This window comes from Pelodiscus sinensis, chromosome 13 (genome assembly GCF_052426305.1).
Source record: "Pelodiscus sinensis isolate ZL-2025 chromosome 13, ASM5242630v1, whole genome shotgun sequence".
NCBI lineage: Eukaryota > Metazoa > Chordata > Testudines > Trionychidae > Pelodiscus > Pelodiscus sinensis.
Window position 1 is genome coordinate 7,396,575 of NC_143064.1, and position 576,716 is coordinate 7,973,290.

The window sequence follows — 576,716 nt, forward strand, 5'->3', positions numbered from 1 at the left end:
GGAGGGCTAGCCTCCCACTAGTTCGAATTAAGGGGCTACACACCCCTTAATTCGAACTAGCTAGTTCGAACTAGGCTTAATCCTCGTAAAATGAGGTTTTCCTAGTTCGAACTAAGCGCTCCGTTAGTTCGAATTAAATTCGAACTAACGGAGCGCTAGTGTAGCGCCTATGAAAGTTAGTTCGAACTAACGTCCGTTAGTTCGAACTAACTTTGTAGTGTAGACATACCCTGGGTGAGGATGAAATGGTAGCTCCTCTGTCTCACCGGTTAGTTTTCCTGGTGACAGCAAGTTGTACTAATTGCTATTTTGGAATTCCAGAGGCGTTGTTGTGAGGAGTGAATTATTATGCTGTAGAGAAGGAAGGTTTGTTGTTTAGACAAGTGAAACTGAAGGCTATGTTTAGCTGACACTGAAATTAAGCCCTTTATCTGGTTTAGAGGAGAGGCTCTTAGGAGCCTTTTAATGGCCCCTTTCTTGCTGAGGACAGGCTAACTACCTGTTTCCATGGATTCCTCTTTTTTATCTTTTGCATATGTCTGATGGTTTTTTATGCCACAAGATCCCAGGTGACTGTGGACTTAACATAGTAAAAACAACAAGGAATCCTGCGGCACCTTAAAGACTAACAGATTTGTTAGGACATAAGCATTCCACGAGGCGTACAGATAGTTCGGATTAGAAGCCGCGCGGCACGGGGTTCGCACTAGCCGGCTTTTAAAAATGGCGGCGCCGGCTTTATGCTAATGAAGCCCGGGAAATTCAAATCCCGGGCTTCATTAGCGAGTTCGGTATGCATACATTACCCCCCTAGTTCGAACTAGGGGGGTAGTGTAGACATACCCTAACAGATTTGTTAGGACATAAGCGTTTATGGGTAAAATCAAAGGTGAAAGTACGTGGATGCACCCTGGTGCACAACTCCGGCAAGAGCTGGCTGAGCTGCAGCAAAAGCCAACAGGGAGCTATTTAAAGAGCAATCAGGGACTTGGGTGGCAATAGGACAGTACCTGTATGAAATGTAAGGGTATGTCTACACTACCCTCCTAGTTCGAACTAGGAGGGTAATGTAGGCATACCGCACTTGCTAATGAAGCCCGGGATTTGAATTTCCCGGGCTTCATTAGCATAAGCGGGGAGCCGCCATTTTTAAATCCCCGCTGCTTCGAACCCCGTGCAGCGCGGCTACACGGGGCTCGAACTAGGTAGTTCGGACTAGGGTGCCTATTCCGAACTACCGGTACACCTCGTTTCACGAGGAGTAATGGTAGTTCGGAATAGGAACCTAGTCCGAACTACCTAGTTCGAGCCCCGTGTAGCCGCGCTGCACGGGGTTCGAAGCAGCGGGGATTTAAAAATGGCGGCTCCCCGCTTATGCTAATGAAGCCCGGGAAATTCAAATCCCGGGCTTCATTAGCAAGTGCGGTATGCATACATTACCCCGCTAGTTCGAACTAGCAGGGTAGTGTAGACATACCCTTAGTTACTTTCACCGGTAGATAAAATTCACTTCATCAGACGAATTTGGAGTGGAAGTTACAGAGGCAGGAGTATATGTTAGGGATGTTAACTCACATGTATTTGTGTAAATGTGTAACTGCTGTATTTTTTTAGCAGTTACACATGTACATAGGGGAGGGCAGGCGGGAGCTGGCTTTTAAACTGGCTCTCTGGCAGCACAAAGCCGACTCCCTGCAAGCACTGGCTCCTGCCTGCTCCCACCCCTGCTGCCTCTGAGAGAGGCAGCAGTGCAGGGGACAAGAGGCTCCATGCGAGCTGCTATGCACAGGGAGCCGGTTAGAAAGCCGGTTTAAAACGTGTACCTGTTTCCGCCTGCCCCTCCCCATGCTGCTGCCTCTCTATCATAGGAAGCAGCATAGGGTTGGGGGCAGAGGCAGGTGGCTCTGCAGGGACCAGCACACGTGGGCAGCAGGCTCAAAAGCCAGTCCCCACAGGCACCAGGCTTAATTGGTTAATCATGTAAATGACTACACACTAATATCGCTGGTATATATAAGAACCACAAAAGAAAGAAGTTACCTGTGTTAATGAGGATAATCAAGTCAAGGTGAAAGTGGCTAATGTGGAGATGTGAATATCAAGAGAAGGGAAATTGCCTTTGTAGTGCGTTAACCAGTGAAGATCCTCACATTGTCACAGGACTGCACAGGTGACCAACATTACTCATGTACCTGGGGTTTGCAGGATTCAGTTTACAAACTGCGTTCAGAAATTCTCCCATGATGCAGTGCTGATGCAGCTCCACCAGTGCTGGCAACAGTCAGGGTATGTCTACACTAGCCACCCACGTTCGAACTAGGGTGGCTAATGTAGTCATTCGAACTTGCAAATGAAGCCCGGGATTTAAATATCCCAGCTTTATTTGCATGTTCCCAGGCGCCGCCATTTTTAAATGCCCTGTCGTTCGAACTCCCTGCCCGCGGCTACACACGGCATGGGCTAGGCAATTGGAATTAAAGCTCCTTACTTGAACTACCATTACTCCTCTTGCAATGAGGCAGTGTAGACATACTCTCAGAGAGGCAGCATAGACTGGTCTCAGGTGTAATTAACATGTCCTCAATCTGTGCACGTGATGCTAAAAGTTGTACTTGTGGGTCCAATCTGTACTAGTACCTGTTCAGAGTAGATTCAAACCAAAACTTTTCTCATGCTGCCTTTATATATCAAAACAGAAAAAATAAGATGAAGAAAACCCATTTTTTGAAAGATCCTTTGCTGTTCCTCTTTCACTTGCCTGTATTACACACTGGTAGTTTTGCATTTAAATGGCATTAGAATCAGTTATTATTAAAGAACTCAGTGGGATGGTTAACTCCACATAGGAAAATTGTCAGAAATAAGTAATATCCAAAGACTAACGAGCTAGCACTGTAATACAAATCTATCCTGAGACTTGCAAGCTCTTCAAATCTAATAATGCGGCTCAGAAATAATTGGAAAAAGTCAACCAGCTTTTTTATTAATTTTTGTTTTAAAGAACTTATTCCTGGGATGAGACCGTGTCAGATTTCAGCCCAAAGGAAGTTTCTACAGCTCATGTATGATGTCTTGATGCTACCTCAAAATAGGACTTCTTAAATATTATTTTAATAAAAACTGTGAACAGTGAGCTGTTAATTTACACAGCACATTATGAATATCAAATCTCAATCTTGCAATGGAATGTATCCTCACATTTAAGTCAATGGGTTTCCACGCAGCTGTTAATGTCTGCACTCTGCAGGAGAGGGAACCTAAATAAAACATATTCCCTGTCTATAAATAAAACAACACAATGAAAGAGAAGACACAGAGAAACGTATGGGTTAATAAGCCCACAATGTAGGGATGCAATAGTGTAGCCGGTTAAATTATAAACTGATAAGCTACTGGCTACATGCAACTCTCTCCACCCAGCCCCCCATGACTGTGCCAGTAAATTTTTTATTGAGCCGGCTGGCAGCCTGGGTCGGTCCCAGCTCGTGTCAGGACCGGGAGCTACCCCTGCGGTGACTCTGCAATAACATGCACTAGGCTCCCAGGACTGAGCCAGGCTGCCTGCCTGCTGGCTCTTAAATTACTTTTAGAGTTGCCAGATTCTTTCACAAATCCCGAACATGGTGGGGGGAAAAATTGGTTGAGCAAAAAAACCCGCGAGACCAAACATGTGGAGCAAAAAAAAAAAAGAAAGAAAAGGTCGCTGCACCTTTAAATCTCCATACAGCCATATTTTTACATGTCTGGGCCACAAATACCGGACTGTCCAGGCAAAAACCGGACACCTGGCAACCCTAATTGCTTTTCATGCAGAGCCACAGCAGGGATAGCTCTCAGACCAGGAACGAGTGTTTGCAGAGCTAACCCTTATCGATTAATCGTGTAGTCAACACAATTTTTGTCGACTTCACAATTAGCGAATTACCCGCTTCTTAACATCCCTACCACAAAGTTAAACCATAAAGTAGTAATCAAGCAAGCAGTTAATAAAAAGCATTGTTATTCACTCTCACAATTGATATTTGATATCAAGTTTTGTGATATTTGGTCTTTTTCTTAAGGCCGCAGCTCCTGGAAGCAAATGGTTCGGTAAGAACCTTGGCTTTCATATAAAACAAAAGTAGCTTTCTAGCCTTTATGTTCTGGAGAAAAGCTTGAAAACATGACCTGAGTGACCCAAAGGTTCAGGAACCATTTTTAAATTCTTTTGGGGGAGAGGAGAGGGGCAACCTCATGATTTTTGAATGTTTGTGATTGTCCACTGTGAAAAAGGAACTACCAAGACATGCGCCTAAGACTACCCCTTGTTTCTGTTTATTTTTGTCTGTCTGGCACATTTTTTTTTATTGTAAGCCCTTTGGAATAAAGATCACATCTTCGATGTTTATAGCGCTCCTAGATCAGGGGGTTCTAAGCTTCTTTAGAACTTTTGAATGCTACCTCAGTACAAATAAAAACCAGAAATAATTAATCATTCGAACCATTTGGGATGGGGAAGACATGGGATTATTAATACAAGATAAACATGGGAAGATTATCAAGATTTTGGCTATATTAAGACACAGTGTAAAGTTACTCATATAAAACTAGACAGTGTGAAGTTATAACTTGGAGACCTACCTCTCATGTAGAGCTAGCTTTCTAACAGAAAGGGATTCGGGACATTAGATGGTATAGAGTAGCATGTATATTGTAGTAAAGATAGTAGTAAAGATAAGCAAAATTTAATTCTTCAAACTGGGATCTGGACCAAGGAGTTACATAAGTATACGTGAGCTCCCAGTGTGACACTAGAGAAAGGAGTAATATGAATCTTAGTGTAAGGAGGAGTAGTGAGTAGGAGTGGAAAGGTGATGTTTGCCTCTGTATCCGGCAGTGCCTAGACCAGCATGGGAATACGGTTGTCCACATATTTAAAAAGAGCCACAAATGTGATTTGGGAACTGGAGAAAATGTCCTCTAACAAGAGATCTAGAGCTCCATCTGTTTAGCTTCTCAAACAAGAAGATGGAGAGGTGACATGATTTCCTGGGGAGGAAATGCCAGGTACTAGTGGGCTCTGTAACCTAGCGGAGAAAGGCATAATGTGAATCAGTGGCTGGAAGCTGAAACCAGTTCTACAAAATCAAAGATTAGGCGCAAACTTAATAACCAATAGTGAAGGAGGGTGATTAGCCTCTGAAACGAGCTACCACAGAAAATGCTAGAGTCTCCTCTCTTGCCATCTTCATATCAAGTCTGGATGTCTTTCGGGAAGATAAACTTTAGCCAAACAGAAGTTATTGGGAGCAATACAGGGGTGACATGGTGAAACCTTAATGATCTGTGATCTATAGAAGGTCAGAGTAGCTGATCTAATTCTCCCCTTCTGGCCTTAAACTTTAGCAACCTGGTCTGTCCTTGCAGTTCAAATGGCAGGATCACAGCCTGTCTTAGGGCAGGTATTCATGGTAGGGGAGTGTTAATGGCGATCAGTAGTCACAAGCCTGATTTTATATCTAATCCATACCCGGCAGCTGCAAACTAATGCTGTTCTGGGCCAGTGTCAGAGTGCCAGCTCAGAGGAATGAACGCCACCTCCCAAATCCTAGACATCACACCCACAACTAGAAGTTCCCATCCTTTCATGCATTTGCCTTGGGAGTTGCAATGTCATTTTTTAAATTTGGGTTTTGTCCGTGGAGCTACACCAGCTGAGGATGTGGTCGATAATCTAACGGCTTTTAGAGGGCTAGCATGCAGTCCTCCCAGATGTGATGCCCTTTTAGAAGGTGTCATGAGACAAACAGTTTTTAAAATTATTTTTATCCACTGTTTTTAGGTTCTCCTTTACTGTCAGCAAGTTACAACAGGGATTTCAAATTCTAAGTCTATTTTGTCCAGCCAATTTTTTCTCTAAATGCAAGGGAACAGAACGAATGCCTGTTATGATGCAGAAGTCGTTTCAGAAGTATCGACGAGATATTCCCAGAACAAGCATGGTGTTATGTGTTTTATATTAACAAATAGCAACACTAAGCACTAAGGGAGATGACAGCCATATTCTTCCTTGTCCCTCCCTCAGATACTGTCATCTGTGTTCATATGCTGTTCTCTTTTCCTTCTGACATCTCCCTTTCAACAAAAGGCTTGTTAGGAAATTCACTGGTGCAGTTTCAATGTCATTGTTTTGAGTCACTGTTCTAGAAACATTTGGCTTGATTCATCAGCCATCATTTACATGATGATGTAATCATTCAGTGGCAGGCAAATATAACAAAAGTATAATAAACGGGCCGCTGGTGCAATTCACTGCTTGCGTAACTAGTCTAAATCCCCTTAACCATGGGTAAGGGTCTAAATCCCCTTAACCAGACCTAATAATCCTGGAGGAATTCCTCCAGCGCCTCCCTGAAAGCAGACATGTGGGTCCAGAGGCATTAGCCAATGACTTCAAAGGAAGCAGTAAAACTGGCAGAGATGTTTGTGGACGTGGGATGGAAAATCCTGTGTAATTAGTTAACCAGTTAAATGTTACTTTTGACTGGTTAACTGATTGAATGGGGCTGGACGAGGGGGCTATTCCAGCCTGCTTGGCTGAAGAGATCCACCCCCAGCCGCCACGCCAGAGCTAGGCTAGAGTGGCCCTTTTACCACGGACAGTGGCTGCTCTGGCCTGGCTGTTTCTGACCCCACACTCGGCTGCTGGCTCCCTCCCCCCCCCCCCCCCTGCTGCCTCTTCCACCCCCCCTGTGAGGCTGCTCCTGGGTAACGGTTACCCATTCACATCCCTATCGTGGACGTGGACTTTCCTAAGCAAAAATTCCAGACCTTTGAGGGCCTGGGTGCAGGGGAGGAGGGAGGAGACTGGGCCACCCCCAAGATAACTGAAAAGAAAAAGGAGGCAATGAGGGGGACTCACTCAGAGAACCGGGGAGTGGTAGTGCAGGCAGTCCAGGCTGCGGGACTGTCCCGTGACGGAGCATGGGTTTGCCAGGGTCTGTGGGTGGACTAGAACCACGTGAAGTGGGCAGAGAAAGAAAACATCTACCATCCCGATAAAAGTGGAGAGGAGGTGCCAGAGGGGACAGGCGGATATGGCCAGAGGCCACACAGTCCAGCGGGCTTTGGTGAAGCCCCATTGAGTGCTACCAGGCGACCACCTGTTATTAGCATATGGTCACGGTGTGAAAAGGCTCTGACCTGTGGCAGGAATACTCCTAGAGGTCAAGGGGTGGTAGATGGGTTGCCCCATCCAGTTATTATGGAGACAAAACCAAAGGGTATGTCTACACTACCCCGCTAGTTCGAACTAGCGGGGTAATGTAGGCATACCGCACTTGCAAATGAAGCCCAGGATTTGAATTTCCCAGGCTTCATTTGCATAAGCGGGGAGCCGCCATTTTTAAAACCCCGCTGGTTTGAACCCCGTGCAGCGCGGCTACACGGGGCACGAACTAGGTAGTTCGAACTAGGCTTCCTAGTTCGAACTACCGTTACTCCTCGTGAAATGAGGCCCAGGAAATCCCGGGCTTCATTTGCAAGTGCGGTATGCCTACATTACCCTCCTAGTTCGAACTAGGAGGGTAGTGTAGACATACCCAAAGTCCCTTCCCTTATAAAGAGGAAAATGAGGGTCTAGAGTCCCTCATGGCAGGCAGCAAAATCAAAATGAAATGGGGCAAAGGAAGTAATGTAGGCAAACCAGTGACTCCTAGCCCTAAAGATACAAGTCAGCAGGAAGATGAGAGCTCCCTAGAGAAAGATAGGGTGGAAATTGACAGCCTCACGTAAAGGCCAGGGGTAAATAGTGCTCCTCGCTTGCCGGAAGAAAGCAGACCGTTCCAAGAAACCTTATTAGCAGCATGGTGGCAGGATGGATCCCGAGATGGGTCTATGGTGTCTGGGAACCCAAGCTCCCGGTGGAGCAGAAAAGGGAAATGCAGCAGCAGGCAGGAAAAGGCAGCCGGAGTGGGGCCCAGGGTGTGCAGACCAGTGGTGGAAACAGAGTTACGCCCCCCACCCCTCCCCTGGGCTTTCTTTAAAGCAGGGAGGGTGCGGAGGAAGAGACACTGGCACGTAGGCAAGGGGGGGAGGTGTGTGACGTGGTGCAGTGTGAGTCGGTGCGTCTTCACTGTCACATGGAGGCTAATTGGTGCTCCTGGAGAAGCTGATTGAAGGAAATGATGAACATTCATGGAGGTTGGGTCCATCAATGGCTATTAGCCAGGATGGGTGGGAATGGTGTCCCTAAGCCTCTGTTTGTCTGGAAATGGGTGACAGGGGAGGGATCATGTGAGGATTATCGGCATAATTTTAATGAGCCAGGTGTCCACTTTTCATGCGTGTGGCCAAGTTTCCCGTGGCCCCATGAAGTTTGTTTACAGCCACCAGTCCTGGCTCTCAGAGTTCTGTGCTGTGATTTAGCTCTAATTTACCCCTCAATGTCTTCTAAGAGCCCAGTCAGCAGTAGAAGTACTGGTAATGCTGCTAGACAATATAGACCTCCCATGGTCTGGCAAATTCTCTGGTTCAGCTCCAGTCAAGTCCAGAGGATGCTAGACTAGAGAGGTTCAACCTGTAAATAAATGCAATATCATAAATGTTAGCAGTTTAATGAACAGAGCTGCTAGTAAAATACATTTTAGAGCCATCAAAACACCTCCCCCCACTCCAAAAATAACAGACATAGAAGAAAATCCTCTTAAATTCAATATCAGATAAATGAACATACTTCCAGGGCACTGGAAGGTAAAATACAATAAAAAAGTGACCTGTTCAATGTTCGGCTCTAGCTCATAAAACACCAGAAACCTCTTAGACTAATACCTGTTAAGTGCTTTGCTTTGCTGCTGGTCTCTGCTTCAGTGGAGTTCTTTGAAGTGCTTGACATTTCATTTAAATCACAGTAGAATCCCCGTGCAGTAGCTGGTATGTGGGGCTGCAAAGGCAGTAGTAACGAAACGGTTAAAGACGAATAACGGTTACGGAAAGAATAAGTGTTTGGTTTCAGATGGGTATCCACGTGAAAGGCTTCTGCTGTATGGGAAAGTATCCTCCTGCTGTCTTCTCTTGTTCAAGTCACACTCAGGCATAACTGAAATTACAGAACGGTTTAATCACATTTAAAACGAGTATTAAGCAAGGTGCTAAAATAATGTGGTGATGGTTTCATGTAGAGAGCTAGACAGAACAGCTCATGGTGTCTGCAGTCATCTGGATTCATCAGCACAAAATGACACAACGGGCAATTTTAGGACCAAAAGTGAAGAATGTCATTTCCAGAGACCGCTAGCAGCTTATGGTGGGATTTCTGGTATTTTGAAAGCAAAATGTGTTACCATCTCGCGCCAGTGTCAACCACCAGCCATGAAGGCTGCCTTTGAAATATGAATGAGCAAAGATCCAGGCAGTGAACCACTGTCGCTGCAACACTCAAGAGCCATGGGTCACAGGAATAGTCAGAGGTTTGCAGAAGGGATGGCCGTGGGGAATACAAATGGCAGGAAAGCCATCTTTCCACCACTCCTTCTACTCTAGAAACATGCTTCTATTAAGTTAGGGTGCACTTTTGTTTAATTTCAGAGATAAAATAGTCATCAAACCATCAACTCTGTCTGCAGAGGAGGTTTTCTAGAGCAGTGTTTCTCAACTTTTTTTTTTTTATAAAGTACTCCTTTTTAAAAAAAATTATAAGTGCCCCTAGTACCTACAGTTTTCAGACAGACACATTTTTTTTTCTACCATTGCAACACATTTGTTTAAACAACTTAATTGTAGCCAAGCAGGTGATGATATTTTTGGGTGTAGAAAGTACAAAAATAATAAAACGCTATAAAACTTAACACAAAAATTCCGTTTTCTCCAAATTTCACTTGTGTTGATGTGCCCCCCAGACTCCTCTCGAGGGGTACTCATACCACTGGTTGAGAAATTCTGGTCTAGACGGGATTAATGGAGCAGCTGCTGCTTATCAGGGAGGGAAATCAATGACTTGGCACAGGGCAGAGGCCAGCTGCTCCAGTCACCACTGCCCACTGTAGTGTCATCGATTTCTCTCTCTGATAGGCACCAGCCTGCTCATTCATTCTGCAGAAAGCTCCTATTGCCGGCAAGTATCGCTGGTGAGAGTGGGGACTTAATTCCTGCTATTCCAGGAGGGAACCCACAATAAGCACAGCCGAGAACCTCAAAAAGGGTGTACGCTCGACTTCCCATGAGCCATTCCAAGTTCGTTTTGGTTTCTTCTGTGCTTTTCCCTAAACTGTTTTCTAAATCTGATTTGCAGGGAAAACAGGCCTCTCTCACAGGCCTTATCCTTCACTATGGCACAGTTAGGGTTGCCAGGTGTCTGGTATTGAACCGGACAGCCCAGTATTGGGGCCTCCCACCCGTAAAAAAATTCAGAAAATACCAGACATTTCACATATCCGGTATTTTCTGGTTTTCCTGGCTTGGGCGTCCGCCGGAACACGCGCAGCTCGGGCTGGGGGAGGATGGAGTGTCCTGGGCATGGCTTACTATAAAAGAATGCAGCGTACCGGTACCTTGGAGAACAGACTTCAAAATGGCTACCTTAAAAGGGCAAACTGGGTTTTGGGTTGTTGTTTTTTTTGGTCAGCTACTGTACGTTTTTTTTTTTTTTTGCTCAACAGAATTTTTTCTTGGTGTGTTTTTTTGTTTTTGTTTGGTTTTGGATGGGTATGTTTGGTATTTTTTGTTAACCCATCTGGCAACCCTAGGCAAAATGCCTCCCACTCCTATACACTGCTATTCAATAAGACCAACTCTACTGAATACTCATCACAAAAGAGACACTCTCCTTCCCCACAGTTAGAGGAAATGACACATGATGTCAGGAAACCAAAGCTGACAATACAGAAAGCAGTCTGCACCTCTGTGCAGTCGGCAGAGTCCCTCAAGGAAAAAGGTCTACACTTGCGATCCACCAGTCTAAGCTACTGCATTTCTGTGGATGCACATCCAGGCACGAAGAAGAGAAGTGAGCAGAAACCAGAGTTCAGTCCATTGCAAAAGGAGGCAGCTATTTTAGTGGATGTCCATTTTGCAACATGTATGAAAAACTGGCTCAGAGCAGCATTTTATGTGACCTGTAGCAGGGAGGTGAATATGTTTAGTTAAAGACCTGACCTCTTACAGAGGAAGCATTTCTAGGGCCCTCTCCTGGGATGCACCATAATAAGCCATGTGAACAAGAGCACAATGTAGAATTAGCCCCGCACCTCTAGAAAGACCCTTATCGATGCTGAAATCCAGGGAAATAGCCTTAGGCTCGTAAAGGGTTGGTTTCTATATCTCAAGCTAGGATTTGCCAATGCCCCAAGAGTATTGAACTGAGGAATATCAAAAATATTCGAAAACCATTCAGAGTTCCTGCTGTGTCTGGGAGCCACGCTGACTTCTGCTGCACGAAACAGCTGATCAGGGGAATAGACATGGTGTGGCTAGCCCCAGAATAGATTTGGCATGCATGCTTTTGAGAAGAATGTTTGCTAGGTGGGAGAACATGCTAAAGTCATGGTGTCCAACCTCACAGGCATCAGCTCCGGCTCCTCCACCCCTGGCTGCCTCTGATACAGCCCAGGCTTAATTGTTTTCTTGACTAACGCTAGCATCCCTAGTAAAACACACTCTGCCAGCTGTGGGCACTCTGCTTATCAGCTGGCTGGCGTCTGAATCTCTGCTGAGTGGCTGCCCAGGAACTCAGCTTACAGGGAACATGGAAGGTGCCCAACCTGAGACAAATAGGATGTCATTTTTCAGCAGATTTGGTTTTGTAGAGCACTTTGGCTGTGTCTAGACTGCATCCCTTTTTCGTAAAAGGTATGCAAATTAGACCTATCGCAATTGCTAATGAAGCGGGGATTTAAATCTCCCCCGCTTCATTAGCATAAAAATGGCTGCCGCTTTTATTTTAAGAGGGATAAGGGATCTTTCAGAAAAGGCTTTATTTTCCAAAAGATCTGCGTCTAGACTGGCGCTTTTTTCCGGCAAAGCTCCGTGCCGAAAAAAAGCGGCAGCCATTTTTATGCTAATGAAGTGGGGGAGATTTAAATCCCCGCTTCATTAGCAATTGCAATAGGTCTAATTTGCATCCCTTTTACGAAAAAGGGATGCAGTCTAGACACAACCTTTGTGTATTCAAAGCCCAACTCCTTTTGACTCTGGTTTTAGCTATGAGTGCTCAGGACTTCTGCAAATCTATTTGTCAAGTGAAACACAAACCTTCTGTAACGTAACCAAACCACTGAAAGGGGTCTTTCAGAAACTCTGGGTATCACCTGGGATTGTGAAACAGGCAACTAACAATGCTCCAAGCAGACACCTAAAAGAAATACTGGCTTTTACTACTGTTATGCCATCATTCCTTCCACGAAGCTTCTTGTGACTAATTCCTGCTGGAAAAAATCCTGCATACTTTCTTTTCATTTATATTTTAATACAGTTTATTGCACAAAAATGATCTTCATGCAGGGCTCAGTAGCTCAGAGTACTCAGAGTGATCAGCACAGCCCTGTGTATCTTCAGCTAGGGCAGGGCTACTCAACTTTGGGGGCCACAATGATACTCACGGCACAGGCCGAGGGCCGCAACGTAAGTGTGGTTGCATATATGTGCAAATAGAGATGCAAATATATGCAAATAGCTTCTTTCACACTGACAGACATGAATACAAAGATTGAGGCAAAACTATACAACACACAGGCCTCATTTAAGTCAGTTCTGCTGATATTAATGTAACCCTTCTGCCAGGTAGGCCTGGCAGTAACCAGGGCTGGGTTCAATATCTTTAGGTCCATCTCACAGAGAACCGGCTCGAGCCCCCACCCAGTAATCTGGGAAATTCACGCACCCCTGGGTGCCTCTGAGAGGCAATGCTTCCCCACTCGCAAGCACTGAGTCTGAGTGTAGGAAAGAAACATTTAATGAAACAGAGAGAGAAGTCATACGGCATTAACTTGGGAAAACACCACAAACAGAGTTCATAACCCAAACATGAACCAAGCCCCCCCCAGCCAAGAATCGCCCGAAGTCCAAAAAAGTCCGACACCCCAAAAGTCTCTGGTCCATGCCACCCAGAGTCCCAAAGTTCACCCGCAGGGTTTCACCTCCCAACCTGGGTAGAAATGGGGGTGGGGGGATAGATAGAGGGCACCTTATACGAAACTCCGCCACACTCCACCAGCTGTCTCGTTCCACGCCTCTGGACACTCCGCTGGGCACCTGCCACCGCTCGACGCCAAACCGCTGGCCGTCACTCCTCGCCTGCCGCCGCTCCACGCCACACCGCTGGCCGTCACTCCTCGCCTGCCGCCGCTCCAGGCCACGCCGCTGGCCGTCACTCCTCGCCTGCCGCCGCTCCACGCCACGCCGCTGGCCGTCACTCCTCGCCTGCCACCGCTCCACGCCACACCACTGGCCGTCACTCCTCGCCTGCCGCCGCTCCACGCCACACCGCTGGCCGTCACTCCTCGCCTGCCGCCGCTCCACGCCACACCGCTGGCCGTCACTCCTCGCCTGCCGCCGCTCCACGCCACACCGCTGGCCGTCACTCCTCGCCTGCCGCCGCTCCACGCCACACCGCTGGCCGTCACTCCTCGCCTGCCGCCGCTCCACGCCACACCGCTGGTCGTCACTCCTCGCCTGCCGCCGCTCCACGCCACACCGCTGGTCGTCACTCCTCGCCTGCCCCCGCTCCACGCCACGCCGCTGGTCGTCACTCCTCGCCTGCCGCCGCTCCACGCCACGCCGCTGGCCGTCACTCCTCGCCTGCCGCCGCTCCACGCCTCGCCGCTGGTCGTCACTCCTTGCCTGCCGCCGCTCCACGCCACGCCGCTGGTCGTCACTCCTTGCCTGCCGCCGCTCCACGCCACGCCGCTGGTCGTCACTCCTTGCCTGCCGCCGCTCCACACCACAGCACTGGTGGCCGCTCTTCACCTGCCACCGCTCCACACCACTGGTTGCTGCCACTTCACTGGCTGCAATAGGTCTGGCACTCAGCCAAACCAGTGATTTCAACTCTTTAGCCACCAGCTGGACTAGCAAAAGAAAAGACTCCTCAGGGAGTCTGCTTTAGGTCTGTCCTTAAAACAAAGGGGGAAAGGTGCAAGCTGGGCCAGTCTTATAGCTCACACCTGGCAGGTGTGCCACAGGCTGACTCAAACCTTTTAACCCTTCCCCCCAGCTCAGTTCACTCAACTCTGGAAGGGGGGAGGCTTGTTCTTCCGAGACCTCTTACCATGATGGTGGTGTCTCTCCTGCAAACACTGGTGGCATGTTTTACAGTTCCCACATTTAGGGGTAGCATGATTAGTGACCCCCACAACAGTCCCAAATTATTTACAATTCTCCACATTCCATTCCAACACTGACCTTCCATCAGCCCTGGCTGAATGGGATTTACATAGCCACACCTCGGATTCTCTCCTGAGCAGTATTTACATGTCAACAGTTAACAGTTAATTACCTTGCAGAGCTAAACAACTGTAGTGGGCACACCCACCCCTCCTTTTAGCTGGCTGACAGCAAGCAGCAGTTCAGCCCCTGCTTACATTCATAAAAAGCAATAGTTACCTGATTTCCACCCCTATGTCAGCACTTTTAATGAGCAATGACAGTCCAGGAATTTAATTACTAAAACACAGCTCAACAGAAGACCATTATACTGACTATTTTTTTGTTTTGGTTCCCAACCACGGGCTGCATGTCAAGCCCCACGTAAACCCAAACAACACTGCAGGCTGCAGTTGCCAGATGGTTTCAACAAAAATACCGGACACACTTGACATGACATCACAATCGACATTACATCTTATTTAGAAAATACTGGACACTTCTATTTTCTCATTTCTATTTTCTCAATTTGTCTCCCGAACAGAAAGCTCAAATACTGGACTGTCTGGTTCAAAACCAAACACCTGGCAACCCTAGCCACAAACAGACGGGCTGTGGGCGCATGCGGCCCATGGGTTGCGTGTTCAGTAGCCCTAAGCTAGGGCATCCAGGCAGCATGAAGAGAATGGGAAGTGAATGTATCAAATCAGAAAATCACTGAGCGTTAGTGTTAGCCTCAGTGTTGAGTTATTTATTAGTACTAGTGCCTACAGGCCAGGACCCCAGTGTGCAAAGATGTAACAGACACAAACCTATCATGACTATTTTACAGATTAAGTGTCAGGCTACTGGAGGATACAACAGGTTGGCATTGCTGCAGTCACGGTAGCTCAAAAGTCTCCTCACTCTCAGGCCATGCCTACATTACATGGAAAATCGATGCTCCAGAGGTCGATCTTCTGGCGTTCGATGTAGCAGATCAAATATGGACCTGTACATCGAATGCTGAGGGCAGGTCCAGCCGGCATCCAGCACTCCTCCTTTGGTGAGGAGTAAGGGAAGACCCTCCCACTGTGTGGACAGTGCGGAAATACGATTTAAGATACGTCGACTCCAGCTACGTAATGAGCCCAGCTGGAGTTGTGTATCTTAGTTCGTGCTTCCATTGAAGAGTCGACTAGGCCTTAGTGTGGGTTGTCTTATACTAGGAGTAAAATTTCCTACTCCTGGGCACTTAAAGTAAGATCAATAGTGCCTGGTTCTTGGGTGAACGCTCATGGGTCAAAGGCCAAAAGAGCCTCTCCTTCTGACCCCACACAGGCCAGCCACAATTCCCTGCTAGTATTCGTGGCCGGAAGTAGGAAGAGGTGGCAGGAATTTGGCCCTCTACAGGAGCCAGTTATAGAGGAGGCTTCATGTTGATCCGTCATGAGGAGTGATTAAGTGGACATTCCCTGTCCCCCTAAACTCTTCCCTCATGAGCTGGGATGCTCCAGTAGGCATCTTGCACTTGGATTTCCAGTCACTTTTGACCCCGTGCTAGCTAACGTAACTACATTCTAGTGCAGGTGCCGCAAAAACGTTTGTTACAGGACACAAACAACCATTTATTCCTAATAATTTAACCCAACGCAACTAGCAACCAGCTGTTGGCTCCTGCTCACGCTCTATGCCTCACTTGTGTTCATTATGATTGGTCAATATCTGTACCAAAACATGAGTAAAATTCAAGTGTTATTCACATCCAAAGGGAATTTGGGTGTGTGAATGGCACAAATTACATTTATCGGTCGATCAAATGATTGACCACACCCACCTGGGCACACACGTTGTGAGACATGAACACAGGCTCAGAAACCAGCCTGAATCTTGAGAGTAAAAATTCATCTCTCTTTTCTGTAGGGGCCTGGGTTGTTAGTAGGATGTTGTTAGTAGTCCTATGTTTACCAGTGCTTGGAATGTCCTTGACAGATACCGCTGACCACTGCAAGCAATGGCCACTGCTCTGCTGATGGGGTGAAAAGGCTTGTTCTTCATGAGCAAGTACTATCGTGCTATGAGGTCCTTTGATCTGATGGAACAGTAAAGCTAAGATGAGAAAATAAAATAATAACAGTTGATGCCAGTGCTACTTTGTGTAACCACAGTACTTTACCAACAGTAACTGATTAAACCTCAAAAAGAGTGCGGTGAGGTAGAAATTGTCCCCATTTTATGGCTAGGTAAACTGAGGCACATGGCGCCAGAATAACTTTGTTGTCTAAGTGTACCAGTCCGGGTCAGTGGGTGGCCCTGCTGACTCACTACTGGCAGCCACCCCTACAGCCTGTGACAGTTCAGGATGGCCACGGCCTGTGGTCAGGGCGGGCCGCAAATCTATACAAAGTCTATAGGAGTCTGATCGCACAGGCCTGGTTGCGTGCTGAGTTGAGGGTCGGCTCTCTTAGCTGAGCAGAGAACCAACAAGGGCAGGGGGGTTTCCCCTACAGGGGGAACCGGTCACCCCAAGGAACGGGGTGGCAGAGGGAGATGCGGGCTCTCCCTACTCCACCGCGTCCCGCCCCAGGGCGTGGGTAGTGGCAGCGCAGGCAGCCACTCGACTGGCAGGGATCCAAGCTGCAATCCGCTGACTGGGTCGGTGGGTCAGCGGGAGTCCCAGCTGCAACGCGCTGGCCCCCTGACCTCCATCTCATTGGCTGACGGGACGTTGGCTTTCCTCGGGCCACTTCCTAACTCCCCCTGGGGCTCTACCTGGCCCGCTGGCAGCATCTCGGGGTCCTCCAGTACTGGCAGCGTGTCCATGGGCTCAGGGCCTAGGTTTTGACGGGGTCCTGGCGATGCAGCCTGGCCCGAGCTGGGTGCTCGCTCCGGTCCACTCGGCCATGCCTCAGTGCTGGGAGGAATTCCGGGAGGCCTTGGTCTGTCCCCAGGTTCAGGCAGTGGTCTCGGAGGTCCTATCCAGTCGTCCCTGTGGGAGGCTGGCCATCGGCCCTCCCTTCTGGGGAGGCCGGGGAGAGCATCTGGCCTGCTCACGCACTGAGCTTCAACTGAGCTCTCCAGCTCTGTTCTTATAGTCCCAATCCCGCCCTTCCGCTTCCTGTGGGAGGGGCTGGGTATGTCAGGCTCCGCCCACCAAGGGTTCTTATGGAAGACTTCCCCTTCCGGGTCAGCGGGCAGCCATGCTGACTCACTACACTAAGCTTCAGGTGTAAACAGGCTGGAAACCCATAAGAGCTGTTCCTTCTTTTTTATACATACAAAGCAGAGAAACCCTTTGCCCACCTGCCATGTGGGAGGGTTCTAGAAGGAAACCATGAAAAATGAACCTCTTGCTGCTCTGAATGCCTACAACAGAGAACTTGCTCCAGTCTCCTTGGCCAAAATCCCCAACACTCCTGTTGCGTGTTGCTCACACGTCTTCTGACTATGACACTTCACCCCACGGGTGAATGCTGATCGGTGGGGTGGGCTGTCCAATTTTTGAAGTGATTTGGGACTAAACAGTGCACAGTTAATTAAGAGGCATTATGGTCCAGTGGGCAGGAGGTGAATCTGGAATTTAGGAGACCTGCATTCAGTGTCTAGCTCCACCTCAAGTTTCCTGTGAGACCAATGAGAGTTGGGCACCTAACCTGCTTGGGAATTTTGAAAAATTCACTAAACATCCATCTTCATCTTTAGGACCCTAAATACCTTAGTAATTCTGTGCCCCCGTTCCCCATCTGTAAAACAGGGCTCATAGCACTTCCCTGCCTCACAGGGCATGTTGGAAAGATTGTGAGGTGCTCAAATTCAACAAAGAGTCTGGTAGCACTTTAAAGATTAACGAAATATGTAGATGGTATCATGAGCACAGCCCACTTCTTCAGATGAGTGGAGTGCGGTTCTGGACATCCAACACTTCGGTCATCTGAAGAAGTGGGCTGTGCCCACGAAAGCTCATGATACCGTCTACATATTTTGTTAGGGTATGTCTATACTACATGGCTCTGTCGATGGAGCCATGTAGATGAGGGTTTAGACACAGCAAAATGAAGCGGTGATTTAAATAATCGCCGCTTCGTTTACATCAACATGGCTGCCGCGCTGTGCCAATCAGCTGTTTGTCGGCTCAGCGCGGGAGTCTGGACGCTCGGCAGTCAACATCAGAAGCCTTCGTCAACTGCCCCTTTATGCCTCATGGGATGAGGTTTACCGGGGCGGTCGACAAAGGCTTCTGATGTCGACTGCTGAGTATCCAGACTCCCATTCTGTGACGACAAACAGCTGATCGGCACAGCACGGCAGCCATTTTGATGTAAATGAAGTGGCAATTATTTAAATCGCTGCTTCATTTTGCTATGTCTACAACCCTCATCTACATGGCTCCGTCGATGGAGCCATGTAGTGTAGACATACCCTTAGTCTTTAAAGTGCTACCAGACTGTTGTTTTTCGAATTTTTCCTGTTATAGACTAGCGTGGCTACCCCCTGAAGCTTTCAATTCTGCAGTAATGGAGGCCACGTATGTATCATAGATAGCTACATAAAGATCCCTGAAGTGAGGAAGGGGAAACCCAGCACCAATTGTGCTCTCCCCCCCCCCCACACTTCCCACAGCCAATACAACAGTTCCCTCCACAGCCACTTGAGTGACAACGATACGAAGACCCACTGTTTGGCTACAGATCCGTAGTCTCAACCACATCAGCAAAAGAAACACAAAGCGTTCACAACTGTACACCATAGATACACCAGAGGGCTTGTCTGCCACAGGGAGGGAAAAGAAAAAATTACCTCCTTATCATTTTCTCCCATTGGCCTATGCCCCAGGGGCATCCCATCCACACACAGAAAGCAGCATAGCTCTATGCTGTGAAAAGCAAACAGGACCCAAACTTAAGTCCCCATCTGTCTTTGAAAAGGGGCCAAAATTCAAAAGGTAACATGATTCTCAAGAGACAGCCAATTTCAAATTGTATTTGGATGGAGTATTTTTTTTAATACTTGTCATTACATTGCAACCCCAGTCTCGGTAAAGGCAAAGCACACATGACGCAAAACACTCAGGGACATCTGATTGGTGCCTGGCTCTCTCACCTGTAAAACTTGCAGTGGGCTGCAAGACAAATCCTCACTGTAGCTGGGCATTGTTTTAAGTGACACACCGCTGGGCCATAGCACAGGCTAACAAAGGGCTGGAAACACCATTTCCAACCTCTAGGAAATGGCCAACGTTTCCTGCTTTTCAAGAGTAGAAACCCACCCAAACTGGTCCCTGCACTGCGACTATTTAAAAATGCAAGGAGGTCGCGTGTGTTTGGTTGCAGCAAAGAAAGAACCTGGCACAAGAGAGCGTGTCCTTGTTAGGCAACTGCCTGCCTTGGGCAAAGCAGGAAGGGAAGCCAACTGCAGGAAGAGACTTATCCCGCCCCCATGCAATGGGAAATGGAGACCGACCTGTGTAAAATGGCATATTCATTTTGAACAGTGTTACAAGAGCAGTTAAGTGAGGGGAGAAGGACACAGAGAAAACTGCTTTTTATTAAATGTCTCTTTTGCTTCAAACTGGCCCTTTTTACAAAGGAGCCTTTGCCAGAGTTGCTCAGTGTTACACCTTGCAGCTCTCTCGCCCAGAAGGAGCCTTACGTTTTTACTAGCTGCAGCAAATGACAAGCAATCCTTATGTTCTAGCTTTCCCGGGAGAGAGACTTATTGGTATAGAATGAACCTTTCTAGTCCCACACCCTTGGGATTTGACTAGTGCCAAACCAGACAATTTGCCAGCCCACAATATCAATATTGTCTAGCGGCTTTACCAACACTTCCACTGCTCACTCGGCTCTTAGAAGACATTGAGGGGAAAATCAGAGCTAAATAACAGCACAGCACACGGAGTGCCAGGACTGGTGGCTGTAGACAAACTTTACGGGTGTGATGCCGAGTCGGGGTTCCCCCTAATCATGCAGCCCCGTAGCAGCAAGAACAGACTCCTCCAGCCAGTAGAATAGAGGGGGTTTATTGCTTTTCCAGGATACAACACAGCACAGACGGGACGGGGCTACAGGGGTCTGGGCCAGGAGGCCTCAGACCTCTTGAGCTGGGATGCCTCAGCCCTTAAGACTCCCAGCCCCCCTCCTTCATGATTCCAGCCAGAAACTGCCTCCCTCCCAGATCCTGCCCCCAGTCAGGTGTTCGTCTCCGCCTCCCTTCCTTTGTCTCTCCCTCTGGGAAGAGCCTTGTTATCTGCTTAGGTTGGGACTAGGTGTGTGGGCCAATCCACACGTGGGTGAGTCAGTGGGAATCGCACCTCACAGTGCAGGGGGACCCCGGGTTACAGAGCAGACAGCCCTCCCCCCACTACGTCACAACTGGACCACGGGAAACGTGGCCACACCCATGATAAGTGGACATCTGGCTAACTAAAATGGTGCCGGACCATGGACATTGCTGTATCAGAGAGTGCCGGACTACAGAGGTTCAACCTGTATTGAAAACACACAATGCCCCCTCCACCTTCTTTTTATTTGCTTTGTAGAGTTGAATCAGGCTCTACATTGATATGAAGCACCAAATCCTGACCAGCCTGGCCATGAAGATGTACTTTAGGAAAAGTTCTCCCATAGGATACAGAATCACCCATATGTTTTAAGTGGAAGAGGAGGAGGAGGAGGAGGAGAGAGGATGACTGATACATAGATCCTCTGAACTCAGCTCTTGCCCACACCTTGCACATGTCCTGCTGTACAGGATGCTAATGCAGACCAGAGCGAGGGTTGCAGGGCTGTGGCATGCTCCCCAGAGCCTGGTGCAGCAGACTCACTCCCACTCCGCAGTACGGAGACAAATGCAGGAGTTGTACTGAGTGCTCAGTCTGGCTCTCACTATGCTAGAGATCAACATTGGAGCAATCAGTTCACTCACCATCAATTTATCATGTCTGCAAAGACACGACAAATCGATCTCTGAGCGCTCTCCTGTTGACCACGGTACTCCATCGTGATAAGAAGAATAGCCGGCATTGAGGGGAGAGCAGCCCTTGCCAACTTTACTGCATACGAGATACTGGAGTAAATACGTAGATTTCAGCTGCGATATTTGCATAGCTGATGTCATGATCAACGGTGGGAGTTAGCATAGACAAGGAACTGGGAGTAAGTCAGGAGAGTAACTCTTGGAGTCAGTTATTCCTGCTTTACAACATCCTTCACGAGGGCAGAACCTGACCTTAAGTTTCAACATCCCATGCCTTTGTTGGAAGCATTTTCAGCAAGAGCTGTAACAAATCTCAGAGAGCACAAAGCATTCTGTGTTTAGGCTGGAGTGCTTGGCAGCAGCATTTGGCTCACGATACCTGCTTGCACAAAGTTTGTAGTGGAATCTGTTGCTCCAGTATGTGTAATTTGCTAACGGTAAGGTCGCAATTCCCTGGCTGGTGGGGTTGGTTGACACTACAAAATTAGGACAGCTTCACTACATTGCCCAGGGCTGTGAAAAGTGTCACGCCTTGTGCGATGGAATGAAGCCCACGTAAGCCCCAGCACAGACACCACTAGGTGATGGAAGAATTCCATCGACCAAGTGTCCGACTTTCAGAGAGGTGGGTTTCTCTGAGCAACAGAGGGACCCCCTCCCGCGACTGTAGTGTGTCTCCATGGCTGCAGCTGTTGCGCTGTAGCGTTTCTAGTGCAGACGTGTAGTAGTCTCACACTACTTTTAATCCTGTATGGCGCCATTGCAACCTTCCCTGATTTTACAGCCATTTGAGGGCAGCATCAGGTGCCTGGTTTTCTGGAATCAAAGTCAGATGGATTACGGACAGAGGCGTTTGGTTGAACAAAAGACTCAGTTTATTTTGACAGAGACATTGTCAGTTACAGTCTGATCCCAACCCGAATTATTAAGCTAATGCTCCAATTGCTGAACACCCTGTATTCATCTCTGCACAGTTGGCCACTTAGTGAACGCTCCATTCACAGGCACTGTGAAGTCTGGATGGCAACTGGTGGGACAAGAGAGCCCGGCTATTTGAAAAGAACCCACATGGAGCAATTCTCATTACACATGGAAAAGCCCATTAGACATATTTGAAAGTTAGTGTTCATAAGCATACTCCATAGACGCCAGACAATAACACTTTTCATCTACCAAGCACTGAACAAGCGTTAGTCCTCACAACAACCCTGTGAGGTAGGAAGTTAACTCCATTTTACAGATGGGGAAACTGAGGTACAGCGATTTGAAAAGGGCACTGTCAGCTCATACCTGGCCTAACACTTAGAATGAAGACAAGTGTTTACATAGCCTGAGACCAAGAGAATGATTTTGCTTACATGCTAGTAGAAATGGTTGTTTTTTCCAGGCCCCTTCCCTCCTCCCACTGTGTTTGCAATTCGAACACTGCAGAGCTGAACAACTGGAAGGTAAAATGACATCTGTGATTTTAATCACCCCAGATGAGAGAGTTAAAAAAAGTCACAGAGAAAAATCATCTGATGTTAATATTAGTTTGATGTAAAATTCATCTACGTTGTCAGTAATGCACTGGAGGTCAAGACGTTTGCTGCACAGGGTTTGGCAGCTGAGACGGTCTCTAGGCGACACTGGGAATTGAGCTGGTGTCAGGACTGGGACCCAAGGGTGCCTGTGCTTTGAGCACACCTCTCATTAAAGGGAGCAACGGCCCTGACGTCCCATGGGACCCAGTGCCCCTTCACGGGCAGCGCACATTTCAGAACAGAAAAGCATCAGAAGTTTTGGCAATTCTCATAGCCAAGCAAACTCACTCAGGCCCTCGTTGGGCTGCTACCGAGGAGAGTTTGCCCCGCTCTGCTCGGGAGGTGATTCTGGGTTTACGCAGAAGGCGCTGTAGGCCTCTCCATCCGGCAGCCCAAGGAGCTGCACTTGGGGAGAGATGCGTGCATCATCCCCAGGTGTACGCCGCCAGGAAAACCATCCAGAACCAAGCAGGTGTGGCTGCATTCACCCTTCCTTGCCCCTGTTCCATAGATAATGGCTGGGAGCATTGGCCAGAGAGGGAAGTCATGGGAGCAGGGCTCTCTCACGCCATCCTTGGCAGGGAATGGAGAAGAGGCCAGAGAGCCTGCAGGGGGCAGTGTTCTAGGCATGTTCACGTGCCTCTGACAGATCGAGGGAATCTGTGGATCTGGAGGGGGGGGAATCCTACTTATTCAATAGCAGCTGCACACCCTACCTCCCCCCCGTGGAATCACTTGAGGAAGATTCCAGAATGGGGAGCACCAAGAGGTTTGAGCAACAAGGAGTCCTGTGGCACCTTATGGACTAACAGATGTATTGGCTCACACGTTTTCGTGGGCAAAGACCCACTTCGTCAGATGCATCACGAAAGCATATGTGGCAATACATCTGTTAGTCTATACGGTGCCACAGGACTCCTTGTCGCTTTTGTAGATCTAGACCAGTGGTCCCCAACACGGGGGGCATTTGTGTGTGCCCACCAAGTGCTCAGGGCTGGCCTGGCCCCGGGCACATGGCGCATGCGCGGTGCCGGAGCTGGCCCCGGGCGCATGGTGCACAGTGAGCGCCAGCCCCGGGAGCACCGCAGATTGGCCGCCCGCGCTCTGGGTGTGCGGCGCATGGGGAGAACGCTGGCCCCGGGCGCGCGGCGCTTGGGGGAGCGCCGGCCCTGGGCGCGTGGCGCTTGGGGCGGGGGAGCGCCGGCCCCGGGCACGCGATGCTTGGGGGTAGGCGCCTTGGGGGTGGGCCCTAGCCCCGGACGTGTGGCCCTTGGAGGGGGCCCCGGGCGCGCGGCTATGGGTGGGTCCCACTCCTGGGCATGCGGCTATGGGGGGGGGCCCGCCCCCGGGCGCGCAAGTGTCCCCGCCCTCTGGTGCCTGGCGGGAGAACGGCCACGCCCCCTGGCGCCCGTCAACCTCAAATGGTTGGGGACCACTGATCTAGACTAACACGGCGACCCCTCTGATACTTGACACCACAGGACTCCTTGTAGCTTTTGCAGATCCAGACTAACACGGCTACCCCTCTCATACGTGACACCAAGAGGCTTACTCATCTAGCCCGATTTCTTACAGGCTTTTTGGTAGGCAGGGTTATGAACAATCCCTCATCCCCACACAGAGATTACAAAATTCTTCTCCAACTGCATGATTTTATTGTCCCAAAAGATCTGCAGCCTTTTTGGATTTGGTTTAAATGGACCTGATTTAACTTTAGCTTCACTTGTATATTTTTAAGACCCATTTGGGATGGCCATTTTTTTTTAACATCCTCGCTCCCCCCCCCCCCCCAGAACAGGCAGTAGCTTTTTGCATCTCGAGCCCTCCCTTAAAGTCTTACATCTCTAAACTGAATGGGGTGGCTCAGCGTTGTTCCCCACAGGCACACACAAACGTTTCTAATACGAGATGATATGGTGTAGCTCTAACAAGACAGCACCTGGACAATTGCCCTGAATTGCTTTACACTGGACATGGCTTTACCTTGAAGTGGAACAGTTGCATTTTCCAGATAGACCAACAGGTATTTCAGGTAAAAATAAAGAGTTGTCAAAGTAATCATTCCAAAATCTAGAGTCATTTATATTTCTGGATAATAAGAAGTGTTGCCTAAATAATTATGGTAGTAGATGTTATATAAAAACAGATAGAGTTGTCTGGATTCATTTATAATTGCATTTGAAAGGATGGGTAAATCTGGCATAGGAAATCCCATTCAAAACTGAAATTCTCACCTGCTTAATTCAATTCCTCCTCTACCTCATTTCTTCTAGTAATAGCACATATATATATTTATACAAGGTATTCAAATGACGTCCTAACAGCCTGGAAAACAGTGACATAATTCAGATCAAATGTATGCGGCTACAAAATGCTGCTTCTATGAAATGAAAACATAAAATATATGCAATTTTCCCCCGGCAGTTTATTATGGTATGAAGAAAAAACATTCTGTGCTTGAAGCTGACGTTATATTACAAATGTATTGCAAGGTATGACATGACTATTAAAATATGATTACACAAAGTATGAACATTTTTAGAAGTTTACAGTACAGTGGATCTTTTATAAACAGACTTAAATATACATATAACAATAGTAGCTGACAAAAACATCAAAAAGTAACTATTAATGTTGCTAGACTTTTCTCCCCTGCAGAAAAAAAGTCTCACATTAAAAACAAAATTATGAAAAGCCTTGAAACCAGGAACAAATCACCTGTACACTACAAATATACATGGCAGAGGTATGCAAACCAGAAAAATCGCATCATTGGATGAAACCTCCAGAAGGGGGCTTTAACAATGTTTAGCTGATGTTTGCTCTTCGGGTGTTGCTCATGTCACACCATAACTCCTCAATCGGTTGTAATCTGTAGTCACATAATCTGTGTTAACAGTTATATTATTACGAGTATATACTCAGGGCGAGACAGTTAATGCATTCAACACTCTCATTAACATATGGAGAAGTATATCTCAACTGAAAACTTTGCCGCAATCCTGCAATCAGATATCTGTGGGTGAATACCTCCACGAAGCCATGATGGAATCCACTCACGAGGATCAGTTTGCAGGAAGGGTGCTAAGACCGAGTTGAGAGTTAAAAAAAAAATGCAACTCCTCCATCTTCTTTCTTGACTAGGGAAATAAATTACCACATTTGCTTCCTGTTTAACCAGTTTGCACAGACAACCCCAGCTCATGTGTTAAGTTATGTCAAAAACATAAGTATTTTATGCTGTAATACACAGTATTACTGAAACTAACAATATTATTTGCATATTTATAACAAGGTATAATGAAATTCCTATAATAAAACAAAAAATGTTTGCTATAGATTTATTTACAAACAGTTCAGCAAAGAAGTATAAATACTTCTATATTTAATGTTTAGGAAAACATAATTTACAAAATATTCAAATATATACAGTCATCTGAAAAACTGCCCATATTAAACTTTGATGCAGGCAACGAATTGGCCGCGTCCATTCGTTCGGCATTGAAAGAGGAGGCGATTTGTGTTGGTTTGTTTTTACTTTTCGAAGTCACACACAAGTTATTTACAAGCTAAGTCTGCTTCCTGATGAGCTAAACGTGCCCAGAGCTTTGAGCATGCTGTCCCAAAATGTCGTCTATCATTGTCAAATTGTTCAACCAGTCTTCATCGTTGTTGCTACTGTTCTTCATGAGGGAGTCGATGAAGTCAGTTTCGCTGCAGTTTCCTGGCAAGATCGAATTACTCTGTTGTGGCCCAAAGTCGTACTGCGGGAGCTCGGAGGCAGTGCTCATTCTGTTGAATGTTCCTGACAGCTGGCCTGCGGAGGGGTAACTTGGTGGGCAGAGTCCTTGAGCTGGATTGAGCTGGTTAAAACTGGACATGCCTTGTGGCATGGATTTCATAACATTCATAGCTGGCAATGGTCCTCTGGTTAAATTGTGTCTCAAGTTCTGATTATTCAGCGTGTTTAGGCTCTGGCCGGACTGCCCCAGGTTTAGTTTTTGCATCTGTCTGACCTGGACTCCTGGTGCAATCTGATTAGGAGGCGCTACAGCCTGGTGGGAAAACGGCTGACCTGGCATATTTGGTCTCACGTTCTGCTTGGAGACTAGAGGGTTACTGGAGAATGGCTGCATGCTGGTATCCATTTGGCTTTGATTTGGCATTCTTGAAACCCCAGTCGGTGTCCACATCTGGGCAGATGTGTTGGGATAGACGGTAGAAATTCTTGGCATAGTCGGCTGTCTTAAGTGTTGCTGAGCTGCTGAGTGATTTGTTAAGGAATTGGAGCTAAAGCTAGACAATGTCATTCCTGGCTGGACTGTGGCATGGCTGTGGACTGTTTGGCATCCTGAGCTCATGCCCAGCGAGGATTGGTTTGGTCGCAGAGGCATGTTAAAATCGGAATTCGGTGGGAAAATTCCTTGCTGTTTGCCAGGATTATGCGGAATCATGACCATTGCCCCACTGTTTTGGTTAACAGTGGTTGGAGTAATGCCGGAGCCCAAGCTGTTCTGAAGTAGTCCTGGATTGGAGGGCATCATGCGGTGGCTGAGTGGAGGAGCTGGCATGGCCTGCCCGCAGTCAGTAGGAACAGGCTGTGGCATTGCTGTATCGAAAAAGACGTATATGTTAATCATTAAGGGTGCGTTTATCCCCGACACACGGCAGAGCTTTAACACGATGCTCTGCTCAGATTCCTCTCTTTCCTTACACAGGCCTCTCCTTGTTTCCTGTCACAGAATTACTACTGAGGTGGCAACAGGCAAATCCCACGTGATGTGACAAAACGTGGACATAATGATATTTTGCATGGAAAGAAAAGTAAGAGCCCTGCCGGGAATGAGACCCCGGCTTTTAGGCGCGCGCGTTTTCACTCCTTACCCTGAAACTGACTCATCTGCTGGGGTGCAAAGGAAGCCCTCTGCTCAGACGCGGCTCCCAGCATGCTTTGTTTCTGCTTCTCCTGGAAAGCAAGAGAAAGGCTTGTCACGTGGCGACCCCTGGAGGAGCAGCGATAACGGCCGACCTCTGACGTCTGACCAGTTGGGCGCTAACAACCTGTCCAGCGACACACACAAGCTCTTCAGATGCGCCACCCTGTCAGGAACTTAATTCTTCACATGCCCCTTCTTGCAAAGGTGCCCTCTAAATAGCACAACCCAACTAGGGGCTGCCTGAGGCAAAAGTTGTGTAGCCAGGTCTAGGTCTACAGGGGATCTGGAATGACACTGGGGCCACTTTGTTCACCCCATTGGGGATGGGGGGCTCTACCCCCCCAACTCTCCTTGTTTCTGTTCCAGCGGGGCCTGAATCAAAGCCAGCCGAGCCACTGAGAGCCTTTCCATTATCCGCAGTGGATCAGGCTCTCTGTGTTGCAGGGAGATCCACAGGATCATTTTTCTGGGCACATCCTTTGACTCACCAGATTCTTGGGGGAGGAAATGAAAAGTGCTCCCAGCATGTGAACAAAACCCAAATGGGGCAGACTGACGGAGGAGAGTGCTGGGAAGATAGCCCCCCTCTCATGCCGAGCCAGATCCTTGTTTTAAACCAAACCTTACTATGGACCCACGGGGAGAACTCCTGGGAAACTCCCTCCTTTACCAGAATACTGGCGGCGCTGCCTAAACTGAGCTGACGTGTAGGCCGTGCACCTTTCCTTCTGCTTCAGGGACATCTTCTCCAGCCCAGCCTGCCTGTGCTACTGGGAGCTCTGACCACGTTCTTCCAAACGGCACTGGGCCGTCTGCCCTGCGATGGCATCTACAGTGCAGAGAGCACAGTACGGACTGGGATGTGTGGCCCACAATTCCAGCTATGGGGCCAGGCAAGGAGGGGGGGCATTTTGGTGCGAGAAGGAGGCAAAAGCAGAGCGAGGAGGCAGCCAGCCAGCAATGGGGACAGATTCTAGGGATGAAGAGGTCCTTGGGTCCCCCCTCCAGCGGCCAGGTGCAGGGCAGGCCCGGGGAGGAAATCTCCCGGTTGAGCGCTCCCGTCGCGCTGTCCTCCTGCAGGGAGTGGCGAGCTCAGTGCAAACGGGACTAGAAATGGAGCCGGACCATCTACACGGAGGAATCCTCATGGTGCAGGAGGAGGTGGGAATGAAGAGCATCCCCCCAACCCTGCCTCACTCACACTTCGAGGAGGACCCTCAGCCCCTGCCCTCTCTTCTCGCACAGACCCTGGACAGCAGCAGATGGAAACAGCGGCGTGGAGGTGGCCAAGTTCCTCTTCCACATAGCGTGTGTCTGTGTGTCTGGGTGTAAACACACATGCACACCCCAACACACACCCCCTCCTCCCACTGCAAATGTCATTCCCGCGGTAACGCAGCCCCCCCTCTCCCCCACACACATTACAGGAGCCGCGTTGGCACAGCAAGGCCCAACCTGCAATAGCTGCCGTCTCATGATCTGCTGCTTCAGCAAATGGTTCCTCATCGTGTATCCGTTGACTGTCGCTGGCGCAGGCCCCGAGCCTCCACTGGGCATAGTGCCTGGCTCCTGAAGTCTGGTAACAATGCCCGGATTCTGATCCTGCCACAAAAGATAAAAAAAGGAAAAAATCAGTCTCACCGGGGACATCATAACAGACGCCCACGGTCCCATCCACTGGGGCCGTCCCCCGCCAGCAGCCCAACTACTGTCCCATCCTGAACCGCCTCATCTGGGTGTCTACAGAGTCTGCACCACTGGATGGCTCACATCACGGCTGACGCAATGAGTAGCAGTGGCCTGTTCTGGCTTCAGAGTATCAACAAAGGAAAAATCTGCAGGATCAAAGGTTCACCCAAAGTTCTTTGTCCCGGCCCAAGGCCCCTGATTCACACTCACACAGTGTGTAACTGGCAGATGGGATGTGAATCAAGCCGCATGTTCTCCACTAATTCTCCAAGGTGATGCTAAGGCCAGGTCTACCCCACACCCGGCAGTTCAGCTTATGGTTCATGCAATGAGTCAGCTTATCTTAAGCCGAGCTTGGCGACATCCCCACAATGGGAGGTTGATGGGAGCAAATGCTCCTGTTGGCTTTTCTTACTCCTCTCAAAAGCAGGAGTACAGAACTCCAGCTGGGGGCACCCTCTGAGTTCGATTTAGCAAGTCTTAACTAGGCTCGCTGAATCGAACTCTGGAAGATCAATCACAGCAGCGGTGCTCTTCCATTTAGTGTAGACAAGGCCTTAACGACAAAGGAAGATGAGCTGGAATATACCCGGGGTTACATAAAGGGGAGAAAGGAGAAGCATGCGGCGAGGAACTTAGCCCTGGTCTATACTACATCAGACGGTTGACGTAAGATACACAACTCCAGCGGTGTAAATTACGTAGCTGGAGTCGATGTAGCTTACATTGTGTTTCCACGCCATCCATAGAGAGGGAGGCCAATGGGAACAAACACTCCCATCAGCTTCCCTTACTCCTTGTGAAAGCAGGGGTATTGTCACCGATGGGGGTGCCCTTTGAGTTCAATCTAGAGGGTCTATCCTACACCCACTAACTCAAACACGGGAAGATCGACTGCAGCAGCATTGATCTTCTGCATAGAGCAGACGTACCCACAGGGAAAGCAGAGGCACAATCATGCAGTGAATGGGGAATAGGGGAGACCAGTCTCAGAGGGGAAAGCTCCTGATAAAGATGATCTGGAAACAAGGGCGAGAATCTGAGTATGCAATGGAAAGAAAGAGGCAGATTTCCAACTGGCGCCAGTCAGCCTTACTGCACTGGGATCAATGAGCCAGATCCCCAGCTGGTAGGAACTGGCATTGCTCCCTTGTCGTCAATAACAGCAGCATCAATTCCCGCCACATGAGAATCTGTCCCAAAATGAACAGAAGAGAAGATTCTTACGGCTGTTAATCACAACAACACCCCAAAAATTATGGGAGCAGAACTTGAAAGGACGAGGAAGTCAGAAACACTTAAGCCAAAACATCTTGCAGAGGTAGCATGTAATCAGGGGAAGAGAAATTAAGTGAAAAAGCCACGTCTTCAATGGAGAGGCAGAAAAGCAGGGAAATGCTCCAGCAAACTCTATACCCCGACACGGTAACAACCAGTATATTTCCCATTTTAACATCCAGCTTTTACATTATTTATGATGTTTTGTTAGTATTGGCAGAGAAAATTATGTACATTATATGCAGCATTCTTAACGAGGCCATGTTTCCTTTGTTTTCAGAATGGAAGCCCACATCCTTTGTTTGAGAATCAATGCTATCAGAAGATAAGCCAGAAGAAAGTGATTGTTGCCTTTTGACATCTGACAACGAGCAAACAGGATGCGATCAATGGTTCGGAGTGACCAGAAGGAAACGTTGGAGGGTGTTTGTCAAAAGCCAGGCTGTCAGAGCTGGAACGCCTTTTGTGATGGCTTCGCTATAAGGGATTGCCCCGGTCATTTGGAGATATATACATTTTTTAAAAATAGGAGCGATTACCAAGAAGGTCACTGAAATTACTCACTTTTATGGTGCCTCCTTTTGTGGCAGCACTTAGGTCTATTATGCAAAACCACAATGGATGAAATGTAAATGCCTGTGAGATAATTCACCAAAAGACAAACCTGCAACTCATCACTGGTCTCATTATCATTCCTATTCAGGGGCAGTCTCACAAGACCAGACATTATTACCTCGGCTTTGCTTACAATCCTGCCGGACACTATTCCGTTTCTCTCCTCCCTCCCACGCAAGGAGAAGCTGGCGTGGGGGGAGTAAATATGATTTACTCCTGATGTAAAGACAAAAGTTCATGTAAAGCTAGTGTTCTGCTTTCATGTCAGATATTATTCCGTGGCCACAGTTAAGCTTTGAATAATATGGATTGCCTCTAGGGGAATATTTGAAAGAGCAGGGATTCGGTTTGTGTACTCGGCACATAAAAGACACTGAAATGTTCATAGCACTAAAATCCCTGCCACCTAGCCAATTTCCTCCGAACTTGTCTTGTTGCGTGCAGAGGGTCTGTGCTTACTGAAGCAAACGAGTTGAGCGCAAGCACAATCGTTCTGTTTCGCTCAGGGCTATTGAATTAACAAGTCATAACATTTAAAGTCTTTTTTTTTAAACGAATCGTGTCCACCTCATTCTAATTCCTCCTAAACCTCATTAGGAAAATAACGTTGGTTTTTCCGTATTATTAATGGGAAAGGAAGGGAAATCACATTACTAATTGCAGCTGCAGCAGAATGGCCTTGCGATACAGCAAGCTCTGTAACGATTTTGCTGCAAGAAAGACAATCAGACAAGTTTGTGTGCTAATACTTGGAACAGGTTGATATCTTTGGGAGAAGAGTTTAATTAGCCACAAAAGAAAAATAATACACATGCACACATTTTTGTTAGGGGAAAATTACAAAAAAAAGGGGTAGGGGAGGGACAGGGAAGGAATTCAGAGGCTTTCATTTTGCAGTTCACGTTTAGAATGAGCCAAAACAAAAACAAAACCAAAAAATCTCAATTTCCACCACTAGTGGGAACTACTGCATTCCGTTACAGTAGAAAAGAACCATGACTAAGAATAGCTCTTGCATGTGGTCTAAAGGATGCTGCTATCTGTACCAAAGGTTAATGAACTTTAAATATTTTTCCTTTTCATCACTACCCAAGAAAAATCACTTCCCCCGAAAAGGCCAAACAAGCCATACTCTGAGCTGGCCCATGCTTTGGGCTATCCCATTTTAAATTTCAGGAAGACAGCATGTGGGGCAGGACTTGAAATTCAAAGCCAGAGATCACAGCCCTGGGTGTTCACACATGGAGGGGCGCGTATCGTTACTTATGGTTACAGCCTGAGATATGAATGCCGGGTGCGCAGTCACAGAATTCCTCTGGTGTTTTTCATCATACATCACAACTTTGCGATCTCTCTCTCTCTCTCCCTCTCCCCCCAAAACTCAAATCAAAACATCAGCAGAATCTTTAACCACACAGCACACTCTAAGGAGCCTGAAAATGTTGAAAGCACGTGGTTCTGTTGCTAGGCAAACTGTCACTCAGCAGTTTCAGCGCTCACAGTACTCAGTGGGCTTTCCAAAGTGGCCGTTCCTGTTGGAGAAGGAGTAAGTGCAATGAGATGGTGGACAGAGACCCAGGACCATGGACTAGTGTTGGGAGCCAGGCAGGAAGAGTTAGAGGCAACAGGAATGGACTGTATGCTCTGTGTCTGTGCCCAGGTGTGACAGAGCACTTGCCCTGCACTGGCCCTTGAAGGGCAAACCCCAGCCCGGAGCAAGGGTTGGGAATAACGCCCCAGCTGATGCAGGCCTCATTAACTAGGGCCCAGCTGGGGCCTATAAAAGGAAGGACTCCTGGAAGGAGGAGGAAGATGGGCGGCTGCTCTGGGAGGGGAGCAGGCGACTCCCTGGAGTGAAAGCAGCGCTGGGGAAGCAAGGCAGGGCTCGGGCCGAGTAAGCTCCCTGGCCGCCGGGCCTGAAACACGGCCCGTGGAGTAACAACTACCCCTGGAAGGGGGCCCAGAGACTGATATGGGCACTGCTGGAGGGCAGTGTCCCAAAGAGGACGCCGTGACCGGGAGAAAGAGGGGAGACACCACCAGAAGGAAGGCACCCAGCTGGTAAGAAAGAGCGAATTCCCAGGACAGACGGCTGGTGGTGCTGCAGTGGTGAGTCGGCCCCCTCACACCAGGTACAACCATTACGTCTGTGGGGGAGGGGAAATGCCCCATGTCTTTGTGTACACCAGTCATGAGTCAGACACATCGCTGGCCATTCACAAGCAAAAATAACTAGAGCCCTGCGCAGATACAAAATTTATATCTGCAGCCGCGGCTATCCACAGCCGGACCCGCGCCTATCCACAGCCGGACCCGCGCCTATCCACAGCCGGACCCGCGCCTATCCACAGCCGGACCCGCGCCTATCCACAGCCGGACCCGTGGATGAGGATACCCGTGGACATAGAGCAGATATCGGCGGGTTTTGCAGGGCTTTAAAAATAGCGTGTGCAGTGACTCCCCATTAGAATGACATGTATGTACAAAACAGCACAGATGATTCCTGCGGCGGAGTGTCCAGTCACACCAATTGTAGCTCTGATCCAGCAAAACATTTACATGGGCGCTTAACTCAAAGGCCATGAATAAGCCCACTAGAGACAACAAGTATGCTGAAAACTAAGCCCATGCTTAAGTGCTATACTGGGCCTGCACCCACGTTTACAAGCCATGCACAGACATGTCTAAAAACCTGGCCTCCAGTCGCAGGAAAGGCACAAGCAGACTAAAAGTGTTAATTAGGTGACTAGGGATGTTAGCATATTGTTGTTTAAACAATCAACCGATAAGCCGGGGCTTAACGGTTAATCCTAACGACTACATGCACACACCCCCTCTTGCTGCCTCTGTATCAGAGGCAGCAAGGGATCGAGCAGGGGGAAGCAGGAACTTGTGTTCTGGAGGAAGCCAGCTCCCCACAAGCAGTGGCTCTGCGGAGCAACCCCCCCCCCATGCTGCTGTCTCTATGTCAGAGGCAGCAGCGTGGGGGAAGGGACACAGACGGGATGTTGGAGCAGCCTCTTCCAGTGGTCAGCTCAGGCTCCCTGTGGACAGGGCTGCTGCTGCCACATGGGAGCCAGTCTGCGTGGGGAGGTGATTTTTAAACCACCCTGCCCTGCTGCCTCTGATACAGAAGCAGCAGTCCGGGATGGCAGGTGGTTCCCCGGAAGGGGGGCTAGGAGCCAGTAGCACACGGGTGGCCAGTCCCATACCCAGGGAGTATTTTAGTAACTGTGTAACCGATAACATTTTTTTGTGGCTACACGATTACTAAAATGAAGATACCTAACACCCCTAAATGTGACCGCATCTCAGAAACACCAGCTCTCTGCTGCTTATCCAGTAATCGCACTCCTGTTCATCTGGGTGAGAATCTGGAACGTTACAGCCCTTAATTCTTCATGAATCTTGATTAATAAACAGCCTAACAGAAGTCTAAAAAAAGGCCTTCCCCAGTGTCATTTTGAGGGGCCTCGTCACTCTGGATGGACAGGCAAGACTCCCATTAATTTTAATCCAAAGTAGCCACTGTTTAAAAACAAAACACATTTGAAAGCACTCAGTTCATTCGCCATTCCCATATTTTCCTTTCTGCTCTCAAGGTAGAACTCTAAGTCCAGAGCTATTGAAGAGCTTCAGTATATTTCAATGAGGGCATGAAGGGACCAGCAAACTGTGGAATAAAGTCACTATCCATAGCTAGACGATAGTGATCTGCAGAAGAAGCAACAAGGAGTCCAGTGGCACTTGAAGAAGATGCCTAAAGAAGTGAGATGTCTCTCACAAAAGCTTACGCCCTAATACATTTGTTAGTCTTTAAGTGCCACCTGGCTCCGTGTTGTTTTTTCTGAAGCTAACTCATTCGGCTACCTCTCAGAAGGTAGAAGCCGTCAGGTAAGGCCGCCGATCAGTATATTATAGACCAGTGGTCTCCAACCTTTTAAAGCATAAGATCACTTTTTGAATTTAAGTGCAATGCAGGATCTACCTCAAACCCAAACACCCTTGCCCCATCTCCTTCCCACCCCTTCTCTGAGGCCTTCCCCCTGCTTACTCCATCCTCCCTTCCCCTCCTCACTCACTTTTATCAGGCTGGGGGCAGGGGTTTGGGGTGCAGGAGGGGTTCAGGACTGGGACCGGGGTTCGGAATGCAGGATCCAGCTGGGCACTGCTTACCACAGATGGCTTCTGGGTGGTGGTGCAGGGGGCTAAGGCAGGCTCACCCCTACCTCCCCGCAACACTCCCAAAAACAGCCAGCAAACGCTCTCCATACCTGCCCCTTCTGCTCTGTGGAGATGGGGTACAGGATGGAGGGAGGGGCACTCTGACATCAGCACCCCCTCCTCTTCTTCCCATGCCCTGCATAGCAAGCAGGGGGCACCCAGGGGTGAAGGGTACCTCCAAGGCAGAGGGCAGGAGCAGCATGGAAGTGCCGAGAGGGGCAGATGAAGGGCTAACACTTGACAGCCTCCCAGCCAAACCTCTCAGGATCACCTGTCAAAGGTTCCAAGATCTACCAGTAGATCCCGATCTACTGGTTGGTGACCACCGTTATAGACCCTCCCAATAAAGCCAGTCACGTGAATTGGAACAGTTCATCAACAGGCTAATCAGAACGGAATTATTTGTGGTTACCAGATAACCAACTCAGAGCAAAATTACTGTGAGAAATAAGAGTCAGCTTTGCAGAGAACCGTGACACTTTGCAGGGCTAACGAAAACTGTGCATCTCAAACGAAAGTAACCAGCAGTGGAAGAACTGAAGAGCATCTGATTCAAAATGCATACAGGGACTGAGCTTCGAAAGTCTCTTCTTTTGTGAAAGACACTGTTAGTTTGAGTAACAGCCCCTCTTCTTTAAGTGGGGCTCCCAGCTGACTCCAGTAATTTCAGCTCTCAAAACAGAAATAAACGGTGAAGTGCAACCACTGAACCAAAGACAAAATGCAAAGGTAAACAGGCAGCAGAGATCAGCATGTTCACTGTTAGTGTGGGGACAGTGGTGGTGCGGTAACAAAAAATTAAGTGCCAATGCCTAACAAGCTTTCTGAGCCAAAGACAATTAGCCCTAAAGTAGTTGCAAATGAGCTATATTCTAGCAAGCTTAAGAGATAGGGCAACAAAACTCCCAAACAGTTCTATTTCTGGCTCTGCTACTGACTCACAGCAAAGCTTGGGCTAGTCAGACAACCTCTACAGCTCTGCCTACACTGCAATTAGACACCCACGGCTGGCCTGTGCCAGTTGACTTGGGCTCCTGAGACTTGAGCTAAGGGGCTGTTTAACTGCAGGGGCCTGGAGCCCGAGCTCCAGCCTGAATTTCTAAACAGCCCCTTTGCCCGAACCCGAGTCAGCTGCCACAGGCTAGCCGAGGGTTTTTAACAACAGTGCAGACATAATCTAGGCCAGGGCCACGTCTCCACTTCCCAGAGGATCAACGCTCTGACGATCCATCTTCTGGGGTTTGATTTAGCGGGTCTAGTAAATAACTACTAAATCAAATGCTGAGGGAACTGCCCCATCGGCACTGATACTCCTCACTATTAATATGGAGACAGGGCCAAGCTTGGCTTCAGGAATGTCGACTCCAGCTATGTTCTTTATGTTGCGTTCCTTAAGCCGACCTCCCCCCCACAGTGTAGACCTGGTCTAAGTGCCCAGTTCACATGTCCGTAAAATTGGGAAGAACGAGATGGCTTTCCTTCCTGGCAGGGTGTCCTCAAGCTTCGTGGCGTCATTTCTGAACTGTGTTTGGAGGGGACGCAGAGACTTCACGATCAAAAGGCAGCGACTCTTTGTTCTGTCTACAGCTCCTAGCACAAAGGAACCCTGGTCTGTGATTGGGGGTCCTCAGTGCTCTGACAATGCAAATAATAGCTGTATCCGAAACATGCCCCTTCTATCGCTGTTCCATGCATCAAACTATAGGTTGAATCTCTCTAGTCTGACACTGTTTGGACCTGACTGATGCCAAACCAGAGAATTTGCCGAACCACAGATCAATATTGTCTAGCAGCATTACCAACTATTCCATTTCTTATCGGGCTGTTAGAAGACAGTTAGGGGTAAATGAGAGCTAAATAACAGCACAAAAGACTGCACCCTTAGCTTGAAATAAGCGACGCAATTTGAGCGACGCAAATTGTGTAGCTTATTTTGAGTTAATTTAGAAACATCTTATTTCATAATTTGGCGCTGTCTATGTAGCACCAAATTTTGAAGTAAAGTGCAATTCTGAAACATTCCTCAATCCTTGTGGAACGGGGTTTACAAGGCCGTTGGAGCAGCAAGCCCATTATATTTTGAAATAACGGGCTTGCTTAAAAAGACGTGGAATAGCTATTTCAGGATACCAGAATTATCCCCATGTAGCGCCACAGTGTAGACCAGGGCTACTCAACACGTGGCCTGTGGCCTGCGTGTGGCCCGTGGCCCATTTATTTGTGGCCTGTGGTGCAGTTTGGGTTTATGCAGGGCTCAACACGTGGCCTGCAGATGGGATCCTGTGAACATGGCCTCCACTGGAAACACGCTCCACAAAGGCTAAATGTCTCCCAGGCAGGGTGAGCATTCAAAGACACAAGTGGACGGGCTGGCTGGAACAGACGGGTACAGGGTGTTGACGTTTCTAGCCCCCAGGGAGGAGGTACCCGGAGAGCAGGGGCATTGTGTGAAAGAAGCTATTTGCATATATATATTTGCATGCACGTGCAACCACACTTAAGTTGTGGCCCTTTGGATGTGTCGTGAGTATCAATGTGGCCCCCAGGGCTTCCAAAGTTGAGTAGCCCTGGTGTAGATATACCCTGAGGGCCAGGACTGGGGACTATAAACAAACTTTATGGGACCATGGGAAACTTGGCCACACCCACGATAAGTGGACATCCGGCTAATTGAAATCATGCCAGACCACACATGTTGTTGGACGAGAGAGTGCTGGACTAGAGAGGTTCAGCCTATATAGCCGGTCCCCGAGTTACGAACAGTTGATTTACGACTGTTCGTACTTATGTCCAAACCTCCCATTAATTGTTCATAAAGGCGGTCCAGTCCCCGAGTTACGAACGCGATCCGTGCTTACGAACAGCGTGGACGCATATAAATGAATGGAGTCCGACTGACAAACACTTAGAGTTACGACCAAGTGTTTGGTACGTTACTCATTCGTAAGTTGGGGACTGGCTGTACTGCAGCAAGAGTTACTTGTTTGTCTCAATTGTAGGATCCATAAAGAATCCCTTTGCTTGGTATTCCTGAGAGACCTTCAGATGTTTAAAAGAGGAGAATCTTGGTGCAGCAAGGCTTTACTAAGCAGCTGCTACCAATGCTTCCTTACGTTTTAATCTAACTGGATATTAAAAGGCAAAAATATTTGGGTTGAGATAGGGCACCCTTTATACAAACAACCTCCTTTCTCCCCCCCTTCCAAACCCATCCCTACCCCATGCATTGGCAGAATATTCATGTTCCATGTCTTAAAACTGATTTAAGTCATGATGCCATGACTATTTACATTAAAGCAACATGCACAGATTATAGACCCTGTTTGTCGCCTTTAACATGACTTTACATTTGCTCTTTAGGGAAAGATTTTTTTTCCTTGCCTTCTCCCTCTTCTTCTGGCCCCCACCCCAGATTCTGCCTCCACTTCAAAGATGCACTTCAAGATAAAATTGACCCTTTTGGTCCAGACATCTTCTGAAGCTTTGTTTTCCCCCATTCCAGTTTGTTTGTTTTAACACAATATACAGGCATTGATAAAACAAACTGTGGGTCTTTTCTTTTTTCATCTTCCACCCGTTTACTTGATATATAACCATGTAAAATACTATCAGACTCAAATTTCTAGGCTTATCTCAGGGGTTGTCAGCCAGGAAAAAGCTTTTGTTTGAAGACTGTAAGTTATCCATGGGTATACGGTTTTGTTTAAAAAAAAAAAAAAAAAGAGAGAGAGAGCAAGAGAGAGAGAGAAAAGTTCTTTTAAGTTCTTTCTTCTGTTTGTATGGCACCGACATGCTGAGCCTCACACAAAGCTAACCCTCCTTCTTTGATAGAAGCAATGTCAAGATCACTCTACCTGGCTGGCAACTCCACCAGGGACGGTCTTGGCCAAGTAAAATAGAAAACACGCTCATCTCTTTCTAGCTGCTCTTATGTGGCCTGCTGCTCAAAAAGAAATATCCACAATTCTGTTTCGAAATGAACTCAGGCTTTGAACAGGAAGGGAACTCAGCTCCACTCCCCCTTCCAAAAACCACTAAAGAAATTAGTGAAAACTTCTGTGCAATGATTTTGCCACATTATTTTTTCCTCGGCTGGTTTTATTCAATAGAGAAGAAAAAAGGCATCTACAAGCTATGGCAAGTTATTGCACTGGTTGTTTTATTTCGTATGCATGCTCTATCAGGCCCATCTGAGGTCATGCTAATAGGGTGTTTTAATGAACATCATGCTGATAGCAGGAAGGAGCACAGGAGGCTGGTTCGGGAATATAATCAGCATTCCACTTATTAGACAGGTGGGACACTCCATGTAACATGGGGATGCATAAATCCGCAGGCACTGAATGCACTGCAGTGTACGCAAGCCTTTGGAGTAGGAGTGACTGACAATAATCGAAAGTGACTCCCTGCCTTCCAGGAGGGGCGGGAATAGGCTGCAGATCACACCCTTCGGGTAGGCATCCCCTACTGGAGGATTTCCAGAGCTTCGGTAATGACAACCTTGGAAGAGGACCTTCTGCGCTCCACCAGCCCAAGTGAGGGGCAGCGGCAGGCTCAGAGACGCGCTCCTACGGAAGCACCCAGGAAATCAGAATGGTAAGAAAGGCACACAGCACAGGTGTCCTCAGCACACGCACATATTGTTCCCCGCGGGCTGCTCCTTTTGAGCCCAGAATTCTATGTTTTATACCCATTTTGAGTAGGGTGTCTTGGTCACCACTGTTTCTAATACATTTATCATAGAACACTAGAACTGGAAGGGACCTCGAGAGGTCATCAAGTTCAGTCCCCTGCCCTCACAGCAGGACCCAGTACCGTCTAGACCAGGCCTACTCAACTTTGGAAGCCCCAGGGGCCACAATGATACTCACAGCACATGCCGGGGGCCACAACTTAAGTATGGCTGCATATACATGCAAATATATGCAATTAGCTTTTCAAACTGACACACATGAATACAAAGTTTAAGGCAAGAGTACACAACACACAGGCCCCATTTGAGTCAGTTCTGCTGACATTAATAAAATGCAATAGTTCCCCAATTTCTACCCATATGACAGCACTTTTAATGAGCAATGACCATCCAGAAATTTAACTATTAAAATGCATATAAACAGAAGACATTATATTGACTACTTTTTTGTTTTGGTTCCCACCCCTGGGCCGAGTGAGCCCCACGTAAGCCCAAACTGCTCCCCAGGCTGCAAGCAAATGGGCTGCAGGTCGCCCACGGGCCACGTGTTGAGTAGCTTTGGTCTAGACCATCCCAGATAGATGTCTATCTAACCTGCTCTTATCTTATCTGCCTTCACTTCCTACAGGTCTATATTCCATACAAAGTCCAAAGCTGAATTCTCTGTAAACACTAAAACATTTCTGTTTGGCTTGTTTTGGCACTCTGATTCCCACGGAGAGCAGCTCACCTATTAATTCAGTGAGATAAGCTAAATTGGCACTTACTTCACCCTATTTTGGCTCGTCGGCCTTTTCTGCTTCACTCTCGAGGGCTGCACTAGGCCCCAGTGACAGACTGCAATGGCTTGCATCTCTAAAGTACTGTTTGACTCAAGTAGTCCATGTTACGTCAAACCGTGCTCTCTAACGGACGTGTTGACGAGGTTCAGAGGAGTCAGTACATCTGAATGCAAGACAGAAGCAGCCACAGAGGAAAGCGACAGCTGGATGCTGAATATATATATTAAATTGCAAGGGGAAGGGATCGGATGTAGAACCGTGCAAGGACTGACTCAATCATGGACATTTAGAGTTAAGGGGGCAGTTTAGTCCTTCAGCTGACAAATTCTGGAGATCCCTGCCATTTGTATCTACTTGGACCAAATCGAGATGGAGAGGGGTAAAAAACGTGTTTGCATTGCTCCATTTTTGTGAGTTAATTGTTTTAAAATATAATATAGATTATGTACAGGAGCAGCAATCACTTTTTACTTAAATTTCCTACCTGTTTTCATCCCTTCCTGCCAAACTAAAACGCCCAGATCAAGTAATCAATCCAATCAGATTCCAAAAGCTCCTCAACTTTAAAAAACCAAACAATGATAGATGTTGGGCTAAAACAATGAATAACAAATAAGCTTTGACCTTTTATGCAAAGTCATAGCAAAGATGTTAACATTTAAAAATAGCAAAAATTATGTTATGGCAATCTTGATTATTAATATACATGGGGCCACTAATTAAAAAAAAAAATCAAGAGAAATATCCTGATGAAGACATCCAGAGCCGAAAAGCTTTAGTCAAGTCAACTCAAATCTCCCCTTCAAAATTCCTTTTCTCCTTCCATTCAGATTGTATTCACAAACTGGAGAGGGCTCATTTTTTTTCTTGTGTCATTTCATTATTACAGAGTTGAGATCACTCGCCATCTGCAGGCTTCATTTCATCAAGCTCTGATTTGTCCTTGGAGCAAGGTCATCTGGGACAAGAACATAAAATGCCGCTTTCCACAACTGACAGTTCTTTATGCCTTCCTGTAAATACCCCCACTAATTTTAAATAATGTTACCACTTTAGACGGGTCCCCCACCTCAGAACAGGCGGAGGTGCAAATACACGGAGGAGGATCTCATTACTTAACCACTGCGAGACACACTCTAAAAGCAATTAATGGTGTTTATTTGTAGATAACTGAAGCATTTCAAGCTCTAGCTCAGAAATCCTTGGGAGCTTGATGTGACATGTAGGATATTAGCTATGGGTCAGGAATTGGGACCCCCCCATTCAGCGTTAGCATATGCTTGGAGCACCTCCATACTCCATCAAGCAGGAACTCCCTCCCCACGCACACACAGTCAATGCACAAAAATTACCAGCTGCAAAATGTATCCTGATGGTGGGTGCAATGCTAATAAAGCATCACTGGGTGAATATGGAAATAAGGAGCCCAGGGAGGAAGGATTTTCAGATGCATAACAAAAAATTCCAAGCTAAAATTTAACAGGAATTAATATGGATTTTTTGGGGGGGTCAAATCAGATCAGATTTGCCCTCGGTTCTGAGGTGCCTTCTATGAACAAAGACAACAGCTCTCGATTGCCAAACCACCCAGGGCAAATTAATGTAAGAATCCTGATCAGTACAAATCGTAAAGCAACAGAGAGGAATTAAATAACTGGGGAAAACCAGCACTGGCTCTTGGGGTCATTCTGAGCTCCCGGTAGTGTAAACAGGCATCAAGCACACTGACCCCAGGTCCAGATTCTGATCTCACATTCACAGTGAGAATGGTTGTGCACCTGGAAAATTCAGCTACAGGGCTTGTGTCCTGGATTCTGAGATATGCTCTGATGTGCATAACAGTCTGGCTTAGAAAACTATTTTGATGCCTTTGCTGTCTGGCTTTCTATAACCAGTAGCTCTGCCTGTAAATACATGCATCCTAGGCAGGCGTGGTTTGAAACTTTCCCCTGCAATTGCACATGGGTGCAAGTACCACGGTTATGTGCACAACCGCTTTAACTTCTTTATTTGCATATGCAAATACCCTTCTGGATCCCCAAGTGCAGGATCTGCTGGTGGAAATGTATGCATGAGTGAACTCACACACCGTGTAACCCATACTCATGCATAATGTCGGCGGGAAAGTTTGAAAATTTAACTGCACACAGGCTGCAATTTTTCAACACTACCTAAGGGAGTTAGCTACTCAGGTGCCATTTTAATTCAGTGGGTGTTTGACTCTTGACTCCTTTATTTTCCAAGTCTAAGCACAGAGCAAACATCTCCTTACTTACACTGCTCCTGTGCTGCAAAAGGGACTTAAAGCTGCCCAAACAGGCAGCTAAGGATTCCACACGGGCAAGGGAATCCTCTCTGCAGTGGGCACATGGAGGGCATGGCAGTGGGCATACTAGGTGTGTGTCCCAGCCACGCTGCAGTCCAGTGACTGGCAGACAGGCTGTTACGTGTTGGAAGATGATTATCCCCTCTTTGGGGACACTGAAGAATGGAGAAATTAAGTGATCTGTCCAAAGTCACACAAGGAATCTGTGCCGCAGTTGGGAACGCCCGAGTCCTAGTTTAGATAAGGACCTACAAGGTCAGCATGGCTACAGAAAAGAAAGTGCCATGGACCAGACACTGAGCAAAGGAGCCTAAGAAGATACATTCACCTGCCTAACCTGGGGCATTTGGCTTGAAACTTAAGCTTCTGTTTGTCTACGTCCCTTCCTGCTCAACCCTCAATGTCTTGGTTCTTATGACTTTCACGTATGAAAATTGGCCTTCGGTGTCTCAGGCATGGGGGTGCCTTTGAAAATTTTACCCAAATGGTTTTGACGTTTTGTTTGTTTGTTTTTTTAATATATAAAGTGACACCGAAAATCCAGAGTCTCGGGAAGGCTGGTGAGATTTCCATCTTCCCATCTTTGAGGCATGGACATTGCAGAGCCATGACAAGCGCTTCTGTCACCAAAACGACCTTGCATGCCAACAGTTAACTTCCCTTTGTTCGTGTCCAAATGATTAAGGTTAGACGCTTGCCTGGTGAGATCACCGAAGTTTAAACATGCTGGATACAGTCCAGGGAACCAAAGTTATTGCTGACCCCATGGTTACTGATCGGCTCTGCAAGTAGCTGATGTCTGCTCTCCCTTTATGAATTATTTAATGGGTTAAAGATTGATCAGATCTTCTTTATGCAACGTACGGCTGTGCAGTGGGCAGAAGGACGTAAACATGCATTAACAAGGTTAAAGTCATATACTGTAACTACACTGCCTGTTTTCAGCTTGCAGCTTTATTGACTTAATCATACTGGCACTGCAGCCAACAAATCATTAAATCCATTTCATTCTTTTTCTGGTTACCAGCCACAAAAACAGAGGCAGGCAAATACTAAGCAAATCTTGAGAGGGGGTGGATGGGAGAGGTGGGTGGAGGCCGAGGGCGGGAGAGAAAGAACAGTGGGATTACTATGGAATTCTGGCCCGTCTCTGGAAGCACAAAGACGCCAAATCTGTCTTTCTGGACGAAGTGGTCTCATGGTTTAAAGTGACACACTCATTTGTTCCTGTTTTGCAATGATTAAAAAAAAAAAAAAAAGGCGAACTGAGCTTCCTAGCCTCTGTAAGGTTGGAGCTGTGCATGTGTATGTGACAGAGCGAGTATGTGCAAGCAGTTCACTTCTGTAAACAAATGTGAGGGTCAGAAAAGATCGTATCTGTGCACATGCCGTACGTCAAGAGATCTCAGAGCCCTGCGTCACACACACGGCTAATCTGCAGTGAAATGCAGGCCTCTATAAAAGTTCATCGTGCAAGAAAAATCCTGTGTCCATTTAAATAAGACCCGATCTCCCACTGCCCCCCCACCCCAGTTGCCTTCTGTGAGTAACAATGATCCCTGCAGGGAAAGAAAGAAAGAAAGTTCTTGAGTTGAGACTCCAGTCAGAACTGTAGCCCTGAAACTTGCAGTTAAAAGCCTAAATTTTCAAATGAGCATCCCTAGCTAAGCCAACCCCATGTTGAGGTGCTGAAGCATAAATGCCTTGATTTTCATAAGCGCTGAACACCCAGATGTGCCACTGAATCCAATGGGAGGGGCAGGTGCTCAGCTCTTGTGCAAATTCAGGCCACTTTTTAGGAACTTCATGGAAGGTACCGGGATGTAAAAATGTTGGCCTGAGACTCTAGCTTATTTTCTTAAGTCCCAAGGCATTTATTTGCTCTTACTGCCCTCTCAGTTCTCTTTTGGTGGTTGGAAAGTGTTTCCCTTTTCTAATAACATGAGTACAGACTGGTCGGCATCTCCCTGGGAGAATTAAACTGTTCCTACTAAGTGCTATGTCCACCACCCACGCACTCCAGCTCAGTCATGCATATCGCACTGTAATAACAAATGCACCCTATCATGATATGAAGAATCACAGAACTTTTTAAGGATCAGTCACCAATGATAATTTGTTTCTTAAAAAAACCCAACTCCAACAGGCTTCATCGCAGTTTGAGTTCATGCTTTGTCTCCCTGTTTACCAGGCTTCAGAGTAGAGCCCTGCAAATCCACAGATGTCCACGGATGTCTGCATCTACAGACATGGATGTGGATATCCGCGGCTCATTTTTGCAGAAACAGATGCGGATGAAGATACAAATTTTTTATTTAGAACCCTGCAAATTTGCAGATATCCACTTTATATCTGCAGAGATCCACATCTGCAGATATAGACGCGGATATCCGCGGCTCATTTTTGCAGATATAGATACACATTTTGTGTCCATGCAGGGCTCTGCTTCACAGCCTGTGTGGAACCCTATAATGCATGGAGACATCTAGTGGCTAAATAATAGATTGCGAATAAACAGATTATTACACTGCCCTCCAGTCAGCCACAATTCCTTCTGGGAAAACCAATTATATGATGGTCCCAACCTGTGACCCATTGACTAGCCTGTGCATATCCATGGCAAAACTTGCTGAGAGAGAAGCAGATTATGGTGCATATAACTAGTGTAACTGGATACTCCTTTGATTCTTGACTATGGCACGAGATACTACAATGATGCATGCGTTAGAAATATGGAGATAATCTTATTCAACAACATCATGTGACGGATGCTGTCTCTATGTTGCTGAGGGAGAGAGGTCCAGTAAGGGAGGAAGGCAGGAGATCCTCAAGTATCTATCTAAGGTACTTATGTATTCTCCCGTTACCACAGCATCTGAGTGCCTCACAGTCTTTAACGCATTTGAACGCACATCACTCCTGTGAAATGGGAAAGCGCTAACATCTCCATTTTACAGATGAGGAAGTGAGGCACAGAGAGGTTAAATGTCTCACCCAAAGTCATACAGAGAGTTTGTGGCAGAACAAGAAATTGAACCCAGGCTGTTAAAGTTCTGGCTCAGTGTCCTATCCACTGGCACATCCTGCTGCTGAAATGCAGCTCTGCAGTCTCTGCCTCCCGTCCTGTAATCAGTGCCTCGGAACTCTTTCTTCTCTAATAGGGGTGTAAAAAAGCTTTAAAAACAGTAACTGTTAAAAATCCTCGAGGTTACACCATTACCCGTTTTGGGGATGAATGGCTGGTGGGACTAGCGAGGGAAGGATGCACCCAGAGGCTCCTGGGGAGCTGGCTGCCACCCTGCGCTGGGGCTCTGCAGTATAAACGGGGGGCCAAGATCTAGACCGGCAGCTGGAGTATACTGGAGCCGGTGCAGAATTTAACCATAAGAGAAACCAATAAGCTGATGCTTATCGGTTAACTGGTTCAAATCTTACATCCCTGCTCTCTACAATTTAGTTTGGGCTTTGCTCAGTTTCATGGCCCTGGTATCACAGACCCCCACCCCCAGCTCTCATGCTACTGTTTTTGCCAGCTGACGCTGGGATGCCAGCTCTCTCTGTCCGATATGTACTGTGGCTCAAAGGGCACTCATACAGGTCCGAGCGCTCCAAGTAAGCACCTCTGAGCTGAATGCTTATGTCTTCAGGCACCTTTTAGCTCAACTGCGAACGTCATCACAAGAGCCAAATGCCGGCGAGGCCTCTGCGTGCCACGTTTATTAAGCAGACAGCCTGTTCCAAAGGTAAATGATGAACGCAATGCTGTCTTAGGAGCTACGCACGCAGGCAGGAGTAGCACACTGAGAGGGCTATTTATAATCCCCAATTCCAAAGCACTAACATAGCACTGCTTTTTATTGTTTTAATTTTTGGCAGACTTGTGTTTTGTGGATCTAAGCCACTCCAGCCACGGGGGTGGTCACTGACGTGGGCTGGGCAGTTCACAGAAAAGGCTCACCTCGCCACATAGGGTCTTTCATCTTGTGACCACAGTTAACCTCCGTGGTCAAGTTCCTGGGATAAAGTGAGGGATGAAGGTGGGACATCCACAGAGCCCTCTCTTCTCCGCAGATCTTCCTCCTTCCCCCCACTGCTGCTCCCACACTGCTGTGGTCAGTGCTCCCATATCCGTTTCCATCCAGAGCCAACGGACAAGCTCTTCCTAGGAATGTTAGCTGCCCTGAAATAGAATGCACAGGACACGGCCTGCCTGGACACGCCCTCAGGCTGAAATGCAGTGGAACACAGGGGCGGAGGGTATGACCGAGTGAGGGTGGGGCAGAGATGCTGAGTTAGGGATGTTAGGAGGTGAGTAATTAGTTAATCGTGTAGTTGACAGAATTTCTATTGACTACACAAACTAGTCAATAAGGGAGGAAGCCTCAGTCCCAGCTCGCACTGGGTCCGGGACCTATCCCCGCTGCGGCTCTGCAGTTTCAATTTAACTTTTAAGATGGTGCCCCGCAGCACCGACCCCTGCTCACTCTCCCCTGCTTCCTCTGATACAGAGGCAGCAAGGAGGGAATTGCGAGTAGTCAAGTAGTGTCAACTACTCCCTTACATCCCTAGGTTGAACTCCTTGAAATTACTCTGTGTGCATGCACCTGGGTGAGAGCGAACGGGGTACATCTAGACAACTCAGTTTTGAAAAACTGTTCTGCGTCCAGGGAATGCGTTTGCTCTTCCGCTTTTTTGTGTCTGTGGAAGAACAAACGTGCTCTTTCGGAAGCCCTGTCTTCCTCCTTCCACGAGGACTAAGGGGGCTTCCGAAAGAGGGTTTTTTCCAACATTTGGCCCAGTCTAGATGGGCCAAATGTTGGAAAAGCCTCTTTTGACAAAAGAATAGGAAAAAGAGATGTAGTCTAGTCGTAGCCTGAGAGACTAGAGAGAAGGGAACCCAGAGAGAGAGACAGAGAGGGGACAGGAATCAGAAAGAGTTAATGGATCTTTTTGTTTGTGTATCTTTAAGCAACGCACCAAAGTAGTCGCCACACGGAAGGAGTCAAACCAGTTTAGAAGTCCTGAAGTCAGAGCTTCTCCCACCCTCAAGGGCTAGCTCTCTGCACAACTTTCTGCCACCGTCGGCATTTCATTCGGCAGCTCCCATCAGTTATACCTTGTGTAAAGCAATTACGAAATATTCAGAGCAGGAGCGAGTCTCCGTGTGCAGCCAATGCCGAGGAAGGCTGGTTGTGCTGCAGTGTCACATCCTAAATCGTTACGCATTTTGTTTTAATCGCTGGGCTATTTTTAACGAGGAACTGCTTATTAACTCAGAACACATCAGGACCAACCACTCCCTGTCATTAAAAGGGCTACAGTGGGAGTCAAGAAGCTCATGGATGGCCCAATTTCAAGCGCCCTTCGTTCTGGCTGTGCAGACTGACACGCCAAGACAGCATTAAAGTGGGGCCCGATGTCAGCCTCACACAGCGAGGGGCTGGAGTAGGGGTGGGCAAAGGGCCCTCCGCGGGCCAGATCCGTGACGCTGACGCTCTCCCAACCCCAGGCCAATCAGGGGCTGGGGGCGGGAAGTGCACAAAGTCTCATGCGTCCTTTCCCCACCCTGCCAGGGGCGTGCAGCGGCTATAGAGACACGCCCCCCTGACTGGCCTGGGGACAGGGAGAGCACGCGAGGTGTCTTCCCGCGAGGCGCCTAGAGGGAACGCAGGCTGTTTTAAAACAGCTGGCATTTCTCTCTAGGGGGTGGGACGGCAGAAGGAGGAGGGAGACTTCTCACGCTCCCCCACCCCAGGCCAATGAAGGTGGCAGGGGAAGCACAAGAAGGCTCCTGGCCCCACCCCTTCCAGGGTGGCCCCCTTTTAAAAATTATTGCCCACCCCTGGGCAGGAGAGGTCTGCACAAGAAGGAGGGGTTCAGGTCTGGGAGTGTCTGTGCTATACTGTCCGGAGTTCAGCATTAGTGGATTCCTGACTCTGCCAAAAAATGACTCTGTCCACAGAGGACGTGGCACTGCAAGAACTCGGAGGTTTTTGGAGACACCATTGTGGGAGCGCCCCGATTGCTCTCCCTATCTCCTGCCCCCTTTCTCATAGGTTTCCATCCCCCCCTCTCCCTGACAAGAGCCACTGCAGAGCTGCGCATCGAAGAGATTAAACCCCCCCCCCCACGACTTTGCTGTGCTTCTACATAAACGTCCCGGCGCAGATCCTCCTGCCCACAACAGTACTTGCAACCCCACAAAGGCCTCCCTTGCCCGCTGTGCTCCTGTGGAGTAAGAGAAATGTACCAAAACAGGGAACCAGTGCCCACTTCAAGCCCTGGTTTATACTAATGCAGACATTATAAAAATAAACTCCCAGCAAGTATTTCCTATATAAACAGATTAGCATGCCTTAAACTCTTGATGGCTCCCACATCGCACGGCCATAGATTCACTGCACGTGGGTTCAGTTCACCCGGGTGTTCTCACTCCCTCAGGGTATGTCTACACTACCCCGCTAGTTCGAACTAGCGGGGTAATGTAGGCATACCGCACTTGCAAATGAAGCCCGGGATTTGAATTTCCCGGGCTTCATTTGCACAAGCGGGGAGCCGCCATTTTTAAATCCCCGCTGGTTCGAACCCCGTGCAGCGCGGCTACACGGGGCTCGAACTAGGTAGTTCGGACTAGGGTGCCTATTCCGAACTACCGGTACACCTCGTTTCATAGCTGAAGTCGACGAACTTACCACAGTGTCTCCCACACAGTAAGGTCGGTGGGGGCTGCTCTCTCATCGACTCTAGCTATTCTTCTCGTCTTGGTGGAGTACCAGAGTCAGAGTCGACGGGAGAAGGCTTGGAGATTGATTTATCACACCTGAGCAGAGGCAATAAATCGACCGCCGACAGATCGATCACTGCAGCGTCTAGCCACTGTGTATTGAAGACAAGGCTGAAGGCACTGAAGACCCAATGACCTGAAGGGGGATATCTAGGTGATCCAAGGGACCAGCCATGAGCAAATCTATGGACCACTATTGCAATAAACTGGGAGGTTCACTATGCTACTGGGACAAAAGATCAGTCTGGGAAAGGAAAAACACATCTACAATTGGCTTTATCAGTGGAATGCACCAGCCTCAAGTTATATCCTCCTTTCTCTTCCCTCCCCAACCCAGAAGGACCATCTGAATCAGTGGAATGGAAGAAAATATACACTAAATTTCATGGACACAGAAATTAAAGAGACATCCAGAAATGTCGCCTCTGGCACTTGATGCCAGCTGCAAAACTAGGTTAGCTTGACATTGCTGCTGGAGGTGAATGGGCCCAGATAGGCAGCCTTACCACTTGGATACCAGCAGAGCTAAAACCCTGTCTGCGAATCAGGACCCATCTTCCTGAGTGAACTAACAGAAAACTGCAGCCCCATCTACAGGGCAGTTCAGCAGGTCCTTATACCAGAAGCACCGGGAAGTAAGGAAACAAAGGAGCAGTTCCTCACTAGGTTTTGGCACCTGAGTGAGATGCGGCAAATGACATTTCAGAAGCTTTGTCTGAGCAGATCATGAAGGTGTGGCCCTTCAGGAATTCTCTAATGGATCAGACCATTATTCTGGTGATACTCAGCTCAAGACTACTGAGGCGCGAAACATCTTTCAGGAAAAAGAAACCCAATAATTTTTGCTTTGTGTAGTTCCCAGTCCTGGAGGTACCTTAAGTGGACACTGCAAACCATGCTGGTTCTGGAAGAGGAATCTCTCAGGGCCTCTCCTAGGCATTAGTTTAGGGAGCACTTTAGTGCACTTGAAAGAATTTAGAAGTTAATAACTATAGCATCCAGCAAGTGAGCTCTTCAGTAAAGAGCAGTCAGAGATGCCAAGATCCAGGATAGAACCAGGCTGCTTCACAAGACCAACCGATAGGACCCAGAGAATGGATGCAGAACTGATAATTACGCTGGAGCCGACAAATGCTCTGTTGCATCTTCCAGAGTCTTTTCTCTGGCACAAAGCAACTTGCTTTTATTTCCAATGGGTCAATTTCTGTGACAGGAGCTCTTTGGCTTAGTCACCTCGAACCCTGACTTAGAGGATACTATTAGAAGCCATGGAGCTTCTAGATGGACTTACAGCAGTGAAGGCACCTGCATTAAAAAGAAAGAGGAATTGCCACTCTTCTCCTCGTTCTGAAGAAGCCACCAAGACTGTCACAGTTTCCCCTAGGGTGAATTTCAGTCCCACATGGGTGCAGTACGCAGAGGTAGACTGCTAAAGGGTCAAAGGCCCCAGGAAGAAAGAGGAAAGCAATGGGATGGAGTGCATATGAGGCAAGCAATGTGTGTCATTTCCGCTTGGAAAGATCACAACCCATCTCCAATGCGGCTTGGAGAACGGAAAGGGCACAAGAATTAAACGAAAGCAAGGATGTGTGGAATTCCCATTGCATCCTTCCACCTCCAACACGCAAACTCGAGAATGAAGACTTAAGGCCAAATTTTTTAAAACTGACCAGTGACTTTAGGAGCCCAGTTGGAGATGCTAACTGAGCCTATTTTTCCTAGGGCGGTTTTTCAGCACTTTCTGAAAGTGAGACCCCTTAAAAAGGTTTCTGTCAACAGCACCCAAAAATCACTGATCCTTTGGCTGCAGATTGTGAATGACAATGAGACAAGACTGGCCTTCAGCAAAACACTTCAACAACATTATGTGCATTAAACACACACACACACACACACTCTTTCACTCAGGAGTGAACAAACACTTGAACTATCTTACCCATTATCAAGATAGCTTCCCCAATTATCACCTCTAATACCATTAACTCACAAACATCCCACTCTCCCCACCTCTAATATAATCAATTCACAGACACTTACCTTCCTTCCTTTCCCCCCTCCCCTGCATCCCCCTCCTGTCCTGAAATGTGATTTGTTCTTTTCATATGTGTTCATTTTTTTTAATTGTATCCTTTGGTATATATGGTTGTGACTATTTTCTTCCACTATTTGATCTGAGGAAGTGGGTCTGGCCCACGAAAGCTCATCATCTAATAAACCATCTTGTTAGTCTTTAAAGTGCTACATCGTCCTGCATTTTCTTTCACTCACTCTCTCTCTCTCTCTCTCTGCAACTAAAATGGGTTTTTTTGTTTGTTGTTTAAAAGGCTTTCCTTTCTGTCCCCATTTGTGGCTGCTCTTTAGGGAAAGGTATAAAAGCTGCTAAAAATTAGTCAGACAATTCAGATACTTCTTCCCAACTTGGCGAAGTTTCCGTTCTGCTGGAGTGAGGGTGGGTGTGAGGATTAGATAGGAGGAAAGGGCAGAGAGGAGGGGGGAGGGGGAAAATGAACAGCTGCAAACTAATTAAGCCTGACTCTCTGACTGACTGCTTTGGACAGTGAGGCAATCTAATTCAGCCTGGTGCCTCTCTTCCTTCAGCCGTCTGGTGCCTGCCTGCCTGGGATTCAGGAAAAGGGCTGTCTGCCTGCCCACTTCGTCTCGCAAGCCAAAGGGGCCCTTCCCAGCCACAGTTTCCAAAGGAAAGAGCTCTTGGCTGGCGGGGCCTCTTCTTTTCTGAGAAAAACACGCACTGGAGGTAGTGGCAGCAGCTTGCTAACCCTCTCCCGCCCTTCCTCCGCAACCAAACCCAAGTGGAGTTTGAACAAGAGGACAATCCGCCCGGCTCCTCCACTCTGCACTTGTCTCACCACACAATGAATCCATTAGCATCTGATCGTTACGGTGGTAACGGTGTCTTTCATGAACAAGGTTTCTGAGAGAGCTAGAATATGATGTTTTCAGCTCATTTTCTTCCCGTCATCCCAATCATGAACTGCTGTTAAAAATACGCGTTCAAGCTTGTAATGTATTTGCAAGCCTCTGTACTGGTTTCCCAGACAAGTAGCTGTTTGTTTTTTGAGCAGTAAAGGCGTGGAAGAACAAAGTTACAGGAGAAGATACAGTGTAAATGAGGGGAAGAAATGCACACCATGAATTTACAGGTCACTTACGTTTTTCACTTGTATTACTTTCATTCCTTCTTTTTTTGTGAAAGCTTTTAGGTTCCACCATGGGCATGGAAAGACTCCCTATATTTCCCTCAGAATCTGGATTTTCAGACACAAAGGCCTGGTTTGGCAAGGATTATTGTCAAAGTGAAGGTTTTAAAAATATCCGCTCCCACTTAGAGGGCAAAAACCAGCTGTGTATGCAAAGCAGGCTGCAAAGCAACTTTACTACCTTTTAGTTACACTTTACCTTTTAGTTACATTTTACCATTATCTAGAAAGCAATTATGTAACTGTCCCCAAAACATTTAATTACGAAAGAAACAGGCGCAAGAATTTCCACTCTAGAGGCAAGATCTTCTTGACAGTAGCATCTGGACAATGCCCCCCCACCAGGTCACCCTCAGTATTGGTCACTCTTGTACATAAGCAAGAACTCATGGAGAGTAGGGATATAAAATCCCGTTTAATCAGTTAACCATGATGTTTAACAGGTTAACCGTTTAAAAGGTGTATTGGTGGGGGGAGGGCTTCTCCAGTCCTGCTGGTCTTCCAGCCCACCTCTCCGTCTGCCCACAGAGGCTAGCTCGGAGTGGCCTCCAGTAAGGTTAACGGGAACCAGTAAGCATCACCCGTTAAAGTTAACCGGTTAACTGGTTAACTTTTCAAATCCCCAATGGAGAGAACTAAATTACTGCCCATAGTGTAACAACATGTATTTCTTTAAAAGAGTCCCTGTGGAATCTGGGAAGACCCAGCATGGTTTTCACACCATGGAAAGATAGATTGGGTAAAGCAGGCACAGGGCTGGCCTTATCATGAGGCGAACTGAGATGGCCACCTCAGGTGCCAGACTGGGGGGGGGGGGGGAGGAAAGGTGGGAGCGCCATTAAGACCCAGAAAATTGAGACCTTTCAAAGTTTTGGCCCAAGCGAGGGGGCATGGGGACGTCATTTGAGTGCCCCACCTCAGGTGCCAAAATGTTGTTGGCCGGCCCTGAGCAGGCACAGTCTGGGCTGTCCTTCTGACTTAATTTCACACAGGGACTCGAGTTCAGGACACTTGCTCATTTTTAAATGAAAACCCGAGCCTGATAGCACATATATCAGAAACGAGCTCTCACACGGGGCTGGTTGTGCAAAGGACTTTCCCAGCCCCACCCCCAAACAATTTTGATGAAAACAAAATTAAAATTTTTGTTTAAAGTGTTAGGGTAGGTCTACACTACCCCGCTAGTTTGAACTAGCGGGGGTAATGTAGTCATCCTCAGTTGCAAATGAAGCTGGCCGGCGCCATTTTTAAATGCCGGCTAGTTCGAACCCTGTGCCGCGCGGCTACACGCGGCATGGAGTAGCTAGTTTGGATTAGGAATACAGCTAGTTCGGATTAGGAAGCCTAATCCGAACTAGCTACTCCGTGCCGCGTGTAGCCGCACGGCACGGGGTTCGAACTAGCCGGCATTTAAAAATGGCGCCGGCCAGCTTCATTTGCAACTGAGGATGACTACATTACCCCCGCTAGTTCAAACTACCTTTAGGTTTTTCCAGAATCCTTCCCCTCCCCCCCAAAATAGAACATTTTCATTTGAAAATAGATTTGTCAGGATTTTGACAAAAAATGACCATTTTCAAGGAAAGCAGAAATTCCCCTTTTAAAATAAAGGAAATTAACAAAACAAGACATGGATAGAAAATTGTCAGTTGGCTGTACTCACATTTTTTCAGAACACCAGGCAGTACATAATGATAACATCACTTTCTCTCATGCTAATCTTAAGCACTCTTAAAGCATTAAATACACAATATTCCCCGATAACAGAATGCCATTCACATTTCAGCAACAATAGGTCAGCTCAATGATATGCAGATCTCTGTCGAGAGCAGGGAATGTATCTCTCTCTGTTGTTTGTAATATGTCGAACCTAGCACACTTTTAGGAGCTGTTTAATCATAAAACAATGATCAGATCAAGGGTCCCACACTGCAATCCTTGCACACTCAGAACTCCCAGTGACTTCAGTGGGACGTTGGGCTGCATGATGAAGACAAGATCAGACACCAAATTGCCAAGGACATTATATAATTTACTTACACCCACCCACACACACACGAGAAATCCAGAAGCACTTCTGGTATCAAGGCCTGATCTCAAAATAATGAGACATTAAAGTCAATTGCGTCCTTTAACTAAGCCATTAAATGATAAAGTAAGATTTTCACCAGAGACTTCAAGAAGTTTTCAATTTTTCCTTACACGTTTTAAAATGATTTCTTCGTCACTTGAACAATATGTAATAATCCAGTTATAGCAGCAGCAGATGAAAAAAGCGTGCTTACATAAAACACAGACATTTAATTATTTAACTTCAGTTTCTCCTAAGCTTTAGTTCAGTTAGCAGGTTCTATATGGGAATAAATAACGAGTTCTAAAGACAGACACGGACACCGAACTAACACTGAAAATTCACATGTAGGTTATGTAGCTTCACTAGCACCCTGACAGGGGTTCAGTTCTACAGATGCTGGAGAAATGCTGTTGTGAATCTCAAATCTGAATGGTTGGCCAGCTCATGTTTATTGCTCTGCCTTCAGGGCTGCTGCCCCTGGTGAGGACCGAGGCTGAAAAGAGCATGATTGTCAATAAACTGAAGAGGAAAAATACAGCAGGAAAATACAGCAGGAATAGCTTAATTCCAGATGTAAATGAGCTCAGCAGGGAATCTAAACAGTCAAGTCAATTGCAAGAATCCGCACTTTTCAACCTCATTCTGCTCCTTTGATCAGAATGAATTTTGAGCTGCAGCGATTAATGGAGTAATAGAGGAAGTCACGGGACATCTCTTGGGAAAAAGGGGCAAAAAAAAAAAAAAAGTAACTGATCCTTGTTATTCAATTTTTCTGTTGAACACAACATTTCCATACTGAAAACTGAATAAAGTTGTTTTAGAAAGGAGCATACGCTGATTTCTCAAAGAAAAGGATCACAAATACTGGCGTGTGAAATAAAAAAAGAACAGATTTACGATCGTTCATTGTTTAAAACAAACCCCTCTGTAGTCATGGTAGGCGCCTTGTAAATTACACTTCAATCCAAAGAGAGCAAGTGTATATACTTAATAGTGTCAACAAGAAATATTAGAATTCAACACACTGAGTATTCAAAGCAAGGCTTTCAAAAGTCCTCGGTCTTTAAGTACCAACTAAAATTGATTGGTTTATGTTGGGGATATTAATACCGTCCCCAGATAGTACATCCTAACTTTTCTGGAAATGGAATAAAAGTATTAACCTTAGGGGGCTGCAATTCCAGAAAGAGCTTTTTAAGGGTCTCTTATTTGCTGCTGTCACCATTGTGGGTGAAATGGCAGAGGAAGGTAATGTTCTCTTCCCCCTCCTCCCTGCAAGGGGCAGGTTTTGCTTCCTTTATTCCTGATTCTCCCTTAAACCCAACCCCCAAAGTATATAAATAACCAGTGAAACAAAATACATTGTGAATATGCTCCAAGTCACCAAAATGTACAGAATCATTATTACATTTGCAGGGGGAAAAAAAGACTATTAAAAGCCAAGTTGGCACTGCTGCTCATAGTTCATACTATCAAAAAAAAAATCATGGGACTAATAGGATATTAGCATTATTCTGCTGTTAGTCTCCGTCCCTTTTCTCTACCCTTTTGTGAGTTTAGGCCTTGATCCTGTAAAGACTTACATGTGTGATTCACTTTACACAACTAAGCAGTACGGTAGAAATCACAGGACTACTCCCAGGGTGTGAAGTTAAGCATGTTCTCACATCTTTGCAGGATCACACCCTTCAATTGTAAAGTCTTGAAACAGGGACCATCTTGTATACGCTCTTTGTACAAGTAGGGGCTGCCGATCCTGATGTGAGCCTCTTACGGAATACTACAGTGTAAACAATACAAATCAACACCTAACATCTAGTACGTAGTCAGGTTTTTCTCTGTCTTAAGGGTCTCACTCTCATTCATGGTAATTATTGGCACCAGAAAGTTTAAAGCATGGCACTGGATTTTAAATTCAACCCATTTTTTAAAATGTCCTGCACTTGAACAAGCCTAATTTTTTTTAAATGGCTGAAAGAGATTCTTAGAAAGACATAGCAATATGGTAATATGTTCCTCATGGATACAGCATAAAAAAAATTAAACTTCAGCATGTACATGTCCTAGAGTGATTAGCGTTCAAAGTCCTAAGAAGCTGCTATGTTTTGATCGTGAATTTCTATCAATAATGAGTGTAGGATACTTGAAAAAAAGCCTATGTACTTGAAACAGAAATAATGCAAAGCCAAACAGAGCCAGCTGATTTGCGTGCTAAATGGGCAGAATTTTTGAAGACAGCTCATAAGAATGCTTTGCTTTCAAACATTAATGTTAACAGCTTTGAAGGGACTGCTCCTAATTTGTATTTAAGGCCCTTTACCTTTTTCTTCAAGCCATTTTTATAGGCCAGCATTTGTTACAGGGCAAATTTGCCATTCAGTGCAGATCTGTAATGGCAGTTAATTTGCACCAGTTTGCTTGCTCCCGTCTTAATCAGCAAACTCTGAATCATCCCAGTGTTTCCAGATACACAGATGTATGAGACAAACCAATGAAGCCAGTTCAGTTCTCTCCCCATTCAGAAGCACAGACAATATCAGTTCCTGTTTACAAGCCACTTCTGTTTTCCCCCACCCACACACTGAAATTTCTCCAAAATGCCCAGAGAAAAAGAGAAAGAAACTGAGTTCATTTTACCAGGAAAGTTATTTCTAGGTATTGCATTTGAAACAGAACAGGTTTGCACTTTTGTTGTTGTTCTTGAGCACTTATTTTACCAAGGCTGAAAACTACAGAAGTACAGTAGTATAACCAGGAGCACCAAAAAGTTGACTGAATTTCCCCACCCTCCAATCCTGTCTTCATACTTTAGTCACACCGTTTATCACTCCTCAAAAATGATTCCCCCCACCCCGCCCCATTACATGACATCAACTTTAAATGTTTTTTGTCTTGTAAAATAGACACAGCTTTCTAATTCTGGAACATGATGTCAATATAAGATAATCAATACAACCCTGTAAGTGTTTTTAAAACACGTTGGGAAAGGATTTTCAAAAGGAACTAATGATTTTGAGTGCCCAGCATGAGATATACTGGAGTTTCCTGACAGTGAGGTCCCTTTAGGATGCCCCCATAATCACTAGTCACTTTTGGAAATTCTTTGCCTGAAAAACAACCACCTGCCAATGTGGCAAGAATGGGAGGCTGGAGTTATTGAAGTCAATGAGAATTTTCAGCGTGGGAGGAAAATGAAATCAGACCCACATTGGGGTCATGGAAAATACTTCTTAGCATTCATAAGTACAACACACACCTTTTTAATATGGGAGTTAGGGTTGTACGAACTTACAAGAGAAAACACAAGTAGCAGCCCTTGGGGCAATCGGCTAAATCACTATTCATGGTCTTTTTATAAATGAGACACAGGCAGATTGTGTATTCAGATAACTTCACTGCTATGCCCTCTAGGCACCAACTAATGAGAAAGGGTCCCTCTGTATTCTCATTTGAAACTCAGATTTTCAGGGTGTTTAAGTTCCTTCAAAGATAAGGGCACAGTCAGGAAAAAGTTACAAACCTTTGTTCGGTTGTTTACAAATGAACTGGCTAACAATAGGTCTCAAAATGGAATTGTAAAATGAGAAATCATTGCCCAGTGCCCATGCTTCTAGTGGGATCCCCTACAGATCTGTTTCTTGTTCTGTGCAAGTTAACAATTTTATCAATGATCCAGAAGAATAAAATGTGAAAAAATAAGTATGCAGGTGACGCAAGAATTGTGACAGTAGTAAATAATGAAGAGGACGGGTCATTCGTACAGAATGACCTGGTAAGCTAGATGCAAGTGAAAAATATGCATTTTGATACAGATAATGTAAACGTATATATCTAGGAACAATTCAGGCCATACTTACAGATTGAGGGAACTTACCCTGGGAAGAGAATTTGGAGGTCATGGGGGAAAATCAGTTGAATGTGAGTTCCCAATGTGATGCTGAAGTCAAAATAGCTAATGTGATCTCAGGAGGCATAATCAGGGGAATCTTGATTACAAGTAGAGAGGTTATTTTACCTCTGTATTTGGCACTAGTGAAGGAATATTGTGTCCACAATTCAAAAAGGATGTTGAAAAACTGGAGACGTTCTGGGAAGAGCTATAAGCATGATTAAAGGATTAGAAAACCTGCCTTGTAGTGATAGACTCAATCTATTTAGCCTGACAAAGAGAAGGTTAAAGGGTGACCACATCACAGTTTGTAAGTATCTACATGGGGAAAACAAAACATTCAAAAACAGGCTCTTCACCAGAGCAGAGAAAGGTATAAAAAAAGATCCCGTGAATGGAAGCGAAAGCTAGACACATTCACACTGGAAATAAGGTGTGCATTTTTATCAGCAAGGGCAATTAACCATTGGAACAATCTACTAGGGTCCATGGTGTGCCATCCCTGCCCATTTTAAAATGAAGAGTGATTTTTTTTAAAGATCTGCTCTAGGAACTATTTCAGGGAAGTTATGATCTGGGTTACACAGGAGGTGAGACTAGGCCACCACACGGTTCCTTTTGGCCTGGCATCTATGAACCTAGAAAAGGTGTCGACAATCAGATGCTTTCTGTGCCAATAAAAAAAATCAAAAGGCTTAAAATGGTTTTAAATGAAAATCAGTAGTTGAAGCTCAGCCCTGCCAACTCTTGTGTACAGCATCTCTTTACTTGCAAACATGCTACTGAACTTCAGTGCGGCTTACGGACGGAAAGTTTACTCATCCAGATTTACAGGATTGGGCTTCTAGTCCAAGAGTCATTGTGGTAAGAAATTTAAAAAAAAATCCCACATGCATGCTACACAGGGAAGACTGATACCGTTGCTTGAGGTGCATGACCACTAAAATCAATGGGGTATTGAAAGGGTAGCAGGATCTTACAGCTACTGAGAGACTTTTTAACATGATCAGGTCACTCTCTGTGCACATTTGAGAGAGGGTTTCCCCCTTCCCCCGGCCTCCCCTTCTACTACGGTTAAATAAAAGGAAACAAATGTGTGTTTGTTGCTTAAAGCTACATGAAGGGACTGACATAAAACCACAAATGCAAGATTTATTTCAGTGCTAAGCCAGAGAACTTTGCGGGACATGTAATGTCCTAGGCTCACCATGCAAGTACTGAGGTCTATGAACATTTGTGGTACAAAGTTGTAGTCTATCCCATGTGCTGCAATTCCTAGGCATTAGGAAGTTAATTAAAGACAGAGTGGTAGGGTAAAATCCCACGCTGGTTTCTGAATGTCTTTTGATTCCTGGCTAACACTCCCCCTGCGCGCCCGGAATCCATGCAGCACAGAATATGCTTTTCTTCCCCCCACCTCCAACAGCAAATTTAAAATACTACAGGTATGAATGTGCATACATTTTCCACATCATCATCTTGTCGTTGGGGAACAGGGGAAGAACGATATTTTGCATAATCTCCCCTGGCACCTCTCACTCTTTACTATAAACCCTAGGAGTCTTTTCTATTTCTGCAGCGTGAGCGAACACTCTCATTTATTTTTGTAGGATTGCGTGTGCCACAAGTACTGAACTATACTGCTGGCATGGACTTTTCCTGTACAGTGAAGGAGAAAATAAATTTAAGACGTCCAGAGCGTGATGGATCAAAGAAAGAGTTTTGACAGTTTCTTAGCAATTTTCCGGAAAAAAAAAGGGGGTGATCATGGGATAGGGTTGTAAAGTTAGTTTAGTTACTGATCTTCCATTTACAACAGGAGAGGGTTTATTGGTAACTACTTTCCTGCGCGGATTGTACTTCTGATACTGATGCAGTAGGAAGTTTTTTTCGATATTTCCAGACCCACAACCTGAAGAAGTTTAAAGATTTGACTGCAAAGGCTCATTTTACAATGCAGACACATCCCGAAATCCAGGAAACTCAGGAACAAGACAAGGGTGCCCACAATTCAAAGAAACAAAGGAAAATAATGATATAAAAATAAATCAGATTTGAATTCAAACTACTCTTTGTGATTTAATTCCTAACTCTGGTATTTCAAATTGTTGCATTATCTACGTGAAGTCTGCTCTCATGCACGTTAAGCGGCCAAGTCCACTACAACCGTTTAAGAGTCTATCCCTGAGTTTCTGAAACGTATTTAACATTTGCTTTGGGGAGGAGGGGAGACAAATCTACAACAGTTTCACGCTGACTCCTTTGAGACAGTTGAAAGAAGGAGAAAAAAAACCCCTATAAGCTTGAGGGGGAAAGAATTGCAATTGCACAAATAAATGTAAAAGCAGAAATGACCATTCAAGAAGATGTTTTCACATCTGTGGGGAAAGTATGTGGCGAGGTCAGACTCCAAGCTCAGACTTACGGCTTTCTGTAATCCTGATTCATCACCAGCATCCTTTATTCATCATTCAAAGGCACTTAATTAGCTGAAGGGCTTGTTGCTTTGCCTTCAGAAACTCTCCATTCCCTCAAAAGCCCCAGCTCCAGCATTGTGCTATCGCTAGCCATATCCTTTGAAATCAAATCTGTTTTTCTTCTCCACGGTATAAGTAAAAAAGTAATATTTTTTAAAAAAAAAGTTTTCTAACAGTAAAAACCAAAACAAACCTCCCCCAAAAAACCCCAATTGGAACTTCTTTCGCAGTGGCACTGAAGAAAATAAATCTGGCACATTTCAAAAATGTTAACAGAAGACATTAGATGAAATCTGACCTTCAGTTTTTGGTCTGATCAACTAAAGGTTTATTCATGCATGACAGCTTGGACGCTCTCTCTATGCCAGACATGTTTCCATGTAACATCTGGGCATTTAAAACACAGGGTATTTTCCCCCAAAGCACAATTTGGACGTACTTAGATTCAAGGAGCCTGATCCTCCACTGATCTTCTGAATGCTTATCCATTTACACCACAGCAGCTACCCAGGCAGAATAGTAGTATTTTGCACCCACTATCGGCTGACTTTCCACTGGTGTAACTGACCACAGATAGGGTGCAGGGTACCAGGAGAATCAGGTATTAGGTATTCAAATGTTTATGCCTCTATAGAGAAAGAGTAAATGTCTATAATCTGTAGCTCAAATGCACAAAGAAAAAGAAACGTTTAAAAATCTAGCTGAGATTTAATTTAATCTTGTATGCTATCTATCATTTACCCTGCCAACTCAGGCAATGTATTACTAGCTTTCCCCACAGCCTAAAGAAACACTGGCAAGCCCCGTTAAAATTTCCTCACTCTCCATTTCAGTCTGCTCCTCACTGTCTTACTCTTCACTGGGCACCACTCAGTAGCAAGATGTCTGACCATTAATCCTATAAATAGAACTTGTTTTCCTGCTGATTTTTGCTCCTTTCCATTCTTCCCTCCCAAAAGAGCTGAAGCCAAGATATCTTTTGTTGACTCCTCTTGGTACAGCTACCCCACATGTCAGCAGGAATGCACAGAGCTCTAGGAATAGCATGTTTGGTTGCTGTAGAGCAGGGGTGGCCAACCCGTTCTGGATGAAGTGTGGCATAAAGTTGTAGAGCAAAAAAAAAAAAAAAAGGACTGGCTCTTTAAGAAGGCTTTTTGGCCTTAGCAGGCTCCCGTCATCAGCTGGGAGGCATGGACCATATTCAGGGGACGCAGAGGCAGCTTTGTGAGTCTCGGGGGTGGCTTCACAAGCCGCACTGATGGGGGGAGGAGCCACATGCAACTCGCAAGCAGCGGGATGGCCACGCCTGCTGGATAGCAAGAGGAGCTTCGGAGAGTCCACTGTTGCACCCAAAGGATGGCTCTGGAATATTTATCTCCTCTGCAAAACAGCCAGAAAAATGGTATTTTGTTTTTAAGGTATTTACCCAACCCATCTGCCATTCTTTTACCGGGTTCTGAATAATTTTACTATGTCAAATTTGTGCCCTAGAAGACTGAAAGTGTCCCAACCGCTACTGATTTCAAAGTAGCTTAAATTCTGCCACTAGCATTGCAAGCTCACCTGCCCACCTTTAACCTTCAGGGGCCCTTTGCTTCCTTCCTCAAAGACCCAGTTCTCTTCTCATGCCAATAGGAATCAAGAGTCGTTCGGCTGAAGGCAATAGTACATGAGAAGGAGAATCAGGCACTTCATTCTTGATCTAGAAGAACAAACATTTGCAAATGCAAACTGCAGTGCATACACATCAGAGAGATGCAGGGCTGTGGCAAATGCAGTTGGCGCTCTGCTTTCCAACTTGCCACATGTCCAAAAACTGGCACCCCTTTTTCGCCACCAAATCTCCTAACTGTGGAAAAGGATGCATGGCATTTTTGGGAGCCGCTTTTGACAAATTTGGCCTTTTGTGTCTTTCTCGGCAGTTGTGGATTTGTGAATCCAAATCAGCGTGCGTAATTTCACTCTGCATTACATGAGCAAAATGAAAACTGGAATTTATCTACAAGACTGGCGCCGGCAGTAGCAGGCTTTCCCATTGCACACAATGCTAACTGTCAGTGGCTAAATCAATATCTGTCAATGCCCAGCAATGAAGACACAGTGCTTTAGATGGGAGAAGATTAGACATGATCAGATTTGCCAGTTGTCCAGGCACTATGATACTTTGAAAATAGCCTGGCTGATATATTTTATATCTCTGAAGTATAACAAACATATTGCTGCAAGACACTAGAAGGTTAGTCCAACTTTTGGAATGCAGAGTCTTCTCTTTAATGTGTTACAACAACAACAAAGCAGCTCAGGATTTGGGTCTATGTCACAGCTGCTGCTCCCTTCCCTTCTGCCTTGTGCAGAGATCAAGTTTCATGCTTTATTGTTCTTCCTCCAACTGGCCACCATCCACTTTCTTCTTCAGTACAAAGCTGCACCTCTTGCTCAAAAGGAGAGCATACTCTCTATGCCTTTTCTTCATACATTTTACACATACAAACACAAGTATGCATGGAGTAGAGGGATGGCTTCAAAACAACCAACATTCCAAGGTACTGTGTTAATTTCCTCTTCCCATATATTTTTGACCAGGGATAAAATATTGTTCTCCATCACCAGTTACTACTTCAAAAGACGGAGAAGTTATTCACCTCTCTCTTCTCCCCCAATCTTTTATTTCTTGTCCTTTAATGACACAATAGATCTATATGTGAATAGTTCTGTTTGTTACTGGTTTTGATGGAGAAGTGGTGGCAATAAGCCAAAAAGGGCCCAGTTCTGCTACATCAATGTTTTGGAGTAACTGCACTGAAATTCACTGAGCTACCCGGGCATAAGCCTGGGGTGAAATCAGGATCAAGACAAAATCTCAACATCCGTGCTTTTGACCCAACTAAGAAAATAATCATATACAAAACAGCAAAAGGTAAGTACTAATATTCACATAAATTTAACTATACTGGAATTTTGATGTTTCATGTGTCTAGAATAGTCTCTTGTTGTGGTATCTTTTTTTATAATTTTGCATGCAAGGGCCACTTTTTCATTAAAAACTGTCATAAAGTTATTAAAACCGAGGGCAAGTATCCTGATCTTCAACACCCACCATTGATCACAGGCAGCTTAACAAGCTATAACACCTGGAGAAGCTGTGGAGTTTCAATATAATTAATGTCATAAGTCTTTCCTTATAAAATCAGTGAGGCACTGTGACCTACCCTAACTGACGTGGACATGTGAAATGATCATCACCTGTAATCATTGCCTGAGCTGTCCTTGATCTTGACTGATAGCCCCCAAATTATACACTTTTGCTCACTCACTTGTAGGCAGGCATGGGCTAGAAATTCAGCACAGGCCGAGCATGAAGAAAGATGCCTGAAGAGGAGCCACTGACCAATTAAAGAGGGTCTCCAAAGGGGATCTTGGCCAATTTTTGTAGGCTAAAAGGATAAACCAACGATGTCAGAGCTCAAAAGTTGTGTGGCAATGCGAAGCAGGGATAACTGGTGCCCTGAGGAATTCTGCAGGGACAAGGCAATCCCAAACTCCCAGTGGGAAGAACGGGGGCTGGAGAAAAGCTCTTAGCCTATGATCCAGCAAACAACTTCAGTGCATGCTTTACTTTAAGAGGACGACTAGTCTCACTGAAGACAAAAGAATTGCTCAGATGGAGGGTGATCAGACAGCGAGTGTGAAAAATTGGGACAGCGGGTGGCGGCCAATCGGTGCCTATATATGACCAAGTCCAAATAACGGAATTGTCCCTATAAAATCAAGATGTTTGGCCACCCTACTCCCATGCTTAAATTACACATGTGCCTAAGTGCTTTGCTGGATCAGGGTTTTCCATCTGTAACCTGTGGTTTTTTTTTCTGTTTTAATGCCTAACCAACCCCTGAAGTGCCCAGTAGAATATGTTACGTATGTTTGTATAAGTAACCTCAGTGAGCTTGCTATCAGCCTGTTTGAAGTAGATGCACCATAATAAAGGGTGATGGGAGCACACCACAGATTGAACCTCTCACATCTGGCACCCTCGAGACCTGATTGGTGCTGAACCAGAGAATTTGCCAAACCACAGGAGGTCAATATTGTCTAGCAGCATCACCAACACTTCCACTGCTGACTGGGCTCTTGGAAGACACATAGGGGTCAATTAGAGCTAACCAACAGCACAGAACCCTGAGAGCCAGGACTGGTGTCTGTAAACAAACTTTATGGGGCCACGGGAAACTTGGCCACACCCAGAATAAGTGGACATCCAGCTAACTACAATCGCGCTAGACCATGGATGTTGCCAGACCAGAAAGTGACGGACTATAGAGGTTCAATTTGTAGTTGGAAAAGGGTGAGTTAGTCTTGAAATGGCCGCTGTACAAAGGAGCTACATTTAGTTACCATTCAGAAACTGACATTTATCACCTTATTTCTTATTCTTAGCACAGGAAAAGGTTGTGGTCGCTAAGATACTACATTGTGGGAACTGCTGGCACACTCTGTCTATCATTCCTCAGCTAAACCCACCAGCACCTTAGAGACCAACCTCTGCTCTTCTGAATGCTGGCCAATGATAAGCGATTAGACTCCACGCCAGTTGTTGTCTGGGCAGAGTCCACTGTAATCAATAACGCAGCCCGACAGATTCTGCTGCCAGAGTTTTGCTTCGGTTAGCTGAGAGGGTACGTTGTTATTGTAACCGCTTTGTTTCCCTAGCACCTGATCCCCCATTCCTCTGACTCTCCCTTTGTTAAAGACCCTACGTCACAAGGAACATCTCTCAGGTCAGGCAGGGTACAGATAGCACCTCTCCCAATAGGGGTTACACGAAAGAAATGAATAGCATTTCTCCTCCCTGATGGTGGCAGTCCCGTAGCCCCTCGACACATAGTCCAGATATACTGAGGGAAGGGCAGGCACTCACCGAAAGCCAGTCATTCTGGGGTGAGTTTTGGTAACAGGTATTTCACGTCTGCCTCTGGGCTACTCAAGTCCTGCAGTTTGATCTGTTAAACCAGAGGTAAGCAATAAGGCAGTAGTGGTTCACCAGGGTTAGCCCCTGGTAGGCTGCTGCCACCATATTTACCTGCGCCTCTGTGGGCACAGGCGACTGCTGCTCCCATTGACCACAGAGCACCATTCCTGGCCAATCTGAGCTGCGGGAAACAGCATGGACTGGGACAGCGCTTCCCGCAGCTCCCATTGGTCAGGAAGGGCAATCGGCGGCCAATGGGAGCAGCAATCACCTGCACCTGCAGAGGCACAAGTAAATATAGTGGCGGCCTGTCAGGGGCTAAGCCTGGGGAACTAGATTTGGCCCGTGGAGCGGTATTTGCCCATCCATTAAACACAGAGGGGCCACACTTTGGCTTTATTTTCCATGTCACTTGAACCTCCTTGGCTTCAGAGATGTAACTTGGGGTGGAATCTGCTTCAGAGCATGAAACTTTCTTTGAACAGAGCGCAACAAGGGATGGGAAATCCATTCTCCGAATATCTTCATGACTATCAAAATAAGCTAACTGGAGGAGCAAAACCATTCGCTTAAAAAGTGATGTAAGTGGTTTGAGACACTTGTAGAACAGTGTGAAACAGTCCATTCAGGTGAAACAAGTAGGATGTGTGCGATGGAATTACATAGTATTTGAAGTGAAGAAATAAATAAAATGACTCCCGAAAACCCCAGGGTATTGTTATCATTTTATCATAAAATCCTACAGCTGGAAGAGACCTCAGGAGTCATCGAGTCCAGCCCCCTGCCCAAAGCAGAACCAACCCCAACTAAATCATCCCAGCCAGGGCTTTGTCAAGCCGGGACTTAAAAACCTCTAGGGATGGAGATTCTACCACCTCCGTAAGTAACCCATTCCAGTGCTTCATCACCCTCCTAGGGAAATAGTTTTTCCTAATCTCCAACCTAGACCTCTCTGACTGCAACTTAAGATCATCGCTCCTTGTTCTGCCATCTGCCACCACTGAGAACATTCTCTCGCCATCCTCTTTGGAACCCCCTTTCAGGTAGCTGAAGGTTGCTCTCAAATCCCCCCTCACTCTTCTCTTCTGCAGACTAAACAAGCCCAAATCCCTCAGCCTCTCCCTGTAGGTCATGTGCTCCAGCCCCCTCATCATTTTTGTTGCCCTCTGCTGGATCCTCTCCAATGCATCCACATCCTTTCTGTAGAGAGGGGCTCAGAACTGGATGCAATACTCCAGATGTGGCCTCACTTATCTAGGCACATATCCATGGAGGGAGGAGACCAACAAAAACCACCAGTGTTTTCATGTAACCCATTTACTGTAGAAGAAAATGTACTAACCTGTCTGGGTTGAGACGGCAAAGCAGTCGGCTGCATGTGTCTCTGCATCCGAGGCGGTTGCATCAGTTGTCGAAGATGTTGCTCAATAAACTGGGTATTATTAGCCTGAGGAGACTGTTGTGTGGCCGGCGCTTGCTGCTGTGGCTGGAGATAGTGAATGAGGGATTGTTGCCCTGGACCGGCAGTCATGGTTGACATCTTTGGAGTAGTTGACTCCGATGCAAAATGAGACAGCGGTTTGGTGTTATTGAAAGAAAACTGGTCTTGGGCCACAGGATTGTCATTCTGCAAGCCATTTGACGGCTGTTGCATAATGATGTTCATGTTTTTGGGCTGGTTTGTAGTCATCAATTTGAAGAGAGAGCTTTGCATACTGGTGGGATTGCTGGTGGCAGTGAGGTTAGGAATTAATGTATTTTGGGGACTAAACGGCTGCTGGTGCAGAGCTGGGCTGGACAGTTTTTCTGGCCTGTATGGTGGGGAGGGCCCCGTCGTTGTGGAGGCCATGCTGGAAACCAAATTGTTCTGCGGACTTTTAATGTTGTTGGTCGGCAGGCTGGCTGAAGTCATATTGGAGAGCATGGGATTCTGGGGACTGAAAGGCGGCTGGTTAAGAGCAGGACTGGAAAGCTTCTCTGACCCGTATGGCGGAGAAGGCCCACTGGATGGGTTGGTACTGGACATGTTTGAAAGCAGAGTGTTTTGAGGACTTTGAATATTGTTTCCTGGTAAACTATTAGAAGCCATGCTGGACACCATGACATTCTGAGGGCTGAAAGGTTGATGGTGTGGCGATGATCCCGGCCTGTAAGGTGGAGAAAGACCTGGGGTGGCCATGGCTGGCCAGTTGGGAGCCTGCACTTGCTGTTTAGTAGTAGACACTTGTTTGTTTGCTGCTAGCTGCTTTAGTTGCTGTGCATGCCAGTTAGACCCAGGCATGTTGGACAAGGGTACGGGCAGAATAGGCTGGGCCTGGTTCTTACTCTGTGCTGCCGAAGAGATGGGAGATGCAACAGCAGATGAAGACCTCATTTGAGGTGATCCTCCACTCGTTGGATTGCAACCTGGAGAAAAGTCTTTGTTGACAATGTGGTTCTCCAAGTGAGAGGTCTGCGGAGAGGACTTTGGCGTGGTGGTGATGCTTGCCTGTGGGTGGCTCAGACCAAGTGTCTCTTCGGCCTTGCTTCCCAAGATCTTCTCAAGATCCAGCTCATTAGGAGAAGGATCAGGCATTTTTGTCAGCTCTTCTAACAGATCTTGCAGTTCCTGGTCCATGGATTGCATATTGTTTCCTTTTTCGTCATAGTGAACAACATTATTCTGCCCACCTATCGTCCCTTTCTGTCCTATCTCTGTGTTGGGTGGTACCGAAAACGGAGAACCAATGCCACTGCCATTCATGTGATTGTTTTCAAGTAGCACTGAATGACCAGCTACTCCCATGGAAGAAGCGCTGTGATTGGTGGAGAATGGCGAGTTCTGCATATCGGGACATGCCACATTGGGATTGGTATCTTGGCCCATAGATAGAGTTACATCATCAAGACAGAGTCTCTTGTTGTCGCTTGGGAAAATAACATCGGGCATGCCGCTGGAAGCAGGGGAGCTGTCATCTTCCAGTTTTCTCTTAATGGATCCCTGTAACTGCAAGAAAAGGACTTGTTATTGGCTATATACCACGTTGGTGAAATACTGACACACAGAAATACTAAATATTAAAAATATTATAAATATCAAATATAAAAATTTACAAATAAAATATTAAACATGTACAATAAAAATAATAGACCTATGAGGTCAGTGTCAGCCACGATTTAAGTAGATGCAACTGTACCGAAGTCAGCAAAGTACCAAATTTGACATGTTAGTCTTAGGCCGAATGTTAAAACTCTGTAAAATATTGTCTGTCTTGTGAATAATGGGACTTTTAAAAAAATTGCTTTTGGTACCATTTCAATGAAGACATTATGCTCCCTGCATAACACACATGCCAACATTTTTATGGAAACTGTTTTTTGTTTAAACAATGGTGGAGTTGAATAGAATCATGGATTAATGTTGGTTACCCACTGCCAATGACAGGTATTAAGTTCAGACCTGAGACAGCTAAACTGTTTTACATTCTCTAAAGACAAAGCATCTGAAATAATCAGCATACTTTCTAAACAAAGCAAAACCACCCTCAAGTTGCTAAACAAATTTTAAACTTGCAAGCTCCCCAGCCACAGATGTTTCAGACTTCAGACACACCAAGCAGCTACACATCTTAATTTCTGTTCCTTATAAATCCATGCTCGCCTCAATTTGGTGCATTTGAAGGACTGCTGCTCCTTCACAAAACCTACTGGCTGTGTCTACACTGGGCCACTTATTCCGGAAAATCAGCCGCTTTTCCGGAATAAGCTGCAAGCTGTCTACACTGGCCCTTGAATTTCCGGAAAAGCAACGATGCTCTACTGTACAAAATCAGCCGCTATTCCGGAAAAACTATTCTGCTCCCGCTCGGGCGTAAGTCCTTATTCCAGAACACTGTTCCGGAAAAGGGCCAGTGTAGACAGCCCAGTAGTCTTTTCCGGAAAAAAGCCCCGATCGCGAAAATGATGCTCGGGGCTCTTTTCCGGAAAAGCACGTCTACATTAGCCACGGACGCTTTTCCGGAAAAGAGGCTTTTCCGGAAAAGCTGCCTGCCAATGTAGACGCTCCTTTTCCGGAAATACTTATAACGAAATCTATTCTGTTTTAAGCATTTCCGGAAATTCATGCCAGTGTAGAACAGCCACTGTGTTTGCAAAATAAAAAAAGACACATGAAAAACTTGAGGCTCACTATATGTTGAATTACAAATCCAGTAACCCTGATCAATATGATCACACTTCTTACAGTGTTTTAAGAAAGTGAAGCTGAAAACAATAGCTCTTTAGTGCTCCATTGACATGACATGCCAGTCTTTTCTAAATGCAATTATCTGTGCTCCTCACTTTAATAACCAGGGACTGCGGGTCAGAGGATTAATCAGTCATTAACACTGCTGCTTCCAGTTAAAGGCATTACAATTGCGTTATTATTTACCAAGAGAGAAAGTGTACTGGTTGGAGTTTCTTGTTAGCTCTTGGGAGCTGACCAGTGCCAAATGAAGGGATTTGCTGGGCCAGGTGAAGTCCACTGCCACCAGCTCTGTAGTCCGCCACTCTTCAGGCCCTGACTGGTTATCTTGCCGCTGGCCCTGGCTTCCCTGCTAGGCTGCTGCGGCCCCGGCCTTCTTGCCACACTGCTGTGGCCCTGACTGCCATGTCGGGTGGCTGTCAGCACCACCAAGTAGGGCTTCTCGATGCTGGCCCTTCTGCTGCCTGACTCCTGGCTACAAGGGTCTCTGACTTGGGAACATCCATGGTCCTGGCCCACAAATGTGGCTGGACCAGAAAGTCCCAGTTCAGGGAGGTGCATCCTGTATTTGGAAGTTACTAAATACCACAAAAGGCAAAAAATAAAAAGCCATCATTTCTTGTAAGCCTCTCCCAGGCCTAGACATTAATGTCTGTCAAAACTGTGCGTCAGTGTGCACTAACAGGTCTGGGTATTGCAGAGCACGTCAGACTGGTGAGATCTAACAGCCCAGCATGCTTGTGGCTTTCACAGATTAAAAGGTAGCTAATTGGCACCAGCATTGACCACAGAGGGCAATTAGAATGCAACACTTCACATTGTGGTCAGACCCTTATAGTCTGCAATGCTGCACACTTTGCTGGCCTAGCTACGTTAGTTAGGAGCAAGCAAGTCAAACCACTAACCAATGCAGTTATACCAACAAAAGCTCTTCTGTAGACACCGTTATACTAGGCAAAGACTGCAATAGGCAGACCCTTTCTAGCATAGACAAGGCAGCAGAAACATGCAGTGGCATAGCATTATAAGCAAATATAGCTCTTCCTGTCATTCAGTGTGCAACACATGCAGAGCACTCAGACAGAAATAAGATGAACCTTTCACCTCTCCCTTGGTTGGAGAGCTAACAAAAAAAAAATCTGGTCTTCTCAATTATTCATGGTTATTAAAGCAATCTCATCACACTTTTGCAAGACTACGGGTGTTTCCCCCAGTGTCACAACCCAACACACCCAAGTTTATCAACAAAAAGTCCTCAATCTAGTTTACTTTAATTGTTATATCTGATTTGTATCATGGTGACACCTAGAGGCTCAAGCCAAGATCAAAATCCCCTATGGTAGACACTGCATCTCCATCAGTAAAAGAACTTAAGATCTTTTTAGGAAAAGAGCTCCACAAATTGCTTAAGATGCAAAAGAACGAAGTTAATCTTCACTTCCCCACCTAGAGCTGCTATGCCTATTACTGGTGCAGGTGCCTGCATATCCGCAGTAGACTAATGTTCCCCGTTATGCAGTATTAAACACACACAGCTGTGCCAGACAAATGTAGACTATCATCCACTGCAGCATCCCATGGCCCATCTCAGAAGCATGGTTCGAACTACAGAGTTGGTCCTGCTTCCTAAGAATTATGGTTTCTCCCCGGAGAAGCCATGCCAAAGAGAGGCTGCTTTGAAATGATCCTTATAAGTATACTCACAATTTTAACCTCAGCATTGAGCCCTACAACAGACCAGGGTGGATAAAAAGCAATGATTTAATTAAAAAAACCTGATATTTTAAAATTTAAATAGGATTTTTAAAATTTGTTTAAAAATCATCAGTACAATGCTACATTTCTTATTTAAAAGTACGTTACAATTAAGTCTCATCACAAACGTGCGATGCCTACACTTACAGTCTCAGAGTCGGTGCAGCCTAACAACCAGCCCTTGCTCCTTTAAAGTTCTGGGCTTTCAGTTCCTGTTAGCCTGCTGAGAAACATGTTCAAGGACAGACACAGGCGGGATAGGATTGTTGGTGGTGGCCCTGGGTCAAGCACAGCAGAGTTAGTTAAGACATTGCCTATAGACAGAGAGACAGTATATAGGAAAGGACTGAGGCAGCACAGAAAGGAACACCGGAGTGAACTGGAAGGGAAAGGGGAAGACAATATTCAGGATAGACACAGCTTCCTATATTCCCCTACAATTTTCCCACAGAAAATTTGTCATGGCCTCTGTGTATAAAATAAACCCTCTGTGGGTATGTCTACACTTGCACCCCAGTTTGAACTTGGGATGCTAATGTAGGCATTCAAAATAGTCAATGAAGCGGGGATTTAAATATCCTGTGCTTCATTAGCATGATCTCGCTGGCGTGTTACTCCGATTAATGGCTGTTTTGAAAGTGAAACTGCACACCGGGACGCATTAGTTCGAACCAAACCCCTTGGTTTGAACTAATGTTACTCCTAACCAAGGGGTTTGTTTCGAAGTAACGTGTTCCGGCGCGCACTTTCACTTTCGAAACAGCTGTTGATCGGAGTAACGTGCCGGCGAGATCATGCTAATGAAGCACAGGATATTTAAATCCCTGCTTCATTGACTATTTCAGATGTCTATATTTGCATCCCTAGTTCGAGCTAGGGTGCAAGTGTAGACATACTCTCTGGGAACAGTTGGAAGAAATACGTTCCCTGGGTAGAAAACATGTCAAGTTTAAGCAATGCAAGAAGAACATACAGGGCCTAGCTGCAAGACCAAAACATCTTAAGGAAAACTGCTTATTAGGAGAAAATGATGTGGAGGAAGATGTGGATGCATCTTAATAACAGTGTGGATCAACTCTGCAATCCATCATTCTTCAAGTCTCTCTCTATGCCTTTTACTACACATGTGATTTAACAAGTAAATTCCGAAGCTGTTTGCTATATTGGATGTCGCTAGAAAAAAAGTTTAGCTTAGCTTACTCCAAAACGAAGTGCATTCTAAGTAAGCACTGTCTCAGATTTCTAGTAATCTGGAATCACATCTGCATCAAATCGACAGGGGGAGTGGAGAAGATGAAAGCTAGTTGTAGAAGTTTTAAGCACACTGTACGTTTAGTGTTTTGAGGACTTTTCCGTTAGAGTTCATAAAATCGGAATTTTTTTTAAAAAAAGTTTAAGGACAGCCATACAGCTGGTAACTCAGGAGATGGTTTCAACTGCACATGTGAAACATTTATATAACAATTAAGATTTTTACACACATATATATATATATATACACACACAGGACTCGCCAAGCAGCGGTGAGCCCCACTTGCCAGCCGTGCGGTTTGGCACGCTGCGCATGTGCTTACTGCGCTGTGCGGCTGTGCCAGCTTGTAATCTACTCGCCCCAGGCGAGTAGATTACACTAATTGTTGAGCCCTGTATATATATAAGTACTATTGTGTTTCTGTGTGTGGTTTAGTTCTTACCATTCCTAACGTACTGCTGCTGACATAGGTAATGAGAATTCTGTACTATTTCCTAAAAAAAATTGAGTTGTCTAAAAAATTACGCAAAGTATACCCTCTTAGATGTTGTAAAATGCTGTACTGAGTTGTAAATTAACATGCTGTATCGCAATCAGATTTGCACTCTCGTTTGAAGAAATATGTGAAGAAGTCTCAGTGGGAAACGTGATTGAAATCAGTGATTTTCTGGTGATTTAAATCAATCCACCCAGCAACAGGCAAACAAGAGTCAGTGGTTAGGTGTCCCCTGAAGAATCTCTTAGATACATCAGCACCTTCTGCTATCCCTGACCATAATGCATGTTAACATGCATCAGGTCCCAAGCTCACTCAATAGTTTTTTGAGTTGCTTTTTTTCTCTCGGGCAAGACCTAGAGCAGGGCTACTCAACACGCGGCCTCCACGAGGAGTAATGGTAGTTCGAATTAGAGATCCTAATTTGAACTACCTACTCCGTGCTGCGTGTAGCCGCGGGCACGGAGTTCGGACTAAGGGGGAATTAAAAATGGTGGCGCCTGGGAACATGTAAATGAAGTCCGGGATATTTAAATCCTGGGCTTCATTTGCAACCCCAGTTGCCCTCATTTGCCTACCTAGCTCGAACTAATGAGGTAGTGTAGACATACCGTTGGGCTGTGTCTAGACTGCACCCCTTTTGCGGAAAAGGGACGCAGATTAGACACAGCGCAATTGCAAATGAAGCGGGGATTTAAATCTCCCCCGCTTCATTTGCATGAAAATGGCTGCCGCTTTTTTCCGGCTCGGGGCTTTGCCGGCAAAAAGCGCCAGTCTAGATGGGGATCTTTCGGAAAATAAAGCCTTTTCCGAAAGATCCCTTATTCCTGATTTTAAGAGGAATAAGGGATCTTTCGAAAAAGGCTTTATTTTCCGAAAGATCCCCATCTAGACTGGCGCTTTTTGCCGGCAAAGCCCCGAGCCGGAAAAAAGCGGCAGCCATGTTCATGCAAATGAAGCAGGGGAGATTTAAATCCCCGCTTCATTTGCAATTGCGCTGTGTCTAATCTGCGTCCCTTTTCCGCAAAAGGGGTGCAGTCTAGACACAGCCTTAGTGTCTAGATGTAAGCTTCTGCATTTTTTTAGCAGAGCAGGCTCAATGGAAGATTGTAGATTGCCATTTGCTTATTCCACTGAGTTGACACAGACTAAGTTTGGTGATAATTTGAGAACGGCATAAGTCCTAGGTCCTAGGTCTGATGATGCATGGGCTGGAGGGTGGGAGAAAAGTTGTTTGGTTTTTATTGATCTGAAATACTCCTTCTCTTGCTCTGATAAAAATGAGCTGAAGTTGTATGTTTAAAAAGATGTTGCTCATGCTGTCTGAGACGAGCCTGTAAGACACAACTGTGTACATCTAAGCACTCACATTTAGAGAGCTTTTAATGGCTTTCCTTTGTATCTCCAAAACAAGCACATTGTGATCCCAAGCAGAACCCCAGGAAATCTTGGGTGAATTACTGACATATCTGTACCGGTCAGCACTTCTTTTGCCTGGGATATTCCTTTGCTCTCAGTTTATCACACAGAATTTGGACTTTCAGAACATTTAAAAAAAGCAGCTTAACAGTTGCACTGGGGAGCAAATGAGACGGGAACAGGAAAACCCCATTACCACCTTGAATTACTAGAAGCCTGCATAGACTAAGGCCAGAATTTTCAAAAGGGCTCAACATCCACAGGGGATTTTTAAAACCACTCAGCATGCTGGGTGCTCAACTCTTATGGAAAATCCAGTGTAAGTGTTCCAATGGGATCTGCTGGATGTAGAGTTTGGCTGACAACCAAGACCTTATATAGATTCTTAAAGCAGAGCTGAGCTCATTTGAAAATCCATCCCCACTGAGTACTGAACCCTTAAAAATCTGCGTCTAAGTCTCAAGATACCCAGTAGCATATGAGCTTTTAAAACTGCTTTTTTTTTCGGATAATAAAATGTCTACAGTTTTTTCTTAAATAAGCAAAAGATCTTGGCATTTCACTGTCATGGGTGAGTATTTGCGGCTAGTGTCCAAAAAACACATGAGGCCAAATTCACCACTGGGGTAAGCGAGTGTAACTCCACTGAATTCAGCAGGGTTGAATTCGCCAATGTAGCTCCATATTTACAAAGTTAAAATGCCACCTTTGAAGCATTCCAAGTAAATGAAAAGATGGCAGTGCTGTACCAGGGATTTTTTTTATTAGTTATCAGCTAGGTGTGGACATCTCTTATTGATTTTATATTGTATTATATTATATAAAGGTATGCTTAAGTATTCCATGCTCAAGTATGCATGATTCATTACTCATTTACAATACACACTATGCTTCCTTGGTATCTTTATTATGAGCCTGCTAGATTTCTCTCCCCAACTCCCTAAATCCAATTTGAATGCTTTCACTGGAAAATACACTGCATTAGCATGCCGCTGTGGCAGTTCTGACAAGTACAGGGAAGAAAAATTCAGCTTCATGTTACAGAGGCACTTGCTAGTTTAGCTAATCTGATTGCAGTGCCGGCAGATCATCATGGCTGTGCTAGCACATCCATATCCAGGAACCTCTGGGTGAACAAAGTCAATCAGCTGCTCACTGCAGGCCCTTATCAATCACATTGTTAAGGAGCATCTCTAGACTAAGACTGCTTGCTGGTTCACATACGTCCTCTGCAGACTCGTTCTTCACTAGCTCTACTGCCAATTTCTCTCGCCTGGCATTGGCTCCTCCTAGGACAGTGGTGGACAACCTGATGCCCAGCGGCCACATGCGGCCCATTGGGGTTATATGTGGGTGGCCCGTGAGGCATTTACTTTACACTTGCCCACGCCCATCCAGCAAGGGCACGTGAATTGAGGTGCGGGCTGATTGCACACAACCTTGACTGTGGGAGCTGTGCACTCCCTGTGCGCCCAATCAAAGTGCCGCTACTGTTCGATCGGCACACCCTGCAAATTCCGTACCCACACGCAGTTAGCAGAACTAGTCTATCCTGGGAGACTGTCTTGGCTATAACAATCTTGCATCCCACCGAGACAAAGGAGGGCCACTCATGCGGTCCTCTCACTAGCCTTGGTTGCCCCTCGTTGTCCATGCGGGCGGGACTGTGTCACTACAGTTCTCTCCCACTTTCCTTTGCGATGCTTTTGAGATCACTTTTCAATATCTGGCAACAAATAAATGAGAACAGTGATCAACCCGTGTTCTGCCCCATTCTGTGCAGGCTATTATGCAGGGAGGCACTGTCTGGCAATGAATGCAAGTATATAAATAATTGCGCTGATTGACTACAGTACACGGCTAATTCTGTAAAAGCTTCATTCATACACACAAACAAGGACTAAATAGACAAGCAACCAATGTGCTCTCATGTGACCTTGTGAAAATTCATTAAAATGCATTAGCGCGCACATGATAGCCTCTTAAGAAATATTTGGGGAACAAAGGCAGCCCTTCTGATTTTTGCCAAATTAAACTATGAAGTCTCTATTATCGCTGGCCTGCTTTTAAAAAACGAGACTATGACACTGTTCCCGTTTTACTTTTATCTCAGAATGAGAAAGCTGCATTTCTGGGAAAGGCCGAAAGTTACAAACAAGTGGCACTGCTAGCTCATAATGGAAGTGTAACGAGAATAAATAATAACTGTTTATACGACTCCTTCCAAGGAAGCTTTAGAGCTGTGGTTATAAATATCTAATCTGTCACACACAAATGAAAGTGGAGAAACAATTCTCTGTGTGCGGGTGTAGGCACATGCTCCAGTCTCTGAGGCCCAAGGAATAAAGGGCAGACTCAGTGAGACAAAGCCAGACTTTCCCTGCACCAGCTCGACTTGAGCACCCGTCTTAGACGGGTTACCCCTAGTTTAAATGGAGATGGGGTAGAGCAAAGCTGTGGATACGGAGGTTGGCCATGCCAAGGTGGAGCGTTACCATTGTGAGATCCGCTGTCTCTTTGCACTGCACTTCCACAGATCACTAGCATTTTGATTATGATCATACCCAGGCACTTTCCAAACACACAGAGGAAGACCAGGGTCCCTGCCCTGCAGAGCTGAGTTTAGAGCAGAGACAGCTGAAGGGTGTAAGTGGTCAATACTGAAGCAGAACAAACAGACTGAGAAGAGAGACAGGTAGCATGATGCCATGTGTTACATCTAAGTGAATAACCCTTCCTCCCTTGCCTGATTGCCTAGTCATCCAGCTTCATTTCTTTCTCTGAAAATTGGAGCTATCCGTTCAAGCCAGCCTCTCCTTCCCCTGCTGCCAGCCTACATTAATTCTCCACCGCTTGCTCCTCTGCCCACCCAGACTCTGAAAGGAATGTGCTGCCATGGGCTAACAGGCAGGACTAAGTGGGGTTTCAGTTCTCCCAACCTGGCTGCCTTCAGACCCATCCTTCCATTAGAAACGCACCGAAGCTATAGCAACGACGAGACATTCTTAATTTAGGTCAACACTATGCAGAGATAATCATTAGGGAGAATAATGAAACTACTCAACCTACGGTTGAGTAAGACAGTTCTGCCCGGCTTTTGCAGCACATTACAGATTCAGGATTTATGGCAGCCATAGGACACGGATTGCGGGTCCCTGATCGTTGACTCCAGCAGGGCCTTCCCCCTCTTACCTTGATGCCCCCGCCAAAAAATTAAAAAAAAAAAAGGTTACTACTTAAAAAAAAAAAAACCTTCACCCTCCAAACAGTCTGGCATAAAATGCCAGAGGGAAGATGCAAACTGTCAATGCGACTGCATTTTTATACGAGCAACAATGAGAATAGCAGATGCATGGAGCATAATGAAGCAGGCCCGTGTATGAAAGGCTGAGCCTCTCTAGTTCAGCACTTTTTGGTCCTGCCACATCTGTGGTCTGGCATGATTGTAGTTAGCCAGATGTTTGCTTATCATGGATGTGGCCAAATTTCTTGTGGCCCCGTAAAGTTTGTTTGCAGCCACCAATCCTGGCTCGCCATGTTCTGTGCTGTTCTTTAGCTCTTATTTACCCCTCAATGTCTTCTCACAGCCCAGTCAGCAGTGGAAGGGTGTGTCTAGACTACAGAGTTTTGTCGACAAAAGTGGACTTTTGTCGACAAAACTATACCTGCGTCTACACTACCACTGAGTTCTGTCGACATAATGTCGACAGAACTCAGCAGTTTTGTCGACGCTGGTAAACCTCATTTTACGAGGCATAACGCCTTCTGTCGACAGAGTTCTGTCGACAGAAGGTGTTATTGCATGTAGGCTTGTGTCTAGACTACAGGGTTTTGTCGACAAAGCAGCTTGCTTTGTCGACAGAACTGAATGTAGTCTAGACGCTCTTTGTCGACAGAAGCTTTGTCGACAGTATCTGTCGACAAAACTTCTGTTGACAAAAGCCTGTCGTCTAGACGTACCCGAAGTGTTGGTGATGCCGCTAAGTGTAAACATGATTTTATTGCACTTATGACAGTAAACTTGTGTAACACCACTAACACTTTGTAATGAAGAGAGCTGATCGGGCTTAGCTAGGCGCAGACTTGTACAGGGTGTGTCAGTGCAGTTATGCTTTATAAAGCAGCACTGCAAGCAAAATAAAAATAAAAAGAGACCCACTCGCTACAATATTGACCTCCGAAATTCTCTGGTTCGGCACCCGTCAGGTCCTGAGGGTGCTGGACTGGAGAGGTTCGACTCGGTCTAAACATACTTCCCGGGGCATCGCTGCTAAACTCACTTGGGACACATCGGAAATATCTTGTCAAAGGCACTGCCCATTTGTTGCCTTCTGCAAGTGAATGATTCACCTGCGGTTAGATTTGTATTTGACCCAGGGCAGGTCTACACTTCAAAAGCTGCAGCAGCGCATGTGTTGCTGGTGTGCTATAGTGAGGAGGTTACTACGCCCTTGGCGGCATAGTTAATCCACCTCCCCGAGAGGTGCACTGCTAGGGACATAGAAGGGAGAAGCTCTCCCATCGACGCAGCAGTGTCTATAGTGGGAGATAGGTTGGCATGACTGCAGCAGTGGCGGTCTAGCCCACCTTGCACTCACAGCAGCTCTGCTTCCCACCGGTGAGTGCGGGGATGGTACCCAACCCCACCTCTTCCGAGTGACACGCCAGCAGAGCAGAGCAAGCTGGGGCCGCATTGCTCCGCTTCTCCTGCTCCTGTTGGTGTGTGTGGGGGGCCTATTCTCTGCTGCAAGCACCAGGCCCCCCCAGATGCCCGGAGATTCTGGACCCACCAGCTGCTGGCCCTCCCGCCCATTGCATTTGGGAGGCACATGCCCCCCGGTGCCTCCTGCACGTCACCCCTGATATTTCAACCGTCACCTCAGCCCAGCCCACACTGGACTCCTCTTTCGCAGTCATCTCATTCTTCTTCCATATCCCTTCCCTCTGCTCTCACCCTGAATGCTAGCCCCTCCTTTCTCAGCTGGAGAGCACGCCACATGGTAATCACACCGGTTGGGAGTTGCAAAGGGGCTGATGAGAATCAGTCACCTGGCTCTCACTTAAAGTCATTGCAAGTTGGGCCCTTTGAAAATCCCAGGTGCCAGGACATTTACGGCTGTTCCTTTGGTTAAAGGTAGGAGACAGGCCAGCGGTTAAAGTGGTGCTGACCACCAAGAAAGAAGCCAGACTTTCTAAGCAGCCATCAGCAGTCTCCAGAATTCGGGGAGCTTTAAACAAACACTCTCCAGACAGGATGAAGGTGTTTCAGAAAACTGGGGAATTCAGGTCACCAAGTAATGAGCTGTCGAAGATGTAACAGGTCTGAATAATGGTGAGGAGGAGTGTGCTTAACTTTTGAGAAGAAGGCTACGCAATGCAACCTTCTCCTCGGCTAAGCAGAATGGAACAGCTACACTGAACTGTGAACTGGCACTTCAAAGGCATGTCTTCACTACAGGCTGAATCGATGGTCAGCAATTGAGCCAGTGGGGGTTGATTTATCAGGTCTAATATAGACCAGTGCTCTTGGTGAGTTGTGCAGCCGCTCAGGCAAGATTCAAGTGCCACTCAGCTGATTAGCAGAGCGCCCAAAGCTATGGTTTTTGTTTCTCATGGTGCACATCCGCACATGCCTCAGTGCACATAAAATATTTATTCTGCACATGGATGGAAAAAAACCTGCACATGGATGGAAAAGATTAGAAGGAACTTGGGTTTAGACACAATAAATCAACCCTTGAGCACTTTCCCATTGATTCCAGTACTTTACCAGAAAGAGAAGAGTAAAGGGAGTTGACGGAGAGCATCAGCTGTCAGTTTATCATGGTGAAGACACTGTAATAAGTGGATCTAAGTATGTTGACTGCAGCTATATTATTCACAAAGCTGAAGTTGCATAACTCAGGTTGATGGCCCGCAGTAGTATAGATGAGGCCCAAGTTAAAGCAGCTGGAAGCACAGTTATTTCAAGTACCCCTTCAAACTGTGTGATGCTGGAGTCGGTTGGTTTGTTTTTGAAGCTAAAATAATAATCAGCAATTTACCTAACTGAAACTGAACTAACTGGAATATGCATCTTTTTTTTTTGCTTTCTCTCTAGTTTTTTTAAACGCTAAACACTGTCAAAACTAGAAGTGGTATGCATTTGCCAGCGGCAAACTGTTTGCAGCACTCAGCCATCAAAACTTCAGCCTCTGCGGCTTCAACAAACTGTGATGAGCTGTATCTGCACATCAGCCCAAAATGTTTCTATCTGTTCAGACAAAAGCAGCAGTGTAATGTGAAAAAGAGGCTAGGTCTAGACTGCGACATTGTTGCGGAAAAAGCTATGCCAATTTCGCTCTGCATTTTGCGTAGCTTTTTCCGATTTTTTTTTGTAAGAGGCTTTTCTGCCATTTGGCCCTGTCTAGACCCTTGTCTAGACAGGGCCAAATGGCGGGAAAGCCTCCTCTTTTGGCAGAGCTCTTAAGCCTCATGAAACAAGGTACACAGGGCTCCCCGAAACAGTGTGTTTGCTCTTCCGCGAAAAAACACCTCTGGTATCCCACAAAAACCCCGTAGTCTAGAGGGACGTAGCCTGGGGTGGCAATTTTCCATTTACACAGATAAACCTCATTGAATTCTTTACCTTGTTCTAAATTGGAAGGATCTGCACCTCAGCAATGACTGATGTAGTTTAATAATCTACTAATCTAGGAAGACTCTCCATTAAAAATAAAGAGAAGAATTCCACTGGGCATTTTATGACTAAGTATAATTACCGTGAAATGGATAAGTCTACATATTTACGTGTTTTAAAAAATGGCAACGGTGCACAGTCTGCAGGTGGAAGGTTGGCAGTCTTAGGATACATGGACAGTGAAAAAAACAGACAAGAAGCTCAATTGCAGATATGGTCAAGGAGCAGGTGCCCTAAGACAGTTGGGGAAGAACCTATCACCACATTAAGACATAAACATGTGTAGCATATTCCTGAATTTCTGTCCTATGGGCCTAATTGCAGTCTGGAGGCCAAATCTTTACAGGGCTATATTCAAGAAGAAATACCTCCTCCTGAACAGAGAATAATCTAAGAAGAACGGGGGCCATATCCACCCTAAGAAAAAAAGGTCTGTTTTGTTTTTAAGGCAGAATTGAAAGCAAACATTAACATGCTTCCCGCACACTGCATAAAAGATGAGTGACCATTTATAGCATTATTGATACTATTATAATTGCAACAGATCTTGTACAAGGTGTATATCATGTAAGGCATCAATGGGCAAGTTACAGTCTGTCAAAAATGATTATCCAGATTAAATCCACATCTCAGCCTCATATCTAAAGTTATGAATTTTGGCTTTGTGTTTGTATCTCGAATGTGTTTGTTCTTGGTATAACACCCACAAGAGAGTCTACATCCAGTTTCACCAGCCCATTGTGAATGGACTATTTAAGTTTGATGGGTCATACAGAAGAATTAAATCTCTTGAGAGCTCTTCTGCAGGGTGCTTCAGACAGCAACAACCCAGTGGTCACCTTTGTGATTCAGAAAAACATGTAAGGGCATGTGATCTGGGACTACATCTTTGTTAGTAACTTTCCATACACAGGCGGTTTGTTTGGGACAGTAAATTTCCATGAATATGGCAGAAGATACAAAATAAACCAGAAACATCTCCCTTTTGACTCATTTCTGCTCCAGTTCTCTGGACTCTTGATTCACAGCTAAAAGGAGTCTTTTGAACAATAGACTGAGGATCTTCCAGTCTTTTTGGAAGTTACCAGAGAAACGTTTGAAAGCCACTCTGACCCCTGCTATAATCCTGATCTATGAACAATGAAAATCACTTGTATGTACATGATTCTTTAATCATTCAGTAAGTCTTCCTTTTTCTTTTGTTAATAAAATCTTTAGTTAGTGCTAATGATTGACTGAAGATGGTGATATCTGAAATATATGTAAGATCTGAAATATATATTGACGGGGGTGGGGGAAGAGTCTGATCCTTTAGGACTGGAAGAACCTTAAGGATGGTGAATAGGGTTTTCAGTAACCTCTCACTATATTAGATCTGTTTGGAAGAGTGCTAGGGCTGGAATGCCTAATGTGGACTGTGTTTGGCTTCTGGTTAACCAATGTTGTGCTACAGAATCTCCTTTTTTACTGGTTTTGTGAATCTAAGTACAGAATAAGCTCTGTTTTGGGGGTTCGTCTGCCCTGTTTCTTATAGTCTGCCCTGAGTGTGGCATTCTCAGTGTGGTCCATCCCAGGCACCCAATCAAAACTACACAGCACATTACTTATTCAGTATCTGGTTACTATTCATAGAACCTGGCTGAAGGTTCTGGCTTGCTGAATGGATGGCCCTGTTTCTTTAAATGCACGAAAAAGAGTGACCACATTTCTAACTACTTACCCCCTTCTGGGCGCTTCTCTTGTGTACGTACTTGGTGTGAAAGCTTTTCAATTACAAGGATAGTCCACACTTTACTATGCCACAATCCGATAGGAGAGGCTTGTCTGTTTCTAATAATTCAAAGTCCAGCTGCTACCAAAAAAGAAATCAAATGTGTTCTTATAGTGTGATCTTTTGCTGAAGAAACGGGTAAACAGGGTTGGGGACATTTCTAGAAAGCCAGTGTTTTGCCATCAGATGAATCTCTCTAGTAATTTCCTCCTCAAAGCATCTCATTCTTGGACACTACAAACACATGCACAAGTATTTTTGTATCAGGGCAACCTGAACCATGACACGACATTAAGTGAGTGGCAGGATGTGCTGTTAAAATTCATATGGAAACACTGAAAAGACAAAGGGTGAGTCGTAAAGTGTTGAATAAGCCTATCAAAAGTGGGGTGAGCTCGCTTTCTCTAATTTGGTTAGTTGTAGTTTTATCCCATCCTCGCTAGGCAAAGTAAATTTAAGGGGAGGGCTTATCTTGCACACCTCGTTTGTGTTAAACACTCCAACTTGCCTTCTCTACACTGGGATTACACATTTTAAAAAACACTCCATTTCTCTTAGTGTAGACATAGAGAAAGCATTGGGATACAGACTGCTTTGAACTTCTTCAAGAAAAAAATCAGTGTGGACTAGCTTACTATTCATGTATTCCCAATTCGCAGGAGAGTGCTTCACTTTGCTAAAAGAAAATTTCAACTTCTCAATTAAGAAGCAACATAGCAAAGACGTCCTTTGGGATCTGCCAGATTTATCTGGAAAGATGGCTGACCCAATAGGGGCAGAGGGGCTTTTGAGGGAAGAAGACGGAGTATGAGGAAAATTAGAAGGATGGGGCTACATGGATTCATCAGGCACATGGAAATATCCACGTGGAGGGGAGTGCAGGGAGAAAGGCTGAAAATATATGTTTTACAGTGAAAGAATGTTAGTGATCAACTAGAGAGAGCACATTATACAGAGGTTTGCTTTTTGGGGCACACAACATATTACCCCTTGTTAGTTTACAATGGAAATGTGAACTTTACCATTTTCCAAACAAAATTATACAGGTATCGTCTAAGGAAGTTATATACAGTTTTTATATTCTCAGAATCCAACCTTGCACCCACTGAAATCAATGGCAACGATCCCATTTACTTCAGCGACATGGGATTAAACTCTTCTTCTCCCTGTTTTTAGCATTAGTCATTATATCCAGATGACTCACTCTGTAGATGAATCCTTGTCTGATCAAGTGTCAAATCACAGGGACCCATAACTGTATTAAAAAAAATCTGTTCTCTCTAAACTGTTTTATCAGCCACTAGTGTTGTCAATTGTATTGCTTTAAGTTTGCATTACAAAAACACAGTGACTATTAACACATGCTAAAAAAAAGTGCCTAAGCAGAAAATTTTTAAAACCAATGAATAGCCTCTAGAAGCACCTTACAGACTAAGAAAATATGTTGATGGTTTTGTTAGTCTCTAAGATGCTGCTAGACTATTGGTTGGGTTTTAAGTCTTTGTAGTTACAGACTAACATGGCGACCCGTGTAATGCTAATCAGAGTTACCTTTCCAACTCACAATCTGCTTGTACTGCACAACTTCAATCTGTGCTGATTTGACAGATGAAGGTTACATTGTGAACGCCTACAATGGGAAAGCTGCCCGTACCAAACACCGGGGAGGATCACAGCCTCCCTTAACAATTCAGAACGCACTGCCTCTTCCCTTTTAATTATGGATGCATTCTTACATTATGACTCCTTCTGTCACTTCCTCTATTCTAATTAATCTTCTGCCCCAAGTAACCCTGCAGCACAACATGTAATCCCAACTGAAAGTACCTAGAACTACAGGGTTCTGGGGGTAAATGCAAAAATTCAGCACATCATGGTTGCTGGAAACAAATATGTAGTCTCAGAACATATCCACCTAAATCAACTGGAAATTCAACATGTATTGCCAAGAAGCATCTTCTTTAGTAAAATGAGCTTTGCACTTTAACCTTAATAAGCTTCTGTTTATAAAAGCTTGACATCTTTACCAAAAATTAAAGGAAAATATAACACTAAGACACACCTAGGAAAGTGACTTGATTTTTTCAGGTTGACATTCATATGCAATCAGTCTCAGGAAGATGGATGAAGCGTTATAAAACTTTTATTAAAGCTTATGTTAAAATGTACATCTAGGTGTTGTGTTTAGATTATCCACAAAGACCAAGTTTATTAAAAGTAAAAAATACATAGAGTACACAATCAGCAATAACCCAAATTTACATGAATAAATTTAAGAAATCAGTTTAGCTATTCGCATCGTTATGTTTGGGTACATCATTCACGAAAAGATAGACGGAGAGTTAGTTGTGGAAAGACAATGTATCAATGAGTGAAAATTGTCCCTCAGTAATTGAGAATTTAGGATAGGTTGTCCATTAGAAAAGAAACTAACAGAAAGTATTTGAGTTATTTTCCCAACCGCACTATGCTATACCTTGTTTTCATTCTAGAGCTGTCATACAGGCTATTTGGAAAAGATGACAAGATTCTCCTCTCATTTACACCAGTGTAATATTAAGTGATCTCACCACAGAGAACAACAATTATGCCAATGTCCAAACAATGCAAGCGAGATGACAATCTCATCTAGTACATATCTACTTTTCCATCGTACGCTACGAGATACTAACAATCCTTATGTTTCTTTCCATGTGTGACCTGATATTACCCTCGAGGAAAGCAAAAGGGAATAAACCAATGTTGGCTCTGCTATTTGTCAGTGAGCTAATTTGAATGACCAGTCTCATGTTAAAGGGCACAGCTACGCCCACGAAGCGTAACAACTTTGCTGTATCAAGACTGGTGCACATCCTTTTCTAAGAGCCTGTCTACACTATGGAGAAGATCGACCCTCTGGAGGTTGATCTTCTAGTGTTCGATTTAGCGGGTCTAGTGTAGACCCTCCCACCCCAAATCGAATGCTGAGGGCAGCCCCTACTGGCATCCTGTACTCCTCATTATGCGAAGAGTAAGGGAAGCCAATGGGAGCACATGCTTCCATTGACCTCCCACAGTGTAGACACTGCAGTGGCTCAGCTTAAGGTAAGCCTATTCCAGCTACGCATTTTGTGTAGCAGAATGGCGAATCTTAAACCGACCTAGTGTAGATCAGGCTTAAGAGTTCAGCTACATTCTGTGCTAACTGAATTGGCTGTTAAACCAAATTTTCTTCATAAAAAATTGCATTTGACAAATGTATTTGGAAGAACGGGACACTGCCCCCTTACTCCTGTGTTGTTCTGCTAGCAGGAGATTCCTATACGGATGCCTCTTAATTAGTCATGTGAAGACTTAAGCAAACCACTTCATGCATACTGTTTAGCTGTAACTTTCACATTCCATTTAATGACAAGAGTTATCAACTAGACAGCTGAAGAAAGAAGCAGTTCTTTGCCTTTCTGGTTTTTAAGTTGGAATACAAGGGCAGCTCTTTCATAGCTGCTTGTAAATCAAACGTATCTCAGACTCAGCACTGTGCCATCACTCTTAGTTCATTGTACCCCACTTTTAATGCCTACAGTATTATTGTAATATATTTTATAGTCCATTAATTTCAAAGTCCTCTGGCACCTTTTGTAGTAATGCCTTAGTCTACATTAATTTCTTGTGGCAATAGCCAAGATGGTAAAGTGTAGATACGATCCACTGAACAAAAAGGGATGAATTTGCTATTTAGGCCAACTGAGATTTTAAACACACACTCTTTATATCTTCCTCTCTTTTAGCTTCTAATGATGGCACAGTTGTACACTGATCATAAGCTAACAAGAACTACTAGTGATACAGTGTACAAGTCCTTGAATCATGATCCTTCGCCATATGATCAACCATGTTCGCCATAGTTTTGCACTGGTTTCTGCTTCCGGTTACTTTTCTCTTTTAAATCCTGATGGTTAGAGACACACACAGACAGACTCAGGTTGTTTCATCAGGGTTGCATTTTGTCAAGGAAATATGATTAGGGATTAAGCAGCCTGGAGTGAAAGCCTTTGATTGTGTCAAACCTGTAACATGACTCTCCCCAAATTCTCAGCTCCCATCAGATTTCAGTGATAAGAAATACAGAAAATGAAGCATTTTTGGCTTAATCCTTAAAATATTGACACTCCCCTACAAAACAGAATCATGGCTCTAACCTTACCTTTGTTGCTCTTGAATGTTACATATTATATGGCCTAATACAGCATTAGTTCGTGGGCTCGTACACACTCGGTATGGGAAGGAACTAATGTATTCATGTAATCTAAGGTGAGTAAGGAGCAAAAATGTTCAGACATGCAGTTTGAAGGTCTCTCCCCATTTCAAAACTGAAGGCTTTCTAAAGATACTCCTAACTCTCTGAACCCTCTACTTGAGCAATTAAGCCCAAAATACAATCTCTTAGGGGTGCTGAATTGCTACATTTAACCTGCTCAAACCCAAAGCACTAAGGCCCAAGGAAAATGGGGTGGATGGGAGACAAAATTTGTGAAACTCCTTCCTCTCCCACATTCTCCATCACTTCACCCTAGGCCCATCTAATATATCTTCTGTGGGTTTGTGCCTTGACAGTCACCTGAAGTTTCTAAGTACAAACAACCCCAGAAACTGCAAGTGAAACCATGAATTCTGTCCATTTTTAAGGAAAATGCCATAAGACCAGCCCAAGTTAGAGTGAAAGAAGAGCAAGAAGAATGATTAAAGGTCTAGAGAACATGACCTATGAGGGAAGGCTGAAAGAACTGGGCTTGTTTAGTTTGGAAAGGAGAAGACTGAGAGGGGACATGATAGCGGTTTTCAGGTATCTAAAAGGACATCACAAGAAGAAGGGCGGAAAATTGTTCTCCTGGGCCTCTGAGGATAGGACAAGAAGCAATGGGTTTAAACTGCAGCAAGGGAGGTTTAGGTTGAACATTAGGAAAAACTTCCTGTCAGGGTGGTGAAACACTGGAATAAGTTGCCTAGGGAGGTTGTGGAATCCCTATTTCTGGAGATATTTAAGAGTAGGTTAGATACACATCTATTAGGGATGGTCTAGATCAGGGGTGGCCAACCCATTCTGGGCAAAAAGCCAAGATGTCAGTGGATCCAGCGCAAAGAGCCGGGGCAAAGTTGTTGAGCAAAAAAGACTGCCCCTTTAAGAAAACGCATTTAGAGGCTTTTTGGCCACATCGGGCTCCCGCCAGCCGGCACCATCTTTAAAACTCCACCTTTAATGGCCACGCTGGATGGCTCCCCTGCACCGGTGAGCACAGGAGGAGAGGGCCGTTTTCAGGTGCGCGGGGGTGGCTTTACGAGCTGCGCGGGGGGGGGGGGGGCTTCGAGAGCTGCACCCAGAGGGGCAGGGGAGGGGAGGAGAGCCGTTGGCCACGACTGGTCTAGATGGTACTGGGTCCTGCCATGGACTCAATGACCTCTCAAGGTCCCTTCCAGTCCTAATGTTCTATGATTGGCTCATGAGCCTTAGTAGATTCCTTGTTGAACCTCGCCTGAGTGGAAAATTGATAACAAGACAGGAAACAGTCATATTTGGGGAGGTTTTGGGTCTGGCTGTGAAAATGTTACTCAGCTCTAACTACCTCTTTTCATCCTACTAGTTTCATCCTTCCCCACAAAGCACTATCCTCTCCATGTATTAACTAGAACTGAATCAGAGGCTGGTTGTGCCTTTATTGATATCCTTTCACCTTCAACATCTGACCCTGAACCAACAGACACTTTCACATACTGTCTCCTCCCCATCCCCCAACCCTCTTTGAACAGTGGTTGTGGCTCCCTGATGCTGTACGCTAGCAGGAAACTCAAGATATATTTTTATTCTAGGGCTTCCAAAACACAGTGACATTAAAAACTGTGATGGAAGTCAAAAGGAATTTTTAACATAGACTGCAATGGGACCAGACAGGATTTCATCTAATCTTTTATTATTATGGACGAATGGAGTAAAACAAAAAATGTTCAGGATCTGGAGAAATATCCCCAAGAGATTATAACAATGTTAGCGTGACTCAGCCGCTGCTGAAATCTGTTTACAGAGAGATTCCCCTCCGTCCTATGGACTCAGTGTTCATCACACATTCATCATTGTAAATTGACAATGTAAATGCTGACACATACAAACGACATTAGAGAAAATGGTGTTCTAGCTACAGAAATGCATTTGCCATCCTTCCCCGCTTTCCATACTTCTAGATTTTATGTAAACCCTCATTTTTAAAGCCTTTGTTCACATTTAAAAGGCCACCTGGCTGAAAGCGTGAAGTGTAGCATGTGTTTCCACTGATTCTAAAGTACTCTTTACTAAATCTCACATGTAAGTGTATATAAGAAGATGTTTGCTACCGACTGTATTAAAAGATGATTTTATCAGCTAATGCAGGAAAAGTTTCAATATGCAGAATTTTTAAAAAACCTACTTTAATCCACTCAAAAACGATATTTTTCTCTTTTAAAGCAAGTATCTATATCGCTGAGATAATACTAATCCTCAGTCACACATCCTGGTACCTGTTTGAACAATTAAGCCCATGATCTTGCGAACTCTTAACTTTAAGCACTTGAGTGGTCTGTGCGGATTGAATCCTGGGTTCAAGCATTTTCAGAATTTAATTTATATGCCCAGATTGCATTGCTTTGTCTGTGTAGTACGGGGTGGGCCATAAACGGCCTGCGGGCCGGATGTGGTTTGCCGGGTTAGTCCGTGGCAGGCTGCTTGCAGCTTCCATTGGTTGCGGTTTGCCGTTCCTGGTCAATGGGAGCTGCAGGAAGCAGATTGGATCAGGACCCTGCTTCCTGCTGCTCCCATTGTCGGGGAACGGTGAATCATGGGAGCTGCAAGCAGCCATAGCTGTGGACATGCAGTGGCCTGTGGGCCAGCTATTGCCCATCCCGGGTGTAGTACCAAATACAGCAGTAACACTTCTACATAACCGCATAGCGAAGACAGCTTTTTTTAGCATCACTGTGGTGCTCTTTCCTCCTTAGATATTCATGTTAAAAACACTCCCCCACAACACAGTTTAGCCTGAGCAGATCAGTCTCATCACCATGGTTTCTTCCCTCTCCAAACATGGCCAGGGAAAGCAGACAAAATGACGAGCCATTTTAGGGGGTCACCTCCCCATGTGATGGAAATCAAAAGGAATTTTTAACATGGACTGCAGTGGGCTTTGGCTCTTACAAATCCCAGCATCCTCTTGAGCACAGCAGAAGGCTCCAAAGGATTGAGATGGTGCTCCTCTGGCACCTGTCTGTATTACAGAGGGCAACAGCAGAGTGGCATCCAGATTACAGTCGTAACACGACTCTAGGGGGAAGGGTTCTTCACATGGGACCAAAGCAGGATATAACTCTGGGGTGCACGGTAAGTTTTGAATGGCCACTTACCCCTTCTTCCCCACTCACACCCGTCCAATTATTATTCTTAAATCCAACTGCACCTTGTTTCCGCACAGATGCATGTTAACCAGCGAGCTATTTAACCGCTCTGATGCTCATGCAACAAAACCATGGACTAGCTCTTGAGTGCTGAGCATCAGGCTAGAGGGACAGCAGTCCAGTTACTGGTTTTGCTGCCAGACTAGAGTCGTCAATCATAACAGAAGTAGTTTAGAATGCCCCGTATAAAGCATGTGGCTCTGTTCAGGATTACACCAGAGGCTCTAGTTCCTCTTCTGAAATCCCCATAAAAGGAGCGGGACAGGGAGGAGAGAAAAGGGCTAGAAACTTAAAGCTGATTTTGTGCTCAGCAAAGTAAACCAAATCAGTGTCAGAGGAACTCTCTGAACGGACTGCGTGGCTGCCCACTTGTTTCCATTCTTTCCTCGTACGGGGGTGGCTTCGAAAATGACTCTAGCATTACTAACCACAGTCCGTAGCAATAACAGTCAGCGTGTGAGGAACATTTCAGCATCTGGTCTCTCAAGTATTTCAGAACTCCAGGTTTACCACAAAAGGAGAATAAATTCACCACAGGAGTGGCTGGGTTAATCAGACAACTGATATCTGCTCCTACATGCAGCCCAGAGTCTCTCCTCTCAGGACTGGATTGCATATGGAGACGACAGCCTGGCACTTTACTCCTGGAATCCGTCTGTCATTGTAATGGGTCAGGGAAGGGAATTATGAAAAGGAATAATTTGTATTCATTAAGATTCTTGGCTGGGATTTTCAAAGAGCCTAGGGGCATTTGGTGCTCAACCCCTGTTGAATTTCAATGGGACCTAATGCCCTTAGGCCTTGTTCACACTAAACGGAAGATTGTCGCTGCCACGACTGATTTTCTGGACTTCAATTTAGTGAGTCTAGTTAAGACTCACTAAATCAAACTCAGAGGGTGCCCCCTGCCAGCATCTGGTAGTCCTGCTTTTGCGAAGAGCAAGGGAAGCCAACGGGCACATTTGCTCCTGTCAGCCTCCTGCTGGGGGTGGGGGGGTGCCACCAAACTCAACTTAAGGTAAACTGACTCCAGCTATGTACTCTGCCTTAAGCTGAGCTAGTGCAGACCTGACCTTAGACTCCTTAGGAAATCCCACCCCATGTGAATTTTACAAATGGCATCATAGTCTCCCCATTGACAGGAGCTAAAAAGCTGGGTTAAGCATTCCACTTGTTTTCAATCCAATAACTAACTACTATTAATTATTTTGTTTAATTTTTGAAAGGTTAATGATTTGGAGACAGTCTTTACAAAGAAACAAACTTCTTCTAGTCATCAGGTTTCTCTTCCCTGACAACTTCCAGCTGCACAGTGATGTAATCTGACTGCTACACAGTGTGGAAAACCCAAACATTTGCAACTTATAGGTGGGGCACAGGGACGGGGGAGGGGAGGGAAAGGAGAAAGCTTCTACAGTGAGATCACCAATTTGGGGGTGGAGGAAAGGTGTCAGAACTGTGACAAGATGAATGTTAGTACAATCCTTGAGTTGCTGCCCTTATTGTGGATGAGGTGAACAGTGTATCTGAGGTTTTCTGGTTTACTGACATATTTTCCTTTTCAAATGCAGCACATGATCCATCAAGGATCTTAGTATTATTCATTTACTATATATTTGAGAGAGCTTGTCTGTGTGTTTCTTCAAGAACTCCTAAACAGTGAGCACTATGACCACTAAATTCAGTTCACAGCTTCCTCTTATCATAACTTAAAGCAATGGAAGGGTTTGGTTGTGCCAGGAAAATGGGATCTGCCTGGAATGGAATTGCTTCTCATATAACTCAACAGAAAAGAGACAGAATCACCAGGCAGGTGAAAGGGTCTCACTGGGGAGCCTCTCCATCTGAGACTGCCCCAGCCGCAAGCCACCCACCCCCAGGTGCCCTTGAGGGATGGCGGGAGTTGAAGTTCCCCTCCTCTGATTTGTACAGGGACCTTGCTGATTGTTCCCGTTTGTCAGGGAGCGAGGACAAAATGTAGTTTTCTGCATTCCTCACTCTGGCTGGGGAGTGCAAGGAGCAGACGGACCAGGACCTGCCGGGGAACATGCACCCCTTCCCCGGCTGTGCCCGCTGGAGCTGCAGCGGCCATGCACAGGTGCTTCTCACCTGGTGCCAAGCTGCTGCAGTGAGAGAGGGCTGGAATTGTTCTTTCTCCGCAGGGCAACTTGAACCCCTCATCCCCAGCCCCACCCCAGAGCAATGATTTAGATTAAGCATGGGCATTTTCCTTTTATTTGCCAAAAACCCCCACAAAATGTAATAGTTAAATACCCAAGCAATACTGGGTTCACCTGCCAGTATGATATATTCACAGTACGTAACAGCAGTGTCCGGGCTGGGGTAAGGAAGAGAAAAATGACAGGCGGTTTTGGCTTTCCAGAGTCTTCTTTCTACAAAACTTAAGTGTAATTAAATGAGAGGTTTCTTCCATACTTAAGACACGATATAGTGAAACACCAGGTTTGGTCCTCTCTTCGCACAATCGGTGCCAGGATTGAGCCCTTGTTTGAAAGAACTGAAAAGACACAGGTGCTCCTGAAATGCGCTGACTTCTTTTTGAGCATCACTGGCAAGGTACCCTCCCCTTTCCTAATACAGAGCTTATGCCATATGCGAGGCACAGACTGCTGAAAGGCCAGAAGATTTAAGAGCAGTGGTCACTAACCAGTCGCTCGGGATCTACCGGTAGATCTTGGAGCCTCTCACAAGTGATCCTGACTGGTTGGGCCAAGAGGTTATCAAGTCCAGCACTTCAGCTGCCTCCCCCGACCCTGACTGCTGTGCATCTCCTGCCCTCTGCCTTGGAGCTGACCCCTCAGAAGCCTCCTCCTTTCTGTGCAGGAGAGGGAGAGGAGGGTGCTTATGTCAAGGTGCCCCCTCTCCCACCATATTTCCTATCTTCACAGAGTAGAGAGGGGGCACAGCAGGACTTGGCATGGAGTTTGCTGGCTGCTTTTGGGAGTGGTGCTGGGCCAGGACAGGGGTGAACCTGCCTTAGCCCCCTGCACCATCATCCAGGAGCCACCAGAGGTAAGCAGTGCCCAGCTGGTGCTCACATCCCGAAACCCTACCCCAGGCATGAACCCCCTTCTACACCCCAAGCCCCTGCCCTAGACCCAAGCAGCCCTGCATCCAAATGCCATCCCAGAGCCTGCACCTAGAACCCCCTCCACCACCCCAACTGCCTGCCCCAAGCTCAGCTCAGAGCCCTTCTCGCACTCCAAATCCCTTAATCCAAGACTAGAGTCTGCACCCCAACCCGCTGCCCCAGACTGGTGAAAGTGGGGGAGGGAGGGAGGATGGAGTGAGCAGGGGTGGAGCCTTGAAAAAGGGGCACAAAGGAGGTGGGGCAAAGGTATTTGGGTTGAGGTAGAACTTGAATTGCACTTTAATTTGAAAAGTGATCTTGTGCTTAAAACAGCTGGAGACGACTGGCTTAGAATGAACAAACCAAATCAAAACTGCTCTTGCTTCTTAGTTAGGACATTTCAGTTTGCCCACTGGAATTGTTCTGCTCTCCATGAAAACTTTCCAGGCCAAGAGCACATTTTGCTGCTCACCGTGGAAAGCCACAACAGTAAAATACTAAAACATTTTTCTACATTAGCTTATGTTGGCTATCAACAGATCTGCCACTTCATCAAAAATACAGTAACTTCTTCAGAAGGGTCTTAACCTGCTGTCAGAAGTACATGTTGGGAACTGCCCTGTATCTTACGCGGGAAAGGGAGAGGGCAGGAAATCAAACAAATCTGTGTAGTAGCTACCTTTCAGAGAGTCACAGCCAAGGCATGTCACGTGTTGGAGGGCAGGACTGAACTTGAAGGCTCGGAAGAAATGTAACACCCTATAACATAGAAGGTATGCGGGAATTTCTCCTGTAAGGTCATGATTAGGTGGCCTAGTGAATTTATTATAAAGAACCAGAGCAAGACTGCTGAATTCTGATTGGACAATGACAAGATCTCAGAAAATCTGGGGCAAAAGTTTGAAATTCTCTGACATTTACTCTTCGTGCTTTAATCGAAAAAGTTGGCCAGACATAGGAAGCCAATTCTCTTATTTGTTTCCAAGTTAATCCAGATCACAGAGAGGAATTTAGCATTCCCCTAACACAGCTGAAAAGAATAAGATTCCACTTCCAGATGAATGTTTGAGCTCGTTTCTTCACCAGGTATTCTCATCCTTAGTTCAGACAAGATATTTGATCTCCCACCTGCAGCATGATGCGCTTACACCTCCTTAACTCAAGTCCTTAGCCAAGCTTCCCTGCTGAGCTAATGGGCCTCTCAAATTCCAATGTTTAAAATTGTTTCCTGAGCTCCTCACTTGGGATCATGGTCTGTTTTCAGGGGCACCCATGTAACCCAGAACCAATGTTCCCTGTAAACTCTGCAACTGAAAGGCCACCCAGGAGAGATTTAGAAATGTGGCAGAATGTGTTTGTACTGGTGGTGCCCGTCCACATAATTCTTGGTGCACATAACAAAATTTATTCTGCACATGGATGGAAAAGCTTAGAGGGAACATTGCCCAGAAGTAAGTAATTCATCAGAGTTACTCCAGATTCTCACCAGATCAGAATGTGACTCTTGGTGCATCCAGGCCAACAGTGTCTTGTTTTCACACAGATCCATCTTAACCAACGAGCTATTTAATCTGGCTGGCATGGTTGTCAGGGAAGGGAACATTCTTCAGCCACTCTTTTAAAAACAGAGCTGCCTGCAGTTGAAGCAACTCACAGTGGCTGGATATAAATTGTAGTTGGCACTCTCTGGTTCAGCCACTGGATGAGCCAGACATGATGTGGCATGATAGAGACAGGGAAGGTGATGTCACCCTGGCTAAACCTGAAATTTCCTCCCCCACCCCATGCTCAGTCAGAGAAATTTAGTAGGCTCGAGCCTTGTGGGTTTTGGTAGGAATGGACATTTAGTACTACCGGTTAGATTTATTTAATTCAACTTAAGTAAGAGCCCGTCACTGAGGTTCTTTCCTGAACATTTGGGATGCAGTATGGTAAAAAACCATTTTCAGACTGATTCACACGTAAAACAAAGATTTGAATATTCCACTTGGTTTTTTTGTAAATACATCGTTTTGCAGGACCTACCAAAACCAACACATTGTATGTTCCTTCTATTCCCTGTGCAGAAATACTATTCCCAGAGCACTGTATAAATATCAAAGGTGCTGGTGCACGAAGAAGCACATGAGTGAAGAGGTTTCAAGCGTTCTGCTTTCCCCCATTTTAAAAAAAGCCATCTTAATTTTGCTTCGATCCAAAACCCATTGTGTTTTCCTCCCCTGCAGGCTTGATTCTTCACTTCCTTGCCCCTTGTGCCATCATTTTGGACCTATGTGAAGTGACAGAAGGAAGTGGGAGTAAAACAGTGCATTTCTAATCTGGGAGCATTTTCATCCACTTTGCTCAGGTGTACATGACAACAGAAGGAGCAAGGCCATTGAATTCAGATGTGCATTACATGTAGTTCTCTAATGGAATCATCCTTCTTTTCCTGTCTTCCTCCCACATTGGAATAAGAAGTATTTATTTCTATTAATTTAAAACAAGTGAAGAAAAAAATAGAAAAGTAAACAAAAGAGAGGGATCAAATCAGTCCTTTGCATTTAAAATACACCGACATTTGATTTAAAGGGGGTGGAGGAAGGAATAAAAACATCTTGCTATTGGACTAAGAAATGTACAGTTTGTTACTAGGCAAAAGTATCCAGTAGCATTACTATATTTAACTTGTGCGTAAGAATGTATTAGTTCTTAACACTGAATCCATCTGGAAATATTTTGTAGTTCCACATTCATATAGATGTAAAAAGGAATGCATGGGAAAGAACTATGATGACATCATCGATGGACTCTTCCATTTAAAAAGTTCCTTCTTTCGGCATCTTGTTTTGTATTCCTTTCAAGGGCGTTTCCTTATTTTTGCATAGCAGTATATTCATTTTGCAATAGTAAAGAGACTAACTTTGAAGTGCCAGGATGAGTAAATCACCCAAATAACCTCCTTGCTCATTTACAACACAATATTTCTAATCTGGATAATCAAAACTGAACTACTGGGACAGGAGAGGAGATTGCAAATAAGCACATTAAGCATTCGCCCGAAGTGGTGCTAACCCCACAAAATGAGTTCTCATATACCATCGTTGCACCAGTAGCAAAGCACAGAGGCTAATTTTTAAGAGCCTGATCCAAAACAAGGGATGTTAACCATTCCCCGGGAGCAGTCCCTGCCTGCGGCCCATTGTGATGGTGAGGGCTGCTAACTCCCAGCGCGGGGCCGGAAATAGCTGGACTGGAGCAGTCCCTGCCTGTGGCACAAGGCTGCTTTAGCCCAGCGGGATGGAGATGCCCCTCCACCTGCCCCTGTTCAATCGGTTAACCAGTCAAACTTAGCATTTAACCAGTTAACTAATTAAACATGATTTTACATCCCTATCCAAAATAGGGATGTAATAGTGCAGTTGATTAACCAATTAACCAATAAACAAAAGCTTATCGGTTAATGCTTTAGACTACAGGCATTTTCCCCTCCTCCGGACAGTAAATATTTTAGCAGGCTGGCCAGCAGCCTGGCTCAGTCCTGGCTTGTGCTGGGTCTGAGACCCACCTCTGCTGCTGTTCTGCATTTAAAGTGTATTAGAAGCCAGATGGGCAGGCAGCCCAGCTCAGTTCTGGCTTGCGTCAGTTCCAGGAGCTCAGCCTCCCCTACCAGACAGGGACTGCTGCCACCCAACGCTGCTTCCTCTGTATCAGAGGCAGCAGCGTGGGGTGACAGGCAACTGGTCCAGGAGGGGAGCTGTTTTTTAATTGGCTCCACTCGTGGACTGGCTCTCGCCTGACACCTCACGCTGCTGCCTCTGATACAGAGGCTGCTGGCCTCACCCCTGGGGACTATAGAATAGTCGTGTAACTGATAAAAATTCATGAGGTTAATCGACTATTCATTCACCAATATTTACTCCAAAACCCACTGATGTCACTTGGAGTCTTTGCGTGGATTTCAATGAGTACTGCATCAGGACTCAAGTCCCTGGGACATTACGTCCTTCAATCAGGAAGGGATTAGGCGGGGTCTGATCCTGGCAGATGTGAAGCACTTTTCTCTTCCATTGGGAGCTGAGGACTCTGCAGCATGAAGGAGCAGGCTTCTGGTTTGTGCATAACCATGTGCAGGCATGCTCAGGATTCACACTCTGGTTTCAGAGGCTCTTTTGTGAATTTTTGACAAAGTTCATTATTCTAGGCATAGCACTAAAACCCAAACAATCTGGATTGCTTATTAATTATGCCAAAGTGGAATAATAAAAGAGGGCAGCATCTGGCTCTATCGCTGCCTGTGAGCGAGATGTGCAATTGTGTGTCTCTGGGAAAAAAAAAAAAAGATTTAACTCTTTTTGCAATCACTTGAGCTCTTTGACTGAGGGGGGGAAAATAACTTTTCTGCGGTCATGCATGTCCTTTACTATGGAATTGTCTACAGTTAAATCTCTAGATACTAATCAATGAACACAGAGGAATTTTTGCTCTTAAAAATATGTAAGCTCATCTCTATGTGAGATAGTGACAGCAAACCTAACCAGTATAAAGCGCATTCACAGCCCCTGCAGAACACCAAGGGCACACAGCTAAAGGCTGAACAGAAATGCAAACCATCGGCAGTGTAAACTGCAAATGCAATTTTTCCTGTGACAATGGTGACGACAGGAGTGTGACTTTATTCCAGTGGTGAATGAAACGCTAGTGGGAGTTCCTCTATAGATGTCAATGGGAGCTCGAAAAGGTGTGATTTGCATCCAACGTTTCTGCCTTTAACTATGTGAGAAGGCAAGAAACTGATCAGAAAGGAGGAGGCTAAGCCTGAAGCAAAAGCCCAGGCCTTACCTCTGAAGTGCCATGCTCGTATGACGTTATATGCTTTCTCCTGTCTTGACTTCCCATATTTAAAAAAAATCTTACTGAAAGATGAAAAAAATACCAATTTTAAAAATTTGCTAATTTAATCGAGCTAAAAGTAAACTCTGGAAGGAAATCTTTGGCTGAAAAGCTTTCTTCAGTTCTGATCCTTTCCTCCCACACTTACAGCCCAAACAACCAGCTACAAAAACAGATTTCCCTCTGATTTCCAATTAAAAGTGATTTTAAGTAAGTGATCTAATTGTTGACTTGATAGCCTATAACACCAACGCCGTCAGCAGGATTTCCAAAATGCAAAATATTGACAGGACAGGATAAACATATCAACGAGGGAGTTATTAAAATGCAAATTACCCGCCTTGCTGAACTGCTCTGTGTTGCTACATGGGACATCAGCGTCTGAATCCCGGTCTCAGCCTCTTGCTAACTGTGTCAGTGGGGGATGGCGGCAGGGGGGTGGAGTGCAACAGAGGACAATAATTGGGAACAGTACTGACTGGATGCAGAGAGCGTCCCTGTCTAACCCTCCGAGCCAGAATCCACTTGCATTAACACGGGGCCCACAGCGGAATAAGGGAATTTTTGTTTTGTTTTGTTTTTTTGGGGGGCGAATTAAATGGGCATATAACCAGGCCTTCAAGAAGGTGCTCACAGAAGCATTCCATTCTTACTGGATTTCAGACCCTACCAGAAAAGATCCTGCTGCTGAAACAAGCCACAATTAATACGTCAGACAACAGCTATGTGCGGCTAGGGGGGAAGGGGAATTTGCTCTGAAAATGAATGGCCAGAAATGGATTTTCTTTCCCTCCATTTTCGTGACATGGAGAATCACAGGGAATGCTAGAGAAATGTTGAATGAAGACTTACTCAAAACGGGGGCTCCGAAGAAGGGGGAGGGAAACCCTCCCCATCCCTCAGAAGATCTTAGTAGTGTTTTCTCTCACCACTCACCAAAAATCTGTCCTTTGTCAGGACATGAGCCCAGCAAGAGCTTGTGAGCCATATTTGGATTGGAGGCAGTCCTGGCTGAGAGATATATAACGAGGCATGTTTCTGCCACAATCCAAAAGCATTTAATTTTTCCCCATTCTCTTTTGAAATTCCACGCAGTGGGTTAAAATGTGGGAACAATCTGGTGATTATTTTAAAACACATTCTGATGATGCAAATCTGTCGGTAATGGGTGTTTGTGTGTATCCGCATGCATTTGCGGAAGACAGCGAGCAAAATAAATCCCACCCCGGCTGGTGTTGCATAACATAAGAAAGTATTTAAACCCAAATTATAATTTCCATTTTAACCTCATTGTCTTCAGGGAACGCCGATAAGCCCATGAGCTCATTTTAGTCATGTGAACGCTACTGCTACAATATCTAGAAATAATACCAATTTAGAGGTAACATCCACTTAACAGGCAAATTCTAACAGAGAGATTAGTTAATGGTACAATTAGGCTCAACAATGTAAAATTATAACTGTACATCATGCCAGCTTACATCTTAAACTGCAGCAATTCCACGTTTTGCCGCCATTCCTCCTTATCGTTTATTATTTGTGTTATCAAAGCATCTATGAGCCCCAGATATGGACCATGAGACCATGTGCTAGGGCCCGAACCAACACGGAACTAAAAGATGGCCCCTGCCCCAAAGCGCTTACATTACCTCAGAGGCTGAGATGGGAGATCTTTGAAGAACTTTGAGCCTAATCATACCGACACAGCACAAGATGTTGATCTGATGATTTAAAGGGCGCTTTTCTCTCTGAGTCAGTATGCCCTGCCATACTGTTACAAGGCACTCGGCTGCCAGAGCTACATCTCATCCAAAAGACAGTAGGGAATCACAGATTCATAGAACTGTACAATGGGAAGGAACCTCGAGAAGTCTTCAAGTCCAGTCCCCAGCACTTAAGGTAGGACTAAGTATTATCACGACAAAGGATAAATGGACACAAATCAGACATTAGAAGTAGTAACACACATAAACTTATAGAACTTGGGAACATTTTAACTTGCCCAGTCACTCAACCATGGATTTAAAAGTAGCTATTCTTCTACAAAGGAATTTCACTGACCAACTACAGAGAGACCGCAGAACTGACATTTATCTACAGATTGGACACTATTGCCCTGGGCTTGAATAAAGGCATTAACTGGGTGGCGCATTACAAAGCCAATTTCTCCTGCCTTTAACATCCACTTTTTCACATCAAAAGCTATACGAATGGGACACATCCAGATCACTAAATTAGCCTCATTAACATAGGTCCTCCAATTGTCCGGTACTACTTCTGCTGTTAATAAAAAGCAAGAGATATATGTATTTCCACTCCAACTCATCCGATGAAGTGGGTTTTACCCAGAAAAGCTCATGATACTATGTATTTTTGTAAGTCTCTAAGCTGCCACAGGCCAACTCATTGTTTTTAAAGACTAATCCAGCTACCCCTCTGAGGCTTTTTAGCTACGATTATGATTGCCTCTAGTTATTAGGGATCTCATAGTGTGTGTGGAGTGCTAACCTGGTCACAGGTCATTAAAAATCCCATTGACATTTCAAGTGCATCCATAATTTTTCCTCTATTATTTTCCAGCCTAAATTCTTGGTTGTAGTTGATGCATGCTGCTCCATTTCGCTTACAAACCAGCTGGATTCTGGTGGTAAGTGATGCGACTCACACACATTACTTACCCACCTTGCCAAGAATGAGACATAACTAGTCCCACTGTCTGAAAGCCTTTGCTATCATCAGATGAAAAGGCACCATGGTAATACAGTTTCCATTGAGTACTGTATGAACAGTCAATGTGGAATTAAGCAGGCAAAAAGTTGCCAAACCTCACTGATTGTCATTGAGCCATACTGATACAAAACCATTTCTTCATACAGTCTTTACAAAGAAAAAAAATCTGAACTAGATTGAGCTTAAACACATACTGATAACTGCAGAGATATGAAAACAAATTGAAAACTACCAAAGTGCACTTGAATCTGCTTGGCAGGACGGTGGTAATGCGCTATTGAATTTGCACAGAAATTAGATGCCTCGTTAACTGTGGCTAGATGCACAACTGCTAGAAATTTAAACTTCCTCTTTTCCCCAGATCACAACAGTCATTACAAATCATGCAGATGAATGAATGCCGAAAAGACACTCGCAGTTCTGCAATTTTACAATGATGAATCCAATAGTAAGTGAGGGAGGAGGGGTAGCAGGCGTAGTAATCTTTATAATCAAAAACACATTTTCTGCAAAGCATCTTGCTATTGTTCATATGTAAAGTACATTGTGCTGCTGTTCGGTACTGCACTGTTCTGCATTTTGTAGATAGGGAGTTGTTTTATTACACATTCCCTGATTTGTGACTCAGAAATACAAACAAACAACCCCTCGCTCCCAAATGGATGGGGTTTTTTTTCGCTTTTGAATGACCACTCAAGGAGCATGGCTGGATTATAGCGTGCTGCCCTGGTGGTTCAAGATGTAGCACTTTCAGTAGAACATTCCTACTGCATAACATTACCTCCGGGCGGGCCAGCCAACGGTGGAGGGGGCCCAGTGATTCAAAAGGGCCTCAGCCAGAGCCCTGAGCCCTTTTAAATCGTTGCCGCAGCCCCATGCAACGAGCAGCCTGGGGGAGCCTAGCCCCAGCCCCACACTTCTGCCTGAGGCCCCCGCTCCTTCTGAAGCCACATAGTCCCCTCCCCCTGCGCCCTATGGCCCAGCGAGACTGTCGACCCTGTTGCCCATAGAAATTACTAACTAGTTGTTAGAGGAACTGAAAGCTGGATGGAGTGTGTGATCCTGAAACATGCCAAGCACCTTTAGTTTGTCAATGGGAGTAGAGGGAGTACAGGATGGGCCCTTTTGGACGCATCAAAATGTCAAAAAATCTACTGTACCTCCTCCCAGGGCCTTCCTTCTTCCTCCCCGAGACAGTTTTCACAAACCGGAAGGTTTCTTGGCGAGCCAGACGTTTCTGTTCTCTCCCTCCATTTGTCTTTCTGACCGACAATGGTTAGGTGTGGCGCAAAACTGCGCTTTACTGTTTGAAGCAAAAGGTCTTCCTAACACTAAAAAAAGTTACTAATTGATGGGAGTAGCCAGGACCACGTGCAGGAAAACCTCGCCTGTTGCTTATCAGTTATGTTGGCCCCATTCCAAGAGTAACTATAAAAGGCCATTACAGTGTGGAAAAGGAGCTGCTGTATTAGAATATACTGAGTTAATTCTATTTACACTGACATTTTCCTGGGCTAATAGGCTAGCTGAAACTGCATTTATACCACTGTATAAATATAGTATGATGCACGACTGCAGACCGGTTTCTAGCATATGACACCGGGGCGACAACATTCAGGCAAAATTAAAATCTCTCAAATATAAAACCGGTGACAACTTTTGAGTGGTCACATAATGATGTTTACCAACACCATGTATGTGAGTTCAAATAAAATTCCCCACCACCATGGCAGGAAAAAATATTTAAAAGTCAAAAATTCCTGGCTCGCTACATTTACTGTAATTGTCCTTTATAAGAAGAGCCCTCTAGTTATGTGAAATGACATTACCTCACAGGCTCCCAATTCTATGAACAGGAAGGAAGCAGACACATCTCTTTAAAGAGCTGTTTCCTCTCTGCTTTATTAATTTCAGAGATTAAGCAAGCCACTCCTTTGTGGCATAATAGAGCAAGATAGAGCCATTGTGTTTGCACAGACTCCTGTTAACTGCTTTTTTTTCTTTTTGCATGGCAAGGGTGTGATAGCATTTTCTCCTCAGATGTAAAGACAAAACTTCTGCCAGCTTTAATTCCCCACCTCCTTTTAGTCACAACTACAGCACAATTGAAAAACACACAGTCAACTCCCATGTTCCCACCATGAGAATTTCAGTGCCTCACCGGTACAGTTCAGGAGGAAGAATCTACAGTCACATAAAAATGAGCTTATTTGGTTTTTTGGATCCCTAGATTGACAGGACTTATTTCAATCAGGAAACCTTTCTGGACACATGCATCTTGCCGTCCTGTCTTCAGCCACACTGATAAAGTGGAGACAGGAAATTTACTGCCTGCAATTCTGATTGTCACAGTCTCACTTAAAAAAGAAAAACAGTGTATTACCCTTTCTCCTTCACGGCAAAAAATTCCTTCAGCTCGTAAAGGATACCTGATAACCTTTGATAATACGGAGGCTACTGCTTCTCCTTTTCACCAGAGCACATTTGTGTTTTAGGCAGGAATGTTAGCACTACAGTCAGCCACCACCTCAGAAGACTGCCTGATCCATGAAGGTTTTTGGAAGTGGGGTGGGGAGTGACTGGAGGAGCGGAGAAAGCTTCACACAACTAAATAAATGTAGGAACCTCTGTTCTGAGTCTGGGTTTTCAGATTTCCATTCATACAGTCCAACAGATGACTGATCCTTCTTCTTAAGGTTCCAGAGTTCTTTTCAACCTGTTAGGCAAACTATCTTGAAAGCACAAGACCTTTTCGGAGTCAACTGACAGAGGAAATACTCCTTTGCGGGGGTGCACAAAACAGCAAAATACTTTAGACCAGTTCAATTTTTTTTCAGCAACTAAACAGAAATGTCATCAACAGTGAATGGATTTCTTTTGAGAAGGGAGGAATTAAAGAAATACATGGAAATGGGTTTGGATTTTAAGCATTAAAATTACAAAGAGAGATCTTCTGTTTGGGATAGCAATATCTGAACCAGGACACTGTTTTTACTGTACCTTTCTTGGAATACAGATGGTGGAATACAAAACCTATCTAGATAAAACAATTTGTCTATTCAGCAGCTTACTTTTCATGAGCTGTATCATCTTTTACAGGTTGCCTCCCCCCAACCCCATCTTCCTCCTTTCCAGGCCTCACGCAGACAAATAGAGAAAATATAAAGGGGTTCTGTAAACAAAGGCCTGATTCTCTAGAACAGGAGTGCAAACACCTAGTAACACAAATATGGCATTTTGGGTATGGCAGTGATGAGTTACTCTGCTAGTAGCTTTAAGGCTTTATTGCACAGGCATGGCTCAAGCATCCAGTCTTTGTAACAACCCAAAAGGAAATAATTCTAGACCATGAGTCTTCAAGAACAGTGTTTCTCTTTAATGAATTATTTTTTCCCTTTAACTTTCAAGCATGTTTCATGCAGGTGAAAGATGCCAGCTGGACATCAGTGGTCACACAGAGGACTCTGAACAGGTACAAAAGGGGTAGCATCCTTGCAAAGTTTGACTGATTCATGAGAGAGAGAGAGAAAGAGAGAGAGTAAAGTGGTTAGCAACAACATTTGGTTACTATTCATCTGGGCAGGATTTGAATCAGTAACATAGGGCCAGATGCTCTGTATTTCACTTCCAGTCCCCTAGTTCTCTAAATTAAAACTCAAATCTGTTGTTTTTTCTTGCAGTTGGTCCTAACGTAGCATGCTATTCTTCCCCTCTGCTGCAGCATCTTGCTGAGCCTTGCATCTTTTAAATGCTTATATGATTCAGAAGGCGTGTCTCAGTGGTCTTGATAGTTCCATTGGTGAACCGTATTCAAGCATAACTTGTGTTCAGCATCATCAGTATCACATCTTGACCTCAGCCTTTGAATTTGCTCTCCCAAATCCCCAGAATTTCATCTTGATGATAGAGCTTATGCTGTTTCTTTTATACCATCACCTGATCGTGGGTCCCCTCACTTTCTCTGCTTTGGGAAGACCGGCACAGAATCTACTGCACACGTGGCATCTTGAGTTTATTTTGTTGGCTGGAGCACTCCTCCTCTAACGGCTGGGAATAAGCAGCAGATTACTAACTATAAGTGGAACTACAAAGAAACACAGCTAAACTTATTCCGTATTGCGTGCCTGTGTGGGGTGCCAAAAATAGTAACTGTGTGAAGCTGAAAATATGAACTTTTGAAGCGGGGCAAGTAGTAGTGGCTCGGCTGGTTTAGTATTGGTGTCTAATTCTTAAATAAGAGCTCAGTCCTCTTAACCTTGCTATATTTGTTGTGAGACACCAAGTTTGGCTCTTCAAAAGACCTCTGACGTACCATCCCAGTTCCGAGTGGCTCCGAAGGAGCTGTGTTCAGACCTCCGTGGTCGGAGCAGGGGTGTTTATCTTTACATAGCAGAATGGAAACAATTCAGAAAGCTACCTGCGCAGTCTTGAGAAAAAGACTATCCAGGGACCAGGCAGGATTTATTACTTTTAATATCAAAGAAGATCTCCGAATCTACCCTGCCCATAAACTTGGAGCAAACTGGCTTCAAGTCAATGAAGAAAGAGACACAAGGGTTTAATTTGGGGGGCTCACAAAATCTGAGTATGTGACAATATTAAAATGATCACTCAAACCAACCCATCTCTCTGACACAAATCTTTGTTCCTTTCCTTTATTAGGACACATTTCTGCTCTCTGATCCACCTTTCAGAACACTGTCAAAGGGAACCAATGCGCCCTCAATGTCTGATACAGTCGGCCAATGAAAGGCGTAAGTTTTCTTCCTCCCCCTCCCCCAACACACAATATTGTGGGTGAAGTTCACTCCAGTCAAAAATGCCTGCATCAGACTGAATACAGTCTCACAGCATCACTGAATACAGTATCACAATATGAAATTAAGCAGGATGGGGAAGACCCTGTGCATCAGGACAAGTTTCACGCTCATTCTGTAAACATTTGGCTATGCGTAAAGGCTTCCAAATTCAGGAAGCCCCAAGGAATGTACCTAAAGCCTTGTCTATACAAGAATTTTCCCCCAGTTTAATGAAAAGTGTAAATTTAAGCTTTTTTCAATAAACAGGTACACACCCCTTACAGATGCTGTTATTTGGGTTTAAGGAGTGCCTTATTATGGTTTCACTTAAACTGATTACTAACTGACTTAAAATGAACCAAATAAACACATCCACACAGCTCTCTACACTATTTTGACTAAACTGTTGGTGGTGCGGGGGAAGTCATATTTAGTTAAACCAATATAACTTTTTCATTTAGTTAAGTCCCTCAAATGGTGTTCTGGATAACTGGATGTTCCTGACTTGAGATTCAGTGCGGAATCAGACATTCTGAGAGCGTTTAATCTCATCTCCTTTATACCAGTTAAAATAATTGCAGTAAATATGCAATTTGTGAACATTTGTACATATCTTTATAAGACGCCCAGTCCCTTTAAACAAAAATTGCAAAATAAATGCAGACAAATTGGATAGATCACAGCACGTTCAGGGTTCAGTAATTCATAATAAATTGCCAATCCTGTCGTGCATAAAGAAATCTTTTGCAGTGTTCTGCCAGACACAGAAATGCAGATAAATAATTACAGCAGAGAGCTAATAAATATTTCAGCTTAAAAAACAGGTTATTAAATTGAAGGAGGCCCAGGAAGAAACATAGTGAAAGCATTAGCTATAAATGAAGTTTCTTAACCTAATTGTCAAGGGTTGAGAACATGCAGGCCGAAAGCTGTACAACCTTTTTTGAGAAAATAAAGGTTTGAAATGTTCCTCCTCTAGCGTGACCGAATTCCTTTTGAATGTGACCCCAATGTGCCTTTCCTCTATCTTTATCTGCCGACACAGCAGAGGCGTTGACCTTTCACCAATGACCTGCGCAATCAATAAACAACCTACAAACTATCTCAACAGAGAAATGGTCCAAGCAATGGTTTGTCTTACATCTCCATGGCACCAACCACTGCTATTAATGAACCTTTTCCTAGGATCCATGGCAGAGTGTCAGCGTGAATCAGTGGACAATATTGGAGTCAGACACTGTTTTCTTGTACATCCCATACAGGCTTAAACTGGTTAGGTATCTGACTTGCTATTGGATGCCATCACAAAAACGGGCTTTGCACGTTACAAACCACAAATATGAATTCTGTAAATCTTCTTGATTATTTAAAGTAATTTCCCTGGTCAAGTCAAGTCAAGTCAAGTCAAGTCAATAAAATAAAATAAAATTAAAATAAAATCCAAGACCTATAGAAGCAGGCAAGATTTACTGAAATATCAGTACTATCTGAGCATTACCTGACTACCCTAATTATAAATAAAAAGTTACACCCTGTCACTCAAAACCACCTGGAATGAAAATGAAGTGACAATAGGTTAGAAAAGAAAATAAAACAGTAATCTTGTGACCATTCAACTGATATTGCCATTCAGTGGTATTGCCCTGTAAACCCTCCCCTCCTACATTATGTTACTTGAAAAACAATTAATGTAAAGTTTGTATGTTGTATTGCATAAAAAATGGCTTGGGTTTTCAAGAACACTTAAAAATAGAGGGGGATATTTGGATTCAAATTTGACCCACATTTAAAAATAACTTTTATAACACTGACGGCTAATAAAAAAGGTTTTCATAGATTTAAAGAAGTTACAGAAAGAGAGAGAAGCATTCTTTGTCATGCTTACAGCACAAACATTACATCATTGAACTAGTATAGAAAAAACTAAAGCTGTGAAAATTATTAGAGACCAAATATAAAAAGAAGTGAAACACATTATCCATTGACAAACTGAGTAAATACAAAAGAGAAACCATCAGCATAAGCAGTGAAAATTAACAGATTATCAAAGACGAAAGAATGTTAATCATATAAAGTGCCTATTCTCGTGACAAACAATACATCAGACGCAATAGACATGAAGATGGTTTGTTTAAATACATTTTTAAACTGATAGTGTTCCTGAAAAATGTTAAGGGATTTTCAGTGCAAAGTATTCCTCATCTCTAGCCCCACCAAAAAAAAAAAATAAAAAAAATCACAAAAACCTTGCTGATATGTGCCCTGAACACCCTTCTGATAAGCTACTCTACCTTTCATGAACCTATGATTCCAATGTATCATGACATCATATCTGCCCCCGCATCTCTAATAGCTTATAGCACTGTGCTGAGTTTTTCCAAGGGTGTGAAGGGTGTGCAGAGTAGCTCTAGAAAGAGGACCACACTAAACCAAACTCAAACAAGGGTGTAACCTGAAGTTATAAATATCTTGTCACTACAATTTACATACATGATCAAATAGGCACATGTTAATGATCTTGTTCCTTAAAAAAAGCAGTAATTTTTTTCAAAGAAAGTAAGCAAAATCAGTGACCAGCAATAGCTGTTAAAAAACAAAAGCTAGTGTACTACTGTCCCTTCACCAGTACAGAATCTAATAAAAAATCACAACTCCATTTTTTAAAAATAAGCCAACAGGAATGGTTCATGTCACAGGATCCTAGGCCAAGTCTTTACTTTTCGCGACAGAGATTGATCATCTGGCGTTCAATGTAGCAGGTCTAGTTAAGACCAACTAAATTAAACGCTGAGGGCAGTTCCGGTCAGTGTGGCACTCCTTGCAGTCACAAGGGGCAAGGGAAGCCAATGGAAGTGTTTGCTAAATATCAGTTAATTGAATAGTTGAGTAACCTTATGAATTCTTATCGGTTAGTTGACTATTCTATAGTCCCTAGGGGTGGAGCTGGCAGCCAGTGCACTCTGGCCCCGCTCCTGAGAAGTCCACTGCCACACCGTGCGGGTTGCCAGGCAGGCACTGGTCCGCAAGGAGAGCCAGTTTAAACCCCACTGATTTCAACAAGCACACCATCAACCAGCACTCTGAAATCAATAAGGGTTGAGGTGGGCACCAAGGCTAAACCCACCTGGACCAGCAAGCCAGATCAGAGTCTTGCATGCATCTTACACAGGAACTGCCTGAGAAGCCAAACGCTGGTGTTTCCAAGGCACCTGTTAATGATTTAGGAGAACAGAAAAATTACATACTCCTCCATGTTACAGTTATTTCTCAGAGTGAGACTAGAAGTCAGCTTCCTGTCCGGGATTGCAGTAGTAAGTATAAACTAGCACCAACTTCCAGTCAGGGGCCTGTACAGCCTGAGGACAAAAATAAATTGCAAAGAAAGCTTCTCTGCTGTCTAGTAGGGCATCAACGGCTAGGAGATAGGCGCCCACGGAAAGGCAGAATGGCTCAGTTAGATGAGACAGAGTTGGGAATGGGTGGGACTTGGGCTGGAGTAAGAAGCTCTTCAGTTCTAACCCACCTCCCCCTGCTGCTTCGCACTGAGCCCAAAGGCTCTCTGTGTCACAGGGCCAAATTGACTTCTGAAGGAAACACAATTACCAGTCCTAAAACCATGTAAAAAAGCCTGCCTCCTCATCCTCCTCTCTTGGAATCTGCTGAAACCTCCTTGCAGAAGAGGTACATGGGGGATGTTTGTTCCATTCTGCGCAAGGGATTCCATCAGACTAGAGCAGCGATGAGCAACCGGCAGCTCGCAGACTGAATGAGGTCCATTGGGGTTCTACGTGTGGCCCGTAAGACAATTTGGTTTCATTGCCCATGCGCAGGGTTGCCAGATTCTGCTGGTTTCTGTCCGCATCGTTTTTTTCCCTACCAATATTACTAAAGTGACAAACACATAAAGCAAGGGCCCGTGAAGTGAGGTGCGTGATGACTGCACACAACAAAGACTGTGAGTGCCGTGGGCTCCCTCTGCGTCCAATCAAAGTGCTGCTATGGTTCAGCTAGCACACACCAAAAAGTCTAGGTATGCAAGTGCAGCGAGCAAAACTACCCTGGGAAACCATCTTGGTTACGACAATCTTGCGGCCCACTGAGATGAAAGAAGACCACTCATGCGGCCCACTCACTAGCCTAGGTTGCTCATTACTTGACTAGAGAGATTTTCTTTTAAAAAAAGAAGCAAGTTTCGAGAAAGCGAATGTAAAGTGCTGCTTAAAAAGAAAATAAGAACAAATGTTAAGCTGAGAAGAGGAGCTCCACAAACAGAATTTACAGATGCGATGCGATTGAAATAGCAAATTTTCCTTTTCTGTATTTTTAAAACATTCTCAAAGGAACCAGAAATGTTTAGAATCAGATTTACACACACACACACACACACACACACACACACACACACACACACACACACACACACACACACACACACACACACGCCAACTAAGTGCATCTCTCTGGATCAGAACATTGTTTTTATGGCTTGAATAAATTCTTCCCTACCTACGAACACAATGCATTTTTACAGATATTGTCCGTATTATTCATAAATTAAAGAGAGTCATTTTTTAGCTGCTTCTAGCATCTTTGCAGGAAACACTTAAATTTTCCAAGCTATTTGTATGTTGACAGTTGGCAACGATGATTCCAGATTATAAAGGGAATGGGAAAATAGCTATGCATTTCTGAAATGCTTCCAGAAAATTTCCTTTGAGAACACAAACAGTGAAAAGTATACAAACAGGTTGTAAACATGAATGTAATTTAATAAACATCCAGTAAGCTATATAGTGTGACAAATAGGTAATAAGATTGTAATATGGGTATTTAGCTATCAGCTTCCAAAGGATCTTGAAGCTAAAACTAACAATAAGACTTTCATTAGACTCTCCTGCCTAGCATCAAGAACCAATTTCCACCTACTAATATGGACTTCTATTACCTGCCTTGTGAATACTGTTAACCCATTTATCAAGCAACACAAGCCATACCTTTGTGACTTATTACAAGTAAAGAGGAATCAGAAGGGTTGCTAACCCATAACATTAGAGCATCAGATTAAATTATTTGACCTAGAAGCTAAGAACACTCCACTTACATTTAAAATGGTAAAATTGCTCACATTAAGGCTAATAAGACCTTTTGCAGGATCAAATCTTTCCTTGCTGCATCAAATGGGGAAAAAATGTCACTGTCTGCAGACTAATTGTAAACTCAGTGCATGCGTAATTAAACATGCCTCATTGGTTCTCTTGATATGTCAATAGCAGTCGGAGGAGGTTGATTTAAGTGAAATGACTGAAGACTCAGCGAACATTGGCCCCTTTCTGCATCCTCTGAGCGAAGCTTTCTCTTAATGAAATATCCCCAGCCAAATTTAAGAAGCCCACAGTTAACTATTTATTATTCTGATGGCAGCAGTGCTTGACATATTCCTGAGACTTTCCAAAAGCAAAGGAGACTCAGGGCTTGATGAGGACTTCAAGGAAATTCAGATGCAGATTTATAGCAAAAGCAAAGACTGTCCCAGAGAGCATCAAAAAAAAAAAAAAAAAAAAAAAAAAAAAAGAGAGACACATTTCAGTGGGAAGGGACTAGGGATGTGAATGGTTAACCGATTACGGTTAACTGGAGGGCTGCTCCAGCCCTGCAGGGCCCACCATAATGTTTAAGAAGGGACATAGTATATACCCCAGCAACTGCAGTGATGACAATTTTTTTCTTTTAATTCAACAAGGAAATATTCGATCTTGCAATACATCTTCTTAGCCTTAATGTGGGGGAACCGGTTTCAATAAAAAAGAATCGGTTCCAAGAGGTGTCTTTTTGTTTGAAGTACCCGTGATTGCCAACCTTGGCAGTTTCCCTTTGTCTTGCACACACAGTTTGGTGGGGCCAAAAGGGCTCCAAAACATAAATACCTAAGTAGCAGCATCTCTACTTGTGTTAGACCATTCAGTGTATCACTGAACTGTACAAGATGTCAGAAACCAAATAAGCTGTTCATTATGTTCCTCAGTGAAGTTAAGGTACCATAAATCCATCTCAGTAGGGTAGATGGTTGAATCTCACTTGAACAATGTTTCATTCTTTCCAGAGATGAAGGGAGCCCTGCTGATTTGTGAAACAGATTTAGCAGAGAGAAGGTGGGTGAGGTAATATCTTTTATTGGACTAACTTCTGTGGATGAAAGAGACTTGCTTTTTGAGCTACCAGAGCCCTTCTTCAGATCTTCTTCCACTGCCAACCACAATGGAAGAACTGAATTAATACCAAGTAATTTCTCTGTTGTGTTTCACCTTTTGGTGCACGGCAGCAAGTTTTATTCTTTTGAACATTCTCTTGTTATTTGTCTGGGCCCTTAGTGTGTTTCTGTTCATGTTTTGGTTCAGTGCAAGGATGGGAACTGAGAAACAGATGCAGTCTTAAAAAGCATGTATGTGGGTATGACTATACATTCACAATGTAAAGGGGGGGGGCCAAGAATGTGAGAACACAGTGTTTCTGACAAGGCGAGAAGTAGGGTCTGTATTTGAAAGATCTATGTTATAGGCCAGGTCATGATACCACTGAATAGGACTTGTGCCAACTTCGACTTCAACAGACGAAGGGCTGAAATCTTATGCTGACAGAGATCTAATGTATCAATTCTCAAAATTAATACAGTACGGTATCTGAAACACTGGATCCTAACATGCACACTGATAAAAGCCCTATTGGTCTTTGTCCTCCATTAAATTTAGCACAATGAAGCCGTGCCAACCCGGTTCTTGATTAGTTTAGCACAGCCCGATTATACAATAACTTCAGTGGCCACCACTCAAGAGGACACGGCACTGCAGAAAGGAGGCATATTGTAAATTATGTCCTGTTAAATCAGCGGGGATTCAACCTACACATGCCATATTGATGCTTAGCTCACAAGAGAGCAAGAAAAGAAGCTGTAAAATTTTACCGTGTGAACTTGCACTACTTGATATAAAGATCCAAGTCTCAGTTCTCAAATTCAAGGAAAAGTGAAACCCAAAGACGTTAACCTTGCAGTAATAAACAGCTCTTCAGAAGAAGTATCCTTGATTCATTCCTCTTCCCCAAAAAACTGCATACGTTGTGACTTAAAACACCTTTTCTGCCGAACTTCTACACTGCTTGACTTTAATGAGGTCGTGCACCATTTGATTTTAATTACAGATATTTTTACACCCTAAATTTGACTAAAAATTATGTGATTTACAGAGCAAACAAGCCAGTTAAACAAAGCTAATTAAATTCACTTGAGACAGCCTCGCTTTTCCCCTCGGTGAGTGTTTATTTCAGCTCCCAATGCTCTGATAGCTCCTGACAGCTTGCTGGGACACAAGAAAGAAGTAGGTCAGGGTAAGCCGGAATCAGCAACAGAGGCTCCTATTAGACAGGCTTGTAGAGTAATACCAAGATCGAGGAAGTGTGTGATGTAGTGACAGTGTTAGAGACACATAACAAACAGCCTGGGGACAGCCTCCAGCAGAACCAGTACATGTATCTTCTCCATGTTATAATGACCCCTTATGTAGCTTATCCAGTTTGTGATGCCTAATACTGGGGATGCTGCAGAAACCTAATATTGCAGTTTGCAATGTTATGCAAAGCCAGAGGCAAGACTAGCACAGCGTCTCTTCCCACAGAGCCCTTACTTACCCTTCAGGATACAATGCACGCCAGTTTCTATAGGCATTCATCTATAAGCTGAATAGGTCCAGCCTCACACCAGCCTGCAATGCAGCTAGGTAGCCTACTTTGTACACAGATCATAGACACATTTCCCTTAACCCATTTTTAAAATCCTGCAAATATGATTATGTTTATACTGACCATATTGGAGAAACTATCCAGTGGTCAGTAACAAGAAAAGCTGTTATGGCAGCCAGTCAGCGTGGTGAAATTGTGCTATGATGCATAAAATAATGGCACTGTCTTCTGAAGGGGGGGAATAAAAAAAAAGCTATTGATTTCCTGGCTTATAAAAAAAAATCCTAAATGGGGTCTACGTTGGACAGTACAGATCACAGCACATGTAACGGTTTGGAAAGTGCATTAATTTTAGCACAGGACTGCTGGATTTGGGAGCAGTTATTGGTAGACAGGTCAAGCAAAGAAGCCTGTGGTTTTTACTCAGCTTCTCAGCGGGGGTTGCTGTGTTATGAAGAACCATCAGCAGGATTGGGGGAAGAGAACAATTTTTGTTTAAAATCTCAAACTTAAATACTACTGTCTCCCTTAAGTTTCTCATGACTTCTTTATGGAAGGAGATTTTTTTTTATTAGATACTCCCATATATCTGGACATTCATTTATGCAACTCTCCCCTCCTTGAAAAAGTGTCTTGGCCTGGAGAGCAGAAAACATAGTATCATAAAATCTACAGAATAATTGTTGGAGATAAGTGGAATAGTAGAGTCCTGACTCCTCTGGTTCTCATTACTACGACTCACACCATTAAAAGTTCAAAGTCTATCATTCAGTATCTGACAGCAGTCTGCACAAGCCAAACCATTTCAATTATAGGAGTCAATTTCGCTGGCTTACTTATAAAAAAGATATATATTTTCTTGAACTCAAAGCTATGTACTTGCCTTTTCTTTTTAAGAGTGATAGCTTGGCAAATAGGTAAGTTTGACAGAAGCAATTTAAACTGCCATAGGCATAAACAAAACGCAAATGGATAATGTTGTTTTATTTCGTTCTGAGCTCCATACGTTTCCTGTGCTTTGAGAGGTCTCAGATAACTACTCTGTTGTAAGAGCATGAAAGCTACTCAATTTCCAGAAATAGAGGCGTCTGGATGGACAAACAGCTTGCATTATTTTAAAAAAAAGTTTTATATTTACCACCCTGTCTTCGTATCTATTCATTAATAATATACCTTTCTAATCATCCCATATTATTAATCATTAGGAAGGCTCATCCCTGCAATTTTTACCCAAGTAAACAGTTCAACTAAGATGAGTCAGTTCTTGTTTGAATGAGGTCTGTTTGATAAGACCCTAAACATGTACATATAATTCCATAACTAATTAAATGCCTAAATAAACTATTATCTAAAGAAAATGTACTGCAAAATCAGAGCATTAAAAATGAGAAAAAATGATCAGAGCATTAATGCTTCGAAGGAAGGAAGGAAGGAAGGAAGCTTTTAACAGCACTAAAATATAAAATTGATTTGTACACATATTTGATAAAAATCAATACAATTAGCAGTAACTGAATACTAGAAAGGGAAATTGATTGCTCAGAGACCCAGAGGAATATCAGTCTATTCGTCTAGATCCTTGGCGCATAATAAAAATTTACTTTTTCATAATCCTGCCTAAATTCTCTCCCCAATGATAATACCATTAAATAGATAGTCTTTTATTCCTATTATCTGCAGTTCTATTTGAACCATATTTAAAAGTCATTTTAGAGAGGCATATTCTGGTCATTTTGCTATCTGCTGAACAAACCTCCAAGCAGGAGCACAGAAGAATACTGGCTAATGAGCGGGAGCAAAGAAATGCAAGAGAAGAGCTTATCAAATTAAAAACCAAAGTTTAAAACAAATGGATTGCCCCAGAACTCATTTGCTTCATCAGTTTAGTCCGTTTCTCTTGATCCCTCATTACTTTCTCAAAAGGAGAATGACAAGCTTGTCCAAACAAATACACAGTTTCAACCATGACCCAACAATGGCAGAGCAAAGCTGCTTCCTGTCCTTCGAATGATACCTCGCCCCACCAGAATGTTCAGGCTAGAAGTCGTGATTCCAAGAACAGCAAGAAGTTACTGAATTATGAGTCAAATCTAAACTATACAAAGTGGTTTCTGCTAGTTTCTCTCCAAAAGCTTGAGCCTGCAAGAGAAGTCATAGCAGATGCTTTGAACCCTACAGGATAAGGCTTCCAGCAGAAAGTGCAGGCAGATATAAAGCCCAAGTGTCAATCAGCGAGAGGCATTTATTTCTTCCTTATTCTGAATTTTGCATAGCAATAACGTGGGCAAAAATGAAAACAGAAACTAACTTGAAACAAAGAGTATTTTCTTTGAGTTACAGATTAATGCTCCCAGGACCAAAGGAAGGTTCCTAACCAGGGAAGAGAAACTGGTTTCAGCCCAGGACAATTTTCTCTTTCTGCACAGTGTGGATCTGGAGGGACTACGAATCAGTATTTCTCCAAATCAACTTCAGGCTTCACCTTGGAAGGTCTCCTTCCCCAAGAGAGGTTTCATGTTACATCCAACCAAGCTGCATAGTCAGGGTCTGTATGCTGGAGGTAGGGTGGAGGGAGGGGTGTGTGAAAGCACCCCCCTTTGGTCTCCCAAGTAAGCATGTTCTGGCCCGCCAGGGAAAGGCAGGACCAGAGTACGTCTGAGCCTCCCTCACCCATGCTCTGCCCAGCCGGGGAAAGGCGGGGGCTGATTTCCTTGCTTACTTGGGGGATTCTGGGGGATGCATCACACTCTTGCGGTCCACATTTACAAAAAGAGCACCTCCCTAAAGACAGAAATTCCTGCGTACAGGCCTGTAGTCTAACAAAAGTTGGACATCGTCTTGTCACTTTATGAAGGTCTGCAAAAGAAGTTTCTTCACTAAGATTCCTCCTTGGGATACAAATCCCCTCAGCTGTTAAGCTTTCTGAATTGATTCATACTGATAGGAAGTTCTCAAATCCACCAACTGCCCGCAGGCTTCCAACAAATCACCTACTGCTTGTAATTCAGTTCAATACCGCCCAACCTGTTCGTGAAAGGTCCTGAGCCAGCAATTTACTTTAAGCATGTAGTGAACTTCAAAAGCACATCGATAGTCCCAATGAAGTCAATGGGTACTGAACGGCCTTTCTGTAGTCAAAGCGATTACCCACATGTTTAAAGTTCAAGCAAGTGCTTAAACATATGCTAATCAAAGAACGAAGGAATAGCATCAAGAAATCACAGGCCAAAAGAAAAAGACAGGCTTACTTCAGAGCATGGGATCACCATGTTTACTTCCGAGGGAATTCCCGAATTATAACTCTCTCCATGCACTCATCCCTATCATTCCTTGATGATTTAGCTGAACGAGTACATCTGGATGAGAACATCAAATACCCAAGCAAAAGAACTCCCAAGTAGAGAAGTTCCATATGACTGAGTCAGAAATTGCAGTGTCAGTGGAGGAAAACACAGACTCTCAATTTTAAAACATGAAGAGAGTTGAACTCAAGGTACTTGGAGAAAAACCAGAAGAACAGTTTGAACCTGAACTAAGTTCTCTATGACTTGCCTCAAGACATTACTCCAAAGCACCTTACAGTTTCCTTCTCTCAAGGAAGAACTATTACCGTGCTACAGAAGTAGAACCAGGAACTCTTGAATTCTAAAGGCTTGTCTTCACATAACAGCACTACGGCTGTAACACTATCCCAAAAGCAGACCCTCCAACTGCGAAGTTAATCCACCTCACCAAGAGGCAGTAGCTATATCCACAGGAGAAGATCTCCATTCAACATATCATTGTTTAATATAGGGGTGGGCAATAATTTTAATGGGGAGGCACTCCAAGATTTGGTAAGTGGTCAAGGGATGAACATTTCTATGGAGGGATGCAGGGTTTGAGATGAGGTTGGGTGCAGAAGGTAGCCCGGGGTAGGGGCCTGGGGTTCAGGGAGAGGGAATGGGGTCGGAGAGGAAGTTAGGGTGAAGGAGGGAGTCGTGATGTGGAGCCGGGGTTTGGGATGCAGAGTCCAGGAGGGATATATGGGAGAGGAGAGGAGAGGATGCAGGAGGGGATTCTAACCTGGGGCAGGGAGTTAGAGGGGTGCAGAGTGTTTGGGTAATGACCATACACAGGAGTGGGTGATGACCTGGGGCAGGGTGTTGGGGCATGGGTGGGATGCCAGAGGCAGGCTCTGGCTGGGAGGTGCTGGCTAGGCGACTCCCAGCCAGCAGCCCAGCGGGACCTTCAAGCAGGCTCCCATATCTCAAAGTGGCTGGTTGCTCCATGTTCCTCTCTGCGCCATGCGGTGGGGAGGGGAGAAGCTTCATGCACAGCTCCCACCCCCAGCACAATATCTCAGCTCCCATTGGCTGCTCCTGCCCTCAGCACAATCTCTCAGCTCCCATTGGCCAGGATATGGTTGCAGGCTGGACTGAAAAGATTGGAGGGCTGCATCTAGCCCATGGGCCTTATCTTGCTTGCCCAGATCCATAACTATGTTACTCCAGTGTGGATTTTTCACACCATGAGTGATGTCATTATACCAATACATTTGGGGTGCGTCTAGACTGGCAAGATTTTCGCAAAAACTTGCCAGCTGTCTACATTGGCTGCTTGAATTTGCGCAAGAGCACTGACTTTGTAATGTACAAAATCAGTGCTTCTTGCGCAAATACTTTCACGCTCCCGCTCGGGAAAAAGCCCTCTTGTGCAAGACTACTTGAGCAAGAGGGCTAGTATAGACAGGGAAGAACTGTTTTGCGCAAAAAAGCCCTGATGGCTAAAATGGCGATCAGGGCTTTCTTGCGCAAAATCATGTCTAGACTGGCCAGAGATGCTTTTGCGCAAAAGCATCCCTGCCAATCTAGACGCGCTTTTGCGGAAATACTTTTAACGGAAAAACTTTTCCATTAAAAGTATTTCCGCAAAATCATGCCAGTCTAGACGCAGCCTTGTAGTGCAGATCTGGCCTAATTCTGGCTTCCTTTGCAGCCTTCGACACATCACTTCAGTCTCTTTGCCTTAGTTTCCCCATCCTCCTCTGTAAAATGGGAAGACCAATACTTATTTTTACCTCATTCACAGGTATAATGGGCGGATTTACTGGTTGATATCTGTGAGGTGTTCTGGAGATAAAAATAATCACTGGCGCATTAAATACAGTTATTACATCCGTACAAAGATCTCTAGGATATCCATTGGTCCAATACATGAGGACTCAGGCAGGAAATGCAAGTCCCTGTAGCCAGCCAACTTACAAACCATTTCTTCCTGGACCAGTGTACAAATAAATACTAATCAATAGTGTTTCAGTTTCCTGAACATAGAAAAGATAAATATTTCCATTCCAGAAACCACTATCATCTCAGACGGAATGCCACCTAAAGCTTGGTATTCTTAGTCATGTAGGAAACTGAAGTTCTACCCACATATTCACTTTGGCGCATTCATATTTATAGATCAGCTTTTATCTTCTAGTGACACCTAAGGAGATTCATTTCTATCCATATATGTAGAAAGTTTGTAGGGAGAACCTACGAACCTTTCTGAGGGTCCCTTCTGCTTTTTTACATTGAATTAATTACAGCTACTTCCTCTGAGGAGCAACATATGCCTCCAGTCCCGATATCAGGATGTATTGCTACATAATCTATCTTATAAAAAAGCCTACCTTCAAGGGAGAAGAACACCAATTCTCTGATCCACAGCATGATGGAGCCTCAAGACAGTCTATAACGCCCACGTCTTAGGCTGGAAAAGGACGGGCATCTATTTTTCCACCAAATTAGTGAATCAATTGTCTCAAAAACCTCGGCAGCAGATGGAGTTGTAGGCAGCAGTTTCATATGCAACTCACATAATCTTCAGAGTCATCTCAGTGGGCTTGCATTATAGTGAGACTTTCAGTCTACAACCAGCATAGGTTCAAAGCCAAACACTACATATTGCAGCTTTGCACTAATGTCTAAATTAATAGATGGCTGCTTTTGGTTAGTAATCTAACAGGTGGGCTTTAGATAGGTGGGAGAGCCAACTTTGCTTGCAGACAAATCTTAACCAATAAAGTTGAAATGTTTACAGAGCAATCTATGACAATTTTGCCAGCTGAGACAGACGGAAGAAAAGGTGCAAGCCCCCTTGCAGGTTATCTCTCTGTTTAATACCTGTCTCCACCATCTGACAAGGAAAAAAGGCACTGCACATGGACAGATGGACAGAGCACTTCTTATCTTCTGCTGAAGAAAGTCTTATTGCTGTTACAGAACAGAGATAAAATAAAAGGAGGAAAAACTGAAGAAACACAGTAAAGGATAAAGAAAACGTTCATCTATTAGTGCACTAAAACGTGGAGAAACAAAATAGCAGGTTTCCACACAAAAAATATGTACAGGTTAATTAGAATAAAGTTTACAATGGAAATCATAGCAGAAGCTTAAGCCCCGTGGACATGCAAGTTATACACAAACTATACCTGTAGACCACTAGCGAGCAATTTGCGGCCCATCAGGGTAATCCACTGGCAGGCTGCGAGACATTTTGCTGATGTAGACCATCTGCAGACATGGCCACCCACAGCTCCCAATGGCCGTGGTTCACTGTTCCCAGCCAATGGGAACTATGGGAAGTTGTGCAAGCCACAGGGACATGCTTGCCACTGCTTCCTGCATCTCCCCTTGGCCGGGATGGTGAGCTGTGGGTGGTCTTGTTTATGGATAGTGTCATAAGCAAAACATCTTGCGCCCTCACAATGGATTATCCTGATGGGCTGCATGCGGCCCACCGGCCCACGGGCTGCAGGTTGCCCTCACTGCTGTAGACACTTATCAGGCTTCTTAAAAACAAACAAACAAAAAAACCCAAAAAAACCGAGTAAAGCAGACGGTACTGGCTAGTTTTGGCGAGCTGCATTTTCTTAATCATGCACCCACACACTGAGAATATGTTTCCTTTGTAATTGTGTGTCAATGTGATAAAGTCATGTAACACTAGGGCAATTTAACGTAAGTGAACTCTTGGTTTCGTAAAAAAGTTGTGGCAGATGGTACGCCATTCAGTGGTACAACTTTCCACGATCCCAGTGTAAAGTTCTATATTTCTACTCACAATGTGACTACTAACAAAGGGGCTTTCTATGGGTGAGTCTGAAACTCTGTGGTGGGCATTTTAAATCATGAAATATTAGAAATGCAATTACAGATATAAGACACTTAGAAGGACTGGCCAGCTGCCAGTATCAGCCATTTACCCTGCAGTTTGCCACTGCTGCCATTCTTAGATATGATCAAATTAAAGCTATTGGCTTACGTAAGATTTGCAATAATTAATTCACACCCTAGCTTCACAAAGTAACAACATCTAAAAATCAGTTCCATGCCAGCAAGGGCTACGGGTTTCCTCACACAATAGCACTTGACTGTCCACATTACCACAGCTCGCAATATTTCTGTGCATGCTGCCTTTCTAAAGTGAATGCTGGCTGTATGTGGTTTGGGCATGTGATCATCAGAAAGGATTGAGAGTGGCTAATTTTGAATTCAGTGGAGACTCATTCCAAAGCAGTGTATCTTGTCAGCTTTGGGGAGGAGAAGAGAAGAAAGAGTTGGTAGGCGATATTCAGAACCACAAGGACTGAAGGCAAGCAGGACTGCCTGGAAGTCAAAACACTTTCCAGCTGGAAAACACGCATATAGAGAAGATTGAGAAGCAAAATGGAGTGCTTTCTAGTTCTATTTGTGTCTTTCAAGAACTTAATAAATCTATTGCTAATAGAAGCCAAACACTCCTCCTTCAAAACACAGTGCACTCACAGCATCCAATTAGTGGCATGATGTCTAATGAACATAATTATACTAATAGACTGTCCCAAAGTCATAGCTATCGCCACAATCTCCTAGAAGTAGCATTTCTGCAGTGAGCAGTGCAGAAATGCTTCACATTTATTAACTTGTTTGCTTTCTGATTGTTGGATCTATTTCCCATTCCCAAGGCACTTAGATTTATCTTTTTAGTTTAACACAACGAAGTACAGGCAGTCCCCGGGTTATGTACAAGATAGGGACTGTAGGTTTGTTCTTAAGTTGAATCTGTATGTAAGTCGGAACTGGTGTCCAGATTCAGCCGCAGCTGAAACTGCTCAGTTTCAACCGCGGCTGAATCTGGAAGCCAGTTCTGACTTACATACAGATTCAACTTAAGAAACCCAGGCATCCCCAAGTCAGCTGCTGCTGAAATTGATCAGCGGCTGATTCCAGGAAGCCTGGGGCAGAGCAACTCTGCCTCAGGCTTTCTGTAGTCAGCTGCTGGTCAGTTTCAGCAGCGGCTTACTTGGGGACTCCTGGGGCAGAGCAGCTGGGGTGCTGCTGGGTTGCTCCAGTAGCGCGGCTCCTCGGCGCTACTGGAGCAACCCAGCAGCACCCCAGCTGCTCTGCCCCAGGCGTCCTGATTCAGCCGCTGCTGAAACTGACCAGCAGCGGCTGAATCAGGACGCCTGGGGCAGAGCAGCTGGGGTGCTGCCGGGTTGGTCCGGAGCGGCGCTGCGGGACCAACCCGGCAGCCCCCAGCTGCTGTTCCCCAGGGGTAGGCAAGAAAAGCCTGGTCTGCTGGGGGGGGGGGGCACTAGCTGCACCCCCCCCAGCAGACCAGGGAGACAGGGTGGCGGGACCGCCCAAGTCCTCCACGGCTTTGCTCCGTCTCCCTGGTCTGCTGACCTGGGAGACGCGGAGCAAAGCCGCAGAGCACGCGGGCAGCGGGACAGTCCAAGGCTTTGCTCCCCATCTCCCTGCAGACCAGGGAGACGGGGAGCAAAGCCGTGGAGCACGCCCGCAGCGGGACAGCCCAAGCGCGCCACGGCTGTCCCACTGTGGGTGTGCTCCGAGGCTTTGCTCTCCATCTCCCTGGTCTGCCGGTCGGGAGACGGGGAGCAAAGCCGCGGAGCACGCCCGCAGGGGGACAGCTCAAGTGCACCCGGGCTGTCCTGCTGCGGGCGTGCTCCAAGGCTTTGCTCCCCATCTCCCTGCAGACCAGGGAGACGGGGAGCAGCTTTTCTCACCCCGGAGGACGGGGGCGGCGGACCGTGGCGCATCTGGGCGTCCCACCGCTCCTGTCCTCCAGGGCGAGAAAAGCCCCGTTCGTAACTGCGGATCCGACATAAGTCGGATCCGCGTAACTCGGGGACTGCCTGTAATCATATTATTCCATTACAGCTGACAAACTTTAGGACCCTTGAAAGAGTAAAAAAGAAAGCATCCCAGTTTTCATGTATATCCTTCACGCATATCCTAAACTTTACATTTCACGCGATCTACACACATGGAATTTGAGAATACTGAACTTTAAGTGACGTTCAACATTATTTGAAGATATAGGACTTTCACTTGAAATTAGGGCTGATCTACCTTCTGGGATCTGTGACCAAGATTCACTTCTGATAAAGACTGAAAGCCATTAATTCATGCCCTTTCTGTTTCAAGTCAAAGTCAAGTGTTCCTTCAACCACAAAAACATCTATCCACAGCTAGGTAAGGTTCAAGCCAACCATGCAGGAGATGCAACAAAAAGGATTTCAAACTTTATCTATTCTACAGATCTGATGGGGGAATATAAGGGAAGAAGAGATAAAAAGAAAAGGTTCAGAGAGTCAAGAAGAGTATAGATATTAAGCAAAGGACACTTCTTTGGGTGGATTTTGGCTGTCACTCAAGAACAGCTCACTGACAGTGCTATGTGATGAAACATTAGAAAATCTGCAACGTATAACACCATTGGTGGCAAAAGGCAGAAGAATCTTCCACATCAGACAAATGCCAACATTCCATTGTTACCTAATGCAATTATTTAAAAAAACACACCAGTGATTAAACAGACCCATGTGTATGAAAATAACTTAAACAATCCACAATTAAAGTACTTGAATGACCCCAATCATTATTAAAAAGCAATACATTTTATTTAAGTTGGAATATTTAGACTCAAATCTAGGTACTAAAATCACCCTTAAAACATAGTACTTTTAAAAAATCCCTAGTTGTGAAACAAATCTTAATGTGTCCTGTGACCAAATAATCTTGAAGAACTATGTCTTAGTTAATATATCAGCAATGTCAGGGATTTCAGAGCAGTAGCATCAAAACCAGATATTTGCTGCTTGTCGTGAATAACTCTTTGAAAAGGGAGAAACATTCTTGTCTAATGAGTCACCATGTGGCAGTGAGAGATCAAAACCTTCTGCCCGCATATCTAACTGCAGTACTGTACATAATTGGTTTTGCAGCCTGTGCGTTTTTTTTTTTTTAAATCAACAGAGTTAATTAAGAAAATAAGTATGGCTAGAGAAGCAGGCAAAACCCAAGTCCTTAAACATGATCTACTAATAGGGCTGTCAACAGCTAACCGGTTAACCGACTACCCACTAAGCATCACCAGCTCTGCCAGGCCCCTTGTGTGGAGCTGCCAGCTCCCAGCTCCCAGCCCACATGGGTTGGGAGCTGGCAGCCCTGTACCGGACTGGAAGTGGCCCCAGAAGTGGCAGTGGCTCTATTGGCTCCGGGGTGGGGCTGCTGCTTTCGGCCCCACACAGGGCCGGAAGCAAAGGGGCTGAAGCAGCCTCTGTCCATGGCGGGGGGCTGCCCCAACCCAGCCTGCGGCCCCACCCGCACCCACCCTCGTTTAATCAGTTAACTGGTTAAACTTAATGTTTAACTGGTTAACTAATTAAACAGGATTTTACATTCCTATCTACGAGGTTACTGAAATACCAGAAAAGTTCTAAGCTTATTTCCATATATAAATTCTGAGTTCTGAAAATTCTAGGACAAGCTGAAGCATCTGGCCACAGCAACATGAAATTACCGTCAGCATATATTTCGTCTCTCTCTGTTAACCAGGCCAGATGAGTATTTGATAGTTATTTTTGAAACTATTACCTGATTGTATTGAGAAAGGGCTTCTAGGCTTGAGTGGAACAGTACAAACTACCATATCCATTTAGCATGTTCACATAATCAATTGAAGCAAATATAACCTTGTGAAAACCTCAGCTGGTGAACAAACTATTATAACGTATTGCTGAAAGCATGTCCCATTTCCCAGTCCTTACAGAACTTTTTCTTCATTACTGCCTCCACCAAAGAGGAAGATACCTGTAAGCAATGTCCATATAAAAAGAACTACATTTGGTTTATTTGTGTCACTGGAGTAAAAAAGATGGGTGTAACTAGAACTTTTGTTGTTGTTGAAGGCTTCAGCTGTCTAACTTTATCTGAATGTTAAGTTTACCATAAAGAGGTTATTTTAAATAATGTCCATATTTATTTAATGGGCATTTAAAGGGATGTTAAATATCGGTTAATTGAATAGTAAAAGCATTACTCAGCCTCCGTGCTCATTCAGTCTTTGGCCTCTTTGCCAAGGTTGCACACAAAGGTACCAAATGTCACAGGAACATCTGTGACCACTAAGCTCTGGGATGGGACTGACAACTTGCTGCACATTAGCTATCGAACAGACATGGAAATGTAACTTTTGGTTACCAGAAGACTCCATATCTCATTACCAGCACATTGAACCATCCAGCCTTACACTGATTGATTTTAATTTAGTTTCAATTTACCCTCAAATGAGGGGTTATGGGAGTAAACGATTACAGTAACTGGTTGTACTTTGGGCTAGGAGAGGAAAATACAGAAGAATTCCTGCAAATAATCTGATTTCTCTTCAGGACAAAGATCCATCTCTTTCTTGTTCCTTATGGCAATCCTTTCACTCCTTCCCTAGTCCTCGGTGAAGAGTGTTTTACTTCAGTAAGGCCAGTTTCCGAGTAAAAAGCCTGGTTGTCTTTACCCTGTCCCTACTTAGGGGAAGCACCCTATCAAATTCAATTAGAGAGTTTTGCCTGAGCAAGGACCGCGGGATTGGGCTTTCCCTGCAAACCTCACATACATGACCCCAAAGCAAACAGTGACCTTTTGTTTCTGCTAGAAGTAAAACGGCAGTATGTGGCCAATTATTTTCCAGCCATATGTAATAAATTACACTTTCAAAGCAACTTCAGTAAGCCTGCTCCGAGGTGGTCAATGTTGGGAAGAAGAGATGCTTGAAAAAGATCTAGCAGGCAATACAGGTCTTTTCTCTGCCACGGCTAGAGAATTGCTGTGTTGCTGCTGAGATAGCTAGACCCTCCCAGCCTAACTGAAAAAAACCCCAAAACAGTTCAATGTAAACATTACTGAGCACAATACATGGAAAGAAGAGATTCATAAACATGATTCATCACAAAACCAGATTCACCACCTTCCTTTAGGCCCATACCCTGTTCTCAAAGCTCCTCTTTTGATGTCAGTGTAAGTTTAACATGCAGATTGAGAAGGCTGTACAGCCTTGTTCGTTGTTTCTAAGATTATCTATTAAAAAAAACAGTCTGGAAGAAACTCAAGCCATATTAAATGCTTGTTTGTTGCAATTAAGAAGACCTTTACAAATCACCCTTACAAAAGCCTGAAATTCACCCAAAAAAGACTGAATGGATTAAAGCAAGGCCATGCTCTTCTTATGGGGAAATATTTGCCGAAACAGTAATAATAATTTTTCATTAGAAGCAACAAGATTGGGTACCATCATTCTAATGCCAGCACAATTATTTTAACACCAAGTGTGTCAGGTCCATACCCCCTAAATTAATTTCAGAGTAGTGGCTAAATAAAATGGCATACTTCTTTGTGCTTTTGTTATAACATGCTCATGTGCAGCAAACTGTGAAGAAAATGTAGTAATTAGAGGTTAAATTAATCCTTGACAGACAAGCAGCTTAGTAAAACTGGGCCCTCTTCACAAAACATAGCATACAGCTTGCCAGTCTTTCAGAATATGCACAAAAAACACGTGAGATTGGCAAATACATTACAACTGCGATCCAACCAAAAGGAGCAACATTCACAAGTCATCAGATAGCCAGTATTAACATCTAAATCTTATTTAAAACATGTGATTTAGAAATCAATGCTATCGTTATTGTATACGACCTGACAGCCTGACCAAGATCAACAACTTGAAAGGAAAGAGCCTTACATAGCACTACAGGCTTTTTACAATCACAGGATGATCCACCTCTAATATTAACAGCTAGGAAGTTATCTTTTTGGTTCTGATTTTAATGCAGATCTTGAATACCAGAGCTCTACCTACTCCCTTCAAAAATAAAATTTGCTGCATAATTCTGACAAATTAAATCGTCATGTTTGAGAGAGGTAATTTTTTTTTATTTTTAGGTATTTAATTCACTGATGTGGAGTAGAATAGGGAACAACCAATGCAAAATACAAGATACTTGGGCGGGCAATGTCGATACTTTCTACTAATTTGTGTGTGTGTGTGTCTAGTTCAAGTAAATATTTTCTCTGACCCTCATGACTGATGTAAACTGTCTTATTAGCCAGTTTCTAATTCCCTCAAAACAAGGTTTCTAATTAGAAACAGAAAGGCCGAGTAGCATTTATGCTACGAAAAGATCCATTGCTTTTACATTCACCTCTCCCCCATGCCTTCCATCCCACTTGGTTTACACATTATCTCTGAAGGTGCAAGGTGCTAAAAAAAACTGGCTTCCCCCAGGGCTAACACTGATGCCACTCAATAGATTGCCTGACATGGGGTGAAACAATAAGACAACTAACACCCTCCCCTGCAGAGGTAATCCATATCTCCTCTGCAACAGATTGAACCTCCAGCTGTCTGTTCCTGAACAATGGGCCGCTGTAGCTAAATCACCAGGTAGATTCAAAAGAAAATATCACAGTCTAAGGCCAAGTCTACACTGGCACTTTGCAGTGCTGTATCTTTCTGTCTTAGGGGTGTGAAAACACACACAGAATGCGAAACAGACAACACTGCTGGGAGCTATGCTCCCAGCGCTGTTGGCAACTTCCCATGCAGAGGTGGTTTACATGGAGCGCCCGGAGAGCTCTCTTCCTGTGCATTGCCCATGACCACACTTTCAGGTGCAAGCGCTGCTGCAGCGGCACTTTAAATGGCTTAGTGTAGACAAAGCCAAAGTGGCAGAGAATTGCAGTCTCTCCAAGTTCTTGGATCTACTTGGGAGTGCATCGGTAACACTGGACACAGCCCTAAAATATCAGCCCATCGATGATGCATGAACTAGGACATGCTCCAGGAGGTACTGACACAGAACTGCCTTGACATAGCTGCCAAGTGCTTTGCCTGCAGTAGGGAGGCAAAGAGAGATGCAGCGGTTTGAAATGGTCCACGAGAAGGACCAGGTGGCTGATTCTCTGGCTCATAACAATATATGTAGCACTTGGACAGCATGCGGAATACATGATTATTCGCTCACTGGCCTCCTCTCAGTGGCAGTCCTCTAACAGGTCAATGCTCGTCACGCCGGGAGCACTGAACTAGACTAAGGGGTAGTAGAAGGTCCTCCTGCCCCAAGAGGAGTGATGGGAGATGCCAAGGCCACACCATGCCGTCTGCTGCCTCCCTTTATGAGTGTAGGCCAAGTGGCCCCTCCCGAATCCCAGGAGAGCACTGTATGATTCACAGGCATTTCAGGTCAGGACAGCGCCTAGCAGCGGGGTCTGAAACTCGCGGCCCATGAACCATCCGAAAAGTTCCACAATCCGGCTCACAAATGGTGGCTGGCATGCGAGTTCCTGTGGTCCGTAACCTTCCCCCAAGACCAGCCTCTGCTCTGCCCCCATCCTGCCACTTCCCCCACCCTGTCTCTCCCCACCCCAGTGTACCCCTTCCCTCAAGCCTTCTCCCCCAAGGGACCCGGACTCGGGGAATTACCGGTGGGCCAGGCAGGAGGTGCCAACTGGCGTCGGCCCCCCTCACTCTCACATTGGCGGCAGGAGCTTTGGGGAAGCAGAGCAACGCAGCTGCCTCTGCTCTGCTGCCATCTCCCAGGCCTGCCTGGTCACTCCACTTCATTGCGGCAGGAGGAAACGCAGGCTGGCTTGGGAGCCGGGAGACGCACTGGGAGAGGGGACACATGGAGACCGCCTCTCCCCCCCGCCCTGAGGCCTGCCGGAGAGGGGTGCCCGCTGGCCCACTATGGGGATTTGAGGACTGGCATTGGCCTGAAGGTAAATTGAACTGGAGACCCCCTGCCTAGCACAATGGGGTGCTGGTCCACGACAGGGGCTCCTAGGTGCTACACCCATACAAATAATCATAATACCCTTTGTGTGCGTAATTTGTCAAACCCAGCACCGGCAGTGAGCTACTGCTGGTGGATGATGTTTGGAGAAAGCAGGAGAAGCACAGTACCATAGGCCCATCAACTCATGGGCCATTTTTAAAGCACTGTGTCCCTCACACATGGACAGAGCCCAGTGGGGCAAATCAGTCTGGCCTTCCGCAAGCTCACACCTCTCACATAGCTGCTCTCCCATACAAGCGCCAGCCAAAACTGGAGCCAAATGATGGCCTCCCCCAGGTTAGTCAGCCTTTTCTCTTCCAACAAACCGCCCTGAGACATGGGAGCACGGCACTTCACACTGTCCTTCAGGGACACGGGATATGAACTGCGAACCCCTACTCATATGTGAAAAATCACAGTCCTTTTTAGATTAGTAGGCCACTCATGTGCCGAAGTGTTACCAGAACGGGCCCGCCAAGAGAGAAAAGAACATAACTACCTCCGACAAAATACATTACCGAATGCAACCCATTTCATCCAAGAGCCACAACCATGGCACATGCTTTTCAAAAGAGTTCATGCGACAGTCTGGAAAATTCCACACAAAGCAAACCATCTTTTCCTTTGCTTTGCTTCCTTTCCCTCCATTTTGAATTAATTATTAATTATTATTATTATTGAGGTGTGTAATACCAGGGGAAATAAAGAACCTACATTTTTTAAGATCTCATTCACACTTTCTAGTTGCCCCCGTCTGAATGCATTACTCACTGTGACTGTGCAACTGACCACTTTGAAAAGTAGGTCATTCATACATGGAAAACTATGGTCTCATTTCTGCAACCCTTACTTACATCGAGAGTTACCTACATCCTGAATTAAAATGGCACAATCTAGTCCACGGGGAACCGCAGGTGATGAACATCCAGCAGGAAAAGGGAGATAAAGTGAAACCTTTAAGTAACAAACATTTGGTTTTCCACAAAAAAATGCTCCCAGTAATAAAGAGCAAGAGAAATACAGAAATGACTGTAAAATGCTGATTGTTCTGTCAAGTTTTCCCGCAGCTGTCAGGAGCTTGAAGTGAGGCAAAGAACGCCAGAGCAGTTCTACTGATCACCAGCAATGTAATCAATAAAATAAGATGTACTTTTGCTACACCTCCACTCAAAATAAAGAAATATTTCAGTTTAACATACCAGGAACTCAGACAGCATATTGGTAAGTGCAGATGCAGTTAGCTTACTTGAAATAAATGCCTTTCTGACCATGCCCATCTTACGTGTTAAAAAAGATAAAAACTCCTAATGACCATACCAAAGTATCTTCTACATGTGGCATTCTAAGGCAAGTTTCGAAGTTTTCCCTCTCACGTTCCTGACAAAAAATGAAGTGCTGCATAATTTTAGGACTCAACAGCTGAAAAAATTAGAACAGTCCCAACTACTCTTTGAGATGTATAAAAGAACAGTTGAAAAACTTACAGTTGACTGGTGCTACCTAGGTTACCCGTCAATAGCACTGAAACTGGTATATTATTAAGAGAGGTGTATGATGGGAATTAGTTTATTGTGCTGATCCATAGTAACCAGCTCCTGTTCGGCCATCATTTATCTCTCTCACCAGCGACATATGGGTTTGTCTATTCATGCTCTCAGCATTCTATCTGCTCCAACAAACAGTAGGCCTTTTTTTGCTTGGGTGAAGAGATTTTTTTTTTTTAGTTACATCTATTCTGTGCGTATCAACATTTATGGCGGTCAGATAATTGCCAAAGAGCTTAAGGGGATAAAAGCTACTTCTTTACAACAAACACCACCTTTACAGAAATCAATATTGATATATAACATTTTAATGCAAGACTTTGGCGTATCTTCTGCTTCCTTCGGTTTGAAATACATTTTTCTAAATGGCAAGTCAGCGTTGGGCAGACAGAAAGCCTTACTAATGAGTTAAAATACTGCTCTCCCTATAGAGGGTGAAAATTAGCAGTGTACAATGTTAATCATTCCTTAAATAAGTGAGCGGCAAATCTGTCAGATATAAAGAGGATTTTTTGGAAATGTGCCCTCAATTGATTTTGCTATCTTTATCTGAAAATATCAATTACTAAGGAATCGTAACTTACCAGAACCTTCATCTAAAGCGGTGTTTCTCAAAGCGGTCCATGGAGCCACTCTGAGAAACCTGGTAACTGGCCGCTCAGGTTTGTTTAATTTACTGGCTCCACAGCCATGGAACCTTGTGGCTCCAGTTCGCCGTTTACAGCAAACGGCGAACCGGAGCCAATGGGAGCCTTGAGGCTCTGTGGCTGCGGAGCTGGTAAATAAAGAAACCTGAGCAGCCAGGTAGCAGGTTTCTCAGAGTGGATCCGTGGACCATTTTGAGAAACACTGATCTAAAGGTATCTCATTGCTGACAACTCACAAATGGCCAGCAGACAGGAACAGTGAAAACTTTGGGATTTTCTGTTTCCTTCATATTTAAAAGCTCTAGCCCAGCTTCCTACCATTTTCCCACCATTATTCCCCCTCCCCTAAGTTTGCCTAAATCTAATTATCCCACCCTTGCCAGATTTAAGTGATCCTTCTGCAGCTATTTAACTTTTAAAACAAGTTCTTTTAAAGTAACGTGTAGGTGAACAGCACGGAACATGAGACATTTATCGATCAAATGATTGGGAATCCTTAAGTTATCCATTGTTTAGCTTTCTTATTACTGTTCCCAGTGTCCTTCACCTCTCCTTTCTATTGTTCATTACACTCATTGCAGCTAGTTTCTAGTTTGGTCCCAATTCTGTAATTAGATCCCTGTGGGCTAACCCTGGTTCCTGCAGAGGTCTGATTGCAGGATTGAGATCTTTGATTATTAACTCTCTATGGCAGTAACTATATCTTCCTGCATGTTTAGATGGTGCTTTGCACAATGGGTCTCTAACCAGAAATGCAATCTATAGGTGCTTCAATATAAATATGAATATTTCATTGTGACTACTTAAGAACAACTCACTACAAAATACCCAATAGAGTGTATTTACAAGGCACCTAATATCTGTACTCCAAGTCACAGGAAGAGTAATATTTTAACTGCTGCCAGTAGTAACTCTTCCAAAAAAACACTGATAGCTACCTTCACTCTTCAAAGTCTAAAAGAAATTACCCTGTTTCTAGGATCTAAAAGCGGAGTCTTACAAATATTTGCCCTTCTGAGTTGGAATTATTAGTTGAAAGAATATTTATGTATTTATTGTAATCAGAAACCCACACAGAAAAGAACAATTTTTGCTTTGGGCTGCTCAGCTGTAAACATCAAATAGCTTTTCACTCACTGGAGAGAGGAGCTGTTAACTGCCTATCACCTGCTTTACGATACATAGTATTTGTTTTTCATCCCTCAGCAACAGACTTATTTCCTGGTTGAGTTTAAAAACTCAGTGACGTTCCTGTTTCAACCCACGCATCTGTGTCACTGTCAACGTCAGTGGCAGGAAAACATTAGAAGTCACCCTTTGCTAATGGTTTCCTAACATGGAATTTCCTTCCAGCTCTCTCCCTCAACCCACCTCTTCCCTCCAACCAGACACATCTTTCCCAGATTGCTTTCTTTCCCCCCTTCCAAACATATGGCAGAGAGAAACAACTGAAAATGGTCACTGCCAAAACAGGGACATTAAGATTATTTAAGATGATAGAGTAACTTGTTCAAACCGCTCTTGCCTGCCTCTGGATTTAGAGGTGTGTATGCATGTGTGTTCGACCTGCTTTTCATCTGAGCTTCTCCTATGCAAAAAACACATATGTTTGTCTTGCAAGCATCTGGCATCTCCCATCACAGCATTAGTGCCTCCCACCCCTAATATTATACTTGTAATCAGCTTTCTTACATAAATGTATAGGAAAATATATTCTCATGCTCAGTGTGTGGGCGTGTTGGGCTGGGGAGCGTGCCAATAACTAGTAAAGCAATATGTGAGACCATTACTTTTCCCCCTGTTGAGAATATGCTACTTAGTATGCAAACTATGAGCACCTAGAGAAAAGAGAGATGTTTCTTTAAGGGGGAGAGCTGATTAGCTGCTCTGGCTGGCAGCAAACAGCTGGTCAGTCGCACAGGTTCAAGGCCATTTCAGCTCCCTCTCTTATGGAGACACCATATGTTCCATCTCTCACATCAGCAGCTTTATTTTCCAATAATCTTGCTCCAGAAGGCAAGCAACAAAGGAAGGCATGGCGGGTAAGAGGGGAGAGCCCACATTCTACACAGGGTTTATTGTTTGTCAGTGTCAGTTTTGTGTATGGACATGCTAAACCAGGGAAGGGCAAAGGCACCTGAGAATGCTTTTTTGCCTCCCTTGCCTACTAGCAAGTGGATTGTGGAGGAAGGAAGAAGAATTCCCACATTAGGGTAATTTGATTTTGGGGGGGGGGGGGCTCACTTCTGGTGGCAGTAGGTATTGCATTAATTCATTCATTCAGGTCACCCCCCCAGGCCAGGGGTGAGGAATCTTTTTTTGAGTGGGGGGCGACCCACAGAAAAAAGTCAGTTGGGGGCTGCACACAAGTGAGAAGCAGAAACCAAACCAAACCCTCAGCGAGGGAGAAAGACACTCCCCACATTCCTCTCCCGCACCAGAACCTAGGGGACCCCAGGCTTGGGGGTTCAGTGCGCTCCAGCCCCGCAGAGGAACGGCGGGGGGGGGGGCTCCCTGGAGGAGGGCCCTGAGTCTTAGGGGCTGGATCCAGCCAAGCCAGGGGCTGCTTCCCGAGTTCCCCACCCCCGTGCTAGGCCTTGGGGGCCATTCCTCTCCTTCCTCCAAGCAATGCACCAGGGATCGGGGCTGACCCTAGACCCGCACGGCACAAGAGGTGACACCCCCCCACCTTGCTCCATTTACCCCCCCCCCCCCGCTTTCTCCAGGGCGTTCAGCGCTCCCAGCCTGCCGCCCGGGCGGGGGAGCCAGGCGGCGATGTCGCAACCCGCAGCAGGAAGGAAGGAAGGAAGGAGGCGAGGCGGAGCCCAGACCAGCGGGTGACCCGGAGCTTCGCCCCGCGGCTGCTCTGCCCGGGGAAGCCCCCCCCTCGGCCCGCCAGGCCGGGGCAAGCGTCCAGCAGCAAGAGGGGGGAGGGGTCATGGTGGAGGTCACCCCCCTTCCCGGGGGGGGGGCAGAAAGGGGGGGCTCTCCGCCCAGCAGCCAGGCCACGCCGGGCTCATCGGCGCCAGACGGGAGCCCGGCTCTGGCGTCCCAGGCTTCGCCTGCAACCGAGCCAGCTGCCCCCGCCGGGCGCCCGGGGCCGCGTCCGTCCAGCAGCGGGGGGCCTGGGAGGAAGCGCCCGCCCGACTCCCTGCAAAGCTCCCAGCCCCCCCTGGTTACACACCGGCTGCGAGCTCCGCCCCCCCGGGGCCAGGCAGCGCCGAGCAGAAGCCAAATGCCACCCAAACAAACCCGCCCCCTCGGCCACTTCCCGGCGGAGGCAGGGCCGCGGGACTCGGGGGTGGGCCCAAGGCAAGCGAAGGGAGACAAGGAGCCGCCCTCCAAAGCCTGCAGGTTGCAGGGGGGCCCGGGCGCCGCCGCACGAGCGCTCCTCGCTTTGCTCCGCATCGCAGGCTGAGAAACCCAAACAGTTTGCAAACGTGAGTCAGCAGCCCCCGCGCGCTCCGGCTGCACCCCCTCGCCGCTCCTGGGGGCCGCTCCTGTTTACACACACGCGCAGCCCGCTCCGGCGCGGGGGCAGACTCGGGGCTGCAAACTCTTTTAAGGAACAACTCGAGGGCTCCTCCTGCTCCCCGCCGGGTCTTTTGTTCCCGTCCCGCCCGCCTTTCGTGTGCACTTTACACTCCGAAATAACCACTGACTTTTTTTTTTATGCCAATAGAAATCAAACACTTTCTTTAAAAAAAAAACCAGACACCGCTGCCGCTAGCACCCTCAGCCTGGGCCACCTTGTGGAAGACTCCCCTTAAAATGAGGGGGGGTTTATCCGCCTATGTCTGTTTGATCTAAGTTGAAACCAAAAGCCCCCAGTAATTAGACTGAAGCAAGCCTTCCTGTACTGCTCTGTTTACACAGGGATACGACATCTTCAAGGGCTGAGTGGATTGGCAGTTTTCTAATCCCATTAGTCTGTGCAGTCAGCATTTAATCTCGGATAAAAATCAGGCAGCAGCTCCTTCCTTTCCGGGCGGATTTGGAGACACATTTCAGGATGAAATGCAATAATAATAATAAAGTGTTTGCATGAATCCGGCTCAGCCCCGTGCCGGGGTGCAGAGAGGCAGCAATCACAGAGCCCTTTCTGGCTGCATCGGGTTCTCCCTCTCCCTGCTCACATCGTGCACACGGCGCGCTTGGCTCAGAAATAAAACTATGCCGGGACCTCGGAGACAGTCTCGGACTGACCCGAGCGATCCTAGCGAGAACGAGGAGGAAAGCAGCTGCTTCCCAGGCAGCCACAGCCCAGAGGCTGCACTTTGCTTCCTTGCAGCAAACCTCCCGGAGTTTCAAACCTCTCCGGCCACACAGCAGCCTGTCCCACTTTCTTACAAAAAAAAATCAGTCGAAGGAATCCACCTTGCTTCAGCACCATGTTAGACACCCGCAGACCCCCACGAAGCAGCTGCCCTTCTCCCCAGACTGACACCGGCTCCAAAGACAGGAGCGATCAGTCCCTCACCAAGTGGCCCGGTTTAAAGGTTTACACTGTCTCACAAATACAAACGAGCAGAATAAAGGTGGGCGCTTCCCCGGACCACGCCTGAGAACTTTACAATTCCGAGGCGCTCCCATTACAAACGGCACCAGACAACTCTCCGGGAGCGAATTTAGCTCTGTTAAATCAGCTACTGCTTGCCCGGGTCCTAACCATTCCCCATGCTACTTACTGGAATATGTGGCTCCATGACCCGCTGGGAAACCAGAAGCATCTTGGACTGGCGATCAACCAGCTGTTAGATCCACTTTGGCTGTCTTCAACAAAAACCCAGCAAGGCAAAGCACAACACACACAGACGGTTTTCTCCTTTTAGGTTCCAGACAAGTTCATCCTGGCGTTGCAGTTTGCTAATGATTCACTGTCTGTCTCAATCTGCTCACTACATTTCCATCAACCCACAGCTTCCTCACTTAGAAGGTGGAGTTTGTGGGGTTTAAGTTACTGATAGGCATATCTAACTGCTGTGTCACTCAAAGAGGAGGAGACACACACACTCTCACACATACACACACGCACACAAACCACGCTAGCCTTAAAGGGAAAGTGTCACTTTTCCCCTTTAGAAACTGGATCCAAGGAATTATTTGCTCAGTGCATGGAGGCAAATAATTATACAGTCTGTGCACAGTACTTGAGCATGCAAACTGCTGCTTAGCATTTTTACAGCCTTCCCCGGAGGTGTAATTTCATTTTGAGTAAAAAAAAAAAAAGTTGGGTAATTTACAAAAATACAGGGAGTTTTTTTGTATTCAAATCAAGGTATTCCAAGCCACTGAAAGGACAGAGTAATAATGCATGATCTGTAAAGATTTTAGTCCTAAAAAAATCTAGTGATTTCTTGGCTGTTTCTGCCATTCCAGCTAAGAAATTTAATAGGAAAACATTCAAAGAAGGGTTAAACTTACCTCCTGTAGGTGAACCCAGGTTAGTAGTAAAGGAGTGGAACTCCCGCCTCCTAAGATGCAGAAACATGTATGAAGCTAGATACAGAGGCAGACCTGCCCAAAGTCAGGATGCTTCTCTTAGGGGTCTAAACATTCTTGTCACAGAAAAACTGTGATTTCTGAATATTAACTTTGACAGAACATCCACAGCAGCTGAGGGACTAAGATTTTCTTCTGAACCCCTCCAGGAATGTACATAAATTACTGGGAATAGCAAGTGGCAGGCAGTCAGGACAGCACACTGAGTTTGCAAATAATTGTGAGCATAATATCATCCCATTACCTCCCCAAATCAGCATGATGTTCACTTCTGTATTGATACCTCCCCGACTGGAACCCTCTCCTCTTTCTTGACTCATTGACCTAATGGGTGAGATGTGGAAATGCATTTGTACCATCGGGAGAAGCACCTGGAGGTATTCCAGTTCGTTACTTTAGACTTAGCTTTGCCCAGGTTGTGCGTGTTGATTTAAAGAAAACAACAAATATATTGAGGACCATCACTTGATGACAGTCCTTTTTCTTCATGCCTTTTCAGTGTGAATATTTAAGATTTTATTCTACATTTTAATACCATGTTAATTTTTAATTTCTAATAAAATGTCTTTTTTTTAGAGGCAATGCGTCTCTAAGGTACCGCACGACTACTCGTCGTTAAAGTTACAGACTAACATGGCTACTCCTCTGAGACTTTTTTTAGAGAGAGAAGAACTCTGTAGATTAAGAGCCTGGCTCTTATACCAACATGAGTAGGTCCAATAAAGGATATTATTTCACCCACTTTGTATCTCTAATATTTGGGACCAACACAACTACAGACATCATTGCATGGAAACAATGATGATACCTACATATTTTTATTGTTTCTACTGGACATAGTAATAACAGTAAATTATAGCCATCCAGAGAGGGCCTGCCCTTAAAATTAAGAAGCTAATAGAGAACGTTTCATGAATAAAACTCAAGAAGTATGGCCAAATAAATATAAGGAGCCAGACCTAGATCTTATGATAGTTCTATAAGCCCTGGTCTACACTAGGGAGTTATTTCGAAATAACAAGCAGAGCGTCCACACTGCCACGCCCATTATTTCGAAATAATGGGCTGGTTATTTTGAAATCTGTACTCCTGCTTTCCTCGGGAGTAACGCTTATTTTGAAATAAGTTATTTCGAACTAGTGGTAGTGTGGACGTCCACTGTTGCTATTTCAAAATAACTACTCCCCAGAGCCATTCAAAGCCATTCAAAGCACTCCTGAGTGCTTCCTGGAGTCACATGTCCACGTTAACAGAGCCTGCCTCTGACTAATTTCAAGGTTTCCCCAGGGTATGGACATGCTATTCAAAAATTATTATTTCGGGAGTTATTTCGAAATAATTTCCTAGTGTAGACATGCCCTAACTGAGCACCTTCTGCTCTCATTTACCCCATGTCCCAGGGAAATTACCGTGAGGACAGAATTACCCTTCATTTTTTGCATGTATAGCTGGACGTTTACAAAGCAAAATAGTAACAAATATCCTAAAATGTCTGATCATGGCACCTGAATGAAGCGGGCTCTCATACTCCTTTGGTAAATCCCCAGTTTTATGGGCTGGATGCATCAACAGACGTAATGATGCATCCACATGACTGAGCACGATTTGTATTATTTTAATTGTGTTTTGTTCGGAAATGTGCTGCTAGGTTGGTAGACTGTTTGTAGCCTTGTGTATCTTTGAGAGTGACTGGGGCATTATGTCATACTTTGTATATTGTCCAAGGAGGGAAATAATGTAATAAGAAACTGTAGCATGGTGAAAGGTCCTAGAACTTGGGTGGCCAAACATACTGACTCCCCCGTCCCCTTCCCAAGCCACACATTATAGTTTTCAGAAGTTCGAGAGCCTGGCCCGCCTTCTGGGGCTTGGAGTTTCTGTCCCATGGGAGATGCCTGTCCCGCTACTGCTGAACCCCCAAATCCCATCATGCAGGGCTATCCCGTCCATAGGATGAACTGGTGTGGCCGCTGCAGACACAAAACCATCCTATGGACACCAGGGACTGGGAGATTATGGAGGTCTGGCTTGGTAGCTCCCCACCACTCACCACATGGCTGGTGGGAGCCGGAGCGTACAGCAACCTGCTCCACCCTGCCCTCCGTGGCTCCTCCGTGGCAGCGGGAAGCAGAGCGCTCTGCCTCAGGGTGCTCTGGTTTCTGCTACCCATGGAGAAGCAAGGCCCAGAGGGCCGGGAAGGTGGCATGGTGGGGGCAGAGCAGGTTGCTGGCCCATTCCAGCTCCCGCCACCTGCTTGGTAAGTGTTGGGGGAAGGACGCGACCCCTGCTGCTGCTGCTGTAATGCCCCAAACCATGTTCCCCGGGGGAGAGGGCAATGGGGTGGGGCAGGAGCAGGGCTTGGGGGAGGAGTGGAGCGGGAAATGGGGAGAGGCAAGGCTTTGGGGAAGGGGGATTGTCCTGGATCCTGTGCCTGGGACACCGGGGAGGGACATTGCCCCAGGCCCCACACCTCCCTCGGGATGGTCCTGCTGTCATGAGCCTCATGTGAGGCTAAATACCAGAGACTGCCCTCCTTGCTGGACAGACGCCCCTATCTGTTACCCCATTGCTTTCCCTCGCCCTAGTCCTGCAGGTGGAGAATGGGAGGGGGCTCTGCTAGACATGCGTTAACTGTAAGGCAGCCACCTGTGGCTCATGAGCTGTGGTTTGGCCACTTCTGTTCTAGGTCCACGACTGTGACAACTGGTGACTCTGGTGAAAATCTGGCCGCCCTGAAGTCATGAGCCAAACTCTCCCTCCGGGTGCCTCTACACGGCTATAAAAGGCCTTTGGCACCAAGTCTCTGAGCCCAAGTCACTTGACTCAGTCTAAAAATGGCAGTGTAGACATTTGGGGGAGGGTCAGAGCTCAGGCTCCGCCCACGGGGCCAAAGCTGCAAGCTCTGACATCACCACGGCCATTTTTAGCCTCCCAGCCTGAGTCTTATGAGACTGAATCAACTGACCCAGGCCAGCCCCAGCCATGCTATGGGTCTTTTATTGCAGCATATGGACTTCCCTGGGGCAGGATTGCCCTGGCTGGTTACCCGTAGGCAAAGTGCTGATAATCTGACCAAGGTGTCTCATTTTTATTCTGGAAAAGGGATGGTTTTGTTACGGATAGGAAACTCTAGAGGCATCAAGGTTGTTGTTATGGCCTATTAAGTCCTTGGCCTTTTTGCTGAGCTTGCCAACCAACATGCCAATTGCACAGATGGTTTTCCTGAGGTGGGCACCAAACACAATTGTCATCAGCAGGGATCCTCTCTTTCTTCCACAGTTCTACCAGGGTTTGTCATCTTTCCTGGGGCATATTTATCCCAGCGATTCTGGAGAATGTGTGACTTATTCAGTCTGTTTTACAGAGCCGGAGCCCTTTCTGTAGTGACAGCCTGAAGATGTCAGACTCAAAAAACCTGGAGCCGGGGAAATGTGCAGTGAGGATAAATATATGTATATTTTTAAAAAAAATAATGCTAATCAAACAGAAGGAAGAGGAAGTGCACCGAAATGTACTTATTACTCATCATTTTGAAATAACTGAACCCAGCCATCCTTTTCCTGTGGATTTTGAAAAGCTGATCTCCTTTCCACTAGTCTTAAAGGAAAACTGATCAGAACCATATATTAAGATGGGGGGTGGGGGGAAGGAAGGGGGCAGAGGGAGAAGAGGGGGCATGCCAAGAATTTGGAAAGTGGTCTGGGGCTGCACTTTTCCATATTAATGGAGGAGAGGTGGGGTCTGGCATTGAAGCTGGGTGCAGAAGGGAGCTTGCAATAGGACTGGAGTGCAGGAGAGGGGGTGGGGTCTGGGAGGGAGTTTGGGTGAAGGAGACAGTTGTGACCTGGATTAGGGGACTAGGGTGCCAGGGTTTGGGTTGTGACCTTGGGCAAGCGGGGAAGGGGACCAGGGTGCAGAAGGGGGTGAAGGTGTTTGTGCTGTGACCTAGGGCAGGAGGGAGTTGTGATTTTGGGCAGGGGACTGGGGTGCAAAGGGGGTACAGAGGGTTTGGGCTGTGACCTGGGGCAGGGGATTGGGGCGCAGGATTTGGGATGGGATATGGGTGCAGAAGGGGGGCAGAGGGTTTGGGCTGTGACCCAGGCCAGGGGATTGGGGCGCAGGATTTGGGATGGGATATGGATGCAGGAGGGGGGCAGAGGGCTTGGATTGTGACGTGGGGCAGGAGTTTGGGGTACAAGATCTGGAGGGGATATGGGGTCAGAAGGGGGGCAGACGGTTTGGATTATGTGGGGTGTGGGGCGGAGGGTTGGGTGCCAGAGGCAGGCTCCAGCTAGGACACTTACCTGCTTGACTCCCAGCCAGCAGCCTTCTCAAGCAAATTCCCTGCCTGCCCCACCCCCACACGGGCTGCAGGGGCCATGTGGGTTTTGAACAGCTACGAGCCTGAGCGGAGGGTGGAGGGTGCTTCACAAGCTGCCTGTTGACAAAAGGCAGCTCCCATTGGCCCAAAACTGGCCAATGGGATTGTGCTGGGGATGGGGGCAGCGCATACGGCCTCCTCCCCTCTCCCAGGCTCACAGCTGTTCAAACAGAGCCCCACAACGGCTGCTCTTCTCAGCAGCGTGTGGGGGGCAGGCAGGGAGTCTGCCTGAGGCTCCAAGCTGTGTCAGCGGCCTGGATCTGGCGGCCTGGCGGGTCGGCTCCAGCCCGCGGAGGGTGTCTTGCCCAGGCCTGTATTACAATAGTGTGCTGAATAAGTGCGTGGCTTATTCCACTGAAGAGAGAGCTAGAGATTTGTGGCAGGGCATTGCCCTGCACTGGCCCTCTAAGTGGCTGAGACCTGGAGTCAGGAGGAAGCCCAGCTGAGGCAGCTAATGAGGGCCCAGTTGGAGGCCATGTAGAGCAGCTCCTGGGAGGCGAAGGAGAGAGACCTGCCTGCCTGCCTGCCTGCCTGCCTGCAATGAGAGAGGCTTTGGCCTAGCAAGCCCAGGCTACCTGGCCTGAGGCCCAGGGCTGCAAGAACGAAGTCATGGAGGGCGGGGCTCGCATGGAGGTGGCCCTAAAAGGCTGGGTTGCAAGAAGGCAGCTGTGGTAGGCTGGGAGAGTTCAAGCCAGGGAAGCCACAGGCCATAAGTCCGCAAGGCAGGGTTGCAGGAGGCAACCGGGCAGGCAGAGTGGAAGAAGAACTGGGGGTCCTGGGAAGTAGGGAGGACCCTGGAGGAGGAGCGGAGGAAGAACAATGTCCCCCCCCCCCGGAAGGGGGCGCAGACCAAAATTGGAGTGGTCACTGCCAGAGGGCAGTGCCCTCAAGAGAACACCTCACCAAAGGGGGCGTGTTGGCGTCCGAGCAGTCGGTTACTTCCCCAAAAGTGACCCTGAGGGAAGAAGCCATGAAAGTGAATCGAACCTGCTTCAGATTGTATAGTGTAGTTGGATGAGCATCTGGCATTGTCAAGAGAGGGATCAAAGTGCTGGTAGCAAACAAAAAACTCTCACATCTCAAGTAAGACTCGTAGACCTCTGTGCTCTGAAGTCAAACAGGAAGAAAATGCGAAGTGCGGTGCTTCTGTATGTTTTTGACCTGAAATCAGGTGAAACTCAGTGGTTTCGGCTGAATTTCACTTTGAGGTTGTGTGTCTGTTGGAACCTGAAACTCAAAGCTCAACTCGAGGGGAGTAAAACCACATGAACTGAAAACAAAATTTGCATGAGTACCTGCAAACCAAACATCCTGAGTTTCCCCCCAATACTAGCTACAATGCAGGGCCTTACTGAGGGGGAGTGAGGGGTAAAAATGGGGAGAAATTAGGCAGGATGCAATGCAGATATCTCTGCGAAGATAGCAGAGACCAACTCTTCAAGGTTTGACGTAAGCAGCGGCTTAATGGACGAAAAATAGGAAAAACGGAGTTGTGATGGAGGAATTGTACCTAAGATGAAACAGAACAGAAAAGAGCAGAACTGGGATTGGTTTTGAAGCAACAAAGATGGATTGTCCTTACAGGGATATAGGAATTGCCATTCCCATATACTAGGTCAGACCTTGAGCAATCCATCTAACCTAGGATCTTGTTTCTAACAGTGGGCAGTGGCAGGTACTTCAGAAGAAGCTGCAAGGAGCACTGCAATGGAATAACCTGCCCTTAGGAGAGGCTTCAGAAGCTTTTTCCTGCACTCAGGCAATTAGTAAGTGGCTTGTGTCCTGAAGCATAAGGACAAATACACCGTGTCCATTTTTTACCCACTCTATGCTAACTGGATAAAAACAAGTAGTCCTGTGGCACCTTAGAGACTAATATCGAAATAGGGCCATGAGCTTTTGTGGGTAAAACTTACTTCATCAGATGGAAGGGATTTCATAGAATCCTAGGGCTGGAAGAGACCTTTGGAGGTCACTGAGTCTAAGCCCCTGCCTGAACCAGGACCAACCCCATAATCAAGCCAGCCAGGGCTTTGTCAAGCCACGACTTAAAAACCTCTAGGGATGGAGATTCCACCCCCTCCCTAGGGAACCCATCCCACTGCTTCACCACCCTCCTAGGGAAACAGTTTTTCCTAATATCCAACCTAGACCTCCCCCACTGTAATTTGAGACCATTGCTCCTTGTCCTGCCACCTGTCACCACTGAGAACAGCCTCTCTCCATCCTCTTTGGAACCTCCCTTCAGGAAGCTGAAGGCTGCTCTCAACCCCCACTCTTCTCTTCTGCAGACTAAATAAGCCCAAATCCAGCAGCCTCTCCTCATAGGTCATGTGCTCCAGCCGCCTAATCATTTTGGTTGCCCTCCGCTGGACCCTCTCCAATGCATCCACATCCTTTCTGTAATGGGGGTGGGTGGGGGGGTGGGAGAGAATTGAATGTAATACTCCAGGGCTACGTCTACACTGGCATGATTTTCCGAAAATGCTTTTAACGGAAAAGTTTTCCATTAAAAGCATTTTCGGAAAAGCACGTCTAGATTGGCAGGATGCTTTTCCACAAAAGCACTTTTTGCGGAAAAGCGTCCATGGCCAATCTAGATGCGGTTTTCCGCAAAAAAGCCCCGATTGCCATTTTCGCGATCGGGGCTTTTTTGCGGAAATTTTGTGCAAAAGTCTTTCGGAAAAAGACTTTTGCCTGAACGGGAGCAGCATAGTATTTCCGGAAAAGCACTGATGATTTTACAGGAGATCGTCGGTGCTTTTCCGGAAATTCAAGTGGCCAGTGTAGACAGCTAAACTTGCCAGTCTAGACACAGCCCAGATGTGGCCGCAGCAGTGCTGAATAAAGGGGAATAATCACTTCTCCAAATCTGTTGGCAATGCTCCTCCTAATGCACCCTAATATGACATTAGCCTTCTTTGCTACAAGGGCACACTGTTGACTCATATCCAGATTCTCATCCACTATAATACCCAGGTCCTTTTCTGCTGAATTGTTACTTACCCAGTCAGTCCCCAGCCTGTAACTATGCTTGGGATTCTTCTGTCCCAAGTGCAGAACTCTGCACTTGTCCTTGTTGAACCTCATCAGATTTCTTTTGGCCCAGTCCTCCAATTTATCTAGGTCTCTCTGGACCCTATCCTTACCCTCCAAAGTATCTACCTCTCTCCCTAGCCCAGTATCATGTGCAAACTTGCTGAGGGTGCAATCCATCCCCTCCTCCAGCTCAGTAATAAATACGTTGAACAAAACCAGCCCTAAGACCTACCCTTGGGGCACTCTGCTTGACACCAACTGCCACACAGACATTGAACCGTTGATCACTACCCATTGAGACCAACAATCTAGCCAGCTTTCCAGCCACCTTACAGTCCATTTATCCAATCCATACTTCCTTAACTAGCTGGCAAGAATATTATGGGAGACCGTATCAAAAGCTTTGCTAAAGTCAAGGTATATCACACCCGCCGACTTCCCCATACCCACAGAACCAGTTGCCTTGTCATAGAAAGCAATCACATTGGTCAGGCACGACTTGCCCTTGGTGAATCCATGTTGACTGTTCCTGATCAGATTCCTCTCTTCTAGGTGCTTCAAAATGGATTCCTTGAGGATCTCTTCATGATTTTTCCAGGGACTGAGGGGAGGCTCACTGGTCTGAAATTCCCTGGATTCTCCTTCTTCCCTTTTTAAAAGATGGGCACTACATTTGCCTTTTTCCAATCATCCGAGGCCTCCCCCTATCACCATGAGTTTTGAAATATAATGGCCAAAGGTTCTCCAATGACATCAGCCAACTCCCTCAGCACCCTTTGATGCATTCGATCTGGCCCCTGGAGTTGAGGATGTCCAGCTTTTCTAAATCGTTCTTAACCTGTTCTTTCTCCACCAAGGGCTGCCCACCTCCTTCCCACACTGTGTTGCCTAGTGCAGTAGTCTGGGAGCTGACCTTGACTGTGAAGAGAGAGGCAAAAAAAGCATTGAGTACTTCAGCGTTTCCCACATCATCTGTCACTAGACTACCTCCCTCAGCCAATGTGTCCCACACCTTCCCTGACTACCCTCTCATTGCTAACATGCCTGTAGAAACCTTTCTTGTTACTCTTCATATCCCGTTAGCTGCAATTCCAATTGTGCATTGGCCTTCCTGATTACACCTGTGCATGTTTGAGCAATATATTTATACTCCTCCCTAGTCACCTGTCCAAGTTTCCACCTCTTGTAAGCTTCCCTTTTGTGTTTAAGCTCACCAAGGATTTCACTGTTAAGCCAAGCTGGTCGCTTACCATATTTGCTTTTCTTACAATGCATGGGGATGGTTTGTTCCTGTGCCTTCCATAAGGCTTCCTTAAAATACAGCCAGTTCTCCTGGACGCCTTTCCCCTTCATGTTAGCGTCCCAGGGGATCCTGCCCATCAGTACTCTGAGGGAGTCAAAGTCTGCTTTTCTGAAGTCCAGGGTCTGTATTTTGCTGCTCTCCTTTCTTCCTTTGGTCAGGATCCTGACCTCAGCCACCTTATGATCACTGTTGCCCAGGTTGCCACTCACGTCTACTTCCCCTGCATCAACTTCCACCTGCAAATGAGGTTGAGTGGCATTTCCTTAGCTCAGATTTAAGTTGGTTTAATCTGCTGTCCCTGTTGTTAATTCAATCACATAAGAGACATTTGAAAATTACGTGACTTGTTTTTTTCTGAACCGCATCCATAAACAGTATCAGTTTTCTCATTAATGCTTGTTGCAATAAGTAGGGTGTTTTTTTTAAAGTTCTCTGGAAAAGAGTATGGCATTGTTAATATATTGATTCTAATTTTCTTGAGAATCACTAAATTTGGAAAAAATTGAAGGCTTTAAGAAAAAAAGCCTTTGTTAGTGAGCAGTTAATTAAAAGTCTTCAGAATGGTGTTCATTGATTTGGACATGAAACAAGAACACAGTTGATGCAAGTCAATTTTTCCTCAGTAGATCATTATTTAACATGAATGTCAGCACAACAATGGCATAGGTAAAGCCATCAAAGAATGGATTGACATGTTGTCTGTTTAAATGGGTGCACAAACTGGTTTAGGGAATTACATAAATCAAAGTGAATGCCAGGTTTTCTGCATAGAATAAGTAGTCAGAGATCTAACCAGAGCTTCTGTGCTTTTGAGTACAAGGAAATGATGATGAAACCGTTAGTACTTTTGCAAGAAAAGGCATATTCTCAGTGATACATGGGCTATAAAGTGTGCTGCTTTTAACTGTGTATAGATTTAATTCAAGCCGTAATTCCTGGGGGCATGTTTACACTGGGGAGTTATTTTGAAATAACTCCCCTTATTTCGAAATAACTAGGCGAGCGTCCACACTACCAAGCCTGTTATTTTGAAAGAAGGGGCTTGTTATTTCAAAATAATAACTCCTGCTTGTGAAGAGGAATAAGCTTATTTCGAACTAGTTATTTTGGGAGTTACTACAGGCAGTCCCCGACTTACGCGGATCCGACTTATGTCGGATCCGCACTTACGAACGGGGCTTTCTCGCCCCGGAGCTTGCAGGCAGCGGTCAGCCACCTCGACCTCCGGGGCGAGAAAAGCTGCTCCCGGTGCCCCTGGTCTGCTGGGGACCGTCTCCAGCAGACCAGGGGCACCGGGAGCAAAGCCGCAGCGGCGGCGGGTCCCGCGCCAGAGCAAAGCCTCAGAGGCGAGGCACCCCGCCGCTGCGGCTTTGCTCCCCTTGTCCCTGGTCTGCTGGGGGGAGGGGCGCAGCTAGTGTGCCCCCCCCAGCAGACCAGGCTTTTGTTGTGGACCCTGGGGCAGAGCAGCTGGGGCGCTGCCGGTTGGTCCCGCAGTGCCGCTCTGGGCACTACTGGACCAACCCGGCAGCACCCCAGCTGCTCTGCCACAGGCATCCTGATTCAGCTGCTGCTGGTCAGTTTCAGCAGCGGCTGAATCAGGACGCCTGGGGCAGAGCAGCTGGGGTGCTGCTGGGTTGCTCCAGTAGCGCCGCTCCTCGGCGCTACTGGACCAACCCAGAAGCACCCCAGCTGCTCTGCCCCAGGCGTCCCCAAGTCAGCAGTTGCTGAAACTGACCAGCGCTGACTACAGGAAGCCCGAGGCACAGTTGCTCTGCCCCGGGCTTCCTGGAATCAGCAGCTGATCAGTTTCAGCAGCAGCTGACTTGGGGTTCTTAAGTTGAATCTGTATGTAAGTCAGAACTGGTGGTCAGTTTCAGCAGCGGCTGAATCTGGACGCCAGTTCCGACTTACATACAGATTCAACTTAAGAACAAACCTACAGTCCCTATCTTGTACGTAACCCGGGGACTGCCTGTATTTCAAAATAACCTGGTAGTATAGACATAGTCTGGTAGTATAGACATTGCCAAATACTTGTCTTGTCTTGTCAATGTCTTAGGTCACGTATGCACAGCAGGCAAAAGTTGCTGCGTAGCTGAAGTCGAAATAGCTTAATTCATCTTTTGGCACTGTCTACACAGCAGGAAGTTGAAGGAAGAACACTCGTCCTTCGACTTCCCTCACTCCTCATAAAATGAGGGTTACAGGAGTCAAAGTAAGAAGTCCTCCAGCTCGACATTATTTCGAAATAACAGCTTGCTGTGTGGACGCGCTTTTTGGTATTTTGGAATAATGTCAGTTTTTCCAAAACAATGCTGGTGTGTAGACATAGCTTTAGTGATCAAAGGCTTGCTTACCTAGAGCGACAACCTGCTTCCATTTAAATTAATGGAAGTTTTGCCCATGTGAAACAACAGTCAAAACCTGAGAAATATACTCAAAATTATGCACCACAAGTGAAATTGTGCTACCCTCACACAGGCAAAAGCTCTTTTTGATGTCCATGAAATGTTGCCTAATTTTGCTGTCAGGTTTGGTCCTACATTATTTCATTCCTTCTTACCTGCAATCATGTCACATACAAGATTCTGACTGAAATCACTGGAGTTTTGGGTTCGGATCAGGTTAGGTAGCAGTGCTCTGAAGAATAGTAAATATGCCTTCTCCAAAGGCAAATATTCAGTGGAAAGACTGAATGATGACTGGCAGTTCATTTAAATGTCTTTGTCGAGGAGATAATGCCATCTCAATTCTAAGTGAATGGTGGCATCGTGTTTTACGGCTGGGTTGTTAACATCGGCAATACATTGAAAACACTGGCTAATTAATAGATTTTCTCCTCTTTGAACTTGTGATATGTACTTCTTGCATGTCTGCGGTGCATGGCGCACACTGGATCTTGGGAGTTTGTTATGTAAGATATACAGGCGTAGGTCAGCATGACGGAAGGATTGCAAGCTATGATTATTTATTATTTGTTTTACTGTAGGACCTAGGAGCTCCAATCATGAACCAAGCTTCCATTGTGCTAGCGAGGGGATGTACAAACAGACTGAAAAGACCCTGCATGTTCCCACTGACCTCATTTAGGCTTTCTCTAGACTACACCTCTCTGTCGACAGAGAGATGTAGCTTAGGCACATCGAAATTGCTAATGAAGCAGGTATTTAAATATCCCGCACTTCATTAGCATAAACACGGCTGCTGCTTTTTTTCAGAATGGAGCTTTTTTGAAAAAAACTTGTCAGTGTAGATGCGGATCTGTCGAAAATAAAGCCTTTGTCGATAGATCCTGTATTCCTCAAAAAATGAGGTTTACAGGATCTGTCGTCAAAGGGTTTATTTTCGACAGATCCACATTTAGACTGCCATTTAAAAAAAAAAAAACTCCATTTTGAAAAAAAGGGGCAGCCATGTTTATGCTAATGAAGCACAGGATATTTAAATCCCTGCTTCATTAGCAATTTTGACCTGCCTAATCTACATCTCTCTGTCGACAGAGAGGTGTAGTCTAGACGTACCCTTAGAGGCCAGAATAAAACATGCTTTTCCCCTGATACACACAAGTGGCAATATAAACACGTCTAAGAGGGGTAGCTGGTTTTGCTCTATCTGTAAAAAAATGAGGAGTCCTGTGGTACCTTAAAGACTTACTTGGGCATAATCTTTGTGGTTCAAAACCACTTTGTCAGATGCATGGAGTGGAAATCCAATCTGCACACAGAAATACACAGGTGCAATTTAAACAAGCCTGCATTTGTGTTGTCTCTCCACTTGAGATGCCTCTTCTACAGCATTACATTCTGTAGAAGTCCTGCATTTGTCAGTAACTGCAACTAACAGGAACCACCAAATGGACAAAAATGCAACTTCTAGACCAAGAAAACGGGCATCAGAACCGCGGGTGATGTTGTAGCAGTTGTCAACTTCCTGCTTTCGATGTTAACAGTGTATCGCGTGTAATGTGATGCCTGGATCTGAATCATATTCTTACTTATGATTCGGGGTATCAAGGAAAAGGATTTAGAGAGAAAAGTAAGATGCCACATTCACAGTTATAGGCTATGTCTAGGCTGCAGGCTTCTTTTGGAAGAAACTTTTTTTCGGAAGAGATCTTCCAAAAAAACTTCTTCCAGAAGAGAGTATCCGCACACAAAAGCGCATTGAAAAAGTGATCTGCTTTTTCGAAAGATAATGTCCACACTGAATGGACGCTATCTCACATGTAAGCTGTGATTACTATGGGTGGAATGGCCACCAGGGCACCTGTGCTTTTTCCTCTTTCTTCTTCTTGTGAAAGAACTCCCTCTTCCCTGTCCACACACACCTTTTTGCGACAGGGCTCTTTTGGAAAAAGGCTTCTTCCTCGTAGAAAGAGGATTATCAACGCTGGAAAAACCCCTCTGTTCTTTCGATTTACCTTCAGAAGAACATGATTGCAGTGTGGACATAACTCAGGTTTTGTCAGAAAAATGGCCATTTTTCCAACAAAACTCTGTAGTGTAGACATACCCATTCAGTGCATATGTATATGTGTGCAGTGACCATGGATTATGGGGCCTGATTCAAAGCCCACTTAAGTTAATGTAAAGACACCTATTTACTTGCATTAATATTGGCTCAAGTTCTACCCAAGTTATTGGGGATAACTGCATCAGTCAAAACATAACATCAACTTTATTTTCCTACTGACTATTTTTGGAAGGAAGCCATCTGCATGGTTTCTTCCGTTAGGGAAAGGGCAGACTTTTTTGGGCATTTTCAATTGCATTTCTAGTATGTTCCTCTATTTCATATAGCTGGCACCACCTTTAGGGTATTCCTTGTTTCTTTAATGCAAACTACTGTTTTCATTCAAATTACAAGGCAAAGTTGCATTCTGCACCCCAGAATAAATCACATGAACATCCATAAACTACTTAATTGTAGAATTATCCCTAAGCTAGAAAGTCATAAACCCTGTGGAAACAAACATGGCATTTATTTCCCTTTGTGGGAAATTCTTTGAATTAAATGTTGAAATTATATTTTACACATTTATCAAGAAAATCCAAAAGTTTGCACAAACCCCCGACTTTTCTGTTTATTAAAGGAGAGCACCTTTTGTGCTGATAGCTAATAACAGGTATTTTGCCAACATTAGTTAGTGATTTACTAGAAATTATTGATTTCATACTTTAGTTTCCCAGGGCTGCTAAATGTATTATCCTGTCATATGGGATATGCATCCATCTGCTAGTACCTGCAGCCAGTCTATATGAAAAAAGTGCATTTTCTCCACACAAGTCAGATCTGTGGCAATAAAAGTAAAGCTCTAGTTGCGTTGAGTTCGTGACTTTTGAGTCCCGGTCACTTGCTAGCGCAATATCTGTTTGGTTTAATTGTGGGATAGTGACAGAATGGCCATATTTTTGTTGTGAAACAAAATTAATGTGGAATCACTCTTATGAGAAACGGTATAATCCCAAAGAAAATGACACTACGTATTTCACAGAGCATCAGAAACTTTAAACAAAGTTTTTGCTTCTTTATATCTCAACCTCCTTCAGATTCTTGCATCCTTAGAATAAGTTTAGTGCATGGTGCAGTCATGTATAACCCTGTCATCATAACAGGAGCCAGGTATTTCAATACCTGGAACAGATGAGATGCTTAAACACAACAATTTGTGCTCACTAGGTAGAATTTAAGCACCTCTGTCATATGGATCAATTAATTTTAAGTTATGCCTTGTACGAAAGAAAATATGTGCCAGGGATGGGAACTTTTTGTTCCTGAGAGCCAAGAAGTAATATCTGATTGGGCATGCCTTGGTTGCTGGTCTTAAATATCTCTGCATTCGCCCCCACCCTCACTCCTTGCTCTTGGTCTACTGTGTCCACTCAGCCAGAGAGGGCTGACAGACTTGTCAGGGTCCTGGGCAAGATGTGTGTGTGTGAGGAGGCGGGGCTCCATGCTCCTGAAAGGGGTGGGGCCTTGAGCAGAAGGGGCGGGGCTGTGAACAGCCAGCCTTCTGTGCCTCCTGGTGTTTCAGCGGCAATTTAAAGGGCCCAGGGCTCAGGCCACCACGGCTCCTGTAGTAGTGACAGTGGCATCCAGGAGCCTCAGCTCCCTTTTGAATTGCTGGGCCCCAAGGCAATTGCTTCCTTTGCCCCCACCTCTTGTCGGTGGGCCTGCACTTAGCCTATGTTCACCTACATAACCGCCCTTCCCTCATGTGCTCCTTGCTCTGCCCTCTGTATGTTCATTATACATACACAAAGAACAAGTTAAAAATCACTTAGGAAAGATAGATGTCAGCAAGTCACCAGGTCCTGATGAAATGCATCCCAGGATACTCAAGGAGCTGATACCTCCTCTATCTGAGCCTTTAGCTATGATCTTTGAAAAATCATGGCAGACAGGGAAGATTCCAGAAGTCTGGAAAAGGGCAAATATTGTGCCCATCTATAAAAAGGGGAATAAGAACAACCCAGGAAACTACAGACCGGTCAGTTTAACGTCTGTCCCAGGGAAGATAATGGAGCAGGTAATTAAGGAAATCGTATGCAAACACTTGGAAGGTAATAAAGTGATAGGGAATAGCCAGCATGGGTTTGTGAAGAACAAGTCATGCCAAACTAATCTGATAGCTTTCTTTGATAGGATAACGAGCCTTGTGGATAAGGGAGAAGCGGTGGATGTCATATACCTAGACTTTAGTAAGGCATTTGATACGGTCTCGCATGATATTCTTATTGATAAACTAGGCAAATATAGCTTAGATAGGGCCATGATAAGGTGGGTGCATAATTGGCTGGATAACTGTAGTCAGAGAGTTGTTGTTAACGGTGCTAAATCCTGCTGGAAAGGGATAACAAGTGGAGTTCTGCAAGGGTCTGTTTTGGGACCCGTACTGTTCAATATCTTCATCAATGATGTAGATATTGGGATAGAGAGTACGCTTATTAAGTTTGCAGATGATACCAAACTGGATGGGGTTGCAACTTCTTTGGAGGATAGGGACATAATTCAAAATGACCTTAGCAAGTTAGAGAAATGGTCAGAGGTAAACAGGATGAGGTTTAATAAAGAGAAATGCAAAGTGCTCCACTTAGGAAGGAACAATCAGTTCCATACATACAAGATGGGAAGCGACTGTCTAGGAAGGAGCATGGCGGAAAGGGATCTAGGGGGTCATAGTGGACCACAAGTTGAATATGAGTCAACAGTGTGATGCTGTTGCAAAAAAAGCAAATATGTTTCTAGGTTGTATCAACAAGTGCGTTGTAAGCAAAACTCGTGAAGTCATTCTGCCGCTCTACTCTGCACTAGTTAGGCCTCAGCTGGAGTACTGTGTCCAGTTCTGGGCGCCACATTTCAAGAAAGATGTGGAGAAATTGGAAAGGGTACAGAGAAGAGCGACAAGAATGATTAAAGGTTTAGAGAACATGACCTATGAAGCCAGGCTTCATGAACTGGGCTTGTTTAGTTTGGAAAAAAGAAGATTAAGGGGGGACATGATAGCGGTTTTCAAATATCTAAAAGGGTGTCACAAGGAGGAAGGAGAAAATTTGTTCCTCTTGGTTTCTGAGGACAGGACAAGGAGTAATGGGCTTAAAGTGCAGCAGGGGAGGTTTAGATTGGACATTAGGAAAAAAATTCCTAACTGTCAGGGTGGTCAAATATTGAATAAATTGCCAAGGGAGGTGGTGGAATCTCCCTCTCTGGAGATATTTAAGAACAGGTTAGATAGACATCTGTCAGGGATGTTGTAGACGGAGCTTGGTCCTGCCTTGAGGGCGGGGGGCTGGACTCGATGACCTCTCGAGGTCCCTTCCAGTCCTATGATTCTATGATTTTATGATTCACATGAACTTCCTTTTGTCCCTCTTTACTCACCTCCTGCTCTCCCCCTCACCCCATGTCATGTTTACACCTCCAGGCTGCCCACTCATCTGACCTCAACTCCAAAACAGGAACTCGAATGTACAGACGTGTTACACCAGGAGCCGTGTTTCTCTGCACATTGTCTACTTCTGCAAGACAGCAGATTTTCCAGTGGGGGTACTCTGTGTTGCTTCACCCCATTGCTGCCTACCTGCCTCTTCTAGGGTGTGTCTACACCACACTCTTATTTCAAGATAACTAGCATTATTTCAAAATAACAATGCCAGCATCTACACGGCCATTCCGTTATTTTGAAATAATTTCAAAATAATGGACGGCTTAGTCCAAAATCTGTAAACCTCATTCGACGAGGAATAACACCTATTCCGAAACAGCTATTTCAAAATAAGGCGTGTGTAGACGCTCCACTGCTGCTATTTCGAAATAGCCCCTCACCACAGCCATTCTAAGTTATTCCTCCTGGGGCTCTAAATTGAGACAGCACGTCTACATTAGGGAAGCCTTCCTGGGATTCATTTTGAGGCTTCCCTGCAGTGTAGATGTGCTATTTCAAAATAAACTATTTTGGAATAACTATTCCACATGGCTTATTCCAAAAGAGATGTGCAGTGTGGCCGGAGTCACTATGTCCCCAGCTGGTATGGAACAGCGTAGCTCTCCTGACTTCAAGGGAGCTCTGCCAATTCTCACCCGCTGGGGAGGTGCTTTGGAAATGAACCTGTAAGCTCTCAGGGAGGGCTTCTGCTCTTCCTAAGGGCTGGGAGCAAATTGCTCCCCAGCCTCCAACAAGTTCTTCTTCCTCTTGCAGGACGGGGGAGGAGGGAGGCAGCGAGCACTGCGACTCCAACGCTAACCACGGTATGATCCTGAATCAATGCTGAGAGGTCTGCCAACCACAATAAGTGTTAACTGCTCCAGTGAAAGGGGCTATTTAAGTCGGCCACTAAAAGTTATGTCTGCCACTGCTATTTCAACAAAACATTCTGGCAATTAAATTAATTCAGGTATATCTTCTCTTTCCAGGGGGAAAATGCAGGGAGCATCCAGGCACAGAGAATGGCATCTAGACTCATGGACTATGACATGAAAGGAGAAATATAACCATTTTCTCAAATCTATTCATGAGTGTGTTTTGCAGTAACATCATAGGCAAATTTCCTAAATGCAGAACTGCGGATAATGGCTGAGAAGAGAATACGGAGCCCCCGATGCACACTTTATAAAAGCAAGCGTTTTAGCTGTAATGTCCTGGCTTAATACCAGTGGGGGAGTTAAGCGAGGCTAAATTCTGGCTACGCAGATAGAGTGAAAGCAACTTCTGTTACATTCGGTGTGTGTGGCAAACCCAGAGCTAAGAGCCGAATTTGGCCTCTCTGGCCGCTTAATGTTACTCCAGTAGTTTTAATGTGTAACGACGCTTGCTTTCCAGTAGTAATAATAATGCTTAAAGTGATGATGTCTACGGTCGGGCCAGCTGCAGTGCTCGAATCTGGGAGCTCTCCATCTAAAAGCCTGAGTCTCGATGGCTTGAATGAAAGGATCAAGGACATTCGCTTAGTGCAGCAGTTTTCAGCTCACAGGCTGCCTGTGGCCCAATTAGCACACGCCCAGCTGTGTGCTCAAAGCCAGCAGGCCCTGCAGACTCCAGGGTCAGGGGCTCCCAATGAGCCCTGGGGGCCAGCCTTGAGAGCTCTGGATCTTCACCTTAGTCCAGAAAGCTCCAGGGGCCTAGAGCAGCTGTGGGGGTGAGCTCGGGGGCCTAGAACTCTCAGCTGCCTCCATAGGGCAGGGGATCCAGGGCCGCTGCCTCACAAGCTCAGGGGTTGCTGCCCAGTGCTGCCTAGACAAGGGTCCCGGGTCAGTAGGCTGCTGCCTGGTTCTGCTAGGTCGGGTATCGGGGGCTGATGTCTGGTTCCACAAGCTCCCGAGTAGCCGTCTGGCCCTGTGCAGGGTGGTGGGTTGTGGTCTGAGCAGCCGTTGTTCTGTCACCCAGTTCCTTTGGGCCAAGCTATGCTCTGTGGGCCTCATATGTGACCCACAATGATAAACAATCATAGAACACTAGAACTGGAAGGGACCTCGAGAGGTCATCAAGTCCAGTCCCCTGCCCTCCTGGCAGGACCAAGCATCATCTAGATCATCCCTGGTAGGTGTCTGTCCAACCTGCTCTTAAATATCCCCAGTGATGGAGATTTCACAACCTCCCTAGGCAACTTATTCCAGTGTTTAACCACCCTGACAGTTAGGAAGCTTTTCCTAATGTCCAACCTAAACCTCCCTTGCTGCAGTTTAAGCCCATTGCTTTTTGTCCTATCATCAGAGGCCAAGGAGAACAATCCCCCCCCCTTCTCCCTGTGACACCCTTGTAGGTACCTGAAAACCGCTATCATGTCCACTTTCACTCTTCTCTTTTCCAAACTAAACAAACCCAATTCCTTCAGCCTTCCCTCATAGGTCATGTTTTCCAGACCTATCATAATTTATGTTGCTCTTCTCTGGACCTTCTCTAATTTCTCCACATCTTTCTTGAAATGCAGTGCCCAGAACTGGACACAATCCTCCAACTGAGGCCTAACCAGTGCAGAGTAGAGCGGAAGAATGACTTCTCGTGTCCTGCTCACAACACTCCTGTTAATGCAGCCCAGAATCATGTTTGCTTTTTTTGCAACAAGTTGAGAACCGCTGGCTTAGAGGAAATAGCAGGTAATAAATGTCTTATATTTGCCACCCAGTACGGGGGGGGGGGGGGGACAAAGGACCACGGTGTGTTACAGTTGGTTACATTCACATTTATGTAGCCTGCTGGGTGTGGTTCACTGTGCAATATGGTGGCACTTAGACTACTTACAAGAAGAAAAGAATGAGTTTCCTCTACAGCAGGGCTACTCAACTTTGGAAGCCCTGGGGGCCACAATGATACTCACAGCACATACCGAGGGCCGCAACTTAAGTGTCGTTGCATATACATGTAAATGCAAATATATGCAAATAGCTTCTTTCACACTGATGGACATGAATACAAAGTTTAAATTGCAGTGCCGGACCCAAACGTGGCTAGTGTGAGCCAGTCAACACAGCTCAGGCTCTGCCCACAAGGCTAAGCAGCCGCACTTCCCACAATGCCCGAGTGCTCCTGGCACCTCCTCCCTGGGGCCTAGAAATGCCAACTCCCTGTACCCGTCTGTTCTAGCCATCCCATCCGCTTGTGTCTTTCAGTGCTCACCCCGCTTGGGAGACTCCTCGCTGTTGTGGAGCATGTTGCCAGTGGAGACCATGTTCAAAGGATTCCACCCGAGGGCTGCGTGTTGAGTGCTGTGTAAACCCAAACTGCACCACATGCTGCAAACAAATGGGCTGCAGGCCCTGCTCTACAGCCTTATCTGAGAACCACCTGGCTTTTAGCTCAAGCAGTATCGGCTCATGTACTAAGCTCCAGAGGTCCCAGGTTCTGTTCCACCTGTCGGTGTTACACCAGCAGAACCAAACAGCATACATTTCTCTAATGTAGAGAGGTTAAATGATTTGACTAAGTCTAACTGGTGAATCAGCAGCGGAGCTGGTACCAGAACTGAAGAGTTTCTGTCTGTCCGTCTAGCTGTGCATCAGCATGAGATCTGGTCCCTTGTCCTCTGGACCAATTTCCTCTCGGTGCCCTGAAATCCCAGCTGGGCACAGGAGTGGTGACACCTCAGTGTCACTCTGGAAACCAAGAATACTAGTCGTGGAGGCAATAGCATCTTTTACAATTGGCAGGGGTCAACTGGAGACGAACCTCAGGCTGTGGGTGAGCTCTGTCTCAGTGGGGGTGGGAAAAGGATTTTGTGTGTGAGAACTTGGACTGGCTAGGAAGCTTCTAGCAAAGGGGAGGAGGGTGTTATCTCAGGTTGCACAGAACCTCCTGTGAGCCACGGGTGGTATGTGAGACCTTGGCCCCGCCCCTTCCACCTGAGGCCCCGCCCCTTCATCCCTTACTGAAACCCAGCCTCCACTGTGGCTGCTGGCCTCTTCTGTAAGCTAGCACCTGCAGCACCCCTTTTGGCCTTGGAATGCCAGACAACATGGCCCCAGCTGTTTCCAGTCCCAGAGTGCTGGGTGGCCAGGCAGCACATCCTCAGCCTCCTCTGGCCCTGGTGAGCCAGGCAGCGCAGGCTGCAACATCTGGCCCAATCCCCAGCCAGCATGGGCCCCCACTAGCCTCAGCGCTGGACAGGTGGCACAGCTGAAGCATCCTCAGTGCCGGGAGGACGGACAGCATGGGTGGCACAGTCCCCAGCTTGCCTGCCTCAGCCTCTGGCAGGGAACAGCAGGCAGGAGGTGGCCTGGCGGTGGAGCACGTGCGAGGACTCACCAGGCAGTTTGGGAGGGCTGAGCCAAAAAGCATGTGTCTACAATACCTGCCGGCAGCGTTCCCTATAAGCTGTGCGCTTGTGCGGCCACTCAGGAGAGATTCAGATGCCACCCAGCTGATTAGCAGAGCGCCCAAAGCCAGCAGCATGTGTTTCTACTGGTGGTGCACATTCTCACATGCCTCGGTGCACATAAAAAAATTATTCTGCACGTGGATGGAAAAGATTAGAGGGAACCTTGCCTGCTGTGGTGCCATGGAGACAGCATCATAAAGGAATGTACTCCTTAGAGATGGAAACTTGTCTGAGGTGGCCCAGGTCACCTCTGACATCCAAAGGACATCAGGAAGAACAAGGTGTTGAGACGCTTTATGGGCTTCTGTATGAAGAGACACTGGAACAATTTGTACGGTGGGGGAGCTGTGAACCAAACTGCATGCCCTGTATGGCATAACCCCCTCCTCCTGTCAGAGGGTGTTCCAACACCCATGTCTCTGGGTAGCTGTAAGTAAGGATCAATGCAACCATTTACAAAACCCCTCAGTACTCAGTGCATACTTTCAAGATGGTAGAAATAATAATCAGCCTAGCTTTTTATCCCTGCCCAACCGGTGACTGATTTTTTCATAAGAAAGGGATTGATTCAACAGGAGGGTTTAGCCTAACACAGTGACCGGGCCTCAAAAACGAGTCAATTACATCCAAGGAAGTTGGAGCAGAGAGATGATACTTTGCCCTGCACTCTTTAAACAGAAGAGAGTGTAAAGAGATAAAAAATACTCTCTTGAGAAAGCCCTAGACACATGTGAAGGTTTGATTTTGGCTAGGAGTTGGCCCACACTAGCCACTGAGGGCATGTCTACACAGCAGCGTGATATTGGCATAACTGACATTACTCCGAAATAACAAAGAGCACGGCCACACTGCAAGCTGTTATTTTGAAATAAGGGCAAGCTGGAGGACTTCTTCCTCCGACTCCTGTAACCCTCATTTCACAAGGAGTAAGGGAAATCGAAGAAAGAATGTTCTTCCTTTGGCTTTCTGCTGTGTAGACGGCACCAAAAGCCGAGTTACGCCATTTTGACTTCAGCAATGCAATTGACGTAGCTGAACTTGCATAGCTTAACTCAGCTTTGTCTTGAAGCGTACACATATCCTGAATGGCTGTGCAGTGTTGCTCTTTGGTACGTACTGCCTTCCAGGCCAAAGGGGGCCTCTGTCGAGCAATGAGTGATGTGATCATAGATCCGAGAGATTTTGAGCACCTGGAACACCCATGGATGTCAATGGGAATGTAGGATGCTGAGCACTTCTCAAGATTGGGTCATCATGACCTGATCCTGCTTGGTGCTAAGGACTTCCCTGGCCACGCACCCTTGTGCCCACTGGGCGTGTAGTCCGTAATCAGCCATGGGAGCCCTTTGTGTGGCAGATTCTATAAACGTGAGTTATTCAGAGGCAACTCACAACCCAGGTGTCTGTGACAATAGTTGAGCTCGGTGCATATGTTCTGAGAGGAATTCCATTTGTAGGGGAACAAAGGGAAGCCGTCCTAGTTCATAAAAGATGCAGCAAGGCATTGCATCCTGCTTCTGAGTTAGCTTCATGGGCCTGGTTCTCCTCTCTATTATGCCAGTGTAATGCTGTACAAATGGTTGGCTTATTATTGCTCCCTCAAAGCAATGAACGAGCCCGAAAAAGTGTGAAGAGGAGAGAGGAAAAAGTTACCATTTCTCTGGTTAGAGCCGCTCCTCTCCTTGTGGTTAACATTCTCCTGGAGTCCTTGAGAAAAGCCTCCTCGGAGCAAGTCTCCATCCCATGCCGAAAACATGGACAATAATTTGAAGCATAAGCCGTGCACCTGCCCGTAGCTGTCTAGAGGCGTTTTGTGTGCCTGCGTTTTTGAAAGTATCTCACGGTTTTGTTTCCTGTGAATGTGCATTCAGCCCTGCACACTCATGAAATGCTTAGCTGAGTTTGGGAGCCTGCACTTAGAGTGGGGGAGGGGCACGGAGAGGAATGGGGGAAGAGGTAAAGAAAGAGGGTTGTGAAGCAGCTTGAGAACGGATACAATTTTTGCTGTGAAACTTTGTGTCAGAGAACAATGTTCTTAGGCTTTTGTTGCTTGTTTAATGAACCCTCCTACACCTTAACAGCTTTAAAACCTCAAACCCATGTCGTCGTTTCGGCAAGGAATCATGACACTGAGGACCTGATCCCAAGAAGTAAAGAGTGGTTCCCAATTCCATGGGAGTTTCAGGATCCAGCCATAAAATAAGCACACCGCCAGTTAGCCCAGGAGAGCCAGCTGATGTGAATAAGATCAGAGATTGCCCATACAGCGGCGTGAGAGCCCTGACAATCTGTGGATACCCATTTTATATGTATTCGCAGATGTGGATGCAGATATCCGCTGCACATTTTTTGCAGACTGGATGCAGCTACAAATTTTGTATTTAGAACCCTGCAAATTTGCGGATAGCTGCGGGAATCTGCATCCGCGGATGTCAATGCAGATCTCCGCGGCTCGTTTTTACGGGTACAGATGCAGATATAAATTTTCTGGGGCTCTAAGCATAGTTCCAAACTTGCATTCCCAAACTGCAAAAACATTAAATATTTAGGTGGCCATATGCAAATCATTGAAAAATCTGTTTATAAGAAGCATACGGCATCATGCAGACATTCTTCATGCTGAGATCCTGTTTCCAAGCCTTCTTCAACTCTTTATTTTTAAAGGGCTTAATTAAGAGTTAGCTAATTTTTTTCAAGCATGCCTGTGTGTGTGTGTGTGTGAGGGGCACATACCTGGAATATTGACAAATGCAGCTAATGCAGAAGAGAACAAATGTATTCACGTACCAAAGAAAACCCCTGGATTTCACACATAAATTTCAACCCTCTCTGTCAGTATCAGTGTGATAACTCAACAAATAAACACCCATTTATTTTGGAATTTCCTTGTGGACACTCTGAACCCTTTGGAGGCGTGGGCCCCCTATTTTCTTTTCTTAATGTCACTGTGAATTTGCTTGTGGAAGTACATGACACTATGCATGGAGCCTGAACAGCTGAGCTCATGCTTTCGGCATTCTCCCAGGACTGGATGGGGGAGGGGGACTCCTGGCCTGTATTCCTCTGCCTCTCCCCTTGCATGTACACACACACAAATCATGTTATCATAGTGAAAAAATGTAAGAATTCCAGGAAACAGAGGAAGTTTGTGTGTTGACCTTAATACATTTTTTTTCAGAGGGAGATCAGTCCAAATATTAGAGGATCATAGGCACTAGCTTAACTCAATTACAAATACTTTAATTCTCATTCCAATAATTATCTCCCCCCCCCCCCCCTTTCAGCAGTAATGTTGTTTGTATTCTATGCCGCATGGTTACTTTGGCTGAGAAAGAGCGCCTGAAAGCATCTGGCAAAAAGCTCTGTGGGACCCATTTTGACATGAAATGGATTCTTATAGGAGGCCCAAATGCACTTAGTTCTTATTTTGATTAAAACTGAGTGGAGGGGAGAGGAAAGGGTGGGCAGTGAGCAGGGTTAAATATTAAGCTTATGTCTGCCTTGGAACTGTGGTCTCCGTCCTGTGAGGTGCTGAGGTGAGCATTCTGCCCCGGAGTCCAGCATAGTATTTAACCATGTGCTTATTTTTAAGCCTATGAGCAGTCTCTATGAAGTCAAGCAAGTGTTTTGCTGGATCGGGGTTAGAGTGCTCAGTGTGTTGCAGGATCAAACCATAGAGCCTTGATACATTATGCCTAGCAAGGGCCTTCTCTTTTCCCTAGTGATTATATTTACAAGATTCTCTGTGCACACTCCCCAAAAGCCAGGGAAAATGTGGTTGAATTTTACTACTTGTTTCCATTCAGACTTTCCCCCTAATCCTGTGTATGGTGAACAACATGGGCATACATAGTCTTATACTAGTAAAACGGTACGTTAAAAAAAACACATGCCTCTTGACTGGCTGGTGAGAATTCCAATCCACGAAAATATTTCAGTTTAATTGCAAGGGACTGACCTCCCGTAGCCTCGTAATCTCAGTTACAAGCACAGCCAATGCCTAGTGCCTCAAACGCACCTGAACCTGGTCGTGATTTCGCCAGGTGTGTGCTGTGGCTTACGTAACAAATCAGAGGCTCCTTTGACTTTCATAAAACATGTTATGGCTCCGAGTCTGTGGGTTTAGCTGCAAGATGGCCAAGTATTAGGCCTGCGGGAACCTCACAGAGTCTGGGAGTTCTGTGAGTTAGATTGGTTTCAAGAAACCTTTTCTTTGGCCCCCTTCTGTCTTGAAATTTAACCCCTGGGCTTGTCTAAAGGTGACACAGTGAAAAACGAACAAGACTGTTTCTCTCGCTGTATTTTAGGGACAGACACCCTTCTCCCCCAAAAGCTAGGCTGACACAAGTAGGACCCTTTATACAGTATATATTGAGGTGGATCTGGCCCCCAAGTCTTGGGGGCCCCCTCCAGTTTTGGGGAGCCCAGGCATTGGTGCTCCAGTCTGCCTGCTGTCCCACCTGTGGGGCTGGTGCATACAAAATCTAGCTTGGGCCCCCTCTGGTGTGTGAGGGGAATGTGGGGAGGGTCTTTCTCCTCAGTGGGGGGGCCACAACAGTGAGGGTTTGGTTTTTTTGTTTTGCTTCCCACTTGTGGCCCCCGACTGGATTTTCTGTGGGTCAGAGGCCCCCGACCCAAAAAAAGGTTCCTCATCCCTGGGTATATATAATGGGAGAGAGCCTCTGCTGGTGTCAGAACTCCACTGAAGTCATTTGCCAAGGATCCGCACCCCTGAATTTATTCCTCCATTCCATTTTTTTCCTGCTCCCTTCTTCAGTCTTCCTGTGTTTGGTTGGGTTTATTTTATCCTGTTCCATTTATTTTCACAACGTTTTCCCCCCCCAACATGCCTTTTCCCTCTCTCGTGGTCACCGACCCAATAACCTTTGAATTCGGGCTGAACTTTCAGACTGTTCACATGGATTTCGCAGTCAGCAACAGAAGCTCATCCTTCCCGAATGCTTATGGCTTTGAACGTGGCAGCGTGAATGAGCAGGGGAGCCAGCAGCCTTCATGGGCCCCTGGGCAAGGTTGGGGGGCCTGGTTCCATGCTTCCGGAAAGAGCAGGGCCTCGGGAAGAAGGGGCAAGGTGGGGCCTGTAGCTCCCCCCTTCCCTCCCCGCCCTCAGAGCTGCACGAGCTTGTGGAACCAGACGTCAGCCCCCAACACCCCACCTGGCAGAACAGCAACCCTGCTGACCCGGGACCCTTGTCTAGGCAGCGCTAGGCAGCAGCCCCTAAGCTTGTGAGGCAGAGCAGTGGCTCCGGATCCCCGACCCTATGGAGCCAGCCGAGAGTTCTAGGCCCAGCACTCCTGCGCCAATTTAAAGGGGCCAGGGCTACAGAGGCCTCTGCTGCCTCGGTGATGGTTGGGAGTTCCAGGTCTCTTTGAATCGCCATGCCCTGGGGCAACTTCCCCCTTTGCCTCCCTCATCAGTGGGCCTGTGAATGAGACAGTGCCACGTTTATAGCGTTTCTGCTGCCGAATACTGCCTGGATTGACCCCAGGTGGGTGAACCCAATGAGAAAACCTTCAGAGACTATAAATCAAAACCAATTCTGTCCCTAAGAGTCAGTATCGTGGATTTTTAAAAGCGAAGAGGGTTTGATCTGACTGCCAGTTGGGGTTTCCCAACGATTCAATGGAAGGACGGGGGACACGCATTAAAGAGTTCTGGCGACTTTGGCTCTTTGTTCTGAGTCCATGGCGACGAGCTATGAAATGGGTCGGGTGCTGCTGATTCTTTCCCACAAGCTACTTACAACAGCAGAATCCTGAGAGTGTTTCTAGCTTGCACATCTCAGCTTCGTTGGCATACCGCATACCTTACAAGTGTGTACAGAAGGTCTGTGGTGTTTCCGTCTCAAGACGAAGCTGATTATAGAACCATATCTGCCTGCCTTCCCTACCACCATGCAGGTCAATTTCCAGAGGGTTTGATGTCACAAAACCATTCGACTCAGGAGCCAAGAAGTACCTGGAAACTTGCGGAAATATAAACCTTTCCCTCTGTCTCTTCCCCTTTCCAAATTGTGCAGCATCAAATTAAAAACATAATACATATAAACACAATAAGGAGGCATTATTTTAAAATTATCTCGAAATGTAATTTTATTCTTAGTCTTTTAAAGTAAGGGGGTTAGACGAAGGGAAAGGTTCAGACTGAATATGTAAAACAGATTTACTGGCTAGTAATTGATAATAGACATTGGGGTGTCTGAGCAATAAAAACAGTTTTCAGCAAGGAAATCCAGTGTTCATAACACTTCAATAAATTCCTTGGGGCAAATCATTCTCAGTGGGCCTTCTCTGAAGTCAATAGAGCTGTGCCTGGCTCCTTATGTCTAATGAGAAAAGAGCATTGCCATCAATATTTTGGGAAAGATTTTCTGAAGAGATAACAATTGACACTGTTTTACAGAGAATTAAGAAGAGAGTAGAATTGGGGAAGAGTCATTTATTCCTAGTGCAATTCGATCCTCCTCGCTTTGCGAGTCCATATTAGATATTAAAAGGATGAGCACCGTAAAAATAAAAAGCACGGAGCATTAGAGAAACACATGGGAGAAATATGCCATCTTGGCATATTTCACAGAGTGAGGCCCTGATTCAGCAAAACAGGGTAAGCACTTACTTTATTTATGGCCCATGTAGTCCCACTGAAGTCAATGACGTTTAAGTGCTTTGCTGAATCAGCATCTAAATTATTTGGGGCAGGGGGACTGTAATATCTCCCAAGGAATTACACTTATTAAAAAGGACAGCCTATAAATTAGTGTTCCAGTTAAAATCAATTTCAAGATAATACATATCCCTGAAAGACAGATTGTTGGTTTGTATGAGCATTGTATCAAAACTTTAATTAAACCCTTTTTAAATAAAACCTGTCATACATTATACTGCTAATTGACTTGACCTGGGACAAAGAGGACTCTGCCAGCCAGAGGAGACTAAAGGAGATTATTCTGTCTGGTGCTGCAGCAGTTGTGTGTTAATAAAATTTATTTCTGCAGTCTTCCCCAGCTCCCTATTGTGTATTCAAGAAATGTGTGGGCTTGAAGCCAGTTATCACAAAGCAAAAAGTAATAAAACTCAAAAGACGACTTTTTGTCCCTCACATTCGGCTGGCTTGCTGGGGCACAAAATACGTGGCCCATTCTACTCAGATGCATGCTCCAGCTGGGTTTAGATTTCACCGTAGAACATTTTTTTTTAAAATTTTGCAGCAGGAATTTTGCAAACCTGTATCTAATTAAACCTGTCAACAGTAACGAGGGAAGTATAGTAAAGGAGTCCAAAATGCTCAGAGATGAAGTGTTCTATGCCAGGAGACCATATTTTACTGCCACGGCATTAGTTATCCCCGATATCCAGCTTGCAAAGCAATCAGATCCCGATTCTCCTCTCACTTGCACCTGCTTTGCACCCGGCGAATTTCTGCTTTTATCTGCATGAGTGTAAATCTGGAGCAACTCCAAGGGAGTGAGTGGGATTGCTCTGGATTGGCATCAGACAAATGAGAAAAATCTCTGAGTTACTGATGGGACTGCAATTACTCCTCCTTTCTATTGATGTAACAGAGAGGAGAATTAGGCCCATAGAGTTTTAACCATCCCTTTCACAATACGGTTCCGATTCAGCAATGCGTTTTTGCGTTCTGCGCTTCACTTTAAGCAGATGAATAGTTTCACAGATTTCTGTGGAATGACTCATGCTCAAAGTTAAGTATGGGTTAAGTGCTTTCCCGAATTTGAGAAAAAAAATAGCAGCTTTTTCCTCCGTCAGAGATGCACATCTCAGGGCAACTGTCCACCTTTTTATTATCTCTGGGCCTGACGCTTGCAATTTGCTCCACCTGAGACTGATTTTGAAATGGAGTTTGAAACCGACCGGAAGCTTCATTTGCTGCAGAATGTAGCCACCCTGTTATGGAGTACTTGGTCTCGTTGTTTTGTCCGTACTCCACATGCTGCATTGGCTTAAATTATCTAGATTGGGGTGGGCACAATTCAGCCCATGGGCCAGATCCAGCCCACCAAGCCTTTTAATCTGCCCCGTGGCTTCCCCCACCGGGATCCTCAGGCATGGAGCAGCTCCACACCACTCAAAGTGGCTGGCTGATCCATGTGGCTCTCTGCATCATGTGCTAGGGAGGGAGGGAGGCTTTGTGTGCTGACTCCGCCCCCAGCACAATCTCTCAGTTCCTATTGGCAGAGAGCCACCTGGAACAGCCACCTGCTTTGAGCAGCTTGGGACTGCCGGCCTACAGGGAGCCCCCAGGGCTGCTGGCTGGGAACTGCCTAGGTAAACGCCTCTTAGAGCCTGCCTCTGGCATCCCACCCCCCAACTTCCTTCCCCAGGTCACCAACCAAACCCTCTGTGAGCCCCACCCCTGTCACAATTCCCTCCCAGATCCTGCACCCCGCCTGCACTCCTTCCCCAGGCCAGAATCCTCTCCTGCACCCATACCCCCTCCTGGACTGTGCACCTCTATCCTCTGTCCCAGGTCACAACCCCCTCCTTCACCCAAATTCCCTCTCACTCTCTCCTGCCCCCGACTTCCCTTCTTACCCAGCCTCCATCCCAGACCCCACATCCCCTTGACGACTTTCCAAAATCGTGAAGAGACACCTCCCCCATCAAAAATTATTGCTCAGTCCAAACTAGATCCAAATTATATCAAAGACCATGTCCCTCTCTAAGGGTATGTCTACACTGCATTCCTCTTTCGAGAGAGGAATGCAAATGCAAACAAACAAAATTGCAAAGGAAGTGTGGATTTGAATTTCCCGTGCTTCATTTGCATAATCGCGTCTGGCCGCTATTTCGAAATACCCTTTTTCGAGATAAAAAATGCTGTGTAGATGCTGTTATTTTGAGAAAAAACCCTTCTTTCGAAATAACCCTTATTCCTTATGAGGTTTAAAGGATATTTTGAAAGAAGGGTTTTTTTTCCCCACTATGGAGAAGCCTCGAAATCAGTCCGAGGCAGGCTTCCTTAATGTGGATGCGCTACCTTGACTTAGAACCGCAGGGAGCACCAGGGAGTAATTACTCTGAATGACTCTGGGGAGTCATTATTTCGAAATAGCAGCAGTGGAGCATCCACACTCGTGAAATATTCGAAATACATTTTATTCCCCAAGGAAAGCCGGAGTACAGATTTCTAAATAACCAGCCCGTAATTTCGACGTAACGGGTTTGGTGGTGTGGACATTCCACTTATTATTTCAAAATCCCTCCCTAGTAAAGACCAGGGCTTAGTCTGCAAGGTACCACAGGACTTGTCCTTTCAAGACAGAATATCTCTAGCTTGCTTCCACTGCACCCAAACTAGTCGTCATTTGGAAGGAAATCTCCGGAGGAGATGAGCATTTTGTCAGGGCTCTTTCCTGAGTCTCTGCAGTAGGCTTGCCCTCCAAGACGGCTTTGACTACACTGAAGAGGTGAGATATTTGCAGTAGAGGTAAAATATCTGCAGTAGATATTTTATAGTGGGAATACATGATTTGCTGGCATATCGGGCCCAGTTTCTCAAATTCACAGCAATAAAATAAATAAATAAAACAAACAAACCTCCCCCGCAAAAAACACCCAGCATGGAAGAGAGAGCTGACACAGCCCCAGCCAGATGTGTCTGCTCTTGATTTCACAAGGCCACCCCTCCCTTTGCTGTGTCCCAGTGCTCCGCCCACACCAGCCCCTGATGTTATTTTGTGTCCCAACCCCAGTGATGACCGTGGTGATTGATTGGTGCAGGATTCAAAACCAACAGCAACAGTGGCTAGCAGCAGCTGCCCATTGGTGCTACAGGATTCAAAACCAACAGCAACAGTGGCTAGCAGCGGCTGCCCATGGAAACACTGAGATAGCACAGAAAGCTCCTTTCTCCCACTGCTGAGCAGTTCCTCACACAAGCAGTCCCATTGAGTTCAGCGAAACCATTCACGAACGTCACTGCTTACCAGGAGGGCAAAGGGGTTCACAGTTTGGTTCCCCTCCAGTTAATCACGACACTGCCAGAAACACAGAGGAAATTATTAATACCAGTAGCTCACTGCAATGTGTCTCCTCCGCTTGGCAGCCATATCCATCGTGCCGGAGCGGTTATTCTCAACCAGGGGCACATGAAGGGGCGTACCATCCACTCATCTAAATATGTGCCGCATTTTACAACAGGCTACCAAAAAGGCACTACTGAGCTCAGTACAAACTAAGCTTCAAATGGACAATGACTTGCTTATATTACTCTATATACTATACACTGAAAGGTAAGTACCATATTCAGGGCCAGATGACCACTTTGCCACGGTGTATGTGCGGGGCTTCTTGAAGCGCGGGGCCTGGGGCGGCCGCCCCGCTCGCCCTGCCCTATATCTGCCCCGACCATATTTATATTCTAATTGATTTATTTTATAATTCTTTGGTAAAAAAGAGAGTCAGCATTTTTTTTCAGTACGGCTGGGCTGTGGCACTTCTGTATTTTTATGTCTGATTGTGTAAGCAGGCAATTTTTAAGGGGGTGAAACTTTGGGATACACAAGACAAATCAGACTCCTGGAAGGGGCACTAGTCTGGAAAAATTGAAAGCCACTTGGCTAAAGAATCTCAGAGCATGGACCACTCCTCTTGTCAGAGGTAGGTAGTCTGCAGTGACTGAATAAGAGCCACTGGAACATTGCACTCACCTTTGTCAAGCTTTCTTTATTAAAAAAAAGAATGAATCCCATATATTCTCTCTGCTCTTGCTGCCTCTCCCAGTCATCGGCTCTCTCTTCGCCTCTTGTGTACTCCTGCTCCCTTTTCCTTAGGGAACCCATTTTGTGTAGGCCAGCTGCCCCTCACTCATATGTTAGGGCCTGGTCTACACTACAGCAGAAGGTCGAATTAGGTAGCTGGAGTCGACATATCTTAAATCATGTTTCCATGCCATCCACACAGCGGGAGGTTGAAGGGAGAAAATGCTCCCGTCGGATTCCCTCACTCTTCATGAGGAGCAGGAGTACCAGCACCAACAGGGACACCCTCTGAGTTTGATTTAGCAGGACTTCACTAGACCTGCTAAATCGAATGGCAGATCGATCACGGCAGAGTTGATCTTCTGCATAGTGAAGACATGGCCTAGGAGACCAGGGGACCAACTCCCCTTGCTTCTCCCATTGTTTGCTTCCAGGCTCCCTGTTGGGCTGTTTTATGAAGCTAAGTTCTTCCCATTAGTGGCAACGGAGTGGAGATGGCTTGTTTTTCATCCTGGTGGCAGCAGCTGCTTTTCTATCAGCAGCTTGTCTCCAAGCCCAAGTGACTCACCAGCACGCCATAAAAAATACATCACATTTACGACAGACGGCATGTTTACAAGGTTACTAGGTAGCTTCTAACAAAATTAACTAGTTAGCCTCCATGTAAGTGGCCTCAGTTCAGTTGAAGTCAATGGGAGATTTGCCATTGGATTTATTGGCACCAGGATTTGGTCCAGTGTGTCAGTGTGAATAAAACACAGAGAGAAAATAATTATTTGTTTGCCAATACAGTGAACTGTAGGAGAGAAGTACAAAGTTCTATTCATCTGCAGGCTCAGCAGATGTTGATGCATGAATGGACTGATTGATTGGCGTGTTATCTGGGTGCTAATGAAGATTTAATATGGCATCTTGGAAGGACCATGAGATAATCTTGAGTTTGGAACAAAAATGATTCAATATGATCTCATTCTTTGTTACAATTTCTTTTTTTGTGCATTTGGTTGTTTTTGCAACAGTATGTGAATGAAGCGACTAGTCATCTTAGTATTTGACTGTCTGATGTTGAATACTTAGTAGTATTTTAGCCTTAGTTTTCCACATTTGAATATGTGTGTCATCCCTCTTTTTTTTCCAGATCTACATCGAGAAAGCTGTGAATAAGGACAAATGGGCTGTGTAGCCAATCAAGACAAAGAATATTGCAGAGATCAATATTTTAATACTAAATATAATTAAATGTTTTAAATCTGGAAGCTGAAAAATCTTGCTACACTTTTCTTCTGATTTATTTCCGCTCTTGGTGTTGCTACATTTTTTAGAGTTGAAATAAATCAAGACAGGAGTGAATTTTTCTGATTAAGAAATAATACAAACAAATCCAATTTTCTTTTCAGTTTTATGCTTATAATCTGATGGCCTCCTTGGAAGGCAGGCGAGAGGATTAATAATTCCTGGGATGTTTAATTTCAGGCTGGGTTTTTTCAGAAATTGGTTTACTAAAAAAAATGTCAAAGAGATCGTTACAATACAGAAACGAGGAAACCAAGACATTAGGAATTTGGATCCACCATCGAGCTAGGTTGCAGCAGCTGACATCAATTCTCCTGCCAATAGCGAAATGAATGACTGTTCGGCATTAGTGGAAGTGCCAGCTGATCATCCAACTATGTCTATAGAAAATCCCCTGCTCCTCTGATTTCACGAGTTCGTAAGGTTTAAAGAAAGTGGCAGCCATAGACCTTTCCCTTTCCACCTGCGGTCCCGCCCCTCCACCCGCCGCAGCCCCAAGTGACCCCCTTGTGCCTGGAGGAGCCGTGGCCTACCCACCCCAGCAGGCCCAGCTGAGTGCCGGGTCAGCAGCAGGCCCCAGCAGGCATCAGTCTGGGCCCCAGCCCCTGCCAGTGCTGTGATGGCCCTCGTTCCACGCCAATCCATTGGCCCAACCCTTCTGATCCGTGAGCCCCAGCGTGGCACCACGCTGCTCCTGTCCACCAGCTGGCCCCAGCTCAGAGCTTCAGCCAGAGTTGATCCCCGGGAGGGGGGAAGGTGGGACTGCAACATGAGCAGGTCAACAGCCTGGATTGGGGGGAGGGTGGCTTAGTCTGCCCTGGCCTATGACATGCACCACCCATGGTGGAAGCCCAGCAGACATAACTTTCTACTTTTACATTTGAACAAGCTGCAATACTTCTAGAAATGCAAGAGCTTACCTTTGCCCAGTGACTAATTCACCAAGAAAAGCATCTCCTTGTGATTCCAAATACTCAGGGGGATGATCTAAGGCCCACTGAATTCAGCGTAAAGACTTCAGTTGGCTTTAGACCTGGCCCTAAGGCTCTTGACTCTTACACTTTACACTTATGCTTTACACTTAGCACATACTTAGCTTTACACACATGAGTCATTCCATTGAAGTCAATGAGTTTGTCCGGACCAGGAAAAATGGCTGAGTTTAGACTAGGTTTAGCTAATATATGTCAGCTAAGCCTGATCTAAAGTCCACCTATTTTCTATTCAGGATAAACCCAACAAGACTACTAATACATGCCAAATGATTCCTCTGTGCAAGCTGGCAGGATCAGGACCTGAGATAGTTACAGCGCAGACTTGGTACCATTCAGAACGAGCTGTTTATCTAACCAGGACTATGAGGATTTAGTACTGGGGCTGTTTCAAACTGCATTGGGCTGAAATGCAATAAACAATATTCCATTCCACAAACACCCCAAAAAAGATTTTTAAGAAGTTTATGTTTTCTTTAATTATGGAAAATCGCATAGGCATCCTTTGGAACCAGTTCTGAATGGTTCGGCCAAACACTGATTAAAACATAATTTATCTTCTGAGTGAAAATTTTCCTGGCAGTTTCACACAAATTCTACATTTGGTCTGTTTCAAGTGAAAAATCTGAAATGTTTATGTTGAAAAAATAGCTCCTTAATAAACTCCGAAAGTATCTTTTCTGACTTATTGAGGATTCCCAGCTACATCTTTTGGGACTGAACATCACTCTCTAATTTCAGTGCGAGTTTGTGAAAATGATACACTGAGGCAAGACACAAGACAACGCCAGAGCATGGGGACCACAGTGCTGTGATGACGTATATTGAGATGATGGCAAAATAATGTCACTGCAATCACTAGAGACTACATTACTATGTCAAGATGATGGCAAAATGATTTTGATGCAAGTCTATTGAAACTAGGTTAAAATATCAAGATGACTGCAATATGATACGAGGGAAAAGACCCCTAGAGACAATGGCTGGTAAGCGGATGGCAAAGGATTGCAATACAGCGCTGTGGAAGTATGTTGCATGGCCAAGGGGCTGGCATGTTGCATGGCCAAGGGGCTGGCATGATCCATCAGTTATGGGTGCTCATTCTTCAGTGAATGGAAGTCCTTGCCTTTTATGTGCAAAGTCCTGATTTGGTGGTCCCAGATATTGGGCACACAGGTGGGTTGCAAGGAATGGGCTTCCCTCATGTCCAGTGCAGCACTGCATTTTGAGATTCTAGAGCACGGATAGGGAACCAGCGGCCCGCAGGCCAAATCCAGCCCATTGGAGTTCTATGGGTGGCCCATGAGACATTTTGTTCACTGTTGCCCATGCACAGCGTAGTCAAATTCCGCTGGTTTCCATCCGCATCATTTTTCTTATCTGTATTACTAAAATGACACACACGTAAAGCAAGGGCGCGGGAGGTGAGGGACGCGCCGATTGCACGCAACGTGGACTGTGGGAGCCATGCACTCTCTCTGCACCCAAAGTGCTGGGACGATTCAGTCGGGTCCCATCTCCCCCACAAATTCTAGGTACGCAAGTGTCGTGAGCAAACCCACCCTATTCCTGGAGACCGTCTTGATTGCGAAAATCTTGCAGCCCACTGAGATGAAGGTGGCCACTCGTGTGGCCCACACACACGGGCCTAGGTTGCCCATCGCTGTTCTAGAGACAAGCCCAGATGTCCCAGTGCACTTGCAAGGGGGTGGCCTCATCTCACTTTAAGCATTTATCTCCAGAAGAGCCAGACTGTGCCCAGTTGCTCAAAGGGTGCTTGAAGTGGCCCCTCTAGATACTCTTACAACCCCGCTCTCTCTGGAGCACAGGGGTGGGTCCCTCTATGCAGCCCCTGCAGGTTAAGACATCTCAAAGGGAGCAGCAAGGAAATGGGAACATAGTTCACTAGGGGGTGTTTGCGGGAGAGCTAAGGGGTTATAAAGAGGTGCATACTGTAAGCCAGGGGTAGGCAATCATTTTTAATGGGGGAACCACTCCAAGATTTTGGTAAGTGGGCAAGGGCTGCACTTCTGTAGAGGGGGCGAGGATCTGGGACAGCGGGTGGGGTGTAGAAGGGAGCTTGGGAGAGAGGACCTGGGTGCAAGAGGACGTGTGGGGTCTGAGAGGAAGTTTAGGTCAAGGCGGGGGTTATGATCTGGGGCAGGGGCTTGGGGTGCAGGGTACAGGAGGGGTCTGGGTTCAGGAGAGGATTCTGGCCAGGGGGAGGGGTTTATGAGGGGGTGCAGGGTCTGAGAGGGAGTTGTGGCATGGTGGAGGTGGGGAGAGGGCGTACAGAGGGTTTGGCTGGTGACCTGAGCAGGAAGTTGGGGGAAGAGAGGAGGTGGCTCCCAGCCAGCAGCTCTGCAGGCACCTGTGTCAGAGGCAGCAAGGATGGCGGAGGTGGGAGCTGGTGCCCCTCCCATGCTGCTGCCTCTGACAGAGAGGCAGCAGCATGGAAGGTGGGGGGGGGGGCAAGCGGAGCCGATATGTATGCGGAGCCAGCTTTTAAGTTGGCTCTCTGCATTGCCTGCTCTGTGGTCCTACCTGCCTTCCACTTGCTGCCTCCTACTGAGGTGGGGGGGGGGGCAGGAGATGGTGCTGGGGGGAGACAGCTTAAAAGCCAGCTCCTATCCAGCATCAGCTCCATGGAGCTGTCTGCCCCGCTTACACTGCTGCCGGCAGCAGCATGTGTGGGGGGGACGGCGAGGCTGCCTCTAGCAGCCTCTGTCCGCAGCAGGCCTGGGCTTGCTGCAGAGTCTGCTCTGCCACAGAAGCCCCTGTCCATTGGGGGGGCCAAGCTCTCTGCCAACAGGGGCTACTGGGGGATCAGCGTGGGGTGGCAGGCGGCTCCCCAGGATTGGGGCCAGGAGTGCACCGGCTGCTGCCCTGTCCCTGGAGACTATGAAATAGTCATGTAACTGCTGAATTTTGATATGGCTACACAACTATTCAGTTCCACGCTATCTAACATCCCTAGTGTGGACACCATTTCTTCACATGAAACTAACTGCAGCAAACCAGCTATTTCTTTTATTTTTCTGCTTTCACTAGCATAAATTGGTTTTTCAGCAGCTGCCATTTCTAGATTTTTAGTCAGAAACATGAACTATGTATGGCCTTTCCAACAATTACACACAACCGCGTGACAAAAACTCTCTATAAACTTCCAATTTATTCTGCAGCAGGCTCTGTCAGTAATATTTGCATCTACAGAGAAACGTCTAGTGTTCTTTTCTTTCCTGAAACCCACTCTATTGCATCACAGCTGCATACTGAACTCACGTTAGCCTCTAGCCAAGGAAAATAAGGACAAAAGTACACTGTTTGAACATAAGTTCTATTTTAACTACAGACTTCAGTATTTCCAGTGTGAGGTTCTGTCAACACAAAAGGGAGGAGATTTTAAAGTTTTAGTGCCGTCATTATGCAGGAGTTGTGTAATGGATCACGTTACTGCTCTAGATGTTGATCTGTTTAAATCAGAGATTATTTCAGCAGCTTCTTAGATGTATAAAATATATACACCCATGCCCACTGTTTATCACACAATCCTTGGTCTTTCCAGGGACTCAATCATTTATCCACAGATGTGTCTGTGCATTGGTCTAGTGCAAGCCTGGGCAAACTACGGCCCATGGGCCACATCTGGCCTACAAAGCCACAAGATCTGGCTCGCCCAGGCAGGCTCCCCTGCTTGCCCCGCATACCACTCAGAAATGCGGTTGCGGGGCACTTTCTCTTTATGAGTCCAGAGGAGAGGGGGGGAAGATTCATACTCTGTTCCTGCCCCAGCACAATCCCATTGGCCAGTTTCTAGACAGAAACTGGTCAATGGGAGCTTCCTATTTGAATAACAGGCAGCCATGAAGCACAACCATCCTGCTCAGTTACTCACTCAAGCACCTGGCCGAGCAGGCAGAAACATTTTAAGCTTTGCAAACCTGTAGCTCTACAGGCAGGCAGGCTGGTTTGGCTACGGGCTGATAAGTCTTCTAGCCAGAACCTGGGCGACCAGCACACCTCTCTGGCAGTGGCTCCTAGGTGGGGGTGGAGCAAGGGGATCTTCCCGCATCATAGTCCACAGACACACCCACACAGCTCCCATTGTTGTTCCCGGCTAATGGGAGCTGTGGGGTTGGCTCTTGGGGGGGAGGGCAGATTATATATGGGTAACTGAATTCACCCATTGCTACTGTTTTTTTAAATTTGTTGTTCCATCTTTGATCTCCCACAATATTGTGCTCTCAATAATGATTTTCCTATTCATAGGCCCGTAATATAATCTTGTGAATCCAGGGGAGTTATTATGACTAGGGACTTGTATCCCTCTAGATCCTATTGAAAAAGTAGGCATGTGAAAGTTTAAGCCATTACCTGGTTAATTGGGGGGAGGCTGCTGCAGACAGGCTGGAACAGCCCCTGCCTATGGTATGCATGTGTGGGTGCTCCACTCCAGTGACAGGGAGGGGAGGCCGTCGACTGTCCCCCTTTAGTCAGTTAACTGGTTAAACAATATGTTAAACCGGTTAGCCAATTAAACAGGATTTTACATCCCTGCTGCATAGTTCTGTCCACAAAGACGTTATCTTATGAGGACACAGAGAATCATTTCACTACAGTGCTATTCCTCATCTCAATGACCGTTTATGCACTGGTGTTACAATCTTGCACCGATTGTCCACAAGACCTCTGCGTACCCCTAGGTGAGAACCACTGCCCTAAAAGAGGAGTCTGAGCTCAGCTTGGATTCCGACTGTCCTTTCTTTGGGCTGTCTTTGTATAGCTGTTAATTTCAGTCTATGCAAAACAGGGTATTGCTGTTTGTGTCATTTTGAAATGTAGCTGATTTGAAGAAAGGCCAGTTTGCAGTCAGGGACTGCTGAGACACAGTCTGCTTTGACTCTGCTCGCTACCCCAAGAAAGTTTGAAATGGGGACCCAGAGGTGGTTACACCAGTTCTCCATCATGTTTCAGAGCTGTGTGCATAAAGGGGTAAGACTGTACATGAGAGGTATAATTCACATGCTAGCATTTGTCAGTACAAGGTATCCAGTTACTAGCTTGGGCGCGACCAGTAAAGGAGAGGATATAATTTTACTATGGGGTGACTATGTTAAGCCTCTGAGCATCTGGAGGGTGAAATCCTGGCTCCACTTAAGTCAATATGAAAACTCTCATTGACTTCACAGGGGCTGGGATTTCTCCAGTCATGGCCAAATGCCTCAGAAAACTCCATCTGAGCCAACTGCTGATCATGAAAGATCTCATGCCTTTTCACCCAACAGACCTGCTTTCTGAATACTCATTTAGCATTACAAGGCATCGGAAACTGTACAGAGCAAATGGAGCAATTACTTCTTCCAAGTCCACTGGATTTATGTGGGAACTCTGAAGTCCCCACCACCAGCATGGTCAGGTTCTGACATTCTTCCATGGGTGGATTCAGCAGCACTGAAATATATAATGAGGCTTCAAGGGAGGAGGTAACAGATAAAATGGATTCGACACAGTGATAGGTGCTAAGTAAAAACCTTAGGCCAGGACTATACTAAAGGGGAAGGTCAAATCAAGAGATGTAATTCCAGCTATGTTAATTATATACCTGGAGTTGACATACCTAGTTTTGACTTTCCCCGCTGTCCCTACAGCGAGAGGCCAACAGGAGCAAATGTTCCTGACGGCTTCACATACTCCTCGCAACAGCAGGAGTAACGGCCATCAATGGGAGAGCCCTCTGAGTTCGATTTAGTGAGTCTTAACTAGACCCGCTAAATTGAACTCCAGAAGATCAATTGCGGCAGCGTCAATCTTCTGCTTAGTGGAGACATGGCCTAGGCTATGTCTACACCATCGTTGCCGGCCCAGATCAGCTGGCTTCAACTCGTACTCATGGGCAGGAAAATTGCTATGTAGATCAGAGCCTGCAGAAGTAAGCTAAAATGTGGTGTTAAGGTTGCATAAGGTTCAAATCCAACTCCTCAGCCCTGCTCCTCCCTCCTTGTGACAATGCACTGGGACAAAGGGGCAGAAGAGTTTCTATAACTAGTTAGCCATAGATTCCATCAAACTCTGCCCTGGGGAGAACTGGTGTATTCAGCACTGGGCCTCCACTTCAAACTTTCCTGCAGTAGGGAGCATAATCAAAGAAGACTGTGTCTCAGCAGTCCTTGACCACAAACTGGCCCTTCTTCAAAATCAGCTGAATTTCAAAATGACACAAACAGTGATACCCTGTTTTGCATAGACTGAAATTAACAGCTATACAAAGACAGCCCAAAGTAAGGGTAGTCAGAATCCAAGCTGAGATCAGATTACTCTTTTAGGACAGTGGTTCCCAACCAGGGGCACACAGAGGTCTTACGGAAGGGTACATCAATTCATCTAGCTATTTGCCTAGTTTTACCACTGGCTATATTACAAGCCCTAGTGTAGTCAGTACAAACTAAAATTTAATGCAATGACTTGTTTATAATTGCTCTATGTAGTATCCACTCTAAGTACAATATTTATATTGCAATTGATTTATTTATAATTACAAAGTAAAATGAGCAAACAATATTTTAGTAACAGAGCATTGTGACACTTGTATTTTGATGTCTGATTTTGTAAACCAGTCGTTTTTAAGTGAGGTGAAACTTGGAGGGCACAAATCAGGCTCCTAAAAGGAGTACAGTAGTCTGGAAAGGTTGAGAGCCACCGTTTTAGGAAAGCAATTATGGAGGAAGGGAATGGTTTTACTAGAAAAACGACTGTGTGTTTGCGACAGCACCGAAGAAAGAAATGCTCACTTGGACCCCAATTCAGCAACGCTCCCAAGTACAGGGATAGCTTTTAAGTGCACGAGTAATTCCTTTGTCTTCAAATACCCAGCGGAACTAGGGCCTCACACACTTAACAATCTAGTGACTGAAAATGTAAGCAAGGGGCAGGAGATCTGAGAGTTGTGGCCGGGGATGGGTGCTCAGATAACATGCATGACTGCTCATTAGAATACATGTGATCACTTCTGTGGAACAAATTACAACATTACCAATAGTACAATTCTGACTTTATAATCTTATTATATATTTAGGGTGGTATTGTGTGTTTGGGCAATTTTAGATGTCCCTATTTCCAATACAAATTTCTAAGCTTGCTAAACTTGAAGAAAGAAAAATTAAAAGCACGTTCTATGACTGATTGAATAGTCTGGTTTATATTCAAGAAAGCAGACAGCCAGAAATAAAGTGAGAGCACTTGCATTTACAAGTACTTCCAGGCATCTAAAAAAAATATGGAACATAGTTTTCTATCCTGGAGTTCAAACCATGATGTTATATAATTGCTGCATTTCTAATGATTATGCACAGGAATCTGAAAACTTGATAAGAAAATAAGAAACGGAGTGTTCTGCTTTTAAGAGGAACAAAATAAAACCTCACTTTCCAATTCTGCTCCACCTCTCTAGTTTGCAATTAAATGACTTATGATTAGTCAGAAGCTAGGAAAAAAGCAAGCATACACTTTAGTTTAAGAGCCCATCCCATTTCCAAGCCTTTCTGTAAATGTATTCTTCACTATGTTTAGACCATTCAGGAAAACAGGACAATTAATGAAAACTACATCTGCATGAAGAGAGGTCAAATAGTAGGCCACAGCCATGCTAGATTAATTACATCAACTAAGGATCTTGCCCACTGATCCATATAAAGCTTCGTGTTTTAGTCATGTCTTTATACAGGAGACCCTCACAATTCACAGAATCGCTATTTGTGATTTTACTTATTCACGGGGCTCTCCTGTTCCCCTCCAATAGCACCTCATTCCCCAGCCTGCGGGGGAAAGCGGCCTCCGGGGAATCTGTAGACAGATCGCAGCAGAGTTTAGCTGCCCTCCCCCCTCAGTGCTGGGGCTGGGAGCCACAGGGAATTCACCGTGGGGTCTGGGAACCACCATCCCCAGTATTTGCGAATTTCGCTATTGGCGGTGTTGCCAGGAACACATACACCACAAATGACACGGATTTACAGTAACGCTAATCTCATAAGTGAAAGCAAAACTCAAAATACAGAAACATTCAAAATGAAAATATCATGGATTCAGATATGCAGGTAGGGTTGCCAGGTGGTTTCAACAAAATTACTGAACACCTCCCACCACCCAAATAACACTGGGGAAAAAATTCTGTTGAAGGGGAAATAGGGGAGAGAGGGGAAGACCAAAGCTGTTGAGCAAAAGAAAAAAAAAAAGGACTCCAAGAATTATTAAGCAAAAAAATAAATACATAAAATAAAACAGCATTAAACAGCATGTCCCCTTTAATTGTGTGCAGAGTCAGAATAGAGATAGGAAGAGGAGCGGTTGAGCACTAAGACCCAGGGAAAGCATTGCTTCCCCTTGCTCAGGTCTTGAGGTTTTTTGCTGGTGGCCATCTTGTTTTCTTGGTCAAGCCAGAAGGGAGCTTCACTGTGGAACCAGGTAAGCGGAAGTCTGGGGGCCCAGGGAATGCTGGGGGCTGAGCCCAGTTGCTGAGTATCGTAGGGTTGCCAGGTGTCTGGTATTTTCACCTCCTGGCCAGGTTAAAAATCAGAAAATACTGGACATTTTAGGTGTCCGGTATTTTCCGAATTTTTTTGCTGGACAGGAGGTGAAAATACCAGACTGTTCGGGTCAATACCAGGTGCCTGGCAACTCTACATGCTGGAAATAATGCTAGAGGATGAGACTGTGGTTTGTTGGGGGGTACAGTCACTTGTGTGTAAGATGACCTCTTATTCCTCTGTGAGGGCTACCTGCCTCGCGGGTTACAGTGTGGGAGGTCAGTAACCTCCATGTGCCATCTACTCTCAGGGCTTGTCTTCACTTCATGGTGGATTGACACCGCAGCAATCGATTTATCGCCTCTGCTTAGACGCGATAAATCAACCTCCGAGCGCCCTCCTGTCGACTTCAGTATTCCACCAGGACAAGAAGAGTAGCTGGAAGTGACTGGAGAGCAGCCCCAGCTGAGCTTATTTGCATAAAAAGTTGCGTAACTTAGATTGATGGGGCAGGGAGGCATAGCGTAGGTGAGGCCTCAGTTCCATGCAGATAAGTATAGAGTGGACACTGAACAGGCAGTATTGGTGAGTGGGAGGAGTGCTGACATCAGCTCCTCCCCCCCAACACCAGCCAAAGCAGCTGAGCTAGTACAGGTGGAAATACTCAAAGTTCAGTAATGGGCCAGTGTAAATTTCTTACGCCCTGAAGTCCATGGAATGAACCGCGACGCAGAGCATCCTTGGCCTGGTCTTTGGATAGTGGAACTATGTACTGCCCCTTACTCAGGCAACTGCACACTCAAACCCTTAATGTGCCCAGAAAGTACTTAGCAAGTGAAATGTTACTCAGTAAGAAGCCTGACTAAACTGTGACTGCAAGGAGCTTCGGCACAGGCTCAGAAAGGCAAATAGGCTCAGCAGTGCAGTGACTGTGTAGGATGTTCCTTGTAAAAGGATTTTCCCCATTTAAATTGTCTCCTAAGCTGAGGCTATGGGAAGACACACATGACAGTGTGTGGAACACTTCATTGACCTTACTGTGTTCAACCTGACAGATTATAATACCTGCCGTTTCAGACTCAGTGAGAATAACATTATTAATAATGCGGTAAACATTTCTCTCTCTTTCACTCTCCGATTATTTAAAAAAAAATAGCCAAAACCATTTACTTTTTTCAGCAGCACCGCACCACGTTCTACAGACGAGTCGATAGATGATATTTCATAGCATGTGCTGAGCTCTTCAAACTCAGGCCATGTAAAGCAAGCCATCTTGAAATCCCAGCGCACGAACATAAACTGCAAATTCACCGATAAAACTTGATATGTCTCTTTCGTTTTACAAGAGCTGAGATACTGTTGGCGCCACCATCCATGGCCACAAGATTGTTCTAGCAAAGATGGACTCCCAGGGTAGAGTCATTTTGCTAGTTGTGCAGGTGCACTTAAAATGTGTGGGGTGCAGAGGGAGCACACGGCTCTCCCAGCCAATATATGTACAATCCATACGCACCTCACTTCGTGTGCCCTTGCTTTACACGTGTGTCATGTTAGTAATACTGGTAGGGAAAAACAATGTGGATTGAAACCAGAGGAATTCTGGCAAGCCTGCAGGTGGACAATGGGAAACAAAATGTCTCACAGGCAGAACCCTCATGGGCTGCGTACGGCCTTGAGGTTGCCCACTGCTGCCGTAAATCCTTTTCCAGTTGTTAGGAGAGTACTGTCCCTCCTTGCTTAGTCCTTTACTGCCAACACTTCCGGCCCATAGCTAAGTTGGGATGGGGAGGAGAAAGGGCTTCATGGCCCTGGAACAGATCACTAGCACAGCAGTTCAGTGCTTTCTCTGCCCTGTTTGTATGGTAGACGGTGGCTTGACTTACTGAGCTGAGTTAGGTTAATATGCCTGGAATATTTTCGTAATTATTTCACTGTATGACTGAGAGGTTCTTTTATGACTCAGAACTCTGGTTGCTTCTGGACGCTGTCAGCTCATTGAAATGCAAGTTCTTACATAATCTGAAAGCCGAGCACTTTAAAAACCTCTAGGGTTTTGTTCTCCACCCTCGGATTTTTTTCTTTTTTTTTTCTTTTCAGAATTCCTTTTGAGACCAGGTGGGTCCAAATCTGAAAGGCCAATGGGAGTTGTGCTGAAACAGGGTTTTGAGTTTTGGCCCATAGCTTGTTAATAATACATTGTAAACACAGGGGATGCAACACATGATGTCATGAAAACCTCTTGGATCGAAGCCCAAACTGTTCCTTTTTTCCTAGCACACACCTAAATCCGATATAACTTTTATTTGCTGGCAGTCAGGGATACAAGCTTTTCAGGATTTCTGAAAGGTCCAGGAAGATGAAATCAAACGATGGTCTGGTTTCAGAACCATTCCTTCGCAGAGTCAAGCTGTTTTGTTAAAATGAAGCTCTCTGAGTGTAGCAAGCACAGATTGCCAGGGATAGCGGCTTCACAGAAGCACATCAGAGGTAGTCTGACCACAGGATCTAATAGGGAGGGCAGCATATGCTCAGTGCTTCTCATTACCTGATCATTAAGTCTTTAGGCAGTGAAAACGCAACGGGAATTTTCCTTTAGTAAGGAGCGCAGGATTGGGGCCATACTGTGCCACTGTGCTAGAGATCACAAAAACCAATCTGCTTATATTCAATTTGCCAGAGACAGGACTTGATCTAAAGCCTGTTGAACTGAATGGAAAGCCTCCCCTGGATTTCAGCGGGCTTTGTCTCAGGCCTCCCAGTCAGGGTGCGTCTAGACAGCCGCGCTATTTCGGGATGTTTCTGGTATCCTGAAATAGCGTTTTCCATGTCTTGACAGCACACCTGTTATTTCGAAATAATGGGCACGCTATTCCGATTAGGGAGGTTAAATATCGGTTAACTGAATAGTCGAGTAACCTCATGAATTCTTATCGGTTAGTCGACTACTCTATAGTACCCAGGGGTGGGGGTGGCAGCCAGTGCACTCCGGCCCCACTTCCAAGGAGCCCCCTGTCACTCCCTGCTGCTGCCTCTGTGTCAGATGCAGCAGTGCAGGCTGGCAGCAGCCCTTGTCTGGGGGGGAGGGGTCTGTGCTCCTGGACCTGGCGTGAACTGGAACTGAGCCAGGCTGCCTGCCAGCCTTGCTCCTAATACACTTTAGATGCAGAGCCGCAACGGGAGTCCAGGACCCGTCGCAAGCCAGGACTGAGACAGGTTGCTGGCTAGCCTGCTAAAAAATGTACTTGGGGGGGGGGGAGTCTATAGTAGTCTATAGTATTAACCTATAAGCTTTTGCTTATTGGTTAATCGACTACACTATTACATCCCTAATTCCAATGTCCCAGTAAACCTCATTCCACGAGGATTAAGGGATGTTCTGGAATAGCAGTTTATTTCAAAATTTGGTGCTGTAATTAACTTGAAATAAGCTACACAATTTGCATAGCTCAAATTGCATAGCTTATTTCGAGCTAAGGGTGCAGCATAGACGCACCCTCAATGTGTACCACTGGTGTAGGATCAAACGTTGGCAAGAGACTGAGATGGCAAAGACATGTCCTTGCAGCTGCTGAACAGGTTCTGTTCGTGTTTGAGATGGAGCAATAAGCACCGAAGGAGACACAGAGTTGGGAGGGCAGAGCGTAGGTGGCAGTCCCTCACAATGGGTTCTGTGGACTGGGGTTGATTTGATATTTCAGTGAAGAATTTAATGTTCTTTTCAATGGAAAAGCATTATGACAGCAAGGTTGAAAGCCAACACCTGCCTTCTGAGTGGCTTTGCACATGGGAGTAGTACTAAGGACGCCAATGAGTTGGCTTACATGAATTTGGGGGCTTCTTTGTATGATCAGGGAGATTGTTTGTAACACCCACTGGCTGTCTTGTGGTATAGCTAGGCTTCAACCCTGCAATTAATTCCAAATAGATCTCTATGCCTGGGTGGAGCCCCACTAAAATTAATGAGGAGCTGTATGGGGATGAGGATTTGTCCGTACCTTGCTAGTTGTAGGATGGTGTCCTGGGTTTGCAAACTGCTTGGGGCAGGGAATGTCTTTTATTCTGTGTTTGTACAGCATTGATCTGTAGGGGGTTCTGATCCTGTTTGGGACCAATAGCTGCTAGTGTAATACAAGCAATAAACAACAGTGATCTCATGGCTAATTAATGCATGATTTAAATAGCTACACACCCTGCTAAAAAGAGTTGTCACTGATCCCGACTAAGAACTGCTCATTCAGGCCCAGCTGCTGTTAAAATCAAGGGGAAATTTGCTGGAGTAAAGAATTCAGGGTCACGGTTTATTTTAGGAAACAGAATAGCTCAAAGTGCCACCCCGCTTTCTTCCTTAATTTTGATTTAAATAAAGTCAGGACTAAACAGATTAGTGCACTGAAACTTGCGTCAGTGGTTTTCCCTGTTAGCTATTCTGCTTTCAGGTTTCCATGTTTACGGGAATATCTGTGCCAGCTGCCTACCCATCAGTGTGTGGGGTTGTTTTTCATGCTATCCCAGCGGACTCTTGTATCACCCTTGGGAGAAAAGGAAGAAAGATACCTAGAAAGAAAGAAAAAAGCCAGCAAGACAGATGTGCACTCAGGAAGCTCCAGTCGCATTGCACCTAAGTATTTCAGTTTACTGTATGTGAAATTTTAAAAGTGTATATGCTAAAAAATTAATCTGGTCCACGCCTCCTAAGTAAATCAGATAGCACAGTCAGAATCTGCAAACGTTCCCTTTTCATGCAGAGTTTTGATGCTTAATAGTAAGGTGAAAAGATGCATAATTCAGATGCAACCAACTATTGTTTGTTTGAAAAGGCAATATCCTTTGATCTTCAAAGCTTGCATTAGCTTCAGCCTCCCTACCAGTTTGTCACATCATTCAGAGAGGTACCAGAAGTCAATATGTAACTGTACTGAGGAGTCCCTGCTCCCAGTTAGATGCAGCCTGTCCCCGTGTCTTTGCCCAGCTCTCTGACTTTCTCTTGGAGATGGAAGAAGAGAATACCTTTGGGGCCTTCTTGATTTTCTTCCAGCCTGAGGGGAGTTGACTGTGCAAGCCCTCTGGGAAACTACAGAGCTAGAATCAAGACCTTGTTAGTTTAAGCTATTGTTAAGACATTGGACGATGCCTCAGTTTCCCTGTTTATAAAATGGGCATAACAACACTGACCTCTCTCTCACAGGTTTAATTAATTTACATCTGTGAGGTGTGCACGTGTGGAAGGTACAGGAGATGCACCTTAGTTCTGGTGTCACTGTAACTCCTTGGGACATGCCATGCTGAAACGAGAATGCACCCTGCAGGTGGGGATAACGATGCCCTTGGACAGGTTATCCGTGTGGATAGCATCTTCGGATTTATTGATAGGAATCTCCACTGCTTGAGCTGGAGGTCCATGTCTGTTAGCTTAATAGTGGAAGCAGGCTCATAAACCTCTCCATTTGTCTCATGGAATACAGAGCCACAAAGCACTGGCATCTTCATAATTTAATATAAAGCAATGCCCATCTGCGTATGTATAATAGACTTGGTATATGTGTGCTGAGCATTCATACTTCATTGACGAACAGGAGTGGAATAGACTGTCACGTCAAAAGAACTGCTTTGCTAAATCACTCACATAACGAGGGAGATTCCACACACGCCCTGCAAGTTTGGCCATGTAGCCTCACATCAGTCTTATCACCTCTAAAATGCCACATTTTAGGTGCCTTCTTGGGCATTCTATAGAGCAAAACCACTTAGCAAGGGCACTTTAAACAGGCAACAGCTGGGATGTCTCTGTGTATTAAATGTGATGCAAAGGTTGCTATGGTAAATTTGAGCATATGAATATTGCAGTGTAAAACTCCATACTGGTGATTAGACTACACGTTAGTCCTGCCTCCCAGTTCTTTGGTTACACTTGGAGAATAGAGGGAAAAAGTTGAGAGTCATGGTAAAAAGTGCTATGCCGATGGGGGGGGGGGATGCGTCTCTTTCTGTATGCTTCTGGTCTTTTGGGTGGTGATCTTTAGGGGGAGGAATTAAAAGGGGTGTCGTTTAGGTTCCCTTCAGGTTTGAAATAAGTGGTCACATCTCTCAGAACCCTTCTGGAAATAAGGGTGACCACAGATATGTATTTTTCTCTCTTCTCCTTTCCTTCGCCCCTCCCCAACCACCTGGCTGTCATCAGTGATACTCTGCTGCCAGCGGTAGTCATAGCACAATGGTGTTGTAAGGCAGCTTGGATTCGCTTTATTTTTTTGAACTGAAAATCATCATATACATGTTGATTATCTGCCCCAGAGTCACAATGATTGCAGCTTTAACTACTGGCATTTCCTTTATCAGCAGCGTGCTGACTTCCTAGCCCGCTTGCTAAGCTTGTATAACAGAGTCCCTTCAGCTGTGGACTCTTCCTAAATAATTGTGGATTACTTGCATGCTCCACCCTATGGCCCTGTAGCGGAGGGGCAAATGAACTGCACATCAGAGAGTAAGGTTCAGCGAATAAACATTCATTGGAATTTACTGTTCTTTGGCTCATTTCATGTTTTCGTTTTAGAATAAATTCCACGAGAAGTCTACCAGCTCCACAGCTCTGCAGTGGCATTTCACAGATAGACTTAGTTCCAGATTTTGCTGTTGATACTGATTTCTAATTAAAACGACACTGAAAGTGACTTCGGTAATAGGAATGCCTGCCTAACCCTCTGCCAGCCTACATCCCATCCTCAGTGTCGGTGTTTAATCATCAGCCACCTTCCCCACACATACCCAAGCGTGCCTAGTAGTTTAGCTGGGATCGCAGCTCTAGGGCAATCTTTTCTATTTGTTTTCTGTTCGTCCTCCACTGCTACCTTTGTGTTTTCCTTTGGCTTTTCTGTGTGAGTGGTTGGTTAAAAATCTCTGTCCATTCCTCTTCCCTTCCCCCCTTCTGATTCTTTTCTTGGGGCACCATGTGTCCTTCTAAAGCATAATCTCTTTTACCATCATTGATCATATTGTCCTTACTTTGCATCATGCATGTTAAATACTTTGAACCATCTGGCAGTCTAAGTCCCAAGTCTTTCAGACTGAGTATTTGTGCTAATCAGCCCTCACTGTTTGATAAGATCCTCCGATTTAAGCAGCTCCCTTTCCTCCAGATCACTGATGTACAGTGTGATCCACCGCCTTTCCCTGTGGCTCTCCACCCATCATCTTCCTTCTGTGCTACCTGGCTTGTCTCTATTTATATTATCTCAAGCCTTTGTCACTGGCTACCTTCTAAGCCAACTTTTAAATCCAGTTTAGAATTTCTACAGCAATAACATATGTTGTAACCTTCTAGGCTACATCTACACTGCAGAGCGATTTCAGGATACTGGAAGTATCCCAAAATAGCTATTCCACGTCTTAAGAGCAAGCCTGTTATATCAAAATATAATGGGCTTGCTATTCCAACGTCTCTGTAAAACTCGCTGCAGGAGGGCTAAGAGACGTTTCAGAATAGCATCTTATTTCATTTCAAAATTACCTCGCAATAAGCTACACAAATTGCATAGCTTATTTCTAGGTAAGGGTGCTGTGTAGACGCATCCTCATAGTAATTGTTTATGTGATACTGTATCAAAAGGCTCCTCAACGCTCAAGCAGATTACGTCTATCTCGTCTCATTGTCAACACCACAAAGACTGTAATCGCATTTACTAAGCATGGCCTCCCCTTTGTAACTTTGTGCTTTATTGTCTTGGAGCCATCTGTATCTGCATATGTATTCTGTGCTCCTTTTTTTGTTGTTGCTCCTTATCAATTATTCTAAAAAATTTTCCTCTAAGGAAGGAAGACTCTTAGGTCTTCAGCCTGTGAAATACTAATGTCTGATTACAGGCAGTCCCCGAGTTACGCGGATCCGACTTATGTCGGATCCGCAGTTACGAACGGGGCCCTACCTCTCCCTGGTCTCCAGCAGACCAGGGAGAGGAAGCAAAGTGGCGGAACATGCGGGCAGCGGACAGGGCTGTCCGCTGACCGCGCGCTCCGCGGCTTGGCTCTGCTTTGCCTCCCCCCCCTTCCCCCTGGTCTGCAGACCAGGGGGACGAGGGGGGGGGGCAAAGCAGAGCAAAGCAGAGCCAAGCTGCGGAGCAGCGGCCAGCTGACAGCCCAGATGCGTCTGGGCTGTCAGCTGACCGCGCGCTCCGCGGCTTGGCTCTGCTTTGCTCTGCTTTGTCCCCCCCTCCCCCCCGTCCCCCTGGTCTGCAGACCAGGGGGACGGGGGGAGGCAAAGCAGAGCAAAGCCGCGGAGCACGCGGGCAGCGGACAGCCCAGACGCGTCTGGGCTGTCCGCTGCCCGCGTGTTCCACCGCTTTACTCCCCGTCCCCCTGGTCTGCAGACCAGGGGGACGGGGAGCAAAGCAGAGCAAAGCCACGGAGCCTGAGGGCAGTAGGACAGCCACGGCGCGTCTAGGCTGTCCCGCTGCCCCCGTGCTCCGCGGCTTTGCTCCGGACACCTGTGGTACAGCAGCTGGGGCGCTGCCAGTTGGTCCCATAGCGCCGCTCTGAATCAGGACGCCTGGGGCAGAGCAGCTTGGGTGCTGCTGGGTTGGTCCAGTAGCGCCGAGGAGCGGCGGCGCTACTGGACCAACCCAGCAGCACCCCAGCTGCTCTGCCCCAGGCGTCCCCAAGTCAGCCGCTGCTGAAACTGACCAGTGGCTGACTACAGGAAGCCCCTGCCCCGGGCTTCCTGGAATCAGCCACTGATCAGTTTCAGCAGCAGCTGACTTGGGGATGCCTGGGGTTCTTAAGTTGAATCTGTATGTAAGTCAGAACTGGCGTCCAGATTCAGCCGCTGTTGAAACTGATCAGTTTCAGCAGCAGCTGAATCTGGACGCCAGTTCCGACTTACATACAGATTCAACTTAAGAACAAACCTACAGTCCCTATCTTGTACGTAACCCGGGGACTGCCTGTATTTCCTTGTGAGACTATAGGAACATTTATTTGTTTTGTGTTGTGTGTGGGGAATGGGCAACACTCTGACACTGGTCCTTGTATTTAATTGGCTCTTGTTTTTAGAATTCTGGAACACTAGCCATCCTATCCAGTGTCTTCCCTAATTTTAGTTACAACTGCATTTTGTTTAAATCTTTTTTATGGGACTCTCAGTTTCACTGATTTTTCACTCCTGTCACCAGAAAACATTTTTGAAAGGCTCCCCAGTGACTCAAAAACTTGAATCCTTCCTGGTTATGCCAGTTCTTCAGCCGTATTAATATTCCTAATCTGTCTGTGTGCCAGGCCCTGGAAGGTTTTGCAAGGGTTTTCGCCATGATCGGCCAAATTCATTTTCCAGTATGTGGAGTTAGTAGAATTATTCCAGGGATGAATTTGGCCTGATGAGTTTAATGGGAGATTGTGGATAAATCCTGTGGATATATTTGAACATTACAGGCACAGAGGGGTGTATCTAAGAATACCACCTCTCCTGCTCATGTTGCTAAGCTGTCTAACTCAAAATCTGGGAAGCAAAACCTTTGTTTTGCTTCTGCCTCCTGTAATCTCTAGCATCAGCATGGACCAGATCTACTGGTTCCTCAGCCTCTCTGACAAAATGTTATTCAATTTTTCTCCATATATTTTTTCAGTGCCATGCATTAGTTTGACCACATTCCTATTTAAGCCATAGCTACAAGTATATGAACATTGAGGGATAGGTTCAACAAATCCCTGTGCCCCACAGGGTCTAAATGACTCTCCAAAGCCCTGAATCTAGAAAGGCTCAGCTAGAACAGAAAACACATTTTATTTATGCTCTGCAAGTACAGGAAACACAAGATGGTATTTGCAGAAGTGGGGTTTTTGGGGAGAGGAGGTTAGTCATCTTATTTAGGCACTGGTCTGGGTCTCAGGATATATGACTTCAGATCCTGGCTCTGCTACAGACATGCTCGATGACTCTGGGCAAACTGCTTATTGTCCCGTGACTCAGTTTCCCATCTGTGATATGTAGCTAATAATACTCTACTTCACAGGGGCACTGTGAAGTTAAATTCATACATTCATTTGGGGTCATATTAGCTAGCAAGTAAGTAGATTGCTAAATAAACCTTTCCCTTTAATTGGAGAGGTGGGTTCTCCATTAAGAATACTTGAAAATATTAGGTACATATGTCTTACTGGTGAGTCACCCTGTTTCAGAGAGTAATTTTTCTTTGAAATATTACTATATTATATTTTCCATTATCATTTTTCACTTTTGTAGACATCCTATTTTCAGTTTTGTTATTCTGCACTTACAGCATAAATCTAGCCCCATTACTCGCTGTTCAGCTATTCTGTGTTTAACTATTCCATAAAGTCAACATTTAGAAACATGTAAAATGCAATTGTTTTAATACAAGGGCTACAGTCAATTTAATTTCCAATAATATTTTCTTCTCATTTTCAAACCTTAAACATTGACTTAACTGTGACAAAACAGAGCACTACTCCAAAGTTCTCCATTTTATCTCTTTTTTGTAAGGTTTATTGAGAAGCGATCCTATTTCAGGTTCATCCTATTTTTCTGGCTCATCTTGGTTCAGTCTTCCAACATTGCTCAGTTATGTCAGCTTTGTGGATTTGGTGAGTCTGTCTCTTTTCTGTTTCGTTTTATGAGAAGCAATCCCATTCCAGACACATCCCATTTTCCTGGTACAACCAGATCCTGGCCTGGCTTTAAGTTACAAGAGGAAGCTGTCTACTGATTTTTGTGGTCCTAGCTCTTACGTTTATGACGAATTCTTGATCAAACAGACAAACTCTCTCAAAAATAAAGTCCAAGTCGAACCTCTCTAATCCAGCACTCTCTAGTCCAGCAGCATCCGTGGTCCGGCAAGATTTTAGTTAGCCAGATGTTCATTTATCAAGGGTGTGGTCAAGTTCCCTGTGGTCCCATGAAGTTTGTTTATAGCCACCAGTTGTGGCTCTAAGTGTTATTTAATTTACCCCTAAATGTCTTCTAAGAGCTCAGCAGGCAGCGGAAGTGTTGATGATGCTGCGAGACAATATTGACCTCCCGTGGTCCGGCAAATTCTCTGGTTTGGCACCGGTCAGGTCCCAAGGGTGCTGAACTAGAGAGGTTCAACCTGTGGTAACTGACTGATGCTCTGAAAATGGCTCCTAGTGAGGACCATCTCATGGATCGGTCCCTTATCTGTAGCAATTGTGCAGATTGACTCCCCTCTCACTTGGAACCACATGGCATCAGTTTGGTAACTGCCTGGATCAGTAATATTCAGAAAACAATTGACACATTTTTTTTTTTTAGTGCATTCTAGCAACTGCAGCAAGCAAGTAAGAACCAGCCCCATATGATCAACCAGCCTTCCACAGGTCATCGGCAAGTGCTCTGTAGACCATCAGTCATCTGCTGTGGATCATACCGTGGGAACCCCTGCCTTAAAAAACAGGATAACAAGAACAACATGCGCACCAAAAATACTGACTATACATTATCCATAGCTCTCACATTTTCACATATTGCGTGAGTGTAACAGGGCTGGCACTCACCTCACACCAGCACCCCCAAATGGCCGAGTGGGGGTTCCTCAGTTTTAAATGCCTTACAGCAACACAGCTCTCCATCCGAGTCACACTCTTTGTGCAATCATAAACCCTTTCCGGTGCTTATCTCTAATGGGGGCCCATCCTGGCATCCTCTGTAGAGTGTCTGAGTCTAGTCCAGTCTCTCAATCTGTTTTCCCACTCAGTAGGAGAGCGGTGCCTCTAGGGCTTCTGCTCCTGGAGATAATGTCCTAAACAGCTCTCCACTCTGAACTGTACTAGGTTCTGTCTGCCTGCCTGCCTGCCTGCCTGCCTGCCTGCCTGCCTGCCCCCCATACCTATTCCCTTCCAGGACAGGGCTGCAACTGAGCTGCCTTGAGTCCTGCAGCTCCTCTTATATAGTCCCTCCTGGCCACTGATTGGCTGATTTCCTCCTAGCCACTCTAGCCTCCTGGAGGACTTCTCTATGGCCCTTTTGGCCTTAGGGCCTATCTCCATTACAAAAGACAGGACTATGTAGCACTTTAAAGACTAACAAGATGGTTTATTAGGTGATGAGCTTTCGTGGGCCAGACCAATATGATCTGAGGAAGTGGGTCTGGCCCACGAAAGCTCATCACCTAATAAACCATCTTGTTAGTCTTTAAAGTGCCACATAGTTCTGTCTTTTGTTTCAGATACACCAGACTAACACGGCTGCATCTCTATCACTATCTCCATTACAGTGAGATTTAAAAAAATCCATCATGGCCACAGCTCCCCATAAGTAAATGGAAATTATACAGCTAAATTAACTATAAGACAAAAAAGCCAGCACATAATGTCTAGCACTTGAGGTCCTATCAAAGATTAGTGTGGTCAGTACAAAAGAAGGATGCAGATATAGTAGTGAGTACATTATACCAGTGGCTCCCAACCTTGTTTATACCGCAGACTGTCAAACCCATTCACAAATGTTTGGCGGACTGGTAACATGTTATTTGCATATTAGCATATTCATTATTTGAATATGTATATTCAAATATGCAAATAAAACGCTATCAGTCTGCCAAGTGGCCACTGCAGACCTTCAGCTGCAGCAGCCACCCGCTACATGATGGCTGCCGGAGCTGAAGCCAGCTGCTGTGTGGCGGCTCGGGGGCCAGGTGTACCTTAGTGGCCCGGCACCAGTCCGCCGACCGGCAGTTGGGAGCCGCTGCATGATTCCATCATTTGATATTTCTGAGCAAATCCTGATTAAGGTAGGATCCATTGAACTAGATTCAAGATCATTTCAGTTACAGTCTCCTTAAGGGTTTTCAATAAAACATTTTAAATGCCAGTTATATAACTGCTTTTAAAACATTTAACAACCACCTAGCTTCCATGACCTGAGACAAGAGAGATTTTTCTCAACAAACTGATATATCGTGGGTAGTTTGTCCTTACAGGAACATTCCGTTACATAATGGCCTTGGGTCATCTTGTAATATGTGGTGCAGGCCTCCCTCCCTTTTTTTTAACACCAAAACAATAAGGGCTAACAAATCCAATGGTGACAAAAGTTCAATGACACGGCAAAAGAGAGAGAGTGCAGTTAACAGCAGAAAGAGAAGCTGGATAGTACAGCGATTAACAACAACAAGCTGGCTTTCCTCCAGTGAAATAAGGACAGTTCAAAGATACGGCAATAAGGAAAAACACACTCGCAGCGCTGCATTGGAGAACTGTACCTCATGTCTAATATCTGAGCTACGCTGTACCTCAGAATATCGGCGATAAAGAAAAATTGGGCAGTGAGGAAATTCACCCCCCACAAAAGGCCTGCCCGAGGCTCCCCCCTCCACAGGTTGACTACACGCTATGTAGTCCACAGGTTGACTACACGCTATGTGAAGAAGAACTTTCTTTTATTAGTTTTAAACCTGCTACCCATTAATTTCATTTGGTGTCCTCTAGTTCTTCTATTTAGGGAACTAATAAATAACTTTTCTTTATCGAGCTAAATCACAGCACAGAACATGAGAACCAGGTTTAGTGGCTCTAAACAAACTTTATGGGACTGCAAGAAACTTGGCCACACCTATGAAAGGCTAATTAAAATGCTGGTCTACAGATGTTGCCGGACCAGGGAGGTTCAAACTGTACCAGTACAGTGCGATTCGCTTTGGTGCAGATCGCTCTGTTTTCATATTAAGTTGCCAGGCAATGTAGTCTAATGACTATAGGGTACTGGTCTAACACCCAGCAGATACAAATTTCCGGATCTACCTATGCCACTGACCTGATGCTTGACTTTAGGAAAATCCCCTCCCCTCCACCCTTCGCCTCTTTTGTCTATCTAGCCTGCAGGCTTTTAGGGGTAGGGACTCTTTCATCCTGTGTGTTTCTACAGCACGATCAAGACCACAGGTGCTCCTGTAATAATAATCACTATTACGTGTGTAGGAGAATTTTGATGCCTAGAAGAGCAGAATCTGGCATGAGCAGAATCTGGCATGTCTTTGAGTGTTGGATTATTACCAAAAAGCAAAAAAGGCCGCTTTCTCCAGCAAAAGCTCCTTACTGTTTTTCATAAAAGAAACATTTTGTGCAAAAATATAAATTGCAAACAAGATAGCACTTGTCTGCACAATTATATCTATTTCTTTATAACCAATATGATACCACCAAACCCTCCGACCAGCACCTAGCATTGCTGCCTTTCCTAACAATTTCAGATTATAATGCCATTAAAAAGTTTCTCTGTTTCAGAATAATTCCTTTCACAGTCAATTTTATCATGAGCCAGTGAAATAAATGTTTCCAAACTGAACAGCTGGCATCTCTTTTCATAAAAGATTCCCTCTTAGAACACTACTTCCAAACAATATTACAGTGTCTACATTCACCCAGCCATAGTTAAGACTGTGTCAATACTTCTCTTATAAACCTTGTTTTTCATGGGTTTATAACTTTATAACTGAGCCATAATTGGCTTGGATTTAAGTTACTGTATGAGTTCAGTCTGGCTGCAAATAATTTTTTTCTAATATTAGTAAAATCAGTTTTAAATCACAGATGAGTAAAACACAGCCGTTTATTATATACGCATAAAAGGGTTCTTGAACTTTCAAACAGCTTTGATTTCAAAAATGAAATTTGGCAAGTGATTAGGGTATAATAAGATCTTGCTGCTTTGCTTATTTAAAAGTAATAGACCAAAAAAAATTACATTTGGAACTCAAACTGAGACTCATGTGGGAATTCAAAGTTAAGGCTCACAGTCTCGCCTTAATTTATGTTGTGGTGAACAAAAGGCTTGGTTAAAGACATAGCATCAGCCACAGCTCAGAATTTCCTGGCTTTTGTCAATTCTTACCTCAGTCTTGCTGTTGTGTAAACCTAGATTTTAAGTATTTAATATTTTTGACTCAGTGATGGCGGCATTATTTTGCATCCTGCTTGGTATTTTATGGTCACTTTAATCTTAGCTATTAGCCTAGCTATCTGCACTTCTGCCTTCCAGTGTCTTTCTTAATTATAATGCAAAACAAGTATCTATTGCTTGTCAGCCCAGTCATGCTACACTGTATTCTATTGTGAGCCTCGTTCACTATTTCAGCCACATTCCGTTCGCAGTTACATCCATGCAACCCCATTCACTTCACTGGGGTTTCACGGGGGTAAAGGAAACCTCAATTAGGCTCCTTCATTGAATATTTTAATCTCAATGTCTACCAGATGCCCCCAAAGAGATTTCTGCAAATTCTAGCAGAGTGCTATGAAACAAGAAAACCATGTAATTGCTTTTCTTGCACAGAAATGAATTTGTCCATGGAAACGAGTACTTTATATCGTCAATTAAAGAAGTCTGAAAAAATACATGTAAGATTAATGAAAAAAACGATTAGTCACGTTAAGTGCACATTTCCTGGTAGGTATGTCTGGAGATAAAAATAGGAAATATGGCAGAAATGGAAACTGAATAGTGCCAAAAAATCACATAGCACTTGGGTTCCGGCATGAGCACTTCGCCTTCATTTGATACCTCACAAGCTCCCGTTCTCTGCAGTCTCAGCTTGGACTTCGGCATACTCCCTTTCCCAGGCCATGGGTCCCAGAAATTGTGTCCCAACAAGCCTCTGACGTGTACACGCACCTCACTCATTGGGGTCCAACCACTGGATGGAACATTTCCAGACTGTGCTCCCCCAGCCAGAACTAGTAACACATCAAACAGTTGTGAAGAAATAGTGGACGTAGCTATATCACTACAAGTAATCGTCTTTGCAAAAGTAACTGCGGCTATAAAACAACACAGAAGTGGTAAATACCAGGCCATGATAAACAGATGTTGAAATGTTAAAAGCTAAAGAGAATGTCTTAAGGACACAAGAATGGCCAAACTGGGTCAGACCAAATGTCCATCTAGCCCAGTATCCTGTCTTTCGATGGTGGCCAATGCCAGGTGCTTCAGGGAGAATGAACAAAACAGTGATCCCCTCCTGTCACCCATTCCTAGCTTGGTATAAACAGAGGCTACGAGCATCGTACCTACCCATGCTGGCTAATAGCCATGGATGCATCCATCTTCCATGGATTTATCTAACTCTTTTTTGAACCCTGTTAAAGTCAAAACATCCTCTGGCAAGGAGTTCCACAGGTTGAATGTGTGATGTCTGAAGAAATATTTCCTTTTCTTTGTTTTAAATCTATTACCTATTAATTTCATTTGGTGACCCCCTAGTCCTTGTGTTATGGGAACAAGTAAATAATGTTTCCTTATTTATTTTCTCCAGACCAGTCATGATTTTCTAGATCTCTGTCACAGGGGTCAGCAACATACAGCACGCATGGCACACAACCTGATTTTGAGTGGCACATGGCCCGGCTAGCGGAGCTGTGTGGCTGGCAGCTGCCTCGTGTACCCTGGCTGGAGCTGGGTGGCAGTGAGGGTCACCATGACCCCGGTTTCTTCTCCACAGCAGCCAGGCAGCCCAATCGGGGGTGGGGGGATGCTGTGTGGCCAGCGGCTGCTTTGGGGCCCGGGGCTGCCCCCGGAGCGGCCAGGCCACATGGCAGAATGTGTTCCCTCCGGGAGCTGGGGCTGCTCCGGTGGTGGCTAGGCCATGTAGGGGAGTGGTGCACCCAGAGCCAGCTGTCCGGGGCAGGCTGGAGCCAGGCTGGGGTGTGGCAACCGCGGGGAGGAGGGAAGCTCGCTCTGGGGTGTGAGTGAGGGTGAGTGTTGCCCAGGCTGCGGCTCTGGGGCTGGGAGGCAGCGGGGGCGGCTGGCCAAGGGAAGAGGAAAACACATTGGGGGTCCTCCTACCCCAAAGCTGCATTAGCCCCTGAGTGCCTGGCAGGAAGGCAAGGGTGCCATGGACCTCACCCACCTCGGGGTTACCCACCCGCCCATTTCCCTGAACCCCTCCAGCCGCCCTGACCCCAGCCTGTGATAGCAATTCAGCATTGTGCCCCTCCCCCCCACATGACTGGAGCCAGCGCCAGCTTCCTGTGGGAGGGAGGAAGTCCTGAGGCTCCGCGTTGCATCCAGCTTCCTGGGAAGAGCGTGCGCCTGCTGCTCCTCCCCTCCCCACAGGCAAAGCTGGAGCGGAGCCCAGGGCAGGAGACGAAATGGGGTGCACGGTGGAGAGAGCCCCTCCCTCTCCCGGGAGAGTGGCGCGGTCCAGGGCAGGAGGGTTAAATCCTGGCACGCCACTTCACAAAGGTCGCCGACCCCAGCTCCGTCGTATCCTCCATTAGTCATCTCGTTTCTCCACTGAAAAGTGACGGCCCGTTGCAGAGATTGGTTTAGAAAGGCAGATTTGCCTTAAATATTGAAGAGCGGTTACCTGCAACATTCCTACACATGGAAGCATCTCACTGGCAATAGCTAGAGATGGACGACATTCCTCGCTGTGCCTGGAAAAGCGTTTTGCATGATTATTTGGACTAAAATGAAAATGGCTGTTGATGAAGTACTCAGGGAAGATCAAGCCAGATTTCAGTCAGGTAGGTAATGTTCAGGCCTGGAGAAGACGTGCAGAGAAAGGCTTAGAATCCCAGTAGAAGATGGTTTTTTACTTCCTTGAGTTTACGAAAGCATTTGATAGTGTCCACAGAGAAATGCTCTGGGAGAGACAGACATTTCAGCAAAGACTGTTAATCTGATAAATGCTTTGTATGGCGAGTCTGTGTGCTGCCTCGGGGGAGCGAGCAGAGACATGGAATGATTTAAGACTGTTGTTGGCGCAAGGCAAGAGTTGCATAGTATCTCCATGTCTCTCCGGCACTGGCATAGGCTTTGTGGTGAGATGAGCAACAGCTGCCGCCAAGGACATTGGTTCCGATTGAGCAAGAGATAAACGGCAAGACTTAGATTTTACAGATGATAGAGTCAGGCTGGATACCAACTTGGGATGAAATGAAAAGACACTTTATGCCACTGTTAACGTGGGACTTTGTACACTCTGCAGAAAACCAAGAGGAGGGAGATGAGCGGGAATTCTATCAACACCAGTGAACTAATGCAGAAGAGCATGAAATTGTTGATGGCTTTGTCTGTCCTGGAAGTGCAATATCTGGAAATGGCCAACTCACCAAAGAAATGAAGGCAAGAATTGGTAAAAGCCAGATGATCGTGTCCCCTTTTGTCAAACATCCAAAAGACAAAGAAATTACATTTGCACCCAATAATGAGATTGTACAATACTAACGCCCCCTCTAACACTACTCTATGCCTTTGAAACATCCCACCAGGATCGCATAAGAACCACCTTGGGAATTCATTGGAGTGATCACATAATCAACGGGAAATGCAGCACTGCATGGGCCAGTAGATTGTTAAACAGAGACATGTCATCAGGGTAGCCCATGGCAGAAATAGAAGTTACCTCTTAGACTGGTCTCCATGTGGAGGGAATAGCAGATATGGATGGCAAAGAACAATCTATCACAAGACAACTGGTCCAGCTGTTAGCAGGGTGATGGACTCAATGACCTCCTGAGGTCTCTTCCAACCCTATGATTCCATGGTTCTATGAAAAGCATGCTGCCACCATGGATAACTTATGATGGAGTTAAACATCTTGCTCTGGACAGACAGCAATGAGAAACATGGGTTGTCTCGTGCCATCAGGCACAGGAGATTCTAGGTCTAGGTAAGGGTCCTGACACTCCATTTTTGTTGATCCCATGCAAATATGTTACGTTTTAGGTAGTGTTTATGTGTTGTACAACAGGGCTCCACTTTGTATAAATCCCTCTGGCTATGTCTACACTGCAGGCTTCTTGTGCAAAAACGGCCATTCTTGCGCAAAACCTTGCAGAACGTCCACACTACGAGCCTGTTCTTGTGTAAGAAAGTTTACAGTAGAGCGTCAGAAGAGAGAGCTTTTTGCGCAAGAGGAATAAGCCTTTTTGCACAAGAGCTCTTGTGCAAAAAGACTCGTGCGGACGGAAACAGGCTAAAATGGCCATTAGAGCTTTCTTGCGCAAGAGAGCGTCCACACTGCTATGGACACGCTTGCACAAAACCTCATCTCTTGCGCAAAAGCACATGGCAGTGTGGACGTGCTCTTTCACAAGAATTTTTGCACACGAACTCTTGTGCAAAAAGTTCTTGTGCAAAAAGCCTGCAGTGTAGACATAGCCCCTGAGTCATGGGCTCACCTGAGGGACACCGCCAAGCATGTACTGTGCGTGACAGAACCAGTCCAGAAGTAGCACAGATTCCGAGGCACACCTATTGACAGAGGCCTCAACTCTGGGCAGAAAAAGCAGAGGAGATTTCTCAGGTTTAAGAAAAAAGCCTAGCCTAGTCTCTTGAAATCAGTGATTCAAGTTCCAACAGGATCAACTCAGACTTTCATCCCTCTAAGGACAATAAAAGCTGTGGAACTTTCAATGGGCTGTTTGTTCCTTCCTATGTAATCCCACATGGCTCATCAGACCTAGGTTGAATGAAAGGCAAGGATCATAGTTTCTGAGCATTTGTTGTTGGTTTCCTCCCCACCTCCCACCACTGGACTGCCATCCATCTGGGGATGGTAAGCTTTGGTAGAATCTTGTCTTAGGTAAAATACAAGAGAATCTGGCAACCCTTTGCAAAACTGTATGTAGAAGAACACCCACAAATCTATTTTCACGTTCTTAGCTTGATGCAACTTGCAACCTTGGAAGCTCTCTGTTCCAGATGAGCATCTGTCTGATAAGTTTGGCTTGCTTTAAGTTTGAGCTCACTTTCTATTTTGTTTGTTTAGCTTTTGATTCCGGCTTTTGCCGGTTTTATATTTGTAACAGCCAGGCCAAAAAAGTGTCCTTGCATAACTTCAGTGAAGTCAAGGGAGCTACGGGGATGAATTTAGTCTTGCATCCTCTCTGGCCGAATGCTGACACTTAGGACTCGCCTAAATGAATGAAAGTTATGGTAGCAGCAGTTTTGGTGCAGCCAGTTACGGAGGGGGACTCAAACCACTGACATGCTAGGTTTTAAAGTGAAGTGCTGCTGGCCTGGCTTTCAGAGCTACTGTGACCTGTACCAGCCGCTTTCCAGAGCAGTTTCACTCCTGAATCACCCACCTTTCATTTTGGGGAGGTAGCTGCCCTTCCTACCAAATATTATCCGGGGTTCTGCAGAGCCGTTAGGCCCTGCCCTGAGTGATGAGTGAGGATCAGATTTTGTCAGGGTTATTTTTAGTAAACATCAGGACAGGTCGTGCACAATAAACAAAAGTCCACAGATGCCTCGGATCTGTCTGTGACTTTTACTAAAAATAATGGGGGGGGGAGGGGCTGAGTTTAGGTGAGGGGAATGATAGCTTCTGCTCGGCCGCCCATGGTGGCAGTTGACTGCTGCAGGGTCCCAAAGGCTGACAGCTCTAGGGCCACCACCCGTCCATGGTGGCTGTGGCAGTGGTGGGGGGCTCAGAGCTTCCGGGACCCTACTGCCCACAGAGGTCAGAGCTCTGGGACTGGTGACAACACAGAGCTCCCAGGCCTTCCCCTCCCCCGATGGCTAGCAGCTCCTATGACTGCTCTTGGCTGTGGGTCTGAAGCTGAGGAAAAAGTCATGGCGGTCTCTGAAAGTCACAGAATCCGCGACCTCCCAAAATCTGAACCTTGGTGCGGAGTAACTGCTCCCGCCCAGGAGACGCGCCGGGAAAGACGGGTGGGCCGGAGATACAATCTCAGCACTGCTTTCTTCTCGCTCCAGGAGGCACGGGCTTATGAGCCCATTCCCCCTTTCACCTCCGCAATGCAAGCTAGGCAACTCGGCCCTCCGCTCCACCAGCTAGTCCTCCACTCACCACCCAGAGAAACACACTCTGCCCTTTGGGAAACACCTGTCTCACTCATCATGATGCTGACCGCAGAGCGGGTCCAGTGTCATATGTGTCACATGTTGGGCGTTTTCCTATACAATAGAATTATCAGCAAAAGGCGGGAAAAGGTGCTTGTTTCATTCCGATATGTGTTTCTCCAAAGTGCACAACAGACTAAAAAGAAAATAATTTTACCTCAGGGATGTGAAAATCAACATGGCGCTCGTTAGAGTGTAGCTTTATCAACCACAGATCTTTGCTCACTGTACTTTCCGACTGGTCACTATAGTAAATTTCCCACAGGAACCACTCACGTCCCCGTGCATGCGGCGGGAACTATGTTCCACAGCAGACTCTTTTACTGAAGTCTAACTGCAGCTGTCACCTTACACACCGCAATATAAGGTTAAAATTATTTCTTGGCATTCCAATGGGATCAATACGATTCAAGAGATGGACATAGGTGTTTTTTTCTAGATTGGAAAAGAAAAACCAAGTGAATAGAACTTGTACAAAGCTCTCACTAGGAACACATTGCTTTCGTACCAAGAAAATCAGTTGAGGACAGACACTTGGAATTTATCCTTATCAGCCCCAGATCTAAAGAATTTGTTGTTTGGATCCAAAGCAGCATTGCTGTTGCAGCTACTGCTAAAATTATGTAGTCTGGCTCAGGCAAGAAGGCCATGTTTATTATTTTTTGGAACTTTCTCTTTATTCTTAGTTGAATTCTCTAGGTCAATTGTATATGCCGGGGTGGGAGGAAAATTTAATTGCTTTTACTTCCTACCTTCATCTCAGGGTGACCAGTCCATTAATAATGCACAGGAAGCAACTCAGAAATTGCATGTTAGATTAGGGATTAATTGATATTTTGGAAAGATTTCAATCCACGTTTGAAGGGAAAGGTTACACATTGTAATCTTACTCTTCTAGCTGCTATTTGCATTCAATTCTTTCATAATTTGTAAGAGCACAGATTTCTCCATTTTAGATTTGTCTGCTCCTTGTGTGTAGCTGCCCACTCCATGACACACATTTCTTTATCAATAATGGTGCTTGTGTTCTGTTAGATACTCATTGCATTTCTGATGCACACAAAAATAAGTAAGTAAATGAATCTGCGCCTTTCCCAGACAATCCCTGTCCCCCTTTCCACTGAGGTTACCCACCACTCATTTATGAACACACTGACTTTTTCAAAATGTTATTAATTTCTGTGCTTGAAAGTTACAGGATTAATAGTGCTGGAGACAGGCTTCAGTGTGTCCCCACTACCAACTTCCTCACCTTGACTCTCCAATGAGACTTAGCCATGATGTGGAGAAATAACCTGTAAAGGTGAGAGCATAGTCTTCAGTTTCCTTGTCAATTTATGGCGCCTCTGGCAAAAAAAAAGTTAGCAATGAGGATGGTGGCTAAAGCCATATTTCCACTTACTGAAGGCTCGACTATCTGGTGATTGATCTTTTGGGATTTGATTTAGTGGGTCTAATAAAGAGCTGCTCAATCAAATGCGGAGTCTGTTATTTACGTAGCTGGAGTTTCATACCTTAATCCAACCTTCCCCTCCATAGTGTAGACCTGGCCTAAGACTCCCAATTCAGCAAGAAACTAAACACATGCCTATATAATGTAGATCATTTTAAGTAAACTGACACGATCTACTCAATTTGCACAGCTCGCCACATAGCAATGCCAATGAATTTTGGTCATTTCTTTAGTAGTTTTAAAAACCTCAAAACAACTCATGCCAGTGCCACACAGAAATAGAACCTCTGGAAAGTTAAGGAATTAGAGCCCAAACTAGCCAAACTCGAACCTGTCCATCAGAACAGTGACACCTTCCTGTTAAAAAAAATAGGCTCCTCAAGATCGTTTTGAGAAACTCCCCTGTTCTTATGTCAGTTATATTAAAATAGATGCTAACGTTAGAAATATAATACAAGGATCTAGAGACAAGCATGAGATAATTTTAAGTGAAAAGACAAAGGGGCTTGTCGTAGATCTTTGTTGTTTCGCTGGCTGGAGTTTTTATGGTGGTATTTGAATTGAAGAATAATGGCATCTTCTTCCAAGCAGCTAAGGCCAGACATTTTGGAACTGTTTCAAGTTTGCAAAGTGTTCATCATAGAGAGATGCCGGGCTGTTGTAAAATTTGAATGGCCATCTCAATTTAGTTATTAAAATGTCAAAGGAGAGTTAGACCTGGGTTTTACATGTTATAACACAAAGCGTCTGGAATACTGATAGCAGGGAGACTCGATGAGGTCTTTTATTCTAATGGCCTGCCCACACTGGAAGCAGAACCATGCTAGCTAAAGCAGTTGGGTTAAGCTATATTGTGTGCACAGCTCTGTGACCCTGGGTTCATTATGTCTCTTTGTACTGGCATGTTTGAGGTCAGTATGGAGCCCACTGCCTTGTCTTTAGAGGGGTAAGGAACCACACACAGGTGAATTTCACCTTGCATGCATTTCGGTCAGTCCTTACTTCACAGCCCAAGAAAAGAAACAAGAAGCCACGGAGATGCTGCTTGAAATGGTGCTCTGAATGAAGCTAGCCACAGCCCTATCTATCTAACCATATTCTAATGCTAGAGCTACTGACATCCCTGAGTGAGGCTACATCTATATTGCCACAGAAAGTCGACCTAAGCTACAGAACTCCAGCTATGTGAATAACGTAGCTGGAGTCGATGTACTTTAGGTCACAATACCGCAGGGTCTGAACCACGGAGGGTCGACAGGAGAAAGTCTCCTATCTACTTCCCTTGCTCTTCTCATCTGGGGTAGTGTAGAGAGGTCAAATACAGAGCGATCTGTGGTTGTTTTGGTGGGTCTTAACTAAACCTGCTAAATTGTCCACCAGTGAATCGATCTCAGAGCATCGATCCAGGCTGTTGTGTAGACATAGGCTGAGTCCTTCCAACTGTAATGATTCAAAAGTTTCAGAGGGGTAGCTGTGTTAGTCTGTAACTGGAAAGCTTAGAAAACAACAAATAGTCTTGCAGCACCTTAGAGACTAACAAAAAATGCAGATGGTGTAATGAGTTTTCGTGGGCAGAACCCACTTCTTCAATGAATTATGCCATCCAGTCCAGAATTTCACTCAAATACGTATTGGCTAATGAGTCATAAAGGTAAGAGGCATGTTTTATTTTACAGTATTCAATTAAAAATATGTATTATTTACATCTATCGTAAAGGGCTGTTTTCAAAGCAAATTAGCATATTTTATCCAGAGAGGTATTTGGGGAATTTTATTAATGCGGATTTTATTGACCATATATTTGGTTAAGGTTGTATGAGTTTTATCTCTTAATCTGTGCAAACACTTTTTGCTGATTTATCTGCTTTGTCTGATTAAGTAAAATGAAGAGAGGATTGTAAACTGTAATGGTGTCACAATGGGGCAGTTAGCCTTGATTCTAATTAAAATGGGGATGTAAGAAATGATTTTCACTAGCATCGATCTAGGCATGTTTGCTTTTCTAAGTCGCTGGGCCCCTGAAATCGCCAGGAAGGTCTCTGCATGCACCACCCCACCACAAGAGTAAGTTGTGTGACCCATCTGCACACCTGGTGTTTGTTTACGAGCCCAGGCATCGGCATGAGGCCCCCATATGTGCCACCCCGTGGCTCTCAGCAACTTCCAAAAAGTGTAGCTCCCCCAGGCCGCAGCTTCTACTAGGTCACCAAAGGAGTTTAGGGCCCCATGGAAAAGACCATGCAGCTTTAAGCTATGTTATCTTTTCTCCTCAGCTCGGCTGGCCGTGGTGCATGGGTTTACCCCTCCAATGCATCAAACTCAGCCTGTCAGAGAGGGATAATCATCCCAGGGAATGTGCCATGGAGTGTTTGGTGAAATCAGATCCCCCGGTTGCACAAGCTGGGCCGATTCTTGTGCCGAAACTTGTGCCGATTCTTCCTCTGAGGGGATCAAGGTTTTTGTATCGTTAAAATGCCCCTCCCACTTACACGTGGGGAAATTCGTAGCAATGTGATTTGGAACCAGTGGCAAAACTATGGCCTGGACGCAGGTGTACCCAACGTGTCCTAGGTGTTGCTGAAGGAAGGGGGTTGCAAGCAGCTGTTTGCAGCTCCGAGTTGTGGGGACACGTCGACACCAGCAGAGGCACCATCCCAGTGTACAGCAGTCTCATGCTTCATCGAAACTGTGCCAGTTTCAATGGCTTTCGAGAGCAGGGTGCCATGGAAGGGTGGCTAGAGCTAAACAGTGAGCCAATCATTCTCCCTTTCCTCCAGTGACGCCCTTTATTCTTCAACAGCACGCCCAAGAGCCATGACAGGGTGGCAGTTGATGGGCCAGCTTGACACTGCCAGGGGTTCCCTCGAGCGGGTAAATCCCTAAGTAGCAAGTCATTTTAAAGCAGCAAGAAGAGGGGCCAGTCTCTCTCTATTGCTATAGGATTTGGGAGGAATTTTAAATCTATTACATTCAAGGTATGTCTACACCAGAGCTCGAGGGTAAATTCTAGCTCAAGAAGTCAAAGCTAGTGCACTAAAAACAGTTGTGTAGCCACGGCGGCAGGAGTGGTAGGCAGGGCTGCTTCTCCTGAGTCCGATCCCATCGGAGACGATTCGTGTATGCTTGGGGTGGTCGCGCCTCTGAATCTATGCTCCATATTTAGCATACTAGCTTCAGCCAAGCAAGTATTCTCTTCTCCTCAGGCTGGAAACGACACCGTCCCACGCTCATTGTAGACATATTACCCGTAAATTAGCATATATAACCCGCGGGTTATACACTTTTTTACAAACTCCACCCCCCTCTGCATGGTATACATGTCCGCGAGGTATACAAATTTATTTTTACTCACAAGCAGCTCCCACGCCTGGAGGAGGGTGGGTTGTGCCTGGCTGCGGCTGTGCAGGGCCTGGGCTCCCCTCCCACAGTCCAGCCACCATGCCTGCGTTGCGTTCTCTGCTCCCCCGCACGGAGGAGGGTGCCTGGCTGCGGCTGTGTGGGGCCCGGGTGTGAGTGCGGTAAATGCAGTGTGAGGATGAATGCAGCACCCGCGGGCTATACGTATCTGTAGGTAATCTAAGGGTTTTTTTACACAAAAAAGAAAAACCGCAGGTTATACATGGGTGCGGGTTATATTCGCTAAACTACGGTATGTCCTGGAATTTGCATTAGCAGTGGGTGTTGATACACCTAGCACTACAAAGTCCAGACACAACAGCTTCCTTTGCGCGTCACACCTCTCCTTAACTTGAAATTCTGAAAATGAGTTTGAAGGGTTACTTGATAACAGCACGTTCACCCTTTTCTGGGAAAATGTTGTACAGGTTGAACCTCCCTGGTCCGGCACCTTCAGAACCTGACTGGTCCTGAACCAGGGAATTTGCCGGACGAAGGGAGGTCATAGAATCCCAGAATCCCAGGGCGAGAAGAGACCTCAGGAGTCATCGAGTCCAGCCCCCTGCCCAAGGCAGGACCAACCCCACCATTTTACCAATCCCTGGTCAAAGCGGTAGAGGCTCCACTTTTCTCCTGGTGGCTCTACTGTTGCCCAGGGCTCTGCTTTTTCCCCTGTGGGTGCGCTGCCACCCAGGACTCTCTGCCTGGTGGGGGCTCCACTTTCCCCCGGTGGCTTTGCTGCTGCTCATGGCTCCCACCAGCAGACAAGGGAACCGCTGCTCCCGGCAGCTCCGCGCTTCCCCCAGGGCTCGCTGCCACCTGGAGCTCTGCGAAGCGGCTCTGCTGTCCCCTGGGGGGCTCAGCATTCTTCCAGTGACTGGGGGCCTGTTCCTCCCAGCGGCTCTGCTGCCAACCATGGCTCCATCTCAGCCCCCTAGTCTGGCAACACTCTGGCTTATCCCCGCGAGTGCTCCCACGGGGTCACCCGACAATGCCAGATGAGGGGTGTTGCCGGACCATGGAAATCTGGATTATGGAGGTTCAACCTGTACTGAGACCAAAATTTTGGAGGGGGTGGGAAGCTTGGGAAAAAATAAGAGACTGGAGATGAGCAAAGCTGAGAGAGGAAGTGAAATGGGGTGCAAGTCACATATCTGTGAGTGGGTCTCAATTACTACAAGCAAGGCAAGCCCTGCACTGAGTCATAAACTGTGCAGCCCCATGGATTGAAATGTATGAGCATCAGTGGCTGAAGCAGCTGATATTGGAGAACACTTATAGGGAACTTGCTGCTAAGGGCAAAGGAAGAAAGACAAATGAATGAATTTGGGTTAAAACACCTTAACCAGACTGCAGTGCAAATGCCACTTCCCTGCAAACTGTAAGAGAAAAAGAGGCAGGAAAAGGGTAAAGTTTATTTTCTTCAAGGACTTGCTGGAAATATAACACACTGTATTTATAATGTACTAGTAATTTGTACACAGTGTGAAAGATCAAGAGCAGACAGCAGTATCACTATATTTAGCGATAATGGTGCTTTTCTTTCTTAAGGCTTGATATAAACTTTGATTACATAGCATTTCTTTAATTTGCTGCTATTCAAGAAAACCCTTCAAGCACCATGGCAAGCAGTGCCTCTCTTTTTACATTTGCATTTTTTAATTTGCATTTTTTAATTTCCCAGACTACAGCTCCACACCTACACAAGGCATCCCCTGTGGGAGGGAAGAGAATATTTTTCAGTATGAATGATACTGTTCCTTGTCTGAAAGAGCGCCTGTAGTTATTAATTCCTGGGATTTACAAGAATCACTTTGCTACTGTATCGCTTAAATGCACGTGGGTTTTCTTCCTCTCCAGCATCCGATGCCAATCTATTGCCCTAGTGGTACCCATTTGAAATGGGGTAGCCAAGCAAAAAGTTCAGACTGATCAGATGACTCTTTCAGATGACTAGCTACAATTCTCAAGGGCCTGATCTTGCATTCCTTGCATATCCCAAAATGCCATCGACTTCAATGAGACCAAGGGATTTTTAATGGAAGAGTAGGCCCTCAGAAATCATTACTATTATTATTTGATATTTGTACCATGCCCCGAAGTGTGCAAGGCTTTTACAGAGCATTAAAGACAAGGTCCCTGCCCTGAAGCTTACATTCTAAATTCTAGAAATGACGTAAGTGAAAGTAACAAACAGAAATGGAGAGAAGGGACTGAACAGAAGGAGGATTCCAAGTAGATCAGATAGTTGATTATACATTAATCTCGCTTCCCGGGGGTGATATGACAGAGGTGGATTTTTAGGTTGGATTTGGATAAAGGGAGTGCTGGAAAACAGAGGTGGAAAGTCCATTCCCTACTTGGAGCTGGTCGGAAAAGGAAGTAGAAGAGGCAAAGAGACTGGCACTATTGAGAGAACAGAGCGGAAGTGTGTGTGGGGGAGGGGGAATGAAACAGGATTGTATGATCCCTGCACTTAGCCGTAGTTCCAATTAGTTTATATCCTCATGTGTGACACCACTTTTAGGAAAAGTTGTCTCCTACATTTTAGGCTTGATCCATGAGGTGCTACTGAGCCCTCTCTGTAACTCTTTCCACCCCCACCCCCACACTTACTCATCAATCCAAACAGTCCCTCATTTTAGACCCAAATTCGCATTGTTCTCCCACAAATGTCGGCTTGGATCTAATTGTATCTGCAAACATGGATTCTTGCCCCCACCAGAACAAGTCCAGGAAGACCCCCTGAATAGATGCAGGGGTCTACCAATGCAGATCCAATTTCAAGATCAGGGCTTTGGGGTTATCTGATTTTTAATTGTTATTTATTTACATAAGAGATGCTGAATCATTACTGAGAAGATGCCAAAGAAATCCTTAATTAATACTGTGGCCTCTCTGACAAGTGAGAACAAGCGAGAACAGGTGTCCGAAGCCTTTCAAGTCAGGGAAATCAGTGTCTAGGTATACTCTCAATGTAACTTACTTTATTTACACATGCAAACTGGCCTAGAGCAGAGGTAGTCACAAATAGCATGCAGCACAATTCTTTTTCACAGGAATTTCAGACCAACACCAAAGACAAATTCCCAGGAAGCAACTCTGCCTCAAGAATTGACTTCAAACAGAGATGAAGGTTGACAACAAACTCTCCTGCTGTTCCTACAACGCCGGTACCTAAAAGCCTGCATAACAAAATTAACAACACTAACAGTTGCTATCACGTCCCCTCTCAGTCTTCTCTTTTCCAAACTAAACAAACAAAATGCTTTCAGTCTTCCCTCATAGCTCATGTTTTCTAGACCTTTAATCATTTTTGTTGCTCTTCTATAGACCTTTTCCAATTTCTCCACATCTTTCCTGAAATGCGGTGCCCAAAATTGGACACAATACTCCAACTGAGGCCTAATCAGTGCAGAATAGAGCAGAAGAATGACTTCTCGCATCTTGTTCACAACACTCATGTTAATGCATTCAAGAATGATATTTGGGGTTTTTTTTGCAACATTATCACACTAACAACTCATATTTAACTTGTGGTGCACTATGACCCTTAGATCCTTTTCTGCAGTACTCCTTCCTAGACAGTCACTTCCCAGTTTGTATGTGTGAAATGGATTGTTCGTAAGTGGAGTAATTTGCATTTGTCCTTATTAAATTTCATCCTGTTTATCCCAGACCATTTCTCTTGTTTGTCCAGTTCATATTGAATTATGACCCTATCCTCCAAAGCACTTGCAACCCCTACCGGCTTGGTGTCAGCTGCAAACTTCATAAGCGTACTCGCTATGCAGTTATCTAAATCACTGATGAAGATATTGAACAGAACTGGTCCCAAAACTGATCCCTGTGGACCCCACTTGTTATGCCCTTCCAGCATGTCTGTGAACCATTGATAACTACTCTCTAAGAGCGGCTAACCAACCAGTTATGCACCCACCTACGTTGTATTTCCCTAGCTTACTGATAAGAAGGTCATGTGAGATTGTATCAGAAGCTTTACTAGGTATACCACCTCTGCTGCTTCCCCCTTATCCATAAGGTTTTGTTATCCTATCAAAGAAAGCTATCAGATTGGTTTGACATGATTTGATCTTGACAAATCTGTGCTGGCTGTTACTTATCACCTTATTATCTTTGGATGTTGGCAGCTAGATTCCTTAATTACTTGCTCCATTATCTTTCCTGGCACAGAAGTGAAGCTTACTGGTCTGTAGTTTCCTGGGTTGTCTTTCTTTCCCTTTTTATAGATGGGCACTCGATTTGCCCTTCTCCAGTCTTCTGACATGTGCCATAATAACCCTTGTTAGTCGTTTCCTATCTTGTGTCCCTTCGTTAGACCTTGCCTGGGAGACTGCATCAAAGGGACAGAATAATCATATCATTTCAGGGAAAAGAAATAGTGCACAGTACACAATCTGCCAATCATGTGACTGCACAGTAGCAGTAAGTGGCAAGATATAGTACCTGGGAAAGATACCCTGTCATAGAACATGGCAAACATGCTGACAGGAATTTTTACTCAGGTGTGACATAGGATAATACTTCACACTCACATGGTAGCTATACTTCAAAGTGCTTCGTGTCCATTAATTAAGTCTCCCAACACATTTGATGCACATGGGTAAGCTGTGGCACAGAGCTGTTACAAAGCAGAACACAATATCCACAGATAGAAACTGCAAATCCTGGTTTTCAAGATGAAAAAAACCCCTCCCCATTTTAATGTAACTCCCTTCGGCATCCTCTTCTGTGTCTATTGTAGTTTGTAAGCTCTGCAGAGCAGGGACTGTCTCATTTAATACTGCACAGAGCACGGGGGCAGTCTGTACATATGTAAATAAATAATATCAATAATAATCTTGCCCACTTCACATGTAACTGAGGATGGAGAGATAATTCAGAAACTGAGAAGTGCTAAGCTGCATTATCTCCCTGCTACTAATTAATATGTAATAATATTAATCATGACTAATAATAATGCTGCTAATAAGGATTTAATCCTACAGATCATTTTTTTATCGAAGCTCTTTGATTAGACTGATTATTTATTCTTGCCGTGCACTTTTCATACTCAAAGTTCCAAGTACCGTGACAATTATGAAAGCTAAAGAAACCAGAGATACATAAAATAGCAAGCGTATGAGACTGCCAATGTGCTGATCTTATTAAATAAACATTACCGAAAAAATGGAGCTGTAAAAGTGATTTCCGAGTAAGCACTTGAGACTGTGGAAGTAGGAGTGGATGGGTCTGCATGTCAAGTCATTTCAGATGTCGGTCTAGTCAATAACATGAAATAATAATAAATAATACTTAGCACCTTTTATAGTGCTTTGTGGGCCAAATCCTCAGCCGGCGTAAATGGGTGAAGCACTAATGGATCTTAAATTGCTATCCAAAAGAAAATAAATGCATGATCTGTCTTGTCCATGGTGACTACAAACGGCACGCGGAGAGTGTTACACACAATCAGTGAGGGCTGCTGTAGAAAAATCTAAACTATGCAGATTGCACAGGTTAAATGACATCCAACAGATCTTTCTTGTCTGTAACATCCAGGATTTAAGTTCAGGAGAGATGCTGTGATTAACCCAAAGGCTGCTTAATCAGCCCTGCCCAGTCAGACAGCTCCCTGTATGCAGCCCCGAGCCCCTTGGCGGGGCTCATTAAGCAGCTGCGGGGCTGTGCTGCCACGCAACTTAGAGGGAACCTTTCTGGAGCTTCAGATGTACGTGGCAATCACCTCTAGTGACTTGACCCAGCGTCTCATTCACAGGCATCATAGTGATATGTCCAGATGCTGGTATGTAGAAAGGCAGGCAGTGTAGCACTGGGTTTTGGGAGGAGTTGTACGGGAGTTCACATCTGGGCTATGTCTAGGCTGCCCCCTCTCGTGCAAGAAAATATGCAGATGAGGTGAAGCGATGAATATCACCGTGCCTCATTTGCATACTCAATGAGCCACCATTTTTGCACAAGGGGCAAAAAAAACCCTCTTGCGCAAGAGCCGTTCTGCCATTTTTTTAGGAAGAACGGCTCTTGCGCAAAAGCCCCTCGTGCAAAAGTGGTGGCTCATTAAGTATGCAAATGAGGCATAGTGATATTCACTGCTTCACCTCATTTGCATATTTTCTTGTGCAAGAGAGGGCAGTGTAGACGTAGCCCTGAGGTTTAGGAGGAGCTGTTAATTGGAAGAACTGGTGAGGCAACTAAGGAATCTATTTCAGGGGAATTCTCATAGTTCAGTCTTTGTTTACACGGTTTGTTCCTAAAACTGATTGCTTGAGTGGTTTGAAAAACAATTAAGTTTCGCATCATACAGTCATGGGGTTAAAAAGGACCACAAGGGTCATCTAGTCTAATCCTCTGTCAAGTTCCAGGACCTGTTGGATCTAAGCCACCCAAGACAGATGGCTCTCCAGCCTCCTTTAAAAACCTCCAGTGAAGAAGCTTCCACAGCCTCCCAAAGCAATCAGCTCCATTATCCTGCTGTTAGAATCACAGAATCATAGAATCACAAGTCAAGGAGAGACCTCAGGGGGTCATCGAGTCCAGCCCCCTGCCCAAAGCAGGACCAACCCCAACTCAATCAACCCAGCCAGGGCTTTGTCAAGCGGAGCCTTAAAAATCTGTAGGGATGGAGATTCCACCCCCTCCCTAGGGAACCCATCCCAGTGCTTCACCACCCTCCTAGGGAAACAGTTTTTCCTAATATCCAACTTAGACACCCTCTCTCACCGACACTGCAACTTGAGACCATTGCTCTGCATTCTTACAGTTTATGAAGTTTTTCCTGAGGGTTAATCTAAATCTGCTATACTCTAGTTTGGGCCCTTTACCTCTTGTCTGTGGCAAGAGAGAACAACTTTTCACCATCTTTGTTATGACAGCCTTTCAAGTATCTGAAGACTGCTATCCTGTCCCTCCTTAATCTCCTCTTTTCCAAACTAAACATACCGGCTACGTCTAGACTGGCATGATTTTCCGCAAATGACTGCTCTGGTAAACCTCATTTCATGAGGCATACCGGAGTGGTGAAAAAAAGCTTCCCTTGTTGATTGCGGCGCGTCTAGACTGCCCCGCTGTGCCGCCAAACAGCTGATCGGCACAGTGCCGCGGCCATTTTGATGTAAATGAAGTGGTGATGGTTTAAATCGCCGCTTCATTTTCCTGTGTCTAGTAAACACATCTACATGGCTCCGTCGACGGAGCCATGTAGTCTAGACATACCCTAAATGTAGCACCTTGCATTTGTCTTTGTTGAAGTGTGTGTTGTTGCCGAAAACCCAGTTCACCAAGTTCATCATACCTCTGCCCTGGTCTACACTAGGGAGTGATTGCGAAATAACCCCCCTTATTTCAAAATAACAAGTGGAGCGTCCACATTGCCAAGCCCATTATTTCAAAATAAGGAGCTGGCTATTTCAAAATCTGCACTTCCGCTTTCCACGAGGAACAACACTTATTTTGAAATAGTGGTAGTGTGGACGCTCCATTGCTGCTATTTCGAAATAACTACTCCCCAGAGTTATTCAAACTAATTACTCCTCTGTGCTTCCTGGGGCTCTAAGTCGAGGTAGTGTGTCTACATTAATGGAGCCTGCCTCGGACTAATTTCAAGGCTTCCCCGTGTGGACAGGTTATTTCAAAATAGTTATTTTGGGTGTTATTACTTCGCAATAATTTCCTAGTGTAGACATGCCCACTGAGTTTTAGCTCTAGCCTCCAAAGTATGGGCAATCCCCTAACACTGTCATCTGTAGACTTGATCACTCTGAGCTCTGTATCTATTTCCAGGTTATTCATAAAGATGTTAGACAACACTGGACCCAGAGCTGATTTCTGTGCAACCTCACTTGAGACCTCCCTCCAATCCCACATTAATGGCTATTCTTTGGTTGCGATTGTTTAGCCAGCTATGTCTCCTCATCATGGTAGTTCTGTGGAGCCTGCATTTCTCCAGCTTAGTTTTCAGAATGGAACATGGCCCGTGGCCAAAAGCCTTCTGAAGTCCAGTAGATTATGTCCACCGCAATCCCACCCACCACATCAGTTACCCTGTCAAAGAAGGAAATCAAGCTGGTTTGGCAGGATTTGTTCTTTGTAAATCACTGCTGGCTGCCCGTGATTGCTCCCTCATCTCTCCGTTATTTGCAAACTCCATTTTTTATACAATTCATTTTATACAATGCATTAGAAGTCAGGCTGACTGGTCTGTAGTTGTCTCAGGGCTTCCTTTCCCCCGCTTTTAAAGACGGGCACTTTGTTAGCCCTTCTCCTGTCTTCTAGGACCTCTCCTGTCATTCATTAGTTTGTAAATAGTATTGCCAGTAGCTCTGAGATTTCTTCAGCTAATTCCTTCGGTCCCCTCAGGTGAACAGCATCTGGCCCTGCTGGTTTGAATTCATGCAAATTGGTTAGAAGATCTCTGACGTGCTCTTTACTTATCCCGAACTGCACCTCTTTCCCTCTATTGTCTCCATTGTATAAAAAGAGATTTTTTTTTAAAAAGACTGTACAGTAGCTGCAGGACAGCAAAATGACACATCTGATAAAGTAGAAGCCCAGCCCCTGGACGGGGAATGTGTGTAGGTGGTAAGAAATAGCTGGCATGTTTTGAATAGATGCAGCGTAAACACTGCCTGAGGTTCATGGAAGGACTGAAGGGAACCAGCCATCTTTTTTTTTAAGGGCTGTACAATACTTAATTCTCAATTAATATTAAGTGTTGCTTCCAGCAGCAGGAATCAAATGGGAGCAGGCTGGGATCTCGGCAGATCTTACAGAAGCTTTCTCTGCTGTTAGTGGATCCTTCTCTAAACTAATTTGTGGCCAAACAGAACAAAGGCCTGGTGGTTTCTCTGGGGACACTCTCATTTTCATTATGCTGAATGAGAATACAAAGTCACAGAATATAATTACATTGTTAGCTCGGTAAGAGTTGTGGGGAAGATACAGTCAACCACAACGTATTGCTTGCTAGTTCAACACATGATCAGCAGAGACAATAGAAATCGGTGGGAAATATGGGCCTACAGAGATTTCTTCCCCAAGTCTGCTGTAATTTGTAGAACATTTTGGGGCTGGGTGGGATAGGGAGGTCATGTTTCTATTTTGCTGGGCTGTACTTGGATTTCAGTGCCAAATATCACTGCTACACGGGGGGAAGATGTTAAAGTAAGTCCAAATTTCCAAAGTATTCACCAGTTTTGAAGGCCCCTATTTGTAGGTGTCCAATTTGTCACTTGCCGTGGCTACACATGTCTCTCTGACTAGGGCGCCCAACAGTGCTAATTCAGTGGATCTGTAATAGTGAAGTGTCTAACTTGAAATTTAGATTCTAAAGAAAGCAAAAAACCAAAACAACCCTTCCTTTCCCACCCCAATTCCTCCCTCACCCCCCACCTAGTTCCACAGGGCAACATGGATTTTCTGTGCATACAGACGTCCTCTGTTCCTAGGATTATCAAGTAAATTGTGACTTAATCCTTACAGGCTTGATTGTGCTCCAGTGGAAATCAGTGGAAGTTTTGCTGTACTTTTCCATGAGCAGGATAGAGCTCAAATCTGAGTCACAATATACAAGGCTCTGGAAGAAATCCCCATTCCTTTTTAGCTGGTCTTGGCTATTGTGGGCTTGGCAGTGAGTGGTCTGTACAGAAATGAGCTGGTCCATATTCAACCTATAGGTAGTGCCTAATCTTAAGGTTAGAACTGAGCGTATTATGATTCTGTGCCACTATGCACATGCAGAATTCATATCCCTCCCTGATTCCTTTGCTTCCCTGCAGAAAAATTACTTTCTGAGGGGGGAGGGGAAGGAAAGAAAAGCAGCCAGACTGGTCATGTGCCCCTCTCCAGCACTGTGGGCGTGTTGTTTCAGGTGAATGGAGCAGCCCACAGAGAAATTAACCACCTCGGGGAGAGAAGCTGCAGATGCCCTGGCCAGTAGCTCTATCCTGGCCATTAGCTCCGACCTTGCAGCAGGCTCAGTTGCTAACCTTGGCTGAGCTGGAGTGGGGGAGGATGGGATTTGTACTTCCTGTGTGAAGAGCAGCAGGGGCTGGGGCCAGCCCCACTGGGAGAACCCTCTCCCAGCTGCAGGAAGCTCTGCACCCTGCCCCTTTGCATTCTGCCCCATCGTTCCTCGGCTGCAGGGGGAGGCTCCCCTGTCTGCCCAACCCCCCCACGCATCAGGACATCAAAGACCTTCCCAGCAAGCCTCACCCCCCACATACCCAGAACCTCTCCTTTGAGCCCCCAACCCAAACCCTCACCTCAGCCTCTGCATGCAGAGCCCTCGTCCACCGAACTCCATCCCCTGCACCTGAACCCCCACCCCATTGCGTCCCAACCAGCTGAACCCAGATTCACATGCTACCAATTCCCCCAGCACCCGGATTCTCCCACTGAGCTCCCCATACCCTGGTGCCCCACTGAACCCCAACCACTTCCATCTGCCCCTTCCTGCAGAGTCCCATTGCCCATGCGCCCACAACCCCCAAATGAGCCCCTGTGTCCCCAGATCCCTCCTCAACGAGATCCCCCACTAAGCCATTCCCAGATTGCCCCATACAGAACCCTTTCAGCCCACATGTCAATCCTCCCCACACCAAACCCCCTCAGGCTTGGATCCTGCTGGGCTGAGCCTGTCCACCCACCCTGTTCCCAAATCTGGGCAGTGGAGGAGGGGGCAACTGCAGGGTGATCTCCCACCTCCATGCAGCCATTGGCTTGCGCTCCCCCTGCCATGCTGCAGACTCCACATTTATGTATTGACAAGTAAAAAGCACAGAATATTGCAGAATTTTAATATATTGTGCATAGAATTTGTATTTTGGGGGGCACAGAATTCCCCTGGGAGTAGCGTATGTTCCCCATTAATGGCCCCTTGCACTGGCTGGCAAAGTGAGCTCTCTCCTCAGTTTCTCTTTATCTCTGCGAACACAGAATATCCTCCTACATGGAACTTACATTACCGGGAGCACAGTTACCGTATGTTCGTGCTAGGAGACCAAGGTCACAGCTGTTAATCCATAAGATAGTTCTATGATGGATTACCCTAGACAGTGCTTCTCACAACGGCTGTACGGAATATCACTCATAGGCCAAAGATTATATACGCTTCTACTGGAGCCTCACTGAAGTCATGGTAACATCAGCAGAGAAGTCAGATTCCAAAAGAAAGCGAGAGAGACTGTGTGCATGTCGGGGAGGTGACCAGTGTGTGTTTGTGATACACCTTAACTATATTATATCCATTAGCTACCTTATAGCAAAGGCAATGGTTGAACCTTTCTAGTCTGGCACTTTCTGGTCCAGCAACACCCGTGGTCCGGCATGATTGTGGTCAGCTGGATGGTCACTTATCCTGGGTTTGGCCAATTTCCATGCGATCCCATAAAGTCCTGGCTCTTGGTGTTCTGTGCTGTGATTTAGCTCCAATTGACCCCTAAATGTCTTCTAAGAGCCAGTAAGCACTAGAAGTGCCAGTAATGCTGCTAGACAATATTGACCTCCTGTGATCCAGCAAATTCTCAGGCACCAGTGAGGTCCTGAAGATGCTGGACTAGAGAGGTTCAGCCTGTACGTAGATAGCACAGGGTGATCACACTTTGGCTATATCATGTCACCTTCCATCAGTGGTAGGAGCTGCATTCTGGAAGATGGCAGAACAACAGAGTCAAAATGTGCTTCCCCAGGAAGTCCTGGGGAGAGATAAAGGATATGAAATTGGGATTTGAGAGAGCTGCAAGAGGCACGGCCTTCTTAGAGAAGAGCCGCTCCTCGCAGGAGAGCCAGATGGAAGGGAAACCGGCAGGCTATTTGTTAACATCCGACTTGTTCACTTAACTCTCGGTAAAGTCAAAGCCATCATCTTAGCGACCATTCAATCAGTGGTGCCCAAATGGCCAGGCAATGGATATTCAGCAACTACAGCTGCCTCGTGAATGGGAATAGCAGAACATGGAGTCGGTTAGCTGGGCTGGAGAAGGTTGTAAATGACAACAGAGCCCGTCTGGTGAAGGGCACGAGATGCTTCCGACCAGTAAGCTGCAGGGAACGATCCCCACTGTTAAATGCGTGATGAAAGTACAGCTCAATAAATGACCCAGTGAGCACTTGGGAACTTTCAGCAGGCTCCCACCTCTGATTTCAGCATACTAGCAACAGGAGGGATTATGATCCATGTTCTGCAGCTACTGTCAAACAGAGCATTTATCACAGGACACAAACCCCTGCTTTGTTTGCACCGAAGGTATCTATTTTCCCTTGCCTTTTCTATGATATCCAAAACAATAGTTTGCTGACAAAAGTCAATGGAGCATTGTTAAAAGCATCTGACAACAAAGGGTGGGTTTATCCTCCGGCCTGGTACTGTGTAGATTATCACACGGACGTCTTTTCATTCTGTGTTAAAAAGTTTTGAGCCTTGACCTGGGAGAACAACTCTCCCCAAAGTGAAAAAGAGAGGTAATGCGGTGTCTTTCCCGATCAAAGACTTCAGTTATCAATGTGAATATGAGCACGTACTAGTTTTTTGCTCTGGGCTACTGCCACCAATGTTCCCTTTTATTTTTTCCAGCCACGTGCAGAATAAATTTTGTTACATGCACTGAGGCATGTGTGGATGTGCACCACCAGTAGAAACACATGCTGCTGGCTATGGGCAACTGTGAGCACTCTGCTAATCAGCTGGGTGGTGCCTGAATCTTTTCTGGATGGCCACCTAAGTGCTCATCTTACAGTGAATGCTGCTGCCCACTACTAGAGCTGGTCTGAGATTAAACTCATTTCCAGAGTGATTTGGGTAATACTTAGGGGTAGTTTTTGAAAGTGACGGGGAATCAGACACTCACACTTTTCTTTAGTCGGACAAGAACCGGTGGGCCCGTCTCCCTGTGCATTCTACTGCAAATGTATCCTCTTTACCTTGACAGGGAAGGAACTAATTTGTTTTATTAAGGTAGTCCAGGGAAAAAGTGTAATTAAGAGGAAGACGCAGCAAAAGGACATTTCCCACAAACATGGCAACTGAGGAATTCCCACAGTATAAGAACTAGGGGTCACCAAATGAAATTAATAGGTAGCAAGTTTAAAACAAACAAAAGGAAGTTTTTCTTCATGCAGCGCAAAGTCAACCTGTGGAACTCCTTGCCAGAGGATGTTGTGAAGACCAGGACTTTAACAGGGTTCAAAAAAGAGCTAGAAAGATTCACGGAGGTTAGGTCCATCAATGGCTCTTAGCCAGGATGGGTAGGAATGGTGTCCCTAGCCTGTGTTTGTCTAGAAGTGAATGACAGGGAAGAATTACCTGTTGTGTTCCCTCCCTCTGAGGCATCTGGCATTGGCCACTGTTGGCAGACAAGATACTGGGCTAGATGGACCTTTGGTCTGATATAGTATGGCCATTGTTATGTTTTTAAAAGTAGAAGTGGCAGTGGACCCTTTGAATCACCAGGTCCCAGTACAATTGTTCCCGCCCCCTCCATTGGTGGGCGTGGTGATCTATATCAGGCCCAAATAAGTGTTATTTGGCACTTTGGCTAGCACTAGGATTTTCAAGGAGGCCCAAGGGAGCTGGGCCCTCAATTCCTACTAAAAGCCAGCAGGAGCTGGGTACCTAAGTATCTTAGCATGGATTATATATTACACTACATTCAATAAAAACTTCTCTGTTTATATTTTGGACTAAGCCCGGGCCTGCTTCAGCTATAACAGTCTGGGAAAAGTGCACTTGCAGGTCTGACTGATATTTGCCTACAAATGTGCTCAGCAGTCCAACCAAGATATTGTACGTGAAAAGAGAAACTGACGCCAGGAAACCTGCATCGGCCAGACCCTGTAATTCCAAGATCAGAGGACCTAAGAATGCTAACTTTGAATTCTTCTTACAGTTCTCCAAAGTAAATCAGTCCTGCCAATAGAGAGACGTCCTGGAGTATACTGGAAACAACTTCACTATCCCTTGAAATGACGGACTGAAATCTCTTTTACTTAAGAATGTGGTAACAAAATGTATTCACGCCAACCCTCCAGCATTTCCATTGGGCCCACTTTCCATTCAGGAGCTGCTTCAAAACCCTAATTCTGATTAAATTTACACCCAGAAGGGCCCATTGGGGTGAGCTCCGACTTCGGTGCGTCCTGACTTCAGAAGGGTGGGCAAGAATGAGGGAGGGGGAGCTGGACAGAAGGAATAGGGGTAACCCTTGACCCTGCTCCCTGGGCCAGACTGCCTGGTCACAGCAAGATCAGTAGCAGGTTCCTTTATCATGCTCTGCTGTTTTCCTCTCATCTCCCCATATCTAAAACACTAGAACTGGAAGGGAACTTGAGAGGTCATTGAGTCCAGTCCTCTACTCTCACGGCAGGACCAAGCACCATCTAGATCATCTTTGGCAGGTGTCTATCCAACCGGGTCTTAAATATCTCCAGAGATGGAGATTCCACAACCTCCCTAGGCAATTTATTCCAGTGTTTCACCACCCTGACAGATAGGAAGTTTTTCCTGATGTCCAACCTAAACCTCCCTTGCTGCAGTTTAAGCGCATTGCTTCTTGTCCTGTCATCAGAGACCAAGAAGAACAATTTTTCTCCCTCCTTCTTCTAGATACTTGACCCTTTTAGATACTTGAGAACCGCTATCATGTCCCTCTTAATCTTCTCTTTTCTAAACTAAACAAACCCAATTCTTTCAGTGTTCCCTCATAGCTCATGTTTTTTAGACCTTTAATAATTTTTGTTGTTCTTCTCTGGACCTTCTCCAATTGCTCCACATCTTTCTTGAAATGTGGTGCCCAGAACTAGACACAATCCTCCAACTAAGGCCTAATCAGGGCAGAGTAGAGCGGAAGAAGGACTTCTCGTGTCTTGCTCACAACACTTCTGTTAGTGCATCCCAGAATCATCCGTGGGTCAGTTATTACTGACTGAGAATTGGTGTTGGTTGTTGGCTTTGGAAATAGGCTATATAAAAAAGTCCATGAGAAACTGCTCCATCCTGATTACAATAAACCAGTGGGAGTTTTGGGACTGACTTCAATGAAAGTAGGATTGGGCCTTAGTTGAGGCTACAAATTCCAAACAACCTTAAAAAACAGAGTAGTGAGTACTGAGAATTTACTGGTTGGCACTACGCCTCTGACCCCTGCTACCTCCCACGCTCTCTGAACAGAACTGGGAAGACTGGGCCCTGTATCTTGGTAGCGATAATATCTAATTTATAATTCCTCCAGTGATTTTACATGGTTGCCTCACATGGAGATAAGATTTTATTAAAGATAAACTGTAAAAGTAGGGGGGTTACCCTAGAACTTGTTTTTAGGTTTTCAAAAGCCGTAAAACAAAAATGCACAGTTATAGCTGATTCAAAATAGAATCATTTTTGTAGTTTACCAAAATCTCCAGGTTTCAGTAGCTTCCTCACAGCCTGAAGAAATAAAAAAATTATAACAGGTTGCCAATGGCACCCTGGCTGGTCATACAGAATCCTTCGTTGTCTTGCCTATAGATGAACAAGCACTTGAGCGCAAGGCGGGACAGACAGAGCCGTATGCCGTTTTCAGGCAGGCAACGCTCCTTGTGAACATCCCGCACTTCAGAGAGCAGACCTGGCCTTAGCTCAAAGAAGCACTGCTGGCGCCTGTTCTGACACAGGTCTGCCCCTGTGCGTGCAGTCAGACTCTGCTCGGAATTCTGTGTTCCACAGAAAACTCCTTACTGAGAGAAAATCGATGTCTGAGGGAATGCTAACATGGACAGGGGCAGAGGACTGGACTCGATGACATCTCAAGGTCCCTTCCAGTCCTAGTATTCTATGATTTTAACATGGATTCTCAAGCTATGCTGCTGGGTGAGATTTCAGAGATATTTGCTACGGGACCTCAAAACAGGGGTGACATGAAGCGGCACATGCCCCCACATGCCATGGACAGGAGGGGCAAGGGGCCATCCAGCAGCCAGTGGGACCAGAGTCCCAGAGCACCAGCAGAGGAGAGGGGGCCTGGCACCCACAGCAAGAGTATCCCCCCCCACTTGCAGCCAGTGGTAGGGGAAGTGGAGCAATGTGAGCCAGCTGGATCTGCTCCTCTGTCTGCGTAGCTGAACGGAAAGGTGGAATCACCCCCACATTCACTGGGTCTGGAGTGGAGGGGGGTTGCCCCAGACCTTCCCAGGGCTGGAGGGTGTGGCGTGTTAGCCTCAAGCTATTCTTCGGCACAGTTAATCACGGTTAATTCTTTCACTCCACGTCTACACGACAGGGCTACATTGGCGCAGCAGTACTGCTAGTGAAGATGCGCTACATCGACAGGAGAACACTCTCCTGTCTGCATAATTACTCCATGACACCCGGAGGCGGAAGCTACATTTTCTTACTCTCTGGAGGTCTCATAAGTAAGACTGTCATGGAGGCCATGGATTCTGTGACTTTCCAGGACCTCCATGGCTTGTGCAGCAGCCGATGCGGCTGGCTCTGGGGATGTCTAAGTAGCTCAGGGAGCCCCTGAGCCAGCCACACCGGCTGCTGCTTGGGGCCGTCTCAGGCCACCCTCTCTCCAATACATTTTTGTTTCCCACCCATAACCTTACTAAAAATACCCCGTGACTGAAATGTAGCTTCACTCATCAGCAAGTATTACATTTTTCAGCAATGCTTTTGAGATTCACTATTAAAAACAAATGGAGGAGCTTGGTTTAAAACACCAGTGGGCTTAGATTCTGATCTCATTTAACACCAATGAAAATCTGGAATGACCCCACAGGAGTTAATGGAGATCAGACTGCCAGCCCACAGGCTTCTGTGTGCTGAATTTAGCTATCTATCATGCCTGAGAGGTTACAACATAGTCCTCAAAGAAGGTACAGTAGATGATCAATGTTAAGGAGAGTGTTTCATTTAAAAGACCATCTTTTCCCATCAGACAAGATAGCAGATTTATTATTTCAATATTATTGTTGAAACTAGGAGAGAGAGAGAAAATAAACAGGAACATATATTTTCATTTTATGACTGTGAACAACATTTCATACTGTAAACATATCCTGGTCTATAACATTTACCCAGAAAAAAAATTATTTCAATACAGTCCTTATTGCTAGCTTGGCACAGCCTCCCTAGAACACTGCGTTAATGATTAATATGAAGTCAGTGGAATTCCACAGTTGCTGAGAGTCTTGCGCCGAAGAATGAACTGCATTGCTAAATCAGCAAAGACAGTTGTCAAGGTAACCTCTATGTAATCTATTTAACTGGCTCCCAAAACACCAATCAAGGTCAGATAACGCACTCAAGCACCATATGAACACACTCATACGGCATAAAGCTTTGTATCAAGACAGCAGGGAGGAAAAAACCTCATTAGGAAGTAGGGGGAGGGAAAAAAAACCCTAAATTCAGTTTTGAAAAGTGTTAATTGGGATTGCAGCTCGCTTTGCTGGGAAAGTACACCGCTCTTCTGAACGTCACCTATCGGTCTAAGAAGTGATTTCACTCCAATTCAGTTTGAATGGAAATAAAATAAAATAAAATAAAAAAGAGGGGGCAGGTGCTGGTAAATTATTCATTCCATTTATTGTTTTATTAATGCACCGATTTGTATTCACATTCAGAGATACAGCATCAGTTTTGTTTTTCTATGCGATAGATTCCTATATCACTTAACAACAAACTCCTGGGGCAATCGACTTCCAACAAGGGCCACTTACGCTACACTGGCTCTCCCGTCTCACGAAAGTTTTCCAGCCCCATAGTGGCTCTGGGAAGAGGGAACTGTCCCACTGGATGTTCAATTGCATTGTTAGTTTGGCTTTGAAGACTGGTTGCAAATACATGACATTCTCCAGGCACACATCTGGATAGTTCTAGTAAGTGTCATTGGGATCCGAACTGATTTTTATTCAGACAATCGCTGGGCATACAGATTAGCCTGCGTTGCTTGATATTTACTGTTTCACTTGCCTTGGAATGGGAATGGAAAGCACTATGAGAATTAAAAGGTTGTCTATGTCCCCTGGAGCGTCTCTGCCTTCGTCTTCTACTAAGAAGCTATTGTACTGTGTAGCTTCTTATAGTCTGTACTTCTAAATGAATCGTAACAGATAGCTCTCTGCCTCTCACAGTGAGAGCAGCCCCACCCCCCAATATTCCTTCACTGTTCGTGTCCCACAGCGGATCCTATTCCACTGGGATAGCTAGATCCTGCCACAGAAACAGGACTTTAAAAAGACCAAACCAAAGAAATATAAAGGGCAGTCAGAGGAAAGACTGCGTCAGGACCTCTTATGTTTCAAGAGGAATGTTAGCCAATGCTATCCATAAGGAAGGACCAAAGTATTGTCTGAAATGCAAGACGTTGGCTTGCGTCAGACTTCCTCTGGAAGGACAATCCCTCGCCTCCGCCTCACTTTGGGCCTGATCACGAGAGCGGCTGATCTCTGGCAACACTGACTGAAGACGAAGGCGGCCAGCACCCCTTCACATCTTTTGCCCTTCGTGACGCTGCGTGAGAGACAGTCTTACTCCAGCTCTAGCTCCTCAATGCTTGAGAAAAGTCAGCGCAGCAGAAAGGGATTCTAAAATCAGAGCTCCATCTGGGGAAGAATTCCTCCAGTGCAGGAACTGAGGAAGGCAATGACATGCCCTCCCAAGCCCTAGCATGGTTTGAGAGTGCCAGGAGCCAAAGAAGCATGTGGGGGTTAGGGCAGTCCTGGGACTGGCAGCCACAGCAGTCCTCCCTCTGCTCTAGATACAGCCTAGAATCTTATCCTTCATCTCTAAAGGCTCAGCTCTACCTAACATAATCTACCCCTGTCATTGAGCACCTCATGCTCATTCCTAGATTAACCCTTGGCTGCTAGGTATGCCCTCACTATAGAGCTGGGGAACTGTGACACAGGCGGTTTAAGTGACTTGCCCAAGGCCACAAAGAAAATATGTGGCAGAGCCCAGGACTCAACCCAAGACTCCTGAGATGCAGCCTCTGTACCTTAACCATTAAGCCACTCTTCCTTTTCAAGAGCTGTCTGCAAGACACCAAGCACCCTGACTCCCATTGATTACAATCCTCAATGGGAGGTGGATGCACTCAGAACCTAGCAGAATCTGGCCCCTTAGTGCAGAATGGGGGAACTTCTAGACCTTGTAGAGCTTCAGAGACTGTGGCTGATTTCCAGAAATTAGCAGTTTATGTCGAGGTTATGACATGCCCGGGACAAAAGAAGGGGGCTGACAGCTAATGAAGCTCTGAAACAATTACAGTGGCTCTTGCACAATTAACTGGAAAATACATCTGCCTCACTGGGCTGGTGCATAATAGAATCTGGACTTTCTATAGCCCTGACTCTTTTGTTCCACTGAGAACATTGATCTGACAGTGCAAACAAAGAGCGATGGGGCTACAGAAAAGGAGGGAAATTGAAGGACACTCATTTCTGATAGACAGTGTGTCTGAAGATGATTTATACAGTCAATCAATGTAAGGGGTTTCTTGTCCCTGCAAATATGAGCTCATCCAAATGCCGCATCCAATAGGCAACTCCCTTTAAGGCAAGGCCTGACATAATCTGATATTTTCGATTTGGAAAGCAGATTACTTCCCAAGATAACACAATTGCTTGCACCGAAGCGGTTTCATTTAAATGGGTATTTTTAAAAAGTCCCTATTGTTCCTTTTATATTAGTTAATATAGTCTGCTCTCCTGATTAATTGAGATTCAGGAGGTCACACTCATAAGCACAGACTGTGCCCACATTTGAACCAGAATATGCTCTTTTTGCACCCATAAAATATCTATTCACTTCAACAGGAGTTTTATTCAGGCAACAACGGCTAGCAATAACTAGTCTTCATCAGCAAGGGAGCAGTGCACTAGGGGTAGGCAAAGTTTGCAGGCAGCACTCATAGCTAAGATAATACAGTACTTGTGGATAGCCAAATTTTAGTGCTCAGTATGTGGGAGGTTAGTTTGCTTTTCCCATCTTCTAGGCACAAAGGACCAGCTAGCCCCTTGATATCTCAATATAACTGTAAAGTCCATTTGAAGCTGTGTCTGAAATAATCAGACATTCTCTGCCAACTCCCTCCTGCATGGTCAGAAGAGGTAAGTTTTGGTTACGGCAGCATCCCATCAGCACTCCCCCATTGTAAAACCCATTTTTGGAGGATGGCAACTAATTAGTAACTGGGTCAAAGCATGGTGCATGCCGATGGGCTCCTTTCTTTAAACATAAACACACTCAAACAATGTCTCTTCAGTTTTCTGTAAGCGATAGCAGTTTAAAAAGGCGGGCTTAGAAGTTTACTTGCGCTCCTGGAAAAAAAATTATTCTGCTCTATAGAATCATAGAATTCTAGGACTGGAAGGGACCTCGAGAGGTCATCGAGTCCAGTCCCCTGCCCTCATGACAGGACCAAATACTGTCTAGACCATCCCTGATAGGCATTTATCTAACCTACTCTTAAATATCTCCACAGATGGAGATTCCACAACCTCCCTGGGCAATTTATTCCAGTGTTTGACTACCCTGACAGTTAGGAACTTTTTCCTAATGTTCAACCTAAACTGTATGGAATGGCCTGATTCATTTGTCCCTGAAGCACTCCGAAGGAAAACCAACACACACAAAATGATGTGTGGTTTTACACACAGAATCACATCACCCCGCCCCCATTCCACAAGGATTTTCAGTGTGAAGAGTTGGGGCCTGATCCAACTCCCACTGAGCTCTGTAGGAATCTTTCCACTGACTTAACTCACGGGGTTTTGGATCAGACACTTCATGCCTATGTGTGGCATCAGGACTGACACGCCAGACTATAATGTCTCCAAAGGAACTATTATTGGCCATAGGGTTAATAACCCACAAACTAAGAAAGGATTTACAAGATGGACTGTAACAGCTCCTAAGGTAGCCATTACTGTCTGTGGGTTACTAATACGAGTTTTCAAGTTTAGTATTAATACCTAAACAAGGGACGTGGCTACTTCAGAGCTTGTAGTAAGCCCTAGCTGATTATTGGGTAAATAACATGCATATTGAAGAAATTATAGTACAAGCAACAAAACATTTAATTGGACAGGTATAATTTTTTAAGGTCTACAATAAAATACATCTTTCCTTGAGAGACCCATTCTACCTGTACATTTAAATAACCATCTCTGACTAGTATTTTCATAAAGCGTTGTTAGATACAGACACTGGAGCTTAAATGATGCAAAGGTTGTAACACAAACTGACTACTGCCAATAAATTCAAAGATAAACGTGTCATCTTTAACTCACGACGCTCTTTTGACAACAGCATGAAGAGTGGTGACTAGCACACAGACTTCACGCTTCTTGGCTTTTGTGGGCTTAGTGTCACAATTTGGGCATCATTTAAGTGACTGGCTTAGCGTATGAGAGTTTGAACATACTTCCCTCGTCAAAGAGATGGAAAAAAGAACGGGTCAGATCTGTAGTTGGTGTAAACTGCCATTGTTGCATGGAAGTCAAGGGAGCAACCGTGAGTCACGCCAGCTGGCACGATGACCTGACGTCTCAGGGACTGGCATTCCAGAGTCCAATAGGTAAAACAAACAAAGTTACTCTTCCTTCAGCCATTTATCTTTTCCCGTCGGCTGGTTTAAAACCAGGCTGGGGGTGGTGGGAAGAAGAGATGCAATTTATGGTCCCAGGGTTTGATGAACTCCTTCGTTGCCCTGAAGCAAAATTAGTTTCATTCCTGCTCAGTGCGGTTGTGAGACCTGGTATGTTTCCGTGGCCCCTCCCTTTGTGTGGAAAGGGAGAGCTGGCTGCACTGCGCTCACTCCAAGAATGCCTCACAGTGTGTGACTAATCAACCCCCACAAGGCTCACACTTGTTTATTCCAGTTAGATTCTTCTGGTTCCTATCAAAACACAACAGCCAGTTCTGCTAATTCATCTCCATTTTATGAAGTCAAAAATGTGGCAACGGAGGCAAATATCCTGATAAAAATGCTCCTTTTATCTCTTGCTACTACTGTGACCAAATTTTCCGTCGTGAATAACAGATGGCTCGGCTATGCCAGGTAGAGTCTGTCTACGAAGCAGTGCCCTCCTCCCGAATCTAGCTGGATATAATTTTTAATCATAAATCTTCCCCAAACCTTCCCCTGTTAAACAGCAATATCAAAAGGCAAGGTTTTTTTAAATGCAACATTAAAATCAGAGGTCTTATTCTATTCAAAGTGCAGAATCCAGCTAATTTATCCTTTGGGTTTTTTAGTCCCACCCACAGAGACGTTACAAATTGGATTTAAATTAAATTTCATTCTAAACACATATATTCAATCATAACAAAACAGTGACAAATTAGCTTATTCCATTTAAAGTCATTGTGCACTCAGCCTTTCTGCTAGTCCTCCAACCCAGGGCCTATTTCCCAAAGGTCAGGTATTTAAAGAACTGACTCACAAATGTGTGTAGCTATTAGCTAGGGAATAGGGTTGATTATTTTATGAAATATCAGACTGAAATGCACAGTGTGTTTAAAAGTGTGAATACAGGGAAGGATTGTTTTATTAGTCCATGAATCAAAGGATAACAACACAGAGGTACCTTTCCCAGAATGCTGTTTGCTGAGTTACAGCTGTTTAAGCAATGTTTTAAGTTTGTTTTCCTCTCTCTCTCTCTCTCTCTCTCTCTCGCTTAAATATGACGGGCCAATAAAAGAGGACTGATTGGAGATCTCCATTTTAACATAATCCATTTAGGATCCACTAACCCCCAGCCTCCACACCAGCCACCTCCATCACTAATGGATAATGCTTAATGAGATTTACTTATTTTGTTTTGCTCATCGGGACGGGGTTCTTCCTAGTTTTAGAATTTAAAGACAGCGGAATGGGTCAGATACGGAGGGAACAGAGTGAATTTGATACTACTCTGGAGAAAACTTGGATAGTTTCCAAATCAATCACTCCCAGTAGGGGATGGGGAGAAGCAACAGGCATTAAAAAGAGATCCTAACGGTTACCATGGCTAAACATCTACTGTGGTTAGATCAAACACTTGTGAAGAAAAGCCTCTTGAATGTGTTATTTGTAAAGGGAAAAAAAAGCCATCACTTCAAAATTATAGTGGAATGTGTTTCGAAGGAAAACATCCTCAATTTGCCTTAAAATGCGTTTGCAGTAAATAAACCCATTTATATGGGTTCTGTCCTCATTGCAGGCATCATTACGTAGTAATTTTCTGGACTCAGCTGCTGAAACTATTCAAGTAACAGGAAGGAGACCTTTCTACCAAGGGACCTGCCTTACTTGCTTCCCAAGTTGCCACAGCTAGACTCAAACTTGTAGCTTCTGAACTCATGTTTTCTACAGGTTGAAACTCTGGTCTAGCAACATCCGTGGTCCAGCCTGATTTCAGTTCGCCAGATGTCCACTCTTCATGGGTGTGGCCAAGTTTCCCATGGTCACATAAAGTTTGTTTACACCCACCAGTCCTGGCTCTCAGAGTTCAGTGCTGTGATTTAGCTCTAATGTTCCCCTCAATGTCTTCTAAGAGCCCAGCAAGCAGTGGAAGTGTCGGTAATGCTGCTAGACAATATTGACCTCCTGTGGTCTGGCAAATTCTCTGGTTCAGCACCGGCCAGGTCCTGAGGGTGCCAGATTAGAGAGGTCCAACCTGTAATTTCACTATGGCTACGTCTAGACTGGCCACAAATTCCGGAAAAGGGATGCAAATCAGGTAAGTCAGCATAGGGAAATCCGCGGGGGATTTAAATATCCCCCGCGGATTTAAATAAACATGTCCGCCGCTTTTTTTCCGGCTTGGGGAAAAGCCGGAAAAAGAGCGTCTAGACTGGCGCGATCCTCCGGAATAAAGCCCTTTTCCGGAGGATCTCTTATTCCTACTTTCAAGTTATTCCTTGAAAGTAGGAATAAGAGATCCTCCGGAAAAGGGCTTTATTCCGGAGGATCGCGCCAGTCTAGACGCTCTTTTTCCGGCTTTTCCCCAAGCCGGAAAAAAAGCGGCGGACATGTTTATTTAAATCCGCGGGGGATATTTAAATCCCCCGCGGATTTCCCTATGCTGACTTACCTGATTTGCATCCCTTTTCCGGAATTTGTGGCCAGTCTAGATGTAGCCTACGGCTTTAATCCTGCAAGGTGCAGAGAGTCTGAAGACTCAAGGATGTCCAAGAGTACTGAGGATGCTCATAACTTCACAGGAACTGTCCGTACCTGAGCCAGACGCACTACTCAGGGGGTAAAAAGTGACTTGCACCAGTGCCAATAGACCGCACCAGCCTAAGTCACTCTATGCATCAACATAACGTCTTCATTAGGGGTTTGAGCTATACAGGTAAATCCGTGCCAAAAGCCAAGTGAATTTAAGACCACTCTTGAAGGTGTATGAGCCCTACTGTCCATACAAAAACTGCTTCTGTGTAGTGGGGGAAGATTCTGGTCTCACTGGGTGTGTCTAGACTACATGGCTCTGTCGATGGAGCCATGTAGATTAGGCAGGAAGGCAAAGGCAAATGAAGCGGCGATTTAAATAATTGCCACTTCATTTAAATCAAATGGGCCACCACGCTGTGCTGATCAGCTGATTGTCAGCCCAGCGCAGCAGTCGAGACGGGGATCTGCCGACCCCAGAACCCTTCGTCGGCAGATCCTTTATGCCTCGTAGTTTAGACGAACCCACTCAGACCAGAGTTAGGCATAATTTCTAATGTAAAACTGATGTGAGATAAAAATATTTTCATTCTTTTGGACAGAGAACATGAACATCTTCCAGTTGAAAAAGAAAATACAGAAGTCACATTTTCTGTCTTAAAAGGATTATTGTGGTCTGTTTTTTTAAAATTACGTTTTAGAAATTTAAATCTCAGAAATTTCTAAAACTTTTCTTCTCTGGATCTTCCCTTAGCCTGTGAAACAGGTATTCCAAGCAGTTGCCTGATTACTACTGAAGATGTCACCTTGCTATTCCTATGCAATGTAAGAAAAATGATTGGGCCTAGATATATTACAATAAAACACGGGGCTGATCAGGTAATTCAGGACAGAAAGAGAAAGAAAATGAGAGGAGTTTATGAAATTACCCATAAGGGTCAGCTCCTGCAAATAATTAACTATTCCTTCCCTGCAGTGGTCAATGGGATTACCCACACAAATCAAATCTACTCACTCTGGGTATGTCTACACTACCCTCCTATTTCGAAATAGGAGGGTAATGTAGGCATACCGCAAATGCAAATGAAGCCCGGGACTTGAATTTCCCGGGCTTCATTTGCATAAGCCGGGCGCCGCCATTTTTAAATCCCGGCTGGTTCGAACCCCGTGCCGCGCGGCTACACGTGGCACGAACTAGGTAGTTCGGACTAGGCTGCCTAGTTCGAACTACCGTTACTCCTCGTGGAATGAGGAGTAACGGTAGTTCGAACTAGGCAGCCTAGTTCGAACTACCTAGTTCGTGCCGCGTGTAGCCGCGCGGCACGGGGTCGAACCAGCCGGGATTTAAAAATGGCGGCGCCCGGCTTATGCAAATGAAGCCCGGGAAATTCAAATCCCAGGCTTCATTTGCAATTGCGGTATGCCTACATTACCCCGCTAGTTCGAACTAGCGGGGTAGTGTAGACATACCTATAGCTTGTAGGATTGGTTGCTAAATGATGTAGACAGATCTCCATTGCAAATTCTCATAAAAGATACAAGACTCAGTCAAGTTTTAATCCTTAAAATAGAGGAGAACACATTAAGCATGGCCAATTAAACAAAACTGGAAAGAAGCACTGAAAAAGAGGGATGTGTAGAAGTTATATTTGAATGGTTTTGGTTATTTTTAAAAATGTGCTTTAAACATGATTTCTCTTAAGACCAGCTCTCAGGTTCTGTTTTTTTACTAGAGCATGATTTGAAAACAGAGAGAGACTTTGCAAGTGAACAGCAGGCATTGCTCAGCTGTACAAAACTATGCCTGATTATAAAAATACTTAAAAGGTGAATGTTAAAAATCCTTCATGTTTGTCACCGCCACATAGATGCCTCTGTTGCTGGAAAGCATAAGATCCTTGGTGATGTTGATAAAGCATTTCTCTTGGAGAGACATAGGCTACCATCAATCAACCACATTTTTCTTTGGCTTCTTCTGTTGACGTCCCAATATTACAACAGCAAATCATAATCCAAGCAAAGTAAACAGGCTCTGGGGAAAAGGAGCTATAAATTGGGCCTGCCTCTATCAAATGAACTCTATCATGAAGGTCTGTTAAGCACTGAATGGCATCTATTTTCTAACAGAAAATTCAAATTGGAAAGTGGTGGGTGGGCTGGAGGTAGGAAGCGGCAATTAGGAAATTGAAGGACAAATTGATTAAGGTTTGGATTGAACATACAGTGATAATTAGTAGCATTGCACCCTGAGCACCATCACTGGGTCTTGCTTTTATTCATCCATCTTCCGGTGTTAATTTATTTTAATATTTTTTCCATTTTGTGGCCCATTTTCAATGCAGGAGATTGCACCATGGGCAAAATTCAGGCCCACTAGTGCCAAGTGCATCGACTTAACAAGAACAGCACTTCCTGAGCCTAGGGGCATGTCTACCTAAGAAAGTTGCACTGATTTAACTGAAGGTTCATTTTAAACTGCTTTGCTTAAACCAGAGCAGAAACCCGTTTGGGATGCTCTCATTTTTGTTCAAGTTGATCAGGAATAAGTGCAAACTACACTGAAATAAACATCTCTGCAGAGGTTAACAGCAGTGTGAAAATGTAAGATAAACCAGTAAAACTTTCTCACTCAGATGAGACCTAGGTACGAATTTAGCTCTTGGTATCCATCAGCTGATCGGCCTTTTGTTTGGCCTTCTGGCTGTTGACTAATAGCTATCTCCGTAGAGACAATCCTACAATAAGGCATATTGTTACAAGAGATTATTAAGTATTAGTATTGTTATTGTTGTCATTGCTATTAATATCTACAGCATCCAAAAGCATGATTAGGTGCTCTCCAAATACATAAATGTTCCCTGCCTTGATGAGTTTACAACCTCAGGGCTAGATTTTAACCGGGATGACACACCTGCACAAGGCCATAGGGGAAGTAGGAACCCATTCCTGGTTTCAGGCATGCAGGAACAAAGAGCTATCGTGCTGCCACTACTCCCCAACCCAGAGCAGGTGAGCAAGGCGTAGGTGCAGTATGGCAGAGCTGGAAAGGGAGGGTAGCAATTTGCTGCTAGTAGAAGCCAGTGGGATATTACCACTTCCCTGGAGCAAGAGGAGAGCAGGGGGAGAACGGGATGTCTGCAATAATAACAGCCCCAAGTGATGGGAGAGGGAATCATCAGTGTTACAAAGAGGAGCTAATCTGGTTCCAAAGGTATTTTTATATGTGCCTGTTTGGTGGTAGTATATGAAGCTATCTGTAATATCATGCACACATACGGGTATGTACACACACCCATCCACATACATGTTTTCATTTAACTATACAGACACCATTTTAAAGAAAGCATTATTTATTTTAAATACTATATTGTAATATATTTACTGACTCCAAAAGAACTAAGTACCACCATGCCCTCTTAGATATCCTGGGGACACAGGAAATGCCACCTAAAGGTTGAGCAGCTAGTTATGTCACCTTATAACGCTCAAGTTTTTGAACTATTTACAATAGTCCTCCCAGGTGTCAAAAATATAGCAAACTGTGTTGTGCAGAAAAAGTAACTTTGACAGCTCTAATTTACTGAGACTGATTCATGTGACAGCGTAAACAAATCATTCTTGTCAAAGCCTACATTGAAAATGGAGTAAATTGATTGCACCGGGAAGTGCACTAGTAATTTCAGGGCGCATTGTGATTTCATTTGTAAAACTCTTTGGAAGGGGCAAAAAACTCCTGTCTTTTCATAAGCAGCTCCAATTTTTGCACTAGTAAGACTGGTAGAAGGATATGCTGTTATTACCAGGTCTTTTCCTGTGGAACTCTCTTACTGTGTATTCAGGGAAGTAACATGAGAATTCCCCAGAGATCTTTTATACAAACATACAGTGGAGATCAACACAAAACCCTCTGAGTGAACAAAACATGTTGTATGTATTTTCTTACTTTTTTTCTGTAGCAGCAGAACATGAGGAAACTGATGAAAGCACCCATGTAGTTTCTTACTGGAATTATTTTTGTGTTCATGAAGTGTTTCACTAACAATTATTATAATCGGACTTTTCATCTCAGATGCAATATAGAACCTCTGAAATCACAATTTTTCTCTCACCTGATGGGATATGGCAAGTTTCTGGGAGTATGTGGTAACTGACAGTGGCTTGGGATTGTTTTTTTTTAATCTCTGAATAAAAAGGGATAAATGTAAACTTTAAGATAAGCAGTAGTGCAACTTGCATGTAATGCAGCCAATGAAGCTAACAATCCTCACAGCAGAGAAAGTGAAGCCAATAAGTTATGCTAGACAGGCACTTACAGAGGTCTTCTGGGGTCATGTTTACTAATCTTGCTCTTGCTCTCTGTCAGAATGTTATGATTCTGAAGCACAAGGCATGTGAAAGGCAAGGAAGATAGTGCATTACATAAAACACAATACTGTAACACTTATACAAAAATAATAAAGGCTAAACAAATGCTGCAATTATCCAAAGGATACATTAAAAAAACAACCCACCTCCACTAAGGCAGGAAGACAATAACTGGGTTTTGTCTTGTAAGAAAGGTTTTGTCCTCTTGGCAAGGAATGGTTTTAATAGTACCCCCTCCACCAACCAATTTAGTTGGTACAGCCCTTTGACTTAAATTCCAGATGACTTTCCCCCCTGCCCCAGTTTGCTTTCTTACACCTGAGGTATAAAGCCTTCTGGTCATATTTCCAAAGGAAAAGCCATTCTCATTGTTTCACTAATATTCACCTTTGGTTTTCATTGTAAAGCTGCATAAGGTCAACATAAAGTAGGGAAACAGAGCATTAAATTTCTAAAATCAATAGCATGTACATAAATTGGCATTCATTACTTTACAGCAATTTTCCAGTTTCTCCTTGATTGATTAAAGCTAGGGGTTGAAATAAGTGCTTTTCCCCTGCCTGGAGAAATTCCCAATTGTCCATGCTGTGAACCTTCCATTATGAGACATGAGACAGCGGTAGCAGTACATGGTTCATTTCACACTGCCACAAAATAGACTTGTCATTCCACAATCGAAAGTAAGGAACCTGATGGAAGAGCAATGTGTCAAAAACTTGTCAAAAGAGGCTTGTGCTTAATGACAATAGAGAACAAGGAAACCATATCTGGAGCCAGCTTTCACATACACACAGTAATGTGGAAAAATTATCCCTGTAATTTATTTACTGTTTGAGTATGCTGTTGAACTGCAATTCATATTTTCATCCTAATTAATTCTGATTCCACATTAATTTATAGATGATAAACATTTACAATACAAATAAAATGAGTCAATTTATCAAAGCCGAAGAACAAAAATTTTTTGACAATGAGCTGTTTAAATGAACACTCAAAAAGAAAAGAAAAGAATATATTTGCTCTTCAATGAAAACAATGTTGGCAGAATAATGCTGTATAAAATGCCCTATTTAACGTGTTGAAATCTAAGATGATAAACATAATAACTTGAGCTCTCAAAAATGATTTGTGGACACCATCAGAAACCACAGGACAAAATTTACTGTGAAAATGGAGTGGCACCAGTTTATACTCCCAGAAAATCTGGCCCTCCGAACTAGTCACTAGAGCTTTTAAAGAAAAAAAAAACAGTTCAGGGACTATGTTGTATGTAGGTGACTCTTTTAACACCTTTCCACAATGAAGATGATTAATCTGGTTTCTTAACCTGCTAATGGTAGGCAGAAGAAAGGTAATCCCGAAATATCCTGATTATAATGAAGCCCCATGGGGACTCTCCAATGCTTTGATGATTAGTTACAGGAGCACAGCACAGGCATGTATGTATGTTAGACAAACTCCAAATGTTTCTTCATGGATAGGCTGAAGGGGCCGGATCTAGTGGCGGTTGAGCCTGCAACTTTAAAATCAGAGCAGAATCCTAAAGTTTGGCTGGTTCTATCTGAAATTCCTTAGACTAAAAATCAGGCTGGAAAGCCCACCAGAAGGGACTTAATTATGACATTTCCAGTACATCAGGGGTTAGCCCAGAAAGAAAACTCTATGAAAGAGGCTCACCTCCCCCATCCATGTATTTCTGCTTGTCTGAGCACATGGAATGCTTTTCAAAAGTTTACCAGAGAACCTCCAGAAAGGCTTAAGTTCAGTTGGGTTTGAATTTTCATCTGAAGTTTGGTCAAACCGTATGTTAGTAGAATTACCTCAGGCACCACTATTGATATTAAGTCAGGGTGGCTTTGGAGAATTAACAAATAGTTTCACAATAGCTAGAAAACATGTGATTGCATGGGAAGTTTACCAGGGCATAAAAGCAGCTTTGTGTGGGCTGGACTTTCTGAGGCGCCAACCTCCTGTCAGTTGGTGCAGACTGCACTCTGTTACCGTGGACTCAGCACCTGTCAGAAGGGATGTATCAGCACCTCACAGGATCAGACCTTGTGTCTGCGTCATATCTGACCTGAAAAAGCCCCCGTTTCCAGGCCTCACAAGAAAAAGAAACACAAGAAGACATTCAATGGGGCCTGGGTGTGTGTGTGTAGGAAACAAGTGCTCCTCTACTCTTTCACACAGCTCATATTGCTGTCAGCCCTGTTGCCCAAACTCAGAGGATGGGGGTATCCTACAGCTGCGTTAAATTTACCTTGTCCATTTACCACAGCTGTCTCCCCCCGAGGGGAGGTACTTATGGAGGAAGGTAGGTGAGACCTAAAAAACCTTGCAGAGCCTGAGGATCTGTGTGGAAATCTGATTCCACCCACCTGGAAACTGGTGTATCTAACTGGAGGAGTAGCCCTTCTATGCTGTTCCCAGGCCTTTCCTCCCCCAGGCAGCGGAGTTTATTCTGGAGCATGGCTGCCACTGGACTCTTTGCAAGCTCTGGGCTTTCTGACCCCACTAAGGACTCAGGGTACGTCTACACTACAGCGCTAGTTCGAACTAACTTAGTTCGAATTAGTTAATTCGAACTAAGCTAGTTCGAACTAACGCATCTAGAACTAAAAACTAGTTCGAACTAGCGTTTTGCTAGTTCGAACTAGTAAGTCCACATTGAGTGGACTCTGAACAGGGCTTAATGATGGCCGGAAGCAGTGCCGGCAGGGCATAAAAGGAGGACTTAGAGCATGGAGATACTGTCTCAGGCTAGCCGAGGGCTGCGCTTAAAGGGTCCCGACCCCCACCCCGGACACACAGTTCTAAGGGGTGCCCCGCTTGCAAAGAAGTTCTGGCTTGGAGTGCCCTGAGTGCCCACACTGGGCACATCACACCACTCGGCCATCAGCCCGGCTGCACTTGCCGCAGGCTGCCATCTGGGGAGAGGGAGTAATTGGGGGGCTGCAGGAGAGCTTCCACCCCCAGAAGCCCGCAGAGCCAGCCCAGTCCTCCCCATCGGGGGCTCGTACCCCATTCCTCCCTCACCTCCTTCCACTTGCCCTTCCCTAGCCCCCCTTCTTATTGATGTACAAAATAAAGATAACGTTTCTTCCAACATTGACTCTGTCTTTATTGAAAAAAACTGGGGGAGACTGGGAAAAGGAGGTGGGAGAGGGGAAGAGAAAGGCTGGGAGAGGGGAGGGCAACTAACATGATCAGGGGTTGGGAACAGGTCCCAGATGAAGAGAGGCTACAGAGACTGGGACTGTTCAGCTTAGAAAAGAGGAGACGGAGGGGGGACAGGATAGAGGTCTCTAAAAGCAGGGGTTGGGTGGAGAGGGTGCATTCAGAAAAGTTCTTCCTGAGTTCCCATAAAGAAGGACTAGAGGACACCAAAGGAAAGGAATGGGTAGCAGGCTTGAAACTAGTAAGAGAAAGTTGTTCTTGACAAAGCAAATAGTTAACCTGTGGAACTCCTTGCTGCAGGAGGCTGTGAAGGCTACAACTAGAACAGAGTTTAAAGGGAAGTGAGATCAAGTCATGGAGGTTGGGTCCATGGAGTCCTATTAGCCAGAGGGTAGGAGTGGTGTCCCTGCCCAAAGTTTGTGGAAGGCTGGAGAGGGATGGCACGAGACAAATGGCTTGGTCATTGTCTTCAGTCCATCCCCTCCAGGGTCCCTAGGGTTGGCCGCTGTGGGCAGACAGGCTACTGGGCTAGATGGACCTTTGGTCTGACCCAGGACGGCCATTGTAAGCTCAGGGATCAGTGTCGGGGGTCTCAGTGGACCCCCTTGATTTTCATGCACACCTGGTCCTGGGTGGCCAGGCTGGCAGCTCTCCTGCCCTAGACGGCCACTTTCCTGTGCCTAGTGCGGAGATCGTGGACGAGGTCCACGATGTCCGCACTAGCCCAGGAAGGTGCCCGCCTCTTGCGGTCCAGGGCAAGCTCCCGGGAGCCGCCAGCCTGGTCCCGGCAAGAGGGGGTGGGCTGGGGGGCATCGGGTGGGTGGCTCTGTGCCGTGCCAGGTGCAGGGTCTGCTAGCTGGGTGCTGGCAGGCTTGCACCTGGCACGGGCACCGTAGCCAGCCCGTGCCCCTTTAAGGGGTCCGGGGCCGGGAGGGGGGCATAGAGTTTCCCTGGTGTTGGCCAGAGTGGCCACCAGGGAAACCTGGGGAGGGCTAGCCTCCCACTAGTTCGAACTAAAGGGCTACACAGCCCTTAGTTCGAACTAGCTAGTTCGAACTAGGCGTTAGTCCTCGTAAAATGAGGTTTACCTAGTTCGAACTAAGCGCTCCGCTAGTTCGATTCAAATTCAAACTAGCGAAGCGCTAGTGTAGCGCATAGGAAAGTTAGTTCGAACTAACTTTCTAGTGTAGACATACCCTCAGAGAGCAGAGGGGAGAAGCTAATCCCACCCCCAGCAGAGAGAGAACATACGCCGGGTTCAGAAGGGAGCCTTCAGTACAGTTTGCTGCAGAGCATTCCCGTGGAACAGCTTCTGAAGGATAAGGCAGAAAGGGAACCATGCCACAAAATCAGCACCGCTTGATCCGAAATGCCCCAGACAGTATTGCCCCGTCTCTGCCGAGCCCAGGGGAGGAGAGTAGGTTTTTAGGTATTTGGTTTGGAAAGATAAATAAATTAAAAAGAGGGGAGGAGCTCCGTTTATTTTCTTTTCCTCGTTACAATGAGAGCTTGAGGTGCAACTGAATCTGGGCTCTGAGCCAATGAGACTTTGAAGGGGGCTAAAGCACATTTTTGCAATAGAGTCCCCGTGTCCTCTTTTACATTCGCCCCCCTGTTCTCGTTTTGGGGCCCTCTGGTTTTACCGTGAACCTGTCTTGGTTAGGCCACAAATAGCCTCCATTAAAAAAAGATAATTTTTAATGCACTGGCCCACGGAAAACGTGCCATGAGATGGCTCCTGCATGGGCCACCGGTAATGTAGGCAAGGGAAGGCACAGCCTTCCCAAAACTGCCTACAGGCCCAACTGCCAAATGCTGGGGCTGCCGCTGGGGAAGATTAGGGCCACAGTGTGGCAGCCCAGTTCCCCTAGCCGCCAGGGAGGGCTAAGGCCACAGTATGGCAGCCTTGCTCCCTTGCCACTGGGGAGGGCCCTGCTGGGGCCTCAGCAAAAAAGCCCCAGTCCTCCACATGGCCAGGAAGGATTGGGCTGGGTGTGGGCGGGGCTTGGCTCCAGGGGCGGGCCTCAGGCACAAGGGGTGGGATGGGGGTGGGGCTAGTCTTCCCCAGCTCAGCTTTCACCTGCTGCCCGTGGACTCCTGTATAGCTAGGTAGCTTCTAGAGCTAGGCCCTTCTGGGTCAATAGAATAGGGAGTCCGGTGCTCAATATTTTTCTGGGAGCCATTGAATGGGGGAAAATTCCAGTTGAAAACAGATGTCATTTTATGTAATTCTGGATTCTCCCTGTACACAGGTCTCACAGAGGTAGCCATGTTAGTCTGTAGCTGCAAAAATGAGGAGACCTGTGGCAGCTTCAAGGCTTACACAGTTAATTGGGCATCAGCTTTCGTGGACATCTGACAAAGTGGGTCTTTGGCCACGAAACCTTATGCCCCAATAAATCTGTTAGTCTTTGCCGTGCCACAGGACACCTCGTTGTGTCTGCCTGTACACCAGGATTTACAATGAACAACAAGACAAATAAGAAAATTGGCATTTGTGGGCAAAATTATATTTTATTTTACTTCTGCTTTTATTTTAATCCAACTTAGACTCCGGGGAGGAAATCTATTCCCTTCCATGGGATAACAACGGTGAAGAATCTGACAGTGCAGAAAGCCTCAATAAAGGTTGCGAACGTGTGTGTGTGTGTGTGTGTGTCTGGGGGCCAAGGAGGGAAGAGGGCATTGCTGAGCTTTTCTCTGAACTTCAGATGCTCCTGTGCATTTACTCCATCCATTTTGTTTGGAAAACTGGCTCTTTTGGCATTACTGAGCTTTAAAGTACTCCATATTGAAGAGGAATCTGCTAACTGAATTAGTGGCTCGTTTCTAAGGGCATTACTCCTCAGTTCTCAACATACACCCCCCACCCCCTCCACCCCATCGCAGAAAAAAATTCTTGTCACTGTGGGGAGTCTCCCTTGGGGATGTACTGCTATAAGCCTCGCTGCATTGTGCTGCCTATGTCTTTGTTCTTGACCTGACCTAAAAAAGTGCTCTCTTTACAAGTCACAGAGGATTTATTCTCTGTGGTAGCTTAGTCCTGGCTTCTTTTAGGCAGAAAATGACAGTTTTCTTCAATTTTGTCAAATGACCGACATGTTTTATGATGTTGGTGTCTGTCCGTCAGGTTCTGAACTGAAGGCAGAGGTGCTGGAACTAGAGGTGTGGGAGTGGAAGGGGGGGTGGAGGATGTACCCCCTCATTTGAAGTGGTGTCCATTCTACACAGGGTTTACAGTTTGGTTCAATGGTTCTCAGCACCCCCCTCTATAAAAATTGTTCTCGCACCTCTGGCTGAAGGAACCAAGGTACCTACAACTGCCTGGAAATATCTGCCACACAAACATTACTCTTGTGTGGGACAACACTCCCCTTAGTTCCCTTGAGGGGTGTGAGCCTAAAAATGTGAGCCCATCCTAATACTCCACTACACTTTCCTTCTTTGTTCAACAAAGGGTTTATGGTTCCTGGGTCTGACCCTTAGCTTTGCTCCCATGAAATCAGTGGATTCACACTATTTTACAGTGGCTGAGGATTTGGCTCTGAGGTGGCTCTGTGCTCGCCACCATCTGCCTCCCGCTTTCTTTTAAAGCAGCTCAGAACAGAACGTCTCAGAGGGGTCACTGCGTTAGTCTGTAATGTTAAAAACAATGAGGAGTCCTGTGGCACCGTGGAGACTATCAAGGGGCCATAGCACTGCTCAGAACAGAAACGGCAGCCTTCATGCTCCACTCTGGAATCCCTGGAGTCTGCAGGAAGCCATGTTTTATGTCGCAGTCTCTATGAAAGGCGGTATATTTTTCAGGATTCAGAATGGAAAACTCGGGTTCCAGAGTAGTGGAAAAATGGTTCCAGAATAGTATTTGGCTGAATCCATTTGTCCAGAGAGGAGGTAAAATTTGTAGAAGGACGTATTTACTGTTTAAATTTAGCTTCCAAGCAACTCTCCCTCTTATGGAATCTGAGTGGATTTTCCTTCCTAGGGGGATCTAGTTTAGTGGCTTGAGTGTACATATCTGTGAGTCAGAAATCCTTGAGCTCCCCACAACTCTCACTGCAGAATGGGCATAACAGGGGTGGAGAACCTTTTTTGGGTCGGGAGTCATTGACCCACAGAAAAATCAGTCGGGGGCAAGGGGAGGTGGTTGGGGGCTGGAGTACCAGCGTGAGCGCCTCAAGGCTGGGGGAGACCCTAAGCCTTGGGGACAAGATCCAGGTAACCCATAGGCTGCATCCAGCCCTCAGGCCTTGGGTTCCCCACCCCTGAGGTATATTATCCATCTCTCTCTAAGGGACAGAAGTGGTTCAGTGATTATTTGTCCAGATCCTAAGCTTGGTGAAGTCATTGGAGCTCAGTGCCAATTTATACCTGCTGAGGAGCTGACCCTATGTTTTTAATGCCAGTTGAAGATATATTAATAAAACAAACAAACCAACCAACCCTGTAAGATTCAAGCCCTCATGTTTATGGAGAAAAGCCTGGAAAAAGGACTGAATGCACCCCAAGTGCTCAAAACCTGGAAGAGGAATAAAGAGAACTTAACACTTATTATTTAAAAAAGACTCGTGAGTTTTGAATGCTTAGCGTTGGTAATAACGGCAAGATATTCCACAGCAGGAAAAGATTAGACATACAGCAAGGTTTCAGAGGGAGAGGGCTTGTGTACTATCCATAAAATAAGCACCTAATGCTAGTACCTCAACTCTTATTCACACTTTCAACCCCCACTTTGACTTTACAACTAGCCATTGAGAAAAATGAAAAAGTTAAATGCTGAGGCTATTTACTCCACAGTTCAAAGTAAGAGCACACAGTTAATGGTAAACCACTTTACCAGCTCATATCCTGGGGAACGAAATACTGTACTATACCTGGATTCTTCACCAACTTCCAGTACTGCATTTGCTAGGAACACAGCTGTGACTGGAAGATCAGAGTGTATCTATCAGGCTGCTTGGGATCTGCAGCACAATCAGGGATCTGGAAGATTAAATCTCACAGGATCACGGACGCTGAGGAGCCGAGTTCTGACTGGGTTTGCCATTGAAGGCCAGGTTGTGCTTTAAAGCCTTTCTGGGGGTACGTCTAGACTACAGGCTTTTGTCAACAGAAGTTTTGTCCACAGATACTGTCGACAAAGCTTCTGTCGACAAAGAGCATCTAGACTACATCCAGTTCTGTCAACAAAGCAAGCCCCCCGCAAGTCTCTGGTATGTGAGGGGAATGTGGGGCACGGCTTTCAGCTTTTCAGACGGGGGCCATGTCAGAAAAACAAATTTTGCTTCTCACCTGTGTGCAGCCCCTGACTGATTTTTCTGTGGATCAGTGGCCCTGACCCCAAAAAAGGTTCCCCACTCTGCTTGACACAGCGGCAGGCAGGATCTCATCCGTAGCACATGCACACAGCAGCACAGAAAGCCATTTCAAGTTTGTTGAACAAAGTTTGCTTAGTATGAAATTTGGGATAATTTTTTTGCAAAATCCACATGATCTAAGGCATTTCACTGCCACTTTATGCAATGTTTGTTAATACCCATGTTGTCATTACTATATCTGTGGGTTTTGCATGGGGAAATGCTTACTCCTGACATCAAGGGGTTAAAGTTACATGCATCTCCCCTAATCAACAAAAGAATGAACATCTTCTATAAAATGCCCAATTTTATCTCATCACCATGCATTGCTGATTTACCAAACAGGAGTATAATTGTGTGCACTGACATGGTAATATGCACTACTCTACTCATACTAGCCATTGACTTTATTTTTCTTCATGCCCTCTGGCAGATAAAGGGCACACAATTAAACTTTTCTGTCACCTTCATACTTTGTTGATTGCTATTTAAAATTTACCAGATGCACTTTCAGAGTAATTTGACAATGCAGTCTAATAACTAGCTACAGTACACATACTTTACGGAAGCTATTTATTTAGGAGACAACATTTCACACATTTGTGTGTAACACAGAAGATGTTTTAATGAGGTTATTGTACTTGCCTGTCATATTGTACTAGCTCAGTATAGGAAATAGACTTATTAAAGAGAAAGATTGTCTCTTCTAGGACCAAGGGTTTTTTTTATATTTAGAGGGAGATTAAACAAAAAGAACGAACTGCTTGAGCATTTCTTTGACATTCTAGCACACTATTTTCCTAAGCTCATGCTCTTGAGGTGAACAGCAATGAAAAGCAGAGGAAGGAGTTCTTTGCTGCTTCTATTCCCTCGCCAGTAATAAGCCCTTTCATAATCAGCAATAGTCAAAGATCTTCCACTCCATCACAACTAAACACAAGCCATTCCCCTGTGGCGCCAACACGATTTTTCAATTTTCCACCCTTTTGGTAGAGGTGCTTTTTAGGAATGACTTAGGGGACAGCTACTCACTGTGCAGCCATCTGGCTGCATCCGACCCCCATGTACTTTGTCTCAGGAGCTATACAGTGAACAGCATTAAGGGGAATTAAAAAAATCAAAAGATTGCCAGTTTTTTTCTGGTGTATCTTTCAGCGGGGAGCTTTGTCTCTCAGGAACTGAACTGTGACATGCTGAAATCTAGCCAATTAAGGAGCAGCCTTCTAAAGGAAGTCTTCTCCAGTCTTCCATTCTCTAGGATGGTGGCCATAAAGCCACGCATGCAGTGTTAGGTGTGTGTTTAAGGCTATGTCTACACTATGGGGGTTTTCCGGGATACTCCACCGCGTCCAGGGAACACATATGCTCTTCCTCTTTTTTTCTGCAGAAGAGCAAACGTGCTCTTTCGGAAGTCCTGTCTTCCTCCTTCCATGAGGGTTCTTCCGAAAGAGGAGGTTTTTCTGAAATTTGGCCCAGTGTAGAGAGGCCAAATTTCAGAAAAGCCTCTTCTGACAAAACTATTGGAAAAAGGTAAGCAAATTGCAGAGCCAACTGTAGTCCAGACATAGTCTAAAGTAGGGAAGAATGTGAGGATCTTCAGGATCCCAGCCCCAGAAAGGTGTTTAGGCAGGTTTTGATTTTTAGAACAGAGATGTTTCCCCCCTATAATGCAACCCCCTGGCAAAATTCAGTACAGTTATTTTGCTCTCCTTCAGTCTTTTTTAAAGCCACAGCCCCTTGACTTTCACTTCCCTCTGCATCTTCCCTGCATTCTCTGTGCCCATTTGTCCCTTGTTTCTTCTATTTTAGCATTCTCTTGTCACTTTTCTGCCATTGTCCCTGTTTTTCTTATCTCCTTATTCCTTGTTCTCATTTTTCTTGCTGGTTTTTTGAGTGAACCCTCCAATTTGTTTTCCCATTGTTCTAATCTCCTCAGTCCCATTTATAGTTGTTCATTTGCCTTAACTGAACGTCCTTTCAGCCTTTTCTACTCCTATTTTCCCTTTTCATCTTTCAACAACTTTCACTGCTCTCTCATTCTCTCCTCTCTTCCCCATTTCTTTCTGATCTTTCTAGTCAGCTTTTTTGTTTTTTAAAGGTTTTCACTGCCAATGGTTGGGCATATTGGATGCTAATTTAGTTAACAAACTACCTGAAATACCACACCACATCCTACAACTGACCTGACTACTATAAGTTACTTCAATAATAAATTACCATCACAACCTTGTCATTTCATTTTTCATACTTGCTCAGCCAAATTCATCCCTGACTTCAGTGGATACCAAATGCAGGCCTCTGTGTTTTATGACAGGCTGTCGAGCCTGAAGTCTTTTCTTTTATCTGCTGCCACACTCTTTTGCAATAAACATTATTACAAAGTGATCACAAACAAAACAAAAGAGAGAAAAATGCACAAAAATGGTCAACAGCTACTATGGGTCTAAAGATACATCTACACTGCACAGCTATTTCGGGATACCGGCGGTATCCTGAAATAGCTACCCCATGTCTACACAAGCTACCCATTATTTCAAAATATTTTTCGAAATAACGGGCACGCTATTTCGCCATCCCACTAAGCCTCACTGCACACAGCATAAGGGATGGCTTGAAATAGCGCATTATTTTGAAATTTGGCGCTGTGTAAACATGACAAATTTCAAAATAAGCTATTTTGAAATAGATTTGAAATAAGATATGCAAATTGTTTTTCCTAATATCCACCCTAAACCTCCTTGCTGCAGTTTAAGCCCATTGCTTCTTGTCCTATCCTCAGAGGCCAAGAAGAACAATCTTTCTCTCTTGTAAAACCCTTTTAGATTCTTGAAATCTGCTATCATGTCCCTTCTCAATCTTCTCTTTTCCAAACTAAACAAGCCCAATCATTTCAGTCTTCCCTCACAGCTCATGTTTTCTAGACCTTTAATCATTTTTGTTGTTCTTCTCTGGACCTTCTCCGATTTTTCCACATCTTTCTTGAAATGTAATGTAACTCCTAAGGGAGTTACAGTACAGTAACCTAGAACAAGAGAGATGGCTTCAGGGAAGGAACTTGTGTTGACAAATCTCTTGACAGTGTTACCTGACAAACCCTACAAACTCTCAACAATGGGACAGGTATAAATCAGCCTTGTGTGATTTCCCAAACATCAGCTCTAGATCTTGCCCAAGGTATTTAGTATATGCAAGTCGGTACCGCCACTAAGAGAAAATCCCTCCTGTTTTACAAGATGTTACCTTGCTGGGGAGTGCTGTGCAGGCAGGTGTATAGAGAAGGCTTAGAAAATGAATGGAGGACAGACTAGGAGCACAGCCTTTCTCCGAGTCTGTTTTCCTCTTTGAATACTTCCATGTAACTCCCACTGATTTTAGTGGCAGAAAAGACCCCCTTAGTTAAGGGAGGCCAAGAACCTACCTAATCAGCTACTGAAAAATAATCAAATACGTCATATTTCTGGTTCCTTGTAGATCCCAAAAGATGAGGATGAAATGATACACTTATCACCTTGGGCTGAAGTGGCTTCTGGACTAAAACCCAGACCCTTCGATTTTGTTGCTCACTTGGGACAAAGAAGTTGGGGACTCAGAATATTTCTTCACCTTTGTCAGGGCGTGGAAGGAACCCTGTTTACATTTACTAAATTGGGTCAAGGACAGGGCAGGAACAGAATGTCCAGCATTTTGAAATATGCTGAGAAGGTCAAAGTACAAGAGCACATCACCGTAATTTTCAGCTCTTTCAAGCCCTTTCATAGCAATCCTGAGTGCTGATTTTCATGATCATGTACTGCAAGTAAAAAAAAAAAGTGAATCTGTATGGTTTGTGCTTACACTTTTTGTCACGCCTCTCCCATACTAGAATCTTGGTTAACGTCTTAGTCAATGGTTAATTTTGGTGTTGGACCTTCTAGGTAACCTCATCATGCCACTACCAGTTTATAAGCCACCTTGGACTACACTTTTCTTCTGAGTGAGTGATTCGAATCATGAGACTGTGATGGAGTCATTTTTCATTTGACAGTGTTTACTAGGAAAAAAAGATGTTTTCCTGTATCCTGCATATATTCTGTAATGTATCCAACCCACCTACACGGCTGTAACTAGAGTCACTTGCATGAGTCCTCCTTGTGAATCATGTCGAAAAAATACATTCTACTTGATATGCACTGAAGCGTATGGATTTTTTTTTTTTTTTTACTGTGACTGGATGCCAGTAATCCTCAGAGATTAGAAACACAGCAAATGTATTTTCCCTCCTAATGATTTTATTTCAGTACAACAATACTAAGCCATTCATTGTTTTCCTACGCACAACATAGTACAACACACCTCAGCTGTTCTGTAGACATGCTAATAAAAGTAAGGGTGCCCTTAAAAGACATATTTAAATCCCAATAATACTCTGCAAGGTCCTGATTCTGCAGTCAGATCCCTTTGACTTGACTGGTGCAAGATCAAGCGTCACATGACAACATCTATCAATTATTTTTCTTGGGCCAACAACTATTTGCAAAGAGGGATCCTACAATTTGCAGTGATATTGCAATGATATGCAAATTAATCAGTTTTCATTTGGATGATAGGGTCATAATTCAAAATGATCTGGACAAACTGGAGAAAAGGTCTTAGGTAAATAGGATGAAGTTTAATAAGGACAAGTGCAAAGTGCTCCACTTAGAAAGGAACAATCAGTCTCACACATATAGAATGGGAAGTGACTGTCTAGGAAGGAGTACGGCAGAAAGGGATCTAGGGGTCAGAGTGGACCACAAGCTAAATATGAGCCAACAGTGTGATGCTGTTGCAAAAAAGCCCAAACATGATTCTGGGATGCATTAACAGGAATGTAGTGAGCAAGACACGAGAAGTCATTCTTCCACTCTACTCTGCGCTAATTAGGCCTCAATTGGAGTATTGTGTCCAGTTCTGGGCACCACATTTCAAGAAAGATGTGGAGAAATTGGAGAGAGTACAGAGAAGAACAACAAGAATGATTAAAGGTCTAGAAAACATGACCTATGAGGGAAGACTGAAAGAACTGGGCTTGTTTAGTTTGGAAAGGAGAAGACAGAGGGAACATGATAGCACTTTTCAAGTATCTAGAAGGGTATCACAAGGAGGAGGGAGAAAAATTGTTCTCCTTGGCTTCTTAGGGTAGGACAAGAAGCAATGGGCTTAAACTGCAGCAAAGGAGGTTTAGTTTGGACATTAGGAAAGCTTCCTACCTGTCGAGGTGGTTAAACACTGGAATAAATTGTAGGGGGGTTGTGGAATCTCCATCTGTGGAGATATTTAAGAGCAGGTTAGATTGACATCTATCAGGGATGGTCTAGACGGTACTGGGTCCTTCCATCAGGGTAGGGGACTGGATTCAATGACCTCTTGAGGTCCCTGCCAGGTCCAGTGTTCTTGGATTCTATGATTCAAATTGCTTTGGACATGTTACATTAACCAATTTCTATTGCAGTCAAACTCCTTGAACAGGCATCTTTTCCTAAATGCCTCTGCTAGGCACAGAGATGTGCCGCTTCCTCTGATCCCGCTCAGTCCATTTTGGTTTCTGACCAAAATCATCACACTCATCTCATCAGTTGAAACTTAAACTACATACTGTGTCACTCGAGTTTTCTGTATCCTCTATGCACCAACTAATGAAGCTTAACAGTCCTTAAAATATAAAATGTTGTCTTTGAGTTGTCTTGTTAGCAGGCAGAATCTTAAAAACTAAAGTATGTGCACCCATTCCTGGATCCAGAGGTCAAAGGGCACGTACAAATGTTTGCCACTGTTCATAAACATCAGAGACATATAGTAAGGGTTCAGAAAAGTAATAAATGATTGCACAGTCTCACAGACTTGCTTAATATGAATAAATCCCATTAGCCAGAGAGATTGAGAGAGAGAGAGAGAGAGAGAGAGAGAGAGCAGAAAATTGTGTTTTGATGTGACACATGTTTTTGGGTCTCATGCAAGCGATTATCTGCCTACTTATAAGAAGAGGCCATGTGGTATCCATACTACGTAACCTCCATTTAGTCTGCATTTTACATTGTGCACTTGTAGACATATGGTTCAATTAGTGTGAAACAAATAGCATAATTCCAGACTCACTAAACCTTGGAGACCTACATCGTCATGTATCCACAGCAGGCGGCATCTCTCCTTCGAAAAGAAGCCCCTTCTGAAACAAACTGAATAAATAACTCTTCCAGACTGCACGGGCTATTTAGAAATTGTAGCTATGATGGACTTTCGTTTATACCCAGGTGAAACTAGCGAAGTAGTCACACGGATATCACTACCGGTAGAATGCAGCCTGATGTGTAGTCTGCCGATTGTAGAGTCACCCAAACTGCAAGTCCCCCGCTATGTGACTGAATTAGCTGCATGTATGATTTACTATGAAGAACCCTCCCATCAGCATGGGATTGAGTGGCAGCTGGGGATTGAGGAAGCCCCATGCTGACCCAGAGCCTTGACCCTTTGCGGGGTAGCATACACTTTGTGCTGCGGAGGCATAGAGACAATGCGAGCGGACTCCTACCCCACAGAAAAGCTTTAGAATGCCAGCTGGAAGTTCTAGAGGGCAGCAAAGCCCGGCCACGCCCCAGCATGCTGTCACCCCAGCCTTCCCTTCGACTGGGTGGTAGACTTTTAACCAGCGGCTCTTGGGAGCCTGCAAAAGCTAGCACCAGTGTGTTCCTCCTCAGGTGATTATGGGTGGGCACATCACACTGCTCCTGGGCCAGAGCCTCAGCTGTGTTAAGTTTCTGCTGGGAAGAGAGGGATAAAAGAGACAATTATGGCTCCCTGTTCCTGGGGCCAGTCCTGTGGCCCTAGATTAGAACAGCCCGGGGACGCTCTGAACAACACCAGCTAGCGAGGTGTACCAAGGTTTCTGGCCACCTCTCCAACATGTTCCTTCTCACTCTTCTCACTCTCTGCATGGTGGAGGCTGTGTTGGTGTTTAGTCGGGTGGGGGGCATAGAGGAGCCAATTGTGTTGGTAGTTTGCCCACTGGGGACACCCCAAGCCAAGGTTCTCACAAGTAGGGTGGTACCCCTGCCTCTCTGTTCCCTTTGCATCACCAGAAGGATTGAAAAGAGGGCCTAGAGGCCAAGAGAAACTGGTCTGAAGTCTGGGAGGGAGGCACATTCTCCAACGTCAGTCAGCAAGCTCCCTCACAAATCACAGCTGCACAGGCGCAGCCTAAAAGCCTTCAGAGAACCTCATTCTGCCATGTTCCATGCCTACCTCATGCTGGGGATGGAGCAGTTGGGCTCCACCGTTCTGTTCTTGGAGAGGGAGCGTTCCCCTGTACAGGTGGAATGCCACACTGGCTATTTCTGGCTTCTTTAAGGCCATTGTGTGCTGCCGACATGGCATGCAATGGCCTTAGGCTGACTCTCTATGCAATAGCCAGAAGCATGCCTTTTTCAAGCTGCTTTTTTAATGCTCATTAAGTTGCCTCCTCAATAAAGCATTGTGTGTTGACATATGAATGGGTTTTTTTTTTGGTGGGATGGAATCAGAAAAAAAGACCATCGAATGAGGTGCTCTCACCACTGAATTCATTGGGTGTATTTTTGATTCAGTGTTAGTCTTTAGAATTAAAAAGCCTTTGATTTTCATCAAAAGCTACTGCAGCCGTCAACGGAACAGGAAAAAAGGGGATGAGAACCAGGCAGAGAAGTAAGCCTGCTACTTTCCCCGTCAGAAATGCCACCTGAATGTTGCCGTTGACTTGCCGAACAGAAGTGCCCCTCCACAACCGCCACTCAATTAGTGAAGACAAGGCACTGACACAGCATAGTAGTGCAACGTAGTCAGACATGGCCTCTCAGGTAAGACACACTATGGCGAATGCGACTGCCACAGCACTCATGCCGCTCAGCTTTGGCCCACCCTTTCACAATATAAATCCAAAGTCAATGCAAATCTCAATAACACACTCCTACACCAGTGGCAATAAATTGGTGGCATAACCCTGGTGGGCCACCACTGTATTTACCTGCACAGCCACAGGTAATGGCGATTGCAGCTCTTTTTGGCTGTGGATCACCGTTCCCGGACAATGGCAGCAGCAGTAAGCAGGGCAGACGGTGACACTACTTCCTGCAGCTCTCATTGGCTGGGAACATTGTAGCCAATGGGAACTGTGATTGCCAGTACCTGCAGTTGTGCAGGTAAATTTAGCAATGGGGCCTGCCAGGAGCTAATCTCTGACCTGGCCTGCAGGATGGTATTTGCCCATCCCAGTCATACTCAGACCGTCCTTGCTGTAAGTCCAAGATACGTTCCAAAAAAACCTGGACTTATAGCGAAACAACATAAAGTGGGGAATTTTTTTCCCCGCAGCTCACTTCCATTTGCCAAATTGGTGGTGGTGATGGGGGAAGGGGAGGTTGCGCGACTTAAGAGCAGGGAATAGGAGGACTTGTATCTCATCAGTTCCTACAAGTATCGACGACTTTAGTGCAGAATGAGGCATCTTATAGCGGGGATGCCCTACACACTCAAATAAAGGGAATTTAAGTTCCCTTGTGTCTTGATAGTCAACTGCTTCCTGACACTCCTGTAAAATGGATTATCCCTAGGAAACAGCCACATTAAAACAGGCCAATCAGCACTTTATCACAACTGGCAAGGGCATCATCTTTAAAAACTACCCGAAATGCAACACAACAATTGACATTATTCCAAAGAATTCAAATGCCCTCAGGGAGCTTGTTCAGCCTCCCTGTTGCTTGCGAGAGATGCGAGAGGTTGGGTTGATTTAGGATGGAGATGGACATGTCAGGTCATTGCACAGGATGATCTTGACTGGGAAATGCGAATGCATCAACTCCAAGGTGTTTTCATAGTGTGTATGCTCCCCCTTCCCAATGATGCAAATAATGGGAATAATGATTGGCATTCGCAAATGTGCCTCCAAGCAGGTTAGGGATAATGAGTAAGGTATGTAGACACCCAGTTGTAGGAGCCAATTGTGACAAATCCAGAAAACAATGTATCTCTATTAATAGTTAATGATGCATGTCAAGAAGAGTTCAGTGGGTAGGTTCTTCACCTTTATGCACATATGTTATCACCTGTTTTGCTTCAGCTGGTCAAGCTGTATGCTTTTCTCCCTTTTGCAACTGCCCGCGTTGAATCTCAGCAAGATGAAGTCATGGAAAATTACAAGCCTGAATACCATTAAGTCTATCACGAAACAAGATTCAACAAGATTTTCAATCTGTACACAGGCTCGAATATCAGCAGTAAGCGGAATCCAATGTCAAACAAGTTTAAGCATTAGCTTAACTGCTTTTTGAGCATTTTGCTGACACTTAAAACTGCACACCGTATGTGCATTTAACATTGTTCAAGCTACCCCATCCGTAGATTCCCCAAACTGCACCATGTTTTACAAGATAACTTTTTTGCAGTTCAAAGGATCTGATCTCAGAAATAGTGCAAATGTATTGGCATGACTGCAATTGAATGGTGTTTGATTCACATCAAGGGGCACAGAAGCTCCTATTTCCAAACTTCCTATCGCAAGGTTTATCTTATATTAATAGAAAAATGATGGAAGGACAAAAGTATTACAATGTCTTTCATAATGAAGTAACTAACTCCCCAAAATTATGAGTTAATATTGTTTAAGAATTGCCCAAACACCAAAGCCTTTTAGAAAGCAGACCAGAGCTAAGAAAATAAAACCCCAAGATTACAAGCAGATTTCTTCCATAGTCTGAGGAAACTGAGAAGTGATGCAGCCTTTCACCTGAATGCATTGCTGGTGCAGTTAAAGAGGCTTCCCTCTTTTCCCTTGCTATGAATGAATTAAAAAACAAATTAATATCAAACATTCAGCTATTATACAAAGTGCCAGATACAACAGAAAAACTCAGAACATGACTGCATCTAATATTATGATTAAAATATATATAAAAAGGAAGGGAACTAAAAGTGATTCAGCTTTGGCTAAACATTGTAAACTTTAATGGCAGAGTTTACGTTATGGACAATCCCTTATGAGAAAGAAGGAGGTTGTATTCATATTGATGTATTGTAGTTTGAAGTGTCAAAGCGAAGAGGTGATGCTAATATTTCCAATCAAGCATGCTTATGCTATTTAATTAGTGAAATACACCTCTGCTGAGAAAGGCAACAAATAAAGTAACTATCCAATTAACAATTCACAGCCATATTTACCAAGGTCCCACCAAATCAGTCAATGAATTGTTTCCCAAATCTAGGTACCCAATTAGTAAGGAAATATATATGCTTGTATATGCGCTTAAAAGATTGTAACAGATTTCACTCTGAGTGTCTTTGTTTTGTAACAGATTCTAATAAAGATAGTTGTAAAATAGCTTTAGAACTGAACAGAATATTGTTGACTAAGCCTGTAGAACACAGAAACCTAGGGCTGGAAGAGGACCTTGGGAGGTCACTGAGTCCAATCCCCTGCCTGAAGCAGGACCAATCCCAACTAAATCAACCCAGCCAGGGCTTTGTCAAGCTGAGACTTAAAAAACTTTAGGGATGGAGATTCCACTACTCCCTTAGGGAACCCATTTCAGTGCCTCACCACCCTCCCAGTGAAATAGTTTTTTCCTAATATCCAACCGAGACCTCTGCCACTGTAACTTGAGACAATTGCTCCTTGTTCTGTCATCCGTCACTACTGAGAACAGCCTCTCTCCATCCTCTTTGGAACCTCCCTTCAGGAAGTTGAAGGCTGCTTTTAAATCCCCCCTCACTCTTCTCTTCTGCACACTAAACAAGCCCAAATCCCTCAGCCTCTCCTCATAGGTCATGTGCTCCAGCCTAATCATTTTGGTTGCCCACCGCTGAAGCCTCTCCAAGGCATCCACATCCTTTCTGTAATGGGGAGGAGGGGGACAGAATTGAATGTAATACTCCAGATGTGGCCTCACCAGTGCTGAATAAAGGGAAATAATCACTTATCTAGATCTGCTGGCAATTCTCCTCCTAATGCACCCTAATATGCCATTAGCCTTCTTGGCTACAAGGGCACACTGTTGACTCATATCCAGCTTCTCATCCACTGTAATCCCCAGGTCCTTTTCTGCTGAAATGCTACTTAGCCAATCACTCCCCAGCCTGTAACAATGCTTGGGATTCTTCCATCCCAAGTGCAGGACTCTGCACTTGTCCTTGTTGAACTTCATTAGATTTCTTTTGGGTCAATCCTCTAATTTGTCTAGGTTACTCTGGACCCTATCCCTGACCTCCAATGTATCTACCTCTCCCACAGGCTTATTGTCATCTGCAAACCTGCTAAGGGTGCAATCCATCCCCTCATCCAGGTCATTAATAATGATGTTGAACAAAACCGGCCCTACAACTGATCCTTGGAGCACTCCACTTGAAACCAACTGCCAACAAGATATCGAGCCGTTGATCACTACGGCTGTGTCTAGACTACATGCCTCTGTCGTCAGAGGCATGTAGATTAGACACATAGGCAAAGGCAAATGAAGCCGCAATTTAAATGATCGTGGCTTCATTTAAATTTACATGGCTGCCGCGCTGAGCCGACAAACAGCTGATCAGCTGTTTGTCCGCTCAGCGCGCTAGTCTGGACGCTCCCCTGCCGACATCAAAGCCCTTTCTCAGCAGCCCCGTTATTCCTCGTGGGATGAGGTTTACCGGGGCTGCCGACAAAGGGCTTTGATTTCGGCAGGGGAGCGTCCAGACTACCGCGCTGAGCGGACAAACAGCTGATCAGCTGTTTGTCGGCTCAGCGCGGCAGCCATGTAAATTTAAATGAAGCCACAATCATTTAAATCGCGGCTTCATTTGCCCTTGCCAAAACAACAAATCTACATGGCTCCGTCGACGGAGCCATGTAGTTTAGACATACCCTACCTGTTGGGCCTGACAATCTAGCCAGCTTTCTTTACACCTTATAGTTCATTTATCCAATCCATACTTCCTTAAATTGCTGACAAGAATATTGTGGGAGACCATATCAAAAGCTTTGCTAAAGTCAAAGTACAGTATCTCACATCCACTGACTTCCCCATGTCCACAGAGCCAGTTACCTGATCATAGAAGCTAATCAGATTGGTCAGGCATGAATTGCCCTTTGGTGAATCTATGTTGACTATTCCTGATCACTTTCCCCTCTTCCAAGTGCTTCAAAATGGATTCCTCGGATCCCCTCCATGATATTTCCACGGATTGAGGTAAGGATGACTCATCTGTAGTTCCCTGGATTGTCCTTCTTCTCTTTTTTAAAATATGGGCACTACATTTGCCTATTTCCAATCATCTGGGACCTCTCCCAATCTCCATGAGTTTTCAAAGATAATGGCCAAAGGCTCTGCAATGACATTTGCCAACTTCCTCAGTACCCTCGGATGCATTAAATCTGGACCCAACTGTACATCTGTCTATGATAGTTCATTGGTTCATACTGCCTTTCAAGTTCTAGGTGTACACAGACATAAAATGAGAGCAAGCTTCTTGTACTGCATTCTGTCTATACAGTTTTCATACATGCAGGAGATTATGCTAGGCGTGTTACATTCTGTGGCTAATACGAATGTTTGAGAAATAGGTAACTAGGATTGACTAATGGAAATCTACTGGGAAGGAGTTCTTGGTGACCTGGCATGTAAGTAATTAACCAAATTATCTCATGGTCTAGCTTTGGATTGTTTTCTCCTCGGTCGTGTTAGCCACACTGGAGTTGATAACCCATAGTCACAAGTGAGGCCTTAATCTGAGGTCGTGTGGGCAAAAATCTGAACGAAGTCATCTTCCCAGCACTGTGGTTGAATATGTGTGATTTTCTCTTGTGGTTGTGTGATGTGATTCTGAAAAACTTAATGGTTATATGGACCAATTTTTTAGTTGGTGTTAGCCTAATCATAGTCCAATACTGTTTTTGCCATCTTGTTTTGTTATTCTATTAATTACTGTTGTTAAGGAAATTAAACACAACTCTATAGGACTAAAGTCAACTTTCAAGTCTTTTTCTTTAGTGAAGCAATAGAAATTAAAAGACTCCTCAGAAAGATGGTGTGGGTAATCAGTTAAGCAGATGTTTCACTCAGGTTTATTTTAGACCCTATCTTTCTTATAATGAGTATACTCAGAGTGTCACTGATGCACCGCTAGTGGGATGCTGGAACATATAAAAATGAAGTAAGATGTAAACTACACCCAGTACCTGTGGAATGGGAAGAGGCACTGGGAGAAATACTGAGAATTTAGCCAACACGGTGATGTAAGGAAGACTATTCTTAACTCTGCCCTATTGGCTGCTTGAAGTGTACTGCATATTTATGGCAAAATGTTATGGAGAGTCCTTGTGACGTTAATGAGGCTGAACAGCCTGACTTACTACCAGAACGGCTTCTTGTTACACATTTTCTGTTCGTGTTTTCTCTGACAGATTTATTCTTAAAACTGAACTTCCCACTGACAGGAAAATAAAACTAAAGGAAAGCCTCTGTATCAGGGATGGGCTAGTGAGTGGCTGTCATTCACCACGCTGGGCTGCAAGACTGTCCTAACCAAAATGGTCTCCCGGGATGGGGTAGGCTTGTTCACTGCGCTTGCATACCTAGGGGTGCCGACTGAACCGTGGCAGTGCTTTGACTGGATGCAAAGAGGGCGGGCATGGCTCTCACAGTCAGTGTTGTGTGCCATCCGCACACACTTCCCTTCACACGCCCTTGCTTTACATGCGTGTCGCTTTAGTAATACCAGCTGAAAAAACACCTATGTGGATGGAAACCAGCAAAATCTGGCAACTCTGCCTATGGGCAATGGTAAACAAAACAACTCACACACAGAACCCCGATGGGTCGTATGTTGCTCACCACTGCTCTATATACTGTGAACTGTAATCAGGGATGTACCCAAACCCCAGTCCCAATCCATACTTGGGGGAGATTCGAATCCAACTTGTCCCTCACCGGTTATAAGTAATTTGGCAGGAGATAGCATTTGTGAATGTGTGCGTGTCCATATGACACACAGGGTGCGTCTACACTGCACTGTAACTGGAAATACAATATGCAATTTGCATAACTCAAATTGCGTATCTTATTTCAAAGCTATTTTGAAATAGCTTATTTCGCCCTTTGGCGCTGTCTACACAATACCAAATTTCAAAATAAAGTGCTATTCCAAAATGTCCCTTACTCCTCGTAGAATAAGGTTTACAGGGATGTCGGAATAGTGCACCCAAAATAACGGGCTTGCTGTGAAGATGGGTGATAGCTATTTCAGGATACTTCAGTATCCTGAAATAGTGTTGCAGTGTTGCTGTATCCACAGTGAGTCGGGTGGGTTTTAATTGGATGGTATTGAAAATGACTAGATTTAAGAAAAGAATCAAAATGATCTGTTTTAATCAGTGAAATGCTGACGCAAAAGACTGCAGCAAAGAGAAACTTTTAATGTGAGTTAGATTTTAGGCTTAATTAATGTGACAGTGTTCTTTTTAGAAGCTTTCAAGCACAGTGTTTATGAAGAATAAGGAGCCTATAAAATATAAGTAAATGCTTCTGAGTATATTTCAAAGCTTTTTTTTTTTTTTTTTAAATCGCTGTTCTGAGTCTGCTATTCTTTGTTTGTCTTTTCATAGTCACATCATTGGAGGTCATCAAACCTCATGCAACCATCGGCAGTAAAAAGCAAGGGAGAGTTTGAAAAGTGCCAGAGCATTAATTAGTTTAAAACTCTTGAAACTTACTCTCAACTGAGGTACTGAAGGTTACACCATAAAGGGATGGTCTGGAAGATATAAGAATGGTTTTATAGTGAAAGCATAAGACTAGCAGAAAAGAGATATAGGTTCCAGTCTTCCCCTCCCCACAGACTTTGGCTGTCTCTACACTGGCATGAATTTCCAGAAATGCTTAAAACGGAATACTATTCTGTTTTCAGTTTTTCCGGAAAAGGAGTGTCTACATTGGCAGGCTGCTTTTCCGGAAAAGCCCTTTTTCTGGAAAAGCGTCTGTGGCCAATGTAGACGCGCTTTTCCAGAAAAGAGCCCCGATCGCCATTTTCGCAATCGGGGCTTTTTTCCGGAAAAGACTACTGGGCTGTCTACACTGGCCCTTTTCCGGAACAGTGTTCCGGAATAAGGACTTATGCCCGAGCGGGAGCAGAATAGTTTTTCCGGAATAGCGGCTGATTTTGTACAGTAGAGCATCGTTGCTTTTCCGGAAATTCAAGGGCCAGTGTAGACAGCTCGCAGCTTATTCTGGAAAAGCAGCTGATTTTCCGGAATAAGTGGCCCAGTGTAGACACAGCCTTTCTGTGTGACCTTCAATAAGCCACTTCATTTTTTTCTGCTTCCATCTTCCTATCTGTAAAATGGAGATAATGAAACTCACAGGAATGTTGGTAGGTTCTTTTCACTACTGTTTGTCAGAAACCTGGAGTTCCTCAGTTGGAAGGTGCTATTGAAATGTCAATTTTACAGGTTGAAACGCTCTAACTCGGCACTCTCTGGTCCAGCAACATCTGTGGTTTGGCACGATTTTAGTTAGCCGCTTGTCCACTTATCCTGGGTGTGGACAAGTTTTCTGCAGACCCATGAAGTTTGTTTACAGCCACCAGTCCTGGCTCTCAGTGTTCTGTGCTGTGATTTAGCTCTAATTTACCCTCCCCCCACCAATGTCTCCTAAGAGCCCAGGAAGCAGTGGAAGTGTTGATAACGCTGCTAGACAATATTGACCTCTGTGGTTCAGCAAATTCTCTGGTTAGGCACTGGTCAGGTCCCAAGGGTGCTGGATTAGAGAGGTTCAATCTGTATTAGATGCAAGGAAAAATATAGATTCACTATCCCTATCTATGAAATAGAATTACCACTCCATACTCTGAATTCAAGATAATTTAACAGTTGTCTTTAATTTGTAATGGATTCCTGAAATGCAATTCAATTTCTACAGAAAACAATAAAGCAGCGCTTGAAACAATTTTACCTAGGATAGATATGATCACTAAACAACTAATGGCTTACAGAAGGATTATTTTGCAACATTTTGCCTTTGATTTACGAGAATGATGTTTTCTGGGAAGGGTCAGAAAATAGAGATTGCTTATGCTGGATAATATGCAAAATTCATAAGGGCGTGCACACACTAGGAACATTTCAAAAGCAATTTTCAGCAATGAAATTCAATATCCGATTCACATTTAATCTTAATAAAGATGACACAACCCAAAAGAACAAAGTCTGGAGATGGGTTATGGTCTTATGTTGGGTTGGCTTTAGCTATCTCCAGCTCAGTACAAAGTAACTACTATAACTATCCTTGCCCGTAGACATAGCACCCCATCTCCAACCCCAATTGGTTCCCTGGTGGCAACCAATCAGTCATGGACCTGATCCTGTGTCATGACCTGCCCCTTCCTGGGCACACACATGGGAAACACGAGTGTTTCTGGATTGCCAGTACAGCCCTTTGCCCATCTAAGCTGCCTGTATAACTCCCACCAACTTCAGTAAAAATTCTGTATACAAAAGACTTGCAGGGTTGGTCTGGAAGAAGATTTAGGTCAAAACTTTGTCCTGTAAATTGACACACTGTTTTGCCTTCTTGAAGTTTAGAAAAGTGCAACTATTTTATACACTATAAACTTAGTTTCACCGCCACATTTACCAGTCTTGGTGTTCTTTCCTAGTCTTTGTCTACACAGAGAAGTTGCAATGGTCAAAATTTCACATTTCTTTATACATTTGAGACTCCGGCCACGTTACCCACAGATTCACTAAGATTTGTAAACCCTTTGGAGAACCGTGCAGTTTGAGGGAATTGGCATGTCACAAATCACAATCATGAATAAATTCAGGAGCTTAGCTAGGACTAAACCTCAGATCTAACCCAGATCAGAACACTGTCTCCTCGAACCATCAATCAGACACCAGGATAAACAGAGTAATTTGATCCCAGAACCCAAAGTGAGACCTTGGGTATGTGAATCCATCCAGATCAAAGACAAGAAAATATTTCCACAAATCCTTTTGAGTCAAACTCACCAAAGTCTTGCATGGGGGTTTACTTGGAGGTCTCTGTCTCACCTTACCATACAAACAACTCATCTCCCACCAACTCCCTTTCCCATAACAGAAACCAAACAGAAACAGGAAAGAACCAGACTTACAGTGGACTAGGACACAAAAGTTGTAGCATTAATGTTTAAATAATTTTAAAAAGCCTCATTTACTAGGACTTCTCATGACCCCGATGCATTTAGCAGGATAGAATGTGATGGTCTGACTCTGGGTGGTACTTTACTCCACAAATACTTCCACTCATTCCTGAGGGGCTACTTATGGATTAAGGACTAACAATGCAACTATACAAATAAGAGGGGTAGAATCTGACTCGATGTAAGGTAAGGGGTAACAGCAATGAGTCCAGAGGCACCTTTCCTGATCTCCATGCTGCAGTATTAGAAAGCAGACCAAGCTACCTGCTGCATCTCCAGGTTTATGCAAACCTCAGTGAGTTTCAAGTTTGCCTTGAAACCCAAAGCCAGGCAAGTTCTGTTCGGTTTTGATTTCCAGTACAAAGCTTTACACAGCTGTAGTCACAGCAGGGCAGATCTTTCGAGCCCTGCAAATCCACAGATAGCCACACAGGGATCTGCATCTGCGGAGGTGGATATCCGTGGCTCCTTTTTGCAGATACGTATGCAGGTATGAATACAAATTTTGTATCTAAAAGCCTGCAGATCTGCAGATATCTGCTGTCTATCTGCGGGTATCTGCATCCGTGGACATCAACGTGGATATCCATGGCTCATTTTTGTGGATGCAGATGTGGATGCGGATACAAAGTCTGTATTCATGCAGGACTCTACAGCTCTTGTGGCGCAGGTCAGAGTCAGAAAAGATCCAACAGCATAGCAGATCTGTTACCGTTCTCCTGTGCACGGGGCAGAAAGAGGTAGGGGTCAGTGAGCCTTTGCAAGGAATCTGAGGTGCAGAGCAATGCTCTGAGGTGTTCCTTGTGCGCCAGCAAACAAAGAAGATTTGGGAAGCAGAATGGTTGGGTCCACTGGCCATGTAGGAGATGAAGACTTACAACAGCCGTTCTGAAGCTGCATTAGTGGACATGGACTGGCTCTGCAGTTTGGAGAGTAGGATAATCTCCAAGTAAATGTCAAGAGCTTCTCTTGAATGCATGGCCTCTTCACTCTGGCTGTGTGTTGGAGAGGACTTTGGACCACTGTCCAAAGGTGTCAATCACAAAAGACTGGGCTAGTGGAACTAGTGCTGATACTTGCGGGTATAGAATGTGTTTCAAACAAAGAGAAGTTCTTCCTTTGCCTGTATTTTGTGACATGCTTTGGAAAAGCAACCCTCCCCCCAATCATTAGGCAGGAGGTTTAGCTGACAGTGGTGCAGGGTGAGTAGAGAGCAGTGGAAAATGCCAGAAATTACCCGAATCAAGCTTATAGCGTTATCTTTATGCAATGTGACTTTGTCTCAGGCTGAGATAGGGCACCACTGAATTTGTAAGTAGCCTTTCTAGCCCACTCAGCCTTTTGAACAACAACGCCGGTGTCATCTGCATTCTTCTCTGGAGGCCCCATGTGGAGCCACCTTGGACGCTGACAGGGCTCTTGCCAACTCCTCTATTTTGGGTCAACTTCCATCCTGTTTTTGTTCATTCTCCCCCTCCCACTGTCTGACAAAACGACACCTGCCTTTGACCAGGACGACGAGATGAACTCTCTTGTCCAAGCCACTGACAATATTACTGCTGTTGGATGCCAGGCGAGAAGTGATAAGTGGTTCCCACTTGTTTTCATTTTTAAAGCGCTAGATCCCTGAAACAACATACCAGGCAATACACAGCAGTAAGAGTCTGCTACAGTGATACTCTCTGAGAGGAAAGAAGGGCCACATTTTCTCAAACAACCAGTAAAAGAGAGGATAGTGAGGCTGAGGATAGTGGTTTGTGGGGTTAAAGGTATGAGACACCTGTAAGAAGAAAAAAAAGGTAAAACTTTTCTACTTCACCTACTATCTCTAGGTATCATATCTGCCCTTTTTAATTTGGGACCCTCAGAAGGTATTAAAAATTCAATTCATCATCCAATTTGCACATATGCTTAGCTAGTTTGCACACAGCTGCAAGTCCACCTATACACATTTTCTTACCTGCAAGCTGGCTGGACACTACTGTTGGAAGATACGGACTGAGGTGTGCTACTGCTATTTTTGCCTACGATTATTACATAGCAAGACACCCGAAAAAATCATGAGTTGTTGTTATTTTAAACCAGCATCTTGTTCCTAGGACAGCTCACTCCAAGATCTGATATACACAATACGACACATTTCTAGCAAGGCAAACACTTGCTTTCTAAACTTTTTGCCAGGCCTCATGGTAAAACAAAATTTAGATAACAGAAGGTGATGGGATGCTGAAATGAGTCCATGCAAAGGAAGTGTAGGGCCTGTGTACGTGAACTATTAGTCCCTGGCAAGCAGGGGCTGGAATCCACTGGTGAGTCAGAATCGAACTCTCTATGTTTCCCCTATTGCAGGGGTGGGCAATAATTTTCACAGGGGGACCACTTAATGAATTTTGGTATATTGTCATGGGCTGGCTCCATCCCCAAAAGGGGCGGGACCTGAGTGGAAGGGGTGGAGCCTTTAATTTAAAACACAGCAAAGGGCTCTAGGTTCCACTGCTGCTGGCAGCCTCCTGGGATTACTACGACTGTTTAAAGGGCTTGTGGCTCTGTCGCCTGCCGGGATAGCACCACGACTGGGAGCCATGAATCCTTAAACAGGATCCTGCTGCCTGAGCCACCGCTTGGAAATTTGGTGGCATGGGCAACAGGCTATAAATAGAAAGTGGTCAGATGCAGTCGAAGGCCGGATCAAAGTGTTAGGTGGGCTGGATCTGGCCCCTGGACCATATCTTGCCTGGCCCCGGCATCAACAGTTCATTAGAGTGCTTTGTCCTAGTCTTCTTTGAAACATGACTAACGTGCAGTAATGAATTGCATGTCAGCGGGAACCACAAAGAGACTAGGACAGATGAATGTGGGGTAGATTCCCTTGCCACGGCCTCATTGTGTGTGTAGGCAAGACTTTCTTTTACTCTCTCTCCATGGACAGGGCACAACGTGTTCTTATAACAGGCTTCTCGGGAATATACAAATGTGAAATTTTGTTACGTAAAAATTAAAATAATCAGAACATCGCTCTTTCCGTTCACTGCCTTCTGAAAGGTCCTCCTTTAAAGTGGGGTTCCGACAGGATGCCACATTAGTCATTTTGGGTTCACTTGTAAAAGTGAGTCATCTAAGCATACGAGGCAGGCTATCAGCTGCTTTTGTGAACTTCCAGTGCAGAGTTAAAAATGGACTGTGATGGTGGAGTCATGCACAACTTGTACTCTTTCCTCTCAGAGTTTACACTATTATTTGGGTTGAGAACATGTCCAGAGGCCCAATCCAGATCAAGATACCATTGCGCTAAGCATTGTAGACTATGAATTTTCTGAGGTGAAGACATCTTTTTTGCTACTTGTCTGTATAGTACATACCACAAAAGGGCCCAGATTCTTGACTGGGCTTCTAAGCATTATCAGAATACAAATAATAATAGTAATACAATGATTTTAATGTGAAATGAGACTGATAAAAGAACAGACCAGGTTATCTGACTTATTCTTAGAAAACCGACTCGCTCTATCATTTTTAAACATTCTCATTTGTATTTGCAGGACACATAGTCACTGCCAAATGCAGCTGAAATCTAGCTGTTAGAAAATCAGGGAGACCAGAAAAATCTTGGAGTGAAATCCTGGCCCTATTTCAGACAGTGGGAATTTTGTCGTTGACTTCAGTTGGGCCAGGATTTCACCTCTCGGTTCTAAACGTCAACTGTGACTTAGAGACCAGGGAAAGTCATTTGTCCCCTTTCAGTCTCTGTCAACTTGGCTGCAAAAATGGGTCAAAGTAAAACCACACTGCAGAACTGTTGCGGTGTCTAAAGCAGGGGTGGGCAATAACACAGCAGCAGTTCACCAAGGTTAGCCCCTGGTGGGCCGCCACTACAATATTGACCTGCATCTCCACAGAGATCGCAGCTCCTGTTGGCTGTGGATCACCATTCCCAGCCAATGGGAGTGGTGGGAAGTGATGCAGACCAGGACACCGCTTCCAACAGCTCCCATTGGCTGCAAACAGTGATCCACGGCCAACGGGAGCTGTGACTGCGCAGGTAAATATAGCAGTGGGAGCCTGCCAAGAGCGAACCCTGATGGACCGGACACAGCCTGCGGGCTGGGATTAGCCCACCCCTCGTCTAAATTGAGCTTTCCTAGGAAAAATGGGCTTGATTCTCCACTAGCTACTCATCAGTCTAACAGTGATGTCTCTTCATTCCTTTTCGCTGGAGTTACACTAGTTAAACGGCATAGCAGTTGGGCCCAATACATATACAATTAAAACTATAACTTTCTACCCAAGAGCTTCAGAGGGGTCTTAAAAAACAACTAATAGTCTTGCAGCACCTTAGAGACTATCAAAACATGTAGATGGTATCATGAGTTTCCAAGGATTCTGACTTCCACGCTTCAGCTGAGTTGAGCACGCTTAATAAACATACTCCATTTGCATCCGTCTCTGCCAAGCCCTGAACACTTAAAGGGTTTCTAAACATTATCTTGATAATTATTTTTCTTCTTCTCATTCATTCTGTGACTTATGTAAGATTTATAATATTTCCATTGGGAAAGCTTTATAATCGAGTGAGCTTTCCCCTGTGAGGTTTTATACATTACCATTCAGAGCCACTGTCTGACTTTTACTATGGTAATATTTTCTAAATTGCTTTTCAACTTCTTTGTTACAGGAAACTGTCTAAATAATACGTTTTTAAAGGCATTAAAGAGCTGCTGATGCTCCATGCAAAACTCTGACAAACACTCCATTAAGAAAAAATTCTGCTGATGCATTCATCATGCTGTGTATTTCTGTAGTTCCTTTCCCCTCATTACTCATGGTGGACTCTCGGATGAAGGCGAGCCCTTTGTTTCAGTTCCAATGGTTTATTCCTCCTTTGAGCTCATGGTCAGCAGGTTGTGATATCACAATGGTTTTGGAAATGTTCGTACGTTCATCATGGGAGGATGCTGACCTCAGGGTAGGTAGGAGACACAGCAGGGGCATGGCAAATCTTAACAAGGGCCTTCTAAAGTAACTTGTGGTTTTGAGCACCTGCCATGAGGCATCTTAAAGGGGCCTGATTTTCGGGGGATGGGTGCTCAGTGTTTTCTTAAAAACCTGGATCTTTTAAGATGTCTCAAGTACAGTTCCCAAAAATGGAGGCCCCACAAATCAGTAATGTGTTCAGAAAATCTTGCCACAGAGACTACTTTCTTGTGTAACTTAGGCTACACCCTGCATTCCTTTAATACCTCAAAGCAGCCCCAAAATAAAAAAAAGAAATTGGAGCCTTGGTGGTGCACATAATGGACCATCAGGCCCTCCCCCCCCTTTTTTTGCAATTAAAACAAGGGAAGAAAAATACCGAAAACAGGTCATGTATTAGCAGAATTATTTCTGCGGCAATGTTCTATGTCAGTGTTTCTCAAACAGTGCTCCCCGGAGCCCTGCTCCAGGGAGTCCGTGAGGTTGACAAACTGGAAACATCGATAGAAACTGGAAACTGGACACATACAATCAGTGAACCACTGGGGTTCCGCATAAGTACAACACATACGATCAGTGGACCGCTGGGGCTCTGCATAAATTTTTACGCATGTAAAGGGTTCTAGAGCCCAAAATGTTTGAGAACCACTGTTGTATGTCATAACAAGAACCTTTTCAAACATTCTCCACTTGGAGTGTCACACCTTCTCTGCTTTTTATACTCTGAATGTGGTCACCATATACTTGGTGAGGGGTTCAGGAAAAAAAATTCTCTGCCTGGTCACCATTTTTGTGGATACAAATCAGCTACAGTTTCATTCAGTTCTTTTCATGAGCACACAGAGTTTAACCAGAAAGTGTTCAGATTACATGAATTAATTAGATGTTTTATTAAAAAAAATAACAGGAAAATGAGTCGCAGAGTATAATATAAAACACAGCAGGCTTTGACTTTCTGCCTAGAAGCTGTTTTAGAAAAAATAATTAATAGGGAAATGAACAGTACACTATATTCTGTGCAAAAATCAGAGCTATTGAAGGCAAATATTTGCTTTTAGCTTATGATGAACTCAGATTTATACATAAAAATGGACTTGAGATGTTAATTTAGCTAAATATGAGCTCTAATCAGTCATTCCTCCTGCATCATCTTTCATGGATATGCATAATAATCAAATAGGAGTTCATATTGTAATGCAACCTTTCACTGTAAACCAGAGCCTAAAGATGCTTTTTTTCTACTTATCCGTGAAACCCAGTGTGCACACCCCTAAGCCTCATCACACGTTTAGAAGAAGCAGTTTAAAAAATGAGGTGGCGTATAATAAATTAATCTGGACTTAGTTGTTGCATAAAACGTCCAGCAGGAGTTCGTTACAGCCCCCTAGGACAAGAAGAGAGACGGAAATGGAAAACTGCACAATGTCATTAGGAAAGCAAACAGGGATAATACTACATGTGTGGGCAGGGGAGAGGGTAAGTTTAGTATCCTTCATATTAATCAAAAAATCCTTGAATCCACCAAGTGTAATGAAGAAGTACTGTTAGCCTGCTTATAGAGACACAACAAAGAACAAGTTGCGTCTACATGTGTCCTTAAACTGTCACACAAAAACAAATTACAGACATTGGAACCACTCTAGCCAAAGGACAACAACATGAACAAGTCAACCTACAATTATTAATTTAAAAAAATGCTCTGTGCTGGGCAGATTAAAGGGGAGAGGATATACGCACAGTGTGAACAGACACAGCTAAAATACCATGCTGCAACCCAAAATCTAGGAAGTACACAATGAACTAGGTGCTCTTTCAAAAAAAAAAAAAAAAGACGTTAGAACAGCAAATCAATGAAGAGGTTAATAACTGAGGCCATACCTGCACTAAGGCCTGCTGTACCTTAGCATAAATGGGACTTGTGATTGTTGCAGTATGTCTGCGCTACCAGTAGCAATGGTAGAAGCTGTAGTGTAACAGGACAAAGACATTTTTATCATCTCTCTATCTCAGAGCTAAATAAGTGTGTAGAAAAGTGCCCGAGTCTTGTCTACAGCAGTGGAGCTGTGATGGTGGGCACCAGTGATGAACTATGAGGTCCATTTTTACAAGTACAGATTCAGCCTTGCTACATGGACTCATAGGACTGGACAGGACCTGGAGAGTTAGGAAGTTTCCCCTAAAGTCCAACCTAAATGTCCCTTGCTGTAAGTTAGAACATAAGAACAGCCATACTGAGTCAGACCAATGGTCCATCCAACCCACTATCCTGTCTGCCGATAGTGGCCAATACCAGATTCCCCAGAGGGAGTGAACAGAACTGGGAATCATCACATGATCCCTCTCCTGTCATCCATTTCCAGAGAAACAGAGGCTAGGGACCCCATTCCTACCCATCGTGGCTAAAAGCCACTGATGGACCTAACCCCCAAGAATCTATGTAGCAATTTAAGCCCATTGCTTATTGTCCTAACCCTGGGGTGGGCAAGACAGCCTCCATGGGCCAGATCTGGCCTGGCAACGGGTTCATCCAGCCTGTGGACACCCTACTGCTCCCCCATTGCCAGACCAATCATGGCTTGGGGATGGTGGAGTGTGCAAAGTCTCCCCTCCCCCCACCCCCATCAGAGGCATGCAATGCTTAGAGTGAACTGCCAGCTGAACAGCTGGCGGTTCACTCCAAGTGCCACACACTCCTTACAAGATGGGAATAGGGAACAAGAGACTTTGTGTGCTCCTTCGCCCCCAGGCTCTGATTGACCTGGGGGCGGGGCAGAGTGAGAAAAGTCTCCTCCCTTTGCCAGGGGCGCAGGCGCTTAGAGGGAACTGCCAACTGTTTAGAACAGCTGGCAGTTCTCTCTAGGTGCGTGGGGTCAAAGACTTCATGTGCTCTGCCACTCCCAGGCCAATCAGGCTATGTCAACACTACAGAGTTTTTTTCCGGAGAAACTAATGTTTTTCTGAAAAAACTTCATTTAAGTCCACATTGAAAAAAAATCGAAAGAACGGAGAGATTTTTCTGACATTGGTAAACCTCTTTCTACAAAGAGCTCTTTTGGAAAAAGGAGTGTGCGGATGGGGAAGAGGGAGTTCTTTCAGAAGAAGAGGAAAGAAGAAAAAGCACAAGTGCCCTGGTGGCCACTCTATCCATAGTAATCACAGCATAAATGCGAGATAGCGTCCATTCAGTGTGGATGCTCTCTTTCGAAAAAGCAGATCACTTTTTCGATGCACTTTGGCAGTGTGGATGCTCTCTTTCGGAAGTTTTTTTGGAAGACTCTTCTGGAAAAGTTTCTTCTGAAAGAAGCCTGCAGTCTAGTCATAGCCTCTGGGTCTGTGGGTGAGGGAGCATGGAAGTGTGCTGGCTCCACCCCTTTTGCCTGAGGCCCTGGAGCAGCCCGGGGCTACTTCAAAATATTGGGAAGTAGCCTCCCTTCTAAAATTATTGCCCACCCCTGACCTAGCCTCAGAGGTTAAATAGAATAATTTTTCCCTCTCCTCGTAACAATCTTTAAAAAATGGTTATCATGTGACCTCTCAGTTTTCTCCTTTCCTGACTAAACAAAGCCATTTCCCCCCAATATACCCTCATACATCATGTTTTCTAGACTTTGAATTGTTTTGTTGCTCTTTTCTAGACTTTCTCCAATTTCTTCACATCTTTCTTGAAATTTGGCACCCAGAATAGGACACAATACTCCAGGTTGAGGCATAATCAGTGCAGAGTAGAGCGGAAGAATGACTTTTCTGTCTCTTGCTGACAACACTCCAGCTCATGCATCCCAGAATTATGTTCACTTTTTTTGCAACAGTTTTACAGTGTTGATACTTATTTAGCTTGTGGTCCATTATGACTCCCAGATCCCTTTCTACATACTCCTTCCTAGGCAGTCATTTCCCAGTTTGTACGTGTGCAACTGATTTTTTCTTCCTAAATGGAGTATTTTGCATTTGTCCTTATTGATTTTCATCCTATTTACTTCAGAACATTTCTTCAGAACATTCTCAGATCATTTTGAATGTTAATTCTATCCTCCTAGCTTGGTATTCTCCGCAAATTTTATAAACGTACTCTCTTTGCCATTATCTGAGGGAGATATTGAACAGAACTGTTCCCAGAACTAATCCCTGCAGGATCCCACTAGTTATGCCCTTCCAGCATGACTGTGAACAACTGATAACTACTCTCTGGGAATGGTTTTCCAACCAGTTTTGCATTCATCTTATAGTAACTCCATCTAGGTTGCATTTTCCTAGTACATGAGAAGGTCATGTGAGACAGTATCAAAAGCTTTACTAAAGTCAAGATAAACCACATCTACTGCTTCTCCCCATCCACAAGGCTTATTACACTGTCAACAAAAGCTGTCAGGTTGATTTGACACTATTTGCTCTTGACAAACCCATGATGACTGTTACTTTTCACCTTATTATCCTCTAGATGTTTGCAAATTGTTTGCTTAATTTTTCACTCCATTATATTTCCAGGTACAGCAGTTAAGATGACTGGTCTGTAATTCCTTGAGTTGTCCTTATTTTCCTTTTTATAGGTTGCAACTATATCTATCCTTTTCCAGTCTTCTGGAATCTCTCATGTATTTTGTGGCTTTTCAAAGATAACCATTAATGGAACAGATAATCTCCTTAGTCAGCATTCCATCAGACCTTGGTGACTTGAAGATATCTACATAATTTTTAATTTGATCTTTTCCTATTTTAGCCTCTGATCCTGCCTAATTTGCACTGCTATTCATTATGGTAGATGTCCATCAACCTTCTTGGTGAAAACTGGAACAAAGAAGTTATACTCGTCCTTTGTAATTTGACTTAGTTTCCACTTTTTGTAGAACTCTTTTTTGATTTTAAGATCATTGAAGATGGTATCAAAATCTCAACACCTTGTAGGGTACGTCTAGACCAGTCTTTCTTAAACGTTTTAAGACTGAGGAACACCAAACAATAAGGTCACCTGCCCCTTTAAAGGCAGCCATTTTGAATTCTGTTGTTCTCTGCGGAACACCTCCGACTGCCTTGTGGCACTTTGGTATGCCACGGAACACAGTTTCAGAAACACTGGTCTAAACTGCAGAGCTTTTCTGGGATACTGGATGAACACATTCACTCTTCCGAAAAAAATGTTGGAAAAGCAGACACATTTTGTTGGCATCCCTGGAAACCTCGTTTTACGAGGAAGAAGGGATGTTCCAAAAGAGGGGTTTTTTTAACTTTGGCCCCATGAAGATGGGCCAAATTTCGGAAAAGCCTCTTTGTAGTGTAGACATAGCCTTAGGCAGTTGGCTTTTAGCTCAAGCTGTAGAGGTCCAGAGGTCCCAGGTTTGGTTCCACCTGTCTATGTTACATACACCGGGGGGGGGGGGGGGGAAATATCTCCAGAACCACTACATGAGAAGGGGGAAAGAGTAAAAATGTGGGTCTTCTATGGCTCATGTGAAAATACTGGGAAAGAAAGTAGGGGCTGCAACTGCTCCCTCCAGGACTTGCTGTCTGAAAGCTCCATTCCCTTCTCCTGACTGGTGTGAGGGCAGGAGTAAGGAGCACTGGGGAGGAATTCTGACCGACTCTGCCAAAATTCCTCTTGTGAGCTCCATGGGAAAGCTGCTCCCCCAAACTCCAAACCAGCACAGGGGGATCGAGCGGAGACATTTTAAAGCAGTGGGAGACTGAATTGCATAATGCTGCTTTAGAAAAGACCTTTGATCGTGGATCCTTTTTTTATACTCACGACTCCACAAGTGAATCTGAAATGGAACGCTCCTGGAATGTGAGACTTGGGGGATGGGTACCACCTTGATCCTCTGCTCCATTCCAAATGGCCTATTTTTATTTGATGACATCAGACCAGCTCATTTAAGATGTTGCGAAATGTCAGAAAGTCCCAAAGCAAACAACCGGCAGCAAGGTAGAGCTTCAAGATAAAAACCTACATGATGAGGACTCCATACTAGCCCAGGACTCGAGAAAGAGGGCAACAACCCCGAAAAGCACATTACACTGAAAGGTGCATTAGAAACAGTTACGTTAACACTTGACTCTGTGGTAGATAGCAGGGAGAAAAATAAACAGGCCAGCTGCTCTCAGCTCTCTAGCCAGTATCCTAGGTGACTTCAGAAATCCAGAGACGCTAAGTAAGTTGGACAGTTAAAAATGTCTCCAGGACTTGGAGACAGAGTTCATGTGGAAGTCATAAGCGCTCGCTCTGGCGGCTGTGGCTGCCTCGTGTTATTGCAATGGCATGTCCTTCTGCTGCTAGTGCTTACATACAGTATTAGCGGATCTCTCTAGCTACTCTATGTAGTTCTTATTTTTAAACTGTTAAGAAATATAATCATCATTTATTTCTAAATAGCCATTTTAAATAAAGCTCTGCTAGTAGTTATGAAGCATATACCCAGACCATAATTTTGCAGCTATGAGCCTCCTGCAGTGATCTTTCCAGCTCCCACAAGCTACTCGGGGTCACAGTGGGTCAGTACTTGGCGGAGAGATTTATAAGGCAAACACGTGTGTAGGTAATGGTACTGGTGATTTAGTAAATGGGGCATTCGCCCTTCTGAAAGAGAAGCAATCACACAAGAAACACTTGGGAGATCAAGAGTGAGGATGCATTGGAGTTACAGCCACACCAATGGGGGAGGATAATAAAAAGTTGGGTCTGACATGTTCCACTTACCCTGTGAGTGGTTGCTTCTGTTTTCTAACAATGTACAGAACCGATGGTGTTAGGTATGCTGCTGCCGCTGCCATCTTTCAGATGAGGCGTTACAACACAGAGCCTAACTATTTGTGGCATTAAAGATCCTGTGGCACTTTTCATAAGACATGGAGAATTAATTATGCTGAATTGGCCTAATTTTTAGTTTGGATAATTATATCCAGCCCATCTAAATTCCCTTTGCAGTTTCTTTAGGGGGTGGGGGAAAACTGTATTTGTCTCTTGCTGGGGGCTGCTGAACAGTGAGTTTATTTTCCTACAATGCCCAGCAATAGCTGCATTTCAATGCTAGATGAAGGAATCGGGTGTATTGCTTGAATATCAACTTGTTAAAAGAGCAAAGCACTTTGAGATCATATTAGGATAAATGTAAGATCATACTGATAAGTGCAGAAGTTGCCAAGAACTGGGTAATCAACCACATTTGCTCCAAAAACCAGAGGCAGCAGAGTAATTTGAGAATCAGGTTACCTATTCCCCCCCCCACACACTTTTTTGCTTTTGAAGCGAATGTTGTAATGCTGTCTGAACGTTCTTTGTGGTTTAATAACCATAACATGCTTGCACTTGCTTTGCATTTTAATAGCAATGCAGTGGCAATAAGACACTTCCACAAATATAACATATGCAATTACAGAAGTACTTAAGTGCTGACTTTTTGTCACACTGTCTGTAGTACGCCCTCAACTTTTATTGATTTTATTTATTTTTTTTTATTCTGCCCCAGTAAGGTACTAAGATTGTTAGTTTTTCATGTGGTGTGCTTTGCAGATACACAATGTGTTTTCCAGTGGAACTACTAGTAACTGTATCTTTTGTGCCTCCATCGTATCATAGGTAGCTCCACAGCAGGCTTTTATGACAGATTAGCTGAAAACTGCCCGTGGAATTTGGTAGCACTGTGAATCTGTCGACAGTTTTTAACTTTCCTTTGTGTGTCATAGAGACAGGTTAAGTATAAGGAATTTTATCTTTTTTTTTTTTTTTATGCATATTTACTCCATCCTCTGGATAAAAAAACCCTCCCTGATGAATGCTGCCCCTTTAAGAGCCACTGACACCTCATGAAAAACATTAATTTTGGAGATAATACCGCTGATTACTACCTTTTCCTTCCTCTGCTTTTTTCTTAATGCACCAGTGCTGCTTCACGTTCCAAAGAAATAGGTTGAAATACACCTCCAGTGTTGCCCACAAACCGATGGAGTGGTCCTCTTTAAAGGCAATGTAGCCATTGAGTTTCAGAGTTCATATTCTGCTCGGCTGAATGAACCAATATCTCTCGAATTCAGAGAGGTACCCCTCCTTCTGTTCTCACCCCACACAGGTGCATTGCGCCAAGGGAGACGTCTTTTAGATTCCATCGACACTTGTAAAACCTATCGCTATTTGACATTCTCCCGCTTTTAAAGTCGCCCTCTGAATTCGGCCCAGTGTGTCTAAACAGATGTGAATCTACATTAGCACAGAGGGGTCCGAAAAAAAACGTTACAGTAAAAGCGATGAACAGCAGAGTGTGAGACTTGTACACGCGACAGCAGGCAACCCGTTTTTTAATACACACTTCTCACCACCTCGTTGTGTCAGGGTAAGTCTGCACAGGGATTAAAAAAAGGCATGGCTAGCCCAGGTCAGCTGACTCATGCTCTGAGGGCTCTGCAGCTCAAACATCACTGTGTAGACAGAGTGACACTCAAGCTTGCGTTGGAGCCCAAAATCTGGGACAGAGTGGAGTGAAGGGTCCCAGAGCTCTGGCCCACCTCTGAAGTGATTTTTAGCCCTGTGGCCTGAGACCCGTGAACCTGAGTCAGCTGACCCAGCCAGCCATGGCTGCGATGTGGATCTTTTATCCCAGTATAGACCAATGTTTACTGTACTCTTTCCCATGCATGTGCAGATTTTTTCCATCCGTGTGCAGAATACATTTTATGTGCACCGAGGCATGTGCCAATGCGCACCACCAGTAGAAACAACAACAACAAACTAGCTGTGGGCCACTGGGTGGCATTTGAATCTCTCCTGAGTGATCCCACAAGCACACCGCTTTCAGGGAAGGCTAGTGTAGACATACCCAACCTTGCATTGCCTTAAGCTCCCTTAGATTCACAGTAACCATAAATTGTTATCAATGTTCTGAGGCCATCTGTGGACATATTTAAGAGTAGGTGAGATAAATGTCTATCAGGGATGGTCTAGAGAGTACTTGGTCCTGCCATGAGGGCAGAGGACTGGACTCGATGACCTCTCGAGGTCCCTTCCAGTCCTAGTATTCTATGATTTGCTTTCATTGCCCCAGATGACAAGGATCTGAATGGCAATGTGCACCAAAGTGCTCCTCTGTATCTCTTCCATGTAGATGCTGTGGCAATAAAAGGCAGAGTTTGTATTCACAGTGTCCTCTTCACACAGGACTCCATTAATGCAAAGCTGGAACCTTTTCATTGCACCCGATGCCTCGGCCCAGTGGAGTCACCATAGAACACTTCTGTGCGCACTGCTGATTGCATCTTTGTAGTCCAAAGAGTGGGACTTGTGTATTCCCAGTGGCACCATTTACAACATTATATATATTTGGTTTCAGAAATTATTGCAGTAAAGAGGGTTCAGGTTATAACCATAATTAAACATTTTACACTAATTACCTAAAAGAACCATAGTCCAAAGTCTTCTATCACAAACCTTCATGGGTGCTTGAATGACAGACACGTGAAACTTCATCTGTATGAGCAATCATCAGAGGGCAGAAAGTGAAATCTTGATCCCTCTGAAGTGAAAGCCAAAACTCCCATTGATTTCAATGGAGTCAGGATTTCACCCTCTGCATAGATTTTAGGCCAGCGATTGGTGTTAGCCACTTATTCTGTTAGAAAAGCCTCTTTAATTATTATCTGAACCTTCACATACAGTTTTTTTGCCCTATGAATCTTCTCATACATTTTAATTTATTTAATGTTTACAGGTTTGAGAAAGCGATTTTATGACATAAAACCAGAATGACTTCCTTTATAAAAACCCACAATTGGTGCTATAATTGAGCTGAGCATACTATTTTCAGTCTTTTCACAACATAATCTGATAAGAGACTTTATTTTCTCAAGGGACTTGCTTGATCTGCTCTTTATAGACATTCAGTCTCTGTAAATATGCTTTTGGTTACTTTATCAGTAATAGTATTAGACCTAAATCTTTAGTATACAGCATAATGGATTATTAAAGGGCTTTCTGTATACATTTTAGACAAGCTAATCCAAAAAAAAAAAAAAAAAATTAACGAACCCTGAAGGATATTCTTCACATTTACAAGGCTTCTCTGATATCTGTCAGTTCTTATTTTCTTACAAAAATTGGCATTCAATTCTGGTTTTTCCCCCTTCATTGTTTGCCTTTTCCTTCTGCTCATACTTTGTTACCTAACATCTAACTATCTGTGTTGCCATGGGAAGGACTGTAATGCCATAAATTCAGAGAAGAGAAGTCCCTGTGTTCTTTTTTTAATCGTACACAATCATTAGCACAGATTAGCTTCTTTTATAAGGGTGTGCTGGCACCACAGCAGAACTGTAAAAGATTTTGGTTTGGAAAAGGTACAGCAAAAATATTTTACATGCCTCCCAGAAAGATTCTAAGCATCACACACACGAGTCAAAGCTTTTTAGCTTGAAGATACCTGATGAGTTGAGAATTGGGATGATTTAAGAAGCAGTTAAACCTTCCCCATTGACAGTAGGTAACTGGTGTAGAGAAAACGCAAAAATGCTGTCTCGGGAGATTTGTAATGCAGTAGAGAGACTTTTATTTCTAAATGGCTGGTTAAATCTACCCCAGGCTGGTAGTGACTGTGTTATTGAAAAGCAGCTGTAAAGTGTGGCCTGTGTGAAATGAGTTGGTGGCATCACTTTTGTTTCTAGTGGGAAGCTCTCTTCATTGGAATAATCACGTCCGCTAATTGGCAGTAAGTGGCACCCTGTTTAGTAACCTCATTATAAAGGCCGAGGACTGAATGGATATAGGGACTGAGTCTTTGTCTAGGTACCTTGTCCATCGATAACTTTATATTCTACTAGAAGACTTACCCGGCATTGCCTCGGGTTCAGGTTCAGGTTCAGGCCCACGGTGGCAGGGGCTGTGTGGCCTGCCCAGAGGCTTCTCACTGGGAGTGGCCCAGAGTGACGGGGGCCGTGTGGAATGGTGGGCAGCTGCTCTTTGGAGAGGGGTGCAGACCAGGGTGGCGGGAGCCATGCTGCTAGCCATCAGAAGCTCCCTGGGCAAGGATGCTCGCTGCCCCCTGTGGTGATTTGTCAGTACAACTGCCCTCGCTCCGGCACCCTCATGACCTGAGTGGCCCCGAAGGGGGGAGTTTGCCGGACCAGGGGAGCTCTAGCCTGGGGCTCTTTCGGGGCTCCCATCCTGCCCGCCGGCCCAGCCAGTGCGCTGCCCCCAGCTGTTGACAAGGCTCCACTCCCAGCTGCCACCCAGCTCTGGCCCGTGGGGCTCCCTTCCCTTGGCTGGTGGGGCTCCCTACCGCTGGCCAGCAGTGACTTTGCATCTCCAGCCACAGGGTCTCCGTGCTCTCGGCCCCAGGATCTCCTGTCCGGGCACTGGCTCTGTGCTCCCAGCAGGCATGGGCTCCGTGTCCCTGGCCGTAGGGGCTTCCCCGCCTCAGGCTGGTGGCGCCTCCACACCCCTGGCCACAGGGGCTTTGTGTCCACGGGCAGTGATGCCTCAGCACCCTTGGTCACAGAGGCTTCCCTGCCCCCAACTGGCAGAGCTCCGCTCTTGGCTGGCGGGGCTTCCCACCCAGCCCTGCTCTGGTTGGGCTTTCTGCCCTCAGGACACTGGCCCTTCAGGTTGCCTGCCTGGATGAGCCTGTAGCCACTGGCAACCTGTGTGGTTGGGGCTCTCTGATCCGGCAACATCCATGGTCCTATCGGACCATGGATGTTGCCGGACCAGAGAGCCCCAGACCACTGAGGTTCACCCCTCCCTTTCAGTTTGATGCAAAACACTCACATTCCAGGCACATCCCATTGTGCTAGCACAACCAATCCCTGAGCTTGCTTTAAGTCATGATAAGAGGAAGCTGCCTACCAAATGTCGCGGTCCTAGCTCATACCGTTTAGGAGGAGTTCTTGTCCAAATTAACTCCAGAAGGATGCATGGATACACAGACAGATGCACAAACTCTCTGAAATATAGAGTAAATTGAATTTAAAGGACAGGTCTTCAATGACAATAGAATTATGCCATGTAATGCATACTCAATTTCCCTCAATGGCATATACAGCTCAAATTTATTCACATATCAAAACAGGAATTCCCAAATGCCTTGCACCGTGAGCCCAAACTGGTATAACCATCTGTTTTACATACTGCCGTGATAAAAAAAAAAGAATCAAAAGTTAGGGCTCAATTCTGCTTTCATTGAAGCCAATAGCAATACTCCAACTGGTTTCAACAAACACACAATAAAGCCGTTAGCAGGTAATCTGTATTGATAATGTACAAATCAGAACAGAATCCAACATGCATTTCCGCAGCTACATTAGCCCTGGAGCGCTGACATTAGTAACATCTTGTTTTGACCAGCAAACTAAACAGATATGACTTGGAAGACACATGGAGCAGATATGTTCAGTGCCAAGAAAGCCAAGTGTATAGAGTGGCTATTCTGACTACAACCACATGTTAATTTCATATTCAGCCAATGGCTGTCTGCTGTGATACTCTGTTCAACATCTGGCATGCTGATTGGCTTGTTATTCACTTCTCCCTTCATTGAGAACCAGATTAACCTGCAGGGAAGTGTAGGACAACAGTTACAACTGAATGAAATGTTCATGTGACTGGAGCACACCACAACACTTCACAATATTTCTTTGGCATTAGTGCATTTGCTGGCATTCACACAATGAAGATTTTAACAAGACCAACAAACCCTATGCATCTCTGAATGAACATCTGTGATAAAAATTGGAAATTAAACCTAAAGCACACTCACTTCCATAACTTGCGTTGATTCCAAACACGTTGTGTTAATACGGTATGGTGGCCAAAGCACAATGGAAATCTTTGGTACAGTGGCACTTAATTCTTTACCATTTTGAAAAATTAACATTTAGATTAACATTTAATATATTTTTCAAAACCAATCCAATGCCGCTCTGATTTTTCATGCTTCATTTAATTTTTTGTCCCTATTGCATGTATAAGGTCAATTAACTGGCAAATATAATCATTTTACTCACATAGCAAACTGACGCTATTATAAATAACGTATTTGCATATTTTCTTGTTTCTTGAAAGGAATGACAATGTTCGGGGCCTGTTTGGTAGTCTCTTTAATTGTAATGTAGTGAGGTATTAATTTGAAGTTTGCCATTTCTTGGCTATAATCAGTGGCCCGAGATGGGCCTTGTAACTCGCTTTATTTGCAGTTTGAAAATGAAATAGAACTGAAAGCTTTCAAGGTTGATTAGGCATCCCTTCTTCTTTTAGTTGCTCCTTATAACTGAAACTGAGATGCTATGTAGGAATATACCACTCCCGCAACACGAGTAAGCTTTCCAAACTCTATTGGGCATTATGGCTTATAGTCACCTTTGCAATGTTCCTTAAGTTCAAGCCCGGGACCTGAATTCTGTCTGAATTTTGCAAAGGGCTTGGGAAAACATGAGACTCAGAAGACTCAAATACCAGGGGACACAAAGACTCCTTTCTGCAATCTATTTTTCAATTCCAAGGTCTCTTTAAATCATGCAGAACTTTGGGATCCCGGGGCAATGGCATGGACTTGTAAGAAAGATTTTTTTTAAGGTGAAATGAAAGAGGAACACTACTAGGGTGTCTTTTATACGGTGAGTACTGAAGAACAGCTTGACACTGGTATGCTGTGTTCTGGGCTGGATTAACATTTCTGGAGACTCAGAGCTGTTACATTTTGTGAGGCCCCAAAGGCTATGAGGTGGGGCCAAAGTTGAGGGTCTCAGAGTGCAGTAGAGGGCTGTAGGTTGAGGCAGGGGGTTGGTTCAGAGCAAGAGGTGGGGGTGGGGTGCAGGGTCCAGGAGACAGTTAGGGTGCGGGAAGGAACTCAGGGCTGGGGCAGGGAGTGTGGGGTCTGGGCGGGAGTTAGGGTACAGGAGAGGACTCAGGGCTGGGGCAGGTGTTTGGGGAACAGGACAATTACCTGGTGTGCAAGCCCCAAGATGGGGAGGAGGCGGGTGGCTCTGTGTACTGCCCCGTGCTCACCTGCAGGCCTGGCTGCCCAGGAATCGCGGCCAATGGGAGCTGGGGGGTTCCAAGGCAAGCCCGGGGCAGACAATCAGGTGCTTGCTGCTCCAGGCCAGCAGGGCAGGGGAGGAATAGGAGCAATAGTGGCTGCAGCCCTGCACTTTTGGCAGCCGAGATCTTTCGCAGGACCCTCCCTTAGCCCAGGCCCTGGGCTGCAGCCCCTGAAGCCCTTTTCTGAATTCGGCCCTGGACTGTGCTGTTCTGAAACTGTGTAACTGAGTGCTCACCCTGTGCCTATTTCTCGATGATAGTCTAGTGCTACTGGATCGGAGCTGGAGGCAGTGGATCCGAGCGGCATACATACTGGCGCCTTGCCTGACACGTTCGGAAGAAAAGCGGCACAACACATAAGAAGTTTAGACAAATGAAGTGGACCGAGAAGGCCGAGTTTCACGTGCTTTGGAACAAGCGCATTGGGAGAATTCCTGATTTATTACCCTGCCCCCAAGAGGAAGGCTTTGGGGGGCTTTCCCCCTGAGAACTCCTGAGGGGAGCAATCCGCAATGTGCTGGACCTCAGAAAGATTTTCAAGCCTGCTGCAAAAAGACAGCAATCTCTGCCAAGCGGGGAGAAAAATCGATGACTCGGCACCTGGCAGGGAAATCTGGCAGGGCATGTCTGAGGAGAGCTGAGTCATCGATTTCTGTCCCAGATAGGCCGTAGCTGCTTCATGCACATTGCAGAAAGCTTGTCCTTTCCAGACAGCGTGAGAAGGGCCCAATATGACAGCAGTCTTCGTTGTCATTAAGGAAAGAGGGGGCTAGCTGACAAGGCCTCGTGTTGCTCCCCAAATTGCAACCCCCTGCTACGTCCATCTACATTTACTGTTTCAAATGTGCTTTGCTGCCGGGATGCCCAGAAGGACACAGATCAAAGCAGGAATTCCAGGCACAGAAGGCTCCACAAAGCCTTATAGCATTTGTACGATAGATGTCCCACTATGGCCCTCCTCGCCCTACCTGGCGAACTCGGATTCTCTCTTCAAAAGTGTTGCCTGAACAGCCTGTCCCCATTTCAACCACGTGCTGAGGCATTTCAGGGGGAAGGCCCACATGCTTAAGCATCTTGCCTACACGTATGTCACGGCGTGTGTTTTACCCCCAGTACAGTTTGTAGTTGAACATGGCACAGCCACGGCCGAATGATCTTATTTTAGTTTAGCATTTTATAAAAATTAAAAAAGGCAAGAGGCAGAAGCCCCCACTATTCACAAAAGGAGTGCATTTCTCCCCCCTTGTTTAATACTCAGAGCCTAGCAAATCAAGCGTGGCTACAATAACTAAGCTAATAAAAGTGCCATTAAAGCAGGTGTATTACAAGGCTCGTAGTTTGATGTGCACGTGTGTATTCCTGCGGTTGTTCTCCCATTGACTAGAGTGTTTGTGTTCAGGCCCACGGGGGGGAGAGGGCGGGAGGGCAATGGTGGAAACTGCCCTTGGGCCTGGGAATTCAAAAGAGCTCAGTGGTGACAGCTGGAGCCATGGGCCCTTTAAAACGCTGTCAGAGCTGCGGGCGGCGCACTCCCAGCAGTGCAGAAAGGCTGGTGGGGAGAAGCTAGCCCCAAACCCCGCCCCTTCTGCCTGAGGCCCCGCCCTTTCCAGGAGTGTGGAGCCTCCCCCTTCCCACCTTGCTCAGACGCCTGGCAATTCTATTTGTGTTAATATAATCACTTCCTAATAAGTTAACATCTTTGAGTAGCCGTTTAAAGTTTGAGCAGTTTATAAAAGGAATCCAAGAAAAGAAAGGGTTGTCATGAGACTGAAGCTGTCACTCTGGATCAAGATTGACTGAAATGCACTATTAATAGCTAGGCCCTTTTCAGTATGTACAATTGCTGACTTTCTTCACTTCGAGTTCTGTGTGGCAGAAAAGAGTCAAGACTCTGCCTTACAAAAACTGGCGGAACAAGTCACAAATCAGATTCTGTGCCTGGCCTTGTAATTCAGCAAAATCTCACTGGGCTAGCTACTAAAACCATTTCCCCCTCTGCTCAGAGGATGTCGAGCCCTCATGTAAATATGTCTCTTCGCTAGAGTGACTGGTCTGGACTTCGGAAAGCCGACAACTAGTAAATTCAATTTTCAAAAATAATCCAACTGCAGATTGGAAACTTCTTGGATAGTTGACATCCACCCCTTTCCTGGCAGGTTCAAGTCCATGTACAGGCATTTGCTTGTCAAATGACTTCATCTCTTGTCTTCTATGGGCTCTTATTAGAACTGCGTGGAATCCACTGGTTTTGTAAACCTAAGTTGGTAAATTTGCTTCATCGTACCTCTAGTTTTGTTTGCAGTTCCACAAATTCCAGAATTCCAAGGACAGAGCAGCTGGGAGACACTCACTGCTCTGTCCTCAGCAGGGGAAATGCCTCTCCCCCCACCAGGCAGCTCCTTGCTCGAGTCCTGAGCCCCTTGCTGGGCAGGGTTCATTAAGCAGCTGCGGGGCCATGCAACCACATGGGGGTGGGGGGACAGGCAGATACAGAGGCAGAGGGGGGATGTGTGTACTCGACAGGATTAACCGATAAGCCTAGGTTTATCAGTTACTCATATGGTCATCTATACGTTGACATCCCTAAAAATTACACTAACTATGACTAATTATAAGCTAGAGAAAACAACAGTAGAGTAGGGAAGATGTGGCGAACTTGGAGAGCAAGATGCCACAGTTCCAACGACGGACACTGGCGGTAAAAAGAAACTAAAGAGGCACCACATCGGCAGGGCACCAGGCCCTCGTATATTGAGGGCCATGGAAGTGTCACTCCAGGGGTCTCCACTGCTGACAAGTAATGCTAGGGGGAAAACGTACCCACTACTGTGCATGCAGTGCACACACACCTAATTGGAACTGATATGAGCAATCACTGGAAGAAGAACTATTGCTAACTAAAGAAATGAGAATGAGAAACGCTCTCCCAGGCTACTTGTCCACAATGCTGAAGTTAATAAGCTATAGAGCATCTTCAATCATACAGGTATCACTTTCTTTAAAATTGTTGGCCAAAGGCATGAGACCAATACAGAAAAATATTAAATGAACTCAAAGGACCATGGAAAGTCTGATGGGACCCCACCACCACCATGGATTTTGTTTGCTACAATCCATGTGAACTGAAACTGGTGGCCTTCACCCAGTACTTTGTGTCAGAAACAAATAAACATGATCCTGGAAATTCTCAATTTAACTGACAATGAATTTAGCAAAATATCAAATGAGAAAGAAAATTGTGACCAGAGGCAGCGTTCCCTGTAAGCTATGCACTTGTGTGGTCAGTCAGGAGAGATTCAGATGCTGCCCAGTGTTTCTATTGGTGATGCACATTCACACATGCCTTGATAAAAAATTATCCCGCACTTGGATGGAAAAGATTAGAAGGGGTATTGATCAGCGACCAGATTCTGATACCCTTACGCATGCTGAATAGCACCTTACTCCATGAACAATCACAACTCATACAACAAGGGTAGAATCTAGCCCAAATTAGAAAAGATAGTAGGACAGGTCAGAGATATCATTATCTAAAAGATGCTCTAGGACAGTTTTCAGACTGAAATGGTAAGTGGTTAGAAAGCAATGTGAAATACTATAAAATACTGCTAAGATGACACACACAATTTATTCAGATAAATGGGCAGTTGTCAATACAAATGACACATATTGGGAGATGCAGCCCAGTTTTGGATAAAAAGAGCTTATGAGGTGCCAGTGAAAAAGCATAGCAGGGCCTTGGATCGTATATACTTAATAAAGATAAAGATATGGTCCATAATCAATATAGATTCAGCAATTTACCCAATTCAAATGGATTTGGGTAGAGGGCATCAACCACACTTTTCCTTATGAACAGAAGTAAATCTACCATATACTTGAGAGGGTTTGTCTGTCTGTCTGTCTGTTTGAGAACGCCTCCTAAATGGTAAGAGCTATGACCACCAAATTCAGCATACGGCTTCCTCTTCTCATAACTTAAAGCAAGGCCAGGGTCCAGTTGTGCCAGGAAAATGGGATGTGCCTGGAATGGGATTGCTTTTCATAAAACCACACAGAAAAGAGGCAGAATCCACCAGGGGCTCGCTGGGAGTGTGCCCTTTCCCACCTTTAGGACTGCTCCAGTCCTAAGCCTCCTGCTTCCCAGGTGCCCTTTAGGGAAGGCAGGGTAGAGATGAAGTTCCCACCCAAGATTCATATGGAGACATTGTTGGTTGTTCCCCTTCATCAGGGAGTGAGGGGAAAATGCACAATTTGCCGCATTCCCCGTCTCACCTCCAACCCTGACTACTGCACCCCCCATCCCCTCCGTCCCTGCCCTGAGCCCCTCCTTAAGGATCCAAGCAATGCTGGGTAAATGTGCTAGTGTTATATAAATTAATGTCCTCTCAAGGATAATTTACAACCTTCATGCTTTGATGATAGAAATCTCACATTATTTAAAAAAATAAGATTTTTATTATTAGAAAAATGTATAGGATTACAATTAAGAGGCCAGATTCTCAGCTGGTGTATATTAATATACCTTCACTGAAGTCAGTAGAGTTGTGACACTAACACCAGTGGGGGATCTACTCCAGTGTGTTTACCAATGAGAAGTGATGGATTGAATTTTTCAGAGAACTATTACCATCTTGCAGTCACTATCAAGCAACACTCATTTTGGGAGAAAAATAAAACCTTGAATTAATGCTTGTTTGGGTACAGCTTGAAGAATGTATTGCTTCAATACCCTCTTTCATCAGCTTTAAGCTGTCAGGACTACAATAAAAAAAGTTTCCATTACTTCATACAATTAAACGTACCAGGAAAACTTGGATCACATTGTTTAAATAATCTTTTATTAATAGCTTCCTATATCAAAAGCAGAACGAGTTAATTGTAGCCAAAGGGGACTAGGAAAATGGGAGGGCTTTTATAAACATACCAGGGAGAAGTATAGGGTAGAAAGTAGCCCATTAACAAAGGGCTGGTCTAGCTCCCACAGAAGTGAAGGAGAAGCTTTCTATGGGCTTTGGATCAGGAGGAAGAGGGGAATTAAAATAATAATTAGTCTTTAATGGATAAAATACTGGATCCCTTTTAATAAAGACTGATTTAGATCGTTAGAAAATGGGAAGTCCTAAGAGAAACAGTGACTGATCAGGGAAAGAAAATGACCTGGTTTGCCAGAATTAAACAAAAACAGATACCTGTTTAGAATTCTTGTGACTGCAGCCAATCACTGGTTTTATTCCCTGGAACTGCAAAAAGAAATACCATCTACAGAAACGTGGGAAACCAGAATACAAAACTGAGATAAATAGAGCTACTTAGTGCCTGAATTAGCTTCCTAACTGATCCTATTGGAACAGATATGGACCAAAAGGGACTGGATTCCATTCCCAGTTCTGCTACAGATGTCCAGTGTTTCCATGGGTAAATGGGGATAATACCTTCTTTTGTGAGTATAAATCTATTAATGTAGGTGAAGGGCTCAATATACTGGTAGTAAGCCACTATATAAATAAAAATACTAAAAAATATGCAGTAGGAAGCAATCTGGCATGGACAAGAGGATAGACTAAATGGCCTAATAAGGATTTTTCTGTCTCTAAATTTTATGATTTAAAAAAAGACAAGCTAGTTATAAAATGAATATTAATAAATACTACACATGATACACAAAACTTTAATTCAAGTAACGGCACGGCCTGAGGGCAATTCTCCACTGACATTTTCTTGATCACTGGAAGTTCCTCCTACAAAGGAATAAAAATGGGCAATGTTTGCAGATTAGAAATGCTGGTATATTTATTTTGTTTAACCTCAAATGGAAGAAACAAGACTATTTCCAACCCTCCACTCTTTGGCTTTCTGGATTCCCTTACGTTATCTCGGGAGTCCACATCCAACATCGACAACTATGAACTGAAATAATCTAACTGTTCTGCTGAGAGATTAAGAATGATGTGAAGCACAGATATAGATAACATGAGAAAGTGGGAAGATATTTGGCAAAGCATTAGTAAAAAAAAATGCTAGACTTTAAGTTTAGGCTATTGCAGAAGAAAACTATTTGCAGAATGTACTGAGCATTGGGTAGAACCTGAAAAGCTTGTATATGATGGATACTTACAAAAGCTGTGACATTCTGCACTTCTTGTGACATTGTATTGAGATCAGGAGTTTGGGAAAAGGTTAGATTAAATATGATTAAACAATACTCCTGGTGATCCCAGCTCTCTGTTGTACAAGATCGGAGTCTTTCTCGAGGTGCAAGTAATCCTAATTTTCAGAAAGCAAATGGTCCAAAGCTCTACCATTAATCGAAAGTTGGTGGATAAGTTGAACATTGTGGAAGGGTTCAACAAAGTGAGTAAACTGGCAAAGTTAACAATAGCCTGCAGGAGAACTAGGAGGAGGAATGGTCTTTTGTTTTGAATCCTCATGACTGATAAGTGCTATCAAAGTGTCAACGTTCTAATAGAACTTTGGAATTGAGTATCATAGAATCATAGAATACTAGGACTGGAAGGGACCTCAAGAGGTCATCGAGTCCAGTCCCCTGCCCTCACGGCAGGACCAAATACTGTCTAGACCATCCCTGATAGGCATTTATCTAACCTACTCTTAAACATCTCCAGAGATGGGGATTCCACAACCTCCCTGCGCAATTTATTCCAATGTTTGACTACCCTGACAGTTAGGAACTTTTTCCTAGTGTTCAACCTAAACCTCCCTTGCTGCAGTTTAAGCCCATTGCTTCCTGTTCTATCCTCAGAGGCTAAGATGAACAAGTTTTCTTCCTCCTCCTTATGACACCCTTTTAGATACGTGAAATATGCAGCATTCTTTAATGTACTAGTAGTTTACATGTGGAGAAGAATGGTGGTTGTGCCTTTAAGGCATTGGCTTGGAAATCAGGGTTCAATTCTTGGTTCTGTCATAGACTTTCTGTGTGATCTGGAAAAAGTAATTTAATCTATCGGTTCCTTAGACCCTGTCTACACTACTGCAGGCTGTCAACCTAAGTTATGCAATTTCAGATACGTGAAAAACGTAGTGAAGTCGACATACTTAGGTCTGCTTACCACTGTCTCTTCAACATGGTAAGTCGACAGCTGATGCTCTCCTGTTGACTCCATTTACTTTTCTCGTTTTGGTGGAGTACCAGAGTTAATGGGAGAGCGCTTGGCAGTCAATTTATTATGTCTATACTAGTCATGATAAATCGGCCCCTGTTGGATCAATTGCTGCCCATCAATCCAGCGGGTACGTATGGGCAGTTTCCCTTATGTAAAATAAGGAAAATAATGCATCCCTTCTCCCACTTTATTGTGCCTATGATGTTTATTAGCTCTTTGGGGACAGGACAATTTCTCAATACATATTTGGACAGTACCTAATTCAAGAAGACCCCGTGCTCAGAGATGCCTGTACGTGCGCACCATATGGTACAGATAGTAATCGTGGGTACAATATGTTACTTTTGTATATCAGTGCATGCCCGTGCCTCATTTTAACAAGTACCACGCCATTTATGAAAGAAACATCCCAAATCACTACCTGCAAATGTTTAAAAACACGTTGCTTTTGTCTAGGAGATGGTGACAAAGCACCTAACACCAGTAGCAAAAGCAGGGTTGGTGTGAGGCGTGTGCAGTCAGTTCCCTCGCACGTGGCCCTGCACTTTATTATTGGCCCTGCCTCCCTGACCGGCACATCCTGCCTGAGGTGCATCCTGATGCCGAGGGCTGCCCGTGGGAAAAGAGGAGACTGCCACAACAGATGCTACTGATGAGGGCACCCCAGCCTCTTGTGCTGCTGGCCTGTGAGCTCTTCACACCACTGAGGGAGCAGCTGCCACCGCCCCATGGGGCAGAGCTGGAGCTTCTGGTGAACCATCTCCGTCTAATTGCCCACACCGGCTTAGTTTGTTCTTCGTAAACCAGAAAGAGCTTAATGAATTTAAATCATTTTCTGGCAAATTGGCTGAAAGGGCAAGGTACATGAAGTCTCAACAAGCGAGATTTATATAGGAAACACCGATTTAACTCGAGCGATGCTGGACTACTGCTGAAGCACCATAGCTTATGGTTTTCAACGTATTACGAGTACGAGAGAGGAAGTGAAAAAGAGTACATACTAAAAGGAACAGACGAGGCTGCACCTGGACGGGGGGGACAAAACGTGAGGTACTGTGTATTACATCAATGTAACTTCTTTGCCATGTGCATGAAAATAAAACCAGCTTTAACATACATGTAGGAACAGCAGCACTAAAGGGCCTTTCTCTGGCTAAATGTTGTTCCATTAGCTCTCAGCAGTTCAGAAGTACAGCTGTTCAGTGTTTAAGGTTTTATGTCATCTTGCAGACGACGACGATGCTGTATAGTCAGCACACTTCCCTGGCATGGCTGCTTCCTGCTCCCATTCTCACAGTCCCAGTGGTAGCTGCCACTGCCGCTGCACTTCACGTGGTACCAAATGAGCTAGAGATGATCCTTTTCTGGAACAGACATCCATGGTGCTCCTTGGACAGAGCCTCACAGATGCTGCAGGGCAGGGCTGTCAGACTCATTTTGTGGTGAGGATCAAATTATGCTTTGAATTAGGGTCTGGTGGTTGCATTTTCTGTTTGTAGAGCGCTTTGGTGATATGGGGCCAGAGCCTCCCCTGGTGTAAATTGGCATAGCTCCACCATCTTCAACAGAGCAACGCTAATTTACACCAGCTGAGGTCTGGCCTGAGGGTTAGAATATATCTTTTAATTAGTAACTTTTTAACCTCGGATGATTATTTTTGGCCTGGTTTTAACCCTGTGCAGCCCCATTAGCTCAGAGGTAAGTCAGAGCGGTAATTTGGCCCTTAACAGCTATTTACTACATTCAGTCCTTTCTGCTTTTAGTTACACCATCGGAGGCAGCATGCTGGTGCATCTGAGAATAGAACCAGGTCCAATGCATTTGGCTGCATTTTCCACTCGGTGGGCAAATGCACATGGTTTACCACTGGGACGTGTAATTCTGCACTTTTATTTCTTTTTCCTCATCCTCTTCTCTCTGCTGGTCCCTCTCTCTTCTCTTACTCCATCTCCTTGCTTCTATTACATTTCTCTTCTCTTATCTGCCACTTGCTCTTTTCTATCATTTCCTCCTGGTTTTATTTTTTTTCTTTCCACCCCCGTCCCCAGTCTCGGGTCTCTGCAGGGCAGCAGAAGAGCTTTACATGTGGAAGGGCAGCGGTGTGAAATCGACTCGCATTCCTGTCAATTTGCCCCACCAGCTTCCCATGTGTAAACTAGAGAAACGAGCTCAAGTTCTTAAGACACGAAGGGCCCAAATCTATTGTGCTACGTAAGCACAGTTAAATCCAACCAGGATGCAAGGGAAGAATACAATTTAGTCTGGATTCTACTAGGAAAGGAAGCAGATTAGGATCCTACAATCGGGGGATTTTTCTTATGAGCAGCAGAGATCTGTGCAGAAGAAAACTTGCTAATCCTAGTGCAGAGGCGCTGTACATGGGGCCTTATGCTGGCTTCATATGGAGCGATTTTCACTGCTTTTTGAGTCCTGCTGGCTGTGGGCCAAACTGTAGTGTCATTTAAAGCCGACGGGGAGACAGGAGGAATTAAATGAGTCCGGAGTCTGACATGCATGCTGTAGACTGTTATTGCTAGAACCCTCCTCTCTACATCATTCACCTGCAATTTACAATGTATCTTGCTATACGATCTTATGTAACTTTTATGCCTCAATTTTATGGGCATTGTGCCTTTAAAGCCTTAAGAACTGCTGTCTGCAAAGACAGGCAGCCATATTTTGTGCACTTCACTACAGACTGTTATAGAGGAGACACACACTGTTCTGTCTCCTTCAGACTAATTGTTCTTGTTTGGTTGTTCTCGTGAATCCAGAACGAAGGTCATTCTGACTGAAAGTGCATGGCTGCTGCTTACACACAGAAAGAGAAAACAGGTTTCCATGCAGCCATGGCAACATCAGATTGGTCGGGGGTTTAGTACCATGAATATTTCTTATTAGAAGACATTCTGACAGTCCCCCAGATGCAGGCAACAGATATTTGCTCCTAAAGGAATCAAGCCATCAGTGTATAACAGGAGGGAATATAGAGGACTGTGATTAGTTTACAAGTGTTCCAAAATCTGCAGATACGTCCACATGGCTCATCACTGCTTAGCCATGCCACTCAATTGTCTATGCACAGCCTGCCAGGAAGACAGCCTCTAGCATCCCACAGACTCCTAATCTTTGGGGTGTTACAACATAAGTTAGAGAACTGCCCAGAAAATGGAAATCCATTCCCACAATCAATCAATCATGTTTTTGAGATTTTTTTCCCATCCCAAATGGGACTGATATTTGTTGTGGGTTGGGGTTCTGTTTTTAAAGACCCAAAATGGCTTCACTGATTGCCATCTAAAGGAGGGGAGAAGCCTGGCTTCTTGAGTTGCCCAGAGGCCCAGAGAAGGCGGCTAGCCTGCTGGGGACTAAGGACCCAGGAGTAGATTAGTCTCACAAGCTGGCCATATGGAAAGTAGTGCCAGCCTAGGGAGTTGGCCAGGAGGGAGCAGGACAACCTGGGGACCCAGCCACCCAGCTCCCAGCTCGCTCTGGTTACCCAGGGAGCTGGACACCTTAGGAGTCTGGGCATTTAGGAAGCCCAATGAGCCTGGAAGCCTGGGAGCCCATCTTCTCCAGCAGCCCGGCAGGAGAACAGTGGAGGAGTTTGAGCCGTTTTATTTATTTAATTTTTAATCTTCCAGTGGAAAATGTCGATCAGAAGATCGTTCTGTTGGAAAATTCCCAACCCGTTCTAATAACGATAACATTGTCTCAATTCCCAAGAGGCAGCAAAGTCTGCTGGTGTGAGTACGTGCCCTGGAAATCAAGGGATCTGCAATCTAATCCCAGGGCTTCCAGTGACTTCCTGGGATGCCTTGGCCAAGTCTCTGAATATCCCCTTAGGCCACCTTTTGCCTGGCTCTGCGAGGATGGGCAAGGGTGGGAGAGAGGTGGCCAACAGGGGGCCCAGCTCTGTGTCCCTAGTGCAGCGCCAGGCCCCCCGCCCCGCAGCCCTCAGAGGCACAGGAAGGCTCTGCCGCCGATCCACTGCTGGACGCCAGGGTCACAGTGGCCCTGCCACTCCATCACCACCGCCTCTCTGGAAGTCCCCGGTGCTCACTGCACCCCCCTCCTCTTGGGAGGGGAGAGCAGGGGGATGTGGCAAGCCCGCTGGTGGCCAGCTGAGGGTGTGTGGTGGTGAAGTGAGGCAGCTTGGCTGGGTGCCATCCTGTGCTTGGGGGGCTGAAGTTTTGGGGAAGGATGAGGGCTCAGCCCAGTGCATGGGGGGCCAGCGGCTCAACCCAGTGCTGGAGCTGGCCCAGACAGGCTGAGGGGGTGTGCCTCAGGGGTGGTGAGCTGGCACTTCAGCCCATGCTAGGAGTGGGGGCGCTTGGCCCAGTCCCGGGGCTGGGCTGGCAGCTCAGCCCAGTATGACTAGGGGAGGGCTGGGGCTCCTCAGGATCTTCCTGTTAGGGGGGGGGGGAGTTTGGGGAGTTCTGGTGTGCGTGGGGACAGGGCCTAAGGCAGAAGTGACTAGCCTCCCCAAAAGAGGGTTTGCCTGCTACCCATGAATGTAGCCTATTGCAAATCTACACAAATACCTAGATGAGTTGCTGTGCCCCAGGAAGGCCTCTGCCAACCCCAGGGGTAAGTGCACCCCCGCTTGAGAACCACTGCCCAAGCCTACACGTGAGGTGGGGCTGACAAAGGTTAGCTCTGGGCATCAGGAAGCTGGAGCAAATTCCCTGATGGTCCCCCCTCTCTCACTGCACTGAGCAGAAATCTGGTGCAGGAGAGTATCTGGCCAAGAGCAATTCCTAGCCATTATCAGTGTATTCGCTGTTATTCCTAGAATTATAATGGTTCACCCACGGGCTATGAACACTCTCTGTGGGCCATAACATTACAGCCGTGGGGGGAAATCAGCGTGGCTGTTCTGATTTATAATCCTGGAAAGCTGAGAGTTGGTACTTCTCCCGGGAAAATGATGCATCAAAATAAAATAAAATAAAATAAGCACAGGTAGGTTAACTTTCCCATCAGCAATAAAATTCTGCTAAAAGAAAATAAGTGATGTTACAAACCTTACCAAGCTTCCTTGCGTCACTGTGAAGAAGCCAAAGGGAGGAGGACCCACTAGAACTACTGAGGTTCACCCTGTGGAGCTCACTTCCCATTTCTGACCTCGTATTAGGAGAACCCCACATAGCCAGAAAATCAAATGATATCCCCCCAGATCATGTAGTACTATTGGCAACATGGGACCTGCCTGTACTATCTTTAAAGAGCATGGTTCATTTTGCCTGTAACTTAATCCTCCAGGTCAAAGGAAGTAGAATGAGAGGAGGAGAATTAATCCTGCTTGGAACGGCATTAAGAACCATGTGGATTTCCGCTTGGAAAAGCAAAGGGCAGAGGGCAGGGCACACAGCAGCTGATCCTCCGGCTCTGCTTCTTAACACTTCTAAACGCATTTCCTCCTGGCCAAAGAGTCCCTTCTCCCTGCCAGTGCAGAAGGGCTTCGATGGGTTTGTGCTGTGTGCTCCTCACCCCTCATCCATCCAAACCAGCTCCTCTGGCTTTCGCTCCCCTCCACCAGTGCATGAGAAGGGATGCAGGCCACGCCACAGGTTACGCAATCGCTGGCCCAATGGGATGATCAAAGGAAGGGAGACTGGCACAAATTTCCTCGGTAGTGCGCATTTCATTAGGCCCAGGTCATTACTTTGATGTCAATGTTTGTGGTTTAATCACACAGTGGACGTTACACGTAGGTAAGCTCCAAAGCTCTAGCCTTCTGACTCAACCTGCTAGTCCTTGTCTTGCTGACTGTATATTTAATTTGTTGGGCCTCAGTTCCACCTTGGCAAATCTCCAAACATGAATGGGTCTTACATCTATCTGAGCAGGACTGGACACCAAGCTGTGATTTCTTTTCTAGTGAAACAGTTCTTACAGATTGACCAACAAATACAGTCAAATGTCCCTTTGCCTCTACATATATTACGTTCTCTCCTTAGTGACAGGATGCGAGGATCAGTGCATAGACATTCAGGGAGCTGTCATTTTCATAACTTTGCAGAGGAAGCCCCCCTTGTGTGCGCAAGTCCATTTCAGCTTGCCATGCTGCACCGGGGCAGGAAAGCGGTACACACACTCATGCAAACTGGAGCGCAAGGCCCACAACATGGCTTCTTGCCACCACAGGTAACTGTGCGTGAACAACTGCAGGTACAAAGGCAGAAGCTGGACTGAGGTGTGTGTGGGGATGTCTACACAGCAAAAATAGACCTGTAGCAGACAGCCTCAGAGCCCGGGTCCACGGCTGGGCAGAGCCGTCCTTGGGGATATGCAACATGCACAGCAGCGTAGGGCACCACTAAACTCGGGGCACCATCCTGGGACAGGACCTTAAGCAGCTATGGGCAGCGTAGCTCTGGGGGCCCCATCTCCTGGCTGTCCCCCTGAATAGGCTTGGTGTCCGAGTGTTGCCATCCTCCCCTTGGGCTGTGCCCAGCGCCCACGCACCAGACGGCAGTGAGCAGCGCTCGCAGGCCTGAGGACTTATGAGTAGCTGGCGGCTGGAGAGAAGTGGCGGTTTCCCCTTCAAAGCACTGCTTCTCTATGGCTGGTGGCAAAGCCGCTCCCTGCTCCTCTGTCCCACACCAGCGCCGCCTGCGTTACTGCCTCGAAGCCGGAGATGAGCCTGCCTTCTGCCCTGCTCCCAACTCTCCCACACTGGATGGACCAAACACCACTGCAATTAATAGTGTCTGGTCCATTTGGGCCACGAAAGTTGGCACCACTTGCCCCCCACGGTTTCTGTCCCAACAGCTTCTCCCCTGTGGTGCGGTCACTCCCTTCGTGGGGAGGAGGTGCCAGTGCTGGATTGTATAGGGCACCAGCGTGGGTAGGGGTGTCCCTGTGACTCGGGCTCACCAGCCCAAGCCCAAATGTCTGCTCCAGTGGTTCCCAACCTTTTCGAGCACATGGGCCCCTTCCAATCTATTAACACTTTATGGAGCCCCAAACAATACAGCTGTTTTCAAACATTCCCTCACTTGGTAATCATCTGGAATGTAGAATAGTTCGTGTTATCGAAACAAAGTGTATGTCTACACTAGCCACTCTAATTCGAACTAGGGTGGCTAATGTAGTCATTTGAACTTGCAAATGAAGCCTGGGATTAAAATGTCCCGGGCTTTATTTGCATGTTCCCAGGCGCCGCCATTTTTAAATGCCCGGTAGTTCGGACTCCCTGCCCGTGGCTACACGCGGCATGGGCTAGGTAGTTCGAATGAAAGCCCCAAATTCGGACTATCGTTACTCCTCATTGCAGAAGGAGTAACAGTAGTCCGAATTTGGGGCTTTAATTTGAACTACCTAGCCCGTGCCGCGTGTAGCCACGGGCAGGGAGTTCGAACTACCGGGCATTTAAAAATGGCGGCGCCCGGGAACATGCAAATAAAGCCCGGGACATTTTAATCCCGGGCTTCATTTGCAAGTTCGAATGACTACATTAGCCACCCTAGTTTGAACTAGGGTAGCGAGTGTAGACATAACAAAAGATAGTAGTACCAAGAGATAATACAGTGTGTCCACATTGAAACATATCAACTGTGAGGGGACATATATTTTTACTGAATAAAATGTTATTGGATCCAGGGATCTATTTTTGCTAGTGGCCCAATTAAACCCTTCCCGCCGCTCTAATAGCATTTGAATGCTTAGAGCTGGGTGATGCATTCAAAAAAGAGAAAAAAATGTTAAAAAGTGACTGACCCTTGTCGGCTTCAGCATGGGTGGAGGGAAGTGCAGACTGCAGGGCACGGAGCTTCTCCGGTCTCATTGGCTGCTGTTCGTCCACACTGCCCCCTCAGCTCCTGCCCATCCACGGAGCGAGGGGACTCTCGTGGCCAAAGGGAGCTCTGGAGCTGCCAGCTCCTCAAGGGTGGAACTTCAGGAAGGTAGGGGGCCAAGGGTGGAACTTCAGGAGCCTGGGGCGGGGAGGCACAGTTGTGCTGTTCGGGTCGCGGCTTGCTTTTGATCCCGTTCCCAGGACACTAAGGGAGCATGGGGGAAGTGCTTGCATCCCATGCATGCCTCTCACACACCAGCCAGGCGTGAGAGGCATGCACAGGATGCACGCACTTTCCCCACGCTCCCTTAGCTTCTGGAGAACGGGAGGGCGTGGGAGAAGCAAAGGAAAATCCTTCCTTTTAAAAACTTTCTGCTGACCCCCTGCAGTGCCCTTGCGGACCACAGGTTGGGAACCACTGGTCGACTTCGCTATTTCTAATCCCACAGTACAAACCCTGCAAGTCTGAGTCAGTTGACCTGGATGCTGAGACTCACTGCCGAGAGGTTTGAGGGTTCTGGCCTCTCCTCCCACCCCCGAGTGGATGTACGTGTGTGACAATGTTTCTAAGAGCGGGGTTTTCAAAAGTGCTCAACACCCGCCTAACTCAGCTCATACTGACTTAGTAGCAGAGTTAGGCCCAAGCTCAGTGCTTTGGAACATCCCACCCTAAAAACAATCCAAATTCTCTTCCAAGACAGTGGCAGCAACTGTCTCGACACGTCTCGGGGCAGAAATGGCACATTGACTATCATTAAAAAAGATAAGCTAGTGAGACTGCCTACCCTGCCGTGCCAAGAACGGAAGTTTGGATTTAGGTTGGGCCCTGAATCAGCCTGCTATTGTTGGGAAAGCAATATCCTCGGCTCTGGCCTCTGCCCAGTGATTCCTCACGATGGCGTCAAGAACTAGCATGTAACTGCCTTGGCGATTCAGATGCGGATATAAGGAGAAGAAAAATAAGGGGGTGGATTGACAGGAGAGCGCCACATACTTTTGGCTTAAAATGAGCCCATTCTCAGGCGAAAGTAAACGACGTTGGTTTATTTTCTGGAACAATGGACATAAAGAGGGAGTTCCGTCCATGAAAGTGATCAAAGACTAAACTCAACGTTCAGGATAAATTTATCTTTTAATTTTTGTTTTAAATGGGGAGTGTGGGGGTATTTAAGAGTCATGTTACCTTGAAAGGAGGTTTTCAACCCACAGCTTTAAACAGCAATCTGTGCAGGGCAGAAATCTATCTTACACTTGTCACATCTCTATTAAATTATCTACTTTTTTTCGTTTTACAAGGGAAGACGTGAGCAGAACATTACTCAGCTGTCAGGAGACAGGCCTGTGCTCCCGAGCTGAGTGCAAGGGAATAAACTTTCCAAAGCTGCAAGTCTAGCACAAAGGTTCCTGAGGAGGGGATTCTGGGTCACCATTTCCAGCAGGCTGTGCTTTGACTGCCTTTCGCTAGGATGACATTGAAATCTAATCAATGGCCTTTTCTTCCATAGAAATATCGCCTCCTGACTGGAACATTACCGATAAGGGCTGGGAAAATATCTGGGGCATAACCTGCGACGACCTTCCCAGATGGCACTTAACCCACGACTTGAAAGGTAGCAGAGGAACAAGCCTGCAGTTAAGTGCTTGCTACAGTTCAAAGGGGTATTACAGCAGCACCTTGGCCACTTGCTGTAGAAGATGGTGGGTAGGTATAATACCACCTAGAGGTGCATTGAAAAGATAGGAAGTGTACAAGGATCTCTTTTATTCTCCCCCAAAGCACCCCTAACGGAAGGAACATAGTTGAGCTGCGGATGATGGACCAGAAAAAGTAGCCCCAGGACTCCCAAATGCTTTACATATTTATCCACGTAGCTGGTTTTTAGGGGTCATGGGCAGTATTCCCTGTAAACTGTACACTTGAGCAGCCTCCCAGGTACCACCCAGCTGATTAGCAGAGCAATATGTGTTTCTACTGGTGGTACACATCCACACATTCCTCAGTGCACATAACAAAATTTATTCCACACATGAAAAATCAGAGGGACTTGGTCACGGGGCCTGCAGCCATGGTGCCCCTGATTTAGGGGAACTAAAATGTAAATGTGAATCTCAGCTGCTATGTAAAGATGGCCTGGGCTGCTTCTTCTGCTACCATTCAAATCAGAGAGGGTATGTCTACACTTGCCCCCTACTTCGAAGCAGGGAGGCAAATGAAGGCAATCGAAATCGAGGAGTACAGTTAATTCGAAGTACGGGGTTTTCCCTCAGAGTACCACTTCTACACACGGCGAGTTAATTCGGGCTAGTCAATTTCCAACATGGCGACCGGACGCAACTATGCTAATCAGGTGCGGGATATTTAAATCCCACGCTTGATTTGCAACTTCGGTCACCTTCATTTGCCTCCCTACTTCGAAGTAGCGCACAAGTGTAGACATACCCAGAGTAAGTACATCTACCACCAATATCAACTGATGGAGTGCAAATCATCATTCAGATTCAAAGGATCGATCGGCTGGGCTCCATGGCAGCATTAGACTGACCCTGTAGTCATAGCGCACAAGGGCTGGGTACATCTGGAAGGAAAGAGCAGCAAAATATAATTCTACAAGCACCATCAACGCACACGCGTGCACACACACACAAAAGCCAGGATCTGAAATGCTGATCTATGCACAGTGCCTCCTTCCACACTGCTTAGGCATCGCAAGTACCTCTTCTCCGGCATGCTCCCTTGCCTGTCAGGACAGCTATCTGCTACAGTGCCTGGACAGAGGCTGGGTAAAACACAAATACACTAATTAAATGGCAAAGAGCACAGATGAATTAAAGTGAAATACAAAAGAAAAACTGCAATGTGCGTATATTTTGCACTAAAATATAGCACATCAAACCCCCCAAACATGACTAGTTTCTGTTCCAGTACGAGTCATTGCACATACAGAAAATAAAAACACATCAGCTCTTTCTAGATCAAACGTTTTCCTTGGTAATCGGCAGTCTTGGTCACCAAAGGAGCCAGGGATGCACTTTCCCAGCTCAGTAAGTGAGGCAAACCCCAGATCAGCTGCCAAACCAGTTAGTGAAATCTCTAATGTCATCAGAAAGCACTGGTTTGGCAGAATATGTCACCGTCTTTCTAGTCTCCTCAGTCTCATTTCCCTTCTCATAAACTCCTTCCAGCAGTCGCGCTTCGCGTGGCATTTGGTTACACACACGCCTGCTCAGTTCTTGTTTGATCTTGTTTGTTTACCTTAGTCATGTTATACTCGCTAAATCTACTTTCCAGCTTATGACAAGGGCTTCTAAGATTCTCTTTCTTTTCCTTCCAGCATCCACGGCTTCTGTAATCCTGGCCACGGGAAGGCTGTCGCTTTTTCAGTTTCCATTTTCTCATTTAACACTGACAGCACTGCCAGGCCTTCACACGAGTCGGCCTGGCCTCAGAGCTCACGAGGGCTTTGGCAGTTCCCCTGTGACATGGTGAAGAGAGGATGGCTTCCCACTTTTAGCCCACTGGAAGTCTCGAAGGGAAATAGGAGAGAAGCCGGTGGGATTCACATGGCCTGAGTCTCCCTGTTTTTCCTCATAGCCCACACATGTTGTGGGAGGAGGATGTCACCACATCACCAGAGCACCCATGGAGGAGACAGGTACGATTCTCACCTAACATTCCCTTGAGTAGGCCTCAGCAGGGCCAGCTAACACAGACTAGTTACTTGCAGACGTACCTTCAGCTCCCTATCCCCATGGGGTACATGTTGCTCTTTTGGAGTGTCAGTCAGATACTGTATAGAGCATACTGGTCCAAGGAAACCCCATCTTTCTCTCGTGGCAGTGGAATTGCTCCTATCCCTTCTGTTCAACCCCCTTCACTTAAGCAGGCTCAGCACCACAAGAGCAGATTTTCGTCCTGAGTCACGGATTTTGTTGCTCAAGGGGCTGGATCTTGTGCTGCCCTGACTGTCCTCGGCTGCTGGGGAGTCCACAGTAGGAAGCATGGGAGCTCAGCTCAGCTCAGCTCAGCAGCAGACAAGAGCAGGCCTATAAAGAGTTTATCACAAATAAATGCAGGGTGTCGTAGTGCTGGTTTGCATCTTTCGCACTGGATGACTGGAGACTGCCAGCAGGCCGTATCTCATCCTTGTGCCACACTCTGGGGCCTCCGTGATAAATGTTCACCCTCTTTAATTACCAGGTCTATTTAATTGCTCGTAGTCGATACCATAATGAAATCGTATCATGCACTTAGTGTCACTGTATTTCCGACTCCTGCGTTGGGATCTCATTGATGCATTTGTTACTTCGCTGAACTTGCTGGGGGGTGGGGTGGGCAGGCGGTCGGGGGCTGGCATTCCAGAGTCAACAAAGTTTGCCATTATTAAGGGGAGCATTTTTCAGGCACTCCTCCTTGAACTGGCTGAATTCAAACTTCTCACGTTCCTTACACAACAATCTTTAGGGTGAGACTTGTGCCTCCTGGAGCCACGGAGAGAAAAAAAATGCTAGAGAGCTGCTTTGATCTTGGCCCTTTTGTCCAAGAAGGTTTTCTTCAGGCTTGATTTTGCTTCCTCCCAATGATTTCTGACCGCGTTAGCAGTTTTGTATCAGCGGCAAGAATCTGCCTTGCCAGACCCACTCTGTCTTCATAAAACGGCATGTGAAAGCACTGGAGCTCATGTGATGCTAATCCCCAGGCCACATATCTGTCCTGACACTCCTCCTGAAATTTTCCAGAGCTTGCTTCACTTCAAGGCTTCAGGGACGATCCCTTGGAGTTCATATCCCTTTTCTTTATTATTTTCAGACACTGTGGGACAAGGAAGCCCTGGCAGCCAGCTGACAGAGGGAATAATAAAACATAAGGGGTACACCAACTGAGTTAATATATTAAAGGCAGCAAAGGCTCAAAGGTAAGGATATTATTGATACAAGGAGCTGGCCAATGTCCTGTGCTTCCCAAAACATCCCTCTCCTCATAAAAATCCTCCAATAATGATCCATTTGTTATTTCTTTTAAACAACAGAAATAAAAACAGCTATTACAAAAACAGACCGACTAACATCTCAGAATGTAACATGATGCAACAAACCATCATGGCAACCTTATACTGTTAGCCAGCAGATTCCTTCCTTCTTTCCTTCCTCCCTCCTAACATCTTGCCTTGATGTAGATTGGCTGGAGGCTCTTTTGGACCGGAACTATGTCTTTGCTTACCTTGCAAGGTACCATGCATGCCAACAGAAGCTAAAAGCATGATGATCTGATCTTCATGACTAAGCTTCCTGACTATAGAAGTGTTTGCACCAAAATGCTGGATCCAAATCCCCCCAAGCTTTCGGGCATGTTGGGCTTGGTATTTCAGCATCGGAGCAGGATCTAATGTCTAACGATGTTAACCTGGAACAGGTGTGGCCTGAACTCCAACTCTCTCAAATTGGGGGACCCCTGGAATTGATATGAGACCCTGAACTCACGAAGCACACTGCCCAAGAGCATCTGGCCTCTGTAAATGAAGTTAGTCCAACTCACCCATCAGGGTGTTGCCATCTGGCCAGTTCATAGGGCAGCATCCAAGGGTGATTAAAGATCAACAAGAGGCCCAGGAGGGAAGTACCTGAAGACAGGCAGGAAAGAGGGCCCTGGTGGGAGTGACTCAGGAAAAGCCAGAGCAGGTCTCTGAGGAAAAAAGAATAAACAGCCTTGTGCTGGCCATCCCTGGGAAGAAGGAGGAATTGGCTAGGAGATGCTGGTTATGTCTACACTGCAATAAAACACCTGCACCCAGCCTGTGTCTGCTGACTCGAGCTTACGAGGCTGAAGCTGCAGGGCTGTAGGACTGTAGGGCAGATGGACAGACTCAGGCTGGAGCCCAGGCTATGGGAATGTCTAAGCCTAAACAGCTGCATTGTGATGAAACAGACCCATAGCCCAAGCCCCGCAGCACAAGTCAGCCAGGAAGGGTGAGTTACAGGTGTTTAATTGCAGTGTAGAGAGACCCTTAGGCACCAGCATTCTGAGCACCCGGCAGGAAGTAGAGGAGAAGCAGGAATACATAATCGCCTGGGGAAAAAAATGCACATTTGCATGGACAGCAAAAAATACACCAAACATCATCATCAAACCGGAAAAGTGGCACCCTCCCCCACTACCATGCACTGATTGTGTGCTGACTCTGACAGTGAGTCAGAAACCCCGGCAGACTCCTGCTACGATCCATGTGAGCAAAACGCTGTCTCTTTCCTCGAGACACAAAGCTCATTGAAAAAAAATGAAATAAAACACAATCCCTAGGAAATACATTCTTTGTTAAACCAGAAAGAGACAGTTCCAATCGCCTTTTAAAACGTTAACAGATTGTGGCTGCAACATACTCAGCAAACCTTCCTGGGATGAGCACCCATTTTTTTTATTGTGACCCACTGTTGCTTTACTAGGTGTATTACACATGTGTAACTGCCACAGTACACTGATATTTTTTTCAGAGGGATGGACTGAGGCCAAAAGCCAGGATTTTGCCTGCACATCTGTGTGTGATGTCTCTCAAGGACACAGAGCAACGGACTGGAAACGAAAGGGACAGCTGTAAGGTCATGAACATTCCTGGAAGCCTGTTATACATGGGTACGATGGAGAGAGAATGTGGCAATGAGAAAGTGCTTGGACACTGCTCAGTGTATGGTGAGTTTTACATGTTTTGAAGAACTCAAGCCATTTCAGACCCTTTGTCTTGCATCATCCGGTGTGGTATCAAACAGCTTCAGCTGTCGGAGGCAGAGTACAAACCTAGCACCACTATGTAATGCAACTCCGGGTTGCAATTTTTTTTAAATTTGTTGTAACAAGGATCCACCATATGTAAACCTAGGAACTTCAACACCAGTTATAAAATAGCACATGAAGATAACTGGGGAGTATGAACTGAGTGTAGAGAAGGAACATGTTAGTCCTTTTTTCCCAAGGTGGTTTAATCACAACTTTTTTTTGGTAGTGTTTCTATGCACCCTATCTATTTAATAGAGATATCCCTCTCCATTACCTCTAAAAGTAAATAAATAAATAGGACTTCAAAAAAGGCTAGGCCTGATTTTAGGAATGTTTCTGGGCTCCAGAGAAACTGCGGGAAACTTGACCACACCCATGATAAGTGGACATCTGGCTAACTAAAATCATGCTGCACCATGGATGTTGCTGGACCAGAGAGCGCCAGACTCGAAAGGTTCAACCCAAACGTTTCTTTGAGGTGAGGTAGTTAATGTAGATCTCCAGAGCTCCACTGAAATGTCTGATGCTACACTAAGGGTATGTCTACACAGCAACATTATTTCAAAATAACTAGCGTTATTTCGAAATAACTTAGTCCGCGTCTATACAGCAGGCAGTTATTTCGAAATACTGTTGAAATACTGTCAAGCTGGAAGACTTCTTACTCCAACTCCTGTAACCCTCATTGTACGAGGAGTAGGAGAAGTTGGAGGAAGTTGTGCTCTATCTTGAAATATGTGCTGTGTAGATGCTCCCAAATATTTCAAAATAAGCTATGCAATTGGCATTTAGCATTTTTCTGTTTATCAGACACATTTATTGGCATGTCAGCTACATGAACACAAAAATCCTTATCTATCATCTGAGTTCCAAGAACAACACAAGGTCAAACCCTCAAACCCCACCCCCCATTCTCTAAATGATTCAGCTCCTAATCAATTCTTTCTAGCCTGAGTGAAGAGAGCAGCCTCATAGCCACTCCTGAAATTCAGCAAAATTGAGGTTCCTTGGATCAGTAAGAGCAGCAAATTTCCACATCTTGGATCTTCCCGGAGGTTCAAACAAGGGACTGTCAGAGAGAGAGTCCCAGGTGATTTCAGTGGCTGGGATGAAACCCAGATTCCAAGCTTTGCACTGGCCCTGGAAATCAGCTAGTGCATGCTATAGAGCTAAGGAGGATTAATTTGCATTGTGTTCATGCATCATTCTTGGCTGCTGCCGTGCTGTTCAAATGAATGCTGATTGTTCTTGGCTGCTGCCTTGGAGTTACCCACAGGCTTCAGGGCGCACCCCAAAAGACAGCACTTCTACCCGGATGACCTTCCCACAGTTTTCTTAGCTGCACAAGTATTTTGTGGTCCCTCTCCTTGATCCAGCAGTGTTAGATCTCATCGGCATGTGGAGGGCAGAGAGCAAAAAAGAGGCAGAGCTGCAGGAGAGATAGAGTGTGATCAGTCCTGCTTTGTAGACTGGCTTCCCAGTAAGGGATGGGAGGAGGTGAAAAGCAGAGTGCTTTATTTTTACGCTTTTCTTTCCATTAAAACTATTGGAAGTGGCTGATATCTAACATCAAAGCCTGGACAGAACCTTGCTCATTCTGAATCCAAGGTCAGGTTGGATTTTAAGGAGGACAGGTACAAATGGGGCAGAAAGAGACACAGAGGAGGCGGCAGAAGGAATACTGCTCTGGGAATCCAAAGTTGAGCATGCAAGTTAAAGTCCTGCTCCCACGCCCCAGACAGTTCCAATGGACGTGGCTAGCATTCATACGGAACATAACTGACCTTGGCACCAGTACAGCGGTAATATTTTAGCTAAGCTTGGCTATTCTTGAACAATTCTGCAATGTATTAAGACACAGAGAGTAGTAGGGACACATGCTTTATTTTTCCACCTCTTTTTTAATTCTACAGTCATATTTATTGTGGCCTGTACAAACAAATCACTGCTTTTCTCCATCCTTCTCGGAGCCCTCTGTCTCTCTCTGCTAGTATGCCAAGGCAGCGAGGCAATCCAACTGGTTTATTTACACTCCCTGTTAAGATTCCAGTGCCACAGAGAACATACCATGCCAGAAACGTTCAAAGCAGGCCATGGCGACTGGCCACTTGTCGCCTACTGTACACAGCGTTGGTGGCACTCCCTGTGAGTCAGCACTAAAACAATGTCCCAGATTGTGCAGGGGGTACTATACTGCTGTAATTGTAAACTTTGTGATATTAACCCACCAATTTCCGGGCAACAATCGACTAATAAATCCACCCTACATTCCATTGGCTATAGCGGCATTCTTTCATTTCCCATCCTAACCTGCAGTGTAGTATACCTGTGTGCTTTTAAACAGAGGGGGCTGCATTTCAGGAGTAAGGGGTAGTTATCCTTTGTAGGCCTAAATCCCAGGGGCAGTGCTCCTCTCAAACTGAGACTTGGAAATCTCTTTGAAGTCCTCAGCAAGGGTATGTCTACACTACCACCCTAGTTTGAACTAGGGTGGTAATGTAGGCAACCGGAGTTGCAAATGAAGCCCGGGATTTGAATTTCCCGGGCTTCATTTGCATTAAGCCGGGCGCCGCCATTTTTAAATGTCCACTATTTAATACAATTGTATTAATAAATGTATTAATAAACGCACAAAGGGTAAAGCTTATGGCAGGCAAACTGCTTAGGATTTGCACTGGTTTCTTGTTAGGTTAATAGGAATGGATTTTCTCCACAGACATCTGAAACACATATTGCTGGCTAAACCCCATGCCGAATCTGGCATGCATTATGTCTGCATGTGTTTACATTTCTTATTGAGTATCACAAAGACAGCTAATCACGTAGCATTTATTTATTGTAACTATGTGACCATGGTGCTCCTGAAAGACACCAAGTTGCCAACACACAGTTCTTTTTTTATACACAGAACAAGGTCAGCATGAACAACTATTTGTTGTGGCGGACACCTGGCTAACTGGGAACTGGATTAAGGCCATCTACCCTCACTTCATGAATAAAATGCCAAATGGCTTATATTATACTACAGGTTGAACCTCTTTAAACTGGCACTGTCTGGTCCAGCAACATCTGTGGTCCAGAATGATTTTAGTTAGCTGGATGTCCACTTATGAAGTGTGTCCAAGTTTCCCACGGTCACAAAGTTTGTTTACAACCATCGGTCCTGGCTCTCAGAGTTCTGTGCTATTATTTAGCTCTAATTTACCCTAAATGTCTACTTACATCCCAGTAAGCAGGGGAAGTAATGTTGCTAAACAATATTGACCTCAGGAGGTCCGGCAAATTCTCTGGTTCAGCACTGATCGGGTCCCAAGGGTGCTGGACTAGAGAGGGTCAACCTGATACGTCCAGGCCATTAAAATATTTAAAAGAACAGCAAATACCATCAGCTGGTGTAACTTAGGGTATGTCTACACTACCCCGCTAGTTCGAACTAGGAGGGTAATGTAGGCATACCGCACTTGCAAATGAAGCCCGGGATTTGAATTTCCCGGGCTTCATTTGCATAAGCGGGGAGCCGCCATTTTTAAAACCCCGCTCGTTCGAACCCCGTGCAGCGCGGCTACACGGGGCACGAACTAGGTAGTTCGAACTAGCAGGGTAGTGTAGACATACCCTTTGTGTAGCAACAGTCATTTCAGTGGAGCACTGGGGATCTACATTAACTACAAAACCTCGGGTCCTCCTGGAGTGACCCCTGTAAACTAAGTACTTGGGTGGCCACCCAGGAGAGATTCAAATGCTGCCCAGCTGATTAGCAGAGTGCTCACAGTGGCAGCATGTGTTTCTACTGGTGGTGCACATCCACACATAGCTCAGTGCACTCAACAAAATTTATCCCACACACACGGAAACAATTACAGGGCACACTGACCACCTGTTTCATTTTTTTAATTTAAATCTACTTTACATTTCAACATTGGGATCAAAAAAAGAAAAGGAAGGAGTGCTGCGTCAATGTGTGGGCTGGCAGTGGAACAAAAGGGTTTTCTTCTGTACGCGCTGAAAATGGAAACTATCATTAGCTTCTGTCTGTGAGACATTCTTCAGAGACAACTTAGAGAGGGGAAAGTGAAGCAGGTCTAGACTAACACTAGACACAGGGGTCCAGTCTCACTTGCTACTCAGATTTCCATGCACACATCAAAGAAATCGTGGTCAGAGGGGAAAAAATTACTTATCTTATTAACAGTAATATTATCTTCCCTGTATCACATTTATCCTGAAGACTGACTAACAGAAACATACTCTTGGCCATATGTATGTGTAAATAGAGGGCCTATTTTATACAGTGCTAAAATGCAGCCAACTCTGGGGCACAGCGCAGTAACTGTTTCATATTTACAGCACTTGTAAGAAGTGAAGAGTACTTGAAGTTGCAGGTGGACAGAAGGTAATCATTCTTCTAAAGGTATTTCCTGAAAGATGCCTGTAATCAGCTTATTTCATATGACAGCCTTTAAACTAATCAAATAAAATCTATGACTCCATAAAAAAGCTACTTTAACACAGAGTTCATCTTCTCTGTTCCTTTCTTTATTTTATAATGCAGAAAGATGAATTTGTTAAAAAACAATTTAAATATTAAAAGGATGTTAATTTGAAAACCACATTGAAAATTTCTAGCTGCTACCATTACTACTGTATTTTTCCTCCTTTTTTTCCCCCAGTTTTACTTTGGGTATCTGACAGCACTTTGGGTATATTCCATTTCACTGTTGCCCGGTATGGTCAGTTTCCCATGTTGTTTCTGTGGGTGTTTCATGTAGCCACAGGAGAGAGAGAAATATTTTAAAAATAGGAAAATGTGATTGTGAAATACAAAAAATGGTCCAGGGACTTAGAGACACATGTATTATCTGAAACTACTTGAAAGGTTTTTTAAAAAAGTGATTTAGCTTCCAGAAAAATATGTTTATTCGTTGTAAAACATATACTGTGGAAGTTGTTTACTTCAATAACCTGAAGACACCAAAAGGACACATTCAAATGCATGTGTCTTTTTAAGAAGAAGTTCTGGGGCAGAGGCAGCATTGATGTGGTAGTTCTTTTCTCTGTTCCTATTTAGATGCTTGTTATGTGGATTCAGCAAAAACTTCAGCTAATGAAAGAAAAATGAATAAGGATCCACATTATTTCCAGCAGTGGATGTGTGATCTGTACCTTCTGGGTGAAATGGGATGTTTCCCAAATCAGGATTCGAATTCCATATGAAAGTATGAATTCAGCTAAATCCTCCTCACATGCTGGTCGGGGTCGATTTCTGTCTTCAATCTCTTTGTTAATCAGGTACACAATTATATACACCCAACTCTTGTGTAAAGAATCTATGCTACTTTAAATACAGCCCGGGGCGGTGTTTAATTTTGAAGCTAACCACCAACATTTTTAACAGGTCTTCTATTTCTATTATCTAAAATGCACACATGCTTTGAATGTGACTTTCCATTACATTTTCAATGCCATAAAAATAGAATGGCTGAGTGATTAAATGTACGGTTCCCACTCTCATTCTAAATTTGGGACACTACTTTAAAATCTTGTTAGAAACATTTCTCACTCAAGGAGAACGGAAGGGGGAAAAGACTACGTCTAACTAGCAACGTCGTGATTGTGGGGGAGTCTCCTTTCATTTCAGCCTTCTGAAGAAAGGTGTTTTGTGACTTTGCAGAAGGTGTTGATTTGCTGCACGTTCTTACATGGCAAAAGCAAACCTCATCATCTGATCACTACTGGGCTGAAGATAAAGTATGGAAAATCTATAACTGCAATGTTTTTGCCTGTTGCTGCTGCGCTCTTTATTAATCAGTCAATGCCTCTCAACAAAGCTCTTTCAGACTCCTCTTCTAGCAGTTAGACCTATAATCAGCTCTACAAAAACAGTTCAGAGATGGATCCTTTGTGCTTCTATGTAATTTACATATACTAAAAAAATCACTGAGAACGCTATTTATAACATGTTATGTTGTATAAAATGCATCGTGTTAGTGGGCTGTAATCATAACCAATGTTTTAAACAGGCTAAAACGATGTTAAATGATAAAGTACATTTCACTGCTCAAACCCAACGCATAAGCTTGCTTCCCCGTTTCCCGACACAAGTAACACAAATGAATTGGCCTTACTGTACATATGGTTTGCCTACTTCTTTGTAATCAAAATGACTGTTGTTTCAATTTGGTAAATGTTTATATGCAGCACAGAGCCACCTTAGCCGACGCTCGAAATAAACAAGCACTAAGTGGGTTTTTAAAAATAACATCCAACCGCCGCAGCGTTTTAAACAATCATTACTGGAGTGAACGTCATTTTCTGCTGCATCGATAGAAGCATCAGCTGCTGCCATTATCATGCTGCATCAGATCCTAGGCTATCCTATGGCATATATTGATTTGCTAGCATTTCTTTCAGCATGTCTCAAGAGTTCTGTCTCACCTGCATTTTAATCCAGTTGTTTTCATGCCTCTGTTGTCTAACCAAAAATTCAGATTCAGTAGAGCTGTTATTGCCCCCTGACAATTATTGGCCATAGCATATCTAGCCCTTGGGAAGGGAAGGTGCCTGGGCCTTTCCTCCCACTTGTGCACCTTTTACAACCAACATGGTCCCTGCATAGCAGTGTCTACAGGTCTCTGGGTCAGCTGCACAAAGGCCCTTGAAACACAGTCTCTGGGGAAGTGTTTAAGTGAAGGTTTATTTTGAAGAAGTTCTATAGAAAAAATACCAAAGGCAAGTGGACAAAGGTCAAGGTGAACAGTGATGGGACCACATCTCAGGTGTTCCTCTCAGTCTCGGGCTGGGGACAAGGCTGCAAACAAACTGATCTGCACAGCAATGTAGAAAAGATGCGCTGGCCAAATGTAGACTGATCACAGATGGGAAGAGGGGTGTTACAGGTAAACCCTCTGTCTGAGCCATACAACAATATGAACTAAGGAAATGTCAACATTAATGATAGACCTAAGGAGACTTCTGCAGGACTTGTTGAAAGTCTTGTTGGGAGGGATCCAGAACCTGGGTCAGCCTGAGTCCAAATGACTATCCTGCAATTTGTAGCCATGTGAACCCGGGTCAGCTGACACAGGCCAGCTGGTGGGTGTCTGTTACAGAGCAGACATAGCCATAGTGACATATGATCATCCTGTGACACAGAGGTCACCTCAACATGAGAGGCGGAAACGAACATGATTTTGGAGGTGACCCAATTAACTTGTGCCCTGAGCAATGATGATAGCATACCGATTTCTTAGAAATGACAGTAAATTACTAGGCAGTATATTTTGTGAAAAACTAACTTGAGTGACAAAAGTGATCATGGTTCTGAGGTGCATTCTGATCGCAAACTCTTGTGGGTCAGGTTTTGGGAATTCCATAACCAATTCAAAACCAGGACTGGTTTAGATATGGGTTCCTATGTATGCTACCTTCAGCTTTCAAGTCTTTCAAGTGGTCGCAAAAAAAAAAAAAAGGTGTCTCTCTCTCTCTCTCTCTCTGCTTTTATACAACACCCCTCATGATGGTATGCGAATGTCTGTAAATGAATGTGACTAATCAGAGGTGAATGCACAGGGATTTACTTTTGCCCTGTGGAATAGGCTCTCAAACGTTACAAGTCACTTTACCCCTTTCTGGAGTCTGATTTGTCTTGTGTACCCCAAAGGTACACCTCACTTAAAAACAACTTGCTTACAGAATCAGACATAAAAATACAAACAGCATACTGTTCCTGAAAAACAGCTGACACTCATTTTTACTATATAATTATAAAATAAATCTCTGGAATATAAATAGCGTACTTACATTTCAGTGCATAGTATCTACAGCAAAATAAACAAGTCATTGTAGTTTGTGCTGACTTCGCTGGTATTTTTTATGCAGCCTATTGAAAATTAGGCAAATACCTGGATAAGTTGGTGTAGGCCTAGAAGACCTTTGTGTACCAAGGGGTACACGAACCTCTGGTTGAGAGCCTCTGGCATGCACAATGGAATGTGTTCTTATCTAGAAATTCCCATCATGTAAAATGGATCATGCAAAGTCTGCAGAGCTGTCTGTGTGCCTGCATCTTCATCTTTGATTTTTGATTATGATGATATCGGGAACTGGGTCCACTGAAATCAGTATCATTATATGGCTGGCAACAAAAATTGCTATAAAGTTAGGAAGCCAGTTACCACACCTTTGGAGAGCAAGGGTATGTCTACACTGCAATAAGACACCAGCCGAGTCAGGCCCATGTGACTCAGGCTGTGGGGCTGTTTCACTGCAGTGTAGATGAAGGTCTCGGTTCTAGAATTCTCCCACCTCACAGGGTTCTAGACCCCAGGCTCCAGCCCAAGTCCACAAGCTTTAAACAGCAATGAAACCCCCATGAGCCCGAGTCAGGTGTCACAAGCCAGCTGCAGGTGTCACACTGCAGTAAAGACACCCTACGTCTGTCTGCATTATGCCCACCTTCCATGGCAAGGTGGCGAGATGGGGATGTGTGTTCCGGCTTTTGCCCCACTGCAGGTAGGGAACCCCATGGCAGCAAAGCCATCCACGATGGTATCCACGTTTCTCAGTGTCATTACCCTCTGTAGCAGAATAGTATTGGTGGCCTTGGCTACTTGTATAACAGCAGTCCCCAGTGTTTCCCCACTCCCAGCAGATTTCCAGCAGACCAGTTTCTGTCTGGCATTGCAAGCTTCTACAGGGCAATTGCCACATGATTCTCTGTGGTCAGAGCAGGTCTCATTTGGGTATCCTTGCACCTCAGGGCAGGGGAAAGGCATTCACAAAGTTTCATGAAAGTGGCCTTGCGCATTCGGACGTTTTGCAACCACTGTTCTTCATCTCATATTTGCATACGGATGCAGTCCCGGCAATCTGTGCTTGTCTCACAGCACCACAATTGGTGTCCCACTGCATCAATAGGATCGAATGCTGGCTGAGGCTTCTTTTCGTTCAGTACAAAGGCTTGCCTTCACACCATGTGCACAGGATTCCAAGATGGAGGAGATTCCTCCTCCTTATCACCCTCTTCCTGGAGTGCCGTGCTAACGTTCTCAAAATATTGAGCTAGGAGGTGCATCGAGGTAGACATCACCATCACAGTGATTTGATGGGGATACATTCTTGCGTTGCTATGGCATCTGCGCAGACATCCAGAGCCAAAAAGTGCACGAAAAGGCTACTTCCTGTTGATCTTAAGCAAGGGCGGACAGAGTAGACGAGAGCATTATGGGACGCTGATGACAGGAATCTAAAATCACCGGTTGCACAGTTTTGGTCCCATCATGCACTGGGAGCATAACCCAGAATGCAAAGTGTTGCAGGCACTGGGGTGGGGAGAGCTACCCAAAGTGCATCGCTCTGAAAGTCTACGGCACTCTCCCTCAATGGAGATGCACTACTTCAAACTATGTTGAATTCTTCTCCACACAATTATCCTCTATGCTTTTTTTCTTTTAGTCAGACAAAACCCAAACTTCCCCTGCATATGAGAAGCCTTTCAGACCCACTCTATCCGCTGGACATGCAACCCAGCTCCCCACAAAATAAACCAACTACACTAGAGGTCTGCTCTGATAATGTCTAAAGAAGTAGGTTTAGACTAGTGCCTTTCCCTAACAGGGCTACCCCTCTTGCCTTTCCCTAGCTTAGCAAACTAACAATGCCCCAAGACCCAACTTTTGATCATATTAATATTGGATGATTCAGGAATTAAATGAAACTCGCCTTTTGGTGCTATATGACTAACACAGGTGCCATCCACGCTGCAAAAAATAAACAAAGTGCTGGAGGCCCACGGAGTGCACGCTGGATGAGATCATTCAAGTCCCCGGTGGTTTGTTGGAGGGGGGTGTTAAAAGTTAAATTCCTCCTGTAATTTGCTTCAAATTTCCAGTGTATTTGCACAGCCAGTAAAAGTTCCAAATTAAAAGGAGCCCTGAAATGCACGTGTACATTTCTATATTCCTTTTATTTACTGCAGTTGGTGATTGTCATCTACTTCTTCAGAGAGAGCTTTGCAAGCTATTAGCTCGTTCTAAAGTTGGCCTGCATCTTCCTCCATGCCTTCAGATCTATACATTTAAGCATTCGTTAACACCCCTTCTTAAGCCCAACCTCACCTAACTTCCCTTGCCACTTCCCTCTACTGCCCTCCCCACCTTTCTGCCCCTTTTCTCTAGCTCTCTCTCTCTCTCTCTCAGGAGCACATGCTAATAGGATTTATATTCAGAAGCTTGTCACATGACAGACGTCTATTTTTCACTTGTCAGACTGGCCAGAATTGAAGCAACAGCCGTGTTCGGGCAACAATCAACTCACACAAATCTGCGGCCTTAACTTGTCTGCAGGAGAAAGTGGGCTCTTTCTCACACACTTAAAAGTTATTTAATTAAAAATATATATTCAGCATCAGATGCTAGGGAGTACTCTCTGCATCCCCTTTAACGATATTCTCCTAAGAGCTAGAACAAGCCACAGCAGGGGTTCAACTACGAGCACATGGGGAAATCAATAGTCGTATAACAATGTCTTAAAAAAAACTCTGTCCGTAAAAAGAAAACTGAGAGTGGCTAAGGCTTTATCTTCCACTAAAGAGCTAGAAATTTACACGCGCTGCCAGTTTAGATAGGACCTACCATGTTTAATATATTCTGGTTTCTATTTTTCCTAGATAAATCAATAACAGGCAGCCATTCCCCAAGGTGAAAATATACATTAAGAGGGAAAGACACCAGACTAGACAACCTTCCAGATCTTTGTTAAAAAAAAAAAAAAAAAAAAAAAGGCAGCGAGGCTTTTGTGCTTGCTTGCTGTATGTGTAGGTGGATTATATCTCTGGTGAAGCATCAGCAGACAATGTAACAGTGTTAGAGCAGCCAAATGACACTCCTCCCTGTTTGATAACATAATACTTACTTTTCCATTATTGATTCTTCCACATAAGTGGCTTGTATTGAACATAACATGCTGCTTAGATTATGCTCCATGGTGTTTGAGGCAGAGCGAACCCAGTAAGCAAAAAAGGTTCCCAGCTGCATAAACAATCATGCCCTGCTTACTGCCTGATATGATATAAGGATGAAACAGCTGTATTAGCCTTGGCAGAAACTTATTTCAGACACAACTACAGGTACATTTGATTTATGGAGTAGATCCATGAACATAAACCTTGAGATGAATTTCTCCAGTCTCGGAGGCTTGGATTTACTGTATGTATTGTCACTGCTACATGAAGGCAGGCTAATGTATAGTAAAATAGCAACAGCCTGGGAGTAGATGTCCCCCCCTGGCATCGTACACTGTAGTAGCATCATTTAAGACACGCTGGTCATTTTTTCCACTTCTTTGGTGCCGAGATGCAGAGCAATCCCTTCCCCAGTGAGGAAAGGGACTCGGAGGATTGTTAAGATTCTGAGAGATGCAAACCAGTGAAGCAAAATTAATGGCTTCGGTTTTATTTAGACTGAGGCAGATTTGGATGGCGAGAGTTCTATCACTCTATAACCCATTAAGGACCTATCGTCTCAACATTCCTGCCCCCTCCCACCCTCTGCCCTTGCAGCTGCATTACGCTCACTAAATGATTTAGCACCCTATTTTCAAAGGCTGCCAGTAAAACAGTGAAGCTAAACTTCCTAATGTTCCTAGCCAGCTTTTCAAGTTTTATGGGTCTGGTGGGCCATCTTCACAGAGAAGTCAGTTCTCTCTGGGATGCTATTATCCCAGACACTGCGGTGAAGCGACTGGCTATTAATATTACCTTTCAGAGTATATGCCCATAGTCTGTGCCACTCGGATACCAGCAACAAGCATGATGTAAAAGCTCGAATAGAGAGAGAGACATGAGAACTCAAAGATCCCAGCTGTGAAGACACATACAGAGGGACTCCACTCTTCCTGTGTGATGCTTGTAGTCCTAACAAGCTGTTTATATGGCAAACCAGAATACAATGTTACAGGACAGTGAATATATTTAAAATATGTAAAACGTATATCAACCCTTCTGTTTCAGGGATTAAACCAAATGCCACTGTGGACGAGAGAGGTTAAAATTTGTTTAATTTGGTAACATGCACATTTTCAGCGGGTACACGTTTACACGTGGGGAGAGCGGGAGAGAAGTCAGTTCAGCACCTGTACCCCACCCCCGCCCTGCTGCCTCTGCTACAGGGGCGCAGGCGGATTCCTGGAGCCAGTATTCACAAAGAGCAGTTCCCTCCCTTCGCTGCTGCTTCTGTATCGAAGGCAGAAATGGGGGCGGGGCAGACAGGAACCAGTGCACATGGGGAGCTGGCTTTTAACACTCACTTACAAGCAAGCTGGCCGCTTGCTGGTACTGCACACACAACTCAATAGACCAGTGGTCTGATCCAGCTGGTCAGCGCCTAGGTTTCCTGTACAAAGCCCATTTAGCCAGACTTTGTCCAGGGTTCAGGTTTTAATTCCAATGCTTTAATAAGTTGAGACGTGTGCTTATTGGTGAGGACAGGCCTAGGAGCCACGGATCCTGGGCTCTGCTATCAGTTTTGCCTCTTCATTGCTACGTGAACTTGGGCAATCACCAAACTGCACAGCCCCTTAGTTTTCGGTAGTCTGTCAGTACCCAATTAACTCTTCTGGAGGAGGGGGCCCCTAGTATCTGGGGTGGGGCCAAAAAATGAGAGGATCAGTATGTGTGAGCGGGCTGCCAGTTGAGACAGAAGGGAGAAGGCAGTGTGTGAGGGGATGAAATTTCCGGGGGGGGGGGAGGGGAAGAGGGAGGCGGCAATAGGGTGAGGCTGGGGATGAGAAGTTTGAGGTGCACGGGGGTTCAGGCTCAGGTCAAAGGGATCTGGAGTGTGGGAGGGGACTTGGGGCAGGAGGTTGGGGTGGGGGTACAGGGTCTGGATAGCTGTTTGGTTGCAGAAGGGGCTCAAGTGGGGGTGTGGGATGTGGGGTCTGGAAGGGAGTTAGGGACAGCGTGTGGGAGAGGGCTGGGGCTGCAGAGTCTGGGAAGGAGTTAGGGTATGGGAGGGGGTGAGGGTGCAGGACCTTAAAGGGAGTTAAGTGTGTGGGAGGGGGTTGGAGTGCAGGTGCTTACTTGGGGCAGCTCTTGTTTCATGAATGGGGGAGAAACAGGTGGTTCTGCATGTCCTGCAATTGCTTGCAGGCACTGCCCCCTGCATCTCCTGTTGCCTGGGTATTGTGGCCAATGGGAGCTGTGTGGGAGGAGCCTGCAGGTGAGGTCACCACTGGGACAGAACTTCCTGGTGTGGTGCGCATCACATTGATGGGACTTCAGAGCGGTGAGGGGGGAAGCAGGCACAGCCCGCTTGGAACACAGCCCTAAAGCCCCTTTCTTAATCCAGCCCTGCAGTCTATAATATGGATACAATAATATTTGTCTCCTGAAATGAGATATTCTAACTCTCTGTATGCAAAGTATGTTGAGAGCTTCAGATAAACAGTGCACTATAAATTCAATGGATTAAATATTTAAAATGATGAAATGTGAACAATTCTCTTCAGTTACCTTAAGCTATTGACAAAGATACTTTTTAAATCTCTTTTTGTCAAATTTGAACAGATATTTTTAAAAAAGGTTTCAAAACAAAGTTCCTAATCCCTTTTTGTTTATCATTCTTGCCAATTATACTTTATTTGCAAGAATAGGAGAGCAATGAAACTGGAAACCAATAAAAGCCATAGTGTCCTGTCTGTGTATACAAAACCCTCCAGTTTACAATCTGCAAAAGCCTCCATTCAGAGCGGAAAGCAACCTGCCACACAGTGCAAAAGCAATCCATTTTGATAAAGCACATGCCTTTGTGAATCATAAGCAGACTTTCTACAAAACTGTCTCTCTTTTTCCCTTGATTCCCTGCAGACATGTGTAATTTTCACTGCCTGTCAGTTTATCAAAAAGACCAGAGCATCAAATTTCAGCTCTGGATTGTCAGGTCTGATCCCTATTTCCTTTCAAATTCCAAAATACTGACACATTGATTGGAGTTCATAGTGTCAGACAACAGCACTTAAGAGACATTTTTGCTAAAATATAGCTTCTGATCTATCTTTTATGTGTCCCCCCCTGGTTTTGGAGCCTCAAGAGTATTGATCTGGGACTCATTTATATATGATTTTCACAAAGTAGCGGGCAATTCGCTCACACAAAACAGTTCTTTTGTATAACCTTTTAAAAGGGGGCCCATCAAAGGGATGAATCTAGCTTATTTAGTTTGCTGAATGTTTCCCAGAATTGACTCTATATCTCCAAGTTTCCAACGGCTAGCTAGAAAGATATAAAACAAGAGATACACAGACTGCTCACTGAATAGTGAAGCTTACTTCCGAGTATTAACATGGTGTGAAAGTTGGGATTCCAACATTTATATACTGACAAACTATTTTATACATTGACAGGCTTAAAAATAGGATTTCCATTCTTCTTTAATAAATACACATCATAGCAGATCTTCAGGTTTCATTTGATAAGGATGCCACTCATGCAAGAATTTAAGTTTGGCACAGAATCCCAGCAATCACCCTCTTTCAAACATGAATAGTAATCTTTGATCCACAAGACGTCATCTTGTTTCCTCAGCAATGGCAGATACTTGTTCATGTCTCCACTTTCTAAAAATGCTGCGGGTAGTATGCTTTTTCTTGAAAGGGATCTGAGGATTTTGTAGAAAATTGCATCTGGCTCATATTTCATAGGTACTAGCAGCATCTGGGGCAGAAGTGCTGTAGCTGTGCTAATTGCAAGAAATGGATTTTTAAGGCACTCTAATTCATACGCATGTACATTGCAATTTAATGGAAATGGTTAATTTTGTTCGCTCTCAAGTGTGGAAGCCAAAGGACTCTACAGCATTTCTCGAAAGACTCTTCAATTAATGGGATCCTACTATTGTTAACTAAATTATCCACTCTAAGTAAGTCTGATTTCCCTTTTGGGGCGACTGTGTGTGCTTGTTCTATATTCTTTATTTTCGACACATCTGCTATGTATTTGAGAGAGTTTGTGCGTCTGTCTGTCTGTGTGTCCGTCTAACCATCTGTGAGTCCATTTGTTCAAGAATTCTTCCTAACGGTAGGGGCTAGGTCCACCAAATTTGGTAGGCAGCTTGCTCTTCTCAAAGCAAGGTCAGGGTTTGGTTCTGCCAGGACAATGGGATGTGCCTGGAATGCAACTGTTTCCCATCAAATGGAAAGGGAGGGCTGTGATAACAGAGGCAGTTATACTCATGAATGACCACGAGGGGGCAGCAAACATGGGGGACAGTTATACCCCAGAATGATCACGGGGCACAGCAAGGAGCCCAACTCTGGGGAGCATCCACTGGCTAGCAGCATGGTCCTCCACCACCTTGGCCTGCCCCAGGGAGCAGCTGCCTGCCAGCCAGCAGAAACCCCACTGCCCTGACCACCCTCGGGGAACAACTGCTAGCCACTCCCTGCACTAGCCCCCCCACATTTCCTAACCCCCTGCCCTGACTCCTGCACCCCCACCCTTTGCCCTGAGCCCTCCAACTCTGTTTTGACTCTTGCACCCCACCTCCTGCTCTGAGCACCACCACACCACTCAACCTTGACTCCTGCACTAAGCCCCCCACATCCCAAGCTCCTGCCTTGACTCCTGTATCCCTCATATCCCCAGCCTGCTGCCCTGAAGGACCCAAGCAACACCGTGCAAGTCTTCTAGTTTAACAATAAATATGTCCACCCTAAGAGAAATGGAAGATTTCTAGCTACCTTGCTCTCCCGGGAAACACATTTTCTTATTCTGGCTACTTAAGCCAAGCACCTCCCTGGGGCATCTTCTGCATATATAACATTTACTCGCAATTTTGGGAGTTAGAACAACTGACTGCTCCTTGAGTGGCCACCAGGGGAGCACAAAGGGAAATATCTGTTCAACCATACTTCTGATTGGGCCTCTCCTGCCTCCCAGACTTGAAATCTCCAGGCTGCTCTCAAACTCTGGTCACAGTGAGCTTTGAAAAGGTAAAAGTTATCTGAACTAATAGAAACATGAAAGGAGAGGGAGAAAAAAGAGTGACTGGGAAGTTTTGCTAGGGTTCAACAAAGACAAGAGATCACTGCAGAATTCCTGCCTTTAAGCAAAATCTGACTCAGCTGATTCCGTGTACAGGTTGTACCTCTCTGGGCCAGCACTCTTGGGACCTAACCAGGCCTCACAGCTGGCAGCAGCAGTGGGGCTGCCACTGGCCGAGGGGACACTCGGGGAGAAGAGGCAGGGTGGCTACGGAGCCCTGTAGCTGGGGGCCAAGAGCACAGTCCCGTGGGGGTGTATGGAGCCCTGCACCTGCAAGGCTGTAATCTCGGCCCCCCACCAATGGGCTCGGCTCCTGGTCCCCAGTCGCGGGGATCTGCAGCCATCCTGCCTCTTCCCCTAAGCACCCCTCCAGGCCCCACTCAGTAACGGTGGCCCCTCTACTGCCACTGACTGTGGGGCTGTGCTCCTGGCCCCCAACCATGGGGCTCTGCAGCCACCTTGCCTCTTTCCCTGACTGCTCCCACTCCTCGCCCTCACTCCCCGAGCTTGAGCACCACCAATGTGCTATTTGCAGCACTCCGTAAGCTCTGGGAGAGCAGGGGAGGAGTTGCTGAGGATGAGGCCCTGCTTTTCCCTGTGAGTGCATCCCCATGGGGATGCCGGACCATAGATGTTGTTGGACTATGCAAGTCCGGACCACAGAGGTCAAACCTGTACAAACAGCTTATTTTTAATGAACAAATTAAATTCAGATTCACAAATTACATGTAAAATTAATCTGATTGCTCTCAAATGATCAACAAGTCTGGTATTTATTCACTATTAAATAAAGACTGTTTAACTTTGGAGGGCTGCCCAGTGTAAAATAAATCACAAAATATACAAAGCACCTCAGAGACAATGATCCTGTTGGTAGATACTACATCCCAGAAAGCAGAAACACCTTTATCCAACATCTCAACAACAGAAGGAGAGAGACGTCCTAAGCAATTCAAACATACAGAACAGCTAAACTGGAGGAAACACAATAGACTGAATACTAGATTAAGAAGAGAAATGATTTACTTAAAGAACAGATAGGACACAATTGTAAAAGCACAGAGAACTTTAGTTAGTTTTGAAGTATGAACTTCTCTTTCCTATGAAAACTGGCAGTAGATGTTGTCATTTTACCATTTTTATCTAATGGAGTGTCTGAGTTTAGGCTTCAATATCACATTAATATTCTGGATCCAGGGCAACTGGTGAAGGGTGACATAGGAGGCTACCTGCCATGAGACATCCCTCCAGGCCGGGGAAGAGCTGGAACAAGTCCACTCTGCCTCAGGCTTTGCTTTTCCTGCTCCGCTACACCCCTGCCCAACTCATTCCACCCTTATTCCGCTCCACCTCTTACCCCATCTGATTAGGGTTGTCAGATACTTTCACAAAAAATCCCAAACATGGCAGGGAAAAAAAATTGGTTGAGCAAAAAAAAAAAAGGTTGCTGCACCTTTAAATTCCCATGCGCCCTGCTCCCCCTGGATGACCCGTCTTCTGTCCGGTATTTTTTTTTCCAGACAGAAGACACAATTACCAGACTGTCCAGGAGAAAACAGGACACCTGGCAACCCTACATCTGATGCGGGGCTGGGGGATCCGTGCCGGCAGTGGGGCTCCAGCTCCCCTGCACTCACTGGTAGCAGAGGGGAAAGTGGAGCAACATGGCCGTTCCCTTTTCCCGCTAGTCTCTCCAAATGCCGAGGGATACTGGCCCTGCCGACTGGCCCCTTGCTCCTCCTGCCCATGGCATTTGGATCACGTAGCCCTCCCTCCCCCCCCCCACCGCCCGTGTCACCCGTGTTCTGGATAGAATCAATATATTCAACCACAAAAGCAAGACAAGTTGAATGCTTAACCACAAACAAAGCATAAAACACATCCTTTACATATCAAATTTTAAAAAGCAAGAGAGTAGAAACCTAGGGCTGTTTTCTCTACTAGGTACAAATGAGGCTGCAAAATTTATGGTGAGTAAAGGATTCCTTCTACTTTCCATTGTGCTGTTTATTATGTATATGTTTAAAATGTCCTTTTATATATATGATTAAAATGTAGTTTCTATTTGAATATTCTTCCTTTCAGTAAACAGGTGAGTGATAATACAGCACATCTGATCTCCATTGTTAGATTATTCATTTCTCATGGGTTCCTCATTATCTTTATCTCAGTAAATTAGCTAAAAGACACCTTCCAAAACATATCAGTTCAGCTGCATGAAAAATCAGATACAGAAATTTCAAAATGACTAATTATTATTTATACCACAGTGTCCCTCGTTAAGATCAGGTCCTGAAGTACAAAAACATGAGAGACTATCCTTGTCTTAAAGAGCTTAATTAGACAAGTACAGAGATGTATAGCAACTTGCCCAAAGGAGGTCAGTGGCAGAAACAGGAGCCAAACTCAGATAATCTGATTCCCAGCCCAGTACCCCATCCACGCAAGTAGCTAGAGCTAGCCAATGACTTCTCAACGAATAATTTGTTGATGAAAAATGCTGATGTGATTACCTCCTAATTTCACATAACAGAATCAGGTTTGACAAATTTTCTGGCTTGAAAAAAGTTCAAGAAAAAAAGTTTGGAAATTGTCTAGATATTTTGTTTTGACATTTTCTATAAAAAAAAAGTCTGGTCTTACAAATCAAAATTACATTTTATTTCAAAATTTAATGAGGCTGAAAAAATGTAAAGAAAAGAAAAGAAAAAACAGTCAATATCAAAATGAAACATTTCAATTGATCCAAAACTGCGGGGAAACATGGGGTTTAGGTTTGTGGATATTTTTGAGATTTTGACTTTTTCTCCTAGACAGAAAAAAAAATCACACTCCTGAAAATATTAGTGAGACAAAAATTCCTAGCTCTAAGAGTAACAACTTCACAGATTAGTTTTCACACCACTTTTCTTGTGGAGAAATATTGGTGCCATGGAATATTGTATAGATATATTAAGAACATTAAGGACCACACGTCCACAACTTGCTACAAAGCAGCACCTATATGCAGTAAGCCCTGAAAAAATGTATTTGCATGTGCAAATACAGATTGAGAAGAAATTGGCCTTGTTTTACTGGGAAGTTTCCTACTTCATATTTGCAAAAACTAGGGGCATGTCTAAACTACATTCCTCTTTCAAAAGAGGAATGCAAATGAGGCCTATCAAAAATTCAAATGAAGTGCAGATGTACAAATCTCGTGCTTCCTTTGCATAATAACGTGAGCGCTTTTTCAAAAAAGGGTTTTTCGTAAAAGAAACCGCAATCTAGACGGGGTTCTTTCGAAAAAAACCCCGCTTTTTCAGAAGAACTCGTGCTCCTGAAAAAATGAGGTGTACAGGTTCTTTCAAAAAAGGGTTTTTTTTCCCCGAAAGAACCCCATCTAGACTGCAGTTTCTTTTTTAAAAAACCCTTTTTCGAAAAAGTGCTCTCACATGATTGTGCAAATGAAGTGTGAGATTTGTAAATCTGCACTACATTTGAATTTTTGATCGGCCTCATTTACATTCCTCTTTCGAAAGAGGAATGTCGTTTAGACGTAGCCCAGGTAGCTGGGATAGGTACGGGAAACTCTCGCCATTCCTATGTCTGCCGCAAATGACAAAATCCACAAATACTGGGAGCCACAGCTCTCAGGCAAGATTCCCTCTAAACTGCGTGGCAGCACAGCCCCACAGGTGCTTAATTGGCTCCACCCAGCCTGGAGCTCAGGGCTCCATGCACGGAGCTGCCTGGCTTGGCGGGGCTGATTAAGCAGCTGAGGGGCCATGCTGCCATGCAGCTTAGAGGGAAAGTTGCTCCTGGCGCCTAAAGTGAACTCCCTGTGTCTCCCGAACTTACCGTGGGGGCCAGGAGCCACCGGGAATTCATTGCAGCTGTTGGGAGCCACAGGGAATGCAATGCAGCTCCTGGCCAGAAACAAGAGACCCTGCAAATATGTAGAACTGCGAATCGCAAGGTTCTCCTGGACATGTCGTTTTGCAGATGTGACCTCTGCACCTAACTTCAAAGATTTAACTCCCACTGTACAATAAGTCAAGGTTATCAGGCTCCCCAAAGTGTAATCTCAGCTCATCGGAAGTAGGTAAATGCAATCAAGGAGGCCAGTTAGGCAGTGCTTAGATGACTGGTCTGAGGACAGAATCTGGTGCATACAGATGTCTAAATGGTGGATGTGAGCCACTCTTCAAATTCTGTCTGTGTGTGTTTGTGTTTGGACTGGGATAGATATTCAAAGATCAGCTAATGTTTATTCTCCACTATGGCTTCATAAACCCCCCTACAGCTAAATGCGCAGGCAGCCAATGAGAGGAGATAATGAAAATCTTGCATGCTGGGTTTTTCATTGCACCTGGGCTTGGAATCTCCCATCAGTGCAGAAAACCATACACCTGCTGTGAGCTAGTGAGGTCCCCTAATGTCTGAAGCATAAGTAAGCGGAATGGAAGTGATAAGTATGAAGGAGTCAGATATAATTTTTTAGTGGTCAGAAAGAGAGTTTTAGGGACACACAAAGCAACATTTGTTCAGTTTTATAAAAGGGAATAATATGAAAGTTAAACAAATCCCAAAAGTTGTTTTACCTTAAAAGTATATTTTATAAACAGTATTACCATTGTACCCAATTACCCAGACAATCCCACGCCCTGAACTTTGTTGGATTCACCCTCTTGAGGCTCATTTTGTCTTTGCTGCCATTATCTGTCATGGACCTCTTTTAACTGAAGGCCCACAGCCTCTAAAGCATCAGTAAGGTGCTTTAGAACATAAGTCTGGCCATAGTGGTTCAGACCTATACCCCAGTATCCTGTCTTCTGACAGTGGCCAGTGCCAGATGCTTCAGAGGGAGTGAACAGAACAGGGCAATGTATAGAATGACCCATCCCCAGTCATCCAGTCCCAGCTTCTAGCAGTCAAAGGTTTAAGGACACTCAGTGAGCAGGGTTATATCCTGGACCCTCTTGGTTATATAGCCCATGATGGACCAATCCTCCATGGACTTTCTCTTTTTGAACCCATCATACTTTCAGCTTTCACAACATCCCCAAGCAATGAGTTCCACGGGTAGACTGTGCTGTGTGAAGAAATACTTCCTTATGTTTCAAATCTCCTGCTTATTAGTTTCATTGGGTGATCCCGGTTCATGTATTATGTAAAGGAATAAATAACACTTTCTTGTTCTCTTTCTCCACACCATTCATGATTTATAATCCTTTATCATATCCCCCTTTAGTCTTTTCTAGCCCCAATGTTTTTAACTTTTCCCCATATGGAAGTTGTTCCATCCCACTAATCATTTTTGGTACCCTTTTCTGTTTTTTCCAATTCTGATATCTCTTTTTGAGATGGGGCTACCAGAATGCATGCAGCATTCAAGGTGTGAACGTATCATGGATTTATATAGTGGCATTATAATATTGTCAGTCATATTCTCTACTCTTTCCTAATAGCTCATAACATTCTATTTGCTTTTTTGACTGCTGCTGCACATTGAACAGATATTTTCAGAGAACTATCCACAATGACTCCAAGATCTCTTTCTAGAGCGATAAGCACTAATTTAAACCCCATCGTTTTGTGTGTAAAGTTGAGTGTGTTTTCCAATGTGCATGACTTTGCATTTAATAAAAACTAAACTTCACTTGCCATCTGCTTGTCCAGTCACCCAATTTTGTGACTTCTCAGTCTGCTATGGACTTATCTAACAATCAGCTAGAGGATTCTCTGCATCTTGGGGTCTTCAAAGTATTTGAAGGCTTCAATATCTGAGATAGGTGAGAGGATTATTCTAGGAGGGATGGGTGAGATTTTGTGGCCTGCACTGTGCAGGGGGTCAGACTAGATGATCATAATGGTCCCTTCTGACCTTAAAGTCTATGAGTCTAACTTAAGATACAACCAGATCTGCTCCAATCCCACAGACAGAGACAAACACCTACAGGATCTATATAGAGAATTCTTAAAAATGAAATACCCACTTGGAGAAGTGAAAAAACAGATCGACAGAGCCAGGAGAGTACCCAGACATGAACTACTTCAAGACAGGCCAAGACGTGAAAATAACAGAATTCCACTTGTCATTACCTACAGCCCACAACTTAAACCGCTCCAACAATCTACAACCTATCCTGGAAAATAACCCCTCACTCTCACAGGCCTAGGGGAAAAGGCCAGTCCTCGCCTACAGACAATCCCTTAACCTCAAACAAATTCTTTCCAATTCCACGCAGCACTCCTCCATCATAATCAGCCCTGGTGCCAACTCTGTCCACACATCTACACAAGCGATTTCATCCCTGACCCAACCACATCAGCCACTGCGTTAGAGGCTCATTTAACTGCACATACACAATGTGAGCTACGCCATCATATGCCAGTAATGCCCCTCTGCCATGTAATTGGCCAAACTGGCCAGTCTCTATGGGAAAGAATTAATGGACACAAATCAGATATCTGAAAATGCAACACACAAAAACCTGTTGGAAAACACTTCAACCTGCCCGGGCACTCACTAATGGATCTCAAAGTCACCATGTTGTTTCAGGCCAATTCCACAAGCCAAATCCATGGGGAAAGGTCGGAACTGAACTTCATTTATAAGTTTGATTCCTATCATAGAGGTATAAATAAAGACATTGGCTGGCTAGCACACTACCTTCCACATCCTAATGACTTAACCAACTAAACAATGGGTACTTAGAGAAGGTGCAAATTGTTCTTATCGACTTCTTGTAACTTGAACACTCTAATTCACTTTTTTTCTCCCTTCTTTTCTCCCTCCACCCTTCCCTTATTTATTCTTGGATATGGACTTTTAATACTCCAGTCATCTGAAGAAGTGGGTTGTACCCACGAAAGCTCACGATACCATCTACATGTTTTGTTAGTCTCTAAGGTGCTGCTAGACTATTCATTGTTTTTTAAGTTTTTTCCAGTTACAGACTAACTTGGCTATCCCTCTGAAGCTTTTGAATTATATTCTATAATCTGCACATTTTGTCATCTTGCTGTTTATCCTTTTTCCCAGATGATTTGTGAATATGTTCAACAGCACTAGTCCCAGCTTGACACCACTATTTACCTCTCTCCATTTTGAAAACTGAACATTTATTCTAACCCGTTGCTTTCTATCTTACCAATTACTGAACCATGAGAGGAAAGTCCAAGTACATGATATGTACAAGATCAACGATGACCGCATTTGTTGACATCCCCCCTAAAATGAATTCTAATAGATTGGTGAGGCATGATTTCACTTTACAAAAAATGTTTTGACTCTTCCCACAACATATCCTGTTATCTCTGTCTGATAATTATGTTCTTTTCTATAGTTTCAACCAATCTGCCTGGTGCTGAAGTTATAGTTACCAGACTGTAGTTACCGGGATCATTCCTGGAGACTTTTTAAGAAATTAGCATCACATTAGCTCTTTGCCAGAGTCATTCAGTACAGAGATTGATTTAATTGACAGGTTACATGCCAGAGTTAATAGTTCTGCAGTGTCCTAGTTGAGTTCCTTCCGAACTCTAAGGTGAGTAACATATGATCCTGGGGACTTTGACCTCAGAATGCTGAGTGCCGGATCAGCAAACAAGCCCACTCTCTGTAGCATCCTTTTCTCTAATGTAGAAAGGACACTGAATATTAATCTGATCTGACAGATCCTGCTCCCGCTATAGTTAATGTCAAAACTTGTATTGGCTTCAGTGAGGCCTCTATTTGGCCCATGCATCTCTGCAAATGTGGACAGAAACAAAGAAACTTGTGACACTAAGGCTTCAGTGCTAACAGAAAAGAATGACCTGTTTGCAATGGCATGTCAGCTGCTCATACAAACCAACCATGATTTGGCACCAAAAGCTTATGGAAAAGAGCCAGTGCACTGGGGAAGTGGGCACAATGCCATGCAAACAGACGGGCAAGGGTCTAGGCAGCCAACAGGCCATGTATGTGCATCAAGTGAGGGTGCTGAGGGCAGGATTCCCAGCTGGGAGTATCTACCTGGCTGCCTGTCCTGAGTACGCCTTTTGACAAAGAAAGACTTTTCTGGTCCTAATCCAGCTCTGATCTGGATTATCTTCCAAGGATGAAAAACAGCACCCACAATCACTTTGGACTGAGGAGAGTGGCATGTGAGGAAAGAGGCATTTCCCTGCCTCCTATTTTGCCTCTCTGTGGAAGGCCTCTTCTTGGCAAACTACTGTGCCCTGCCCTGCCCTGCCTGGCTAGTTTTTGACTGGACTGGCAATAAGGGAGCAGATCACCTGGCAGTGGGAAGGAAGAGTTTGGATGCTTTTAAGGGACAACAGGTTGAGTAAAGCTCATTATTTAAACAGCAACTAAAATTGCCACCAATCATCCTCTTTTTTAAAATATATTACTCATTTATTTATTCAGTCCGGGGCTTCTTGGTTTACAGAACGTTTTGACTGATTCATTAATTGAAATGTATTACAGAATGAACCTCTCTTGTCCGGCACACTCTTGTTCGGCAACATCCGTGGTCCAGCATGATTTTAATTAGCTAAATGTCCACTTATCCTGGGTGTGGCCAAGTTTCCTGCAGTCCCATAAAGTATGTTTATAGTCACCAGTCCTGGCTCTCAGTGTTCTGGGTTGTTCTTTAGCTCTAATTTACCCCTAAATGTCTTTTAAGAGCCTAGTCAGCAGTGGAAGTGTTGGTGATGCTTCTAGACAATATTGACCTCCCATGATTTGGTAAATTCTTTGATTCAGCACCAGTCAGGTCCCAAGGATTCCAGACTAGAGAGACTAACCTGTACAGGGATGACTTTGATAATGATCTTTCTTGGATCCTCAGGGCAACCTATCAGCTGGGAGAATGGTGGGAGAGTTGGGAAATGTATGTTTATAAAACATTCATGAGTCAAGCGTCATTCAAAGAGAATCCAAACGTTCTGTGGTCCAACTTTACCCTAATTCACACTCCTGGTAAACCCCAGGGTAGTCCATATTACATGGTGGTAAATCAGTGCCGAATCTGGACCTATTCAATTCAGAAAGGCTTATTTGCATTTAATTTGATGTTTATGTAAGGGGACTGTTACCCCTTACTAAAACTCTGTGGGAGTTTTTGGTTTGCCAGCTCGCAGTATCTGAAGGGGAAGAGTTCATGAGACTGACTGACCCCAGAGACAATGGAAAGCAGCCAACACTCCAGCTCAGCCTGATTGACAGGTTGGACAGGCCAGTGAGGAAGGGGAGAGGCCAGGCCCCGTCCTCCCTGTGAGCTGGGATTGTTCTGGCTCTCCCTCTCTCTGAACAAACAAGCTGTGTGCAGAAGAGGTCCTGCAAAGACAGAGAGCTGAAAAGAGCAGTGCAAGCTGTATGAAGAAGTCCTGCAAAAGGAACAGAGAGCTGAGACACTGCTAAGAGGAGTGCAAGCTGTGCTGAGGGGCAGTTTTTGCAGCAGCAGAGCCAGGCATACAAAGCACAAGGAATGCAGACCCTGTGTTGAGCAGCAGACTGGCAGGGCTCAGAGAGCAAAAAGGAACAGAGAAGCAACACAAGGAGCTGGAACTGGCCAAGCAGCACAGCCTGCAGCTGGATGTGGTGAGCACCTGGGACCAGCAAAGTGTGGGGAGAGGCTCTGGACTGGGAGAGGGGTCTGGCCACTTCGAGCTTGAGACTGTGTGGTCACTACCAGAGCTAGCGTGTCCAGCCTGTAGCCCCCCCTGCAGCATATCCAGGGCCTCTAAGAAAGAGACTGTGGACTGTCCTTATACTCTGCAGGCTGCTGTTTTGATGTCCCTGTGCTACAGAGCAGGGCTGTGTGTTCTCATTTAACCATTCTCATTTTTTCTTATTCTTTTCTCTTTAATCCGTTGTTGTTTAATAAATTGTATTTGCTTTGAACCTTATGAAGTGATCACTGGGCCAAGAAGGCCTGCAGTGTAAAGAGAGCACCTCGGAGTGGGGACACCCTAACTCCTGCCCCTAGTGACTACAAGGTCAGGGATTAAGCCCCAGGAAACCTGGGCCCAGCCTTGTTTCAAGGGGTTTCAAGGGCTCTGCTACTCAGGAGAGTGGAGGGGGAGCCCTCAGGATCAGGGAGCCGTGGGGTAAAGGAAGTGGGAGCGGGGACTCAGATCCTTTCGCTGGTTCATTTCACCGGGGTGTATAGAAGCCAGGAAAGTTCCCCACAATAGCGGGACCATTCCCCCGCTTACATTTAGGCCATCTGTCACCCTAGTAAAAAGAATGCAGTACATAACATCTAGACATCTAGCTCGTTATACATAACACAATCCACAATCAGGGCTACTTTACCCTGATATAATGCTACTTAGCACAGTGCTCTTCATCTTCATAAGCATGAACTAACCAATCCTCATCTCACCTCACATCTGTGAGTTAAAGTAGTACTAACATTTCTCTGCTGCACACAAGGAAACTGAGGCACAGACAGGTTAAGTGACTTGTCCAAGGTGACAGAAAGATTTGGCAGTATATCCAGAATCAGAACTAAGGAGTTTCTGGCTCTCCTGTTTTATGATCGGACTGCTAAATTCAAACATCTGTCATAGACTCCTACCTTTTAAGGCCAGAAGGAACAATGACAGTCTGATCTCCTACAGAGCACAGAAAATATTCAGAAGGGGAGCAGTTACTGTGAAAGGTTAAAACCTCCAGAGCTTGGCTGACAGTGAAATTCACAAGGGTTAGAGCCACAGGCTGGGTGGGTAGGAGAGAATGGCCGTGCAGGGGATGGAAGGAGGCTGTCTGGGTGGCACAGGTTTGCTGATCTCCCCATCCTTTCCCAGGTTAATGGAACATCTGAAACCTTGTAGTGAAGCATGGTCTGAGTGGGTCTGAGCTTTGATGCACATGTTTCGCACACCTCTAACATGAGCACTGCCTGCCCTCCAGAGACACTACCGCAATGGAAGCAGCAGCTGAGCTGATGTTGCATAGGCAGAAAAGGGACAGGCCTGTGAGCATAGAGCTCATGGTTAGGTCCTGAGTCTTTGGAATCCACTTCCTGCTTTGGCTAGTAATAGCCAATAGTTAACCTTCCAACATGCTGCAAGACCAGTCTCTTTTTCCTGGCCTGCAGGGAGATAGGACAAGACTGACATGGGAGAGTCTAGGAAATGGGACTATACACAAACTCTCATTCATACAAAGAGTCAAGCTTAGCCGTTCAAGCTACACACTAACTACAATCTTTCCTCCTGACAGGAACTATTTTTCCAATCCAATATCAGGGACAGGATTTGGAGCTTCATCTTTCTGCCTCAGCAGTAATTCAGCATTTGTGTCTGTGCAGCACACATTTCCATATCCTGATGGCTAATTATTATTCGCTGTGATGTACCAGAGGAAGAATGTTTCTTTTAGCACACCTAGAATGTTTCATCCATGACAACCCATTTTGCAGAATTTTCATCTTCTGTCCAAAATATTAAGCAAGAAACACAAGCAGAACGCCAGCTCTTTAATACAAGCACGAGCCCACTTTCTTTAATCATCCATTTGATGGAACAGGAAACAAGCAGGCTGCTTTTGGATTTGCCTTTCCAACATGTTCTGCAGTCTGCCGAAAATAAGAAATGCCTGTTGTGTTGTTTCTCAATTCTATGTAAAATTAATGAAAATAATAAAGGCAATGCACTTCCCATTCATAATGAATACCCATGCCAAACTCTATCAACCTTTCCAGACTCCTCCTCTAGAGGGCTTTTAAATGAGGTCAACAGCTCACATAGCTTTACATTTGATCTGAGAGCAAACAATCCAGAATAACAGAGCCTGTCCACCGTGGCAAAGGACAGTCATACGTCTTTCTTTATTCTGATGATGAAAAATAACACGGAATACTAAATAATGCCCCCATGTTTGCACCAGATATAGATTTCACAGACTGAGCAGGTTATAGAGAGGAGACAGGACCGTGAGCAGAGATACACAGCTCCCATTAACAATGCTGAAAGATCAATGCTAACTAAGCATCAGAATGACAACCCCATATGTCAGATTCAGTAGGACCAAGACTCTTGCATGTGCCTCCCTAGACAGGACGTCATTGCACAGAGGAGACAGAAGGAATCAGGTGAAATGTGCAGATCCCAGCCTAGAAGCTGATATCTGAGAGTCCCCTCTTAAACAGAAGACCCTTGTGATGGGAATGGGAGGAAACTGCTCCAGTCCCGTTGCCCCATGAAATGGAACTTTCTGAACAGCTTGTGCTTTGTTTTCCCAATTGGATGCAAATCAGACGAGCGTAGACTCTCATTTAAATAATATATACTTTTGCCCTAGTCCATAGATTCAGTTTCATGACGGTGAGGTGGAAGCCGCACGGTGGAACGCGGAGCCCAGCAAACCCATCCAGCATTGCAAGGATAGCTGCTCTTGGGGTTAAAACCGGACCAGCTGCTGTCTGTGCTGTCACTTGCAGAAAAGCGCTTTCTTGTGTAGGAACGGGGGATTTCCTTACTGAGAGAGTGGCTGCGGTGTAGCATTTTGGTGGCTTCCTGAAGCAACAGCCTCTACTGCTTAATTTTTCAATAAATCTTCAATTCCCCTTTATGCCCAGGGAGGTGCGGTACGCCAGCCTCATTCTATGTGGAGTAATACATCCAGGTCCCTCCTAATTCATGACAGAGTCCCTCTCCCTACGTTATCTCGTATCCAACAAACATACCCCAGCAATAGTCTCTCTTTACTGAGCCTTTAACTGCAATTGCTTTCGGCTGGGATCTGCGCATTTTACCCGATTCCTTCCGCCTCCTGTGTGCAATGATGTTCTTGCTAGGGAGGCATACGCTCTTGGGTCCACTGAATCTGTACTGAGAAAAGGGGCATCTTGGCCAGAGAAGAGATCTCCACTAGGGATGTCAATGGCTAACCAGTAAGCATCACCTTTATCAGGCAATGCTTACTGGTTACTGGTTAACTGATGGCCAGGTTGGGCTGGAGCAATCCCCTGGCTGATCCAGGCAGAGTGTAAGGGGGGACACTGTTCCAGCCCAGCTGGGCCCACCGCACTGCATCATGGGGAGGGGCGCTCCAGCTAGGTCGGAGCAGCCTCCGCTCACAGTAGGCCCCCAGGCTGGCAAGAGCAGCCTGCCATGCCCCAGGCAGGGAGCACTCCAGCCTGGCCAGAGCAGCCCCCACCTGTGGTGGGAGGCCACGCTAGCCCACCCAACCCCCATGCCATGCCACAGGTGCAGGTGTCCGATTTTCTACCGGACAGTCCGGTATTTGCGCCCTCTGTCCGGTAGAAAAATTCAGAAAATACCGGACATGTGCAACGTTTGGTATTTTCTGAATTCCTGGCTGGGCGCCGGACGGAAGCCTGGCGGAGGTGGGGGAGCAACTGGGAGGCGGGGCCACGATTGGCGGTGGGAGCCCAGCCACTCCCCCCACCCGGCTTTTGCGTGCGACCAGAGGCTCCCAGTGCCAACTGCGGCCCCGGCTCCCAGCTGGGAGCCTCTGGTTGCATGCAGAAGCCGGGTGGGGGGAGTGACTCCCAGCCCCTCCACCGCCCCGCCCGGCTTCTGCTCGCAACTACAGGGAGGCCCTGCTGGGGGTGCGGCCCGAAGGACTCCGGCTGCACCCCCCCCCCCCCCGCCAGCTCTGTTTTCTGCCCCCCCTTCCTCCGGGCCCCCTTCTCCGCCCGTCCAGCCCCGACTCGCCCTCCAGCTCTGCTTCCCGCCCCCTCCCCTGGCCAGCCCCACAGCCCCCGGACACCTCCCCCCGCCAGCTCCGGACCCCCCCCCCCCAGCTCTGCTTCCCGCCCCGCCCAACTCCCAGCCAGCCCTGCCCCCCTCCTGGCCAGTTCTCCCCCCCCCTCCTGCCCACGAGCACGTGTGTCTGTTTTTTTTGTGGGGTCTACCTGGCATCCCTAGGTGCGGGGGCCGCTGTAGCCCAGCCGGGAAGGACCAGCCCCTACCCGCATTTATGCAGTTAATTGGTTAAACATAACTTTTAACCGGTTAAATGATTAAATGGGATTTCACATCCTTAATCTCCCCCTTCCGCACAGAACAAAATGTATCTCTCCTACCTTCGGGGATCCTTCATAACTTGCAGCAAATTTTGTCCCAGATTTAATGTTTCTGGGCATACTAAAGCAACATCCCCTTTCTATTTTTTTTCCATTGTAAAGGGTTTCTTTTAGCTATTAAGACAGTGTAATTGTATTTCAATAGCACCTAGATACCCCTGGCAAGATCAGGATGCTACCGTGCTAAGCATTACAGATACAGACACTGTCCCTGTCAAAAATCTATACATCAAGGGTGGGCAATAATTTTTAAAAGGGGGCAACTTCATAAATTTCTGAAGTGGCCCTGGGCCGCCCAGGAAGGGCCAGGGCCAGGGCCAGGAGAATTCTCATGCTTCCCCCCACACCAGACCCTGATTGGCTTGGGGGTGAGGGAGCCCACATGAAGTTTCCTCCTTCTCTCCCCTCCACCTAGTGGTGAAAGCTACGAAGGGAGAGGCTGTTCTAGATTTGATTTGATAAAGAGGGAGGAACTGGTTGAGAATTTGAAAGTGGAAGCCAGCACTGCTATATTTAACTATGCCTCCATAGGTAGGGGCAACTGCAGCTCCTCTTGGTCACGGATCGCTGTTCCTGACCAACAGGAGCTGGGGGAAGTGATGTCCTAGTCTCACAAACTCAGAACAGTAGTGATCTGTGGCCAACAGGACATGCAATCACCTGTACCTGCAGTGGTGCAGGTAAATATAGCGGTGCCAGCTTGCCAGGGGCTAACCCTGGCGAATCACCAATATTATAAGGCAGAGGTGGGCAATAGTTTTTTGCCGGGGGCCACTTCAAAAATTTGTGAAGTGGCCCCGGGCCGCAGTGGAAGGGGCGGGGCCTCAAATGGAAGGGGCGGGGCCAGGATGCTTCCGGGCTTCCCCACCCACAGACCATGACTGGTGTGTGGGTGGGGGAGCCCCTTTGCCACCCCCAGGTTCTCCCTAGGCACCCATGCCCCTGGTGGTGAGAGGAGACTTCCTGTGCTCCCCCAACCCCTGGCCAATCAGAGCCTGGGAGCAGGAGAGCACGCAAAGCCACCTCCTGCCCTGCCAGGAGCGTGTGGCGCTTCTAAGTGCTCTGCACTCCTCACAGGGCAGGGGTAGGGGGGAGAAAAATTCACACGCTCCCCCTGTCCCCAGGCTCTGATTGGCCTGAGGGCAGGGGTGCGCGCGAAGTCTCCCTCCGCCCTGCCAGGAGCACACAGTGCTTCAAACCGCTGCGTGCTCCTGGCAAGTCGGGGGAAATTGGGTGGATCCGGCTCACGGAGGCCCTTTTGCCCATCCCTGTTCTAAAGAATAGTAGGAGGGAGAACAGAAAAAAAAACAGACAATGAATTTCAAGAAGGAAGATTTTAGCAAACTCAGGGAGTTGATTGGTAAGATCCCAAGGGAATAAAGTTTAAGAGGAAAAACAACTGAAGACAGTTGGCAGTTTTTAAAAGCGGCATTATTAAGGACACACGAGCAAGCTATTCCACTGTATAGGAAAGATAGGAAGTATGGCAATAACCATCCTGGCTTACGCAGGAGATCTTGAATGATCTAACAATCATAAAGGAATCCTACAAAAAATGGAAATTAGGTCAAATTCCAATGGATATATATAAACAAATAACACAAATATGTAATTAGGCAAAATTAGAAAAGCAAAAGCAAAAAAATGAGCTAAAACTAGCTAGAGACATAAAAGGGTAACAACGGTAATATATCTTACTAATTTATCTGAAGCAAGAGGAAGACAAAGTAGAGGAAAAACAATAGCAGAATATGTGGAAAATGGCAGAGGTACTTAATAACTGTTTTGATTTTCATCGAGAAGGTTAGTGGCAATTGGATGCTGAATATAGTGAATGCTAGTAAAAATGGGGTAAGTTCACAAACTAAAATAGGAAAAGAACAAGTTAAAAATTACTTAGACAAGTTAAATGTCTACATGTCACCAAAGGCCCAGTGAAATGCATCCTAAAATACTCAAGAAGCTGACTGAGGAGATATCTGAGCCATTAGCTATCTTGAAGTCTTTGAACATGGGAGATATTCTAGAAGATTGGAAAAGAAAAAAAATATAGTGCCCATCTAAAATCCAGGGAATTACAGACCAGTCAGTTTAACTTCTGTACCAGGAAAGATAATGGAGCAAATAATTAAGGAAACCATTTGCAAACATCTAGAAGATAATAAGGTGAAAAGTAATAGTCAGCATGGATTTGTCAAGAGCAAATCATGGTAAACCATCCTGAGAGCTTTCTTTGACAGGATAACAAGCCTTGTGGATAAGGGAGGAGTGGTAGATGTGATATATTTAAACTTTAGTAATGCTTTTGACAGTCTTTCGTGACCTTCTCATTAAAAAACTAGGGAACACACAACCTAGATGGAGATGCTATAAACTGGGTACATAACTGGCTGTACAACCATTACCACAGAATAGTTATTAACTGTTTACGGTCATGCTGGAAGTCCATAACATGTGGGGTTCTGTAGGGATACATTTTGGGACCAGTTCTGTTCAAAATCATGGCATCTCACTTGTTTTTACCCTTCTTTTATCCTTACCCACAGATTTTCAACAAATCTGTCTCCTGTTTCCATTTTAACCTCAGTCTGTATACATTTTAATATAACAGTTCCTCCCTTTTTTCTTGCTTGTCCTCCCTGAGCAAATTGTATTCTTTTATACCAGTACTTCAGTCATGCATATTATCCCACCAATCTGTGATGTCAACTATGTGATAGTTGTATTTATTTACTAACATTTTGAGTTCTTCCTACTTACTTCCCATAATGTTCACATTAGTACAGCCATCTAAGGTACTGATTTGATTTTGCCGCCCCCATTCCATCCTGTCTATTTTTTATCCCCGCTATTACAGCCCATGCATTCCTCAATTTCTGATCAATTTTGTGTGAGGAGGAGGAATTTTCTTCTTTCTCCTCCTCCTCCTCCCATGAGGATTCAATCTTGGTGAATGGCAATCTCCTCTCTTTACAGCATTACTCAATAGCCAAGTGTGACTAACAAAGTTTTGACAGACATATTCTTAAACAGACTGGTAGTAAGTATGCCTGTAAAAATAATGGGCACCCACAAGTTCCCACATTGTTTTAAGCCATTTCTCAGTTGGCCTGGAATGAGATTTGTCTTCACCTGGAAAAGTAAAGAAGAGTGAGACAAGCATCTCTTGTTCTTGTAACTCAGAGTACTGAAGAAGAAGGTTTGGAATAGCTGTGTCAGATTCTCTTTCAGCTGTTCATTCGGTGTGTTTGTGCCATTTGTTTGCAAGCTATGGGAGGGAGAACATAACCTAAGGTTGGGACTGTGACATTTTTATGTAAGTGAAAAGAAAAACAAATAAATACCGACTGTGTGAAAGGGCTTTTCCCTGTACCTCCAACCCTCTGTGCATTGTGTCTGTTCGGTTGCACTGACCTCAGGCCTTTCACAGTCGCTAATATAGATGATGATGGGAAATACTATTTACCTTTGACAAGTTCATCCTAAAATTGAATTTTAAACTAACATTACCGTATTCTCCAATTACTTATGCTGCTGTGCTGTCCATATGCATCATTGAGAAATGGGTGATTCAGCTTCCTTATAAAGCTCTGTTAAAATGAAAAATAGCTCCTGCTGAACACGCTGAAGACATGTTTATCCACACTGGCACCTCTTAAGGAAATGTACTTGTATGGTAAATGTGAGCACATTTAAATCATTCATTAAAAATACACCTATACTATACAAGAATAATACTATATTACAAAGGACCTGTAATTACAAAAAAAGACAATTCCATCCCCTACACCTAGATTTTTCTCTCGTGTGTATATCCTTACATGCAAGCTTCCACAATGAGTAAAGGTAGCTGACGTTGTCATTTATTATATACATTTGCCACTGCAGACGCTCAAACTCTGGTGATTCGTCTAGTAAAAATAATTAGGATAGACAGGCAGACACACAAGACCCTGACCCCTCCCCCCCACAAAAACAAAAAACAAAAAATCAACAACACATGCCTCCTGGGGAAGAGGTTGTGACTGCAAAGTCACCACAACCTCGGTTGCTCTGGCTAGGCTTTAGGAATACAGTGCAGTCTGAAAACTGGACATGATCCTGATGGAGAGGGGTAGGGGCATGGCAGCTATGTTATCACTGTTTCAGGCTCTTGGAGGGATTTTGCGCTATTGTCGTTTAAGTTTAGATTCTCTTGCTCATCTGTTTCTGAAATGCATTAGGCCATTGCCTTTCTGTGAAGCTCCCATACAACCCTCTCCTCCCTCCCTTTTAAACGACAGGAAAGTATTGGGTGAGTGAGTTATTTCTAACAATAATTAATTACATTTGAAGCCAGAGAGGTACATGTCTTCTCTAAGACCATATGGTGGTAGGGCTGTGTTATATAACTATACTGGAGACATTTCTTTACAATTCTTTTGAATTCAACTGAGAAGCTGCTCATCTCCTTGGGTTTTTTTGTTTTTAATTTTAATTTAATTGTACTGGTTTTGTCGTCAGAGCAGACTGCCGTCTGTTCTTCCTTTCAGTTGACTGTAAAAAGATAGGGCCAATTCTGCTCTCAATTACACCAGTGCATCAGTAAACAAATGGTGACACTAAATTCATAGCGAGCTTTTATTAAATTGCTTTTCAATGGTATTTGAATATGAAAATCCAGTAACTCTTAACATTTGCATGGACATATTATTAAAAATTTGCCTGAGCACTTATTAGAGCACCAGGGGAAAGCAAGGAGAGCCTGCAGCTCTTGCAGCTGGTTTTGATAAAATGATGTGCTATTTTATGTGAGTTTGTTCTGGGCAAGAGTTCTCACATCTCGCACTCTCTGCTGTGTAAGGTAGTGACAGTCCCTACTCAAATAGAAAGAAGTCTGTCCTGATTTGGAACCGTGGAATAAACACTCTTTATTAAAACTCTGGTCTGGAAGATTATGCCTTAATATTTGTACATTTGCTGAAGTTAATGGACAGATTCCTATGACATCAGAGGGCTTTGGATCAGGTCTTTAAAGGCTGAGGCCAATCGTTCACCTTCAGGATGCATATGCTTCTCACAGACCAACCACTCGGCATGTGTAACAGGGTGATATAACAACACCTAAAGTACTATGATCAGGATATTTTATAGTGTGAAAAAAAATCTCACAGTAAAAGAGAGAGAGAGAGACACACACACACACACACACACACAGAGCTTAATCTGAAAATTTTCTGCTCTGGGGAGCTGCAAATGGGCAACATGGATGCTAATATCTGGAGGAAGGGGGCAGGTGCTGGGCTAAATAAAGAAATGTGAGTGCATGCACAGACCGCACTCCCTTTCATATCCATGGGGAAGCAGAGTGTGGAGGGAATTAATGAGTACATTTGACACCAGGGAATAAAATTACAGCATAAACATCACAGTAAACAACAAAGCCCCAGAGTGAGGTATTAATTTGTTATGGAATAGGCCTCAGGTTTCTATTGTCTAGGCTATTGACTGACCAGGACTTAAGAAGACGGATAGTCTACATTAGAGGAGGAGCCAGTTATATATACTAATGAATATGAATATATAAAGAAAATGAATACAAAGAGCCGTGAGATATACTCACTTGTGGGAAGACATTGCCCCTCTGCTGCTGGATGTTTGACCGACAGGCACAACCCTGACTGTGAGTTTGTGTATATATGTTGGACTTTGTTAACAGGGGGATTTTAAGTGATGTGTACAGAAGAGTGACATAAAACATGAAATAAAAACCTCTCTCCCACATGCTAACACGTCTTTGAGTGTATCTTCACACCAGAGAACCTAGATAGTTTTTTTCTGCTTGCATGTCACTAAAACCAAACAGCATGTTCATTTGTACCATTGCAACTCAGAACGTGCCTCCCTCAAGGCACCTACCCTCAGATTTGCATGCTCTTCCGACTAACCCTACATGATAAAATAAGAAAACGTAGTGTAATTTTACATGGAATACTATGATATCAACAGCTAAATGACCTGCCTGCAGAGTTTAGTATCCACATTTTCAGAGAAGACTCGTGCATATTTTCCTTGATAATATATATGTATAATTAAGTGTTTGTTGGCATCCCTCAGACTGCATGCATGTAGGGCAAATCAGATTAGCACTAGTGATATTAGACATGTAAATCATCTCAATTTTTAATGCTGTGCTACCAGTATTCTTCTAAAAGATGTAACAAGATAAATTATTCTTATCTACCTAGGCCAGGATAAGATGGAATAGGCTTAAAATTGCAGCAAGGGAGATTTAGGCTGGACATGAGGAAAAACTTCCTAACATAAGGGTAGTTAAGTACTGGAACAAATTGCCTAAGGAGGCTGTGAAATCTCCATCACTGGAGGTTTTTAAGAACAGGTTAGAGAAACACTGCCAGCAATGGTCTAGTCAATACTCAGTTCTGTCTCAGTTCAGGGGAGTGGACTAGATGACCTCTTGAGTTTCCTTCCAGTCCTACATTTCTACGATTCTAAGATGTAAACAGACACATACATTTACAATCAAATCCCTGAATTAATGACATTTTATTAAAATGGAATGCTAGTTGCATGCAGAGATGCTCACCCGTCACTGACCCACACCTCCACACTTACTGCTCCAGTAGGTAACTCCCTGCTCCCTACGGAAGCATTTGATTCACATGTTCACATTATAGTTATTTCTATAACTTTCTAGCATGGACATCCCAGTGCTTTGATTGGCTTAGGACTATTATTAGCCAGAACGCAAGAGACCGCATAATTATTGTATGCCTATTTCAGATGGTTATGCCAATATCTGTACTCATGACTACAATAACTTCTTCTACACGTATAGGCTATTATTGATAGACGACTTCATTCAAGTGGTCACAACAGCCATGGCCACATTATCTGGTGGCTCACCCCTCGCAATGACACCCTTCCAAATTTTTATTTAAAAGGGATTTATCCTCAGTGGGAGCTAACCCCTCTTCAAGGGGTTAGGAAGAGCAAGGTGAAGATGCTGGAAAGCCATCGATTACAGGAGAAACCCATGAGAAGTTGATGAGGCCATTTTGTTGTTGGCATATAGGAGTTCTAAATGCAGAAGCCAATCAGAAGACAGATTTACGGGAGGGAGGGAGGGAGCGAGGTAGAACTGTGTATTCCAGAAGGATAACGATAACAACATGAGGTTGCTTCCTGATTCTTCAGTAATAAACATACCCTGGACTAATAAAATCTTTAGTCTCAGATACTATTCAGTCCAGGACAGTTATCATTGCAAGAATAAGAATCATGTCAAAGTTATTATATAAACATTTTATCATCTGTTTTCAAAGATTTCCCTCTCCCTTTCCTCTTTCTCTTCCCTCTCCCTCCTTCTGTCTCTCTCAGACACAAACACATTTGTCTTACTTCTAAATGCCTAGGCTTTTGTCAAGGAAAAAGCAAAATAACAAAAAGATGCATTAATATAGATGAGCAACTCTGGCATGCTTGTATTTAAGACTTTGTAAATATTTAATTGGATTCAGGTAAGCCTGTATTTAGACATCAGTAATGGTGTCTCTAATTAAACACTTTATTTTAATACATTTATTGTTTGTCCATAACAACACCTGCTTTGGAGCTTTTGCTGTCTGTGGAACACAGGGAAAGGCATGTATTATTTAGCTGAGAGGTTACTGCTTTGGAAATGTTCCAGTCTAGCGTGGTGACCTGACTGCCCCAAACTAAGTCTACATATCAGAAGTTTTTAATAACATTTCAACTGAGATGGTGCAATGCAGAAAACTGCATTTCTAAATGAAATACTTAGGCTGTTTCTGTTCTCCCCCATCCACAGGAGTAATTCAGGGGGGAAAATCATGCCTTTAAGAATTCCTTGCTTGCTGTAGGGAGACTGAAATATATCACTAGCCATTACAACTACCAAATAACTACTTCTGCCTCAGCTCAGTGGTACTGTCTAATGCACTGGTGTAGAGATAAGGATCCATCCACTTACTTGTCCTTTGCTCCCTGTTCACTTGCTTTGGTGGGAGTGAAGGGAATGGTGGGTGTGCAATTGCACCTACTTACCATTTAGGGTGCGTCTACACTGCACCTTTAGCTCGAAATAAGCTATGCCATTTGAGCTACGCAAATTGCATAACTTATTTTGAGTTATTGTTGAAATAGAGCGCTATTCCGAAACATCCCTTAATCCTCCTGGAACGAGGTTTACAGGGATGTCGGAATAGCGCACCCGTTATTTCAAAAGCTATTTGAATTAACGGGCGCACTGTCATGATGCGGAAAACGCTATTTTGGGATACTGGAAGTATCCTGAAATGGCGCTACTGTCTAGATGCATCCTTATTGCCTGGACATGAGGTCAAGGGAAGTTATGCAGAACAGGGAAATTCTGACTCCCTGTGAGGGAGCGGAGAAAGAAGGGGTTAAAGGAAGCCTCTGGGCTCAGTGAGCCCCGCCCTGCTTTACCTGCAATCAATGCCAGGGCTGGAGGGAGGAGAAAAAGAAGAAGCCTGGCTCAGTTTGGGGCTGACTAGCGAGGAGGTAGGAGCCTGGTTCCACAGTCTAAAGGACATCAACCAGAGCTTGCCCACTCAGCAGCGAGAGGAGCAAGTCCTCAATCCCAACTCTCTGGCAAAAGGGGGGAGCCTACAGAGAAGTCCCATCTAAGGGGAATCTGGACTCTTGGGGCCACACCCCAAATGTAAGGACTTGGATAGGGAGTGGCTCGGAATTCTTGGGCCAGGAACATAAAGAGGACAAGGAGGCAGCCCCTCCCCTTCACCAGCTTATTCAGCTATCTAGCCACTAGGCTACACAGCTGCCAAGGTCCCAGCCACACTCTCATTTATATCCCTCAGTAGCCACATCAGCTTCACACAATTTGGCCCTGAAGGGGAGGAAGTATTTCAAAAGGACAGAACAGAGGACTGAGAACCAGGACTGTGGAATCTGACTCACAGCTCAGTTGCTGACTTACTATAGGCCCTTTCAAGTAACCAATCTGTAATTTGTATAATACTTGCCCTTCCTCCCAGGAGTGTTGTGTGCCTTAATTAATTAACAGTTGTCAAATGCTCGGAGATAATTGTTTAAAAGGAGCTGCTGTATATAAACATTATCATCAATCATTACAACATAGCATTTTTAAAACCTGCTTTTATTGAAAACCTCATTCCCAGTCAGAGGCTGATGGGACTATGTCACGACAACAAATATTTATGGACAACACCAAATCTCTGAAAACCCAGAATTCTAATGTACACAAACAGCACTGCTAGCATCAGTTGCTTTGGGCAGCAGGAAACCTATCTCTCTTCACTGCTTGATCTCAGGCTGTGCATACTGTGTAGCATCATTATCCAGCATAAAGAATAAGTGTGATTTTCTTCCTTGGTGTGAAAAGAACATACAATCATTTAGCCTTCAAACCTGTAATACTGGAGGGAGCAGGAACCTGGCTGTTCGGACTGGTTCAAATCTGTATTTTTCCATTGGTTTCCTGGTGGTAATGTGTATTTCTTATTTCTCCCCAATAACATACATAAAAGAGTATTAAGCAACAAAAATGGAGCACTCCTGCCTTCAGCCGTTGCCATAAAAAAGTCAGCATGTGTCAGTTATCATACAGTGACATCTGAGATGACACAGTTGTTCAGTGCACTTTGAATAGGAAGTAACTATAATAACTGCATGGTATCTGTTGAGCAAGTTTTAAGGGTGACTATTCTATCTTTAAACACTATGGACAAGAGAGCATAACTTCTCCACTTGCTTCACTCTACAGGCAGTCCCCGACTTACGCGGATCCAACTTACATCGGATCCGCACTTACAAACGGGGCTTTCTCGCCCCGGAGCTCGCAGGCAGCGGTCAGCAACCTCGACCTCCGGGGCGAGAAAAGCTGCTCCCGGTGCCCCTGGTCTGCTGGGGACCATCTCCAGCAGACCAGGGGCATCGGGAGTAAAGCCGCAGCCCCGGCGGGATTGCTTGCGGTGCCCCTGGTCTGCTGGAGACGGTCCCCAGCAGACCAGGGGCACCGCGAGCAAAGCCGCAGCCGCGGCAGGTTCCCGCGCTTCTGAGGCTTTGCCAGAGCACGGGACTCCCGCCGCGGCTGCGGCTTTGCTCGCGGTGTCCCTGGTCTGCTGGAGACGGTCCCCAGCACACCAGTGGCACCGCGAGCAAAGCCGCAGTCGTGGCAGGGTCCTGCGCTTCTGAGGCTCTGCCAGAGCACGGGACTCCCGCCGTGGCTGCGGCTTTGCTCGCGGTGCCCCTGGTCTGCTGGAGACGGTCCCCAGCAGACCAGGGACACGGGGAGCAAAGCTGCAGCGGCGGGGTGCCTCGCCTCTGAGGCTTTGCTCTGGCACGGGACTCCGCCGCGGCTGCGGATTTGCTCCCGGTGCCCCATGTCTGCTGGGGACCGTCTCCAGCAGACCAGGGGCACCAGGAGCAAAGCCGCAGCGGTGGCGGGTCCCGTGCCAGAGCAAAGCCTCAGAGGCGAGGCACCCCGCCGCTGCGGCTTTGCTCCCCGTGTCCCTGGTCTGCTGGGGGGGGGGGGGCGCAGCTAGTGTGCCTCCTCCCCCCCCCAGCAGACCAGGCTTTTGTTGTGGACCCTGGGGCAGAGCAGCTGGGGCGCTGCCGGTTGGTACCGCAGTGCCGCTCTGGGCACTACTGGACCAACCCGGCAGCACCCCAGCTGCTCTGCCCCAGGCGTCCTGATTCAGCCGCTGCTGGTCAGTTTCAGCAGTGGCTGAATCAGGATGCCTGGGGCAGAGCAGCTAGGGTGCTGCTGGGTTGGTCCAGTAGTGCCGAGGAGCGGCGCTACTGGACCAACCCGGCAGTACCCCAGCTGTTCTGCCCCAGGCATCCCCAAGTCAGCCGTTGCTGAAACTGACCAGCGCTGACTACAGGAAGCCTGAGGCACAGTTGCTCTGCTCCGGGCTTCCTGGAATCAGCGGCTGATCAGTTTCAGCAGCAGCTGACTTGGGGTTCTTAAGTTGAATCTGTATGTAAGTCAGAACTGGTGGTCAGTTTCAGCAGCGGCTGAATCTGGACGCCAGTTCCGACTTACATACAGATTCAACTTAAGAACAAACCTACAGTCCCTATCTTGTACGTAACCCGGGGACTGCCTTTATTTCCAATCCCTTCCATTGATAAGTACTCCTTTGTCTCCTTTATAACCAGAATGCAGCAATCCAAAATCAGCCCCCCTGATTTTGCAAAATGTGGGGGAATCTGCCTTACTTCTGTGCAATTCAAGTTGTCTTTGTCTTATTTCTTAACCTTCATGGATAAAATAATTTAGAAATCTGGTATGGTGAAAATGATAACTCCCAAGACCGTGGATTCTATCCAAATGACTGGTGAATCAATTAGCTTTTTCTGCCAATATTCTTGAAACCAAGCACGTGAGAGTCAGAACTATGCAGGGTGGGGGTTCTAGAATCTTTTCCTGACCAACCAAACCCAAATGCCTAGTTTTCCAATCAAGCTATAAAGAGCATTTTGAATGTGGCACTCTCTTCAATGTGATCTAGCCAGTGAAGGATAATGAAACAACATAGCTATAAAATGTCTCATTTTGCATTCAAATGAAGGCCTGAAAGATGAGCCAACATAGTCTCCTGATGTAATTTTACTTACCACAGTCTGCCCTTGAAAGACTCTCAGAATCACTCAGTGCAGTAAAATCTTGCAATCTGAAAACCAAGTGTTCCACTTAGCTATAGCTAATTAGTCCACTCATTCTGCAACGCAAAACTATAATTGACTCTGGGTATAAAACTATTTGGGGGAGCCAGTGAATCTGCATGCTAATACAAGGTAGGGGTTGAAAAGACAGCCCTGTCCATTATAAAAGGGATATCAAATAGGTACCAATTATGATGAAGGGGGTGAATTGCTTTATAAACCAACTGCCTTGTGCAACTGACTAATTGCTCTACACACTGCATAGTCCAAAAATACAATTGACCCTGTCTGTAAAGCTATTTTGGGCAACCAAGGAATCATTAGCATGCCAAAACCAAGTGCCAGTTATAAAGGAGGGAGTGCGACCACTGTCACCATCTGCCTCTTATATCACTGGCTCATCTACACATACTGCCAAAAAAAAAAAAAACCCAGCCACTTTTTTATTGAATGCAAAGGAAAAATGAGGCCCATGGGGATTTTATACAGAGAGCACTTGCAGTATTCTGTAGAAGAGTCGTATCTTTCAACGTGCTCTTCTTTTCAGAGGGGCCTGGCTGGCCCGGGCTACTGTTGCTTGGAGCATTGTGCCTTTGTATGCTCTCTTGGGTAGACATTGAATCTTTTATGGTGTTGCTCCTTCTCCCTTCCTCCCCCCGCCTCCCCATGACAAAAACACATGCAAAAAGTTCCTTAGAGAGTCAAGCAACATGCTAACATTTTTCCATTAATAGGCAGTAAACATTAGCAAATTGAAGACTTAAGATTAAGGCTGTCTGAAAATTGAAGCATGAGAACAATGAACCAAATGGTGCTGCCTCATACATTCTCAAAGCATTGTGAATAGCCAGCTGTACCATAAAAATGCCCAGGTTTTTTATACCATGTCATGGTCTTTTGCATGCATCAAATGGTTCCAACACCTGTTTTTTTCATGTCCACATCTCCTATATAATTTGCATGATCCAGCACATACACAGCTTATTGTGTCCTTCTTTGCCTCAAAGAGGAACTCCCCTTATAGTATCTTTGTATGCCACTGCTGAAAAATGCAGATTATTATCTCTCAGCTTCTTAGCTTAGCTTCTTTTCAAATGGCAAAGAAATTGTTCACTGGATTGCAACTTTATAGCTGCTAAATAACTGTTGCTGGTATCTGCTTCTATTTGCTCTCCTGGTGCCATACACCATGATTTCAAAACAAAACACGTTTTGAAAAATTCAAACTGTCAAATATTCTCAGAGAGACAGCAGATATCTGCCCTATTGTAGGAATGTAAATAACTGTTCATATCACATTCTGTCTGATCCTGTTTATTTGCTCTTTGTATCACTTAGGCTACATCTACACTACAAGGTTTTTGCACAAAAACAGCCATTTTTGCACAAAAACCCACCGGGCATCCACACCTCAAGCTCATTTTTGTGCAAGAAAATGTACAGTAAAACGGCAGAACAAGGGCTTTTTGCGGTGTAGGTATACCTCTTTCTACCAGGAATAACTCTTTTTTGTGCAAGAGTTCTTGTGCAAAAAGTTGTGTGTGGATGCTCAACAGGAGTTTCTTGCGCAAAAAGAGCCAATCACAAAAAGCACGGGTGCTCTGATGGTCTTTCTGTGAATGGCAATCAGAACTTTCTCGCGCAAGAGCATCCATGCAGTGTGGATGCTCTCCTGCGCAAAAGCACATCACTTTTGCGATGTGCTTTTGAAGTGTGGATGCGCTCTTGTGCAAGAAGTTTTTGCAGAAGATCTCTTGCACAAAAAACTTCTTGCGTGAAAACCCTGCAGTGTAGACAAAGCCTGACTGTATTGTGTGGTCCTTCAACCACCTTTATCTAGTCTCTATATATAAAAAAGTTTTTCCTGCCAGACGACAGAATGTTCCTGTTGGGCAACAGATTGATGTCATCATGTCATCAGCATCAACAGGCCCTCTCAGCGAAATGAAAGCAAATGGGGGGAGGGGAAGGATAGGAGAGTGTAGCGAGCAGAGGGTGTAGTCCCCTAGTCATTTTTTAATAGCATAATCAGCCTAGTCACCAAATGGTCTCTACTTTACTTTAGATGTATCTCCAATAACTTTAATTTCTTGATTTTCTAGAACTGCCTCTCCTCTCTGCACTCTTCTGGGGAGCCTTCATTGGGCTCTCCAATTAGTCACACAGAGGTTGATAGGGGAGACAGAGGAGACACAAAAGACAGATGAAGACAGAGAGGATATTCTTCCAAGACTTCTTTATCGTCAGAAAAATTACTAATTAGCCATGAAGATTTTAGAGAAGATTCCCCTAGCCTTTGGATCAACACAGGGTGTGGAGCCCTACTTTCCCATCAACATCTCTGTTTTCTCCCCCAAGCTGACAATTTGTAGACTGCCCTTTGAATACAGAGGAGGGAGAAGGTGAACTGAAGTTAACCCCTAATTTACTGAAGGCCACTTAATACATAACAAATAGCAAACTTGTTCTTTTGATGACCTTGCTGGTAGCTAGGACATTACTCCAGGTTGTACCTCTCTGGTCCGGCACCCTCGGGACCTGACTGGCCCCGAATGAGGGGATTAGCCGGACCAGGGGAGGTCCCTCCCCTAATGGCCCATGATGCCTCACTGCTCCCGGGCTAGGGCTGCAGCCCATCCCTGCTGCTGACCCTGCCCCCGAGGGCTCTCTACCTGCTGCAGCGCACCATGGCCAGAGCTCCGCCGCTGGGGTTGAAGCTCCGTTGCTGCCACCGGGACTGGAGTTCTGCCCCATCCTGACCCCAGCGGTGGGGGAGCTCCAGCCCCAACAGTAGCCAGGGAGCTCTGGCCCCAGTGGCAGCCAGGGAGCTCCACAGCTGGGGCTGGGACCAGAGCTCTCTGGCTACCAATGGGCTTGGAGCAACCTGGCCACTGGGGCCAGAATTCCCCACAGCGCCACCTGCCCCCCTGACACAGGACTCCCGGCTAAGTCGCCAGCCCTCCTCACCCCGCTCCTGCCCCGTTGCCAGACCTCCCTGGTCCTGGGCTCTGTGGTTCAGAAACATCCATGGCCCTGCTGGACCCCAGATGTTGCCGTACCCCAGTTTAAGGAGGTACAACCGGTATCTGTGGAACATCCTGTGATAGACAGCACAGCTTCTTCCTGAACTGCACATCTGTGCTTGCAGTTTGTTTTGGTGCTGGAATGTGCTTTACTCTGTCTTCTTTGCAGTGTTACTGCCAATCAAAACCAACACTAGCTCTAGCCACTTCCGGTTACCATCTCCTGAAGTGAGCACTCAAACTCGGCCATCAAGACAACTTCCTCGGTTATACCACACCTGAGACAGAAGCATCATCTGCTGCCTCCAATGCATATGACTATTTCACTACAAAGACTGAACCAAAGTAGTGACATAATGCACCCTTGCCTATCTTCTTTCCTGGTATTAAGCCACTATGTTTTGTCATTTTGCTCTGGCAGCAATGGCTTTCTGGTAATAGGAGAAAAAGTATAGGCATAGGTAGGAAAGCCCCAAATTCACAAAAACAGAGTCCATGTGAGACAGCCGAGGGTTTAACTGTCATTCCCCTCTGATTTCCAAGTTTTGTACTGAAGAGGAAGTGGTCAGAGCAGAATATAGTGAGCTCGACTGTCTTTACTTAGACATGTGTTTTCTATTTCAACTTGCAGGACGTTATTCTGCAATGGCAGCAATCAGTGTTGTTTCACATGTCACAATTCACAAACATCACTGCTAGTGATGTCCTCCGTGCAGATTTCAATGCTGGAGTTCACACCGGAAGGACAGTCCCCCGATTCGCTACTCACTATAAAAGTCATTGTTCTTTCTACCATACAGCTATTGCCAGCCTTAACATTTTGCTTTGTGTGTCCTAAAATACAAGTAAGCCCCTCTTTGATATTATCTTTCAAAAATTCTACAAGCATCATGTCATCTTTTAACAATAGCAACTTCAAAAGTAACTTCATGCTAAACAACTTCAGTTTGAGTGAAAAGCCAGAGCACTTTCTAATGGGTCGTCCTGACCAGTGCAATGTATTACATACTGTCAAACTAACCCCTGTGCATACAAATAACATTAGTCAAACAAACCAGCGCCATTGACAATAAATAATAAAAGCTGAGCAATATGAAAGATAGAGACATGACTTCTGGAATAACTGCTGAGAAAAAAACCAACAATTCTTTATACGCTCATGAATCCCACGTGCCAAACTCATGTGAGTGCTATTTTGACTTTTTTTAAAACACCCAATAAAAATAAATTTCAAAAAGATGTTTAAAATTATCTTCTAGGCTCTTGCAGCATCTGCTTCATTGATTGTTCAGTGTCAGTCTAGATAGCATTCTAGTCTTGTCTTTATTTCATAGGGTTTTGCAGTGGTTAGCAGATGCTAAGCTATTATATCAGGCAGGCAGAGTCTGAGTTGAGAAGACAGCCATGTCACAAACAAACATTTGTTAGAATAATCCTGGAGCACGAGCATTTGCTATGCTCTCCTCCTTACTCTATGATTCTAGGGTCTTGAAAACTACAGTGAGTCCAAGAACACATATTTTATGATGCTCTTTTCTTAGCCGGGGCCCTAATACACAGAATATAAGGTACAATACGTGCGTTCAGGGATAAATTCAAGAGTCACCTCAGTGAAGTCAATGGAATTATACATTCAACTTGGTGTGGGAGGAGAATCGTGCCCCACATGTCAGAGAGGACACTTATTTCACTGATTATCAAAAAGGACATATAGCTTACTCTAGCAAATAGTAATTTTATGATATTACAGCCACACACTGTGCATCCTAATGTTCCAGAGATAAAAACAGAAACTGTCTTAAATTATATGGCCCAACCCTGGAGTGAAATAGTGCAAATTCCTTACATTGGAATCTGGCCTCAGCTATTGAGACTCATTTCTTCACTAATACTTGGCTGGTTACACAAAGGAACAGAAGTCAATGTTTGAAATAAGATTGCCAGCTCTCAGCAGTTTTTGGCAGCTTTGGATGAGACGAAGAAAAAGCCCAACCTGCCAACTTCAGAGAGGTTTCCCCAAGTGTATGAAAGCTTTCTGCACCCCGTCTGCCAATGCAGCTGAATTCTGACCTCCTCTTCCACTCCTGAATTTCTCCTGAGCAGAGCCTGCCAGTCACGACAACTTGTGCCAGCCTGGTGTGTGTCCGTTTTCTAATTCCCTGACCTAAATTGTTTCTGAAGCAAGGTCTTCAGAGGTGAAAGGCTGTGAAGTACAGTCACTGCAACACCTGACCCTCCTCTCCCTTTCCCTCTTTTTTTTCATAAGACTTCTCTTCCCAGAGATACTCCAGAATTTCTTTTTTACCCAACACATAATTTCACTTAGTTTTGACTATTTTTTAATATGGGCTCCATCAGAAGCCTAGCCTTCATTTTTTTCTCCTTCAGATTTCTGATTCTAATATACGCAGCATCATTATCTGTATCTGTAATGTACATAGATTGGTTATCTAAGTACTTGGATGTGCCCTCGTACTTAAACACTGAGGGTATGTCTACCCTACAGCGCTAATTCAAACTAACTTAGTTCGAATTAGTTAATTCGAACTAAGCTAATTCGAACTAACAGATCCAGACTAAAAAACTAGTTCAAATTAGCATTTTGCTAATTCGAACTAGCATGTCCACATTAAGTGGACCCTGAACCGGGGTTAAGGATGGCCGGAAGCAGTGCCGGCAGGGCATCAGATGAGGACTTAGAGCGTGGAGCTGCTGCCTCAGGCTAGCCGAGGGCTGTGCTTAAAGGGACCCGACCCCCACCCCGGACAGACAGTTCTCAGGGGTGCCCCGCTTGCAAAGCAGTCCTGTCTTGGAGTGCCCGGAGTGACCACACATCACAGCACTCGGCCATCAGCCTGGCTGCACTTGCCGCAGGCTGCCATCTGGGGAGAGGAGGCAATTGGGGGGCTGCAGGAGAGCTTCCATCCCCAGAAGCCCGCAGAGCCAGCCCAGTCCTCCCCATCGGGGGCTCGTACCCGATTCCTCCCTCACCTCCTTCCACTTACCCTTCCCTAGCCCCCCTTCCTGATGTACAAAATAAAGAAAACATGTGGTCAAAAATAGAATCTCTCTTTATTGAACAAAACTCGGGGAGACTGGGAAAAGGAGGTGCAAGAGGGGAAGAGAGAGGGTGGGAGAGGGGAGGGCAACTAAAATGATCGGAGGTTTGGAACAGGTCCCATATGAAGAGAGGCTAAAGAGACTGGGACTTCTCAGTTTAGAAAAGAGGAGACTGCGGGGGGATAGGATAGAGGACTCTAAAAGCATGAGTGGGGTGGAGAGGGTGCATCAAGAAAAGTTCTTCATTAGTTCCCATAATAGAAGGACTAGAGGACACCAAAGGAAAGGAATGGGTAGCAGGCTTCAAACTAGTAACAGAAAGTTCTTCTTCACAAAGAGTCAACCTGTGGAACTCCTTGCTGCAGGAGGCTGTGAAGGCTAGAACTAGAACAGAGTTTAAAGAGAAGTGAGATCAAGTCATGGAGGTTGGGTCCATGGAGTGGCATTAGCCAGGAGGTAGGGGTGGTGTCCCTGCCCAAAGTTTGTGGAAGGCTGGAGAGGGATGGCACGAGACAAATGGCTTGGTCACTGTCTTCGGTCCATCCCCTCCAGGGTCCCGAGGGTTGGCCGCTGTCGGCAGACAGGCTACTGGGCTAGATGGACCTTTGGTCTGACCCAGGACGGCCATTGTAAGCTCAGGGCTCAGGGTCGGGGGGCTCAGTGGACCACCTTGATTTTCATGCACACCTGCTCCTGGGTGGCCAGGCTGGCAGCTCTCCTGCCCTAGACGGCCACTTTCCTGTGCCTAGTGCGGAGGTCGTGGACGAGGTCCACGATGTCCGCACTAGACCAGGCGTGTGCCCGCCTCTTGCAGTCCCAGACAAGCTCCCGGGAGCCGCCAGCCTGGTCCCGGGAAGAGGGGGAGGGCTTGGGGGCATCGGGTGGCTGGCTCGAGCCGTGCCAGGTGCAGGGTCTGCTGGCTGAGTGCTGGCAGGCTTGCACCTGGCACGGGCATCGTAGCCAGCCCATACCTTTTTAAGGGGTCCAGGGCCGGGAGGGGGGCAATAGAGTTTCCCTGGTGTTGGCCAGAGTGGCCACCAGGGAAAGCTGGGGAGGGCTAGCCTCTCACTAGCTCCTCAAAAGCATCAAGGGAGCCAGCAGAAGCTGCCCAGATGCATGGACGGATAAAGGAACGGAAATAGGCCCCCTTGTCGCAGGGCCCTTCCTCAGCCAACCTTCATTCCTTGGTGTTATAAAATGGCCTTGTGGGCCATACCCAGGAGGAGGCTGATGAGGAGGTCCCATGACTCTGTGGGGCCACAGATGGTGTTTGCATAAATAAAGAGGTGAGGGGAAAAGTGCAGACAGAACCTCATGAAGAGTTTCTGGAGGAGCCGAAAGAGGGGCTGTAATCTGGTGCACTCAAATTAGACATGCGCCAGGGTCTCCTTCATACCACAGAAGGGGCAAGTGTCAGGGACGGGGTGAACTGTGCCAGGCACACGCCCAGGCTCATAGCACCATGCAGGAGCCTCCAATTGATGTCGCCAGTGGGATGCGGGATCAAGGTAGAATACAAACTGGTCCATCGGGGCTCTCCACCTGCTACTGCTGGTAAGAGGTCCTGCCTACTGCTGGGCAGGACACAAGGGTGGGGAAGTGAAGAGTGTAAAGCACAAGCATGTACAAGTGGCATCTTGGCATGGTTCGAAACGGGACCATCTGCAATGTGTGCAGCCAGCTCTTGGGACGAGGGGGAGGCAAGCTGGGGCATAGGGCTAAGGGCCTATGGAGAGATCCGGAGAGCCAAGAGTGAGGGGCCGGCAGGGTGCACAGTCTCACAGGACCTGGTTGAGCAGCGGGCAGTAAAGTGTCCCTCTTCTCCTGAAGTACGTGCTAAGGACTATGAAGGGGGGAGAGGCCCAGGCACTGAGTGAGCGCCAGGAGCTCCACCCAGTCTCCCTGTTATAGTCCAGGAGGTCTACAATCCTGGTGACTTCTGCCAGGACCAATGTCTAGTGCACAAGGGGGACTCTGCTACCTGCACACAGAGATGCAGATTGTATCGTAGGGGCTCCGTGAGGAGGTTTGACCCCATGATGGCCCCCAGAGACTTGGTTGCCGAAAGCAGTTTCCAGGTCCAGAGGAGATCCTGGTAGGAGGAGGCTGGCAGCTCACAGAGGTCTCATGGAAGACCTCAAGGATGGAGATAAAGGAGTTGCTGGTCATATTACAGCCCTTGGAAGCAGTAGCGGAAAGAGTGTGCCAATGCACTCCTCTGCAGACTACCAGAATCATAGAGGAGCCTCTGCAGGGCCTGTGGAAGATGGAGAACCCCCACAGAGACCCAGTGCAGTCCTGGCTAGAAGAACTCCAGCATCAGTGTCTGGAGGTCAGCCAGGAATCGAAGGATTGGGACCAGGGTGTTGAGTCAGTGCCAGAGTATGGACAGGACCCCCTGGTTAAACACCAGTGCCCTCTTTTGCAGGAAGAGGCACCGGAGTAGTCCCATCCACCTCTGTAACCACTCAGACATCCTGGCCTCTAAACCTTGCCAGTTCTCCGGTGGGGAGGGATGTGTGGCAGAAAGAAAAGTTGTTGAGATAGAGCAGCAGACTTGCACTCCACCCAATGGCCTGAAGCTTGGGTAGGGGGGAGCTCATCTGCCACCCTGGCCCGACCACCAGTTGACGCAGGAGGAGGAGTCTGCTGAGTAAATGGCTTGACAGACCTGCATCCAGGTCGCTTCAGTCCGGGACCACAAGGAGCACCTCATCGGCATTTATTGACAGGACTATGTCACATCTCCAGCTCATGGGGCACCAACCCCGTCAAACTCTTGCGAAGGAGACTTAGGAAAGGCTCACTGACCTGACAGTGGATGTACTACCTACTCGAAGCTGACTAGTGTGGTCAGGGCCAGTTGAGCCTGACCAAACATGCTGTGGAAGTGTACAGAACCTGGAGAAACCAGGGTGTCTGACCTAGGTTACACCAAAGGTCCATGAAGCCAAAGGCCTGCAGAGTGCCCAGGAGATACCCATGGTTCACCTGGTTGAATGCCTTCTCCTGATCCAAGGACAGGACGGCAAAGAACAGACTATCCCTACACCCAGGCTCTAAGAGATCCCGGACCAAATAAAGACCGTTAAAGACAGTACAGCCCGGGATGATGTAGGTCTCGTCTGGATAGACCACATTCACCAGCCTGGGCCACAACTGTAGTGAGAAGGCTTTTGTATGATTTTATAGTCCGTGCTGGACACAAGACAGGACACAAATTGTGGAGATACAGTAGAGTAGTAGTAGAACTTAAGAACATAAGAATGGCCAAACTAGGTCACACCAAAGGTCCATGTAGCCTAGTATCCTGTTTTCTGACAGTAGCCAATGCCAGATGCCCTAGGGAGAGTGAACAGAACAGGGAATTATCAAGTGATCCCTCTCTTGTCATCTATTCCCAGCCCCTGACAAACACAGGCTAGGGACACAATTCCTACCCATTCTGGCTAATGGGAAGTATATTAGCCCTAGATTAAATAGATCCTTGTCCACAGAATAACTAGGGCTAACCCAGAACCAGAAACCTGCCCGAATCAATCAGGGCAATTAGGCCAATTAAAACCCTGGGAGCCAATAAGGAGGTTTCCAAAAATCGAGTACACCTGGACTCATGAAGAACCAGTTCAGACTGGTTTCTGTTAGCTTGCTGTGCACGAGGAGCTGAGGAGAGAAGGTGCTGTGAAAGGTCTGGGAGGAGCAAGCACAAGCAGGTGCCAGGAGGAAGAGCCCGCAGAAAGGAATGTGCTGGGGAGGGCCATGGGGATCGTAACTGTCACTGCTGATACCAAGACATTGCAAGTAGTTGCTATCACAAAGTCCCTGGGCTGTAACCCGGAAGTACAAGGCGGGCCCAGGATCCCCCTATCACCAACACCCCAGTTAGCACAGGAGGACTAATTTTAGTAAAGGGGTCTGTCCTGCCTTGAATCACATGGAGGGGCAGCGGACACTAGGCAGCTTGGCCTCCTCTCGTTACCCCATTATAGCCAATAAATGTGGCTAAACAAATGGCAAGCTCGTGCCCTAGAAAAAGCATCTTAAGGTAAAGGCTGCCTTGAGCTTCTGAAGTGAGCAGCCCCCCTGAAAGCATGGGACCCACCCAGGCAGAGGAGAAGCTTTTTCACAACACCCATGGCCCATTCGTCCTGGAGACCATGCAAGAATACCCCGGCACCCATCTTAACGAAGTCATTAAAGTCAGGGTCATCTGCACAGTTCTCAGTGCCAAACTGTGGCCTTAATGGCTTAAATTACAGAGGCAGACCAGAGTGGATGCAAAATGTTCCAATGTGCCGAGGCGTGTCTGTATGTAGCAATTTGCTGCTGGCTTATAAACATATCAGATTACATCACCTCCCACCCTTCCCTAGGTTCGCAGTGTATGAGGGCTCTGTATTGCCATTTATTACTGTGCACTAGACAGACGGCATGGGTAGAAAAGCTGATAAAAAGACCTCACCCTTTTGGTTGGAAGATGAAAAAGTGGCTTTTTGACTAAACAGAAAAAATCCAGTTTCACGGACTTTTTTTTAAAAAATGTTCTCATTAAAAAAAAAAGAGAGGACATTTTGAGGTGTTTGGCAACCAAAAACTGAAAGTGTCAGAGAAATTTCAGCAAAAGTGATATTTTTTCAAAAATTGTCAAGAGAACAAAATGTTTTCTGACCAGTTCTAGCCCACACAGATACGTAAGAGGTGTGATTTACTTTTGCTAAATTCTCTGCTTTAAAACACACTCTAACTTGCCAGCAATATTATAGATTTTTCTATGTAATTCCCTTAATAAAAGAAGAGAAAGAAATGAAATGGTCTCTTATTAATAATATTTGCCTTTATCTGATGCCAAACTAGAAGTTCATACCTCACTGAGGTGAACAAGAAATGGAGAAAAATCCCCCGTTCCTTTATGGTTTCTGTGGAAGATAGTTTTCTCCCAAGACTGAAACTATCTGGGTTAAACAGGACAGTGGCATGAGTGTTTCAATTTGTTACAGTTGTATCTGTGCAAGAAAACATATTGTTTAGAATGTGCAGAATATTAAACAATGCAAACAAAAATTTGAAGACAGAGGTAAAATGTAAGGATATGGAAACTAAGTACTTTATTGGTATTTTGCACCTGTAATATGTTTTCAAAATGTGGGAGAGTACAGGCAGAGATGTGATTCTCTGTGACTTCAGTAAGACTCATTTACAATCTTCCTACCACAATTTGTCCCAGCAGAAGTCACTTTACTGGTCAGGCAAAGCAGAGAGAATGGATATTGTAATATTACAAAATGAGGAGAGAGGAAATGGGAGAAAACAGAGCTTACTTATGTTCTGTGAAATTTCAGCTGATGTCCACTCAGTTTGTTAAGAAGTGATATTTTTGGCATCACTTTATTTTTAATTCCATCCCCCCCCCCCAAAGCAGGTAAAGCATGCAGCTCTAACTGAGTACTGTGTCCTTGCCAAGCTGCGAATGGAATGTGGTTTTGCTGTAGCCCTGTGCATAACATAGTGATGACATTTTTTGTTAACGTTGGGAAACATGCATTTGTACTCTTTCAAAAACAGGAGGGATTTTTCTTAAATTTTTAAAAAAGAAAATGTATCTTTTAAAAACCAACTGTGTATAGGCCCCAAGCATGGAAAATTTCAGTCCCAAAAGCAAGATAATCATAAGTGGCATAAAAACAGATGCTTAAAAATGGGGTTTGTTCTGTACTTATAATGTGAAGGGACATGACCTACACCCAGTATAACAAACTTGCCTTTCATCTGGAGATTTAAGATGATTCCAATCCATACTTCACTTATCACTATGGGGTAAATAAAGCCTATTGATACCATCTTGCAAATACTCTTGTCTTCATGAGATATGAAATATCAGGAAAGAGACATGACCAGTAACTGTCTTAATGGAAATCTAAGGAAGAGCACTATGAACAGAACTCTCAAGTAAAGGTTAAATAGGCTTTTGATAAATAGGTTATTCACACCTTAACAAATAGATAATTCAACACAGAACTGAGCTATGGATTTATTTTACAGGCAAACACTAGGGGCAAACGGGAAAAAGAGTACAAGTATAATGAATTCTGTCAGTTTCAACTAAGCTTCTTGGGCCTGACAAAAACTTTGAAGTCAATGAGAATCTTCCCAGTGGCAGAGATAGGGTCTGGACCAGACAGAACTCTACTGGGTAAGACAATAACACAGAAATTCAAAGAGCTGTCTGTCCCGCGCAGGCTCCCGGCGACGCATGAGTGAGGAGGAGGATTCCCCTTCCTCCTCGCACTGAACTGACTGAGGGCTCCCGGCAGCAATCGTGGCCCCGCCTCCCGGCTGAGACTCCCAGCCGCTCCCCCCGCCCACGCCAGGCTTCCGTCCGGTGCGCAGCTAGAAAAATCAGAAAATACTGGACATTGCACATGACCGGTATTTTCTGATTTTATTTTACTGGACAGAGCGCGCAAATACCGGAATGTCCGGTACAATACCGGATACCTGGCAACCCTAGCCTCCCATAGTGGTGTAAGAAGTCACAAGGCTTCCCCTATGCTGAATAACCTCACACAAGACTAACCAACAGGAGGGGTTACATGATGATATCAAGAAATACAGAATTTGCCACTTCCCTTAGTGGTTTTTTCCCCAAAGATTAATAACCTCACTGTTAAAAATTGTGCACTATTTACAAGCTGTGTCTAGTGTCTAGCTTCAGCTTCCAGCTGTTGGTGCTTGTTGAGGCCTTTCTCAGCTAGATTAAAGAGCTCTTTAATACCTAGTATTTTCTGCCTGTGAAGATACTTATACACTGTACCAAAGTCACCTCTCAATCTTCTCTTTTGAGACACAGATTAAGCTCTTTAAATCTCTCACTGTGAGGATTTTTTTCCTCCAGCCCTCAAATCATTTATGTGTCTCTTCTGCACTCTCTCCTGTTTTTCAATATCCCTTTTACAGTATGGACACTAGAACTGGATACAGGATACTAGGATTGATCTCACCAATGTTGTATACAGAGATGAAAACACTGCCCCACTCTTGCTCGCTAGTCCCATTTATACATTCCATGACATTAGATCTTTTTGCCAAAGTGTTGAACTTGGAGCTCATGAAGAGTTGCTTCTCCACTATGACCCCTAGATCCTTTTCAGAGCCACTATCTTCCAGATATCTTCCCTCCACTATATAGACCTGCATTCCTTGCTCCTACATAACTCTGCTTTGGGTTGTATTAAAGCACATTTTGTTTTAATAGGCTTAGGCTACCCGCTGGTCCAGATCACTCTGTATGACTCACCATTATTTTCCACTCTACCAGTCCAAGTGTCATCCACAAATTTTATCAGAAGTAATTTTATCTATACCTCCAGATCATTGATGAAATAGCATTGGTCCTACTAGGGAAACCTGCAGACTCCAATTTGATGATTCCCCTTTGAGTATTAGTTTTTGAGATCTGACAATGGTTCTTCACCCATTTATCATTATTTTATTGATATTGTATAGTGCTAATTTTCAATCAGAAAGTCATGCAGAACTAAGTCAAACATCTTACAACGCTCACAGTATATCATATCAATATGTACAATACACCGCACCAGCTTAATATTACACTAACGCAATCCGGTTCAAAGCTGCTAAATTCTTATCTATTTTTTAATATTCCATGGCCAAGTTTTCAACCTTGAACAGTAACTGAAAAATGGAAATTAAATAATTTACCAGTTTCAGTTTCTAACCAGTAAATTGCGGTGAATTTGTAACCATACTATCATTTTCATTGTACTACATTGGCCATTTAGGTGAATGATAACCCAGCAGGACAGCACCATGCAGGGCTAGCAAACAAGTAAATCATTTAGATTGCACACTGCTTTCAACTGAAAAAGGAGCAGTAAATCTGCTCTGGCATTGCCTTCTCTTTTGTTGAATTTTCAGGATGGTGCAGTCTTCTCTTTGAAACAAATGAAAGAATTCTGCAGGTTTAATTTATGGCCTAGTTTTTGCGCATAATGACTAAGGCTGACCAATACAAGTCAATGCACCAGAAGAATAGGTTTAGCCATTTAAGAGCATGCCAGATATAACATACTGTCTGTTTTAAGCCAATATAGAGTAAATTCACGTTACAGAATGGCACCATCTAATGGCTTTTGTTTTAACTGCAAGATCTGAAAATTAAGAGCTATGGTTTGTGGACATCTCCTACTCTTCTCACTCCTACTCTTCTCTCCCTACAGATTCTCTAAGTAGCAGTGGTGAAAGTAACTTAACATTTGTTACTGGTACTGTCCTATTACAACCCAGGTCCCTGCCAGCTCTTTAAATAGCTCCCTGCTGACTTTTGCAGCAACTCAGCAAGCTCTTGCCGGACCTGCGCACCAGAGCACACCTATTTACTGTTTCCTCTGCTTAGTAGACATTTAGGCCTGATCTATACACAAAGTTAGGTCAACATAAGATGCCTATTGTCTATTATTTGTGCATGTATTTACACTCAAATTTGTCTCTGACCACAAGTATCTTTTAGCTATTATTTTCACTGCCTTTTAGAAGTGTGTGTGCACACTTGTCAAAGAACAGAACAGAACTGTGGTTTAGTCAGAGCATGGGCTTAGAAGTCAAAAGGCTTAGATTTTCTTTTCCTATTTGCCACTGATTCAGTGTGCCACCCTTTGCAAGTTACTTAATTTCTTCATGGCTCAGTTTCTACAGCAGTAAATTCTACAAAAATACTTGGATCTCTTTTGTAATGCACTTTGGTATCTCTGGATGAAAGGTGAGATACAAGCACAAAGTACATTGATGGCAGGTAGGTAGCTTGTCTATGCTTATATCCATCTACCTCTATATATTACCTCACTTGTCACCTGCCTCCCAAATAAAAATCCATCCTAGACAGCCGAGAGTGCCTAAAATGGAATATCTCATAGATATTGTTAAAAACTCTTGCTAGTAAAAAGGAAGGGCATGTTTCATTGTTTTATGGAGGAAATACTTATTACATATCTTTTTAAGAAAATAACTTTATATGTATGTTTTCGCTTTAAAGACCCACTCAAGTTCTCACATTTTTGTAACTTCAATATAAAAGCCTCAAGGCAAAATTCAAGTATAAACGCAGCCTTATGCAAGTGCGTTCAATGTTGATTTAGAAGCAAGAAATGGGAGCATCAGTTTGCGACATCTACACCAAATCCTTTCAATTTAGAAGACATAGATGCAAGAGATACATTTATTCAGTTGAGGTAAGCTGGTTCATAGTCTTACTTTTGCTTATATTGACAAATAACCAAGGACTGTTATGGGACATGCGTTTGGACAATAAGAGATGAGAGCAGAGGAAATGCAAGCTGACAGTTCAGATGGAAAAACATCTTAAAGAGTAAAGGGCAGCAGTCTAGAGATCATTCTGAAGTCTAACTAAAGCTTTTCTTTCACAATTGTTTTAACAAACAGAGCAAAAGGCAGGGGAGAAATGGGTTAGGGAGATGAGAGAGTGAGTGCTTTTTTCTTATTCTGTGTGGGAAATATAAGATATTTTAAGAATGCAAAGAGGCCAGAAAATCTACTGAGTAGTTGCTTCCTCTAAACGGAGTTTATACTCAAAATATAATTTTCCTCCAAATACTTTTCTAACAATTTTTTCACAACTATTTATACCATTTGGTTCCTATTATTGCCATTGATATTTTTTTTCCATATATGAACTATTTTTTGTATCAGAAATACCACCTCATTTCCTTTGGCTACCAGCCCACTGTTTGTACCCACTGGCATTTGTCTTCAATGGTAGTTTAGAAAGCTGTAGAGCAGGGATACTCAACATGTGGCCCGTGGGCAGCATGCAGCCCGTGGCCTGTTTGCTTGCGGCTCGCAGTGCAGTTTGGGTTTACATGGGGCTCAACTAGCAGTCTGGAGGTGGGAGCCAAAACAAAAAAGAAGTCAATATAACGGTCGTCTGTTGATATGCATTTTAGTAATTAAATTCCTGGATTGTCATTGTTCATTAAAAGTGCTGTCATAGGGGCGGAAATCGGGTAAATGTTGCATTTTATTAATATCAGCAGTACTGACTTAAATGGGGCCTGCGTGTTGTATAGTCTTGCCTTAATCTTTCTATTCATGCCCCTCAGTGTGAAAGAAGCTATTTGCATATATCTGCATATATATTTGCATATATATGCAACCACATTTAAGTTGTGGCCCTCGGCATGAGCTGTGAGTATCATTGTGGCCCCCAGAGCTTCCAAAGTTGAGTAGTCCTGCTGTAGAGCATCTACATTACCTAGATCTTCTGTGTTTTGTAGGTCTCAATGCTAATAATGTTACTTTCCAAATAAAGTTTGAAGGCGCTCTAGTTGAATAATGGGAATCATTGGACTGAAAGGGATTGAATCATGGGACTGAAAGGGACCTTGAAAGGTCATCAAGTCCAGTCCTCTGCAAGAAAATGTCCAAGCCTGATACAGTTTCCCCAAATACGAGCTCTCAGTGTTGTGTGTAAAGGTGCGGAACTAAAGCCATGGGTATGTTTCACCTTTAGGAAAAGTGAGGTCAATGCAGTGCTTGTTATAAGGCCTGATCTGACAGTCCCGGATGTGACCTAGATTTATTTACAGCAGGCTCAGCACAAGGAACGGGAGGGCATGTTTCCTCCACATGGCCCCACTAACATACCTCACACTTGTAAAGCAGAGAGGGTAGTTCAATCGATCATGGCTCAGACTACCAAGTGCCCAATGGTATCAATCATACCGGTGGTTTGTGTGCTGTAAACAGCTGCAGTCACCAAACTAAATTAGCTCAGGCCACCAAGCAGTCATCAGATGGTAACACTGCCATCTGGTCTGGATGTGATCTTTATCCTCCATTACAATTTTCATAAGCGATCCACTTCCCTGAGTTTTCAAATGTGCCCTTTCTGTGGGTTGGCTAAAACCCTATCTAAAGCAGTCAGCTGACCCTACAGTCACAGCTTTAATTACAAAGGGCAACGGTCAAATGGCGCATTGCTTGCCTGCAACGCAGAAGTTCACTTACAGCTCTCCAGAGAAGCAGGAAGGAACGTGTGTGCTGATGGAGACAACAGCCAAATGTAAATGGGCAGTTGGGAAAGCAGAAGCACTGTCATTCTGGTATTCAACTATGCCGGATGGATACTGCACCGCATGGGAGCATGTCTTATTTTTTCTGTCTGAACTAACCATCTACCATGCAGATTACTTTTTCCTTATGGATATCAGCATCCCAATGTAGGTTTTTGTACATCTCCTTTTTGGATCAGCACAGAGCGCTAGAGGTCATGTGCTGTATTCCCTCCAATTTTTTCCATCCACGTGTGGAATAAAATGTATGATATGCACTGAGGCATGTGTGGATGTGCACCACCTGTAGAAACACATGCTGTCGACTGTGGGTCTCTGCTAATCAGCTGGGCAGCATCTCACTCTCTCCTGGATGGCTGCCCAAGCACTTTGCTTACAGGGAATACTGGCCACGTGCCATCCTGTGGTTGAACAGAGAGGACGGCTCAATGCAGGAGAAGGAGAGGACTGCTGCAGGTCACAATTCAGGCCTACTACCAAAACAGTGATTGGAAAACTGCAGTGTGCTTATCTTATGCCTGGCTCTTAATCCTCCATTTTTATGAGCATTAATCCCGTAAAAGGAAAAACAGAAAGAAAATCAAACAAACTGCAGTTAAAGGCGCGGTCCCCTTTCTTGATCACTTTTCCTCATAATGTTACACCTATCTTCCTTGGGTCCAGTCAGTGCAAGTCTGCTGAGTGAGACTGTCCTGTTCTCCTCCTTTCTCTGAGAAGGCTGCCATTAGCACATTTCATCCTTATAACTGCATGCTGCTTTCCCCATGTCACTGATATATAATGTGAGTACAATTGGTCCCAGGAGTAGTCCTGGTGGCACTCCACTAATCAGCTCCCTTTATCTTCAGTGCTTCAGCTCACAGCTACTCTGTCCCTGATAAGTAAATGGCTTTTAAAGGCAGAACCGGGATTAGGAAAGGACTGGAAATAAAGATGTTATTAACACATGACATTATTTCCAGTGTTTTTCTAAGACTGCAAGAAGGTGCTATGACGCAAAGGAGGGAGAGTCCCAAATGTGTTACTGGAAGCAGGTCTTAAATCTTCCTGCCTCCCCAAGCCAACCCAAAACTCCTTCTCTGGCCTTTACTCCCAATATAGCTTACTATTCCCAACCCCACTTTTAGACAGAAGTAGAAGGGCACAGATTCCAGAAGGCAGGCAGGCCAGAGTAGAAAGAAATAAGCATGGAAACCATTAGCAGAGCAGAGTTTGCTGGCCAACTCATTTTAGGAGGAGAGGCTAGCAGGTCACTTTTCAGTATTTGGCAAGGCTGCTTGGGTAGGGAATGAATCTCATTCTTAATGAGGGGATGCAGGGTATCCACCAGAGGCATGGAAGAGAAATGAGGCTGGTTAAACAAACTTGTTTTCAGGGCTGCAAGAGTTAACATACATATTTAGCTATAAGAGGGACTCCAGGTGGAGGAAATATCTCTTTCTGGACCAACTTCTGTTGGTTAGAGAGAAATGCTTTAGAGCTACACAGGTCTCTTCCTCGGGTCTGGGAAAACAGCAATCCTGTCAATTGACTGGTTTGAGTTCTGCATAAGAACTGCATAAATGCTAGTATTTGTTCACAGCTGAAAAAAGTGCTAGTATGAAAATCATCAGAAACTAACAAATAGCTTGCATGTGGACAGGTAGGAAAAAACAGAATTCAGATACTTTATAGATTGTTATGTATTTCATGAAAATATTTACAGATATAAATCCTTTGCAACTGATTTTGAGATGTGCCTTTAATAAAATTCTTTCTAGTCTCCTCATTCATACATCAAGTAGATTGGCAGAGAACAGACCTTTCTGCAAATGACACGCTATTCTTTCTGCACAAATTAGGCCTGGCTGACTGGGCAATTTTCATCAGGGGGCTGAATCATCTGGTTTTGCAAATAATATAACTTTCAGAGTGGAGTGGATACTCTGAACTGCCTCCAAGTTCTGGAAATCAAGCCACATCCTATTAAAGTGTAACACAGAGACAGAAAACGCAAAGCCGTTTTGCATTTTAAATGTAAGGGAGGATTGTAGTCTAGTGGTTAGAGCCAGTTCCTAGGCTGTGGAGTGACCTTAATGTCCAGCACTGCAGAGTCATTTGCCTCAGTTTACCATTTAAAATAATGGTAACAATGTGTTCTTCACAGGCATGGTATTACACATAAAGAGGAAGGAAGGGCACCTGTTTCACAGTGTGTGTTGTGAGGCTTAATGAATTAAACTTCGTAAAGCATTCGGATACCCTTTCTTTCAAGTCACTATGAGTCTGAAGTTTTATTTTTAAACAAATATTTTTTTCTCCTTGGGCACTGACATATAATGCAAATAATAAAAACAGCGCAAAAGAATTCTTGTTTGATCAAATAGATTGTTTGACATTTTGTGGCATATGTGAAAAATGATCATACATTTGAATTACCCATTCCTTGGTTAGAATGTAATCAGGCATGAAATGCTTCTGTGCCAGTCCTTGTACTCAGTGAACACATTTGTGTACTACGTATGCTTATGGCTCCCTCTTCTCTTCCAAAGCTCTCCTTACCTCTGGCCTGTGCATCATGACTGATATCACCCAAGTACCGCTGTCACTGGCCCATAAATCAGACCTTCCAACTTGCCACTTGGCCACGCTACCTATTAGGGATGTGAACATGTAGTTGACTAGTCGATTAACTGATAAGCCTGGGCTTATCGGTTAATCTGGTCAACTTCTCTCATTACCCCCACCCTTGCTGCCTCTGTATCAAAGGCAGCAAGGGAGAGGAAGCAGGAGCTGGTGCTGGGGGGAGCTGGCTTGAAAGCTGGTTTCCCTCAGCACCTGCTGCCTCTATAACACACCAGCACGGGGTGGGGGGGGAGAAAGAGGGGGAGGGAGGGCGGGGGAGACTGCCCCTAAGCAGTCTCTGCCTGCGGCAAGCCCAGGCCCACATCCCGCGGAGCAGCCTTTGCCCGTGGCAAGCCTGGGCCCTCCACGGCCAGAGGCTGGTCCAGCAGCAGCCCCTATCCGAAGGGGCTGAGAGCCCCCATGGAAAAGGACTGCTGCTGCAAAGCAGCCTCGTCCCACGGGAATGCCAGTCCTAGATGCAGGCAGAGTCAGCTCAGGGCAGAAGGCAGCCGGTCTGCGAGGGGAGCTGGTTTTTAAATTGGCTCCCCTCATGGACTGGCTCCCACCTAGCACCCTGCACTGCTGCCTCTGATAGAAAGGGAGCAGCACGGAGTTGCAGGGAGCACCCCAGGAAAGGGGCCAGATTGCACTGGCTACCAGCTCTGCCTCCCGGGGACTACAGAATAGTTGACTAACCACTAAGAACTCATGCAGTCAGTCAACTATTCAATTAGCCGATAGCTAACGTCCCTACTGCCTAGACACCCTTTTTTTCCTTTTCAGAATGTAAATCTTGTAGTACTAACCCAGACTGTAGTTCTATCTGCAGGAGAGGCAGCACAGTAGTGCACAAGCTTCCCTGTGTTTTCCTGCCAGGATAATTCAATCTGACCTCTGGGACAGGACAGTATTTCACACTGAATACCTGTCTCTCAGTGTCTGGCCCTTCTGCTCACGTCCTAGCTAACAAAGCATCAGATTAACATCAAAACTCTGCCATACTGTTTCATCAGATATGACAATACCAATTACTATCACATGTGGGTCAGTGACTTAGAAAAGGAGCTGGATTGTGATTGCCACTTCATCTATCTATATATTTTAGAAATGTGCATTTATCTGTCTGTGAGACTGTTCAAGAACTCTAACAGTCAGAGCTAGGAATGCCAAACTTGGGATGCAGCTTCCTCTGCTCCTAACTTAAAGCTAGGTCTGGCTTTGGTTGTGCCGGGAAAACAGGAAGTCCCTGGAATGCAACTATTTTACATAACATGGAAAGGGAGGGGGCACAGAGAGGAGGATTGAGAGTGACTACTGGGGGCAGTGAGTGCAGAAGAGAATTATACCGCAGAATGGCCAGCAAGGCTGAAGCTCGCCATCTTGCCTGCCACAAGACTGGGTAAGTGACCCTCCTTTCCCTCTCTGGCCCTTGACTGCAGTGCTGGGGAAAAAGGAGTGGGAGGGGGAGAGAATGCCCCTGCCAGCCAGGCAGGGCTGGGGAGAGACAGAAGGCTCCTGTTGGTTGGAAAGGGCCTAAAGGGAGGGAGAAAAGGCCCCTGCCGGCAAGGGTGAGGGGAGAAAGGGCCCCTGCCAACCAGGGAAACTGAGGGGGGAGGAGAAAGTCCCATTTGCTGGGGGAAGGAGGAGAAAGTCCCACTGGATGGGACACCCGCCCGGCACTGAGCCTCTCCTCACCCTCCAGTCCTCACTCTAGCACCCCTCACGTCCTCGATCTCCTGCCCTGAGCCCCTCCCTCAACCCCCCATCCTGACTCCGCACTCCCCATGCTTCCAGCCTCCTGCCCAGTTTCCCCCCATATCTCCAAGGACTTATCCTGTTTCCAGCATTCCCCAAACTGCCAGCCACCTGCCCTAAAGGACCTGGGCAATGCCGGATAAGTCTTCTACTTTCATATATGCTACTAACCAACCAATGATTTTTTTCCACTACTGACTTAGTGCTTGACTTCAATACAGAGTTAGCTTGAGTTTTGATTTGACGATTGCCCAATCTTGAGTTCTGTCCTCACATAAAAACACTTGAGAGTGTTGGTGCTTTTAACTGCAGTTGGCTGGTCTACTGGCTTGAGTTAGTACCATAATTAGCAGTCATTCGGTGCATTCAATCACTCTGTGCAGTTGATCGTTATTTTTCAGTGTGGCCACACTCTCACTGGAGCTTGAGTAACTTGAGATGAATTCACCAGAGTTAATTCTGTAGCAAAGACACAGAAGCTGCAAAGTTCTTAGAGAACACATGGCCCCGTTTCTACAGTCCCTTTATAGCAGTGGTTCCTAAACTTTTCGGCATCATGCCCCCTTTTTGATTTTTGAAAAACCCTCACGCCCTCCCACACCCCAAAAATAGCAGCAAAATTTGTTGAGCAAAAAAAAGGGGGCGGGGGGAAACTGACCTGGGGCAGCAAAATTTGATGGGGGGGGGAAGCTGGATCGCCTTGTGCCACCCCCTGGAATTTCTTCACACACTCCCCCCACCCAGTTTGGGAACCCATGCTTTATAGCCTTGCATGCTTTGACCTTATTCAGTGGTTCCTTTGGTTCATGGTAAGCAGCTGATGCAATTTAGCCTTATCAGCATTGCTAACCCTTTGTTTTTTAAAGGCCACTTTCCTTCACTGAGTTCCAGCCTCAAGGTGCCAGGTGTCTCAGACAATTGCCCAGTTATGAGAGTGGACTGGGTTTTAAGTTTTCCAGAACAACATCTGCTGTTTCCAACACAAGTGAGGGGATCTATAGGTAACAAGGGACACAGGAGAAACACTTCAAACTCAAACAAGACTTGGTGAGACAGGCATAGTTTAGTGGCCTAAAAACAGAACAGGGTAGCAGGTGTACGGGGTAATCAGCACCGACCAAGACTGAGCCGTTAAGAGGTGTGTTCGCCTGCTACCCTGTTCTTAACTGAGCCTTATGAGGGTGTCAAAGATTCTAAATGTTAACACAGCATTCAAGAGTTGGACAGGACAACGACCATCATAGAGAAGCCTTACTCTGAATACCCACAAAGAGAGCACTAAGTTATAACCAAGTCCCATTAATGATGCAGCAATATTTCCGCTATGGGATAAACCTCCAGAATTACAACGTTAGACCTGATTGTTATGCCTTCAACAATTAGCGTTGAACATTATTGTATCCAAAAATCAACAGGTCTCAGAAGCTACCACTTCTATATCCCTAGAACTATATGGGTTACAGTGAGTCATAGAATCATAAAACTACAAAGAAAAGACAAAAAATGTCAATTAACTCAAATACATCTGTGAACCCAATTTTTGTCTCTTACATTCAGTGTTTAATTCAGCTGGGAGAATAAGTGAAATATTTACAGACTATGTAACAACAGGGAATAAATGTGAGTGGCAGTCCCATGGAGACTAGCAATGTGGAAGTATATATACAAAAGAGACTCAGAAATTTTAATTAGTCTGCTTGCTGCGAATCAGCAGTTTATGAAATTGTATAACAATAGCCATCTTTGAGAACATAATGGGCCTTTAAGTGCCAGAAGCTGGAATAATATGGGCCTTCAATATACAGATTTAATAATAATCAATAGTTTGACAGGCTTGGAATCTTTAATAATATAGCAAATGTATTCTGCATTTATCTCTACAGTTCAATCTCCCTACTCTGGAAATGCCTTAAGGAAGTGTCATAGGAGTACAGAAGTTTATGGGAAAATATTGATTTATTAACTTTCAATTAACATCACATAGCATGAAATCTTGCTCCCTACAACGCCTGCATTTGAGTTCTGAACTAAAGTAAAGCACTAGGCTTGCATTCATGTGAAAATAAGCTTGGCTGCGGTTGTAATTTGAACAATTCAAAGGCCCCATATCTAATGGCTCTACTTCACAGGTAACAAAGGTCTCAGTGAACATCAAAGTTCTACCAGACTCTGCCAAAGAATAAGAAGCAATCTATTCAATGTTTAAATATTTACTGATATGTAGCAGACAGCTAAGTGTGGGTCAGGAATTTAATATTCAGTACTCACTGCACGGAAAAGCTTATTTTCTTTCCCAACATGTTTTGCATCTGACTATTAAAAACTTTGAATAAAGTCCATTAGTTTTCTGAAGATCTCTTTACCTGGACTGCAGTTTGACCAACGATTACCTTAAAAGATACTCTCTTATTCTCCTTCCCTAAGGTATAAAATCAACATTTGAAAGATAAAGCAGAGTGCAACTCTCATATCACTCTCTGAAAGAGACTAGATGTAAATACCATGCATGTCTGTAATATAACAACTCCGACAGTCTAAAAATGTCTCTTTCTTTTGAGAGGGGTAATCTGATATTCTGTGAGGCTGCCAGAAGTCTCTTCTAATTTTTCAAAAGAAAACATAACCATTTTGGTGCTTTGCTCCTTCACCCATCCCTCCACAGTATAATAAAAAAAATCCTTTTGTATATGAAGTCAGACATTTTTATTTGAATTTTTGTAGATGCAGCCAAATCAAATATGATTATCACACTTATAAAATATTACAGGCATTTCCTTTCAGTGTTTCCTAGCTACTATGTGCCCAGTCTGGTGCTTAATTATTATTTTCTTCTAAATGAGTGTTTAACCTGCATGGGGGAAGAATGAAACTGCAGTGAATGATTTCAGTGTTGCAATCACGTCTTTATTTTTCATACGCACAAGAATGTTGAATCAAAGATCAAACTGCTTATTGTACAATCTATTCTTGGGAAAAGATACTTCTCACAGTGGATTATTGATCTAGTCACACATGTTTCTGAATGTCAGTTTCCCTTAACATTTTTTCTCTACCCCCTTGTCCGTAACTTTCTATGTGCAGGATCTTGGCCAGCTTTCCAAAAACAAGACCATGGGCAGTCAGTGCATCTAGGGCTGTGGGAGGCAAGACCCTACCCCCATGTACAGCCCCCCCCCCCCCCCGCTGAGGCCCTGCCCCCACCACTGGGACGGGTGGATGCGGGGCAGCGCGTTGAGCACACATGCCCCCCTAACACCAAGGGGACGGGAAGAGAGGGTGGAAGGTAAGTGCACATGTCCCAGCATTGGGGAGGGAGGGGATTGCATGGCCAGAGCATCCCCAGTCCCAGAGCACAGGGGAGGGGTGGATCCAGCCTCCCTGGCCCCGAAACACCAGGGACGGAGGAGGCTGCTCGCAGCCCTGGAGCACTGGGAAGGGTAGGCACTGGGGGCAGCAACACTCCAGCCCCTGAACACCTATAGTAGGCATTGTGGGAGTGGAGTGTGGGCGGGGCCATGCCTGGTGGTTTGGGAAGGCAAAGCCTTCCCTCGCCTAAGCTACTGGACATCCATGAACAAGACAATATGTGGATAGAATTCTCTTCTCCACTTCTTCCATTCCTGCCTCCTTCCTCTCATCTTTTGCACTTGTCTCCAACTCTGAGATCTCTCCTCTGACTTGGCCCTTGCTATCTCTAGATTCTTCTCCAATTCCTTTTCTCTCCCTTATTTTTAATTGCCACTTCCCCTCTGCTTTCAGGATCTTGCTGCAGGTACTCTCACATTTGGCACATTATTCCATAAGCAACTGTAAGACCACATGACCTGAACAGGTCCACATGTTACACAGATGTTCCCGGGGGGCAGAAAGGTATGGTTAGAAACTTTAAACAAAGGAAAATGCATTTCTTTGCAAGAATGCACCTCGGAAGCTGCCCCGTGTATTGCAGCCATAAATGGACTGTGGTTATTCTACTTTTCTAATAGAATCCAGGAAATAACTATAGGACCTACAACTATTTGCAGTTCATTTTAATTAACCTGAATAACCATTGCATACCAATTTTCTGCAGAATTCTAAAGACTATGTGATAACCAACCAGGAAGACATTGCTTGTTTCTGTAGGACAAACAGGCATGTTTCAGAACTAGAAGCTCTAACACCCTGCATTTTATTTGGAGAGTATTACTTATTGTGAAATGTGGATATAACTTACATATAGAACAATGGGATTTACATACGTTGTATCAATAGTTCAAAGATGAGAAAATGGGGAGAGGAAGATGGAAAGCATAAAGAAGGCCACGTGGTTAACTTGGATATAGTGAACATTCATTTAGTGAAGCATGAATGCATCTCATTGGACTTTTGTTCTTAAAGCACATTGAAATGTTACAATACTTGATTTAGGCTAAAGTTTCACTCAATTGCCTACAATAGACTTCAACGAGATTCCCTGGATGATCAGCATCTCCCATGATGAGGCACTACAAAAGGGATCCACCATACGTGACAATGGTGATCTCATACATGCCCTACAAACTGAGCAAGGTTGATTTTGTGTATAATTCAAATAGAAAAGGTATAAGATTATTTACCCATTTTCTAAAATTGTGTAGTCTTTAGCTTCCAATGGGAAAGTTTAACAGTTACATCGTTTTACTACATATTGTTCCTGTAAAGAATAAAAAAAAGAGCAAACATCCTGTATTAAAATGTGTCCTTCAAAATCTGCCCTGTTAGGCTTCTTTATGATAATAAAAATGGACTGAATTAATTTTTTTTAAATTAATACTTATTCCTAACCCAACAAATATCAGGAACTTAAAAGACTAGCCTTCACTAGTTTTGCTGGAGAACATTTGGGGACAGTGTCGTAGCGGAGTTTACGGATAGTAAAAAGTTAATCACCCGCTTAAATGCTTCCCTGGATAATGGCCATGCAAAGTAAACAAAACCTGTATTTCTCATATATTTCCAGTCATATTTTATAAAGCAACAAAAAAGGACACAGGCCTTATATCCTTTCTCTTTGCAGGTCATTTCTGACACCAAGTCTGGATCAATGAACTCAGAAATGTTTTGTAAAAGATAAATGCATAATTAAAACTATTGAAAGGACAACATATGCAAGGGAATAACTAGGGATGTTAAAATTCATATAATTAAATAACCATGTAACCACTAAAATTTTCAGCTGTTATACCAGGGAGCCAGCTTTTAAGCTGGTTCTCTACATGTACTAGCTCCTGCTTGCTGCCCCATCCTGTTGCCTCTTCAAAGGTAGCAGCAGGATGTGACAGGCAGCTCTCCACAAACTGACACATGCAGGGAGCTGACTTCTAAACCAGTTCTTCATGAGTACTGGGGCCCTGAGTGTAATCATGAATGTTAACTGATGAGCCCAGGCTCATCGGTTAACCATTTACACGGTTACACTTTCACATTCCTAGAAATAACCCAGTGTCTTACTATCACTAGAATAACAAGAGGGCAAGGAGTCCTTATTCTAGGAGGAACTGCTATTATTCAATGTATCTAGTGTTGTTGGCAGATATATAGCTCTGCCTTCTGTTTTTATCAACTACAAATATATTGATTTTGACAAATGCAAAGACAATGAACTGAGATTAAAGTTGTTGTCTTTAGATAACCATATCCCAGTTTAGTGATTGAATTTAGGACAAATGTGCACCCATCTTCATTTTGTGGAATCCACCACTGACTCGTTAGTTAGAATTGGGTGACTTCCTGTACAGCTTTTGTAATTTCTTGGTTGCATCCTGCTGGGCCAAGAACAAAAGTACATTCCTTTTTCCTAATACCTGAGAGAAAGCAAATAGCATCAACCACAAAGGAAGGGAACACAAGAAACTTTGGGTACATTAAAAGAACAGAAACATCAGCGTGAGCCTCTATCCAAAGGCAATTCTTAACACCATATATTGTGATACATACACACTTCTAGAGGTTACCACTTTCTTTACAAACACTAAATGAAGTTCCCAGCCACATTTATTACGTGGTTCACAAAAAAGAAAAGAAATGCGGTCAAAATAAGGAATCCATGTTCAAGTATGGAGTGAAACAAAAATACTGGCACCATGTTGCCTATTTCATGTTTTTCTTGGTGACATTCACCTTTCTACACAAGTAAATTACTGGATTTACTAAGATTGAGACGCTGTGGTGAAAATGTCTGTTTCTCCTGTATCTTAGGGCTAACCAAGCAGGGCATGATCAAAGTAGTATAAAGAAATAAAAAATGTAACAGACAAATAAGTCTATAAATGGAAAGATTAACTGTCAACACCTGTACATTTTATTATAAGCATTTGACAATCAGTTATTCTACAGAAATACCCAGCTTTCAGGTTTTAAAGACAACATATTAAATCTAATTCAGAAACCTCTTATCTTTGTGTTAAAAAACAGAAACCAAGGAGAAGAGGTGGAAGGTGAAAACCAGAATGAAAGAATTGTCAAATGTGTGATTTATTATAATTCTGTTAAGTTCAAATATAAAGGTAACATGAAAAATGCTTCCAAAAGATTACCTAAGCATAAATGGAAAAACCAATCTCTTATTCTAAATTATGTTCAGCTATGTTTCAAATGGATAAAATATCCTCACTGGGATAGTCTTTAAATTTTTACTGCCTACTCTATATTAACTATCAAATTTGTTCATTGTTTATATTAAATGTGTAATAGAGCACAAAATAATGTGATTGAAAGTAAGAAGGAGCAGCAACTGTTTATTTAATATCTTCAGTAGGGGGAGATATGTATGCAACAGAAAAGTTAAATCTTCCCCGTATTTAACAATTTTTTTTGTCTTGCTACTTAAATTAAATTAGTACAGTTTCCACAGGTCTTACTAATGGAGATTCCATTAAATGTTAGTGTCTTGCTCCCCAACTGTATATTAGTATGAAGTCTGTTTTTTCTCACTGAGATTACATTATTTAAAAATTCAATGCCGGGTTTCTAATAGTAGTAGTATTTATGCTTTACTGAAAAGGTCTTTGAAGATCCCATGGCAATTTTTGTCAAAGAAAAGGTATTAACTGTGATGTCCTGGGAGAATTCCAAGTCAGATCATTACAATCTAATTCCTAATTTCTCAGTGCATTTTCAATTGGATATGCTCTGTAATCACTTCCTTTCTTAAACTGTTGTACAGTTTTTCTGTGCAATATTAACAGTGACATCTCACTCCTGAGTGTTGTGTGTTTTAATGCCTGGAAAGTAACCTGAGAACCTCAAATGAAGGGTTCTTCTATATGTACAAAATATTATTTTTGCTTGCTTTTATTCAAAATGCATAATACCTTAAAAAAACCTAATTGAGAGGCAAAGACAAAATACATATATCAGTGCCAGGCAAACCTCCAACAGTTTGGTGGTTTGGCTCATACCAGCATCCACCCCCCAAAAAAGGGGGAAGGGATGAGACTGCACTTATTCCAGTTGACTTCAGTGGGACCAAGTTAACCTCTTTTGAGCTTATCCAAATCTTTTGAAGCCAAACTCAGGATAAAATATAGCCAGTTTTTCCTGGTTTCAGCTGGGTGAGAAATAACCTAATAACTCTGAAAAACTTTTTCAGCTGCCTTCATATGTTATTTTGGCATCTTCTTCTCTGCCCATGCTCTCTCATGAACATATGTACACACACCGAGCCAGGAAATACTAAGACAGGCACTAGAACAAAAATGCAAATCAAACAAACAGATACATCAACAATTTCAAACCTCAAGAAGAGAACAACACAGCATACATTTGGGGTGAAAATTCAAGTCAGTGATTACCATCCGAACTGGTTTCCCATCCCTCATTTAAACACCCACCACCTGCATCTATCTTACCTTCCCCTGTTAAACGTATTAAAAGTAACTATTCAAGCTCTAGTCATGCAACAGTAGAAACTCCTTAATGTAAAGAAGAATTACCATACTACAGTCCACTTAATAATAGTAGGTCCAGTTATTGCAACAGAGCCCACCAATAATATTACCCCATAACAAATGCCAATTACACACCCCATTCCCTGAGATAAGAGATTACTTTTGCAGTGTGCTTCAAAGCTTAACAAATCCACTCTCCATCATAACTAATGGGAAAGCAAGTTCTAGGCCCCACTTCAGCCTTTAACAATGAATATGTTAACACCACAAATGATTGGAACTGTTTACTGTATCACAAAGAACAGAAGAAAACTTTTAGGTTGACAAGGGCTCAAAATATTTGTGTATTTAGTCCAATCAACCAATATCTTAAATTTCACCCAGAAGTTAATGGAAGCTAATGCAAATCTCGAAGCATTGCATTGTGAAACATCAGTTCACAAGGTGGCAATCCTATTCTGCACCACTAGTTCCAGCCCCATGTAGAGGGCCCTACAGCAGTCTCGGGATAATAATGACACCGGAAAAAAGTTCTCAATCTTCTTGCCAAAGGCAGAGGGGAAAGCAGACTTGGCCCCTGTTGCTATAGATTTTCCTGGGATCAGCCAGGGATGAATCACAGCTTGCAATCAGTGAACTGAATAAAAAATGGTAGCCACCCCCATTAGGATATCACATAGTGCTAGATATTGCTCCCAGTTGCTTTCCCCAATATCACAAGCATCTCTTCAGTCTTCCTTGGGATGAGTCTCAGCCAGTTAACCTTTCCTCCAAATTCAGTGTAATTCTGAATACAGATGTAAACAAGTAGTAGAGTATACAATTAACTGATGAGCATAGGCTTATCGGTTAATCGTCTCGACTACTTGTATTTCCTTCTCCTTGCTGCCTCTGCTGTGGGCAGGTTGGGGGTGGCTGTTGTGAAGCAGCCTCTGTCTGCTGCGGGAGGCTGGTCTGGCAACAACTGCTGTGGGGACAGGGCCGGCTTGAGCCATTTCTGCATCCCAGGCAGCAGGTGCGCGATGCATGTGCAGCTCTGCCCCCGGCGCATGTGCGGTCCCGCCCTCCAGCATGCTGCACACCTTACAGCATGGCGCCTGATGGCAGCTCTAAGGGGCGCCGCACGGCCCCCGGCTCAGGGCGCGCGGCGCCTGATGGCAGCTCTAAGGGGCGCCGCACGGCCCCCAGCTTGGGGCGCGTGGTGCCTGCTGGCAGCTCTAAGGGGCACCGCGTGGCCATCAGGTGCCCCCCATAAGTTGACACCCCAGGCAGCTACCCGGCTAGCCCCCCCTTAATCCAGCCCTGCATGGGGGGTCTGAGCTCCCCGCAGATGGAGGCTGCTCCTCATCCCATGGAGCAGCTTCTGTCTGCGATGAGCCTGAGCTGTATCAGAGGCAGCAGTGGGGGGGGGGGGGGAGAAAGGGGAAGAGCCAGTGCTGGGGGGAGCCAGCTTAAAGCTGGTTCCTCCCAGCACCGGCTCCATGGTGCCACATTCCCCCTCACGCTGCTGCCTCTATCACAGGCAGCAGCGTGAGGGGGGCCAGGGAGCTCAAACCCCCCTCAGACAGGGGCTGCTGCTCTATCAGAGGCAGCAGTGATGGGGGTCAGGCAGAACTGCAGAGCTGATGCTGAGCCCTGGCTCCTGCTCACCCCTTCCCTCCCCCCCCTCGCTGCTGCTTCTGATATAGCTCAGACTCTCCGCAGACAGAGGCTGCTTCACGGGATGCGGAGCACCCTCTGTCTGCCGGGAGCTCAGACCCTCCATGGACAGGGGCTGCTGCTGGACCAGCCTCTGCCCACGGCAGCCTCCCCTCACCGGCCAGCAGCAGCTTCTGTCCATGGGGAGCTCAGACCCCCGCGGACAGGTGTTACTGCCATCCCACACTGCTGCCTCTGGTACAGAGGCAGAAGCACGGGCCAGCAGGCAGCCAGTCCACAAGGGGAGCTGTTTTTTAAACTGGCTTCCCTAGTGGACTGGCTCCTGGGTAGCACCCCATACAGCTGCCTCTGATAGAGAGGCAGCAGCACGGGGTGGCAGGGAGCTCCCCAGGAGTGAGGCCGGAGCGCACTGGCTGCCGGCCTCACCCTCAGGGGCTATAGAATAGAATAAGAATTCATGCAGTTACTCAACTATTTTATTACCCACTATCTAACATTCCTAATTCTGAGAATTAATACATTATTCATCTGCATTAACCAGGCTGAATTAGATGGAGATAAAGACCTGGGTATCATCAACATATTGAAAACACATCTCCTACCTCTTCATTTACCCTCCAAGAGGGGGTGATAACAAAACACTATGGCACTCAGGATACGAGTCCTGGGAGCTGATGAGTAATTGCCTAATACAGGCAGTCCCCGAGTTACGCGGATCCGACTTACGTCGGATCCGCACTTACGAACAGGGCTTTCTCGCCCTGGAGCTTGCAGGCAGCAGGACCGCCCAGAGCGCAGCGGTCCCGCCACCTCGACCTCTGGGGCGAGAAAAGCTGCTCCGGGTGCCCCTGGTCTGCTGGGGACCATCTCCAGCTGACCAGGGACACCTGGAGCAAAGCTGGGGAGGCGGAGGGGTCCCGCGCCTCTGAGGCTTTGCTCTGGCAAAGCTGGGGAGGCGCGGGACTCCGCCGCTGCTGCGGCTTTGCTCCCGGTGTCCCTGGTCTGCTGGAGACAGTCCCCAGCAGACCAGAGGCACCGGGAGCAAAGCGGCAGCGGCGGCGGAGTCCCGCGCCTCTGAGGCTTTGCCAGAGCAAAGCCTCAGAGGCGCGGCACCCCGCCGCCACTTAGCGCTACTGGACCAACCTGGCAGCACCCCAGCTGCTCTGCCCCAGGAGTCCTGATTCAGCCGCTGCTGATCAGTTTCAGCAGCGGCTGAATCAGGACACCTGGGGCAGAGCAGCTGGGGTGCTTCTGGGTTGGTCCAGTAGCGCCGAGGAGCGGCAGCGCTACTGGACCAACCCAGCAGCACCCCAACTGCTCTGCCCCAGGCGTCCCCAAGTCAGCCGCTGCTGAAACTGACCAGTGGCTGACTACAGGAAGCCCCTGCCCTGGGCTTCCTGGAATCAGCCACTGATCAGTTTCAGCAGCAGCTGACTTGGGGATGCCTGGGGTTCTTAAGTTGTATCTGTATGTAAGTCAGAACTGGCGTCCAGATTCAGCCGCTGTTGAAACTGATCAGTTTCAGCAGCGGCTGAATCTGGACGCCAGTTCTGACTTACATACAGATTCAACTTAAGAAGAAACCTACAGTCCCTATCTTGTACGTAACCCGGGGACTGCCTGTATACTCCTTGGAGATATCCCAGAAAGAAAGGCGCGAGCCACTTCAGAGAAATTTTACCTACCCCTCTAGGAGACCAGAATGATGGTACTCTACACTGATGCTGTAGGCAGTTGACAGATCTTAAATACGTAGCAAGGACAATTTATCTTCTCCAGCTCCATGAAGACAGACTAATACAACAAGCACAATTACTCATCAGCTCCCAGGACTAAGGTCAAAGAAATGTGAGATCTCCAGGTCTTGTCATCCACCCACAAACTCAAGTACCATCCCGGTCTGTTTTGCCTTCCAGACATGAGAATATCAGGAATGTCTCACCACCACCAAGCAGGAGACTCCCCTGGCTTTTTGTAGGCCTTTAAGAAAAGGAGTAAGTGCAGAAGCCCCTTGCAAACTTCCTCTCCATTGGAAACCATGTCTCTCATTTTTGCATACCCATCCTCTTCCTAACTGCTTTCAACATAAAACATTCCTTGGGCTGTAGTTACCCTTGTTCCATCTGTTTTATGATACTCTGTGGCCTCTGGTGATGGCCCTTCACCCCACCGCCTCCACAGACTGGGAAGTCAGGAAATTGAGTTGAAATACAACTTTCCAAGTAATAGGATTGGGAGAGTCAATTAAGATATCAATTTCCTGCCCTAATAGTTAATGCTGGAGTGAGAAGAGACCACAGATAGTGATTGTGGGCAGCTGGGAGACATATATGTAGCGCAGGACCTTATACATCTGTATAAACCACAAAAAAACTATAGCCAGCACTATAAGTTTACCAGCATGAGACAGAGGGCTCTACCACTGTAGTTTTGGGGTCACGTCTCTGTGTCTCAGTTTCCTCGTCTTTAAAATGGGGGACAATAGACACACTTTTGTGTGTAACAGAAGGTTCTGAGAATTAGTTAATATTTTGTAAATGAAGTGTTATTAGTTACGGTAGTGTTCCATCTTCCATATTCATTACTCTAGTAACAGTCATCATAAAATCTAGAGGCACAGGTCTGCAAAGAGTCAAAGATTAATACAACACTCACCGTGGGCCAGCAAGTACCTTCTTTTCTATGTTCACAGTTACCCACGTCTTCTCAAGAGTAACCACAATTCTTAACTGTAAAATGATGACTTAGTTAATGAACCTGCACTTTGAGCACATAATTCCTTCCTCGCAGAATCTGCATCTCCTGTGCAATTTGAAATAACTTGTCAGTGTAGAAGAGAGCAAAGATCAAGAGCCAGTAAACAGTCAAAAGGCTTTCTCGTGATGAATAATAACCTTTGAAGTGGTCTACTACAATATTCCTGGAATTTCAAGAATGAACTCTGAAAAAAGCCAGACTGTGCATTTCTATTCAGTGCCAATGAAAGTCAGCTAATTTGGTACCACGTACCACAGGATATTATTGTTTATGTATGAGCTTTATCTCATAGTTTAAGGAAATCTGCCAAGTTCCACAAGCTATTTCCTTATTAAAGAGTGTTCAAAGAGGCACAGAATTAGTATTTGATTCTCTTAACTTTGTTTCCAAGCAGATGAAAATGTCATCCTTCGAAAACATGCTTAAGTACTGAACAGATTCATTAGCCTTTTGCACTTGATGTTAATTTGATGACACACATATTTAATGGACATCAAATTATCATTGAATGAAATATTTGACAATAGGTTCATTCATCCACTATGTAACTAAGAAAAGGACTTCATATTAAAATGGTTTAAAAATGCAAAGAAGCATCTCAAGGGTTGATTAATTTTCATTAGGAAGCATTGATTATGATATTCATTTGTTCATAATTTTTTTTTTCAAAAAACAATCAAAACACATTGGTGCATTGCAGCACCATTGGGTGGCCCCTGAGGAATCATAGGGCATAAATTATAGAGGAGGCTTTTTCCACAATAAATACAAAGCCATGTAAAACACCAGTATCTGCCCTTAATTCCTAAAGCAAAGGACAGCTAAAATACATTTTAAATGTGCAATTATTGTTATTTGTATTTTTTGTCACAGCAGTGTTATAGGCCTCAATTTAACACTCCTCTGCTCCGTGCAATGAATTTCTGTGAAAGAACATGTGTAGCTTGTTGCTAATTGTTGTTACACACATACCTGTGTGATATGAAATGGACTAATGAAAACTGACTGCTCTAAAACAGAATGTTTCAGCGCTTAGACACTCATTTGCTTAAACAAATGGAAGTTGTTGCAGGCCCAGCTGCAATTTTTTTGCAGTCAGAATCCACTTGTAATATTCTTGTTATTAATTTGACAGCCCAAGTAATACCACTGTGCAACAGAAACATCTTCATGGATTTGCGTGATTATGTGTATACAGCCATGTTAATATTAATTTCCTAAATCTTAACATACAGTATAAGTAAATGTATGCACAGGTGATGTTTTATTAATATAGGAGAATTCAGGGCTTGAACAATTTGATTTTGTTTAATTGTTTGTATTCCAATATTCTATCACACAACCATGTTAAAAGTTTTATGTTCAATTCAAGCAATAAATAAGATTCACCTGCGTACAGTAATATGGTTACGAGGTTATGGTAGGTTTTGCTATATAGGTGATTATCAGGTTAATGATGAAACAACAAGAACAACAGAAAATCAGAGTTGGAGGAGACCTCAGGAGGTCATCTAGTCCAACCCCCTGGCCAAAGCAACCCTAATTAAATCATCACAGCCAGGACTTTGTCAAGCCTGACCTTAAAAACCTCTAAGGATGGAGTTTCCACCACTCCCTAGGTAACCTATTCTAGTGCTTCACCACCCTGCTAGTGAAGTAGTTTTTCCTAATATCCAACCTAGACCTCCCCTGCTGCAACATGTGACCATTGCTCCTCGTTCTTTCTCTGCCACACTTTAAAACAGCCTAGCTCCATCCTCTTTTGAAGCTGCTTTCAGGTAGTTGTTGGCTGCTATCAAATCTCCTCTCATTCTTCTCTTTTGGAGACTAAATAACCCAGTTCCTTCAGTCTCTCCTCATAAATCATGTACTTCAGCCCTGTAATAATTTTCATTGCCCTCCACTGAAATCACTCTAGTTTGTCCACATTTTGTGTGTGTGTATGTGTGTGTGTGTGTGTGTGTGCGCGCGCGCGTGCCGTTACTGCACAAATGACATAATCAGCAAAAAAAATGCTGGTTTAAAAAAAGCCCAACAACAAGACAGTAAGTCTGTGTCTAGACTACATGCCTCTGTCGTCAGAGGCATGTAGATTAGACACATAGGCAAAGGCAAATGAAGCCGCGATTTAAATGATCGCGGCTTCATTTACATTTACATGGCTGCCGCGCTGAGCCAACAAACAGCTGATCAGCTGTTTGTCTGCTCAGTGTGCTAGTCTGGACGCTCCCCTGCCGACATCAAAGCCCTTTGTCGGCAGCCCCGTTATTCCTCGTGGGATGAGGTTTACCGGGGCTGCCGACAAAGGGCTTTGATGTCGGCAGGGGAGCGTCAGCTGTTTGTCAGCTCAGTGCGGCAGCCATGTAAATGTAAATGAAGCCGCGATCATTTAAATCGCGGCTTCATTTGCCTTTGCCAAAAAAACAAATCTACATGCCTCTGCCGACAGAGGCATGTAGTTTAGACGTACCCTAAGAGCCCACCTGATTGTATACTGCACTGGTGCCAGTATGAGAGCTAGAATGGGGATGTTCTGGAACACCAACCAGCAAATGTATGCCTTTCATATTTGTTTTAAGTTGGAGCTCTCCTTCTGCAGTCTAAAATATTTCAGAAAAAAATAATGTAGTGATCAAAATGGCTTTGATTGTTAGGCTTCATTTGACTGAAGTGGCCTGTCGTTATAATTCAAATTTATACACTTACTGCATATTTTTGGGTAAAAGCATTCCTAAAAGTGCCCTGTTGCTTAACAATATTTAAAATTTGCATACTCTACCACTCTATCACATGCTGCAGCTACCTTGTGACTGAGTGAGCATACAAATTGAAAATGCCTTTAATTTTGATTAGGTATTTGTTTAATTTGTATCTTTAAGTCTGTATGCAGCGTTGCTGTCTTTGGAGACATGAGAAATGAATTCATCCCAGTGATCAGGAACTGAAATATGATCTAGAAATCATTACCCTAAAATTAAAAAGCTTCACATTATCAACACAAGAGAACTAGCCCCTTTCATTGCTTATTCAAAGAAAACCATTTCTACAATCAGAGAGACACTACCAGTATAATCAGGAATTGAGACTTACAGCACTTGCACTTAAAGAAAAGGTGACAGTTCAGTTTATGTCTTGGCCATTTGAAGCAAGACTGTGTGTTGCATCTTTTAGACTTGCAGATCTCTCTCCATGTATAGAATCACAGCCTCAGAGAAGATTAGGGTTGAAAGAGACCTTAAGAGGTCATCTACTCCAACCCATGTCTCAAAGCAGGACCAACTCCAACTAAATTATCCCAGCCAGGGATTTACCAAGCCGGGACTTAAAAATCCCTAGGGATGGAGATTCCACCACCTCCGTAGGCAACTCATTCCAGTGCTTCACCACCCTCCTAGTGAAATAGTTTTTTCCTGCTATCCAACCTAGGTCTAATATCCCCACTGTAACTTAAGACCATTACTTCCTGTTCTGTCATCCGCTGCCATTCTCTTTGGACTCCCTTCCCCCCGCTCCCGCCCTTCAGATAGCTGAAGGCTGCTAACAAATAAGAACATAAGAACAGCCATACTGGGTCCGACCAAAGGTCCATCTAGCCCAGTATCCTGTCTGCTGACAGTGGCCAATGCCCCAGAGGGACGGAACACAACAGGTAATCATCACATAAACCCTCACTTGTCATCCATCCAAATCCCTTCTCACTCTTCTCTTCTGCAGACTAAATAAGCCCAGTTCCTTCAGCCTCTCCTCATGAGTCATGTGCTCCAGAACCCTAATCATTTTCGTTGCCTTCTGTCAGATACCCCAAGTTATCCACATTCTTTCTGCATGAAGGGCCCAAAACTGAACGCAATACTCGAGATCTGTGGTCACTAACCTGTCAGTCCTGTGGCAGTGCGCCAAATCTGGCATCCCAGGAAGTACGCACGTTGCTCCTCCCCTCCCAAAAATAGCCGGGGACTTCCTTCCCCATGCTGCCTTCCTTCCTTCCTATGCTGGGAGGTGGGGGTGGGGAGGAGAAGTCCTGGGGCTGCGCACAGATCTGACATCTCAGGAAGCATACCCACCATTGTGGGGAGGGGAGGAGCAGCATACGTGCTTCCTAAGATGCTGGATCTGGCGCGCAGCTGAAGGACCCCCAGGTACTGACTGAGCTGTCCCTGTCCCCTCCCCCTGCCCCATGACTATCCTGCCCAGGGCCCCACCAGCAACCTGCCCTGGCCCCCACCAGCACCTTGCACCCTGAACCTGCTCCCTACCCAGGCCCCCATCAGCACCCTTCCCCCTGCCCAAACCCCCACCAGCACCCTGCTCCTGCCCCCATCCAGCACCCTGACCCTGCCTCCTGACCAGACACCCACCTGCACCCCGCTCCTACCCTCTCCCTCCTGGCCAGACACCTACCTCCACCCCAGCTTGCTCCTGTACCCTATTTTCCACCCAGATTCTGCACTCCCATCCCTATCCCACTCATTGGCAGCCCTGTCCCGCACACTGGATCCCTCATATTTGCCCCCACCTCAGAGCTTAGAGGGGCCCACAATTCCATTAACCCTGGAACTCAGAAGATTAAATCTGGCCTGAGGCCTTGAACCTCAGTCCTACCTAACCCCCCACCCCCCGCATGGTGCTAGAGCGCCAGGGGAGTGTGGTGTCTCAGTTAGGGCCACAACAGTGAGGCTTGGGAGGTTTTGGAGGGGTTGTTTTTTTGCATCTCACTTGTGTTGTCCCCGACTGATTTTTCTGTTGGTCAGTGACCTCTGACCCAAAACAGGTTCCTTGCCCCTCCCATAAATAAAGACAATGCTGAAACATTTTGTGTTTGACATAATATTTTATTTAAAAATGAAGTCTGGCCAACAAGCCCCCAATTGGGGCCAAGCCTCTATCTGGCCACAGCATCATAACACTCCTGCACCCCCACAAACTCCAATCCTGAGCCCATCATACACCTGAACCCCCTGTCCTGGCATCTCACATCCCCAAACTCCTGCACTCTCACATCCCAGTCTTCTGCCACAACACCCCTGCACTATCCACAGACTGCAAATCTGTGTCCTGAGCCCATGACGCTCCCAACCTCCCTGCCCTGAGCCCCTCATATAACCCAACCCAAACTCCTGCACCCTCACATCCACAAACTTAGGGCTTGCTCAGCACCCCAACTGTCCACCTGACCCCAACACTCCCCAGCCTGGAGCCCCCTACCTGAGCCAGCATCCCCTTCTCCACCTCCTCCTGCACCCAAATTCCCTCCCAGACCTTGCACCTCTCACCCTTTCCCACACTCAAATCCCTCATTCCTACCCAGAGCCCGTACCTCCTATCTCAACCCAGTGAGAGTGGGTAAGGGCAGGGGACAGCAAATGATAGAGAGCAGGGGAATGGAGAGGGCATGGTCTCAAGGAAGGGGTGGAGTCTTGGGGAAGGGATGAAGTAGATCTTGGCCTGCCTTAACATTTAAAAATGATCTTGGGTGTAAAAAGTTTGGAGAACACTGCTCTTGATATGCCAAATAGAGGGGAATAGTCACTTTCCTCAATCTGCTGGCAGTGCCCCCACTAATGCAGCCCAATATGCTGTTACCCTTCTTGGCTACAAAGGTCTACTGTTGACTCATACTCAGCTTCTCGTCCACTGTAATTCACAGGTCCTTTCCTGCAGAATTGCCACTCAGCCAGTCTGTCCTCAGCCTCTAGTAGTACATGGGATTCTTCTCTCCTATGTGCAAGATTCTGCACTTGTCCTTGTTGAACCTCATCAGATTTTGTTTGTCTCAGTCCTTCAATTTGTCTAGGTCTGTCCCGGGGCAGGTTCTCTTTCTCCTCTCCCGGGTCTATGGCCAGCCTCGCACCCTCTATTCCCAGCATGGGCCTGCTCCCAACACCAGGGCCTGATGGGCAGCTCAGCCCGAACTGGTCACTCAGAAAGGCTTGCTGTCCCTTTAAGGCAGGGCCCGCCAGCCGGTGGCAGCAAGTCATGGGACGGGGCTACCAGTAGGGGGACCTGGGCCCACCCTATTCCACCGGGTCCCGGCCCAGGGCCCTGTGAGTGGTAGGCGGACTCACCACTCCCTCGGCGGGGAATCTGTCCGAAACACGCCGAGGTCTCCAGGGTGGGAGAGGCAGCTCCTGTCCCCACCCTGGGCCACTTCCTACCGGATCTTGCAAGATAGCATCCCACAAGCTCGCCGGGCCCACGCCTTCCCTGGGGGCTACGTCTCCCTAGTAGGCTGCAGGGGGGTCGTCCCAACAGGCACTCGGGTCGCTGTCGTCCGCCCTCTGATCGGCTGGCTGATGCTGGTCTGGAGCTCCCCGCGGAGGACCTTCTTCCCTGGAAGTCAGCCCAGACTGAGCCTCCCTCCAGGCCTTTATACCTGGGCTGCAGTCTGAGCATGCGCAGCAGCATCGTGGGGAAAGGGTTTTTTCAGCCAGGTGGGCCTGATTAGGATCAGCCTTCCCAGTGCGGGGCTGATACACCCCGTCACAAGGTCACTCTGGATTCTATCCCTGCCGTCTAGTACATCTACCACTTCCCACAGCTCAATCTCATCCACAAACTTGCTGAGGGTACAGTTGAAAACCAGCCCCAGAAAAAACTGCTGGGGCACTCCATTTGACACCAGCTGCCAACGAGACATCAAACCATTGATCAGCGTTCCCTCTAGTTTTTTCCACTCCGAGCAGAATGAATTTTCTTGTATGCACCAAAATGGAGGTGATGTGCAATACATCACCTCCACATTGGTGCACATAAAATGTATCATGTGATAGGGTTGGGCCAAGGGATTCTGAGTGTGAGAGCGGGACAGACATGATGCAGAAGGTTAGGGTATAGGAGTGTGAGGGCTCCAGCTGGAGGTGCAGGTTCTAGGGTGGGGCTGGGGTTGAGGAGCTCAGGGTTGGAAGAGAGGTTTGGGGTGCAAGGGCTCTGGCTGAGGGGCAAGCTCTAAGGTGGGGCTGGACCTATCAGGTTTGAGGTGCAGGAGGGGGACTCCAGGTGCTGGAGGTCGGGGTACAGCAATGTTCCCTGTAAGTTGAGCGCTTGGGGGGGCCTCCCAGGAGTGATTCAAATGCTGACCAGATGATTAGCAGAGCACCCACAGCCACAAACAGCTGGAGATGTGTTTCTATTGGTGGTGCACATATGCACATGCCTTGATGCACACAACAAAATGTATTCCGTGCATGGATAAAAAGAAAGAACATTGCGGTACAGGAGGGTTATAGCAGGGGTGGGCAATAATTTTTGAGCAGGGCCCACTTCAAACAGAAGGGGCGGGGTCTTGGATAGAAGGGGTGGAGCCTCAGGCGGAAGGGACAGGGCCTTTAAATAGCAGGAGTTGGAAGGGCTTGCGCCTCCCCTGTGGCTCCCAGGCATCTCGTTAATGGGGGATGGAAGCTGCAAGCCCTTTCAATTCCTGCTATGTAAAGGATTCACTGCTCCGGCCTCACTGCTAGCGCATTCCCTAGGAGCCAGGGACACATGAGCCCTTTCAATTGCTTCTATTTAAAGGGCTCGTGCCTTCCATAGGACTGCTTCCTGACAGCTGCCCGGAAGCCATGAGCCCTTTAAATAGAAGTAGTTGAAAGGGCTTGCATATGCCTGGCTGCCAGGCAATGGGCTAGCATGGTGCTGAGAGCCACAAGCCCTTTTAATTGCTTCTATTTAAAGGCCTTGCACCTGCCGGGTGGCTGCCAGGCCATGCAGCTGCCCGGGAGGTGTGAACCCTTTAAATAGAAACAGTTAAAAGGGCTTGCAGCTCTGGTGCTGTTAGCACCTTGTGTGGGAGCCGGAGCCATGCGAGACCTTTCAGCTGCTTCTATTTAAAGGGTTTGCGTCTTCCAGGCAACGTGATGCCTGACAGGTGTGGGAAGGAGCGAGCCCTTTAAATAGAATTAGTTAAAAGAGCTTGTGCTGCTCCAGCTCCCAGGCAACACACTAGGGGGCGGAGCCTGGAACAGCTGCATGGACCAGATCAAAGCGTTAGGTGGGCCAGATCCAGCCTGCTGAGTGATTTTTTCCCACCCCTGGGTTATAGACTCTGGGCTGGGGTTGGATTGCAAGACAGGGTAAAGGGTCTGGATTGAGGATGTGGGCTTTGGTTTGAGACTTGGTTTGAGGGCTTTGGGGTGCAGGAGGGTGCTCAGGGCTGGGAGGGGCTCAAGGTGGGGAGGGGGATTGAGGCTCAAGCATCCCTGGGCAGCTCCGCACTGGGGCCAGTGGAGAGGTAAAAGATCAAAGTGCAACAACAGTCATGTTAAGCCTGCTGATGCTGGCAGTTTTCAGATATGACCAAATCTTGTCCTGGGATATCCAGGATGGGTTCTCACTGAAGACTTTGGCACCACAGTGTTGTTTCCATGGTGTGAACTAGGAATAGATTTGATTCTTACTCCAAAATCCCTCATCCTGAATAACCTGTCCAGGTCTTAGGAAACTCCACAGTTCCAAGCTGGAGAGGAATTCTTCTTGCTATGCAATGAAGCAGAAACAGAGCCCTCATTCCTCCAGTCTATGCACCTCACCTCAATGGAGGAAGGACACTGGAGCCTATAACCAAATCCAGTCCCCCAACAGCTTTGACATGCCCTTAGGCTACGTCTAGACTGCAAGCCTCTTTCGAAAGAGGCTTTTTCGAAAGATACTTTCGAAGAAGCCTCTTTCGAAAAAGAGCGTCTAGACTGCAAGCAGTACTTTCGAAAAAGCAAGCCGCTTTTTCGAAAGAGAGCACCCAGGCAGTCTGGATACCCTCTTTCGAAAAAGCCCTGTTTGCATTCAAGCACGCCTTTTTTCGAAAGAGCACTTTCGAAAAAAGGCGTTCTTCCTCGTGAAATGAGGTTTTCCGCCATCTAAAGAAAAGCCGCGTTCTTTCGATTTAATTTCGAAAGAACGCAGCTGTAGTCTAGATGCAGGTGAAGTTTTTTCGAAAAAAGGCTACTTTTTTCGAAAAAAACCTCGAGTCTGGACACAGCCCCAGAGCCAAGAGCCAAGCTGCAAAGCAGAAGAGGCTTTGGACAACCTCTTTCTCAATTGAACGCTTAACAGAACCACAATGTTCCACAATGACAAGAGCCCACTGCATCTAGGATTTGCGTTTTAGCGCTTGATCCTTCAAAGTGCTAAGCGTCTACCAACAGATGCTCAGCACCTTCCAGATTCAGGCCCACTGGGTCTGTTTTGGATTTACAGCCAAACAGCAAAACCAAATAACTTCACAATAAATACAGAACAAATGCTTTCTGGGGGGAAAAAAACCACACACATTCTTTTCTACATAAAGTTTTTTTTTTCTAAATCGAGTATTTGCTTTTTGGTGTTACTTGTTGATACTGAGTCACATGCTACCAAGAAGTCAAACCAAGTTCAATGGGCTTGTTTAAATAAGATACGCAATGCACATCCCAGCTCCCAAGGAAAATTCCACAGTAAAACTGTGGAACACCCATATAACACTTTTTTCCCCCACTGTAAACAGAGGCCTGTGATTAGAGCCTGAGCTCCCATGGTTTTGATGCATACAAGTATGCTTTACACATACTATCTCAGCAGGCACTCATTATGCAGTCACACCAAAGAAAAAATAAATGCTTCACTGAACAAAGGAAGGAAGAGATTTTGCACTAGCTCTGTGGAAAGGCATTAACAAGTTAGACTAGAAAAGAGGAATTTGGATTATTGCATTCCCCATTTTATCCCTGCTTTGGGAATATTTACTAATAAACTAACACGGTATTTTAGGTGAAAACCCACTCAGTAGAAGTTTTAAACTTCGTGAATTACTAGCCACTGACACAGAAACTACACAGGTGTTTGAAATAACCTGGTAATGAAAAACCTGAGTAAATTATTAATTCAAGTTAAGCCACTAATAATAACCAATCCTTTAATATTTCGGTGGTAAAATGATAAATGTTCAGTTACTCGAGACAGTCACAAAAAGCCACAGTTGATTCAGGAGACACGGTCTGGTGCTTTGCAATATGTTGAACCACGTAGTCATAAAATTAACCTGTTGCTTTCAAAAAATGGACACAAAGAGATGCTACTTCACTGTGAACATCATTCTTAAAGAAATAATATATAATTCCTCGGTTCTATCCATCATCCTTTTTCCAAAGCATAGCATACACACCTCCCATGAGTAATCAATACCATTCTCCATCCCTGTTGAAGAGTGCTGTCCAGCACAGCTCCTGGCTGTGTTGTTCCATGTTGTGGTACTCTGCCTTTAAAGTCATTTCATAATCTCCTTCACCCTCTTATCTTTGACATCCATAAATGGAAATCTTAATGTAAGATGCTGGTACCTGGCAAGATAGCTAAGCAAGCTACAGCACTTGTGTGGTCGTGCTACCTGAAACATCTTACCTATTTAGTGTCATTGTATCAGCAATAGAGAAGACATAAAATAGAAATAGGTGAACTAAATGGTATAGTTTAACCCACATATTCTTTCTCCTTCTATATAAACATAAACCCCTGAATCAGAGACAAGTTTTTTTTCCCAGTGTGAAGGTTGGATTCTATTGATTACATTGTCTGATGCTGATGACAGCTACTCCCCCCATCCCCTCACCCAAACCAGTATGACTAGTACAGAATAAGGCAAGGATCATGCGTTTTCTGGGGGGAAGAGATACTATTGAATGACAACTTTGTAAAAGCTTTCTTTAAAGGACATTATAGAGGTTTACTCTAGAAAGGGTCATATTTCACAGACTATCTGTGCATAGTTCCCATTGATCTAAAGGGGTGTTGTGCATCTATATCTGAGGGCAGAATAGAGTCCTAAGAATGCGAAATCAGATTACATATTTGAATTAATGAGGTATGTAATCCATGTCAAAAAGCAATTGCATAGAAAATAATATTTGGATAGTTTAAATGTTATCTGCAGCAGTTTTCACACAAATTCTTAAATTAGACTCTGGGCATTAAATAACAATAAACTGAGAACATATTTATTCATGCAGTTCAGTGCAAGGAACAACATAAATAGCATGCTGGCTGGGTGGCACTTCTGTCCCCAAAGGCAATGCAAAGAGTATCAAAATAACAGTGCAAAAAGAAAATGTATTAGCCTCTAAAATTAAAGTAGTGGGGAGTTCAGTGTTAAGGACTGGGACTAATGCTATAGCTGAAGCTGAGAGGTACACAGACATTTATCAGAAGATAGTTTTTAAAGAGCATTTTATAGCATAATCAAATTACCTTAATATACTTTCTGAAATGAAGAGCCAGAAAGTGGCAGTGCAGTGATTTAGGCAAATAAAGTAGGCATTTAACAATAGGTCACACACGGCTCTGGAGACTGGAATTGCATTTCTGGAAGAGTAAAAGTTATCCAGGGCACCTGGATTGCATGCTGCTCTTTATGAATGTGCCATGGGATCTTCAACTGTCATCTCAACAGCCGCTAGAGACAGACGGACTGAAAGTCAGATCACTATCTCATCAAAAGCATGGCAGGTGGCACTGCACAGCAATGTCATCACTGAGTAGGAAGCCAAGTCCTAATATGTGATCGGAACCCATGAACTTGTGAAAGAGGTGAGGAGTGCTGCCCTCTGAGTATAATGTCACTAAGTTTCCTTTCCCTCACCTCACTCAGAAGAAGTGGCATGGGGATATCCTTCACATCAAAACCAAAATCCAGAATTCCCTTTATAACAACACTGCCCTCGGTTGCAGACTCCTTTCCTTGATCAAGAAGGTTTTAGAGAAATTCCCTCAGAAAAAATCCTTGTTTGAGCATTGCTCAGCCCTTAAAAATAATTGACCATTTACTACTTCTATTCACACACATGTGTGCACATGCACAGAGTCCTGTGGCATCTTAGGAAGCATCTACACAGCACTCATTTTGTAATACAGCACTCTTCCTCTGACTTCCCTTATTCCTCATACAATAAGGGTTACAAGAACCGGAGTAAGAAGTCCTCCAGCTTTACAGTATTTCAACACTATTTTGAAATAACTGCCTGCTGTATAGACGCAGACTAAGTTATTTCGGAATAGTGCTAGTTATTTTGAAATAGTGTTGCAGTGTAGACATACCCTTAGAGACAAACAGATTTACTAGGGCATGAGCTTTCATGGGTAAAACCCACTTCATCAGATGAATTAGAGTGGAAATTACAGTGGCAGAGGTATAGCTATATAAGAAAAGAAGAAAATTACTTATCAAGTGTAGGACCAGTGCTAATGAGGCCAATTAAGTCAGGGTGGATGTGGCTCACTCACAACAGCCAGGGAATTGCAACAGGGTTTGTTGCAGGGATCCCCATTGACAACTCTGTCCACATAGCTATACAAGCAACACCATCGCAGGACCTAACCACGTAAGTCACACCATCAGGGGCTCATCCACCTGCACATGCACTAACGTGATATATGCCAGCATGTACTAGCAATGCCCTCTGCTATGTATATTGGGCAAACCAGTCTCTGGGCCAAAGGATAAATGAACACAAATCAGATATCAAGAAAGGTAACATACACAAACCTGTAGAACACTTAACCTCCCTGGACATTCAGTAATGAATTTAAAATTAGCCACCCTTCTACAAAAAAGTTAAAACCACATTACAAAGGGAAAGAGCAGAACTGAAATTAATTTGCAAATTCAATACAATCAAATTAGGACTGAATAAGAATTTAGATTAGTTATCTCACTACAAAGGCAATTTCCTCTCTCTTGGTATTCACTCCTCATCAGCTGCTATCAGTGAGCCACATCCACCTTGACTTAATTGGCCTCATTAACAGTGGTCCTATACTTGATTGGTAACTTCCTTTTTTTCTTATATAGACACACCCCTGCTTCTGTAATTTCCACTACAATTCATCTGATGAAGTGGGTTTTACGCACAAAATCTTATGCCCTAATAAATCTATTAGCCTTTAAGGTGCCACAGGATTCCTCAGGTTTTTTACAGATACAGACTAACACGGCTACCCCTCTGAGACTGCTTCTACACAGTAAATGTCTGTTGGTTCTATACAATCACAAATGTCTGTTTAAAAATGTTTTTCCTACAGGAGTTTGGTGCTTATTTGCCAAATTGAAGGCACCTTAAAAATAGTTAGAAAGACAAATATGACTTAACAATACTGAATTGCTGCTGTCCAGCGGCCCTATACCTGGATTCTTGCTAGCTAAAGCCTGTATCAATTATAGGAATTCCAAATAAGCAATATCAGGGAAGCAGAATGAACATTTGAATTTGATCTGAATCTGTGGGTACGTCTACACAGTAGCATTATTTCAAAATAACTAGCATTATTTTGAAATAACTTAGTCCGCGTCTACACAGCAGGCAGTTATTTTGAAATAATGTCAAAATACTGTCAAGCTGGAGGACTTCTTACTGTAACTCCTACAACTCTCATTGTACGAGGAGTAAGGGATGTCGAAGGAAGAGTGCTCTAATTTGAAATAATGCTGTGTAGAATGAGGCATTTAAATGGGTAACAATAATATCCAAAGTTTGGAAAAGATAAACATTTATAAGGGATGTAAACCCTCATTTAGGGCATAAGCTAACCACTAAATGCCTGGGTTAAGGAAAAAACCCTCTATATTTTAGTTAGTTTTTCCTCTCAAGCATATTGAATACTGACTAATGCCAGAGACAGGATACCAGGTTAGACAAACTACTGATGTCAACTAGCATATGGCAATTCCAGTTCGCAGTATACACACACACTTTATCAAATATGGACTAGATTCATACATACATGATGGTAACCCTTCTCTCAACACATGGAAAGTCCGATACAGCCGCTCCCCAAGTTACGACCACCTCCACTTACGATCATCCGCACTTACAACCGATGCGGTCATAAATGCGGATCCGAGTTACGAACGGCGATCCACGATTATGAACAGCACGGTCGCCATGTAACTCTATGGGATCCGAATTACGAACACTTTGAGTTATTGACCAAGTATTGGTCCATAACTTGTTCGTAACTCAGGAAGTGGCTGCATTTCTCAAACTATTCATACTATAGCGGGTACTTTATACAACTGGAGAGAAGCTTGAAATCTCCCCTTTCCCAGGGGATGCCACAAAATACCAAACCTTCATTACATTACGAGGACAAGAAAAGCTATTGCTAGAGTTTTCTAAAATATATTAATTATAATTTCCTCTGTCTGAGATTCATCCATTGTACTAAAGCAATCTGGCTTTGCAGGCAGAGGAAGTAACATGAAGAATAGGACTAACAGAATTGCTAAAAACTCTCAAGAATTTCCAGAAAAGTTTTAATATATATATACGGTACATTCAGAATACATGGTGGTGTTGGGCAGTGTTAATGCTTTGTTGGCACGCTTTTGACACAACCTACATAACTTGCATCCAAAACTCACACCATAAAATCTTTATACAACTCCATCAGGGATTACATGGGAGAGTGTGTAAGTATACAAATGTTTGCCCTGCTCAACATCTCCAAGAAACATAAAGCCCCATAAATGGACTTCTGGGGGAAAAAAAGAAATAACTTGTGTCTAGCAACTAGAAAACAGGTGCCAAGTAGGCTCTGATTCCCCATTCTAGTGAGTGAAAAAATATGGACTAAATGCTCTAAGCTATATTGTGTTTTTCATTGGCTATGTACATTATACTCAGAATTACAGTTTATCTTAGCAATGGTTATATTTTCTCTCATTGAAAACATGGAACAGGTAGAGAGCAAATACTTTATTTTATGGATTCTCACAGTACCTTTTCATGATTTTGGCTTTCAGAATGAATCTGAGAAAAAATTAAACAGGAGCAACAACTTTGCAAAGTTTTTTGGTTTCCAAAAACAAGATGACACATTTCTTGAATTCATAAGACCTGATCCATGACCATGCATTTGTCTTTCTTACTGTGTTGTCTAGTAAGCATTTTTTCAAAGAGTTTCCATTTACAAAATATAGAAAAGATTCCAAAGCCCTCAACTAACTGGGGGAGAGGGAGAAATATCAAGAGAATAGAAAAAATAAAACAGCCCCCTCACCACACACTGAGAATAAAAATATTCCATAAATTAGTGTTGGATTTGCTAATCTCATGAAATCAAGGCAACTGTATTTTTCAGTCAAAATATCAAACAGAATTTCATCCTATCTTATACTTAGTTTACCTGAATGAAGTAATCCTATCTCATGAATCAGACTGTATGCAAGTATGTACCTCTCAAGAATTATGTTTCTTTCCTCCTTGTGTTATCTCTATTCCATTAGCGCATTACCAAACAAAATGCTAAGCCTTTAAAATAAAACATTATGTACTTTCTAGTAAAATGTACATTTTATTGCTGAAATAATATAAGTAGAAAAGTTGTTCATCAGTCATATTAAGCATCTGAAAGATATTTGTACCAACAAGACATATTTTATCCATACTTGTTTAAACATTTCACACAAATAGCTCAAAACAACTTAAAAGGATAACTGTTTAAAAAGTATTAATAAAATCCATTCTTACCACTTTGAAATGAAACTGGAAGAGAAAAGAACGTAGCATCAGCATATTAGTCAATGAGTCTAGGCTTCTTTATTCACTGTGAAAGTAGTAATTTCCCTGCCATGTTTGAAAAACAGGTCTTCATTATACACACTATCAATACACAGCCTTCATACTGTACAGTGCCTTGGATAGATGCCCATCAAAACAAACTCTGTTAATGCTCTACAGGTTTTTCAAGGTAACATCACATCTATTCCTCAACTTGAGACGTCCTCCTGTTCAATTTCATATATTCAACAATTTATTGTGGGTCATTTACAAAGATCAAAGGTAGCTATGCCATGCCAACAACCGCTGCATTTCACATAAACTGAAACCTGGAATTAGTTCTGGCACTAGTGCATTATTAGTAAACTGTAAATTAAACTACGATTAGTGCTAAGCCAATGTCAAATAGACTTTAAGCATTTCTCTGCCCATCCAAACACACACAAAAACAATAACTGTCTACTTGCAACTAAAGCCACAAAGGTCTCGCTCTAAAGATCTTTGTGTGACTATCGAACATTTACAGACACACAGAAACAATAAGCTAACCAAATTGTCTTTTCCAGCATAAAGTAAGAACTGGTCACAGCTCAATCTCTCATAAACCTACTTGACAGATATAATGGGAAAACATAAAAAGGAGAGAGCATGAATGGGGGGACATTTGGTGAGGAGAGTTAGGGATATTTGGTAGAAAGAGGAGGAGAAATTGAGGGGATGGGACAAATCATTTTCAAAGAAAAAGGGGAAAGTCTCTTCTGATTGGCTCCGTCCAATTCTCCTACTTGCAGGAGAAGCGCAGCCAATTAAAGCTCTCTGCACATGCTGAGAGCCTTTCAAGTCTCTGACCTGAAAGGCCAAATTAGTATTTCCACACCTCTCTGCTCCCCAAGGCCTCTTGACCCTTTGATCAGATAGCCTCAGACCTGGAAGGGGGAAGATGCTCACAAACCCAATCCTCGGACTAGTTGTGAGAGTTAAAGAGCTTCTAGTGATGGTGGAAGTAAACAAGGGTCCCCTGATGGCAGTCCCACAGAGAAGTCTGAAAACACAGTCTACCTTGAAGATGTTTTACATGTTGGAATATTTCTATACTGCAAAGAAAAACCTGCAGCCAAGTTGGACCCTGGGGCTTGGATGGCGGGTCTATTTCAGTACAAGCGCAGTGTTCCAGGCTCAGGCTGGACCCAGGACTCTGACCCAGCAAGCTGGGATCACCCTAGAGCCTAGTCACCAGTTTACACTGCAGTGAAACAGCCCTGCAGCCCAAGCCCCAGGCGTCCAAGCCAGCTGGCCTGGGTCAGACATGGCTTTTTCTTTGTAGAACTGACATACCCCTCCTGACCAGCTCTTTCCCTAGGATTCTGAAGAGGGGCTGGTAACTGGGAGAATAATCAGAGCAGTATGCTTGGGAGGAAGGGGTGCCGCCCCACCACAGCTCCTCACGGCCAGACATTCCTTCCAACTGTATCGGCACATTTGATACAAGAGGATGGAGGGAAGTGAGGCAGCTGCTGGAAAGAAGAAAGGAAATACACCTCTTCTTATAATTTATCATCATTGCATTTATTACAATAGTGCCAGAGGACCAACCAAGTCTGGGGCCCCCCTGTGCTAGACACCGAACAACAACAGAGTAGCAGGAAGCCCCCGCCCAAAGATTTTATATGTTTTAGAAACGTGCGTCTGACTGTCCGTTCAAGAATGCCTCCTAAATGGTAAGAGCCAGGACCCGCAAATTTGTTAGGCAGCTTCCTCTTACCCTACTTAAGGCAAGGTCAAGGGAGGGGTCTGGCAGGAGGAACAATTATACTGTAGAATGATCACTGGGGGCCAGCAAGCACCCCAGCAAAAAGCCACTGGCTGGCAGCACCCGGCACCGCGGCCCTGGCCCGAGAAGCAGTTACACCACAGCCCCAGCTCTAGCATACAGGGCAGCCACCACGTGGTCCCACTCTGGGAGCAGCCAGGCAGCCACCCTGCTTCAGCCCTAGAGAAGGCAGAGAGCTGCCCAGCTGTTCTAAGGCTTTTCTTTTAAGCAACCCCCACTCTCCCACCAAGCCTAACACCAGCTTGCCTTTTCCCACTACCAGATAGGACCTAATTAGTGCAGGGCTGCAGGAACACTGCTGTGCGGCTCTGCTAACAAGGTGGGCGGGACTGAAATTCTTTTTGCGTGCCGGCATAAGTGCACACCTTAGAGGGAACTATGGCCCTACCTCAGATTTAATGATTTAAATGAAGCATGTACAATTACATTTCATTTTCCAAAAAGCAAAAATGAATTGAGTTAAGGACCTGAGCAATGCCACGTAAATCTTTCAGAAGTGAATAATGATTAAAAAAGAAGAGTCATGCAGAATTCCAACAGCTAAGGGATTCAGACGCTGTTGTGGAGGAAAAAAACCCGTGAAATCATTATTAGCCTGGCATATGGCTACATTTCAAAAAGCAAATCGGATACTGAGCTGCACCAACAAGGGGCAAACAAAACACATCAAATGCAATGATAATTTCATCGCAAAGAGAACTGATTGATTTGAATTCTAGTGTAATGGATTAAACAACAATCACTTTATCACAGCAAATGTATCCTGGGCCCCTGAAGAGAATATTACTATAAACAGGCAACATTAGACATGATTCTGTGGTCAATATCATTTTAAAGAAAAGGCTGAGGGATTGATTGTCTTGTCAGTGGAGAAAAATTCATCTTTCAGCTCTAATATTTGAACTATTCCAAATAGTGAAGGGGATGCACAAAGTGATTTCCAAACCTGGATGCCTAAAATTACATGGTTAAATACATATTCTCCCATCTGTCAATTTGACTATGGAAATACTGATGATGTTTTTAGACCTCCTGCACTGACTCAATACAAGCACCTTCATATAAAGAGATGGAATCTTGGATTTCCCCTTTTTTTTAATCAACACTACCTTCTCCCTCCAGCTTGCCTCCAACATCCTTCCTTTTCCAAACAACCAGTTACATGTGCCTGATTCCTGGCCAGGACAACAGGAAATAGAGCTTCCCCTATGGCCCATGCAATTCTGTGTACTAGTCTTGCCTCCTGGTTTATGAGAAATTTACAGTAATGCCTCCATAGAGATCTTACCTTTTACTGGCCCCAAATACCTGGCACATGACATACACATTGTTTTCAGCTCTTGCATGTGACAATGAAATGTGCTGCCATTTCTATTTGGTTTCATATTTTTAACTCTTTTATTCTAACTCATGATCTTCCAATAATGATAGTGGAAAATGGATTATCTCTGAGGGTTCAAAACGGAAAGAGCTGAATATCTGAAAGAGGAGGACATGAGGCCACCTCTTGGGATGTGCTCTGCACCTGCAGGATTGATCGGTCTCTCAGTTTATTTGCTGTTAGCATTAGGAAGTCCAGGGTCCTGACGCCACCAACGTACACTAAAATCCCAGCACTAGATGCACAACTGCATCACTAGAGGTCGACTTGGAGCAGTTGGGAAGTACAAAGAAGGGGGGAACTGCCCATTTATTGGAATGGATTTATGTAATTCTGCATTCCTTTCCTTTACTGTTCTGTGTATAATAAAGTTAGAGATGTAGTTTATTCTTGGTGTTTACTGGCTCCTTTCATATCTAATATCGCGAACACATGACACCCGCTGATCCCCAATCTTGTCGGGTGATGGTTTGACTCCAAAGTAGGGTTGGGCAAAAGGGACTCCGTGGGCCAGATTCGGCCCACCAAGTGGGTTGATTCAACCCGCAGAGGCCCGGTCGCTTCCTCACCCCCAGGCCAATTAGGGTCTGGGGGCAGGGGAAGCACAAAGTTTCCTCTGCCCTGCCAGGAGCATGCGGCACTTTGAAGCACCATGTGTTCCTGGCAAGGTGGGAGGAGACTTAGCGCACTACCATGCTCCCAAGCCCTGATTGGCCTGGGTGTGGGGGAGCATGGGAAGTCACCTTCTACCATCAGGGGCATGGGTGCTTAGTGGGAAGGGGAGGCACAGGGGACCCTCCCCACCCCTCCCCACCCCCAGACCAATCATGGTCTAAGGGTGGGGAAGCCTGGAAGCATCCTGGCCCCACCCCTTCCATTTGAGGCCCCGACCCTTGAAGTGGCCTCCGGCAAAAAATTATTGCACACCCCTGCTCCAAAGGCAGCTTAAATCAGTCTCAGGACTTCACTATTCTACAGTATTCCCTGTAAGCTGGGTGTTTGGGTGGCCACCCATCAAAAGCCACCCAGCCAATTAGCAGGGTGCCCACAGACAGCAGCATGTGTTTCCAGTGGTGGTGCACATCTGCACATGCCTCGATGCACATAACAATTTATTCCACATATTGATGGAAAAAATTAGAGGGAACATTACCTACAAGCATTACAAAAGGGCTTGTGTCACATGGAAATGAAAAGCCTGCATCACTTTACTGGCCACACTCCCATCCTGGCCATATATTGACCCATCCCACAGGCAGGGTCCTCGAGGAGTAGGGAGTATGTAATGGAGAATCCCCAGAAGAACTAAAAAAGATGGCTTTAGATCTGAAGTTACAAGAGGAGGAGATTTTTTTAAAAGACCTTTCTTAAAATGGCCAACCTTATTAATTTTGTTCTTAAACCACAAAGATGAAGCTATGTATTTGTGACCTTAATAAAAATCACAAACGATCAGATGTTTTGAAAGGAATGGAATAGTGCAAATTCTGAGAGATATTCTGTTTTTATTGGAGAGAGAACTCACATGAAAAATGAGGGAGACAGGTGAGTTAATATCTTTCACTGTAATATTGTATACGGGCAGTTGATTCATTTACTTATCATCTGAGGTCTTGTCTACACTGGCATGTTCTGTCACCAAAAACTGCCTTTTGTTGATAAAACAGTGAGAGCACACACATTACAATGCAACTTTTGTGGGAGAAAAACACCCAGTTTTGGCACCAAAAAGCTTCCAGCTCTGCGAGAGACTTTTGTCTTTTCCCCTCCCTATATTGTCATCAAAGAGCCAGTGTGGACTCTGTAGCTTTATTTAGAGAACTGGCTTCTGCCAGTATCCCACAATGCCTACCCTGATGCCTGTGCTCAGTGTTTTGGGATCTCTTCTTCCCTGCAGGCATGTGCCCCACCCGTCAGAGCCCCAGAAAGTATCTGACAGCTGAGTGAGTCACTCCGTTTGGAGAACAAACAAACAGAGCAAAATGATTGGAATGCTCCTGTTCTGCCTTGCTAAAAACCCAGCAGCAGGCAGACTGCTGCTGCAGGTGGAGGGCTGGAGAGACTGCTGTGCTGCTTTGACATTCCTTGGCACAGAGAGCTCACAGCTAAGGCGGCTGTGGGAGAACTCGGAGAGAATTGGAAGAAGCGCAGGGATCAGCTCTGCTTTCCCAACCCGGACCGCCAAGCCAGAACACTACACTGGGGGATGCTAACCCACATTGCTTGGCTCTGTCTGTCTACAGGGGAGCTAAAAATGTGGCCATGAAATGTCGACAAGGGGAAGCAGAAAAAAAGTCTGACTGATTTTCACTTTTACCAACTTTTGCATGTCAACAGCATGCTTGTCTCCAAACCTTCCCAGTGTAGACATACTCCTCAGAGTCTTTGTCTTTCTAGCCCAGAGGCAATCTCCCCACAAACCAGTTTGATGGCTCTGTTTTCTTTTTATGTAAATGTCCCTTCATTGTCTCTGCCTGACACTGGAGGATCAGACCAAACACTCTGTTGTCTAAGAGAGACTGGTAACCAAACACATTTTATTAACATAATTCTAGTACGTATCCATAACTTTTTGACCACACCTCATACACACCTCTAGCAATAATATTAATGATCAGTGAGTTATTCCTTTTCCACGGATATATTATTACATGCCAAATTTGGGGTACATTTCATGACTGTGTGTTAGTTGTAGTATGTCAGGTCCTGACATGAGTTGCTGACACAAAGTAATGACTCACCCATGACCTCTGTGTCATACCTTCCTGACATTGGCCACGGGCAACACTACAGGCATCAAAGTTTCCCTGAACCCATAAACTAAGGGGCCCCTTTCCCACTCTTTAACATCCATACTCTCTTACAATTGCTTTACACCAGGCCTCAGCAAAATACGGCCCGCGAGTCAGATCCGGCCCGCCAAGCCACCAGATCCGGCCTGAGGAGAGTCCCAGGCAGGCTCCTCAGCTTGCCCCGCAGCCCTGCGCACCATGCAGAAATGTGGCTGCAGGGCTCCGTTTCTATTTTAAAACTGGAGGGGAGGGGGGGAAGTTTTAGGAGCCATCCTGCCCCCAGCACATTCTCATTGGCCAGTTTCTGGCAGAAACCAGCCAATGGGAGCTGCTTGTTAGAGTAACAGGCAGCTAAGAAGAATCACACCCCCTCTCCAGGGCTCACTTATTCATGGAGCCTATGGCCAGGCAAACAGGCTGGCTGGGAAACATTTTAAGTTCTGCGGGCAGGCAGGCTAGTTTGGCAGCTGACAAGTAAGTCTCTCGGTCACAGCCTGCTGCTGGCACCCCAGCCTTTTCCTGCCCCAACTCTCTGCCTCTCCCCGCCCACACATACCCAAACCCTCTTTTCTCCTCTTACACCCACACCCCCTCCCAGATCTGGCACCCCAATCTCTTACCCCAGATCACAATCCCCTCCTCCCCTAGGTCACATCCGAAATCCCTGAACTCCAGTCCCCTGACCTAGGTCACAATCGCCTGCTTCATCCCAACTCCCTCCCAGACTCCAGTCTCCTTCCTGCACCTCAGTCCCTTACCCCAAGCTCCCTTCTGCACCCAACCTTCATTCCAGACCCCGCATCTCCATTAATATCATAGAAGAGTGTGGCCCTCGACCACTTTCCAAAATCTTGGAGTGGCCCCCCCCCCCATCAAAAATGATTGCCCACTCCCTGCTTTATACCCATTTGGACCACCCAGGTCAGTAAATGGTTTAGTCATCTCCAGGAGGCACGAAAACAGATCTCATATCACCTCAAGTCAGCCCTGCTCCCAGCAGAGTTCTAGGTCACACTCAGCAGTTTTTTGGGCCACAGCACTTTGCAGCTATGCCTCAGTTTCACAACTTTCAGGTGGTGGTGGCCTACAGCTATTTACCTAGGTGTGCTAGGGTCTCACCCTCCTAGCACATGCACCTTTTTAGTTGTTGCATGCTCACATGCTGATTCAGTTTCCTGGAGAGGGTTTTCCCCTTCAGCTACTGAGTTTGGCTATGGCAGGTTTGTATCTGTGCCTTTGGACTCAAACCTGTTACCTCATTACAGAAAACACAACAAGAAAAATCCCGTATTTCTAAATTAGAATCCCAGAACCACCCAGAATGTCCATAATGACTCGGGCTACAGGCAGAGTGAGGGAAATACTTCTGAAAGTGTATTCAGAAATCACTTCCCAGAGTGAGGAAGGCAGAGCACCCACATCTGGCTGACTCCCAGTCCTTAAATCAGGCACATCCTTATGTCCTTCCTCCTTGGTCTCATGGGTGCGATTTGCCTCTCTCCTCTCCTCTCCTCTTCAAGCAGCCTGTGTTTGTCCTGGTCAGCAGACTTCTGTTGCTCCAGCTCTGCCCCTTTGCTCTGAAACACGGCCTCCAGTTCGCCCCTTCTCTCATTCTCTAGCAACACTTCCACTCCAGCCTCCAGAGCTCTGGACCTCTTGCCATTGTTGCTGCCTCTTGTGGACAGTCAGGGGAACTCTTTGCTTGGTCTTCAGCATTAACCTCCCCTATTTTGTGTCTCATACATGCTGGGATCAACTCAGCTACAAATACCCAGCAAATAAAAAAGGTATGTCCTGTACTTTTCCATAGGGTAAAGAGTGAAAGCTTCCTTCTAAGTCCCGCTTTGATATCCACACACGCAAGAATGCGAAGAAAATGCTTGCAATGTACATGCCTATTGAAAAGACAATAACTTGTCCATTGCAGTAACTAATTCACCTGCAGTGTCTTAACTGCAATGTTTTCTTGTTGCTATAGTTATAGCTTCTGATAAGGGCAGAGTTCAGCAGCTGCAGTACCCTCCAATAGCAACCTCAGCTATTTAATGTTTTTGTACAGCATGAGGATAATGGGAGCAATACAAGGCACTTTCCTCCCTTTTTCCTTACAGAGGCAAACAACCTTGGAATCACTAGTCAGACCACATGTTGGTTCTGCAACTGGCACCAATAAAAACTGGCTGCTAAATCCCCTGGTATTAACTTGCTGATACGAGCAGCGCCAGATCTTCAACTGGGGGCCATATGTGCAGGATGTGTTAATGCTCCAAAACACCAGTCTGTTGAACCAGCAAGTTTTGATTACTATTACAGCTGTTTTTTTATGTGCTAATTAGTTTCACAAATTCAACATTTGCACATTTAAGCAGATTCCTACACAGGGCAAACAGATGAAGTAACGTAGACAGAGCAATCACTTTTAGTGCTGTGCTTTTTTCTGCTGGACTCCTCAAAGTGTCTTTTACTTCTTTACAGAAGAGTCTATCAGCTTTGAACAGGTTTTTTTAAAAAACAATTCTACTGTTTGCAGTAATTCCATAAAGCAATTTGGGTCACAGACACTATGTGTAATTGTATCATAACTGATTACACTATCTTGCTTAATGAGATTTGTCTGCATTGCTCCATTTTATACAAAATTGGCTGGCCCCAAAAGGATGCACTGGATGGCGGTAGGAGATTCAGGTAATCCTTCTGTCCATGCCGATATACGCAGTAGCCATAAATTGGGTGTGTTACTCTTATTCTCAGTACTCTTATTCTCAGTTCCCAGTAAGGATGTTAACGTGCAGTCGACTACAATTAACCGATAAGCCAATCCTGTAAACTACATGCATTCCTCGCCCCCCTTGCTGCCTCTATGTCAATCTTTGAAATGTACAAGAGCCTTGTACATTTCAAAGGCGGAACTCCACATAGCACTTCTGTCTTTGAAATGAGCAAAAGCCAGGCGGGCTCTTGCTACATTTCAAAGCAGAAGCACCCTTATTGACTAATCAAATAGTCAATGGAAATTCCATTGACTATTCGATTAGTTGATTAATCTAATTTTAACATTCCTAGCCCTGACCCAATAGCTGCGTGCTAAGCACTGCCCATATCTGCTCTAGTTTTTGTACACAGCCACTTGAGTGTTCTTATAGACTGCCACCATCAGCATTGTTGCACATCCCATTAGACAGTCACGGTGAGATGATTTATTATTTCACGACAGGCGATGTGGCAGAAGTGCTGGCATTACTTTTCTTAATATCTATTAAATGTTCAATACAATACACGGCTAAAAGTCTTGGTTTTCTTCTGATATACAGAGGCACAGTTCACATTGAAGCAAATATGAATGTCAGTAAGAGACTCGAGCTTCGTTTCAGATCTATGAACATTTTACAAATATCTCCAAAGGTATTTCACCCTTTGTAAAAGCAAAAACAAAATAAAGCACATAATGTGCACAATACAGCGTGAAAAACTGAAGACAGAGAAAAACGGCTGGTACTCTTTTGCTGAACAAAGGAGTTATTTAAACTAATATTACTACAGGTTGGATCTCCCTGGTCCAGCACCCTCGGGACTTGACCAATCTGAACAAGGGAGTTTGTGGGATTCGGGAAGGTAAGGATTCTCCCACGAGGCATCCAGCTTCCCAGCTGGCTCCCGTCCCGGACACTAACTCTGCAGCCATCCTGGGCTGTACAGGCTGCATGTCCAGCCCCAAGGTGTACCAGCCACCTACCCCTCTGCAGATGGACTCCCAGCTGATACCTACTGAGGCTCTCTGGTCCAGCAACATCTGTGGTGATACTGGACCTTGGTTGTTGCCGGACCAGAGAGGTTCCACCTGTACTACAGCACATTCCACATGAGCACAATAAAATGTAGTGTCATGACCAATGAGAGTTACACGGGTATTATCATACCTATTTTTACATCTTGCTTCTGGCCCATACCACTCTAATGAGCTTGGGGGCACTGGAGCTCAGTCTGATATGCTAGTTCACGGATTGCATGTCTTTTTGGATTCCTCTGTGTTAATAGATGTCCAAACAGCCAAGGCAACAGACAACATCCACTTATCTAGGCTAGGGATGTTAACTATTGGTAATTTTACTAGTCAAGTAGTTGATGGAATTTCCGATAGGCACTTCTGCATTCCTCCTTTGAAATGTACACAAGCCCCCAATGGGGCTCTTGTACATTTCATTTCAAAGGAGGAATGCAGAACTCTGAGTGCAGCCAGTGGGAAGTCCTGCTGACTCGGGCTGGATGCAGTGAGCCAGCTTTGAAATGTACAAGAGTCCCCAGCAGGGGTCCCCACTGATCCCGGGCTCCATGCTGTGCTGCCAATTTGAAATGCCATTCAGAGCCGGGTTTGTGCAGAAATGCCACACTGGAGCCCGGGATCAGCTGGGGAGTCCCCAGCTGACCCCAGGCTCCATGCACGGCAGCGCCGCACAGCTGAGCCGAGGTAGCATTTCAAAGGGGCAGCCCCACACAGCTGAGCCTGGGATCAGCTGTGCAGCACTTCCCCTTTGAAGGTCCTCCTCTTCCCCCTGCCCCTTTGCTGTCTCTATCTGCTAGAGGCAGCAAGGGGGGAATCTACTCGTCAACTGATTATCCGATAAGCATTTGCTTGTTGGATAGTCGACTAGTCCTTAACATTCCTAATCTAGGCAGATGGCCAGAGGCCTATGCTCCATCTTATCTGTCCCAGAACTGAATACTGCAAACAGATGTGGTTGCCTCATCTCAAAAATATATCTTGGCTTTGGAAAAAGTTCAGAAAAGAGCAACAAAAATTATTAGGTTTGGAATGGCTGCTATATTGGGCAAGATTAATAAAACAGGGTCTTTTATAGGTGACAGGTTTTAAAAAAATGGAGTATTTCTTTATACAATGCAGAATTAATCTGTGGAATTCCTTGCCAGAGAATGTTGTAAAAGACAGGGCTTTAAAAGGATTCAAAAAAGAACTAGATAAATTCATGGAGGATAGGTTCATCAATGGAATAGAATTCCCCTCCCTCATGAATTTACAATAACTGAAGATTAAAAAAATTAAGTAACCACAACAGAACCATAGAACTGTAGGATTGGAAGGGACCTCGAGAGCTCACCTTGTGCAGTCTCCTGCACTCAAGGAAGGACTAAGTATCTCCTAGTCTATACCATCCCTGACAGGTATTTATTAAGCTCTTTGGTTCTGAGGATTTCTCGTTCTTCTCTCCAGTTTACTTCTGCTATTATTCTGGCTATAGCTTTCACTAATTCTTCACAAAATGGGTGTCAGTGAAATAATACCTTTTATTGAACCAATTTATGTTGTTGAGAGAGACAAGCTTTTGCACAATAGAGCTCTTCATGTCTGGGAAAGGAACTTGCAACATCACAGAAAAATGCAAGGTGAAACAGACTGTTTAGCATAAACATCACATATTGTAAAGGGACCATTCGTGGGAGAGTGGCCAATTAATACCTCTGAGATCATAGGACAAAAAGGGGGGGTTAATGGGTAATACATTGCTGTTAGTTAGTCCATGCCTATTATGCCCGCTGGCGTGTAGGTCAGCAACAAAGGTTCTTCATTTTTATCTGTCTTTGGCCATTTTCTCCAGTGTGTCCCAGTTGTAATTCATTCTCTTCATGTCTGCTTCAACAGTATGCCACCATGTTGTCTTGGGCCTCCCACATTTCTGTCGTCCTTCAGGCATCTGGTGTTGTAATAATAAACATAAATCCAGTGTCTCTATTCAGTCCATGATTTTGGGTGTTCAGTAATGTCAGTCCCCGTAATACACGAGGTTCGAAGGGATGCCGGAAAGGATGAGACCACAACTGGGGGTTTTAAAAAGTACAAACTGATTTATTTTGATGGCGCCAGACAATCATCAGAACAAAAATTAAACAGATTGCCAGACAACACAAAAAAATTCCCTGAGGCTTTTCTAAATCACAATAATTCACAATAACTGCCCAGGGGTTAGGAACAGTTGAATTAACACTGGTATTGTCCATAGGGCTGATTATTTACACAACTTTATACAAGGAAACAGTAAAAACCCTAAACCACAACTATTTATAAACTAACTTAGTAACTTTTTAACCACTGTCACTTGACAAGCAATAAGGACAACTAAGAAATCAATTAGGATAGGGATGATGGCGGGGGGAGGGGTGGTTATACCAGTTCTGGAGACAGCAGGAACACAAGTACCGGTCGCATGCTCATAAACTGTCTCCACTAGGGTCGACCAACTCGGAGTACACTCAGTAAGACTCGAGAGCGGGGCGTGCAAGGCGTCTGGGTGATCAGGCCAGGCGCTCACTCGATGCGAATCCCCAGTGAGAGAGGAGCTGCCTGTCTGTTTTATTGCCTGTGAACTTATCACCCCATAGGTTGGTTTTTGCTGCAGTGGGTGGAGTAGCAGGCCTGAGCACAAGTCAGCCCATTGACTGATCTTTCACTGCAATGGGTGGAGCGAGCAGGGGAAGATTATTAATTTACATGCCCTTATATGGAAAACACTCCACCTCACAGACAAAGCCCCCTATACCAGCCTTAGAGGTATTACAGGCTATGGCTCCCTGCGACGGGCAGCCATTCCTGATGTTCTGTCTCAGACAAGTAAGAATAGCGTATTTAAGCTTCCAGGCTTGTCTTTTGAAAGAGCTATGCAGGTATCCTTTGAAGATAAGTACTGATAGGTAAAGCACTGCAGAGATACAACATTTGTATCTATATCCATATCCGCAAAAATGAACTGCAGATATCTGCATTCACATCCATTGATGCAGATATCTGTGGATATAAAGTGGATATCCACGGATTTGCAAAGCTCTACTGATAGGTCAGATATAAAATAACTGCTTTGTGAAAAGTGTTCACCCACAGGTGATAGGGTGTTTTTGTCTTTTATCTTTTCCTGGGTGAGTTCATCCAATAGCATAGTGACTGTCTGATTTTACCCCATAACTATTATTGAGTCATTTACTGCAGTGATAAGCATGCGAAGGATCCAAGGATCTTGAAAGGTCTGTTGTGCGGATAGTGACCATTGTAGCGGTGGAGATATGTCTCCAGGGTATTGCATCTGTTGTTCTTGCAGGGTCTGGTGAAACACTGAGTTGGTGTATCCTGGTCTGTGATTCTGATGACGATGACATTGCAGAGGACAGGGAATTGTTTGATGTCTAGAATTGGTGGTGGTGGTTTTCAGGAAAGATTTCTTTCAAGATGGGTCCTCATCGAGTATAGATTATAGTTGTTTGATGATACCTCATATGCAGGAGCGCCCCAGACGGAATACGCGATCGGCACCCCCACTGTCATGGAGTGATGTCATCATCGGGTGCCCTGGGCACTCTGTGACATCATCATCGGGCGCCCCCCGTGCCCAGTTGAAGGCAGCGCCCTAGGCGATTGCCGAGTCAGCCTATAGTCACGGGCCGCCCCTGCTCATATGGTTTCCTGTGTGGGGTGGCGGGTGACAACTAGAGTGTGTGGTCAGAATGGATTTTATGTTTGTATCGAAGCAGGTACTCTTGGGGCATTTGGAAACAGAGGCACTAGATTTATGGCTTATTACAATGATTTGTGCTCACTGACCCCCCTCTTTTTGTCCTATGACTGCAGAGCTATTAACTGGCCTCTCTATCTTGAATGGTCCCTTTAAAATATTTGCTTACTCCTTAAGCTAAACAATCACTTATGCTATGCCATTTGCGGTGTTGCTAGGTGTTCTTTTTCCAGATGCGAGGAAGAGAGAAAAACTTTTGAGACACATAGACCTATCACCAAATTGGTGGTCCAATAAAAGATATTACCTCGCCCACCTTTTCTCTCTAATATCCTGAGACCATATGGATACACCTCCACTGCACATTATGACTGACATGGCAGTTTAAACTTTCACTTCCATGTAAAAAATAGACATGGATCAAACTGTGCACATCAAAAGAAAAAAAATCCCCACTGGACATGTCTGCCAATCTCAGTTTTATTTTTGAATTTCCTTAATTTCATATTGAGCAAATCCTCACAAAAGTCTTTTGCCGCCTACTCTTCAGTATGTAACCTTGAATTTTGTGGCGAAGTAGAAAGAAGAAATCATCATTTTCTCTTCCAGCTGTTAATGTGCAGCACTTGTCACCATGGTCTGTCCAGAGGTATATGTAGTTCTTTAAACAGCAAAAGGATAGTTTCTCGGACACCCAAAACACCAGGAAATTTCCAGACAATACCACCATTCTCTCTTTTTTGTAGGATGGACACTTTTAACTATAGTAATCAATCTGTCACTGCACAGCCACATGACAACACCATCCATTCAATTTGTCAAAGGATAGAAGCACCATGCCTAATACAGAGAGACAGGGAGTCTCTTGACCCCAAGTTTATAAGCAGAGAATCCCTGAAAATAAAATCTTGATTGATCTTTTGCACTTCTTTAATGCTGTGCTCTGCTTGACTTCAGTGGGATTGCCTGAGGCATAAGTCAGCACAGATCCTGGCCCATATACTGTCTAGTTTGATTAATGCAGTAATTTTAGGGTACAGCCATCTCTGTCCTAGGCATGCAGAAAAAGAAAGCAGCATAATTATACACATGTATCTTGCTCATTTCAAAAGAGATTTTCCCAAATGCCTAAGGAATTTGGATGCTCAGTTCCCATTAAAATGAATGAGATTTGGATGTCCAAATCCAGCAGACACACTGACAGTTCTTAGTCCTGGTGCGAAGTTCAGTTGGCTGCAAAGGGCCTGTGCAAAACCTCTCTTCTATTTCTGATCTTAACATTTTTGTTGGTGTAAATCAGGAGTGGGCAAATACCGGCCTGCAGGCTGGGTCAGGTTCCCCAGGGTTAGTCCCTGGCAGGCTCCCACTGCTACATTCATATGCACCTCCACAGGTACCGGTGATTGCAGCCCCCCATTGGCCAACAATCTCTTTTCCCAGCCAATAGGAGCTGTAGAAAACAGTGTCCTGGTCCATGCCGCTTTCTGCCACTCCCTTTGGCCGGGAACCACGATCCATGGCCAGTGGAAGCTGCAATCACCAGAACCTGTGGAGGGGCAGGTAAAAACAGCGGTGATGGCCCACCAGGGGCTTATCCTTATGAACCACCACTGTTTTATTGCCCAACCCTGGAATAAATGTTCAAATTCTGAATTGTATCTAGTGCAAGTGGCTGTGTCTAGACTGGCCAGTTTTTCCGGAAAATCATCCGCTTTTCCAGAAAAACTTGCCAGCTGTCTACACTGTCCGCTTGAATTTCTGCAAAAGCATTGACTTCCTACTGTAAGAAATCAGTGCTTTTTGCGGAAATACTATGCTACTCCCATTCGGGCAAAAGTCCCTTTTGCGCAAAACTTTTGCGCAAAAGGGCCAGTGTAGACAGCTGAGATTTGTTTTCTGCAAAAAAACCCAATCGCGAAAATGGAGATCAGGGCTTTTTTGCACAAAAGTGCATCTAGATTGGCCACGGATGCTTTTCCACAAAAAGTGCTTTTGCACAAAAGCGTCTGTGCCAATCTAGATGCTCTTTTCCAAAAATGCTTTTAATGGAAAACTTTTCCGTTAAAAGCATTTCCAGAAAATCATGCCAGTCTAGACGTAGCCAGTGAGTTTGACACTATAAGGATGCACAGAAATACTGAAGATAAATAAATTGCCATTGTATTACATATAAAAATAGTCTAAGACCAGATCTTGGAAGGTGCTGAGCAATCTCAGCCCCTACTGATGTCAATGAAAGGGGAAGAGTGTTCAGTACCTGGCAGGAAATGATCAGCACCTCTTATAAATGAGGCCTAATTACCTCAGAAACCCTGGAGCATGGAATAAGTCTGGCTATAGACCAATGAACTAGTGTTTCACAAAGTAGTATATGATGCACTCAGGAACCATGTAGGAATAAAATGGGCTGCATGACTGGAAAGATCTGGAGAGTCCTGTCTCTCATGCACACATACAATCTACTGCATTTTTCTCACACACAAAAAACCCTCTGAAAGAAAATCAGGGGGACCCTTAGGAAATAGTCCATTTTATAACCATAAGATTTAGTTGCTCAATGGTATTTCTAAAAGGTACTTTTTCCCATCATCCCAGTTTTCCTAGAATCATTATGGAGCTTATCCAAATGCAATCAGAGAAAATCAGGCAATTTATATGCTTTTCATTCAGTTCATTGTAAGATTCTTGGATCTTGGAAGATGTGATTAATTCACAAATAGTTGGCTAGAAGAGTTGAGCATTAGAATAATTATTGACCTGAATGGATATCCTGGTTTTGTTCCAGAACAAGACCCACCTTACGCAGTATACAAAAATCATTCTTCCTAATCAGAACATATGGAATTTGTTACAAAACAGGAACAAGATTTTCATTTACTTTCTTGTCCTACTTCTTCGATATTTTGAACTTTCAACCTACAGTATATCCAGCTCATTACCATAATGCTACTAGACAGAAAAGAGCAAGTAAGGTGAAGGTGCTGGTTGGACAGGGTTGAGAATCTGAAAGTGGCAAAATTATTGTAGGTTTTCCTCTTCCAGGCAGATTTTTAAACCTGATTTTTGCCAGATTCTCTAAGAAAAAGAAATGTACAGTTCTGAAGAGGATTTATATTTTCAGCTTCCATATTACAGGAGGCCCCCGAGATGCGCCCACCAGAGTTCCAACTGCATTTTTGTAAGTGCAGAAGGGACCGGAACCCCCCGACTTACATCCTCGGCTCGCATTTACAACGGCGCACACCACCTACCGTAAATGTGGGTTTGAGTTACGATGCCCCTGACTTGTGACGCTTCCTCCTAAATCAATTTCATCGCAAGTTGGGGACCTCCTGTATTCTGCTTTAGTAGTGGATTCTTGACGCAAAATATGGTTCACTGTTCGCTTCAACCGAAAACAGAATCAGATGCCATCTGCAGACTTCAGAAGTATTTCATACAATCTTCTATATATTTGAGAGAGTTTGTGAGCAAGGAAGTGATTCTGTCTGTCCATCCATCTGTCTGTCCATCCATCTGTCCATCCATCTGAACAGTAAGAGCTAGAACCACCAAATTTGGTAGATAGCTTCCTCTTCTCATAATCTAAAGGTAAGGTAAGGTTTTGGTTGTGCGGGGAGGGACTGAAGCTCCTTCCCACCTCTGTTTTGTACAGGGACACATAAATCCATACAGAAAAGAGACAGAATCACCAGGTAAGTGAAAGGGGCTGGCTGGGGGCGCACCCCCCATTCAGGACTTCACTGCTCCTGCTTCTGGCTTGCCTACCTCCTAGAGGGAAAGCAAAGCTGCTGCAGTTCTTGCTTTGGTTGCCCTGCTTCCTCAGACACCACAGCAGTTCATTTCAGGTTTGTTTTTTGCTTTGCACTATGTTTTTGGCCATGGAGCCTGAGCTGCCCCTGAGCAGGCGATGGCCCCACACTGTGATGCTGGAAGTTCTGCTGCATCTTCATGAGAGCATCATGATGTTTGTGGCAGAGCTGGATTCAGAGCCCAGCTTTGAGCCCCTCACTCAGGCTGCAGCCCTACTGCTCTTGCCCCCAAACTTATTCCTGGAGAGGTGAGTTTGGAGGCTGGACACCAGGTCTGACTGATGGGACCGGCTTGTCATGCAGCAGTGGGACAACGACCAGTGGCTCCGAAACTTCCAGATGCAGAAGTCCACCTTCCAGGAGCTCTGTGCCTGGCTTGCCCCTGCCCTGCAACGCCAGGACACCCACTTGCGGCCCGCCACCCCCCGGAGAAGCATGTTGTTATTGCTCTGTGGAAGCTGGCCACCCCCAACAGCTACTGCTCCATGGGACATCAGTTTGGTGTGGGGCAATCTGCTGTCAGGGATGTCTTGATGGGGTAAGTCACTCTTGGGGGACAGTCCATGGGGGCAGGGGTGGGCGGATAAGGGGGATGGTCAGGACCAGGCACAGGGAATGGGGGATGGGGTGGGAGTGGTAGAAGCCTGCCTGGCCTCACCCTATGGTGCTGCAGGCCCTGGTTGACCATCAGGGACAATTCACAGACATTTGTGTTGGATGGTCAGGCTGGGCACATGATGCCCGCATATTCCGGAACTCATACCTGTACCACAGGCTGCAAGCTGGGGCATTTTTTCTGGAGAGAAACTATGCAGTTGGGGATGTGCAGATGCCTATGTGCATTGTGGCCGACGCGGCCTACCCCCTTATGCCCTGGCTCATGAAGCCATTCACAGAACACCTGGATGCGAGCACGGAACTCTTTAACTCCCGCCTGAATCAGGCTCACTTCCAGGTGGAGCGGGCCTTTGGCCGTCTGAAGAGCAGATTTAGATGCCTGCTCACTCGGCAGGACGTGGAGGAACACAACATCCCGGATGTGGTTGCTGCATGCTGTGTGCTGCACAACCTAGTGGAGAGGAAAGGGGAGGCCTTCCTCCCTGTGTGAGGGACACGGGCTGATGTGGAGGGGAGGCGCTTTGAGCAGCCCCAGACAGCTGCCATCCGGCAAGCCCACCAGCTGGGACTGCGCATTCGAGAAGCCCTGAGGGAGCAATTCTCCCAAGAAGGCCGATGATTTTCCACGGTGCCTTCCAATTGTGGGATTGCCCCATGCCCCCAGTGCCTTCCTCCCCAAAACCCCTCCTGGCCCCACATTCACACATTGTACTCATTCCTCACGCACTGAGAACAGAGGCAGGTGTTGCTGAAAAAATGTCTACAGTTTATTTCACTGTTGGTTTTTTTAAAAACTAAAATACTCTTTTGTTCAGAAAAAAAGTGTTTGTAAACAAAGTAAAGTGCTTCCCTCAGTGACTCTCATAGGTGGGAAGGGGGATGTCAGCCTGGAAGGGGGGAGGGAGACTCAGGGATGAGGTTGCTACCTTGATGAAGGACTTCATGCAGCTGAGGAAGTGAGTTGCTACTCACAAAAGTTTACGCCACAATAAAATTGTTAGTCTTTAATGTGCCACCATTCTCTTTGTTGCTTTTATCCTGTTACATATCTAATGGTTAGTATAATATTAATTATATTGGGACATACACTGTAGCATAGGCATAAATAAGAGCAAATGGCATGTCCATCTTGGAAGACTATATGGATCATATTTAAAGGAAGGTATGATTTAACCAATGTTCAAATTGCTAGCTACACCTTTCAAGTATCAGAGGGGTAGCTGTGTTAGTCTGAATCTGCAAAAGTGATGAGGAGTCCTGTGGCACCTTATAGACTAACAGATTTATTGAAGCATAAGCTTTCATGGGCAAAGACGCCCTTCATCAGTTGTATCTTCGTCAGGTGCACTTCGTCAATTGCCCATGAAAGCTTATGCTCCAGAAAATCTGTTAGTCTACAAGGTGCCACAGGACTCCTTGTCGCTTTTGTAGCTACACCTTTGGCTCTTAAATAGGCTTTTTACAGTACAATTAAATGAATAGACAATTCCCTTTCATAACAAATTTCTTTCCATAATTTCCTGAAGGACAAAGACTTTTGGAGCTTTATTATTTAGAACTTGATCAGAAGATCTCAAAGTACATATACAGCAGTAGGAGTTTAAGTGGCTCTAACTATATGAATGTAAAATAGTGATAGAAATGTAGCCATGTTAGTCCGGTATAGCTGAAACAAAATACAGGACTATGTAGCACTTTAAAGACTAACAAGATGGTTTATTAGATGATGAGCTTTCGTGGGCCAGACCCGCTTCCTCAGATCAAATAGTGGAAGAAAATAGTCACAACCATATATACCAAAGGATACAATTAAAAAAAAGGAACACATATGAAAAGGACAAATCAAATTTCAGAACAGAAGGGGGATGCAGGGGTGCGGGGAAAAGGTAAATGTCTGTGAGCTAATGGGATTAGAGGTGGGGAAAGGTAAATGTCTGTGAGCTAATGGTATTAGAGGTGATAATTGGGGAAGCTATCTTTGTAATGGGTAAGATAGCTAGGGTCTTTGTTGAGACCCATGCGTAGAGTGTCGAATTTTAGCATGAATGACAGTTCAGAGGATTCCCTTTCAAGTGCAGATTTAAAAGGCTTCTGAAGCAGGATGCAGGTAATTAAGTCGTTGAGACAATGTCCTTTCTGGTTGAAATGGCAAGAAACTGTTTTTTCTTTGTGATCCTAATATCTGTTTTGTGGGCATTGATCCTTTGGAGAAGTGTCTGAGACGTTTGTCCAATGTACAAAGCAGACGGACACTTTCGGCACATGATAGCATAAATTATATTTCTGGATGCGCAGGAATATGTATTCTTGGTCTTATAACTCACTTGGTTAGGACCAATAATGGTATCAGCAGAGTGAATATGTGGACAAAGCTGGCAACGGGGTCTGTTGCAAGGAAAGGTACCAGGGTTGGTATTAGTGTGGTATGTCCTGTGGTTGTTGGTAAGAATCATCTTGAGGTTAAGTGGTTGTCTATAGGAGACTATGGGTCTGTCTCCCAGAGCCTCTTGGAGTTTAGTATCCTGTTCCAGTATAGGCTGTAGTTTATTGATAATGTGTTGGACAGGTTAAAGTTGGGGGCTGTAGGTGATGACAAGTGGTGTTCTATTGTTGGTTTTCTTGGGTCTAGGTATTCGTCTGGCTTTTTCAATTTGCTTTCTTATTTCTCCGGGTGGGTAGTTGAGGTTTATAAATGCTTGGTAGAGATCCTAAAGTTTCTGGTCTCTGTCAGTGGGATTAGAGCAGATGCAGTTTTATCGAAGGGCTTGGATCGTAAGGTGTGTGCTGGATGGGAGCTGGAAGCATGTAGGTAACTGTATGAGTCAGTGGGTTTTCTGTAGAGGGTGGTGTCTAATTTTCCATTGTTGATTTGTACTGTGGTGTCCAGGAAATGGATCTCTTGTGTAGAATGGTCCAGGCTGAGGTTGATGGTGGGGTGTAGGTTGTTGAAATCTCTGTGGAATGTCTCCAGTGTTTCTTGGTCATGCGTCCAGATCATAAAGATGTCATCGATGTAGCGTAAGTAGAGAAGGAGTAAACGGGGACGGGAGTTGAGGAAACGTTGTTCTAGGTCAGCCATAAAGACATTAGCATACTGTGGGGCCATGCATGTACCCATGGCTATGCCGCTGATCTGGAGGTATAAATTGTTCTCAAACTGGAAATAATTGTGGGTGAGAACAAAGTTGCATAGGTCTGCTATCAGGTTGGCAGTGGTGTCCTCTGGGATAGTGTTTCTAATTGCTTGTAATCCGTCTTTATGTGGGATGTTGGTGTATAGAGCTTCTACATCCATGATGGCAAGGATGGTGTTATTGGGGAAGTTATCGATGTTTTGTAGTTTCCTTAGGAAGTCAGTAGTGTCTCGGAGATAGCTGGGGGTGTTGGTTGTGTAGGGTTTGAGGAGAGAGTCTACATAGCTGGATAGACCAGTAGTGAGCGTGCCAATACCAGAGATGATGGGACATCTGGGGTGTACAGGTTTATGGATCTTGGGAAGCAGATAGAACAATCCTGGTCGGGGGCCAGAAGGTGTTTCTGTGTGGATTTGTTCCCGAGTAGCTGTAGGGAGGCTTTCTTATGAATGTAAAGTCTTCCAACTCTAGGGTATCAGCACAAATCCAGCCCAGGTTGCTTGACTATTACATAGCATGGCTTTTTTTCCCATTGCTGTTCGCAGTATTTCAAAACTGTGTCTTCCTGTCTTTTACCCTGAGCTCTAATGATCTTTATTACCTTTCAAACCCACTTTATCTAGTGCCGATGAATAATATGCACTGGCAATGGGGTAAAAGACCCATGATAGAGTGGAGGTTGTTGCAAAACCGTAAGTCTGTGCAGATGTCTGTTGAGACAGATAGCAATTTTAAAAAATAAATTTAAGAAAGGGTCATCTCAGCCAGACATCAGTGGGAACGTGAAGTAAGCAACAAATTCCATTCCTAGGTTATGCTGTCTACACTGATGACAAGTGTGAACAAAAGTAGCACATTTTAAAAAAAAAGCCAGGCTAAAAAAGCCAGGTGTATTCAAAAGGTAAAAGAATCTGTGGTTGTCAAATGGCAAAAGAGAAAATTAGTAGTGACAGAAATTGTATTTGAGAGCTTCAAAATGTGAGGTTAAAAAAAATGAAAACTATAAAAAACTTGACAATGTCTTTTTAACAAGCACTATATTTTGTGATAAAGTTGAATGGTTCTTGGAATGCAATCAATAATTTTCACTAACCACTTTCTGCAAAAATGGCAATAATCCTTTTGCTGGATTCTTCTCAGATATGTTCAGATGACATACAGCAGCTCCAAATTTCTCCAGATGATAATTCACTCTACAGAGTCAATTTCTCAGTAGACTAGCAGAAGAAAATTGTCTAAAAAGGTACAGTGTTCATATTTTGACAATATATCTTGGCTGTTAGCAGGCTAGTGTCTCACAGAATATTATTAGAGAGCTTCACTTCAGAAAAGCCAGGGGATAACATTCTGGTTTTTGTATTGTATCAAAATATTCCAAGAATCCCAAAGAAGAAACAGAAGGTGATTTTTAGAGACAACATAACTTTACATGAACAACAGTTCTTTATGGATCTGCTTCTGCTTTCACTTACAAGACTAGAAATCAGGAGTAATTACTTTGAAAACATTCATGTTACAGAAACTTGAAGGGGGAATATCTCTATCTCCAATATAACATCACTATGGACTTTTAATCCCTATAAATAAATCTACATTACACAGTTGCTTATTTGCTCATAGGCAGAATGTACTAAAATGTAGTTCCCACATTTTTGAAAATATCACCTGAATATGTAGATACAGGTTAAACCTCTCTAGTCTGAAACCCTCAGGACCTGATAGGTGCTGAACCAGAGAATTTGCAGAAGCACAGGAAATCAATATTGTCTAGCAGCATTACCAGCACTTCCACTGCTTACTGGGCTCTTAGAAGACATTTAGGGGTAAATTAGAGCTAAATAAGAGCACAGAACACTGAGAGTCAGGACTGGTGGCTGTGAACAAACTTTATGGGACCATGGGAAATTTAGCCAGATGTCCACTTATCGTGAGTGTGGCCAACTCAAATCATGCCGGACAAGGGATGTTGCCAAACCAGAGAGTGCAAGACTAGTGAGATTCCGTCTGCAGTACTAATGAATAATGGGAAATCCTAAATAAAGTGATGACTTTTTTTAATCAAACCACAAGCCTATGGTATAAGACTCTCTCCCATGGACACATTTTACAGCTAACTGATTAGTTGCCTATTTCTAGTAATAAACAAGTGGAAACCAGATTTAATCATTTTAATGGTAGCATCTTGACTACAGGCAGTCCCCGGGTTATGTACAAGATAGGGACTGTAGGTTTGTTCTTAAGTTGAATCTGTATGTAAGTCGGAACTGGCGTCAGCCACTGCGGAAACTGATCAGTTTCAACCGCGGCTGAATCTGAATGCCAGTTCTGACTTACATACAGATTCAACTTAAGAAACCCAGGCGTCCCCAAGTCAGCTGCTGCTGAAACTGATCAGCGGCTGATTCCAGGAAGCCTGGGGCAGAGCAACTCTGCCTCGGGCTTCCTGTAGTCAGCCGTTGGTCAGTTTCAGCAGTGGCTGACTTGGAGACGCCTGGGGCAGAGCAGCTGGGGTGCTGCTGGGTTGCTCCAGTAGCGCTGCCGCTCCTCGGCGCTACTGGAGCAACCCAGCAGCACCCCAGCTGCTCTGCCCCAGGCGTCCTGATTCAGCCACTGCTGCAACTGACCAGCAGCGGCTGAATCAGGATGCCTGGGGCAGAGCAGCTGGGGTGCTGCCGGGTTGGTCCGGAGTGGCGCTGCGGGACCAACCCGGCAGCCCCCAGCTGCTCTACCCCAGGGGTAGGCAAGAAAAGCCTGGTCTGCTGGGGGAGGGGGAGGCACTAGCTGCATCCCCCCCCCCAGCAGACCAGGGAGACGGGGGTGGCGGGACCGCCCAAGTCCTCCACGGCTTTGCTCCATCTCCCTGGTCTGCTGACCTGGGAGACGCGGAGCAAAGCCGCAGAGCACGCGGGCAGTGGGACAGTCCAGGCGCGCTGCGGCTGTCCCACTGCTGGCGTGCTCCGAGGCTTTGCTCCCCATCTCCCTGGTCTGCTGGTCGGGAGACGGGGCGCAAAGCCGCAGAGCACGCCTGCAGCGGGACAGCCCAGGCGCGCCGTGGCTGTCCCACTGCGGGCGTGCTCCGAGGCTTTGCTCCCCATCTCCCTGGTCTGCTGGTCGGGAGTCGGGGAGCAAAGCCGCGGAGCACGCCCGCAGGGGGACAGCTCAAGCACGCCCGGGCTGTCCCGCTGCGGGCGTGCTCCAAGGCTTTGCTCCCCGTCTCCCTGCAGACCAGGGAGACGGGGAGCAGCTTTTCTCGCCCCAGAGGACGGGGGCGGTGGACCGCAGCGCATCTGGGCATTCCGCCGCTCCCGTCCTCCGGGGCGAGAAAAGCCTTGTTCGTAACTGCGGATCTGACGTAAGTCGGATCCGCGTAACTCGGGGACTGCCTGTACTTCAAATACATTTTCACACAAAAGGCTAAAGAGGAAATATGTTTTTAAGGTTAAAACTCTGGATGGAGACTCAAGAGATCTCATTTAAGTTTCCAGCTCTTCCACAGACCACCTGTGTGACCTTGGTCAAGGGATTTAATCACTCTGTGCTTCAGTTCCTGCCTGTAAAATTAGCATTATATTACTTCCATTGTCTGTTTTGTTTGCAAGCTTTTCTGGGCATAGTCTCCTCTTTACTATAAGTGACTATGATTTTCAAAAATTAATTAGGACATAGAATCATGCACATGTCATTGAAGTTAATTGTAGTTTGCTAGCTAAATCACCTAATCTGTTTTGAAAATCATCTGGTCAGTCTTAACCTATATGTATAGCTATCACAATGAGGCCCTGTCAGTGATCTGAACCTTTAAAACTGCCTCTTGCCTAAAAAATAAAGATATAAACTACGGAAATTGACAAACATTGCCCATTTGCAGACAAAGGAAACACAAAAAATCATATCTTGCAATGTTATTTTGCACGTTTTCTCAAAGGTGATACAATTTTCCACCAGTATTAAACTTTCTCTTACTCAGTGAAACTGGATGCTATGCCTCACAACCGAGGATCACAGGATAAAGTCACTTTGATAAATCATGTGATAATAGTCTGACCCTAAAATGAATGATTAGCAGTGTTCACTTTCATTGATAACATGAGAAGAGGACACTGGAGTCCTCAGAATAAATAAAAATAATATTTGAAAGAAAATTCACTATATTTTGTTTTTAATCGTCAGCTCTTTTCTTGAAGTTTAGTAGTCAAATGTTCCTCCCTTGGGAAAAATGCATTGGGTGGATGAAAAGGCTTGCCAACCCCCTTGAAAGAGAAATGGTGGAGCTCCCAAAGACTGCTCGTGAGGAAGGTGAGTGTGAGGAAGGCCTTCCAGAGAATCCATGGGAGGAAAATGTGATGCCCTGTAGTAACCTATCCCTCCATAGCTCTTGCTTGGATAGGCCATCTGCTTTATCTTCACCATGGTTCTTTATGTAAGTAAACTGATGTGCCTCATCTTTTGTGGGTAGGACATGTGGTTGGAGAAGTTTAAAATGTGGAGACAGAGTCATAGCGTAGAGAAATTCCACCAATGGAATAGACAAAGGTATAATGAATAGAAAAATACAAAGAGGGAAATGCTAATAAACCACATCAGTTGAGGAGGAAAAAACTCCTAACATAGCCTGAACCTGATCATGTGAAGAAGGAAGTGAGGTAATGGCAGAAAAGACAGAAGCAGTATTGCTTCTCACTGGTTGCTTGTAGCAGATGTACCCAGACAACTCATGACCTCACTCTTTACAGAGGCAATCATCTCAGCCTCCTTCCTCTGTCTCAGCACTATTTAGTGCCATGGAATGGACAAAGGGACAAAGCCAATGAGCAGTAGCACAGGTCATGCTGTCAAAGGTGACGAAAATGGCACTTAGCTATTAATAATTTAGCTTAGTATTCAATCTCGCACATTTAAGTGAGCATTCATTGTCACATCATCCATCACAGACACATAATAGGGAGATAAGAGGTAAAAAGAAAAAGAAAAAAGGAGACTGGTAATAAAACCCTTTGTGTTGCTTCCAGGCATGTTTTGTGGTGTGCTTGCTAAGCCCAATTGACTTCAATGGTTTGCTTTTCATGGTTCACTCAGTTGAACCTGTAACTAAAAACACAAACCACTTCAGTTTTGAGGCAGTCCCATAACTAGGACCTCTGAATACATAGCTGAATTTCTGGAGATCGTTGATATTTGGCTTTGGGTTACACATAGTTGGAAGGAACAGCCCCATATTCATTCTCCTTTTTCGTATGTTTATTAAACTGTTCTGTTTTCTATTATATTTATAAGCTCATGTGCCTGATTCCTATCAAAGTCCACAGGACCCACATGTGTATGTCCTATGCCAGAATATGGCCCTGAACCTTTTGTTGTCCACAACTCCGGACAACATGCATCATAGCACTCTTCTCCTTCAAGGAGGACCAGCTCATCAAACGGAACCTAGTGGTTTTCCTACCTCAGCACAGTTTTAGAGTTCCTGGTGTTTCTCCAGGCTATTTCTTTATTCCCATTCTTTGATTCTGACAAACAGAACATCAGGAGAGGTTTAAAACGATGCCATCTCAGTGTGTGCAGTGGTAAGCAGCAGGCACAGGCATGATCTGGTCTTACCCCGTGTCAGAACACCAGAGTACCCACCATGATTGTCAGTCTGATAGTTGGGAATATATGCATATCAGATATGGGTGCCAGGGTATCTCAAACAGCTAATTCTAACAAAAACCAATCTCCCCCACTCCACATACCCTGTACGAAATCACATGACAGGTTATTATGATCTAAATGCTTCTGTGTTCCATTGTTTTGAGTTACATTGCCTCTGATACAGAGGCAACGGCGGGGGTGGGGGGAGAAAATGTGAGTATCAACAAGATTAACCAATAAGCTGAAGTTTATCAATTAATTGTCTAGTTGACTATTTGTTGATATCCCTACCCTCTTTCCCCACCAAGACACAGAGAGGTTAGGTGACATGCTAAAATATCAATCTCCTTGGTTCAATTCTTAGTCCACGGTAACATGATCAGTCTGAGATGGAGAACAGGAAGTTACTCTCCTTGTGCAGTAACGATGGTTCTTCAAGATGTGTGTGAACGCTCCACTGTTAGTGCCGGCACTGCAGATCGGAGACTTTTATGAGCAGTAACTGGTTGGGCCATGCATGCACGGGAGGGGTTCATGCTTTTCTCGCCTTTTCAGTATGCAGGCACATGCCCACAACCTGACTCCCCTCAGTTTCTTCGTGTACACCCCATTTCATATCTTCGAAGCTGAAGAAGAAGGGAGGAGGGTGGGTCGTGGAGCACCCATTGGGGGACACATCTCGAAGAATGGTCGTTACTGCACAAGGAGAGTAACTTCCTTTTCTCTGTCGCAGACTAATCATATTGATGCTGTGGGACCAGCAATCTCACTAACCCACGTTGCCGACGTGACTGCTGTTAAAAATACCATTTTTAATGTCAAAAGAGCAAGCAGGGATTTGGTCATGGCCTCAAAGGGTGGTCTCGCGTGTGCATTAAGGAGCAATTCCAAGTCCCACATGTGTGGTATAGGTCTACGCAGTGGATTGAGATTATATAGCCCTTTCAAAAATCTCTTGGAAATAGGAAAAGAGTGAAGAGATGAGGTAGACGGTTGGACGCCATTACTCAAGACACCAGATGGTAAAACGCTTCCATTTATAAAAGTATTACGTGTAGTTTGTTGTCTATTGTGAACTAATACACTCTTTTCTTGTTATGGGTATGTCTACACTACAAAGTTAATTTGAACTAACAGCCGTTAGTTCGAATTAACTTTCATAGGCATTACACATGCAAACTGCTAGTTCGAACTTAATTCGAACTAGCGGAGCGCTTAATTCGAACTAGGTAAACCTCATTCTACGAGGACTAACACCTAGTTCGAATTAAGTAGTTCGAATTAAGGGCTGTGTAGCCACTTAATTCGAACTAGTGGGAGGCTAGCCCTTCCCAGCTTGCCCTGGTGGCCACTCTGGGCACAACCAGAGAAACTCTTCTGCCCCCCTCCTGGCCCCGGAGCCCTTAAAGGGCCACGGTCTGACTACGGTGCCCGTGCCAGGTGCAAGCCTGCCAGCACCCAGCCAGGAGACCCTGCACCTGGCATGGCACGAGCCAGCCACCTGCTGCCGCCCAGCCCTCCGCCTCTTCCCGGGACCAGGCTGGCGGCTCCCAGGAGACTGCCCTGGGCCGCAAGAGGCAGGTGCCCGCATGGTCTAGTGTGGAGATCGTGGACCTCATCCAGGTTTGGGGGGAGGCCTCCAAGGTCCACGACCTCCGCACTAGGCACAGGAAAGTGGCTGTCTAGGGCAGGATAGCTGCCAGCCTGGCCTCCAAAGGCCACATGCAAACCCAGGAGCAGGTTTGCATGAAAATCAAAGTGGTCCAGTGAGACCCCCGACCCTGAGCCCTGACCTTAGAACACAAGAACATAAGAATGGCCGTACTGGGTCAGACCAAAGGTCCATCTAGCCCAGTAGCCTGTCTGCCGACAGCGGCCAACACTAGGTACCCCGGAGGGGATGGACCAAAGACATTGACCAAGTCATTTGTCTCGTGCCATCCATCTCCAGTCTTCCACAAACAGAGGCCAGGGACACCATTTCTACCCCCTGGCTAATACCACTCCATGGACCCAACCTCCATGACTTTATCTAACTTCTCTTTAAACTCTGTTATAGTTTTAGCCTTCACAGCCTCCTGTGGCAAGGAGTTCCACAGGTTGACTATTTGCTTTGTGAAGAAGAACTTTCTTTTATTAGTTTGAAGCCTGCTACCCATTAATTTCATTTGGTGTCCTCTAGTCCTTATATTATGGGAACTAATGAAGAACTTTTCTTTATTCACCCTCTCCACACCACTCATGATTTTATAGACCTCTATCATATCCCCCCTCGGTCTCCTCTTTTCTAAGCTGAAAAGTCCCAGTCTCTTTAGCCTCTCTTCATATGGGACCTGTTCCAAACCCCTGATCATTTTAGTTGCCCTTTTCAGAACCGTTTCCAAGGCCAAAATATCTTTTCTGGGGTGAGGAGATCACATCTGTACACAGTACTGAAGATATGGCGTACCATAGTTTGATACTTCCCCTCCTCCTTCTTCCCCTGGCTTCCCCCTTCCATCTCCCTCCTCCCAGGTTTCCCCCTCCCCTCTCCCACCCTCTCTCTTCCCCTCTCCCATCTCCTTTTCCCAGTCTCCCCAGAGGTTAATTCCCCCCCCCCAGTTTTGTTAAATAAAGAGAGTTTCTATTTTTGAACACACGTGTCCTTTATTTTTTACATCAGGAAGGGGGGCTAGGGAGGGGTAAGTGGAAGGAGGTGAGGGAGGAATGGGGTACGAGCCCCTGATGGGGAGGACTGGGGTGGCTCTGCGGGCTCCTCGGGGTGGAAGCTCTCCTGCAGCCCCCCGATTGCCCCCTCCCCCCGGATGGCAGCCTGTGGAAAGTGCAGCCGGGATGATGGCCAAGTGCTGTGATGTGCCGAGTGTGGGCACTCAGGGCACTCCAAGTCAGGACTGCTTTGCTGTCCCTCATCGAGGTAGACAAAAAAGTGGGGAACCCTGAGAACTGTCTGTCCGAGGTGGGGTCGGGTCCCTTTAAGCTCAGCCCTCGGCTAGCCTGAGACAGCAGCTCCACACTCTAAGTCCTAACCTGATGCCCTGCCGGCACTGCTTCCGGCCAGCCTTAACTTCAGTTCAGGGTCCACTCAATGTGGACATGCTAGTTCGAATTAGCAAAATGCTAATTTGAACTAGTTTTTAGGTCTAGATGCACTAGTTCGAATTAGCTTAGTTCGAATTAACTAATTCAAATTAAGTTAGTTTGAATTAGTGCTGTAGTGTAGACATACCCTATGAGCTCACCTGCTCCATCCCAGAGAACCAGAGAGACGCCAGCACTGGACATGTCTTCCGGAGGACTCTGGGAATGAGCATAGTAGGAGGAAATACGTAAATAAGGTGAGTATTCCATGGAATAAGGAGTGTCCCATAACGATTTGGCCAGTCTCCTTCATCCAGTGCTGGAATAATTGCCACGAGTGTGACCACCTTGAAATGCTGTTTGCGGAGGTATTTGTTTAGCTGATGTAGGTCAAGGATGGGTCTCCGACCACCTGTTCTTGCTTCTGTCAGGAAATACTTTGAGTAAAATATCCTTCCCTGGTATTTTATTGGCACCCTCTCTATAGCTCCTATGCGTAGGAGCTGTTCGACCTCTTGACGGAGCAGTGCTTCATGAAAGGTGTCCCTGAAGAGGGATGAGGAAAGTGGGGAGGTTGGAGGAACTGTCGTCAGTGGAATGGAATATCCGCATTCGATGATCTTCAGGACCCAGCAGTCCATGGTAATTGCTGCCCCCTGGTTGTAAAAAGGGTGCAAACAATGATGGAATGTTTTGTAGTTGGATGGCACTAGTGGAGAGGAAAGGCTGCACAACCCCTCAATCAAAGCTTCAGACTTGCTGCTTGGAGGCCTGTGGGTTGAATGAGCAGATGTTAGGAGCTCTCCGGCATTGGTTCCTTGACCTGGGACGACTATGGTCGAATGGTCTATGTTGTTGTCTGCAAAGCAAAAAGTCTCTTTGTTTCTGGTAGGGCATGTAACGCCTCCTACGGCAGGGGGGCATATACATCCTTAAAGTGTGTAAAGTGGTACATGAATCTTTGCTGGAGTAAGGGACTTAATCTGTCTTTGCAGCAAAGAGTCTGTCCTTATCGAATGGTAAATCCTTGACTTTTGTTTGGAGGTCTTTGGAGATGCCAGCTGCTTGCTGCCTTGATACACGCCTCATCACTATCGATGTTGTTGTCGCTCTTGCCACAGTGTTGGCAGAATTGAGCGCCATTTGCAGTGCAGTGTGGGATGTAGTGTATCCCTCTTGAACAACAGATTCTAATATGGATCTTTTATCATCTGGAAGATATTGCATCAGTTCTGTTAGTTTTGCGTAATTGTCAAAATCGTGATTGGCTAAAAGTGCTGTATAATTTGTTATATGAAGTTGGCGCATCGAGGGGGAATACATTTTTCTCCCCAATAAGTCCAGGAGCTTATGGACTTCATCCTGAATACTGGATTTATATTGAGGGGTCTTATATCTATGGTTTGCAGCATCAACCACTAAGGAGACGGGCTGAGGATGCAGAAATATGAAGTCCAATGAGCTGTTAGTGTAGCGTGTTTCTTGATTAGGACGAATTTTGAAAACTATCTTCTTCGGTGAAGAAAGAAAGGGTTAGTTCTATGTATTTGGTTTGTTGACCATTGAAGAGTTTCTCTTGATCTCATTACACAGAATGATTAAGGCTTAAGTCTTTTTTTAATTTTAATCACACACTGATGTCAAAGGGTCATGTGCTCCCCCCACTTTTTAAAATTTGGCTAGAAAGGACCCTGCTGTGGCTTTGCATGGCTGGCTGATATCACACTCCAACTTGGGTCATTCCATATGCCAGATATATTCAGCTCTGCATCACCCTACTCATCATCAATTAGACCCTCAGCTGCCAGAATTATGGCAATGCCTCATCTCAGTGCCAGGTATGAGCCAGGCTGCAGAAGTGGACAGACCTGCCATTCAGCGACTCACCTACGGGGAAGGGACAGGAAGAAATGGGGCAGAGGTTCTGGGAGGATCAGACTGGCTGGGGGAAGGAAGCAAAGGTTCCGGTAGCATCAAGTCAGTGGAGGGGATGGTTTTCCCTCGTTTGCAGTTCTCCCAGCATCCTTTAGTGAAGTTAACAGATGGAACTACTCACATGATCAAGGCAAGTAATATCTGTTCCTCAGTATATTTCTATTCCTAAATATTTATTCTCTTAGATCAAACATAAGCATGCTAGAGGTTAAACAACTACTGGAAAGCAGATTCTGTTTTAACAAAAGGTGTTAGGACAGGCTTAGCTGAATAATTAAAGAATTACCCACAGATAAGGAAACAGAAAAACTAATGGATCTGATCCTTCCCCACTGAAAACAAAGCAAGTGTTGCCAGTTACTTCAAATGGAGCAGGAAAACTGCTTGCATTACTATTGTGCATAAGATTAGATTTATTAGTAGTTTTCCAGGCATTGTAAATAAACATGATTCCAGAAAGAATAGATACACTCCTGTGTGTAGTGCAAGTAAAAATGGAAATTAATAAAGCAATGCTTTGTTGTGCTTATAATTTGGCTGAAAATTGTGCTTTTGCAGAATTACCATTTGGAACTGGGGAAGAATGCAAATGAAAGCACACCAGTACTTAGCAACTATTTGTTTATTCCTTTGTTCTCCAAACTGCACAGAAAATTACTGCCTGACTCTGGTAACTGGCAATTACAGGCAAAAAAATTGAAATTCAAATAAAATACATCATATTATCAAAACTCAAGTAGGCTTTTCAGCAAACTAAACAGAAAACAACCCCAAGCATGCAGCAGGTAACTTGCTAGGAAGATTTAGCTTCTTTAAGAAGGCCTTAGTACATTGGCAGGTGTCTATCACTGCTTTTGTCAGCTCAAGATAAATGGTACTGCAATATTAAGTAGCACCGAAGAATGAAATGAGCAGCATACAGGAAAAATCTGTAGAGCCCTCTTATCCCTGAAGCCCTGCTCACCAGCATGGTGCCATTGCCTCAGGGATTAAGAAACATTGTGGCTTTATAATTTAAATATTGATTGAGGAAACATTTTACATATGGGAATAGTGAGCTGCAAAACTCTGTTAAAATCCATTTACTTTGTGCCATTTTCACAGGCATAAAACAGCATTTGTGGTCCTATATGGTCTTCAGCCCTGCCAAAATTGATAAATCAGACTTCAAGTGGACTTAAATATTTATATTTTGCATTTCTATATTCAGGTTCTACACAGATTTAACTGAATTTAGTTTTAGCTTTGGTAATTTGTGTATGCACTTCTCCAGATTCAAGTATGCCAGATGTTCAAATGCCACAGAGGATTATTATTATTTATTTATTCATAGAGCACCATTCTTCATGAATCACGGTTCCTAGCACTTAAATAACAAAAGGTAAACACATGCGGGATCTCTTTGTGGTTAGAGTTGTGGACAAGTCAGGATTTCTGGGTTGACCACTGATTCATTATTGAGGATATCATTTGTTCATGAATTCCATGATTTTAACAGATCTTTGTCACTTCTTTGGCTTTAGTTCTGGACAACAGTGCTCCAGTTGTCAACTTTGGGCAATGGGGCTCTGACTCTGGTTTTGGTCCCACTGTGACCACACCATGAATTGTGTCCTTTTCCTCCTAGGATTGTTCTGTGAATTTTGCTTAATTTTGTCATTTCAATATACTCGTTGTGTAAACCTGGACAAGTCTCTTAATCCAAAAAAGTCCAAAGTTAATAAATAACTAAATACATAACTAAATAAATAAAAGTGAACAGATTTTCAAATGTGATAAACATCCTAAGCTTTGACTTATTCACAGGTGGACCTCTGATATAACTGTATTAAGCACCCAAATTTTAAAATTCTGGCCTAAATCTCTTTCTGCTCTATTTACCTCTGTCTAAAATAAATGCAGTGATAAGAACAAAGGTATAGTGAGACTTAATTAACATAGCAAAGTACACTGTGGTAGCCTTAGTTAAATGATACTTTACAAGTGCAAATTATAATATTAATAAAAACAAAAAATATAAAACCATTAAAGGAAAAGCATGAATCTTAAGTTTAAGTCTCATTAATAAACAGAAGTATGAATTTCTTAAAAAAGAAAAGTTTCAGAAGGGTAGACATATTAATCTGTTTCAGCAAAAATGAGGAGCCCTGTGGCACTGTAAAGACTAACCAATTTATTTGTCTATTTGTAAGCTTATGCCCAAATACATTTGTTGGTGCCACAGGCCTCTTCGTTGTTTTTAAAACAGAAAATTCCACCAGAGAATGGTTGATTGCACAACTATTCAATAGCTTGGATAATAAAGATCTCTCTACTGGCTAAACAAAGGTAATAATAAGAAAAACGATGGAGAAATTGTGCAAAGATTACTCATTATTATAAAGAAGGGTTAACATTAATCATGGATTTAATAAAGCTCATACATGAATCAATTCCCTTAAATAAAAGGAAATCCAACTTTTGATAGCCCTAGGGTTCAAAAATAACATTTTCAGTCTTACAGGAAACCACTGGAATTGAAGAAATAACAGGAAAATGCAAGGGAAATGGGAACTCTGAAAACTTAAATGAGTTGCAGGCTACAGGAGAGCTAAGTTTTTGTTTGTTTTTTTGTTTTGCAGTTTAATTTAAATTTTGCAGAAACCTTCAGAGCTACCATTACAGTCCAATACAGGCAGCTGAAATTCTAGCTACTCACCTCAACCTAGTATCAAGGTTCTAATCAGCAAATTCTTGGTAAAAAAATGAGACCTTTAACCAAGCCGCTCCAGACTTGTTTGTTCTCTTGAGCAGTCCTAAAGTTTCTCTTTTATTTGGAAGTAAACACCATGTTGGTCCTTCATATTATCTTCATCATCAACCATTTATATGGGGTAGGATTTACCCCACACAAACAAGTTAGAATGTCCCGAGTAAGACACTGTACAAACATATCCTGATTGGCAGTCTTTGCCATCTTACGTCTTAGGCTATGTCTAGACTGCAGGCTTCTTTCGAAAGAGGCTCTTTCGAAAGCATCTTTCGAAAGAGCCTCTTTCGAAAGATCTCGTCTAGACTGCAGGCGGATCTTTCGAAAGAGCAATCCGCTTTTTCGAAAGAGAGCACCCAGCGAGTCTGGATGCTCTCTTTCGAGGAAGCCCTATTTACATTGAAGAACGCCTTCTTTCGAAAGAGGAACTTTCGAAAGAAGGCGTTCTTCCTCGTGAAACGAGGTTTACCGCCATCGAAAGAAAAGCCGCGTTCTTTCGATTTAATTTCGAAAGAACGCGGCTTGAGTCTGGACGCAGGGGAAGTTTTTTCGGGAAAAGGCTACTTTTCCCGAAAAAACCCCTGAGTCTGGACACAGCCTTACAGTCTAAATGTGTATAAAAAACCCGAGGATAAGGGGAGGAAAGACAAGATAAAAATATTAGGGTGCTTCAAAATAGCACATAATTCTTAGCTAACTAGCAGCAGTAATCACAGCTTGCCACCTGGCTAACTATTACCAAATGGCAATTTTCTGTATGTGAGATGTGGAATGGAGCTGAGATCAGCTTCTTTCTGCTCACAAGCTCCCCACATTGTTATCCATTTCACCTTCCATTTAAAAAATGAATTTAAAAACAAAAATTCGTATCACCATTTCCCCTGCCAAAACGAGCACTTTCTCTGCCAAAAGAGACAACGCATAAGACTGCACATTCTCCCTGTCCTTTTGGTTCTGTTCCGATTTTATAAACTGAAACCACAATAAATATTTGGAAGCAAAGGTGGCACATATGCAATGCATTTCTGACCAACAGAATGCTGATCCATAGTACCAAGTGACACCAAAATTTAGCTTCAGCAGAATATCCTCTTTCAGGAAATGGATTACAATTTACAGAACAATGTTTTATGAAAACAGAGGGAGAGAGTAACTTGGTAAGTTTGCTTTGCTAGGCACTCATATAAATCAGATCTCTGAGAGAGAGCCCATTAAATGAGCAGTAAAGCTATGTGCTGCCACAAAGGGACCCTGAAATGGATGCTGACCAAGCTTTCTCTGTCTATGACAAGTGATGCCTAAGTACGTCAGAGAGACAGTAGGCTGTCTTTGGGGAGAGTCTGGGCTGTCAGCAACCAAGTTCTTCAGCACTGATATCACTCTAGTGATATCTTCACAGTATACCACTTATGACCAGTATTCCCCCTACAATTTTCCAACCATGAGCGGAGCAAGGTTTGGCTTGCACACTAATATTGAGGTCATGTGCGCTGGTTTGGATGTGTGCCACCGTGGCACCCAATGTTCCTGGCCACTACAGTAGTAACTGTTCCCCCCTCCCTCCCTCCGGCCATGCAGCAGGTCCCCTTCCTGGCCCCAGCCACCAGAATGGGTCTTTGCCTCCCCCCCCCCCCCGCCTCGTGGCAGCCCTGCACACTGAAGCAGGCATCCTCCCTGCCACGTAGCCACAGCAGGTCCCAGCCCTCCACCCCTGCAGCTCTCTCACCATGCCATCTCAGCTGGCCCCACCTGCAAGCAGCCACCTGCCACACGAGTGCTGCTGTAAGGCTCTCCAGAGGAGGTGGGCGGGGGAAGAATTTTTTGTGCATGGCCGCACAAGCATGCACCTCAGAGGTAACTATGACCTAGTTCTTGTTCTGTTTAACTATTTTGATTTCAGTGAACTTACTCCTTATTTATGCTGTACATCTGAATTGACCTAAGCATCATTACTTATTATCATGGCTCTACAAATTATACAATCTACTCGCCCGTGGCAAGTAGATTGTAACCCGGAAAAGCCGGGTTCAGGCGATCTGCGCATGCGCAGATCGCCAGACAGCGCGGCTGGCGAGCGGGGCTCGCCACGGTTCGGCGAGCCCTGCTTATTACATACATTGATCTGGTCCTCTAAGAAATACGAGGAACAAAGAAACAGACTACAGAATGGGAGATGGGGGGAAGAAGCCACCACCTCTTTGCTGAATTAAAGGGACTCTTGCACTGACTTTAGGGAAACACTACTGCAGTGTTTCTCAAAGTGGTCCATGAAACCTCTTTGAGAAACCTGCTAACCGGCCTCTCCGGTGTGTTTATTTACTGGCTCCACAGACATAAAACCTCACGGCTCAGCCCATACTACTTCCTACAACTCCCCTTGGCTGCAAACAGCAAACCGGAGCGAGCGAGCAAATAAACAAATGTGAGCAGCCAGTTAGCAGGTTTCTTAAAGTGGTTTCGTGGACCACTTTGAGAAACACTGCACTACTGAAATGTCCATTAAAAGCAAAACCTGGTTATTCTGTTTCAGTGGGCCTTACAGCTGGTAACTCTTCATTATTCTTTTGAGGCTTTGGAAATGTCATCAATCATCAGTCTTCTCCAAAGGCAAAAACTATAATAATGGTTCAAAAGAGAACTAGATAAGTACAAAGTGGATAGGTCCATCAATGGGTATTAATCAAGATGGGCAGGAAGGGATTCAACACCATGATCAGAGTCTGGGTCGGATTAAGGGGGGGCTAGCTGGGCAGCTGCCCGGGGCGCCAACCTATGGGGGGTGCCTGATTGAAGTGGTAAGGGGTGCTGTGCGTCTGGAGGCGGGGCCACGCATGCACTGTGCGCCCGGGGGCAGGGCCATGCATGCGCCATGCACCTGCTGCCCAGGGCGCAAGTATTGTTCGGTCCGGCACTGATCAGGGTGTCTCTAGTCTTTGTTTGCCAGAAACTAGCAATGGTCGACAGGGGATGGATCATTCATTGACTGCCTGAGCTATTTATTCCATAGGAAGCAACTGGCATTGGCCACTGTCAGAAGACGGCACACTGAACTAGAGGGACTATTGATTTAACCCAGTATGGTTATTCTTTTGTTCTTATCATTTAGACTACGTCTACACTGTGCATCCTTGCGCAAGAATATATGCAAATGACCTGCCATTTTTGCGGAAGGGGCTTTTGCACAAGAAGGAGCAGTCTACACTGCTCCTTCTTGCACAAAAACCCCCTCTTGCGCAAGAGCCATTCTGCCACTTATTATCAGAAAGAACAGCTCAAAAGGGGGTTTTTGCGCAAGAAGGAGCGCATATCTTCTTGCACAACAATGCGCAGTGTAGACGTAGCCTTAGAGTTTTCATTATGCCAATTCTGCAATTGATGGTGCAACTGAAAGAAAACTGCAGCCTGCTAAAAACAATGAAAATCCACATACTACCAATTACAGGATTGGAGCCTTGTTGATTAATTATTTCTACCGGAGATAGTCCAGCACACTAGGGACCTGACCAGTCGGTGCTGAACCAGAGAGTTTGCTGAACCATGGGAGATCAATATTGTCTAGCAGTATTACCAAAACTTCCACCGCTTAGCCTCTTAGAAGACATTTGGGGGTAAATTAGACCTAAATAATAGCACGGAATGCTGAGAGCCAAGACTGGAGGCTGTAAACAAACATTATGCGACTGCGAGAAACTTGCCCATAATAAGTGGGCAACCGACTAACTAAAATCATGCCAGACCACGGATGTTGCTGCACCAAAGAGTGCCGGACGAGAAAGGTTAAACTTGTAGTCATAAACAGTCATTACTAGCTCATTGCTCCCATTTTGGAATAATATTTTTCTTGGCAAAAACAGACAACATTTATGGGAGACATTTCTGTTATATTCAGGTTATGTTTTTGAGCATCAATATCACTCTTGTGAGGCTTTTTACAGTGGACAGATCTAGGACCCAGTTCTGATCTCTTGTTCTGGTTAACAGTGTGGATTATACCCCTTAATTACAATTAGGCAACAGATGTGTTTGCAATTTTTGTGTGTCACATAAGATCAACTTTTTAGTAGTTGAGTAAAATGGACAAAACCAATTTATCTAAGTTTTTTCATCTTTTTCATTATAGGGATAGTAGCAGGTGAGGCCCATCATTGTCCAGGCAAAGTCATTTTGCGTAGATTTCATTTATAGGAAAGTTCAAGAAATTAAGTACGTGTAATAGAATTTTTTATTAATGTGTTCACAAAAGGGAAGTAAAAGAACAGTTTTAAATTTGTCAGATTTCAATTTCAAACATTATTCATTTTATTGAATAATTACCATATAGTAAATTTGAATCAGAAATTTGTAAAACTTCCATTACTCTCTCCGTAACTAATCTGAATTATTTTGTGATTTTTAACAGTAAAAATTTTCTTTGCACTACAATGACAGTTGAATAGGTGACTTGATTTAATTTTGTTAGCAAATATTTTATGAACTTTAATCATACTAGTCATGACTTTTTTCTGACGAAGAACAAAAATAATTATTTAAACCCTTCACCCAGCCTATTTCAGTGTAAAAAGTAGCACATTGATCTGATTTAAGTGACAGGGTTGTTTATGCAAAATTTGGTATCTGTAGGTAATCGTGAAGTATGACTTTATTTTGCACAAACAAATCCATAAACAAACAAACTTCAATATATATAAAAGATACTTTATACTTCAAAATATATAAAAGATGCCTTGCCAGAGCTGCACCTTGACATGATGGGAAGGCTTGTGAGTTACTGTGACCCCAAATGCTATGCCAACATTGGAGTTTAACTCCTGATAAGTCCACCCTATCTGGTGAGGTTAAAGATTGGGACTAGACAAAAAGCATTCCATTGTTGAGACAGACCCCAGAATCTTTAATCCTGGGAGACGGCTATTCTGGGAGAAAGCATATTCGTGTACCCCCAAGGAGATTACTTAGATTCCCGGGGCTCTGTCTGCTGACAGCTCAGGGAGAGACACACTGAGTTTGCCTTGGCTCCCCCTTCCTACCAGAGACAGAGTCTGCCTGGCAACCCATAAGGAGTGAGATGCCCCTCCTGGACAGTTCAGGAGGGGAAGGAGGAGCTATGGTTGGGGGAGTCTGGAGCCAGTTGAGGCAAGGGGAGGACTGGCTGTGTGGGAGCTAGTAAGCCCCAGGCCTGCTTGCAGGGTTTCCCCCTGAGAACTAGCCTCTAGAAAGGCAGGATCCCTCGGCTGGGTTTTATTTCTCCACTGTTGATTCCGTTTGTGGAGTTTGCTGGGAGGCTTCCCCAGCCAGGCTGTTGGCTCTCTGGCTCCCTGGGTGAATCCATTCACCTCATGATCAGCTCTGCTCTGTCTGCTGGTTTGGGGCTGCTGCCTGCTGTGTGTGTCTGAATGCTGAGGTAGGAGGTTAGTTTGAATTTTGGTGCAGTTGTGTGGCCTGCACCTTGAGTCCTGCACCCTTTGTGGTGAGGGGAAATTCTGGGACAGAAGCAGCCTGATTCCTGCCCGAAAAGGATCCCTGCCAGAAGAGAACAGCCCCTCTGCAGTCACTGAGTCATCTCTGAACCTTAGGCTCATTCATGGAGATGTGAGTGCACCATCTTTTAGTTAGTAAGTCAGGGAATTTGTTTGGTGATTTTATTACCTGTTGCATATTAAACCTGTGGAGGGATTTACTGCCTTCTCCCACTTGTGATTCCTTTTGGCTGTACTGGACCCAGTCAGCCCCACTGCTAAACCACTGCAGAGAAGACTTTTGTGGTCAAAAGTCATCAAGGGCCCCAACAAAGTACGCGTACCAACGGGACACTGATCTTACAGTTGCTGGGCACCGGTGACCCTAGTGTTTTACCCTGTTCTATTTGTCTCCGGTTTAATATAATTGTGTTTATTATAGTGTATGTGTTTGTGTTATTTTCTGGGAGTCTCCAACTATCTGGTAAGTACGTGGGGATTATCCTGGGTTTGAATTTTCCTCTCAAGCTGCCCTGGTGACCCTGCCAGGAAGGAGTGAGGGAGGTAGAGGCACCGCCAAATAAGTCCATCGGAAAAAATAAAGTTGAGAGGGTGGCGGGATCCAGAAGAACCCAGACCTATCCATCAAAACCTGTAAGCAGATTGGCCTTAAAGAAGGTAACCAGGTGGAGAAGGGGCGCAACACTTGGTACCCAAACAGGTACCCTGCTTACTAGCCATTCATGGCATTTGGACTTTGGTGGAGCAGCCACTTTGTACTCTAGTCTTTAGTGGTGGTTACAAGAAAGGTTTGGCACAGCTACACAGCCCAGACAATGTTAACCTGGCCGGTTTAAGGGATGTGAAGGACTTGTTTATTCCCATTCTTGGTGGATGTGTGAGGAAGGAGTTTCACACACTCCTGACATTGGAAACAAGCTCACAAGTGGAACAGTGATGCGGATTTCTACACAGAGGTTTGGGGAAAATCAACAGCTCAAGGAGAGATTCAAGAGCAGTAGCAAAATTGGTAAGTACAGAAAGTGCGGCCAGATGGACCTGGGAGTGGGGAACTGATATTCCTGGCTGGCACAGCAGCACCGGTAGTGTTGTAAATTTGCCAAGACTGTCAGCATTTATGTTTTATTAGTTTGGTTTGATAAATCTGAGGTCTGTTATTTGCCAAGTTTGTTGTAGAGTCAGTGACCTCCTTCCTAAGTGATAATATAAGAACATTACAATAGCTAAATAGTCATTTTACATAAGAGACCTAATTTCTTTCTTTTAAACTCAGTTAACTGATTCTTAATTCTCATAAAGATATAACACTTGTTGGCCAAAAACTACGTTCTGATCATCAGCATTTCTAACCTTGCTGGCCATCATCAGCTCTAGGTCTGATTTCACAACTAAAAATGTTGCTTGTTTGAGAAATAGCCTCTTACTGATTTAATGAAAGAATGCAGAGGGTGGGACATTACTGAGAATATGTTTGTATCACTCAGCACAGCTGCCATTAGCTAGTAGTGACTTGTTCTGTAAATGTGCAATTGTTTTTCTGTGAGTCATGGTGCCACCTAGGGGAACGCTGAAGAGAACTAAGAAAAGAGAGAAGAAAAAGTCAGTTGGGTTGAAGAGAATTTGGCCCCAGTATTTGTTAATACAAAAAATTCTTAATAAATATGAATGTTTGGAAGAAAACAAAACCACACAATGAAGAAAATTCTCAGCTAAGATCTCAGCCCTCTGCCTCTGTGCTTTGGCACTATTCATATAGGGATGTTAGCATGTAGACGTTTAGACGATTAACCAATAAGCCTGGGCTTATTGGTTAATCAAAATGACTACATGAAACATTCCCCTCCTCCCCCCCGCTGCCTCTATATCAGAGGCAGCAAGGGGGGGAGGCAGGAGCTGGTGCCCATGAGGAGCCAGCTGCTAAGTTGGCTCCCCATGCGTGTTGGTTCCTGCGAAGCTGCCTCCCCACCTCAGTGCCTCCCACAGAGGCAGCAGCATGGGAGGTAGGTGAGAGGCAGTGCTTGAGGAGAGCTGGCTTAAAAGCCAGCTCCTCACAAGCATCAGATACCACAGAGCCGCCTGCCTCTAATTGAGAAATAGCACCGGAGAGGGTGAGGAGGGGCAGGTGGAAGCCAGTACAGACAGGCATCTGGCTTTCAAACCAGCTCCCCACACACCTTGGCTCCCGCAAAGCTGCTTGCTTCACCTCCCCTCTCCCCGCCACGTGTTGCTGCCTCTGTTCAAGAACCAGCTCCCTGCACAGACTGGTTCTTGCCTGCCGCCTTGTGCTGCTGCCTCTGATACAGAGGCAGCAGTGTGGGCCAGCAGCAGCCTCTGTCCATGGAGGGCTTGGGCCTGACGCAGACAGAGATTATTCCATGGCAGCAGTCCCTGTCTGCGGGGGGGCCCAGCTTCCCACGGACATAGGCTGCTCCAGCATCCCTCAGAACAGCCTCTGTCTGCAGCGGGCCTGGGCTCACCGCAGACAGAAGCTGCTCTGTGGCAGCATCCCCTGCACCCCCCGTCCCGCTCTGTTCCGTAAACATACAGTTCTTATTCCAGAACCACAGTCAATGGAAGCTGTGAGGCTCTGTGGCCATGGATATTTAGATCAAAAGCTGCGGGTGTGCCAATGGCTTACCCAGATGGGGCCATGACCCAATTTATAAAAGACCCTTTATATCAGTGGTTTTCAGAGATAAACTAACAAGGCTGGAGATGATTCCTTAACACAATATTCTTTCTTTGACAGTAAAAATAATGTTAAGGTTCTTGTGTAAAACTAAAGTTTGTTTGTTTTTCATTTCTGTTTGTTGACGGTATTAAATTGAAATATTTCTATCAATGTGAACACTTTGCATGAGGAAGTCCTACTAAAAAACAAGGTATTACAATGAAAGTTTAAAGCAAAGCTATGCAAACACCTGTTATTACCCACCTGATTATCTTTCAATGTGTGCATGAGAGGGTGCCCACTCCTCTTCAGATGCACACACATATAGCTGGTGAGGGAGATCACAAGGCATTTGCTAAGAGGGAATAACAGCAAAGAAAGAACTATTGCCCCTGCCAAAGCGCAGAGTACTGTGCACCCATATGCTTTATGCATCTCTGAGGATTAAAGGGAATAAAAGTAAGAAATGAGATGATGCACTTTAATTACATTAAAACCTCACAATGTATAAGAAAAAATCATATGTTCAGCAAAATTAAAAGAGGAGTAGCCACTCAGGAATATAAACCACTAAATTAAACAGAAGCTCACTCTCTCTCTGAGTGCTAAACATGCAAAACAGAAAGAAATTAGAGATTCACTTATATCTACCACAGAGTGTCAAGAGAGACTTAACCATGGTATAGCAACCTAATTAAGCCCCCAGAATTAAACACCACAGCAGGAATAAGTTTGACATTTATAAATGTGCCAGATTATCACAAGAGTAAAAAAGCAGCTCTGTAGTGGGGCAACTGCCCGACTATGGCAAGAGAGGGGTTAAAACTAAGCCAGAGGGTGTCTGCACAAACCCCTCCAATCAGGGAGAGGCTCATAGGGAACCAATATAAGGGGGCAACCCGGTTTATAAGGAATGGCTCAGCAGAGCAGAGGACAGTTGGGTCCTGAGCAGCAAAAGAGAAAAACTGGCTCCCTGGGAGGAGCACCATGGGTGGAGCAGTGGTGGAGCAGGCTCAGGCTATGTCTACACTACAAAGTTTTTTCGGAAAAAAAAACTTCACTTACTTCCACACTGCAATTGCATTCTTTCTGAAAAAAAGTATCGAAAACACAGAGGGGTTTTTCCGACATTGGTAAACCTCTTTCTATGAGGAAGAAGCCTTTTCCCAAAAGAGCTCTTTCAGAAAAAGGCGTATGTGGACGGGGAAAAGGGAGTTATTTCGAACGAAGAGGAAAGAGGAAAAGCACAAGTGCCTTGGTGGCCACTTCGTCCATAGTAATCACAGCCGAAATGAGAGATGGTGTCCATTCAGTGTGGACATTATTTTTCGAAAAAGCAGATCACTTTTTCGATGCGCTTTGGCAGCGTGGACGCTCTCTTTCAGAAGAAGTTTTTTTGGAAGATCTCTTCCAGAAAAGCTTCTTCCAAAAGAAGCCTACAGTCTAGACGTAGCCTCAAGAGAGCAGGAGAAAAACTCCTACCTGATATCTCCCAGACTGAGGCCTTGATACAAGGGCTGAGACGGTGCAATGGTTGCAAGAAAATGCCCCAGGGAATGGGAGCAGATAAGGAGATAAAAGGAGGGCAAGAACTGGCTGCTGAGTCCCTGGGTTGTGAACCAGAGTAGTGGGTGGGCCTGGGTCCCCCCTTTCCTCTTGCACCACACCTTGCCACACTGAAGCATGGCCTATACAGACTGTGACTTGTCCCTGAGGCAAGGCGCTAGACTTCAGGGCTGCAGTTGGCCACGGTGGCAGTTGTACTGATGGAAAACTGCTGATACTTGCCGAAAGGGGTGAGAATGGAATGGTGTGCGCTGCCAGAGAGCAGTGTCCTGAAGGAGATGCCACCATCCAGGGAGTGACGTGGGTTCTGAGCCAGAGGGTGGAGACAGCAGAGCAAGGACAGGCAAGACACCAGCCAGAAGGCAGCACACGCCAACAAACTAAGCGAATTCCCAGTCTGACCAACAGGAGACACCACGGCAGTGAGTCAACCCCCTTCAATAGGTGGAGAACCTCAGGACCAGGGGCCTTATGTGGCCGCTGGCTTGTCTGGATCCAGCCCTTGGGGCTCAAGGCTCCTCCCAGCACTGGGGAGCCCGCGCTGGCACTCCAGCTCCCCCACCGTTCCCTCATGGGGATCTACTAGCCTGGGCCTCCCTTCTAGTGTGCAAGAGGAATGCGGGGTGTCTCTCTCATTCTCAACCAATTTTTTGCTTCTCACTTGTATGTGGCCCCTGACTGATTTTTCTGTGGGTCAGCGACTCCTGACCCAAAAAAGGTTCCCCATCCCTGCCCTACAAGCTCGTATTAATAATAAAACATGGCCAAAGCTCTTTTATAAAGTCTTATCTTATTTCAAAGCTTTTTAGATACTGAACAGTAAAATAAGCAGCTCTTACCAATGACAAGCAATATCCACTGAAAAGTAGCCTTCCCTGAGCTGTTTAACCATGTCCTTCCCTATATGGCACAGCCTAGCTTCTTGCTGCCTTTACCAATATAGCACATGCGGAACCTCCCAACATTCTAGAGAAGGAAAAAACTAGTTCAGCCAGGGTGTTGTTTTGGGAGGTCAGGGGGGCAGCAGCCGTGCATACCGGGACATGGCTTGCTTTTCTCCCGTTCCCCTGATGGGAAAGTACTTGTAATCTGTGAATTACTCCTCTGCCCTCTCCCTTCACCAGCCAGGAGTGAGAGGCATGCACAGAAACCATGTACTTTCCCTTCGCTCCCTGATAGGAAAATGGGAAAAAAAGTAAACCACATCCCAGTACACACAGCTATTGCCCCCCACTCTGCTTTCCCAAGCAGCGCCCTTGCAGTTCAGAACTGACCACAGAAAGTTGGCATGTTCCTTTCAGGAAAGAGAGAAAGCTTATAAATTTCCCACTAAATTCAGTAGAGGTAACATCTGTACTTCCACATTGTTGAAAAGTTGTACTTTTTGTGATGAGTTAAAAAGTAACACTTAGGTTTTGCAGGAACATGTAAGGCCAGTTTGAAAATGGATGAATCCAAGTCCCTTGAGTCTAATGCCCTTTTTTCCCCCTGCAATCCTTGTCCAGGTATTCTTCTTTGCAATTAGTTCAAAGGTGATGAGGCAATTTAATTTTTTTTCTTTCATTAGATGTCTTCTGTTGGGGCTGGATCAAAAAGTGCTGATGCAATTCTAGTAGAAGTCAGTGGGGACCCCTAATATGATAGAGAGTTTCATATGGAGAAGATGTTATTAAGAAAATACACTGGAGCATTCATGATGCAGCTATATACAAAAGTTATTAGAAGCTTTGCAGTAATTAGAAATGGCTCCACCTGAAGTCTTAATCCTCCATGTCACACCTTGTGGTGCAAGGCAGCCAAAGAGAGGTAAAATAATTAAGAAGCAGGACAGAGAGCATCAATCAGATGGGGGTAAGAGTACTCCCTTCATGGCAGGAGTCCAGATACATTCAAAAAAGTTTTCAATATTTTAGAGGTCACCACCTCTGGCTGTGGCTCCATGGCTACGCAGGGGAGTTAATCCACCCTTATCTTTACAAATACTTTATGCAGCTGCAGACTGCAGTCAAAGTTGCCTGTGGAATAGGACCTAATAATCAGCAGGAGAAGAGAAGTGGGAAACTTCCTCTGCAGATTACCTCAGCATGAAGCCACCTATCTCAACCAAAAGAGATTGCTACTAAGAGCTACACAAGTTGTTTCAAAATAAACTTAATAGATTTGCAATCTGTAGCTATGACCTTCCTATGACTTTTGAAAGTGGACAGAACAAGAATAATCTCTGTGTAATAGCAACCGAAAGCACAGGAATTAACCTCTGAGGAGATACTGTAACTAACTAGCGACGAGGAGTCCTGTGCCACAGGACTCCTCGTCGCTTTTGCAGATTCAGACTAACACGGCTACCCCTCTGATACTTGTAACTAACTAGCTGTAGCATAATTTTTACTTGTGTTAGTCAAACATACACAATCTCAAATAATCAGACTTTACAGATCAGTGAAGTTACACTGATATTTCCTTGCATACTAACATATTATCTCTCTTTATGGCTTTCACTGGTCCTTCTACAACCGTCAGTAACATCCAACATACTGTAAATGGGCTGCTGCCATTTAGATTCTCTATTTTAAAATAGTTGTTCCACTGAGAGTCATCCATTCTGCTAAGTCCTATTTTTCTAATATTAATGTTAACTGTTTTTGTTATCTTTTAATTTTTAGCATTGTTTTATAATCAGAAGAAAGTACTAAAGAACCCCTATGGCTGTTCAAGTTTCATGGGAGGTAACAGTTTAGGTAGCTAATAAAACAGCAGGAGAGAATTTAAAAAAAAATGGTAACCTTTCCGTTTCTGGGTTACATAGGCCATGCCTGCAGTCATCATTCCTAGAAATACAAAGCTATTGAAATATTTACTTTTCTTTCATTACATTCACAAACGTATGTGTGCAGGTGTAATCACTGCTGTGAAGGGGGCAGTCAGATCCTTCTCTGGCGTTAGTTGACTTTCTATCAAAATTCTGGTGGCAGTGTCTAATAGAGCTGGATGAAATTTTTCATCCAAAACTTTCAGCAAAAAAGGCAGACCTAGCAATATCAAAACATTTTATGAATTCGTGTCAATTTTGCAGGTCAATTTTGCAAATTACTTGTATAAAAAAATTCTGAAAGAGCAAACATTTTGTTTTGGTGTTTTGTAAATGAAACTTTTTGATTCAAAACTACTTCATTTCAAAATTTCATTCAAGTTTATTTAAAAACAAATAACCCCCCTCAAACACACATGACTCAAAATATTTCATGTTGAACAAAACATTTTGTTTGAGAAAGGAACATTTTTCCCACTTTTTGGTTAGCTGATATATTCCAGTTTGGGCTCAACACAAAACTTTTTTTTCTATATTTTTTGAAATTGTAAGTAAACTGAACAATCCGTTATTTTCACAGCCCTACTGAGAACACAGAATTCTGCTATGTTAAGCAGTTCCTCATGTAAAATGTATAGGCCTGGAAGGATTTGATTTTTATTGATGTCAGTAAACACAGATTTCACCTTACACACACAAACCAGTGAAAAAATATTAGCTATCCGTAAATTGTGATTATTGATAGAAAAAGTAAGAAATGCTACTTGAAAATTTATCTGAGTTTGATTTAAGAATATTTTGTAAATTTTGACAATTTAACTTTTTGAATCTTAGTAACCAATTTCATTCAATAATAGTCTGCCCAACTATTGTCAGATCCCACCATAATATCCCACCACTGTGAAAATTTAAATAAATGAAAATGGAAACAAATGTTTAAAATAGACATTTATATTATCAGTTTGAATTATTTTTAAGAAATTTAATTCTGCCAACCCTAAAAATATATTAAATGCTGACTCTACTGGTCATCCACACAAAGATAGTCATAGCTGCAGGAGGAAGAGATATTTGCCTGTTTGACTGAAGACAGATGCATGGAGCCAATCATAACTTCAGCATTAGCACACCTTTGTTATCAGAACCTGACATTGCTGCTAGTCACAGACCAATATTAGCAGAAGCAAACAATCAGGAGCTTAATGGAACTGAGTCCAGAGGATATAGTACACATTGTCCACTCAGAAACTAGTGCGTGATATCAATAAGATCAGAATAATATTACAAGGAAAGAAAGGTTCTGGGGATGAAACATGTCCAGATTGTTCTGAGACAAATGAAGAGTCTGCCAGGGAGACCTTGGTAAAGATGTACTGGAAAGAGCACATGACTGCAGTACAAGTTCATTACCTTGTACACTCAGGTCTAAAGATCTTTCTGCTATTGCTTTGTTTGCGTAGCTTGAGCTTCTGCTTACCTGTTGATACTATCATCACTAATACTCAGTATCTTCCCCTCGCTCCCTGCATGTGCTACATGGCTTAAGATAACAGTGTATGCCAGGACTGAAAACAGGCCAAAGGGAGCCTGTGTCTAGACATACATTCCATTGTCTAATGAGATGTGCACACATAACGTTGACATGCAGAACCGAACCTGGGACCTCTGGAGCTTAGTGCATGATCCTCTGGCTCTCAGCTAAGGCTGTAGAGGAAACTCATTCTCTCTCTCTACAAGTGGTCTAAGTGCCACTACATGGGACAGCACACCACATATAATACACATATAATACCACACCCAGCAGGAGTGATATCACCTTCTGGAAAATGACTGGTTTCCATGGCCACCCTATATAGTGTCAGTCAGGGGACACTGAGGTTGCTATTACAGGAATAGGCTCAAACTCAAACAGCCTTTAATTGCTGATCTTTTGTTTAACCAATCTTTTTTCTTTCCCCACTCACCTCTTCCTTATATCCTCTCCCATCTGTAAAGCAATCTTTTAAAGATTTGTGTGAAAATACTTTCAGAACAAAATTTAAAATTAGTTACGTATTTGTGCACAAGCATGTTAATTGAAAATTCACTTTCAGCAGACATTCATGCAAGGCTCAACTGCTTGAATATTAAAAGAAAGCTAACACAAAAGAAGCCCAAGCCTAGCCAAAGCAAATTAAACTTATTTTTAAACTGTAGCAAACATTTCAGAAAATTTCTTTGCAGTAATCCTCTAGATCTAATAAGTATTTGCTCTTGCTCAGGATGGAACATTGCTGATGGATAATGTATTGTCTCTTCAATTACAAAGCCAATTCTGAATTAGAAACACTCAAATTTATTACATATTGACAGAATGTTGATTTTCTAATTACACTATCCACATTAATAATGTGGAGCTTTCCAATAGAAATCCCAGTGGGAATATAGGAAAATGATATATACACAATGTGTTCATTCTATTGATTAAATCAGAAAGTACTAGTAAATTAATATTAAGACAACCAGGCAGTTAAAGAAAGTGTATTCTTAGATAAATGAAATGCAAAAACACTAAGGCTTCCAGTCTCCCTGTAACTCAAATATTACTTATTAGAAAAAATATACAGCACATATCCTCCCACTCATATTAATATGAACATTGATATTTATGACAGTCCTCATCTGTTGTGCAAATACATTGAAACCTGTATTAAAGATCATTTACTAGGTAATCAATTTATAGTAGGAGACTTCCCAAAAGCACCCTCAACAAATTTTCAGTAGAAAGTTACCCATACACAGAAACAACTTCTCTAATGGTAGATTGCAAAAAAGGAATCTTCCAACGTAACACAGATCTTCTGTAAACTTCCTGGTGGATAACGACTATTCATAACGCCAAACTTTTGATCGGGATAATAATGTCACTGATTTTCTGACAACAGATTTAAAAAAAGAGAAATGAAGGCAATGTGTAAATCGCTAGATGTACTTTAAAGCAGCATTCTAGAAGGAATGGAATAATCAAACATTCTTGTATTTGCTCTGCAGCAACCACGTGTGGAAATGTTAGGATCATTCACATAAAATTATGCACACATTGACTAAAATGCTCATAGAACTTTTTAGTTTCTCACAAAATATGTGAATTAAAGAAATGTCATCCTGTAAGACCAAGTTTAGTTATTAAATAACGCACTTTTTAGTAATTTATTTTATCCACATATAAAAATCATGTGAAACCATATAAATACAAAACTTCAGAGGGAATTTTTTTTTAACAAACTAGCACATTTATCTGGCGTTGCTCAGGTCCTCAAGTAGGGACTCAGAGTAGGGGACTGGGGGCGTGAGGGATACAGGAGTCAGGGTTGAGGGGTAAGGAGGGGTTCTGGTCAGAGAACTTGTCGTGTGTCTGTAGGAGGTTGTGCAGGGGGGCCAAAGACTCCCCCCCCACGGAGATTCGTACTAGGGTTGCTTGCTCTTCTCCTTCCTGTCCCTGTCAGGGAATGAGAGCAAAGTGCACAGCACGTCTGCCCTCTGCATCCCTTAGCCAGAATGAGTAATGCAGCAATACAAATCTGGGAGTAGGAGGCTCCAAACTGGAACAGTTCCAAAGAGGGGAAAGGGGAGGGGGGGACAGGACACACCCCCAGATAGTCCCTTTGACCTGTCTGGTGATTGTCTCTTTTTTTATATTATTTCATGAGGTTATGATAAGAGAAATCTGAATACCGAATTTGGTGGACCTAGCTCTTACCACAGATGTGGGCAATAATTTTTGATGGGAGGCCACTCCAATAATTTGGATAGTGGTCAAGGGCTCCACTCTTCCATATTAATGGAGATGGGGGCGGGGTCTGGGATGGAAGTTGAGCGCAGAAGGGAGCTTACAGCAAGGGACTGGGGTGCAGGAGAGGATGTGGGGTCTGGAAGGGAGTTTGGGTGAATCAGGCAGTTGTGACCTGGGTTAGGGGACTAGGGTGCAGAGGTTTGGGTTGTGACTTTGGGCAAGAGGAGTGTGAGGGGGTTCACTCACCACCATAGCACCCCCTGCCGTCTGTCCTCAGGAATTAGCTCCTTCTGCTGGCAGGGTACCTTCCCTCAGGTGGTGTTTCCCCTCTTTCCTCCAGGCCGCGGCATTCTCTTCAGGACACTGCCTTCCAGCAGTGCCACATCAGTCTCTGAGCCCCCCCTTCTGGGGGTTGTTGTTTCTTCAGCGGGCCTTTCTTCAGGCCCTGCAGTCTGGGGGTTTGCTTGGCCAGAGCTCCCCTAGCCCCGCCTTGCCTCCCCAGCCCTGCCCTAGCTCCAGGGAGCCTCCTACTCCCCCAGCAGCCAGGCTCTCACTGCTCTCCACCAGGAGCAGCAGCCCATCATCTTATAAGGTTCCCAGCTGGGCCCCAATCAGCTAACATGGCCTCAGCTGGGGCTAAACTCCCAGACCCTGCTTCGGGCCGGGGTTTGCTCTTAAAGGGCCAGTGCAGGGCGAACGCCCTGTCACAAGGGGGTTGTGATCTGGGGCAGGAAACTAGGGTGCAGGATGGGGTGGAGGGGTTTGGGCTGTGACCTAAGACAGGAGGGAGTTGTGACTTGGGACAGGGGCCTAGGGTGCAGGAGAGAGTATAGGGGTTTGAGTTGTGAGCTGAGGCAGGGGATTGGAGGGCAGGATCTGGGAGGGGATAGGGGGCAGAGGGTTTGGGTCACGAGGGGTAGGGGGCAAAGGGTTGAGGTGCCAGAGGCAGGCTCTGGCTGGGAGACTTACCTGCTTGACTCTCAACCAGCAGCCTTCTCAAGCAGATACCCTGCCAGCCCTGCCCCCACACTGGCTGCAAGAGCCATGAGGCTTTTGGACAGCTGTGCGCCTGAGGGTAAGGGGGAAGGTGCTTTGTAAACTACCTGTTGAAAACAGGCAGCTCCCATTGACCAGAAACCGGCCAATGGGATTGTGCTGGAAGTGAGAATAGTGCCTGAAGCCTTCCCATCTTCCCCCAGGCTCACAGCTGTACAAACAGAGGACCGCAAGTCTGCAACAGTCGCTTTTCTCAGCAGCATGTGGGGGACAGGCAGGGAATCTGCTTGAGGCTCTGTGCTGCGGCTGCGGGCCAGATCTGGTGGCTTCGCAGGCCAAATCTGGTCCACGGAGAGCATTTTGCCCAGTCCTGTCTTACCATTTAGAAGGAGTCTCTGAACAAACAGACAAACAAACAGACAAACTCTATCAAATATATAATAGATTGACTTAAAGGGCAACTCTATTAAGTAATAATTTTTGCTCCACCTTTTCTAGCAGACCCATTATCTATTTACAATCCTACATGGCACATATCACCTCCCTTCAACACATAATTTTTTATTAGTCCCCAGAACAGGCACTTACGATAGGCTTCCTTGTACAACATTCTGGAAGTTTTTAATTAATGCTTTTCATCTGATTAGCCTAAATGCCAATAAAGCAAGTACAAGAGATCTCTTATTGATGAAATCAGAGTTACAGGCAAGCTGAGTATATCAGATGACACCTTCCTCATTTCTGAAAGTTCCACCAGTCTGATTGTTTTATACATTAAATGAAAAAAATGTAGAAGATGGATTTAGATGTGCTTAACTGCAAGATTTAGGATAAAAATTTAATGATACTATCTTGTGACAGCTGTGTGGAGCAGCAGGCCCTCCATCTCCCTGGACTTGTCCCTTCAGTGCACTGAAGAGGATGCCAAACTTGGTGGAGTAAACTCTTTTTCTTCTATAACAAAGAGTGTTACAAATAAATTTTTGATACAAGCCAAAGAATCTTTGCTGTGGTTAATGTGAAAGGGAGTGTAGACGTGGAGGAAAGCCTAGCAGAGAAGTAACAAAAGAGCTAGAAACATGCAATAAAGGCAGGCTTAACGCATGTCTCCAATGTTTGAATTCAGGCAAACATCACTATTCCTGACAGCACTTCAACTTGAAGCACTCGAAATCAATGGAATTTAAGCTTATTCAGTAACTCCTCATTTCACACAGTAGTTATGCTCGTGAAAAATGTGTTGTAAACCAAATCTAATGTCCCCATAAGAATTAATGTAAAGGGGGGATAGGTTCCAAGGAAATTTTTACGTCAAACAAAAGACATTTACATTTACCAACACTGAGTAGTCATGTGGCATCTTCGGGTATGTCTAAACTGCGTATAGTCAAGTTACCAATAAGAATTCATGAGGTTAATCAACTATTCAGTTAACCGATATTTAACATCCCTATCCCTGAGAGCCATAGACAACTGGCCTCCCTCTGACCAGTCCCCGATGGTGGCTGAGAGTGCGCGCACACACAGCTGCAGGACCGAGAGTGCCCAGGAGCCCAGGGCCAGCAGGATCAGCATTGAGAATCCTCTCCATGAATCATTTCCTTGGTGGGGAGGGACTCTGCTCTGCTACTTCAACTAGGCAGTTCACAGCATGGCGCAGGGAATTCGAGACTACTAGTGTAGCTAACAGTGGAGATCCAAGGGCCCCAGTAATAGGCAGCAACATGCGAATTATATCTCCTAGCACACCTTACACACATTGTTTGGTTTATGGCCAGGGTTGGATTAATGTATTCAGGGGTGACTGGAGGGCATTATAACCAAACATTGCACAACTTTAAATGAGCACATTCTCCAGTAGGACAGGGACGTAACAATGCAACAATGTTAACTAGGACGACTTTAGTGAGGAGTTACTGTACTTAAAAGTATATGATTAACTGGTCTTCTGACTCGTGGACCAAAGCTGTGGGTAAAATTTTGGAATTGGTACTTTTTAAAATGTTACCCAGTATCATTAAAAATATCAAATACATAGTAGTCACAATTAAGTCAACTATGCTCCTCTGGTACAAATGAACTTTCAGTAGTAAAAATAAAGCTTGAATGCTGAGGAGACAACTTTCTCCAGGGATGATCCAAGACTGGAATGAACTTCCCCAAGAACTAAGGTCCATCACAAACCTTACCACTTCCCACTCCAAGTTGAAGATGCATTTTTGACATTGCCTATATACACACACACTAATAACTAAAAGTCAGTGCTGTCACACAAGCATAATTTGTAATGTATTATATATAAAAAGAGCCGAAAATGTCTGAGAACTTAAAAAATGAATATTAACAAAGAGTGAATCTTGAAACTGGTGATATTCTACACATAGAGAACTCTCCAACCATGTTTGTAGCTGTTTCCATCATGTCACACAGACTCAAACAGACCTTCCAGCCTTCAGAGTGATGTTTTGGGTTATTGTGTGTGCTGTCTGTGTTGTTATGTGGGTAGTTGTGTTGATTTGCATGTAGATTGTGTTGTGCCAGCAGAGTTGCATGGACTTATGCAGGTGGCAATTAGACCAAGTAATTCATCATCTCCACACCTTTCCTCATTCAACCAGTGAAATAGTTGCATGCAAATTAGTTGTACAGTGATTGATAGAGTTACCTCTGATATCACAATGATCTAGTACTCTTTGCATGGCATAGATACATGCTTTGCTGTTGCACATGTGTAATTCATGAAGTCAGAATGGCTGAGAACTTAAAAATAGGATGGGAACAGACTTCTTTCATCACTTCATGCAGACCAAAAAACCATTATAGCTTCAAAATGACAGAGTGGTAATCCTGGAACCTAGACATGGATCTTCCTCTCAGGCTATGTCTACAAGACAGGGCTTTATTGGGAAAAGGTACGCAAATTGCGCTCCACAATTTGCGTACCTTTTTCTGATAGCTTTTTCAGAAGAGACTTTTCCGAAATTTGCCCCATCTAAACTGGGCCAAATTTCGGGGAAAAAAACCCTCTTTCACAAGAGCCCTTCTTCCTCATGGGAGGAGCAAGGCAGAGCTTCCAAAAGAGCGTGTCTGCTCTTCTGCCAAAAAAAAAAAAAAAAAAAAGCAGAAGAGCAGATGTGTTCCTTGAACATGGCAGAATTTTTATGGGATACCGCCAGAAAAACCCTTTAGTCTAGACATAGCCTCAATAAAGAATAAGAGAACAAAAGGCATGAGAGATGTTAGTCACACTGCTTAATGCACTACTAGAACGTACTCAGTTACTACGGTGATGAGTATGGCATAGTAAAAAAAAAAAAAAAACCTATATAGAATAGAATTAGATTTTTTTATAGTCATCACACTTGAGCTCCCAGATAATACTGTGATTGAAGCTTCGGAAATATAAATATTAAATAATATGATCAGTTTTTCGGATGTCATAATTACTTCTCATTCTAAACACAGGAAAATAACCATGCTCTCTCAGGTATCTATTGATACCAATGTGAGGTAACTATTGGTGTGGTCTAAATGCTTAACGACAATCACTGTGTAAAATGTTTTCATGTTTTTTTAAATGTCTTGCTTTCATTGATTAATAAGTGAAAATCCAATTTTGACCTCAGATACATGGACACATATTGCAGTGTATCTTGACCCAGTTCTGAAATCAAATGTATATTGTAACACACTGTTTAATATCTTGACATGATATTAACTTCAGCTATCCTAGCACACATTGCTAGATATTGAATAATGTAAAATCAGGCCTGAGCAGGCCTTACAAGAAACACAACAATACTTACCTATATAATTAAGATAAGAATGCATCAGGCATTGTTTTCGCTCCAAGCAAAGTAGTAACACAGTCTCTATAATGGGGATTGTGTATGATTGTTTTTTATCTTCTCACATACCATTAGAGTAAGAAGACATTTGAAATTAAAGGGAAATACATTTACAGCTAATAAAATTAAATATACCACTTTACGCAGTGTATAATCAACACACAGAATTCACTGTTGCAGTAGGTCATCAAGACAAATACCTACATGATTTACATAGGAATTAGTTAACATAATGATATTGACCAATACTAATAGCCATGCTGGCCAAAATAATTATATGGATTCTCAGATCTCAAGATCCTAGACATAATCTACCAGCAACAGGAAGAATTTCCTCACTTACATGCATATCGTGCAATTAAGGTCTAAGAAGATTTATGCAGGTGCTTAAATTCAAATACTGAATAGTCATATTGAAGCCATTGTAACTACTCTCAGTGCATAAAAGTAAAGTATAAATTTTGGCAGTCTCAGGGTCTAGGTTGGGATTGAGGTTTTCGTTTGGTTTGTTTTCCTTCCCATGAATTATCCAGTATTAGTGAATCATTCAAAACAAAGGTTTCTGGACTAGATCAGCTAATACAATTCTACATAACATTTACTCACCTTATATGGCAATAACCATGTCGGTATTTAAAGTGTAATATTTAAGATGCACTTTTTACTTTCAATGAGAATTCAACCACTAATTCCCCATGATATCTTTAAAAAATTTCCCCTAAAATTGTGAAACAAAGCAATGTATGTATGCAAACACAAATGATATTGGACAACATCTTGCTATAGATTATACACATGTATATCCAAACAGTCTTTGGAATAACAGAAAGAAGAATAACATAACATATATGTTATGTTCAATAACATAACAAAAAGAAGAATTTAGCCCATGGTTTAACAGGATTATTTAATCCTCACGTACGTGTCAGATACTGCAGTGAAAAAGTAGCAAAAACAACACAAAAAAGCAATATTTGCAACCGTATATAGATTCAACAGGTCTTTACAGTGATCATACAGATCCAATATGACAGAAATAACCTAAAACTAAAGCACATTTAAAATAACCCATCCCTAAATAATGACAACATTAAATGTATATCATTTATTATTTTCTTTTGTCCTTATAGCATTGTAAAAAATGAATGCTATGATCCTTTATGGCAGTGTTTCTCAAAGTGGTCTGTGAAACCACTTTGAGAAACCTGGGCCACTCCGGTGTTTTTATTTACTGGCTCCATGGCCATGGAGCCTCACGGCTCCTAGTCACTCCGGTTTGCTGTTTGCAGCCAAGGGGAGCCTTGGCCCAGCTGATGCCGCTTCCTACAGCTCCCCTTGGCTGCAAACAGTGAACTGGAGCCATGAGGCTCCGTGGCCATGGAGCCAGTAAACAAACACACTGAGGCAGGCAGTTAGCAGGTTTCTCAAAATGGTTTCACAGACCACTTTGAGAAACACTACTATATGGAATTCTGTGAAAAACTTTAGATATATTGCAGTATGAGGTCTATAGAGAAGGCAGTTACCACAAAACCATTTTAACAGTTTACATCCAAAAAACAAGAGGCCATGATTTATGCAGCCCAGATCACTGATTACAGCCAACACCATACATTTAATTTAAGAAGACTACATACACAAACAAACACAAAATGTCTTCAGAAATTGTCTCTTTTACCTTTTGCTGCTTAGAACCTTGATGATTTTCTAGGTGACAGTGTCTTCAGAGAACTGAAGGAGTAGACTAATTTTCTTCTGACTTCTGGAAAATCAGTTTTCCTTCTCCATCTTTGAGTCCACATCATTTTTAAGTTATTCTGAAACTTTGAATGTCCCAAATTAGATCCTGAAATTTGGAGACACAAAGAAGTACCTTCAATATGATACATTATCACTGGAACAGGTCCTTCTCCTTAACTCATCTTTCTAGCTCCTCTTTCTGTATCTGATTTATCTCCTTTCCTCTCCTCTTGGCCTTTAGTTCCTTCTTTTCTGCTAATTCTGCTTGCAGACATTAATTCTTCCAACTAGCCTCTTTTTTCCCTATCCCTTTCCTCTACCTTTGTCCAGCCTTGCACAGGGAAACTGACTAGATTTATTTAGGCCAGATCTATGCTAAGAGGGAAATTCAAATTAAAATATGCAACTCCAGCTATGTTAATTACAACACCAGAGTCAACATATCTTAATTCAAGTTTCCCCACCATACCCACAGAAGAAGGCTGACAGGAGCAAATGAAGGAGCAGGAGTACCAGCTGCTGCCCAGGCGCCCTCTGAGTTAGATTTAGCAGGTCTTTACTAGACCCACTAAATTGAACTCCAGAAGATAGATCATAGCAGCAGCAATCTTCCCCCTCATGAAGACATGGCCTCAGTTTCAATCTGCACCTAGCCTTCTTAACCCTAGATCTGGCTGCATGGAGAAACTGACTAATCCTTCATTAATTTCCCTTTGTATATGATGCAGGAAGGAACTGGACTAATTCTAAACTCTTTATATTTTTGCTCTCTCCCCAGTTTCAGCACTTGGCACTAGTTTAGGATGATCTTGCTAATTTTATTTTTGCTGTCCAGTTCCCCTATGAAAACAAGCAGCGGGGCAACCACTCTGATGTATGTTTAAGGCATGTAACTTAAAATAATATATATCAATGTTCCCTGTAAGTTGTGTCCTTTGACAGCCACCAAAGGGTATGTCTAGACTACATGGCTCCGTCGACAGAGCCATATAAACTAGTTTACCCGGCATAGGCAAAGAAGTGGGGATTTAAATAATCCTCGCTTCATTAAAATAAACATGGCCGCCACGCTGTGCCGACGATCAGCTGATCCGGCACAGCGTGGCAGTCTGGACGCGGATCTGTCGGCTGGGGAAGCCATTGCCAACCGATCCTGTAAATCTCATTTCACGAGGCATAACGGATCGGTCTTTGCCTATGCCAGGTAAACTAGTTTACATGGTTCCGTCGATGGAGCCATGTAGTCTAGACATACCCAAGGAGAGATTCAAATGCTACTTAGAAGATTAGCAGAGAATCCTCACAGCCATACAGAGCCAGGCAGCATGTGTTTCTATTGATGGGGTATCTCTGCATATGCCTTGGTGCATATAAAAATTTATTCTGCAAATGGGTGAAAAAAATTAGAGGGAACATTTATATATATGGTCAACTATAATAGTAAAATATGTTTTCAATACCCCAGTTAAATGGAACAAATATATGGCATGCCATTTTTTGTTATTTAAAACTCCCCTCTCAACCTTTCTTCCTCCAGCCTTTGGCATCACTGCCTCCCAATCTATAGGACATCCCAAAGAGACCTCAAAGTCATAACTAGACTATAATGGAATTTGAAGAGATAACAGGAATCTCTCTAGACCTATCTCCAAAGGGGGATTTTTCACCACTGGATATGCAAGAGGAAATAAAGTAAAAATTAACTTTCACATAAAAAACCCCCACTGTGCAACGTTATACAACAGGATCTGCCTTGCAGACTATAATTAGGTTGAGCCCAGTGCATGCTGAGGTATCATTTAGAAAAGGAGTTGATGGACAATGATGAAAACAAAACCACTGTACTTTTCTAATTACAACTGTGCTGAGTTAACCTAATTATGTGTTAATTATCAGTTTACTTCCAAATACCCAAAGTAACACTATCACCTCAATGTAGTTGTGGGGCATGTGCTAGAAAAATACAGTGAAACAGAAGAATAAGATAAAATTCACTAAATTTAAAAAGGTGTTATTTTCTTACCCTCTCTTTTTCCTCCTCCTCTGGCTTCCTCTGCTTTTCCCATATCCCCCTTGATCTCACTCTTCTACCTTTGCACCTTCCACTTGATCTCTTTGACCCTCCTGAAAGCAGATCTTGCTTTCTGTTTACTTTGAATGCCCTCTTCCCAACCTCTCTCTCTCTCGCCTGAAAATCAGTGGACTATTAGCAAGGAGAGACAAAGAAGTGGCTTGCTTTGCTGGCAGAAGTCTGATTCGCTTTCATCAAGATTTACTGAACTTTTCAAATTATAACATTGTCTCTAGACTTTTGTTTCTTAAAATTGTCCACTTGGCTGCAAAAACCAAAGCAGTTCTGCAATGGTGAAAGTCTAGAGAAGTTAGTATAGACCATCTACCAGCACTTTAATTGAGGATGTCAGAAATCATTTAATAATCATGTAACCATGCCAATTCTTAGAAGTTACGTGTTTATTCAGGGGCAGGGCCAGTAGCCCATGTGCTCCCAGCTGCTGGCCTCACTCCCAGGGAGCCCCTTGCCACTCCACACTGCTGCTTCTGTATCAGAGGCAGCGGTGAAGGGCAGTAGCAGCCTCTGTCTAACATGGACCCAGACTTGCCACGGACAAAGGTTGCTCTGTGGGATGCCAGAACAACCTCTGTCTGCAGTAAGTGATTAAGGCACCAATAACTACCAGAAGGCAATTTACGTTCGTGAGCCATGTCAGCACTAACAGTGGAGCTCCAGTGCTAGTAGCAATAGGAGCATTTTAAGGAACAGGGCTATGTCTACACTGCAGGCTTCTTGTGCAAGACAGCATCCACACTGCCATGTGCTTTTGCGCAAGAGTGCCCATGGCAGTGTGGACGCTCTCTTGCACAAGAAAGCTCTGATGGCCATTTTAGCCATAGGGGTTTCTTGAGCAAGAAACCTGTTGCCCGTCCACACTGCCTTCTTGCACATGAGCTTATTCCTCGTGAGAAGAATAACTCTTGAGCAAGAATCCCTGCTTTCCGACGCTTTACTGTAAACTTGCGCAAGAACACGCACGCAGTGTAGACGCTCTGCAACGTGCGCAAGAACAGCTGCTCTTGCGCAAAAAGCCCGCCGTGTAGACGTACCCTAGGACTACGTCTACACTGGCAGCTTCTTGTGCAAAAACTCTTTTGCAGAACAGTTCTTGTGCAAAAACTCTTCCACAAGAGAGTATCTACACAGGCATGTGCTTTTGTGCAAGAGCGTCCATGGCAGTGTAGACGCTCTCTTGCGCAAGAAAGCTCTGATGGCCATTTTAACCATAGGGGCTAATGCACAAGAAATTCACGCAACACTGGCCTCTTTTGGAAGCGCTCTTACGCCAGAGGGCTTATTCCTGGTGGGGGGAGGAATAACTCTTCCGGAAGGAGCCCTGTTTTCCGACGCTGTACTGTCCATTCACTTCTGGCAGCGCGCGCGTGCAGTGCAGACAGCCGGCGAGATTTTGCAGCAGGGCCGTTCTCCCGCAAGAAGCTGCCAGTGTAGACACACAGGCGCCTGGGGAAGGCCGCGGGTGCCCAAACTGGCTCCAGAGCAGGTCACACCAGGGTGAGGCAGAAGCGGGGGATTCTCAGGGGCCTGGCCAGCGCCCCACGAACACCCTCACTCCTCAGCGGCCACGTTTGCGAGGCCCGGGGGGGGGGCATCTCCGAGAGCGAGCTGCTCCCCTAGGCCTGCTCGTGGGCCACCCAGCGCAGTATGGGGGGGGGGGGCAGAGCCCGCCTGCTCCTACCTAACCCCCGCAGGACCAGTGAGGGCGCCCTGCGGGGCCTCCCTGCCGCTCGCCCAGGGGCGGACAGGGCCTGGCTGCGCAGGGCGGGCTCCACTCGGCGACCGCCCGCAACGCGCCTCAGGGCGGGGCCAGGCCCGGCGTGAGGGGGCAGGCGCGCGCGCGCGGGAGGCGGGAGCGACGAGCCGCTCGGTGAGAGCCCCGAGGGGGAGCGTGACGGGCGGGTGCGTCCCCCCCTCCCAGCGTGACGGGGCCTGCGTCGGGGCGGGGGGCTGGGGGCGCCAAGGCCGGGGGTGGGGGCCCTGCAGGGGGCGCCAAGGCCGGGGGCGGGGGCCCTGCAGGGGGCTGGGGGCGCCGGGGGCGGGGGCCCTGCAGGGGGCTGGGGGCGCCAAGGCTGGGGCTGGGGGCCCTGCAGGGGGCTGGGGGCGCCAAGGCTGGGGCTGGGGGCCCTGCAGGGGGCTGGGGGCGCCAAGGCCGGGGCTGGGGGCCCTGCAGGGGGCTGGGGGCGCCAAGGCCGGGGGGGTGGGGGCCCTGCAGGGGGCTGGGGGCGCCAAGGCCGGGGGGTGGGGGCCCTGCAGGGGGCTGGGGGCGCCAAGGCCGGGGGGGTGGGGGCCCTGCAGGGGGCTGGGGGCGCCAAGGCCGGGGGCGGGGGCCCTGCAGGGGACTGGGGGCGCCAAGGCCGGGGGTGGGGGCCCTGCAGGGGGCTGGGGGCGCCAAGGCCGGGGCTGGGGGCGCCAAGGCCGGGGCTGGGGGCCCTGAGTGGATGGGGAAACCCAAAGGGGAGAGGGGGTGCCTGGGGGTAACCCCGCTAGCAAAAGGGCCCGGGGCCCGCACTGTGAGGTTGCGCTCAGAGTCCCCACAGGAGCGGTGCAAGGGGCTCTGCTGACTGCAACACATTTGAACGTTTCACTCCATTCCAAGAGAGTTTTACTGGGCAGCGCCAGGGTAAACCCCACGGATAAAATGAGTTTGCTGTGCTGGCCAAAACACCCCGTCACGTTAACTGTGCGGGATTGTTAAACATCACACACGCACCCACGGTTCACTGCTTGCCAGTAGCTTCCCTAGTTGTTTCTAGTTCTAATTGTGTTGGCCTTCCTGCTCTGTAGCACCGTGCCCCTAGCATCTGGATTTGTAAACAAACAAGGGTAAATCCCAACAACATACTGTTCCCACCGTGTTAGACAAACATGCTTAGAGTCCGCAGATTTCCAGTTTGCCTGTCACTAGCCAGGTCAAACCATATATGGGTTGTGACAATTTTCTTCCACTATTTGATCTGAGGAAGTGGGTCTTGCCCAGGAAAGCTCATGGTCTAATAAACCATCTTGTTAGTCTTTAAAGTGCTACATAGTCCTGTTTTTTCCTTTCTCAAATGTCTTTGTTAGCTTTCACAATCGCACCTCATCTAATTTGCATTTCTTGCCCTTGTCTACAAGGCACAGGAGAATTTAGCTCCAGCCTTTCTGCTCTCCTGGGTTCCGACACCTCCCTCACTTTTCCAAACCTGCAAAACTAATGGTTCCTTTTGTGGCTCCCGCTCTTGTTTCCATGTCTTCTATGTTTTGTGTCTTTCTTCTGAAACACTCTCTATGAGTGGGCTGGAAACTAATGTGAAAAGTTTATATTCCGTTTGTAAATATTTGTAGGTAGTTTCTCATACCAATTATGATGACAGAATAACATCTGATTTAGTAAGGGGAAAGCTTTAGACTAGTGTTTCAGCCAGTGTACAAATACCCTTAGGGGTACTCAAGAAGTCTGGGGGGGGGGTACATCAACACAACTGAAATTTGGAGAAAACTGAATTTTTGTTTTAAGTTTTACATCTCTTCATTATTTTTATACTTTTTACACGCAAAAATTTAATCGCCTGCCTGGCTATGATTAAGTTGTTTGAACAAATGTGCTGCAACGGTAGAAAAAAAATGTGGGTGTCTGAAAACTGTAGGTACTGAGGGTTACTTATAAATTTATTTTATCTTTTTTGAAAAAGGGGTACTTTAGAAAAAAAAGGTTGAGAAACACTGCTCTAGACTAGGACTTAGTTCTGAGTTTGATTCCACCAATGGCTGCTATTTCCGTAAAATGGGGATAATATTTCCTATCTCTCACCCTCTTTTTGTCTATTTAAATTGTAAGATTGTGGACAGGCTTTTATTCTTTTTTTATTCACTACCCTGTTAAAATGGGCCCTGATCTTGTTTTGGGCTGCTAGGCATTACCATACAAATAATAATAGACACCAGTGTAACAGATGATAATCTGATTTTTGGAGTTTCAAGACAGATTAAATGTTTGAAAACTCACATAAGAATGGTCATACTGGGTCAAACCAAAGATGCACCTAGCCCAGTGTCATATCTTCTGACAGGGACCATTGCTTTCTAGAAAATCTAAAGGGTGATTTGAAAAATCAGAATATTTTGCAAAAATTCCAAACACTCGTTTGCAGATGCATCAGTTTTGTGTGGCTACTGCTGGGTGTATTTTCAGATCCTGGACAGCAGGATGTTTTGATAAGCTAATTATTTTTCCCTTCTCATAAACTAAACAGGTTATGAGAGAAATATAAGGTAAAGAGTGACACTGAAGAAAGATGAGATTTGGCTGTCTTTCCTTTCGGCAACCCTATGCTGGATTGGTGTTGAACAAAATCAAAACAGTAGAGACTCGTTGGCGTCCTTTGTTGGCAGACTACAACAACTGCACTATTGCTATTCACATAGCTTTTAAGGACTGGGAAGATGAAACCTGGAAAGAAATCCTTCTGAATAGACTTGCCATGACACCTACACAAGTTCAAGAGTTATTGGAAAAAGGGGAAAAATTTGGTAGAGGAGTTATTGCTGGTAAGCAATGCTGATCTTTTTTTATTGCAAGCAGTTTTAAATTTGTAAACAGTTTAAGCACTAATTTTGTAACCTGTCTCTAACAACTTTTTTACATATAACTTTGTAAAATTTTTGTGAGAGACTGTGAACTTCATAAAAACATTTAAAATAAAATACTGAATAAGTACAGGCAGTCCCCGGGTTACGTACAAGATAGGGACTGTAGGTTTGTTCTTAAGTTGAATTTGTATGTAAGTCGGAACTGGTACATATTGTAGGGGAAACTCTAGCCAAACATTTTTTTTAGTTTTGGATAGCATAGGGAAAGGTTAACTCCCCTCTAATGTTTGTTTTGCTGTCTGTTCCCCTGTTCAGAAGATTTCACATCTATTTCTGTCCTTGTGACAAACTCAGGACTAAAGGAGTAACTCATCAAATACCAAACAGCTCTGCACCATGCTTTGAGCTAATAGCTTTATTTCTACACACCACCCAGGGTTCTAGGAGGAGGGTCCTTTTTTTGCTAACACAATGAGGCCAGCACTTTGTTTGTTTTGGTGGAGTCTTTGTTTGCCCAGGGAGCCCAGCATGTATAGGGGGAGGAGGGGCGGAGAGGCTGCTTTTGTCTGCTGTTCGGCAGCCTGTTGCTCAGGGGAGGGGGCAGCCTGTTGCTGGCAGGGGGGGAGGGGGGAGGCGTGCAGGATGCGAGGCCGCGGGGGGGGGCAGCGGGCGTGGGGAGGCACTTTTCCTCTGCCCAGCAGCTCTGCGGGATCCCTGTCCCTGTGGCCAGCTGCTGCAGGCAGAGGCCAGTTGGAGCTGGCCGAAGAGGAGGAGGAGGTGGATTCTAGGACCCAGGTGAGCGAGCCCCAGGGACGCTGCTGCGCTCCAGGAGCCCGGCATGTATAGAGGGGAGGAGGGGCAGAGAGGCTGCTTTTGTCTGTTCGGCAGCCTGTTGCTCAGGGGAGGGGGCAGCCTGTTGCTGGCAGGGGGGTGGGGGGGGCAGCGGGCGTGGGGAGGCACTTTTCCTCTGCCCGGCAGCTCTGCGGGACCCCAGTCGGAGCCGGCCCGAGGAGGAGGATCCTAGGACCCAGGTGAGCAAGCCCCGGGAATGCTGCTGCGCATGTGCGGGAGTTGCCTCACCCCGTTCGTATCTAGGGATCCGACATAAGTCGGATCCACGTAAGTCGGGGACTGCCTGTACAAAGGGTTGTATTTTGCTGTCCTTTTCACCTGTGCAATTCATTGATCTCAGTGATATTGAGGAGGTGGAAATGGGATCATATTTGGGCCAAAAATTGTAAGTAGTATATAGAATTTTAAAGTGTAGCTGAACTTAGAAAAGTGATTCTGTAAGGTGTCAATCCTGCCAAGATGTAAGTACAAGTTTAATTTTAGGTTCTATGAGTAGAGGCACTGAAGTCACCAAGACTACTTGCTGTGTGCAGGATTGGTGTTTAAATTTTCAAATGGCGGCACCCTCTTCATCTCTCTCTTTCATGAGCACACAAAATTGCACCTATGCCTGTTACTGGGGGCATGTCTGTGCTAATGTATACTAACTAAACATACTAATCTTTGTGTGAGCATATTCAATATCCTAATATACATGCAAATACTAGAATTTTAAATCCACAAATGCCATTCGGGCCAGAGTTTTTTGGATGCAAACTTTTGTGTGCACTAAGTTTTTGGAATAGTTAACACAAATGGTAATTGTTTGCATCCATATTGTGTGTCTGCAGTTTTAATGCTGACAAGTGGAAAATTTACTTCTCACCCTTGAATATTTATTAATCTAATTTGTGTCATTTACAAGTAAAAAGGTAATTCTTCAAATTGCTATCAGTGAAAACTTTTAGTCTAATATATATTTGAGAGAGTTTGTCTGTCTGCCCGTCTATCTGTTCAAGAACTCCTAAAAGGTAAGCTAGCATCACCAAATTTGGTATACAGCTTCCTCTTATCATAACAAAGCAATGTAAGGGTTCAGTTGTGCCAGGAAAATGGGATGTGCCTGGAATGGAATTATTATCATAAAACCAAACATAAATGAGACAGGTGAAAGGGGCTGGCTGGGGGAGGTCCACCCCCAGGAGTCCTTTGAAGCTCCCCCACCCTCCATGTGATACAGGAACACGGCTGCCTATTCTCCTTCATCATAGAGTGAGAGGAAAGCACACAGTTTGCTGCATTCTTCACTCTGGCTGAGGAGTGCAGGAGGCAGACACGCCTGAACCTGCCCAGCCTGGCTGTGCCTACTGGAGCTGCAGTGACATGGAGAGGCACTTCTCATCTGGCCTCCATCTGAGGGCTGGGGTAATCCTCTCTCCCTTGGGCAGCCTGCATACTAAACCCCTCATCTCCAGCCCCCTCTCCCCCCAATGATTTGAACGAAGAAAAACAAAAATTAAGGACCCAAGCGAAGCTGGGTACATCATGTAGTATTAAAAATATACAATTGAGTTATTTGGCTCTTTTCATTATCAGCAGTAATAATAATTTTGGAACTAAGAGTTATCTGACATGTCTTACAATGCCAGAAACAGCATGGAATGCAACTTAACCTTTCGTACCTGTGTTGACTTCAAGTGCCAGCAGAAGTAAACATTTTGATCTAGTGCCTGCAGAGACTTTACTTATTCTCTCAAGTACTCCATTTATTTTAATCAGTCTAGTTTGAGGTTATTTACATGCTTAAAAGTTTGCAGGATTGTACCTTAGATTTCAGTGTGTTGCATAGGGGAGTCCGCTATGGTCAGCCGTTATATGGTCAGGACTCACATGTGCACCTTGTATTAAAGATTTCACTCTTATGCTGATTGTAATTAGGCTTAGACATAGGAATTTAAAATCCCATTTAATTAGTTAACCGGTTAAACATTAAGTTTAAACAGGGCTGGGCTGGAGCAGCTCCTGTGCTGCAGGCAGGGATTGCTCCAGCTCCACCTCCGCCTCCGCATGGCTGTGGGCTCTCAGCCTGTGCCTCCCTGGCTGCCGACTCCCACCCCCCATGGGTTTGGAGCTAGCAGGCTGGGGGCAGAAGGTTGCTCCTGGGTGCTTATTAGAGTATGATTTAAGAATATTTACTTTGTATATTTTGACATGTGAAATTGATCATTTGTGTTTTAATGGATATAAAGCTTTCATTTTTTGAATCTCAATGTTTACTGTCTAAAGTCTGTTGGCTGATCCCTACCTTATAGTTTCCAGCAACTACAAACAATTAAATCTATAACCTTCCAAAAAGAATGCTTAAAACTAAACATATTATTTGAATGTATTTGAATTACTTGAATTTGAAATTATTAAAAAACAAAATAGGAGTTCTAGCCAGCTTACTTATGAACACTGTTTTAACACTTGTTCTGAAGCAGTGGCCAGCTGGTATGATTGGTCAGCAATGATGTCCAGGTGTGGCCCTGAAGGCTCTAAATTGAGGCCTTGAGGGTGACATTTTAAAAAATGAACTTTGCATTTGATTACAGTCTGAAAGTGTTTTCCTTAAACTGCGTCCTCTTGACTTTTAAATTAAAATATTTGAATCCGGTCTTAGGTATAGGGAGACTGTAGGGGACACGGCTTCCTGAAGCACCTTTATGAGCACATCTGCTCAGATTCTGCTGGATCACAGGAGAGGAAAAAGTCACTTTGATTTCTCTGTTACATGCTTGAGATGTGGACCTGTAGCTAAAGAAGAATAGGACTCAGTTTGCTTTTCCTGAGCCCAGGAAAATAGTTAAAGTATTCAATATGGCCTGCTGAGCTTTTTTTATACACTGCTGCTATTCAGACTGCAAAAATTAGTAGTTTTGTGCCCAGCTTATAAGAGTTTGAGAAGGTCTAAAATGGGGCAGATACTAAATTTGTTACTAAAAACGCTGATTCTACATATTTTATCTTGCATATTGAGCTCCTGAAACCTGTTGCTGATATCATTTTACGGTGCTTATGTAGTTAAATGAAATCATGGCTTGTTTTTCATGTCATATTAATACATTATTTGGATGTCTGCCCTGCCCCTCTCAATTGAAAGAGTTGTACAAATGGTTGGATACTCCATCAAATATTGTTTTTTATCGTTTGGGAAATGGGTCACAAATGAGGGATTTTTCAGGGCCAAAGGAGGTCATCTCTGGTGCCCCTGCTGCTGCCCCCTGCCCCTCCCCCCCATCTACCGGCTCCTGGACCCTGCAGCCCAGCTGAGCCACACAACAGCTCCCAGACCCTGCAGCCCAGCTTACCTACACACTGACTCTCCAACCCTCCCCACCACAGCCCAGCTGAGCCGCATGTTCCCACCCCACTCCCAGTGTGCCCGTACTCTCTGATCCTTGGAACATGTTGCCAGACCAGAAAATTTTGGTTTATAGTAGGGATGTTGAATTGTGTTTTGTCAGCTAATTGAGTAATTGATGGAATTTCCATTGACTACTCGATTAGTCGATAAGGGGGGAAACTGCTGAGCCACAGTGGGATTAACTTCCAACCCTGCCTTTTAAATATATTAAGAGCCAGGACAGCTGATTCCCAGTTCACGCCCAGTCCCTCCACCTATGCCTCTTCCTCTCCTGTCTCCTGCAAAGATGGTGCTGGGGGGAACCAGCTTTTAACCGGCACCCCCCCCCCCCCCCGCTGCCTCTTTCTGATAGAGACAGTAAAGGGTGGGGAGGGGAAGCGACTCATCAAGTCACTACTCAACTACCTGATAAGCATATATCCCTAGTTTATAGAGGTGCAACGTGTATGTCTTCACTTTAAATTGTGTTAAAGTAGATGTACTGTATGTGTAGTTGTGAAGTTTGTATCCATTATTTGTTGTTTTTAGACTCATCTGTATCAATTCTTTTGTCACATCAACTCTTGTGTTTTCATTTGAATACTTTTCCTGAGAGAAAGTTCATTGCATGCACCAAAATATTGGTATAGTACTGAAAATTGTCAGGTAGTATGTAGATTTGTAACCTCTACATAAGTCACATGCGAAACTATGAAATGAAATGAACATTTATTTGGTCTTTATTTCATAAAGGCTTTTAACCACTGAAAAATATGAAAATTATTGCTAATACCCCTTTTACTTTCTTTGTCAATATTTTAATAAAACAGGCAAATTCTGCTGCTATAAATTGACATAGATCTATATTTAAGAAGAGCTGTTCCTAGGCTGGATGTGGTGTCTAAGTTTTCAATAATATTTCAGTAGCTGCAGAAGAACTTATTTTTAACAGAATTACAACATCACATTGAATTTTTAATCTTTCAGCTGCATGCTTCAGCTCATTTTTCTTCTTCAGTCACATACGCTGCTTTCTGGGGAGACTGACACTTGTTGTTTAAGGTGTGTTTATTGGATGTAGAGACCTTCCTATAATATAAATGTTGTTTTACATGTGAACTGAAGGGAGGTTGAGAATTTATTTTGGAAAACTTCTATTGGGAAGGGGACCTAACCTACCAAGTAACTTCTGTATTTATAACACAGGGCTAGTTGACATTGGAGAGACATCACGGTATCCAGAAAACTTATCTCCAGAGAAGATTTTGGAGCTGGAAAATCAAGCTGTACTAACTAGCCTGGAACAGAAATACTTGACTGTTATTTCAAATCCAAGATGGTTACTGGAACCAATTCCTGCTAGAGGGGGCAAAGATATATGGAAAGTGGATATCCCAAAGGAACTGATCCCTTTGGAATAGTAAGCTATATTTGTGCCTTCCTGAGTTTAAAGCTATAGTATCAGATGTCATTACTTTAGCTTTGTAGATGTAGGCGATTTTTAATTTTTCCCAAGCTGTAATCTGGAATGTATTCCTGGTGAATTTTTTTTTTTTATATATATAGAAATAGATAGTTGAGGCAAAAACTGATTTGGGTTTTTTCTTTTTTTTTCATGACCCCAGAATAAAAAGTTGAAATAATGAAAAAATGTATGGAATTAACTTTCTACCAACTAATGAAGAGATGTCATTGTAATGACCGTTATTGATATTTATATTTATTATACATCTTGTATGTGCTTATGTGGACAATTGTTAATAAATATTTTAATATTTTAATGTATTGAGATATAGATATATGTATTTTAAATGCTGAAACCTAAAAAGAGGTGTTTCTGCTTAAGGATGTTACGTTTACATTAATCAACTAATCGAATAGTTGATGTAATTTGCATTGACTAGTCAATTAATCAATAAGGGCGCCTCTGCCTTTGAAATGTAGCAAGAGCCCTGCAAGCTCTTGCTACATTTCAAAAGCAAAGCAGGCACTGGAAGCACGGGGCCAGCAGGTGCTTGAGTCCCCTGCTCGTCCCATGCTCCCCATGATGCTTCTGCTTTTGAAATGAAGCAAAAGTCCCGCTCTTGCTACATTTCAAAGGTGGAAGCGCCACCAGTTCTCTGCTGCCCCCCTGCCCATGGAGATGGTGCTGGGAGGAGAACCAGCTTTTAAGCTGGTTCCCCCAGCACCGGATCCTGCTCCGCCCCTCCCCCCCCCCACCGGCTGCCTTTCTCTGATAGAGGCAGCGGGGCTGGGGGGAGGCGACTAGTCGACTATCCGATAAGCATATGCTTATGGGATAGTCAACTGGTCACTTACATACCTAGTTGCTATATCAGGCTGTGGGAGGATAATGGAATGAGTGTTCAGTTACATTTGTTGTAAATAGAAACTGAGGCCCTGGCCCGAGAAAGATTTATGCATGTGAATAGTACCATTGACGCTCTCTCTCTCTTTTAATTTCAGTGGCACTATTCAAGTTCTTTTAAGGATGTGTTAAAGTCTTAGTAGGATGGACTAAAAATGAGGACTACATTTTAAATTAGCATCAGTGTTTCGAAGCAGGATACAACTCTTACTCTCAGGCATAGGCCTTATTTTGAAATAAAATATATGAATATCTGCTTAGGTATTAGTAGGTGTTTCATTTTCCCCTACATATGTAGGTACAGGCAGTCCCCGGGTTACGTACAAGATAGGGACTGTAGGTTTCCGCGTCTCCCTGGTCTGCTGGGAGGGGGCAGCTAGTGCGGGGTGTCTCCCCCACTGTCGCCGCCGGAGGCCCTGCCCGGCGGGGCCGCGCTAGCTTTGGGGCGCCTCCCCTGCCCCTTGCTGCCCCCCGCCACTCTATGTGAGGCTCCTGCATGGCGATAGACCCGCGACACGGCTGGCGGAGGCCGGCAACTGCTGGAGGAGAACGGGTCCCTGCCGGCCGGGGAGGCGGGCTCCGCGGCGGCAGCTCCCCCACCGGCCGCGGAGATCCAGCCCTTGCCGCTGACAGACACCGGCTCCTGCAGCCCCCTGCTGCTGGACTACGATGGCTCGGTGCTGCCTTTCCTCTGGGAACTGGGCGGCGGGTACCAGCGGGCTCTGGTGCTGCTCTCTTGGATCCCGGCCCTTTTCATCGGCTTCAGACAGTACTCGGACTCCTTCCTGCTGGACCAGCCGGACTTCTAGTGCCCGCGTCCTCCACGGCGAGAAAAGCCGCTCCGCGTCTCCCTGGTCTGCTGGGGCGGGGGCACAGCTAGTGCGGGATGCCTCCCCCACTGTCGCCGCCTCTGGCGGCGCGGGGGGCGCTTCCCCCCAGCAGATCAGCGAGACGCGGAGCGGCTTTTCTCGCCGCGGAGGACACGGGCGGCGGGACCCCGTTCGTAACTAGGGATCTGACATAAGTCAGATCCACGTAACCTGGGAACTGCCTGTATTAAGAAAACACAGTCATGCAGCACAATATCTAGCTTTCCCATTAATCTAGTTCAAATTATGGATTCAGTCTGCCTATTCAAATTCCCACTACAACAGTGGTTCCCAACCTTTTTAACCACAAGTTCACTTTTTCAATATAAGTGCAATGTAAGATCTACCTCAAACCCAAATACCTTTGCCCCCCTTCCTTCCAACCCCTTCTTTGAGGCCCTGCCCCTGCTCCACCCCTTCTTCGAGGCCTCACCCCACTCACTCTATTCCCCTTTCCCATTCTCACTTGCACCAGGCTGGGGTAGGGGGTTGGGGTGCTGGCTCTGGTCTTGGGCCCAGGGGTTTGGAATGTGGGAGGGGCTCAGGGCTTAGCCCTGGGTGGAAGATTGCGGTTCAGGGGGGGTGTCAGGGGGCAAGCTGTGGGAAGGAGTTTAGGTGCATGGGGGACTTACGTCTGGGGCAGGAGGTTGGGTGTAGGAGGAGGTTCAGGACTGGGACGGGTTCAGGATGAAGGCTCTGGCTGGGCACAGTTTAACAGAGATGGCTTCTGGGTGTTGGGGTTAAGGCAGCTTGCTCCTGCCCTGGCCCTGCACCACTCCTGAAAGTAGCTGCCATGTGCTGCCCCCTCATTTACAGACACTGAGCCCACAGCTTCTACTGGCCACAGTTCCTCATAGCTGATCAATGGGAGCTGCAGGCAAGCACAGCATGTGGAGACCCCCTGCTCTGCCTTTCTCAGGGGCCACAGGGACATGCCAGCCACTTCCAGGAGCAGTAGTTACTATAGGGATAAGTACTCCAGCCACGACAGGTTAGGCATTTTAGAATTCACTATTCAAATAATTAAATTTAAGCGTAAGAGAGAAATGAACATTATGAAATGCACGGACCAGTCAAAACTAGCCCACTTTGCAAGCAGTAAAAGAAGTAACCAGGAGTGGCCTGATGCCGGCTGCGGCATCTGGTGCCCCAAGCGGAAGGCGCAATTGGCGCCCCCACCTGCATGGCTGTCAATGGCCGTGACGTAATCATGGGGCGCCCCATGATGTCATCATCAGGCGCTCGGGCCAGCGGCGCCCTAGGCAACTGCCTAGTTTGCCTAGGCTCACGGTCCGCCCCTGGAAGTAACAACCACTAATGACCCCACATGTATTGGGTCAGGAAATGAGAGAGAAGGACTGTGCATTGGTGAGAATGACAGAGACACAGAGGCTGTGTGTACACTGACCACTTATTCCGGAAAATCAGCCGCTTTTCCGGAATAACTTGCCAGCTGTCTACACTGGCCCCTTGAATTTCCGGAAAAGCACTGATGATCTACTGTAAGAAATCAGCCGCTTTTCCGGAAATACTATGCTGCTCCCATTCAGGCAAAAGTCCTTTTTCCGGAAAACTGTCCCGGAAAAGGGCCAGTGTAGACAGCACAGTAGTGTTTTCCGCAAAAAAGCTCTTATCGCGAAAATGACGATCGGGGCTCTTTTCCGGAAAAGCGCGTCTAGATTGGCCACGGACGCTTTTCCGGAAAAAGTGCTTTTCCAGAAAAGCATCCTGCCAATGTAGACACACTTTTTCCGGAAAAACTTATAATGGAAAACGGTTCCGTTTTAAGCATTTCCGGAAAAGGGTGCCAGTGTAGACGTAGCCAGAGTGTGTGAGAGTGGCAGAGATTTGCATTGCCAGGCTCCCTTCATCCCCTTCTCTCTGTGGAAATAGGATACAGAAGTGGGAGAGAGAACTACTCTGACATCAGCGCCTTCCGTCCCCCCTTCTCCCTCCCACACCCTGCACAACAATCAGTTGGCTTCCAGGGGGTCAGCTCCAAGGCAGGAGGGCAGGAGCAGCATGACAGTGGGTAGAGGGGAACTGAAGTGCCAGGTCTTGATAGCTTCCAGGCCAAACCAGTCTGGATCGCCAGTCAGAGGCTCCAAGAACCACTGGTAGATCCCGATCTACTGGTTGGTGACCACTGCACTACAATTTCAGTATTCTGCTTCACTTATTACACTAGGGCTACGTCTTCACTGCAAGTTCTTCTGGCAGAAAATATGCTAATGAGGGACTCATTAGCATGAGTCACAATCTCATTAGCATATTTTCTGCAGGGTTTTTTTGCGCAAGGGGTTTTTGTGCAAAAAAAAGCGGTGTGGACCTTTTTTTTTGGCGCAAAACCCCCGTTTTACGCAAGATCGTTATGCCTGTCCCAGACCACTGGGGGCAAACGTACCACTCAACAAGAAAGTGGCCAGCAGGACTGGGGCTCCACCATCTTGCCTAGCACCAGACAGTAGCCCCTTTACCCCAAACCCTTTCCTCCTCCCCCAACCCTTGATTGAAGCACTGGATGTGAGGGGGAAGAGAAAGCTGCTGCTGGCTGGTAGGAGAGAAAATGGCTTGCCAGCTAGAGAAGGGAGGGAGGACAAGAGAAAACCTCTCCTCATCCCCAACCCTCACTCTCGTGCCCCCTGCTCCCCAGGCTCCTGTCCTTGCTCTCCCCCATGTCCCCTAGACCCTGCCCTGACTCCTGCATCCCCCACACCACAGCCCTCTGCCCTGAAGGACCCAAGCAACACAGGATAAGTCTTCTAGTTGAACATGTTTCAACCTCATGTGTTTTCCTATTGTCAATTTCTATGAAATTAATCAATAGGTATATACTGTTTTGTAAGCCTGAACTTTACATTTATTATATTTTTATCCTCTCCTCTGATCGGTGTAGATATATTTTACTGTATTGTTACTCCCCCGTTACCTTCTGTGTAGCGGAGGAAATGTAACTTAATACAAATTGAGATGTCTCAATGCAAACACATGTTATATGTAATTGATACTACTCCCATGAGTTTTAAATATGAGGATTAGAGAGAGAGATTGTAGATATCTAAATTGTTGCAGAATTCTGGACTCCTTGAAATTAGAAATGAAAGAGACCTATTAGGATATCCAGTCTATCCCCCAGTCTGCCAGAACAGAATTTTTCCCTGGAGTACATTTTCTCATGTTTATCTACAGCTTTATATGTTCACAAAGGCTTCCACCAGCTCAGCTGAAAAACTATTATACTGTGAGAGCAATCTCACTGCCAGGAATATTTTCTCGATACACAGGTCAGTGTGCATTTTCCTTTTTTTAATTTCAACCTATTAATTCTATTTCCCCTCTTGGAATGTCCCTAAATAATTCTCCATCCTACGTGTTTACACCCTTCAAATATACTTTCCTCCACCCACTTTTTTTTTGTGGCATATTTTTTGTACAGCCGTTCCTGATAAGCCAATTCCTTCGACTATTATAGTTCTCTGAACTCTTGCCAATTTGTCAGTCTCTTTTCTGGCACGGAAGTGAACCGAATGCAGTACTCCATGGAGTTAATGTGGCTACAAAATGGAAACTGCTATATGGGTTTTTTTAAACACTTGTGTAAGTACTGTACAAGTATAAGATTTTTAAAGATAATTAGATGAACTTATTCCCTTAAACCTTCACTGGGAAATGGAAATCCAAAAGAAGGGATTTCTACAGTGACCTGATCCTGTGAAGTTCTGAGTGTCAGGATTGGGGCATTATAATTCCTAGGTCTAAAAGAGCTGTGAGAGTACTACTGGCTTGACTTGTTTTACAACTGGTGCATGGAAGCATGCATTTTTAATCATCTCTAGCACAGCCTTGTTTATGATGATTATCCGGGACACTTAAGTGTAAAGAAGAAATAAATACTCCCATTAATTAGACTTTTTAACCAGTTTAATTGTATATTATTTTTAAAAGACATGATCTGCTTCAGCCATTATAAACTGTAATTTGTCAGTCACAAGAGATCTGAAGAATTTGCATTTGCAGAAGCATAGCTGGCAGAAGGCTCAGTGTTACCATGGCAGTTGCATAAAGAACAAGGCTGACCTGGAGAAGTAAATTGTTGGTTGAGAGTTTCTGTCAAAGGAATAGTTGAAGCTGCTGCCATCAACATTGAAAACCAGGGGTTCCAAAAGGACATTAAAGTAGTAAACTGAGCATTCATGAATACAAAGTCCTGGTAAGTTGAAGGTAAATGATGGAGTCCTGTTGAGGGTTCAAGCCCTATTTCTGGAGTCAGGAGAAAATCTGGACAAGTTGAGCTGGTGGCATTACTATCCATATATGGATTTCTTTGGCTAGAAATATTATCTTGTATAGAGTTTTCAGTTACATTTTCCAAAATCCATGGGGTAGAGACTGGGTAGGAATGGTTCATTTTACCATTCCCTGCATTTATTGACTTCTTTGGTCGGTTGTTACACATTGTTTCTTTTAGACAAGGCATTTGCAGGTCATTTGGTTGAATTGAATCTTGAAAGGAAATATACTTCTTTGGGGCAGCTGGCTTTCTTCTCTTCAAATTCGGATTGATGGGATTTGGCTGTTCGTTACTTTTGATGCCAACTCTTCTCTTCATTCTCTGAATGAGAAAGGGGTACCCTCTTCTAAAATATGGATTGTGGTACAACTGGAACAAAATCCCAAACACTTCTTAATTTAACATGTAACAATCAGGTTCAGAATGCTTTAACTTGTGAAACAAATGTAAAATACCTTGCCATAAAAAATGTCAGTGCCTATTTTCTACATCCATGATCTCCAACCGGTCAATCGTGATTTGACTGGTCGATCCTGGTGAGTCCTCCAGTAGTTTGCAATCAGCTGGCTCCTTGCCTGTCTCTGTCCCATGCTACTCAGTGCTGACCCATTTCTGGAAGCACCCAGTGCAGCCTCACAGCCCCGCGTGTGTGAAGGGGGGGTGCATTGGCCCCTCTTGGGGGGCAGTGTGGGGCAAGGACAGGCAGGGTGCCTGCTTCAGTTCATCCTCACTGCACCATCAACCTAGAATCGCCCACTGTCAGCATTGCCCGCTCCCATAGCCAGCACCCTATACCCTTTCCTGCACTCTGAACCTCCTGCACCCTTGCCCCAGCCTGACTTCTCTTATATCCCTTTCCACGCCCTGACCCCTTCCTGTACTTAACCTCCTGCCCCATCCCTGAAGCCCCTCTCAACCAGCACCCCACACCCTCTCCTGCATCTCAACCCAGTAAAAGTGAGGGGGAGATGGAGTGAGAGGGATGGAGTTTTGGGGAAGGGTCCGGGCCTTAGCGAAGGGGCAGGGTAGATCTTGGGTTGCCCTTAAATTCAGGAAGTGATCTTGGGCATAAAAAGGTTGGAGACTGTATGCTGTGAACTCGATCATACTAAACCTCAGATTCTCTCTAGCAATAAAAGCTGACTATTCTGTGTCCCTTACTCAGATAAAACTCTTATTTAACTCAATAGGAGTTTTGCCTATGTAAAAATAGAACCTGGGCGTGATGTTACCACGTTGTAAGTCATGAAAGAGTTTTCCAAATTGTATGTCTGAATGACTTTTTAAAAAAAATATTAAAGTGAAATCATAGTAACTGCAGAAGAAAGATCTAATAATGAATCTGGTCTGTCTGTCTGTCTGGGGCAATGGTGTGATGTTCTCTACAATACTTTTTCTAGAGCTTTGCTTAATCTCATTTTAAATATCCCAAACCATAAGGATACTCTAACAGGGCTCACTGGAGAAAGTTCTACCTCATACTCATCTTATAGTCCCTTCCTCCTAATTATACATGATTAATTAATTTATTGACAGTTTTGGTATTCTACAGTTGTATTTCTTTTCACTATGCTACACATAGTCATTTAAAAAACTATGCACGTTTATGACTTTAAGGATACTTTACATGCCAGCCACATTAGTCATTTCGGTAGGGGCTGACTTGAGACCTCTTTTGCAGATAGTGCATAAATAATAAAGAGGGAATGGGTCTAGCTCTTGCCACAGATCCTAGAGAGTGCCCCTTCCTGGCTATCCAGTACTACAGCTGTGAGTCTCTCTCCTATGAATTCCCAGGGCATGAATCTCAGGATCCCTAGAAGCATACTTGGGCCATGTCTACACTATGCGGAAGATCGATGCTGCCACGTTGATCTTCTGGAGTTTGATTTAGCGGGTCTAGTGAAGACCTGTTAAATCGAATTCAGAGGGTGCCCACATTGGCACCAGTAATCCTGCTGTTGGCTTCCCACTGTGTGGATGGCACAGAAACGTGATGTAAGTAAGATACATTGACTCCAGCTATGTAATTAACATAGCTGGAGTTGCATATCTTAATTCAACCTTCCGCTGTAGTATAGACCAGGCCTCAGGGTGTAGATCTTCTAGTACCTCCCTTCCAAGTGCTGAAAGTTGCTGTCCTGTTGCCTACCCACTCTGGACACAGTGTTGATCCTTCAGACTCCCCAGTACTTAATCACATTCCTCTCCCAGAACTCCACCCCAAAAAGTGAGGCTTTCGGTTCATAGTTTAACTTTCTCAGGCCCATACAGCAGTTTTAAAGCAGTGAACACACACATTTTATTCAGCAACTTTATACTCCTGACTAACTTAATAGATAAACCTCAGGAGAGTACAGATGATACAAAACAATAAAATACCCTGAATGCAATGTTCCTCACTGGCTTTCCTTTCCCGCCGGGTCCTTGGAGGATCATATGTGCTCCCACAGACAAGAATGTACCCCTACCCTGCCCCTGCAGAGTGCAGCAATCTCCCTTAGTTTAATCTGGTGGAAAATAGTTCCCCCCAGATTAACGCCTCCAAGAGTTCTTTTGTATATTTCTGCTTGAAACTGTTTCTTTTGTTCTGCCTTTTGGTAATTTTCCATTACTCCCAAACCCCCTTCCCTTCAAACAAGAAGAGGAAGTGTCTTCTCTAGGAAAAGCAAACCTATAGCCCCATTAAACAATTTGTTAAGTGCTGCTGATCATTCACCATTGGCTTTGGTCTGGCAGACACATGACACAACCCTGCTTAACCCCAGGGGTCTGCATTCATAGAGGCCTTCTAGGGCACAGTAATGTCATAATACAATTTGTTAATAAAATCATCCCAAATGTATCTCTGGTACAGACAACACCCAGCTCAGCACAGCCAAGTGATCCCTGTGACTCAGTCACAGCTCCTTAGAGTTGTAGGCAATTGGTGTAATATACAGCACCCTCATGTTGCTCTCTGCAATGTCCTATAACTCTCCCAGTATCGCCTGTTCAAGAAGTAGGGCAGAACAAACATACATTAAAGCCATATTTGTACCTCACCCTCTCCTGAGCTGTGCCAAGAGCAGGCAGGCTGAGACTCAAGAATGTGTCCCCTTATGTAAAGCAAGGATATGATTTAAAACATAGATTTTCACAGCTTTACCAGTATTCTTGCTCTGGTTCTGTTTTTCTCTGCTTGAAAATGAGGTGAAATGATATTTTTACGTATTTTACTGAATCCGTAGAGGTTGAGTTGTCGAATGAAGCTTTTCATACTATCGGTATCAAAAATCCTTAAGATGCCTCTTCGGTCTAAGATTTCTCTCTGAAAGCAGATTTCATCTATAATGACACAATCTCCATTCTCATTCCAACTAATAGACTTGAACTCATCACTTTCTACTATCTTCCACAGTTTTTTGGGAAAGGAGAGAGAAAGAAGTACATTTATCTCTCCTGTTTCTACTGTTTTTTGGTGACAGCTATGGTAATGCAGTTTTCTGGAGAAGTTGGCATCTTCTTGCACAGCTTTATAATCGTGTTCTTCCAAAATGTCCTTTGCAGGTAAATCTCTTGGTATCTTCTGGTCCAGCATTAAAGAAACTGATGAATGCCTTTTATCTGATTTTTCAGAAATGAAGGCGTTTTTGTCAGTGGATATTAGCTCTACTGCCATATCAAACATAACTTTAAATTTTTCTTCTTTTTCTGAAGTATTTGTAGCCATGAATCTAAATTGTAGTCAAAAGTCAGTTAAACCTGGAAATGTAATGTTATACTCAGTCCAGGATCGGTTTAAAGACATGCTAAATTCTTGGCTACAGAGTGTGGTAGAGTTCTAGAATGTTGCTGCAGTGAAGCGACACCATGGCTGTGACATATATGGTATTTGTTACTCTAGCGATGTCATACATTCTTTGCTCACTAGTGATGGTGGCAAAATATGTTATGTATATATAAAATATGCAGGGCCAAACTGGTTATTAGTTCTTTAAAACTGTACAGACGTTAGGATGGAACCTATCAAGGGCTCTAGGAAATCCTTAAAATTAGAGAAAGAATAAAATGTAACAGCTTGCCAAACCACTTTCTCTTCCACGGATCCAAATTCCTTCATAACTTCCCCATTCCCTGCAATAGTCTGAAATACATTGCCTTGTAATGCTCCCTAGAGGCCCACAAATCAAGACTATTTTGGCTCTGAGGGGGGAGCTATTTCCAGAACTGAAAGCAACTCCTAGAGAACATTGTACTACCAGCCACTCCCCCATTAAATTTAGGAGGATCCTGCTTCTGTTTCTCCTCTAATTCCACCTGTTTGCATTGTAACCACTTTTTTGAAGTAACGTAAATTACTATAAATTAGACTCAATAGATATCAATAAGTGGATGTGATTCTATGAGTGCACAGTTGGGTTCTAAGTTGGAGTAATTTAAATGATTGTGATACTAGAAGAAGATAAAAGGAGAAATGGCCTACTTACACATTCTTACACCCTTCCTTTCTGTTGTGCTTTCTTCTGGCCTTTGGTATATGAGTTACGTTATCTTAGACTTCCTGATTTTCAGTTAGACTAAGCAGGCCAAATTCAGAGGTAACGTGCAAACTGTAAGGGTATGTCTACATTACAGCGCTAATTCGAACTAACTTAATTCGAATTAGTTAATTCGAACTTAGCTAATTCGAACTAGCGCATCTCGACTTAAAAACTAGTTCGAATTAGCGTTTTGCTAATTCGAACTAGCATGTCCACACAGAGTGGACCCTGAACCGAGGTTAAGGATGGCCGGAAGCAGTGCCGGCAGGGCATCACATGAGGACTTAGAGCGTGGAGCTGATGCCTCAGGCTAGCCGAGGGCTGTGCTTAAAGGGATCCGACCCCCACCCCGGACAGACAGTTCTCAGGGTTCCCCGCTTGCAAAACAGTCCTGGCTTGGAGTGCCCTGAGTGCCCACACGCAGAACATCACAGCACTCGGCCATCAGCCCGGCTGCACTTGCCACAGGCTGCCATCCGGGGGGAGGAGGCAAACAGGGGGGCTGCAGGAGAACTTCCACCCCGAGAAGCCCGCAGAGCCAGCCCAGTCCTCCCCCTCGGGGGCGCGTACCCCAGTCCTCCCTCACCTCCTTCCACTTACCCTTCCCTAGCCCCCCTTCCTGATGTACAAAATAAAGAAAACGTGTGTTCAAAAACAGAATCTCTCTTTATTGAACAAAACTGGGGGAGACTGGGAAAAAGAGGTGGGAGAGGGGAAGAGAGAGGGTGGGAGAGGGGAGGGCAACTAAAATGATCAGGGGTTTGGAACAGGTCCCATATGAAGAGAGGCTAAAGAGACTGGGACTTTTCAGCTTAGAGAAGAGGAGACGGAGGGGGGATATGATAGAGGTCTATAAAAGCATGAGTGGGGTGGAGAGGGTGCATAAAGAAAAGTTCTCCATTAGTTCCCATAATAGAAAGACTAGAGGACACCAAAGGAAAGGAATGGATAGCAGGCTTCAAACTAGTAACAGAAAGTTCTTCTTCACAAAGCAAAGAGTCAACCTGTGGAACTCTTTGCTGCAGGAGACTGTGAAGGCTAAAACTAGAACAGAGTTTAAAGAGAAGTGAGATCAAGTCATGGAGGTTGGGTCCATGGAGTGGTATTGGCCAGGGGGTAGAAATGGTGTCCCTGCCCAAAGTTTGTGGAATGCTGGAGATGGATGGCACGAGACAAATGGCTTGGTCACTGTCTTTGGTCCATCCCCTCCAGGGTACCTAGGGTTGGCTGCTGTCGGCAGACAGGCTACTGGACCAGATGGACCTTTGGTCTGACCCAGTACGGCCATTCTAAGCTCAGGGCTCAGGGTCGGGGGTCTCAGTGGACCACCTTGATTTTCATGCAAACCTGCACCTGGGTGGCCAGGCTGGCAGCTCTCCTGCCCTAGACGGCCACTTTCCTGTGCCTAGTGTGGAGTTCGTGGATGAGGTCCACGATGTCCACACTAGACCAGGAGGGTGCCCGCCTCTTGCGGTCCTGGCCAGGCTCCCGAGAGCTGCCAGCCTGGTCCCGGGAAGAGGCGGAGGGCTGGGGGGCATCGGGTGGCTGACTCGTGGCGTGCCAGGTGCAGGGTCTGCTGGCTGGGTGCTGGCAGGCTTGCACCTGGCACGGGCACCGTAGCCAGACCGTGCTCCTTTAAGGACTCCGGGGCCGGGAGAGGGGCAATAGAGTTTCCCTGGTAGTGCCTAGAGTGGCCACCAGGGAAAGCTGGGGAGGGCTAGCCTCCCACTAGTTCGAATTAAGGGACTACACACCCCTTAATTTGAACTAGTAAGTTCGAACTAGGCTTAGTCCTCGTAATTTGAGGTTTACCTAGTTCGAACTAAGCGCTCCACTAGTTCAAATTAAGTTCGAACTAGCGGAGCGCTAGTGTAGCGCCTATGAAAGTTAATTCGAACTAACATCCGTTAGTAGTGTAGACATACCCACAGTTACATGCTAAGTACGATTCTAAAGAAGACTAAAGTGGGTTTCAGTTGGGAGTAATGCATACTTTGGTTTGGATTTACACTCTCAGGTTCACCTGCATTGGACCATGTTTTGTGGTTTGAAGAGTTATCTTCCCAACTGGAGGACAATGGCTTCAGCTAGACTTATTTCACTTAATTTCATTTTTTTTTAATTTGAGGCAGGTCAGGGACATTAAGATAATTTAAAGTAAGCATGATACAGTAAAGACCCATTAAACAAGTCATTTCATTGAATTTACAAGCTCAAATTGTACGTTATGCAGTTCTCTTTTATAGTTCCCCATTTGACTACTTTCTCCCTATGATTTCATACTGTCCCCCAGTGCTACAAACAGCCTCTGCCTTTCATGTGCAAAGTGATCTCCATTTTGTTCTTCAAATAATTTCGTATGTTTTTAGCATATCACTGATTTCCTTTCCAAAATGGTCTGCTCTCACTATTGTTCCGGGTCTGTCTACCTGTGTCTACCTGTCTCTTCTAGGACCCAATCCAGCCCTTTGACATTCATTGGTAAACTTATTGACTTTAACGAGAAAGGAATCCAGCTATTACATTGTAAGAACATTAGGACAGTGGCCTTTTATGTGTGTGTACTGTAGGGATGTAAAACGTTATTTTAAAATGTAACCGTGTTATTGCTAAAATTGCTGAGCCACATGGAGGGAGCAGCCTGTATTGTCAAGCAGGCTGGGGCTGCTGGCCAGGAGACACTTTGGTAAACTTCTCCCACCCACACCCCCTCCCTAACCCTACACCCCAATCCCTGGACCCAGGTCACAACCCCTCCTCCACCCAAACTCCCTCTGAGACCTCACACCGTCTCCTGTACCCCCGTCACTTACCCCGTGCGCCCTTCTGCACCCAACCTCCACCCTAGACCCTGCACCCCACTCCACAGAGAAGTGCAGCCCTTGACCACTTACCAAAATCTTGGAATGGCCCCCCACCAAAAGTTATTGCCCACCCTGCTATAACATGTAGCAATGTATGGATTAATTCAATCAGCCCAACAGTTAAATAGGTTAACAATATTATTAACAAGCGTTAGCATGGTCTGAGCCTCTGCCCAAAGCAGATACTTTTCAGTGTGGATTTATTCAGGTTGAATCTTTCTAGTCTGGCACCCTTGGGACCTGACTGGCTCCAAACCAGAGAATTTTCTGGACCATGGGAGTTCAGTATTGTCTAATAAAATTGTCGACATTTCCACTGCTTACTGAGCTATTACTGAGCTGAGGGGTAAATTAGAGCTAAATAACAACACAAAGCACTGAGAACTAGGACTGGTGGCTGTAAACAAATTTTACGGGACCACGGGAAACTTGTCCACACCCATGAAAAGTGGACATCTGGCTAATTCAAATCATTCCAGACGACGGATGTTTCCAGAGCAGAGAGTTCTGAACTAGAGAGGTTCAACCTGTACTGCACAAGAATGGACACCATGATCCATTTTTAAATTTCACTAGACACCATTAAAATCCATTCCACATACATGTCTCAATAGTCCATTAGTGCTACTACCCTTTCTTTAAATACTCACCTCAGATGATATTTATTAGACAGTAGTTCTCTTGTGCCATGGAAAGAGATATATACCACAGTGCTGTGTCTAGCAGCCAAAAGTTACAGCTCAGTTTCTTTAGAATCATAGGGCTGAAAGAGACCTCAGGAGGTCATCAAGTCCAGCCCCCCCGCCCAAACCAGGACCAACCCCAACTCAATCATCCCAGCCAGGGCTTTGTCAAGCCAAGACTTAAACACCTCTAGGGATGGAGATTCCACCACCTCTCTAGGTAACCCATTCCAGTATTCATCACCCTTCTAATGAAATAGTTTTTCCTAATATCCAACCTAGACCTCCTCCACTGTAACTTGAGACCATTGCTCCTTGTTCTGCCATCTGTCACTACTGAGAACAGCCTCTCTCCATCCTCTTTGGAACCTCCCTTCAGGAAGTTGAAGGCTGCTATCAAATCCCCCCTCACTCTTCGCTTCTGAAGTCTAATCAAGCCCAAATCCCTCAGCCTCTCCTCATAGGTCATGTGCTCCATTTGGTTGCCCTCCGCTGGACCCTCTCTAATGCGTCCACATCCTTTCTATAGTGGGGGATCCAGAACTGGACACAATACTCCAGATGTGCCCTCACCAGTGCCGAATAAAAGGGAATAATCACTTCTCCAGATCTGCTGGCAATGCTGCTACTAATGCACACCAATATTCCATTTACCTTCTTGGCTACAAGGGCACACTGTTGACTCATATCCAGCTTCTCATACGTTGTAATCCCTAGGTCCTTTTCTGCCACACTGCTACTTTGCCAGTTGGTTCCCAGCCTGTAACAGTGCCTGGGATTCTTCTGTCTCAGGTGCAGGACTCTGCACTTGTCCTTGTTGAACCTCATCAGATTTCTTTTGGCCCAATCCTCTAATCTGTCTGGGTCACTCTGGACCCGATCCCTGCCCTCCAACATATCTACCTCTCCCCTAGCTTAGTGTCATCTGCAAACTTGCTGAGGGTGCAATCCATCCCCTAATCCAAGTCATTTATAAAGATGTTGAACAATGTAGCACTTTGAATCTAAGATATGAGTATCCTTTGTTATTCAGTACGGCTGTGTCTACACTGGCATGACTTTCCAGAAACGCATAAAACGGAATACTATTCCGTTTTCAGTTTTTCCGGAAAGGAGCGTCTACATTGGCAGGCTGCTTTTCCGGAAAAGCACTTTTTCCGGAAAAGCGTCTGTGGCCAATGTAGACGCGCTTTTCCAGAAAAGAGCCCCAATCACCATTTTCGCGATCGGGGCTTTTTTCCGGAAAAGACTACTGGGCTGTCTACACTGGCCCTTTTCCGGAACAGTGTTCCGGAATAAAGACTTATGCCCGAGCGGGAGCAGAATAGTTTTTCCGGAATAGCAGCTGATTTTGTACAGTAGAGCATCGTTGCTTTTCCGGAAATTCAAGGGCCAGTGTAGACAGCTCACAGCTTATTCCGGAAAAGCGGCTGATTTTCCAGAATAAGTGGCCCAGTGTAGACACAGCCTACATGTATTGCTTTTTTTCTTACAGGACTTACAAAGTTATTCATTAAGAGTGCGTCTACACAGCAGCATTATTTCAGAATAATGGCTGTTATTTCAAAATAACAATGCGTCTACACAGCAGTTACATTATTTTGAAATTTTGAAATGACGACAGCTTAATTCGAAATCTGTAAACCTCAGTCCACAAGGAATAACACTTTTTCTGAAATAGCTATTTTGGAATAGCGGTAGTGTGGAGTACCCACTGCTGCTATTTCAAAATAGCCACTCCCCGGTGCCTCCTGGGGCTCTAATTCAAGGTAGCATGTCCACATTAGGGAAGCCTGCCTCAGACTAATTTTGAGGCTTCTCTGTAGTGGAGAGTTGCTATTTTGAAATAAGCTATTTCGGGAAAAAATCAGAAATAGCTTATTTTAAAATAAATGTGCTGTGTGGACGTACCCTATTTAATTATCTATTACAGCTTTTGACTACTACCAGGTCATAATCCATTGTCTTCATTGTGTACTAGAAGATTTATCCGGTGTTGCTTGGGTCCTTAACTCAATTTTTGTTTTTTCTTCATTTAAATTGTTGCTCTGACAGGGGGCTGGGGATGCGGGGTGCAGTACGCAGGCAGCAGCATGGAGCAGCAGACAGGAGCTGGTCTGCAAGAGGAGCCGGTTTAGAAACTGGCTCCCCACTCAGACCAGCTCTGCCTGCCAACCTGTGCTGCTGCCTGTGATACAGAGGCAGCCGTGTGGGATGGCAGCAGCCCCAGTCCATGGATTGTCTGAGCTCCCCCCAGACAGAAACTGCTCTGTGGCTTCAGCCAGTCTGTGGAGGGTCTGAGCTCCCCATGGTCATGGGTTGTTCCATGCCAGAGCAACTTTGTCTGCAGGGATCTCCCTCCCCCCACGGACAAAGGCTGCTCAGTGGGATGCCGGAGCAGCCTCTGTCCACAGGGACCTCAGATCCCCCATGATTAGGGGTTGCTGCCACAGAGCAATCTCTGCCCATGGGGAGCTCAGATCTGCTGCGGATAGAGGCTGCTTTGCAGCAGCCTCCCCTACCGCATCCCTCACACTGTCGTCTCTTTTTAAGCCTGCCCCCCCTTTACCCTCCGCGCTGATATCAGAGGCAGCAATGGGGGAAGGGGAGGCAGATCCGGTACTCGTGGGGAATCAGCGTAAAGCCAGCTTCCCACAGGCACCGGCTCCTGCTCTCCCCCACCCTTGTTGTCTTTGATAGAGAGGCAGCAAAAGGGTGGGGGTGGGGAGGAAATGTGTGTAGTTGACAGGATTAACTGCTAAACCAGTGGTCCCCAACGCGGTGCTCGCCAGGGCATTTACGTGCGCCCGCCTATTCGGGGTTGCGACGCGGGACGTCTGGGGGAGGACGGGCCGCACGCGTTGCGGGGCCAGGGGAAGCGCCGGTGGTGGGAGAACCTGCCGGGGAGCACAGCGGGGAAGCCGCGGGAGCAGGGCAGACGGTCCGGAGCAGCGAAATGGCCATGCTGGGGGGGTCTGGCACCAGCGCAGGTGCACTTGGCATGGGGCCGGGCGACACAGCAGGATGACATCACCCACTGGTGCGGTGCCCGCCCTACAAAAGGTTGGGAACCACTACGCTAAACTTAGGCATCCTTACTCTCCAGACAGTGTGAGGAATGCAGCAAATTGCACTTGCCCCTTGCTCCAAGATGAAGGGGAACAGCCAGCAATGTTCTGCTATGAATGGGGGGGGGAGCTTCAGCCCCCCGCCTCCCAAAGGGCACTGTGGGAGGGGAGGCTCTAGGCTGGGGTTGGGGCATGCCCCAAGCCAGCCCCTTTCACCTGCCTGGTGATTGTCTCTTTTCCGTATGGTTTTATGAGACACTGTGATGGAGCGGAAGTGCCCCACACTCCAGTCCCACCGGTAGCCACTTGTCTGGCGGCTCTTGGGGGGGGCAGAGTAGCGGCACCGGGTGTGCTGGGCTGCAGGCCGAGCAGTGCTAGCGCTGTCTACCGCCGGTGCGTCAGCTGTTCCTGCGGGCGCCAGCACAGGCAGAGACACATCGGCATCCGGCCCCACTGACAGACCGGAAGCAGGGGCATGCTGGAAGGGGCGGGACCCTGTGGACCGGGAGCCGGCGCAGGGATTTAAACCCCAGAAGATGCTGGGCGAAGGAGAGAGGCAGAGAGAGCGGCTCCGCATCGGGGACCCGCGATGGATGGGACCCAAGCCGAGAAGGTGAGCCCGACGACAATGGCATGATTGACCGCGGAGAGAGGAAGTAGCGCAGGGCTGGCAAAGGGAGCCTGCGGGCTGGTGAGTTACAGTGGACACCCCGCCAGCTGGATCTGACCGGACGGCATAGGCGTCGTGTCCTTAGGGCCCTGGGCTGGGGTCCGTGAGAGGGGGCGCGCCCGGACCCCCCTCTCCCTGCGGTCAGAACGGGGCCGGCCCCGCCTCGGGGGCCAGTGAAGCCCCAACCTAGGGGAGGGCCTATGAACTGCTGTTAAGACAGACTTGGACGCCGGAGGGCGCTCAAAAAAGGGTGAAGGAAGCACGGGACCAAGGGGGGTGACGTGGTGCCAATGGGGCGCCCTATAAATCCGTTTACAGACGCAATCCCATTCTGGGCACATCCCATTGTACTGGAATAATCAAAACCTTACATTGCTTTAAGTTATGAGAGGAAGCTGCATACCAAATTCGGTGGTCCTAGCTCTTCCTGTTGAGGAGCAGTTCTTGAACAGATGGACAGACAGAGAAACTCACAGTTTCTGGGAAGAGCACAGAGTGTTTTACAAACAATAACTAAGCCTCCCATCCCTGCTGTGAGGGAGATATTATTCCCATTTTCCTACTGTGAAAATTAAGAGAAAGTGAGGTGCAGTGATGTCTCAAGTTTACACAGCAAGCCCGGGGCAGAGACAGAAATCGAACCCAAGAACTGTGATTCTCAATGTTTGACAAAACAATACATCATATAGCCTTGAATCAGCTTTTTATATAAGGAGTCATAAATAGGTCTCGATGGTGAGCCAGATTTGAGGAAATGTAATGCAGGTTTGTTAGACACTCAAGACAATAGAGTGGTCACTATTCATCAGCCATAACCACATATGTTTAAAGAAGAGGCCAACGCTTTTCTGTACTTAGGATAGAAAATACCTGTCCTGTAAATTTGTTGAAAATGACAAAATGCATGACTGAAGAAACTGACTTTAGCATTGAACCACAAAAACAAACAAACAAAAACCACACCCCACCAAACTATGCTGCTGATTGTATGAAAATCTTACAATTAAAAAAAAGACATAAAGGGGGCATTGTTTGGCCTTGGAGTCATTTGAAGGTAACTCGTTGCTCCAGTGAGCTTCAATGAAAGGTGAGTGGAGGTTCCTCTTCCTAGATGCTGCTTTTCTTAGACCAGTGTTTCTCAAACAGGGTTCCACGAAGTGAAGATAAAAGGGTTCTGTGAGAAAATTCCATTACAATAACATTTTAAGATTAAAAATAATAATAAATATTTAAGCATTTATGAATGTTATTGAAAATGATTTTCATTTGTGTTTGCCACAATAAGTGTCCCTGTGTATGCCAGCTTAGCCAGAGACTGGGGACGATGATGTTACTACTCAATGCTGTGCGTGCAGTCAGTCAGTGGTGTGATAGCCTGTTATATACCACCGTAAATCCCCATACTCTCTCAGGACACGAGGGTGACTGAATATGAATATACGAGTGTCACGTCAGACAAAGTTGAAGCTTCAGCTGTCAAACCAATTGACCATGTATTAGACTGTTTGAGGGGTTCCACAAAATTCTTTTGAGTATAAAAGGGTTCCGGGGCCAAATAAAATTGGGACACACTGTCTTAGACTGTGCTGAAATAGTAACAGACCCTGCATTAGAATAGTGTTCAAAAGGTCAATCATAGAACAATAGGGAGAAAAAAAAAAGAAGCAAAGAAGAAAATGAACTTTCTGGACGTTTAATTTTTCAGCAGTATCCCCAAGGATATAAAAAGGAAATGTGTGATACAAATTTTTAGTGCGTATGTTACTAACATTTGTTTTTCCTTTTCAGCCAAAGTTCTTGTGGCATATTTGGTGTTGAGGCTCTCCAGCTTCCAAGACAACAACAACTGTGGCAGTAAGCATAATGTGGGGATGCCCTATGTTGATGAGGGGTATCCCGGGGCATAGAAATGGCAGAAAATGATGGCATCACAGGCGTGGAAAACCAGGGATGGGTGAACGGCAGTATGGCAAGCTGGTAGGTATTCATAGCTGCTATATCTAGATGAGCACATTGACAAATAGGAAGCCTGGTTATGGACTCTAATCTTGGCATGGGGTTTGGAGTCAAGGAGTGATGGTAATTCAATGCAGCAATTCGTGAGTCCATACCACAGCTGATCTCTGGAGTAAAACTGGCATGATTGTATGGATGAAAATGATACATCTTGTTCTTCTTGATTTCACAGTCAGCTGCATTTTGTTCTTGTGAAATTTCTCCTGTCATGGCCATTGAGTAATACTTTAATTCATGTCTGCTAGACCCCCATAGGTGAGAGGGTCCAGGAAAGAGGATGGAGTGTTTGTTTGAACGGTCACAGTATTTGTTCTTCGTGGCTTCAAAATTTGTTTTCTGTTCTTGTGAACTTTTTCCTGTCAAGATGGCTGTGTGAGTTTTTAATTCACTGATATTTGCTCTCAGTTCTTGAGGTGGCAGAAGCTTTCGCGCACAGTTTTGTAGAGAATGGGATGGCAACTCAGTTTGCTGGCCACCACTGTAGCCTGCAGAAGCATATTCCTGAGCATCTGGCATAGCCGCAGCTTTTATGTCAGTGCTGTTGTCTTCTTGCTCTAGGGTAAAACTTCTTTTCATTATGATTAACAACTGAATAAAGACTCTCGGTGCTTGATAATACCACTGTTAACAAAAGAAACAGATTATTTTAAAGTATATCCATTCCAAAATAACTGTGTGCGCGCATGTGCAGCATTGCTTTTGGAAAGCACTCTCCCTTCTCAGGATGCAGTCTCAGCATTATTTTTATAGGCCAAAATCTGCCATAAAATCTTCCCTGTGCAGGTTGTTTCGATTTTCCTTTATGTAAATGGGACCCTTGACTTGGCCTCCACTGCTTATCTTTTATCTGTATTAATTCTCCTAAAGAGAGGAGAATTTAATTGTCCTAAAAAGAACTTGAAAAATGCATTCTTACCCAAGCCTCTTGAAAGCTCGTCCTGGTAAACAAGGGTACTTACATGGGTAATGTATGCATTTTTAGCTTTCTAATGTGTATCTTACGTATCTACTGTTAACTGTTGCAAGAGTGGTCTTTCAAAGATAAACAGAGTGTGAAATGATGCACTATCGTTTTCCTAAAACCGCTGTCAGACATCTTGATTGCCTCTACTGCTACCTCTCACCTTAATGAACATGTCTAATCAGTTTCTCTGCTGCTACCCCCACAGCAGATCTGCAGAGATTCACATCCGTTTCTTGCTGCTGCTTAGAAAGCTGAGTGGCAGCAGAGACAGGTACTGACGTTATTCTAGGAGGAAGACGACTCCCAAAATGGAATGTAGGGGAGAGTGTAGTAGTAGAGACTACCTCTTGCCTCCATGAGCCCTCATACTAGTTAGGAGGTAGGATGGGGGTAGGGTAGAAGAGATCCTAGCTGGAGCCAGAATGGACTATGAGCATGAGTTAGAGGTACAGGTATTTTCCTGCTTTCCTGCCCTACCAGAAACCTGAAAGCTTTCAGGGGAGGTGTTGGTTTGAAAACAGCCTCCCCTCTCTAGCAGAAATATGCAAGTTCTGGGAAAGGGAGCAGACTAATAGAGAATGATCTTCCCCCTTACCATGCTCAAGAATGTTGGGGAGGGTGGAACTATGTACAAGGATCCTACCTTCCCTTTGCAGCAGACAGGAGGTCCCCAGGAAGGAGAAGAAACAGAAAAGCCTCTTTTCCCTTGCAATAGTTTATGGTGACAAGTTTATCAGACAGTTGCTAGCCAGAGGTTGCTGTCAACACCCATTTAAATCCATGGGAGATGTGTAGCATGCAGGACCTTCCAAGGTTGGGCTCAGAAACGAGACACTTAAAAAATGTGATGTGTCCTACTAGAAATCAGATAAAAGCCATCTTATAATGCAGAGACATCCCCTTTACTGCCATGAATTTTGACCACATTCTATACTGTGACTCAAGTAATTCAGGTTCAGTTAGTAAAACCTTATATAGAAATACTACAGAGAGTATTTTCTGACCCACTGACACAAAAATACTCCGTGGGACCAGCACTTACTCCATAGAGCTATCACCCATCATTTGAATTTTCCAGAGACTTTTTAAAAGTGAAGTGGGAGAAAATCGTTACTTTGACAGCTAAAAGTAATAAGTTGACAGTGCATTTACAATGTAACCTCCAAAGACTACAAATTGATACTACTTTTAATTTAAACCGTTCAAATATTTTTTTCAGAGCAGAAATAATTCTCACCTGTTTTTGAGTAATATGAAGCTATATATTGGTCTTTCATAGATAATTTCAGACAGTCAAACGCACATGACAGTATGCAACAATTTGTATAAGCATTCATGAACATCACAATACTGAATGTGTAATATTGGCATTGCATCATAATAGAATCCCTTTCAAAAATATAGCATCATAATGAGAAAATGAACACAATTACTGACATTAAGGGTGAACAGAACATCTATTGTAATGCATATTCATATGAAATAAATTATGCTAAAAGGCTGAAAATAGTGGGCTATTACAGATTTCCTTTCCATGTAGCTGGCTTAAATTCCCCGCTAGTTGATGGGGACTCACTGTTTTTCATTTAATAGCCAATGTGTTTGGTTGTCTCAATCCAGCTATCAGGTTACATCACAAAAACCAGCACTCTTATTGGTTGTTTTATTAAAGAGGTCAAGGACTGGTCTAAGTATGGAGTCTGAACTGCTCTCTCATTCATAGGCACAGTCTGCTCTGATAAAGGTTGTAGTATATTGGGAGTTTGAGAAGGCTTGTACTGTTTCTACTTGGGCTGGAACGTTCTGAATCTAAAGAGGACATTTTCTAAGACTTCCTTCTGGCCTCCTCCAGTAAGACCTCAAGAAAAATATTTTTTTTTGTAAAGTTTGCTTTTCAAACAGATAACAGGATCCAGCTGATGGAGAAGGGGTGACATTTTTAGAAGTGTCAAATCCCTTTTTAACGTTCGGATCGGACCTACACTGCCATGGAACTGTATCTGGACAAAGGACGTAGGTACATAGACAATAACATGAGCATGTTAGCCTACAGAGACTGATGGTTCTGAATGTAGATGTATAAGCAATGTCAAAATATGCTCACATATAATACTTTATTGGAAGGTACCATATCTGGATACCTGTGACCATTTGTGACGTAGTGGGGGTACTTGCTGGGCTGTGGTGACCCCTGCTGTCTGGAGCAAGACCCAGCAGGGAAAACCTGGCTAGGCAGAGATAAGGCCAAACTGGTTGAACCAGTGGCCAGACACCCCCCATGGAGAGGAACAAAGGAAGGTGGATGCTGCCCTGACTGCGGGGGCAGGGCTGGAGGGGAATTTAGTTAGACTGTGGAAGAGCATGGAGGAGAGCCTAGGGGAAGGGGCTGGAGTTTAGGGGCCCAGTCTCCCCCATCTCAAGGGGGCCTGAGGCATCCTAGCCCAGTTCCTGTAACCAGATTACATCTGTGCTGCGCTGTGCTGGAGGAGCAATAAACCACCCTCAATTCCACTGGCTGGTGCAGTCTGTTTGTGCCATTTCGGGGTGCAGGAGACGGGGAACCCCCAACGCGCCGTCACACCATTATAGCCTCAATTGATGCCTACTTTCTCCAGACACCTCGGTTATACTAGAATTCCCCCCATGGAAAGGAAAAGCCACATATTTCTTATACAGGAACAACCAAAGGTATCTTATCTACAGTAGCACACTTCACTTCTGTTTTTCAGCGAAGTGGAACCTGCACCAAGGCTACCAACACAGACTAGACATAGATGTTTCTACTGCCATACCATCTAGCTTTATCCTCCTAGTAAAAACACCGCTGCAGCTGCACCTTCAGAGGTCTAATCCACAGGGCAGTAGGACTTCTTAGGATGAACTTCATTATACTTGAAAATGCATTTTATATTTTTTGGGGGGAAAACAGGGAGAGCTTTGAAAACATATATACAGCACCTAGCTAAGTAAAAGTCCCAGCCAATTTATGCATTCTTTGAAAGACTATATGGATTGCATATGTGCAATGCTTATAATGCCTCCTAAAAGATAACATTACAGTTGTAATTCCAGCAGGCCCTGGTCTGTGACTGGAAGCTGTTTGACACAGCATTTAATGAACCACTCTCTTTATTCTTTTTCTGTTTTCTATAAAATTGCAATATATTTCACACTTCTGGTAGATTGTCATTTTATTTAATATAAGATGTAAATATTGGAAGTTGACTACAGCAGACTTCCATGAAGCTAAGCACATAGAATGCTGCACAGTTGGGTACTAATACACTATTATTGGCACAACATTTTATCCAGCTTGTATCTGCTCTTCAAAATACCGAAGACTTCATTCACAGAATATTTATCAAATGTTATAACTAATGACAGGCATTGCTCTGTACTGTTCAATCCTGAACATTTGCTGTAGGCTATGCTCTTATAGAAACCAGTATTTTTGTCTGAGAAAGGAGTTCACTCTTGAACTCCAGCTTCTATGATACTATGTAGGTATTCATGTTTCTGAGAAGTGCTTAAATAACAGGGGCTGGGTAGTATAGAAAACCCTCAAGGAGAGATAGGCAAAGAATTGTTTTAGGTCAATCCTTCATGATAATCATGCAGAGGATTCATTGTTAAGCAATGCAGTGCATGTCCAACCTGAACCCTACTTTCATACATGGTAGTGGAAGAGAACCACTAAACCCTAAGCTCAAATCATTCCACTCTTTTTAAAATATATCATTTAATAAATATTCCTTTAATATTTTCATTCCGCTCACAATCCACCACTGAATTCAATGGAACTTTTACTGCTAACTTGCAGAAACGGTAATTACCATTCACTAGCTCACAGTCACACCAAGAACACAGAAATTCACGTTTAGAACTTGAAATATTTAACTTCAAAATTCATCAACAAAGTAACCCTGAGTTGCAGCATATTTTCAAAATTATCTGAAAGGGACTCAAACTTGTAAGTAATTCATAAATCTTGCCACTTCCTCCTCCTCTCTCTCCTCTTTTTAATAAACTGTAACCTATATCTAGATGAAAATAAATGAGATCTCTTTTAGTTTTGGTCTGTTGATTTTATAGGTTTCTTATCCTGGATCTGATTTTGGAGATCTTTCAATGAACGTATCAGATAGTATAGTAATATGTGCTTACCATTTATGCATTTGTAATCATATTCCATAGGACAGCTAACACAAATCACTCGGTAAACTGTGGGTTATCCACCTCAGTATGCGTTACAAACCTGCTGTCCCAAAAGGTGAAGTTCTCTGTACTGTTTGAGTTGACAGGATAATATGAGATAGATATTTTGTTTGAACACATAGGTCAAACCCTGCTTTGGAAACCAAGACTCAATAAATGGCCTTGGCAGAAGTGTATTCTTCAGGCCTAGAGCTACATGTGGCACATGTCATCTCTAAAACAGAAAAGAGGCTCAGTCCTCCTGCAATACCTCCCTGCTTCAACACTTGTTTGCAGTGACAAAGGATGGGTAGTGGTGAACAGAAGCCATCTTTGGAAAGAACATGATCAGCCTAAGTGCAATTCAAACATTATGTTGCTCCCCCTAACTTTCTGAACTATTACATATTAAACCTGACCCATTGCTTCTACTGACCGAATTCTTCCCTGCTGAAAATAAAATTAAGCCTAGGATTATTTTATATAAATAGGACAGGAAAACTGGAAAAGACATTTATTCTTCAGTTTCATTGCAGACTTGTCAGTGACCTTGTCCCCCAGAATAGGAAATGTTAAAGTCCTTTGATTTATGGGTGGTATCCTGAATATTCAGTAGTCTTTGGTCCAACGCCTTTGGCAGCTGGTGAATTGTTTGAAGTGCAGTTGCAATTAGGGCAGTGATGGTACGATGGAGTTCGGTGATGAGATGATCTTGACATGGAAATGGCAGAGGCTGCTGCAATCATAGGCATTGAGAACCATGGGTTACAAAATGGCAGCAAACTAGCCCAATGAGCCTGCATAGCTGATAAGTCTGGATACATGGCTGGGAAGGCAGGAAGCCCCATCACTGGTCCAAAAGGACTATTTGATACAGGAGGTATGACGTGATACAAAGAAGTCGCAGACGTAGTGGTAGTGGAATCTAGATCATGGTTGCTGACTCGAGTATGGCTGTTATTTTGAGGTAAATGGAACGGAGCCAGCTGATTCAACTTCTCATTGTCTTCTGCTGTAGCATGATCTGATTGTCTCAGTGAAGCTGCAGGTGAAGAAGTGTATCCACTTCTGATTCGGGCAGTTGCTCTGACAAGTCCCTTATTCACCGTAGGCTTTCTTAGTGCACACGTTTGAATGTTTTCCTTTGAAGCAGTTGCAACAAGGTCATTTTCCTCCATGGAAGCAGTTCCCAAAGCAGACTGAATGTCTGAGTTTCTTCCCTCATTCTTTAGGCAGTTTTCACTAAATTCCTGTTCTAATGAGAAAGCAACTGGTGGTGTATTTTTGATGCCAACTCTTCTTTTACATCTTACAAGGAGGTGGGGATAGCCTCTCTTAAAATTCGGGTTATGGTAGAACTGTAACTAAATAAAGCAAGGGAAAAGATTTAATCACCTCTATGAGAATAAAAAAAGTCAAGTGCACATTCTGGCTAAGATTTTTGCCTACATAAAGCAGTCAAACATTAATATTGAACGGACACTGGCAAACAATTTTGGCCCCAATTTTAAGCTGCAAAAAAGATATGATGAAACAGAGGCATTTTCATTACATTTTAAATCAGTGAAAATTCTTTGAATTTAAACATTCTCCTGCAGCATTGTGTTTAACCTCAGGAAATGGACCTGAATAGCTTACTTTCACTGTAGAAGCCAAATTAAGTGCAAAAAGCAAACATGGCAGAAATGGTGATAGGTAAATTTGAAATTTAAAAGGTGTTAGAAATACAGACAGGTAATATTTTAATGGATTATCTCTCTTAAGTGGGTCTAGTATCGAAACTAAAGTTTAAACAAAAAGGATGGATATTATCCGACAGTAGGAGACTTTCTAAAGCATGTAAAAGATTTAGGTCCAGAAGTACAAGTCCCCTTGACTTTTAGTAATTTAGATAAAAGGCCATAAATGTTCAAATAGTAACACATGGCTCATATCCATCTTCCTAGCATTCAGCAAATGCCAGTGGGAAAAGAAAGCAATGCAAACCTAGTACCAGAAGGACACCAGTAACCAGAAGAGAGAAAGAGAAGGGGGCTGAGAGGATTTCTGTTTCACTGGCTCAGGCGAGCAGGGAAAAACCCACACTGAAATAGTCACTTCTGGGCAAAAAAATAGTATTCACATTTTTTTACTCATTCATGAGAATACTTTGAGAACTATGGATGTCAGAATAGCCTTCAAAACCCTCATTCCTAGATTCTCTTCATGAGCATAAAACTTTTGTGCATGCAAAAAACCATCATTAAATGTATTTCAGAATAGGCATCTTTTAAGCTTTGAGAAACTATACTGGCATTTTACCTTGCTAAAAGCAGATGCTGCTTTTTCTTCTGCTAGAAATTCAGCTAGTGAGGCAGACCTTTGAAAATCTTGCCGCATTTTGCTAAAGCCATAGAGATTAAGCTGACGGATGAAACTTTTCATGCAATCAGTTTCAAAAATTCGCAGAGGGCCTCTCCTTTCTAGCACCTCCTTTTTAAAGAGCTCTTCATCAATCACTACACAATTTCCATCATCATCCCACCAAAGTGACTTAAATTGATCACTTTCAACAATTTTCCATAGTTTCTTTGGAAAGGTGAGGGATAAAAAATCATTGTCTTCAGTGGAATTATCCTCACAGAGAGTAAGACGTGGTCTTTTTACCCATGGTCCATCACTCAGAGCTTGAAAAGCATTTTCTTCTATTATAGACCTCAAGGCAGAGTCACCAGCTGCTGTTTTATCACACAATGGAATAGCAGAAGAAATTGAGGTAGCAGAATCAACCATTTCATCCTGAGCTGAAACATGTAATGTTTCTGCTATAGGAAGGTCCATCTCCAATCCTTTATCGCTTTGACCTTTTTCAGTTGTAGCCATTTATGCTATTAGTTGAGCTTCATGCTCCTAGACAGTGGTATATTAAAATGATGCTAGCTTAAAGTGAAACTTCAGTAGAGAGTTCTAGAACATCATAATGATACTTGTGGTGTGTGGCTGTGACATCATAAAACAACTGGTTTCCTAGCAAATTGAGGTAATAATGGCCAGACAAGTCACTAAAGTGAAAAGCATTTAAATATCATTTACGAGAGATTAGATCTAATCTATAAAAGCTTTGTCTCATGATATAAATAAGGCATATACTAACTGGACATAGAGCACCGTACCATCCATTCCTCCCTCTCCCCACAGCAGTCATTCCACAACAGAGCTGAGGGAAGCTTGTACTGCTGCGGTTGTTGGGAATAAAGGAAGAAATTTATTTGCCTAGTCTTTCCACTGAGCCTCTTTCACTAGTGAAGAATTCCCCACACTGTGTTCTTGCCATCAGACCCTGGCTGTATGAAAAAAAATATAGGAGTACAAGTATTTAAATTACATACACTGTATAAAATAATAAGGATTTACAATTCCATTTAGCAGCTGCAAAGGAGACTGTTCCCTCTGGTCTCTTGCAGAAGCCTCTTTCTGCTCCAAAGACTGGGGAAGGAGGTACTGGTAAAAGGCAGAAGGAAAGAATCTGAAAAAAAGTCACCACAGGTTGATCATCACTGCCCATCTTCTATGTGATAGTAACATTACAGAGCAAACCAAGTCACCTGCCAGCACTTGTCACAGGGATAAAAGAGAGAAAGAAGGGGAGAAAGGAGATTGTCTATTAGATGTTGACTTCCTATTGGTTCTCCCTTCCAGTGAGAATGTGGGAATTCAACCTACACGTTTTTTCGGCTGCTCTTTTCCAGTAGGGTAGCCCAGTGGACAAATGGAAGGCCTTTTACTCCCTGGGCCTCTCAAGGAGGTCGAGCAGAGCATGTTCTCAAGTCCAAGTGGACAATGATGGTGGGATATAAATTCATTATTAGGAGGCTACCTCTAAACCCCAATTTTGCTGCAGTAGATGAGGAACAGTGTGGCCTATAATGAACTATCTTCCACCACTGAATGCCCATTACCGGGGAGACTGGGGATGGATGGGGGGAGAAACGGGTAGATGGAAGAATAAAGGCAATGCAGTAGGGAGCACTTGCCTCACTAGTATTACAGTTGTCAGAACAAATATATTCCCTACTTCTGGCATAACTAACTGTGGCTAGTGGTTATAGTGAAGAGATGAGTTTCCACATTCCTGTCATTCCTGTATCAGCCATTTTTTGAAAAACAGTACTGATGGATATCAGAGTGTATACTTATCACTGAGTTGTAAGAGCAAACACAAGCATCTCTTTGCCAAAGAGAACAAACTACTGTAACATGAATTTCAGATTAATCTCACTAACCTACAAGCATCCTCAGTAGAGGTTTGGGAAAGAAAAAAAAAAACCCCACCCGTCACCCCCCAAAATTCATGACAATGTCAAAGTAAACAGAAACTTTTCTAGAGAATTTACTAATTTAAAATGGCACAGCTCCTTGTAAAGGGTTTAATAATTTGGACTGACCTGTGTTTCACAAAAGATAGGGTAGTTTATGCAACAGTACAGTCTTGGTATTTATGTCAGCTGTAAATTGATGACAATCTACAAAATCTGAGCAATTAAAACAAAGTATAGATTTTCCACATAATATAGGAAAAAATAGTTTATTAAACAGCTGAAGGGGCTAATAACTAATAATGTGTTGCTTAATGGTAAAATATGACTACAGAACTTGAAGACGCAACACAGTTAACATCTACCCCCCCCTCCACAAGTCAGTGCAACGGTTGTGATTATTTACACAATAATTTACATTGAGTCAAAATCATGTAAGCTGTTATACATTCTATATAAAACAAAAGCCTTCAAGTCTTGCCAGAGAAGTGCAATGCTCCTGTGCCTCTGTAGTTAAAGATAGTGTTCATGTCTGAATAGGAAATGACAGGTAAAGACATGCCAACGCATATATCTAAACAACATACAGCAAGAGAGGCCAAATACATACTTAAGACTTGAAAGACATCCTCTGTAATAGTCTATGCATTTCATACAAGTTTTTAAAAAAATACCTTTACATAATATTTATACTGTACAGAACTAGAATTTGAACAGAATATATTACATTGCTACAATGTTCGTATAAATACTATACAGCCAGGCACATAACCAATCCACTAGGAAGGTTCACCGATTAGACAACCACCTATCTTCAGGGACAAAAGATCATAACACTAGGAACACAATACTTAAAATGCTTAAATGAGGTGTAGAAAAATCTGAACTTGAGTTACCAGAGGTCATGTTACAGAATATTAAAAGTTTTCAATGCCCCATGCACTACAATTGATATACTGGATTAATTTCTCTGGTAATGACTTTATAGGTATATTTAAAAAAAAAAGATTAACTAGTGTTCCCATTTGGATTCACTACCATGAGATTAAGTAAATATGGAAAGCTCCAAAAGAAATCATTTAAAAATCTCCAATGTATACATTATAAGCCACTAACTGACAAATACCTAGCCTTAAAAGAAATTAGAACATTTTTTGAGATGAAATACATTTGGTTGTTTATTCCTAGTTCCAGTTTTGTTGTCAGTTGTCCATCTTCTAAATTCGTTTTAATCTGGCACATCAATGCTTAGCTTGGGAGGTGGAATAACGTACTTTCCAGGACTCTGTGTAATGACCACTCCAGTCTTTTTTCGGAACATTGGTGCAATTTTGGGAGGTTCTGGAACAGGTGTTTCTTCCATTTCTTCATTGTCTTCGTGATGAAGATCATAGGAAATATTTCCATATTCTCTCAAGAATGGGAAAATTTCAAGTAGAAATTGACAGAAATCTTTGCGAATTCCAAACCACCCTGGACAAATCCAAATTAATAGTTTCAGTTTTACTCAAGAAAAAATTACACTTTAAAACCAAGTACTCATTTCATTTTTATACTAAAATCTTTTATATAAATATTGTTTATAAATAGTTAGACACTAACACATGGTGCTAGTGACTCAGTAGATAGTACCCTTCCATTAATTAATCCCACAGCATGGCATACAGAAGTATTTTACCTGCTACAGGCAAATCTTTCACATAAAACAAAGCCAACGTCCTGACTACTTGCAATTAAAGATTCCATGATATCCTTGTCAAACAGATATTAAGATTGGTGACCGGTTGCCATATTTCACCTAGATAAGTTCCAACTGAAATTAATTTAAGTACATTTGTTTGTTAAGCACATGGGGTCCATTTGGAATGAACGGGGTTATGTTACCTAACTCATACTCATAAAATAAAAGTTATACAACACACTACTAGATCCACAGCATATAGCCTTAAACACTAAGCTAATGTTGTCATCAGCTACACTGCAAATGCACTGTGGTCACAGCTACAGGTGAAGACTGACTTGTGCCCTGTAATGTTCCACCACTCTACTCTTCCAAGCACAAAGTTGAGGAGGCAATTTAGGCTCTAGACTTAAAAAACAAACAAAAAACCCCACACAGGTTTAAAAAGTTATATACAGTAAACTTCCGATAATCCGGCACCTTTGGGACCCAGGGGGTGCTGGATTATTAGATATGCCGGACTATCGGAAGGGAGGGCTATGAGGGGTCTGGGGTGAGGGGGGGTACCACTCCAGACCCCTCATAGCCCCCCCTTCCGATAGTCCGGCTCTGCCCCAGGCGTCCCTGATTCAGCCACTGCTGAAACTGACCAGCAGCGGCTGAATCGGAGACGCCTGGGGCAAAGCAGCTGGAGTGCTGCCGGGTTGGTCGGGGTAACGCCGACCCTTGGCGCAGCGAGACCAACCAGGCAGCACCCCAGCTGCTCTTGGGGACGCCTGGGGCAGAGCAGCTGGGGTGCTGCTGGGTTGGTCCCGCAGCGCCGCTCCTCGGCGCTACTGGATCAACCCGGTAGCACCCCAGCTGCTCTGCCTCAGGCGTCCCCCCAAGTCAGACGTTGCTGATACTGATCAGCAGCTGACTCAAGGAAGCCCCCGCTGGTCAGTTTCAGCAGCAGATGACTTGGGGATGCCTGGAGCAGAGCAGCTGGAGTGCTGCTGGGTTGATCCAGTAGCGCCGAGGAGCTCCGATTTTGCTAAGCGGTGGGACAGAGCACAAAGCCTCCCTCCTCGTTCCCAGAACAGAGCAGCCACATTCAAAGCAGCTGCCACTGCGCTGTGCTTAAGGGTCCCAGCAAGGCAGCCATGGGCCAGATCCAGTGGCTTGGCAAGCTGGATCCAGCCTGCTGGCAGCCTCTTGCCCATCCCGGCCTAGTTTGCTTTGTGTCCACAAGTCAAACAAAAGACTGTTTCCATGTAAATACAAGCTATACCTTTTGGCCTATTGAAAGAGACCCACCCCCACAAAATTCCTCAATACCCCAAACTGAAAATGCCTCAGATACTTCTCTTTCCTATCTCTTTGGCTACTCTCTCTTTCAGGGGGGAGGCAGGAGTACACATATAGCATCTAGAGTTTTTAATTGATCCTTTTCAAAAATAATAGCCTCAAGTCTGGATTAAATATTTGTATTCAATATGAGCTTTTCCCATCTATTACTGCAGGTTTCTAAATACTTACAATGATTTCCTCCTTTCTGTCCAAAGGTTGTTGCCATTAAAGTTATCAAGGAAAGCCAAAGCGGGACAAAAATGGGTATATATGAGAATGCATTATGTCCATCCAGTCTGTGAACTAGTAGAATCTAATGGAAAAAGTTAAGCAAATATGAGTTTGATTATAATGCACATCCCTGATTTTAAAAACTTTTATATGCTAGACCCCCAATCCTGCAAGATACATTGCACAAAATATCCCGACTATGCAAAGTTCCACTGGTCTCAGTTCTAACAAGTTTCCAACACTTATGTGAATGTATGAACTTTTGTTCTGAAGTAGCAAAAATCCCTACCTTAATTTTCAATGACCCCTCCCTCCCCAGCTTAATCCATGATAAGAGTTAAGATTTTATTCTAATCAAGGAATAGTATCTTCACTTTAAGGAACCCCAAAAGCAGCAACTAATGAAATATAGAACCTAACTAAGAACCACACACAAATGTGTTTTTGCTTACTTCAAATGTGAGTAATGGAACAACGATTGTCATCCAACTGATGGCCATTGTTATGTGTGTTCTCCTTTGCTCAGCAATAACATCCATTGAACGCAGGAACAGGACAGACCAAACAATGTAATAGAGTACTACCAGACACAGAAAGGACATCAAGATCCACAGAGGAACACAAACAACCTGAAAAAGAAAGAAAGTTGACTATTTTTCTCCTCTCAGGGATGAGTTACTCTGTATTAGTTTTGGTTTTTAGAAAATACACATATTGAACCTAAATAGGTGAAAGCAATTTGTAAATTTATGTTTTTAATTAAGATTATTTCTACAACAAGAAAGCTTCATAAACCATGACCATTAGTAAGTACGATATCAACTTCACTAGATAAGTTTCTTAAACCTTTGTCTAGACTGGACCTTTAACACAATTAGCTGAAGCAATTTAAAACCACTTCAAGCTAATTCAGTTTCAGTAAAATTTAATTAGATATAATAAATTGGGCAAGGGATCTTAAAATGAGTTTAGAATATAAGCAAGACTCTTGTCTCCTTTTGAATTTACTCTTGAATATGAAGCAAGAAGAGGAGACCATGACAGTCGCATGATATGAGATGCTCAAAGTGGGGCAACACAATATCTTAAGAGTCCTTCCAATTTTTTTTCCTCACATCTACTATTTTTGTATGTAATTTTTTATAAGAATGTGTCTCTGAAAGCCACTTTTGGAATTTTAAATCGCAATATATTCTTTTTACATTAACTCTTCCTTGTAACTGTATTTGAAATGGTTTGTAAAAATACTGGCTTAATCAACCAATTATTTACTAGGTACTTACAAAAGCATTCCCTATCTCATCATCCATTAACTCCCTACTTTGTCTTGTTTTCTCCAAGGCAGTTTCTTTTCTATCTAATTTCCTCAACAACTGATCAGAGATTAACTGGAGTTTGTACTATGTTTCACTCCCCCCTGCAGAATGACACAAGCAGCCTCTTATCTCTACCTGTTTCTAGAGTGAAAGCATCTGGATAAGCAAATCAAATGAAATGAGATTATGGACTTGTCAATGCCATGGCATTAACATTTTAAACAGGTTTTCTACCTAAAGGAATAAAAATGAAACAGACTATAGCAGCCAGGTTTTCAGTGGACAGAGATCTAGGCCTGTGCACAAAAATACATGCAAGCTAAACAGGAATTTTAGGCAATTAGAAACCTTTTTATATAACCCATTTCTTGGGGGGGGGAGGGGAGTTTGCTCAAATGTGTATAGAAACATGCATGGAATAGCATGAACTGTGTGTGAACCTATAAATCTAGCTCAGGAGCGGGGAACCTCAAGCCCAGGGGCCAAATGTGGCCCCTGGCTTGCCTGGATTTGGCCCGAGGCTCATGGCCCCCACCAGCATTGGGGAGCTCACATTGATGCTCAAGTACCCCGTCCCCACCTTTACCTCACTGCGAGGCTGGAGCACACAAAATCTATTAGGCTGGGTCCCCATAGGACAGGCCTGCACAGCTCGGAAAATGATGAGGGCCATATTACTCCAAAGAAAACAGCTGTGGGACGCAAGTAGGGATACTCTCCCAAAAAATACCAAACACACAGCTAAAAATTTTTGTTGAGAGGAAAAACAAAAAACAAAACAAAACCAACCACAGATGAGAAACAAAACACTGCGTGTCTCCACTTGGCCCCCTGCATTTGTCTCTCCTTCACCCTGCCCCTTGGTGTCTTCCCCGGTCTCCTGACCTGTCCCCCTCCCCTCAGCACAAGCCCCTTTCCCTCCCCGACCTGGATTCTGCCTCTTAGAATCCGGCGGTTGCTGACCGTGACGTCACACCAGCGTCCTGGCGTCTGCTGGCGTCCCGCCCTCTGGCTTGCGCCCCACCTCCTCGCACCGGAGCTGCACGCAGGCAGCCCTGCGGCGAGAATCACCGCACTTCTCCCTCCCCGGTGGTGCTCCGCTCCTCCGCCCAGCTGGCGGATTGGATGGGGCAGTACAGTGAGCCCCTGAGGGCCGCATGCGGCCCTCGAGCTATGTTGTATAGGTCTGCCACAGGCTCCGGTGTGTGTGGCTCCTTCTCAGTCAGGGGCCATGTCAGTGAGGGTTTTTGCTTTTTTGCTTCTCACTTGTTGTCAGCCCCCGACTGATTTTTCTGTGGGCGGGCAGCCCTCAATCCAAAAAAGGTTCCCTACCCCTGTTCTAGCTATTGAAAGTTTGGCACTAAAGCTTTATATCTACCAATGTTTTTCAACAACAGCAAGTCTTTAACAAGGCCTGTAATAAGTTAATGCTTTCCAAGAAGTTTTAATTTCTACTTTTTTGTAGTTTAAGACGACAATCTATCTGAATAGCTCCCAAATCAAGAATTCTATTCCATTTGCTATATGTGCATGTTTTATAAGTGTCTAACTATTTACCCATATTTTTTCAGAAGGATAAACTAAGAGACTGTGAAGGTAACTACTTACCATGAAGAGCTCAATATATTTTTAAAACAGTGCTCTGATGCCTTTGGGCACTGGATACCATAGGGTATTCCTTATTTGTTAAAACCCACACACTACATTTACACTAATAATTTTTTTTAATTAAAAGTGATATCTACAATGTATTACTTCCAAATATACATAACTACTTGGTTCACTTTGTGCAATTTGGTAGCAAATAACTTACTTCACTTAAAAGCATTTTCCTTAGCTGGCCACTATATTCAATGTTTGCATGAAGACGTCAACATTTAGAAACAACCTTAAAATGGAGTAAATGCAATTTACGTACAAGCCATGGCCATCTGATGATCTCGTCTAGTCTGAGTGCAATAAATATGAACTGTAGAATATTGACAGAACACAAAATTTCCAACTACAAATAAAAAACAAAGATATATTAGAACTACTTCATAATTCTATAAAGTAACACACAAACACCCAAAAAGTCTGAACGAACAACTTTATGGCTCATGATACAATTCTTTAACAAAGAACACTTATAACAACACTAGATGTTCTGACTGATCATTCAGGTTTCTTTCATCATTCATTATTTCCAATTATGTTAGTTACTGTTTCTTAAACTAGTATTTCCTTTAGTAGTTGCATTGCAAACACTGCAGCACTTAGCCAGTGCAAGATAGCCAGTGCATGACAAAGAGGATACCCATCCAGTTTCACACTCCTGCATTTAATGCAAAGAGACAGTATGAATAGTGAAAGTACATTACATTTTTAGAAGCTACTGTAGGATATGTTAAGTCTTTAGTGGAACTATTTTCTCATGTAGCCATATAGGTTAAGTACTAGTTTCATTTAACAAAAAAAGAAAGCCACTGTGCTTTCAGTGTTCCATTAATGTCTACTTCAGGCCTCAGGAAAAAAGTAAAAATCGTACTTTAAAACTAACCTAAATTGAAAACATGACACCTTTCTTGCTTAATTCATACAGGATCAATTAATGAAGCGTCATCTGCCTTGGCAGAATTCCATTTCCCAAAGTTTCTGGGACAATCCCAAAGAGGTAGAATTTGGTTAAGGGATAAGAGATAAAATGGTAACTGAAACCAGCATGTTTAAATTAAATACATCTTCTGTTTTAAATGACAATGTTTAAGATGATTTTGAGATATAAATATTTTTCAGAAGTCAGACAATGTGTGATACATCATACTGGCTCAGTGAACTTAGTGAGCATTTTGCATAATTATGACTTCTAAAATGTATATGTGACACACTGAATCTTTAAATGAAGAACAAAGTCTCCACTAGCCAAGCATAGGTAACGAATTTCAAGTAACTATGTACTAGAACTCCACAACAGAATAGAAAAATAAGTGGACACTGGGCAAAAAGAAAAATTACAGTATAGACTTCTGTAACAGGGTTTTATCATTAAGTTAATATGCACCATTTGGGCCAAATTCAGCTGAATGTTTGGAGATGCCAGAATCAAATTTAAAAGCATTCATATGTACCTCAGATTAACAGTATTTTTATAATCACTGGAGCAGAACGTACAGCAGAAAATTTCCCCAGCCCATCATGCACACACAAGGACTTTTCAAGAATTGGCCTCCTATGTCAATGCATAATCAGTTTCATAGTGAGATCGAGCAGACTGAAAATACTTCAGTTCAATAGCTGCTTCTTTTTAATGATATTCAAACAACTGCCTCAGTTACATTACATCAACCAACATAGTACGTATTTGTGCACTAGGATATGCTGAATGTTAACAGCACAAAAAAGCCTGAGCTACAGAGTGGTGAACAAAAGTAGTAAAACCCTCCAGTACAACAAGAAAAAACAAACTAAGAGGAGCATGAAAATAAAGGTGATAAAGTAGTGAAAAAAATAAATTGGGCGGTAGAATTTTCTAACATTCTCTTTAGGAGATAGCTGTGACCTTTCAGGTTGAGTGGGTTTCAATTTCTCTCCACCAATATTTATCACTTGTGCACCCATCCTCTAAATCAAGGGTATTCAAGCATCCAGTGGAAGATGACTACTCTTATGCACATTTTACTTGAAGGTACTCAAACAGAATTCTGTAAAATGAAGTTCTATTTGAAAATATTTTTAAATCTGCAGTTTAAGGGATCTAAAAATCACAGTCCACCAGTTAATGAAGAGGCAATTTCCTTTCTCCATTTTCCAAAAAATGATAAATTCAATATATCCTAACACGTTAAAAATATTCTGTTGAGCTAATAGTCAAGTCATCTAAATAGGTAAGGGATTTTTGTACAGCCCCTATGGTATCAGCCTTCTGGTAACAGTGCTGCAATAATTTCCTCAGACAATTCATTGAACTAAAAAGCTGAGTTTGTTTCGGACATGGTAGCATGCATGCCATATCTCAGTGTTATCCAGAAATGTGCTCTCATATGACTCAAGAGCTAATTACATATAGAGTGTGAACAAGCTAACCTCTTATTTCTACAAACAGCACCTCTCACTCAAAGGACTCTTCAGCCTTCACCAAGATCCTACGAATTAAGTGATTTCAGCAAACAATATTGTCTCGGAGCACTTATTACCAGCCCTAAATTTGCTTCTGAGATACTCAAAAGTTAGTCCATACTACAGAAACACTTTTGTAGTTCATTGTTTAGAGTCACCAATGGAGTGGGGCAGCAAAGAGGGAAAATTGCCTCCTTTAAAAGATTCTGGGACTATTGGCCACCACTGTTCAGCAGCAGCCAGAGTTCTTGGCCCTTTAAATCACCACTGGAGCCTCCCGGGAGGAACAGAAGGGCTGGTGAGGGAGGAGGCCCCCCACCCCCCTTCTACTGGAGGTCCCACCCCTTCCAGAGCAGTGCTCTCTCCCTGCAAGTTGTGGCAAAGACTCTCATCAGCCCTGTCATTGTTATAACAGATTCAATAATACAGTCAAGTTTAGAACAATCATGTTGTAATTTAATTTGTTGTCCTATACTAAGAAGTTAAGTAGAAAAGTTAACTGAGAATAGGGCTCCCCCCCCGTCCCCCATTTCCTGGTTTCTCAATTTTGGTAAGCTACAGAATATAACAGATAAATACATGTTTTGGTAACATGCAATCAAATTCTGCTATTCAGATTCAACAATCCTAGTTCTCAGTAATCAAAAACCATGCCTCACCTCCAGAGATCTGTCATGTCGGAAGCCCCACACACAAGCTGCAACTGACACTGGAGATACAAAGAACAATGGCATGAAGACCAGAAGCCAGAAATGAGTCCCTCTTTCGATCCTGTCACATACCAGAACTTCAAACATCAGCAGTAGCAGATGGATGCCTACTGCAATTAGCATAGCTTTGAACTCCACACAAGTTTCTCCTTCTGCTCTAAAGAGGGGTAAAGAAGGAATGAAAATCTATTGGCCTTAATTCACAAAATAATATAAATTATGAAGCATCCCAGCATACAATATCCCAAGACATTTTAAATATAACAGTTCAAAGTTTCTTGTATTAATTACTATCTTTTCAGTGCCATGTTCCCATGTGGCAATAATAGGCATTATTCAGATTTCACACTTCTGTACAGCTTTCTGGAAAGAAAAAAATTCTTACCAAATTTGGGCAAAAAGTAAAAATTGAACACATTTCACAAGAGGAAAATTCACCAAAAAAATCCATTTTGAGAAAACCAAAATGGATTTATTTTTGGTTTGGTCCCTGCATAGTACAGGAGCGGGACAGGTTGGCAGGACACCTGCTGGCAACCTGCTATCTGGTCTCTGTTGAAACTACTGATGGACCAGACACATCCCCAATGTTTAAACTCTGTGGAGTCAACATTTTCCAATGGAAAATTATGCCATCTGAAAATTTTTGACTAGCTCTATCTTTCTAGAGCGTATGTTTCCTACTTCTCAGATGCATCTGTTGTTAGAAAGACTGGCATCTAATTTTCAGCAAATCCAGTAGAAATTCAGAGTTAGGAACAGAATGGGCAATGCGCACCTTATCTGGAATCAGAAGTACACAACAGAGACAACAAAAAAGCAAATACAGTACAAACTTAACTGTAAACTACTAAAAAAGGGAAAGTAAAAAAATTTCACCTTTGTTTCTACGCTTGTTTCGTTTAACTGAAACACAGCCTTTTTCCTCTGCACAATAAAGTTTAAGTCAATGTTCAGTTGTAAACTTTTGAAAGAACAACCATGTTTTGTTCAGTTACAAACATCCTCTATTCCAGAGGTATTCGGAACTCTTCAGTACTGCAATGACCGCTTATATTTTTGGTCTCAGTGAAAGGGGGAATTCTATATACTCCTGAACTTAAGCGATCACATTTATATCATGGAAATAAAATAATAAATATGTCAAAAATTCTTCTTGAAGTAGACACAAAGACACTATTCATAAGTTGAGTAATATAATCTATAAGAATGTGGATTGTGTGTGCAGTTATATGAGAGAATCATTTCTTATTACACGTTTGGAAAGTGGCATCTACAAGTTACTACTATATTACCATAAAAGTTCTTAATCTTGTTTTTTCTATAGTATATTCAAAGGGAACATAGTATTAAATGCAGACATATGAACTCTTGTATGCATTCTTGTTACTGATCGTATGTATGAATTTAAAGTCTGACAATCAATTTGAAACAACATAGGACAAGCTGAAAAATAACTGCAACCTTGGCATAAAAATAATGAAATGCAAGTTTCTTCTCATACATTTTGTTCTGTTACTGGGAACATGATTATATTACACACACTCATACAGGATATTACACTATTGAGGAATGTTTGTTTCTCGTGAAAACAACTAAAATGGTTGGCAAATATCACCTAGGCCAGGGGTTCCCAAAGTTTTTGACAAGGGGTCCAGTAAATCCATTCACAAGCTTTTGGAGGACCAGTAACATTCATTTGCATATTCATTAAGCAAATTTCAAATATGCAAATAAGTTGTTTCTGGTCCACCCAAAGCCCCCAGTGCCAGCTTTAGCAAAGCTTTTGATATGGTCACCCACAATATTCTTGCCAGCAAGTTAAGGGAATATGGATTGGATAAATGGACTGTAAGTTGGATAGAAAGCTGGCTAGACAAGGGTTTCCCAAACTTTTTACTTTAGTTGGAACGCGTTTTTTTTCAGTACTATTTTTTGCAGCCCAAAAATAAATGCATATAAAAAAAAAAAAAGAATGAAAAATGAATAAATTTTCCACTGTTTCACCCAGCTGCATCCTCCGCTCAGCCTGGGCCAGGGCTTAGGGGACCAGGCGCATAGGCACTCCAGGAGGCAGGAGCAGACTGGGGGTAGGGTATCTGGCTAGGATGGAGGGTGCAAGGAAGGGACTTGGGTAGGAATTAGACCTCCCTGGTCTGGCACCCTGACTGGTCCCAGATGAGGGATTTTTTGAACCAGGGGAGGTTATTTCAGGGCTCCTGGATCCCCCCTCCCCACTAGGCTTCTTTGCACCTTCCTCCCTGCTGGTTCCCTGCACATCCCCCCAAACCATCCCCCACAATCCAAGGGAGTGCAGCACCAGTTCCCTGCAGCCCCTCACAGCCCAGCTGAACTGCCCTTCTGTTCCCTATGCCTTCTCCCATTCACCTCAGCCCAGCTGAGCCCGCGCTGGTTCCCTGCATGCCTCCCCCCAGCACTGCTGAGCCCTGTTTCCCTGTGCCTCCCCGCAAGTCCCGCAGAACTGCTGAGCCCAGCTCTGATTTCCCGCCCCTCCCTCCCTCTCCTTGAGTCCAGTGCCGGGTTCCCGGCATCTCCCCCTGCAGCCCAGCCTGGTGACCCCCTAGCGTGGCACCCGGGGGCAACTGCCCCCCCTCCCCCCCGCCTGCTCTCCCCTCGGTACACCTCTGCCAGGAGCCCAGAACAACTGGCTGCATCCTCTGCCCAGCCTGACCCAGGGATTGGAGGATCTGGCACCGCACGGGCACTCCGGGAGCCCAGAACACCCTGGCAGCCACGCTGAGGCCCGGTATTTTTTTCCCGCGGATCAGTACTGGGCCACGTCCCATAGTTTGGGAAATGCTGACCTAGGCCACAAACACTGCTTTTTATAGTATTAGAATCTGTTTAAAACTTCCAATGAAAATATTTTTTGCGTATACTTTTTTGCGTATATCTCCAACAGCCTTTCCAGATGTAAGTATTCACTATTTAGATTAAAACGATTTATTAGTGTCCCAAACAAAGTTGAAGCCTCTGTCTTCAAAAAAAAAAAAAAAAAAAAAAATCAGTGTTCTCTTTATAAGTCAATAAGTTTTAAAAATCTCAGGTATTATTGGTAATGGGGGAAGTTCATTAAAGCTACAATTTTCCCCCTTGTTTGCATACTGTCTGAATGATCTTAGGAATCATATTTAGTGCTTTATACCTCAAACCTGAAAGTAGGTTTGTGGATGAACAGAACCTGACCCAGAATCAAACTAAAACCAATGGGCTTCACCATACCCATGGGTAGGATTAGGTAAGTATAAGGATAAAGAGTCCATACATGCATAAAACTATGTTTCCATGTATTGCATGCTACCGTGACCAATTTTAAACAGCATCAAGCGGATTTTATTGATTTCTTATATAGCTGATTTCTTATATAGTTATTAAAAGCATAGTCAAAGATTTTGAGTCACTATGAAAAAAAAAAAAATCTTTCTTCATTGACTATATCCTAATCTTACCGATACTGTGGGTTTCGTGCCCATACTCCTGTTCCTACGGAGGCACCAACAATGACCATCAGCTTCCATAGCCATATTGGAGCAAAGACAGCCCAATAGCTCCACTGAATTTTGTCATCCAAACGGAGAGATAGCAGAACAGAGAACAGCAGCAGACAGGCATAGATAAGAAATTTGCTATGAAAAAACAAAAATACAACTTAGAAGTTATTACATACTTTTAGAAAACAAATTAAACTTAGTTCAGTCAGTGCCTTGTCTGTCTGCGCTGCACACAGCAATTTTGAATCAGATACAACAGAAAAAAGTTGAGTTTGCTTGTTTTCTAGTTATAATATTAGTGTCTTAATAAGCAAAGTTAAAGATACAGAGATAATTTTAAAACTTAAAGTTCAGTCTGAATATCAGTTGTTTCAATTTTGAATTTTTTGAGTAGATGTAATCAATTCTGAAGTATTATATTCATGATCAAACATTTTTGTATACCACCTCTTTCATCTATAAATTAATCAAGGGAATATATCAAAAGCATTTTTACAAGGCATTCACACAACATATGAATGGACTTTTAAAAATACTTCCCCTCCCACAAGATAGCTCCTGATTAGAGTCTTCTAAAATATGCAACCTGATTAAATTTCATAAGCAGTATGTTCCTGGTAAGTATGCTTTCCAATACAAATCAAGGAATAATTGTAATCCATATAGTCATTTTGGTTATTTTTAATTTTAATAAATAATCTAGAATGTCAAAAATTAACTGAAATAAAAATGAATGGGATGCTGGAGCAGCCTCTGTACACGGGGAACTCAGGGCCCCCCTACAGATGGGCTGCGGCCATCCCGTGCTAGTTCCTCTGTAGCAGTGGCAACAGCTCAGGGCGGCAGGCAGGAGCTGGTCTGCATGGGGAGCTGATTTTTAAACCAGATCCCTCGCAGATCGGCTCCCGCCTGCCATCCCGCACTGCTGTCTCTGATACATAGGCAGCAACACGGGTTGGCAGAGGTCTCCCTGGGAGTGGGGCTGGAAGCCAGGCAAGTAATGGCTCTGTAAAAAGTTTTAAAATAGCTCTGTATCTTTAACTTTGCCTATTAAGACAATACACGTTGGACCTCCCTTGTCCAGCGTCCTCGGGAACTGAAACATCCCAAATTTGCCAGATATGTGGAGGTCCCCTCCCACTGGCCTCCCAGGATGTTCCCCTTCCCTGCAGTTGGCTCCCCAACTGCAGTGGCGCCACTTCTCCCCTGCTGGATAGGGGATCCCGGGGAATGGGGCTTGCTGTCTGCCCTGCTTCTGCTGCGCTCCCCCAGAAATGGACCAGTGAGCAGCAAAAGTGGGGCAGCCAGGAAGCCCCCCTTTTGCTGCTCACTGGTCCAGCTGCTACTCCACCCAGCCAGGACTCAGGGGTCAGAGCTCCTCAGCCTTTGTGGCCCCACTTCTCTTCGGCCAGACCGGAGATCCCTGGGGACAGGGCTGGCCAGTGTTGCTGCTGCCCCGCCCGGTCGGGACTCCCCAGGGCCAGAACTCCCCAGCCACGCAACCCCGGTTCCCCTCCACCCAACCAGGGCTCCCTAAGGATGGGGTTTGCACTCCCGGGTGCCAGAGCTCTCTGATCCAAAAATTTGCACGGTCCTGCCAAGCCATGGATGTTGCCAGATGAGAGAATCCTGGATTTTGGCAGTTCAAACTGGAATATTATAACTAGAAAACAAGTGAAGTTATTTCAGAGAGTGGCATTATGCATTAAAAAAAGAAACCAGTTGGACTTTTTTGAATCTTAAAAGTGCTAGAAAACAGTGCTCATGAAACATCTGTACCAGCAGCAAAACTCAGTTATGAAAAACATGGCTTTTACATACACTTTTATCCATATTGGCCTATGCTACAAAACTGTGTCAGAAAGCTAGGGCAGGTCTCAAGCATAGTTTTGGATACAGCACTTTTTATGCATTGTTTTTTATACATGGCTTTCATACAGCACTTTTATTTCAAAAAGAACCTGAAATGCCTCAGGCTTATACCGAAGGACCACTGCATTCACCACTAAAAAGCATTGTTTTTTTCAAGCACTGACTTCTAGGAGCCTGCCCCACGAGGATAGATGTTTCATTCATGCAGGGCAATGTATATTGGAATCCTATTTCTACCCTAAAGAGCTTACAGAAATCTGTTTAATGGTGAACAGCCACATTACATAACAGATTAGGTACAGTGTTTTTCACTGTGTGCTAAATGAAACAAGAGACAGAAAGAAGGTTAGAATTGGGCCTTTACACAAGCCCTCTTTTTCACTAGGTCTCCCTTCTCTGCACACTCCAGACCAGTGTTCCCTGTAAGTTGAGTGCTTGGGTGGCCTCTCAGGAAAGATTCAAATGCATCCCAGTGCATTACTAGAGCACCCATAGCCAGCAGCATGATCTGAGGAAGTGGGTCTGGCCCACGAAAGCTCATCATCTAATATCAGAGGGGTAGCCGTGTTAGTCTGAATCTGCAAAAGCAACGAGGAGTCCTGTGGCACCTTATAGACTAACTGAAGTGTAGGAGCATAAGCTTTCGTGGGCGAAGACCCACTTCGTCAGATGCATGTAGTGAAGTGGGTCTTTGCCCACGAAAGCTTATGCTCCTACACTTCAGTTAGTCTATAAGGTACCACAGGACTCCTTGTCGCTTTTGCATCATCTAATAAACCATCTTGTTAGTCTTTAAAGTGCTCCATAGGCCTGTATTTTGTTTCAGCTACCCCAGACTAACACGGCCTCATTTCTATCACTTCTCTACCTATGGCGCACACCCACACATACCTCATGCACGTAACATTTATTCCACATGAAGATGGAACATAAAAACATGAGAACGGCCACAGTAAGTCAGACCAAAGGGCCATCCTGCCCAGTGTCCTGTCTGCCCACAGTGGCCAATGCCAGGTGCCGCAGAGGCAGCGACCCAAACAGGTAATGCTCAAGCGATCTCTCTCCTGCCATCCCTCTCCGCCCTCTGACGAACAGAGGCTGGGGACACCATTCCTTCCCCGTCCTGGGGAACAGCCATGGGAAAAAGCAGAGGGCGCATCGCTCCTGAGGGCGCCTGCTCCACGCGGCCCCTGGGCAGAGCTACACGCCGCACCCTGCATTGCCCCCCCCCCCCCAGGCGGTCTCGCCAATGACCGCCAGGCACTAGGGGTGCGCACCTCGCCCTCCAGCGAAGCTGGAGCAGGGGCCGCGTGTTCTCGGGCTCAACTCATCCGCCCCCGCCCCATCCCCCTGGCTTGCCCAGCGCTCGCTCCGCCCCGCTCGGCGCTGCCGGGACAAGGCGGGCGAGGCTTTTCTCGGAGCCGCTTCCGGGCAGGGGGGCGCGCCGAGCCCCCCGGCAGGCGTACGGCCGCCGGAGCGGCAGCTGCCTGGGCTGCCCCCTCCACGAGCGGGCAGCGTGGCGGCCGCTCCCCAGGCGTGAGGGAAAGCAGAGCACTGGGCCGGGATGGAAGCCCCTCGGGCCCCGCCGACGGCAGCCCGGCCTCACCTCGGATTGAAATCCTGGAACAGCCCCCGCAGGTTCATGGCGCCCCCGACCGTCCGCCTCGGCCGCTCGCTACACAGGACGCATGGCGCAAGCGTCGCTCCCGGGGCCGCCGCCGCCGCAGCCCGATCGCCGACTCATCCCGCCCCTCTCAGCCACCGCCTGGGCCCGAGCGCAGGGCGCACGCGCAGCCCGTCCTTCGGCGCACGCGCAGCAAACCGTTCCGTTTCGACGGTTTGCCTCAACCGTACGGCAGACTCGCCCCGCCCCCTCCTGAGACGACTACGGCGCATGCGCTTGGAAGGAACCGACGTCTTGCTCTGAGGGAAGGGTTCGTCTGTGCCCGCTTTCCCGCCCCTCCCTCTGAAGGGACTGTCCCGCCCCCGCGCCGTGGACCCTGCCCCTGGCGTTGCTCCAGCCGGGGGTGGGGGCGAGGCTGGCCCGGTTGGCCTGGGAACCCTTTGTCCTGACGGCTCTCGCGGTGTTTATTAAACTGTGGCACATCCCTGCGCTGCGAGAACAACAGTTCAAAATGGCCACCCTTAAAGGGACAGGCAACTTTTTTTTTTTCCTGAATAACTCCCTCCGCATGCGCCATGTGCCGGGGGCCAGGCCCAGTGGTTCGTTACTTTCAAACCTCATAATTGGTTTACATTCGTGTTATGTTGTCCCAGCTGTGCGGAAGGAAAACGCCTATTAGAAACACGCTTATACTTCCTATAGGAAAGCTGAAATGTCTAGTTCTAGTTTCCTCAAAATAGGCAGCCTGGTATTGTGAACTTTGTAGAGCTTCTTGCTCTACGGCAGGGATAGGTAATGTCGAAGCAAAAACATGCTCCTCTGTGTTTAGGCAGCTAACAAACAGCATGAGCCAAACGTGGTCACAGCAGAGCTAGACCCAGTAAGGCTGCTAATACAATCAATCCTAGTATCTTTATACCCTTAGCTAAACAGTCTGACGTCAGGGCATCCAATTACAGAAATCCTCAATTAAATTTGGAAAAACCAAACCTTATCAACAAGATGGCGGACAGGTGCGAGGGAGTACATCTCCTGTCCCAACCAGCCTAATTAACACATACCAATAGCCCATCCTGTAGGCCTCTTCTCACGGGGTGACAGAAAGTTCACTCTGGTCTACGTGCTTGAGAGAAAAGCTGAAATGGTTTCTGTTATACAAGATGGCTTCTAGCTAAGTATGAAAATGGTTTCTACAGCTTCTACAGTAAGAAGTGGCCTGGGCGCCGGACACAGTTTGCCAGAGTTAGCCCCTGATGGGCTTTCAGATGCTTTTTTTAACCTGGGTGCCCACAGGTATGGCTGCGTTCAGCTTCTCTTGGCCATGGATCACTGTTCCCAGCCAATGGGAGTTGCAGGCAGTGGCATGGATTGGGACGCCACTTCCTACAGTTCCCAGCGGCCTGGAACAATGATCCACGGCTAATGGGAGTTGCAAGTGGCTGTACCTGTGGACATGCAGGTAAATAAAGCATTTGGCAGCCCAGCAGCGGCTAATCCTGGCAATCCGCATCCAACCCATAGGCCGTGTATTGCCCACCGCTGCTCTAGAGAGTGTTTTTCAATCATTTTTCATTCATGGACCTTTTTGGAAATCTTAGACTTAGTCTGCAGCCCCCAGGTTGAAAAGCACTGCTATGGAGTGCAAAGATGCATCACCACAGAAATAATCATTCTTGGCATAGATGTATGTATGTGTATGTATATATATATATATATATTTTCTCCATAGATCACAAAATGTTTTATAAAGGTGAGTAAATAGGGTTTTTCACCTATGATTTTCATAGGCGGAGGAACTGAGGGTCAGAGAAGTGGCTTACTTGGGGCTTGTGCACACTGGCACTTACATCAGTATAACTTATGTCACGCAGGAAAGTGAAAAAGTCATCCTTCTGAGTGATGTAAATTACACTGACCGAAGCATCAGTGTGACAGCACTGCGTCAGCAAGAGACATTCTTTCATCAACATAGCTACCATCTCACATAGACGTTAATTTCTTATGTTCTCTCCCATCTGCAGAAAGTGTCTGCACAAGGAGTGGTGTACCTGCACCATTGTAGCAATTCTAGTTAGATTGTCACACAGTAAGTCACTGATCAGAGGGGTAGCCGTGTTAGTCTGAATCTGCAAAAGCGACCAGGAGTCCTGTGGCACCTTATAGACTAACTGAAGTGTAGGAGCATAAGCTTTCGTGGGCAAAGACCCACTTCGTCATGCATCTGACGAAGTGGGTCTTTGCCCACGAAAGCTTATGCTCCTACACTTCAGTTAGTCTATAAGGTGCCACAGGACTCCTCGTCGCTTTAGTAAGCCACTGGCAGAGCAAAAACAGAATGCTGGTCTCAATCTGGTGCTGTTTTCCCTGGATTATGAAGCCTCCCAATGGAGTGGAAGGACAGTGTGGAGAATAGAGGCTGTGAAATACCAGTATCCCTTCCCAGACTATGCAGTCATCAGTAGCCCTTCTCCTGCTGACTATCTGAGCTGAGTAAGGGGTTTGGTGTGGAGTGGCATAAGGGAATGGCTGCTCTATACAGCCCTACTCCCCACTCCCAGCATATTAGAAAGTCCACACCTCTGCATGATAGTACAACAACCCAGATAACTCTGAAGCTTTGATGGCATGCCTGGGAAGCATGTATATAAAAGGAATTTTTCAACGTATACTTTCTCCTTTATGATCTCACATCTTTGGTCTTCAAATGTCCCATATTCCCTTGCACCAATGCCATCCGATCAGTTTCTCTTAAGAAAGCATGTAGCTGCACTGTATGACTGGAAATTTCATGTCATTTTGTAGTGTCACCTTTCCCCCTTTTAATATCGGAAGGGAATATGAGCTTCAAGTTAAAAAATATTATTGACTTTCTGGTTGTGAAGAGCTTTAAGGCCATTGTAAAGATTGCATTGAGGGCATGCTGCTTTAAAAAGGGATGTATAGTCAGCTTTTATCTATAGTAATGACTTTCACTAACAAAACCATACATTTTTAAAAATCCAAAACTTGGTTGTATTACTTAAAAATTAAGGGTCTTTGCCGCTTTGATGGATTGGGAAAACTTTTGCTATGCAAAATGCAGTGGACACAAAATTGCAGAATTATAGGAGGAAACAGTGTTGCAGAATAATGCTTCTTATCAGATACGGCAAAAACACCAGAGGTCATTTTAATAGACAAGACCTAATTGACTATCTGCCTGGTAAGATTTTAAAATTTAATTTGAAGAGCCCTCAGTACCTATCCTCAGATCATCTTGCATATTGTACTGATTCAGTGAGAATTACATTTCACTTCTGTCTTACTTTCCGAGTAATTCTAAATCCCTCATGGCCTCTTCAACTTGCCACTTACCTTATTTTCCTTTTTTTTCTCATAATAAGTCTTTCCAGTCTCCTCGTGTTGTGTTCAGTCCCTGTGGGCTATAATGCAGTGCTGAAAGTAGTTATATGAATTTTCTTCAAATTGAGTGGGAGCTATCGGGTAAAATGAATTTTTATACAATTACCTAGTGCTCAGGGGACAATTTGAAGGTAATAAGCAGTGTGTTACAAGACAGTAATTGTAGCTTTTCAGTACATTTAATCACTTATTCTTTCTGGAATAAAAATCAAACCCCATTAAATCCCACAGTTGTAAGGACCAAAGTGCCATATACCCCAATCCTGCAATGAACTGTTTGTGGACTGAGACCATAGTTTGTAGGAAAGGCTTAGACTCTTACTATAAATCAAATAAGCAACTGATACTACTTTTTTGGAGGAATGCATAGCTTAGTGAGGTAAAATAACACGGACTTAGTAACAGCTTCCAACTAAGACCCCTAAAGTCCCAGTCCTTCAAGTGGGCGCCTCTGTTGAAATAGGAAGCAATTTATGGCAGCTGAGGAATTGCTATACAGTCTTAAACAAACAAACAAACATGCTGTTACATGGTATTAGGAAGGAACAATCAGTTTCACATATACAGAATGGGAAGCGACTGTCTAGGAAGGAGTACGGCAAAAAGGGATCTAGGGGTTATAATGGACCACAAGCTGAATATGAGTCAGCAGTGTGATGCTGTTGCAAAAAAAGCAAACATGATTCTGGGATGCATTAACAGGTGTGTTGCTGGTTAGGCCTCAGTTGGAGTATTATGTCCAGTTCTGGGCACCGCATTTCAAGAAAGATGTGGAGAAATTGAAGAGGGTCCAGAGAAGAGCAACAAGATTGATTAAAGGTCTAGAGAACATGACCTGTGAAGGAAGCCTGAAAGAATTGGGTTTGTTTAGTTTAGAAAAGAGAAGATTGAGGGGGGACATGATAGCCGTTTTCAAGTATCTAAAAGGGTGTCATAAGGAGGAGGGAGAAAACGTGTTCATCTTGGCCTGTGGGGATAGAACAAGAAGCAATGGGCTTAAACCTCAGCAAGGGAGGTTTAGGTTGGACATTAGGAAAAAGTTCCTAACTGCCAGAGTAGTCAAACACTGGAATAAATTGCCCAGGAAGGTTGTGGAATCCCCATCTCTGGAGATATTTAAGAGTAGGTTAGATAAATGTCTATCAGGGATGGTCTAGACAGTATTTGGTCCTGCCATGAGGGCAGGGGACTGGACTGGATGACCTCTCGAGGTCCCTTCCAGTCCTAGTATTCTATGATTATCTTTTAGGGGATTATGGGGCAGAACCAGTGTTTACTCACCCAGATGACAGAAAACTATAAAGCCAACTGTAAATTTCCTGCCGTATTTTTTTCAGGAAGAATGGCTTTTGTGCAAGAGGGGGTTTTTGTGCAAAAACGGAGTCTCATTAGTTACACAATTATGATATTCCACGTTTTGCCTAATTTGCATATTTTTTGCACAAAATGGAGGCAGTGTAGACATAGCCATAGACTTTTGAGGCCAGAAAGGGACCATTGTGATAATTTAGTCCTGGAGCAGGCAAGATACGGTCTGTGGGCCACCTGATCTTACCCATGGGCTGTCTGATCCAGCACATGGGTCTCCCCGTTGGGACCCTCCAGCAGAGAGCATCCAGACATGTGAGAGTGGACCCATGCTGCTTTAAGTGGCTGGCTGCCCTCTGTGACTCTGCTGCAGGAGCTGGGGGAGGGAGAATCTTTGAGCACTGCCCCAGCTCCCCAGCAGACTCTCTCAGCTCCCACTGGCTGAGAGATTTTGCTAGGCAGCAGAAGCAGTGTGCAAAGCCTTCCCCTCCCTCTGGTACCCAAGCAGAGAGCCCGAGGGAGCTGCCAGACATTTTGAGCAGCCTAAGGCTGCAGCAGGCTGGGAGTCTGTCTCAGGGTCCTGCAGGGCTGCTGGCCGGGAGCCACCTAGGTAAGCACTTCCTGGCCACAGCCTTCCTCTCCCTCCCTCTAATTCCCAGCCTCAGGTTACAACCCCCTGCTGCCCCAGGTAATCACCAAAACCCTGTGCAACCTCCCTCCACCCCTCATCTAAGTCACAACTCCCTCTCAGAACCTGCACCCCCTGCTACACTCCTCCTCAAGGCCAGAATCCTCTTCTGCACCCACACTCCCTCCTGGATCCTGCCTCTGCCCCAGATCACAACCCCCTCTGTCACCCAACCTCCGTCCCAGACTCTACAACCCCTCCATAGAAAAATGCAACCCTTGCCCACTTTCCAAAATCTTGGAGCGCCCCCCCATAAAAAAATTATTGCCCACCCCTGATCTAGTGTGACCTCCCCAGTCCTGCAAACAGGGCATGTGCTTAAGTTAATTTCTGTGAGTAGCCTCAGTAGAGTCAATATGACTACGTGTATGTTCAAAGTTAAGCATGTGTGTATGTCTTTGCAGAACTAGGGTGTAAGTGTTACTTGTAACAACAATAGGTAAAAAATTTCCAGAAAAAAGCATGTGGCCATATCCTGATTTGGTGCACAGCGGTGTAGTTTTATGGGCTTCAGTGGAGCTACACTGATTCGTGATCGATGCAGTTCTGGCATGTGATTTTTAAGGTTGACGCTGTCCCTTTAAAATTAACTCCTGAACTTTCTTCTCTCTCTTGTATTTTGTGCCTGAATGCTGAATGGCTAGAGTGGACCCTAATATTTCTTTAAATAGATCCCCTTTGAAAAAATGTTTCTCTCTCTACTCAGAATATATCTTAGCGCCTATTTTCTTGTACATATTTATTCTTATAATAGTATCTCTTCAGATGGCGAAGAACATTTTTATTGAGAAAGCTGAGAAAATTAAAAGGATCGTTCACGGTAATTCTTTCCTGAAAAAGAGACGTTGCTTTGGAGGTTAGGCTCCTTTTCCAAGCAAAAGTTTCTGCTACTGTAAATTATGTTTAGTGTTTTTTGGTCTTGAAGAAATAAACATGGTACTTTCACAAGTTTAGTTTTGTAATATATGAAAGGACAAATACTCATAATTGTGAGCAATCTAACATGGATGAATCTAAGCCCTGATCGATACTCTACTCAAATTTGTAAGTGGAGTGTCCACACTACTAAGCCCGTTATTTTAAAATAACAGGCTGGTTATTTTGAAATATGTACTCCTGCTTTCCTTGGGGAATAACGCTAATTTCGAAATAGCGCTAGTGTGGACTCTTTGGCGATGCCAGTTCAAAATAATTGGCCTCCAGAGGCCTCTCACAGCTGCAGCTCTGACCCTTCTGGCCACACCTGCCATCTCCACCACTCCCCTTCTCTTGCAGAGCTTAAAACTCCCAGCAGAAGGAGAAGGGCTTCTTGCATATAAATAGATAAAATAATGGAGATTGCCTGTCTCCGAGAACTGGAAGGAACCTTGAAAGGTCATTGAGTTGAATCCAGTCCCCTGCCTTCACAGCAGGACCAAGTACCATCCCTGACAAATTTTTGCCCCAAATGGCTTCTGCAAGAATTGAATTCACAACCCTGGGTTTAGCAGGCCAATGTTCAAACCACTGAGCTATCCCTCCCCCCATGGCTAGCCTTGGAAGCTCCATGCAAGACAGCAGCCAGCAAGAGAGCCATGAGTGACCCCAACACTCCCTCAGAACCCCCCACGGCTGCCAGCATTTCTCCTGCTCCCTCGGCTGCCACTGGCCAGGGACACAGGAGAGCTCCAGCCTGGGCTGGTGCAGAGATCTCGGACCTCATTGAGGTCCAGGGGGAGGAGACCAACCTCCAGGATCTCCACACCAGAAAGAGGAATGTGGAGATCTGGCTGGATTGCCACCAGCCTGGCCGACAAAGGCCAAACCCAGACACTGGACCAAGTCCGCATGAAAATCAAAGAACTCTGGCAGATCAACCGCAAGGCCAGAGAGCAGAGCGGATGCTCCAGGGCAGCACCACAGAGCTGCCACTATTACGAACAGCCATCCCGTAAGGGGAGCTGGTCACCTCCCCCCTGTCATCATGGAGTCCAGCCGGAACATGCCTAGCGTCAGCCTCCATGAGGGCAGAGTGGTGGTGAATAAGGAGGAGGAGGCCATCCAGGTGACCATGCCTGCCAGCCAGGACCTGTGCCTGACCCTGGAGCCAGTTCCTCCCTCCCAGATGTCTCCCAGGCTTCAGATGAACCCGGGGAAGGCACTTCAGGTGAGTTCTATAATTTTCCAAATCTACACGTGGGGGCAGGTGATGGGCAGACAGAGGCTGCACGCTCCTCTCAGCCTACTCGGCCTCAGAGCTGCACAACAGCCTGTGCACATGGGGGCACATGGAGCGCTAGTCCAGAGCACTCAGCCTCATGACACTCTCACTCAGTAACCCCTTGATCCTTCTCACAAGGTTCCTGGAGAGGCCTGACTTACTCCAGCCTCCGTGGTGAGACACCTTCCCATGACAGGGCACCGCTAAGGAGGCTGGGGTCATGAAACCACACAGCAGTGCCGCACATGGCATAGGGTCATGCCCGCACTCAGGCAGCATTCGCTCCTGATCCAGCGTGGTGATACAGAGGGGACCGATCCCCTGCATGGGAACCTGCTCGGGGGAGGAAGAGGTGGGGAACCCAGCAGCACTCTCCCCAGCAATTGGCATCTACCACTCGCACACACCTCCCCTAACAACTCCCACTCTCCCCAAGCAGGCAGGTATGGAAGTTCTCTCTCTGCAGGACACCGCCAGTGACGGACCTGGCGTGTGTGGGACACAGAAGGAAGCTGAGCTGCCCTGCCCCTCCCCTGCTTATGCCTGCAGGCTCCTGGCCTGGTTGACACCTTCCCATGCCTGCTTGTCCCCGGGCCGTGGGTATTGCGATGCTCCCCTAAGATGTCTGTGCCCCTGCTGGAAAGTGCCCACTGTCTAGGTAACATAAGACCTTGCTCAAAGCATATCGCCATCATCTGACCCGAGACCTTGGTGTCGGCTCAGAGATTAGGGCTCAGCTTCATACACAGTGTCTCCTGGGATGACTGCCCTTGTAACTTTTCTTCACAGCTAGGCCAGCGCAAGCTTGGTGCATCCCTCACCTCCCATGACATCTGCCCAACTCTGTGGGATCCGCAGGAGGAAACGCACCCACAAGGACCTGATGCAGGAACAGATGGCCTATCTGCAGTCCTTCGTCTGGGGGCTTGAGGATAAGTGCCAGGAGTGGGCCACCAACCAGAAAGAGAACCGGGCTGATCAGGAGCAGTGGAAGGCTGCATGGGATGAGCTGGCGAGCCAGCATGATGCCATGTGCTCCTCCCTCATCTCAGTGATGGAGTTCATGGCATCATGAATGGAGTGGGTCAGCATCCTCACCACCCTTCCCCCTAGGGTTACCGGGTCCCCAGAACATGGGGTGGTGGGACCTCTCAGGCAGCTGAACCCTCTCGACCAGCTGGAGGCAGGCGCCAGCCCCAGCCCCAAGTCCCGAGCCCCGAGCCTCACCTTCTTCCCCCTCCTCCATTCTAGGTTCTTCCCCAGTCCCTCCCCAGTTGTATGTCCCCCCAATAAATAGCCCTGTTGTTTGAAGAAACATGGCTTTATTATTTGCGCTGCAGGGAAGAGGGGATGGCAAGGGTGCGTGATGAAAGGCACATAGACGGAATGCAGGGGGCCTTTGTGGAGAGGCACAGGATAGAGTCTCACAACTGGCCTTGCACAAAAATCTCCCTCAAGACCTCCTTGATGGGCACAGCCCCTTGATGTGCTCTCCTGATGGTGCTGGACTCTGGCTACTCAATCGCCTTGGCCAGCTGTTCAGCCTCAGCCTCCCTACCCTGGCAGAAAAGTTTTCCCCTTGCTCTGACAAAGGTCATGGAGCACACAGCAGGCCACCACTACAAAGGGGATGTTGCACTTGCTGAGGTCCAGATGGGAAAGGAGACTTCTGAACCTCCCCTTTAAACAGTCAAATGCACCTTCCACCACCACGCAGCACCTGCTCAGCCTGGTGTTGACACGCTCCTTGGTAGGGTCCAGGCTGCCCGTGTGGGGCTTCATGAGCCAAGGGATAGGCTGCGTCACCCAGGATTATGATGGGTATGTCCACCTCCCCAACTCTGAGGATGAGGGTGGGGAAAAAAGTGCCAGCGTGCATCTTTCAGAACAGGCAGGAGTTCCGGAAGATGTGGAAATTGTGCACTTTTCCCAACCACCTGATGGTGTCGGTGAAGCATCCCTTGTGATCCAAAAGGGCTTGCAGCACCATGGAGAAGTGCCCCTTCCTGTTGATGTAGTCTGAGGCATAGTGGATGAGGGCCAGGATGGGGATGTGTGTGCCGTCTATGCCCCTCCTCCACACCTGGGGAAGCCCATGGGGGCAAATCTATCAATGATGCTGTCCACATTCTCCAGACTGCTGACCCACTATAACAGGACCTGGTTGATGGCAGGAGCACAGCCCCAACTGTGGATTTCCCCATGCTGAACTGGTTCCTGACCAGTGGTAGCTGTCTGGTGTGATGAGCTTTCAGAGAACCATGGCCATGTGCTTCTCCTTGGGGATGGTGGGTCTTATGCGCGTGTCCTGTCTAGATTTGTTAATGTGTAGTCAGCTACACAATTAGCTGATAAGACTTGGCTTATCGGTTAATCTTATCAACTGCATGTACTCTCTCTTTTGAGGAGAGGCGGGAGGTGGTGCCAGTGGGGAGCTGGTTTTAAGCAGGCTCCTTGTGAGCACTGGATATGCCTGCCCTCCCACCCCGCACTGCTGCCTCTGATAGAGAGGCAGCAGTGCAGAGGGTGAGGGGAGCAGACTAGAGCCAATACAGGCAGCTCCCATTGCCCAGAAACCAGCCAATGGGAGCTGCAATATTTTTCAGGGCTTGGGACAGTGTGCGAAGCTTCTCCACCCATCCTGCAATGTTCAGAGAGCTGCTCTGAGCAGCAGGCAGGGGCGAGGCAGGCAGGGAGCCTGGTGGAGGCTTTCATGAGCCATATCTGGACTGTGGGCTGTATTTTGCCCACCCCTGGCCTACGCTATGTGGAACCTTGAACTAGCGTTATCCTTTTATATGCTCTACAAGGTGAAGGACAAAACAGATAAATATGATATCATTGAGAATTCTGTGTCTACTCTGTACCCTTGACAAGTGTGACTTACGGGACTTGGTTTCCCACCTCCATAAACCATTTGTTTGTTTTGCTTGGATCATGGATAGATTACTGATAACCAAAGCCTTGTATGTTTCAGACAAAAATTCAGGTTATCTTCAGAGGCTCAAAATAATTGTGATTTATGATTTTACATTGTGGGGTTTTTTTCAAGATGGTGTCATGTTTTCGTAATGAGCAGTCTGAGGACAATATTACTTTTGCAAACTACAATTAAATAATAGTAGCAAACTAGCAAATGTATCCTTGCATTTCAAGGAAACAACCTAATTTATCAATTTATATCTGAATTAATTCTAGTCTAATTCTTATGTTACAATTATGAAATAAATAATATGCTGTGTGAGAAATTGTCGTGATTAAAGCAATTTACAAAACAGATTAGTTACCAAAACTCCTGGGCATGTGCGCACATGCGCGCGCGCGCGCACACACACACACACACAACCAGTTTTTAGTTTTTCTTCTTTTGCTGAGTTGGCTGAGTGTCACTTCTTAATATGATTGATGTTTTTTACCAGATAAAATTTAGATCAAACAATCTATTAAATAATTATGGAAGTGTGATCTATTGTTACAGCTGCAACTGGATGATAAATAGAGGCAACTAATCCTTTTCGGAAAGACAGGTTGACACTACTTTAAAAATGGGTGTTTGGGAGAAAAATGCGATTATAATGAGTATTTTTGGAAAAGAGTGATAATGAATGTAAAAGAAAAGTAAGAAGGATGTGGAATAGTTAAATAGTTATTACATGTTTCTTTGTGTTTTTCTGTAAAAAAGATTAAGCTGGTATTTTGGCGGGGGGGGGGGGGAGAGGAGAAGAAGAGGAAGGGATGACAACATTTTAAAAGTAGAAGCTTCCCAGATGATTAGACCTTAGTTTAGAAGCAATTGCCAGCCCAGTTATTTTGCCAGGAACTGGGAATGATCCATCCCCTCTTCTGTAGCTTACTTGTTGATTCCATGCTCTGTTCATTCCCTCTGAAGCACCTGGCACTGGCCATTGTGGGCAGACAGGGTATTGGGCTGGATGGATCATTGGTCTGACCCCTTATGACCATTTTTATTATTAGAATCCTTTTTTACATATATACAATATGAAATGTCTATTGAGTCCAGATTTACATTGTATTTATGGAACAATGATCTAATGTAAATACCTAATACTAATGCAGCTTCATTACACGGGAGTAGTTTTATATTGCTTTTTCACAGTGCAGTCCTAAAATTGCAGATTTTTTTCAGCTAAGAAACAATGGAAATACACAATGCAATAAGTCAAGAGTCTGACCAAAATCTTCAAACCAGAACGCCTAAAGCTTGTCTCTTATGTCTTTATTGGGACACCTAAATAAGTAGCCTAAATTTCAAAAGTACTGAGCTCCTAGTAAGGTCCTATTGAACTCAACTCAGGACAATTAAATAAAAAATTGTACATCAATGTAATGTTAATGTTGCAATTTAAGCAATTCAAAGGCAGGAAATACAAAGATGAGTCATGGTTCCACTGACATCTGGCGAATCTCCCACTGACTTAAACCATATTTCATCCCACATTCTCACAGTAACTTGCCATATTGGCTGGCATCTCTTCATTTCGTCGAGACAATGGGATCCACACTTTCCTAAGAAATTCATGATCAAACCCATAGACTATTTTGGATTCAGTGTATCCCTTAATATACAGAGGCTCAAATTCTCTGAGATACTCACTAATAACTTCAAGAAAGAGTTAGCTTGAATGTGCAAGTCAAATGTGGCTAAGATCATTATGAAAACTATAACTTTTGCATTTCCCCATGCTGGAATATTTAATTTGTTCATACACTTCCTTCGCCCATATTAAATAATAATGAGGATAGAACAGTCAGCGAGAGAGTGACTTCATTTCCCTGGTAAGTTGGGCCAATTAAAACAAAACCTGTTTTAATTAAGCCAAATTAAAGTTTACACCTATAGGAGCAAGCAGGGCTGGACGGAGGCATGGGGAAGCCAAACAGCTGCCCAGGGTGCCAACCAATGGGGGGCGCCTGATGGCAGCTGTAAGGGGCGCATGGCATCCCTTACAGCTGCCATCAGGTGCCGTGCGCCCGGCCCCCACAGTGCCAGCCCGCCTGTATCCCCGTGGTGCCGGCCAGCAACGCCCTTCCCTCCATGGCCGCGGGGACCTACATGGCCTGGTGCGTGTGCCAGCAGCGACAGCTGGGTTGGACTGGGCCATGCTTGTGCCGTGCGCCCCAGGGGCAGGCCTGTGCACCCTAGGGGGGTGGGCCTGCTCCCCACCGGCGGGCCCACGCATGTGCCGTGCGCCTGGGGGCGGTGCCGCACACCCGTGCCCAGGATGCCAGAATGCCTTGGGCCGGCCCTGGGAACAAGGAATGTACACCTGTATGTGGGGAGGGAGTCTAGAGAGCCATGACTCTGAAAAGCATCCAGGGATCAACAATTAAACATGAACTCTCAGTGCAATGCTGTGGCAAAAAGGACTAATGTGATTCTTGGATGTATTATAGACATGCCCACAGATAGCACCAAAATAAAATTAACAAGAAATGAGCTTAACTCAAAAACCGTGAATAATTTACAAGTCTAATAAAACAGTTCTGAGCTTAAGAATATTCATGAAAGCCTGACAGAGTAAATCAAGGAGATACTTCTTCCACAGTCATGATGTTTGGCTGACTGCCCAGGCGGTGAAATAGTCCCCCCAAAGGACTGAGCTAGAAAAGAAATTGCAAGATGCAGGAAAATATGCTAGGAACAAAGCTAAACAATGGAGAGTGGGTCAGCATTGAAGCAAGATCTTCACCTTTATAGCAATGAAACTGGTCACAAGCAACATTATTCTAAACTGGACTTTAAAATCCCCCCCACCACCACCACCAATCAGCTAAATGTTCCCAAAATAAATAAACAATAAATTAGAAGCCAATGTTTCATTAGCAGATTTTTCCCCCTTCCCACTTGTTGAAGTCCCCCATGTAAAATGCTGCTGGTCTCTTGGTTAGCATTGTCCGCTAAGTCAGACTGCAGGGCAGGAGGGAGAGTTTCATCTGCAGCAGGGAAACTGAAGCCTGAGGTGAGCACAGACAGAACCTGTCTAGAAAGCAGCAGGATCTAAAGAAGGCATCCAGGCAAATAGAATTCCGGAAGGGGATGAGTGTATTTCCTCATTTTCCTTGTGCTGCTCCATTCAAGTGAGGCTAGAAACCCCTGAGTAGTGGGTACAGAGATGTTGTTTTGCAGAGGTGTCCTCTGTTTAAATCACCTTTACCCAAACAAGTTAGTGGGACCAGTGGGGAGAAACCATCAGACAATGGGGACATCTGGGTCTAGAGGCAGTCCCTGAAAGTGGCTACTGTCTCTCACTCTTGCCCAGGAAATGTTATTCAGCTGATCAGGAACTTCCAAAGGAATCTGGATGGAATCAAACAAGGGACTGGCTGTTTTTGCATTCATCACGAAAATGACTATTTTATATTTTTACCTTTCCCAGGAAGTGCATTGAGCAGCAAAATAACTCCAAACCCTGTAATCATCCCTATATTATTTCTATATTATTATTTTTACGTGGCATTGGATCCCCTGGAGAGGGTGTTGAAAGACAATACGCCAACGATACGGTATCAAAGAAATCCACCAGATTTTGAGGTTACTAAACTAGCCTGCAGGTAGGCTGTTTGGATCAATGTTAGGCTAGATTCAGCCCTCTCCTCTGCGTAGTGCACATCTAGTGGCACGTGCAACTTGGGTATTCCCAAGGCTAACAGGATCTCTCTTCCCCGCAATCCCTGCCCGCCTGCTAGGCTGCAGGCTGGCAGTCACTAAGGGTACGGCTACACCGCATTCCTCTTTCAAGAGAGGAATGCAAATTCAGCTGAGCAAATTTCAAATGAAGTGCGGATTTGAATTTCCTGTGCTTCATTTGCATAATCGCATCCGGCCGCTTTTTCGAAATACCCTATTTCGAAAAAAGAAACGCTGTCTAGACGCAGCTATTTCAAAAGAAAACCCTTCTTTCGAAATTACCCTTACTCCTTATAAAATGAGGTTTAAGGGTAATTTCGAAAGAAGGGTTTTCTTTCAAAATAACTGCGTCTAGACAGCGTTTCTTTTTTCGAAATAGGGTATTTCAAAAAAGCGGCCGGATGCGATTATGCAAATGAAGCACGGGAAATTCAAATCCGCAGTTCGTTTGAAAGAGGAATGCAGCGTAGATATACGCTACAGTTGGAAGGTGGGTGCTGTGCATGCGCTGGTGGAAGCCCCCCACTGGGCTATGTAAGTTTGATTCTGGGGTCCCTTCTTTCCCCAGCTGTTTGATTCTTTCCCCAGCTGTGATGTTCAGGGCATATTGCTGCCTCTCTTCTCTCTCGCCTGGGGAGATGCAGGCCCTGGTGTCTCCCGTGGCCAAGGCTGTCTTTCTAGTGCTCTTTCTTTTTGCCTCATTATTAATTTTGTGTGTTTCTTTGATACATTTGCAGAGACGCAGACAACGACTACACCTAAATACAGATTGAGACGGATCTGCGCTGGGCCCCAAGTTGTGCAAGGTAACACAGGTGCAGAGGTATAGGCAGCCCCTTGCTCTTTCTCAGGCTCAGGGAAAGGGGCGCTATATGCGAATAATAGGCAATTGCAGCCTTTGCAATTTGGGAGGAATCACTGGCCAGACCCCCACCCCAAACACAAGTATTGTAATTGACAAGCTGTAAGTAAACAATACCCCTGGGAGTTCACAGGTAAACGGCAGCCTTGCTAATAGTGTTTTTTCCTTCTTCCTTCCCTTTGAATTGTTAAATCCTTTTACCTGCTTTGATGCTGAGCAAAACCAAAACTCAGTTAATACAAGTGCAGTAACTTCTATTCACAATTTGCAGATTTCAGCCTTAACCAGAGCCAGGGTGTGGTTGAGGCAGGATGTGTGTTAATTTCCTCTTGTCTGACTTGCTTTTGCAAAAACAGAAAAGTGCGGTGCATATCTGATGTAGTATGTAGAAGAGAGGGCTGAATCTAACATAACATTGATCCAAACAGTGCATTTGCAGGCTGATTTAGTAATCTCAGAATTTGGCTGATTTCTTTGATACCTTGCACGCAGGGACTTGATACTGATAGAGTGCCTAAATAAATAGCCGGTTCCTGCTCCTTTGAAGCCAGTAGCAAATCTCCCAGGCCCTTGTTCCTCGTGACCACTCATATTCTGGTGCAGGACTTAAGGTGGGGAGGTAAAGATGGCTGAGTGATAGTGGTTAGTCAGTCCACTGGCATAAGATAGAGCAGCCTCATGGGTGCTCTAAAATATGGAGGCTTGTAATGGCCTTTGAGATATTGTTGTAACATTTGGGGAATTGGTGGAGTATAACACACTCATGACCCCAGTGTTGGAGGCTACATTCTTTCTGTTTTGATTGGGGATTCCACGATGCTGCAGGAATTCTCACCTGGCTAATCTAGCTAACTTGAAGGCAGCTTTGGGACGTTGCTTGATTGGGTTGAGCAAGGATTGTTCATTTGGAAGCAGGAGGACCAGTGCTGTTTGTCCAAAGTCAATGCCAATATCTCCATGGGAGCAGGGCTGGGCCCATGCTGTACTTGTCAGAGGTTATCTGTACTTAACTGTACATTTCATTACTTCATCCATTTGTGTCACAACCTCAATATGAATATTTTAGGTGGCATGATTACAGCTTTTCTTTTAATAAGCTGTAAAAATCCTTGAACTAATATGAGATTTGACCTAGCTCCCATTAATGGCACCTTCTGATGTTGTCACTATGTAATTTGTTCATTGATATATTCTCAGGGGATCTTTTGAAGAGTTTTGTTTTCAATCACTGTTGAATGCTGGATGCCAGAGATATTGCAGGGCTGATTTTCATATTTTATTTTCAGTTCCCACTTTGTGCTTGTTTGTTTAATTGCCCAAAGTAATAGTCATCTGAATTCTAAACACCAACTAGTTAAAGGGCAAAATTTCCCCCCTTTCCTAGTTTATTGAATAAATAGAGTTAAACAAGTGGCTTTTAAAATGTCAAAACACCACAAGCTATTTGGTATTTTATGAAAGTATTGATTTTTCTCTTTAGGAGACATTATTGTGCAACAAAAGTAGCATATTTTTAAATATGAAAAGTCTTAATTGTAGCCTGTTCTAATGTCAGGCCATATAAAGTTTGCTAGTGGCAACATAATATAAACAAAAGAAATAACATTGAATATTATAATAAAATACAGCAGATTATCTATCTATCTATCTATCTATCTATCTATCTATCTATCTATCTATCTATCTATCTATCTATCTATCTATCTATCGTTGTTTTATTGCTGAGTGCTGATATATCCAGGTAGAATATTCAAATGTTTTCCTGGCAAAATTCACTCTGTGGTCTATTAATGCTCCACAACACTTCAACTCAACTGCAAAGTGATTTATGCTAGAGACAAGGTGGGTGAGGTAATATATTTTATTGGACCAACTTCTAGAGCTCAGGAAGAGCTCTGTGTAAACTTGAAAGTTCTCTCTTTTGCCAAGAGAGGTTGGTCCAATGAAAGGTATTACTTCACCCACCTTGTTTCATATCTTGGGATCAATTCACATACAACACTTCACCCAACATTATTTCTGTGACTTATTTGTGTAGGGGTATTAAACTGGTATTAAACTATCTCTTGTCCAGAGGCAGGCAAAATACGGCCTACTGGCCAACCAAGCTGCCGGATCTGGTCCATGGCCCAGCGGGCACCTCAGACAGGCTCCCTGCCTCTCCTCCCGCCCGCCACCCTGGCTCACAGTGTTCAGAGCAGCACACATGGCCCCTGCAGCCAGCTGCTCTGAGTGGCTTGTGGGGGCATAGAGGGCAAGGAGCCTGCCTGAGGAACCTGCTGGGCTGCTGGCTGGGAGTTGCCCAGGTAAGCACCTATCAGCCAGAGTCTGCCTCTAACACCCCAGACCTTCCCTCTTCCAATCCTTTGCACTCCTGCTCCTGCACACATGGCCCCTCCCAGACCCTGCACCCCAATCCTTTGCCCCAGCTCACAACCCTCTCCTGCTCTAGGTCACAACCCACCCCCATCCCACATAACCCAAACCCTCTGGACCCCCATTACTGCACCCATATCCCCTCCCAGACCCTGCACCTCAATCCCTTGCCCCAGGTCACTACCCAAACCCCACAACTCCTTCCTTCATCCAAACACCGTTGCAGATCTGCCCCCCCGCCCCACGCCACAATCCGTCACTGCAACCTCCATCCAGACTCTGCATCTGCTCCATTAATATCATAGAGGAATGCAGCCCTTGATCACTTACCAAATTCTTGGAGTGGCCCCCCATCAAAAATTATTGCCCACCCCTGATCTAGTCAGTTTACCACTCAGTTCAATTACAGTACCTGTTATGTTTGTATTTTAGTTCAGAATTTGATATGACTCTTGTACATTTCTACTGACATTTAAATGACATTGTCATTGCTGCTAAGTTTAAATACAGGAAACCCCACCTTATGATGGCCCGAGTTGCAACCCCCTACACTTATGACCATTTTTGTAAGTGCGGAAGGGGCTGAAAAACCCCGACTTACGTCCTCGGCCCACATTTACGACAACGCCTATTGTAAACGTGGGTTCGAGTTACGACACCCCCGACTTAAGATGCTTCCCCAGGAACCGATCGTGTCACAAGTCAGGGGCTGCCTGTAATGCATCAAAAACTTTTGGACATCACAAAAATGGCAGGAAGTATTTCAAACCTTTGCTTTCTTTAGACCAACAACTTTATTTTTGAAATACAACCATGGGGTTTTAAAATAATTTGCTTTCCAGTGCAAAGTTAACAACCTGTTCCTTGAAACAATACTTATGTCTTGTCTCTCAGGGAGGGGGGGGAGGAGGATATGTATTCTTCTTGAGTTCGCAGCTATGAAATCCTAATAAAGACCAGGCAGCCTGTAATTAGTAGGGCAAGTTAAAGACTGAGGTGCTAACTTCAGTGAAAACTACCAAAAGCCTTGTTCCTACTAGAATTTTATCTCACACTAGCTAATCAGAGTTAAGAAAACACCTTCCTTTCTCTCGCCCACAACCCATCAAGCGAGAAGGCCTGGCTAGAGTTTGAATTATGGGGAGAAAGTAGGGACATCCTTGAGTATTGAGTGACTTGCTTTAATTTAAACAGCAGTGAGAAGTAAGGAGGGGAGGGCATAAGAGAGAAGTGAAGTAGCTCTTAGAAGTATGGATTGATCTTGCAGACCTTTTGTGTGTAGAATGCAGACTGCGAAATTTACATTGAAATCACATGAAGGGATTCGTAAAATCAGACTTCATATTGTATGCCCTCTTCCTTGATTGAAAACAACTTCCTAATTATATACTAGGTATTTTTATGTCTGTATGTATTTTATTACTGTTGCAGGTTGGACCTCCCTCGTCCAGCACCTTCACGGTCTGATTGGCCCTGAATGAGCGAATTTGCCAGACCAAGAGAGGTCCCCAGCCATCGGCCTCCCGGTCCACTGCCTCTCCCAGCTGATGATTCCGCTTTTGGCTCCAGCCCCACTGCTGCCAGACTGTCCACTGCTGCCAGTCTCGGGCTCCAGCCCCAGTCCCCCAGCCGCCGGCAGGGGTGGGGCTCCCTGAGGCTGGAGCTCCCCAGCCAGCCCCGGCCCCGGCTCCGCTGCATCTGGCCTGGCTGGGGCTCCCTGGCATTGGGACTACTCCATTGCCATTGGCCCCACAGCTACCGGTCCGGCCAGGGCACCCTGTGGTAGCTGAGTCCTTATCTCCCTTGAATATCCCAGTGGGATTGGAACCTCTAGAGCCACCACACAGAGCTAACCACTTAACTTGCTGCAGCGGTAGGCTGTTATCTTTAACAGGGAGTAAGACATTGTGCACGTGAGGTTCCCAGACATTTGCTCACAGCAGAGGATGGGTGAGTTTCAGGAACCTTGGGTTTCATTTCAGACACTGGAGCAAAATGAGTTCCTGTCTCTTTTTTCCCCCTGGCTCCTCCTTTTGCAGGCTTCTCTTCCTAGTTTCCTACCCCAGCCATTCCCAGCTCTTCCTGTAGTGGGATTCACTTGGGGGCCAGCAAACCAAGTGGAGCTCTCCCAGCCAGACGGGCGGGAGAGGGGGCAGGGAAAGGAAAGGCGGGTGCAGGTTCTCCCTCTACACAAGCCCCAGGTAAAGGGGCAAGGAATGTCTCTGCCTTCATTTAGTGACACACCTGACCAGCTTGGCCTCGGCCTCATCCAAACTCCCCATTCTCTGTCCCCAAATCCAGAAGAGTGCCCAGTCAGGCCCAACAGTTAAATCAAATGGGGACGTCCCAGCTCATTTCTCAGCATCCCGTCATTCTCCCTTGTCAGAGAGCAGAGGCAGACTCCTTGTCAGGTCTAACCCACTGACCAGACTCTGCGGCTCTCTCTCTTTCTGAAGCTGTGACCTGGCTTCCTTCCGACACAGCTTGCTTTCTTCCTTGGTTTCTAAGGGCAGCAGCCTCAGCGAAGCAACGCCTTTTCCATGCTCCCCCACTTCCCTGGTACTCTCACCAGCCCGTTCAAACTCCAGGCTTGCTCCGTGGGACGTCTCAGTTCTTTGTGAAGAATCTCTCGGTCTCCGCTACAGACGCTCAGCTTTTTCTTGGGCGTTGCTGGTGTTGCACAACCCGTCTCTGTACATGTGTCAGAAATATAAATTACCCTTCAGGTCACAGTGACCTTTTCGGATCTAAATATAGTCACTTCGCTGCGTCTCTTGGAGCTATCATGTACCATTTGCTTCCTGGAACCTTTGTCTGTTTTTCCCTCCTCTTTGGTCCATGGTTCTTGCCACTCCTTCTTCAGAGGGATCTTTTTATCAATCTCCTCATTTTTAAGGCATTTTTTGCTGCTTTATCTGGTATTTCATTTCCTGGTATCGCAACATGTGCTGGCATCCATACTATTACTACTGGGCCCCCTAACTGTACATGTTGAATCTCTTCAGTCCAGCACCCTCAGGACCTGACTGGGGCAGAACCAGGGAATGTGCTGAACCACAGGAGGTCAATAGTGTCTCGCAGCATCGCCAACACTTCCACTGCTGACTGGGCTCTTAGAAGACATTTAAGGGTCAATGAGAACTAAATAACAGCCCAGAACACAGAGCCAGGACTGGTGGCTGTGAACAAGCTTCATGCAACACGGGAAACCTGGCTGCACCCATGATGAATGGACATCCAGCTGACTAAAATCATGCCAAACCACAGATGTTGCCAGACCAGAGAGTGCTGGACTAGAGAGGTTCCACCTGTACTATTTCCAGAAGTGGGGCTGACAAACTTGCTGGGCCCCTGGACAAGGCAGGAAGGAAGGGCCTGTCTCCAGGGCCTTGGATGGAAGGGACAGGGATAGGGGTAGCCTCCCCAAGCAGCTCCATGCTGCCTGGAGCATGCTGTGCGTATCCCAGGCAGCTCTCAGTACTGCCTGGAGCGTCCCACACGGGACTTCAGTGGCAATTTTAAAGAGATTAAGGCTCTGGCCACCACCTCTGCCATAGTAGCAGCAGCAGCTGGGAACCCTGAGCTCTTTTGAATCTCTAGGTCCTGGAGCAGTTGCCCTCTTTACTTCTACCCCAGCCCAGTGGCAGGCGTGATTTCCAGGGTTACGAAAAATATGCCATTAATGAAATAATTCCTGCTCTCAGAGGCTCCCTTTCTGATCCCCACTGTGCTCAATAAAGAGTCAGAGAGGACAGCGGACATAGTTTGGTGCACATCCCTTATCCCGGTCCGTTCAAGAGCATACCTGCCCAATTCCACTCTCGTAATCTAATGACCCCATAACTGGATCGTTTCATAGATCTCTTAACTCAAAATTCAGGCATACCAAAGGCCATTGTTGCTCAGCTTGTGTTGCCATTTCTAGAGATGTCCATATAGATTCGGCAACATTGACCTCATTTGTCATGGACGAACTCGTGATTTTTAGTTGTCATATTTGATGGCCTTGCTCTTGCCTTTATTTTGTCATCCAACTCCAGATCATGGCTGGAGAGATGGTTGTGGTGTAGTTTGATTTCTCATGGCTAAATTTCTTCTGGTTCTTCCTTTACACCCAAATCTTTTACCCACCTTTTGACCTTATTAACTTGTGGGGAGTTTGAAGCATCCAGTAAATTCTTGTCTACTTAATTCCCAACAGTCTTCATATTTGTTTAATGGAAATAGTGGAGCTAGGGATGCCAATCTTAGCTGAAAAGGTTAAAGCTACTCGTTTCATACTTCAATGCATGGGCATTTCTCCCACTGCTCTTTGGTGGAGGACATTTTCCTCTGGCTTGACTGCCAGTCCCCTTTTAAGTAGGTCCTCCATTTGGAGCTTGTCCTCTTGGCCTAGTACAGGTTGAACCTCTAAAATTCAGGACTCTCTGGTCTGGCAACTTCCATGGTCCAGCAGGACCAGAGAACCCCAGCTGGATAGGTTCAGAAGCACAGCTCCAGTGGGGCTGATGCAGCATGGTGGGGAGTGCAGCTGGAGGCAGTGGGGCTGGTGGCCAGGAGTGGAGCCCCGTTTGGGGACGGTGGCAAGAAGTGCCGCCTTGTTTGGGGCTGGAGGCTGCGGGTTGGCTCCCAGATGGGGCTGGTGTGGTTGCGGGGTGGGGGCTCAGCCCCAGTGGGATCTAGCATGGTTGGGGCTTGGAGGCAGCGGGGCTGGGGGGCAGGGAGCACAACCCCAGCTGGGGTCAGAGCCTACAGCCAAGTGGGGAGCCTTGACCTTCCCTAGTCAGGCAAACTCCATGGTTCAGAACTACTCAGGCCCTGCGGGTGCCAGACCAGGGAGGTCCTACCCATGCTGCTCCATCACTCCCTTTGTGTGTGGTCTGTAAACCACATCTCACTCCCTCCATATCTTTGTCCCCACCCTTCTTCCCTGCTGAGCCTACTTCCCCTCCTCCTGACTCCTTGCCTGATCTGTCTCTCTGTCTGCTCTGTGCCTCTGCTGCCCTTCAGTCAGCCCTACACCCATGCTCCCTGTCCCCAGTGGCTCCCAGTTTCCCTCTTCCTTCTACCCAGGTACCTTGTCCCAATCTACTCTTCTCCCCCTCATCTAGCACCGGCGCTTTTCCCCTCTGCATTCAGTTCAGGCAGCTTTTCTCCAGCAGTTCCCTGGGCCTGGCAGGTGAGTTGTTGAGAACAGAGGAGGGACAGGCTGCCTGCTTTCCGTTCCAATGCCTGGATCAGGAACTGGCACAACTTGTACTAGCATAGAGCTGGAACTGCAGAAAAGTCCAGCTTACTCAGCCCGCGGTTGGAGAGTGTCTATCAAATCTTTGGGAAATTAAGCTCTAGCACGTCTCCACTGAGCAATTTGACTTACAATTTGGGCTAATTTGGGTGGTTTTTCCTGGGGATGGCCAAAGGTGCATTCTTGATGCAAAGTCACTCTTGCAAGTGAATTGATAGTCCCTGCTCCAAAGCAAGGTGTTTAAAAAATAAAAATCCAGGCAATGTTTTTATTTATTTATACTATATTTATGATAGGATTTAAGAATCCCTCCTTTTCCCACGGAGCACATATAGTGAAAAGGTGTTACAAATTATGAATAAACTGAACAATACAATAAACTCTCCAAGGCGCAGTTTATTTTTGCCAACATCTATTGGACCGTAAAACCTATGTTCTGGAAGAAGGGTGGAGGGTGTGTGCCTTTGATCTCCTCACCCAGTTCAAACCTGCAAGGCTCTGCCTCGCTTCTTCTAAACTACTGAGCACAAACACTCCGTTGACTTGAGTGAGGACTGATGCGGCTCAGCATCTTTCAGAGAGTGCTTGGTACCTCACGGGATCCAACCTAGGGGAGTTGTGTGAGCACTGTGCAAGGCGCTGGCCACTGAACGGAACAGATTATTACAGAAAAAGACAGAGAATGAAGATTAGCCAGAAAAGAATTCCTTTGCTGAGTTTATCTCCATGTACAGTAAGAGGTTAGAGCTGCGTTCTCTGAATCCCACTAGAGTGACCGTATCTGAATGGCTACGTCTAGACTGGCATGATTTTCCGGAAATGCTTTTAATGGAAAAGTTTTCCGTTAAAAGCATTTCCGGAACAGAGCGTCTAGATTGGCACAGATGCTTTTCCACAAAAGCACTTTTTGCGGAGAAGCGTCCGTGGCCAATCTAGACGCGCTTTTCCGTAAAAAAGCCCCGATCGCCATTTTCGCGATTGGGGCTTTTTTGCAGAAGACAAATCTCAGCTGTCTACACTGGCCCTTTTGCGCAAAAGTTTTGCACAAAAGGGACTTTTGCCCAAATGGGAGCAGCATAGTATTTCCGCAGAAAGCACTGATTTCTTACAGTAGAAAGTCAGTGCTTTTGCGGAAATTCAAGCAGCCAGTGTAGACAGCTGGCAAGTTTTTCCAGAAAAGCGGCTGATTTTCCGGAAAAACTGGCCAGTCTAGACCCAGCCAATGTGTCCTGGATTGTATTGGCTCTACCTCTTGGCTATCTCATGATGTATTTAATTCAGTAAGTGATATTTGGTTAAAATATTATTGGTGTGTAACCAATTGCTGATTTCACAATTAATACTTAAACACCCTGCAGCCGTGTAAGGAAATGCTGAGTACTTAGGGAATTTCGCCTCTGTTCACAGATCTTCCACTTAAGAGGCCGTTTCCCTAGGATGTACTGTGAACAGAAAGAGGCAGCATAAATTAAAAAAAAAACCCCACACAAGGGTTTGCTCTGATGATAGAGACAGTTTGCCATTTCCATTCCTGTTACAACATCTTCATTTGGCTCATTTCATCCCTTCCCCCATCTGACATGATTAGAAGTTCCATTAAGTAAAAGCAGAGAAGAGCCACACTAATATGCAGCAGGCTTAACCCCGCTGCCCTCCTGCAGCTCTCGCTCTAACCCAGCGGTTCTCAGACTGCTTGGCCCATGGCCCACCCAGCTCAACGCAGACTCCTCCACGGAACATCAGCCAACCACTCACGATCACAAAAAGATGCAGGAGTGGGCTGGGGGAGAGGGACTGACCAGGAGGATGGGTGCAGGAGCGGGCTAAGGGGGGGGGGCACTGGGTGGGAGGGAGGGGGCAGGAGCAGGCTGAGGGTGGGGGCAGTGGGTGGGAGGGAGGGGGCAGGAGCGGGTTGAGGGTGGGGGCAGTGGGTGGGAGGGAGGGGGCAGGAGCGGGCTGAGGGTGGGGGCACTGGGTGGGAGGGAGGGGGCAGGAGCGGGCTGAGGGTGGGGGCACTGGGTGGAAGGGAGGGGGCAGGAGCAGGCTGAGGGTAGGGGTACTAGGTGGGAGAGAGGGCAGGAGCAGGCTGAGGGTGGGGGCACTGGGTGGGAGGGAGGGGACAGGAGCAGGCTGAGGGTAGGGGTACTGGGTGGGAGAGAGGGCAGGAGCAGGCTGAGGGTGGGGGCACTGGGTGGGAGGGAGGGGGCAGGAGCAGGCTGAGGGTAGGGGTACTAGGTGGGAGGGAGGGGGCAGGAGCAGGCTGAGGGTGGGGGCACTGGGTGGGAGGGAGGGGGCAGGAGCGGGCTGAGGGTGGGGGCACTGGGTGGGAGGGAGGGGGCAGGAGCAGGCTGAGGGTGGGGGCACTGGGTGGGAGGGAGGGGGCAGGAGCGGGCTGAGGGTGGGGGCACTGGGTGGGAGGGAGGGGGCAGGAGCGGGCTGAGGGTGGGGGCACTGGGTGGAAGGGAGGGGGCAGGAGCAGGCTGAGGGTAGGGGTACTAGGTGGGAGAGAGGGCAGGAGCAGGCTGAGGGTGGGGGCACTGGGTGGGAGGGAGGGGGCAGGAGCGGGCTGAGGGTGGGGGCACTGGGTGGAAGGGAGGGGGCAGGAGCAGGCTGAGGGTAGGGGTACTAGGTGGGAGAGAGGGCAGGAGCAGGCTGAGGGTGGGGGCACTGGGTGGGAGGGAGGGGGCAGGAGCAGGCTGAGGGTAGGGGTACTAGGTGGGAGAGGGGGCAGGAGCAGGCTGAGGGTGGTGGCATGGGTGGGAGGAGGGTGCAGGAGTGGGCTGAAGGTGTGTGTTCTTGGTTGGCGAGCGTGTGTGTGAGGGTGCTGGGGGTGTGAGATCTGGGCATAAGGGGGATGGGAGCGCTTATCTGGCTCCATGCCTCCCACTGCTCCCATGCACTGCCCCCCACTGCTCCCACCAGCCATGACTCTGGCCAATGAGAGCAGTGAGAAACGCCTTCAAGTGAACGGTTTCCTGGGGGGGTGGTCTCCAAGTGGGAGCAGCCGTGTGTGGAGCCACTTCCTTCCCCCGCAAGCCAAATCCAGCCCATGAGGCTCACCCTCCCCTCAACACATAGCATGAAGCTGGTGCTGGCGCTCCATCCTCACGGGGGAGAGCATGAGGCTTCCTGCTGCAAGGCGGGGGTGAGCTCCGAAACTGCAGTCCACCTACCAGACTATCGAAGGCCACTAGTGGTCCATAGATCGCACTGTGAGAACCACTACTCTAACCCATTCAGTCGACACTTGCACTCTCCTATCTTCTCCTCAGCCATCCCTCAGTGGTAATTATTTTGCACTCTGTATATCCATGGGAGGGGCAATTAGATTTTTCCCTGAGGAGACTCTTCTGGTGTTTCACAGACAAAATATCACTGCACACAACAGCACCTTAGCCTGAAAACACAAGTCCTGTGTACTTCAGTGCCCTTGTCATAAATTGCTAGCTGAGAGGTTTTAATGTTTGAGATGGAGTCTTGTTCAACGGAGAAGAAGGTGACCTCTTTGTTAGCAGTTCCTGAATGCTAATGAGTTTATAAGACAGTTCCTCAGAGGTAGTTTTAATGAGAGTGAAAGAGGGCCGGGTGGATTTCACAGCTACCAAAAAAAGTGAAGGTCACGTTTTTACAGTAATAGTACACAGAATATGCTATCCAAAATACCCCCCTGAAGTGGCAGTGGTTACAAAACCGGGATTCCAAAGACAAGGGTGAGGAGTTAGTGACTGAGTAGCTATCAGAACAGTCCTTACTAGAGATCTGGATTAAAGGATCAATAGCACCACGAGACAGCTTGTTTACACCGTGTTGCCTATGCTCAGTGGGGAGCTATTTAATGTACTTTAAGGTTTACATTAAATTGACAGTCTCAGAGCCTGGGTTCATAGTTCTGTAAAACTGTTTCCTAAGGGCTAGGGTACTGTGGCCTACATGCCCACAGGAGGGAATGATAAATGAGACTTCTGCATGGGTTCCCCAAGCTGAACATAGGCTTACTCCTGCTATAGAACTAGTGGATGAAAGGACAGGGAATAGGAGTAACCTAAGGGCAGGTCTACACTAACCTGGAGATCAGTGTGGGAGGTGATCAATTCACCCAGGGATCGATTTAGTGGGTCTAGTAAAGACCCACTAAATTGACCACCGATCACTCTCTCGTTGACTCCGGCCCTTCACCAGAACAAGAAGCATAAAGGAAATCAAGTGATGGGAGAGTTTTTCCTGTCAGCCCCCTGCACTAGCTGGAGTTGTGTGCTGTAGGTTGACATTGCCCCATAGGGTAGATCTGCCCTTATTAGTTCCACAATCTTCCACCCCATGCACAGCTGAGCTGCTGCAGGAAGTGTCTAGTTCAGGGGTCTCCAACCTTTTTAAGCACGAGATCACTTTTTGAATTTAAGTGCAATGCAGGATCTACCTCAAACCCAAACACCCTTGCCCTGCCTCCTTCCCTCCCCTTCTCCAAGGCCCTGCCCCCGCTCACTCCATCCTCCCTCCCTTCCCCACCTTCACTCACTTTTATCAGACTGGGGGTAGAGGGTTGGGAAGGGGATACAGACACTGATCTTGGGTTAAAGGATTTGGAGTGTGTGTGTGTGTGGGGGGGGTGGTTCTAAGCTAAGGCTGGGGCAGGGAGTTGAGGTGCAGGAGGGGATTCAGGGTGCTGGCTCTGGGAGGGAGTTTGGGGTGCAGGAGGGGTTCAGGACTGGGGCCAGGGTTCAGAATGCAGGGTCCACAGTTGACTTCTGGGTGGTGGTGCAGGGGGCTAAGACAAACTCACTCTTACCCTGGCCGTGCACTACTCCCAAAAGTAGCCAGCAAACTCTCTCCATCCCTGCTCTCCTCTGCTCTGTGGAGATGGGGTACAGGGAGGGGAAGGGGCACCTTGACATCAGTGCCCCCTCTTCTTCTTCTTGGGCCCTGCACAGCAAGCAGGAGGCTCCTGGGGGTGGGGAGCACCTCCAAAGTAGAGGAGAGGAGCAACATAGCAGTGCTTAGAGGGGCAGATGAAGTGCTGGCCCTGAATAGCCTCCTGGACAAACCTGTCAGGATCACCTGTCAAAGGTCCCAAGATCTACCAGTAGATCCCGATCTACTGGTTGGTGACCACTGGTCTAGTTTGCCAGGACACAGGCAATTGTGACCAGGGTGTGGCTCTGAGTCATAAAGCTTTCAGTAGTGGTGCATATTCCAGCCCATCCCCCCCTTGTTCAGAGCTCTGCCTGAAGTCACCATCTCGCTTTTAATAATACTTTAGAAACAACCCAGGTAATAAATGTGATTGGAAAAGAGCCAAGGTAATTTGTGGGAACTTAGAACAAGGTGAGGAGATTTATAAATGAGCAACCTACATACAATTCACTTTAGCCATGGAGTAGGGACTGTACATGAGATGAAGAGCTCTAAGTGTCTTTGAGTTAGGAATATATTATCTAGTAGCTACATTTATTTTCTAGTGCTTATTTCCTGGGGAATGTTTGTCTTATGGAAAGGCAATCATAGAAGTATCTTCTTTAATTATAAAAAGGTTAATGCCTAGTAATCAATCTGATAATGCCTAGTAATCAATCTGATACAATGCTTTTGGCTTATCCAGAGTGCTAAGGGTTAGGAAAGTTTCTTGCCTTTTTGTGTAGTTCCAAAAGCAAAGCTCATGAATTTTTCAAAAATAAAAATATGAAGTAGGTGTGTCGATGGAAGACCTATGGGCTACGTCTACACTGGCACCCTTTTCCGGAAATGCTTAAAACGGAACAGTTTTCCGTTATAAATATTTCTGGAAAAAGCACGTCTACATTGGCAGGATGCTTTTCCGGAAAAGCACTTTTTCCAGAAAAGCATCCGTGCCAATGTAGACACGCTTTTCGGCAAAAAAGCCCCGATCGTCATTTTCACTATCGGGGCTTTTTTGCAGAAAAGAAATCTGTGCTGTCTACACTGGCCCTTTTCCGGAACAGTTTTCCGGAAAAGGACTTTTGCCCGAACGGGAGCAGCATAGTTTTTCTGGAAAAGCACTGATGATTTTACAGTAGATCGTCAGTGCTTTTCCGGAAATTCAAGGGGCCAGTGTAGACAGCTGGCAAGTTATTCTGGAAAAGCGACTGATTTTCCAGAATAAGTGGCCAGTATAGACACAGCCATGGAGTATGAATCCTTGTTGTGAAAGAAAGGCCTGGATTGGACAGTAGCAGCTTTTTATAGCTATTTTAAAGCTATATTTATAACAATTCTGAGTTCTGTGTAACTCAGTTTTGACTGAAAATGTATTTTAACCCACCCCCAAAACTGCCACATCCATGGTGGATCACACATTTCCCTAAGGGTACGTCTACACTGCAAGCTTCTTTCAAAATAAGTTTTCCAGAAGATATCTTCTGGGAAAGCTTATTTTGAAATCGTGTCCACACTACAGGGAAGCCTCCAAATTAGTCCGAGGCAGGCTTCCCTAATGTGGACATGCTATCTTGATGTAGAGCCCCAGAGGGCACTCGGGAGGAATAACGTAGAATGGCTCTGGGGAGGAGCTATTCCGACATAGCAGCATTGGAGCATCCACACGCATCCTCTTCTGAAAGAGCTTTTTCAGAAGAGGCGTTATTCCTCGTGGACTGAGGTTTACCAACATTGGAAAAAGCCCTCCGTTATTTCAGTTTTCTCTTGAAATAACACAATTGCTGTGTGGACGCTAGTATTGTTTTTCCGGAATCACGGCCGTGATTCCGGAATAACGGTGCAGTGTAGACGCACCCTAAGGTAAGATAGGTTAGAACAGCTCATGCGATATATTTCTCAAGTCTGGTATCTGGCCCCTGCCAGTGGTCAACATCTGTCTTAGAATAAGGTGACTCCAGTCCAACGCTTCATAAGCCCTACCTGCAACTATTGAAGTTGTTGGCAAAACTCCTCTTGCCCGTGATGATGCTCTAGAATTGTGCCTTTAGTGTATAGGGCTCCAAGCCAATTATTTAATGCTGTAAGACAGGAATTCCCCTTGACACCAGCAGGTGATTGGCTTATGACCTGAAACATGAAGTTCGAGTTCTCGTATCATTATTATGGCTTGTCTTCCCCCCCTGCTGATAGTGTTATTGATGGCCATAAAATGATCTAGTGCAATTGGGAACCTGGTCACAGCAGAGGCTCAGCAGTGAATTCCACAGGGTGACATGCTGCTGCACAAGGAAGCCAGTCCCTAGGGCTGGCTCTGTATTTACTGACCTTTTCCTGTGAACAGTGCAGCCCACATAGAGGTGGGAGACTTTCTTTTTGAAACAGAGAATCAATGGCAATGCCTTCCATACCCAGATAGCTTCAATACAAAGACAGCTTCCCCAATTATCACCCCTAATATCAGTATCTCATAGGGTATGTCTACACTAACCCCCTAAATCGATCTAGGGAGGCTAATGAGGGCGACCGAAATTGCAAACGAAGCGCGGGATTTAAATATCCCGCACTTGATTTGCATGTTCCCGGCCGGTTGCCATTTTAGAAAATGACTAGCCTGAAGTAATTGCCCGTGTCTACACGCGGCAGTGAAATGGGATTCCGAAATAAAGCCCTAACTCGAATTAGCTGGTACAGCCGTTCCCCAAATTACGAACAAGTTACGGACCACGCTTGGTCCATAACTTGAAGTGTTCGTCTCGGATCCCATAGAGTTACATGGTGACCGTGCTGTTCGTAAGCGCGGATCGCCATTCGTAACTCGGATCCGCATTTACAACTGCTTTGGTCATAAGTGTGGATGGTTGTAAGTGGAGGTGGTCGTAACTTGGGGAGCGGCTGTATTCCTCCTGCAATGAGGTTTACCAGCTAATTCGAGTTAGGGCTTTATTTTGGAATCCCGTTTCACTGCTGCATGTAGATGCAGGCAGTTACTTCGGGCTAGTCAATTTCTAAAATGGCAACCAGCCGGGAACATGCAAATCAAGCACGGGATATTTAAATCCCATGCTTCATTTGCAATTTCGGTCACCCTCATTAGCCTCCCTAGATCAATCTAGGGGGCTAGTATAGACATACCCATAGACACTAACCTCCCCCCTCACCTCTCCCTCTGTTCTAAGATCTGATTTGTCAATTTTATATGTGTTCACTTTTTTTGATTGTATCACTTTGGTATATATAGTCATGCCAATTTTCTTCCACAATTTGATCTGAGGAAGTGGGTCTGGCCCACGAAAGCTCATTACCTAATAAACCATCCTGTTAGTCTTTAAAGTGCTGCATAGTCCTGTCTTTTGTTTCAGCAAAACCAGACTAACACAGCTACTTCAATACCCAGGGCAGCTTAATAAGTATTTGAACTCATCCCCAAATGTGCGGAGAAGGATGCATACTTGCTAATGCAGCGGTGGCTCACGAGGGCCACATTTATCCCACTGCCACAAGCTATCTTGCACGGTGTGCAAATTTTCTGTGCATAAATCAAAGGGGGAAAGCCAGGCCACGCTGCTTTTCATTGAATCAGCGTAAGGATAAATGTTTTCTGCTAATCACCCGCCAGTGCCTTCTGGCAGTTCAGACAAGTTTTTTTCTTGCTTTGATTCTTCCTTTGGTAGGAAATCAGCGATGATCCATACCCTCCGGATATGCTAGAGTAGATGTTCCCAGTGGATTGTTACGGTGCGCTTCTTTGAGAGCTGAACTGATGCAGTGGGCCAGCCAATTGCTTGTGCAAACATGCCCTCTTCTGTGTGCTGCAAAGGCAAATTCTTTTAGACTTGCTAATGAGTCTAATGTAGCATATGGAACGATTGCTTAGAGCCAAACCCAAACTTCTACTGAAGTCAGTGGAGGCCACATTCAAGGACAGACTATGCACACACAGCCAAGTCTTCATTCCTGGGCACAGGCCAAGCAACTGGACGGAGTGATTTTGGTGGATCAGCGAAGTGTAGTGAATCTCGGTGGAGCACAGCACTATGATGGGAAAGGGGTGCAAACCCAAAGCATAGTTTTGTAGGTAGGACTGGTAGCAAATGAAGAATCTTTTCTGCAAAGCAAAAATGGTTGGTTTGTCTTTGTTAAAAATGTTCAAACTTTATTTTTGACTCTATTAGAAATGTAATAGAATGGCATTGAAATGACTTCCCCCTCCCATTGTTCACTGTTTGGTTTCCCCTTTGGAGGAGGAGGGAAGAAAGGGAGAGACAAGGGAGAGACTAAATGAAAACGAAAAATGTTGTTTTGGTTCAAAATTGTTTTTTGGGGGACAAAGCAAAGTAAACGTTTGATTTTTTGTGTGGTAAGATGTTTTCTTATTCAAAAAAACACTTTTATCAAACTTTTTGTTGACTTTTTTGACCATCCTGCCCTTCTCCATCTCCTAGAGCATGCAGAACCATTGCCGTTTTGTAGGATGTTGGGCAGTTTGTTTTGCAGCCACATAAAGGATGTAGCGGAAGGGGCTGCATTTATCCTGTGTTTTCTAACCGTAAAAATCAGACATAGCTCTTTTGATGTTCACATTTGTTTCTCAGCTTACTCTTCCCTAGCTGCTGTCAGGGGGGATTGTTACCAATTGCTCTTTATTGTTCTGAGCTGGGGACACATGACTCTGTACTCATCATGGTTCAGCTTCCCCAGGGGCTGAGAGAATTCTCTCTGCAGATAACGCTGTGTAGGAGCTTACGTGGAAAGATCTCTGTGCTGGAAAACACGTAATGGTCTTTGCTATGGACCTGATGCTACAGTCATTTCTACTCAGAAATTCCAGGGAAATGAATAAGAGTTCTGCACTTAAGGAATGCCATCCTGGACCCCGTCTGCCTCTTGACGGAGGCCCGGTGAGCAGAAAAATAGCAGCACATGAACACGGGGGTCTAGGGATTGAGGCTTTACTGCCATAGACTCACCTCTGCTGTGGCAGCTAATACTGGTACAGCTCCGGTGTTTAGTAAATGAGGGATACCTGGGTAAATAAGATGCCATCACCGTTTGCAATAACAATGCTGGTGGGTTTGGGAGCTCTTGTTTATGTGAACGCTCCCAATGCCGCTAGCAATCGTGTTAGCCGAGCTGCTCCTGAGGGAAATTCTTTTGAAAAAATCCCTCGTCCGGGCAAGGTGAAGGTTTGAATCTAGCCCATGTCAATACTTCCTCATCCCGCCGTCACCACTGCCCTCTATGAAATGATAGAGTCTCAGTCCACTTCCTTGTGGGCAGGTGTGGACTCTGGAGCACACAGTGGTGAACCTCACAAAATTCACCACCATGTCCCACGCTAACTGGCTTCGGATCGAGCCCTTAAAGAGCATGGAAACTCGACACGCCTCTCGTTCATCGATGTGATCCTTCCAGAGCAGCATTGAGGCATGTGGGCAGAGCCTTGTGGGGAAGCGTGTATTGTTGTCACCCATGCTGCACCTAGTTATTAGACAGTAGAAACTTTTGGTTCCGGTGACGTGAATTTAACAATCCTTCTCAAGTGTCTTAAATGTCTATAACTCAATTAAAATGCATAGCACAGGACTCTTCTTTTCTTTTCTTTTCTTTTCTTTTCTTTTCTTTTCTTTTCTTTTCTTTTCTTTTCTTTTCTTTTCTTTTCTTTTCTTTTCTTTTCACAAAGCTTTGCACAGACTTATACATAGAATGGAATGAAAAAGCCATTATGGGTGGCTTTCTTCATGTTGTCCACTTTCACTGTCAGGCAATGGAATGATCTTTGGATACTTCTCTAACAGCTGATTTCAGTATCTGCAATCAACAGGTCACCCATCATCTCAGATTCATTCTAGCATCAGAACTTTGGCACACGGTTGCTGTTAAGAAAATGATTGATATCCATGTACATTGTTTTTTCCGGGGATTGAGTTGCAGTTGATTGCTAAATATTTTTGAAATACTGTAATCATGTTAGGCAAACTGGGAAATTCATATCAAGTACCACTTAATATATTTGCATCTATGAGAGTCCAAGCTTTATTGTAATTAAACATGTGGAATAATTCTGGTTTTTTTCCATCAGCAATCGCAAGGTGAAAATGAGAGAAATGTCATCTAAGACTATGTTGTTCATGCATATTTTCCATTTACCTAAAATGCTAGAAACTGATCTAAACTAGCTCTGTTGTTACCAGTTATAAGCAGTACTTGTGTAAAAATATCGGAACTGATCAAATGCATCAAATTATGTTCACAAAGTTGTAGTATCTGGGATACACTGTATAAAGGTTTCCCTGATTTTTGATTCAGCCAATTCCAAAGTCATTTCTCTCTCTCTCTCTATAGCTTACGCGCACGCGCGCGCACACACACACACACACACAGAAGAGTAATATCACTATAGAGCCAAATTTAGCCATATTTAGTCAATTTAAAATAAAAAAGATGTATTACAGTAGTGTAGTTTTTTTAATCACCCATCCCAGTGAATGATAGAATAACAGTGAATTCTTTAGCCAGGGTTTCTAAAAACTGAGAAGGCTGGTTTGAAAATGTGTATGTTCATGTTAGTCACAATTATGGGATGGTTTCTCAATGTATTATTATTTTGCTGCTTCATGGGGTAGCTAGTAGAGCTAGTTAAGAATTGGCTTCCCATCCTGACAAAAAAAATTAGTTTTCATTACGATTTCTTTGATTTTTTTTTTTAGTTGTTTACAATCAAAACCTGAAATATTTCAGTTAGGTGAATTATTTTTCTTCTTAACTATCTGAATGTTTCTGGAACTTGGTTTGTGTTGTGTGTTTTCTATATTTTCTGGTCTTTTGGATTGTTGAAACAGACATTTCATGTAAATATTTTCATTTCAATAAAATAGCCATTTTTCTATCAAAACTTTTAGATAGAAAACTTTTGATGGTTCTAGCAACTTTTAAAGCACCCAGTTATAGCTCAAGAATCAAGAAATGTGTCCTTTTGCTGGTTTTGAGGTTGTCTGAGCATAGACAAAAACAAACAAACAAACAAACAAACAAACAAACAAACCAAAACAAACCCCAGAAAAGTTGTTAATTGGTCTGTAAGTGACTTTGAAGGCTCTTATTCCATACAGATTTTGGTTAAGTAATGGGAATATTTAGTATTTTATAATTCAACAAGAGGCAGAGTTGGGGCAATGTGCCTGCTTCTTATCAATCTATCTCTGAAGTCACTGATTTTACTATCCAATGCCACAAGTCCTTAATACAAAAATTCTATGATGAATGCAGGGCTTTAGTGTTTGAAGGCTGAATTCAAAATCACATTTACACTTTTGAACTTGCATTTCATGAAAATAAGGTGATTTATTTTAACACTCTTGAAATAAAATCATAGAAGTTGGAGATTTTTCACTTGTTAGAGTATCAGATCCATCCCTTTACAAAAGCAGGATTGTTCTGTAGTTTACATTTTTACAGTCTTGTTGTAAAGACAATCAAGGCTAGCGATATGAATAATGAATAACATTCCCTTGCATGTGGTACAAGAACACATATCTAAAAATACCTCCTACACAATTCAAAGCAGACATCATGCCACATATTTCAGAATCTGTCACTGGGCTAGCTCTTCCTGTAATCTCATGTGCCTACTACATGCAGGATTACTTTACTGTTCTAACACAAACATTTGTACCAATGTTCTGAGACCTTTTTAGAAACGGATCAGAATTCCCATGACCTCTTTGGGCCATTTGTCTTCTGGATTTCAGCACGTCTGGATGGTTGCTTTGCTAGAGCACAGCTCCAAATATAACCCAATTTAGTTCAACAATGATTTAATCTCTATCAGCATTTTTTAAATGTTGGGTCTACATTCTTTGACCAAAATCACAACTTTTATAACTCGGCTGTTTATAAAATGTGAACTGCCTAAAAACAAGACAAAGAAAAAGACGGAGGTGTGGTTAAATAGTCGAGCTAATACAAACACAGGTTAGTTCCTGCTTTTCAGAGCTCACAGATGGCAAATATGCATTTAAGGGATACTGCTGAAGATAGAAACTTACATAGTGACTGCTACATATAACACAAATCCTGACCAATAACTTCCAGCAAGTGTCAGCTTAATGTATCTCAAAATGACCCAGAAATGTGCATTTCTATTTAAAGGATATCATGTAAATGTTAACTGGCTGTAGCACATTTTTTAAAATCTAGGATTAAAATGAAATATGCCTCCAAGGCAGCTTCTCTAAATATTAATTCTAATGCACTTGATTTCTTCCTTCCCCAAGGTTGTCATTTGCACATGGAGGAAATAATTGTCATAATAACATTAAATATTCCCTCTCCCAGAAGAATGTTGCTGTAAGAGCACTGGAATCATGGGTCGATTAAAGATAAATAGGGTTCAGGTCTACTAATACACTCCCCACTTCCCCAGTCTCTCTCTGCTGTATTCTCAGTGAGGTTATCTAGCCCTAGACAGACTTTTATTCCTCCTAAACACCCCTCTTCTGTCCTCCCAGACTCTTCCCTAGGGCCTTGTCCTGTATTTGCCTCTTTCTGCTGATTCCCCTGGACACAGTCTGTTGCTTCCTGACTCTCACTGATTTTCTGTTAGAAGCCCCATATTTTATCTCCTGCTTTACACATCCTATCCTTGAACCCCAGCACTATAGCACCTTTTCAGGCAGTTTACACTGTTTCTTGGGGGGCTGGAGGAATAACTCTGGAGGCGAGTGTGCTACATCTCCAGCATCTACAACCCCACAGGAAGCAAGAAATGATGGCCAGGGGTTAAACCAGGTCTTCCATGAGTTCCTTCATCAGGCACCTTAAGTTTTTAGAAGCCCACTCTGCACACCTGCAAGCAGCAAGTCCTACATTCATATGTTGAGCGAGCTCTTCTTAAGGCAAGAGTGCCATCTTGTGATAGGTAAAGGAAAGAGAACTCAAAGCAGTGTCTCTGTCCCTTTGCCATTAATAGGATTATGCTCCTAGCATATGGAGTTCCACCAAAAGATGAGCACATTGTAGATTTCAGTCACCCTTGGAGCTGAGGAGAAAACCATCCCTAAGGAAACTGAAGGTGGTGATGTACCACTGGAGTGGTGCTCCGGTTGCATGACTACAACCTCTTTTACTAGGCAGACTTCCCACGCTCACCCTGAAGGCTGGTAGACCTGAAGCCCTTCTGTTTTTCTGTCAAAAGACTGACCTGAGCCAGAACCCCCATTCAAACATCACTGGACTTCTGGGTGTTCAGACAACATGACATCTCACTGCAAACCTGCTTTTAGTTTGCAGAAAGTAAGAGCAAGGAGGTTTTGCTGAGCCAAACAATTGACCTGGCTGGTCATGTCTATTTGAGAGACAGAAAGGGGCCTGGACTGGAACTACTTATCCAGATCTCTCAAGGATAAGCTACCACCCACCTCCAAACTGTCCCTGGTTTTGCTGCTGCCTCCTGATGATTGGTTAGACATAATTTGTATTTATTGATGGTGGGTTGCATTCTGAGTACCTGTTGTTGTTTCGTTGAGTGTAATAGTCTAAGCCAGGGGTGGGAAACCGAAGGCCCCAGGGCCAGATGCAGCCCCTGGTGTGCCTGGATCCAGCCCCTGAAGCGTGGGACTCCCCCCCAGCAGTGGGGAGCCGGTGCTGGTGAGTGGTGTTTTTTTTTGTTTTTTGCTTCTCTGACTGATTTTTCTGTGGGTCAGTGGCCCCCAACTCAAAAAGGTTCCCCACCCTTAATCTAAGCAGATAACCCCCGAGAAAATATTGCAAGTGGGATTGTAAATCAAAAGTAAGTACTTCATAAATGTGCTAATCTCTCAGGCTGCATCTAGACTGGCAAGTTTTTCCGTAAAAGCAGCTGCTTTTGCGGAAAAACTTGCCAGCTGTCTACACTGGCCGCTTGAATTTCCGCAAGAACACTGACGATCTCATATAAGATTGTCAGTGTTCTTGTGGAAATACTATGCTGCTCCCGTTCGGGCAAGAGCCCTCTTGCGCCAGTGTAGACAACGCGGTATTGTTTTGCGCAAAAAAGCCCGATCGCAAAAATGGCGATCGGGGCTTTCTTGCACAAAACCGCGTCTAGATTGGCACGGACGCTTTTCCGCAAAAAGTGCTTTTGCGGAAAAGCATCCGTGCCAATCTAGACGCTCTTTTCCGCAAATGCTTTTAATGGAAAAAATTTTCCGTTAAAAGCATTTGCGGAAAATCATGCCAGTCTAGACGTAGCCTCAATGTATGCTGTAGTCTCTAAAGGGGAATCCAACTGCGGCTCCTTTTCTTCAAGCCGTTGTCTGTATTGGTGGAGCACCAGGCCCTGGGTTCAGGCCCTGCTGATGGACCATGGTGGTATCTGTATTGTCTGGCTGCAGTTTTGCACAGGAACACACACTATCGGGCAGGCCCGTGGAGACAAGAACACAAGACCAGCTTTAGCTTGCAGGGCCCACGCAATAACTCAGGGTCGTTTTGGTCCCAGTTCAGGAGGATCATGGAAATGCAGCCGCAAGTGCCTTTCATGGAGGAAGGGGGAGAGGAGAGAGAGATCATAGGACCTTGTGTGTTCCATTTCATTGCCAGAGGGTCAGGCAGGACATGGCCAAGCCCGCTCCTGCCCCCCTACGTGTGAATGGGGAAAGCCAGCCTCCCCTCAAGGCGAGAAGCAGCCTGGTGCCTCCCCCCATTCCCGGGAAACCTCCAATGCCTCTCCCCATCCCTGGGGAGCCCCCCAGTGCCGCCTCCTATTCTTGGGAAACCCCCAATGCCTCCCCCCATCCCTGGGGAGTCCCCCAGCGTCTCCCCCATCTCCGGGGAGCTCCCCAGTGTCTCCCCCCATCCCTGGGGAGTCCCCCAGTGTCTCCCCCCATCTCCGGGGAGCTCCCCAGTGTCTCCCCCCATCCCTGGGGAGTCCCCCAGTGTCTCCCCCCATCTCCGGGGAGCTCCCCAGTGTCTCCCCCCCCCCCCCCCATCCCCGGGGAGCCCCCCAGTACATCCCCCTATTCTTGGGAAACCCCCAATGCCTCCCCCATTCCCGGGGAGCTCCCCCCCCCCCCCGTGCTCCAGGGCCGCCTCCCCCGCCCGGGCCGTGCAGAGCCAGGCCCCGCCCCTGGCTCCCCGCCCCCGGCTCTCTCCCCGCCCCGGGGTAGGGGAGCCCCGCGCGCCCCGGCCATTCTCCGCTGCGGGCCGGGACATGCGGGCGGCGCCCCCCGCTCGCCGCGCGGCCGCGTGGCCCTGGCTGCTCGGGCTGTGCTGCGCCGGGATCCTGCTGCCTGCCGGCGCCGGGCCGCTGCCCCCGGCCAGAGGTGGGGCGGGGGCCGGAGGGAGAGACCCCCCCGGCCCAGGGTGGACGGGGCAGCGGGCGGGGGCAGGGACACGCCCCGCTCCCTGCAGGGGGGCTGGAGCAACAGCTGCTTCCTCGCCGGGACCCAGCTGCCAGGGGGTGCGCTGGGGTGGGCAGACCCGTGGGAGCCGGGCGCTGCATGGTCCGCTCCAGCTAACCCCCAGGGCTTAGACCCGGCTGGCTACCCGGCGCCAGCATGTCCCCCCGCCTGGGCAGACTCCCACCCGCAGCTTTGCCACTGTCCTCATCAGCTGCTCTTTCCTCTTCCAGCAATGGCACCAGGCCCCGCAGGAGGGAGGTGTCTTAAACTGACTCGTGTAAAAGCCACTGTAGGTTGTGAATCCAGGAGCAGGCAACAGGCCTCCTGGAAAATCTTTGTACTTGCTTAACTTGTAACCCCTTTCCTTTTCTTTTGGAGGTTGTTTCAATAAGCCTTTTACCAAGGGGCTCCCATTATTAATATTATTAATTCTGTTTATTGCGTAAGTTCCTTGGGGCCCGTTGAAAATGGGACCTTTGGATTAGGGATTTGAAAGGTTAACTGAAGCTTATCGGTTCCTGGTAGTTAGTGGAGGCTGGAACAGCTGTCCCTGGGGAGCCCACATGCTCCACAGGCAGGGGCTGCTCTGACATCCAGGCAGGTGAGTCCAGCATGCTGTGCACAGGTGATGCTCTGGTGGCAGCCAGGCCTGGCTTGGGGCTGCTCCAACCGGCATGGGGCTCTCTCCCACCTGGATCCCACTTAATCTGTTAACCAGTTAAACATTAGATAAATCTAATATTTATCTGGTTAACTGATTAAACGGATTTTACATTCCTACATTAGATTCTTAATTTTTTCTTTTTAATTTTACTCCTTTAAAATGTTATCTTACAAGAATGGCAACGGCTCCTCGTGATGTGTTAAATAGAGGCAGGGTGTTGGACTTAGGTATAGAGCAGTTCCAGTCTGAATGCAGTTTTCGGATTAGCTTTTACTCATTGGTGCTAAAGTTAAAGTCTCGTAACTCTTTGTCCTCTTTGCAGATGGCATGAATGTTCTCTTCATAGTAGCGGACGATTTGCGTCCTGCTTTGGGCTGTTACGGAGACAGTCTTGTGAAATCTCCAAACATCGATCAGCTTGCATCTCGCAGCGTTGTGTTCCAGAACGCATACGCTCAAGTAAGTCACGCTTAATTTAAAATAAAAAAACGATGTTTCTGTAAATAAAAAAGCAAAGTTTTGGGCACAGACAGTGCTACCTGTAGTAGGACCATTAAAATTTCCAGCTACATGTATTTTAAAATAATCAGGTAGTAAAGGGACAACTGTGCTAAACTGTGTGGTGGTGTTTATTTTTTCTGGAGTAAGAAAAGTTCCCACTGATATTAGCAGTAAGGTTGTGATATTCTTAATATTGTGTAACATCCGCTTGTGAATTTCACTATTAACAATGAGATGCCATTAAAAAAAAGCAATTTTGCATGATACCAGTTCTGTGCTTTCCACCCCAAATGGAGTCTTGTAAAAGCTTATTCTGTGTTTGCTCCCCTACCTCTTTTTATGAGCATGACATGTATATTCCAAATCCCTCATATTGTCCAGATTATTCTTTGTAAGGGCAACTTCTAATCATCATTCTTAAGCTCAGAGCTCTGAATCTTACTACTTCCCTTTTGCTGGGACAGCTGGCTGGCACAAGACATCTGTTTTCGCAGCCCTGTGTTCACCAGGAAGCCAGAAACCAGGGCCTTGAATCTGACAAGGGATTTTGGAGACTTCAGTGGAGTTACTTCTGTAGAAACCATTTCATATTTAGCTAGGAGCCATTCTGTATAACAAAAGCCATTTCAGTTTCTTGTGTCTGCACGTATACTAGAGGGAGTGAACTGGCCTTCACCGAGGTGGGGAGAGGCCAGAAAGATGCGCTGTTGGAATGTGTTAATGAACTATTTTGACTGAAGCTCGAACTCCCTCTAAACCTGTTTCTTTCTCTGCTGATAATAATTCCTCTTTGAAGTTCTCTTTGATTTCTTGCCCTGACGTCAGACTTGTTTGGTTAAGGGTATAAAATACTAGGATTGATTGTATTAGCCAGCCTTACTGGGCCCGGCTTTGCTAGGACCACGTTTGGCTCACTTTGCATTTATTGGCCAATAAAACTGTCTGTTTAGCCGCGTAAACTGAGTGAGGCGTTTGCTTCGACACTTCTGACTCTTGCCAGCATGAAATAGAACATGCAGGCCTTTAAACTCTAACCTAGATCTCCCACTTATCTGTTCTTCACATTATTGCTAAGACTGCTCAGATTGCTTGTTGGTTAGATCCCACCAGCCCCTGAATATTTTGCCCTATGACACCAAAATCACTTGATGGCCCTTCAGATACAAACTGAACATACTCTACTTTCCATGAAGCATTAAATCTTCTGTCTCTTGCTTTAGCAAGCCGTATGTGCTCCGAGCAGAGTGTCTTTTCTAACGGGACGCAGGCCCGACACCACCCGGCTTTACGATTTCCACTCCTACTGGAGAGTACATGCGGGAAACTATTCCACAATACCCCAGTACTTCAAAGAGAATGGCTACACGACCCTCTCCGTGGGGAAAGTGTTTCACCCTGGTATGGCTTATAACATTTGAAATCTGCATTTCACATGTTGCTACAAATTAATTATGTAATTAGGGATAGATTTTTTCATATTTAAATGGCCTAAAATATTCTTGGTGTAGAATAAAGTCCTTCTAGGTTGTCTTGCATGTGAATAAACCATTACATTTTAAAGAGTTACATAGGTGGGATGTTAGCTATACAGCAGGGGTGGCCAACCCATTCCGGGTAAAGAGCCAAGATATCAGTTGATCCAGCAGGAAGAGCCAGGGCAACGTTGTCGAGACCCCCCTCACCTCCTCCCCCCAAAAAAGGCTGCCCCTTTAAGAATACAGGTTTAGAGGCTTTTTGGCCACATCAGGCTTCTGCCGGCCGACACCATCTTTAATACTCCATCTTTAATGACTGTGCCGTACGGCTCCCCTGTCCCGGTGAGCACAGGGAGCCGGGAGGAGAGGGCCATTTTCAGGGGCACAGGGGCGGCTTTATGAGCCGTAGGGGGGTGGGGCAGGGCTTTGCAAGCTGCACGCGGGGGAGGCGGGAAGAGCCGCATGCAGCTCGCAAGGCATAGGTTGGCCACAGCTGCTATACAGCCTCATTCAACCATGGGAATTTATCTGTTATATATTTTCACATACCGCTAAGGCCATGTCTACGCTACAGATAAGATCAAAGCAGCCGCAGTCGATCTTCCAGGGTTTGGGTTAGCGGGTCTAGTGAAGACACTCTAATTCGAACTGCAAGGGCACTAATTCGACTAAGTGCCGGTAGTCCTGCTTATATGAGGAGCTGAGTGTGCTCCCTTCAACTTCCTGCAGTGTGGACAGTGCCAAAATTCGAGTTGAGATATTTTGAGTTAAGCCATGCAATTGACATAGCTGAAGTTGCATAGCTTAATTCGAATTTATCCCCTAGCGTAGATCAGGGCTAAGAGAGCATAGGAGTTAATGTCAGGTGTGCTCTAACTTGTCTAGAATTTAGACACTTCTCTAGACTGCTAATGATGCAACTAGAGTGCATGGTCATTCTCTCAGTTCTAGAACTTAGATTTATTTACACATGCTTCATATTATACAGTTCGCTACGCTTCAGTCTGACATCACCTTGTGGGATGAAGAAGCATTGTATGTCTGAGTAATACTTCCAAATTAAGCTGCATAGAAAACGAGCTCACTCTATGAGCAACACTAAAGAGTCGAAAATACTATATGAACAAATGCAAGATTTTTGGGTGGCACTCTTAGGGTACGTCTAGACTACATGCCTCTGTCGCCAGAGGCATGTAGATTAGGCTACCAGACATAGGAAAATGAAGCAGCGATTTAAATAATCGCTGCTTCATTTAAATTTACATGGCTGCCGCGCTGAGCCGACAAACAGCTGATCAGCTGTTTGTCGGCTCAGCGCGATAGACTGGACACGCAGGTGGCGACATCAAAGGTATTTGTCGACCACCCAGGTATACCTCATCCCAGGAGGCATACCTGGGTGGTCGACAAATCGACAAATCGCTGCTTTATTTTCCTATGTCTGGTAGCCTAATCTACATGCCTCTGGCGACAGGGGCATGTAGTCTAGACGTACCCTTAGGCTGAAACTTGTTACCACTAAACAGTGTTTGCTGGACATGTAGAATTTTTAATGATTGCTAGCTTTATATACTTATATGCAGTTTTATATACAGTTTCATTTTATATATAAATGCTGTCACTTAGTCCTGATTATTTTGTATCCAGACTGACCTTGTTCAAGATGCTTGAGGTTTTCCTTTCGGCTATGTCTAGACTGCAGGCTTCTTTCGAAAGAGGCTCTTTCGAAAGCATCTTTCGAAAGAGCCTCTTTCGAAAGATCGCGTCTAGACTGCAGGCGGATCTTTCGAAAGAGAAATCCGCTTTTTCGAAAGAGAGCACCCAGGCAGTCTGGATGCTCTCTTTCGAAAACGGCCTCTTTACATTGAAGAACGCCTTCTTTCGAAAGAGGAGCTTTCGAAAGAAGGCGTTCTTCCTCGTGAAATGAGGTTTACCGCCATCGAAAGAAAAGCCGCGTTCTTTCGAAATAATTTCGAAAGAACGCGGCTTGAGTCTGGACGCAGGGGAAGTTCTTTCGAAAAAAGGCTACTTTTTTCGAAAGAATCCTTGAGTCTGGACACGGCCTTCCTGACTACCAACTGTGTTTTAGGGACTGGTAGCTGGAGCTAATGTTTCATCCTTCAGTTCTTGAACGCTTTCTTAGTTCCCTGAATAAGCTCATAAAATTAGTGGGCCTACTGGAACTGTTTCTATGTTAGCAAAACAAATTAACCGTGTGTTTCTTGTAGTTGAATTCTTCCTAGATGAGTGAGCTATAAGACCTTTGCTTACTTCTCCTTTCCAGGGATTTCTTCCAATCACAGTGATGACTATCCATACAGTTGGTCCATGCCACCTTTTCATCCCTCTGCTGAAAAATACGAAAACAGTAAGGTAAACAAGCAGTTGAATTGCATGTAGACCCAAATACAGATGGGTGGAAGGTGATTTAAATATTAGTGCTCTTACTAATCTGAGTCAAACATGTCTATCATTGTGTAACCTCATGGTTACAACTGTGGAGGAAAATCACTAGTCAAATATACACTCCTCTTCACCTCCTTGCCAAAAGGACACGCCTCTTTGTACTGAAGAATGGTTACTCTCATTAAGGGGAGGATCAGGCAAATGCTTATGCTTATAAGTAGTTCCCTTGATTTTGGTGGGGTTATTGACCTGTGTAAATGCCTGCATGACTGGGGAGAAGAGAGACTTAATTGTATTAACAGCATTAAATCTTTTATCTCAAAACTATAGCTGCCATCTCTTGCAAATTACCTCAGCCTCTTCCCTAGGTGGTAAAGAGCTGTCACTTGGCTTGGCTGAATTTTAACCTACTCGACTCAATAAGAATCCCAAAGCCACTCGAGTGCAGAATTGATTAATGCGTCTTTTGGTTTAATAGATGGAGCCATTTAAAACCTGCTCAGGCAGCCAGCAAACCACCAGTTGCACAAAAGCGTGGGCTCTGTTTACACCATCAGTGGGTTTCAGATGCCAGTTATTCTTATGCGTAAGCTGTCACTCATGGGGTTGCAAGAACCTCTGTGCTTGAGCCTGGCCCTTTGCAGATCCCAAGTTAATTTGTGCTAAATTACAAATCTTGACCCTGCAAAGAAGAGATTAAGACAATCCGGCTAAAATCAGAGTTTCCTGTCTTACTCAGCTTTCCAGAATGTTCATTACAATAAACATGGTCCGAAGGAATCGGTGCCACTTGTAAATACAGCTCTAACCTCTGTGGTCCTGTCTTCTCTTGTCTGGCAACATCCGTGGTCCTGCTGGACCACAGATGTTGCTGGATAAGAGAGTAGGATGTAAATGAGTAGTTAGCTAGACAATTAACCGATAAACCTATGTTTATCGGTTAATCTTGTTGACTACTGGCACCCCCCCGCTGCCTCTGTATCAGAGGCAGCAAGGTGGTGGGGAGCAGGAGCCAGTATTGGGGAGAGCTGGCTTACAAGGGGAGGGGGGAGGCTGGGGAGACTTCACAACAGCAGCCCCTGTCTGTGGGGGGATCCCAGCTCTCTGTGGACAGAGGCTGGAGCAGCTTCTGTCCACTGGGATCTGGGAACTCCCCCCCATGGACAGGGGCTGCTGCTGGACCAGCCTCGGTCCACGCCAAACCCAGGCTCACCACAGACAGAGGCTGCTATGTGGGAGGTGGAGGAGGGATGGCAGGCAGCCGGTGTTCACAGGGAGCTGGTTTTTAAACTGGCTCCCCTCGCGGACCACCTCCCACCTGATAGAGAGGCAGCAGCACGGGGTGGCAGAAGGCTCTGGGAGTGCACTAGCTGCCAGCCCTGCCCCTGGGGACTATAGAAGAGTTGAGTAACCAATAAGAATTCATGTGGCTACTTGACTGTTCAATTACCTGCTATCTAACATCCCTACAAGAGAGCCCCGGGGCAGAGCTTGCTGGCGGCTTGGCGCGGAGCTGTCCAGCAGCGTCAGCATGGCAGCAGAGCCCGTGGGGCAGCAGAGCCACAGTGGGTGGGTCAGGGAAGCTGGCGAGGATGCCAGGGCTTGCAGGGCTGTGGAGTTGATAGGGCTGTCAGGGCAGCAGACCCCACAGCTGGCGGGCCGGGGAGCTCCGGCCGGTGTGCTGCAGCTCACAGGACCAGGAGGCTGGGGAAAGGAGCCTAGCGGGGAGGCTGGTGCCCCCTCCTCTCCAGATCTCGCCTGGTCTGGCAGACTCCCTTGTCCAGGACCAGTCAGGTCCCGAGATGCTGGATAGGGTCCAACCTATATTGCACTCTTATGTCCACTGCAAGTGCTACAGCAGCAGAGCGTTAGCCGCACTGCTGTAACCGGCTAGTGTCGGTGCTTCCTGAGTCAACGCTTTCTTTGCTGTCGTTAATCCGCCTCTCTCAGAGGGGCGGCCAGAGGTGTTCTGTCCACCTAGCCGCGTTTACCCTGGGGGTCAGACAGAGCTAACTGCACCCCCCAAGGCACAGCACTTTTCACATGAATGCAAACTAGGGATGTTACATTTGCATTTATTCACTAGTCAAATAGTCAATGGGATTTCCATCGACTATTCGATTAGTCGATAAGGGCTAGCGCGTTTCACCGTTGAAATGTACAAGAGCCCCAGCAGAGGCGCACTTGTGCATTTCAAAGGTGGAACACTGCCCCTGCCCCCTCCCACGGACCTGGAGCTGGGGGGAACCGGCTTTTAAGCCAGATCCCTCCAGCACTCCCTCCTCACCCCCCCCTTGCTGCCTCTTTGTGATAGAGGCAGCAAGGGGGGGAAGCGACTAGTCGATTAATCGCTTACATCCCTAATGCAAATCAATTCAATGTTAAGATGGCACCTTAGTCAAGCACTTAGCCAAGTCACAGGCAGTCACTGTATTCGATGTATTGTGGTACTAGGAAGTACCTAGATGAGGCAAAATTGAGCCGTGGTATAACGTGGTTGTGGAAAATGCTGATTTCGGTAGCAGCTAGTGTTTGCATAGGCACCTGAGGTCTCTCAGCACACATTTAGCAGATGCTCCAAAGGCCCTTTTCAGGCCACCTTCTCAACCCCTTACAACAGTCAGACTTTCTCCAGTGACAAAATATCAGCACATACCCAGAAACTAGCGGGTCAGGTAGCTGCTTCCAAGAAAGCTTCCCATGAGCCCTTGGGGCTACAGGGAAAAAATACTGTAACCGATTTTTAACCACTCACCAAGGAGCCAGAGAGCCACGGTTTCCTGGGTTCGAGAGCTCGGTGTGCCGTCACGCCCTCAAGCCAACCGTAGAGCTAGGATTCTGCGTCTTGTTGGAGACAAACCAATGCTGCCTGTTTTTTCAGAAAGTGGCGCTGTGTTTTCCTCTGTGGTTTGACCAGCTTACCTAGGACATCGCAAACCTTCTCCAGCACTGACGTGAGCTGCTAATTTCCAGATCAGGCTTTAAATTCACAGTCTGTGTTGTGGGCTGAGTGATCCCTCTGAGTGGAGTCTGCCATGAATTGCTCTGGAAGCTTATGGGCCGTGCGTGTTCTTACTGTGGTAGAATTAAAGTAATGCAATTTTTTCCTCTATATTTCCTCAAAGACGTGTAAAGGAAAAGATGGAGAGCTTCATGCCAACCTGGTTTGCCCTGTCGATGTGACTGAAGTGCCTTTGGGTACCTTGCCAGATATACAGAGCACCAAGGAAGCCATACGCTTGCTGAACCTCATGAAAATAAAGAACCGTAAATTCTTCCTGGCTGTCGGTTATCACAAACCACACATCCCCCTGAGGTATCCGCAGGTAAGGAAGGCTGGAGTAAAACCATGTCCTTGGGTGTTATGATGAATGAAACCTCAAGCAAAGTTATTCAATGACCAGCATTCACCTTTTAAAAGGTACTTTCCCCAGTATCTTTTATCGTTGCGGTAAAGCAAGATGAAGAATATCCTGGCATTGAAATGGTGAGACGTACTCGTAGCAGCCTGGACAGAAAAGTTACTCAGGGGTCAAAGTATCTATTCTTTTAAAAAGTTTTAATGTGTTAACACTACATGCCACGCTAAAAGCCCACTTCTTCCACCCTGTCTCAGAGCACGTCTAGACTATGTTTTTTAGAAAGGAGATACGCTAATTTGCATATCTTTTTCTGATCACGTTTTCGAAAGCAGGTCTTCCGAAAGTGAAAGTAGTCTGGACACATTTTTTCCTGGACCAAACCTCTTTTTTGAAAAACCACGTAAACCTCCTTTTTGTAGGAAGAGCATTTTTTTTCGAAAAAGGTTTTTTTCCCCCGAAAAATCCACATCCAGGCTACTTCCACTTTCGAAAGACCCGCTTTTGAAAATGCGATCGGAAGAAGATATGCAAATTATCAGCACATTTGCATATCTCCTTTCGAGAAACCCCCGTAGTCTAGAGGAGCCCTCAGTGAGTTATGCACACTAAACGTTATTGTGCAGTGAGGTATACTTTGTCGGAGAGTGGCAGAAAGAGGCCCTAAATGATTTGTAGCGTGATCTTCCTCCCCGTTTATGTCAATGGCCAAAGATTCACCAGTTGCTGAGGGAGCAGGATTGGGTTCTCTGTCTCTGAAAAGCCTTCACTTTTTGATACCTGCGGTAGGTCTCTACCATATTGGAGAGGAGTAGTCTGTACCATGAGCCCAAGCTAGGTACCATACACAAAAACTTGGCACAACATTATCTTGTGCAAGTCTCCTGAATAGAAGTTCTGTGTTAAAAGCATGAGTAAGGTTTGAGCTTACCAAAATATCTGAATCGGCTACCACTGAGTACCCCTTACTCTGGCGGTGTTATTTTCCTAAAGGTAAGCTGAAGGTGGAGGGCACAGAAGGGGAAATGGTTGCTGCTCTATGTTGTATAAAGACGGCCTTGGAGAGGAAGGGGGAACTTTTTGCTTTTTTTTTAGCCTTCGAAATAGCAAATCTTGTTTTGCTGGATGTCTCAGATTCTGAGCTTCCTCAGCCCTTAATTGATAGGCAAAGGGTTGAATCTTGAGCAAAGGTATCCTTTTTACTCACCTTTCCTCAGGGATTCTGAGTTAGGGAGTATTAGGAAAACCAGAGTTCTGTATAAAAGGAGTAAAAATCACACCATCCCCCTTTAACTAATTGGGTTTCATGCGCATGGCAAATCTGCCATAATCCAGCTAGTTGTATGGGCACCTGTAGCCTTCCAAGAAAAGCAGGAGAGACAAGACCTGAATGTCCACAGGTTAAGCCAACAAACAAACCACTTCTCAGAGGAATAAACCTTTCAGGCCTTTTAAAAATAAACCCTAAAGAAGCCAGAAGAGAAACAAATCCTTGGTTTTCCTTTGTTCTGTTTTATAGTCGATTCTCAGTGCGGTAAATGAATGCTAGAATGCCAGATAGGCAAAATAAAGGTGGATGCATGGTTATAGAAATCATAGGAAAAGTAGGATTGACATATAACGCCGCAGTCATGTGGGGACCATTACAAGACAGCAGTGCAGTCTGTACTGAAACACCTCTGCAGCTGTTTGACATTCTCAGGTGCCCTTCGCAGATGTGTGTGAAGAACCCGGCTTTACTGCCTAATAACGGCAAAGCTCCGTCTTTGCTGCATTGAGATTGTAATACGTGTTTGTGTTGTATTGCGAAGGAGTTTCTCAAGCTGTACCCGATGGAAAACATCACACTAGCCCCAGACCCTCAGGTGCCTGCAGAACTGCCCACTGTGGCGTATAACCCCTGGACGGATATCCGACAACGGGAGGACGTCCAGGCGTTAAACATCAGCTTTCCTTATGGACCAATTCCAGAAGACTTCCAGGTAAGCAGTAGGGATGTAAAATTCCGTTTGTTTAGTTAACTGGTTAAACTTTATGTTTAACTGGTTAGCTGACTTACCAGGGGTGGGTAATCCAGAGGCTGGAGCGCCCTTGCCCACGGTGGGCCCTGCAGGGCTGGAATAGGAGCTGCTGCAGCCACCACCGGTTAACTGAATCAGTAAGCCTCGCCTGAGTGAGGCTTACTGGTTAACCGTTCGCATCCCTAGTCAGTGTTGCTTTGAAATGAGACTTCCCTAGATCTCCGCTCAGTGCAAGGTAGCACAAGGCTGTTGTCACTCACAAGGAGGCATTTCAAGGCGTGTGCAGCCATGACGTGCTGGGGAGCTTGCGTGCCCTGCTTCACAGCTACCAGGCCAGCCTGTGTTGGATCCGAATCGGGAGGTGGGTCAGGCAGGCAGGGAGTGGGCTTAGGGTGAGTCTGGGGGGCAGCGTGTAATACGCTTGCCCCGGTCTTAGTTCTGGGCTGGGCGTGTGTTCCAGGAACGTGGACACCACGCCGGAGGAATCCGTCTGTCTTCACTAGCCCTTCTTCTTCAGGGCCCTCATTTCACGTGCCTTCTTGGGAAAACCCGACTCTCATGTGGCATTACCAGAGCACCAAAGTGTTGGCTGGGGCTCCACAGGACCAGCCTCAGCTGGCTCAGGACTGCTTGCTTGAAAGAACTTGCAGGGAATAATGGGGTCTCCTAGTTGTTCCTTCTGTTACGTTTCATTTGAGGCAGGAATTATTTGCAGACACTTGCCCATGAAAACGCTGCAGGCCCTTTCCGTCGCGCGGAGCTAGGAAGGGTCTGCACAATTGAATTGAGACTCTCCCTTTTTGGAATAACTTGTAGCGGCGGATTCGTCAGAGCTATTTTGCTGCAGTTTCTTACCTGGATACGCAGGTTGGCTTGCTACTGAACGCCTTGGATGATGCTGGGCTCTCGAATAACACAATTGTGATGTTTACGGCTGATCATGGTAAGCAATCAGAAATGTCCCTGGCTACATGCAAACAGCTCTCTTCTGAGCCACGGAAATGAAGCCTGCGCCATATAAATCACGTTCATGTTTGCCTTGTGCGGTTATGCCCCATGTATCTGCCTTGTTAGCCTCTAGTTCATGCACAGATCTTCTAACACATGTTTCTATGGGTGCACATCTTCTTTTCCCTGCAGGCCGTTCTCTCCCTAGTCATATGGAGGGTTTGCTACTGCGAGGTGAGTCCTCTCAAAGGACAGTAGCTGAGCCTGCAGTGTTTTCAAGCTCTTTCTGCTCCAGGGAGTGATTCCTGCGCTGCCTGGGGGTAGCTTCCCCTTCCCAATCTGCAGAAGCACCGTCTGCTGAAGTGGGCGGCAGACTTTTCTCCTTTACTGATCCAATGCAACTTCGTGCACTTGCAGTTGTGACGTGTCTGAAACAACTCTTCAGCAAGCCAGCTACAATCCGTGCTGCAGGGACCTGACACTCTCCCGCTGATAGTGCTAGGAAGGCTCGTGGAAGTGTGTGTGTGTGTGTGTGTGTGTGTGTGTGTGTGTGTGTGTGTGTGTGTGTGTGGCAGGGAATGCCTCAAGTATTTAGTATCAGAGGGGTAGCCGTGTTAGTCTGAATCTGCAAAAGCGACGAGGAGTCCTGTGGCACCTTATAGACTAACTGAAGTGTAGGAGCATAAGCTTTCGTGGGCAAAGACCCACTTCGTCAGATGCATGTGTGTCTTTGCCCACGAAAGCTTATGCTCCTACACTTCAGTTAGTCTATAAGGTGCCACAGGACTCCTCGTCGCTTTTTCAAGTATTTAGGGAGATTGAGACCCACTTCATCTCAATTCATATGAAACGTGGAATCATAGAACACTTGAACTGGAAGGGACCTCGAGAGGTCATCAAGTCCACTCCTCTGCCCCCACAACAGGACCAAGCACCATCTAGATCATCCCTGATAGGTGTCTATTCAACCTGCTCTTAAATATCTCCAGTGATGGAGATTCCACAACCTCCCTAGGCAACTTATTCCAGTGTCTAACCAGCCTGACAGTTAGGAAGCTTTTCTTCATGTCCAACCTAACGTGTCCCTGGCAGGCTCTAGTAGTAGGCAAGATGACCTATTCCCAGGTCCCCTGCCCTTAGGAGAACACCTTAGCTGCTTAACTAGGTAAAGAATTAGAGATGAGAAGCATTAATAGTGTTTCATATTAATATCGCTGGATTGTACATGCTTCCTTATTTGGAGATGCGAGTTGGAGTCATTCTTATGTAGACTCCGTTCTTTCTCCCCTGCTCTGTGTCACTAACCTTGCCCAGGGCCTCAGTTTGATGAGTGATCACAAAATGGTGACTCAAAACACTGACCTTTGAAGTTGGTGTTTTTTAGAGCCCGCTTGCGCCTCCCCCCACGCCCTCCTCGGTGAGGCTGGGGGCGAATAGACCAGGGAAGAGTGGCACACTAGCCATCCACTCCTTCTTAGAGGATTGGGGCATGATTGGGCAAGCTTGCGAAGAGTTTTGTTCTCACCTTGGTTCCTTCGGGAAAGCATCCTGATTTGGCCACCTTGCTTCAAGAGATGTGCCGGGAAGGGTATGTCTAGACAGCGGGGCTATTTCGGGATACCGGAGGTGTCTCAAAATAGCTACCTTGCATCTTTGAAAGGTGCCTGTTATTTTGAAATATTTTTCGAAATAACAGGCATGCTGTTGCGGCATCCCTGTAACCCTTCTTCCGTGAGGGTTAAGGGATATTTTGAAATTTGGCACGGTGTAGATGTGCCAGATTTTGAAATAAGCTATTTTGAAATACAATCAAAATAAGATATGCAATTTGTGTAGTACAAATTGCATACCTTACTTTGAGTTTAGGGTGCTGTGTAGACGCACCCTGACAGAATAACTGGGATATTGCGGAGCTGGCAGCTATGAACATCTCGCATGAATGCTTTGAGGAATTGATCTGGAGAGGTATACATGCAAGATGACACCCCCAATTCCTCCTTTACGTTCTTAAAAATGCAGCATAAGAATGGCCATACAGTACTGCGTCAGACCAAAGGTCCATCTAGCACAGTATCGTCTCTTTTTACAGTGGCCAGTGTCAGGTGCCTCCCAGAGAGAATGAACAGAACAGGGAATCATGTGATCCTGCTCCTGTTGCCCATTCCCCACTTCTGAAAACCAGAGGCTAGGGACATAGTCCCTGCCACTCCTGCCACATAGCCATTGATGGACCTTCCCTATGTGAATTTATCTAATTCTTTCTTGAACCCTATTATAGTCTTGGCCTTGGAACGTCCTTTGGCAAGGAGTTCCACAGGTTAACAGTGCATTTTGTGTGAAGAAAAACTTCTTTTAGTTTATTTTTAAACCTGTTGCCTATTAATTTCATGTGAATGACCCCCTACTTCTTGTGTTATGAGAAGGAGTAAATAGCATTTCCTTATTTACTTTCTCCATACCGGTCATGATTTTATAGAACTCAGTCATATCCCTCTCCCCTTCGTCATCTCTTTTCCAAGCTGAAAAGCCCCAGTCTTATTAATCTCTTCTCATATGGAAGCTGTTCCATACCCCTGATCGTTTTTATTGCCCTTTCCGAACCTTTTCCAATGTCAAAATATCTTTTTCTGTTATGGAGAGACCACATCTGCATGCAGTATTCGAGACGTGGGTGTACCATGGATTTATATAGAGACAGGACGATATTTTCTGTCTTATTATCTATCCATTTCTTAATAAGTCCCAGCATTCTGTTCGCTTCTTTGACTGAGTGGCATGAATGCTGGCTCTAACTGGGAAATGGGGGGAGGTGGGCGAAGCTGGGAAAGGAATAAAGTCAATAATTGAATAGTGCCTGAAGGACCAAGAGATCTGGTGTCACTGCTGTTGGAAGCGGGCGAGTCTGGCTGCTGGCTGTCCATAACAGAACTGATCACTAAGATAGTCATCTAGTACTTGCTTGAGACGATGTTCTGTATCCTCTAGGATGGTCTCTGGGTGAACATGGAGAATGGGCAAAATACAGCAATTTTGATGTCGCCACCCGTGTCCCACTGATGTTCTACGTACCAGGGAAGACGTCTTCCTTTGCTCGTCCAGGAGAGAGACTCTTTCCCTACCTTGACCCCTTCACTCATGTTTCGGACTTTGTAGCTCCAGGTACGTTTTCGGCACTTGCATAAGCAAATGCAGTTGCTATCCCATATCTTAACCGAATAATTATGCTTGCTGTCGGCAGACAGGGATGGAAGCTTCTAAGCAGCAGCTTCCCGTTGTTGGCACTGGGCTTACGTCTGAGCACTGAAGTCAAAATGTTTTTGCAGCTTTCCAACTTACAATACTGGACAGCAGAGGTTGACATTTAGTCTTTCAGCTCAGTGAATGGGAAAGTTTGTGCTATGGTCAAGCCTCAACAACGTTCCTTCTAATTATTTCCATCCATGTGTGGAATGAATTTTATGTGCACTGAGGCATGTGGATGTGCACCACCAGTTGATATGCAGGTTAGAGGCTGTGGGCATTCTGCTAATCAGCTGGGCAGCATTTGAATCTCTCCAGGGTGTCTACCCAAGCACTCACGTTACAGAGAACATTGGTCCTCAGTTCATGTCCATGCTCTGTCCCCATGCAATACGTCTGCAGCAGCTGATATGAGAGATACAAGGGTGGCACCAAAAGTAATGTTTTGGCAAAAGTTGCCACAATGAAGCAGTTGATTTGGTGATTTTGTTATTTTCTTATTTTTGAAGGATGACTTCTGAAAAAAGGAGATACTTCTCAAGGCTCAGTTAGAATAGTGGAGGAACAGATGTGGGAAGAGCTAGTCTTCTCTTCGTGGTGCTGAGTTTGGTATAAGCGCGTACATGGCCAGATGTCCTGTGAGCTAGAAGCCACGCCTTCTTAAATAGCCCCAGCATTGTTGCCCTACAAAACAAAGGCAAAATGCAGCTGATAAAGAGCTCCTCCAGCCAGCGTCTCAAAAGGTCAGCCTGTATCATAGAATACTAGAATGGGAAGAGACATCAAGAGGTCATCAAGTCATCCTAGATCATCCCTGATGTTTATCTAACCTGCTCTTAAATATCTGCAATGGTAGAGATTGCACATCCTCCCCAGGCAATTTATTCCAGTGTTTAATCACCCTGACAGGTAGGAAGTTTTTCCTAATGTCCAACCTAAACCTCCCTTGCTGCTATTTAAGCCCATTGTTTCTTGTCCGATCCTCAGAGGCCAAGGAGAACAATTTTTCTCTCTCCTCCTTGTAATGCCCTTTTAGATACTTGAAAGCTGCTATCATGTCTCCTCTCTATTTTAGGGGACAGAGCATGGACATGCTGAACTTAGGGCAGACTGAGGACCAATGTTCTATGTAAGCTGAGCACTTGGGCAGCCACCCTGGAGAGATTTTCCAAACTAAACAAGTCCAATTCCTTCAGTCTTCCCTCATATGTCATGGTTTTTAGGTCTTTAATCATTTTTGTTGGTTTTCTCTGGACCCTTTCTAATTTCTCCACATCTTTCTTGAAATGTGGTGCCCAGAACTGGACACAATACTCCAATTGAGGCCTAATTAGCGCAGAGTAGAGCGGAAGAATGACGTCTCGTGTCTTGCTCACAACACTCCTGTTAATGCCTCCCAGAATCATATTTGCTTTTTTTTTGGCAACGGTGTCACACTGTTGACTCCTATTTAGCTTGTGGTCCACTGTGACCCCTCGATAACTTTCTATAGTGCTCCTTCCTAGATAGTCACTTCCCATTGAGTATGTGTGAAATGGATTGTTCCTTCCGAAATGGGCTTGTGAGCTGTGCTATTCCCTAACTTGTATTTTGATGCTTTTTCTAGGAAAAGCCAAAAAAATGGTTGAGCTTGTGTCTGTCTTCTCAACGCTGGCTGAACTTGCAGGCCTGTGGGTTCCTCCGGCATGCCCTGACGCTTCATTTCATGTTGCGCTCTGCACCGAGGGGCCGAGTGTTGTCCGGCATTTTAACGCCACTGACGAGGATGTCTACGCTACTGCCTATGACAGTGACTATGACCTTGAAGATGACTATGAGGAGCCAATAGCTTTCAGCCAGTATCCACGGCCTGCAGACACTCCCCAGTGGGACTCGGATAAACCAGAGCTGAAAGACATAAAAATCATGGGGTATTCCATGCGCACCGTTGACTATCGCTATACTGTGTGGGTTGGGTTTAATCCCAGTAACTTTAGTGCTGATTTTCAGGATGTTCATGCTGGAGAGCTGTACATGGTAGGAAGTGATCCCAATGAGGATCATAACATCTATAACAGTAGTTTGCATGGGGACCTGGTCAAAAAATTTCTTAGGTTCCTAAGGCGTTAGTGGGGTGCATGCGGGGCGTGCACTCTGGATGTTGAAGTAATATGACACTTTCCTTTTTTATTTGTGTGTAAACTGTGTGTTTTGCACAAAGCAACGGGCTGAATTAAAACCCTCTTTGTACAAAAATTGGTTTCCGTCTTGTTACAGTGCGTTGCGGGCTTTAGTGGACCGATTTCCTGTGCGTTGGAGCAACACACAGCATCTATGAGCATGCACACCTGTAGTGCCTTTCATGCAAGGCTTCTCAGCATGGTCCTTAACACTAGGGTGACCATATTTCCCTGTGCCAAATACGGGACACCTGGTAAAATTGCTGATTTAAGTGAGCTCAGAGGCAATCAATCAGAGCTATGCGCCGCAAACATTCCAAATAGCATTAAGTTCACTGAGCCCCCATTAAAAGACACGCTGCATTGTTATCTGTCTCTGTATTTTAGAAATGTGCATCTGTCTGTCCATCCGTCTGTGAGTCTGTTTGTTCACAAGCCCCTCCTAGAGCGAGGGTGGGCAATAAACGGCGGCAGTTCCCCAGGGCTATATTTACCTGCGCCTCTGCCGGCATGGGCAATCGCAGCTCCCCTTAGCCAGGAACGGTGATCCGGGGCCGCTGGGAACTGTGATCCCTGGAACCTGCTAAGGCAGAGGAAAATAGGGCGAGGGCATCGGCTCGGGGCTCGCCCTGGCAGACTGAATCTGGCCTGTGAGCCGGTATTTGCCCACCCCTGACCTAAATGGTAACAGCCACCAGCCCTGCCAGCCGCCGGCCCCAGAGCTGTGGCACGCTTGGGACCCACCCTGGGGCTGGACAGTGCAACCCCATTCCCCAATGGTAGTAGAGGATGGGGGACTCTGCTCCCCAAGGAGTTGCTGGGGGGAAGGCATGCTGGCCATCTGGGGAGCGAGAGAGCCATTCCCCTGCCACCAGCCAGCGTGGGGGTGGGGGAGCGGGGCAGGGTGGCTGGCCAGAGCCAGAGGAGACAGACAGCCCCTCTCCAATAACTGCTGACTGGGGAGGGTTGCAAATGCCCAGAGATGAGCCACCGTGCCCCCCCCCCCACATTGACAAAGGAGCTACAAGCTGGAGGAGCATCACCCTCACCATAACGGGCAGCCCTGGTAACCCCCCCACTTCACATCCCCCTGCTCTGAGCCCCCTTCCTGGAGCTTCCCATCCTGATTCCTGCATACCCCATTTCCCACCCCATGCCCAGAACCCCTACCTCTTGCCTTGACTCCTGCACCCCCATTCTTGGCCATCAGCCCCCACACATCTTGCACCCCCGCACCCTCTGCCTTGAGTCCCCTGCCCTGCAACCCCAACCCCTCCCCTGAATTCCCCCCCACACCTCCCCGCCCCCTGCTCTGAATGCTACATTCCCCACTTCCTACCCTGATCCCCACAGGGACCTGAGGAGCACTGGGTAAATCCTCTAGTACCTAATGATGGGTAAAACATTGAAAATAGATATTTCCAAGTAAGTGGTTACTGCTGTTTAGAAGCACCTGCCGTGTCCTCATCTTGCTGTCCTCCTCAGTGAGACGCTTCTTGTGGACTGTATTTGTCACATGAAGCAATTTTTCCAAGGATTCACTTGCTTTTTAGCAACTTATAATAAAATGTAGCACCGTGGAGGGCAAAATTCACTCACACAAACAAAACAACCTTCATGGGAGAAACACAGATGTGATTTTTTTTTAGATGACCAAACGGCATTAATTACCGAAATGATACATTCCAGGGGGCTGCGGTGCTCGGCAAACAAGAAATAAACTCACCGGCTTTTGCCAGAGCTGAGTATTCTGCTGCCCTATTGTCCATCTCTTCAAAAATGTTCCACCGCCTTTCAGAAATGGGGGTTTCCTGAGTGTTCCGGTCGGACACGTGACAGGATATTATTTGTTCCTTTGTCAAAAAATTGGTTCCCATCTATTCTCATTTCATCTAGGGTGGGAATTCTTGTGTGGCAAAGGCAAAACCACATCAGCATCCTTCTCAACAAGAACCACTTACGTTGTCTGTGCACTCAAAGGCAGGTTTCCAGTGTTCAAAGTGCTTCAGAGATGTTGAATAAAAATTCTCGACTGCCTTGTACAATTCCTGTTCCTTAATTTCCTCACCCTCCACCAAAGCCTACAGCAGAGTCTTCGATGTCACAACTCTTTCTCTGAGCCTCACGTTGAATTATTTTGAAGGGGACGAACATGCAATGCCACTTCTGTCACCGAAGAGTCGTTTTTCTTGATTGTCTCTACCGTCTTCGGAAAGGTGGCTGTTGCTCACTAGCCAAAGCAAGGCCCAGTTTTGTGCAAGGGTCACCGAAGACTTTCTTGAACAGTGTTGGGCATGAGTCTAGAGTGAGAAAATAAGCCTTGTGCCCATCAAAAATCAACGCCATGCTGTCTAATGCTGATCCCAGAGGAGGGAATCGTACCCTGCCTTACCCTAGCAATGTAAAATCCTCAATGTCGACAAATTGGCAGAAGTCTTTCAATTCTTCAGCATGGTGTAAATATGAAAGTGCTTATACACTTGCACAGCAAAGCACTCCAAAACAATTGGAAGACAGTCAGCTGCTGTTTGCAGCAGTTATGAACGATGTGAGCACCACAAACAAAACCCAAAGAGCCTTCCCCTAGTTTGCCTTGCCATTTTCACCATACGTTGTTTTTCCCAGCCCGTTTAGTGCCACCAGAATTTGTACTGGCACTCTCTGTGCAAAGCCCTACACGCTTTTCACTAGGACGAGGCTTCTCGATCATTGATACAGAAATCCCCACTGCGTAGCCCATGGTTCAGAAGAAAACTCAATAATGTTTGTGTTTACCCCATCAGAGGGAGCTGTTAGCGACTGCGTGTGGCCACGGGGTTGCTCAGGGGCAGGGAGAGGGTAGCTAAGGGCTGTGTGTGGCCAAGGGAGCTGGGGGCTGTGTGTAGACAGGAGAATACCTCAGGATTCACAGAATGGATACTTAGAGTCAGGGCCGGCCTGAGCCATTCGTGCGCCCCGGGCCCCGGGAGCGCAGCGCCGCCCCTGGGCTCCCAGCGCATACGCAACCCCGCCCCCACCCAGTCCGGCAGCCCCTCACGGTGCCCCCTACAACGGGGCACCCCGGGCGCTAGCCCGGTCAGCCTGTAGCTTGGGCCGGCTCTGCCTAGAGTCTGTGCGCCAGGAGGGATTTGGGCTCCCTTTGTTCTCTGAGGGCTCGACCTGCCATGGAGCTGGGTCCCCCACCCCTGTAGCTCTTTCCAGCTCTGTGAACAAAGTGGGCTGGGAGGTGCGGGGCAGCTTCAACCCCGGCACCAGCAGCAGTGGCAGGAGAGGAAGGAACAGCCCGGCTTTCTGAGCCATGGCCCCAGCCAGAGGAGCAGCTGCTCTGCCCTGCCCTGCTACAGCTTCCCGTCTCTAAACTGGCCAGAAGGCAGGATGGGGGGGGGGGAGGGAGGAGAGGGTCTGTCCCTGGGACTGCCCTGCACTTCCACCGAAGTTTGTGTTGGGGGAGCAACATCCCCAGCCCACCTCAGCTCTCTCCATGGGTTTGGGGGCTTCTGCTGCATGGGGAGTGCTGAGGATCCAGGATTCAGGAGCGGCTTGAGGCCGGCTGCGGCAGCTGGTGCCCCAGGCGGAACGTGTGATCGGCACCCCCGCCTGCACGGCCGTCAATGGACTGACGTGATAATGGGGTGCCCTGGGCACCTGGTGACGTCATTGTCAGGCGCCCCGTTGAAGGCAGCGCTCTAGGCAACCACAGAGTCTGCCTATGCTCACGGGCCGCCCCTGCCAGGATTGAGCCCTGGTGTTCCTGGCTTCAGGGTTGGCTGAGTGGGGATTGGGACTTCGGCCCCTCATCTCCTGCTTTCAGCCCTGCAGGGGTTTCCAGGGCTTGTGGCTTCAGCCTTTGGGGGAGGAGAGTGTGGGGGATTGGGGCTGCTCCCCGTGGAGAGGGGTACGCCAGGGATTGGGGCTGCTACTCGAAGGGGAGAGGGGTGCTGAGGATCAGGGCTTCAGCTTGTGTGGTACTGGAAAGTCAGGGGGTGCCCCATGGATCAGGGGTGCCGGGAATTCAGCCGAGGGGTGCCGGGAATTCAGCGAGGGAGCGGCCACCGGGGATCAAGATTTCAAGTCCTGCAGCAGGTGCTGGGAATTGTGGGTTCAATCCCACAGCCTGAAAGGGCTGCCAGACCTGCCACCTTTGGAAACCCTGCTGTAGGGTGCACTTGGGGATGAATGACCCCCCACCTCATTCATCCCCATACCCTTACCCAGGGTGGGCAATAACATGGTGGTGGTTCACTAGGGTTAGCCCCTGGTTGGCCACTGCTGCTATATTGACCTTCACCTCTGCAGGTACAGGAGACTGCAGCTCCTATTGGCTGGGGATGGTGATCTGCAACCAATGGGAGCTGCGATTCCCCGTACCTGCGGAGGTGCAGGTAAATATGGCGGTGTGAGAGCCCGCCAGGGGCTAACCCTGGCAGACCGGATTCAGACCGCAGGGCTGGTATTTGCCCACCTCTGTCCTTACCCCTCTGTCACACACAAGCTGCCTCTCCTCCTACTAGCCTCTGCACCCTGCCTGAGAGCGCCACCTGCTGGCCACAGCCTGCTGCATTCACCTGGCAGCCACAAACAGGAAGCTGTGGCCACGCTGACTGCCACTGACCAGCAGGGGGAGCACTGGAGCTGAAAATACAGGACAAGTCTTGTGGATAAGGGAGAAGTGATGGATGTGGTATACCTGGACTTTAGTAAGGCATTTGATATAGTCTCACTTGACCTTCCTATCAATAAACTAGGCAAATACAACTTAGATGGGGCTACAATAAGGTGCAGTGGCGGATATAGGGCAGGGCAAGCGGGGCGGCCACCCCGGGCCCCGTGCTTCAATAACCCCCGCGCATGCGCCGTGGTGCCACGGCGCATGTGCCATGTCAAAGGGGGGGGGCACCTCGAAATTGTGCTGCCCTGGGCCCCGCAAAATCCTCATCTGCCCCTAATAACTGGCTGGATAACGATTCTCAGAGAGTAGTTATTAATGGTTAACAGTCCTGCTGGAAAGGCATAACAAGTGGGGTTCCACAGGGGTCTGTTTTGGGACTGCTTCTGTCCAATATCGTCATCAATGATTTAGATGAGGGCAGAGAAAGTACACTTATTAAGTTTGCAGATGATACCAAGCTGGGAGGGGTTGCAAATGCTTTGGAGGATAGGGTCATAATTCAAACTGATCTGGACAAACTGGAGAAATGGTTTGAGGTAAATAGGATGAAGCTGAATAAGGACAAATGCAAAGTACTGCACTTAGGAAGGAACCATCAGTTTCACGCATACAGAATGGGAAGTGACTGTCTAGGAAGGAGTACTGCAGAAAGGATCTAGGGGTCATAGTGGACCACAAGCTAAATATGAGGCAATAGTGTGACACTGTTGCAAAAAAGCAGATATGATTCTGGGATGCATTAAAAGGAGTATTGTGAGCAAGACATGAGAAGTCATTCTTCAGTTCTACTCTGCACTGATTAGGCACAATTGGATATTGTGTCTAGTTCTGGGCACCACATTTCAAGAGAGACGTGGAGAAATTAGAGAAGGTCCAGAGAAGAGAAACAAAAATTATTAAAGTCTAGAAAACATGAGATATGAAGGAAAGCTGAAGTGTTTGGCCTTGTTTAGTTTGGAAAAGAGAAGACTGAGAGGGGACACGCTGGCTGTGTCTAGACTACATCCCTTTTCCATAAAAGGGATGCAAATTAGACACGTCGCAATTGCAAATGAAGCGGGGATTTAAATCCCTCTGTTTCATTTGCATAAAAATGGCTGCTGCTTTTTTCCGGCTCGGAGCTTTGCTGGAAAAAAGTGCCAGTCTAGATGCGGATCTTTCGGAAAATAAAGCCTTTTCCGAAAGATCCCTTATTCCTCTTAAAATAAGATGATCTGGCTCACGGAGGTCCTTTTACCCACCCCTGGTGTAGACACTCTCTTTTGGAAAAAGTTTTTTCAGAAGATTTCTTCTGGAAAAGTTTCCTCTGAAAGAAGCCTGCAGTCTAGTCATAGCCTAAAAGGGTGTCAAACAGGAGGGGAGAGAATTGTTCTCCTCAACCTCTGAGGATAGGAAAAGTAGCAATGGGCTTAAATTGCAGCAAGGGAGGTTTAGGTTGGACATTAGGAAAAACTTCCTGTCAGGCTGGTTAAACACTGGAATAAGTTGCCTAGGGAAATTGTGGAATCTCCATCACTGGAGATATTTAAGAGCAGGTTAGATAAACTTCTATCTGAGGGCAGGGGACTGGACCTGATGATCTCTTGAGGTCCCTTCCAGTTCTAGCATCTATGATTTTATTTAAAAATTGAGACAGCTGCAAGAGGGGACTGGCCCCTTAAAAACAGGACAAACGGTAACTCTTCTTAACATTGTAGTATCTAACAGCCTCCCCAACAAAAAGGAAAAGCTTACTCCCTCTTCCAGACTCTTCCAGAGGGTACCTTGAAAGGTAGCTGAATATAGATCTTGCTTGTGCATGTGAAAATCTGTGGAGAGTGTAGGTTTGACATAATAAGTAAAAAATGGGCGTTGCAAGGAGTCTTGCCATTTTACTTATAGGGATCCTGAACATGACAGGGTGCCTCAGGCTCTTTGAGGCACTCTGCTGGAGGCCTTGTGGTCCTACCATCCCCCACCCTAGAAAAGGAGCAGTGAAGGTGGGTCCTCCAGGCCTGCCTAGAATGGCTGCTTCCCTGCAGCCTATCAGAGCGCACAGGCCTAACTAAAAGGAGCTGCAGGGCTTGAGCAGGGTAGTTCCTGGCTGGGAAGCTGGTCATGGAATGTAGCAGGAGCAGCCATTGAAGCAAGTAGTAGGTGGCTGCTACTGGTAGAGTCTCTGTGTTGGGACCAGGAGTAGTGGTTGGGTCTGGGTTCTCCCACTGGCTGCTTCGGAAGTGGCCAAAGCCCTGAGAAACTCAGATGAGGGGTTAATTTAAACAGGCCCAGAAATGGGGCTGAAGAGCCTAGAGAAGACCAACGGTTAACTTGGTGGGGTTCCTTCATATGTTCACATTATTAGTGGCTTAGCTGAAGGCTGAGTTATTGAAGAACCACCAGATGAGGGCAACTGGTGATTGGAGGGCACCATGAACAGAGAAAGAGAGTGGAGGTTTACATGCACCTGACAGGAGGTACTTACAAGAGGTAAGTGTGCACCATTACAACAGAGGTTAAGTGACTTGCCCAAGGCCGTAGTGACACTTGAGTTTAAAGGGTCTTCTTGCCATCAACTTTAGTGCTAACCTTTGACTTGGTAATTCCCTAGAGCTGAAAGGAACAGTTAAATGTAGCTTCTTTTTGTTAGTAAACCACTTTAATGTGCTTCTGTTAGCTATTTGAACTGCAAAATGTCTCCTCCTGCAAAGTTCATGATGTGTTAATGTTATCTGGCTTGCTCCTTTTGTGCTGTTCTAATAGCTTGTTTCCTGGCAATGTGTGAGTGTTTATATACTCCTTTTATGAAGAGCTGAATGGCTCCCCCACATTCTTTAACGATAACAGGAACTCCTAGGTAACATTTTCAAAAGCTCCCCAATCTCTCTTTTTCAAAAGTGACGTAGGTGCCAAATCCATTTGACTTTGTTTTCCATGTTGGCTCCTAAGATATTTATGTGCTTATGAAAATTCTATCCCTCAACTCATTTGCATTACTCTCTGTGCACATACCTGCGCAGTTTCAGCATGACTTGCTTTTTTTATGTTTTTTTTAACACTATATTTCATCCTGCTGGTCAAAGGTTTCTGAAGTTTCTTGGCACTGACTTGGCTTTATGGCACTCCTATAATTGCCTATTAGGCCAGCCTGAGTCAGAAGCAGTGCCAGCATAATTGGTGAGGCTTTGATTTAGGTATCTTGGGATCCCATTGGGCAGAAACTGGGCAATGACCCTCCGGGGATACGCTAGCATTCAGAGGGCAACAGTGAGAGCCGAGGAGGTCCCTAGAGGCTTGGGGGGCATTGGTTTGGAGGCTCAGTATCCATACACTAAGGATGTTAAGACAAGGGTAACTGGGTAATCGTGTAGCCGATGCAATTTGTATTGACTACATAATTAGTCAGTAAGGGAAGGCACTACTCCCTGCTGGAGCTCTTCAGTTTAAATGTAGTAAGAGCTGGGTGCGCAGGCAACCTGGCTCCTACCACATTTAAATTGCAGAGCTTCAGCGGGGGTAGATCCTGGACCTGGTGTGAGCCGGGACTGAGCTGGGCTTGCTCAGTACTGGCTCGTGCTGGGTCCAGCAGCCCCTGTCCATAGGGGGTCCCCGTGAGGAGATGGGACCCCTTGGCTACTCCAGCAGCAGCCCCGTCTGCTCTCTGCACCCCTCCCCACCGCCCCCGTGTGCTGTGTTTCTGAGAGGCAGCAGCATGCGGGTGGGGCAAGTGGCACTGTGGAGATGCTACTGGGGGGAACTATCTTTTTCGGTGGCTCTCCCCAGCACTGGCTCCTGCTCTTCTCCTCCCCCCCCCCCTTGCTGCCTCTGATATAGAGGGTGTGTGTGTCTGTCTGTCTGTCTGTCTGGGGGGGAAATGCAAGTAGTTGACCTGATAAGCCTAGGCGACTGATCGACTACTCTCTTACATCCCTACTCCGTGCCCCTCTGTTCCAGTGGATCTCCTCTAGGCACGCCTTTCAGGCAGACGTTCCAAACGTCTCCTTAGGAAGTAGAACGAGACGTGCACTTGTGCTAACTGCGTTCTCCCGTACACACAGGAGTCCTCACAGAGGAGGACAAGGGTCTTACAAGGGAGGGGAGATAATACTGCATAGGCTCAACCTCACTCCGCCTCCTAGAAATATCACCATTTCCCCAGCCCACGGGAATGTGAACTGGCCTCAGTGTCTTTTACTTGCAAACTATGTATTTCCCTGTTCTTTTTTTATTTGTATTGCGGTAGCTCTAGGAACCCAGTCATGGACCGGGGGCTGCTTGTTCCACAAGCCCCGAACAGCCCCTTGGGCAGAAAAAGGCACTGGTGTTCAGGGTCGGCTTTAGGCTGATACAACCGATTCCCCCAAATTGGGCCCTGTGCCTAACAGGGCCCCACACTGGCCACTCCCCTCCCACAGCTCTGTGGCGTGCCGGGCGCATGTGGAAGGGGGCTTCGGCCCCGGAGGAGGATCGTGGTGGCTTCCCTTGATTTAAAGGGGCCGTGACTCTTCTTTTGTGTGGGGTGATTTTTTTTTTTTTTCCCAACAAAAAATCCTGGCTCCCAGGGCCCCGTCAAAACTGTTCGAATTGGGTCTCACTTCCTAAAGCCGGCCCTGCTGGTGTTAGCTTGAGAGCTCCAATTGCCTCGAGCCAGAGGATTAGAAGGGACCACAAGGGTCATCTGGTTTAACCCTCTATCGAGACGCTGGATTTGTTGTGTCTAAAGTAAACCATCCCAGACAGATAGAAACCTCTAGCGAAGGAGCTTCCGCAACGTCTTTAGACAGTCTTTTTCATTGTCCCACTGTTCTTATAGTTAGGGAGTTTCTCCAGAGATTTGATCTAAATCATGACATTGTTGCCATATTCAAAATCCTCCTATAATAAAAGCCTTAAGAAACTTTAGCTCAATGAGTAAGTAACTGTTTCATTCTACATGGAAGTCTCCCATGTTTGACGCTCACACCCTCTGCACACTGCTTGAGTCGTTGTCATTGTCATGTCCCCAGGAAATTTGCCGATCTGTCACAGAAGCTCAAAAACATGCTGCTCCCAGGTTTAAAATGGGCACGGGTGTACACAAACTCGGCCTAAGCTTTGCAGCCTTCTTCAAAGGAATTTTTGGCGTGCTGTAGCACAACACAAAGGACCTTGAGCAGCCTCTGCCCTGGTCTGACAAATGGAAAGGAACCTGTGGTATTGGGAACTCGTGTGTGTATTCCTCTGAGAGACACTGCTGCATTGGGAGTTATGGCTAAATCTGTCTGTATCTAGCCAGAAGACACATTTCAGTCAGATTGTGACTGCGATGGCAGTAATTTGAATGATGTATTTCTGACAGGCAGCTCTGAATCGGCGTTTGACCTTGTAAGATTCAGTTTAAGTGTCCTAGCACAATTGTTGTTGTTCAACTGCTCCCCAGTGAACGAAGGGCAGTTATCAAGTGATCTCATAGTGCTAAATCCTCTCTCCCTGACTCTGAAGTTACCTTGTTTGATAACTACTGGCGCGCCAAAAAAAAAAAGGGCTGTGCTGAAGGGCTGTGCCTCATAGGTTAATTGACTTAATTTTGGGGGATAACCCACAGTGTTTACAGAGTTGTGTGCTCGCTCCCAATTACTCCACCATGAATTTATCCTCTGGTAACAGAGAGCTGTTGTTCAGTAACTCAGCACCACGCAATTTGAAGAAAAACATTTTGCAATTTGTCGTAATTTGTTTCATACACTACACCGCCTCGTCTCATCTATTGTAGCGTCAGTCTCTTCTTCCTGAGGTAAATGTGTATTCCTCTTCTGTATGCACGTAGGCCTCGATTCTGTGCCTATGTGAACTGAGGTGGCTGCGGTGACGTAACTCGGCTGTTTTCCATTAGCTGAGGATCCGGGCTCTGCAGAGAAACAGTTTAGCATTGAATGGATTGTTTGCCTGTGTGGGCCTAGTTGCATTTCTGAAGCTGTTTCCTCTAAAGAAAAAAAAAATGGATATGAGAAAAGTGGCTTTTTTCCCCCCCACTAACTGAATCACTAAGAATTAATCTTTTTTTTAGTATGCTAGAGCAGTCCCTTTCAAGTTTTATGTTCAAATTGATCCCACCTTGGAGTTGTCTACCTGAGTTGCAGGTTCTGTTCCTATGTTAGCCCACCTTCCTCAACGCATTTTCCTGGAGTTCTTAGAGCTGAGGCAGGGAACTGAAGAGCAAGCTTCCAACGATGCCTTGAAAATGCAGTGTAGGCATTTCAACTGAGACGCTTCAACTGCTGCTCCCAAAGGCCCGGCTGGCAAAATCTTTCCAGTTCTTTTCCTCCGCAGCATCAAACCAATAGTGGCTGTCAATCAGTTTCACAAATATAATCTTGTATTGATGGGAAACCTAGTTTGTGGGAAACTCCCATCTGATAGGCACTTCTGGCAAACTGGCAGTGCCAGTCAAAAACAAGGGAACCTTTTTACTATCAGGAACCATTGACCCACAAAAAAAACAACAAAAAAAGTCACAGGTCACACACAGCCCCATGATGGGGCCGAAAGCTCGGGGTTTCCCTGGGCTCCAGAGAGGGGCCAGAAGTGGGGTACTCAAGGTGCAGGAGGGAGCTCTGGGCTGGGGCAGAGCGTTGGGATGCAGGAAGGGATGTGGGCTCTGGGGTGAAGTTTGGGAGGAGGAGTTTGGGGTGCAGGAGGGGGCTCTGATCTGGAGCCAAGGGGTTTGGAATGTGGGAGCGGGCTCTGTCCTGGGGTAGGGGGTCGATGCTGGAGGAGGTTTGGGTTACAGGGAGGGAGGTGAGGAATTTGGGCTGAAGCAGGGGGCTCAGGGTTGGGGCATGGGGTGCAGGAGGGATGTTCGGGGTGGAGGCTTCGGCTGGGTGGCGCTTATCTCTGGTGGCTCCCAAGTGGTGGCACAGCAGGGCTAAAACCGGCTCCTTGACTGCTCCCAGAAGGGAGAGGCCAGATGGCTTTGTGCACTGCTGGGGCCCACAAGCGCTGCCCCTGCAGTTCCCATTGCCCGTGGTTCCTGGCCAATGAGCGCTGTGGAGCTGGGCCCTGCATGCAGAACTTCCCTGATCGCCCCTGCACCTAGGGGCCGCAGGGACAGACTTGGGGCTTCTGGCCCTTGGCATGGAGACTTGCTGTGGGCCAGATGAAATGAAGCCGCATGCTGGATCCAGCTCGTGGGCCACAGGTTCCTCCCCTTGATGTAAAGGTTCTACTACTGAGGAAGATTGAGAGAGAGCTGTTAGAGGAACCCTGGGATGAAAAGAAATGGACATTGCTGCTTATAAATCCCACCCCAGTAGCATTTTCCACTTGCTACCGCTTTCCTTTTTCCTGCAGGCAGCACTTCTAGCCCTTTCGGACACAGGGAAGGAAGCTATTCGTGGAAGAAGAAACCGTATTACACCTTCCTGCTCCACACACAAGCTCTCTTCCTCCAGACCCTCATCAATGAAACCTAGGCTGAAAGTGACACTGGAGGCTTGGGTCCGCCTCCCCTGCTCATTACGGTCACACTCCCTCTGCCTAGCATCTTGATGTAGCTTCTCCAACCTACAGGCTTCCTCATCCTTCCTGCAAGGATCTAGGAGAAGATTGCAGCCTGAAGTAGCTCGCTTTCCTATGGGGTATGAAGTGAGGAGTGGCTCCTATCCTGGAACCTAGCAGGGCAAATCAGATGCTCTGGTCTTCCCCACAGGAGCCATCTTACCAGCCAACTACTCTTCCAAAATGGCTACCCCTGGAAAACAGAGCCGTTTCTTAGCCCGGCTTCCACACAGGCCCCTTCTACGGTTGATGAGGGGCCAGGTTAGTGGCTGGCAGATGGCACCTCCTCTGAGCTGTGCGGGGTAGTTGCTTCCCTCCATCCTTGCATGTCAGAAAGGAACCTACTGGTCCGAGTTGTCTTCTGCAGCCGCTCAGCCTAGAGGGCTCTGCAATGGTGGTAGCTGAGAAAGGAACAGAACAGCAGAGCAAGCCCCTGGTGGGTGGGTACAGTGCTAGGCCTTAGCTCACTGCGTTGCCCCTCCAGCCTGGGTCTCCTGTACCTTGAAAAAGGGCCGGAAGTGGCTCTGGGTGGAATGTAGAGTTAGATTCTTTCTGCCCTCTGGCCCCTTTTGTGCCAGCAGCTCCAGGCCGTGCCGGACACAAGTGGGTAGTTTGGGTTGGGTTCCTTCGGGTGCTGGTAGCTCTGTGAGACGTTGTGTTCTGGGGGCTCCCCGGCAGTGGGTGGCAATTGAGCTGCGTTGAATCTGTTTCAGCATGGACAGTCCTACGCATCTGCAAGAGCCGGGCTGGCTCACCTTGCTTTGCCCTCTGTTCAACTGTTGATGATCTACTGCCCACCTAGCCTCCCAGAAGCAGTGTGGGAGGGAGGGGGTTTCCGTACTACCCAGGCACAATGTAGCAACATAAGTGTGTGAAATAGCGGGGCCCGTTCTGTTTGTCACCCCCCTGCGGCTAAAACAAACATTATGATGTCTGCTGTCTTGATGGACACACTGAGAGTTGAACTGGGGTACCCAGAAGCTGCTACATCTACAGAGCCAGGACTCCCTGGCTGGGACTCTACCAGGCTCATATCCTTGGTGGCCTGGGCACAGCAAGGGACCGGTATCACTCACTGACCAATGGGGCTGTCATTATATGAATTGTCAACCGCTTGGCATCCTGGTTGTGTGAAGAGACAAA

General features: G+C 45.3%; 6 protein-coding genes and 1 long non-coding RNA gene across 17 annotated transcripts; 4 read left to right on the forward strand and 3 right to left on the reverse strand.

Annotated features, from left to right (window-relative positions):
• Positions 1-25,218: 25,218 nt before the first annotated feature.
• Positions 25,219-453,458, reverse strand: MAMLD1 (mastermind like domain containing 1). Of its 5 annotated transcripts, none has more exons than XM_075941086.2 (6): positions 453,337-453,458; positions 449,505-449,672; positions 68,106-69,749; positions 29,204-29,350; positions 27,696-27,777; positions 25,219-27,420 (listed from the first exon to the last, which is right to left on the reverse strand). In XM_075941086.2, the coding sequence occupies exons 3-6, from the start codon at positions 69,690-69,692 to the stop codon at positions 26,402-26,404; spliced, it is 2,835 nt and encodes a 944-aa protein (XP_075797201.2). In that variant the 5' UTR covers positions 69,693-69,749; positions 449,505-449,672; positions 453,337-453,458; the 3' UTR covers positions 25,219-26,401. The 5 variants fall into 5 exon arrangements, with proteins under 5 accessions (XP_075797201.2, XP_025034625.3, XP_006137847.3 ...); XM_025178840.3 differs by lacking the exon at positions 453,337-453,458 and adding an exon at positions 452,925-453,081; XM_006137785.5 differs by lacking the exons at positions 449,505-449,672; positions 453,337-453,458 and adding an exon at positions 137,060-137,431.
• LOC149523633 (uncharacterized) lies at positions 134,274-137,063 on the forward strand. Its single transcript, XM_089781810.1, has 2 exons — positions 134,274-134,413; positions 135,098-137,063. Exons 1-2 carry the CDS (start codon positions 134,321-134,323, stop codon positions 136,139-136,141), a joined length of 1,137 nt encoding a protein of 378 aa, XP_089637936.1. The 5' UTR covers positions 134,274-134,320; the 3' UTR covers positions 136,142-137,063.
• Positions 453,128-463,067, forward strand: LOC102443715 (protein EOLA1). 7 transcript variants are annotated; one of them, XM_089781812.1, is made up of 4 exons: positions 453,128-453,152; positions 455,891-456,185; positions 461,650-461,863; positions 462,910-463,067. In XM_089781812.1, exons 2-4 carry the CDS (start codon positions 455,933-455,935, stop codon positions 462,941-462,943), a joined length of 501 nt encoding a protein of 166 aa, XP_089637938.1. In that variant the 5' UTR covers positions 453,128-453,152; positions 455,891-455,932; the 3' UTR covers positions 462,944-463,067. The 7 variants fall into 7 exon arrangements, with proteins under 7 accessions (XP_089637938.1, XP_089637937.1, XP_075797204.2 ...); XM_089781811.1 differs by lacking the exon at positions 453,128-453,152 and adding an exon at positions 453,391-453,525; XM_075941091.2 differs by lacking the exon at positions 453,128-453,152 and adding an exon at positions 453,471-453,525 and having other exon boundaries at positions 455,910-456,185.
• Positions 463,068-487,452: 24,385 nt separating this feature from the next.
• LOC102448152 (heat shock transcription factor, Y-linked-like) lies at positions 487,453-491,225 on the reverse strand. Its single transcript, XM_006137801.4, has 2 exons — positions 489,255-491,225; positions 487,453-488,317 (listed from the first exon to the last, which is right to left on the reverse strand). Exons 1-2 carry the CDS (start codon positions 489,813-489,815, stop codon positions 487,541-487,543), a joined length of 1,338 nt encoding a protein of 445 aa, XP_006137863.1. The 5' UTR covers positions 489,816-491,225; the 3' UTR covers positions 487,453-487,540.
• A 273-nt stretch (positions 491,226-491,498) lies between these two features.
• TMEM185A (transmembrane protein 185A) lies at positions 491,499-507,942 on the reverse strand. Its single transcript, XM_075941084.2, has 7 exons — positions 507,601-507,942; positions 504,081-504,257; positions 500,560-500,767; positions 497,724-497,807; positions 494,942-495,118; positions 494,448-494,571; positions 491,499-492,721 (listed from the first exon to the last, which is right to left on the reverse strand). Exons 1-7 carry the CDS (start codon positions 507,636-507,638, stop codon positions 492,477-492,479), a joined length of 1,053 nt encoding a protein of 350 aa, XP_075797199.1. The 5' UTR covers positions 507,639-507,942; the 3' UTR covers positions 491,499-492,476.
• Positions 507,943-509,874: 1,932 nt separating this feature from the next.
• On the forward strand, positions 509,875-532,158 carry LOC149523634 (uncharacterized). Its single transcript, XR_016350611.1, has 3 exons — positions 509,875-515,162; positions 522,603-522,671; positions 526,535-532,158. It is a non-coding gene; the product is annotated as an uncharacterized LOC149523634 (long non-coding RNA).
• A 14,217-nt stretch (positions 532,159-546,375) lies between these two features.
• IDS (iduronate 2-sulfatase) lies at positions 546,376-563,478 on the forward strand. The gene is made up of 9 exons (XM_075941082.2): positions 546,376-546,541; positions 547,606-547,742; positions 549,005-549,182; positions 551,544-551,632; positions 554,791-554,991; positions 556,836-557,006; positions 557,862-557,988; positions 560,979-561,152; positions 562,840-563,478. The coding sequence occupies exons 1-9, from the start codon at positions 546,430-546,432 to the stop codon at positions 563,340-563,342; spliced, it is 1,692 nt and encodes a 563-aa protein (XP_075797197.2). The 5' UTR covers positions 546,376-546,429; the 3' UTR covers positions 563,343-563,478.
• Positions 563,479-576,716: the final 13,238 nt, after the last annotated feature.

What these genes read in the sequence shown, in the direction of transcription:
- LOC149523633 (XM_089781810.1), top strand. Translation starts at nt 134,321, where the DNA reads ATGGAGACACCATATGTTCCATCTCTCACATCAGCAGCTTTATTTTCC. An exon ending in AACAAAGGAAGGCATGGCGG is followed by an intron (nt 134,414 to 135,097) that starts GTAAGAGGGGAG and finishes CGCTTTCTCCAG; the next exon opens with GGCGTTCAGCGCTCCCAGCC.
- MAMLD1 (XM_006137785.5), bottom strand. Translation starts at nt 137,101, where the DNA reads ATGCTTCTGGTTTCCCAGCGGGTCATGGAGCCACATATTCCA. An exon ending in TCATGGAGCCACATATTCCA is followed by an intron (nt 69,750 to 137,059) that starts GTAAGTAGCATG and finishes CTTTTCTTGCAG; the next exon opens with TTACAGGGATCCATTAAGAG. An exon ending in TGAGACGGCAGCTATTGCAG is followed by an intron (nt 27,778 to 29,203) that starts GTTGGGCCTTGC and finishes CTTGCTTTCCAG; the next exon opens with GAGAAGCAGAAACAAAGCAT.
- LOC102443715 (XM_089781812.1), top strand. Translation starts at nt 455,933, where the DNA reads ATGAGATTTGGCTGTCTTTCCTTTCGGCAACCCTATGCTGGATTGGTG. An exon ending in TGGTAGAGGAGTTATTGCTG is followed by an intron (nt 456,186 to 461,649) that starts GTAAGCAATGCT and finishes TTTATAACACAG; the next exon opens with GGCTAGTTGACATTGGAGAG. An exon ending in GAACTGATCCCTTTGGAATA is followed by an intron (nt 461,864 to 462,909) that starts GTAAGCTATATT and finishes TTTTAATTTCAG; the next exon opens with TGGCACTATTCAAGTTCTTT.
- LOC102448152 (XM_006137801.4), bottom strand. Translation starts at nt 489,815, where the DNA reads ATGGCTACAACTGAAAAAGGTCAAAGCGATAAAGGATTGGAGATGGAC. An exon ending in CAGCATCTGCTTTTAGCAAG is followed by an intron (nt 488,318 to 489,254) that starts GTAAAATGCCAG and finishes TGCTTTATTTAG; the next exon opens with TTACAGTTCTACCATAACCC.
- TMEM185A (XM_075941084.2), bottom strand. Translation starts at nt 507,638, where the DNA reads ATGAACCTGCGGGGGCTGTTCCAGGATTTCAATCCGAG. An exon ending in GCACGAAACCCACAGTATCG is followed by an intron (nt 500,768 to 504,080) that starts GTAAGATTAGGA and finishes ACCCCTCTTTAG; the next exon opens with AGCAGAAGGAGAAACTTGTG. An exon ending in TCATCAGATGGCCATGGCTT is followed by an intron (nt 495,119 to 497,723) that starts GTACGTAAATTG and finishes TTTCTTTTTCAG; the next exon opens with GTTGTTTGTGTTCCTCTGTG.
- IDS (XM_075941082.2), top strand. Translation starts at nt 546,430, where the DNA reads ATGCGGGCGGCGCCCCCCGCTCGCCGCGCGGCCGCGTGGCCCTGGCTG. An exon ending in TCCAGAACGCATACGCTCAA is followed by an intron (nt 547,743 to 549,004) that starts GTAAGTCACGCT and finishes CTCTTGCTTTAG; the next exon opens with CAAGCCGTATGTGCTCCGAG. An exon ending in AAAAATACGAAAACAGTAAG is followed by an intron (nt 551,633 to 554,790) that starts GTAAACAAGCAG and finishes ATTTCCTCAAAG; the next exon opens with ACGTGTAAAGGAAAAGATGG.